We start from the raw sequence: 576,716 nt of genomic DNA, 5'->3' as shown, positions 1-576,716 counted from the left end.
TTTGCTCTGACATCCTAGTATCTCAACTATATTCAGTCAAACAACTCCTTTTTTCTAGACCTTCTTTACCTCCACTTGGCGTTCATCACAAGAAAGTCCTGTTTGGAGCCCGAAAGCATCCTTAGCTCATGGATGAAAGAAATACACATAATGTCATAGGACATTTTCCACACGCTATTATTTCCAATAGGGAAAAACACTTATAATTCCGCCACCCAATTGGAATAACTACTTCCACTGTCTACATGCACTTAAAAAAATGACTTAATCTATGCAAAATAATTACAAATATGGTCGAGAAGACCCTGGCCCCAAGCACACTGCCCCTGCACCTGTGTATGTTGGAAATCATTTTCAAGGCACAGCAAAAGGTCTGACTGATCCACCTTTATGTTCCCTGTAAATTTGTTTTGTTTTTGATAATGAAGCCTGGAGAAATGATTCTCGAAGCATCATAACAGCATTGACTGACAGCTCCCTAAGTGCCGTGTCTTTTATAGCAACCGTAATTGACAGCTCATAGGTAAAGAGCATATGTAGACGGATTGAGCCCACATTGAACACAGTGGGGGAAAACACCAAAGAAGAAATTTGTTCTATTTTTTATTAATTAAAATTCAATTAACATGGTAAAATATATGCATCCTGGGAGAATAGATTCACTTGTAGGCTGAGACAGATTCAGTTTTTAAGCTGCTATAGAAGCTTCTTATATAGCAATTATGTACTAAAATTACCTCTCATAAATGTTTTTACACTTCAGTGAAATTTGCACTTCCTTACCCCACGTACACTGCTTATTTAGCTGGGAGTGGTCTAGGTCATTAAAACTTTTTAAGTTGTAGATCTAAACATCGCTGAAGTTGTGTGGGCACCTGCCTGTGGAGGGTACGTTAAAAATCTGGCCCCATTAAAAAGAATCCTGCAATGCCACTTCTGGGTATGCACCCAAAAGCATCGGAAGCAGGGATTCAAACAGATTGTCGTGCCCTCACATTCATAGCACCATTATTCATAATAGCCAGAACGTGGAAGCAGCTCATGTGTCCCTTAATGAATGCCGGACAAACAAAATGTGGTATATACATGCAATGGAATATTATTTATCCTTAAAATGGGACGAAACCCTGAAACATGGTACTGCATGGGTGACATGTGAAAACATAACGCTAAGTTAATTAAGCCAGGCCCAAAGGGACAAACATTGTGTGATTCGACTTACAAGAGGTACTTAAAATAGTCAAGTTCATAAAGACAGAAAATAGAATGGCAGTTACCAGGGGTCGGGAAGAGGGTGGCTGGGAGGTGTTTCATGGGGCTCGAGTTTCTGTGTGGGAAGATTGACAGTTTGGAGATGAATGGCAGTTGTGGCTGCACAACACTGTGAATATACTTAATGCCACTGAATTGTATACTTTAAAAAGTGTTAAAATGATAAATTTTAAGGTATGTATTTTTTAACCATGCACACACACAAAAGACATGTAGGAATCTGTATGGTCAGTCCAGATGGTCAAGTTGAAGGAGTATTGACACAGATGAAATGTAATGGAGTCTGACCTAAATAAGAATCATGATGGGGCGCCTGGGTGGCTCAGTCGGTTAAGCATCCGACTTCAGCTCAGGTCACGATCTCACGGTCCGTGAGTTCGAGCCCCGCGTCAGGCTCTGGGCTGATGGCTTAGAGCCTGGAGCCTGCTTCAGATTCTGTGTCTCCCTCTCTCTCTGCCCCTCCCCCGTTCATGCTCTGTCTCTCTCTGTCTCAAAAATAAACAAAAACGTTAAAAAAGAAAAAAAAAAGAAAAAAAAAGAATCATGAATTATTTGGACGGTTTTATGCTGGGTCCCCCTCTCAGATGTAATAGGTCTGGACTGGTACCCAACGATCTGCATTTCTAACAAATTCCCTGGGGTATTTGTTTTTTAATGCTGCATAACGAATTATCCCAAATTTTAGTGGCTTACGAGAACATATTTTTTCATGTCAAAATTTCTGTGGTCCAGGAGTCTAGTGGTTCTGGCTCAGGATCTGTCATGAGGTGACAGTCAAACTGTTGATGGAGGCTGAAGTCATGTGAAGACTTGGCGGGCAGGACCCAGTTTCAGGATGATTCACTCCCTGTTAGCAAGAGGTTTAATTCCCTACTAGGTTGGTCTCTCCATATGTCTGTCTCACCACAGGGCATCTGAGTTTCCCAGAGTGGATGCTTCAAGAGAGTGAGAGCAAGCAGGAAGCCAGCTTTTGTGACTAGTATCCAAATTCTATTTTTCAGAGATAGGTCATTAAATGCAGCTCATATTCAAAAGGAGGGGCTCAACCTTTCAAAAGGAGGAGTACTGAAAAACCAATTTTAAAAGCCAATACCCTGGATGTATTCCTGGGGCTGCTATAAGAAAGTACTGTAAACTGGGTGACTTAAACACCAGAAATTTGTTGTCTCACAATTCTGGAGGCTGAGAGTCCAAGATCAAGATGTCAGTAGGGCTGGTTTCTTCTGAGGCTTAGGGGGGAAATTTTGTTTCAGAGCTCTGTCCTTGCTTCTGGTAACCTCACGCTTTCCATGGCTTACAGATGACCATCTTCTCCCTGTGTCTTTACATTGTTTTCCCTCTATACATGTCTATCTCTAAATCAAAATTTCCTTTTTTTTACAAGTACTACTGTCATATTGGATGGAGACCCACTGTAATGACCTCATTTTTACCCGATTACCTTTATAATAACCCTACTTCCAAAAAAGTTCACGTTATGAAGTCCTGGGTGTTAGGACCTCAACATCTTTTGAATTGGATACAATTTAACACACAATACAATCAGATAATACTGAGGTTCCTGCTCTGGGGACAATACTTTCGAGAATCACTGGTCTAATCCACTCCTTGGTTACTCCAATGAGAAATGTAGGTTTTTCGGATCTCTGTTATCTGTGGACCCATGAAACCTTTGTGTTTTTTATAGGTTCTAGGTTCTTCATATTGACTCACAAAGCTCTGAAGTTCCAGGAATCCTTTAAAGGTGTGTGTGTGTGTGTGTGTGTGAATTTTCTGGAAACCACATCATTCATCATTTAAGCTATTTACACTGGGAAGGAGAAGAGAGAGGGTAGGAGATGAAGAGGAGATAATGAAGAAGAAAGGAGTAAGGAAATGAGATATGAGAAATACAGGAAAAAGAAATATTGTACCAATTTAGACTCCTACCATAGCCTGCTACATCATCCAGTGTAAGGCAGGGTGGGAGGTGAGATAAAATCAACTCACCTTACTTACTGTTATATGTAATCAACTTACTGTTATATGTATCTATATTTTTAGAAATTCAAGAAGAAAATGAACACCTGTGTATCTGCCAGTCATCTAAAAACAAAGAACAGTGGCAGGGGCACCAACGCCTCTGTGTGCACAGCTCACAGCACCCTCTCCCTCCTTCCTGGGTTATTTCCTAGTCCCACGTTTGTGTCTATCATTTTCTTGGTTTTCATTATGGTTTTACTACATACAGATAGACCCTTAAACAATATCTTGCCTAGTTTTACCTGTTTTTGAACTTTACATAAATGGAATCAGTCTAGGTGAGCATACGTGACTTTCTATTTTTTTCCTCCACCTGGTGAAACCCAACCATATTGTGTGGCTGTGGTTCATTCACTGTCATTGATGTCCACCCATCCTCTGATCCATAGATAGGTTACTTTTGCTGTCACACACAAAATAATGTTATGAACACTCTTATGTTAGTGTATCAATATGTGTGCACTCCTTGGTGAGTTAGACACAGAGACGATACCAGGGGGAGTTGCCTCACAAGGCCATCTTTATTTGCAGCAAACCAAGGAGATCAGGGGAATAATTTCCAAAGCTGTGACTCCTGCAACAAGGGTCAGCAGGTTCTTTTTATTGGGGTTTGGATGAATCTTCAGAGGGGCAGGTCTCATCACTGAATGTAATGGGCAGGCATCAAGTTACACATTCCCACTCAGAAAACACGCCTATACATATATTACATGTCATCTAATGAGGCTTATGTCCCTCCCTGGGTGGGGATTTTTAACATTATCATGAAGCTCAGGTAACTGTCAGTCACTTTATGATTCCTGATTCATCTCCCCAGGCATCTGTCCTGGGGGGGTGGGGGGGTGGTCATATTCAAAGGTTTCTTTTCTTGTTCCAGCAATTTGTTAGTTGCTAAAAGATAAAATCTGTAGTTAGGCAGAAGCTTCTAGGAGTTTCCTGAGTGCAGGGGTCTCGCTGATGACACTTTTACATGTCTCTTGATACACTGTGTAAGAATTTCTGCAGGGTATATGCCTAGGAATGTAACTGATAGAGTGCAGGGTGTACTCCCCTTAGCATCACTGATTGGTTGGTAGATTTCAGGAGGGTTGTACTAGAACACTCCCACCAGGAGCACCTAACTTATTGCTAGCTCACAGCTCAGCAGCACTTATTATTAGTTCAATATTTTGACTTGCCTGATGTCTACCCTACAAGCTGACTTTAGAACCAAACCCTCACATTAGATGTAACACCACCATATTGGACTTTTTGGGGACGTTATGATCCTCATGCCTAGAATACCTGATGCCTCTGACATAATAGGTGCTCAGTAAATGAGAGAAAAATTAAATGAATCTTATGCTTTAGCTGTTTGGTAAAACCACACTTTTTCTTTCATTTTAAATGTTTATCAGCACATTCCTGATTCCAATCATTCTTTCTGACTCCAAACTATGTACCTAATGTCAACCATTAGTGGTATATTTTTTCCAAACTCAAAGGTTACGCAGGAAATTTAAGGCAGCAGTCCAAGTGTTGCCCCTAGAGGTAGGAAATGTACTACATTCACCTTACTGTAATCTAGTAAAAGACTGTAACATGAATTTAGACCAAAAAAAAAAAAATATATAGAAGAAAAAACCTCCATAATTCCTAACCTTAATTACATAACCTACTTCGTTCTTATATGTTCCAACATGTCATTTTGTAAAAAAAAAAAAAAATAGTAAAAATTCTGCATTCACATACTTATTTGATTGTTTTATACTTAATTAAATTTCCACAGTTAAAACCATTTTTTGTGACAATGTGTAGGAATTGCTATTTAAAGACATCTATTTTAATGAGCTATATAAAGTTTTGGTTCCCAAACGCTAGTTTGCGGACCTCTGCCAATTTCTGATGGAAGTTATTAGCCTAAAAGGTACTAACAGAAAAACAACAGAGTGAGCTTTTCAATACAATGAAATGCATTTCATTTAAAGGAACACCCCCGCATTTCCCCCCTGAGATTATGTCATTTCTACCTTTTTAATTACAAAATGTGTTTTAAGAAATTATGGTGTCTTTATTTGTTTGACTACTCTGTCTGAACTCAGATTTTGTGTGTGTATGTTTGTGTTTTAATTTTACTAATCCTTGAAGTCTAAATGTTTGGAAGTCCTTTCAGAGCAGTTCAGTGCATTATTTAAAATGCATTTTGTAGGAAGCACCCTGGGAGTTACTCTCAAGAGCACACAAGTCTCATAAAGCAAGGTATACTCATTTCTATTCCATGACTGTGGATTTAATTGATTGGTTGCAAGTAAGGCTTAGGACTAACACTATGGGAAGTGGTGTGCAAAGATGGGTAAGACTGTTTCATCCCTACCTGTTAATGGTTTAGTCTGCACGTTATACAATTAGAAGTGTGTGCCCTGGAACGTAGAGTGGTTTGGCAGCTGCTCAGGAGGGTGGAGACCCTGGACCCTGAAAAACGTGGAAAGGTATACAGGAGGGGAAAACCCTACTAGTAAGATAGATAGGAGCCAAGGTCTGAAATCCATTCTTGCGTGAGCAAGGAGAGCAGGATCCGGGTTGGAGCGTGGTGAAGACAGACTGCAGAGGGAGATACGGGCGGGATGCGCCCGTTCTCGCGTTCCGGAAGAGCCTGCTAGAGGTGCAGCACTGGGCCAGGGAAGGAAGGGTGGGTTAAAGAACCACATGGAAGTCGTACCCAGACTTAGACAACGACAGAATTCAACAGCTGCAGTAGGTGAAAGAGACCAAGAGGCCTCCTTCGGAAAGAGGCCAATACTCTTTCAGCTTGTGGTTACTACGAACTAGGGGATACTACGAACTGGCTACTCCAGGGGGTGGAGCCGGACACGCCCCTCGGGGGGGTTCACACACCCAATCAGCGACGAGCCGCCCCGCCCCACGGGGCACGCCCCCTCCTCCTTCCCTACACCCTCGGGATCCCCCGTCTCCCACAGGCGCCTGCGCAGCCGTCAGGCCCCGCCCCATCACCCTCCAGCCCTGGTCTCCAGCAGCCAAGATGGCGGCTCCCTGTGTGTTCTGGGGCGCAGCGGTTTCCTACCGGCTGTTTCTCGGAGGTAGGGTTAGCCTTGCCCTCAGACAGGGAGTCTGGAAAGCCGCGGCTGCTGAGTTGCAGGTAGGTACCGGAGAGAAGTGGAGAAGTGGAAACACTGGTCCGTTGTAGCGCGAGGATGTGGAGCCGGCGCCGCTACCTTCCCCTGGCGTCTCGCGTGCCTTCCGACGGGGACCCTAGGGTCTTGGGTATTTAGTAGAGTTGTGCGGTTGAGAGAGGAATGGGTATTGGCTTGCAGCGGCCACTTGGGGTTGTGTCTGGTTTTCGCGGGGTGTGCAGTGAGGAAGTTACCTGCAGACGGAACTAGAGCGACCTCCTTTCTTGAGTTGGCTGCCAGGCAAAGGGGAGTCTGTGCCTAGGTGTGGAGTAGGGTCCGGTCCCTCCCGCCTTCCCCGCGGTCCAGTGGGAAGGAGGGCCGCGCCGGAGGCGGTGAATGAGAACTGGACTCCTGCAGTGAGTGGTCTGGAAGACTTCACGGAGAAAGTCACACAGTGGATAGGATTGATAGCGACTTTAAAAGTGCCTTGCATCTGTGCAGTTTCTGTTTTCTTAATTTTCCCGACACCTTGTCTCTGGAGAGGTGGAGCCCAGAACTTGAACGTTTCCGCTCATCCTGGGGGCAGTGAAAAGCCAAGATTCTAGGTTCACAGCTGGTTGAGTGATGATGCCATTTACTGACATGGGATCCCAACAGGAGGGGCAAGATTTGAGAGGGTAGAAAACGAGTTCAGTTTTGGATAGAATTATATTTATTATACAATTATAATTGGGATGTCCAAGTGGAGATTTCCACTAGGCTCAAAGATTGGCAAGTTTATAGGTCAAGAAGAGTACTGATTTACAATCCTCTGTTACCTTGTAGATGGTAATTGAGGCCTTAAGAGTGAATTCAAACACCTAGTAAAGGTGTACTGAATTGGAATGAGTAGAGGTACAGGGCCCTGAAGGACAACAGTCAAGGAAGAAGAGCCTCCCAGAGATTGAGAATGAGCTGCCAGAGAAGTAGGGGGAAAACCAGACAGTGTGGTGTCATGGAAAACAGGTGAATGTTTGAAGTAGGGAAAGTGATAAAGAAGTACCAAGTATTGGGGCGCCTGGGTGGCGCAGTCGGTTAAGCGTCCGACTTCAGCCAGGTCACGATCTCGCAGTCCGTGAGTTCGAGCCCCGCGTCAGGCTCTGGGCTGATGGCTCGGAGCCTGGCGCCTGTTTCCGATTCTGTGTCTCCCTCTCTCTCTGCCCCTCCCCCGTTCATGCTCCGTCTCTCTCTGTCCCAAAAATAAATAAAAAACGTTGAAAAAAAAAATTAAAAAAAAAAAAAAAAAAAAAGAAGTACCAAGTATTGTGAAGAAGTCAATTATTATGATATAGAAACTACTGAAAGGGGTGCCTGGGTGGCTCAGTTGGTTGAGCCTCGCACTTCAGCTCAAGTCATGATCTTCCAGTTCCTGAGTTCGAGCCCCACGTTGGGCTTGCTTCTGTCGGCGCAGAGCCTGCCTTGGATCCTCTGTCCTCCTCTCTCTGCCCCTGCCCTGCTTGAGCTCTCTCTCTCTCAAAAATAAACAAACATGAAAAAAAAAAAAAAAAAACTTGAAAAAAAGAATAGTCTATTTTAACGTAAATCAACCAGTCCACCTATTCATTTGTCCATCATTTGTTTTTTAATACTTTCTCGGTGAAAAATATGTTGGAAGTTTTTATTTTTTTCCTGCATCTTATTTGAATATATTTTTCCTGTGTATGCATAGTCATCTATAAAAGGGACTGTTGCATATATAATGTTTTTTTGCTGACACTTAATATGTGTCTGGGGGAGAATGCTCACTTTCTCTCCCTCAAACTCTGGAATATGCGTATCCTCCTGTGTCTTTCTATATGTTCTTTTTATTGCATGCAAACATCCATGCACGTGCATGCTTTCCAAAAAAGTAGATTCCATTCTACATTTTGCTTCTCCAACTTACATATATAGTAGAAATTCCTTCAGGTCACCTGTTATGTATCTAACTGCTATATAATATTTTATTATGAATGTGTCAGAGTTAATATTTGATGGCCATTTATTATGTTCCCATTTTCTTCCCACGAATAAAGAGTTCAGTAAACATCCTGGCATAATTCTTGGTACTGTTGCTTTTAATTGTGTAGTAGAGAGTTCCAGTTGTGAGATTCTTGTTACAAAGTATGTGTAATACATCTTAAATTTTAATAGGTATTTCCACATAGCTTTCCAGGAAGGCTGTAGCAATCCATGCTCTATCTTTCATGTATGGGAGTGCCCCCTTTTCTACTGGCATCAGGTATGTTTTCCATTAAGATGAGTGAAAAATTTAATTTTCATCTCCCTGACCACTCTTCAAGGTTTTTTCCCCCCATATGGCAAATGTTTACTGAGCACTTTACTTGAGCCAGGCACTGTGAAGTAAACAAATCATTATCGAATAATTACCCAGACAGTATTGACCCATAGCACTCTCCAGGGATGATCCTGAGACTGCCAAATCCCCAAATTCGTGAATAGTATCACAGCTCATGTTTTACCACGTGAAGTAGGACTCAGACATAACTGAAAGACTTAACTGACCCCAGTCAGACCCTTACTGTTACCATATATATGGTTAAAGACATTTATGAAGCTTTTTTCTGGCACAGAACTTGTCTGTCTTAATTAAATATTAATGTTTCTTCACTTCTGTCTCCAACATTAATAGTTGTATTTCTCTTAGGGGCCATGTTTCATAAAACAATAGAATAATAATAAATACATCTCGTACAGGGTATTTTTGCAGGTTTTTTTTATATGTAAAAGTGTGACGAGGTGGTGATATAAATAGCTATTACTGTGGGTCACAGTCAGAAAAGTTTGAGGAGCACTGATGCCACAAGGAAAAAGAAACAAGTTTTGGTAAACTAGGATTCCTGTGGACTCAATTGGGACCCTCACCAGCAGACTTCCTCTTGCATACCACTCTTGTGGTATACGCATTTCATATTAATTTCTCTACAACTGCAAATTTGGGGTGGAAGAAGGAGTCTTACGTGTGAATGGCAAAAGTTCAGATTATGAACCCCCGAATATCAGGGACTTACATACAGTGTACTGAGATTTGCAGAGGTAAATACAGAAGAGCCCAGATGTGCAGTGCCTAATGCAAATGAGTTGTAACACGTAGAGTGGTGCGGTGGGCAGTTTCTCAAAGGAGATGATAGAGTCTTCAGGAGCAGTGAGGAATTACATGATAAAAGAGAGGTATTCTGTTCTAGGAAGATGAAATAGGTTACAGAAGGGGCCAGATGTGTACAGAGTGTGTGGACTCTTGCCAACAACAAATAATTGGTTCTTCTAGCAGTTACAGTTGGTGTAGTTACAAGAATGGTGAGAGACGAGAAAGTTTGGCAGGGCCCAGGTTATGGTCAGTTTTGCTGTACTAAGGTACTTGACAAATTTTTCTGTTTTTCTTTTTATCTTTCGCTAATGAGAGTAGCACTGGCATTATTATAAGCAGTTGACAGTCATGGTGTCCTGCAAAGGTTACCCGTGAATTCTTAAACCCTCTATCAGTATAAGACAAGAATACTGATTTAGTTTCCCGAAGTATTATTTATTTGTGACTTTCATAATAAGTAAACCAGTAGGCCAATTCCTATTTTTTATTTTACTTATGATTTATTTTTGAGAGGGAGCAAGAGCAAGCTCGAGCTGGTGAGGGGCAGAGGGAGAGAGAGAGCCCAAGCAGGCTCCGTGGCCGGCGCGGAGCCCCAGCGCAGGGCTCGACCTCACTACTGTGAGATCACGATCTGAGCCAAAATCAAGAGTCGGATGCTTAACCGATTGAGCCACCCAGTTTCTATTTTGAAAGCTAGTATTGCCAAATATCAAGGAGATGCCCTCTTTATTTTCTACTAAACGCTTAGTGCTTACACTTTCTGTTTTTATTGAGCCAATATACTTCCCTTGTGGGATTGGACTATCTGCCGAAGAATGACAGGCACAATCAGTGGCAGTTTGGGAGCTTAGCCCTTGTAGATTTTGGTTTTATTGGAAAAACGTTGTTGTCCTTGTCTTAAGTATCTGTTCTTATCCTGTATTTATCACAGCATCCAGTTGGTTTACGGTAGGGTCTTAATAAACTTTATTGATAAATTGCTTAAAAACTCTTTGACAAACAGATTTAAAAATCGACTTGCATTTGTATCAAATGCTGTATGCAGTTCTGTAAATTAGTTATGTTTTTCCCCAGGTAACTTTGAATTTTTTAAAAATCCCATTTTGTTAGCAATGGAGATAAAAACCCCTTGGTGGGATAAGTTGTTTCTTTTGAGATCTCACCCTGTCCTTTAAAGGATAGATTTAGTGTGTTCCTCATTACTCCATTATGAAAAATATTGACATTAAAAGTAAAATATTGACATTAAAAGTAGCATTTTCCTCATGTAGTAGTTTCTTACTTAAAGAGAGGCTGATAATAGATGCTACCATCATTCCCACCTATTTTGTCCTTATAAAGCAAATAAGTAAGTTTCCTTGTACTGTGCTTCATTGTTGTAATTAGGATGATGCACCCATTATTTATTGCTTTGGAACAAGTTACCCCCAAACTTAGCAGCTTAAAACAACAGACATTTGTTACGTCGTCGTTTCTGGGGGTCAGGATTCCACACACAGCTTAACTGGGTTTTGTGCTCACAGTCTCCCATAAAGCAGCAGTCCAGGTGTTGGCTGTGGCTTTAGTCCTCTCCAGGCTGGAGGGTGGAAATCTACCTTCCAGCTCACTCTTTGTAGGTGTTAGCAGGATTTATATCTTGGCAGGCTGTTGGGCCGGCTGTTGGTTGGAGGCCACCCTCAGTTCTTGCCACGTGGGCCTCTGTAGGGCAGCTCACCACATCTGGCTTCCATCAGTTGATCAACAGAGGGGGGGAAAGAGGGAAGACCATCTTTTTGTAACCTAATCTTAGAGGCGACGTTCTATTACTTTAGTAGTGTTCTATCCGTCAGAAGCAAGTTACTCAAGCGCGCATTCGAGGGGATTGAACAGGATGAATATCAATCAGTAGACTTGCTGGAAGCCATCTTGGAAGCTGCCTACAACTGTGAAAGACCCACATTTACTTCTTTTTTATTATCTCAATATCTCGTGTGTTTAGGTCTTTCCCTTACAGTTGGTTTTTTAAACCTCTTGAGAAAAATAGCATAACCTTTGTATTCCTACTCTGATGCTTCCTGCAGTGGCCACAGACACCTCCTAGATGCTCATGGATCATTTCTTGAATTAAATGTGAGGAGTTCTAGGGGCACCTGGGTGGCTCAGTTGGTTAAGCATCTGACTTCAGCTCAGGTCATGATCTCACAGTTTGTGGGTTCGAGCCCAGCGTGGGGCTCTGTGCTGACAGCTCGGAGCCTGGAGCCTGCTTCGGATTCTGTGTCTCCCTCACTCTCTGCCCCTCCCCCACTCATGTTCTCTCTCTCTCTCTCTCTCTCTCTCTCTCTCTCTCTCTCTCTCTCTCAAAAGTAAATAAACATTTTTTAAAAATTTAAACATGTAAGGAGTTCTTACATGTAAGGATATGTGCATGTGTACATGTGTGTATGCACATTTGTATATGTGTGAACACCTGCCACATTCTTTTTTGCCAGATAGATAGTAGCTTAAATAAGAAAACTGCATTTTTACCTTGTTTCATGTTTGCTTTTCTCAGTATGGCAACATTCTCATTTTAACACCACTCAATTCTGCTTGACGGTTATTTCTGTTAAAATTCAGTGTATAGCCTGGCCCATAGTAGTTCCTTAAATTTCTTCAGTGAACTTGTAAAATAGTTTACTTTTTAGAATTTTATTATAAAAATTAAAGCACATTCAAGCATTTGCAAAAATAAAATACTCTAAGGAACCCATGTATATGTCAATCAGCTTCAACAATTATTAATGTTTTACCAATCCTGTTTATCTTCCTACCTTTTTTTTTCTGTAGGTTTTTGTGTAAATCTCAGGCTTTTTGTTATATTACTTATATATATATATACTTGATTTTTTTTTAACAGGTAGATTTTTTTTTTAAAGAGCATAGCTTCCTTGGGGCACCTGGGTGGCTCAGTCGGTTAAGTGCCCGACGTCGATTCAGGTCATGATCTCATGGTTCATGGGTTCGAGCCCTGCATCGGGCTCTGTGTTGACAGCTCAGAGCCTGGAGCCTGCTTTGGATTCTGTCTCCCTCTCTTTCTGCCCCTCCCCTGCTTGCGTTCTCTCTCTGTCTCTCTCAAAATAAACATTAAAAAAGTTTCTTAAATAAATAAAAGAACATAGCTTCCATGCCACTATGCACATATCTAACAGAAAAAACAATAATTTTTTAATATCATCTATTACCTATTCCGTGTTCAAATTTCCTTGGTTGTTCCAACAGTAATCTTTTATAGTTGGTTTGTTTAAATCATGATTCCAACAAATTCCATATATTTTATTTGGTAAATATGTTAAGGCTCTAAATCTATAAGTTTGTGGAGTGAATATAAATGGTGAATTTTGCTCGAGTAGTGTAGGACATTTCCTTGTTTGTCTAACCTGGTGTCCATTTCCCCTTCATCAGGGCACTCCTATTTTCTCAGGAGTAATGAGTTCTTCCCCACTAGATACAGCCTGGAAGAACCATCATCTGGGGCATCTGACCCAAGGTAGCCCCATTAGATTGTCCTTCCCTTGAGATCTTGAGCAGAGAGAGAAGGACCGTTGGAATTGCATTTTATCTTAATGGCCAAGACTTCATTGAGCGTGCTGTGGATCATTGGAGTTCCTGCTTTTTAGCTGCCTGCTTCAACTATAGTCCTGCTAGTCTATAGCAAGACTATATTTTCTTTTGCTTGCATCCAGAGACCTCTACTTGATGAAAATAAAAACTCATTCAGAAAGGTTACTATCATTTCTCTCTTGGTGTCCTTATATTGTTTCTTTCCACCTTTTCTCTAATCTGACTTCAGTCTTTATCTTTTATTCCTCGAAGTATTTCTTTTTTTGCCTTTTCTGTTCAGATTAGCGGTGCATTCTTCTTTGTTCCATTTTTATCCAATTGAACGAAAAGGAAACTCCTCAATACTCTTGTAGTATCATTAGAGTAGTGTGTGGCACTGGCATTTGGCCAAATTTGGAACATCACTGCTCTGTCAGGATGTGTCTGCTTCTTTGGCAAACCTGCTTGATTGAAATTATAGTTGTCTGACCCACTGATTATCTTAAAAAAGAAACAAATCTGTCAACTTGTATCTATACCATTCCGTAAAAACAGAGTGTGAGGAAAATTCTCTGCCACAGCTTTTCAGTCGGAAATAGAACCTATAGAATATTTGGTTGGGGATTTGTACTTACCAGTAGCAAAGCACATTCTCTCCAGGAATTCTGACTGCTCATAGCTAAAGATCTAGTTGATTCAGATTCAGCCTCATCTGACTTAGTGGATTGTACTAATGAATAATGGTCTTTTTTGAATGTAAATACTTTTGTGTGAGTCATTGCTAGAATAACTTAGAACATTTATAAATATATTCAGTACTCTGGTACTGATGCTGTAATGGCTTTGTAACTTTAATAAATATGAATTTCCAGAATGTCATATTCTTAGGCAGTACACTTGTCTTTGAAAAGATCCTAAAGAGATTTTTATGAAAAATAACAAAGTAGGGACTTTTTTAAAAAGTTCTTTCTAAATGAACAACAATAAAATTTTTTTGACAGTCTTTTAAGACTCATGTTAAAACTAAGAAAGCTGCCAGCTGTCACAAACTCGAAGAATATAGACAGACACAAGATCAAGTGAAGATCAAGTGAAAAAATGAGTCTTCCAGCCAATAATCAACTCTTTTGCTTGAGGTGATACTAAAATGTTGTCAGAACAAAATAAGAAAAGGAACCGAATAGGAGAGAGAGATGAAGAAAACAAAGAATATTTACTCAGCAACATGGAAGAATTTTTTTGCTATAACTCCTTCACACTGTCAAGGACACTTTAACGTTTATTTATTTTTGAGACAGAGAGAGACAGAGCATGAACGGGGGAGGGGCAGAGAGAGGGAGGCACAGAATCGGAAACAGGCTCCAGGCTCTGAGCCATCAGCCCAGAGCCCGACGCGGGGCTCGAACTCACGGACCGCGAGATCGTGACCTGAGCTGAAGTCGGACGCTTAACCGACTGAGCCACCCAGGCGCCCCATGTCAAGGACACTTTAAAAATGTTGGGTGAGAGAGAGCTGTATGAAACAGGGGATAAGACAAGAATATACAGTTAAATAGTTAAGGAAAGATTTTTGAAGATAGATCAGTGATTTAAGAAGCTAAAAATTCAGAGTGGCTGCACAGTTGACACTGTAACACACACACACACACACACACACACACACACACACGTCTCCAAGGAATAAAGGTTTAAAAATCATACAGAATGCGGAGCAAAAAGTAAGAAAGAAGTGAAGCTGATACGGTTGGAGGACAGAAAAACATAATTTTTATGGTCGAAAAAGAAAAGATAAATAGGTGAGAATTGAATGAGTATTACTTTCTGAAGTTGATAGAAGAAATACATTTAAACATTTTATTCAGAGACATAGGTAATCACTACTGAAATAAAGGCAGGCTCTATAATATCCAAATTGCCATATCAAAAAACAGATATAAAAATCTACAGACCATCTAGTAAAAGAAAGAAAACAGGAATGAAAGCATAACAAACAATAAAGATAAAATCAGATGAAAAATGAGACAGAATATCTATGAAATCCATTTAAATGTATTAAAAACTCAGATTGGGTCAAAAAAAACTAAAATTATTCAAAATTTAAATGAAAAGTACTGGCAGTGACATTCCAGGGAAATACAAATTGAACTTTGAAAGGGTTGCAATATTATGATCCAGTAGAATTAAGTTAAAAATAAAAGTATTGCCTGGGAATGGAACACTTTATAATGCTGAAGGGTACAGTCTGCCCTAAGATGGAACTCTCCTGAGCCAAGTAGTGCATTGAATATTCCACTGAAACATACAAAGGAAATCTATAGGAAACAAAAAGGTAATTGACAAAATATTGTAGCTGTTGTATAGATGTAGATTCATAACTGTTTCTTTGGTATTATATTCCTGGCACACATCCAGTATAAAGGGGTACTTAAATTTCTTTTTCTAATTTTCTTCCTTTAATTGTCCTTCCTCCTTTATAACTGCTGTATTGTTGCTCTTTGAATATGAGGTATTCAGTCCGTCAAACCTGTCACTCCTTACTCTGCAGACCCATCTCGCGTCCCGTTTTATAAAAATAATGGCCGTAAGGCATAAGTAATCTTACCTGTCTGCCTGCCTTCTCTCACATACTGTGTTGTTTCTTTGCATAGTAGAATAGATGTTTCTTATTCTAACACTAATGCCTGCATTTCCCCTCCATTGATGGTGTCACATCATGTCCCATGCTGATTATTAACAGACGGCATCTCTAGCTCAGATCTTTCCTGTGCACACACCCACAGAGCCATCTGCCTCACGGACACCTATCTCTCTGGAGATGCCCATCAAGCATCTCAAACCTGTCATGCCCCAAATTGAACTCATCACTTTCTTCCCTAATCTTACTCTTCCTGTAGAACTCATTACTTCAGTGAATGAGTCTCCTAGTGAATCCGGGAGACTTCCATTTCTCATACGGGCTGTGGTTGGTGATTGGTGGGAAGTGTAGTGGGTTCACCTGTATTACACATGGGTTGTTTTAGCTATGGACAGAAACATTTTGTCATATGACTTCCAAAACCCGCATGTGGAACCAAATTAATGATAAATCTTGGTGTTTAGTGAAGCAGTCTCTTCACTGTATCAGCCTAAAATAAGGACCGCAGAAGAGTCTCCAGCTAAGCTAAACTGTTTTAAGGCATTGAAAGATGGGCTATATTTGTACCCTTGAACCAGGTGACTGGTCTAAGTATGCTATTCCCAAGTGCATGTCCCTTCCCTCCCATGTCTTCTGCTTGCTAGTTTCTGCCTGCATGTGCATTTGCCTTTTTTTTTTTTTTTTTTTTAAGTAGGCTTCACACCCAGCACAGAGCCCAATGCAGGGATTGCACTCAGGACCCTGAGATCGTGACCTGAGCTGAGGTCAGGAGTCGGACACTTAACTGACTGAGCCACTCAGGTGCCTCTACATTTGCTTCTTTTTAAGGGAGTGGCATTTTACTCTTTATTCCTGTGTGTCAGATACCACAACTAGTTGTCTTTGACCAATCAGTATCAAATGTGGATGTTTGTCATAGATAAGGAGGTGGCATATCACTTATAGGTATTTTGGGTTTTAATGTGTTGAAATGCTAGTAGTTTAAACTGCTATGTAAGCAGAAGCTTTTAAAAAGCAAGCTTTTGAGTGGGGAACAATTTCTAGTAGCTTTCTTAACAGGCCTTTTACCTGTTTCCAGACTCTTGCCAACTGAGTACTGTAATAAAGACAACTGTTTGAACATCCTGTTTTATCTAGAGACAGTGGCCTACAAGATCATTATTTGTTTTAAAACCTTTTTTCTTTTTGTTTATATTTTCTGCTAGATATTAAGGCTAAGACACACCACAGGTGTAACAGCAAAGAAAAATGTTGCAGCCTTAAGACGTGAAACTTACACAGTGGATTTTATTAAAAAGCAGATTGAAGAGTTCAACATAGGAAAGAGACATTTAGCCAACATGATGGGAGAAGATCCAGAAACTTTTACGCAAGAGGATATTGATGTAAGTACAGTTACTCTGTTGGGAAACTAATTACTGTAGTTTTAACTGTTGAAATTACTTTTCTCCAGCTTGAATTCTTTAGCTCTGTGTAAATTTTAATCAAACTGTCAGAATAAGGACAAATACCACTATGCATTGCATGTTGGAACCAGGCTTTCGAAGAGAGAGATGCTACTGTGTATTTCAAGCATTATAAAGCCGAGTGAGTTTTAGATTTTAACGAGAAATGGATAACTTTATTGTTTCAAGGTCCTAGGAGTCACTATGAATGCTTATACACAATTTGGAAACATTTATCCAGTTGTGTAGTCTTAAACTCCACTTTCTTGCAAAATGATGATGAAAATATAGTCAAGTATACAGGAAATTCCATAAGTAAACCTGAGTCAAGTGTTTTTTATTATCTTAACTATACATAAATTTTCAAAGTCAGGGCATGTTCTAAATGATTTGAGAGTTGAGAGTTAGAACTCTATTATTGTTCCACTCTTGAGTTGTTCTAACTCTCATAAAAGTAGTAATGATACATTTTTGCTAGACATGTCCCAACATAGTTAACAAAGATACTTAAAATTTAACAACTTTGTAACTTGTTCTAAGTTTTTTTTATTCTATTTTGCATTTCATTATAGTTAACATAGTGTTATATTAGTTTCAGGTGTACAATATAGTGATTCAACACCATACAACACCCGGTGCTCATCACAAGTGCACTCCTTCATCACTTATTTAACTCCATCCTCCTACCAACCTCCCGTCTGGTAACCATCAGTTTGTTCCTTATAGTTAAGAGTTTGGTTTTTGGTTTGCCTTTCTCTTTGTTTCCTTTGCTCATTTTGTTTTGTTTCTTAAATTCCATATAGATGAAATCATATAGTATTTGTCTTTCTCTGACTGACTTATTTCACGTAGCATTATACTCTCTAGCTCCATCCATGCCCTTGCAAATGGCAAGATTTCATACTTTTTAATGGCTGAATAATATTCTTCTGTGTGTATGTGTGTATCATATCTTCTTTATCCATTCATCTATCCATGGACACTTGCTCTGCTTCCATGATTTGGCTGTTATAGATAATGCTGCTATAAACATAGGGATGTGTGTATCCCTTTGAATTAGCGTTTTAGTATTTTCTGGGTAAATACTCAGTTGTGTCATTGCTGGATCATAGGGTATTTCTATTATAGATAGATAGATACATAGATAGATATAGATATATAGATATAAATAATTTATCGTGAAGTTAGCTAACATACAGTGTATGCAGTATGCTCTTGGTTTCAGGGGCAGATTCCCTTGATTCATCACTTACATACGACACCCAGCGCTCATCCCAACAAGTGCCCTCCTCAGTGACCATCACCCATTTCCCCCTACCCCGCCATTAACCCTCAGTTTGTTCACTGTATTTAAGAGTCTCCTATGGTTTGCCTCCCTCTCTGTTTGAAACTATTTTTCCCCTTCCCTTCCCCCATGGTCTTTTGTTAAGTTTCTCAAGTTCCACATATGAGTAAAAGCATTTATCTCCCTTTCTCTGGCTGACTTCTTTCACACAGCGTAATACCCTCCAGTTCCATCCACATTGTTGCAAATGGCAGGATTTCATTCCTTCTCATTGCCAAGTAATATTCCATTGTATATGTAAACCACATCTTCTTTATCCATTCATCGGTCGATGGACATTTGGGCTCTTTCCATAATTTGGCTGTTGTTGAAAGCACTGCTATAAACATTGTGGTACATGTGCCCCTATGAATCAGCACTCCTGTATCCTTTGGATAAATTCCTAGTAGTGCTATTGCTGGGTCGTAGGGTGGTTCTATTTTTAACTTTTTGAGAAACCTCCATACTGTTTTCCAGAGTGGCTGCACCAGTTTGCATTCCCACCAACAGTACAAGTAGGCTTCTTTTTCTCCACATCCTCTCCCAACACCTGCTGTTTCTTGTGTTGTTGGTGTTAGCAATTCTGACAGGCACGAGGTGATAGATATCTCATTGTAGTTTTGATTTGCATTTCCCTGTTTTCATGTCTGTTGGCCGTCTGGATGTCTTCTTTGGAGGAATGTCTGTTCATGTCTTCTGCCCATTTTTAATCGGATTATTTGCTTTTTGAATGTTGAGTTATAGAAGTTCTTTATTATTTTGGATACTAATGAATTGCAAATATCTCCTCCCATTCCATAGGTTGCCTTTCAGCTTTGTTATTTCCTTCACTGTGCAGAAGCTTTTATTTTGATATAGCCCCAGTGGTTTATTTTTGCTTTCATTTCCCTTGCCCCAGGAGACATATCTAGAAAAATGTTTCTGTGGCCAATGTCTGAGAAATTACTGCCTGTGCTTGGTTCTCTTCTTGGATTTTTATGGTTTCCATTCTCACATTCAGGTCTTTAGTCCATTTTGGGTGTTTTGTTTTATTTGTTTTGTTATTGTTTTATTTTAAGAGAGGGGGGGCCCAAGTGAGCGAGGGGCAGAAAGTGGGAGAGACAGAGAGGAAGAGAGAATCTCATGAGGGAGAGACAGAGAGAGATTAGGAGAGAGGGAGAAGGGCTCACCCAAAGCAGGCTTGTGTTCACCAGAGCAGGGCTCATGCTCACCCAAAGTGGGGCTCGAACTCACAAATCGTGAGATCATGACCTGAGCCAAAGTCAGATGCTTAACCGACTGAGCCACCCAGGCACCCTTTTAATGCATTTGAATTTATTTTTGTATATGGTGAAAGAAAGTGATCCTTTTGTATGTAGCTGTCCAGTTTTCCCAACGCCATTTGTTGAAGGGACTTTTTCCTATTGGATATTCTTTCCTGCTTTGTTGAAGATTAATTGACCATATAATTGTGAGTTTGTTTCTGGGTTTTCTATTCCATTGATCTGTGTGTCTGTTTTTGTGCCAGTACCATATGATCTTGATCACTACCACTTTGTAATATAATCTGAAGTCTGGAATTGTGAAACCTCCAACTTTGCTTTGCTTTTTTAAACTTGGCTTTGACTATTCAGGGTCTTTTGTGGTTCCTTATACATTTTAGGACTTTTTTGTTCTGTGAAAAATTCTGTTGGTATTTTGATAGGGATTGCATTAAATGTGTAGGTTGCTTTGGGTAGTATAGACATTTTAACAATACTCGTTCTCCCAATCCATGAGCATGGAATGTCTTTCCATTTCTTTGTGTCTTCTTCAATTTCTTTCATCAATGTTTTATAATTTTCAGAATATAAGTCTTTTACCTCTTTGGTTAGGTTTATTCCTAGATATCTAATTGTTTTTGGTGCAATTGTAAATGGGACTGTATTAATTTCTCTTTCTGCTGCTTCATTATTAGTGTGTAGAAATGCAGCAGATTCCTGCACATTGATTTTGTATCCTGTGACCTTACTGAATTCATTTATTCTAGTTTTTTGGTGGAGTCTTTAGAGTTTTTTATATGTAGTATCATGTCATCTACAAATAGTGAAAGTTTTACTTTGGATGCCTTTTTTTTTTTTCCTTCCTGTTGTCTAATTGCCGTGGCAACGACTTCTGGTACTACGTTGAATAAAAGTGGTGAGAGTGGACATCCTTGTCTTGTTCCTAACCTTAGGGGGAAAGCTCTCAGTTTTTCCCCATTGAGTATGATGTTAGCTGTGGGTTTTTCTTTTATGGCCTTTATTATATTGAGGTATATTTCATTTAAATCTACTTTGTTAAGGGCTTTTATCTTGAATGGATGTTATAATTTGTCAAATACTTCTTATGCATCTGCTGAGATGATCCTTTCTGTTATTGATGTGATGTATCACATTGATTGATTTGCAAATATTGAACCACCTTTGCATCCTGGGAATAAATCCCACTTGATTGTGGTGAATGATTTTTTTTTTTTAAGGTATTGTTGGATTCTGTTTGCCAGTATTTTGTTGAGGATTTTTGCAAGGATGTTTATCAGAGATATTTGCATCGATGTTTATCAGAGATATTTGCCTATAGTTCTCCTTTTTTGTGGTGTCTTTATCTGGTTTTGGTATCAGAGTGATACTCTCTTTATAAAATGAATTTGGAAATTTTCCCTCTGTTTTTTGGAATAGTTTGAGTAGAACAGGTCTTAACTCTTCTTTCAATATTTAGTAGAATTTGTCTCTGGAGCCCTCTGGCCCTGGACTTTTTGTTTGTTAGGAGTTTTTTGATTACAGATTCAGTCTTCTTGCTGGTAATCAGTCTGCTCAGATTTTCTATTTCCTGTTTCTTCAGTTTTGGTAAGTTATATGTTTCTAGGAATTTTTCCATTTCTTCTAGATTGTCCAATTTGTTGGCATATAGTTTTTCATAATACTCTCTTACAATTGTTTGTACTTCTGTGGTGTTGGTTGTTATTTCTCCTCTTTCATGGGTAATTTTGTTTATCTGAGTTTTTTGGGTTTTGTTTTGTATGTTTGTTTTTGATGAGTCTGGGTAGAGTTTTATCAATTTTGTTGATTTTTTTCAACAAATCAACTCCTGGTTTCATTGATCTATTGTTTTTTAGTTTGTATATCATTTATTTCTGCTCTGATCTTTGTCATTTCCTTACTTCTGCTCGTTTGAGGTTGTATTTGTTCTTCATTTTCTAGTTCCTTTAGGTGTAAGAGTAGATTGTTTATTTGTGATTTTTCTTGCTTTTGAAGTAGGCCTGTGTTGCTATAAACTTTCCTCTCAGAACAGCTTTTGCTGCATCCCAAAGGTTTCAGGCTGTTGTGTTTCATTTTCATTTATTTCCATGTACTGTTTGATTTCTTCTTTGATTTCTTGGTTGACCCATTCAGTGTTTAGTAGCATGTTATTTAACCTCCATTTATTTGTGCTCTTATCAGTTTTTTCTTGTGGTTGGTTTCTAAATTTATAGTATTTTGGTCAGAAAAGATGTATGGTATGACTTTGATCCTTTTGAATTTGCTGAAACTTGTTATGTGGCCTAATATGTGATCTGTTCTGGAGAATGTTCCACATTCACTTGAAAAGAATGTTTATTCTGTTTGAGGATGGAATGTTCTGAATACATCTGTTAAATCCATCCATTCCAGTGTATCATTCAAAGCTGCTGTTTTCCTTGTTGATTTTCTGTTTGGATGATCTATCCATCGCTATGAGTGGGGGTGTTAAAATCTGCTACTATTACTGTGTTATTATCAATTAGCTCTTTTATGTTTGTTATTAAGCATTTTGTGTATTTGGATGCTCTCATGTTGGGTACATATATATATTTACAGTTGTTATATTGTCTTGTTGGATTGTCCCGTTTATTATTATATGATGTCTTTCTTTGTCTCTCTTCATAGACTTTGTTTTAAAGTCTATTTTTGTGGAGTGCCTGGGTGGCTCAGTCAGTTAAGTGTCTGATTCTTGATTTTGGCTCAGGTCATGATCTCACGGTTCATGAGTTCAACCTCTGCCATTAGGCTCTGTCCTGACCGTGCAGACAGAGCCTGCTTTGGATTCTCTCTCTCTCTCTCTCCTCTCTCTCTCTCTCTCTCTCTCTCTCTCTGTCTCTCTCCCCACCCCCCCCCCCCGCCCCTCTCCCGCTTGCTTACACTCTCTCATAAATAAGTAAATAACCTTAAAAAAATGGTCTGTTTTTGTCCAATGTAAGTATTGCTAATCCAGCTCTTTTTTTTTTTGACATCCATTTACATGAAGTTTCTTTCCCCTCACTTTCAGTCTGCAGGTGTCCTTAGGTCTGAAATGAGTGTCTTGTAGGCATCATATAGATGGGTCTTGTTTTATCCACTCTGTCACTGTATGTCTTTTGATTGGAGCACTTAGTCCATTTACATTCAAAGTAATTATTGATAGATATGTATTTATTGCCATTTTGTTACTTGTTTTGTGGTGGTTCATGTAGTTTTCTGCACGCAGTATGCTCTCACTTGCAAATAGAAACAGCTTAACTTCTTTCCTTCTAGTCTGGATCCATTTTATTTCTTTTTCTTCTCTAATTGCCACGTCTAGACATTCCAGTAATGTTGAACAGAAATGGCAAGGGTAGACATCCTCATCTTGTTTCTGATCTTAGGGGAAAAGCATTCGGTCTTTCACCAATAAATACATTAGCAATGGGCTTTTTGCAGATACTCTTATCAGGCATAGGAAATTCCATACCCAATTTATTGAATATTTTTATTGTAAAGAGGTACTGGATATTGTCAAATGGTTTTTATTTTTATTTTTTGCTTTTATTGAGACGATCATGCCTTTTATTGGTGTGGTATGTCACTGTAGTTGACTTTTTTATGTTTTTATCATTATTAAGTTAGAGTAGTAACAGCTACTTTCATGTTGTAAAACTGAAGAGATAAGCGTAAGCAAAAAAAAATATTATGACATAGCAAATCGCAAAGTCAGTCATAAAGGAGGGTCTCATTTTACCGACAGATTTGTTCTGGACTTGATGGAAACAAATGCTGATTTTCTAATTATTATTATTATTTTATTTACATAAATTGATGTGGATGTTAAACTAACCTTGTGTTCCTGGAATAAATCTCACTTTGTGTGGGTCATCTTTTTTATGTGTTTCTGGAGTTAGTTTGCTAGCATTTTGTGGAGGATTTTTGTATCTGATTGATACTGATCTGTGGTTTTCTTGTAATGTCTTCGTCTCATTTTGAATTCAGGGTAATATTTGGCTTCATTGAAAGAGTTGGTGGGTGTTTTCTTCTGTTTTCACAAGAGTTTGTGAAGAGTTGGTATTTAAATGTTTGGTTGAATTCATTTGGGCCTGGGATTTCTTTGTGGTTGGTTTTCTTTTTACTGCTGTTTGCATTTAAAACTGGTTCTCCTCGGGGCACCTGGGTGGCTCAGTTGGTTAAGCCTCTGACTTCAGCTCAGGTCATGATCTCACCACTCATGAGTTCAAGCCCCGCATCGGGCTCTGTGCTGACAGCTCAGAGCCTGGAGCCTGCTTTGGACTCTGTGTGTGTCTCTCTCTCTCTCTCTGCCCCTCCTCCGCTCATGTGTGCGCTCTCTCTCTCTCTCTCTCTCTCTCAAAAATAAAGATTCCAAAAAAAATTAAGAAAAAAAAACCAATAAAACTGGTTCTCCTCTCTCTTCTTGGGACCTGTGTGCCCCTGAGTAACTGTTGTCAGCAAGAGGATCCCACTACCCAACTGAGTTTACCACTATGGCATTTTTGAGGATCTTTACTACCTTTCTGGGCATATGGGGCATATTTAGCTTATTGAAAGAAATAAATTCCTTCAGTGGCTTTGTAATTCTGTCTGAGAAGATAACCATTTTCACACTGTTAGTATTAAAAATTAACTGTGTTGTTTGGAGTGGTTATTTCATTGCTTAGATACTTAATCAGAATATTAGTTTGGGATGTTAAAAATACTTTCAAGAGGATTTAACTTCTAGGTAGCAGACACAGTCTATAATTTAATTCATTTACCTGCTTGAAAGTCTAGGCTCACTGTGTAATTTTCACATTGGTAAATTAGGTGCCATTATATTCAGATTAAACGATTTGTTATTTTATATATTTTAGAAATTGGTTTTTCCGTACTACTTGTCCAATTGCTAAAATAATGATAGCTGAAACTATCTGTAAAATGTACTTAAGCAAAAATACTTAAGATTGAAAACAACTTTCATATATGAAGATATCTTTAAAATTTGTTAAGGTGTTCGCCACAGACACACATGGGTGTCTCTATCTAGCGTATTCTTTTTGTATTATTAGAGGAATCTAAAAGGATCCTATCATTCAGTCAGGTTGAAACAATATGTTTTGTTCTGGTTCTTACAATATAGAATTGCTTTCCGGAGAAGAGGTATTTAAAATCAGTATGTGAATGTGAGAGGTGACAGCTTCTCTGTACTTTTAAAACTGCATGTGTGTATGCAGGTGGTGAAGGTAACTTGATGTTATTTTGTGTCCTTTTGCTAATAGAATATAGTAAAAATCTCCCTTAGATTTAGCCAATAGAGTGATAAAATCATGAATTAACATGAAAGCCATCCAATTGCTTCTTTAAAATTTTCTAAAATGAAGCGGAATTTCTTGTGTTGTAAGGAATACATATATCTACGGAATATATAGGACTTTGTTGTTAAATTTAAGTTGATTTTTTTTTTTTTTTAAAGAGATTCATTGTAGTTGAAGTGATGCTTTTGCAAGATGCAGAACCTGGAATCAGGAGATTCCTTGCAGTGTCACTAACCACTATAATGTTTGGCAAGTCACAGCACTCTGTCACTTGATTTTCTCATCTCTAAAATAATACCTGTTTGCCTACCTCAGAATATAAGTAGAGTATGAGATTAATGCAGCGTGTTATTGTTCTCATTACTGTTAAATGTCATAAGTAAAATCTACTATAATTTGAATCATTCACTAGTTCTCTAATTACCTTTGTCACACACATCTCCCATCCCACCTAAGACTGGATGTCGAGGAGAACAATAGGAAGTGCCTTTGAGTATATTGATTTACCACTGAGTGAATGGAACAAGAGATTACGTTGTAGCCACAGGTTGGGATTTGGTCTCACCTAGCACACTGCCTAAATGCCCGTGTGGAAGTGAATGGTGACCCCAGTGACATAATTCTGCCGTGTTGGACTTCCCTGCAAGTGATTGATCTGCCTCACTAAGTCTCACATTTAAATCAATTAGCTCTGGGCATTTTATTAAATTTAGTGGACTGTCTTTGGCATCTAAGTAGATGTAAAAGCAAAAAAGGACAGAGACAACCAGCTCAATTCTTTATCCAAAGAATTAAAAGTATATATACCTATTGCAGTTCCTGTTTGTGTGTGTATTTTCAAACCTATTATTTGTGTTTGAGATTTGGCTGTATATATAACCTGAAAGAGTATATAGCTGATGAGTCTTATGTAGCGTTTCCATACTGACACAATGCTTAATTATTTCTAAAGACAAAACCAAATAAATTTCAGATACCCAAAATCAGGAAAGTGCTTTAAACTTCCAGATAATCTTTTGGAAGGACACTGTGATTGCTTTTACATATTTAGAAGTTGTAATGCTTTTTTGTAATGTGTTTAAGAATTGAAAACCAGGTACAGTAATTTTTCTCTTATTTTATATGATGAGGAAATTAGATAATCTGCAAAAGTGAAGTTTCCAGATAAGGGAAACTATTTTTAATTATTATCTGTAATGAAAAATACCACCACTTATCAAAAACCTCCTATGTATGTGCAAGATGCTGTCTGGGAGCCTGGTATACATTACCACATTCAATCTTTATAAAAACCTTATGGGGTCAGTATTTACTGTTCAGGAATCCAGGGCTGGCCAGGTCTTTCTGTATGCAAAGCCGGTTTTTCCACACTTTCGAAGATTAATTTTTTGGGTAACATTTTCTAAAATAAATGATGGTCTTCCCAGCCTTATTTAGCAGAGTATAGGGAGTGTAATTTAACCTTACTACGCCTCAGGATTTTCCTTTTAGCATGGTTGTCGAGCTGTGATAACCCTGACTGTGGCTCGTCGTTCCTGTTTGTCCCTGTACTGAATGGCCTGGCTATGCTTTATTGCTGATCCCTGCCATCTCCTTTCCTGTCAAGATGTCTGTGAGTCTGCCTCTGGCTGCTCTCCCCTCCAGCCTTCTGGCATAACTAAACTTGTTAGGCCTGAGAATTAAAACTAACAGCCACTGAACTTGGCGTGAGGACCTGCGTGTCCTTCCTACGAAGTAAAATCGTGAATTTATGTCGGCTAATTCAGCTCTTTGTAGGCATTTTTCTGTGGATTTCTAGGTTTAGAACTTGATTGCAGAAGGCTGAACTTGAATAGAAATCTGGCCCTACTGAGTGCAGCATATAGAATATGTGAAATTATACCTTGCTAATCGTACATGCTATGTATGTATAACGTGTATAAAGGCTTTTAAAAAGAGTACAGGGCTGGGGCGCCTGGGTGGCTCAGTCGGTTGGGCAGCCGACTTCAGCTCAGGTCATGATCTCGCTGTCCGTGAGTTCGAGCTCCGCGTCGGGCTCTGTGCTGACCACGCAGAGCCTGGAGCCTGTTTCGGATTCTGTGTCTCCCTGTCTCTCTGACCCTCCCCTGTTCATGCTCTGTCTCTCTCTGTCTCAAAAATAAATAAACGTTAAAAAAAATTTTTTTTTTTAAATAAAAAGAGTACAGGGGCCCCCGGGTGCCTCATTCGCTTGAGTGTCTACTCACTTGAGTGTCCACCTGATTTAGCTCAGGTCACGATCTCACGGTTTGTGAGTTCGAGCCCTACATTGGGCTCTGTACTGACAGTGCAGAGCCTGCTTGGAATTCTCTCTCTCTGCCCCTCCCCTACTTGCATGTTCTCTCTCTCTCTCTCAAATAAACTTAAAAAATATTTTAAAAAAAGATTACAGTTGTGGATTTGCAAAATAAAAAGAGGTATATATGTTATAAAATTTTCTGAATAAAAATAATTCTTGTCACTTTTAATATTTACTTAAAAGTTACATTATTTAGAAGTTTATTATTAAAGCTACAGCACTGTATATTGGCTAGCATTTTTTTGTGTGGGTGCAAAATTACTTTGCTGTATTTAATGCTCAATCTTGGTATTGTATTGATGTGACAAAAATTTTTAGTTTGTGAAATAACAAATTAACTAGAAAGAAATTAGTCATGGGCAAAGTAGATTTTCTGCATTTCGAGATAGTTTAATTTTTGCCTACTATTTTAAGTTCTTTTGAAAAGGAAGAAACCACTCGTTGCACTTCCCCACTGAACCACTATGATGCTGCTTTACCTCTAGCAGATCTGAGAGGGTCGGTCCCCTCTCACAGTCAGTAGTGTATATGGTCACTTGCTGGAAATACTTAAATGCTATGCTGAATGTTTTGAAAATCTGTCTTAATCCTGTGGTTCTCAACTCCTGTTCCTTAAACCTTTCACAGATTACTGCCAAATGTTGATCAACATGTAAAACATATTTTGGTCTATAACCGTACGGTTACCATGAGGAGGATTGAACTGTCAGATTGAATAGTGAGCCGAGTGGGTTCTGTATTCAATGTGAAACGGTTCCAACTTGGCCAAGAGAAGACTATGTGTACGGAGACTGCAAAGAAATAAACCCCCAGCGTGTAATGGAGGCAGGGCTGCATCCGTTTTCCTTAGTGACCCAAGGCAAAAGGCTGGTCCAGTGACATTGTAACACATTGTTATGCTAGAGTAGACAGTGGGTTACAGTTATTTCAAAATCATGCTATCAGCACCCAAAGAAGTTGAGGACCACTGCTATTTACATTTCCCGTTTTGAATTAAGTAGTATCACTTACTAGTTTTAAGTTGGAGACATTTCGGTTGTGTTAAACGTTATGGATACAGAATTGCACTTGCATTTACTAATGTCTTTATTTGGGAATTAAAAGTTAAGTTCTACATTACTATAGCATTTCAGGAAAAAAGCCAGCAAATTGATATATAACACTGCTGAAGTCTACCAATTACTTTTTAATTGGTATTATAGACCTCATTCTGAAACCAGAATGTTTTATTCTCCTAAGTGTGAATATGCTGTATGAAGTTTCTCTAATTGATTTGCTGTGCCCATTCCATTTGATGTATCATTTTTCACAATATTTCATAATTTGTGCTCACTTCTAATGAACAGAGTCGTTAGGACAGGCATGTCTAAGTACAACTGACAGCTAACATTAGGTGCCAGATGCAGTTTATAAAGCTATGTAGAACTGTAGAGAACAGTTTAAATAAATTAGCACCTGTACATTAGTCTCACTTGCTGGTAATTTATAAGCGAATCAGTAGAGATGACATTTAGGTAAGTCATTGATCAAGTTAACAGCTGCAAACCCACTGCCCAGCTGGGATACCTAATTAATAGAGATTGCATTCCTGACCCGGTGCTCCTCCTGGGTTGAGCCTGCAGTCCTTTTATACTTTGATTTAAGCCTAAGAATGTAGTTAAATACTTTGCCTTCGTTTTAGAGAACGCTTGAATTACCCAGTATTCTAGTTAGACACCTAGAAATGTAAGAAACATATTTATGAGATGAGAATTACCTTACTCCGTGACTTATGTGGATGAATTTTTTAAAAATTTACATTCTTTATTTTTGTCAGTATTTTTTTGTTTTAGATTCAGGTAAACCATGCTGTCGTTCAATAAATATTTTTAAATCTTTATTTTATTTCGAAGGGGAGGGCGGAAAGGCAGGGGGGAGAGAGAGAGAGAGAGAGAGAGAGAGAGAGAGAGAGAGAGAGAGTGAGAGTGAGAGTGAGAGTGAGAGTGAGAGAGAATCCTAAGCAGGCTCTGCACTGTCAGCACAGAGCCCGATCTCACAAACCGTGAGGTCATGAGCTGAGCCGAAATCAAGAGTTGACTTAATCGATGGAGCCACTTAGGTGCCTCTAAACTTTTAAAGGTTTCTGTACTTATCATTAAATGTATGCTCCACTTTTTTTATCTCCAAAAGAAGCAGAATTTTTGTGGTTTGTTTTTTTGTTTTTGTGACAACCAGCTATTGAACCTGCATCACGTATATAACATTGTTTTCAAATTTGACGTAACACCTAAGATTTAAAATACCTAAGAACTTTGCCAAGTTGAATTCCAGAACTTAATATAGGAAATGTTAATCTAGAACTTATTATAAGAAAATAGGTTTTTTTCCCCTATCCCTATGGCTCAGAGTTTCTTCTGAGTGAACTTAAGTCTGAAAGATTAAGTCATCAGCAACCTTAAATCAGAGTAAGGCAATGATTTGGCATCTACTTAGGTATATAATCGTAGACATTGATGATGTTTGCACACGAGTGTTAACTACAAGCTACACCCAGAATCTGGTTCCTACTAAGAAAAGGTTCTCTTGAAACCCAAATGCTAACCTAAGACAAATACCGATATTGAGCTAGTAATATTGTTTTCAAGCTTCTTGAAGAAAATTGATCCCCTACTGATACACAGTTGGCCTTTCCACAACACAGGGTTCAGGGGTGCCAACCCCCTGTAGAGTCGAAAATCCTCAGAGAACTTCTGACTCCCCTAAATGTCACTTAGCTACTTATTAATGGCCTACTGTTGACCAGAAGCTTTATCAATACCTTGTATCGATACAGTTGATTAGCACATACCTTGTATGTTGTGCGTATTATACGCTATGCAGTTACAATAAAGCAAACTAGAAAAAAGAGAGTTTTAAGAAAATCACAAGGAAAATACATTTACAAGTACTGCACTGCGTTTATCAGAACACAACTCAGCGCGTACCAGGGACTCACAGGAATTGAAACCTGTGTCGTTCACTGGTCAAATGCATATATTTCTGTTTTTTGTTTCTATGGAAGAATTGGCTGTTTCTTAGTTTATGTAATAGTTTTTTATGTAGATTGCTTAGAAGTGAAACAATGCTTATTTCAGATGATTAGAAAACTTCTGTTAATTCTACTGTAGTTGATACATGTGGTCCAAGTGGGCTAAACCACAGTTCAGATGTGAACTGCCAGTTCTCCTCTAATTTTAAGATACTTGAGGTCCTAGGCCATGTCCTGCTGGTGCTTTTTCTCTAGTGCCCAGTAAGTGCCACACATGTGCCAGGAACCCTGGAACATTACAGGTGACGAGTTTACATTAGCAGAGAGTCAAATATTTCTCTCACCGCCTTCCTTCGCTGATTTTCTGGTTGACTTAACCTCACCTATCTTAATATTTCAATTCTCCGTTTTTTATCATGCTAATATAGATATTTCTGAATAACATCAGGAAAACTTTTTTAAAAAAGTATTTTAACACTTTCTTTGCCTTTGTTTCTCATTTTCATTTCTGGTACTTCTAAAACTTTCCCAACCAAATCTTTACCTTAATTTAAAATTAAAAGAAATTTTTTTCAATGTTTATTCATTTTTGAAGGATAGAGAGACAGAGGACAAGCAGGGATGGGGCAGAGAGAGAGCGAGACACAGAATCCGAACCAGGCTCCAGGCTCTGAGCTGTCAGCACAGAGCCCTATGCAGGGCTCGAACTCCCGAACCGCGAGATCATGACCTGAGCCGAAGTCAGGTGCTCAACTGACTGAGCCACGCTGGCGCCCCACCTTAATTCAAAATTTTGTGTGAAAAAGCCCTTCTGCCTGTAACCATTCTTGCTGCTGCTTCTTTGTTATACTTATTTGAAATACGGTCCTTAGCCTTATGTTGAATTAGGAATACTATTGTTAGGTACTGTGCATTTTGGGAAGCCCCGAGGACTCAAGGCGTGAGCCCGTGGAAGACTTTATCTTCTATGAGATGTTTTTCAGGTGCGGGGCAGAGGCTGTCATTGTAAGGAGTGAGGGTGAAGCTGTATGCCATCTGCAGGGAGAGCTTGGGGAAGTCTCTCGAGCCTGTGGCTTTGGAGAGAAACTGATTGAGGAAGCCAAAGGGGCAAATTAGTAGCGGTATGGAGAGAGGTGGAGAGGTAGATGCCGTATTTGGAAGGGCTTGCACAAATCCCTTTCTGCTAAAGTGTCAGGTCCCCGTGCCCTAACAGACCCCTGTAGGGGTTTGGGATGTGCCTGCCTGGCCTTGATTACACACAAGTCATCCTGGTCAAGGAAGGTGAAATCTTATCCCTGGGTAAGGAGACAGTCTGAAAAGCAGGAAGCAGGAAAGCTGTCGTGTTCCCTGGTGGGATCGCTCTCATTGCAGGGGCCAGTACCCTTACAGCTGATGGCAGAGCTTCTGTAACGAGATGGCAGTGACTTGGGTGACACCGTGCTCGGAGGTTGGTGCTGGCACAGCAGACTGCAGCACACACACACGGTCTCATACTTTGCAAACGTGCACAGTGTCCAGGAGCTGTGTCACTACCAGCAGCGGTAGAGAAAGCTGATGGGTGCCTGCCTCCTCTCACCATTTCTGCCTTTAAGGTGGCGGTGGGGACCTGGACTGAATGCGCTGCAGACACTGGGAGAGGGTTCCCTGGAGGGCGTGTTGCAGACGAGGCTCTGTCCTCATGGGCTCTGGAGGATGACCTTGTTCCGTCAGGTGGGCGTTCCGAGGCCACAAGAAAGAAGGGGATGCTTGTCATTTTGGTTGTTTTTTTCTTCCTTTTGCTTTGTTCCTAGGAGGAAAGAGGTGCAAAACAAGCAGGAGTTTTCAGTGTTGGTCACAACTCGGTATTTACATCTTTTTCTTTCCAGTAGCAAGTTAAGATTAACTGGAAAGGAACAGACGGGGGTGGCAGGAGCCGCCAACTGTAATAAGGGCCCCTGAATTAATAAACATCACGAGAGGACTAATTGGGTATCTGTCGAGTCTTGTGATATTACTTTCATTTTCACCTCACGTGAGTGTTCGTGTGTGTATGTATATGCCTAGGTTTTCCTGCCACTTACTGTATATAAATGTTTCTGCCTCCTGTCCCCAGCATTTAAATTCAGGCAGAAATGGGGTATAGAATCCAAGTTCTGAGACACAGTTAAGTTAAAGTCATTCTGGTTAGTAGCAGAGGGCCTCAGTGGTATCAAGAGAAATGTCAGGAAATTCGACTTTCTACAGCTTTCCCTGATGCTGAGTTCCCCATCCAAGCCCCCAAGGAATCAAATCACAGATCCAGAGTATTAAAATGCCCTCACCTCACAGAAGAGAAAACTAGGAATGGCTATCAAGTTCATTAAAATGAGCTAACGTTAAAGTTTAGTTCCTCAGTCACACTTGCCACGTGTCAAGTGCATCATGGCCGCGTGGGCTACTGGCTGTCGTATCAGCCAGCACAGATTCTAGAATATTTCCATTATCGGAGAGAGTTCCTTTGGACTGTGTTGACCAGAAGATTGCTCCATCATTTCCCCCCAAGTGAGAATTTGAATTTTTTGCCTTATTTGAAAGAAAGAGAACACTTTGGAAGTATAAGTAATATCATTCTGTGATTTCATTTTATATTGTCTTTCATTAAAACAATTCAAAATACCTGAAATATTGGTTTTGAAAACAGTTCAAAAATATACCGAAAGAATCAATAGAAATTTAGAAGTGTAGACAATAGTTGCTTATATCTGACTGAAACAGCAGTTGCTTATATCTCACAATAGTTGCTTATATCTGAACTGAAAACAATTTCAGTTCAATTGTAAAAGAATAAGATTCATCACTTGTATGTGTGTATGTATCTGTGTGTATACACACACACACACACACACACACACACACACACACACATCTATGTATTTATGTAGGTTTATTAAACATGGGGGTAGGAACCAGAACTGAAAAAGCGAAATATTCTAGGCTAATAGCAATAGCAGTAAACATGAATTTGTATACTTTTTCTTGTGAAAATTTCAGTCATACAGAAAAGGAGACATCATTGTACAGTGCATACCCGATGCCCGTCACCTAGTTTAAATAACTTGACATTTTGCCATATTTACTTCACCTTCCTATTTTGTGGCTGAACTACTTTCTCTTCAAGTCAATTACAAACATTAGGGTACTTTAGCCCTTCATGCATGAGTGCATATCTCCAAAAATTGGGATGTTTTCCTGTACAACCACAATACCACTATCACGTTTAACAAAATTAATTTGAATATAGTCTGTAGCAGGGTGTGAGAACATTTATATATTAATCTGTATTTCAGTTTCCCCAATTGTCTATAAAATGTTCTATTTTCTAGTTGATTCACTTGAGGACTCTGCAATTTGGTTCTTGATTTATCCCTTGAGTACAGTGTTACCCTTCTGTCTGTGGTTTTGCTTTCTGTGGTTCCAGTGATCTGTGGTGAGTCCCAGTCCAGAAGCACATGATCCTCTCTCTGCCATATCAGAAGGTCATTAGTAGCCTAATACTATGTTACAGTGTCTACATCCCTCGCCTCACTCATCCCATCGTGTAGGTATTTTATCATCTCAGACTATATTATCATCTAATAATATGGTGAGGAATTATGAATTAGTAAATATGTGTTAATTTGCTTTTAGCTGAGTTTTTTTTTTTTAAGACAGTGCTACTTTTCCTCATCCTTTCAGGAAATTGCAGAGTATATCTAGCAGATTCTTTATTGGCTTGCTTTTATTTTTTTTTAAAACTGAGATTGCCTGTAAGACGTAGACGCCCCTTGCAGTCAACACTTTATTTTCAAGTTCTGCCAATTAACTTCCTCGTGACTTATCTGAGTCTTAGTTTTCATGAGAAATCCAGCTGTGGGATGGAATTCTTTACATTTTCATTCTCTTCTTGGACTTCTAAGTTAATGGTAAGTTTTATATTTGAAAATGATGCCAGTAACAGCTTGAACCGAATTTGAAAGTTGGTTGGATTTCCCCCCTGTAATTATGGAGCGCTCACCCCCAGCTGAAGAGCTGTCCTTTAGTCCTCCCCGCTAATACTCTCCCCCAGGCCTGGAGTCAGTAGCCCCTTGGCCAAGATGTCTGACCAGCCTTGTGTCCGACTGTGGGAACCAGGCCTGAAGTCTAGGTGGCCCACACGTGCTGTAGGCTCTTGGTGGCCCTGCTGAGACCGGTTAGATTTGGAAAGATCTGGCTGACTTATTTTTTAATTTTTAACATTTTCCTCAGTTTTTTATTTTGACATTTTTCAAATTTCCAGGAAATTTGAATATTCAACGAATACAAACATGCACATACATATATACGTATACTTTTCACGTAGATTTGCCAGTTAACGTTTTGCCACGTTCCCTTTTTCTCTATACATTAAAGCTTTTTTTGAATAAGCCGTTGAAAATGCAGATATAACACTTAACCCCTAAATGGTTCAGCATGTACCGCTAAATACATACAACCTTTATACCATTTTTTCCACAATACCACTATTGTACCTAAATGCAATTATAATAATTCTATAATGTCATGCATTATATAGTCTATACTTAAATTTTCTCAATTTTCTCCCAAATGCCTTTATAGCCAGCTAGTTTTGTAGAACTCAGACTATTTGTCTTCTACAGTTATCCCACATTCTGGCTTTCTACTTCCTTGTGATTAGATTTAGAGTATATACAGATAGTTCTCCCATGATATTGTGTACTTCTTGTTCCCTCACACCGGGAGGTACATCGTGAGTTTGTCCCACTATTGATTGTACATCTTATCCCTTGGTTAAAACTAGTAACCGCTAGACCTCTTTATTGTAAAAGGAACTTCTTCCCCGCCTTGTAACTGGCAGGTAATCTCTAGGGTGATACTTTGGATTCATTTGAATATTCCATTCCCCAGTAACCTTTCAGCCAATGATTTTAGCATCCACTGGTGATCCTTGGCTGAAATTGGTGATTACCTTGAAAGTTATAAAACAATGATTTTCTACTTCCGCCATTCCTTCTATTTTTATTTAACTGGTATTCTTTCATACAGAGGCTTTCCTTTTCTCCTCACCCCCTACTTCAGAACTCTGGAAAAAAGAGAAAGCCAGTGACCCTGTGTGTGTGTGTGTGTGTGTGTGTGTGTGTGTGTTCACAAGCACACTCTTCAACATGTACATATTGAGCATGTTACAAGGCATAGTCATTGTTCTTTTTGATGTTCGCGTTGTCCCAGGTATGGCCAGTGGGAGCTCCTTGAAGCTGGCTTCTCTGTCTTTTTGAGCACTTCCTTGTTTTCTGGCACAGGAAAGTGTCTCAGGCTTATTTTATACTTTTCCTGCCTAAGGCCTAACTATTTCTCTGCCATACGCTGTTCCTTGTACTAAGAAATTGTATTTAGAAACTAAGATCTGGATGCTAGGGGCCACCCATTGTTCCTAGAGTTTCATTGCTTCTATGCGCTTTCAGGGGACACAAGTAAAAACTAGTATCTTTTAAATATTAGAGTAATAATGTAGGAAATAATATTTTTTAAAGATCATGAGTGTGTATTGATTTGTCTCATTCAAACTGACATTTCTTTTATATTTGTATCTCCTCTACAGTAAAACTTTGGTCACTGTAAAATTAACATATGTATTTACTTTATGCTATGTAAAATACACATAATATTTCAGAATTTTAGTATTAATATTCCTGACGCTAAGCCTTCCAAATAAAGTTGGGGATTTCTTTGCAATTGTTTTTGTCATTAGAAGTTAGGTTTATTTGTTTATGTCTGCATTAAGTTTTAGAGTTTGTTTTGAAAATTTTAATCTTTAATGTATATGACATATTCACGCTTCAGAGGACTCGTCCCCGTGCCCCTCACCTGCTGCTGCCCACCCCTTAATAGATGATGGTTTTTTTTAGTTTCCACTTTACCTTTCCGTGTGGAAAGAAGCCGATGTATATCCCCCCCCCCCCCCCGTTCCTGTGTGTATTATCTTATTTCTTTTTCTTACACCAAAGGTCACACTCTAAGTACATTTCTTTTGCATCTTGCTTTTACCTGTCTTTTTTTTTTTATGGCTCGAGTGCTTGATGGCAAGGGTGTGCCATCATTTATGCAACCAACCTTGGCGGGGGGTGGGGGGGCGGTGCTGAGTGTTTCTCATATTTTATTGTTATAAATCCATGAATAAGCTGTATGTTGGTTTTGCCTGTGGGGGTGTAGCTTGTAAAGGGATTCACCATGTTTTTTCTTCTAGTACTTGTTTGATTTGATTCTCTGTGTTTAGCCGTCTGACTCATTTGAAGTTTATTCTTGTGTATGCTGTTGGGTTTGCATCCACTTTTATCATTTTCCAAATGGCAGTCAGTTCTCTCAACATCACTTATTAAAAAGTCCACCTTTTCTCCTTCAGAGAAGGAAGGCAGAGGAGTCTCTGGTTTTAGAAAGAAAAAAAGTTCACAAAATGAGCCCTCTGATGTTTGATCTAAGAGTGTCTTCAGTGTCGGTTTTATTGCCAAGAGGCCGAATGGGAGAATGAAGCTCGACCCAGAGTCACAGACGGGCTCCCTAATATAATGGAATTTACAAGCCCCAAATTACAGGCCCCTACTTTCGGGGGCAGAATCTGGTCTAGCACATTTCCTGTGAGGGTGGGCAGAGAGGCCCATCGTGAGAACAGCCTCTCTAAAAGAGCAGCACTGTGTTCCCATGAGCTGCCAGATCATTTAGAGTTCAGATACAGAGCTAATAAGATCCAAGGCCACAGACTTCTCATCCGACACCCTTCAACAGAAATGACAATGCACGTGGTTTGCTTTTCATTGTGAGGAGCGGTGTTGGAGAAGACGACGCTGGAATGAATGGCTTATGCAGTTGTCAAGGTGGCGGCGTACGGGGAGGCGAGGGGCATTTGGAAACGTGGGGGTGAGATTTGTCACAGGCACCGGGGATGTTACTGGCATAGGTTGTGGAGAAGGGCCGGCGTGCTGAGTGACCTGCAGTCCAGGGGAAGGGGAGGGCTGCCTGCACCAGAGCTGTCCCACTCAAAATGCCAGTAGCATCCCCATTGAGAAACAGACATTTAGGAGAACTTGGCTGGAAAAAATGTAGCTTAAAAGCCTCTCACAACTTCTAGGAAGAGTTCAAAGAGTGTCAGAAAACGTCGGGGCTGTCACGGTGGATGAGACTTAGAGCCTGCTCTTTTCGGTGTTCGGTCTTTGATATTTGCACCGCCAGTGGGGAGTTCGAAGGGGTGCTCTTGAGCACAGAGGTTGTAGACGAGTGCCTCTCGTTTGCTTTCAAAAAAGAGAAGTTTGCGGTATCACCTCCGTGTTTCAAAGTTGTTAATAACCAGTTTAATAGTTACAAATTATTTTTCTTTGGGGGGATGTGGATGTGGTGATTTTACTATCCCATTGAAAAGATTATGAGATGAGATAATGTGTATGAAACTCTTAGTTTGCAGTCTGGCATGTAGTAAGCACTCAGTCTCTTGTGTTTATATTAACTGTTAATGAACCTTTGTGTTTTTTCAGAGAGCTATTGCTTACCTTTTTCCAAGTGGTTTGTTTGAGAAGCAAGCCAGGCCAATAATGAAGGTAGTTATCTTAATATTTTTTAAAAATTTCACTTCGGTTTCTATGTTACAGTAATTTATCTAATGTACTTTAATTTATTTTACAGCATCCTGAACAGATTTTTCCCAAACAGAGAGGTAAGTTGGCTCAAGAATGAATGAACAGCTCTTCCCGTACTGCAGTGTTACGTTGCGTATCTGCAGCCGCTCGCACATGTGGAGATGCGCTCCTGTGTCATGGCCATTGTGAAGTCAGCCAGTGATATTTTATACCTAATGAGAAATGACTGCAATTTGCAAACTGTTTTCTTAAAGTAAGTTATATTACAATCAGGTCAGGTTAGAGTTCATGCCTATACTGATGTCATACTAATCGCTTTGCATTCTAATATGCTTTTTTGAGGAAGAGTGGGGAACAGATCTGCTGAAGCCTAATGCAGTTTTTTTTTTTACTTGAAAACTTAAAACTTTTGTTCATTTTGGAAGCATATTTTCACTGAATATAGATCCTCCCCCCCCCCCTTTTGATCTTTCCTTACTTTATTGATATAATTCCATTGTCTTTTGTCTTGCATTGTTTCTGATGAGCAGTTAGCCATCATTCTTGCCTGGCCCTCTGTTTTCTCTGGCTTCTTTTAAGCTCTTCTGTTTATTTTTTAAATGTGTAAAATTAAATCTTGAAGAAGACATACAAACCAGGAAATCATGTATTTACTGTTGTCTAATTTATATTAAAAGCCTGTTCCCCAACGTGGACTGGTGGTAGTTGTCAATTAATTTAAAAAGTACTAAAGCCAGAAATCACTTCTTAAAAACACTTGCTATAAATTTACATTTATTCATCAATCTTTTCGTATAACCCTAGAGGGTAGTTTTCTTTGAGTAGGTATCTGTTTCTCCCTGTTTCTCTGGCATAACCCTGCTGTCGTTGACGTATCATCAAAGTGTTTTAGGTTTGGTTTCCTCACGGTGGAGCAAAGAACTTAGACTTTCCAAGAAATCTGAGTGCAAAATATTTCTTCACTTCTGCAGACTTTTTCTCTAACCACACTGAAGATGGACAAACTTGGTTTTTTGGTAACCTGCCTTTCAGTTTTTCTAAAGCATTCAACTTCGTTTTCATAGATGCGAAAACTCTTTTCTGTTTCCACTCATATTTCATCCGTTTATGTAATACTTAACTCATGTAACTACAGAAGGAGGTACAATTGTAATAAACGGGCTTGGGAACGAACACAACTGACTCTTAGTAAGCATGTAACTCAGCAGCAAAAATGTGCCCGGTAGAGAAGAGCCCGGTAGCCGCAGATGCTCGATGTGCAGGCAGCATTCATTACTCAGTATCTAATTAGAGCTGATTAAATAGAGATTGGTAGGAGAGCAGATATTTCTATAAAAAATGTATTTGCGTTGCCTTGATACTTCTGCTAAGTCTTAACCTGTGTGCAAAGCCAGGCCTTTTTTCATTCTGCTGTTTCCCTTCTCTCTTTGAAATGAGAACTTGTATTTTGAATCCCGTTACAAGTATTAGGGGTCTTTTTATAAATACATTCTGTCTTTTTATATTTTCTCATTTTTTTGACGTGGTTGATTGTAAACTATAACACCAATTCAGTTAATAGCTCTTGGAGACATCATACGTGAAGGCTGTGTTACAAGTACAGGTCAAATTTAAAGATGCAGCTCGCTTTAGAAATAAAACTGCATATACAAGGCATACACACCCAAAAATGTGTTACTTTTTTTTTCTTATTTTTAGTGGCTTGTCTATTTTTCAACCTCACAGGCTCCTCACTTACGTGTCTTCTTCTCTTTGTTCTGTGTATCTCTACTCTTTGCATCTCTTATGCATCCGCCCCTCTGAGGCTGTTTCTTTCAAATCTCACCAGCTTCTCAGTATTAAAAGTTTGTTATTACATCACTTGGAATGCAACACTGAAACTTCTAGAGATCCCTGCAGAATGCTTGTTATTTTGGAACTGTGTCAGTAGCAGTAGGATTTTATTACACTGCAGTTAACTGTATTTAAACAGGACTCCTTGAGAATTAGCAAATTTCCTTTTGTCACCTACCTACCAGTGTTGCTGTACTTTGTAAACATAGGCAAACTGATTTTTTTATGTTTAAAAATACCAGGGAAATTTAGATTTGACTAGACTATGATGTTTGGAAAGTGCCACCTCTTTATTAAAAGATGGAAGCTTCCAGATTGAGTTAACATAAAAATCCTGCTCTGCTGTTACAGGCAAGTGATAAAAATATCGGAAAAAACAAAGATATATACCAGATTGGTGACAGGCTCAAGGAATAGCACCTAATACTAGATGAAATGGAATTCAAGGAGGTCGGGGAATGGTTCGATGAGACAAGAATGTTAATTTATATTGATAGGATCTAATATCCATTAAGTGGTTTTGACGACCATGAACCTTTTTGTACCAAGCATTTAGCATTGAAATGTTCATAGCAAAAGCTGTTAACTAAGGCTCTAAAGAATTTGAATAACACAGCATGATTTTATAGCTACACATACAAGTACAAAGAATACATTTTTCTGTATGGATGCTAATGGAATATTAATAGAATTATATAGGTCATAGAGAAAAATCTAACAAATTCCAAGAATTTATATAGATTAGATTTTCTGACTTAAAATCAACAGAACCATAAAACTGTTGGATTAAGGAGGAAATCCAAATTGAGATTACAGATTATTTAGAAATGTAGAACAACGAGAACGGTTCATAGCAAACCCAGTGGGATATGGGCAGGTGTTATACAGAGGCAAACATGTATTTGGCAGACATTAAGAAAGACTAGAAGTAAATGAACTAAGTATTCAGTTCAAGAATGCAGGAAAAGAACTCTATTGAAGGAAGAAATTTGAAAGAAGAGGTAGGATAAATAAAACCAACTGGTTCTTCGAAAATTGATCAACTTCTGGCAAGTCTGGTCAAGGAGAAAGGAAAACATAAAAGGACAGTATTAAAATTTTTAAATAATATTCAGAGCGTATTATTACAGTGTAAGATTGTTTTTGGGTAGCTTTATTCTAATTTGAAGAGTATCCTAATTAATAAAAATGACCAGTATTTATCGAAACATAGAGCAAGTCAGGCCCAGCTCTTAGTGCTTTGTATGTATGTCCTCCTAATCTTCACAACAGTCTTGTTAAGTAGATACCATCGTGTTCCTCATCTTACAGACGAAGGAATTGAAACACCAAGGACACACAGCTAGGAAGCGACTGAGGCAGAATGTGCACAGGCCCCAGCAGTCGTTGCTCCAAAACACTGCCACACCCCACTGACTCTCACACAGGTAGTTTAAAGAAAAATATGATTCCCCAAATTGTCCTAATCAGGAGAATACTGGTTAGACTCAAAGCTAGAGAAGTCACAGGTAGTCAGAGAGGAGCAAAGTCCAGAAGTTCTGTCCGTGAGGTCTATCATACCTTGGCTAAAGCTTGAACTTTTTAACATGTTACAGAGCAGAAAAAAAGAATGAAAGCTTGCAGAGTCACTTTAAAGGCTCACACAATTATTAGATCTAGACATGAATTGCATAAATACCTGTAGTCTGTTCTCACTAAATAAAATGATAGCAAACCAAATAAAGCATTGTATGAAAAATGTGCCAGAACCTTTTTATCCCCAGGAATATAAGGATGGCTTAATATTAGGAATTTATTAATGTGTTATTTGAGTCAGGGGAAAAAACATTTTCATAGATGAAAAAAGGTAATTTAACAAAATTCAGCGTTTTGGGTTTTTTTTAACGTTTATTTTGGGAGAGAGAAGGAATGTACGCATGCATGAGCTGGGGAGGGGCAGAGAGCGAGAGAGAGGGAGGGAGAATCCCAAGTAAGCTCCTTGCTGTCAGCGCAGAGCCTGACCCGAGGCTTGATCTCACACACTGTGAGATCGTGACCTAAACTGAAACCAAGAGTGGGATGCTTAACCGACTGAGCCACCCAGGCACACCCAGCATTTATTTTTTGATGAAACTCTTAAACCGCAACTAAACAGAAACTTTCTCAGGTTGAGAAACAGAAACACATTAAATTAAAAAAACCTGTCATTGGATTCCTTTACCTTAAGTTCAGAAATAAGTATGTGTCCACTTGGCCCTGGTACTCGGTATTGTTTTGAAAGGCTTGAGCAGTAGGGTTAAAAAAGGCACTGAAATTAGGAATAAGTCAATTATTTATAGAGGTTAGGACTGCCCACTTAGAAAATACAAAGCCACAAACTTAAAAACTACATTAGATTTACAGTAGAATATCATTACTTAAATATCTGAATATTGGAAACATTCAAATTATCAATTATTCTAATTTTTGAAAATGATACTCTGTTACAAAAACATACCGCAGCATCAGTGAAGGATGAAATGCTAAGCATGCAGAGATGATATGAGCATCCTGCCAGTTGATGACGAGGTGGTCAAAACCACACAAACCAGTGTGGAATGGAGCGTGAGGATGATCTAATAAGTAACATGATGGTCTCATTGGTAACAAATAAATTGCGATTTTTTTTTTCTCTGCTTGTATGTATTTTGGTGGACAGGAGCTGTTTTAAAAACACCGAATTGCAACATTACAAATAAATTCATGTCTATGTGTACACATACAAAAATATGTGTCTGTGTGTATTCTATTTTTTTAAATATTTTTCTTCTGTATACTTCTTACTCATCTTTGTTCTAATCTTCCATCTATAATTAAATTGTTAAAGGCTGCCCATAACTCCTTTTGCTAAAGTTTCCTTTGTCATCTCTTGATTGAAAGGAGTTCGTTTTCTAGTCGATTCTTCAAAGAGGGCTCGTAGATACAAAAATTTTAGAGCTCTTATGTGTTTAAATTGTTTTCCTATAGCCTTGATACTTAAGGACAGCGAGGCTGGAGGGAAAAATCTTTGGTTCACGCTTTCTTTTCTTGAGTTTCTTGAAAGTGCTGCTCTGTTGTTGCTTTGCTTTGGCTGTTGTTCTTGAGAAGTCTCATATCAGTCTAGTTATCTTTCCTTAGGAGTCATTTAACCTCTTCCCCTGGTGGTCCTAGAGATTCCTTATGTTTGTTTAGTAACTTTATGAAAGTATGTCATTGAATTGACTAGTAAAGGTTAGCTTACTGTGCTGCTGATGAGCTCTTTCAGTATGTAGATTCTGGTCCTTTACATCCAAAAAGTTTTATAGATGTTAGTTCTGTTCCATTTTTTTTTTTTGGTCCTTTGGGTCTCCAATTATATAAATGTTATTCCTTCTTTGGTTGCTTCCCACATCAGTCGTGGTCTGTCTGTCTGACTCCTCTTCTTCCTTTGTCTCATTTTCATTTTCTTGATTGTTTTTCTACTTTTTCCCCCAATGTCCTTTATTATATTTTAATCTAATTCTTCTTTGAGTAACGTATAAGTCAGTCTACATTTCTGATGATTTAAATTTTTTTTTTTAATTTTTATTTATTTTTTGAGAGAGACAGAGACAGGATGTCAGTGGGTTAGGGGCAGAGAGAGAGAGGGAGACACAGAATCTGAAGCAGGCTCCAGGCTCCGAGCTGTCAGCACAGAGCCTGACACGGGGCTTGAACTCACAAGCTGTGAGATCATGACCCGAGCCGAAGTCGGACGCTCAACTGACTGAGCCACCCAGGTGCCCCTACATTTCTGATGATTTTAGCTTTTTCTTCTGTTTCTTCTCTGATTAAGTTGTTTCATTTCTTTTAGTTTTTTGTCCATTATGATCCCATGTTTCGAAGATTTGATTCAGGGTATGTTCCAGTAAACCCAAATGCTTGTTTGAGGATACTTAATTCAGTTTAGAGTGTTGCATTACACCCTTTCCTTCTGTTTTGCCTTTGGTTTGGGTAACATTTTATTCTGTATACCTCTTACTCATCTTTGTTCTAATCTTACATCTATAATTAAATTATTAAAAGCTGCCCATAACTGCTTTTGCTACAGTTCCTTTGTCATCTCTTGGTTGAATGGAGTTCATTTTCTAGTAGATTCTTCAAAGAGGGCTCATAGACACAAAATTTCTTGAGCTGAACATTTGGATTATTCTCATTTTCTGTTTTAACTTTGTAGCAGTCTTTAAAAAATAGATGGAAATAGGTGTCTGCATTTCTGTGGACAGAAGTGTCCTATTTCTTAATCCACTCAACGGAATTAAAAAAAAAATTGTATCCATAAGATGACAGAATTGGGTCAAGACTTAAAAAGTTCATTATGAATTAAGAGATTTAGATTCTAGAATAGAACTAAAGTGGCTAGTTGAAGGATAAACATACAACTATCAAATAATGGGTAAGATTATACCAGTAAGTCACAAGAAAAGCAAAGGAGAGAGATCAATAAACTATTTTAAAATTCAGAACTTCTGAATTGGAAAAAAGACACTATAAATTTAAAAAGCAACTAGAGTGCCTAGGTATCTCAGTTAAGTGTCAGACTCTTGATTTGGGCTCAGGTCATGACCTCACGGTTTATTAGATCGAGCCCCACATCAGGTTCTGCCCTGACAGCATGGAGCCTGCTTGGGATTCTCTCTCTTCCTCTCTTTTTGCTCCTCCCCACCCCCTCAAAATAAATAAGCTTAAAAAAAAAAAAGGAAAAAAAAGCAAGCAACAAACTAGAGAAAATTTGAAACAAGACAGAGGTCTGTTATCTAGAATAAGTACTCTTAAAGTTAAAAACAGCTTAAGAGAAAAATAGTCGATTCATTAATGAAAATACAAGCAACCAGTAAACATAGGAAACTATCAGATCAGAAACCATGCTCTATAAAACAATGAGAAGAAACCATTATCCCTTATCAGATTGGAAGCTGTAAGTATTATGTGTCGGCAAAAAACTAGAAACAATCTAAATGTTCACCAATTCAGGATAGCTAACTAAACTGTCAGAATCCTACTGTGGAGTAATATGCTGATGATCGAGAGAGGTAGTTCTAGTTGTGTTAGTACAGATAAGACACAGTGTTGGGTGAGAAAAGCAAGTGAAAATGCTGTAGTATTGTCTTAGTCCATTCAGGCTACCACATACCAGGTGGCCTACAAATCACAGAAATTTATTTCTCCCAGTTCTAGAAGCTGGGAAATCAAAATCTCACTCTAGTGAAGGCCTGCTTCCTGGTTCATAGACCACTGTCTTTCCCTATGTCCTCACATGGTGAAAGGACCAGGGATCTCTGGGGTTCTTTCTGTGAGGGCACTCCTCATTCTATTTATGAGGGCTTTGCCCTTATGACCTGATTACCTCCCAAAAGCCCCACACTGAGATACCAGCACATTGAGGATTAGGTTCCAACATGAATTTGGGAGGCAGGGGAAGACAAAGAGTCTATAGCAAGTACGTAGGGTAAATACAGCTTAATATCACTCATGTTTTTAAAAAAAACATGCAGACAGTTCTATTTCAGTAGGTGTGTGTATATATATGTATGTGTGTGTGTGTGTGTGTGTATACACACACACACACACACACACACACATACTGAGAGAGTCCAGAGCTGTAAACTTTAACCTTGCCTCTGGCAAGAGAATTCTAATATTTAATCTGTATGAGAGGAGTGAGTAAAAGAAATGTTCAGAGGGAAATTTATAGCATCAAATGCATATGTTAGAAAAGAAGATCTAAAATCACTTATCTAAGTTTCCATCTTAGGAAACTAGACAAAGAGCAAATTAAATCCAAAGTAAGTAAAGGAAAAAGAATGATAAAAATTACAGCAGGAGTCATTGAAGTTGAACACAGGAAATCAGTGGAGAAAATCAACAAAAGCGGGTTCTTTGATCATAGATTGTATACATCCGTTTTATGTTATCGGTAAAATCGATGAGCCTCTAATCAGGCTAACTAAAAGAAAGGAGCGAGGATACAGATTACAAATACCACAACTGAAAGAGAGGATACCACTACAGATACCAGGACATTCAAAGGATAATCAAGGAATACTATGAACAACTCCATACCTACAAACTGGATAACCTATGTGAAACGGACCGATTCCTTGAAAAATTCAATCTGCCAAAACTTACTCCGGAAGTAGACACTTTGAATAGGCCTATGTCAGTTAAGAAAATTGAATCAGTAATTAATATCCTAGAAGACCTTGGGTTTGGCCATGGCTTTTTATATACAACACCAAAGGATAAGCTGGATTCCATTAAAATTAAAATTGTCTGCTGTGAGAAAGACACTGTCAAGAGAATGAAAAGCCACAACGAGGTTGTAGAAAATATTTGGAAAAGACCTATCTGATAAAGTACAGTTACCTAAAATACACAGAGAACTCTTCAACTCAACAGTAATTTCTTACTGTTGATGACCCAATTTAAATACGAGCCTAAGTTCTTAGTAGATACCACAGAAGATCTATGCGTGGCACATAAGCATATAAAAAGATGCTTCGCATCAGCGAAATGCAAATTAAAGCAACCCTAAGATACCACTACACACCTTTTAGAATGGCCAAAACCCGGAACACTGACATTATCAAATTATGCCAAGGATGTTGAGCAGCAGGAGCTCTCGTTCTTCGCTGGTGGAAATGCAAAAATGGGACAGCCACCCTGAAAGATATAGTTTGGTAGGTTCTTACAAAATTAAGCATCCTCTTCCCCTGTGATCCCAGCAGTTGTATTCTTTGGTATTTATCCAGAGGGCTTGAAAACTTAACACCACACAAAAACCTGCATACAGATGTTTAAAGCAGCTTCATCTGTAATTGCCCAAACTCGGAAGTAACCGAGATGTCCTTTGGTATGTGTATGGATAAACTGTGGTAGGTACAGACAACGGAATATTATTCAGCACTTTTGAAAAGAAAGGTGCTGTCAAGCCTTGAGGAGACTTAAATGCAAATTACTGAGTGAAAGAAGCCAGACTGAAAAGGCTACCTACTGTATGATTCTAAGTATAGGACATGCTGGAAAAGGCTGAACTATGGAGACCGTGAAAAGGTCAGTGGCTCCTGGGGATTGAGGGGAGTATGTGGAGCACAGAGGATTTTTAGGGCATTGAAACTACTCTATGATATTATACTGGTGGATCCAGACCCCACTGAGTATACAACACCAAGAATGAACCTAATGTAAACTATGGCCAGACAGAGTACGTTCACTTGTAACAAGGATACCACACTAGTGGGGGGGGGGGGGGGATGTTTATAATGAAGGTGGCTATGCATAGGTGGGGGCAAAGATAGTATATGGGAAATCTCTACCTTCCTCTCACTGTTGCTGTGAAATATTCTAAACCAAAAAGTCTACTAAGAAAATAGTGAAAGGAGAGTATATTGTGTAAAGTTAATTTTATAGAAAACATAGTTAAATGAGGGAGGGGGCAGTGTCCAGAACAACAGAAACTTAAACACAGACACAAGTTAACAAAAACATGCAAGAGATTTATGTTGAAAATTATGCAGCTTCAAGATCATAAGTGAAAATCTGAATAGCTGGGAAGAAAGACTTCATGTTGCTGTAAGGAAAGATTGCAAGGTTGCTTCTTTTCAAAGTATTAATTAGCGTAATTTTCATCAGAGTCCTGGTAGGACTTTGGGGGAAACTCAGAAACTTTATTCGAAAGAGTAAATGTGCAAGAAGCAGCGAGAAGTGTTGAAAAAGAAATAAGAATAATGAAGGAAACTTACCCTACCAGCTATCAAAATGCAGCAAAAGCTTCTTTGAATCGTGTGGGGTAGTGGTGCAGTATTCTGACAGACAGACCAGTGGACCAGATTAGAGGACTCAGCGTCGGCATGCTTGTTGATGTGAATTCTAAGACAGTTTTTCAATTTTAAGATCTTTGACAGCGGGATTCATTTTACAATTAACGTAAACTATGATGATCGGCTTTTTTTCCTTCTCTCTTTATAGAACATACAGGATAGGGCATCTTAAAATCTGGGACATCTTTAGATTGAATGAAATATCATGAAATCAAATATATATACATGCATGCACATACATACGCACTCACACTCATGAAATGAGACCCAATTCAGAAACCCCTCCAAGTTTTACAGTAGAGTCGTATCTGCAGCCATGAGATTTATCTTTCTAGGGCACATTCTGACTTGAATGCTTTAGCGACACAGTGAAAACGGATTGCAGAGTAAAGTTCTAAATCTTGGAAGATATGCAGGATTTCATGAAGTCTATGAAAATGATGTGGGAGAAGTATTTAATCATCCATAGCCATTGACAAATAAGAATTTGGTTTTCTTTTTCAAGCTGAGATCCCTATCAAGACTTTCCTTCATAATTTATTAGAAATTTTGGTCTTCATTTTACGTATGTTCACTTAAAGTGGCCTATGTGTAATGTCAGCTATCCTCAGAAGACAAAAATATCCTACTTATTGTACAGGTGGTATTTCAACAAAGCATAGTATCAGAAGAGTAATGGGATAATGACTCTTTGCTGGACAAAGTAATAACTTGGATTTCTGCCTCACGAGCACAAATTTCATAGAGGTGAAATTTCTGCACATGAAAAAAATAAAAATTCCAGAAGAAAATATAGGAAAATAGTTTTTAGGAAGCCAAAGTCTTGGGGCGCCTGGGTGGCGCAGTTGGTTAAGCGTCCGACTTCAGCCAGGTCACGATCTCGCGGTCTGTGGGTTCGAGCCCCGCGTCAGGCTCTGGGCTGATGGCTCGGAGCCTGGAGCCTGTTTCCGATTCTGTGTCTCCCTCTCTCTCTGCCCCTCCCCCGTTCATGCTCTGTCTCTGTCCCAAAAATAAATAAAAAACGTGGAAGCCAAAGTCTTGAAGCATGCTCGCTCAATAGGATTGATGTTGTCCCTGAGGTGGCATAAAAGGGTGCATAGGAGGTGAGAAAAGTCTGAGCTGTTACAATGTTTATGGTCCTCCAGAGGACCACCATGTACATCAACAAATATGCAGTGTATTTGTGGTATTGAAATTTCATGGAGACAGAGGCAGTTAGAGCGGGAAATGTCTAACAAGACTTCTTAGTAGAGGTGATAGTGAAAAACAGTCAAGAAATGGTGCCATGGAGGAAGTGACTGTGTCACACGTGCTATGTTTCACACATGCTATATGTACACATGCTATAGACACACACATATATGTACATTTTAAACTTACTGGTTATGAAAGACCTGTAAACCAAATTAAAAGGTGGGTGACAGATTGGGAGAAAAGAGTTTTCAACTTATGTAATGGACAAAGGAGTGTACCTTTAACATATTGGTGTTCCCACAAATGGTTAACCAAGAAACAACTCAGTAGAAATAAGGGCAAAGGGCGTGGAGTTAGGTTTGGTTTATGTAGTGCAGTGACTCCATTCCTTAGTTTATTTGGTGTTTATTAGATGTGAATGACCATCTGTATTTCAAAAGGAATTACACATAACACCTTCAGGGGCCCCTTCTGTTTTAGACGTTTAAACTCTCAGAGGTATGTCACCACAGAGTTGGAACAAATAATGTGGCATGGAAAAATCCATTTAGTGTTTTCCTTTGTTATAGTGTGCTTTTTCCTAATGTCCTGAATGTACGATGTCATTGACTTTATCCGTTTTCCTTTTAAGGAATATGGGGGCGTACTGTATTTACAGCCAAACTTAAATTTTTTTGTTCTAACAAGAAGATTTGGGCTATTTTATATGTGTTTATTTAAAACAAGTTCTAGAAATTCTCATGGTGAAATATATAGGAATATGTTACCAGATATAAACGTTGTTTTATGTTAACGAATATGGAATTTTAAATATCCTGAATATTTACATGTTAAACATGCTGAACTACATATTAAAATACTATATATTAATGCTGTTTTGTTATTTTAAAAGTTAATCGGAATTATAGACATGTCTTACCTTCAGTTAAATACAGCTCTTTGAGCTCTCTCCGTGTATATTTTTATTTTTGTTTATTTTTTTTCCATCTGGCTTTTCATTAGCAATCCAGTGGGGAGAAGATGGCCGTCCATTTCATTTTCTCTTCTATACTGGCAAACAGTCGTATTATTCACTAATGCACGTAAGTATATTACATTTATGATTAGTGATATGAACCGTAAGGTAAGTGACTAATTATATCAGAGATTAGTCAGCTTCAGAACTTACCTTGTATGTTTCCTATTGAACTAAAACTAAGACGTCTAGAGGTAAGGCAGTGTGTTGAAAAGCTTTATATTTTATTAATTCGTTTTTGCTAATGGTAAACATCACAGAATTTATATAAGGGCGGTTTGACCTTCAAAGGCTGTTACTTCCAAATTAAGATCATTTTAGGGGATAGGTGCTCAGCTCAGTAATAAGGCCCGCGTGTGCGTCGAAGGTAAACGGCGAAGCAGGAAAGGGGACAAGTATATGCTGCTGTCAGGGGCTGTAAGGCCTTTACCGTGGGAGAGAGTCCAATTGTTGTCTGTGCTTTTTGTTTATTCGTACATAATTTTTGCTTTTCAGAAGCGAAGGCAGTGTAGGAATCTAGAATTTGTGACTCCACAAGACCTAAGAAATGATTTTATTACATTTTGACTTGCAACCGCATTTGAGTGTACTGGGACCCGCTTTTATTTTGTTTCAGAGCTAGAGGTGTCTGATGGCAGATTTGGGAAGTCCCTAGGGTACCACGAATGAAAGGCCTGGATGCTAATATCCAGTTTTCAACAGCAGAACCCCTTTCACCGTAAGAACACGATGTCAAGTTTTATTTTCTTCATTATGTGATTTTTAAAAGTTGCGAAAACATTCACCGGGCTTCCCCCGTCCCCCGTCAGATTTCAGGTTGCTTGACTCCCAGGCACACATTCACTCTGCTGTTTCAGGACGCCCCGGTGTTTATTTGTGCGCCACAAACCCCAGGACAAAAATCCCCCCTTGTCAGGTACATTTATTTCTTGGGGAAAAAGAAAAAAAAAGAAAACCTTCTTTTCGCTCTTTGTTGACCTTGGGCAAATGAGCTTCTTGCCCTGGCAGAAATGAAATGAATGATAAATGTAGAGGGTGTCTTTGCTGAGTAATGGAGCCGCGGCTGGCGCTCCGCCGAGCTCCTCCGCGCCGCCCGAGGCTGCCCGAGGACCCCTGCTGTTCATTTAAATAGGTATGTCAAATCTGCCTCCCAACGCCGCTGGTTTGATCTGTGGTAATATTTGTGAAGGTTCCATATGGACTTGAGCCCCCTGCAGTGCTAAGAAATAATGTACAACGCTTCATGGTGCAGACGCAAATTTTCTCTGAAAAGGGATGCGGTGCCGCGTTTTAGCTGTCGGAGGGGATGATGGAGCTGACGCGCTCGGCCTGTCAACTTGTTACACGGATGGGTTGCACGCAGCGAAGCTGTGGAAAATCTGTGCCTTTTAACTTTTCTACTTAATCACGGTTGTAGCATTGCCTTTAGACTGTATGCTACATTAATTCTCTTCCTGCCTTCTGCCTTTCATCCCAAGTTTCACGGAAAAAAGTAAAGCATGCAGGTCTTGTAGAGGAGCCTTATCAAACAGCTGTCATCTGACAAGCCATTTGCATTTGTTTGGGCTGAAACTGAGCGACCCAAGGGCAAGATATTTTGTTGCATTCCATCATAATGAAGAAATTACACATTGCAAAAGAGGCCCAACTTTTATTTTGGCTGCCGTGTGTGTTTTGGGAAGGTACCGCTCCAGAAACCGGTCGGTTTCTCCGTAGATGAAACACTACCATAGTCTGACTCCAAGGTCGAATTACATTAATAAATGTGTTTTTTTGGTTGTTTTTTTTGTTTGTTTTTTTCTTTTTGAGTAATACAGTTTGTGTCGCAGAGAGCAGAGTTCTTTGGGCTTTTCTGTGTCAGTTAAATTCAGTAGTTTCGGTCCGGTTTATTTCGTCGGGGGGTTTGACTCCCCTCGCAGCGTGGGGCTTCGCTTACACCCGCGAATCACAGATCTTCGGGCTTAACTTGAGCGTTTAGTTCAGCTAATTAGTAAAACCTTGTATCTCCCAAACTTTCGCGAATGGAATTTTAAGGTGAACTTCTGTAGGGAAGAAAGGATAAATGCTTTCCTAAACATACGCCAGTCACTTCAGCGTCATGTGTGGCCAGTTTTATTATGAATTCACAACTGCAGTCCTACCAGCCTCGTTTTCCAGATCATGCCAGATACCCTTTGTTGCTTTGAAACAGTACGTGACTGAATGAATACTCACTGACTGGCCACTTTACAGAAGTGGTTCTGTGGGGGAAGGCCGCACTGGGTATAAAGTAAAAGGTTCCAACTTGAAGCCGCTTCGTGTGTTTGCCGGCTCCTTTGTTCTGCCTTCTCTTGGAGGGGGATGGATGGTGTTCCATTCTGTGGGAGAGCGAGCCCCGTGCTGCTGTCCCACGCATCAAGGACTTGGCCCCCAGAGACCAAGGCAGGCACTAAACACTTGGAAATGTATCGTCGTCGTTACCGTGTCCCTTTGGTGTAATTTCTTACCATGTGACCAGGTAAAAAGACCCTAAGCCAGTCTCGGTTTTCATCCTTGGCCAACTGTAATTGTGTGAGGCATGGCAGTCAAAACAAAGCAGAAACAGAACTCAAAAAAACCCCCCACAGATCTAGATCCTGTATGCAGTTCTGCCAGGGACCTTTCTGACATCAGTTAACCTTTTTATCGTCTGTAATAATGCCGGTTCCTCTTTTGAGTATTTGGTCGCCGTTTGTATGTGTATGAAGCTTATCTATTACCTTACAGCGGCTAATACGAGAGAGTCCTGGTGTGGCTTACGGTGAGGGAGAACATATAATGCTTTAGTGAACACTGTCTCCCACTGGCCTATCATTAGTCCATCCGGGCTTTGTGGAGAAGCGGGAGGATTTTGAGGGAAGATGAGGACGAGAAGAAAGCAATTTATTGTTCCCAGAAGTGAAGCATGATAGGAAAGCGTAAAGTGGAGGAAACGTGCCGATCCGTGGCAGTCTCAGACTTTGTAGATGTGTTTTACGTTCTAAAGGATGTTACCCCCTTCGTTGGAACTCCCTTTTTCCTACGGAGACAATGTATGTCCTCAGGTTCCTGGGAAAGTCAAAAAAAAAAACAACACTTCTTTTACCCAGTAGTGAATAAGGTGTACCTATGTAATGCAAAAAGTATAGAACAGTACAAACAGGTCGTGTCTTAAGCAGTAAAAAGTGGTTTAAGGAAGAAGAAATAAGACACTCAGGGAGTTTCTCCAAGGATGGTTGAGTACTGAAAAGGGAGCTCCACGCTTGCTTGGCACTGGCTCATCGGTCTTTTTTCACCCAAAATGGATGGCTTTCCATTTCCTTAATAGCCATGTGACGAGTAGCACTTGTATACTTTTCAGACATGATTTAGAGTTTCAGTTTAGGGTTTCAGCCGCGGCAAGAGGAAGCAAAGGGAGAATGAGAGAACTTTCCTGAAACAGCCAAGCCCAAGTGTAAAGGAAAGGGAAGAGTTTTTAAAGAGAATACACGTGTTTGTGCAGAAAAGAAAATGCTGTACCGTGGACCGACTGAGCTGGGAGTAGCCGAGGGCTAGATGAGGAGGACCGCGTGTACATAGTTAAGGGACGGGCCGGAAGGGCGGTCTGCCTTTGGGTCGGCCAGCCTGCCGGGGCTACGTACCCCTTGTCCACAGCAGCCGGAGCCTGGCCAGGCCGACCGTGCTGGTGGCAAAGAAGGCTGGACCCATGAGCAAGACAACTGCACCTGCAGCCTGGACAGTCATGGTCGAGTTTGGGCAGGGCCTTTAATTGTAGGGAAATGTGAATTCCGGGTCACTCGTTAATGCAGACACACGCTTTTGAAAAATTTTAAGTTCGCTCACTAAAAGTGAGTTGAAAACTATTTAAATTTCATTACGGGAGGTGATTATTTGACTCTGAAGTGGGAACCCTCTGTAAAAGATGATTCGTTAAGTCCGGGCGTGTCTACTGCAGCCTTTCCCAAAGTGGTTGCTGAGAAACACAAGTTATCAACTATTCGTCATGAGAAAGGTTCTGAAACTGAGTGAGTTTGGCAGTGCTGGGTATTGCACCCTGGGGAGCTCTAACAAGGAGCTACGTGACAGCACGATAAAGTCCTTCAGTAAAGAAACCTGTTGCAGTGACCCACTGCTGCTCAAACAATGGGTCACGAACCCTTCCTACCCACAACACCTGTTAACGCCCCATGAGACCAGTACTTGGGAAAGGTGGCACTGATGTTGCAAACAGGTGTCAGATACATTAGGCATTTGCTGAACTTTGACAGGAGCCCCCTCACCCCAATTTTTAAGATACGATTGTGCATCTCTAAAAACGGCTCTGGGAATTGTGCATCTTATAGAAACCTCATGTTCAGGACTAGTTTAGAGTAAACAATGGATGATTTTCAAAGTATTTCTATAAATTGAAGGAATTACATGGCCACATAGGGAATTTGTACCCAAAAAAGTATGAAACTAAGGAATAAGTAGATCATTATGTATTTAAACTATTCTGCTGAAGTGAAAAAAAAACAAAAGGTTAAAATTTGAAAGAAAACCAAGTAATTCTAATCCTGATAACTTATGCATAAATGGGATTCATTTGCCTTTTGAAGGAAGGCTGACTTATTTAGAAATTCTCTGGTTTATTTTAAATGACTTCAGTAACCTTCTGTGTTCATAAAGCGCGAGAACAGCAGCCCCAGAAGCATGCGGCTTCATTATGTGAAGATTCCAGACTCCCAATAAGCCAAAGTCCTGGGCACTTAGTACGACAAAATTCTCACGTCGTTTACATCTTCTTTGTAACCCTGTGGTGAATATTTAAAATTTTTGATATAGTGTCCTTATCTTTGAAAATGGAGTTAAAATAGTGATCCTTCTCACAGTGAGGTATTATGAAAGAACTCCTTTAAAACTATGCCAAGTGCTGATTTTTAAAAAGCTCCGGATTGGTGCTGACATTATCTCTGCATGCTCTTTTAAGACTCTGTAGCCCTATTGTGTTAACAGAGTGATAGCAAGGGTCTAGGGTAGTATGTCACCTGGAATATTAGGTAAATAGCAGTAACTGTGACAAATGAATTATATATTATGTTTGTTTCATTTCATTTTGTATATGCCAATAGCCAAAAAATGGAGAAGATTGCTAGTTAGGGAATTGAATTCTCTGTGGGTTTTTTTTTAAACAACATATTTAAGTTGGTTACTTTTCTGTTATTTAACTAGTATCTAAGACGGTAATTACTATTAGTTTATTATTGTATGTATCAAAATACAGTTGACTTCCTATACCACCCCCACAAGAAATTTTTATTTGTTTACCTTGCCTAAAATTGGAATTTCTACATGATTAATACAGCCAAAACAGATTTTAGAAGGATACTAAAAACCATATTGCTTATGCTCGGGGAGGGCTTGGTTTAAGTATCCTTTTTCTGCAACCTGAGCATCTGGTATTTTCAAATTAGGCACCTTCTAAATTTGACTCATACATTATGGAAATCTGATGACACGAGGGGTGGATAGGCTTGCTTTGATTTTATGAAATATTAATCATAGCTGTGATTAATGATTCAGCATTTCACATCTGGGTTATTCCTGTCATATTTGAAAATTATACTATTAAATACAGTATATAAACTTAGTGTAGGTGGGGTCACTCTGATTCTCTAGTGTCCTTTAAAAATTAAGTGGAAACTTAACAATATACCAGAAGCTACCAGTGATAATCTGTGATGTTGACAGTTCCTGGCATATTTTATACCCTCAAGGATTTTTAGATACACGTTAGTACACATCTCTTCAGGGAGCTGAAGCTATACAATCTACTTTCCAGAGAGCTGTTGTCTCTAACTAACCAAGATAGAATCTCAAGAGCGGTTTTATTATATAGAGAAGAGAAAGAATAAATAGAAATGGTACACCAGTAAAACTGTTTCAATTGTTAGACTCTTGAATGCCACACCTCCCTCCCCCCGGCCCCCCGCTGTCACTTCTTGACCGTTACTACAGGTCAAGCGCTGTGCTAAGTACTTGACATGTGTTTTCCTGTTTGAAGAAGTATATGGGGTGGTGTAATGAGAATCGTGTAAATCGATGGGTTACAACCATCAAAGTATAAGCATCTGCCCTAAATGAATAGAATGTACCGTCTTTGAAATTTGGCATGTACTTTTCATGGGTGTTTTTTTCATATTACACACTTTTTGTCTGATTATTTCACTTGGACTATTTAACAAATTATTATGGAGCTAAATATAACCCTGGAAGGTAATAATAGTATAGTGAAAAAAAAATGGGAAGAAGAGTATGGGCCTAAAAATTGACCCAGAGTCACTGGAAAATGGTGGTGACTTTAGCAGCCTACACACTGACTTGAAATTTGACTGTGAGGCAGGCCTATTATTATTATTATTATTGCCTTAGTTATTACAGAAAATAACAAAAGAGCCTTACAAACAGGGAGGGCATCGTTATTACTATTGTTGGTGTTCTCTTGGACAATTTTTTTAGCTGTGTTTGAAAGATACAACGTGTCTGACTTACGTATTCTCAGAATCTCCAGACTCTGGAGCAGACCAGAGAGACTGGCGCCACCCCTTTCCCAGACGCCGAGGTGCGGCAGCGTGGCTCATGTCCTGCCTGCTGACGGGTTCGTGCCAGGTGCACGGGGAGGTGCTCTCGGCACCGTGTCTGTTCTGCTTCGTACAAGTGGGGCAGGATTCGTTTTGTAGGTTGTCGTTTCTTCCTTTGGTTTACCTGTTCCTTTATTGACCTGTTCAGAGCACTTGAGAATTACTTTCTAGAAACAGTTGCACAGAAATGATTCTGATATGGTGGTATCCAGCTGGGGTCACAACCCAGTATCTTAGCCTTTTAAAGTGAGTTAAAAGCACCCGCAGCACAAACAGTCAAATGAGGCTTCGCCATAATTCTTGCGAGAGAAGTGGTAGACTTTTGTTGTAAGTTGAGTAGCAGGCACACATGCTACACGTGGGTGGTTCACATTTGCCTTTGCTTTCTTTGGGGTAGACCGCTGTAGTTGTGCCGCTACAGGTGATACGTTTGTACTTCGGATGTAGTTGTAGACATTGTTACACTTAATGTGCACACTAGAGTACGATTAACTGATTTTGTCCCTTCGCTGTATTATGTTGAACTAGACTCTTGGTACTTCTAGCGTTCACATCCAACCTGCAGTGTATTATCACTTGGGCTCATCATTAAAACAGGTCGCTGGGGGGCGCCTGGGTGGCTCAGTCGGTTAAGCATCCGACTTCAGCTCAGGTCACGATCTCACGGTCCATGAGTTCGAGCCCCGTGTCGGGCTCTGGGCTGATGGCTCAGAGCCCGGAGCCTGCTTCCAATTCTGTGTCTCCCTCTCTCTGCCCCTCCCCTGTTCATGCTCTGTCTCTCTCTCTCTCAAAAATAAAATAAACGTTAAAAAAAAAAAAAATTAAAAAAAAAATAAAAAAAAACACAACAAAACAAAAAAACAAAAAAACAGGTCGCTGGGCGCCCCCTCAGACGTTCCTCATCTGAAAGTACGGGCTGGGACCTGAGAGGTTGTATTTCTAACCAGTGCTAGGCTTGTGTGCTGCTGCGTCTTCCCTGGGAATTTACCTTTGAATTACTGACCCAGCAATGGTTTCACTCTGTTTGAGATACTCACATACACTGTTAATGTACACACCGGTACATACACACACCGGGGCAAAGGGACACGTACCCTTTTCCTAGAACAGACTCTGTCAACAACCTTGTGATTGTGTGTGTGTGTGTGTGTGTGTGTGTGTGTGTGTGTGTGTAAGAAGTCGCATCTCACAAATTTGGAATTCTCAAGACTGAGATATGAATGGACATATCCATTGGTAATAAGCTGTGTCTTCATTACCTGACATTAGCTAATGATATTGGAAGGGGTCATTCCCAGAAAGAAAATAAAAGTCATGTCACCTCCATCTCATGCTTTGAAAATGTCTACTCATTGGGTATCTGTATGGTAGATGATGGTAAATTATAAATGCATGGGGGCACCTGGGTGCTTCAGTTGGGTAAGCGTCCAACTTTGGCTCAGGTCATGATCGCGTGGTTCAGGAGTTTGAGCCCCGTGTCAGGCTCTGTGCTGATGGCTTGGAGCCTGGAACCTGCCTCAGATTCTGTGTCTCCCTCTCTCTCTGCCCTTTCCCAGCTCATACTCTGTCTCTCAAAAATAAGTAAAACATTTAAAAAATTTTTTTAAAATTATAAATGAGTACACACATAGTGGATGTGAGTCCTCAGTTAAATTTGCTCAGTCAAAAAAACTGGGAGACAATTTGTGTGATTCTGCTTTTGTCAACTCATTTCTTGGAAAATGTATTTTCTAGATAATCTTCATTGCCAGATTATTGCTTTTTACAAGTTCTAACAAAATGGCAGTTTTTCCCGTTTGCATTATAATTTAACAAGTGACATAATACTCAGTCTTTGTTAGAAAGTAAATTAATGGAAAGAAATCAAATAATGAAAAATAAACGTAGTAGCAAACTTTTTAAGATACAGACTAACATGGTGAGGACTTAAATATTATGTAAATATTGAATATTAGATAAGTAGTTCAGCTACAAATGCCATAACTTTTATTGGTTAATTCCCTAAGTTTAAAGTGCATATTGCTATATAAATTATGATTTTTTTTAAAGGAAAATTTTTGGTCCTACTCGTGGAACTTAAAGGAAGATAGTTCATAGCTTTGTTTTGTTTTTACCAACTTCACTGGAATTTTTTTATATAGAGTTCTTTACAGAGTAAATTTCTTATAGGGTTATTTAAAAATCAGTTAAAGTATGGCACTGCGTGTGATACAGAATTCTCATTGAAATTACTGTCCTTTAGTTTGAATGAGAAATAGTATAACTAAAAAGCACTTTCAGTATTATTTGCTGTGCAGCTAGATTATGTGAGGAGGTCACTTCTGAAATGAAGGCTGCTCACAGGGAAGGTAGGAAGTAGAAATAATGTACTGTATCTCTTATTTTAGTGTGTATATTTTATTTGCCACAGGAAGCATATGGAAAGCTACTAGATGTAGAAAAACGTCAGAATCAGTTGCAAGCCAAAGGTCTATTTTCAGAAAAAACTAAAACCAAGTAAGTTCTTCTCTTGCATTAAAACATATGAAAAATTTGGGGCTCCTGGGTGGCTCAGTCAGTTAAGCGTCCGACTTCGGCTCAGGTCATGATCTCACAGTTCCTGGGTTCGAGCCCCACATTGGTCTCTGTGCTGACAGCTCAGAGCCTGGAGCCTGCTTCGGATTCTGTGTCTCCCTCTCTCTCTGCCCCTCCCCCGCTCATACTCTCTCCCTCTCTTCAAAATAAATAAACATTAAAAAAATAACATGAAAAATTTGAATGAAAAACATGACACTTGTCATTGGTGTTTTTAGGCATATTTAAAGCCTAGGAATTTGTTTGCTATTTCAGCATTAATCATTCAAGTTAGGAGTCAGAATAATAGGTGAGTTTTTTGTTTGGGGGGAAGTAGATATTAAAGTTAAATCTGCATTCCTAAATGACACTTAATTTCTATATTTGAAGATGATGTCCTTAGAATTTTTGTTTATATAGCTGCCTATTCACTGAAATACCAAAAACAAAGACTTGGACTTCCATGTGGCAGTGGAATCAGATTAGATCTACAGTGAAAGACTGTGATGGATTAGATCTGTCAACCTGGTTGTTTTGGCCTATTCACTTAACTTTTTCTTAGGCAGAAGACAAGTGTTTGAGCATCCCTTGTTTAAGTCGTAAATCCTTCCCCTAGCTCTTTGGACTTAACACTACTTTAGTCCATTGACAGGCTAACTTTGTGTCCATAACTTCTCTTTTGAAGTGAATTATGAAAAGTAAGCACCATTTAAATTTTTAAGAACCCTGGTACCTTTTAGTATCACATGAGTTCCACAGTGGCATGTTTAAATCCTCAAACAAAACATTTGCTAGACTGCGTATCTTTTCTAAAGTACAACAAGGGCATGAGCTAACACTTCTCAAAAATAGTTTACTTGGGTTTTAAGGCTTTAGAATACAAAAATTTGTTTTCTAATCAAGAATCGCTACTACATGTGTGATCTTTTGTGATACAACTCTAATTGCATGGTTAATTTAAAAGAGAATATATGTGATATTTTAACAGAGACCTGATTGGCAGCAGATGGCTGATTAAGGAGGAACTAGAAGAAATGTTAGTGGAAAAACTGTCAGATCAAGATGTGAGTAATTAATCTTTTAAATTTAAGGGGACCTGTGCCATAAGAATGCAGACAATTGCTGTATTTAGGATCGTCATAGTAATGTTTCTCAGATGCAGGTGTTCCTAAGACAGTTTTCCTTTCTAGAACATATTTACAGCTGATTTCTGCCACAGGGCCTTACTGTGGTCAGGAAAGTGACATGCCTGGTGTCTAGATCCTCGTGTGTAAGTGCCTTTGTGGCTCGGCCAGTTGTTCTAGGGGACTGTGGCAGATGTCAGTTTTCACTTTCTCCGGTAGAGCAGATAGCTGATTGTATAAGCTAATGGTAAGTAGAAGGAATCCTCAGAGGTTAAGTCAGAAAAGAACGGAGCACACGGTTGGTTACTTTCATGCAGTTTGCTGCTCCCCGGCTGACCCGCGTGCAGGATCTGTAAGGACAGTAGTTTTCATCTTGGAATCTGTAACACCACCTGCATCAGTCATTTGAAATGCCGGTTAGAAAACGCGGTTTCCCAAGATTCAGACCTACCTCAGAATTTCTAGGGGTGTCCTCCTGGAATTCCTATTTTTAACAGCTCCCTGGGGAGTATTCTACCCTATAAAGTTGGTGCTCCCGCATTAGGTTTTAATTGGAGTCTTTTGCTAAATGTTCTAATACATGCCAATGTTATCAGAGGAAATTTGATGTTTTACATATGTGGGTGTTCCAAATTTAGATTATTCTAGAAGATTTGAATGTAAATTTCACAGATTGTTCCAAGAAGGGTTTTTTTCTTCCATGGCACTGGCTAACATTGTTAGTACCTTGCCACCCGTGTTGATTTTAAGTCATGTACTTAAATTGCTCTTTTTCTCATTTAACATATTGAAGAAATTAATGATTTGGAAACGTTGCAATTTGCTTAACAAGGTGTCAGGCATTTGGTGAGCGGTGGATCTGGAGTTAATTTCTAATATCCTAACTGCCAAGTCGGTATTGCTGCATGGATCTAACTGAAAAATCTCTCTTTGCTTCTTCATTGAACGTGTCATTTCATTGTGCCCTCTGTTTTCTGGCTGCTTTGATCTTTATACTACAAGTTTGGGGTTGTTAGTTTTTTGTTTGTTTGTTTTCTCCCATTTTGAAGACATCCCAAGGACTTCATTACAGATATGCAACAGGAAAGACAAAATAAATAGATACATTTTATATACGTGTGTGTGTGTGTGTGTGTGTGTGTGTGTGTGTGTATGTATATATATATATATATATATATATATATATATATATATATATGTAATACGTGTATATCACATGCATAGATAGTATATGTAGTGCATACGATAGTCTTCTATACTTTTAGGGTCCTGGATAGCAACAGAAATCCTGAAACGGATGGCTGGTATCCAGATGAGGGAGGCAGGGACTTCTTAAACCTTCACCCTGGTCCTGGAGAAAGGCCATGCTGTACTTGTAGGTACTCCTTTGTACGTTCACAGTCAGTGTGTGGTGGGATTGAGAGAAGCGCTGAGAGCCAAGGACGCAGGCCTGTAAATGGAGGGCGAGAACGGAGCTTTGTCAGGCCGGGTACCACAGGTGGCAAAGTATGTCACCCTTACTCAGAAAACTCCCTTCTCTTGTGCGGTAACAGCACAGGAAGCAGTCATTGGAGCCATCTGTGAGATGGTGAGATTTCTCCACATTTCAAATTATTAATGGCGGATGTTCACAATGAAGTCAGAGGTGACAGAGGAGTATGATTTTTAGGGCTGACAAAAACATACATAAGGTTATCAAAAATTGAGTCTCACACTGCACATTAACTAAGGATCTCCGGTGTTAGTTGTCTCCTTCTGCGTAAACACTTTAGATAGTGATTACTGTGGCTTCTAATTTTAAGGGGTTAATACCAAGTTGTTTACTTTCTAATCACATGTTCAAGAACTATTAAAAAAAACGCACAGAGTAGCAGGGATAATTTATTTCAAGAGGTTGCCCTTTAAGTCAAGTATCTCTTGAATTTTTAAATAGCTTGATTGTTCGGTTTTAAAGGAAATCATAAACATTAAAGTAACACAGCTTGAACAGCTAAAGATATATTTGCCAAATATATTATGAAATATAATTTAAGAGGTACATTTTCTCAAAATCAAACTCTTCCCATTTTACGATACATAACTTACTGGAAATTATTTTGGAACCTCCTCTTGATCCAGTTAATAAAAGAGTAGAAATTACACTTGAAGATCATCTAAATATGTTTTTAAACGAATTTAAGTCTCCATTTCATGTAATTAGAATACAGAGAAATGGACTTTTCTTTGCATGGTAAGTGTCTTTTGTTTCTTAAGAGAAAAGCCTGGGCACGGCGGGTACGCAGGGAAAGCGTTGCATCTGCATGCTGTTTAAAAGCAGCATGTGAAGGTGCACGGGTGTCATCCTGTCAAAATTCATCAAGAAAAGCAACATCGGAAAGATCAAGTATACAAAAATAGAAAAAACTTAGCAAATGCAATTACACTTGCATCTTCTAATGAATTTTTATTTTATTGTCTGCAGTATGCACAGTTCATTCGGCTGCTAGAAAGGTTATTGACAGTGGAGTGCAGTGCCGAAGAAGAAGAGTTTGTGCAGAGGTTTCGTAGGAGTGTAACTGTTCAATCAAGAAAACAGCTGATTGAACCCTTGCAGTATGACGGGCAAGGAATGGCCTTCAGCACAAGCGAAGGTAATGACACTCTGGGGAGAGAAAATAAATTTCGTGAAAACGGAGAAACTATAGTTATTTTTATTTGCTCTTGCTCCCTGGTATTCATTTGGTTCATTTGGGGGTTTTTTTCTTTGTGTTTTTTTTTGTTTTGTTTTGTTTTGTTTTGTTTTGTTTTGTTTTGTTTTGTTTTGTTTTCCACTGCTGCCACATTGGATTTTCTGATTTTCAAGGCTCTACTGAAGTTTTGAAAATCTGAACCTTTTAAGGCCCCAAGAAAAAATGTGGATGTGTGCCTACACAATCACGTTAACACTTTATTTTCACAGATCTATGTTAAATCTTTTTATTTTCACCTTTTCAACTGCCAGAAAGAAAAAATGTTCCTAATAAAGGTTTCCTGTGTGAAATGAAATTGCTCGGGAAATCTGCTTGTCAGATACCGAATCTGTGAAACGTGGTCCTTGCCTCCCTTCTTCCTTGTGGCCAGGCGGATGTTCATTTTGCTGCTGCTTTTAAGGACCGACCCTGTTACATGATAGACCTGCAGCTCTTCAAAATTGAAGAAACGAGTGATTTCAAAGAAATGGGACCTTTCCTGAGGAATCCTTTCATTTCTACCGATGATATTTTTTCATACCCCTCATATATTTGTAAAAGCTGTCGGATTAAATACACTCTGATGGATTGTAAACGACAAACACTGTAAATTGGTTGTTTTTCTCAAGTAACATAAATACATAGGAATTATCTCACTGCTTATTGAAACTGATTGAAAATCATTGTGGTATTCCTAAAACGCAATTGAGGAACAAAACTACCCCATAATAAGCTTTACTACATGGATTATGGTGTAGTCACCTGTTTTGTTTTTGTTTGACTTACAGTAGTTCTAGAACTTCCCTACGCCCCCTGTATATATTGTCATTCTGGGGTGTGGGGGGGGAATCTAATGTTGTTTTATTGGTCTCAAAGCATTGGCCTAACGGCCAATATCTTAAAAGACTTTCCCTGGTAGAAATTTTATATTTTAAAGGTAAAAGAAAGAGTGCAAAAGCAGAAGCCATTGTTTATGAGCATGGAAGTGGAAGAATAAAAGTAAATGGAATCGATTATCTGCTTTACTTCCCAGTGACACAAGACAGGTTAGTTTCTGCTTTTGCGTTTGCTTTTCGTCTTTATTCTTTATATTAAGGGGGCTTCCGATTTTCCGATTATGTATGTCTGAATGATGGTTTCTCTTTACCAGTGTGATTAATTTATCAAACTAGCTAGAGGGAAGCTACCACTATTCTTTATGTAGCTTTTCAGGTTTTGGAAAAGCATCTCTAGAATTCCTCATCAGTTGAATCTTCCTCCTCTCTTCATCAGCTCCTACTGGAAGTGGAGCATTTGGGATGTAGCTCACATTCTGGAATGCAGACTATGCCAGAATGAAAGAAGAGTAGACTACCACCTTGTGTTTCCCTAGTTGGGCGGGGGGGGGGGGGGGGGGGGGGGGCGGTGGATGCACACAAAACAACAAAAACCAACCTTGGCCCTTACATGGAAAATATTAGACAAAGTCTGCTTTGTCACTTTGGATTTTTTCCTACTCAGAGGAAATTGATTATATATTGAGCAGGCAATGAAACCTGACGTTTATGTGTTAAAATAGGAGCTCATCAGGCTTTGCTTTAGTTCCCAGGGCTAAATATGGCAGCTTTATGTTTGGAACTTTGTAGCCCATGGAGAAACAGACATTAATCATAAACAGGTATCAGAATTCAAGTCCTCAAAACATGCTCCTCTTTGATCTCTGTGAGTCACTATCCAAAGGCCTCTTTTGGAGACGGTTATTATTTTTCTAGTAGTTACTGTCCTTATGCACGGGTAACACAAGTTCTGCATGATCAGGCCCTCCTCTTTAATCCTCCTGTTCCCTGAATGTGTACTGTGCTATTTAAGGTGAAAGGGGGCAGGAGCTCTTACGATCCCCATGCTTATGTAAGGAAAAGAGAACCCTGTTAGTGTAGTGCAAGCTTCTGGACTGCATACTTACTTCAGGGAATGTATGTTTATTTTATTGCCATATGTGTCTGGGTCAAAGAGTAACCAAGTCCGTTCAGCTTGTAGTTCACGGAGTAAACTAATTCTGCCGTCCCTCTTGCAGGGAGATGGGTGGAGGAAGCCCTTCTTTCCCTTCAGAAAAGCCAAAGAGAGACCCAGAACTTGAGCATTGGGAACTGCTTGGAGCAATGGCATTTGATCCTGACTGCCAGTTTGCTTTCAGATAGAGCTCCCGATGATTTAACAAGTCTCAGTTTATGGCTTGGTCTCATAATTAAATGGTAGCCTTACAATCCTTAGAACTTGTCTTTCACTCTGAATTCAGCAGGCATCTGCTAAGGATTGTCCGTGTATGCAGTCCTGTTCTGGGCGTTGTGAAGAGATCAGAGCTGTCGAAGATAACGATTTCTGTCATTAAGAAACTTCTTCTCTGGGAAGCCTAAGGCTAGTCTTGGTGGGAATGGGCCCCCAGACCATCTCGTCTTTAAGTGGTTGCAGGGATTTGGGGCAGCTGTGCTAGCTGTGGGCTGGCCTTTCCTCATGCGGAAGCAGCTCGAGAGCTTACAGATTCCGCAGCGAGGCGACCACTGACCAGTAGGAAGACAGCTGAACGGAGAATCAGATGATCTTGCTTCTAGTTCTGTTTTCTAGTTGTGTGACCTTTGCCCAGATACTTAAAGGTCACTTGGCTAGTCAGTAGGAGAGAGTTGGACTTCATCTCCCAGATGCTCTTCTGAAAGTCCGCTGGACTGCTAGCTGTCTCTCCGGGGCCCTTTCTTCAGGCTGTGTGCACAAACATAGCAGACAGATCATTGGGAGCACTGACTGTGTTGCCTTCCCAGGGTTATCAGAAAACTTGTTCATTCGTTCATGTGTCACTTACACATTTGTTACTATGTGCCTAGCACTGTGGGATACAAGGATTAATAGCCCTTCTGATTTGGAAAGGCCTTGGCTCCATCAGCCAACCATTAAAACAACTCTGAGTTGATCATCTGTACAAAAGAAACACGTTCCTCACACAGCACTAGCCATGTAATAGGGGAGATAAGATTAGCATTCTGAGTGGTTACAGAAAAAAAAAAGTATGCGTTTGTACAGATGCTAAGTTACAGGCTTTTGAATTGGTGCCATAAGGGGTAGTGTTCAGAGAAGAGAGAAAGGAAATCGTTTTATTTTTATTTTTTTTCAAAATAACTTTGGTTATATAACAAAGAACAAAACAAATTTGATTCTTTTTTAAAAAAAATTTTTTTTAATGTGTATTTATTTTTGAGATAGAGACAGAGCATGAGCAGGGGAGGGGCAGAGAGTGAGGGAGACAAAGAATCTGAAGCAGGCTCCAGGCTCTGAGCTGTCAGCACAGAGCCCGACATGGGGCTCGAACTCACAGGCCGTGAGATCATGACCTGAGCCGAAGTCGGACGCTCAACCAACTGAGCCACCCAGGCACCCCAAATTTGATTCTTTTAGCCCAGGATTTCCTCTGAGATGCCTGCGAGAAGATGAAGGCTGGTTTTGCCTATGTTCGTTTGCAGTCCAGAGGAGCGAAAATTGATAGCTGTAGATAATCATTTCCCTTTGGGTGTTTTTTCACCTGCGTATAAATTTAGTTTTGTTCCTCCGTGTGCACCAGCTTCCCAACCGTCCAGGCCCTTCACGATGGTCTGTCTTACCTTGACCGGTCCGTCTCAGTCACCGTAGTATATCTGGTGTAGATGGTAGAATGTATGTCTTCTGAATTTTAGTCTAGGTTTCTTTATGTAAGCATTTGTTAGGGAATCTTAGAGTCTTAGGAATTAAGACAGATAAATGTTTATGCTCCCAAACAAGTGGGTGACCAGAGCTTCTCTTACTAATGTCACGTACCTGTCACTGACCGCTTACCTGTGTTGGGCAGTGCAGAGACCTTCTGTGTGCGATGGAAACAGCATCCCTACTGAAGCAGTGCTATTGCAAACTCCAGTTAACTATGTTCTTGGAAGGTCTTGTTCAGAGAGAAGGTTCTGCCCATTTATCTGCATGCGATTATTTTGCTCATGCAGTCCAAGGAGTACAGTGTGAATGTCCCGTCCGCATCAGTCTTTCAGCATCACTGTGGGACAATAAGCTTTATTTGGGGTCCAGAAAGCCACACTGTCAGATAAAGCAAGCAAATGCAATATAAATTGGCTTTGCTAAATATTCAGTAGAGGTATTAAGGCAAAATAGCAGGGGCGCCTGGGCGGCTCAGTCGGTTGAGCGTCCGACTTCGGCTCAGGTCGTGATCTTGCAGTTTGTGAGTTCGAGCCCCCCATCAGGCTCTGTGCTGAAAGCTCGGAGCCTGGAGCCTGCTTCTGATTCGGTGTCTCCCTCTCTCTCGGCCCTTCCCTTGCTCACACTCTGTCTCTCTCTCAAAATAAATAAAGGTTTAAAAAACTTTAAAGAAAAAATAGCAAAATCCAAGTACCCGACAGAGGCAGTGGTGAACACTGTACCTGGTACATAAATGATGTTCGGATACTTGCTGGGTTGAGCGAGAGAAGCTCCAGGGTCGTGTCGTGTCTGTGTTCCGGTCTCTAATCCGGGGGTGCCTGCCCGTGCCCGAGTGGGCACTCCCTGACTGCTGTGGGAAGCAGGCCTGGCTGGGGTTGTGCGGCGTCACCTGGCACCTGGCGGGTAGTGGGACCCCGCCACTTCGAGAACTGGTAATGAGAATGGGTGTTTCGGCGGGGGGAGCGTGAGGGTGAGAGGAGTGGAATGTGGTGCCAAGAATTTTAAAAACCAACCACGCCAGGATTAACAGCATACACTAGACAGGTATTTATGGTACACCTTGTTCAGCGAGTCCAGATGGCATTTGATGTTGCTTGCCGACTGAATCCAGACAGATTCAGCTGACGAGGGGAGGTCCCCCACTTTGAGACTTCTTTACGAGGTTATCCTTGAGCTTCGCAAGGTTCTCATGAGAGAAAAGGGGTCAGCAGTGAGAGAGCGTATATCGCCGTATCCAGGAAGAAGGAGTCAACCTCGCATTCCAAGTATCAGAAATACCAGTCGTCCTTCACTTAATAGGTTTGGCCGTGAAGTATGATCTCTGGCAAGCCTCATACGCTTTGTATACATGTTGAGAATATGAGCAGTTCCTAAAGCGGGTATCTTTACAGTAAACTTCCTTTCCTTGTGGTGCGTTTTAGAGAACAGCTGATGTTCCCTTTCCACTTCCTGGACCGGCTTGGAAAACACGATGTGACCTGCACCGTGTCGGGTGGTGGGCGGTCTTCGCAGGCGGGAGCCATACGCTTGGCGATGGCCAAAGCCTTGTGCAGTTTTGTCACCGAGGAAGAGGTCGAGTGGATGAGACAAGGTACGCGCTGAGGTGGGAGTTGGGGGTGGGGGGCAGCTGTCTCCGCGCCATCTGTAAGTGGTCACGGAGTCCCGCACCAGTTACTGGAAATCAGAGAGTACTTGGTATCGCAGATTGCTGCCTTCTCTTTTCATGCTCCAGGATCATAACAGTGTTTTACGGTTTTGATTTCTGTGAGGTGAGTTTGAATTAAAAAAAGAAAAGGAGGTCCTCCCGGCGTCCGGGAAGGTTTCTTTTGGCCTTTAAGGCCTAACCTCTTATCCAGTGTAGCAAGCGCTACTCCATTATGTTTCACAGGTGAACCGGTGATGGGTTTTTTTGTTTTTATTTTTTTAATGTTTATTTATTTCTGAGACAGAGCATGAGCGGGAGAGGGGCAGAGAGAGAGGGAGACACAGAATCTGAAGCAGGCTCCAGGCTCTGAGCTGTCAGCACGGAGTCTGATGTGGGGCTCGAACTCACAAACCGTGAGATCGTGACCTGAGCCGAAGTCGGTCGCTCAACCGACTGAGCCACCCAGGCGCTCCCCGGTGATTGTTATATCATAGAAATTTGTAACCGTTTGGTGTAATAACCAAGCCCATACTGTTTCCAACATCATTGGAGATTTTTGTTTTTCCACTGTGATGTGGTTGTGAATTTTATGTTGTCTTATTCACTGCAACACTCTTGTCACCCCACCATGAATACAAGAGTCTGTGCAGTGTGAGAAAGAATACACAGTCAATATGTCCATTAGGGCCCCACTTTCACACTTAACTACAAATCAGGGCAGTTCTAGCTGAAGGTCACCCTCGAACTGTTCACAAAGGGAAGAAAGCGTTGCAGGCGCTCCTAGCTGGCTGCATGGCCTGGGCGAGTCACTTAGCGCCTCTGTGCCTGCACTTCCTCTCTGGGCACGCGAGCTGGCCTCTGCACCCCCTGCCCTCCCACAGGAGCCGCTGGGTCCTCACTCCGTGCTGCAGATTAGCACCGCTTAGGGCTTAAGTTAGTTGAGTTTTTAAGTCTCTTAAAAGTCCATAAACAAATTGATTTTTAAGAAACCCACTGTTTTGTGGGATTCATATCTAGTCATTAAAGTAACTTGTAGGACCTTACTTAGCAGTTCTGCTAGTTTGACTTACTGTGTATATTAAAAAGTAATAAAGTGTTATTATTTATAATTCAAACTAGAATTTAGACAAGTCATGTCTGCATTTTGTCCAAAATACTGTTTTATTCCATGCCTTTTAAAGACAAGTAAATGCAAAAACTTACATAACAAGTGATTGAAGTTTCCTTTGCTTTACGGCCATTCACATACTCCTAATAAGATACCTAGACCTGTATGCAGTGACAAGAAGTGCTAGTTTTGGAAGAGTGAGAAAGACACTGAAAGACTGGGGTCTGTTTACATATTTGCAAAAGCAATGTAAGAGCTTTCTTATCACTGGTATTCTTGAAATCTGTGGTTCCAGCCACCACTGGGGCACATTATTTGGGGCATATGTTTGAGAATAACTCATTAATTGCCTAGAAATCTTAATTGCTCCTGATGATTAAGAGAGTGGAAGCTCCCAGAAGTTTCTTTTCTAAGATATGTTTGATAAGTCATACTGTATGTGTTTGTGTACTCATGTTCTTAATCTATAGTGCCCATATACTCCCTCTTACTTCACCATACAGTGCTGCTTTTCTGCCTCTTCTCCATTCGAACTTCCACACCTGTAATAATAAGTCAGCGACGTAAGTCCAGTCACAGTGAAGAGTGCCCGCCCACATAAGAGCAGACTTAAGTTGAACAGGCTTAAAAACTACAAGAACCCATGGTCCTCATGGGATAAGGAGAGCAGACTCAAACAACGTAGCTGGTGTTTGTCTCGAAATGGGGAGAATGTCCTAAAAGAGTGAAAGCAAACTGCTCTCATGAGATTTATTCCAGGCTGGTAAATTATTACAGGTCTGGTTGCTTTCCGGCTAGGCAGCGTGCTATTTCCATGGTTCATAAAGGCCTCTCTCTCTACACTGCAGCTGGACTGCTGACTGCCGATCCACGGGTCAGAGAACGGAAGAAGCCAGGCCAGGAGGGAGCCCGCAGAAAGTTTACCTGGAAGAAGCGCTAAGTGTTCTTTCACAGGAGAGGAGAGGAAACGCTGTGTATATGTGCCCGGCATGCGGCAGACATATGATAAATATTTGCCGGCCAGTGTGAGGGCAACACTATCGGGCGTTTGAGTTGTGAGACAGTTTATTTTTAAACGCTACTTCGTAAAGGTTACCCTGTAAATACAATTTTTAAAACATGTTTAGCTTCATTCTGCTGCTTTATTTTTTAAACTTTTTCAGAAGGTAGTTTTAGAAGCATGATTCATAGAATTTTGGCATATTAGATCTGAAAGGAACATTCAACAAAATCTAGTCAAGTAACCTCATTCTGCAGACGAGAAGGCCCGGCCTCCAAAATGAAGGGACCCACCAGCGCTACACTGCTAACTGAACAAGAGAGGTAGACCAGAACTCGCTTCTCCTGCTGCTGTGGTTTTCCCGTACGGAGGCTGTTATCCCATATTTTTCAAACTGAGAGGTGAGGATGCTTGTTCAGAAGAATGAAGTAAGCTGTGAGCGTCTTTGTCAGGAGCCGGAGAGGGCTGGGCTGCCAGGTGTCAGAGGAGTGGCTTCAGACAACAGGCCAGTCTCCCGCCGGCCCCTGGCAGCCACCATCCTCCTGTTTCTATGGGTTCAACTTCGTAAAGATGCTACATAGAAGCGACACTGCGTGCTGTTGGTCTTCGTCCAGCTTCTTTCCCCGAGCGTAACGCTCTCCACGTCGGGTACACGCTTTCAGCTACAAGGTGAATTAGTTCCGAGGATCTAACATGGTGATGATGATACTGTACTGTTACAATGGAAGTTTGCTTAGAGAGTAGACCAGAAGCACTCTCACCAAAAAAGGTGGGGCCAGGGGGTGGGGGCGTAACTCTGCAAGGTGATGGTTGGGTTCATTAACTTGATGGTAGGAACCCTTTCACAATCTGTGTATATGTGCACTAGCCACCCCCCCCCCCCCCAGGCATTTGTTCCAAGACGCCCAGTGGATGCCTGAAAGCACAGATGGTACCAAACCCTGTACATACCGGGGCTTTATCCTGCACATAAATATCATGATAAAGTCTAGTTGATGAATTAGGCATAGCAAGAGATTAACAGTAATAAAATAGAATAATTACAATGTGCTGTAATCAGAGTTACGTGAATGTGGTCTCTTCAAAATACATTTTTGCACCGTATCCCCCCTTCTCATGCTGCCATGAGATGATAAAATGCCCACACGAGGCGATGCAGTGAGGTGTGTGCCCTGGGCCTTGGGACATAGTGTAAGGCCACTGCTGACCTTCTGATAAAGTAGCAGGAGGGTCGTGTGCTTCCGGACAGGGGTTGACCTCGGGTATCTGAAACCACATATAAGGGGGACTACTGGATACCACATCGTCGCACTGTACATCTGAAATATATTACTACAACTTCGTCAGTTCTACCTCAGTCAAGCTGCAGAGAGAGCCAAATGGAATTAGAGTCTGTAATCACTGCTATAGTGTAAACAAGAGACTAACCCAGGGGAGGGAGGTGCTCCCCCAGCCCACAGAGGTCTCAGCAGAGGTGTCCGAGGCAGGAGATCCAAAGGCTCTGAAGGAAGGTGGGGAGGCCGGGAATTCAGAGGCGGAAGAGCAGGGGTGGGGGCCCAGGTGTGGAGTCCTTGACTGCAGGTGACCCCTCCCCGCCCCCGGGGCGGCCGCGCAGTAGCCATCTGCAGGTCAGCAGCGGGGAGGGCTGCTTCCCCGGTACAGCCTTGGTGCCTGTGTTGGGTCTGAAGGATCACATTTAGGTTTTTGGCCAACAGCTGGACAGACTCCTTAGTCATAGCTAAATGTTAACTTGAGTTGGTTATAGGATTCCTGAAGTTCTTTGAGAAACTTGGATCTTAACTTTATTGCAATTTTGCAGTAGGCTTCTGGCGGGGAAAAAGGTAATTGGTGTCAGAGGTACCTTAAATCTATTTTAATATGGTTGTTTTAATAAATACAATACTTAAAGAATTAGACCCTCAGTGTTCAGTTTTCCTTCTGTAGAGAGTTACCTAGTACTGGTTTCTTTGTAAATTTGGCTTAAAAAAATCTAGGATAAGGTCTGAAACGTGTACATACTTCAGATCCTTGAAGGGTACGGTAACATGAAACGTGGGAGGCGTGTCACCGCATCGGACCCAATGCACTTTTCATCTCCCACGGAATCGCAGGAAACATGTTCTGTTTTTTTTCCTATGCAGCAGTCCTTCTCTTGTGAAGCCCTGGCAGGTTTTGCTCAGCCCCTGCCTGTCCGAGCATGCTTTCTCTCACCTTGACAAGAGAGAAGTGACGCGTGGCCCTGCCGTGCGGTACGCGTCTGCTCAGGGCTTGTAGGTGTCTGTGGGGCCACCAGCGCGGGGCTAGCACCTGCCGCCCTCCTGCTGGATGGGCAGGGACAACTGCGCATGCGCCGGCCGGAAGCTCTCCTGGCAGGTCCCTCGCTGTAGTGGAGGAGACAAAGTGGAGGAGGTCTCGTGGGAAAGCGGTGAAGTCACAGTGAAGCCGGGAATGGAGCCACTGACCAGGGCCCTGAAGGACAGGAAACCCAGCAGAGACGGGAGTGGGGTAAGACGTGGGATTGCAGACTTCGGCAGCAGGAGACAGGCAGGAGGCAAGTTCACAGACGTTTGGATGTTAGGGGAACTGAAGGAAACCTGAGGGCTGGGGTGCTGCCGGTGGGGTAGGTTGCCACGGAAACCCAGCCAGGTCTGCGATGGCGGGAAATGTCGGAGAGATGTCCTTGCTCACCACCCAGGGGGATTCATAGCCTTTGAGAGAATAGCAACGAGGGCTGAGATTAGAACAAGGATTTCAAACTGTTAGCCACACGACTCCCTTATTTTAGCTATTAGGTAGGATCATAGCACATAGTACAGTTGTCCTTTGAGCTGCACGGGCCAACTTACATGTGGATTTCTTTTCAATAAGCACAGTACTGTGAATATATCTTACGATTTTTCGTAATAACATTTTCTCTAGCTTGACTATAAGAATATATAATAAATATACATAAGATGTATTAAACAAGTATTTGTCATCAGGAAGGCTTCCAGTCAACAGTAGGCTATTAGTAGTTAAGTTTTGGGGGAGTCAGAAGTTACACACGGATTTTCTCCTGCATCGGGGTCAGCGCCCCGAGCCCTCATGTTGTACAAGGGTCATCCTATAACAGAATATGAGTGTTAAGTGCCACCTTCCTGTGAGGCAGCTCTAGGGAGCACGCTCTGAAATCTGTCCCTCATGCAGATCACAGTTGTTGCAGGAGCAAGAGGGACTCGAAGTACGGGACCCCTCCGGAGACTACAGTGACACTGAGGGAGCAAGCAGAGTGACCAGAAAGGAGATGGGTGTGTGGAATGTTCCAGAGATGGCCTGGACAAAGGTGACAGACTGCTGTAGGAAGCAGGGGCTGTAGATACCAAGCAGGAGAGTAAGCGGGCATCTGGTAATTCAGAGAACCACAAACCCGGGAGGGGCAGTTGGTGGCAGAGGGGACAGTGACACGACAGGGGCCGGCTTGGGTTTTGCGGAGTTGCCGGTGTTTGGGGACCGCTGAGTGGTGCTGCCCGGCACACACTTGGGAACTGAGAGGCTGTAACTCGGATCTTGCGGATCTTTCGGATCTTGCGTGCGTCAGGCTGGAGACCTATTGGGGAGGCCGTCACATGGTGGGGCATTTGCGGTGGGGCTGGAAGGGACGCACAGCAGAAAGAAGGCAGAGACTCTGCTCTGGGCTTTAAAGCCTGAGGTAGGGAGAAGAGCCAGAAGCAGCACCAGTGACGGTGGAGGAAGGAGGACATCTGGGGGATGAAGCTGTTGGTGTCTTCCCCGTGCGGGCCAGGCAAGTGCTGGGGGTTTGTGTGCTCGGCAGATCACCCTGCCCTCCGAGTCTCAATTTCCTCACGTCAGGGTGGGGTCACGGTCTGCCCTGGCAGCGCCCGGATCAAGTAAGTTAAAGTGGGAAAACCTGCTCCAACTGCAGCCCAGGCACCGGGCCATCCGAGTGTGGGGATGGGGCAGCCGACCAAGAGGATTAAATCGGCTCCAAGCCCTTGTTTCTTTGCTCAGCTGGAGGCAGGCTCTTTCGCAAACAAGTGGTTAGGGCAGGAGCAGCAGGCACTTGGCTTTCCAGCCTCTGGTTCGTGACCTTCTCAGCCACCTTGGTCGGAAACTTGGGGAGTGTGTCCGAACACCCCACCGACTGCGTGTGTGGACAGCGTTGGAAAGGGCTGACAAGAGTCAGTTTCTTAAAGTAGGCATTTGACAAGATTATGGCCTCGAGATAACAGCAAGAGCTAATGGCTTCTGTAGTTCCTACTCAGTGCCAGATACTGTTCTAAATACTTGGCAAATTTAATCCCTGCGGGAACCCTGTTAGATAGACACAGAAAAATCATCGCCCAGGGAGGTAAGTAACTTCCCCAAAGTCACACAGTGAGGAAGCAGCCAAGCCAGGTTGAAATCTGGAAAATCGGCTCCAGCATGTGTGCTCTGAACCCACCGAGGCAGGACAGGATGGAGCACGTGAGCCGCCCCGACCACCTGTGCTCACACGGCCCACATTGTTTGGTGCAGTCAGAAGATTCGACAGAGGAGGCGGGGCTTCTGCCAGATCCTAATGGACAGGTAAGCATTGATTACTTCGCATTTGTACTATACCCTATGTAGAGCCTACATCACATCCAGAGAGGGGTGTCATAGCCACGCCATCGAGATGGGATCACTAGGACAACAGTGGTGGGCCAGATGCCTGGGGAGAAGGTTCTAGGCGAGGCATGGACGACAACAGCAGTCCAGGGACAGAGCCCGAGGAAGGTGAGACCCCCACCAGTTTGCCCACAATGGCCCAGCCTCCACCCCTCATTGTAATTGGTTATCTCAGTAGAACTGCTAAGTAGTTCTGTCTTTTGCTCCCCACACTTCTGGGCACAGGTGAAACCTTCCAGTCCTTCCCAAGGTCTTGTGGCTCTGTCATTTTTCCTGGGCGTAGGTCCAGTCCATCGCTCTCACAAGATGCCCAAAGGGGTCCCTCCCTGTAATGGTAAGGACCACTGGCAGAAGGTTTTTGTTTTGTTTTGCTTAAGGAAAACAAGCCTGGCCTTTGGGGGCAGGCCCGAATGCAGTGGGTGAGGCAGAGCAGGTGTTGTAGGACACTGGGGAGAGGCGCTGCACCCGGTGGGGGCAGAGGGTTGGGGAGATGGGTCCATGGGTGTCCACTTAATACGCCTTCCACAGGTGATACATTGGATTCTCATTCTGCACTGTTACATGATACAAGTAACTGCAGGGCCACCCTGAGGCGGTCCGTGGAGGTTTCAGAACAGTCTCTGGAGTTCGTGACTGTGACCTCCAGCAAGCTGACCACCTTACCCCTCAGTTGCTCACTCGCGAAGTGGGGAGAACAGTGGCACACGTCCAAGGATCACAAGGAGTCCTGAAACCACAGGAAGTGCTCTATAAATGTTGGCTGTGACTCTCATCAAAAGATCCCTCTTTCGCCTCTGTCATTCGGCTAACCAAAGTGCATGGTGACCCACGAGCTTAGAAGAAGTGGTGATGTCAGCAGGTGGTTTCCTTGAAAATGAAGGACCACGTCATTCGGTAGGTGTTTTCCTCCTCGTGTTCACCAACTACCCAGAACAAACTAAAACGCAATGGCACAAATGGTGGAGTGATTTGATGTTGCAGAACAAGTGTCTCCATGTCTTTGAAAAGATCCAGGCCAGACTGGATCCAGGGACACACAGACATTGGGTGTGTTCAGCCTGGGAAAGCCCCCAGGGCCACGGTAGAGGGCACCTGGCGAGGTACTTGGAGGTGTTTACGAGGAAGGATCAGTAGGTTGTGTTTTGCAAACACTGAAGTCAAGTGCCTTTAATAGGCTGTAACACAGTCCCCAGAATTAACAGGCACTGAACTATAAAAATAAAAATCATCACCTCACAGAAATTATTGCCCCTTTGGTGAACAACTGTGTGGTGAAAAACAACGGAACTTTCTCCTATTCTAAGCCTTTGGCTAAAACAATCAACGCATAACTAAAAACCGGAAATAATTTTTGAACACTGACCTATAAAAGCTACTGAACATCACTACTGTGCGCAAAGTCTTAGCAAAGAATTTTTGCTGTCATTTTACAGGAAGTAGAATACAAATCATTACTGAGGTGCAAAGTGTGAAAAGGATTTTCAAAGAAGAATTCAAGTGCTATCATAGTATTACTCGTCCATCAATCATAAACCGTTAGCTTCTTAAACTAAAGCATCAATATGGGGCACCGAATGGCTCAGTCGGTTAGGCATCGGACTTCGGCTGAGGTCATGACCTCACAGTTCATGAGTTTGAGCCCCACGTCAGGCTCTGTGCTGATAGCTCAGAGACTGGAGCCTGCTTTGGATTCTGTGTCTCCCCCCTCCCATGCTTACTCTCTGTCTCTCAAAGAAAACAAAACAAAAACTAAATCAATGAAATTAGTATCATATATATCATATATATGAAAGGAACCACAGATCAAGTATTTCACTAGGATTAGAAGACACTTCAAGTTTCCTCGTGTAAGTCATAAATGATTATGGAGCAGAGGCCTGTATTAACCATGTGTTTCTGATGCGTTCACATCCTGGGGCCAGACCTGCCTGCCAGGGAACCTTTCATATGCAAACCAACCGGTCCAGCCTCCACACCCCCAGCCACCACCTGTTTTGGCTGTCACTCTTGAGGACACCCTCCTCCTGCCCTAATCACCTCAAGGCCACGTGTCCCAGCGGCTCCTGGTGCTGCCCTGCATGGCCCAGTGTGGCACTGCGTGCCCCTTCCTCTCGGGAACTGTGACAAAAGACTTTCCCATGGCAGTCACCTCCTGATCAGTTGGCCTCACCATACCCGAATCATAATAAAACCTACATGGTCAACAAGGCTTCAACCATGAAAGGCACTGCTATACTATGACCTCTCTGTTCTACGATTGCGGTAACTTCTCTATGTTAGTGCTTTTTGTTATTCAATTTACCACCCTTTCCTAGGGTGGTAAATTACCTTTTTTTTTTTTTAATGTTTATTTATTTTTGAGAGAGAGAGACAGAATGTGTGCAGAGGAGGGGCAGAGAGAGGGAGACACAGAATCTGAAGCATGCTTTAGGCTCTTAGCTGTCAGCACAGAGCCCAACGCAGGGCTCAAACTCACAGACTTCAAGATCATGGCCTGAGCTGAAGTCTGGAGCTTAACCGACTGAGCCACCCAGGTGCCCCCCTGTTACTTTTCATTAATTCACCCTTGCTTCAGCTTTAACAAAAGTTAGAAGCACTTCGGGATCTTCTCGGAAAACTGTTTATGAGAAGTCCAAATTCCTTTTGCATTTTCTCAGCACCTGGTTGCACTCATCCTAAAAATGATTGAAACCTCTCCAGGGGAGCCAGCCTCACAGTGTAAGGCCTTTACCTCAAGGTCAGGAATGAAAAGATTCCTGCCCAGCTCTTCACAATCGTATGTAACCTTCCTGGAAGCCCTCCGCACTGAGGCCACCACGGCTTCTGGAGGAAACTGTTCCCTCACAGTGTCCCCCAGCATTAAGGTGAATTTCTCTTTTATAATTTTCGAGCATTGCTTCTCTGAAGTGAGGGGAGGAAGTGGCAGAGGGAAGGGAGGTTTTCACAGGGGTGTTCAATGGATAGAGTTAAGGAAACTGAGTATCGGGTCAGTTGGTAGTGGTGTTTGCTTAGGATTAGGTGCTATCAGGACTCTCCTGGCCGTGGGCAGCAAAAGCCCCAAACTTGGACTATCTTTACACCGCAAAGGGGATTTTCCAGGAAGCTCTCAGGATATCCGGCCTATTTGCAGGAAGAGGTGCGCCGCCATCTTGCAGGAAGGGAGTAGCACCTCAGGTTTGTAGGACGCCATGCTTCCAGAACTCTCACTGCGCCCTCTGCTTCCTTCCCTTCTCGCACAACTGCTACTCCCGCAGGCAAGAAACACTCCTGCTGGCTCTCGTATCTCCTGCTTCTCAAGGCGCTTCCAGCGATGCCAAGAAACCACTCATGAGCCCACCTCCAGTTGGCTGCAGGGAGCGGGGCTCGTGTTGGAACTGTGGCAGCTCCCACGGAAGGCCGTGGTTGGAGCAGGAGACGGGACAACAACTAGAAGACAGCAGGTCCTATTCCCAGAAGGCAGTGGTCCCACAGACAAAAGAACCGTGCATCCCAGGGTCACCCCTGGACCATCTTAAAACAGAAACGGCCACTGAAGGTCTGTAGGAGGCAGTCTGAATGCTCTCTCTGCCACACAGTTGCTGGGAGCCCCTGACCATTAAAGAATATGGCCTCTACCCACCTTTCTGGGCTTATTTCTTCCTTCCAACACCCTCCCAACAGCCATCTGAGGTGCTGAGGCCTGGCCTCACCATCCCCCCTCGATCTCCTCTGCTCTCACAGCACTGGTCCCATGCAGCAGTCACAGCACTCAGCCGGTAGTGCCTGTCCATGTATTTTCTTCCCACCAGGCTGTAAACTCAGCAACGGCAGAAAGAATGTTCAGCTCATCTTCGTGCCCCACGGCCTGGCTCACAGAAGGGACAGGAAGAGTTCAAGGACTTCATCACTGATTCCTCATAAAAACGGTCAGGTAGTTTCAAAGGTAGGGATCTGCCTGTCTGCCTTGTGCAGTCTGGACTCTTCTGTGGCCCCACCCACATTCACTGAGAACTCCTTTGGGTCCGACCCAAAGGCCAGAAGCACCTGGGGCAGGCAATGAGGCTCACTTACTGTCCCCTACAGCTTCTCCTACTTTCCAGGGTTATGAAAAAAATGATCAAGTCAGAGCTGTGTCCCCAGAGTCTCAACTAGAGAAAACAATTAGAAGGCAGGTGATTGCTGTAACTGCTTCAAACAGATGACTGTGAGGGAGTGAGAGCAGAGGGCACAACCAGGACAGTTACCAGAGGTGACAGCCATGGGGCCTCCACACTCTGGGCTCACGGGCTCTGAGCCCGGAGGGCCTGGCCCATATCAGGTGCTTGGGAAACCATGACTCTGCCTTCACCAAGCCTCAGCTTTCTCGTCGGACGAATGGAGTCACTGTCTCTGCTTTCCGGGGTTCTGTGGACACTCAACAAACATGGGCAAAATACCCAGCAGAGTATCTGATGTGGGCACGTTCTTGGTGAATGTGTGTGATGGGGTTCAGGATGGGCCGCCACTTTGGCATATTGATTTTTTGGAATTGAAGTTACTTAAGAAGGACACCCTGACCCTCCTTTGTCGCCTGAAAGCAGAAAATGGCCCCCATGTGAAGGCTACCCTCCCTGCACCTGGAGGGTAGAAGGCATCCTTGTCCCCAAAATAGGGCATTCAGGGCCACCAAGGCTGTGCAAACAAACCTCGTTACTTCTTCAATTATTTGCTACCCCCAGCCTCCCAGAGCTCTGCCCGCAGGGTCCCCTGAAAGCAAGACGGTGAGAGCCCTTTCCTTAGGAGAAAACATCTGCGTGCACTAGTTCCTTGTGTACAGCGACTCTGGTAAAGATTTGTCAGGAGTACTTTTGCCCTCTGTTGATTCTCTTCTTCCCACAGATGGTCACTGCTTCCTTTTGTCTGTCTTTTGTGTTGTTTGTCACAGGGAAGAAACCCCCACGGTGGAACACAGACATGAGCCCCATCGGCTGGCTGTTCCAGCGGCCTGACACCGATAAGTTCACGGTTCTCGCCAGACCAGCGTCTCTTTAGACCGACTTTGCTGTGGGTCCCCTATGTAAAAAGTGAATGAGGTCTACCTCTGTCTTGTCCTGTGTCCTGAGAGCCTGGCTTTGTGACCAGTGAGAGTATTCCTGCTGGCATCCACCATCTAGAAGGTACATGTACCATTGTGCATCTGGTGGCCAGTCCAAGAGACTGGGGATCCGAGACACGAGGTCACAGGCAGTGGTCTCTTTGTCCTTCCATGCCGGCCCTCAGGGGAGTTTGTTTTTAGGGGTCCCAGCCCATAGGGGGCCTTTGTCACCCCAACTTTCATTATTTTGAAATAATGTTAGAAACACCCCATAAGCCCCATTCCTGGGGCACCTGCCCCATGTCACAGATTAGCGGGTCTGTGACTGCAGGCGTCCCATGTTCCCATGACAGACCAGAGACACCGTTTTCACTACACTGTTCGCCTGTGACAACAAAGGTCTGTGATTTCATAGGGTAACTCCGGGAGACTTTGGATTGTGGGGGCTCTATCTTCTGTACTCACTTTGGAGATGCCACTTGCATCCATGACTAAGACTTACTGATTTATTCTAAGCCTCGGAAGTTACCTCCAGGTCTTTCCATTAAAAAGGCTTATTGGATTGAGCCACATTTGGAATAAATATACTAATGGAGACCCCACTCGTCAATGGCCAGATGATGGATGTTTTGAATGGGAAAATTTTCTATATTTAAAAACAAACGTGGGACACCTGGGTGGCTTAGTCAGTTAAGCATCCGACTTTGACTCAGGTCATGATCTCACAGTTCATGGGTTTCAGCCCCGTGTCGGGCTCTGTGCTGACAGCTCATAGCCTGGAGCCTGCTTCGGATTGTGTCTTTCTCTCTCTGTTCCTCCCCCACTCATGCTCTCTGTCTCTCTCTGTGGAAAATAAGCATTAAAAAAATTTAAAAATTTTAAAATGAAAAAATAAAAACAAATGTAATGAGCTCTCCTCCTACAGAGCTATCTTTCTGGTATCTCTGGGAAGATCGGATTGAGAACAGGACACCAGGGAATACAATGCCTAACATTAGGGGCTCCCTTAACAAGACGAAGGAACAGAAATTAGACTAGGAACAGAGATTAAAATCCACATCTAACACAAATCCCCTGTCCCCAACTTCTGGTGCACCGATTTACTCCCCATCTCCCTGTCCCCTACCCTCCAGAAGATCATTTGGATCTCCAGGCACTGGGTCAAAATCCCCCTTCGCAGAAGCCAGCCCCAGCTCCCCAGGAAGTTCCCTTAGCTTCCCAAACTCTTCCACCTTCCCTAGAAAAATCCCTTAAACACCCAGCTACCTGTTTTAACTTCTCTTTCCCTACAAGGTTTACTGAGGGCGCTCTGGCCTGACTTCCCGGCCCATGGTATACAAGTTATCTGTGGAAATGCTGAACGTCAAGAAGGGAATATATATAGCAGAAGCACCTGGGGCAGGTGATGAGGCTCGCTTACTGTCCCTTACAGCTCCTCCTACTTTCCAGGGCTCTGTACGCAGACCCTACCAGCCTCAGGCCTTCCTATCAATGTCCTTTATGGATGCATCCTGGTACACCCACCACAAAGAATTCACATCCCCTGGACAGCGGCAAACCTTTGAAATTATAAAGCCTTTTACCTCCACTTTCAGAAGATCCTACCAAATTTAGAGAGGAATTAGGAAGATTAGTGGCCATTCACAACCCTACTCCCGGAGACCTTGATTGCCTGCTTAAGAGTGTTCTTTCCTCCCGTGATTATACCGGGGTTATTAGGCAGGCCATACAGCCCCCTGGAAAAACCCCCTCGTGGAGGAAACAGATGGCCAGGAATTCTCCAAGGCCCTTCTGCAAATGACCAGGATGTGGCTCAGCTGGAGGCTGTTATTCAAGGCTTGATAGGAACAATATTAGAGGCTTTTCTCCCTCAAGTGAATTGGTCTAAGGTTGAATTGTGAGCTCAGAGGGAAAGAGAACATCCAGAGGCCTTGGCTGAATGCTTTATACGAACTCTTCAAACGTGTAACTGCACTGAACCCAGAAACTCCAGAATGTAAAAACCTTTTAATTTCCACTTTAGTAGGAAACTTTCTCCCTGATATAAAGAGGCAAGTTCAAAATAATGTAGTTGGATGGGCCAGCCAGCCTATAAATGTCACAATAGAAGCAGCTACTAAATTCTTTGAAAATAGCTGGCAGGAAAAAAAAAAAGTTAAAATCAACTATTCCTTCTCTGCAGTTTGAATCTTTAGAGCGACAGAATTGTAACTTTCAAAGCCACTCAAAGGCCACTGTGACCCTCCCTATCTGCCCCTAGACATTCGCAGATAGTATAACAAATACTATTGGAACAATAACTGTCCTACCCTTAAGAGAAAAGTCAAAGAAACAATCCTCTGGGACCTCGGTGTCCCCAGAAGGTCAGTTTTTCTCCTGTGGGACAATTCACCATCAACTCATAGGGTCAGCCGATCCTCAGTCACACCCAAGCCCACTGTTAAATTGAAAATAGAGGACCTGGAATTGGATTTTTGTTTTTTAATTTGAGAGAGAGAGGGAGAACTTGCGCACGAGAGAGAGGGAGAGAGAGAGAATGTGTATGTAAGCTGGGGAGACGGGTGGAGGAAGAGGGAGAGAGAATCCCAAGCAAGCTCCACACTCAGCACAGAGCCCAACGCAAGGCTCGATCTCACGAACATGGGATCGTGACCTGAGCCCAAATCAAAAGAGTCAGATGCTTAACTGGGGGACCCAGGCGTCTTACGGGACTGGATGTTTAAACTGACCTTGGTGTGATTTGCCCTACCAGCCCCTCTGAGGATTCATCTCTGCCTATCACCTGATTCTATTCAAGCTACCAGAGACTCCGGGCACCCATTCCATGGCCCCTGTCTCAACCACCTCAACCAGCATGCCTTGCTGGGGTCCAACTGCGCATTGGCAAACCTTTCTGGTACAGAGTTGTTACGGAAGTTCAACGCCACCGTAAAGCATAACGAGACAGGTGCTCATTTCTCTGCCCTCAGACCACATGGTAACTCATCTTGATTTAGATTCCTCTGGAGAGGAGGGGTCTTGAAAAGACGCCCGGTTTGTCTCTGGGCCACACATGGAGGTGAGTCTGGCTTGTCACTGAGTGCCGAGCCAGGTGCGTTTCTTGGAAAGTAAGCCGTTTTCCATCCAGGAGCACCCTATCCCCAGATACACAGAGAGAGGAGTTGAGCCTATAGGAGATTCGTTGGAAGGAGATTGCACTGGTCTTTACTGTCTCACCCTGTAACACTCCAATTTTGCCAGTAAAGAAAGAAGGTAAATTTGACTCGGACAGGAACCAAATCTATCGACCTCTGGAACACCAAAGAGCCATAAAGTCCTGCACCCCCTCCTTACCCTGTGTCCCTGATCCAGCCACTGCTCTTACCTCAATTCCCAGAAAGGCCATCTGGTTCACAGTGACTGACCTCTGCTTGGCTTTCTCTCCCTGACTCAAGATTTCTTTAGGGAAGCAGTTATCGTGAATTCGCATACCTCAAAGATATTATGGGTCTCCCTCAATATTTTCCCAAGTCCTTAAAGCCAACTGGGATTCTGTAGCCTTCACACAAGGCCCCCCTCTTGTTCAGTTTGTTGATGATCTGTTATGCTGTAAAGACACGAGACCAACCGCTCTTACAGACCCCCTCATCGTTCTAAAGGCACCAGCTGAACGAGGCCATCAGGCCTTCCCATCTAAACTTCAGTGGGTCCAAGCAACTGTTACCTACTTAGGACATGAGATGTCCTTGGGGTGCTCAAAAGCTCACCCTAAAATGTCTTGAGTCAATGTTGTCTCTCTCCCCAAAACCAAAACAGTTACATAAATTTCTAGGGGCAACCAGCTACTGCTACCAATAGATTCTTAGTTTTGCAGCCCTTGCTAAATCTCTGTATGTCCTCCTCCCAGAGAACACCCCAGAGCCAGTTTGCTGACCAGCCTTTGAAACCATTAACCTCCTCTGAAGCCTTAAAATAGACATCGTCCACACCCCCAGCTCTCCACTTACCTAATTCTGACGAACCTTTTTATCTGTACTGCCATGAAAATAACAGGGTCCCAGGACAGCCTCTGCCTCTCAGACTCATTCTGTGGCCTACTGCTCATGTCTGCCAGGCCCCCTGGCTCCCCAGGTTGCCCACTATAGCCACCATTGCCTCCTTGATTGACAAAGCCTTTCATTAGGCTCGCCCATTCGCCCACGTTCCCCATGAGGGGTCTGCCCTCTGACAAGTTCGTAAGACACAGCATCTCTCCACACAGCAACAGACCACCTACGACCAAGTCCTTGTGACTGATGCTCTCAATCCAGCGACCATGCTCACTGCACCCCCTGCACCCCCTACCATGATGGTTGCCTTGCATCTATAGAAATGGTCTCAAAGCCACCAGGGGACCTCCTAGACCCGCCGCCCCCCCCTCCCCAGAGGCAGCCCAGATTTACCTCTAGTTTGTCATGGCTTCCAGAAATGAAATTTCCAGGGAAATGTAAAAAACGGCTATGCCATAGTGTCCCCACGTGAAACACTGGCGCCATACTCCTTCCTTACCTGCTATAAAATCAGCCCAAGCAGTTGAACTGCTAGCTCTCACCACAGCTTGTACGTCGGTGGAAGGGAAAACTGCCAGTTTTCACACAGACTCCAGATAGGCTTTCGGGGTCTGCCGTGCTGTTGGCGCAATTTGGAAATCCCTCGGATTCTTAACCTCTGCAGTCCTCTTGCTGCTAATGTGCGTATGATTGCTGCCTCGTTACAAGCTATTCCCCTCCTTCTAAAATCCCCATTGTTCACTGCTCAACCCACACTAAGGAAATGGATGTCGTATCTTTAGAAAGGAATAGGGCCGACGGAGCTGCTAAGTGTGCAGCCCAAGAAAAGTCCCTTCTTATCTCCGCCCAGCTTTTAAGCCCGCCTTTCTCCTCGACTGATGTCTCCTCCCCACCCCAATCTGAAAAAGACGAATGGATCCTAAAAGCTGCCAAAGCAAACAAGTTACCAGATGGATTCCCCATTGGGCCAAATGGACTTTTGTAGCCCCTTTCTTTTGAACTGGTTGGCTTGTATTTCTCTCCCATCGAATGGGACCCATGCGCAGGTGGGGTGTAGGTAAGGAACTAAAAGACAATTGATTCCACCCCAGCATCCACAAAATTGCTGCCCAGATTATTTCCCGGTGCTCACTTGTCAGCCTCACCAAATTTCTAGAAGAAATTGACATTCCCTGGGAAGTCCTCCCAGGGCCGCACCGCCCTTGGGAGTGTTCCAAATGCATTTTATAGATTTGCCCCCAGGCATGGGCTATTCTCGCTGTTTGGTTTTTGTACGTTTGGTGGACAGACTGAATGCTAGCTGACTTGATATGCTGTTGCCGCAGTAGTGTAAGAAAACTAATAACAGATTAATCCGTGTTTTGTCATTCCTTTATGGATCGAGTCAGACCAAGGAATTCCTTTTACAGCAGAGATAAACCACCTGCTTGGAGAGACTTGGAGATACTCGTTACAGTTTTGGACTCCTCGATCATCAGGGCAAGTGGAACATAAAAATTGAGACATAAAAAGGACTCTAGAAAAGACCAGTCAAGAAACTGGACTTAAATGGCCAGATGCTGCCCCTGGCCCTTGTAAAGATCCAGAATACTCCAAATAGAGATGGATTGATCGCTTCTGAAAGAGTGCTTGGACATCCAATGCCTCCTGACATTTAAAAACCTCCATTCCTGGGGCGCCTGGGTGGCTCAGTCGGTTAAGCATCTGACTTCAGTTCAGGTCACGATCTTATGGTTTTTGGGTTTAAGCCCAGAGCCTCAGGCTCCATGCTGACAGCTCAGAGCCTGGAGCCTGCTTCAGATTCTGTGTCTCCCTCTCTCTGCCTGCCCGCACTCGCATGCTGTCTCTCTGAAAAATACACATTTTTTTTTTAAATTATAAATACGTAAATAGATAAACACAAACTTCCATTCCTGGAGCACCTGGGTGGCTCAGTCGGTTAAGCATCTGACTTCAATCAGCTCAGGTCACGATCTCATGGTTCGTGAACTCGAGCCTCACGTCAGGTGCGCTTGTGCCCTGCTTTGGGTGAGCCCCGTTTCCCTCTCTCTCTCTCTCTCTCTCTCTCTCTCTGCCCCTCGCTCACTTGTACCCTATCTCTCTCTCAAAACAAAACAAAAACAAAAACACTTCCATTCCTGGATTCAGTGGACACTGTGGGAATTAAGGGAACCATGTGTGCTATGACGAGCTATATATAAGAACTAACTAGCATCCTTGAGGTGCATCACCAGCAGGTAAAGAGGCATGGCCTCCACTGACAGACAAGCCTCACCATCGCTCTTGACCAGAAGACCAAGAGATCTCAAGATCTTTAGAAGGAAACATGCACTGTCACCTCACCGGGAAGGACCTTCCATAGTACTGCTGACCACCTACACGGCAATAAAAAATTAAAAAAAAAAAAAAGTCCTTCTGGATTCATGCAAGCTATGCCAGAAAAGACCCAGCTCATCACTTCTGAGATAATTGGAAGATAGCCCCTACAGGTGACCTTCAAGGAAGCATTTCTAGAGCCAATCCCCAGGCTCCTGAAACAGACGGTGATAGAAAGTGGAAGAAGGTCAGTAAAGTATCCTCCACACAGAGAAGGCACTTTGAGACTGAAAACTGAAGCAAGACACTGTGCATACCGTTTACGCAGAGTTTCGTTCCAGGTTCTTACTGACGTGGAGATCGGGCAGACAGGAGGATCCAAGAGGTACGTGGCCGTTCTCCATCCCTCGTCTCTGCCCAGACCAACCTGAATCCCCAGCTTTTCTGGAGTGCGGGGCATGGTGGTGAGGTCACAGGGCAGTTTTCTAAAGTGGCACCGTCTATGCACCAGAGGATCTCCACTAGTTACCCAAAGTGGGACTTTCGGCACACGAGCCATCTCCAGTAATACATGCCCTCTGCGCACCACTTTAGGGCAGACCAGAACAAGCCCTCCCACGTTCCAGGCAGGGTGTACATTAACCTCCATGGGGCCTGGAACATGTGGCCCTGAGGGCGGTCGTCATGGGGCATGAACAAGATGGAAGGCCCAAGATGGAGTCAATGTTGTCAGCACTCCTACACTCCACCCCTGCCATCTTTACAGCACGTACAATCTCCTGTCCTTCTTCTGTGATGACCCTAGAGCCAGATATCAGGATGTGACTTGCTCCCCTGTGCCACGACAGCAACATTAATATACCTTTAAGCCCAAAGGAAAAAAAGAATGGTTCCCCAGCGACCCAGTAAAGAGGTCCTTTCCACAGGGGGATGGTGAACTTCAGTGTAAGTGGTGGCCCATGACAGGAGGAGGTTTCCTGACGTGATAGGAGAGGAACAATTTGAGGGTAGAGGCGATAAGAGAAATGTTTTACAACAATAGCTTTGACAAATCTTCATTTCAGAGCAGCACAGCAGTTTGGTCCCCGTGAGTCAACACCACCATTGGCTTAGGGATTTTCCCTGGGGGATGATACCATAGATGTCGCTCCTTAATATAATGAGAGGGTGTGTCTATATTGTCATCTTGGTTGGTACCCATACTAACAACCCTGCCTCATCATGAAGAGTTGGAGGTTGAGAAGTTATTTGCAGGTGTTGGGCCCCGACCAATGTCCAGGGGTTAAGAATAATACGAGATGTGGGGCGCCTGGGTGGCTCAGTCGGTTGAGTGTCCGACTTCGGCTCAGGTCATGATCTCACAGTTTGTGAGTTCGAGCCCCGCGTCGGGCTCTGTACTGACAGCTCAGAGCCTGGAGCCTGTTTCGAATTCTGTGTCTCCCTCTCTCTGCACCTCCCCTGCTCATGCTCTGTCTGTCTGTCTCTCTCTCAAAAATAAACATTAAAAAAATTTTTGATAAAAAAAATTTTAAAAAGAATAATACCAGCTGTGAGCCGTTGGCCCCAAGGCATTAGGACACCAGGCTCCCTAGAGAGGCACTCCAAGCTAACTTCCAGTGAACGGAAGCCTTACCAGGTGGGAGGGCTTGTAGCAATTGCAAACGGAGTCCCTCCTCCAACCAGACAGGCCTCAACCTCCCGAGAGTCCTGCACCTGAGCGCCCAGGCGTGGGGCTGCTGTTGGTTACCCACCGTACGCTGATACCTGTCCTGCTGTGGGTGAGGTGTCACGGCGTGGAATTGCCGTTAGTCATAGAGACCATCCTCTGAGGAGGCCGTTTGGTGACAAAGTCTTGAAAATGTTTGTGATCAGTCCATTCATCCTTTCAGTTAGTCCTGCAGCAATGGAGTGTCCGGCAGATGCAAAGTCCATAATATGTCCCGGGCCTCTGCCCGTTCTTGACCCTCACAGCCGGTACAGTGAGTCCCTTGATTCCTATGTATCTGAGTCAAGTCCCACACATGCCCTCTGGTTGATTAATCCCTTTATAGTTGCAGCCTGGCTGGCTCTCTTACAGGCAAAGGTTGGTACAAGCCCTGCGCATATCTGTGCCCTTCCGATACTGGCAGAGGGCCTGTGCCATCTATTTGCAATGTGGTCTGACCGACGTGCCCTGGCTGTCACCGGCGGTGGCATCGGGGACAGTCCTTGTCAGCAGCTTGTGGATCTGCCTCATGACCACCTGGTGGTGTGGGTGGGTACTGAGTGGACCCTTGCCATACTTGGACGGCTGCATCGGGTTCAGCGCATTCTTCCCAAATCTCTTTCTCTGAACCAAAGCACATCAGAGTGCAGTGGGATGGCAGAGGGACTTCATTTGGGGTGGGCTTTCCCCGGCAGCCGCCATCAGTGTGCCATGTGGGTGCTGGAGGCCAGCCTCCCCCTTCCTTTCCTTGGGGAATAATGTCTGTTGGGGGGAAGGGTGCCATTTCTGTGAGGGGCTTCCCTGGGCACAGGCACTCTTAGGTTTGCTGAACATGTCTTTCATCCATCCTCCCATCTGCAGAGAGGTTCCTGCCATCATCACAAGCAGGTCAGGCAGCAGGACTGCTAGCTGTTGCTGTACAAGATACACAGCTCATAGTTGTTTCTTGATGGGACTATACCTGACTGGTGTTCTCTTCCGTAACTGAGATGGGCCACAGCTAAGGAGGTTCGTTTCCCATTTTGTCCCTGCCACGAGCCCCAGACAGCCCTTCTGGATATGAACTCACAGCTCATTCACAACTCGAACGTGGCATCAGTACCCCCAGGGCCTTTATCATTTTTGCCTTTAAGAAAGCCTTTTGTTGGTTAGCACATCAATCCCATCAACTTCCCTTCCTAACCAAGGTATATAAAGGTCTTAACGGCTGCTCTCCATGGGAAATAAAAGGTCTCCAGTAATCCAATAAGCCAACAAAAGCCTGTAATACCCTTACCGTGGTAGGGATTGGGAAGACTCAGATCTTATGGATAACTGCCTCCTGCATCACCTGTGTCTTACTCAACCAAAGGACACCCAGGCACTGTATTGACTGACCCTGACCTTGGATCTTGACAGCATTTACCTCCCATCCTTGTGACTCCTGGAGTGACATGGCTGCTTGAGACAGGGAGGATACATCATCACAGGTTAACATGACATCTACCTCATAAGAAAGCACCATTTCCTCTGGCAATGTCCATTTTTTCAAATCTCTGGCCACCATCCCATGACAAATTATGGGGCTATGGAGCTACTGTTGGGGCAATGACTGCAATGCCCATTGTTTGCCATTCCACGTGTTGGTAAATTGGTCTTGGGATTCAAGTCCTAACGGAATGCCAAAAAAGGCGTTAGGTCCAGTACGTAATGTCTTAGTAGATGCCATGATTTTCTCTGAATATAAGGCTGTATTAAGCACCGCAGCGTGGATGGGCAGAGCTCCCTATAATCTATTGTCATTTGTCAGGTCCCCTTAGATTTAACCGGTTTACTAAACCCTGGCTGCAGGGACTGATGAATATGACCGCTCATTATGTCAACATCTAGATAGTGTGAAAGAACCTGAACTGGTTTCATTCCTGCCAGTGAACACCTGGTGGAGTAAGTAATGGGAAATGGGTGAACGATGAGGTATGGTATCCACGACGAGAAAAAGATCCCGCCGCCTCTTCTTCGGGTGGGTGATTTAGGTCTGGGAAAACCTCTGTAGGAGCTCAAGGACTGTCCCTCTCCCAGATAAAGACATGCCACTGGACCTTTCCTGGGTCACATACCAGGTTGTGTTGCAGTCAAACCCCGTGGTTTGAGTCCATAGATGGCATCTTCCAACAGGTCAAGGAGATTGAAAATGACTCTTAGCACTACCTCCCATGGCACAGATGTTTGCCAAGTCACCAAATGTTTTAGGTAGTTCTCAGGCTACCCTTGTATGACTTGGGGTATCTTAGCTCCTCCTGGATTGGATTACCTGATCATATGGTAAGCTGACTATATGGAAGGCTATATGGGAGTGGACCAAAAGTCTAACTTGGCCAGGTGACAAAACCAAGAGTAAAGTTGCCAAAGCCAGAGTACAGGCTTCCCGTGTCAGATGTTCTGGTCTTAAAAACTGAGAAAATGCAGATGTGTGGATGCTGACATTACTAGTAGGATAGGTCACAGAAAGCCCCAGATCTGAGATATTACAGATTCCACTCTGACCTTACCTTTGAATCACATTGGTCTTTTTATCTTATATATGTAAAGGTATGTATGTAAAGGTACAAGGTACGTAAAGGGTTCCCAGCTAAATGGTTAGCATGATATGGACTCAAATGTCTGGCTCTTTCTGCCACTACATACTCTTCCTTAAATGTTGGCCAAATTTCGGGACGCCTGGGTGGCTCAGTCGGTTGAGCGTCCAACTTCGGCTCAGGTCATGATCTCATGGTTCGTGAGTTTGAGCCCCACGTCAGGGTCTGTACTGACAGCTCAGAGCCTGGAGCCTGCTTCAGATTCATTACCTTCCTCTCTCTGTCCCTCCCCCACTCGCGCTCTGTGTCTCTCTCTCTCTTGCTCTCTCAAAAATAAATATTAAAAAAAATTTTTTTAAGTCTTGGTCAGATTGCAGACTTGGGCCCCCTTGTTCATGAAATCAGTCCACATAAACATCCCAGAGTAGAAAATCTGCTTGGGTATCACCACTGCAAGGTCTTTGTAGCATTGAGGATCTCATTCCCAAGCTGTGGGAATTATGAATTGGAAAAGGTGATCTTAAACCTTTCCATGGTAATAGAACAAGAGTTCAACACCATCACGTGAACTTGGGAGCTACCCAGTCCCAGAAGTTAACAGCTTTGGCCTCTACTGTCCTCCACGTTCATCCAGCCCTCACTGTCCAGCGAGGAGTAGCATATGCAATCATCGGTGAAAAATGCTGCTGTGATGTAAATCAAACAGGACAAGTAGCGTCTAATGTACATCTATTGAAAGAGAAGATGAACTCTGTGCATCAGCTAAATGAAGCACAGCCATTTTTTTGCACTGATCAAGTCCCAGGACTGGGAGGTGGTTTAATGAGTTGTGTGCAGAATTACTTCCATTGTTCTTATCTGTCCATCCTGATTCTAATCTACACTCTTTTCTTCCTTCACAGACCTCTTACCACTCAGCTACTAACCTGATTCTGCTCTCTACAACCACCAGCTCAGCTTTAATGTGTGCACTTCCCGGGAAGTTTCAGAGGAGGGAACTGACGGGGTTCAGGGCTGGCCACCCCAAAATATGCCACTTTGGTATGTTGATCATTTTGCGTCAAAGTTACTTAAGAAACAGGGGTGCCTGGTGGCTCAGTTGGTTAAGCATCTGACCCTTTGATTTCAGGTCAGGTCATGATCGCACCGTTCATGGGATTGAGCCTCTGCCTGGGATTCTCTCCCTCTCTCTCTGCCCCTCCCCACTTGTGCATTCACTCTTTCTCTCTCAAAATAAGTAAATAAAGTTTAAAAATATATACAGTTACTTAAGAAACAGTGCAAAACGGACACTCTGGCCCTCCTTTGTCCCCTGAAAGCAGGAAATACTCCTCATGTGAAGGCTACCCTCCCTGCACCTGGAGGGTGGAAGGCATCCTTATCCCCAAAATAGGGCATTCAGGGCCACCAAGGCTTTATAAACAAACCTCGTAACTTCTTCGTTTATTTGCTACCCCAAGCCCAAACCCCTTCTCAATTCTTCACAAATAAGTGTTTCTCTGTTTAAAAGATACCAAAAGCTATTGGCTTTGGTCACTTCAGGGAATCTCATATTTCTGCGAGCTTTTATATGGACAAAATTAAAGCTTGTTTTTCTCCCATTAATCTGTTTTGTGTCAATGTAATTATCGGGCCAGCCAAAAAAGCCTAGAAGGGAAGAAAAGTCAGTTGTGGGTTTTTCTGTTTGTTTGTTTTTCCCTACAGATGTTACCAGTGTTGACCAAAAAGTCAAAACTGCTTTTGGGGGGAAAAGTGAGCCCTGACCGGCAGCGAGCATTTAGAGAAGCCTGTGACGTGGATATTCATTCTTTCTGGGCCTCTTCCTGAGAACAGAATCGATAGGAAAACAATCCTGACTTGATGTGTCACTGGGTCTCTGAGGACCATGCTATGATTATTTCTTCATATGTGAGTTGGTTTGCCTTTACTTGGCTTGAAGTTCGTGTTGATGTTCTCTCTTCTTGTTTCTCTTTGCCTTGACCTATCTCACAAACTATGAAAGGCCTGTCAGCTGTGGCCAGACACACAGGTGTTGGAGGCTTTCTCTACCGACATCTTTGCAAACAAATATTGTCCCTGCTAGAGGCCATCATGTACACTGTCAGCGCTCAATTTCTTTCCAAACGATGTGAATTTAAACCACATAAAAATTCTACTAATCCGTGTTAGAGTAATCGGATTAGGTGAAAGCAAAGGACTCTGGCCCTGGAAAAACGTCATGAATCGGCAATACCATACAAAAATGTTGAGAGGTTCACAGTAGCCGAAGGTTCACCCGGGCACTGGGGCTTCTACCCACCACCAAGCTAAGAATTCCCATTGAGTTCATTACTGAGATGGGACGAATTCAAAATCGTAAGGTCAACTTACTTAATTTCTGATTTTCTTGCTCCTACCTTTAAAATACTTGTTTAAAAAAGCACAGTGGATTAACTTTGGCCTTTGTCTATCGGCTTCCTACCAGCCCCAGAAACCATCACGTGTATGTGATAGGTGTTTCTGACTGTCCAAACGGTATCGCCATCTGAGGTCTCTCCCTGGTCCCAAACTTCCCAGATTCCCTCCTCCACTTGCCTCCCACCCAGCCTGCCTCTGAACCTGGGATCTGAATGAACGAATGGCGGTATGTCAGACAAAGGGGCAGCTCACCATCCAGCAGTTTACCCTTGTCTCCACACGCCGCTCCTTCCCTAGAACTGCCTGGCTGATGGGTAGAGACCCTTTTGGATCTCAGATGGCTTGAAGGGAGAATTTGAAGACCAAAAGTAAGCCACCCAAAACTCCAGAGCAGATCTTTACAAACTTAGCTCCTTCCACACAACGGAGCCCACTCATGGGTAACACTAAAACGGGAGCTGAGAGGCCATACTGCATGCGAAGCATGACCCAGGGCTTGTGAGGTTTGAGGGGGTGACAGACACTAGTGGCTCGAGACTAAATTGATGGGTGTTTTTAATTTCTTTTTTTTTTTTAAGTTTTATTTATTTATTTCGAGAGAAAGAGCATGAGTGGGAGAGGGGCAGAGAGAGAATCCCAGGCAGGCTCCTCACTGTTAATGCAGAGCCTGATACAGGGCTTGAACTCACGGACCATGAGATCATGACCTGAGCCAAAATCAGATGCTTAGCCAACCAGGCGCCCTGGTGTTTTTAATTTCTCACACACCTAATACACATTCAGTGGAGTATCACTCAGGCCTAAAAAAGAATGAGGTCTTACCATTTGCAACAACATGGATGGACCTAGAGTGTATCGTGCTAAGCAAAATAGGTCAGACCGAGAAAGACAGATGCCACACAATTTCGCTTATCTGAGGAATCTAAAAAACAAAACAAAATAATAAGCAAAAAGCAGAAACAGGCCCACGAATACAGAGAACAAACTGGTGGTTGCCAGAGGGGAGCAGGCAGGGGATGGGCAGAGTGGGGGAAGGACAGTGGGAGGTACAGGCTTCCAGTTACGGGATGAAAAGGCCATAGAAATGAAAGGGACAGTTTAGGGAATATAGTCAATGGCACGATAATGGCATGTATGATGACAGACGTTAGCTACACTTGCGATGAGCACAGCACGACAGATAGACTTGTGGCATCACTGTGTTGTACACAGAGTGATAGGGCATTTGCATGTCAACTGTACTTTGATTAAAAAAATATTTTTTTAACATACCTAGTATATGGCTGTCAGTACTCATTATAGCGCTCAACTCTTTTCGAGTACTGTCAAAACAATTTGCTTAACCTCTGAGCTCAATTTGCAGGGTAAGAAAAACTTGCTTGTGGCTCCGTAAATCTACCCATTTCCTTTAAGTCAGAAAAACTAAAATAAGAGAATTTACACATTGAATCATTGAGGTCATAGTCTATACTTTTGATCTAATCAGCAAAATAAATCCCTAGCCTTAATATTAAGGGGGAGTGTGCACCTGCAGAAAGAACGCAGACTGCCCACCCCCTGATTTTAGCCTGGTGAGACTAAACCTTCAGAGGGGAATTTCTAATCTGCAGAACTGTAAAGACAGTAAATTTGTGCTGTGTTTGGCCATTAAACTTGTGGTAATTTGTTACAGCTGGCGTACAAAACTAATACAGGTGTGTATGGAGTATATGTTATTGTTACTTTTATACCAGAGTCTTGGAAAGAATGAGGTCAAGCTGGCGCCAGACCTCGAGGTCCAAATACACCATGGAGTCACAGGAGGCAAGTCCTTCTGGGAAAGATCCGTACATTGAAATTCCCAAATGAAACAGAAGGAGACAGCCTTCTCTTGGGCTGCTTCTGTGGCAGGTGGCCTGAGGGAAGAGCTTGTGTGGGGTAAATTCACACCTTCCAAATGGCTCCACCAATAAAGACTTATTTCCAGAAGGAAAGATTTGATTTGGTGATGTGTGAATTTTAACCAAAACAAACTAACAAAAACTGAAAGTCTGGCCAAAGTCATAAGCATATGGCGCATGGATGGATTGTCTCGGTGCAGCTGCCTGGATCTCTGCACTGGGAGGATTCTGAGTCCAAGTTCAGCTGGACAGGAAAGAGTCCCACTGCACGAGTGTCATGGTAGCACTTCCTTCCCTAGTCTGGTTCGGTCTTCCTATTGTTCATGGGCTGATCCCATCTCGAGAGGAGTGGGAACCCCCTCAGCCAAAGCTCCCCAGATGCTCTTTCTTTATCCAGCAAATGCTTAGTGATCACTACTACCTGTAGCCCCGTGGACGTCCTGAGGATGTTCCCGAGCAGAAAGCAAAATTCCGTCCCTCGCGGGGCTCACACTCCAGCTGGGAAACCAACGATAAATCAGGTGCGTGGTGTTGCGTGTGGTGGAAAGTGCCAGGAAGCAGGAAGCAGGGAAGGAGGGGGTAGGGGTGAGGGTGGAGAGGCTGTGACTTGAACAGGGCTGTCAGGGGGGAGTCGTTGAAGCGGAGACGGAGACGTGAAGGCAGCCAGGCAGTGAGCAACAGGTACCTCTGGGACCAGAGGGCTCCGGGCAAGGGCTGGGCTTATGCAAAGGCCCTGAGGTGAGATCAGGAACAGGCAGATATGGCTGGAGCAGAGGGTGGGAGGGCTGGTAGAAATAGTAGAAGGTGAGGTCAGAGCCATGGTAGGGGCAGAGCATGGTGCCTTGAAGTTATTTAAGGCAGTGGTTTCTTTTGAAGGTTCGGTGGAATCATGAGCGTTCTATGCAGAGGCTGCTACACCCAGGAGTGACTGCAGGAAATGGGGAGGGAGGGCAGGGAGGCCGAGTGGGGGGCTTCTGTGCCAAGTTGGGTGATATGATGCTAGCTTGGACCTGGTGCTAGCAATGGAGGTGGAGAAAAGGTGCAGCCTCTGGAGTTCGAAAGCCAAGTCCCAATTCAAGTCGTTCTGGATTTATTGAAAGTTGATGTTACTCTGTCCTGTTACTTTATCAGCGACACTCTTGCCACTAACCCGCCAGACCAATTCATAGTATAGCCCACATTATGACCAGTTGAACTGCAGTAGCCCAATCCTTGTGTGGAGGGGAAAATTTGAAAATTAATAATGAGGAGCTGAGAGAAGTGAATAGGAACAGACAGCCCATTTTCACTGATGTCAGACTTAAGCACCAGAATCATCTGAAGGCTTGTTAGGACGCATCCAGGTTCCCACCTCCCTGAATTTCTGATTCAGTAGGTCTGAAAAGGCTGGAGAATTTGCATTTCTGAGGCAGATGATACCAGTGTCCTGGGACCGCACTTTGAGAACCACTAGTTCTCAAAGCTAGGAACAGAACCCTTGAATGTCTCAAGTGGAGGAGACGTAAGAATCATTTACGAATTCTTTTTTTTTTTTAAGGTTTTTTTGTTTTTTGTTTTTTGGTTTTTGTTTTTGTTTTTGTTTTTTTTTTTTAAGAGAGAGAGAGTGCACAAGCGGGGGAAAGGGGCCAGAGAGAGAGGGAGACACAGAATCTGAAGTAGGCTCCAGGCTCTGAGCTGTCAGCACAGAGCCCAACACGAGGCTTGAACTTACAAAGTGCAAGATCATGACCTGAGCCAAAGCAGGAGGCTTGACTGACTGAGCCACCCAGGTGCCCCAAGAACCATTAACTAATTCTTAAGTTGCAGACCAAACACTTCCCCAGGGAGGCAACATAAACATGTTGAACAGTGTGAGACCACAGGCACCAGAAGGTCTGGGGGCCAGATTTGGGACTCCCTGGCACTCAGCCTCTGACACCCTCCCCTCCCCTTCCTCCTGTGATGGATCAGGAAGCCGAGGCCCATGGAGGCTGTGGTTACCCTGTTAGGAAAATATTCAGCTTTTTAAAAAAAAAATGTTTATTTTGAGAAAGATAGATAGAGAATCTCAAGCAGACTCCACACTCAGCACAGACCCTGACCGGGGGCTCGATCTCTTGAACGGTGAGATCATGACCTGAGGAGAAATCGAGAACCAGACGCTTAACCTACTGAACCACCATTCAGTTTTTATTCCAATCTGCTAACCAAACACTAATGAGCTCTCTCCTGAATCGTGTTGAGATGGTGATTCCGTTGAAGTGAAAACAGGCAAATGAAATGGTAACTACTATGTCTTACATAAAAGAATATACCAGTATTATGTCCCCGTATTTGACTTATAAAATATATGTGTCTAGATATGTCTAGACAAGGAAATTATTGATAAATTCTACTTTTTTCTTTTAGGTATAGTTTGGATTTTTTTTTTTTTTTTCAGCTCATTCATCGTTTTTATAACAGGGGAGAGAATACAGTGATTTTCTGTGACAAGGGTCATTTCTAGCTATGAGTACCCTTGTTCAACCACAAGATGGAGTAGTTTACAATCGAATAAGCAACTAAACGCAGAGAGAGGCAGGGGAATGGAACTCTGCCCCCTTTCAGAATTTAATCCAGGTGATTCGTGTGCATTGTACCGCCTCTTGAAACACATCAGGCCTATTAATTGTATTTTAAAATTCATCTACTGCAGATAAATTTCTAAATTCTGATTTTTCTTATGCTTACATGTTGAACTTACAGTTATCTCACTTATTAAATTGATTTCTTCTCATACAAGGTAAATTGTTAGAGAAGACTAGAAGCCAAAATTGTACTTAGCAGCAGCTTATTCTAATGAGAGAACATTCCGGCACACGGAGGTCAGGTACCCATGGCTTCCGCCTCAAGCTGCCCCAACAAAGAATTGCTACCATTGGCCTTCTAGGGCCATTTCAAAATGTATATTTACATCAACGTTTGGAATGGCTAATAAACTCTCTGTTAGTGTACAAAAAAAAAAAAGAGAAAAAGAAGAAGACGAGTGGTAAGAGACTGAGACCCAAAACCAAGGCATAAGGACCGCATTCCATCCTGAGGCTTGGGGGAAAGGGGCATGGGAAGCAAATGAGAGCATTGGTGACAGCAAGGTTTTGCCCCCGCAGAATGAAAACCACACTGGTTTGTGGATCCCGGATTGGCAAGAGAGTCCTCTCTTCCCTTTCCTGATTTCTACCCACAACCCCTCCTGGCATGTCACTGAGAATGTCGTTCAAAGTGGGGTTGGCATAGGGGCGCCTGGGTGGCTCAGTCGGTTGGGCATCCGACTTCAGCTCAGGTCATGATCTCGCAGTCAATGAGTTGGAGCCCGCATCGGGCTCTGTGCTGACAGCTCAGAGCCTGGAGCCTGCTTCGGATTCTGTGTCTCCCTCTCTGTCTCTGCTCCTTCCCCACTGGCGCTCTGTCTCTCTCTGTCTCTCAAAAATGAATAAACGTTAAATTTTTTTTTAAAAGTGGGGCTAGCGTGTTCTCTATGCAAAGCACCCCAATACACTGTGGGCTGTTGATGACCTACGCCGCCTTGGTAGGGAGGAGTTCCCCCTCCCCCCAACATTAGTTACTATCAACAGTCAACCTTGACACTGGATGAGAGGGGTATTCTAATGGAGTCACTACACCACACAAAATCCATCTTTTTTAAAGTTTATTTATTTTGAGAGAGAGCACATGTGCACGTGAGTGGGTGAGGGACAAAGAGAGAGAGAGGGAGAGAGAGGATCCAAACAGGTTCTGAGCTGCGAGCACAGAGCCCCATTGCAGGGCTCCATCTTCTGACTATGAGATCGTGACCTGGGCCAATATCAAGGGTCCAATGCGTAACTGACTGAGCCACCCAGGCATCCTAAAACCCATCTTATTGGACCTCAGTACCATCAGAGTATAGAGGGGGGGAAAATCAGCGATGTTCTCTTTTGAATAAGGTAATAACTCATAAGATACAAGGATACATTTTTATCCTTCCAACCAGCACTGTAGTGTTAGGATTCAGAAGGAGTCTACTACAGGGGAAAGAAAAAACAAATCACCCGTAATCTTACCAATATCCCCAGCCAACAGCTAGTCTCAGTTTTAGGAATTCTACTGTCGTATACTTGCGTGTGAAAGCCTATCTCACATAGTTGCAGTGAGACCTCTACATACCATCTTAAAACTGGTTTTCCATTACTGTCATCATCACTTTTCTGTGCAGCTCTAAGCATCATAATTAGGATTTTAATGACCTCATAATATTCCATCCATTGAGCATATGTTCCATAATTAACCAGGTTCCATACCGTTAGCCACATGCGCTTTTTAAAAATAATACCGTAAATAATATGCCACAAGCATGGTTGAATGTGTGCTTTTTTTCTTTTCCTTTATCCCGAGGGGAAATTCCCCAAATGGACTTTATTGAGTCAACGGGCATGCACTGTGACTTTATACCTCGTGTCACACAACTTCCCAAAAGGAACCTGCCGCTCACCCGCATGAGTGTGCCAGCTGCACCGTGTCCACGTCGGTGCTGAGCACTTTCATTTTCGGAAGGCTCCAGCTTTCCAACATAGTCTGCCCAGCGGACACGCAGCCATTCTTTACTGCCCTTCTCTGTTCTGGGGGTGTTCACCTTGAGAGTGTATACCTTATCTCAGCCCCCACGCCCTGACCTCCCAGGCCAGGTCCCCCTGGTTATCTTCTGGTCACCCTCAGAACCGTTCCTCTTCTTTCTGTAAACGTGCCCACACTTCCCCAGGGGCCCTCCAGCGGCCCCGAGGGCTGTTCCGTCTCCTCCCTGGGTGTGCTTCCATACCCTGTATACGTTCCAACCTCCCCTTCGTGCCTCACTCCAGGCAGTGTGGCTCCTGCTCCCACTTCTTCAATGGCATGGCTCTTTCTAAGGTTGCCGGTGATGTTAACTGCAAAAGTCAGTGAACACCTTTGAGGTACTTCTCATTTGCTCTCTGTGAGGCATTTGATACCACTTTTCTGGAAGCTTTCTCCTGCCTTGGCTTCCACGTCCTCCTTCCGTGCTGCTGCTTCGTTGCAAATGTCTGCTGTCTTCTCTCTCTGGATCCAGCCCTTAACCATTGGTGTTCCCCCCAAATGAGATAAATGGTACATAGGACAATGCAATGGGGCATCACACCCTGTCTCTATGCTGTCATGTTGGTTCGAAAATTTACAAACCCTAGTGTGTCCTCTACCCTGGCTTTGTGATTCCCAATCCTGGATTCAGTCTCTGTCTTCTTTTCATTCTTTACACATGAACCATGAATAGGCTCATTTGCTTCCAAGATCGTACTCCTCCCCTATGCTAATGGCTTCCCAATCTGTGCCTCCAAAAAGGTCTTTCTGTTGAGTTTGGCTCTTATCTTACGGGGGCCTGGTGGACACCTCTGTCTGAAGGTCTTGCCGGTACCACAGATTCAGCAGGTACTGAATAGAATCATCATTTCCCTCCTCACCTTACTTGCCAGTTTATTCACGTCCTCGTAGTGAATGACACCACTCCCCACCTATGTGATCGAGGTCAGAAGCTGTCTGTCATTTCAGACTCTTTCCCCTTCCTCGCAGCCAGGGCCACCAGGAGCTTGTCCATCCCACCTCTTAAAGCTCTCCAGTCTCTCTCCTCATGTCCCTCCTTCACTGCTTCCTGAGTTCGCTCCACAACTCTTGTCAGCTCCTGCCTGGATTATTTCAACAGCACCACGAATGGCCTCCATTCTGTAGCCCATGTACCCAGTGCATCATGAGAGCAGGTAGGTTGTACAGGTGGATTTTCTGGATTCAGTCACTCATTCTTCTGCTATCTGTGCAATCTTGGGCAGCTTCTTCAACTTCTCTCCATTTGCTCACATGTAATGGAGACAATAACAGCATCTACCTCAAGGGAGTAAGTGTGAGATGGGATTACAGGAGTCAGTACACGTCTGGTACTTGAGACCGGTACCTGGCATACAGTAGGCACTCATTTAATGTTTATTGCTGTTACCATCATCATCTTCTTCTGCACCGCCAGGTAGAACTTTCTAAAGGAAAAATCTGGTCCCACCTGTAGCCTACTCAAAATCCTTCACTTCAAACATATTTGTCCATCCGCCTTTATAGAAGCGCTATTCACAATAGCCAGAAGGTGGAAACAATTCAAGTGACCATCAATGGATGGATGGATAAACAAAATGTGGTATATATGTGTGATAGAAATATTATTAAGCCTACAAAAGGAAGGAAATTCTGACACATGCTATATAATATGGATGAGTCTTGAAGACATTATGTAAGTAGAATAAACCAGTCACAAAAGGACAAATACTGTGTGATTCTACTATGACGTACCCAGAATAGTCAAGTCTCTAGAGACAGAAAGTCATATGGTAACTGCCAGAGGTGAGGGGTGGGCAAATGGAGAATTAGTGTTTCATGGGCACAGAATCAGTTTGGGAAAATGGAAAAGTTCTGGAGATGGATGGTAGTGATGGCTGCACCATATGAACGTACTTAATGCCACTGAACGGTACACATAAAAATGGTTAAAAAGAAAAATTGTATGTATTTTTTACCACAATGAAAAAAGAAATCTGAGTGTCTCCCCACTGCCTACAAAGTTGCAACACCACAGCATATGCTCCAAGTCCTTGAGGATCAGTCTCAGCTCACCTTTTCTGGCCTCATCTGCTACCGCTTCCTGAGCTGCAACCATATAACAGTACTCTGTGGTCTCTTGGACCATGAACTTGGACAACACTCAGCCTCTGCAGGGCTCTCCAGTGCCTCACTGTCCATGTCTGTGATACTTGATTCATGCCCACCTCCTATATATCTGGTCTTGTTGATGGACTTTCATTTGGACGATTCAAAACATGGAATTGTGGAATATTGGAGATTATTCTAATTGAACTCTCTCATTTCCAGGTAGGAAAATAGGTCATCGATTTACCTGAAAGCACACAAGTTGGTGGTGCAGCCAGAATAAGAACCCAGGTTTCCTGCCTCCTAATCCTGGAATCCTGACGTCATACTTTGACAGCCATGGCATTCATGAAAAATAAAGTCCTGGGCTAGGAACAAGGCCAAATGCAGACATGCCAAGGCCACAGACAGGCCCTGAGAACCATAGAGCTCCCAGGCTAATGGGGATTCTATTTGGGGAGACAAACTTGTTCATTTGTTCATTCACTCATTTGTATATCCATCCATCCATCCATCCATCCATCCAACCACCCAACCATCTATCCATCCATTCATCCATCCATCCTTCAATCCTTCCATCTATCCATCTATCCATCCATCCATCCATCCATCCAACCACCCATCCATCCATCCATCCATCCATCCAACCATCCAACCATCCATCCATCCATCCATCCATCCATCCATCCATCTAAACAGTCAGCCAGCCAGCCACCTACTCTTTCATTCCTCTGGGAGGCAGCGTAGCTAAGAGTCTAGATGTGAATTGGTTAGTCTGAATTTTATCTCTGCCACCAGCTTGTGTGACCTTAGGTTATTTGCTTTCCTGTGCCTCACTTTCTTTATCTGTAAAGTGGGATAAGAATACTAGTTACTTCATAGGGTGGTCATAAGGAATAAATTAACAGGGTCTGGCACCTGGTAAGCTGTGTAAGTCTTTGACTCGGCCCTAAACCAAGGGAGAAATACCTGTAATCCTGGAAGACATAATGCACAGGCTTGTCTGTTGGAGACCCTTCTCCCCGCCTCGCAGGCGTCCCGGGCAGTGATGAAAAGAGTGTCCTGCCCAGGGGCCTGGATTGCACAGAGTGGAGTAGATGGAGTCACAGGAGGCTTTAACTCATGTCAGTGCTCGTGTCTCCAAGCTTGAAGTTAACCAAGATAAGCGTGAGATTTCAAGCAATATTTTGATGTTATGCAAATAAGATAGCAAGGTTTGTTTTAAAAACATTAGCATAAAATTTAAAGTTTCTGGGGTTTTGGAATTTCTGACGATTCATCTACATGGCAAGAGGAGTTAGGGTGTTGTCGGGGAGGAAACGTGCCGCTCTTGGCTGAGGTCTGGCAGAGCCTCTGAATTTAAACCACGGGGCATTGCTCTCCACTCCTTTCTCTCAAAAGCCACTTCAGGTGTTTGAAACTCCTCTTAGAGAATTAAGAAATTAAATGGAAAACTTCCCTTCTTTTCACATAAGAACTTTCCCTGATCATCCACTGATCTGCACCATCAACAAAGCAGAAAAGAATTTTACGAAAGCCATTTTTTAGCTACTGACTGTATGAAGTGGGGAGGGGAGTTAGTTTTGCAAGCACTGATGTATATGGCCGATTTTAATTTTTTTCTCTAACTTAAAATATCCTTTACTGCAAAATGGGGTTGCATGAAAATGCTGAGTGTCCGTGCACATGTTTTTATGTGTACCTAAGTCTTCATTTCTCTGGGACAGCGGCCCAGGATCCCAATTGCTGGGTCAGCTGCATGTTTGGCTTTATAAGAATCTGCCAAACTGCTTGCCAGAATGGCTGTGTCACTCACCAGCAATGCATGAGTGAGCCGGTTTCTCTACATCCTTGCTGGCACTTGGTGATGTCGCTATTTTAAATTTCAGCCATTCTGGTAGGTGTGAATTGATATCCTCTTGTGGCTTTAACGTGCACTGCCCCAATGGCAGATGACATTGAACGCGTTCTCACATGCTCTTCTGCCAGCTGTCTGTTCTCCCCCATGAAGACGTGTCATAACTCCATTCATGTCCCTTTTGCCCCTTTTCTCGTCAGATTGTTTGCTTTTTACTGTTGACTGTTGAGAGTTCTTTATCTATTGCAGCTATAAACCTTTATCAGATACGTGGTTTGCTGATGCCTTCTGTTACTCAGTAGCTTGTCCTCTCATCCTGTAACGGGATATCCTTCAAAGAGCAAAGCACGTGACCTCCTGCCTTTCAATGGGGTCAAATTACCCTTTTTTGGGTCCTTTTTTTGATGTCAAGTCTAAGAACGCTTCTCCCAGAGAGGTTCTCCTGTTTTTCCCGACAGTTTCAGTCTTTACGTTTACATTTTTTAAGTCCTGTGACCCCATTTTGAGGACGTTTTCATTGTATAAGGTGTGATGTCAAGTCAAGAGATCCACCTCCTTTTTTTTTTGTTTTTGCCTGTGTGTGTCCTATGGCCCAGCACCGTTTGTCGAGAAGACCATCCTTCCTCCAATGAATTGCTTTTGTGCTTTTGGTCACAGAGAGTTCCATCGTTTGATCATAGACCTGCGCAGCAGTGTTTGTTTCTGAAGAGAAATCCAAGATCAAATACTGGGTGTTTTCCTTCTGTGTCCTCCTCTTTATCAACACAGAAGGTCCGTGTGAGGTGCTGGGCTGCCAGCGAAGGTGGTTTATGTAGCAGGAGAGGGGCACTCTAGCAAAGACGATAAGACAGGTCTGTGTGCATCGTGTTACAGTTTAACAAGCCTCAAACCCATGCTGAGCCCTTCTAAGGGAGTCAACTTCAGACTGTTTCTCAAACCCTGAGCCCTTTCTGTGAACTTCCTTTTACAGCCAGGAGGACTGAAGAAAATCAGTACTTCTAGTGTTGTCTTGCTTTTGTTATTATTTTTTTAATGTTAATTTATTTTTGAAAGAGAGAGCAGGAGCGGGGTAGGGGCAGAGAGAGGGAGGGAGACACAGAATCCGAAGCAGGCTTCAGGCTCCGAGGGGTCAGCCTGACGCGGGGTTTGAACTCACAAATTCGAGATCGTGACCTGAGCTGAAGTCAGATGGTTCACCAACTGAGCCACTCAGGCGCCCCTTTTTTAAATCACAGATGGCATCTCCTGTCCTGATTAACCCTACCTTTCTCCTTATTCATAAGCAGGGTCACCAGGGTCATGGGGCAGTGAGTAGGATGAGGTTTCACAGTGACCGATTATCACCCAGCTTTGCTACTTACTAGCCAGATGATTCGGGAGGAGTTATTCACCGAGCGAAGTCTCCATTGCTTAGCTGCAAAATAGACTCGGGGACACAGTGAGGACTAAGGAAGCTATAAATCCAGGGAGCATAGAATAGAGCCTGACATATAATAAATATTGGAGAAATGATAGCGTGCGTTGTTAGCGCTTTACTGTTTTGAAAAATTAAATCCTTGTGAGAGAGGATGTTCAAAGTATGTGGGTGAGACTCCTAAGGTAATTCCATAAGGGACAACAGAAAATGTTCTGAATGGGATGAGCTGACTACTTTGAATGGGTGAACTCTCATGGGCTAGGTAATGTTTGGCATGATTGCTGATGAAATATTTCAGTGATAAACACGAAACTCAAGGTACGATGACCTCTGGGGAGGGCAGGGGGATGAGACCGGTCAGAAGCAGACACGGAGTTTGATAGTACTGGGAATGAGCTGGCGAAGTTGGGTGGTGAGCCAATAGGTGTTTGTTTCATTAACACACACGACCTAAATTCTTTTTTTTTTTTAACGTTTATTTATTATTGAGAGACAGAAACAGAGCATGAGCATGGGAGGGGCTGAGAGAGGGGGAGACACAGAATGGGAAGCAAGCTCCAGGCTCCGGGCTGTCAGCACAGAGCCCGACGCGGGGCTCGAACTCACAAACCATGAGATCGTGACCTGAGCTGAAGTCAGATGCTTCACCGACTGAGCCACCCAGGTGCCCCATGACATAAAATCTTTTGAATAGTAATACACGATAAATTTCCTTAAGAATTAGTCTCACAGAGTCATAGTCATACCTGATGCATTTATATATAATATTCACCTAGATATGTAAAACACAAAAGTCAGTTTAGTTCCACAAATTTCTATTAAATATCCACTACTGCATAAGAAAAAATAAATATATAATATGCATGCATGCTGAGAGGACTTAATGGACATCAGAGGACAAGGTAAGTTTCAAATGTAGTTACCATTCACCAAGGAAGGTTTGTTGCAAGAGGTATATCTTTGAGTTATGAAAAATATAATTTCATGATGGAATGAGCCCATCACTCAGTTTCCACACTTAACTTCCTCATACTCTTCCAGATTCTTCTGTGCCATACCTGGAGGAAACTTTCAGTCTTTCTTTTTTTTTTCCTGAGAAACTCAATCAGATATCATTCTGTATTTCCTCGTCCTTCCCTTCTCTCCCTTCCTCCATGCCAGGCAGTGTTCTTGGTACTGAGACCAAATCAGTAAACTAGGCAAGATCCCTCTCTCACAGAGCCTATATTTTAGTAGTGGAAATAAATCATCAATGCTTTAAAATTTTTTTTTAATGTTTCTTTATTTTTGAGAGAGAGAGAGAGCATGAGTGAGGGAGGGGCGGAGAGAGAGGGAGACACAGAATCAGAAGCAGGCTCCAGACTCTGAGCTGTCAGCACCAAGCCCGATGCGGGGCTTGAACCCACAAACCGTGAGATCATGACTTGAGCCGAAGTCGGACGCCCAACCGACTGAGCCACCCAGGCGCCCCTCATCAGTGCTTTTTAAAAATAGCTCACAGGGGCGCCTGGGTGGCTCAGTCGGTTAAGCAGCCGACTTCAGCTCAGGTCACGATCTCGCAGTCCGTGAGGGCTGTGAGTTCAAGCCCCGCATCGGGCTCTGTGCTGACAGCTCAGAGCCTGGAGCCTGTTTCAGATTCTGTGTCTCCCTCTCTCTGACCCTCCCCTGTTCATGCTCTGTCTCTCTCTGTCTCAAAAATAAATAAATGTTAAAAAAAAATAAAAATAAAAATAGCTCACAAATAAATGTAATTGCAAATAGTATTAAGTACTGTGATCGGTAGCTTTTCTGAAGATCTGGCATATCCTGGTGTGTTTTCTAACACTTCCAAGCAAGTCCCCAGTTTCCAGTGGCCACTGAATGGGTGTCTTACAAATTTAACTCAGTTTTGACACCAGCTACCCAAAGATACGTTAGATCCCACAGGTAAAGGAGTCAGCCCCACAAGACTGCCCCCGCTTCAAACACAAATCTCAAGCCCAGGTTGCCACCTGTACTTCTTGGTTTTTTTTTTGTTTTTTTTTTTTTGTTTTTTGTTTTTTGTTTTTTTAAGTAAGCTTCATGCCCAGTGCAGAGCCCAATGCGGGGCTTGAACTCACAGACTATGAGATCAAGACCTGAGCTGAGATCAAGAGTCAGGACGCTTAACAGACTGAGCCACCCAGGCGCTTTGTCACCTGCATGTTTAGACAACTGGTTGAAATCAGGGTTTTCATCACCCACCCACCCCCCCCATCTTGGGCCTGATAACTTTCTAGAATCGCTCAAAAAGCTCAAAGAAACACTTACTTACCTTTACCAGTTCTTTACAGAGGATGTTATAAAGGATACAGATGAGCAGCCGGATGAAGAGGTACACAGGGTGAGATCTAGAAAGGTCAAGAGCACAGGAGCTGCTGCCCCTGTGGAACTAGGCCATACCACTCTCCCAGCATGCAGATGCATTTAGCAGCCGGAAAGCTCAACAAATCACATTGTTCAGGAGTTTTTACAAAGCTTAATGTGGGGCCCCCAGCCCTTCCCAGAGGTTGGCGGGAAAAGCTGGAAGTTCCAACCCTCCAACGAGTTGGTCTTTCTAGTGACCAGCCCCATCCTGAGGAGATCTTGGGGCCCTACCCTGTCACCTCATTAACGTAAACTCAGGTGTGCTCAAAAGGGGGCTCCTTACAGACAACAGAAGACCCCTTTGTCACTTAGAAAACCCCATGGGTTTTAGGAGCTCTGCGCCAGACACAGGGAGAAGACCATGTATATTTAGTATAATTCACAGGATCACGTGTGTCCCAGAGGAGGCGGTGCAGGCTGGAGTAGAGGCCGCAGAACGAAGTGACGGCCTGGAGGGATGATCTAGAAGGTAGAGTCTGTCAATCCTGGCACTTTGATTAGAAGTTAGAGTGGCAGAAAGAAAGATGGAGGTCACTTGCCAAGCCATCCACGGGCAGGCGTCTGATGAGCAGAGAGGGAAGGGTCTGGAGCACCGGAGAAGGGATAGAGCTAGATACCTGGATTGGGGTGGGGAGGGCATGCAGGTGGTATCTGAAGCCATGAGGGAGAATGATCTCTCTCAGGAGAGGGGAGTACGTTGAGTGAAAAAAAAAAGACCTATGAGGTCCAGTGACATTTAAAGGACAAGGAAGGGGGGGGGGAGGAGGAGGAGGAAGGGTCTGAAGGACCAGCCAGAGAGAATAAGGATAGGTAGATCCTATCCCCAGAGGTCAAGGATAGGTAGTCCTCCATGGGAAGGGTGAGGGGGGATCAGCAGGGTCAACTCAGGGCAGAAGAGAAGTAAAGACTGAAGAGTGTCAGCTGGATTTGGTATAAGTGAGATTGTTGGTGACCTTGGCCAGAACAGGTGCATTGGGTGGGGGGAAGGAAGCCATGGTGGGGGGAGGGAAAGGATCTGAGTAGGGGGCCAGGCAGTGGGAAACAAGAGGGAAGGGTGTGGCCGAAGAGGACGTGGGGCCCCAGGATGGTTTGGTTTTGCATTGAGATGGGGATGCCTGGGCGCAGTTGACTTCTAATGGGATGGGGGAGTAAGTGAAGACAGAGGAGAAAGCGTAGATGTTGGGGAAGGTGATGCTAAAGATGCTGAAAAGAAGCCCTGGGGATGTAAGAGATGAGAAGACAGGAAGAGGAAACGATTCGTTTCTTCTGTTGTAACAGGAGGGACCCAAGAACACATCGGTGTCCATGCAGATCGATAGGTCCATTTGATGGTAGGAAAGCTGTAGATAGAATGGTGCCTCTTAACAGGGGTAGTACCTCCTGATGGAAAGTGTGCAGGGGCTTTCTCAGTGTGTGTGTGTGTGTGTGTGTGCTCATGACTGGGAGATGACCCTGGCATTTATTGCATGGAAGCCAGGGATGCAGGGTGACCTACAACGGTTGGGACAAAGGGAAACGGTATTTCAGATAAAACTATGCCACCAGAAGCGACGCTGTTACCGGTACGGCCGTTGCCCATGCAGCGCACTGCTGCTAGCAATCAGCGTGCTCAGCTCCTGATCCTGATTGCCAAATACTGCTCTTTGCCGGCAAGGAATCTGGACTCACTGGAGAAATGGCTGCTTTGCCGGGAACGGACAAGATGAACTTGGGTCCCCTTGTGCCAGTGGCTTATTGGCCAAAGACGCAAGCCAGCAATCCCGTGCCTGAGTTTTTACCCAAGAGAAATGAAAATTACATCCAAAGCAAGACTTTTGGGTATGCAAACTTCATAGAGCTTCATTCTCCCGAAGCCCAGACTGGAAACAACCCGAGTCAACAGGTGAACAGGTGAACAAGCTGTGGTGTATCCGACGGGGCAGTGCTGCTCAGAAATAAGGAATCAACACGGGTTCACCCAGCAATGGGAATAAATCTCCAACACCCTATGCGGAGTGGAAAGATAACAGACGCAGAAGAACCCGCACTGGATTCCAACATTTATGTGAAACTCGAGAAAGACAAAACTGGCCAGTGCTGATCAAAGCAGATAATGCGGGCACGAGAGAAGTTTGTGGGTGCCAGAAACTGTCTCTGTGATGGTGGCAGAGGTCACACAGGTATACACCTTTGTCAAAGCTGCCGGACTCCACAGGTACCATGGGTGCATTTCATTTTCTGTAAATACTATTACGGTGAGGTTGGTTTTTTAAAGACCAAACCGGGAAGTTAAAAGGACAGAAAAGGCACCTGATGGGCTTTCTCTGGTCAAACTGGGACCATTTGAGCGTGTGTGTGTGTGTGTGTGAGAGAGAGAGAGAGAGAAAGAGAGAGAGACAAAGAGACAGAGAGAGAGAGAGAGAAGCTTATCTTTATTTAGGGATCCATATGTAGGATGGAAACATACAAAGAAATGTAAGGACATGCCTGTCAGTGAAGTCAGTGGTTGTGGGTGAAGGAGGGAGCCCAGGGTGGGGGGCTTTGGGGGTGCTGATAACGCACCACTTCTTGATCCAGGTGGTGATTATATCTGCTCTTTGCTTTAGAAGGATCTGTTAAATGGCACACATCTGTATGGATGTTATATTTCACAATACAAACTGCAACCTCCGGGTTCCGAGAAGCAGCCACAATCCAAGTGACCCTTCTAAAAATACTTTCAGGCCATTGATTCCATTTCTCTAATCAAAGCGCCTATTAAGTCTAACAAGGAGAGATGCGTGCATAGTTAAAAATAGAACTGATTCTTCCACAAATGTTATGGAGAAAGCCATTTTCAAAAATAGAGATAGGGCCTCTTAAATAACCCGAGATGAAAAATACCAAGTTGCTGAAAGAGCATAAGTGCTGAAAGATAATAAGTGCTCTCTCCTCATTCGAGCAGGCTTCCCAAATTCCTCCAGCTGTAAAATGTCTACTCTTTTCTAAGAATGGAAGGATGAAAGGGAATGGAGGGCCTCCCTCGTCTGCATGAGCATCCCCCTCACTTGGGGTCTTCAGCGGGTTGCTTCCTCAAGCTCCCTCTGAAAGTACTGATTAAGTTATCAGAAGAAATTTGATTTTCATAAAAAAGGAATCTGATTAGAACCTCGAGGAGAACTGATTAGGGTCTAATACTTTCCGAGGGTGGTGGCAGGGGCTCCGGCGGCCCCTGCTTGGGGCTAATTGATGAGCAGCCCCGTTCGTTCCTTGTGGCTTCCTTTTCTCCCCCTCAGGGCTGTTCTTGTACTCCCCTATCATTACCTTGATAATAAAAGGCCGAGTGATCAAAATTGAAAATAACAGGCAGATCCGATCTCTCCCAGCTCAATCTTGGGTGAAAACCTTTTCATCTTCCGGTGTTTCCTGCCCCTCCCCCGTTCATTTTAATACATTTATTCCGCTTTGCCCAGAAATATTTTGGTCTCAGACAACTCCTATTTATTCATTCTCATGGATGAAAGCAGAAGCCTGGATAATGCAAAATGATACAAATCCAGAAACCTTTTATATTTGACTTTCAAATGTGGGCTTGTACTTACATTTGATTATGTGTATGTTTAATATTCGGGGGATTCAATTCAGACAAAATAAATGAGTCACAGGATAAGCATCTAGCTGGAAAAAGTGTTCCAAGCCCCGTTCCTTAGCCAAAATCTAGCCCCAGGGGACAGGTGGTCTGACTTCTGACAGAAGACAGATGGAGAGCCGTCCACACGCACAGACTTTCTAGCCTGAAGCTGGGTTCGGGGAGTGCTGGCTTCCTCGGACATCCCCAGTGTCCTGCTCACTCCCCCATGCTGTTCATTGTCTTAGGTCAAGTATAATACATGCTGCTAATATCTAGAAAGGAGGCTTCACCGCCAGAGAGATTGCTTTACATGGGTGCAAAGAATTGCTTTTCTAATCTTTCCTTCCCAGCCGACCCTGAGTTTCAGTTCTTGGCACGGGTCCCACTCCCACTCAAGGGGGGCAAATTATACACCACGAGGCAAGGATCGTGGGGGGCCCATCCTAGAGTTTGATCACCGCAACGATTATATGTATAACCAGTCTGTCCACCATAGTGGGCAAATTATTACCAAGTGGCTAAAGCGTGCACAGTTCCAACGGTCACACCGTTGGAAGCCACCTGCCCCGAGGGGCATCTCTGGGTCTTCCCTCCTGAAGTCTAACTGCATTGTGTGTCCTCGACCTGACTTGGTAAACTGGGATCTCTGTGAAGACGCTCACCATGGTCCTTCCCAGCTTCCTTCTCCCCTGTGCACCTTCCTTTATAGACGTCCCAGAGCCAATGGGCACTTTCTTTGGAGCAAATGTTTGTGTTGGGGTTTTACCACTGGCAGAGAACGCGGGGACCCTGGCGGGAAAGTGACATGATCAGAAGTGGTCCAGAGAAGGGTCAGATTTTACATGATAAACTGAAATTTGAAGGGGGGGGGGGGATAAAAAAAGGGAAAGGAGGAGGGAGGGGGAGAGAGAGAGAGAGAGAAACAGGGAGGAGACAGAGGGAAGGAGGGGACAGGGGAGAAGAAGGGAGGGAGAGAGAGAAGAAACGATGGAAGCAGGGAGAAAGGACATTTTCTGTAAACAACTACCTGTTGTGTCTTCTCTTCTCACTGATGGAGAGACCACAGGGGAGGGGAGGAGGCAGATTCTGCCTGACCAAGTTGAAAATGTCCTTCTAGCAGTTTCTATCCTTTGAGGGCATCTCCCTCATCCCTCCGAGTTCTGAAGACAGTGTCTGGGCCCAGGGAGCAGCCAAGGTCCCCTCCCCAGGGTTGCCAGGAGAAGCCTGGGGTCCACACACTTCCCTCTGTGGCTTCGCTAGCATGTCACTCCTCAGTGTGACCCAGGCTGCTGGTCACTGAGGCAGGCCCTCCGGTCTACACTCCGGGTGTTGGCCAGCAGCAGCTGCCCAAATTCATGGCCTGATTCAGCCTCCTCTCTGACACCCTGGCACTCGGAGACTTTCTCTTCTCAGCCCTGGGGCTCGTTCCTTCCGGGGTCCTCAGTTCCCTCAGGACTCTCCTCTTCCCACAAACTATGAATAGGGACCAGGGGCCAACCCTTGCCCGGACTCCTGCCTTCCCAGGCTGTGCTCAGTGGACAGAAGAGAGATCTCCCCCGTCCAGTAGTTTCCTCCAAAGCTGTCGAGAAGTTTTAGGTGTGGGTGAATTAACTCCAGTCTTACCCAGAATCTCGACTTTTGAACCCCTGCTCTACCCTCTCTCCTACGAGCTCCCCTTCCGGCTCCAGAAGGACTCCTCTGGAGCCCCCCAGTGGGAAAAATCTCATGTCCCAGTCTGCCCCTACTCTATGTCCTCAGCAAACCCTGCTCACAACTCTCGATTGGCTCTTGGTTTGCAAGGGAATCGAATTTTGAAACATAGAAGGAAATAAAAAACAAATAACATTTTTCTTTCTCCCTTCAGCCAGGTTTATAAGAATATATTCTTGCCACATATTTAAAATATCTCATTTGTCATGCAGACCCGAACACGTACCCCTTTTCTAGGGAGTTTTTAGCCTCCCTCTCAAGCTCTGAATGCCACTGATTCAATGGAAGGAAAGCCTACATCACCTACGTGAAAGGAAAGATGCATCTATTTAATATCACGCAGAGATTATGCCTGCAGAATTCTTCAGGAAGATCACTCAGGATGCAGTACAAGAAATGAATTAAACATGGGCAAGATAGGAGACAGGCCATTTAGGATGTTATTGCAAAAACCTAGGCTAAGAATGACAATGGATTTAACCCAGGCAGTAGTCACGGAATGGAGGAGACACATTAAATAAGTATTAAGACATTAACATTAAGATCAACATAGCAAGGCTTCATCTGTGACTGTTTGTTCTGGGAGGAGGTAGTTTTTATATGGAAAGAGGGAAGGGGAGAGAGCAGGAGCATGGCTGGTGCACTACAAGGGCAGTAGACCAAATGGAAGGAATCAAAGATTCCATCAGGCTAAGCTGATTAACATGGGGAATTAGGGCTTAATGTGTCAGCTAGGTGTCCCAGGCTGGATTTTCTAGAAACAGATGCTGATGGGGCTTGGGGTGCAAGACGTTCAATCGAGATTTTCATTGGCTGAACTGTGTCGTCCCTTCCCCCTCAAATCCAATTCCTATGTTGAAGCCTTAACTCCTGGTACCACAGACTTGACCTGTATTTGGAGTTAGGGTCTCAAAAGAGGTGATTAAGTTACAGTGAAGTTATTAGGGTGCCATCTAATCCAATATGACTGGTGTCCCTGTAAGAAAAGGAGATTAGGACACAGACACACATGGAGGGGAGACAATATGAAGACACAGGAAGACCACCATCTATAGCCAAGGAGAGAGGCCTCCTGAGAAACCATCCCCGCTGACACCTTGATCTTGGACTTCCACCCTAGAGGACTGTCAGAAAACCTATTTCTGTCACTTAAGCCATTCAGTCTGTGGTATTTTGTTATGACAGCCCAAGCTGACTAATAGTGGTCAACACCTGTGAAGGGGAGGAAAAAGTATCGGGCAGAGGAGAAGCCCAACCACCATGCGAACCCCCCACAAGTCTTAGCTAAGCTGGCAGGGAGCTTTGGGGCAAGAACAATTCACCAGAATCACAGAATACCCGTACTTTCGTGCTCCACCTCATTCAGTCGCCAGATGAGGGCTCTCATCTGTATGGCTGTGACCTCAGGCTAGGTGGCTTTCTGCAGCTGAGGTGGACTATCAAGGAGCTGATTGATGAACAAAGGCTGTCTGCACCCCGTGCTCCTCACACTGGGCACAGGTGGTGCCATGTAGGAAGAGCCATTCTCCATGTCTATCACAGTCCACCCCTTGCCCTGCCCAGAAAACATGCTCTCCATGTATATTCAGGGAGGAGTGTCTTGCCAGATTCTACTGGGCCTCTGTCTCTGTGAGAAAAAGTACACTCAGAGCCACACTAATACTTCCCACCATCATCCCTTTCCTCCACGGACTCAGTAACGCCTACAGTTAGTAAGGGTAAAGTCTCAGAATGCCCGGATGGCCCATAGTAAAAGAAGTTCATAGGCTCAGGGAAGTGACTAAGTTTGAAAGCATGGATTCCGTGCAACCCACACATCCATCTTTTTAGCACACTCCCTGGGAGGGTCTAAGGGACACTCTCCTCACCACAGCGTAAAGAAATGGGCCGTCAGCACCCCTGGAGGACTCTGTGGTGGTGTCCTCTGTAGGCTAAAGGTCAGGGTGGGAGATACTGCAATAGAATAGGTTTCCCGATCTTAATGGGAATAATTGGGAGCTGGACAGTTAGAGGCAGATGACACTGCAGTCACACTCAGGGATGGTCCTAAAAATCACCGGTGAAGGGAATCGCCCCACAGTGGGCAAAACTTGCTGCTGTCCATCGGTGCAGAAGAAGAGATCTGGATCTACACTGACTCGTGAGCTGTGACTCACAGAGGAGTTGCCGGTGGGGGTTGGGAAAGAGGAAAATTGAAGAACCGGTGGAAGGAGCTCTTAGAAGAATGTGGTAACCTCTTGGAACGTGGCCAACCTCCATGGAATGTGGAGCGATTTAAGTTCTCTGCAAATCCTCACAAGAGTCATTCACCCAAAGTAAGGTTCTCCACGATCAGTTGTACAAGATGATGTGCTCTGTAGCTGCCAGCCCTTTCCCCACCACCCCATACAATGACCGTGTGGCCGGGTGGCAGGAATGGGGATTATGTAGCATTCAGCCAGAGGGTCTTCTCCTCACCGACAAGGATCTGGCTACTTCCAACATCAGAGGCCAACATGGAGCCCCTGATATGTCACTTGTTCTCCAGAGAAGCTACCTTTGAAGAGATTCATTACACTGGCTTCTTTCACGATGGAGGAGGCAGTGATCTGTCTTCAAAATGATAACCTACACTCTGAGTATGGATTTGCCCTTTCTGTCTTCAGTGCTCTGCCAGATCCCCAAACGTGGACTTGAAGAACTCCTCATTTGTAGTCATAATAACCTTTACAACTTTTACTCCACCCAGGGCACATTTTCCGATGATGGCGGTTCATGAAGTGGGCTAGTCTTACCCCATGGCCCACCACCACCCAGAAGCGGCATCAATAGAACAGTGGAATGGCCTCTTGAAGGCTCAGTCATGGTAACAGATGGGAGGAATACCCTGAAAATTATTGGAAGCCGTCCTATAGGATTTAGCATGTGCTTCTGACCTATGGCTGATGTTTGGTGGCTTCTCCCATTATCCAGATCCATGTGTCTAGGGATCAAAGGTTGGAGATGGCAGTGTCCCTGAGTCTCTTATACCTAATCCCCCCAAAACCCATTCGGAGACTTTTCCATCTTATCCTGTGATCTTGAAACTGGTGAGGCTGGAAGTCCTAGAACCCAACAGAGGACCATGTCACCAGGGAACAGTCATAGCACTGTTAAATTAGAATCCAAGATTGCCCCCTGGCCACTTGAATCTCCTCATGCTATTGAGTCAAAAGCCTACAAGAGGTCACTGGGCTGAGCAGAGTGACGGATCTCAATTACCAGGGAAAAATTGGATCATCGCTACACAGAGGGTCAGGGAGGTTTAGGGGGTTTGCCCAAGGGATTCCTGGAGATATAGCCTCTTGGTACTTCTCCCCAGCTGTCCTCATCCAAGGAAAGCTGCAGTGAAGTCAAGGACTCCGGTCATTCAGGTATGAGGGTTTGGGTCACTATCACTTATCAGAGAACCTCCTCATCCAGCTGACCCACTGGTGGAGAGGAAGAGGGACATAGTGTGGGAAGACAGGCAAGTCGCGTAATAATGCCACTTACACCTCATCATCACAGCCACGGAAAAGGATTATGCAGCAGATCTGTTTCTGTTCATTGTTTTCCTTCTCCCTCTTCCCCATCACCTACGTTTCAGTATAGGAAGAGCACTGTTAGGGCGAAAATGTTAGGTTTCCCATGGGTATATGGCTGAATTGACTTCACCTACGGTGATAACACAACTGATAAAATTGTGCATGTCCCCTCTGCAGAAACCATGATTTTTCTTTTACACAAATGACAGACAAGAGGGGATGGACTGTCTAGGATATTTTCCTTTGGCCGTCTAGACCCACTTTGCAACTCTCTCCACCCTGCTCTGCGTTGGGGAGGCGTCAACCAGGCCCTGTGCTCTGGCTTCTAGGTGGGATCGGCCAATGGGAGGCAGCCACAGGGACTGGCCAGTGGGCTGAAACTCTCCCCTCCCTCCTCCACTGAGAGGTCCCTCCCCCGACGGCTCCTGTCTGGCAGTCTTCTCCACAAAGCTGCTCCTCTCAGGCTCTGGAGCATCCTTCTCCTTCGCCTCTTCCAGCCCCGTGGTGATGGCTTCCCTCCATTGCTAGCCTCAGGCCAGTGTGCTGGCCTTTGTTTCCTTCTCTAACCTTGGCCACAACGTGGTAACTATCGGCTTCTGTAAACTCTCCTCAATGACCCAGTATGAGGGTCTCTTCTATTTTCTGCTAGATCCCAGCTTTTTCCAAGTAAAAAAGCCACTGGAACTATGTTTAACTTATGAAATGTAACTTACATGAAGAAAAAGATACATAGCATTTATCTAACATTGAACACGGAGTTATAAATTGAATACCTATTTGTCTGGGTTCCCCCAACCCAAATCAAGAACTCAGGAGGAGGCCATTCCCCCCAGAAGCCCACCTGACCTTGTATACTTCTTGCCCATGACAGTCCCCTTCCTCCATTGACAGATTAGTTTTTGCTGTAACAAGTTACCATGACTTTAGTGGCTTAAAACAACACCAATTTATTACTGTATAGTTCTGACCATCAAAGGTCTAAAAATGCATCTCACAGGCTAAAATCGAGCTGTTGACAGGGCTGCATTCCTTCTGGAGGCTCTAAGGAGACGATGGATTTCCAGCTCCTAGACGCTGCTTGCAGCCCTGCGCCCGTGGCTCTACATCACTCCAACCTCTGCTTCTGTCTTCACATCCCCTTCCCTGATTCTGACCCCCGGATTAAAAGGACTCTTGTGGTGACATGGTGTCCACCTGGATAACCCAGGGCGATCGCTCCGTCCCCAGACCCTTAACTTACCCACGTCTGTAAATATAATATATTCACAAATTCAAGGGATTAGGATATGAATATATCTGGGGACTGTTATTCTGTCTGCCACACCCACTGTCTGGACTTTTGGGGCACTCATTTCTTTGAATAAAACTATTTTTTAAATTACTTGATTGGGGCTATTCATCACTATCTAGTGACTTTTTTAGTCAGGCCATGCCATGGCCACTGGCCAGACTATGGTGAGCTTTTCTCACGGTGCTGAGAGGTATATTATTATCTGCATTATTATTCCCATTTTACAGACAAGGGAAATGAGGCTCAAAGATCTGAAGCTTCTAATTGCTCAGTTAATGAATGTCAGAGCTGTAAGCCAACACCCTAGTCTGTGTGAAACCAAACCCCACCTGCTCTCTACTCCATCATGGGCTCCCCGGGAAGAGAAGGTAATTCCTTTTATCTGCAGATAAAAGGAGATTAAGGTGGGACACGCCTGTGCAAAAGCAATCTCATTTTGTCAACACGGCAGCCCCAAGAGTGGACAAAAACGTTTCATGCTATAAGCCATACGTAGATACCCCATGAAGGATCGGTAGCTCTGATGTACATTTCCCTGAAATTTCCATTTGCCCATTTTATTGTGTGTCACCGGGTTCTGCAGAAGGAAAAAAAAAAAAAAACAACAAAGAACAAAATACAAAAGGAAAAAAAAATCTACCCACCAAGTCACCTTAGCAGATGCACGGCTTGTTTCATGTGAGCGGAACGGTCTGTTGGGTTAATGGCTCTAGTAACAAAACGCACGCCAGGGTCATTATTTATAATGGGCAGCGACGAAAAGCAGTAGCAAAGCTGGCACGTAGCGACAGGCAGTGTAAAATTTTAATTGCGAGGCATTTTCTGGAATTTGATTTGAAACATCCTGTGGTTATAAAGCGAAAACAGCTTTCAGGGAAGACGGGCATTGAGACCAGGCTAAGGTTTGAGAACCGTGTGCATGTTTGCTTGGAACATCTGAGAAAGGGCTGCCAGCCAAGTCTCTTCTCTCTGACACTTACAGTGCATTACCAGCAACCTAGAAATCATCTGAGAACTAAGTGCTTAGCCCACTTAAAACCTGAGCAGAAAAACAGAGTTAGAATCCCTGTTCTAAACTCAGTTCAAAAATCCTTGTCCGACACGTGCTACATTCTGTGCCGGGACCGGTGGGTCCGGCTTCATCGTGGCCGCCCATCAGGCCAGGGAGGCAGTAGACCGGTCGTCCTGGACAAGCGAGACTTCCAGAAAGTGGAGAAGAGCTGGGCGACAAAGCGAAAAACAGTGAAAAGGTTAGGGCGAGGAAGCCATGTAAAAGTCGTTTACAGAAGGCACCGCTTTTCAAGTTGTAGATTTTGACCCATTTAATGGGCTAGGGGATCGACTTAGTAGATTTTGAAAAATGAAATAAGACAGAATCGAAAATACCAGAGTGTGTTGCCCAGTGAAGATGTTTATATGCTTTGATGGGGGGGGGGATTCTTGTGTGTATCAGGTCACAACGGGAAATGTATTTCTTAGCGTGGGTCATAGTCCAAAAAAGATTGTAAAGCCCTGATTTAAAGGAAGCGGCTGTGAGTTGGTTATAAAACTATAGGGCCTATTAATCAAATCCATTATACACATCTGCTTTTCTTGAAAAAGAAATCACCTGATGATGTGAGCAGGTCCGGGAGCCCTTTCTCTGCTTTGCGTCACAGAGTGTGTCCCGGGACACGATAACCTTAACAACGGCTGCCATCTATGGGATACTGACCATGTTCTATATGCCTCATGTGTATTCACTCTTCACAACTGTTTGACTTTACGGGGGGAGGGACACCGGGCACAGAGACGACCACTTTCCCACGTAGCCAGGAAGGGCAGAGTACAGCCCGGAATTCAGTGAGACCCCCAACCTTCTGGTCCAGTTTATATCCCGCTGATCTCTGCTGAGACTGTAAACCCTTTGCAGGCAAAACCTCCTAAGTCACCTGGCGTATTTTTGTTTGCTCTTGGATATGCACCGGCATCATCTGGAAGCTCTGGGTAGGCCTACCCCAAGAGGGAGCACCGGAGGGCAAGCCTTCCAACGGAGCCGGAAGGAAACTGCATGCCTTTGATGATCTGCCCCCAGAAGATCACCTATACGGACTCCGCCTTGCCCTGTTGGCGAAGCAGAACCAAGCCCATCCAGACTGGGTGGGAGGGGACACAGACCGCACCTCTTGAGGGTTTAAAACCACCCCCACGTGACGTTCTCAGTCGTCTTAGTTTCCAACTAGTGTACGAAGAAGGCTTCCTTCTCGACCAAGTGGATTTTCTGGGACGTGGGGGAGCGAGTGGCTCCAATTCCCTGTGATGCACAGGGCCCTTTGTGGTTAATAATCTGCCTCTCATTATAATGATCTGTAGTCTCTATCATAACAAATGGGCTGGAACCACAGATATATTTACTGCCTTAATTTAGTTGCGAGCATTAGGCTTCTTTTGAAGCATTCTCTCTCCATTTGGACTGAATGCCTTTTATCTAGGCTTATCTTCAATGTCAATAAGTTTAGCATTCATCAACAGCTGGAAGCCCCGATATTATCCATCTCTCCTTCTATTAATCTTCTGTAAGTTCATCTTTATTGCCGTGAATCCATTCATCACCCCAAGCCGTCCTTCTCATTTGTCTGGTGTTCCATTTAGCTAAGCCAAACTCTATTTCTTTAGCAGGACTGAAGTTCTTTGTCATTTTAATAGTTTATAGAGCTTTTTCTTAGAGCTGGCACAGAGTGTCGGATTGTCCACAAAGACCAAACGGATGGCAATAATATTCTTTGTTGGGTTCTGTGTTAACCCGAGGGCTCTCGGGTAAATCTATTCCCAAGAAGACCCACAAGGTCTGAGTATCCCTAAAATATTCTACATTCTGTAAGAAGACCTCTACGGGAACACGTCTCCCCGGAGCACAACTAGACGCTACCTTTCATCTGTTCATATCATTCTATGTAAACTTCAGTCCAGATTCTCCTCACCTACCTTCTCCCTAATTGATGCAGGCCAAGTACGGGTGGCTCAGTTCGTGAAGCTTCTAACTCTTGATTTCAGCTCAGTTCATGATCTCACGGTTTGTGAGATCAAGCCCCGTGTGGGGTTCTGTGCTGACGGTGCGGAACCTGCTCGGGAATCTCTCTCTCCCTCTCTCTGCCCCTCCCCAGCTTGTGCTCTCTCACTCCCTCTCAAAATAAGTAAATGAACTTAACAAAGAAAAAGAAAAAGAAAGAGAAATCAATACGATCCATATTACGAGCTAGGAAAGGAAGAGATTTGTAAGTGAGGGAAGGGAAGGGGTGCAGAGATGGGAGAAGATACAGAGAGAAGCAAAAGGTTGGTTCTCTCCAGAAAATGGTCACCGAAATCCAGAGCCACACCAGGGAAGCAGACAATGCTCTCCAGGTCAGGACCTAGATTCTAGAGCAAGCAGGAGATGAAGATTAGGAATCAGAGTGTCATAATCAGGGTGACTGGGATGCCCCAGCCCAGGGACACGCCCCTTCATCCTCAGACCCAGCCCTGCCCTGGGGCAGGGCTGGCAGGTGAGCAGATTTGAGCTACTCGGCTAGTTGCTGGGCTGGCCACGGGACATGGAAATCCTGGCCTAGGTGGAACCCTCTTGGGAGAACGATAATCTGCATATATTACAGGAAGCATTCTTTGCTCCGATGCTGGGTTGGGCAAGGAACAGGGTATTATGGGCAGTGCTGGGGCAGTTGATGACAGTCTCTGCTCTCAACACATCTGCCGTCGAGGCAGACCCACACAACAGGCATAGCAACTGACAGCGCGAATCACTAACGCAGGACAGGCCCAAGAGCTCAGATGGGGGAGATTTTCTGCTGCCTGAGGTCGTCAGACTTCACAGCGAAAGTAAGGCTTGGAGAAGCAGGAGAGGGCACGTCAGGTTCCACTGACCAAGACCAGTCCAACCGGGGTGGGCGGAGTGAGACTGCACGCGCCCCTTTGGCATCTCAGAGATCATTTCCTGGACCCAGGTCCCTAGGGAAACCCGCAGTGTTCAGGAACTCCGCCGAGGCCTGCCAGTAATCGAGAGAAGAGCCACTTTGTCACAGGTGCTTCTGCTGCCCTGGAAAGCAGCCGTGGGCCCTTTCTGTCGGCTTCAGTTGTGGCTGTGAATCCTTTGTGGCAAATTTTATTTATTTTGAGAGAGGGAGGGAGGGAGAGAGAGAGAATCCCAAGCAGACTCCACACTCAGCATAGAGCCTGACGTGAGGCTTGACCCCACAAACTGTGAGGCCATGACCTGAGCTGAAATCAAGAGCTGGATGCTTAACCGGCTGAGCCACCCAGGCGCCCCACGGCCGTGTATCCTTCGGGGCAGCAGAGGTCCTTCTGGGTCTCAGTCACCGGCTCTCCCACTTAGAGGGCACAAGGCAGCACGAATGCTCTGAGCACCTTTTCAACCCTTCTGAACCAGGCACTGAACCTGCGTAAACGCCCCCCACTTCCGGCAGCCCAACCAGGCAGGTCTGAAGGACGGCCCTATTTTTTTTTTCCCAATAAGAAAACAGGCCCAGAGACGTCCAGTAATTTGCCCGAGGTCACAAGGCTAGCAAGAGGTACTGACTTCAAAGCCGGGCAGAGTCCAGAACGTGCACCCTGACTGCTCCGATGTGCCTACCGCTTAACAACTCCTCCCCGCAAAGCCCGGCACCCAGGGGCGGACTCCGGCTTTGCCACCGGGGAGGTTAGATCAGCCAAGTGTTTAGACGCCCTTGGCACAACTCAGGTCTCTTCATCCTCGAAAGACGCTCTCCTGAGCGACAGCTGAGAATCCACTTCCATGCCGCACTCGCATAGGACTTAAATACTGAGGCTTCTCCCAGGGGGGAAAAGGCCCCCAACCGAGTCGTGACTCCCTTGCTGTCCTTGGGCCCCAGAACTCTCAGCAAACAAGAGGGGAACCCAGCAGAACCCTCAGAATCCCATCTACGGGGCTCCAGGGGGTTGCAAGGAACACTTCAGCCCAGCTCTGTAGTTTGTAACCCGTACTGGGGTTCAGGCGGCCGGTGAGAAGTGAGATCAAACCCCCGGAATCCTGTGGGCGCATTTTCCTGGAAGGGACAGGCTTCAATCACAGTTTTCCAGGGGCCTGGGACCGGTAAGGAGTATCTGGCCCTTGCTAGATCCGCAGTGCCTTGTTCCTGCTCCATCAGTCACTGCAGGCCTGCAACAAGGTAGACAACCTTCTCTACCACCGGCTTTGGGGACACTTAGGGCCCACGCCCCAGCCAAGCAGCATTGGTAAGGCCCTTCCACACAGACCTGGCAATAACCATTACTTCACGAATAACCATGAGCTGGTAACAAGCCACAGGCAGATGATACTTACGGAATTATTCTCAATTCGGTAAGGTGGGGTAAGGGTATCGTGATCATGTTCTTTTCAAGTCCTTAGTCTCTGGGATGGGGGAAGAGCTGGGGGATAAATGAAAGAAGAATGGAGAGAGTAGTACCATCTTTGAAGCTGGAGCTGACCACTTAGGGGTTCCTTAGAGCATTTTACTTTTGATTTTTTTTTTAATTCCATAATGAAAAGTTTTTAAAATAAAACTAAATCAAAGCCACTGTTCTTGACAAGATGTAGATGCCTGAGCCAAGCGAAAGTGGTACTTCTCCCAGAAAGGGAAGCCTACCGACTCCCCCGCAGGAGCATGGAGGGGAGCACTCTTGCCTACCATCCAGCCTGTCCGGTCCCTGGGGCGGGGGGCTCAAGCAATTGGCTCTAAACTAAGCCCGGGAAAGGAAACCAAGTGAGACGTGGGTCCCGAAGGGTTCGCGAGGCTGGCATTCTCCCACCTGGCGTCTTTGGGCACCTCACCTTCCAGGTCTCAGTTTTGCGCTCCACAAAATGGTTGGACGTCCGGCGGGCAGGTGCGTGGACGGAAAGGAGGTCCGTGGGCGCGCCCCCAGAGTTGTACAGGGGAGGCAGAGTCTGGCATTTTCCTGAGATGGCTCGGGGCCACGGGGGTGGATGGAGGAAATCAGGAGTGGAAAGAAGGAACACGCGCGCGCGCGCACACACACACACACACACACACACACACATACACACCCCTCCTTCTTCTTCTTCCCCCACCCCCCCTCAAGGGGCGGTCCCCTGGTCCCCTGGGGGAGGTTTTCGGGCCCACGACCCGGGGAGGACGGCGCCCTGGAGAGCTGCGGGCCGGGTTCGCAGGACTGGGGTCTGGGCCGCTGCAGCCGGGTGGCCGGCGCCGCGGCGGCCCCTCCCCGCCGTCCCCTCCTCCTCGCCTCCTCCGCCCCCCCACCCCCCTCCTCCGGGTCCCCGGCAGCGGCGGCTGGAGGAGCAGCCGGCGGCGCAGCGGCCGCGCAGCCTTTGTCTCGGGGCCGCGGGGCGGCGGGGCCCGGCGCAGGCGTAAGTGACCGGTGGCCGGGCCGCCGGGGGCTCGGCGGGGAGCGGGCCGGGGGGCGCGGGCGCTCCCGGCGCGGGTGTCGGGCCAGACGGGCGGTGCGGGCGCGCGGGCGGGGAGCCGGGGCCGGTGCGCGCCCCGTGAGGCGGTGCGGGCGGCGGAGCACGGCGCGCGGGGGGCGCGGGGGGCGCGGGGCTCGGGGCGCCGCAGCCTTGTGCCCGAGGCCGTGCGGCGTGGGTGCAAATCCTGGCGGCTGTGTTTCTCCGGGCAGAGGCCACGCGGGGACGGAGGAGGCAGAGAGGACAGGCAGTGATGGAGAAACGGGAGAGGAGCCGGCCAGCGTCACCATCACCATCACCGCCACCATCGCCTCCACCATCACCATCACCACCATCACCATCCCCATCCTTGCCCGTCGCCCATCCCAGCTGCCCCGGACCTCCCCTCCCTTCTCATCTCCCCCCTGTCACGTCAACTTTACCAGATTATTTCCTTTTCCTGGGTGATACTTTGAAACGGCGACAGCGTGCTCCAAATTAGGAATAAGTACCTCTGCTGTGGGACATTCGGGCGCCTCTCCTTTGCCCGCTCGCGACCTCAGTTTTCCCATCAGGAAAAGGACCACAGGGGTGCTCCGTTCCTCACAGTCAGCCTGTGATGGCCGGCAAGCTTTCGGTTTTTCTAATCTGGTGCCGGAAAGGGTTTTAGAGATTACATTTTTTCTCTCTCATATGGTGAGAGATGTTCATATGGTAAAGTGGTATTTTCACTGGGTTAAATAACCCGGAGTTTTCAGTTCTTCTCTCCTTTGATTATTGAATGGCAAAATGCCAGTAGCAAATAGAAGCTAAGGAAAATGAAACTTCGACTAAAATCATACCAAGAATAGAAGCAAAACGGGTATGTCTGTAGGAAAATCACCCAAGACGGCCGAACGCAATGACTTTCGTCTCAAGTGCAGAAAGTGCCCTTTTCGTGGGTAGCGGTTGTAGATGTCCTTATTCGGGATGCATGTAGTGGCCCCTAAGTGCTTTGCACCCTCCGGAAGAATGTTTAAATTGCTGTGTTTCAAAGCTGGCACTCACCTGGTCCAAGGGACTGCTGAGCCGTGGGAGCAAATATCAACCCAGCCAGAGGGATTGTTAGGAAGCCCAGCCCGACAGAGCACAGGGATCTTCTTGTGAAAAGCACCTTACAGAACACAAGATCCTAAACGCTCTGCATTTTGGCCCACTAGGGCGAAAAATGAGTCTTGACCTTTCCGTGTCTTACATTCTAGTCCGAGAAAGGCAGCTAGACGGTCCTAAGTTGCTTGGTAGGCTTGGACAGTCAGCGTGGCAAGGTTCCTGTTAAACAGGGTGATGAACCACATGTATGGTTTGCCCTGGGTCCTCTCCTACTCAGAGAAAAAGAAAAGTGACCGTCTTAGCAATAATGTGGACCCAACTGAGCGGTTTTCGTGGCCCGAGTTAAAATACCTCAAATGTTGAAATATAATTGTACGTCATTAACTTAAACCTGTCTAATTGGTGAAATGGGGCTTTTAGTATATGTGATTCTGTGGAGAGTGACTTTGAAGTTATCTGCCTTTCTAAAAATACTTCAGGGCCTCAAACTTAAGTAAGGCGGAGTCGATTGAAAGCAGTGACATTTTTAGAACAAAGACTTAAAGAACTCCTTCACCATGTTTTTAGTGCTGGATCTTTGGGAAATATTAGCATCCTAAGGAACTTCGATGCCTTGGGTTGTTGCTGAATTCTGGTCTTACACCCACGTGAGCTGTTTTAACCCCTGTGAATTTTGATATCCCCATATGAATTATACCACAATTTTAAAATAATTCATTTCTTTTATTGAAGTCTGATTTACGTATGTGCAATGCATCGCTCTTTACTGTACAGCTTGGTGAATTTTTATCTATGTTTACCCTGTATTATATATGTTTATCTATGTTTACCTTATATTACCTCTGACCTGAACAAAATACAAAATATTTTCACCATCCCGGAGTGTCCCCTCATGTCCCTCCCAGACATAACTGCTTGTCTGACTGCTCTCAACATACAAAAAATAATTTCTTTTAAATTTCCCGCTGTTAAATCTGGTTGGCCTCTTCCTTCAGCAGTGATGACCAAATCCAGGCCCTGGGCCCAGCACTGTGTAGGCATGAGCCTTCTCCTGGAGAGCAAAGAAAGCAAATAATTAAACGAGCAGGGGTAATACTGTATATGCAGATGCAGAAGGTCATAGAAACTTAAGGCAAGCCATAGCCCAGTTTTGGGGCCTGTTCTATTTTGTTTTGTTTTTATGAGAGGAGCAGGGAAGGCTTTTTGGAGGATGTGATATTTAAGTTGGGAACTGAGAAATGAGTAGAAGGTAGTCAGCTAAAACATGTAGGGGGAAGAAAAGGAAAGAGTATTCCAGATGGAAGGAAGTATCATGAGCCATGGCTCAGAAATGAGAACGCATGGCGTATTCAAGGAACAAAAACAAGTCGGAGAGGACGGAAGTACAGGGTTGGGGAGAAGCATGGGAGATATAGCTGGAGAGGCAGTAGGGAGCCAGTCGGAAAGACTAAGGCCATGGGGAGGGGTGGGGCTTTGCTCTAAGGTCAAGTAGAGTCGCTGGATAGGCTTTAGTCACAGGTGTGCAGAATGAGATCTGATCTCTCAGCTGACTGTGTGGTGCGGAGATTATAGGAGGGGCCCGGTGGGAGGCTGCCATGGGCATCCAGGTGAGAGGGTGCGGTGGCCTTGACTAGGCAGTGGCAATGAGACTGGGGGGAAATGGATGGACCTGACACACAAGGGTTCAAGGATGACCTTTGGGTTTCTTAGATCTCACAGAATGGGTGGATGATGGTACCATCAGAAATACGGGGAAAGACTCTAGCTTGTGTAATACTCTTCTTTGATATATTTCTTTCCAAATACATTTAATTTCAGTTGCTAGTGAGCCTGTGGAACTTTCAGGTAGAAATATCTACTAGGAAGTTGTAACAGATATTTATCGGGCACTTTCTACATGCCAGACACACTCTGGTCACTTGGGATGCACTGTGAGCACGACAAGGCACCGTGCCCTTGCAAAGCTCACATTATATCAGGCCCGAGCTGCAGCCCGGGGTCTAGCAGATGTATGTAGTTAACTGAAGGCTTTGGAGTCAAAGAGGTTGCTCAGGAAGATTTCAGTGAAAGGACAGAAGCCTGGCATAGCATCCTGAGGAACACTAGGATTCTAAAAAGGAGAAGGCGAGATGGCAGGCATTCAGAGTTCTGGGGAGTGGTCCCCGGCATCACACACAGCTAAGAAGGAAGACAAGGACTAGAGGTGTTCTGTTGTGGTGCTTCTCAAAGTGGGGTCCCCAGACTAACCACAGCAGCAGCAGCACCCAGGAATTTAGAAATGCACATTCTTGGGTTCCACCCCAGACCTACTGAATCTGAATCTGAAACTCTGAGAGTGGGTCCCAGCCATCTGTGGTTTAACCGGCCTTCCAGGTGGTCCTGATGTACATTGGAGTTTGAGAACCGTCGCTCTGTTGCATTCGTCGATATGGAAATCATTGGTGACTGGAGAGCGTGGCGAAAACAATTTCGTTGAAGTTATAGCCTGTTTGGGGTAAATTTTAAAAAAATGTACCAAGAGTGTTAAACCTTGCCTTATTTTTTATTTCAAATTTCCAGTGTTTCACTGACTTATTTTTTGTGTGTTTGAATGTGTCTCTTTTATGTATTAGTTGATAATGGATTCCTCTTTTGTCTCACTCTCTTCTACATGATTTCTGAAGTTCTGTTTTTATCTACTTTGAGACACATCCCTTTATGGGCTCTCAATATGTTAGGCCACCTGCATCATTGATAATTGGTTTGCTGCCCTCAACTCTGAAATGGAGGAATTAAAATACCAAAAACAGAGTGCAATCATGAAGATAAGTGAGTCTCGACTCTGAATGGCAGCCGAAAAAAACACCTAGATGCTTAAATTAGCTCTTCCAAAAAGTTCCAAGGCTCTGTCAGGGATATATGTCTAATTATTTGAACTTGTTACTCATGTGAAGTAATTGGAAGTGTGCCCTTTTCATCTAAAGTGATCCAACAACATAACCATAATTATTGTACTTCCAACGCACTTAAGAAGGAGAGGACTCTTATTAACTGGGTCTTTTCCTGCTTCTTTTGTTGTTATACTCCTGAGTATTTTGTTTCATTTGACAGGAGGAAGTAGAGCACATTACTATGTTTTGCTACCATCAGGGAAAATCTGTGTAGATTTTCAAATCAGAGGAAATAGATGTAGACATTACTCTTATTGCTACCTCAGTTCACAGGGAACACTTTTCATTTTATAAGAATAAAAACTGGTGGTTTTTATTCCAGTGCTCTGTATAGTGAGTAAGGAGCACAGAGGAGGTCTCCAAATATTGACTGGGTGGATGAATGGATGGGGAAGTGGCTAAGTGGTTGGATGGATCAGTGGATGGATGGGTAGATGAATGCATGGACATGGATACATGTTTGGAAGGGCAGATAAAAGAATACATGAGTAGAACAGTGGATGGATGGATGGATGGATGGATGGACGGATGGATGGGTGGGTGGACGGATGGGTGGGTGGGTGAATGGATGGACAGATGGATAGACGGATGGGTGGGTGGGTGAACGGATAGGTGGATGGTGGATGGATGGACGGGTGGACAGATGGATGGATGGGTGGATGGATGAATGAACGGACAGACGGACAGATGGATAGATGGATGGGTGGGTGGATGGATGGGTGGGTGGGTGGACGGATGGGTGGATGGTGGACTGATGGATGGATGGATGGACGGGTGGACGGATGGATGGATGGGTGGATGGATGGATGGATGGATGCACAGATGGATGGATGGGTGGGTGGGTGGGTAGATGAATGAACAGATGGACGGATGGATGGATGGATGGATGGATGGGTGGACGGATGGACGGATGGATGGATGGATGGATGGATGGATGGATGGGTGGACGGATGGGTGGATGGTGGACAGACGGACGGATGGATGGATGGATGGGTGGACAGATGGATGGATGGGTGGATTGATGAATGAATGGATGGATGGACAGATGGATGGATGGGTGGATGGATGGGTAGATGGATGAATGAACAGATGGACAGACAGATGGATGGATGGATGGACGGATGGATGGACGGACGGATGGATGGGTGGACGGACGGATGGGTGGGTGGACGGATGGGTGGGTGGGTGGACGGATGGGTGGATGGTGGACTGATGGATGGACGGGTGGATGGGTGGAGGGATGGGTGGATGGATGGATAGATGGATGGGTGGATGGATGGATGGATGGATGGACGGATGGATGGATGGGTGGGTGGGTGGATGGATGGGTGGGTGGGTGGGTGGATGGATGGGTGGATGGTGGACTGATGGATGGATGGATGGACGGACGGACAGGTGGATGGATGGATGGATGGATGGATGGATGGATGGAGGGATGGGTGGATGGATGGGTGGATGGATGAATGGATGGACGGATGGATGGATGGGTGGGTGAGTGGGTGGGTGGATGGACGGGTGGATGGTGGACTGATGGAAGGACAGGTGGACGGATGGACGGGTGGACGGATGGATGGATGGATGGACGGGTGGACAGATGGTTGGACGGGTGGATGGATGGATGGATGGATTGGTGGATGGATGGATAACTGGATGTGCAGGTGAAAGAGTAGATGGATACAAAGTGGCATGAAAGAGTTGTCCTGTCTAAAGAGGGAAAAGCAATCCTTGTAAAAATACTCCCCCCTCCCCGAGGAGGGTACAGTGAAAGGATCTGAAGACAGAGGTGTTAATGGTGCTGCTCCTTATTTCTAACATGATCTCATATAGCCTTGTGCAAAAGGATGGTATTGGCCACCCCACCTGCTGCCAGATTTGGGGTCAAGACCCCTTGTAAAATGAAAATGAATGTGTTGTTAAAACTGTAAAGTGCTATAGGAAGGCAAGTAATTCTTACTGTATGTAGATAGACACTGGATTATAGTTTCAGGTGGCTTTTTCAGCGTGTTAGGACTGCTCTTTTGCTCCGCTCTGGAGACATCCAAGTCATCCCTTGTGCCAACCCACAAAAAGTTTCGGCGGGCTCCCTTTCCTACACCTGTCTGGATAGGCAATGTAGTGATCTTTCGCTTAATACAGTGTTTCCCCATATGTGGTAAGCACCACAGGAGCGCATGTTACTTGGCATGTCAAACCTGTGCTTTATTGATTAAAATGAGATGAAACCGTGTAGAAATAAAACACCTAAATCTGATGTGAGAAGAAATACTAGGTAAATTATAACCTAGGCGAGACTCAGCTGTCTATGGCCAAAATTTGTGAAGATGGCAGGTACCCAAATGGCCAACTGTAGGGTGACTCCAGCTCAGTATATCTGAGAGTGGGGTGCATAAACGCAATCTGAAGTTGCTAGCGTTGAGAGTATATCAGGAGCTATTTTTCCTTCCAAGTCTGTCCCTCTGTTGGTGGTAATGGTCTTTGGTGATGGGCCAGCTTCTTTGTTGTTTATGAAGCGCTTTCACAAACTTTTTCTGGGCACAGAAGTTCTGTTTCGTTGGCCACTTTTATAGATAAGGGGGGAGGAGAAACGTTCCCTGCTGCATCCACAGAGCCAAGACTGTGACTCAGGTGTTTCAACGACAGCAGGTGCTTCCCACCGGAGAACTTGTCAGTAGTGGAGCTCCCCGCAGAGCTTCCCCGTGTCGTGTTGCAGAGATGTCAGCCTGCAGATCTTGTGAATATGTGGATTCTTTTGAAGAACCATCAGGTGGGTGGAAATGGGATCAGAACTGGCCAGTCGCCAGCAAATGGCACATAATGGCGATGACACCAAAGGAAGGTATGCTCCCTGCCTATGCTGTGGGTCCTGGCACGAGCGTGGGAGCCTCCTACTTAAGTTCAGGTTGAATGCTTGCAAAGCAGCTGTGAGCGCTGGCTGCACTGGCCCACCCATGAGGTGGCCACATTCGTGGGGGATATCCTTGCATCCGGGGCATTGAAAACATAAAGACAGTAATGCTTTTCAGCGAAGCATTACTGGGCACTCATCTCAGGGATGTAGTTTTTTGTCAGCCCCTGTAAGATTGGCCCTTGGAGCCAATTCGCAAGAAGAAAATAGATGCATTCATTCACATTCAGTTTATCCATACATCGTGCAAGCATTTGTGGAATGCGTACTACACGCAAGAAGCCATAGATATAAGAAAGGGTTTTTCCCCCCCAATTACCTTTTTTATAGCTCCTCAACATTTTACCAAAAACAGGAAGTGAGTTGGAAATTAGGTAATAAAGACAAAGAATTTGTGAAATCGTAGGAATGCGGATGAGAACATTCTTTCGACTTTCATATTCGTTACTGGCCTCAGACATCCAACTGGGCTTCAGAACTGCTTAGTTCCTCTGCGGGCTCTGATAAAAGCTTCTTTGTTGATGTCATCAAAGTCTTCATGGAACATGAATGATGGCCTGGGTTTTTGTGTGAATGATGGCAAATTGCGTATTTTCTAAGACGGAAGGCTTTGTGTTTGCTTGTCGAACCAGGTCACAGCACTTTCGGTAGGAGACTGTCTCAAATCGGGATGAACAGGTCCGTGAAAGTGCGTGGAACTTGGGAACAGGCAGCCTGAGTTCTGGAATGTCTGTGTTCTTGAGTGGACAGGTTTTGGAGTCATACGGATCTACGTCTGAGGCCTAACATGCTGGTTAATTGAGTGAGTCACTTTCCTGACTGTGCCCTACTCTCCTGATTTATAAGGTGGAGATCATAATAGACACTGGTAAGGATATTATAGGGATCTGCTAACAAACTGAAGACTTCCTGTGTCAAGCACCAAGCCAGACATTTCTGCTGTGTTATTTCCTTTAATTCCTACCACACTCTATGAGGGAGATGCCATTCTTAGACCCATTTTACAGACAAGAAGACCAATTAGGTCAGGCACTAAGTGTCCGGAACAGAGCAGCCTTTCGGAAATTTAGCATACATTATTCTAGTCTCTTCTATCCCCTCCCTGTGTGCCAGCCTCCCTGTGCTTCAGTCTCCTCACAAGTGAGTGAAGACAATGGTACCTACACTACCACTGGGCAGTCAACAAAGTTTTGACTGAGAAAGCACCTTATGATGGGAAAGTATTCTGGAAATGCATATGGCCGCAGTAAGTCACCTGGGCACTTCCACATCCTATAGTGGGCCGTGTGCTGGTGGCACCGTCTGGTGACCCTAAGGAGAAGGCAGAGGTGCCCACGAAGAGGGGTCTTCCCATGTTTATGTCCTCCCTCTCAGTGGCCATCTTGACATCTTCGTAATCTCGCCTTGACATCTGAATGACTGTTAATCAAGACACAGGAGCGCCAGCTGCTGTTTCAAGGTTCAGAGAGGGTTGGAATTGGAGCAAGGAAGAACATAGAGGACGTTACCTTTTATGAGAAATTCGCTTTTCAGTGTTGTCTGTGTCTCTCCGTGGACGTAATGGCATGGACCTTACTTCTGTAGAGAATGTTTCCCAACTGCATTGCTGCTTCCTGCCGAGTGACCACTACCGGCTTTGCTCTTTCCAGGGTGGCGCCGAGTCCCATCATGGGCAGAATTGGATTTTCCATGTCCACCTTGTTCAGGTTGGGCTTAGCTTCTGGCAGCGGTGGGGCGAGAGTGTCGTTGGATGGCTACTGGACAGGGTGGGAAGGAGGGAGACTGCTTACCCCAGGCCCTAGGTGTGGCTATCCTGGAGTTGAGGAGCAAATGACAGAGTCAGTTGGGATTAGTGGCAGAGATGAGCTCATGCCTTTCTCGCCGGCTGAATCAGTCTCTCCTTTTCTATAGGATGGAGAAGGAGATGAGAGGGAGAGCCTATGGGTGACTTTGGCCGTGATTGTGTTTCTGCTCATGGGTTCATGAGTTCGTGGGTTACGTTCATGTCCCAACGGTGCACGTTTGTGTCATTCGGAACCTGTTTTACGCATCTGTAGGCTGGAGTCCATTTCCTTATTATTCCATGAGGACCCTTAGCTTGTTTTCACGGGAAACCCTTGTGCCTTCAGTACAAAAAGCGTTGCCTTTTCCTGAATTTCTTACATGGAAATGTAAAGAGATGTAGGCATTCTTATGAGAAAGTTTACTATTTATCTGATGTTCTCAATGTAATAACAGAAATAAAATCTAACCGAAAATAAACAATTAGCCTCATCAAGAGTAAGCTAAACAAAATCTTAATTTGTATGCTTGCTAATTTTTCCTCTCCATTCCATCAAAGGCAGAAAAGGGATAGAACAAAAAAATGTTTCAAATGTTCAGTGCTGACTTGCGTTGATGTTCAGTAGCCATGACTTTCGGGGTCCAGAGATGATGAAAAGACAGACAAGAGCCTAAGTCACAGAAACGTTGTCTTCTACCTCAGCAGGTGTGGGGAGCAAAGCCTCCTTGCCATGTAGAAAGCTTTCTAGAATAGTCTGCCTTAAGTTGTTTCCCAGAGACATGTGAGTTGAAAAGACCATTGAACAGGAGAGAGGAACCCGGGTTTTAGCTCTGACTCCACTCCGTCTAAGCGTCTTACATTTGCAACCTCTGCGTCTCTTTTGTTTCCTCTTTTGAAAGGGTGGGGATGTTAGGTACCAATTGCCAGGATGCCTCCCAGCTCTGCAATGCTACAATTCTGTGCTCCTATCCCTTGTGTTCCCCCAAATCTCTTTTCTTACATTCTGAACTCAACCACTAACTGTATGCTGTTACCATAATTACCCAATCACTGAACACCACATGATGGAGAATAAAGTCACTACTATTTATTTCAAATGGTTTCATTATTTTGGAGGGAGGGCGGGAGAGAGCTCTATGCATGAAGCTCTAATTACAGTAATATAGTACATTAGATTATAGCTCTCTTCTGCCCTATTTTATTGATGATCATAGCCTGGGAAATACTAGCCAAGATTTTTATCTCTGTGCCCACATTGCTTACATTTCACATATCCAACAAGGGGCCAATTCTCCCGAATGAGGAAAGATGGCCTGACGCTCTGATTCTTAGTTTAGGGAGGGTCCGTAGAGGAGGGCATAGGGGCTGGATGAACCCCACACAGAACTCATCAGTGAGAAATACTTTGCAGTGCTGGCCTCGGCTTCAGTCTTCTGTGTCTTTGGCTCAAGCAAGGCCCGCTGGGACTGTGTGTGTCAAACGATAGGAGTATGTCACCGAGAGGCTCTGCCCCATGCCAAGGGTAGCACATAGAATGATTTTTCTAGAGTGTACACTTTTCTTAAATACATCTGCAAAAGAAACAGTCAGATACTAAAACAAACTCAACAAACAAACTACCTAATTGAGTAGACTGCAACATTTGCATAAATATTTTTTTAATTTTTTTTTTTACATTTATTTATTTTTGATAGAGAGAGACAGAGCACAAATGGGGGAGGGGAAGAGAGAAAAGGAGACGTAGAATCCAAAGCAGGCTCCAGGCTCTGAGCTGTCAGCACAGAGCCCGACGCAGGGCTCGAACTCACAAACCTCAAGATCATGACCTGAACCAAAGTCAGGTGCTCAGCCGACTCAGCCACACAGGCGCCCTTATTTGCATAAATATTTAATGGGAAATAGAATACCTAAAAGAAATTTCAAGCCAATAGGGGCTACTTTGGGGCATTGTCCCGAGCCTCACAAATACTCTACTCTTTCAGGCACGTTGGTGGAAAACATTGAAAATGGTCATTGCTAGCACTTATGGAGTGCCCAAAACTGTTCGAGGCATTTTTATGTGATTTTCTGTAGGTTCTATAATTATCCCCATTTTGCAGACGAGGAATCTGAGGTACAAAGAAGTTAAAGAATAGGTCCAGAATTTACACAGCTAGGAAGGGGCAGAGCTCAGACTTAAATCCAAGTATCTCCTCTTTTCACCTGTTCCTTTTGCTGCCTCCACCCCCTGTACAGAGAAAACACCAGCACCCCAAAGGGTAAACTGTCCATACTACAGATATGACAGGTAGAGCTAATGAAGGGCAAGGGACCTTTGATCTGGAATGTCTCCAAAAGTGACTTCGTGACAAGCATGGTGGCTCTATCTCGAAAGTTTCCTTTCCCGGCTCTTCAGAGGAGCCCAGGACAGAACAGAGTCTCCTGAAAGCACGTTTTCTAGAAGTAAGCAAATGTTTCCCCGACATACCTCCTGTTTCCTGATGAAGCCAGCTCCAGTCTCGCCACCCACTGACAGGCCTGCTCTGCTCCCTGGACCACTAAGCCAAGAAGGCCTGGTTTTATACAAAAGGAGAGACCCTGCAAAAACCATACATTCTGTCTTGTCTCTGTGAAATGGATGGAAAATACGTTTTAAGAGAGCTGTGAGCAAAGGGCTGTGGTTGTTGATGGGAGGCGGTATTGGTTCTGATTTGGGTGGCCAAGGAAGGTTTCCTTGAGGCGACAGACCCCGACCCAAGTGGGTGAGGGGGTGCATTCCAAGCAGAGGGAAGGCATGAATGGAAGCTTAGGGTCAAACTGCACAGCAGGTATCTGGGGTCTGGAAGTGATCCTTTTGTGTTGCAACATCAGATCATGTGTGAGAGCAGAGGATGATCGGGCTGTCAACAGGAAGAGGAGCCATAATAGTGATGGCTTTGAACCCCAAGCTAAGGAGTTTGAGTTTTACTAAGTAGCCAGTGGTCTAAGATCATGGAGGAAGAGAAAGAAAGCACAGTGATTTATGCCTAAGGAAATAAACCTGGCCGCAATCTGTAGAACAGTAGAGACTGGAAGAAAGGGAGAGACTGTCGGTTTAGAGACCAACTGGGGAGCCATTTAAATAATTCCAGCAAGAGCTAATGAACAGTTTCTGAACAGGACAAAGGCGTGAAACATGGAAAGGGACATACCTTTAACTCCAGGAGTATTGAGGGGGTGGAATCTTCAAATGTTGTTCCAAAATCGGGAATGGAGGGAAATGAAGGAGCCAGATATGACTCCTAAAACAAGGGGAAATATGGTTTAATTAAAAGAAAAATGACTTTCTGCTTCCAGAAAGATAGAGTGTAAGTAATTATCCTTGTCTTTTCTGCTAAGTAGAGATAAAACTCACTGAGAGTTGGGTATAAAACAAACATAAAACTGAAAAGTGGAGAGATGGAGGGAGATCCACTAGAAACCTCAAAGCTTGAAGAAGGACATGGTGGTGAGTTCCCTGAATTTTATCTTGCCTTTTGTATCCCAGAGCCTCATAGCATAGCACTCAAAACATCTAGGCTTCAATCAAAACTCACTCGTAACAAGAAGAATCAAAAAAATCTCAACTTGAGTGAAAGAAATCAAGCCAACAGATGCCAACACTAAGATGATACGTATCTTAGAATCACCTGACGAGGATTTTCAACCAGTCCTCATAACAATGGTCTGAACAATTCTGAACACATTTGATACAAATGGAGGAGAGAATCTCAAGGGAGAAATAGAAGATATAAATAAAAATAAAATGGAAATTTTAGAACTAAAAAACACGAGAAGTAAAAGACAAATCTCAGTGGATACACTTAACATCAAAATGAAGGAAAGGGAGGAGAAAATCAGTGAACTTGAAATAGGTTAATAGATATTACCCAGTCTGAATACTGGAGAAAATAGAGAAGAAAGGAAGAAAAGCAAGCAAGCAAGAAAGAAAGAAAAGAAAGAGAAAGAACAAAAGAAAGAAAGAAAGAAAAGAGGAAAAAAAGAAAGAAAGAAAGAAAGAAAGAAAGAAAGAAAGAAAGGAGAAAGAAAGAAAGAAAGAAAGAAAGAAAGAAAGAAAGAGAAAGAAAGAGAAAGAAAGAGAGAAAGAAAAGAAGGAAGAGAGAGGAAGGAGGGGAGACTTAGACACAAATATATTCCAGAAAACAGAAGAGAAAGGAACATTTCCCAATTATTTTTATAAATTTATTATTACCCCGATATCAAAACCAGAAAACAGCAGTACAAAAAGGAAAAACAAACCCTATGAATACAGGTGCGTAATCCCTTTATGAAGTATTAGCAAATAGAAATCCACTATATATAAAAAGAATTGTATCATCTCTAAGTGGGTTTATACCAGGTATGCAAAGCTAGTTCACTATATGAAAACCAGTCAATGTGATCTGCCATATTAACAGGTTAAAGAAGAAAAATCGCATAATGGTATCGATTAATACAGAAAAGGTGTTTGACGAAGTCTAATACCCATTCACAATTAAAACTCTCAGAAAACAAGCAGTAGAAGAGAACTTCTTCAACCTGACAAAGACATCTACAAAAACTCTACAGCTAACATTGAACTTAATGGTGAAAGTGCTTTTGCCCTAAGAACGGGAGCAAGGACGTCCACTTTCATCACCCCTGTTCAACACAGTAGTGAGAGTTCCAGCCAAGGTAATAGGGAAAGAAACGGAAACACAAGACACACAGATCATAGAGGAAGGAATAAAATTGTCCCTGTTTGCAGATGACATCAATTTTCCACATAAAAAATCCCAAGGTATTCCCAAAAACTTTTCTGGGACTAATAAGTGACATCACAGGACATAAAATTAACAAACCAAAGTCATTTATGTTTCTAGACATTAGTGAAGAACATTTGGAAACTAAAACAAAAAATAGAACACTATAGTCACTAAAAAAATAAAATACTTAGGTATAAATCTTAAAAATGTATATACAACAGTTACATGCTAAAAACTGCAAAACCCATGAAAGAAATGAAAGAAAATCTAATAACTGGAGAGACGTACTGTGTTAGACTAGAAGATACAACTTCGTAACAATGTCTATTTTTTCCAAGTTGATATGCATGTTTAATATAATTTCTGTCAAAACCCCAGGAAGATTTTTTGTGGATATAGACAGAATTATTCTAAAATTTATACAGAAAAGAAAAGGAACTACAATAACTAAAACAATTTTGGGGGGAAAAAGACAATAAAATGGGTGGAATTAGTGTACCCAATTTGAAGATAGTATACAGGTGTGACTATTTAAGTCTTTGTGGTATTCACAGAAGAATGGATACATAGATCAGTGGTACAGAATAGAACCCCCAGAAAGTGCGACACAAGTCTAGCACTGATTTTTGACAGAGATTCAAAATTAATTCAATGAAGGATAGTCCTTTCAGCAAATGGTGCTAGGGCAATTGAGTATCTATGGGTTAAAAAAAAAGAGAGAGAGAGAGAGAGAGCCTTGGCTTAAAACTCATACCTTATCCAAAATTTATCTCGGGGCGCCTGGGTGGCTCAGTTGGTTAAGCGTCCGACTTCGGCTCAGGTCATGATCTCGTGGTCCGTGGGTTCGAGCCCCGTGTCGGGCTCTGTGCTGACAGCTGAGAGCCTGGAGCCTGTTTCAGATTCTGCGTCTCCCTCTTTCTCTGACCCTCCCCTGTTCATGCTCTCTCTCTGTCTCAAAAATAAATAAATGTCAAAAAAATTTTTTTTTAAAAACCAAAAAAACAAAATTTATCTCAATATGGATCACAGATTTCAATGTGAAACACCAAACTATATAAAACTTTTAGAGGAAAACATAGGAGTGCTTGGTGAAGCATTCTTAGACATGACACCAAAAGCATAATTCATAAGACAAAAATCAATAAATTGGACTACATCAAAATTTGAAATGTTTGCTTTGTAAAAGACCTTGTTGAAAAGTTAAAAAGACAGGATACAGACAGGAAAAAAAAATATTTGCAACCACATATTTGACAAAGGACTCTTATCTAGAATGCATAAAGATCTCTCAAAAGTCAACAGTATAAAAACAATCTTGCTAGAAAACAAGTTGCCTGAAGAGACATTTCACTGAAGAGGCTATATTTATGGCAGATAAGCACATGAAAAAATATTCAGCATCACAAACCATCAAGGAAATGCAAATTAAGACCCTGATGAGCTATCACCACACACTTATCAAAACAGATAAATAAAATATATGAACAGTATCAAATTCTAGCAAGAGGTGGAAAAAAATGTATCTCTCATACATTGCGGATGGGAATGTGAAATGTTACACTCAGGAAAATAGTTTTGCAGTCTGTGTAACAACTAAATGTAAATGGAATAAACTAGAGAAGGACTATGAAAAGAAATACTGTATGATCTAACATATGGATGGATAGATAGATGATAGATAGATAGATATTTTTGTATATCTTTGTATATCTTTGTATATTTTCATATATACACCAGAAAAAAGATCAGATTTGTGATTATCAGAGGTAGGGGTTTGAAGGGTGAGGGAACTGGATGAGGTGGTCAAAATGTACCAACTTCCAGTTATAAGAGAAATAACTACAAAGAATGTAATGTACAAAATGATGACTATAGTTAACACTTCTGTTTGGTATAATTGAAAGTTGCTAAGAGAATAAATCCTAAGAGTTCTCATCACAAGGAAAAAACTTGGTGTTTTTTTTTAATCTATATGAGATGAAGAATTTTTTTTAAGTTCATTTATCTGTTTTGAGAAAGAAAGAGAGAATGAGTGGAGGAAGGGCAGAGAGAGAAAAGAAGAGAGACAATCTTAAGCAGGCTCCACGCTGTCAGCATAGAGCCTGATACAGGGCTCAATCTCACAAATCGTGAGATCATGACCTGAGCCAAAATCAAGAGTCCGATGCTCAACCAACTGAGCCACCCAGGCACCCCAAAGAATTTTAACTAAATTTATCATGAGAATTATTTCATGATACATGTAAGTTAAGTCATTATGCTGTACACCTTAAACTTACACAGTGCTGTAGGACAATTATATCTCAATAAAACTGAAAGAAAAAAATTTTAATGTTTCTTTATTTTTGAGAGACAGAGAGACAGATGTGGCGGGGGGGGGGGGGGGGCGGGGTGCGGGCAGAGACAGAGGGAGACACAGAATCCGAAGCAGGCTCTAGGCTCTGAGCTGTCAGCACAGAGCCTGATCCGGGGCTCGAACTCACAAACCATGATATCATGACCTGAGCCGAAGTCAGACACTTAACCAACTGAGCCACCCAGGTGCTCCGTGAAAGAAAAAAAAAACAAAACACAAAAAAATTTAACATATGCTTAACATATATCCCAGCAATCTCATCATGGGCCTTTATCTCAGAGTGATGAAAACCTGTCCACAGAAAAACCTGTACACCATTGTTCATAGCAGCTTTGTTTGCAACCGTCTAAAACTGGAAACAAAATGTCTTACAATAGGTGAATAGTTAAATAAACTGAGGTATGTCCATACCATGGAATACTACTCAGCAATAATAAGAAATGAACTAATGATGCAAAAAACAAATTGGCTGGTTGCTAAGGGCATTATTCTAGGCGACTCGTATGGCAAAAAAAAAAAAAAAAAAAAAAATCCAACCTCCAAAGATCATGTAATATATGATTTCGTTTGAATACTATTATCAACAAATTACAGAAATGGGAATCATTTAATGGCTGCCAGGTTAGGGATGGAGGGAAGGGAGGAAGGCGGGTGTGATTATAAAGGAGGAACACGGGGCAGAGCTTTGTGCTGGTGGAATAGCTCTTTATCTTGATTGTGGTAGTGGCTACATGAATCCACACATGTGACAAAATGACACGGAACTATATACATCCACCGTTCCAATGTCAGTTTCCTGGGTCTGACACCAGCCACACAAGATGTAACCACCGGGGGAGGCTGGGTAAAGGGTACAAAGGAATTCTCTGGGCTCTCTTTGTCACTTCTTGCGAACCTATACATAATTACTTCAAAAGTAAAAAGCGAAAAAATATCGTAAAGAAATGTACAAGTCTGGAGAAGAGCCGTTTGGGGAAGAAGACACAGAACTGGGAGAGCTGGCGTGATCACTGGATGGATATGTGAACAGACAGCCTGCAATACTGGTCTGAATTTTGAGAGCATCTGAACCCGAGATGAGGCTAAATTAAGCCGCAGGCCGTAGTGTGGTTGCTAAGGGAGGGAGGGGAAAGAAAGGAGAAAATAAGGATATTTATGAGGTAGGAAGAGGAGGACAAATTGTTGGCAGGAAGAATGCGGACTCTGGGTTGTCAATGGAGCAGAACTGATATTAACATACAGCTCCCCGGAGTCTTTTCATTTCACCAGAGAAAACAAGCGTTTTCCAACTATTGGGAGGCACATCAAGACTACTGGATTCTAGAATGAGATCTTCCATTAATTAGTTAGACATGTTATGTCCAATAAACCACTTCATTTCTGAGCCTCATTTCTGTAGCAGAACAGCATAAAGTCAATGTTCTTAATCAGGTCATTTGGGGTTTGGATCTGCCCCACCTGTGTTCATCGGGGCGGGGGGTGGGGCCCAGGCTGAGGGCCATAGGTGCTTAGGCCACATCTCAAGGCAGATTTCCAGAGCATTTTTTTCCAGACTCTGCTTGCTCAGATCAGCTAACATTCCCTCGCAAAGCAGAAGAATAACACAGAGGTTGGGGAGGAGTGCCCCACCCATAGTGAATGGGGATAGAAAATGAATATTTGCTGAAAAGTCCAATCTTCATGCGGTTTGAGCTTTGTGTTCAGCCAAAGTTTGGTTCAGGATACCTGAAACTATGTAACTCTGCCTGCTCAGACAGATACTAAAATTGTGTCGGTCTCTTCATCAAATCTCAGCTGAGCTTGATTTCCTGCGGTGGCTTCAAGCTGGGAAAATTCCCAGATTCCCCTTGGGTCGGCATGGCCTGCTTCCCAGGAGACTGCCTGGCCTGGCATTAGCTTTCGGGAGCTGAGGCCCAGGATGGTCACCAACCTTGTTTTCTTCACAACGTAGAATACCTTTTGTCTGCCCGTCCAGACCTCCCCCCTCCCCATTTGCTGAGTTTGGACTCTACAGAAAAGGGTTCTCGTGCATTGTGTCATCTGCTTGGGTTTAGCCCCTTAAGGAACTAGCAGGGGATGAGAGTAGAGAGGAGAGTGAGATTGAGTATTTACTCCCTGTAGGACAGTCTTGGGGCAACTGTGGGTACCCTTGGGCTGACAATGGGTTAGCCTTGGGGAACTGTGGATAGCCTGGGACTAACGTAGCCCTGAACGAACTGCGGGGTAGCTTCGGGTGACCGTACGGTAGCCTTGGGTGACTGTGGGATAGTCTTGAGTAACGGTGGGGTAGCCTTGGGTGACTGTGGGATAGTCTTGGGTAACAATGGGGTAGCCTTGGGTGACCGTGGGGTAGTCTTGGGTGACTGTGGGGTAGTCTTAGGTGACTGTGGGATAGTCTTAGGTAACCATGGGGTAGCCTTGGGTGACTGTGGGATAGTCTTGGGTGACGATGGGGTAGTCTCGGGTGATTGTGGGGTAGTCTTGGGTGACTGTGGGATAGTCTTAGGTAACCATGGGGTAGCCTTGGGTGGCCGTGGGGTAGCCTTGGGTGACTGTGGGATAGTCTTGGGTGACTATGGTGTAGTCTCGGGTGATTGTGGGGTAGTCTTGGGTGATTGTGGGATAGTCTTAGGTAGCCATGGGGTAGCCTTGGGTGGCCGTGGGGTAGCCTTGGGTGACTGTGGGATAGTCTTCGGTGACTATGGGGTAGTCTCGGGTGACCGTGGGGTAGCCTTGGGTGACTGTGTCCCTCCACCAATTTCACTGTTGCTCCCATGACAGCCTTCCTTACCATTTTCTTCCCCCCTTAAGTTCCAGTATCTACTTTCTCCTCCCTTCTGCTATTCTGCCTGTAAATGGGAACTAGAGGTCTATGATTTCTGGGCTTCTGAACCTTCCCCGTGTGGTTTGCCTATATCTGTGCATATCATTGGAAAGAGGCCTTTTCCTAACCTCTCCTGACATGACCCTAACTTGAGGCCATGTATTTTCTGCTGGGATGCTGATATAACCTTCAATTTCAGACTGGTCCCCAGGAGTGCAGGGATTTCTGCCAGTTTTTGTTCACCTCACTGTCATAACCCCAGTGCCTAGAAAAGCACCAGGCACATAGAAGGTGCTCAAAAAATATTCAGATAATTCTTGAATGAATGAAGATAAATGAACACTACATCTCTCACAGAATTTGTTTGCCTTTGTTTATCTAAATGAGAAAAGAATGCTGTGCTCTTCAATGGGAGAAAGGGGAAAATAACTAAGAAGGGTGCTATCTCGGACATGGAGAGTCTTTTCTAATTTTTAAAATTGTGGCAGAATAGGGGTGCCTGGGTGGCTCAGTCAGGTTAAGCACCTGACTTCAGTTCAGGTCATGATCTCACAGTTCATGAGTTCGAGCCCCGCACAGGGATCTCTGCTGTCAGTGTAGAGCCTGCTTCAGATCCTCTGTCCCCCCACCCCCTCTCTCTGCCCCTCCCCTGCTTGTTTTCTCTCTCAAAAATAAATAAATATTTAAAAAATATTTTAAGGGGCGCCTGGGTGGCTAAGTTGGTTGAGCATCCGACTTCAGCTCAGGTCATGATCTCATGGTTCATGAGTTTGAGCCCTGCATCGGGCTCTGTACTGATAGCTCGGAGCCTGGATCCTGCCTCGGATTCTGTGTCTCCCTCTCCCTCTGCCCCTCCCCTGCTCATTCTCTGTCTCTCTCTGTCTCTCAAAAACAAATAAATGTTAAAAATTTTTCTTTAATGTATTAAAAAAAATAAATTGTGGCAAAACATAAAATTTAGCACAAAACACCAAAGATAAAATTTAGCAGTCTAACTGTTTTGAAGTCTACAGTTCAGTGGCACTGAGTACACTCACATTGTTGTGCAACCATCATCACCATCCATCACTAGGACTATCGTATCTTCTCGGCCTGAACCTGTACCTATTAAACACCAATTCCCCATTCTACAGCCTTTGCCAACCATCATTCAACTTTTTTGCCTCAATGAACTAGACTACTTCAGGGATCTCATAGGTAAATTCAGACGATCTTTTTTCTTTTGTCTGACTTATTTCACTTAGCATAATGCCCCCAAGGTTCACCCATGTTGTAGCACGTGTCAGAACCCCCTTCCTTTTTCAGGCCGAGTAATATTCTGTTGTATGGATATGCCACATTTTGCTTGTCTGCTCATGCACCAGTGGACACTTGGCTTCTTCCACCTTTGGGCTACTGTGAATAATGCTGCCATGAATGTGGGTTTCTGCTCTCAAATTTTGGGGATCTCTACCTACAAGTGGAATTGCCAAATCATATGATAATTCTAGGTTTAACTCTTTGCAGAACCACCGTACGGCTTTCCACAGCGGCTGTACCTTTTCATGTCCCATCAGCCATGCACAAGCTTCCATTCTCTCCAAATCCTTCCCAAAACTTGCTCTGTTCATTCTCTCTTTCTTTCTCTTTCCTCCTTTCCCTTCCTTCCTTCTACCTTCCTTCCCTTCCTTCCCTCCCTTCTTTCCTTTCTTCTTTCTTTTCTTTTTCTTTCTTTCTTGATCATAGCCATCCTAATGGGTGTGAAGTGGCATCTCATTGTGGTTTTTATTTTCATGTTGCTAATGGTTAGTGACGTTGAGCACATTTTCATAGGTTTGTTGTCCATTTATGTACCTTCTTTAGAGAAATGTCTATTCAAGTCCATGGCCTATTTTTGAATCAGGTTGCTTGTTTTTATGGTTGAGTTGTGGGAGTTCTTTACATATTCAAGATATTAATTCCTTGTTTGATATATGTTTTACAAACATTTTCCATCGGTGGCCTTTTCACTCTGTTGATAGGGTCCTTTGATGCACAAAAGTTTTAAATTTTGATGAAGTCCAATCTATCTGTTTTTCTTTTGTTGCTTGTGTGAAATCTTGAGATTTGGGGGAGCATCACTACTATGTGGAAATACGACCTCTTTTCTCAATGAGATGACACTCTTTTGTGCCCCTCCACCCCCAGCACTCTTTACCCACTTAGCAGAGCCTGGGGGACACAGTGTTGTGTAAATTCTCTTTACCACTCTTGTATCCCACCAGACTACAGAATTCCTGATGGTAGGATGTTTCTATTCATCCTGGAACCAAGTAAAGTACTACACAGCACAGTGAGGGGCTGAAAGAATGTTGGATAAGTAAATATCGAGGTAACTGAATAAATGGCTGTAGGAAGGAAGAAATTGGCTTCTCAGCAGGACTACAGAGCCTCAGACCTGACTGTTTTCAAAAGCTCTTTATTTCTTTCCTTTCTTATTGTCCTGGGAGGTTGCTTCTCAGTGGGACCTGGCTTTTATATAATTGTTTGCAGCATAACAATACTGTTATATAGCTGTAAGGCAATGGCCTAATTTCCCTCCTTCGTTAATGAAAGAGACATGTCTTCTGTGGGAAATCGGTGATTTATTGAGTGACCGAAGACTCTTTCTGTTCCTAATAGAAACCGGTGTAGATAAGCTACTTGCTGAAGGTGAGGAAGGAACATGACCAGCTATTTTTGACTAGGAAATTAATTTCATCGCCCCTGGTGTGTCCTTGCTAATTTGGAGCTGGGTTCATCCTGATGTTCTCCCTCAGATGGACAGCCCTCCTCGGGACATCCAATCCAAACACCTTTTTAATGAACTTTGTGCATGTAACTCTCCTGTGTGCCCCCAAGGCCCTTGGAACACAAATTCAATATAAAAATCAAAATTGGGAGAATTCATTCCAAATTAAAAGAAAACCCACCGAATGAAGCATGAATAGTTGTTAATTATCCTTTTCTAATTTTTTATTCCTTTTAGGATTGCTGATGCCATTCTCAGATAAGGGGGTATAAGCAGGCACCCAAGCTTGGGAAATTAGTAGGAGAAAAACACGGAATTAAGAAAATTCTCTCAATTAGCTTTTTATGCAAATTGGATAAAGGCTATCATTATAAATTATTATTATTGGGTGTTTTTTTTTTTTGTTTTTTTTTTTTGTTTTTTTTTTTTTTTTTTTCAGCGAAACATCCCAGTCAAGCTTAGGCCTTTCTTGTCCTGCTGGAGCACGTTTGAAAAGTCATGACATTCTAGAAAGAGCAGGGCTTTGAACTCAGACCATTATGTAACCAGTTTTAGCCTCTATTTGCTCATCTGTAGAAGAGGGAAAAAACGGAAAGTGCCTTACAGAGCTGCTAGAAGACTAAATGAAACAGCATGTGTAAAACACGTAGCACGTTCTCAATAAATAACCCCTTCTGTCCCCCTCCTACTGTATGAGACCTTTGCTGTGGACAGAGCAGTTTCAAGGGTGGAGTTACTTGTTAGGAGGTTACTAATTTAAACAACAGACTAGTGGTAGACCACATGGCCAAGACCCTGTGGACAGAAAAACCACTTCTGCTTTTTGTACGACATCATCTGCTTTCTCCACGTCTTTTTTCGTCAAACACTCACATGCACCTTGAGAAAGGAGCTGGTGGCAGGGCAGGACTGAAAACCGGGCTTGTTTGCCCTTGGAAGCTCGGCCCGATTTGTAGTTCGCCTTTTCTTCCATGACTTATTTCCAAATGTCACAGCGTGAGGGGCCGTTTTTCGATGCACTGGAAGCCGAACACTGACACCGGTTCTGCCTCCCGGAGGCTAAGGGGAAGCAGAGTATTTATGGGATTTTACGAGGGGGGCGGGGAGCTGGAAGGTGGATGGAGGTGATTGGAAGTTGGGAAGTGGGGAGGTACAGGGGAGGCCCTCACCGTTTCTGCGCAGGCGCCGCCCGGCGACCCAGGCTTTTATTTCCTATGTGCCAAGGGTGGAGGCGCTGGCGTGACCGTGGTGGGGAGGTCTCGCCTGTGTGGTCGCAGAGGTTACTTTTGTTCTCTCTCGGTCCATTCTTCGCAGCTGCCAGACTTCTTCCCGGTTGGTTCCTGTCTTCCTTGGTCTTGTGACCATCGGTCAAGTTTCTGCAAAACAGGCTCCTAAGTTAATTGGGTGGAACAGAGTGTGCTTGGGGTCCAACGGTCAGGCGCGTGTTCATGTGTCAGTTTCACAGATCGTCCCCAGATCCCGGGGTCGGTCTGGGAGAGCTGTTGTAGCCACATTGGTCAGTGCCTGTATTCCCCGTGTTACTCTGAGCTCCAAGGAGTTTCCGTGGGTTTCTTTGAGGGCTGCGTCCCAGCGCCCAGGGCGCCACCAAGAGAGCCCTCGCCAGTCACAACTGGCCACTGACCTGCTTCCAGGAAATAACGTTTTTACCTCATCTGATTCGATATAATCTCCTCTTTCTCAAGTTCCCAATCTGAGAAGAGAGTGAAACAAGGCCTGGCACGTTTGGTCACTTAGTTTTTCTCTTGCCTTTCAGTTGGTCAGGAAGTGAATGGAGTGGCTTCCTCTGGGTGCTGTTTCCACCCCCCATGAAAGGGCAGCGGCTCGTGGCAACATCTGTGGGAGGAACTTTGCAGACTTAAAGGATTTATGGGAAATTACAAACAGACTGGCCCGTGGAGCCCAGAGGCAAGTGAGGATAATTGGAATCCTGTTCACCGAAGAGATATGAGGCGCTTCCATATTTGTTAATCACAAATTTCTCCATTTTTATTCCCCACAGAGCAATCTGTCTCCATAGATATTTATAGTTCAGACTCCCAGAGGGTGCTAGCCTCCCATCCTTGCTGCTGGGTAGTTTTCTTCTGCTGACGGAACAGACTAGAGGTGCTAACCCCTGTCTGGAGGGCTCTCATTAAAGAGGGCAGACAGTCCACCTGCCTGTTAGGTGGCCCAGAGCCACCTGGGGCTTCCAGGAGGAGGGGAAGCATCTAGTCTCCATGTTGGAAAAAACAAATTCGTAGCAGAGACGTTTTCCTGGTCTGCTCTCCTCACTTTGGAAGAAGTTTGGCAACCCAGGTTAGTGTCTTTTTTAAAACGATGCCGTCCCCACTGTTAAAACCCCCAATTCCACTAAGTGAAAGTTAAAATATCTTATTGGCTTTCTGGAACAATTCATGAAGAGGGCAGCATTCCACCCAGCAGACAGAAAGAAGATCTGAGGGCCTCTACAGTTTGAAGGACGTTTACAGGCAGAAGGGGGCAGCAACAAGGAAGTTATGCAGCAAAAAAACAGATTGGCTGTGCCAAGTCATTTTCCTGTAGGGGACAACTGTGGTCTATCAGGCAGATAACCTCACCAGTGGTGACCAGATGATTCCCGATGGACTGGTTTCAGATCACACTTCTGGAAGAGGCTGAGACCATAACGAAGGTAAATCCTGGTTTGGTGACGTGGAGCTTAGCGTGAGTGACTCCATTTGGGGCCTGTTGTCTTCTTTTTAACGCCAGGTTGGAACTCTTCCCCCTACTTTGGGATGACCAGAGGTGGTTCACTTACAACCAGGAAGCCCTCCTCTAGCTTGTTGCCCTGCATTTCTTCAGGGCTTGTTGCCCTGCATTTCTTCACGGGCGCTTACCCATGGTCGAAGTGACGGCTCACTTGGCTTAACCTTTTCCCCCTGAACTCATTCTGTTCCTGCCCTGAACACCCGGCGTACTCTGAGACACTGTTAGCCCTCTGGGGACACTCTTCAGAGGTCATAATTGCCACCTCCAAGGAACTGCAGCTGTAGAAGGAGAGACAGCAGAAAGCAAAGGGACTCAGAACTGTGTGGAGGGGGTTGCCTTTGAGGTGTTGTTGGGCCACTCTGGAAGGAGAGGATGGGGCTCTAAACAATGTGGAGGTGATGGGGGTGGGGTGGGGTGGGTCGTGGAAAGGCACACAGGGCCCAACAGAGCCATTGAGGGAGCAGGGGAGAGCAGGCAGGAAAGAATGTTTCTAGTAGGTACGAGAATGTTTGCAAAGTCCTGGGAGAAGCAGTGGGCTCCGCAAGGCTGGAGGCCCAGATGGGTAGGGGGAGTGACGGGCGTCCGGACGGCAGAGGTTAGGGATGAAGACTGGCAGCCTGCAACGCTTGCAGGGCACCCTCAGTACTTGACCGTGAAGGCAGTAGATTTCATTGCACACTTGCTTTTTTAATTTCAAAAATGTACTATGGAAATGTTAAAACACATGAAAAATAGAATAGTATAACAAACCGTCCTCATACCTGTTGCTGACATTGAACTGTATCAATATATAGCCAGTCTTGCCTCGTTGATATTTTTCCAGTGCCCCCTCCCCCACCCCCCCGGATTATTTTGAACCAAACCCCAGATATATCGTTTGAGTCAGTATTCAGTATGTATCTCTAAGAGAAAGACTCTTTTTGAACATGCCATCATACCATTATTTCAATTGAAAAATTAACACGAACTCCAAATATCATCGAATATTCAGCCAGGTTTCAAATTTCCCCAACTGCCTCAGAGACATCTTTTAACAGCGGTGTGTTGGGTCCAAACAGAATCTACCCATGGCACTTAGTTGATATGCCCTTGGGTCTCGTTAAATCAGTAAGAGTTGCTCCTCTCTCATCTTGCCACCCCCCACCCCCCCACCCCAGCGCTCATTTGTCGAGAACAGGTGATTTGTCCTGCATAATGGGTTTGGTCATTGAGGGGATTTGAGCGGAGGTGAGTCATGGCCCGGGTGCCTACCCACATGAAACACACACATACCCAGCGACCCCCAAAATATGGCTCCTTGACATACTGCATATTTCAAGCATAAATTAAGTTGAGAAATGACGTGTACAAGGGCTGTCTGACCTTTCCCTGAAACGGGTCATAAAACCCTCGTGTGAGAAGTGCCCTCCCTATGCTCAGAGAAAAAGAGCATCTTATCTTGGACAGCCCCAGGAATCGGAATGAACGGGCCTTGCTAAGTGTCCCCCAGTTTAGCACACTTGGCTCATACCCTTCATCCGATCATAATTTTTTCCCCCGACCTTCCACTCTTCATCAAACCCAGCATAAAAACACTCAGCGTTAACCATTTCTTTGGGTCTTCTTTTCCCCGTGAAAGCTCCGTGTCATGTAAAACTTAGGTTAAATAAATTTGTATGCTCGCCTCTTGTCAACCTGTCTTTCGTTTTAGGAGTCCCAGTCAAGAGCTTAGAAGGGTTGGGAAAAAAAAAATATATTTCCCACCCCTACAAGACACAGACGAAATGACTTAGAAGGGAAGCTTATTTATTTTCCACGCAGATGTGAAAGCATTAGCAGTTTAGCTCCATTGTGTTGGGACACAGGCTCCTTCTCCTTTGTTCGGTCATCTACGTGATCCACGATGGCTCACCACCAAAGTCCACCTGGCTCCAGTGAAATAGGAGACAGCATACCTCTTTCCTGAAGGCCATGACCCCAGGGTTCCCAGATCCCTTTTGCTCACATCTTTTTGGCTAGACCTGAGTCCCATGGCTGTACCTCACTGCAGGGAAAATGGGAAATGTTGTCTCGTGCCCAGCTAACACTCTGCAGACAAAAAAAATGGGGCAATGGATAGGGTGAAGGGAATCTTTGCCGTGGAGGTGTGGTTCGGTTTGAGGCATATTGAGTTTTGGGTGCCCGTGGATGAATGCCAGGGGACATACCTGCTACCCAGAAGAGAGGTTTCAGGGGAAAATGAGACTTAGGATTCGTGATTTTCATTAGGAAGCCATAGGCCCTTGAGCGAGGGAGGAACCCAACAGACCCAGCCATTTGGGAGGGCAAACATTGCATGTCATTTGCAGGATCAGTCGGAGAAAAACGAGGCCGAGAGTGGGTCGCATGGGAGCTGTTACAATGATCTAGAAGACTTTGCAAGGGGATAGTCACAGAACTCAGAAAGTGATTACACGGGATGGAGGAGGCAGGGAGAGAGCCAAAGATGAATCAAGGTGACAAGTCGAAGTGGCGGAGAGAGTAAAGATGCCATTGTACAGAGAAGACAGAAAGAGGGACAGATCTCTGATAGGGTGAGTGGATGAGAGGAGAAAGAAGAGCTTGCTTTTAGGCATTTTAATATTTTAATATGAGATGCCCAGGGCCATCCAGGTGGCCATGGAATGGAGGGTAGTCCAGGGCCCAGACTTGGTATCAGAGCTCAGAGTTCAAATTTGGATTCTGCTACTCCTAAGTCTTGTGACAAAGATCAAGTAGTGTAAAAACTTGCACTTTAGTGTCCTCAAAAATGGGGCGCCTGGGTGGCTCAGTCGGTTGAGTGTCCGACTTCGGCTCAGGTCATGATCTCACAGTTCGTGAGTTCGAGCCCCACATCAGGCTCTGTGCTGACAGCTCAGAGCCTGGAGCCTGCTTCGGATTCTGGGTCTCCCTGTCTCTCTGCCCCTCCCCCGCTCATGCTCTGTCTCTGTCTCTCTCAAAAATAAACATTCAAAAAAAATTTTTAAAATAAAATAAGTAAAACGAACAAGAGGACTTATAAGAATTGCATAAATATATGTAAAACATGCACATAGGAAATGCTTGATATCTGTTTGATTTTATTATTACAAGGGATTGGAAAATGCAAGCTGGGGGTCGCCTCGGTGGCTCAAGTCGGTTAAAGTGTCCAACTCTTGATTTCGGCTCTGGTCAGGATCTCACGGTTGGTGAGTTCGAGCTCCACATCAGGCTCTGCTTGGGATTCTGTCTCCCTCTCTCTCTGCCGCCCTCCTTGGTCTCTCTCTCTCTATCTCTTTCTAAATAAATAAATAACAAGTTACAAAAGAAAATGCAAGCCGGAAGCTCCGATAGGAGTTAGGGGTAAAGATTTGGGAATCCTTGCAACGAGGTGGGAATGTGTAAGATCCCCAGGGGAGAAGCGGGAAAGTGTAAGCACACGCTTGGAGAACATGCATGTGGGGAGAGGGAGCCCTCCCCTGACCCCACCGCACGCCCGTGCAGCTGTGGTCTCTGCACCATAGATATCACTTTCTCAGGTCTTACCATCCTTGTCACTTTTCATTAGTTAGCTGACTGTTCCATTAAAAGTCTGTTTCCCATCATCCTCTGTGAGGGTAGACCCCATGCTGCACCCTAGCACCTAATAACAGAGCCCAGCGCAAAGTAGGTGCTCAGTAATTACTTGTTGTTTAAAGGAATCGTGCGCGGGAGTAAGATCTGTTGGGGGAGGAGTCTGCAAATATTTGTGTTGCCATGGAAGAGCGCTTGATGGAGAAGAAAACGCTACAAAGGGGTTGAAGGAAGGGTCAAGTTTAACTTGGCTTCTTACGATTTACAGCAGCCATCCTCTCCCCTTAGGCTTATTAAATGGCAGACCGGTTTTAGTGAGAATGAAGCTTTAAAATGCAGTCAGCCAAGCAGATCTAATCACATAAAGCAAGTGAAAAATAAACAGCCAATGTCTGGAATGGCTAATCAGAAGCCGGAAAAAAAAAAAAATGAACGTATGCGATTTCCTCCGAGGTCTGCCAGTCACCTTCTGGGTGCATTTCCATGAAGCTTCATGGGGACATCCAACGATTCTGAGTACGTATTTATTTGTGAGGGACTGCCGACTGTTTTATGAACATAATAAATGATTCTCAGGGCAGAGAAACAATCCTATCTCTCTTCCAAGAAGGAAAAAGGCATGGCTGGGCACTTGGTGCCCTCCTCCAAATAATCCATCACTGTCATGACAAATCCAGTGTCAGACTCTACAATGTGACTGTATAAAAAGTCTTTCAGTCTATCATAGAATGGGAGCAGGAGCAGCCCTTGGAGACCATCCAGTCCAAGCTCATGACCTCATTTTAATGATGAAGAAACCAAGGCCTTGGAGGGAACCAGCACGTCAGAGAATGTTTTCACTGGGCACCTACTATGTGCTTCCCCATATGTCTTTCATTGAAGCCTCATAAATATTTTCTATAGCTTATTGGAAGCGTGATATGTACATCTTACTCAGCGAGGGCAACTAACTTGCTCAAACCCCCAGTTGGTGGTAGAGGTTTGGCCCTGAGTCCATGCCTGCTGTAGCAGTAAGGTGGGGCAAGGTTATGCTGTGGCTAACAACCCCGTAGAGCAACAAAGTGTTACTGCTGTTCATCCCCCATGTTGGCCATGGACTGGCCAGGGGTCTTCCTTTTATCACGTTCATCCAGGGATGAATGAGAGACCCAGACTGTGGGAGGCTCCACTGCCAAGGGCCAAGGGGGAAGAAGGAGTATATCAACCCACATTGCCCTTCAAATCAGCCCAGAAGGGTACAACTCACAGTCCGCTGGCCAACACAAGTTGCTTGCCATTCCCAACCTCAAGGGAGCAGAGAAGGCAGTCTTACAGTGCACTGGAGACCCACAGAAAATACCTGGTGAGCTCCACCAATAACCACCACCCATTCTCTGTCCACAAACCCTCTCTGCCCCCCAGGGAAGCACTGAAGGGTTCCCTGGATGGCAGAGCCCCTTCATGGAAGAGTCTTCCCATTCATTTCTTGCACACCTCACTTTCTGCTTCCCCAGGCTGCCTCCCTCCACCTGGCTAAGAAGGAGCAAGATGTTCATTCTTTCTTCTGTGGCGGTTTAAGTATGTTGGCAAACATTACCAGACCCCAGGGCAGGAAGATGATAGGCAAAGAGAACCAAAATTACAGACTGTAAGATGTAAGAAAACAGGGTTTCGGTTTCCTCAGATCCTAATGTTAATGTTTACTTTTCTGCATGATATGCGGCAGTGGAAGAACATTCTTTTCTAGTCTATTTCTTTTTCCTTGACTCCAAAATGCAGGTAAAACTTTTATATTACTTTAATTTGAAACTAATTTAAGGAAGCAAAGGGACTTCCCCAGTAGCATTTTATAAATCTCTGTTTGGGAGGGTGTGTGTGTGTGTGCGCACGTGTGTGTGTGTGTTATGAGGGAAACATTTTGAACATACACAAAAGTAGAGACAATAGCATTGTGGTTGTTTAAAAACAGGTCCGCAAGTCATTTGACATTCCTCTCACTATCTGTGTCCCTCTCCTGTGTACCTGGCTGGACATTTGTGATTGCCCCTACTGAAGAGTGTGATGGAAATAATGCTGTGTGACTCAAGCTAGACTAGAGAAGGCAGTACACAGTCAGCGTGGGGGTCTCTCTTGGGGCATGCACCTTGGGAGCCCTGGCTACTGTAAAAGGAATCTTAAGAGCTGTTGTAGAGGAGAGGAAAAATTAGTTTTCCCTCTACCCATCTAAGGTTCATTGGTTGGCGCCCTGTAAATTAGGCAGATTAACAAGAGCAAACAGAAGTTTATTAACATGTACAGCACACACACACATACACACACACACACGGAACAACTCTGTGATGAGTTGCTCAAAGGGTCGTTGAACTTGGACTTATATAGCATCCTAGTAAAGACCTATAATATTATAGAAAACTGACAAGACAAAGGAAAAGGATTTTGAACTTCTGAGGGCAGCAAATTGTGGAAAAGCAGATATATGAGGACACGAATGGTAAATAAGGGCTACTTTTAGCAAAGTTTATGTAGGGGCCCATGGGTGGCTCAGTTGGTTGGGCCAGTGACTTCGGCTCAGGTCATGATCTTGCAGTTTGTGAGTTCAAGCCCCGCATCGTGCTCTGTGCTGACAGCTCGGAGCCTGGAGCCTACTTCAGATTCTATGTCTCTCCCTCTCTCTACCCCTACCCTGCTCACGCTCTGTGTCTCTCTGTCTCTCAATAATAAATAAATGTTTAAAAAAAAGTTTATGTAGATTTCTCTCGTGCCATCTTTGAACCAATAAGGGTCTAGAGCTGCCTCTGGTGATTACCTTCTGTCCTTCCTGTGAGAGAGCAGAGAGGGAAACGCCGTTACAAATTTCTGTCCTGCCTTTAGGGAAATAGGAGGAGGGCAGAGAGCTTTTTTTTTTTTTTTGTATCTGCTTTTTCTTCATTGCTTTCAGCTCAAAATAAATTCTCATGCCAGAGTGGCATATTTTGGGGTGGCATAGTTTGCTATTGCTTCACTGTCATAGGAGAATCATACACACAGAGAAACAGAGAGAGAGAGAGAGAGAGAGAGACAGAAAGACAGAGTAGACAGAAGAACCCAAGGAGCTCCAGATGTTGGAGTCTTCCCAGCCCATGTACCAGGCAGGCACATTAGTGAACCTTGAGCTGTTTCCATCACGGCCGCCATCTGATAACTGTAATTGTATGAGAGACCCAAAGCAAGCCCCATCTTAGCTGAGCGCATTCAACCCTGAGCACCTTGAAAGAGAATAGTAAGTGTTGTTGTCCTAAGCCTCTAAATCTTGTGGATTTATGGATAACCACAACACGTATAACAAACCCCACGTATAACGACATCACTCACCTTCAACAATTACCAACTCCTGGCCAGGTTTGTTACAATCTAGACCCCCACCCGGTTGCCCCACTTCCAAATATTTAGAAGTAGACCCCCTGTGTCTCATCACAGTCTTTCATCTCTAAATAGTCCAGCATTTCTTGAAAAAGATAAAGACTCTACCAACAGTTGCGGGTTGAAATGTGTCCTCCAAAAATATGGGTTGAAGTCCTAACCCCAGTGCCTGTGAACATGATCTTACTTGGAAATAAGGTCTTTGCGGATATAATCAAGGTCAGATGAGGTATCTCTGGATTAGGGTGGCGTTGATCCTCTGACTGATGTCCTTATAAGCAGAGAGAAAATTTGGACACAGAGGCACACAGGCACAGAGCGAGAATGTCACATGATGGTGGAGGCAGCAATCGGAATGAGGTGTATACACGCCAAGGAACGCCGAGGATTACCAACGAGCACCAGAGGCTGGGAAAGAGGCACAGAAACAGATTTTTCCTCAGGACTCCAGAAGGCGCCAATGCTGGCGACAGCTTGATTTCAGACTTCCAGCCCCCGGAACCGTGAGAGACTACATTTCTGTTGTTTTGAGACACCCAGTTTGTGGGAACTTGTTCGGGCAGCCCTAGGAAATGAGCACCCCATCCAAGAAGCACTCTATTTTAAGATGAAAATTAGGTATTTCTTTTCCTCTCATGCATTAGCTCTCATCTTTCCAGAGCTTGTTGAAGCTTCTGGTCGTGTGTGGAGTTATGATTTTGTACCTCATAAATATAGACAGACCACCCTGGGTCTGTCATTCCAGTGTCCTTTTACCCTCAGATTACATAACCTCCTGTAAGCAGTTGTGGCCTGGACCCAGTCGTGAGAACTCAGCCGCCGTCATGTGTTCTGGAACAGGAAGTTGTACTTGTAGGGAAAGAGCCTATGAGCTTTGGCCCCAGTCAGACTGGGATTCCCTCTCGTGCTATGAGGCTTCAGCAGGTGCGTGTGGCTTCCAGAAAGTTTATTCTCATTCTGAGCCTTGTTCACCCGGTAGTAAAAAAAAATAAATTAATTAAAAAAAAATAAAAATTAACCCTTTAGATTCCAATTCCAAGCTATTACCATGCAAATAAATGGAAAGGTTGAACAAGCAAGCTGGCCCCACACCCGGCACATGGAAGTCTCGTTTCTGCTTTGAGTAACCAAAGTGGGAAGAGAGCCCAGGGTGCTGAGTCTCCTGGTTTCCTCAAAGTGTTTCAACAGCTGCCAAGTCTGTGCTCTGAAAGCACGAGATGGTTCCCGTCTTCTCCAACTTCAGGAAGAAAATGGACTGGCTTGAGAAGCTGCCCCTTGACCGGTGGTGGGCAGAATACCCGGGGCCTGATGTGGTGTGGTTTTAGGGGGATTAGGAAGGGATTCTAAACAAAGGTCCTGAAATTCCAGCGCAGGGAAGTTACTCCTTTTATTCTGAGCTGTGCACTTGAATCTTCCAAAGTGTAAGTGGTACCTCAGTAAGTCCCCACCACCCTAGAGAGAATTAATTTGCTACACCACTCTCCTCTAAGACTGGAGGGCCCTGCATGGTATAAAGGGCACCGAGGGAGCCGGAAGGAAGGGTCAGTTCAGACAGGCACATCCCCAGAGGCTTTCCTGTCCTCTGTGGTGGGCGGGGGCTTGGCTGGAGCCCAAAATGGACAGAATGGGTGGCTGGAATGGAGTTGCACAGCCTCTGCACCCCACACATGCAAAGGGTGGTTCTTCCTGCTGGCTCTTCCGTGCAAGGCACTCCATCTGCTCGACCCCGGGGTTCCTCACACGTTAACTGAGGGTGTCAGGCTAGATAAACCAGAGACCCTTCAGGCTGTGGCGTCCTTGACATCACTAACTAGAGCTCTAACCATGCTTTTTCAGCTTGGTGTTGGCCTCTCTGTTACTTGTGTGCTTGGCTTCAAGGAAGACAAAACTGAGCCAAAGGTGGTTTTAGCAATACAGACACTTGATTAATGCAGGAACAAAAGGTCCAAGGCTCGACTGGCCACTTGTTAGCAACCCCCAGAACATCACATCCCTCTTCTCCTGAGTGCTTCTCTGGTTTTCCAGTCCTGTGTAGCCACAAGAGCACAAAGTAGCTTCATTCCTGCCTTTCCTGCCCTGGATGTTGATAGGAGGGCATATATCTTTCTCCACAAGCACCCCAGCCAATTCGCCTTATATTGCATTGGCCAGGACTGGGTCATGTGTCCCCCAGACCAGGGTCCAGCTCACTTCCCAGATGCCCAGGTATGTCTGGACCAAACCTGAGCTCCGCCAGCAGAAGAACAGACACCTGGTGAGGACACTCCAGCTCAACTGGGTCGTATCCATGGCTTCTCTGAGACAGAATCACGGCCTGAACAAGAGCATCATTCTTGTGGAAAAGAAAATTCACTTTAGGATAACCTCCTTTTACAAAACCACTCTGGGGAATTTCACTGGCAAATGTGGGGCTTGCCTCCGTTTTACTCCCTCTTCAAACAAGGGCCACTTCATCGGGGGACCTGTTCCGATAGAGCCGTGGGTTCGCTCAGGACAGTGGTCTTCACCGGACCTCGAAGGTGGATCTGGTGAGAGCCACTGCCCGGAGCTTTGCTGCAGGTGAGCGAGACAGAGAAAGCAGCAGACGTGTCTCCATAGAAACTTCCAGAGACTCAGCACACCAGCTGCCCTGAAAAAAAAAAAAAAAAAAGGATCTGCTGTGGCCCCTCCAACCCCCGGGCTGCTGACAGAAAGCTTCTTCCTGTTTCCGCCATATTCTCTCAGAGGCCTCAGCTGCTCTTTTTGATTTTTCCCGAACAAAATAATTTCCCCATCACTAGCCTAGCGTTGACTCTAGAACCCAGGCAAAAGACGTGAGAAAGAGGAAGTGAAGGGGATGTGTTTCATGACATCCTAGTAGACAGAAGAGACATGGATGGATAACAGAAGTTGGGGGATGACAATAATCTGTTAAAAAATTGTAGAGTGACAGCAAAGGGATCTGCCCAAGGCAGCCTGCTGTGTGGCCCAACCCTGGAGGAGGTCGCCAATAACGCTGGCTCTGGCATTTATTGCTTGTGTGAATTGGGCAACTTAGCCTAATTTCTCTGAGCCTCAGTTTGCTCATCTGTAAAATGGAGCTAACAGCACTTTTTATGTAGGGCTGTTATGAAGATTACAGATAATGCAAAAGCCTTGGGCATGTGCTATACCAAAATAAAGGACACATTTCCATCTTGAGAGTCGGTATACTGGACCAGAAAGAGCGCAGCTTTAGGGGAAGAGAGACCCCTACGTTACATCCTGTTCTGCTGCTTCCCTTGTGGTCACTCAACAAATGTCTCTGAGAATCTTGGAATGCTGTCTCCCTTGAGAGGATTAGGGAGAATGGTATTAAAGTATTCAGAGTGGGCCAGGCAGATAATTCGTTCTTTGTAAGTGGTGCTTGCGGTCGGTTGCTTTTTAAAATTATTATTATTGCCGAATTTTGCGTTAAAATGTGCTCAATTCTTGGAGCACATGGGTGGCTCAGTCGGTTAAGCGTCCGACTTCGGCTCAGGTCATGATCTCGCGGTTTGTGAATTCAAGCCCCGCGTCGGGCTCTGTGCTGGCAGCTCAGAGCCTGGAGCTTGCTTCAGATTCTGTGTCTCCCTCTCTCTGTGCCCCTCCCCACTCACACTCTGTGTGTGTGTGTGTGTCTCTCTCTCTCAATAATAAATAAGCATTAAAAAAATAACATAAAATAAAATCTTTAAAAATTTGTTTAAAAAAATAAAAATAAAATAAAATAAAATAAAATAACATAAAAGGCAGTCAAGTCCTTAACCTGATCTTTGGTATCACGTTCACCACTGTGCATAAAAAACCTCCTGGTATATAATCAATGCTCCCAAAGTATTTCTAAATGAATGAATGAATGAATGAACAATCGCTGAGATGAAATGTACAAAGCCCCCCCCTTGCCAAGGGCCCGGAAGCAGCGGGCTCTCAATCAATGGCCACTCCCTTCCCCTGGGTGAGGCCACAAAATTTAAGGTGGCCAAAACAAAAACCATGCAAAATGTTTTGGGGAATCCAAATGTAAAAAGTCAGCAATGAGCAAAATATCAAAATGTTTAAATAAAGACAGGATCCTTGACAGTGTTGAGTCATATTGGAGCCTGAGGCAAAAGGACGAATCAGTCATTCTGATCCCGACTTTAGACATGAAGGCCTCAATCTCTTCCCCACAGTCCCCCCCTCCCCCTCCTTCCCAGGTCTTCTGGGGTTCTGGTGGGTCCCTCCCCCACATTGGAAACAATTGTTGCTCTTTTTAAAAAAGACAATGCCCTGACTTACTCCTGGGGAGCAAACAGCGTGTCGGGGGCGGGGCCTGAGTATCTGTATTTTTTTAATTCCTCAGATGGTTCTATTGTGCAGCCTGTGCTGGTAATCACTGTTACCACCAGAGCCTGGGGGGTTCCCTGGAAAGCCAGTCATCCCTCCTCTGGGGGCTCTCCTAGCAGAGAGAGGAGGAAGCAAGTAATTATAGTCTTATTTTTTCTGTGCAGACGTTGGAGAAAAGCCAAAATGCTAGGCGTCTTTCTGCCAATCCGAGATTCACTGGTTCCTGGAGAGCCTCGTTGCCGAAGCAGGCTGCCTGCCGGCTCATCCCCGGCTCCCTCTGCTGCCCACCTGGACAGTCCAGAGTCTCGCTTCTCAAATAGCAGGTCATTAAGATCGCTGGGTTTCAGTGGCCCCTTCTCTCCCAGAGACAGCATACCTCCCTAGTAAGGTGTTTGGGAGAAACAAATTCCCTGCTAACAGCATTCCTAGTGCCCGGTACCTGCTAAGTCCTCCACAGTTGGGGCTGTCATTCAATGCTAATTTTTATCAGAGTGATGGTGTAGATGAAGGAATATGTGCATTCCTTTAGATAAGTCAACAAATTCTGCAGAAGCATTTGTTATATGCTTGTGGATAGATTGACTGTGTTGTCCTCTGGGAAGCTGTGTTTATCTGGCCAGTCAATAAATACTTATTATTCCCACACTTCCAGCCAGACACTATTTTAGGCATGAGGGAAAATGGTGGGCAGTAAAAGATGAAGCCCCATCCCTTTCAGTGCCTGTGGAGAGACAGAGAATAAGTCAAAGAACAAACAAATGTATGATGTAGGGTTAAGTAGAGGTGTGTGCTTTAAGGAAAAAGGCAGCAGAGTAGAAGGAGAGAGAGTTCTTTTCACCAGGGTGTGAGGGATGTGACATTTGAGCCGAGCTGTGAATAAGTGAACCATGGCATCATTTGGAGAAACTTCCCGGCAGGGAATGACAATGCAAAGGCCCTGGGGTAGAAACACTCTTGGCTGTTCTAGGAACCATAGGCTCACAGGGCGGCAGAGAAGTGAGGGGAAGCCGGGCTGAATATGACAGTGACGTTGGGCTCTTGATGTTTATTCTAAGCATGGTTGGAAGCCTTGGAAGATTTTGAAGGAGGTCGAGGTAGCACAAAATGTTCTAGAGATAAAAAGGCCTAATAAAGCCTTGTGAACTGAGTTTGTGTCTGTGCATGTGAGGGGAGGATTCTGTAGAGGTCCCTGCAGAAGGTCACAGGGGTCTGCCTAAGCCACAGAAAGCTTCTGTGGGTCCCATTTGCATCCTCCAGTTCCAGAAGGCAAACAGCTTCCTAGAACACTTTCCTGAACTCTGTAGGATCCGTGAGAGCACGGCTCACTGCTGTTAAGAACCGGGTTCGGGAGCAGCTCTCGGTGCCCTGAGGCAGGCCACCAACCAACGAGAGGCATCCCATGGGCCTCTTGGGGCCTTGAGCAAGCTGTAGCCAACACTTGCCTTTCCCCCAGCGATTCTTTTCACAGCAACCAGGTGAATGGCTGGGAATTCAGCTTTTCCGTTTTCTCTGTTACAAGAAAGACAAGAAGGCCAGAGGAGTTAGAGACAGAATTTCTAAACCAATGGATTATTGAAATGACCTCAGTGTTCAAGGTATTCCCTTCTTCAAGGTTGCCTAAGCTTCAGGTCAGGGATGTCCCTCTCTTCTCTCAGTGGTGGACAGCGACTGAATACCTACCCCCTGTGGCTGGGGGGGCCTCCAGTCCTGTGTTGATTCTGGATTTTTGTTTTTTTGCTTTTCCTGAAATAGCGGCTCACTTTTCTGATATTTGCCAGTCTGCATGCTCTGAAGGCATACATAGGCCAGGATAGCTGCAGGTGCCAGGGAAGCAGGGTGAGAGTCTCCAGAAGCTTGCCGCATGTGGGCCCAGGAAAGAGGGCTGGCATCTGGGGCAGAGGAGACACAAAATCACTTCACAGATACATCAGACTATGGTCCAAAAGTGTGTGTTCCCCCACAGCCCAAATTCATATGTTGAAATCCTAGCCCCCAATATGATGGTATCAGAAGATGGGCCCTTTAGGAGACGATTAGGTCATGAAGAATCCTCAAGAATGGGATTAGTCACTTTCAAATTTGGTTAAGTGTCCAGCTTCAGCTCAGGTCATGATCTCACAGTTCGTGAGTTTGAGCCCCGCGTCGGGCTCTGTGCTCACAGCTCAGAGCCTGAAGCCTGCTTCAGGTTTTGTGTCTCTCTCTCTCTCTGCCCCATCCCCATTCATGCTCTGTCTCTCTCTGTCTTAAAAATAAATAAAACATTAAAAAATTAAAAAAAAAGAGAGAGAGAGAACCCCCGACCGCTGTCTCCCCGTCTTTCTACTACATGAGGATTAAGGAAAAGTCTCTAATCTGGAAGGAGACTCCCAACATCCGGCCATGCTGAGACCTGATCTCAAACTTGCAGGCTCCATAACAGGGAGGAAGAAATTTCTATCGTTCGTAACCCACCCAGTTCGTGGTACTTTGTTACCGCAGCTCAGAGGGGCTGAGACACGGGTTCAGCTTCCACTCTGTGTGAGACTATCCCAGGGCCATGGAGTGTAGGGAACTAGTCTGGCAGAGGTCCCTGCCTCTGGGGTACTTCTCCGCCAGGGGGAGACTCTTCGCCAAGCCCAGCGCCCATCCCTTCCTTCCCTGAGAGAGAGAGAGAGAGAGAGAGCTCAGAGATGTTTCACCAACAGCTTTGGCTGCAGCCTCTTCCTACATCTTTACCAAGTCAGTTCCAAGGCCTCTAATGATAAAATCACCCTCCGGCATTCATTCCATACATACGCAACAGGTGTCTGCTTTATCCTGGGCACTGGCAGGGGCAGAAAGTTTATTGCTCTTTTCTTTGATTTTCTAAAATGTTAGCATTCGATCTATGTTGGATTTGTAGTTTTCTTGGGTTTTCTGGCTGTGTAAGAACCACAACACAAGTAGTTCACTCCAACATCAATATTGGTGCTCATTTAAATAAGTTCTAATTAAAGTAACTTAGGCCAAGGGGGTTCTGTACCTTCCTCTCGTCTAACGCTGTCTGAACTTGAAGAAAGGGCTTGAGGAAAACTGCAGACCGAAAGGGGACCTGGGCCAGATTTCTCACCCGGGGCACCTTTATGGCCCTTCAAGCAGACCTTGTGGTGAGACCCTATCTCAGCAAAGGCATAGACAACTTCAGTCTTGTGTGATGCACAGTATTGTGGACACCTCCATCCTTGTTTCCTTTCCTTTTCTTCCCTTCCTTTCTCTTCCCTTCCCTTCCCATCCCTCCCCTTTCCTTCCTTTCTCTTCCCTTTCCATTTCTTTCCTTTCCTTTCGCTCACTGAAGGGGCTTCCTCCAAGGGTCTTAAGTGACAAGGGCCAAGCCCCTTATAGCTCTGTCCCCAGAGCTCTTAACCTCAGGTTTTATGCACAGTTACTATTTAATGAGCACATGAAAACTGAATTTCACACACTTTTGTTTATTTGTTCTTAGCAGCCTTAAGAGAACTCAGCCTTCGGGGATGCTGCTGGAAAAGTAACCATTTGCTCTTTGAAGTGACATCATGTTTGCTTTTTTGTACCAGTAGGTGTGTTTTCCCCCGTCTCTTCCATTTTGGTCTATTTGGCCTCAAATCTTCTTATCGGGGAAATCAGTCAGAGGTTGCCTTTTCTAATCTTCCTCATTCTGGTTGATTTCGCTATTTATTGGACCATCTTTATTTCTTCCTAAAGTATTCAGATTTAATTACATGTTTTTCTGCTGCCTTTGGTTCAAGTGTGCTAATTATGCAGTATTTAGTCTGTCTCAAGTTTATTATTAGACTTTGCATTGTCCCTGCATTTGCGAAATTGCAGAGAATTTGTATTTTTAGGGCTCTTTCCATTCATGGTTGTTACTACTTGAGGAAACTAATATATACATATGAGATATATATATCAAGTATATCTCATATGTATATATAAGACCACGCTTAATATTTCCAGTTTCAAGGGTAGCATTCTACTGACTGAATCAAAGTTGGTTAATTCTGTTGGCCAGCTTATGAGCATTGCTTTAGTAAAGTCAACTCAGTGCTACGGCTTTTCCTTAGAATGAATGCTGGAAAAATCAGGGGAACTGAGATACTGAAATGTTGTTTCGTTGTTGGCTTTTGGTAACTTCCATGTGGCTCCTGCTTTAGAATTTTGCCTTGAAGATGAATGTAAAGTTATCTACGTGTATAGCTGAGGGCTTACTTCAAAATCCTACTGTGGGTTTCCGGAATAAGGAGGCAGTTGGCCATCAGGTGTGGCAGTGCCCCATCTCTTCCGCATCAAGGGAGCCCCAGCTGCCTGCCTCTCCCCTCTTTTTGGCCATTAAACACCTTATTGGCAGCTGTACCATGGAATGGTGAGAGCTATGACTACATCACTGCTGTTCCTACTTGGCTAATGCATTCAGTCATTCACACACTCAGTTGACAGATACCTGTCCTCATTAAATGCATGGTAGAGGAGCAGAAAAAGTACTCAAGATAAAAACAAATCAAAACAGGGGCACCTGGGTGGCCCAGTCGGTTGGGCGTCCAACTTCGGCTCAGGTCGTGATCTCGCGGTCCGTGGGTTCAAGCCCCGCGTCGGGCTCTGTGCTGACAGCTCAGAGCCCGGAGCCTGCTCCGGGTTCTGTGTCTCTCTCTCTCTCTGCCCCTCCCCGCCTCATGCTCTGTCTCTCTCACTCTCAAAAATGAATAAATGTTAAAAAAAATGTTTTTTAAAACAAAAAAAACAAAACAAACGAAAATACACTATGTCAAGTGGTGCACCAGATTGGCACATCATTTCGGAATTCTTCACGCCGTGCTCCTCTTAGAATTGCGCATCACACTTTGCCACTGACAGTGAAGGTTCTCTGACTGAAGGTAGATACCTTTCTCTCGATGTTGGCTTGGTCACGTGACTCACTTTGGCCGATGGGATATTTGTGGCCATGTTGTAAGCAGAGCCTGAAATCTGCCTGTGGGGTTTTGGCCTGCTTCTTCTGCTTCTGCCGTTGCCAGGAGCACATGCCCTGAAGTAGTTTCTGGACTCAGAATAATGAGACACTGCAGAGCTGGCTTGAACCCAACCCACAGCCTGGAGGCAAGCCCAGAAGACTAAAGACGAAGCAGAGGCACTCAGCTGAGCCCCGCCGAGAGCCACCAATCCAGCAGGCCTGCAGATCTGTGCGCATGAGAAGAAACGTTTGCTACAGGAAGTGACTTGAGTTTGAAGGGAGATTTGTTACAAAGCAGTATCACTGAAAGAGCTGACTGACAGAAGTGGTGGTAAAGGCTAAAAGAAAAACAGAACAGCATAAGGGACAGAAAGTACCCATGCAAGAAAAGAGGAGTAACATTTTCTTTGGGACAGCAGTGCCGACTCTCTGGATATGGTGACATTTGAGCAGGAACTTGTGGCACTCACATTTATGGAGCAGTTATGTGAGCCAGACATTGAGTTGTCTCACTTATTATTGTTCACACATCGTCTGGGGTGGGTACGGCTGAAGCTATCATTTTTTTAAGATAAGGGAACTGAGACACAGAGAGATTTTGGGACTTGCCCAAGGTCTCACACTTAGTAAGTGGGAGGTTTGAGATTCTCTTTTATGTCAACTGCATCTTGATCTATCGTAACACAATCTGGCACTAACCACCTGGAGTTAGCACAGACCCCAGAAGTTCAAGGGCACGGCCCCAACAACACTACCCTTATTTTAGATGCCAGCCACACTTTGGGTTATACAAACTGACTGGCTATACATCCAGGGGTTTTCATGACCCCCTCCAGGTTCAGTACTTTGCTAGAGTGACTCACTGAACTCAGGCAAGTGTTGCACTATGATTACAGTTTATTGTAAAGGATATAAGTGGGGCAGAGGATACAAATAAAGGGACACATACTAGGCGCGTTCTGAGGGATACAGAGCTTCTGAACTCTCTCCCTTTGGTGTCAGGACACATCATCCTACCAGCACATCAGTGTGTTCACCAATTAGGAATCCTTGATGTCCGTGCACTTTTTTCAGGGGCTCGTAGGTAGGCATAGTTGACAGAATCATTGACCATGTCATTGGAGTCAATTTGCATCGCCCCTTTCCTTCCTGAATGCCAGCTGGCTGAAAGTTCCAACCCTTTCATCACAGGTTGGTCCTTCTGGTGACCGGCGCCCATCCTGGTCTCATTAGCCTAACAAAGACGCTCCCATCAGAAATTCCAAGGGGGATTAAAGCTCTCTGCCAGGAACATGTGAATGAAAACAAGTAATAACTGAAACTCCCTGGACAGATTCAAGAGCAGAATCGACTCAGCAAAAGAAAGACTTCACGAGTTGGAGGAAAAACCTGAAGAAGTCACCAGGGAAGTACAACTGGGAGATGATGAAATGGAATATAAGATGTTAGGAGACCAGAGAATAAAGAGAACTCCCCTCAAATGTCTAACTAAGGTGGCAGAAAGGAAAAAACAGAGAATGAGAGAGAAGGAACATTCGGTGACATAAATTCTTGAGAATTTCTAGAAATGATGGGAGAACTAGCTTCCTCAGTCTCAGAAAGCCCAACTAATGTCAAGTAGGATATTTAAAATGACAACTGGGGGCACCTGGGGGGCTCCGTCAGTTAAGCAACTGACTTCAGCTCAGGTCACGATCTCATGGTTTGTGGGTTCTAGCCCCACATCAGGCTCTGTGCTGACAGCTCAGAGCCTGGAGCCTGCTTCAGATTCTGTATCTCCCTCTCTCTCTGCTTCTTCCCCTCCTCGTGCTCTGTCTCTCTCATCTCTCAAAAATAAATAAACATTTTTAAAAAATTAAAAAAAAAAAGACCACTGTATCTGGTCATAACAGAGAAATCCCAAAGATAAAAGATCTTAAAATCTTTTAAGAGCATGTGACTCTTGATCTCGGGGTTGTGAGTTCAAGGCCCATGTGGGGTGTAGAGCTTACTTAAAAGAAAAAAAAACAACTTGGCACCTACGTGGCTCAGTTGGTTAAGCATCAACCCTTGATTTCAGCTCAAGTCATGATCTCAGGGTCCTGGGATTGAGCCCCACATCAGGCTCTGCACTGACAGCTCAGAGCCTGCTTGGATTCTCTCTCTCCCCCCTCTGTCTTTCTCCTACTCACTCTCTCTCTCTCTCTCTCTCTCTCTCAAAATAAATAAATAAACTCTTAAAAAAATAATGATATCTACAATTTTCCGTAGGCTGGTATTCTGTAGTATTTTTTTTTTTTTTAAATAACGTAACACACGCCCATGGAAGAAAATGAAGAAATTACCAAAAAGCACCAAAGCAAAATTTAACCATTCATAACCAAAGGGTTAACTACCCTTCGGGATCATGACTACCTTCGTGTTGTGGTACCAGCAGAATACCCAGGCAGGCATTTAAAGTGTGGGGCGAGTGTAGATGCTGATTAATTTTTGATGGTTGACTGAGCATTTGTTTAATCTTTGGTTGAGATGTGTGCACTTCATGCCGAAGACGGAAAATGCATGAAACGATGTTCTCAGCACTTTTCCTGCATGCTATATGCCTACTGCAGTGAACCGGGGCTCACAAGGCAAATGTTAGTCATGAATGTATTAACCTCGTTTCCTTGGGAACCACTGAGCAGAGGGGAGAATGCTGGTCACATTTAGCAGCCTGCCATGTGTAAGGCAATTAGTTCCAGAATTTGTCAGATGACAGTTCTATTTTTGAGCACTTTCTTATCAATTAGGAGAAAAAATATCTGACAGGCAGGGATTTCTCAGCAGTTTGGGGGGCGAGTTAGTTTATAAGCAACAGGAAGGCGAGTTTAAACTGCATCGTACCAAGATCGTTACCGTTTGTTCCTCTCTGTGGAAAGTCTTGATGGATGGGCTCAGGCTTAAGAGACACACAAGGAGTGAGAGGCTGATGTTCTGCTTGTGCTCTTCGGAATAAGATCGTGGCAGACATCCGGCTTCGTCCTCAGAGTCGGCGCACACAGTGCCTCATCATTTCGCCCTGGAAAGCACCGGTGGTGCGGATCGTGGGACAGTTCTTTGCTGTGAATCATGTAGGTTTGGGAAAGCTTTGAGCAAGCATCATAAAAGTAACCAGATCGATGCAGCCATTTATGGAGTACTGTGAGCCAGGCTGCGCGCTAAACCATCGGCCAACACCCCAACGAGGGTCAGAAGGTGGCAGATTGACCTGTCGTATGAGCGCTGTAAAGAGAAACAACGGAAGCTATAAAGAATTCACGATCTAGGAGTTCCATTTATGTATGTATCGTATATCTCGTACTTTCTTCCTATTTATATTATGATGTTTTGTTATCTTACAAGACTCTCCTGGCGGGAGAGGGCTGCCTCTCCCAGGGCCAGCCAATTCTTGGAGATGGCAAAGGGCCAGGCAGGAGCCGACCCTTGATATGCAAGCTGACCAGTCCAGAGCTGGACGTCCTCCATCTGGCCCCACACAGCCCGGGGCTGCGTGAATCGTCCCAGGGCTAGGTGTCAGGGACTAGAAACCACCCCGATAGCCCACAGTCTGCCAAAATTATTCAAACTAGCCATTCTACGATGTTCACCCAGCCCTGCTTGTCCTTCCTGTGGAAACGCCAATAAGGGTTGTGTCCTAAACCTTCGCTCCTGTCTTCTGCCTCCTGACCACCCTGGTGTTTTTCCTGTGAGGCTTTGATTGGTGTGCCTTCCGTCCCTAGGACCTGTGAGTGTAGTAAACTTTGTTCTCCTGAGCCTCCCTGTGTCTCCTCTTGTGGCCACACCTGGATGACTATCTCATAAAAGAATACCCGCTGGGACCCAGCAATTGCACTACTATGTATTTATCCAAGGGATAAAAAAAAGTGCTGATTCGAAGGGACACATGCACCTCAATGTTTAGAGCAGCACTAGCAACAATAGCCAAATTATGGAAAGAGCCCAAATGTCTATCAGCTGATGAATGGAAAAAGAAGATGTGGTATGTATACACACACTCACACACACACACACACACACACACACTGGAATATTACTCAGTGTTCACAAAGAATGGCATCTTGCCCTTTGCAACAACGCGGATGGAGCTAGAATGTATTATGCTAAACAAAATAAGTCAGTCAGAGAAAGACAAATACCATATGACCCTACTCATATGTGGAATTTAGGAAACAAAACAGATGAACATAGAGGAAGGGAAAGAAAAATAAAATAAGATAAAAACAGAGAAGGAGGCCAACTATGAGAGACTCTATAAAATATAGAGAACAAACTGAGGGTTGCTGGAGGGGAGGTGGGTGGAGGGTTGGGCTACATGGATGATGGGCATTAAGGAGGACACTTGTTGGGATGAGCACTGGGTGTCATGTAAGGGATGAATCACTAAATTCTACTCCATTATTACACTCTATGTTAATTAACTTGGATTTAAATAAAATTTTATTTTTTTATTTAAAAAATTTTTTTTTATGTTTATTTATTTTTGAGAGAGACAGAGATAGAATGTGAGTGGGTTAGGGGCAGAGAGAGAGGGAGACACAGAATCGAAGCAGGCTCCAGGCTCCCAGCTGTCAGCACAGAGCCCGACACAGGGCTCGAACTCACGGACGGCGAGATCATGACCTGAGCCGAAGTCGGATGTTCAACCGACTGAGCCACCCAGGCGCCCCAACACCCTTCTGGTTTTTTTTTAAGATTTTTTTTTAATCTTTATTTATTTTTGAGAGAGACAGAGACAGAGCAAGAGTAGGAGAGGGGCAGAGAGAGAGGGAGTCACAGAATCTGAAGCAGGCTCCAGGCTCTGAGCTGACTGTCAGCACAGAGCCCGACGCGGGGCTCAAACTCACGGGCCGTGAGATCATGACCTGAGCCGAAGTCGGACGCTCAACCAACTGAGCCCCCCAGGTGCCCCAAGCTTTAAATAAAATTTTGAAAAAAACATATGCAACACTGTGGAGAATAGCCATTATCCACAAACTTACCACGTGCATATGCCCATTTTAAATTAAGAAAATTGGGTTGTAAAGAGCTTAAGCCTGTATAGGTTGTTAAGGGGGAGAGTAGAATGTGAGCCTAGGTTCGTCTGTCTGCGGGCCACACTCAATCCCCTGCCCACTCAGTACTCAAAGCACGGGCTCTGACCAGCCACATGGGCTTCCCCTGGGAGCCTGGTGGCAGTGAAGAAACTCAGACCCCACTCCAGACCTAGTGAATGAGATTCTGCCTTGTAACCAGACCCCAGGTGGTTCCAAGGGAAGCTGGAGAGACTCCGTTCTCCACCCGCTCGGCCAAGCACCACTGAGGGGAGAAGTGCGAACCACAGGGCATTATGGGAGTGACACAAATGAAGCCGGATAGAGAGAGCCTGGGATTCTAGAGAAAGAAACTGGTGTTGTGGGCTGGGATAGTCAGGGACATCTACCCACAGGAGGTCAAGCTGTAGGGAATTAGTTAAGATTCAGATCCATTAGCACTTAAAAAATTGTACAACATCCCTCTCACTCAACCACCCCACTGTCTCCATACGCAGAAGCCCCTGAGGTCTCTAAACTGCCCCAGGCGCTATGTTTTCCTGCAGCGCAACATTTTATCCGAGACATGGTGACTGCTAAAATAGGAAAGCAGCGGGGCGCCTGGGTGGCTCAGTCGGTTAAGCGGTCGACTTCCGCTCAGGTCACGATCTCGCGGTCCGTGGGTTCGAGCCCCGTGTCAGGCTCTGTGCTGACAGCTCAGAGCCTGGAGCCTGTTTCAGATTCTGTGTCCCCCTCTCTCTGACCCTCCCCCGTTCATGCTCTGTCTCTCTCTGTCTCAAAAATAAATAAACGTTAAAAAATTTTTTTTTTAAACAGGAAAGCAGTACCTGGTTGAGAAGACAGTCCAGGCGACACAAGGGAGACTCCCGGCCCTGGCCCCGCTGCCACAGAGGCCATCTGCGCCACAGTCTCAAATCCTATGTGGGAGTGGGTGTCCTGGGGAGTCATTCGCCTCTCCGCTCCTGTGTCTCTCTCAGATCCGCCTGGTAGCCAAAGTTAGGAAAAGCTCGTCTCCAAGACGCACTTTCTCCATTTAGACTCACAGATGAGATCAACATCTCTTGAAATGCTTATTTCAAGAAAACAGGCACGTTTTTAGGCACGGGCAATGATTGCAATGTGTCTGCTAACACCGGCATTTTTTTTTAAGCACGTGCGTCCTTCTCTGGGCACGCGGAAGGGGGGCTGACCCACATGTGTTCACATGCTCATTTACAAAAGAAATAAAAGACGCTGCTACCGATGCCAGCTGACTGTTAAAAGGCCAATCCTAAAACCTTGGATGGTTTCCACGGCACCTGCGGTCCATTAGCCTACAGGGCCTCCGGTTCCCTTGTGAGATCCCAACCCCAGGCAACCGACCTACCCAGCCTTCCTGGACAACCCCCTGAATCAAAAGATCCAGGCCCTTCCCTCAGCCTGCAGCCCTCCTTTATTTTCCTTCGTAGCACCTAACACCCCGGGACTTTGTTTTCGTAGTTTTTGTTATTTCTCTGTTTATAGTCTATCTCCCTGCTACTTGAATGCAGGGGTTTCAATGATTTTGTTCAGCGCTGAGTTCCCAGCATCTAAAACAGTGCCTAGCACCATAGCCACTGGTTGAATAAACACATGTGTAAATAGACACCTAAATGAACGTGCTAGTTAACAATCGCCGAATGAGTGAATGTCGTTTAGAGATCGGAGCGCCAAAAATTACACGCAGAAGAATGTGGAGAGGGCCGGGACACCTCCCTGGCCTGGGGACTGGCGTGGGCCTTAGTAAATGTACCCCTACAAGAAAAAAAACAATGTAGGCATGGAGGGAAAGAAAATATAGACAGAAGCATCTGAGTAAATGGTCCAACAAGTGTTAGGAAGCCTGGAAGGGCACGTTTTCTCTTTTTGGCTACATGTTGCTGCTCGTACTGGCCAGAAAAGTGCTCAGGCCTGCTGTCTGAGCCTACAGAGAACTTCCTGGTGCCACTGCTGAAGGGCTGTTGATCAAAAACGACAAGAAGCTCCCAAACATTCGATGTGGCTCACATTCATCATGGCAAGAGTCCCCGGAATATGCTCCATGTGAGGGGCTCAATGACTTCATTCCTTCTCAAGGGGAGTGAAGGAAGTGTGCTAAGGCCAAGTGACACAGCTTCGGCACCAGCGGTAGGGTGGCCTCGCTCCTGATCAGGACAGAGTAGAAATGCAATAGGCCTGCCCGGAGAGCCCGGAGATATCTCCCCAAGAACATTCCATGGCACAGTCTTGGGAGATGGGGTGCAGATCAAACATGATTTAGAAGGCTTCAGTGAACCAAGTTACAAGATTTCCTTCTGTGCAGAACTCCTCGGAACTTTCATATGCTAATTCAGATTGTGATTGACCCCTTGGTGGTGGTCTGGAGAGAAATGGGCAGCAAAACAGTGACTGGGGAATATGAGCAACAGGCACTGGTGATGAGTTAGAAAGGAATATGGAATATGGTCCAGCCACCCCCCCAAGGTCAGGCAGTGGGTGGCTGATGGGGCCATTTGCTGAGACTGGGAGACAAAAGCTCTTGTTTAGAAGGGACGAGCATGACTTTGGTTTAGGCATGTTGTGTAAGGGAGCCTTTGAGAGAGCCAAGCAGAGAAGACAATCAGAAATGGAGATTCCGAACTCCAGGGAGAGTATTTTTCTGCAGAATTGGGATGAATGAGGGGTCTTGTGCTGCTCTGAAGGCCTCCAGGGAGCCCGACTCTATAAGTCATCTCTGGAAGTGGCCATTTAGGGGCTCCGGAGATGCCATCTCCCCTTACCTCACCCCACTTAAGTCTCCTGACCCTTCAGATAAATGCAGATTTCAATCACGAAATATATTGAATTCGAATAGTCTTACAATGGAAATTTCTTTTTTTAATTGTTAATTGCTTTAAAACTAGAGAATGAATCAAGAAAACGGTGATTATCACTGAATATAATTGTGTGAAACAGTGGAGGATTGCTGAAACGATTCATTTGGTCACCAAACACGCTAGGAACATCTTTCTGCGGAGGTCAATGGGTGTCCTCCAAAAAAAACAAAACAAAACAAAAACAAAACAAAAAACAGTTTTGCTGAATGGGAGTGATTCAATAGTGAAGGAAACTAGGTATTGCAAGAGACAGAAAAGAGAATTGCTGGACAGAGTCCTATTATAAAGATGTGATGACCTCAAACCGAGGACAGCTCAGCCCTCATCGTGAGGGGTCAGTCTGTGCACAGACGCATGCACCGTGGTGCTCTGGGAGGTGGCCTGGGGCCGTTCTGTTCTCCTTTACTTCCGCTGACCTGCAGCAGAAAGCAGGAAGTGACATCACAGGAAGTGACAGGATTCCAGAGAGGAAATGGATCATGGGAGAGGGAAGCTGGGTGGACCAGGAAAATATGGCCCCTCGCCACCGTTCCCCAGACTCTCTGCATTGACTCTGAAATGTATACTCCCTGCAAATGTCCAATCCCTATGTGTATACCTGAAACGAATATAATAGTATAAGTCATTTATATCTTAATTTTAAAAAGTTGTTTTTAATGTGTACTCATGGTGCACAAGAACCATCACTCATCCCATCTTGCAAACAAAAAAGCCTTGTAGCCCGCCTCCTTCCCCATCACCCAGCTGGCCTCACAGCAGTACCAGAGACTGAGCCTCACATCTGGGTGGGAAAACGTCACCCAGCCGGGCTTCTCTGACTGCCCCACAGGATGATGCACTAGCTTATAGGGATGGGCCCGCGGTGAGATCTCACCCAGACCAGCCATTTATCAGCGGGATCATTTAAGGCACATTACTCAAGCTTTCTAAGCATGTGACACTGGGCACATTGCTACCCTCTTAGTTTTAGTTGCTTCCTCTGCAAAACGAGTTAATAGTCTCAACCACAGCAGGATGCATTGCCGTGATTAATGTGAAATAATACCGGTGAGGAGCTTTATCTGTCACCTGCTACGTGGTGATCAGTAAATGGTAGCATTTTTGAATTGTGAAATGTTTCCATTTTTAGTTGTGCCACATAACATAAACTTTGCCATCCTACCCAGTTTTTTTGTTTGTTTATTTGTTTTCAGTTCAGTAGCGTTAAGCACATTCCCATTTTGTGCAGTAGGTTTCTAGAAGTCTTTTCAGCTTGCAAAACTGGAAGTCCTTACCCATTGAACAACTTTCCACTTCCCTTTCCCCCCCAGCCCCGGGCAACCATTGTTTTACTCTCTGTTTCTTTGAGTTTGATTACTTGTAGATACTTCATATAAGTGGAATCATAAAGTAGTTGTCTTATTGTGACTGGCTTATTTTAGTTAGCATGGTGTCCTCAAGGTTCATCCATGTTGTAGCATATGACAGAACTCCCTTCTCTTTTAAGGCTAAATAATACCTCATTGGATGCATATACTACATTTTTTTACCCATTCCTCATTGATGGATACTTGGGTATCCCAAGTATTGCTTTCATCTCTTGACTGTTGTGAATAATGCTGCAATGAACATGGGTGTGCAATAATCTCTTTGAGATCTTCCTTTCAATTCTTTTGGGTATGTATCCAGATATAGGATTGCCGAATCGTATGGTAATTCTATTTAAAAAATTTTGAGGGACCTCCATCTTGATTTCCATTGCAATGACGGCAGTTACCAACAGTGGACGAGGGTCACACTTTCTCCACATTCTCATCCACACTTGTTACTTTCTGTTTTATATGGTTTTGGTTTTGGTTTTCCAGTAGTAGCCATCCTCTGAGCATGAGGTGATATGTCATTATGGTGTTGAATCTCATCTCCCCGGTGATTAGTGATGTCATGCATTTTTTCATCAGCTTCTTGGTCATTTATAACTTCTTTGGAGAACTGTCTATTCAAATCTTTTACTTATTTTTTAATCTGGCTATTTTTGTTGTTGTGTTGAGTTGTGGGAGTCCTTCATATATTCTGGATATTAAAATCTTGTCAGATACACGATTTGAAAATATTTTCTCCCATCCCATAGGTTGCCTTTCCACTCTGTTGATTTTAGACTTTGCTGTGCAGAGATTTTTAAGTTTCCTGTACTCCTGTTGGTCTGTTTTGGGGTTTGTTGCCTGTTCTCTTGGTGTCAAATCCAAGAAATCATTACCCAACCCAATGTCATGAACATTTTCCCCTATGTCTTTTTTAAAGAGTTTTATGGTTTCAGGTTTTATGTTTAGGTCTTTAGGGTGTAGTTATTATTTATATTGTTGTTATTACTTTTACCCGGGTTATCCACAAATGTTTCTGCCATTGATGTGGAAAATTAAGAGCTTACTATCATGCATTTTAATCTAATAAAGACTGTTTGTGCTTACTCACATATAAATCTCTCTACTAACTCCAGTGGCAGGAATACAAAAGTAGAAAGACATATGTGTACTCTCAAATAATGTCTAGTCCAGAAGATAAAATATTCACAAAGCCAACTCTTTGCTCACTCGCAGTCTCTGCTCTTGCTAAGGGTGCAATCACTAATTCCATTTGCAGTTACTAATGTTTTGCTTGTTTCCCGCTGGGCTTCATCCACAGTCATTTTGTGTGAGACGCAGAGGTGCTTCGTTACCACTGTAACTCTAGCAATTAAGAGGACATTTCCATCAGGCACTTGAGCCAAATGAAAGGACTCTGAAGAAGACAGACAAATTACAAATGTTACTAATCCTGGATGAAGCCTCACCTTTCAGGAACAGTTAATAATGGCAGAGAAGGGCCATCACTTTCCACTCAGTGTGGGCAGTCTTAATTTCCATTAAGTCATTGGCCACAGAGAACACTTTCTGTTTAACTCAGAAGTCCCATTGCTGTAAAGCCAGCCCCGGGCGCTTCCCTCTGGTGATTTCTGCATAGACCACAGAGACCATAGTAGTTTAACAATTTGGCTTCTTCCAGTCTGATTTGCCCTCCCTGCCAGGACTCCAATGTTAAGCTCTCCCTCTTTCCCATCCTCTTAATGGACTTGGGGTTTTCGATACAGGAGAAAAATGTTTCCTACATCTTAGACTAGAAACAATGCAGCCTTGCGTGAATCCACATCCATGAAGGAGGCAGCCTTGTGGTCTGGATTAACGCAGTAGGTAAAGACTCCAGGAAGCAATGTCCAGAGAGTGTCTGATCCAAGAAGGAGCCCTTGAGAGCCCATCTGGAAGGTCTTCACAGGTGCACGAATGTTCCCTAAACAGAAGGCCCGAGGAGGGCTATCCCTGCTTTGAGGCTTGGGGGCCGCATCCTCCAGGAACAATTCCTCAGTGCCCCAGGGCTCTTGATGGCCTCACGGCATGCTGCCTGGTCCCTGTACAGAGCTTGCGCTTTAACTGCCCGTTAAGTAGTTGTCCTCTGGCAGGAGGCTATAACCTCCTTGAGGGCAGGGCTTGATTTCCCTCACTGTCCTGGCACAGTGTCCGCTACATCGAAGACCTCCAAGAGAAGCAGCCCATCAAACTTCATCCTTTTACTTTACTTCTCTTCTTATCCTTAATTATTTATTTATCGTCTCCTTCCCCCTAGACTGTAATCTCTAGGAAGGCAGGATCTGCCTTGTTCACTGCTGACTCCCGGTGCCTAGAGGGTGCCTCGTAGTCAGATTTTGTCATGTGAATCAATGGGTGAATGGATAGATGTGTGACCCTGGACCTTTCGGAACCAGCTTGCCATGTCCTAGCCTGGTGGAGGCACGTGAATCTCTTTTCACTCTCACTACTCAGATGTTAACCTAACTCCACCTGTGCCGTCAACAAATATTCTAGTAGATCTGTAATGATCACAGCCCCCTCCTTGGCTCCTTTCTTACCTTGACAATGTTCTTCATATCTGGGTTGGGTTATTAATCAGTGCTCTCCAGAGAAATAGAACCCATAAGATGTATGGGGGGTGGGGCGGTTATTTTAAGGAATTGAGTCACACAGTTGTAGGGGTTGGTAAGTCTGAATTCTGCAGGGCATGATAGCAGGTTGGAGACCCAGGGAAGGGCTGATGTTGTGGCTCAAGTTGGAAGGCAGGCTGGAGGCAGAATTCCTTCTTGGGGAGGAAGGTCAGTCTTTTTCTCTTATGGCCTTCAACTGATTGGATGAGGCCCACCCACATTATGGAGAGTAATCTGCTTTACTCAAAGCCCACTGGATTAAATGTCAATTTCATCTAAAAAAAAAAAAATACTGTCACAGGTGCCTGGGCAGCTCAGTCGGTTAAGCAGCTGACTCTCAATTTCAGCTCAGGTCATGATCTCATGGTTTATGAGTTCGATCCCCACGTTGGACTCTGTGCTGACAGCACAGAGCCTGCTCGGGATTCTCTCTCTCCCTCTATCTCTGCCCCTACCCAGCTTGTGCTCTCTCTCTCTCTCTCTCTCAAAAATAAATAAATATTTAAAAAATACTGTCACAGACACATCTAGAATAATGTTCAACCAATATCTGGGTAGCATGACCTAGTCAAGCTGACAAAAAATTCAACATCACACCCACTTTGGTCTGGAGGGAAGACCTACCCACCCTTCTACTCCCCTTAATGCCATCTGCCCCACCTTTCACCAACCCCCCCCCCCAAACTAGAAAGGCCGAGAGGGCCTCTCGCTTTTCTTACTTTCGCAAATTTCTTAGAGAAACTCCCTGAAAATCTGACCTCCAGACTTCTCTGCAGAGAACAAACGACACTTCTTTCAAAGCCCAATGACTATTTTGTGAATGTTTCATATCAAATGTTTGAAAAGATGCAAAGACTCCCTCGCATGGTTTGCATTAGCATTCTCAAAGGTATCGGCTAAAATTATTTTGAATAAAGGCGACGGGTATTTGATTTCCCTGGGTCCAGCTGGCTCGGCCTCCCTTCTCATTTCCTTCCAAGCTTCCAGCACATCAGGAAATGGAGAACACGCCATCCCGGGACGCTCCTGCCCGCGTTTACATCAGATAAGCAGCTTGACTGGAGGGCTGACGGGGAATAATAAAGCAGGAGTTATTCACTCCTTAATTATTTCCTCAAACTGATGTGGTCACTGAAGAAAACTTTTATTGCTGGGGGTGGATGTTTACCAGACACAGAAGCTCACAATATACATAAAGGAGAAAGAAACAGAAACAAATGAACAAGTATGTCATGTGGCCTAATGGTTTTAATAAGTTCTATTTCCTTAATCCTGGGCAGTGCGACTTTTCATTGTCACGGCCGTTGCTCCGAACCACGCCTCAGCCCCGGGTTTTTGACAGTTGCCTGATCCTAGTTCCCCACCTCCTTGGCTTGGCGAAGTTTTCCGGGGAGCTCAGGGACTCCCTCTCTGTTTTAGAGACCCCACCTGCCCCCTGCCTCATCACCAGTAAGGATATTTCCCCAGCCAACCCTGCTTGCTAGGGGCACCCGTATTGGGAACCTACACTATAGTTAGCCTCGAAGTTTTGTCTGTCTTCATTCTTCTAGCAAGTTCAGGCACAGACCGTATTGCCCCTCCTTTCATGTAAGTAAATGTGATTTGGGCAAATTAAGTGCCTTGACCAGGGTGACCCAGGCAGCAGGGCAGGGCAAAGCTCAGGACCCCAGTCCTGACCCCAGCTGGCTGACCCCAAACCCTGTCTCCACCATACCAAGGCCAAAGTCAGAGAATATCCTTCCAGCCCCGCTTCCTCCTCTCCTCCTCCACTCTCAAACTCTTAGTCACAGGGGCAAGAATTTTGCAGACCCTTCCCCTTCTGCTCAACACCGTTTGACTTCGGAAAGAATTTGGGGCTCCTGGGTGGTTCAGGCGGTTGAGCATGTGACTTCGGCTCAGGTCATGATCTCACGGTTCAAGAGTTCGAGCCCCACATCGGGCTCACTGCTGTCAGCACAGAGCCCACTTCAGATCCTCTGTCCCCCTGTCTCTCTGCCTTTGCCCCACTTGTACTCTCTCAAAAATAAATAAAATGTTAAAATAAAAAAAGAAAGAAAGAATTAAGAAGGAATGAGTGTGAATTAATGAGCTGTGAGTAACTGATATGTAGAGTGTATTTTTTCCCCTGGGTAGATGCATTAGAAGCTTGGCAAAGCCCTTGTGTCTGGCTTAGGCCTAATGACACCTTACCGTTGCCCCAAAATATTAAAGTTCAGAGTAAACCACAGATTTCGTGTTTATTTCCTATGTACTTTTTTATGGAATATAATTTCCATATAAACATTTCATATAAAATAATCTATTTTCAGGCTGGAAATCGCATGCTGAAATCATGTGAGCTGGAAGTTTGTTTTTTTATTTGGAGCACAAAAGAGTGTCCCTTATTCCTCCAGCATCACCCTGGAGGATGCTCTACTCATGAACTTGTCTCTGAGCCATTCTCTAGGGGAGACACAATCCTGCTGTAGATGTCAGGACGTGTTATCTTTGAATTCAAGGCAATAATGTTGCCTTGTCTGTTTCTATATGTCCCTGGGGTCTTGCACCTGAGAGGGGCTCAAGCGACCTTCGATAAATAACCCTTAGATTAATGACTTTTGTTGTACACGTAGTCCCAGAGCACCTGCTATATGTTAGACGCTCTGCCGTGCGCTGGGCACACAGAGGTGAAAAGATCAATGTAATTCTTGCCCTATGGAGGCAACAGCTAGAAATCAACATAAAATGGGGACTGTGCTGGTGTCACCTGTGCTACATGGGGGCAGAACGGGATGTTGGGGGAACAAATGGCAGGTGGCCTACCCCTGCCTAGGGATCAAGGAAGTCTTCCATGAATGAGGGACATTTAAGCTGAGATCCAAAGACTAAGCACTAGCCATGCAAAGCCAAGGTGGAGTAGGGAGGAGGGCGCAGGGCAGGCAAAGGGCTTCAGGGAGACTCCCATATGTACCGAGAGAATGTTGCAGGCGGAGGGAGAAGGCAGAGGGGGAATCCGGAGAGTTTGCCCAAGTCCAGATCATGAAAGGTCTTGAATCCTAGCGTTTTTCAATCCTGTCTTCACTGCAACCCATGGTAAGAAATACATCCGATGTCATAACCCAGGACACAAACATGTGCATGAAACAATGGTCACGAACCGCTCACCCTTACCACGCGCAAAGTACTCTATTTCTGTTCCGGGTTGTTTTTTTTTTTTTTTTTTTCAGGGCTGACTATGACCCCGAAAGTTGAGTTTACAACCTTCTCGTGAGTCTCTGCACACCCTTATAAATCCTGATCAGGAGCTTGGACTTTCTCTCACGGTTGGTAGGAAACCACTGTTGGGCTTTAAGCCACGAGCAAGCTGGCCTACTTTCCTTCATGGATTGATGCTCCAGCTGCAGCAGGGGGTGGGCTGTGGTGAGAGTGAGGAGGGGCAGCCTAGGGCTGGTTGGTTGCTGTGACACCCTAAATGCAAGCTGTGGCACTACGGACAGAGAGAAGTGGATTCATTTTTGAGATTCTTAAGATGGAGAACGGGTCATTGGTTGGCAGCATGAAGCGGGGAACAGGAGGTCAGTGGTGACTCCAGGGTTCTGCTCTGGTCACTGGGAGGACAACGGCGCTGGTTGTTGAGATAAAGAGCAGTGGGCAGAGTCCCATTTGGGGCAAAGGATGCGGAGCTCCGGTTTGGGATATCTGGTGGGAGGTACCCAACAGTTGACGTTCCATGGACTTTGGAGCTCAAGATGCGGTGGGGGATTGGGTTTGTAGAACAAGCAGTACCTTGAGGATGTTTGAAAACTTGGAATAGAGGATATCTGTTAGGGAAGATACACGAAAAAAGCAAAGACAGACCCTGGGATATTCACAGTCCCTTCTCTAGAATAATCTTTGCCTCCAAGTAAGAGTCAAGTGATCATCTTCTATACACTCTAGACCTTTGGATAATACTATCCAGATGAGGTTAACACAGAATGGGTCTGTGTGTTTGAGCTGATTGTTAAACATTATCTCAAGAAATCTGAACTGAGCCTCCATTATGGTGAATGAACCTCTTCTCCGGGCTGAATATGGGGGAAGCCGGCATGGAATCGCTAACCTGGGGGCCGTCTCACCCCTGTGGCTTGGCCACGTAACTCCAAATGTTTTCCATCTTGGCTGCTTTTGAACTAAATGTATTCCTCATGCTGGAGAAGGCCTGTGTTTGATGTTATTAGAAGCCTGAACAATAAAAAGATGTTGAAAATTATTAGAAGTTGGAGCAGCTGGTATTGAAATACTTTGGCCCTAGGTTTAAATTGGTGACTGGCTTTCTTGATAAGGAGGAGTATTAAATTCCAGCCCCTTGATTTAGCAAAGGACTTGGCTGCTGTCTAGGAAGGGGCCCGAAATGGTAGGTTCTGCCTGTCTCTTTCTCCCTCCCTCCACCTCACGGTCCTTGTCTTCTATCCCTGTCCATCACATCCATGTATCTGGAGTTCAAAACAGAAATGATATCAAATCAACGTGTACACATACAATGTTACTGATCTTTTAAACCAACCTTTCTTCTTATTAGAAAAAAGCTAAGGTGAGTTCCCTGCAGAAAGATTCAAACATATGGAATAGTAATGGAAGCAAATAAGCACTAGTCATCCATTCCATAAATATTTACTGAGCAGCTATTAAGTTCTAGAAACTGGAATGGGTACTGGGGATACCACAGTGACCCGCACCGACAGGATCCCTTTCCCATTTCTCACGATAAGTGCTTAGAAGGGAGACGGGACACAAACAATCAGTGGATGGTTGTTAACATTGTGGATATGATGGACAGGGAGGGACCCCCTGCCAGGGTGACTTTTGAAGAAGGTGAAGGGAGGAGACGTGAGGGTCGCTGGAGCAGGAGTTTTTCAGACAGAGGGAAAGGCAAGTACAAAGGTCCTGAGGCAGGCGCATACCCCATTTTTTGGTAGCACAGCAAGGAAATCAGTGTGGACGAGCAGAGTAAGAGAGGAGGGAGAAGGGGGAGAGGGTGACACAGAGGAAAGCTGGGTCTGGAGGTTGGTCTTTCTAGACTTACGTTTTACCAGGAACCCCAGGCTGCCGTGCTGAGGAGGCGATGTGGGAAGTGGAGGGTAGAGGCAGGGAGATAGCCAAGGAGACCCGCTGTAAAAGGTCTTTGCCTTTAACGCGTACAATTATGAACGAAGGATCAAACTTTGTAAGCTATTCTTTAACTTTCCATTCTCATTTGATATTTCGTGAACATTTTTCCTTTCCATGCCATTGAATATCTCTCGACAGCATGATTTTTGATGCCTGACACAATTCTGGTTTAGGACATTGTATGGCAAAAGCAGAAATAATAAAAGCTGGCCTGATCTAGGATCACCGTGTTCAAGGCACTGCACTAGGAAACAGGGAAATCTCACTATGCCCATTTTCAGATGAGGAAACCAAAGGCATGAGACTCGCCCAGCTGCATAGCGATTTGCAAATGGTAGAGTTAATATCCAACCCAAGGGCTGAGACTCGAGGTCCCACCCCTCTGACCGCCTTACTGTTCTGCCTTTTATGAATAACATTGCCATAAGCATCCTTGTGGCTAAGTCTTTGTGAATATCAATAATTGTTTCCCGAGAATCAATTCCTAGAGGTGGCATTTCTAAGTCAAGCCTTTCAAGGTGACCACAGGGTCTATTTGTTTTGTAAATTAAACAAGTATGAGCAAATTGTGCCACATACTCAGAGGGACCATGTATGGTAGTCCATTTAAAAGCAATAATGGGGGCACCTGGGTAGCTCAGGCATTTGAGCGTCTGACTCTTGATTTCAGTTCAGGTCATGATCCCAGGGTTGTGGGATCAAGCCCTGCATCTGGCTCCACGCTGGGCATGGAGCCTACTTGGGATTCTCTCTTTCTCTCTCTCTCTTTCTCTCTCTGAAAGAAAGAAGGAAAGAAGAAAGAAAGAAAGAAAGAAAGAAAGAAAGAAAGAAAGAAAGAGGAAGGAAGGAAGGAAGAAGGAAAGAAAGAAAGAAAGAAAGAAAGAAAGAAAGAAAGAGGAAGAAAGAAAGAAAGAAAGAAAGAAAGAAAGAAAGAAAGAAAGAAGTGAGGGAGGGAGGAAAGAAAGAAAGAAAGAAAGAAAGAAAGAAAGAGGAAGGAAGGAGGAAGGAAGGAAAGAAAGAAAGAAAGAAAGAAAGGAGGGAGGGAGGGAGGAAAGAAAGAAAGAAAGAAAGAAAGAAAGAAAGAAAGAAAAAGAAAAAAGAAAGGAAAGAAAGAAAGAAAGAAAGAAAGAAAGAAAGAAAGAAAGAAAGGAGGGAGGGTGGAAGGAAGGAACGAAGGAAGGAAGAGAAGGAGAAGAAAAGAAAAAAGGGAGAAAAAAAAGCAGTAATTACCATTGGTCTGATGGGGTTTCTTGGAAGTGTGATTCCCTGTATACCTAGTTTCTCCAGAACAAGAACGTGGATGAGAATGGGCAGGCATTTCTCCAGAGTCAGCCTCTTTGCTCCCAGGGGCCACAGTAGGTTGGTGGCAGTACTTCTTAGCAGATTTTTGCACCAGGGACCGCGTCTTGGAGATCCAGGCAGGCATTCCCTGAGTGGCTCCACTGCAGGATGCCAGTGAGCAGGCGCGGTGACTCCCAGGTGTCCCCCAGCCCAGGGATGAAAGGATGTTAACTGGAGGGGTGTGCAGATACCCACTCGGCCACTTATCAGCCCCGCCTCCCTGGGCAGGCCAGTTCTTCAATCCCCCTAAGTAGAAATAACTCCTAGCTGGGGGGCTGTGGTCAGGGTTAAATGAGACAGTGTATTCGGCTAATACCTGGCCCCATCCAGGCTCTGGGTAAATTGTAGCTAATACCACCAGCAGCCCCTTTCGGATTTACATCCTGAGACCCTCTCTCCTCTTCTTGGGCTTGTTTTGCTCTGCCCAACCCACTCCTACCAGAAGAGAAATATGTGTTGAAAGGAAAGAATGCGTTTATACGGAGTCCCTAGAGCAGTCAGGTTCATAGGAGCAGAAAATAGAATGGTGATTGCCAAAGGCTGAGGGGAGGGGAGAAAGGAGAGGTGTTTAATGGGTACAGAGCGTCAGTTTTGCAAGATGCAAATGTTCTGGAGATTATACAACAATGTGAATATAGGTAACATTGCTGAACTATAAACCTTAAAAATGTGTAAGATGCTAACACTGTGTTTTGTGGGTTTTACCACTTTTTTTAAAGGACATCATGAACTTCGTGTCATAGTTTTCCCTTTACAATGTTAACTTGGATGGTCGAGGCAAGAGGGCTCATTGTGTTTTCTGGGTCTAATTTCTAAAGCTCTGTCACGGCCACCTTCTCAGCGGCTCAGCTACAACCACAGGAGACAGTTGTCACGTTCCTCTCGTTCTGTATCCAGGGGAAAGGCAGTGCTGAGCACTTAGCTTGCATCTCCCTATTTTATTTATTTTCTTAAGTTTATTTATTTTGAAAAAGAGAATGTGCACACAAGTTGGGGAGGGGCAGAGAGAGAGAGAGAGAGAGAGGGAAACACAGAATCCGAAGCAGGCTCCAGGCTCTGAGCTGGAAGCACAGAGCCCGATGTGGGGCTCGAATTTCCAAACTGTGAGATCATGATCTGATCCGAAGTTGGATGCTTAACCAGGGGAGCCACCCAGGTGCCCCTCATCTCCCCATTTTAAACATTAGAGGTGTTTTATTATCAGGGGTGGTAAGGCCAAATTCAAGAGATGACCGCCATTGCAAAGGTAGTTTCTTGCTCTCAAGTCCGAAGAGGAGGGGGCACGTCACAGCAAGGGAGGCTGCCTGGGGAAGCACCAGGGTCGTCCAGGAGGCAGAGGGATTAGGAGAAAGTGGGCAAGAGCTTTTCTTGTGGTTTCCATGGGAAGGAATGGGAGAGGCAGGGCGCGCAAGCTTAGGATTGGCTAGTTTGAGCGACCTGAGGGGGCTCTGGGACACAAGGGCTATCCGGTACCTGGCCTGGGGTGATCAGGGCAGGTGGACAGGGGCCCAGAGTGTGGGAGCCCCATAAAGGAGATGGTGTGGGGTGAGCTCTGGATTGGTGATTTGTATTTGAAATGCGTGCTCATGGATGAATTGTTTGCTATCTCTAGGGAACTGGCCAACCTTGGGAGAGGCGGTCTCCCTGGGGTCAGTAGGCCAGGCCCCAGATTCCAGAGCATGAGAATATAGAAATTAAGAAAATCTAGTTAATACGTTCCCCTTCTCCACACTGTTACTGAGTCCCCTCTCTCACGGAGCTGTGTTGCTTCCTAAGGACAAATCCGTTGTCTTCTTCCGAGTTTTCACGTTATCTGATATCCTGTAACACGGGGTTCTCATTCATTCCTGGCTGCCCTCCAGGACATCACCCAGGGGGGGATTTAAAAATCCCAATGTCCAGGCCTCCCCTCTGGCAATCACGTCTCCCCGGGGAGAGGCACAAGTCACCAGAGTGCAGCCGACGTTGAACCTCACCCTTTGCTCGTGCCCGGAACCTCCCACCTCCCATTTTGCTTCTGTTCCCATAGCTCCTAGGTCACTCCTTCCCAGAAGTGGGGTGTCAGCTCTAGAGCAGTGTAAATTTCAGATCTGCTACAGGAGCTGTAGAAACAACGTGGACACTTGGGTGGGGGCTGGAAATGCAGCCCCTGGAGCCCACCCTCAGCACTGATCCCGGAGGTCAGGGCTTGCCCCGGAATGTGCTCTTCTAACTACCCAGAGTAAGTTTTGGAGAGGTAACGTACAGCAGAATGACTTTTACGACGCAGATGGTTATATCCTTGTGTCATCTTTAGTTTCCTTCATTAGTATTTTAGAGTTTTCAGACTATAAGTCTTTCCCCTCTTTCGTTAGGTTGATTCCTAGGTAACTTACGGTTTTGGGGAGCAGTTGTAAATGGGATCGATTCCTTGACTTCTCTCTCTCTGTTGCTTCATTACCCGTATATAGAAATGCAACAGATTTCTGTACATGGATTTCGAGTCCTGTGACCTTACTGAATTCATCTATCAGTTCTAGTAGATTTTTGGTGGAGTCTTTAGGGCTTGCTATACATAGTATCGTGTCATATGCAAATAGTGAAAGTTTGACTTCTTTCTCACCAATCTGGATGCCTTATATTTCTTTTTGTTGTCTGGATGCTGGAGCTGAGACTTTCAGTAGTAGGTTGAATAAATAGGGTGAGAGCAGACAGCGTCTGTCTTGCGGCCCCTAGAGAGGCAGGATTCACTTCTCTTGGTGAGAGTGGCGCCTCCCACCTCCTTCCCCAGGAACCATACTCAGCATCTCAGCATGAAGCACCCAGAGCTTTGAACTGTATCTGTGAGCATCTATGCTTTATCTCTATTTATTTTCTGCCTTCATTAGCAAGATGTATCCTGCCGTATAAGAAAAGCCTAAAAGAAGCTATTTTGGGGGTCTAGGAATACTCAACATTTTTCCCCCATATAAATTAATGGCATGGCTTCTTAGCTTTACATTGTTTCAACTTAAGAAAGGTTTCACAACAGGGCACCTGGGTGGCTCAGTCGGTTAAGCCTCATGACTTCGGCCAGGTCATGATCTTGTGGTTCATGAGTTCGAGCCCTGCATCGGGCTTTGTGCTGACAGCTCAGAGCCTGGAGCCTGCTTCGGATTCTGTGTCTCCCTCTCTCTCTGTCCCTTCCCCACTTATGCCCTGTCTCTCTCTCTCTCAAAAAATGAATAAACATTTTTAAAAAAAAAGAAAGGTTTCACAGGAACAATCCGCTTTCAGATAGTGGGGGACACCTGCATTTGAAAGTTGGGGAGAGTAGATCTTAAAAGCTCTCATTATAAGAAAAAAACTGTAACTTAGTGATGATGGATATTAACTAGACTTATGGGTGATCATTTAGCAACATATGGAAATATCCAGTGGTTATGCGGTACACCGGAAACGAATACAATATTATATGTGAAGCATATCTCGCAAAATTAAAACTAAATAAATAGCACACCATTTGTCCCACGCCTCCCCTCATCCTATAGTTGCTCTCTGCTTTCTTCCTGATTGAATCAAGGTCCTACAGGAGATCAGATGTTCTGGTAAGAACTTCCTAAAACCAAAAACAAATGCTGATTAGTACTTGTGGCAAACACAGGAGCTCGAGCCCCAGAGTGACCACACATTTAAAGAGGTAGCTTTAAGACTGGAAGAGCCCGGGGGCGCCTGGGTGGCTCAGTCGGTTAAGCGTCCGACTTCAGCTCAGGTCACGATCTCGCGGTCCGTGAGTTCGAGCCCCGCGTCGGGCTCTGGGCTGATGGCTCAGAGCCTGGAGCCTGCTTCCCATTTTGTGTCTCCCTCTCTCTCTGCCCCACCCCCATTCATGCTCTGTCTCTCTCTGTCTCAAAAATAAATAAACGTTAAAAAAAAAAAATTAAAAAAAAAAAAAAAAAAAGACTGGAAGAGCCCAGAGCAATGCAGCCACAGCCAAGGCCATCAGAAACAAAGAAGAATTCTTCCCTAGGGCCTTCAGAGGGAGCATGGCCATGTTGACGACTTGACTTCGGGCTTCTGGCCTCCAGAAGATAAATTCTATTGTTGTGAGCCACCCAAGCTTGTAGTAATTTTGCCACAGCGGCCACAGAGACTAATAGAATCCCCAAACCAAAGAGCCAAGCATCCACAGGGCCTCGGGTCAGATTCAGTAGTTGCTCGAAGGGAGGCGGTCCCACCCAGTCTTTATGGTGGGTCGAGAGCACCGAGTCTTTATGGACCGCAGAGCCTAGGATGAGGAGCAGTGGGAGGAGGATGAGAATTGGGAGGAGAAGACGAAGAAAATTATATCATCATAATAATATCAGTAATAGCCTCACTCACTCTTTTGAGCATTTTATAGGCTGCTTTATTTAATCAATTCCTTACAACACTCTGGGTAATGAATATAATTGTCCCTATTTTATACAGCAGGAAAATGAGGTTGGGGAGGCTAAGGGCTTTCCTGCAGTCCATCGATTTTGTAAAAACCAACTCCAAAGTGCACAGCACTAACCACTGTGCAACACTTCTAGAAGCTTTCCAAAGCAGCCTGCCAATGTTAACCCCTAGAATAGCAACCGTTGTAACTGGGGTCGCTTCTGGGTGACTTTAGATGATCATCTGATGAGCTAGACCATGGGACATCCTACCTCTAGCTGTGGGGTGTCCGGGTGGTCAGAACAATAGAGGAACTCCCCAGGGATGCGGTCTTCCCACCATTGGCCAACACCCAAATGTCACCTCCTCTGTCAGCCTAGTGTGAGCACTTTCTGGCTAACATTTTTGGTTTAACAAGTGTGCACAGCAGAATTCAGCACGCCTGTCTCAGAGCAGGAGGAGCGGGTGATGGATGCCCCAGCACAACCTTGTGAGTTACGATCTTCGAAGCTTCTCATTTCCTCGGGAGTCTGGCACAGGTATAAGGCTGTATCATAGATCACGGATTCCCTTGGCCCAAGGTGGGAGACAGATTGTGCAGTGTGCCGCAGAGCCAAATGTGTCATCTGCCTATTATTATCTGTTACCATCCACTGCCGGTCTCAAAGACTGGGGCACTGTGAGTCCCATGGGAGCAGAGTTTTGGTCCCCAGCCAGAGATTTTGCCCTAGTGGGGTCTGAGGTTGGGACCCAGAATCTGCCCTCTCAACAAGCAGCCCCTGCCAGCTCTGGGCAGCTCATCCACAGATCGCATCTGAGGAAAAACAGATGAGACCATAAATTCCTAAAAGGCAGAGATCACCCTTGGATGCCCCACGCCTGTTCATGGCACCCACTCACTAAGTATTTCTTAAACAAATGAATAAATTAATTTCTTGCCAGTGGTTTTGGAAATCTGGCCAAAGGCAAGATTTTACATCCAAATTCGCTCTTTCTTTCTTGTGGAATGACCGGAAAAGAAAACAGCATAGTGTGAGAATTTGTCTCTTTCTAATGTGTACAGAGAACTTACTAACATAGCTCGTTTGAACTGATGAAATATACATACATTTGACCCTTGAACGAGGCACTTAGGGGAGCTAAGCTTAACTTCTGACTCCCACAAAAAAACTGAACTACTAATAGCCTACTGTTGACTGGAAGCCTTACTGACATAAACAGTCAATTAACACATGTTTTGTATGTTATGTGTATTACATACTGTGTTCTCACAATGAAGTAAGCTGGAGGAAAGAAAATGTTATTAAGAAAATTATAAGTAGAGGTGCCTGGGCGGCTCAGTCAGTTAAGTTAAGCATCTGACTCTTGATTTCGGCTCAGATCCCCATCTCACGGTTCATAGGTTCGAGCCCTTCACCAAGCTCTGCAGAGCCTGCTTGTGATTCTCTCTCTACCTCTCTTTCTGCTCCTCCTCCCACTCATGGGCACATACTCTCTCTCAAAATAAATAAAAACTAAAAACAAAAATCATAAGGAAGAGAAAATGCATTTATGGTACTGTACTGTATTTATCAAAAAAATTTGCACAGACCCTCACAGTTCAAACATGTATTGTTCAAGGATCAAGTGGATATTGAATGGCACCTGATCAAGATGGCAAGGCCGCCTTTATCCAGGACCATTGAGATAGGTACAGGGTCTGGTGCAGGGGGATTTTGCAGTAGGGGAGAGAAATGGCGCTCAGTCTCTAACACAGCAAGGTCGAGGTGGAGGAGGAGGGTAAGGCTTGCAGCCAGGGAGCAGGGTGGGAGTCAGTGTGTGGAAAATTCCTGAGAAGAAACATCAGGGGTAAGGGAGGTTCCGGCTAAGCCCACCTGACAGGAATCTTGCTGAAGGCAGGTCAGGGGGATCAGACATCACTTGGGGAAGGGTGGAGGGTGACAAACCTGGTCAGATATTGAGGCGATCAGACATGAGGTGATCAAATATTGAGGGTGGGGGTTTCCTGCTAAACTGACTTAGCCAGGTTCTTGCAAAAACCAAGTTTTACAAGGAAGTGTGCAGACGGGTCTAAGAGGAGGTTCAGGAGCCTGACTAAAGTTTGGTCAAACAAAGAATCTGTCATGACTAAGACACACATTTTTTGGGGGGGGGGGGGAGGGGTTGTTGTTGTTTGTTTTGTTTTGCTTTTCAAGTGTTCTTTTTTTTTTTTCTTCACATTCTAACATCTCTAAGACTGGGATGCATCTTACAACTGTGGTCGTTGGCATAACTGTGGTGGTTGTCACCTACGCGCCATTGTCTGCGGCCGGGTGGGGGGCAGTGGTCACAATGACTCATGGTGTTATCACTCCAATGCGCAGTCCAGTAATGAGCATCGCTGGTACCAGGCTGTTTAAACTGCTTTCAAAAAGGTTACATCCTAATTCTGTGACAAAACAGAGAGTTCTGGCATGCGCACCAAGTTACACATGAAAACACCACAGCGGGGTGTGCATTTCGCATCAGTATCCCAGGAATTACTTGAATTCCACATGCTCCCACAACACAGAAACCAAATACTTCATAGGGCCTAAGAAAGGAAGTGCGCAGGCAGATGGCTTTGTATTCTTTATGAGAAGGTGAGTCAGGTGTGGCCACCAAAGGAGACAGAGGGGCTCGGGAAGACAGTGTCTTATACTCCCAGGTCCTAGAAACAGGTACCCCACACAGGGCGACACAGAGAAGACACCAGGTAGTCAGGAGGCAGGAGCGAGAGGAAGGTTTAGGCCACTGCCTATATTGGGGTTTCCTGGGAAGGCCAAGGCAGGGCAGTGTGAACACCGTAGGATTGGCTGGTTTGAATCATTTGGGCGAGCTCTGGGCTATCGCGGTGATTTCTAGTCCCTGACACCTAGCCCTGGGACGATTCACGCAGCCCCAGGCTGCGTGGGGCCAGAGGGAGGACGTCCAGCTCTGGACTGGTCAGCTTGCCTATAGGGCAGGCTCCTGCCCGGCCCTTTGCTGTCTCTAAGAATTGGCTAGCCCTGGGAGAGGCAGATCTCCTCCCCCAGGAAGGTCTTCTAAGACATCAAAACATCACAATACATAGAAAATGTTAAATATTTGTAATACACATAGGAAGCTGCATTGCGTTTTGCTAGCAAGACATAGGCAAAACAAAAACTAACACGCCAGTTCTTGTGTGGCACAGGACAGCCATTAAGACACTGTGGGACCCCTGGGTGGCTCAGTCGGTTAAGCGGCTGACTCTTGATTTCGGCTCAGGTTATGATCTCACGGTCTGTGATGAGAGAGAGCCCCCTGTCACACTCCGCGCGGGGCATGGAGCCTGCTTAAGATTCTGTCTCCCTTCTGTCCCTCTCCCCTGCTTGCACTCTCTCAAAAAACAATTTAAAGGGGCGCCTGGGTGGCTCAGTCGGTTGAGCAGCCGACTTTGGCTCAGGTCATGATCTTGCGGTCCGTGAGTTCGAGCCCCGTGTCGGGCTCTGTGCAGACCGCTCAGAGCCTGGAGCCTGTTTCAGATTCTGTGTCTCCCTCTCTCTCTGACCCTCCCCTGTTCATGTTCTGTCTCTCTCTGTCTCAAAAATAAATAAACATTAAAAAAAAAATTTTTTTTTTAATTTTAAAAAATTGAGAATTACCAAAGACGCTCTGAGTCAGGGTTTACTTGGAAGTGTTTATACCTTGCTAATGTAGGTAAAATAATGAAGCCTCTTAAAATCAGTGGGCCTTAGAGTCAACGAAAGACAAAATGTGTATGTTTTCCACACCTTTTCTCATTTAGTCCTTACAACACATACAGATGAGTGTTATTCTACCCATGTCACAGATAACGTAGTTGAGGCTCATAGAATATAAACACTTAGAACACCTGATGAATGACTTCACAGGAAGACCAAATGCTGAGTCTGACCCACTCTGAGGTCCCCCCCACTTAGAGTGCTACCCCCATGTCACACCCCAACGTCTTGGATTCTAGAAGCTCTGCTTCACGGGAGACACTGCCCTTCTATCCAACACATCATTCAAGCAAAAACACTTCCAGTTTGGTGTTTGCTATTAGGTGGAAACCCAGGAAGCAATGAAATGTCACCTTTGCATTCACAGCCATCGTATAGGTGGCCTTTGTTTGTATAACAGCAGGAGAGCCATATGCAGCCGGGCTCATTTGAAATTGTCTGCTGGAAATCATGTAGGGCTTACAAAACTTAGAAGTTGACAAATCCCTTTTTAAATGTTTTAATAATTTTTATTTTATTTTTTTACATCTTATTTATTTTTGAGAGAGAGAGAGAGAGAGACAGAACACAAGAGGGGGAGGGGCAGGGAAAGAGAGAGAGAGAGAGACAGAATCCGAAGCAGGCTCCAGGCTCCGAGCTGGCAGCACAGAGCCTGATGCAGGGATCGAACCCAGAGCCGTGAGATCATGACCTGAGCCAAAGTCGGACGCTTAACCGACTGAGCCGCCCAGGCGCCCCTGGTTGTTTTATTTTTATGTAGACCCTCTTAGCTCATTAACCATGAGCAAAGCCACAGGCAAATTGGCTCCTGTCACAGGACACACCTTAAATACCAGGGGGCTCAAACTCTGCTGACAGAAGGGGTTGAAATTCCAGAGCTGTGCTTTCTGCCAGACCTCCACCTCTGTGGGAGAAGAGCCACAGAGATCCCAGTTGGAGGAACTGAAAAGAGAGGACCCGCGTGCCACGTTCCCGCTTCACTGCGACCTCCTGAGAGTTCAATGGCACCGGTGATGGAGTCAGGAAACATTTCGCAAAGCATAAATGCCAAACATTCAGACACAAATTGATTCAGGAGTCCCTGGGTGGCTCAGTCGGTTAGGTGCCCAACTCTTGATTTCGGCTCAGGTCATGATCTCATGGTTTGTGTGATCGAGCCCTGAGTGGGGCTCTGTGCTGACAGTGTGGAGCCTGCTTGGGATTCTCTCTCCCTCCCTCTCTTTCTCTGCCCCTCCCCCATTGTCTGCCCCCACCCCCACCTCTCTCTCTCTCTCTCAAAATAAATAAATACACTTTTAAAAAAGAATTAAAACATGAATTTATTTAGACGCAAAACCCTCAGGAGAACCTCAGGACAGCACCCCCAGGGACCCACGTACCCACAGTTGACTGAGACTGTCCCTCCCATCTAGCGTATTGTGCGATGGGATTGTACTTGCCACCTGCCTTGATAGGGACCCCTCCCTGACCTTGCCTACTGCCTTGTGATTTGCAAGGAGCTTTTATAAACATGTAATGTTCACAGCAGCCCCGGGAGGTAGGTACAGAAGTAGAATCAGGGGCTGAAAAGTTGGGAATTGTTCTCCAGATTCCAAGGCCAAGGAGCAGAGCCCAGGGTCATAGCTTAGATCTTCTGGAGTTTACCTTGTTGCCCAGGTTCCACTACCCCTTGCACCTCATTTGTTCATCTTGACTTTTCATTAGTTGGTTAGTATTTTGGCAGAGGCATGGGTAAATAAGTTAAGCTTGCCCGGCTCCCTACCCAGCTAATACTTGTTCAGTCAGGGTCATGAATGTCAACATGGGCCAGGGCCAAAGGACTAGAATGATTTAAAAAATTTTTTCTTTTAAAGTTTATTTATTTTTGAGAGACAGAGACAGAGAAGGAGTGGGGAAGGAGCAGCGAGAGACGGAGACACAGAATCCCAAGCAGGCTCCAGGCTCTAAACTGTCAGCACAGAGCCTGGCGCGGGCCTTGAACTCACGAACCGCGAGATCATGACCTGAGCCGAAGTCGGTCACTTAACTGACAGAGCCACCCAGGCGCCCCAGGACTAGAATGATTTAATTGATTTTTCATCTTGATTAGGAAGGTAGCCTCTTCAATACCATTTTCCACCATATGTCATGGGCCTGGGCAAGAACGTAAGGGCAGAGGCTTCTAGGGTGACCAGCCCTCCGTTAGAACTGGCAAGTTCTTGGGTGGTTTGGGGAACTCACCTTTGGGGAAAAAAAAAAAGACTGAAATCACTATTAAAAACTTCAATCAGTTGGGGTGCCTGGGTGGCTCAATTAGTTGAACATCTGACTCTTGATTTGGGCTCGGGTCATGATCTCACGGTTCGTGAGATCAAGCCCCATGTCGGGCTCTGCACTGACAGCATGGAGGCTGCTTGGGATTCTGTCTGTCTCTCTGTGTCCCTCCCCCACGCTCTCTCAAAATAAATAAATAAACATTTTTTAATGAATAAATTAAGAAAAATGAAAAATTCAATCAAGTGACTGAGAACAGACACGAGGGATCTTTTTTTTTGGGGGGGGGTGGAAATGCTCTAAATGGATGGTGAGGACAGTCACACATTATAAATTGACTAAAAAAAAAAATCACTGAATTATAACCTTACAATGAGAAAATTCTATGATATGTAAATTATGTCTCAATAAAGCTATTTGGAAACAGCAAAATACCATCAAAAATAATTTTAATCAAATACATAAGCTGTGTCTGTCTTTATTACAAATGAAAAGGCACACTTTTACCCAGATTTAGGGTTTGGTTCTGTTTTCAGAATAGAGGCGTGCCATGTTAGAAAAATTGCAGAAGATAGAGAAAGAAGTTCGAAAATGGCTTTATTGGGGGGCTTATTCCCCCCCCCCCAGTAAAAGTGGAGGAAGGGTGCCTGCAGATGTGATTTTCGAGAAGGAAAAAGTTTTTGCAAGGCAGCCCTGTCACAACCTGAGAAGTTGGAAGTGCTGGCCTCAGGTTTTCTGCAACACGAGTAAGCCACTGCGGTCCTGGGAGCCCCAGGAGCAGGCTACTTGGGACGTCATGTGTTCTACCTGGAGGAACCCGGCATTGGCAGGTCTTCCTTCTGGCATCTTGAAGAAGTGCTAAGTGTCTCAGATTTCATTAAAATACCAAGCTAGATCCATTTTTAAACAAGTGCCATATGCTTTGTGCCTCCGGCAAAATCTTCATACGTGGATCAGGGACTTTAAAAACCCTACCTTCGATGCAACACCTCGAAACTAGTTCAGAAGGCAAAATAAGAAGTTGGCTTTTCACAGCTAAATGCACAAATAAAATTCTCAAAGATGCGCTTGGTAGCTAATGACTCTAAGCAAGTAATACACAGTGGCTTCCTCTAAAGAAAGGTGGTAACACACCTACGTAGAAACACAGTTTGTGAGTGTCGGGTGGGTTGTTGGGGGCTTTTCAGAAATACTTAAAACAGCAATCGTTCTTTCTCGTAACTAGATCGAGAGTAGTTGATCTGAATCATAATCTGCATCTGGAGAAAGGAATTCGTGCACACAACAAAACCCTGAGGACACTAAGGTATCCTTGACCTGGGTCCTACCCAGGACAAAGGAAAGGGGATAAGAGCCTATGGGGAGAAGACAAGATGTTCTCTTCCACTTGTGCCACCTTTTTGTTTTTTAAATTTATTTATTTTTGAGAGAGAGAGAGAGAGAAAGAGAGAGAGAGAAAGAAAGAGAGAGAGAGAGCTCGAGTGGGGGAGGGCAGAGACGGAAGGAGAGAAAGAATCCCAAGCAGGCTCCACACTGTCAGCACAGAGCCCAGCGTGGGGCTCAATCCCAGAAACCGTGAGATCATGACCTGAGCTGAAATAAAAAACCAGACGCTTAACTGACTGAGCCGCCCAGACGTCCCTCTGCTTGTACCGTTGTAAGCAAATTGCTGAATTTCTATGGTTTCCTCATCTGTGAATGGGAATAATAATCTATCATCAGATGGCTATGAGAAAGAAATGAGAACATACTTTTAGAACATTCTGTATATTTTTTTATCTTATCCAAATACGAGATGTTATTATTATTTCTTTGATCAGAGCAAAAATTCAGTCTGCATTAGATGCTGTATATATATGTGGAACCCTAAAAGTTGGCTACTTAAGATTAGAGTTTCCCAACTAGGGTGCATGGCCCTGGAGCAGCGAATGGGCTACTGGTGTGTCTAAGGCATTTACCTTCTTAGCCCTCTGATGGTCATTCTAGTATTCCATACAAATATTTTCTGTATGTGTCCTGGGGAAGAAGCAAGGATTGAATAGAGACTGGTGAGGGGCCAAATCCCCAGGCTACACTGTGTCTCCCACGGATCTAGCATTAAATCCTACATCTGCAGCCAGCAGAATTTCAATAGAGGGGACAAGTAAGTCCCATCCACATTTGCTCCAAAAGCATCAGTGGGAGCTCGTCCATCTGGGCCACAGAGTGTAATCCGGGTCAGAAGCAGCCTGGTGTTCATGACTGCCTGGGGCGCTGCTACACTCCAGCCCTTGCCACTCTTACAAAGAGTCCCTACGTCCACCGCCCTTGCTTCTTCTCTGTTCCTGCTGAAACACATCCTTGCCCTTGCTCCGCAATGCTAACTTGTGGCAAATATTAAGTCTTAAGTAAACCACCACTTATATCATGGAAGTGGTAGCCAGGGATTAAACCAGGGCTCCGGGGTGAATCTACTACTTTCCAGGTAGGGAAAAGGTCGTCGGTTTCACTGGGTCAAAAGCCAGGTTCAGTGAGATAAGCTATGGTTGTGGTTCCCACAACCGAGAACAGCTAACTCCCTGGGCACTTTGTTAAAACGCGGATTGCGGAGCCCCGCCCCCAGAGCTCTGAGTCAGTAGGTCAGGGCAGGGCCTGATAATCTGCATTTGAAACAAGCCCCTGGGTGATGCCAATAGTGTAAGGGCAGAGAACCCCTGCGCCATGAAAATGGCTTAGCCTGGCACGTAATACATTTTAGGCACTACTAAGAAAAATAATCAATTAAAGACTTGCTCCCTTAAAAAGCTTCCCAATTCTGTTCTATTTGAAAACGTCCCCCACGAGTCCTGCCCGAGTTGAGAAACAAACAAACAAAAAAAATCTGGTCTCCTTCAGCTCCCTTTTCTTAGAAATTCAGACACGCGGGGTAACACCTGTTTCTAAACACAGCTACTTGACGTATTACCTTCGGCGGCTCTTGCATATTTTTTCATTGCCAATAAAGTTATTGAAATTGAAATATACCATCTGTTTGAGAGTTTGCATCAAAAAGACAGGTGACAGGGTTGCAGGTAATGACGGAGTCAAGCTGTTTCAACAGCGAACTTTCCCATCTGCCAAAATTGACTTTGTTTCTTAGATTTGGCGCTTGTGGACCCGACACGTTCTTCCGGCGTAGGAATTAAAAATCCATTATTACAAACACCAATTGGTTCTCGAAGCAATATTAACAACTACAGAGAATGGGCCCACCAAACTTCCTGCCCTTTGGCTTGAGTAGAGCCAGCAAAACCAGAAAATTCTATTGGAGATCTATATACATGCTATAATATATAATGTATGCATATATACCTATGTGTATATATGTAAATGTGTATTTTTAAATCTGTGAATTAAAATCTAGATGTGCCTGTGCATACAGTGAGTACCTGAGTTCTTTACTGTTTGTGTAAAATAGTTCAAAAGAACTACTTCTCTTTGGCATGGCACAAGGAGCCTTTCATTCCCTGAGGAGTTCACGGCCCCGCCCCCAGGAGCATACACTGGGCAGGGCCTCAACCACACAGTCAAGTCTCAAGGGTGACCTTGAGACTTGCACAGGCAGGTGCAGATGGGCAACTCACCCTGGGAAGCTTATGGCCAGGATGTCCTGCTAGGTACAGGTACAAAGCCACGTGGGGAGAGGGAAGGGCCAGTGACTGCTGTGCTTGAAGGACAGGCAGGTGTCATCGCAAAGGAGCTCACTTCTGGCATACCAAGTCACTGCCCTGTAGGAAGATGCACTCACTTTCCTAACGAGCCTGATGGTGGTGACATGAACTTTCTGGATTGGTCTGGACTACTTAATGCTTTTCACTGCTGCAGGGAGTGCATTCTGTTTTAAAGGCGTCAGGGAAGGAGGTCGGAGCCCTCCATCGCGAACCCATGCTTGTGCTTGACCACCCCAGTTGCCAGGAAGTCTTCCTTGTACACGTGGCAACTGCCCAGTGCTCTACCAGCGTCTTCCCCCTGACTCCCACCATCCTCTGCTCAGTCTTTCTCATTCGGCCCACACACTGTTTTCCCCTCTTCCCTCCAGGCTTGATGGCTTTCCGGGTTTCAAGTTTATAGCCTGATCGATCTTTTCATAGCTGACCTCGAGGATGAGAAATGAAGAAAGACCCTGGGGGTTTCACCCTTCCCATCAATTTTAAGCCGGCCTATGCCCAGCTAAAGATGAGATTCACTGCCCGAACTTGGAGCTTTGCAAAACAGAGGGCAACAGCCTATCAGGGACTCATCTCCGGGTTAGGTCCATCCTTATGAGATGAGGTCAAATCCTCGGAAAGGCTTGGAGAGGAGCCTCCTGGAATCCTTACTCCCCCTTCGGCCGTCCTGTCCTCTAGAAGGCTCTCTTCGGTGTGTCCTCTCCTTGCTCATCAGGGCTCTCCTCCACCTCATAGCCTGGCCTCGTCTCTCCAAGAAGACCTGGCAGAGTCTCTTCGCGGGACTGAGAACAAGAGCCTGAAGAGGAGATGTATAGGGAGAAGGAGTTGCAAAGCCGCCTCCCACATAAATGGAAGGGAGTGGGAAAAACATATCTCAAAAGCTCCGTTAAATGGGGCATTGGTATACTATTTTTTCTATGTTTCTATAGGTTTGAAACATATCATAATAAAAAGTTTCAATTTTTTTAATGTTTATTCATCTTTGAGATGAGAGAGAGAGAGAGCACAAGTGGGGGAGAGTCAGAGAAAGAGGAGGACACAGAATCTGAAGTAGCTCCAGACTCTGAGCTGTCAGCATAGAGCCCGACACAGGGCTCGAACCCACCTGAGGTGAAGTCAGACGCTTAACTGACTGAACCACTCGGGCACCACATAATTAAAAAAAGGTTTAAAAGTTAGTAAGGAGGGGCGCCTGGGTGGCTCAGTCAGTTAAGTGTTTGAATCTTGGTTTCCGCTCAGGTCACGATCTCCCAGTTCATGAGATCGAGCCCCGTGTCGGGCTCTGTGATGACAGCACGCAGCCTGCTTGGGATTCTCTCTCTCTCTCCCTCTCTCTCTCTCTCTATCTCTCTCTCTCCCTCTCTCTGACCCTCCCCTGCTCACTCATGCTCGCTCTCTCTCTCTCAAAATAAATAAATAAATGTAAAGAAAAAGTTAGCAAAGACAGACAGAAGGGGATGGCATCGCGGAGGCAAGCGGGTGTGACAGCAGCATTGGCAAGCCATCAGAGTCACCAGTGCTTCCCAGCAACCTGTTGAGGGCCCTTGCCCAGGGTGACGCCTCAGGGCACCAGCTGGTGATTCCACATGGAGCTGCCATATGCAGAGAGCAGAGGGAAAGATTCCTTCCTTCCCCTCACGGTTATCAACCACCAAAGCTCTGTTTGGAAAGATACCATGCTTCAGCTGCTGGAAAGGAGAACAGGGTGTGATTCCATCACAAAGCTTTCTGCACCTCATCTTGGATGGTTTGGGGTGAGGGATTGCTTTTCTTTTCCCCGTGCTTGCGAATGTCACAGACCTGAAACTGCCTGCACTCTCGCCATCGTCCTGACCAGACTGGTCCCCCTTTTGGTGTCTTGGTACCCAAAACCTGGTTTCCAGCCCTGGCTCCATGTTTTTAGTGCTTTTAAGACCTTGAGATCTCTTTACTTTATCAGAGCTACTCTTCCAGGCGTGAAGATGGCAAGATAGGGCATCCCTGGGGGCTTGGGAAGAAGTCTTTGCCGTGTAGAGGCAAGGTGACAGGACAGCGGAGGTGGTGTGGTTGAAGGAGCTTGAGGAAACATTGCAGTAAGGTCAGTGTATGGATGGCAGCATTTCCTTTTTGCTCAGGGTCAAAAGCACCTTCTGTCCTTTGCACGGACTCAGCTCATTGAGGATATCATCAGTGTGCTTCTGCTCACCCCAGAGCACACAGTCAATGCACAGGCTGGTTGTCCTTTCCTTGGCTTGTTTATCTTCCAACACCTGCATGACCTCCCCATTCTAGAATGAGATGGTTTGGATAGGATCTATAATAAGTACCTCAAATCGGTTCTGTTCCCAGCTTGCTTCTTTCTCGGCTTATCATTCACACCATGGCTCCCGTTCCTCAGAGTGAAAACCACCAGAGCGATGGCGAGTGCTGTTTCAAATTTAAAAAAATCAGTAGTAGAACACTCCTTGTTCACTTGTTACCTGTTACTTTGATCTTTAACTTGCTGGTAAAAGTGCTGTTGATTGGGATATTAATAACAAGGCTGTGACCGAAATGCTAAATTATCCTTACTTTTCTAATCTTTATTTTATTCTATGTCCTCAGAAAGAGAGAGCGTGCGAGAGTGCAAGTGGGGGAGGGGGGCAGAGGGAGAGAGAATCTTAAGCAGTTTCCACGCTCAGCACGAAGCCCAATGTGGGGCTCCATCTCACGACCCTGAAATCATGACCTGAGCAGAAATCGAGAGTTTTGGTTGCGGTGGATTGTACATCACTGCTCCCTTCAGTTTGAGATACAGGTGTCCCCCACTAGCTGGAAGTACAGTGTTCCCGTGACACCTTTCATAAGCCGAAATGCTGTCCGGAGAAGAAGCAATTATTTGTAGTTTCTATGGGAACAACTTTGCGGTGTTCCCAGACCTTAAAGATAACTGCTGTTGGGCTTTTCGGATACCTGAGGACACATCTTGCTGGCGGATGCACAGAACAAATGGAGATAAGGCCCAGATGCTCACAGACGCAGGCCAGAGCTCTGGCGGTGTGATGCTGAGATGCTGAGGGTAGCTCCGGAGAACGGGGTCCAGTGTGCACTACCCTCTGGGGTGACTCCCTAGAAAACCAATGAAAACAACAGTGAATGCTGTTGTTGCTTTTTGGCTTGTTTTGGTAAAAGCAAACTCCTCTTCGGATTTCTTTCCGTTAGCAAAAACCCCGACTAATGTAGGTTTTACGCAAAAGCAAGGTGGCTTACTGAAAACTTCCAGAGAACGGGGGGGATCCCTTTCTCTCTAACGCGGACCATAAGGAGCTTAGAAGAAAAGACACTTCTTGCAGGCACTTGAAGAAGTGGGGGTTGATCAGCAGAAGGCAGGATGAGGGCTTCTGAAGACGAAACGCAGGAGGTCAAGAGTGTCTGCTCAGGTCATGATCCCAAGGTTGTGGGATGGAGCCCTGCACTGGGCTCTGCTGTGGGGGTGGAGCCCACTTAAGATTCTCTCTCTCCCTTTGTCCCTCTCCCTCTCTCGCGCTCTCTCTCTCTCTCTCTCTCTCAAATAAAAATAAATAAACTAATAATTTGAAAAGAGGTATTCAGGTTGAGCATCCGACTTCAGCTCGGGTCATGATCTCACACTCCATGAGTTCGAGCCCCACATCGGGCTCTGTGCTGACAGCTCAGAGCCTGGAGCCTGCCTCAGATTCTGTGTCTCCCTCTCTCTCTGCCCCTCCCCTGCTCATGCTCTGTCTCTCTCTGTCTCAAAAATAAATAAAAACATTAAAAAAAATTTTTTTTTAAAGAAAAGAGGTACTCAGTGGGGAAAGGATAGTCTCCAATAAACATGCTGGGAAAGCTGGATATTCACAAACAAAAGAATCAAATTGGACCCCCATGGCACACCACTCACAAAAAATTAACCAGAAATGGATTAAAGACTTAAATGTAAGACCTCAAACTACTAGAAGAAAACATAAGAAAATGGCTCCTTGACATTGGTCTTGGCAATGATTTTTTGGATATGACACCAACAAGCGACACAAAGCAAAAAGAAACGTGTGGGACCTTGCACCAAACTAAAAAGCTTCTGCACAGGAAAAATAACAATCGGCAAAATGAAAAGGCAACCAGCAGAATGGGAGAAAATACTTGCAAACTGTGTGTCTGATAAGGGGTTAATATGAAAAATGTGTAAAGAACTCCAAGAGCAAAAAAACAATCGGATGGAAAAAAAAATAGGCAAAGGACTTGATTATACCTTTTCCAAAAGAAGACATACAAATGGCCAACAGGTACATGAAAGCAAAAAGCTAAAAATGCAATAAAACCTAAGGAGTAAATATTGATAGACATATGGAAATACAACTTTAGTTGGAAACCTGTCAGGAACTGAGGTAGATTTGCCTGTGTTTGTTTCCTTATACACACACATATGTAACCTTTCTCCACCTCGTAATAGCTACTTACTCTTAGTTTCTGTTTCCTGGTAGCTTTGGTTTGCCAGGACCCCTTGTATCTATCAGGGTGCAGATAGGAAAGAGATCAAGGGATTCTTGTCAAAGGAGAGGCCAGGTTAAGGGAAACCCAGGAGGGCTGGAGAAGTATCCTGGGCTAGCAGCCGCGGGAAGCCCAGTCACCCCTAAACCTACATGTTGAGGCAGGGAACAGCAGGGAACCTGCAGAGAGAGGGCTGGGCTGTAGGAGAGGCTGCCTGGAGAGGCTGAGAGCTTTGGAGAAGAATAAACCACTGTCAACCACAACCCGGTAGAAGGGAGCCAGAGCAAGAAAGACCGTCTGTCCCTCCCCTCATACCAGAGGCCAAGGGAGCCCAGTCTCCCAGGCAGAGGTAGGGGAGAGAGTGGCCAGGAACTCTAGAGATGCATTGGTAGAATATCCACCATACCCTTGAGGCCTTAAGGCTTCTTTCTGTGTATTCTTTTGTCACATCCCTCTGGGCAGTTGCTTTAGTGACCCACTATTTCTTAGGTCACATTTCCCGCTGAGCGAGTGAGAGCATTTCAGCTCTGCCATCAGTGGCCAGGCTCTGGATTAGCTGCCCTTGGGTCATCTGCCCAGTCCAATCAGCTATATAAGCACACCTCGAAGCTATTGCAGGTTAGGTTTCAGACCGCTGCAATAAAGTGAATATCGAAGCAAAGTGAGTCAAATGACTTTTTTGGTTTCCTGGCATATTATAATTTCCTGTAAGCATATTAAAGTTATGCTTACACTAAACTGTAATCTCTTAAGTATGCAACAGCATTGTATCTGAAAAAAACTATGTACATGCCTTAATTTAGCATAATTTAATTTATTGCTTTTATAAAAAATGCTAGCCATAATCTGAGCTTTCAGTAATTTACAATCTTTTTGCTGGTGGAGGGTCTCGTCTCCATGTTGATGGCTGCTGGCTGATCAGGGTGGTGGTTGCTGAAGGTCGGGGTGGCTGTGGCAATGTCTTTTTTTTTTTTCCTCCTCCTGTCCCCCACCACTGCCATGCTGGCCACTGTAGCAATTTCTTAAAATAAGACAAAGATGAAGTTTGCCACATTGATGGACTCTCTCTCACGAACAATTTCTCTGGAGCACGTGATGCTTTTTGGTAGCAGTTTACCCACAGTAGAACTTCTTTCAAAATTGGAGTCAATCGTCTCAAACCCTGCCTCTGGTGTATCTACTAAGTTCATATAATATTCCCAATCTTTAGTTGGCATTTCAAAAATCTCCACTGCGTCTTCACCAGGAGTAGATTCCATCTCAAGAAATCACTTTCTTTGCTCATCCGTAAGAAGCAACTCCTCACCCATTAAAGTTTTATCATGAGATCGCAGCAATTCAAACACAGTAATAATGAAAACGTTGGAAATGTTGCAAGAATTGCCAAAATGTGACACAGAGACACAAAGTGAGCAAATGCTGTTGGAAAAATGGTGCCGATAGACTCGTCCCACACAGGGTTGCCCCGCACCTTTGATTTGCAAACAAACAAAACGCAGTGATCTGCAAAGTGCAGTAAAGTAAAGGGAAGTGCCGTAAAACAAGGCATGCCTGTATTGGAAATGGTGAGGAGTGAGGGAACGGGAAACGTACTATAAACATCCTCACTCTGGGTAGAGCCACGTCACCTGTTGGCAGGTATACGGCAGATTCAGGTGCACCCACAGGTATTACCTATAAATGAAGCAATAGCCAATTGTAACATTGTAATTGGTTTCCTTCAGGGCTGTGGGTGATCGAATGCCGTCTGGGATCCAGGCGTGGTGAAAATCACTTTATGGGTATTCTCCCAATCTTTGCAGCTCCTCTGTAGGGGCCTGATCATTACTCCTATGTTACAGATGAGGAGGTCCTATCAGCCGAGGTCAAGCAGAGGTTAACCTGCCAGAGGGTGCCAGAAAGTAGCGGAGGCAGGCTTTACCCAGCCCAGGCAATCTGACTCCATTCCTGAGCTACCGAAAACTGTTCTGACCACACCTATGAGAAATGAAATAAAACTGAATGTTGTCTTTGAAAAGAGCTTATCTTCAGGGAGAGTTTCCTCCTTCCCATCGGCAGTTCCAAAAGTAATCCTCGGCAGCACTACAGTTATCTAAGATATTAGCATTAGGGGAAAGCGGGTGAAGGGCATCTGAGAGCTCCCTGGATTTTTTTCTGACAACTGCATGTGAATCTACATTTCTCTCAAAATAAAGTTAAACAAATATTATAGTAGCAGCATCAACTACCATTTATTCGTTAATTTCAATTCGACATTGGGCATCTTCTCTGTGCCAGGCACCGTTCTTTCTCTGCTGGGAATATAGCGGAGAACAACACACACACACACACACACACACACACACGCACACACACACACACACACACACACACACACACACCCCTGCCCTCATGAAGCTGGCATTCTAATGGAAGCTGGCCTGTGCAAAGCTCATTTGGCCAGGCTCCTTATCATAAAAGTTATTAAATGCATGCTCATCACAGAAATATTGGCTAACGCTGGATTCACGTCCTTATCCCCATAAAGTAGGTCTGATTAGATTTCCCTAGGCTACTTGACAAGACTCATAATATTTGTGAATACCAAGCCTTGTCCTGAATGGCAAATCAACGAGCCGTTCTTTCTCTCCATTCTGTTTAGAATACTTGTAAAATCTAAACACTGCTCTATTCAAAACGTGCTTGGAAAGTCTCACTCCCTTCTCTCCCCTGCTCGTCTTTGCTCTAGGCTACAGAGAGCATCCAAGTAGGAGGCTGCAGACACAGTCGGCTGTCATGCAGATGATGAGGCTGTGATTGATGAATTGCAAATCCTGGCTAGTGCTCCCAAAGAAAACGGCTCTCTCTACCATTCCAGTATCCTCCAGATCCAAGACATGCAACCCGCAGACAGGAAATGGCAGCCACCAAAGCGCTGAGGGGAGCCCTTCCAGTCGTTTCTGTCCCGGCTCCAAGTTTTTTCCCATGATGGCCTGCAACAGCTCCACCATCAAGACCTACCAGTACTTGCTGCTGAACGGGAGCAATGTGTCCGACTCCGGGGCCACCCCACCACCCGCCCCCCTCAGGATATCCTTGGCAATAATCATGATGCTGATGATCGTGGTGGGGTTCCTGGGCAATGCTGTCGTCTGCATCATCGTGTATCAGAGGCCAGCCATGCGCTCCGCCATCAACCTGCTGCTGGCCACGCTGGCCTTCTCCGACATCATGCTGTCCTTATGCTGCATGCCCTTCACGGCCGTCACCCTGATCACGGTCCACTGGCACTTTGGGGATTACTTCTGCCGGCTCTCCGCCACCCTATACTGGTTTTTTGTCCTGGAGGGCGTCGCCATCCTGCTCATCATCAGCGTGGACCGCTTTCTCATCATCGTCCAACGCCAGGACAGGCTGAACCCGCGGCGGGCCAAGAGGATCATCGCCGTCTCCTGGGCGCTGTCGTTCTGCATCTCGGCCCCCTCGCTGGCAGGCTGGACGTTCGTGGAGGTGCCGGCGCGGGCTCCCCAGTGCGTGCTGGGCTACACGGAGTTCGCGGCGGAGCGCGCCTACGTGGTGGCGCTGGTGGTGGCCGTGTTCTTCGTGCCCTTCGGCGTCATGCTGTGCTCCTACCTGTGCATCCTGCACACAGTGCGCAAGAACGCCATCCGCGTGCACAACCAGTCCGACAGCCTGGACCTCAGACAGCTCACCAGGGCCGGTCTGCGGCGGCGGCAGCGACAACAGCAGGTCAGCTTGGACTTGAGCTTCAAGACAAAGGCCTGCACCACCATCCTGATCCTCTTTGTGGGCTTCTCGCTCTGCTGGCTGCCGCACTCGGTCTACAGCCTCCTGTCCGTGTTCAGCCGGGGGTTCTACTGCAGCTCCTCCTTCTACACCACCAGCGCCTGTGTCCTGTGGCTCAGCTACCTCAAGTCTGTCTTCAACCCCATCGTCTACTGCTGGAGAATCAAAAAATTCCGCGAGGCCTGCATAGAGTTGCTGCCCCAGACCGTCCAGATCCTCCCCAAAGTGCCTGAGCGGATCAGAAGGAGAATCCAGCCAAGCACCGTCTATGTGTGCAATGAAAACCAGTCCGCGGTTTAAGGGACGGGAGGGAGGAGCGCGCGGAAGGTTCCAGGACCGAGCTCAGAGTCCTGGCACTTTGGCCCTAGCCAGCATTTCCGGTGGCCCTGTAAGCACAAAGGTACGCCTCTGTTACCAGATAAGCTGCTGCTTCAAGTTGGCAAGATGAATTTTTTTTTTTTTTTTTCTTGCTACAGGAGAGCAGTATGTGGGTCTGATGGAAACTGGAAGGTAGTTGGGACAAAATGGGGATGGGGTGGGCTGTGTGGGCAGGAAGTTAGGGAAGAGGAGGGGTCAGGGAGGAAGGCTCTGTCCAAAGGGCTTCCAGTGCTCCTGCTTAAGAGAAACCCTGTGGTGCCATATTCTGCCTTTCTTTTTTTTTTTTTAATTTTTTTTTTAACATTTATTTATTTTTGAGACAGAGAGAGACAGAGCATGAATGGGGGAGGGTCAGAGAGAGGGAGACACAGAATCCGAAACAGGCTCCAGGCTCTGAGCTGTCAGCACAGAGCCCGACGCGGGGCTCGAACTCACGGACCGCGAGATCATGACCCGAGCCGAGTCGGCCGCTTAACCGACTGAGCCACCCAGGCGCCCCGTGTGGTGCCATATTCTGACATGAGAAACCCAGTAGCTGTCATCTCACAGGTTACCCCTCATTTTATTTGACGCCAGTATTCTTAACAGGTACTTATGTTTGTGGCACGTGGGGAAACAAGCAAGGATCTCCGTGTTGGTCGGCTGTACATCTCTGATCATGCCGAATCATCCTTTCTATAAACCAGAATCATGCTGGGAAGCAGAGCGAGCCCCTGTGCTAGTTAGTTCCCCAGTATGACACATGGGAGGCCTCAGTGGCTTGAAGCCCAGAGAATGATCTGGGGCCGTTCAGCTGAGGGCTCGTGCATGTACCAAGCCCCTCCTACCTGGCCCAGCTCTGTCCCCTGTGCCCTGAAGCCCTTCACCCTCCCTGCCTGCCGTAACTGTGACTGTCCTCTCTCTTTCCCTCCACTATTCCCCGCCTCTCCCTTTGTTTCATCCCATCCATCCAGCCTACAGGAAAAAAAAAAAAAGAAAGAAAACCACTCCTCCCAAAATTCATCTTTTCAGCAAGTGTCTGTAGTGACTTGCTTTCAGATTCAGAAGCGGTCAGTAGGCTTTGTTTACATGTTTCCTCTCAACTCCCTGAGGCTGCAGGTTTTGTGAGCTGCTACATGGACTTCAGCGCTGGGGCTGCCGGCAGGGGGCATCATACACACAGACCCAGTTCCCCATTGAGCTCTCCTCCTACCTCACTCAGAGCCGCCCGTCTGACTGCTGCAGTCTGGGCCACCTACCCCAACCTGGGGCTTCCCACCCCAGGTGGGCCTGGGAGCCCACGACTAAAGCTGCCTGGAGGGGGACCTTTCTGCTTGTGCTGCACACTTGGCCGCCGTGCGCACAGGGCCACCCATCGCTACCAGGAGCTTCCGATGTTGGCGGATGATTTTCAAGTTCAGGCGGGCCGCTGACTCCACCGAGTTCTCCTCAGAGTTTCAGATCCGAAGAGAACGGGAAGTTTAAGGAGAGATTCAGAAAATCTGATTCCGAGTCCAACTCTGCAGGGAACCAGTCACGCGAGTGTGTTCATTTTACCTCGCTTCTCTGGGTCTCAGTGTCCCCATTTGCCAAGTGAGGAAGGAAGTCTAGATGATCTCCAGTGCCCCTCTCTCAGATTCTAAATGTATATGTTTTCTACTCAGAGTCACCAGATCCCCTGCATTTATTAAGTGCCTACTGGATGCAAGGCACTGTGGGGGGGTTAGTGACGAATATGGCATGGGCTATGAGCAGAAGCAGCTGTCCAATTTATTTTAGGATGATGGTGACTCCCAACTTGGCCTAACAGCACAGAAGCTCTCTTTGTGTCTCTTTTCCTATTTCTTTTCCAAGATTGTGTTAAGAGGCCAACTAATGCTCTCTTCCTGTGGTACTGGTGACAGAGGCAAAGAAAGAGAACACCATTTACATTAATCTAAGCCTAGAGGAAGGTCTGTGAAGAAAATACCACTTCTTTCCCACCCACTCCCCATCCTTTTGTATTCAGACGAGACAGAGAGACATAGAGACTGAAGTCTGGCAATCGGTGTGTGATTGATTGAGGTGGGTCCCATCGATTCTGTGTCCCTAGTGCACCCAGTAAGGCCATGGTTTGCCTTCAGTTCCCACGAGGCAACTAGCGTGGCCTCCGTGGTGTCCAAAAAACACAGCCAGACCAGCCAGGGTAACAGGCCACTGGGCACCTCCCCTCTGGGGGTCATTTAAGAGAATGTTCTTGAGGAGCAAAAGAGAAATCACACACTGAATGAATGAAGGTATCGAAATTTATATCACTCAGTGTTATATGACGTATGCTGGACAGTAATATATATGTTTTAAAATAATAATTTTGTATATATTTTAAATAAAGTATTACTGCTCTTTCGGTGTATAAGACTATGTCCTTACCAGAATTAGCACCAGGGCCATCAATAGTAAGCCACAAATCTGGTGTCTACACCTCCTAGGACAACTTCAAGAAATCTAGAACCTTGAAATTGCTAACCAAGCGCAAATGACTATAGGATATTAACGCGATAAGATGACAATGGGGAGACTATTTAAACAATGGGGGGGGTCACAACTGGAGCTCCCAACTAAAAATCATTCATGGCCCCACTAAGTACCTCCAGCTAATTAGTCTTCACCTCTGACTTCAGCCTGCCACCTTCAGAATTCTCCTCCACTTCAATGAGCCTTTAATGAACTTCGCTTTCCTAAAGTAGTGCATAACTACCAAGTTCTTACATCTTTCCCTGAGGCTTGCGGTCAAGCCCTCTGTTGGCTTTTGGTTTATATCTTCTCTTTAGCCCTGGGGCACCTGACTTTTTTTCTGTGGGGCCTGGGCAGTGACTGTGGTAACAATGATCTCAGAAGCTCCTGGGGAGAGCCTAGCCTCAGACTGTCAAACTAATACTGACTACCCCTAAAAATCCAGTGCCTTCTTGTCTTGAATCTTGATTCCCTGTGGCTGGGGCGAAATAAAAGCAAAGTTTCGCTAGTACGTTCTGATAGCCAAGCTGAGCAAGAAAAAATCTAGATCAATTCCCACGTTGCTGCACTGAGCCCTGGGAACGTTTTCCCCAACATCATTTACAGCACATGTTTTTTTTGGACTAAAACCCCCACCATGTTAAGTATTTCCTACATGGCTCTGCTTGCTTCAGCTCAGAGTGATGGATAAGGTATGGGCTGTGCCACAAAGCAGAGTGTGGCCCTCTGAAGTTGGGGGAATGCCCAGAGACCAGGCATTTGATGTTATGGAAACGCACGGGCAGTGGCGTGCGGAGGGCGCGTGCTCTGGGATGGGACAGTCCAGACCCCAGGGCCACCTTGCTCTCCGTGGGATTCTGGGTAAGTCATGGAGCATTTTTGCACCTCAGCTTCCTCATCTCCTAAATGGCAGAACTACTCCAGCCAGGGGGCCTCCGTGAAGAATAAGTGAAATAATGTGTATAAAGGATCTAGCTCAGGGCCCGGTCCAGGGTAGAGGCTGAATGAACGGTGGCCATAATGATCACGGTTGTATTGCCAACTTGTTTTATGGCGAAGATTTGTTCTTTGGGGGCAAGCATAGAAATTTGTTTCGGAGACTGGCTCTTCAGTCCAAATCCTAAGATTTCAGGGCTCAGCTGACAAGAACACAGCACGCAGCGAGGCCCGGAGCATGGGTTTGACTTCAAAGGGCAAATTTCTCAGTGGCCTGCACTGCACCATTTCATTCTACTGGAAGCTCTCCCTGGGCGGTGAGTTGGCCTCCCAGCACTGCTAGTGGAATGGGCTGGATGGGAGGGGGGGGGGATGCACCCCCATTCCCATGCCTGGGAAAGCATCCTAAGGTGCACATGCGGCTGTTCAGAGGGCGGTTCTGAGGTCTGCAGAGAGCAGAGTAGCATAGTTAGGACCACAGGGAGGCAGGAAGGAGAAAGGAAAATGGCTTTAAGACAATAACCTTGCTTCCCTTGGTCCCGGGGCAGCTAGGTGAGACCTCCGCTTGTGGGGTTGCTCAGTTATCAGGTTCCTTTGATCCAGTTTCCCACTAACCCTCCAGGGCACTGTCCTTATCTTTGTGGTCGGGTTTGCCTCCTGAGGAAAGGAACAATGGCATAAGACACATCACACTCCCCTGATCTTTCCTGGCCAACAGCCGAGTCACATGACCACAGCCAGCTGCACAGCAGGCTGGGAAATGGAGTCCCTGCCTAGTGGGGAGAGAGGATGTGCCCAGCCACAGCTTTCTTAGCATGGAAGGGGAGAAGGATTTGGTGGATTCCCAGCAGTTTCTGCCAAAATATTCCACGATTTTGAAAAACAAGGGATCCTAGCACACATACAAATTCTGAAATCCTGAGCACAAATGTCATAAGTGAGCTTTGCTCATTGTAAAATAAAAACACCTCTACTGCATCAACCCAACAGTGGTGTCTCTGTACCTCTAGCCGTCAACATAAAGGGACCTACATCCACAGAGAAAACCTGCATGCATTTATGCCTGTGCCATAAGGAGAGAAAGCGGCCACATTTAATATTTCAGACACAAAAGAAGAACAACATGAAAGATAAACTATTTGAAAATTTGCAGCTACAGGGGCACCTGGGTGACTCAGTGGGTTAAGCATCCGACTACAGCTCGGGTCATGATCTCATGGTTCGTGGGTTCGAGCCCTGAGTCTGGCTCCAGAGCCTGGAGCCTTTTTCGGCTTCTGTGTTTCCCTCTCTCTGTGCCCCTCCCCTGCTCTCTCTTTCTCTCTCTCTCAAATGTTAAAAAAAAAAATGAAAAGAACATTTGCAGCTACAAAGAAATGAATTTGGTCAGGATAAAAAAAATTACTATTTCAAACAACAGTCAACAGTGATGGAGACCAACTCTAAGAAGTTAAATATGTTCAAGGCAAGAGCATAATTTCAAAATTGTGCCTATTGCAAGGTAGAGACTGGTTGCCCGTGGCAAGAGGGTGAGGGCGGGGGCACAGGCCGGGCTGAGGCGATTGAACTCTCCACGGAAACGGAGGGCCTGGGAACCCTAGCTGGGAGGCTGGCGTTTTGATTCTGTAAGAATAAAAGGAGGTTTGAAGGCAAAAGCATGGTGTGTGTGTGTCTGTGTGTGTTGCACCGGCATTATTGAGGCAGGTGTCCAAAGTTGCTTTAGCAGACAGTTCCAGTCTACCTTCTGCTCCCTCATTTTTCATCCTGGAGAATCCAGGACAAGATATGAGAGGAACAAGAGAGTTTCCTGAGACTGCCTGGCTCAGAGAGCGAACCAGGAGGGGCTACTGCACAAATATATTTTCTTTTTTTTTTTTTTAATATTTATTTATTTATTTATTAGAGAGAAAGAGAGAGGGAGAGAGTGCGCACAGAGGAAGGGCAGAGAGAGGGGGGGAGAGAGAGAGAATCTTAAGCAGGCTCCACGCTGACAGTCCAAAGCCCGACTCTGGGCTCTGTCTCATCACTGCGAGATAGTGACCTGAGCAGATATCAAGAGTCAGAAGCTTAACCGACTGAGCCCCCCCAGGCGCCCCTACAGATAGGCGCCCTATTTTTTTCTGATTAGTCTGATAGGAGCAGAAAGAACTTACCCGTATGAGAAACACTTGAATGTGACCAGAACTTTACCTTGTTTTGATCACAAATCTGAGGGTACTAATATACAAGTTCAGCCTTCTGAGGTGCTCAGATAAATGCCTGAAGACCCCGGGGTAATAAGAACAGATCCTTGGGGCGCCTGCGTGGCTCAGTTGGTTGAGCGTCCAGCTCTCGATTTTGGCTCAGGTTGTGATCTCACGGTTCGTGGAATTGAGCCCCACGTAGGGGGGTTCTGCACTGATAGCACAGAACCTGCTTGGGATTATCTCTCTCTCTCTCTCTCTCTCTCTCTCTCTGCCCCTCCCCCCCATGCTCTCTCTCTCAAAAATAAATAAATAAACATTAAAAAAGAAGAAGAAAGAATAGATCCCTTGCATTGGATCTGTGCGTTCCACCCCCTCTGTGTTCTTAGCTGCTGCCTTCGCCAATCACTGCAGTTGAGGGGGGAAATAGCCAAGCTCATTTTCAGAAGCATTTTAAAAGACAGATTTGCTGCTCCTTATTAACTGTCCTTGAGGGACTGTATTTCTCATTTCCTCCCGCACTGAAATGCTGCTGCCCTATTCCCTTGTCGCAGTCTTTTTCTGTCGCGTCACGAAGTCTTCCAATGTTTTATTAAATCACGAAGACAGGGTCACTAACCTCGCCATAAAAGACAAACAAGACTGAACAATTTAAAAAATGCATAAGGAAAAATGGAAAACGGAGTTTGCTTTCAAAGTGTGAACAAAGGCAAGGGGGAAACATTATGGGAAACAGGAGGCTCTTTCTTCCCAATGCTTCCCACACTTTCTGGAATTTGCTGGGCCTCTCTGGAAGCGGTCAGTCCAAGCTACTCAGAAGGTTTCATCCCCCTTGTGGAGAGCCCTGGGGCTTCCAACATGCATCCACCTGAGACCTGCATGGTGGTTGGGGGAATTCTGGGTTCACTCAGGCCCAGATGAGACTCCTGCCTTCTTCCCCATTCTTGACAGGGAGGATGTCCCACAATATTTTGTCACCTGGAGTTCAATCTCTGTTACACTATGTGTGAGCCTCTTCTGCCTAGAGGTCCTCTTCATTCCCCGACCCTTTCTCTGGTTTTCTCCAATCTTTCTGTCTCCTTCTGACAATACAATAGATACATATGGGTAAGCTTTCAACTAGATATGAGAGGATACTATTAAAGTTTAGATTTAGATTCTGTAAAAGAATGATATAGTCTCCATCCTAATGAATGAATGTTCGCTGGCCTTAAGGAAAGTTGTAAAAATCATATCTACTAATTTTTTTTTCAGTTGTAGATTTTTTATGGGGCACCTGGGTGGCTCAGTTGGTTAAGTGTCCGACTTCGGCTCAAGTCATGATCTCATGGTTCGTGAGTTCAAGCCCCACGTCGGGCTCTGTGCTGACAGCTCAGAGCCTGGAGTCTAGTTCAGATTCTGTGTCTCTCTCTCCTTCTCTCCCCTTGCCTCTCCCTTGCTAGTGCTCTGTCTCTCTCTCTTACAAAAATAAACTTTAAAAAAATCTCAATGATAGGTTTTTTATTTCAGTTATAATTTGCTGCTTGTAGAGATGAAAACAGTAATTGAATTTTTTTTACCCCAGCACAAAGAAAATCAAACATGTTCTAATCTTTTATAATAAAAAACCACAATTGTATTCATATGTAATAAATATAAAAAGTGTATATTTTCTTTTGCAAAGCTCAGATCATGCTATATACCACACTAAAAGTCTGTAGCCTGGTATTTTTGGTTTTTAAAATTTTGTTTTTGTTTTTGTGGGTGTTTTGAAGTGCTTTCTAATGGCTGGAGATCTTCCATTGTGTGGATGCACCATAAGCTAATTACCTGAAGTACTCCCTGTTTTTTGCATAATTTTTTTCTATTTTTCATTATTTTTTAAAAATGCTGTAATGAACATCCTTGGCATAAATTTCTCCGCCAAGCCACTGACTGTTTTCTTAAAATAAACTCGAAAAGTGGAACTGGTGGCTTTTAGGACAATACATTTTTTTTTTTTTTTAGGAAGTCTATGGCAATTTACTCTCTCACCAGATGTACTTAAGAATTGCCAACAACTTGAGAAACTGCATGGGCAGGTCATAAAGCACTTCCCATTAACCACCAATGGCCCCTCCGCCAACAAGCTGGGCAGAGGCTCCTTTGGGCCTCACTTGGGTCATGAATTGGGACATCAAGGTTTCTGGGAGAGAAAACACGCAGCCATTTTGACCAAGGAGGCATTATTCAAGAGCTCTGCACTTTTGCAAAGGCTAAGGCCAATGAATATATATTCAGTAATTACATGTAGAAAGGTGTCACAGAAATAACTGTTAAAGATATTACACCTCTCCGGGGTGCCTGGGTGGCTCAGTCGGTTGAGCGTCTGACTTCGGCTCAGGTCATGATCTCAGGTCCGTGAGTTCCAGCCCTGCGTCGGACTCTGTGCTGACCGCTCGGAGCCTGGAGCCTGCTTCGGAGTCTGTGTCTCCCTCTCTCTCTCTCTCTGCCCCTCCCCCGCTCATGCTCTGTCTCTCTGTCAAAAATAAACATTAAAAAAAAAAAAAGATATTACACCTCTCCAGAAACCAATTTGGGCTGACAGGATTATTTGTGGCAATCGCAGGCCAGCTTGAGTCAGCCAGACTCGAGACACCCTTTGAACACAGCAGAAGTCTGGCTGGCTGGTGGGCTGGGCCTAGGAAGACAACCTTTTTTACCCTGCTGTTAGAAGCATATTAAGTGTTTAAGTTCAATTCTCTGAACTGAGAGGCAGAGTATAATACAGTTGTGGCTGCCCCTGGTGGCCTAATCAAAAGGCAGTATTAAGCTCATCTCTTATTTTCTGTCTTCTGATGCTTTGCTGCCCGTGGAGAGGATGCCACTTTCAGGGCTAGTTAATTCCCAGAGGGAGTATACAGCTCGCCTACCAGTGCATCTCTTAGATACAAATCACCAATTCAGAGCCCACACCCACCACCTCCTCTCGGGCTCTCATGCTCTGGACCACTGTCCCCCTGCCCTGATCAGCCCAGCACCTGGGACCAGACATCCAGCCTCTATACCCCCGAGCCTGCTGAAATCCAAACTACCCGACCCTAAGCCTGTTTCCCCTGCCTGACCCATTCCTTCCCTGGGAACCACAATAAAGACTCTTTAGTGCACACAGTACCCACCCACCCACTCCTTGTACATCCTGACCAACGCTGGTGATTCCTCGCGTGACCCCTATGGCATGGCATAGCCCCTCTTCCCGGGACCTGAATATCAAAATTATCTTTTCTTTCTTTTTTGTTTTTTAAATTTTTTTTAATGTTTATTTTTGAGAGAGAGACAGAGCACAAGTTGGGGAGGGGCACAGAGAGAGAGACACACACACAGAATCTGAAGCAGGCTCCTGGCTCTGAGCTGTCAGCACAGAGCCCGATGCGGGGCTCAAACTCACAGACTGAGAGATCATGACCTGAGCCGAAGTCGGTTGCTTCACCAGCTGAGCCACCCAGGCGCCCCCCAAACTATCTTTTCAATAGCAATCATCTCCTGGTCTTCCGGCTTTACCATACCTCAAATCTTCTGTTCATATATTTTATTTTATTTTTTTAACGTTTATTTTTGAGAGCGAGAGCATGTGCATGCATGAGGGGGGGAAGAGCAAAGGGCGGGGGAGACAGAGGATCTGAAGCGGGCTCTGCGATGACAGCGGAGAGCCCGATGCAGGGCTCGAACTCACAAACCGTGAGTTCATGACCTGAGCTGAAGTTGGACGCGCAACCCGCTGAGCCACCCAGTAGCCCCAATACACTACATTTTAAAACGAAGGATTCTCCAAATAAACTGGTTAAAACAATTTGTGTTGTCTTTTTGGTGGGGTCCCTTCCCACGTCACTAGGAACTATGTGAAGATTAAGAGTTGGTGGTGGTTGGACAGTTGGTTTTCCCACAGCACAGTCACTTGTGTTTTTGCTTCTGCTGAGAAGCGGGATGAAGCCTCAGCCCCCAGCCTCATCTGGCATCACCCCCTGCCTTCTCCCCGGGCTGCAAACTGAGTCTCTATTTTCAAGGGGCGATCATCCTCCCCACCTCCAGGCTTGGCTCTGCTCTTCCCTCTGCCCAGAGCGCTGCCTTTCTTACCGAGGGTTCCTCGTCTGTGCCGCGGACCTGCACTGCCTCCTCTTGGCATTCGTCCCACTGGGTCGTAATCTCCATGGTGAGCTCCGGCAGGGCTGAGACCGGATGTGTCTTTTTCGCTATTTTATCCACAGCGCTTAGCACAATGCCTGGCACAGAGCGATCTTCCAACATGCGCTTGGGGGACGAATGAATGATTGAGTGTTATGAATGATGGAATCATGGATTGAGAAGGGAAAACTGCCCCCTCGGCATTAAATACAGTTCCTGGTAACGTGAGCCCTTTAGCCACTGCCTCCCTCTGTGGCAAGGTCGGTTCTATTTCTGCAGTTGCGTGAACAGGGTAGTAACTTGGAGTGAGTCGCCACGGCTGTGACTGCCCCAGGAGGGATCACAGCTCCACACCGAGGAGGGCCCTGGACAGCTCCCGCGTCCTTCTGGCCCACTGCACGTGCGTGCAGGCACAGCCCGGCAGGTTGGGAATGGCTGACCTTCCCCGTCAGCTGCTAGGAAGCAGCTCATTTTCTGGTAGTTGCACAAACACAAGGTATCTGGAAATTACACCAGTAGGTGCACAAAGCGGAATTTGGCACAGCCAAATGAACGTTGCTGACGTTCAAACTGCGTGAGATTAGTTACCGAAGCAGGGATCGTGCTCTTGCACTTGAGGTGTTGAGACACCCAGCCTTGCCCTGTGACGACATAACCTTCGCCGTGGATTGCAACAACAGTCTGCAGTGCAGGTGCGGAAACATGCTAAAAGTCCCCAGCCCCAAGCCTCCTCACGGCAGCGGGAGCCTTGACCAACGGAAACAGGCTGGTTCCCATTTGCCGCGGCAGCTCCCCGGGTGCGTGTGTTTGGAAGAAGCAGGGAATATAGCTCTCACCATCCCAGGCCCAGACGCGTACTACACACTGCATGCTGTCTACACCCGTATGCTGTCGCTTTCTTGCTCTCCCAGGAAAGTGAGGAGAGTGCCCCCTTCCTTCCTACCCTGAGTTCAACTTCAGGCTCCACACTCCTGGGACCTACTTGAAGCAGGAACTGGAGCCATATTTGAACAACAGCCTAAGGGGCATGACCAGGAATCTGGGGGCAGGCATACCTCCTTCCCTCCCCAGAAGATGTTCCAGAGGTTTGTGTAAAGAGAGCTTGGAAAAATCATGGAAAACGAGCACACCTTCAATAGGAGGCCTGCTAGGGAAGCCCCCTTGCCCTCTGCTGGCCTGCTCGTCATAGGCTCTGGCTTGTAGGATAGCTGCTCTGGCTTTGGCCACTTTGTCACATAAGCTAGTCTGGGCCTTGGTTCTGAATCAAGCTTTACACAGATTCTTGCAGGTGAACAGTGTCACCTCACGCTGGGGAAAGCTGTGTCGTTCCTTGTTGACCAAGATCTGTGTTGATTCTGAACCCATTTTCAAAGGACCCCACATATGGCCATTTGTGAGCTGTTTGCGGGTCTCTTTGAACCCAATGGAAGAGATCAGGACAGTAAGTGGGTGACTTTTAGATGATTGGTACAGGGTTGTATCTTAGATGTGGATAAGAATGTATAAAATTGTTATTTTATATAGCAATTCTAATTTTATATAAAATACATATCACCAAATGGTCTATGTACGCACACTTCGTACAACTAAATATACGACTTAAAAGCCATTAAGCTGAGGATTATTCAGCCTTAAAAAGGAAGGAAACTGTGACACGTGCTACATGGGGGAATTTTGAGGACATTATGCGAAGTGCAATAAACCAGCCACAAAAGGACAAATACTGTGATTCCACTTACACGAGGTCCCTGGTTGTCCAATTGACAGAGACAGGAAGTAGAATGGTGGTTCCCAGGGAGGGGGAGGGAGGACGGGGAGTTAGTGTTTAATGGTTTCAGTCTAGGAAGAGCAAAGAGTTGTAGAGATGGATGGTGAGTGCATCGTGAATGTATTTAATGCCACTGAATGGTACACGGTTGAAACATAATGGGTTAACTCTACGTTATGTGAATTTTATAACTAAAAATTCCAGGAGGGGTGCCTGGGTGGCTCAGTTGGTTGAGCAGCTGACTCTTGCTTTCAGCTGAGATCATGATCCTAGGGTCATGGGATCGAGCCCCGTGTTGGGCTCCGCAATGAGCATGGAGCCTGCTTAAGATTCTCTCTCTGCCCCTCTCCCCTGCTCTCACTCTCTCTCTAAAAAAAAAAAAAATTTTTTAATTTAAAAAAAGAAACACAAAAATGACAAGAAGACTAGCACATGGAAAATATATTTACATACAGCCATTTTAGTAATATGGTAACTTTTTTTTTTTTATAGAAAATTGAGTTTGACTATCACATTAAAAAAGTGAATACATTCTTATAAATTAAATGAAAGCAAAAAAAAAATCAAATACCTTTAGACGTGTATAGTAACTGGGAAAAAGCTAATTCTAAAAAAGCAAAACTTTAGCATTCTGGTTTATTTATAAGCTTAAGTCAACAGTTGACCGTAAATCAGCGGTGCATTGAAAACCACTTGAGGAACAGATGTGGGGGTTGACCACGTTGATGGCAGAGGTGGGGGGGGGGCAGTCGCGTGTGTGGGTGGAAGAGGCAGAGGCCAGGAGGAATCAGTCAGACGGGCACCACCCGTGCCATGGGCTGTGTCGTCACTGCCTGTTGAGATGAGGTTAGGAACCTGCCTCCCCGGCTTAGTTGGAGACACCACTGAAAAGCGGATCAAGTGAGACAAATGGAAAATGCTCGCTAAAGGAAGAGAACTGTTAACGGTGAAGGACTGTGTGGGGGCTCGGGCACAGCCTGAGACCCCACAGCCTCTGGGGCAGCTCAAAGGCTGGACCGTACCTGCTCCGCTGCCGATTTCCCGAAGGGTCCTCAGATGCCACCCAGCTCCAACTCCAGTCTACCGATGACACCATCATGGTCTAGGGGATGTGACTGGCCCAGGACCACAGCTGAGTGTCGGAGCCTGACGAGACCCAGGCTCCCCTGCATCCAGTGGTGACATTTTCCTTCGGAACCACACCTGGCCCGTTGATTTGTATATGCTGCTTTCTAGCCCCAGCTTGCCACACGTCTCATTTAGCTAATTTACGGCTCCGGACTGCAGACTGAATTATAGCTATTTGTTTCCCTTCCCTGGCTGCAGTGCAAGCTAACGAAAAGCAGGCTTCATTAATTCCAGTGCTTATCACCGAACAAGGTATTAACAAGCGTTTAGATGATGCTCCAGCCATTTAGTGTTTTTGAGAAGGTGAAAGGGCCTCTGGTCCATATGGTCTAGCTTCTCGTACATTTTCCTTTCAGACGCTGAGGCTGACAGACCTGCCAGGAGCAAACGGGGGTGGTAGTTGGTATTTAATTAATCTAACACGAGTCACAGCCCATTTCACGAAGTCAGGCGCCAGTCTTTGCTTCTACCAACAGTCACATTTAGGACATCAACTCACGCTCTCTCAGCCACTTGGCCTTGCGATGTTCTTGTAGGCAGTGGGAACCTACCACTTCTCCCTTTCCAGGCAGGTTTGTAAGCCTAAGCATGCTCCCCTCTACTCTTTAATACGCTGAGCCACAGGATACCAAGAACACAGAAATAAGGAAAGGATCTTAAACTTGCTGCTTTATGACTTTCTGAAAGCAGTGACATCACTGTGTGAATACTACAGTCAAGGCTGGCTAAGTTGCAGGTTCTCGTGGCTTGAGAAGCACCAGGCGGGGATCTCTGCCGGCAGAGACTTGAACTCTAGCTGGCTGGACTTGTCCTCCCAAGAAAATCATCCCACCAACCTGTGCCTCAGTGTCTTCAGTCTGAGATGATTTGACACCTCACCCACACTATCACCCACACGTGATACCAGCCGGAATGGCATGCGGTACAGGGATAGAGCACTCAGGGACGATCAGCTGTGTTAACACAGCCTCTCCTCAGGGCTCACACAGCACCTATAATGAAAAAGGAAACACGGTAGGGGCGCCTACGTGGCTCAGTTAAGCGTCTGACTCTTGATTTGAACTCAGGTCATGATATCGCGGTTGTGGGATCAAGCCTAGTGTTAAGCCCTGCGCTGAGTGTGGAGCCTGCTTGGGATTCTCTCTCTGCCCCTCCCCTGCTTGTGCTCTCTCTCTCAAAATAAGTAAATAAACATTAAAGAAAAAAAAAAGAAATATGGGAATATGCTGTGAAATTCATTTGACAGGGTTTCTCGAAGACTTGCTACGAACAAGGATGAAGTAAAATTTTAAAGGTGAGACAAACAAAAAAGTTCTACTCCTTGAATATGTTCAGAGTTAGAAATCCACCGGCAACAGGTCTACTTAAAGGGCATTTGGCTGAAAGGTGAAGTATGTGGGAAGTTGCCAGAAGTCTCCTTGGCTAAATTTCTCAGGGTATGATTGATCTAAAGGTAACAGATGTCAAGGAGCACCTTGAGAATATGCAGGAGATAAACACAGAAGAGGACCATTTAAAACTCAGTAAAGTGGTAACGGGGCGCCTGGGTGGCTCAGTCAGTTAAGCGACTGACTTTGGCTCAGGTCATGATCTTGCGGTTTGTGGGTTCGAGCCCCGCTTGGGGCTTTGTGGTGACAGTGGGGAGCCTGCTTGGCATTCTCTCTCCCTCTGTCTCTGCTCCACCCTCGTGCACTCTCTCTCTCTCAAAATAAATACACTTAAAAAACATTTCAAAAATTATAAAATTTAGTAATGTGATAACAAAGAATTTCAGAGGTGGCCAATGCAAGTCCTCTGCAGGTGCAGGTAGGAGCCACGAGGTACGGATGAGTAAGTTCCGGAACTCCTTGGACTAGGTATTGCACCAAGTGGAAAGCACCACTTCACCGAGATAATTTTTATTAAAAAAAAAAAAAAAAAAAAATTACAGAAAGAACAAAGAATTAAAAGAATTTTAATAAAATCAACAAGTTTACATTTGTACATCTTGTGTATTTGGGACCCGACCAGGGGTGAAGGATAAAGTTGCAAGGACAAAAGTTTCCGTAGGAGAGCAAGCGAAAAGCAAGGGCTACCCTCGTTGTGTGACGGGCATGGGTTTGATGGTGTGACCCCACGGCCTCCTGAGCTGCTCTGCACTCACCAAGGTCATGGGCAGGAGGCATCCTGCTCTGAGCTCAGGCCCAATGCTCCACACCCTACAGGACACGCCCATATGAACACCTGCGGGGCAACAGCAGAGAAACAGTTCATAAAATCTAACAGTATTGCCCCTCGAATATTAATGCCAACTGGGTTCGGCTCATGCTGTTTTAACTAGAATGGTTACACAGAACCTAATGAGGGGAGAAAAGGGCTGAGCAATGTTCTAATTGTTCCACTCAATGGCACAGTCACAAAATAGCAGGCCTTTAGAGAGAACTATGTATTTTAAAAATCTGATTTGCAAAAAAGGGCCTGTGGACGTCAGAGAAAGAGGAGAACGAGGTACGGTTCTGAACACAGGAGGCCACTCAGCTTTAATCCCCGTCATTCTAAAGGATGAGAAACGTTTCAAAAAAAACCGACCAGTGTTCGGAGAGAGCGGAGACTAGTGTCCCCAAGTTAGGAATGAGCAATCACAAGGTGCTCTCAAGATTTTACCCATGTCGTGTCCAGCGAAACAGCGCTTTCGGAAGCGTGACACGGTACGTGCTAGGGGCTTGTTCTTGGAGGAATAAACAGGAGCTCGTGAGTTGTAACCATAACGTGCACAGTAATATGACCATCCCGGAACAGTCATCCACAGGGTCAAGCTGTCAAACTCATGACCGGACTTGGGCTTCATCCCCACGTACGCAGTGTGTGGCTGAGTTGCAAGAGTTTCTTCATTTATTCTTTAGACGGAGACACCGGGAAGAACGCGGAGGCGCCTTTGCTTTCTTGGGCCACTCGGAATCACAGAAGGACGAAGAATACTGACCATTATGAGTACAGGAGAGCACTGTTCAGACAACGGACAAGGAGCGCTTCACCCCTGCTCTGTAAGGCCCGGGCCGACGGCGAGAGGCTCTGTTCTAGGGTCCTCTCCTGTGACACACGAGCTAATGCTTGTTTCCCTAATGCTACAGCGGGGGTACAAGTGTCTAGTGTTAGTTCTTAATAGAATCATTAATCCCAACGATGAAATTCAAAACAGGGCAGCGAAGGAGGGACGGCTTCGGCTCCTCCACGACATTAGGCGGAGACACAAAATGACTCAGTCTGTGGTGAACAAGAGGGACTCCTCCTGTGAGTTCAGGAAACCTCAGAGCAGGCGTGTAAAGTGCTGGGAGGTAAGGCAGCCTGACTGGACTTCCTCATCGGGGTGTGCAGAAGTACCCGGCAGGAAAGATGACAGACACCTCGGTCACGGGCGAAGGCAGCTGTCACCGCTGCCCGTCCTGCTGAGGGTGTGAGGTTAAAACCGGCCTCTCCTGAAATTCTGCTCGGCTTGTGCTCGTAACGCTTCCCTTTTAATTTCCCGAGTGTTCAGTAGGAGGTACATTTTAACAAGGAAAAAAAAAAATGTCCCTAACGGATATGACGGATGAATTTCTAAACAAGAGAAAAACTGCAGAGATGACAGAACTTCAAATAAAACTTTTTAGTCAAACATGTCAATTGCGGAGTTTCAAATTGGCAGGTGTTGTGACAGTACAGGGACCAAAACCTGGGCCCTCGCCTGCCACAGGTCTCTCCTCCACTGTCCTCTTACAGATGGGGCGAGCGGCTTCTCTCTTGGGGCTACACCGTTTTCCGACAGGTCCTCACTGGCGAGGCAGCCAGAAGCGTACAAATTCCCCCGAAAGGGGGTGCTCGGGTAAACAAGGCAGAATCCTTTAGGGGTTGAGAGTCACACGGGAAGTAGAAAGAACAAAAAGATTTCCCCAAGGTCAGCTAAGGGCAAAGGCGGAGCCCACGAGGTAATCCTGGAAACAGACAGCCCCCCTCCCCCCCAACCCCTGCTCGCAACCGTGCGGCTCCCCACCCTGCCGAGCGAGCTTTTCATCCCTGTGCCACCCTGGAGCACGTTCCCAGTGCAAATGCACATCTGGAGACTAGGGTACCGGAGTGGGGGAATCCAGGATGTCCACACTGCAGAGAGAAGGCTCATTTTTCTCTCAAAGTAGGCATTCGTTTTGGATTACAAAGTACCGGGACGGGCGAACCCTAACATGTCTCTATTTGTGGGATTTTCCATTTACATTCAATGTAGAGTGGTCAGCAGTGAAGAGCCCCTGTTTCACGTTGACCGACGTCTCCCCAGCACCCAGATGTCACCCCTTCGTCCTGGCTGGCACAAGTGCAGCGGCTTCTGCTCTCTGCACCCAGCAGGCTTGGTAAAGAGCTCAGGGTCCTTCTCACGCCCTCGGGTGGGCCTCCTCAAGTCCGTGCGCCAGGGCCGGGGGGGCTGGGGTTCGTGTGTCTGCCGGCAGCACAGTGGGTGTGGACAAGACCACCATTTGGATACCTAACAAACACGGGCTCACGAAAGGGATTTTGGCACATCTGGCAGAGCTTTTTGTCCGAAAGCCGAACTGAGCTTCCTTTCAACTTCATCTGCAAAAAAAAGACCGAGGACACTGTCAGCTAGAGTTATACCAGTTTTTCAGAGTGGACACGCGTTACCCCGTGGATGATTACTACTCATGAGGACTGCTTTAACGTCCATTTCTTTGAACAGAATATTAGAGGAGGGGCACCTGGGTGGCTCAGTCGGTTAAGCATCTAACTTCGGCTCGGATCACGATCTCACAGTTTGCGAGTTTGAGCCCCATATCGGGCTCGGTGCTGGCAGTGCTAAGCCTGCTTTAGATCCTCTGCCACCCGCCTCAAAAATCATAAACATTAAAAAAAAAAAAAAAAAAAAAAACCCACCAGAACATTAGAGGTGAAAATAAACAAAAACGTCCCTAGGAACCAGAGAGATAAAAAAATGCTACAAAACTGCTTTCTTATTTTATAAAAGTAACTGCTGCTCGCCAGCCACGGGCATTTCTAAACAGGCCCTCTCTCAAACGTTCTCTGAGCTCTGTGTTTGAGCCAACTCCTGTTGGAAAGTCATGTCATGTTAGAGCTGAATAAAGCTGTGTAAATCATCCAATTCCTTGGCCCTCTCATTTGCAAACAGGGAATGTAAGGCACAAATAAGGGACTCCATCAAAGCCATATGGTTCATTCATGGCACATTCCTGCCTGGTCCTAGAAAACATAATTTCATTTGTTTAAAGGCAGCGAACAAAACCGGGCTGTAACCCCCTCAGTTCTGCGAGGTAAAAAGCCTTTTTGCACCGTTCACTGGTGTCAACCCAGGCAACTCTGCCTACCGGCAGGACCAATTACCAATTCAGTGAATTCACCCTGTACTCATGAGTTTCATCAGTCACTCAACAAACACTTATTAAACACTTTTGAGATGCCAGGCTTGGCTCTAGGGATACTGAGATACACAGATGAAGTTCTGTGCCCTCAAAGAACCCAGAGTCTAATGGTGAAGGGAGACAATTATGAATGCATGCCGAACATGCGGTGGGCGAAGGAGGGGAGTTATCTGCTTGAAGGGATATGAAGGTTTCACAAAAGAAAAAATACCGAGGCTGGGTTTTGAGTAGGTGTTCACCAGGCATAAAAGGAAAGGTTAGGACCATCTCAGGGGGCACCACAGGTACGAAGCCTGTATGTGTGAAGCAACCTATCACATCTGGGAGATTCCACATGTCCTGGGAAGCAGCAATAGACGGAAAGGGCCAGACCAAAGGAGAGGAGATGGAACCCTCCAGGCCTCAACTCCTCTACTGGGGACTCACGAAGGCTTCCACAGGGGAGGAACACATCGAGTTCCTGCTCTGGAAAGATCCCCCTGCCAGCTGCATAGAGTGTGGGGTCTCACAAGAGAGAAGCCTCCAGAAAGGGATATACACTGGGGACTGTCGGGGACAGAACGTTTGTATCCCCCTCTCCCAGGCCCTTCCTATGCAGAAGTTCTAATTTTCAATGTGATGTACTGGGGGCCTCTGGGAGGTGACAGAGGTTGGGTGAGGTCATGAGGGTGGGGCTCCCAGGACGGGATTCGGGCCGTGACAGGAAGATGTGTCCTGCTGGTGGGAATGCAAACTCTTGCAGCCGCTCTGGAAAACGGTATGGAGCTTCCTCAAGAGTGCAAAAACAATTCCCACACGGTCAGCTATTCCACTTGTGGGCGTTTCTCTGAAGCCCAGCTCTCACCTTGTCGTACTTGTAGATCATGTTTTCGGACTTGGCCAGGCCGAGGGCCACCTGAGTGGTCCTCCGGGTGTGCACGCTGTCCCTGACGGCCCCGGTCAGGAACGGGCGCAGGAGCTGCACCGACCAGGTACCCGGCAGCAGCTGCAGGACGCGGGCGGCGTCGAACTCGGCCGCGTGGTGGTTCAGGAGGTCCGTGGCGGCCACGGCCAGCTCGGGCACGGAGGGGCCGGGCTGGAGGTACATGGCCAGCAGCGTGTGGAAGAGCCGCTGCCGGTACGGCGGGTCTCTGCCCTCGGAGCGCCACAGGCAGTAGTCCTCAGCCGCCGAGAAGTCCCGCAGCTCGTGCACCAGGATGCGCAGGGCCTCCTCGTGCTCCTCCAGCTTGCCGTGCAGGATGGCGCTCTCCATGGGGAGGCCGGCGCCCCGGACTCTATCTGTGCGGCAGCAGCCAGCGGTTAGAGCCAGCCCCGGCTTGCCCCCAACCCCCGGGTGCTCTCAGCCTAAGAAGGGGTAAAGCGGAGCCGGCCACCTAGACGGTTCACACGAGGCCTGCCTTTACCTCCGTGCTGCAGATCTGGCGTCCCCAAAGGGGAGGCCGGACCCTACTTATAGGCAGAGCCTAACGGCAGAATACGTTATTTTTCATAATGCTTAGCGGCTGAAGGAAACAAATGACCTGTCATCTCAGCGGGCCCTGGTCAAACGGGAGTATCACGGCTTCAGGCTTCTAATTAATCCAGCACTGTTCCCATTTTCCCAGTACGGGATCTTCGACCACAGTGGAAAGGCACTACGCTGACTTACGTTCCGACAAGAACCCCACCCTGCCAAAAACGTGTGGCGAGCCCCTGTCTTCCAACTGAAAATACAGTTCACAGAAAGGAGTATGGGTCCCTCTTGTTAACCATCCATATCGACATTACTCTAAAGCTGTTGTGTCTCCTGCAATTTAAGGTGCCAGGCTATGAGCAACACGACACCACCACAGAAAGTTCTGACCGAGGCCCTGCCCGCAGCGGGCTGTGTCTCACTGGTAGAGGCCCCTTGTTTTCCGCTCCCTCGGCAACCGAGGAAGGTAACGTCAGATCTCTTCCTGCTGCAGACGGATGTTCGAGGGACAGCTCCTATTTCAGAGGCCAACATTAATACTGGAATTCTGGGCATTCGGACTTAGGAGCGTGGCCACACTCCGGCCTGAGGCACACGGCAGACACCCGCAGCAAACGGCTGGTTCCACAACATGTGTCACCTACAGCACTAAACACAGAAGCTGCAACGTGCATCCTTGTCATCCTCAAGGAAAGGTCACCAAATAATTGCTGAGTGGCAACCACATGTAGGGCACGGGAGAGGCGCAGATTGGTTGAGAAAAGCCCATGGCAGTGACTGCACCTTCCACATCTATCATCCCGTTTGTATTTGGTTCTCGGCCACCCCGGGCGGGCAGGCTGCACAAGAAATGCTACTACAACGTGCCCAGGGTGACGCCGCCGAAGTCACCTAACGAGGGTAAAGAGTGAGTCTCTCAGCTTCCAGTGTTCTTCCACAGTGCCCTGGCGGACACCCCTTTTCCTGCAAGCTCCCCAGTCTTATCTGCAAGCCCCGGCTTATCTCTGTGACTGCTCAAACAGCGCCTTCTCCGTGCTCCCTCCCCTCCACCCCACGCAGAGCTGCTATCGGCCACTATGTGCGTGCTCATTAAACTGAAGGCCAGAACCGAGTGACATCCACCTTTATATCCTCGGTGCAGCGTCTGATACTCTACACACGCTCACAAATGTTAGCTGACCGAGAACCTGATCAACAAACCCATGACCAGCGTGAGATTTGCACGAAGAGACTTGTAAAGCATGAAGCATGACGGAAGTCAGGGGTGACAGTAAAACTGTTTAACAACCATACAGCGTGGGCCCCGCCCAAAAAGCACGGACAGCGGCCATGAGGGACCAGGGTGGCTGGCGAGCATCACGGCTGAAGGTCAGCCCTGGTGCAAACACAGGCCACAACGAGTTTCTGTGGTTCATGTGAGGTGGCAACCACCCCAGTCCACGCTCTGGACCTACTGTCCATGAGCTGTGTGACCGGAGGCGTGTAAGCTTTGACACCCCTGTAAAAACAACAGTAAAAATAATTTTTAAAAATAGGACTTATTTCAGAGGGTCGTTGTGGAGAGCGTCCTAACGCACGCTAAGCATTCTGACCTGGGCCTGGTGTATACAGTCAGTCCTCATTATTCAGATTCTGTATTCATGAATTTGCCTACTCACCAAAATTTATCTGTAACCCCAAAGTCGGCAGTTGTGGTGCTTCTACACTCATTTGCGGACATGCACAGGGCGGCACAAAATTCGAGCCACCTGACACGCATATTCCCAGCCGAGGGCCCATAAGGTGATGCTCTGCCTTATTGTTGAGGCCCTCATTCAGTAAACGGTCCTCTCCATGGTGTGTGCAGTGCCACGATTTTTGCATTTTTGTGCTTTTTGCTGGTAATTTTGCCCTTTAGAATGGGTCCCAAGCACAGTGCCGAAGTGGGGCCTACCGTTTCCAAGCACAGGAAGGCTGTGACGTGCCTTCCAGAGAAAATGTGTGTATTCAATGAGCTTCGTTCAAGCCTGAGCTAGAGTTCTGTTGGCCTTGAGTTCAATGTTAATGAATCAACAATACCTATTAAATGAGGTGTCTTTAAACAGAAGCACTCATAAAACAAGGTTATGTACTGATCAGTTGACAAAAATGTGAGCAGAGGTTTGCAGGAAGCTGACCCTGATTTCTTGGATAGCACTGTTCAGGATTCAGTAATTTAATGTCTGTGGAGACTTTATAGAACATAACTACAGCGAATAATGAGAACCAACTGTAGTTATGGTCAAAAAACACTGCACATTTAAGGAGAAATACATTACTAATGCCAGTAAGGACCAATCTAAAAACTCTACTATGTCAAGTACATCAAGAATCTAGTTCATTCTACCAGGTGCAAGCACTATGCTGCTTTGTGGCACTTTACGCAACACAAAAACCGTGGGCTCTGCACCCCAAGGAAATGAAAACCAGGCTCCCATCCAAGACACCTGTGGCTCAGAGCTCACGGTTTGGAGCCTCGAGAAATCTGAGTGGGCTGCTGGGGGCGGTGCTAGCTGGCACAGCCTCGCCCAAACGCTGGTGCCATCAGAAGGAACTGAGAATCAAGTGGGCCGAAGAGGAATAAGGCAGTCTAGCGAAGGTAGGCTCGACAGATAAGCGGCCTTCCAACCCCCGCCCCTCCCCGCCACCGGCAGCTTTGTGTCCCTGGCTAAAGGGCCAACGTCCCTTTCTAGAAGGTGGAGGCCTGAGAGGCTTCGCCCCACCCTCCAAGACGGCTGACTTTGTGCCAGAAGAGGCCCAAGGAATCGCCCCATCAAAACGAGGAGCTATGGCAGAGCCTTCATCCGCGCCTGCCAAGGTGAGCAGGTCAAGGAGAGGCTGGCGGGATGCTGCTCACCTATCAGGAAGTGGACTCGGTACAAGTCAGACTTCTGGAGCAGGTGTCGCAGCTTCGCCTGAGTCTCCGTCGCTTCCGCACCCTTGCTGTTGGCGCCGGGCCTCTGCTGCAGCACCTCGTCCAGGTAGAGGAGCGCCAGGTGTGTGTGGTACTCTTCCTTCTGCGGGAGATGACGGCGTTGGCAGGCGGGAAGCCGGAGCGCTCCCAGCCAGCGGGCGCTCCCGACACCAGGCCTGTGCCCAGGCGAGCCGGGGCAGGGGCTCGAGGGCACTGAACGGGACATATTTGTTGGATCGGAAACATCTCAGAAACCGCCAATACGGGGAAGGCAGACTTAAACTCTGCGAGCAAAATATAAAAGGGTCACTTCTCATCTGAGAAGGGCCACGGGATTTAGGCATTTCCCAAAAAGGTACGGCTCCTCTCATTTGCCTTGAGGATAGAAACAAGGAAGGAAAGGAGACAAAAAATAGGAACTGGATGGATACAAGATGGAGGGCAAAGAAAAGGCGACACGCCTCTCCTTCATTAGCCTCCGGGCCTCTAGACCATCCACGAGCACGGACTGAGCATCCGGGGAGCAGGGCATTTAAACTATTACGTTAGAACACCGAAAACATCTACATTTAAGATATTACATTAGAACCATCTGCCAACACGCTTTCCGATCAAATTCTCTCTCTTAAGTTACTACTAGGACATGGCAGCCCTGCTCGTGGTAGTCCAAGTTCAAAGGCACTCACCTGCAGTCTCCTGTCTATGACCAGATGTTCCAGATACTTAACAAGGGCTTTAGGGTATTTCTTAAGGCAAGTGATAATGCTGTCGGGATTAAAACTGTTCTGCTGTTCATCCAAAGGTCTCCTGGTGAAAACTTGAACTCCAACCTGAAAGGAGAATAGTAATTTAGCTATTTCCTTCTCCGGATGCCATCTTATGTTTATTCTAATCGATGGACATTTATGTCTGGGGAAAACTGTTGTCAAAAACACGGAGATACAGCAAAACAGTATGGGGTGGGGCACTGGCAAAGACCAAAGAGCACAGCACAAAGACGGGAAACCTCATACACCTCATCGGAATTTCTCCTAAAAGGGTCAGAAATTAGGGGTGCCTGGGTGGCTCCGTCGGTTGAACGTCCGACTTCAGCTCAGGTCATGATCTCACAGTTCGTGAGTTTGAGCCCCGCATTGGGCTCTGTGCTGACAGCTCAGAGCCTTGGAGCTGCTTCAGATCCTGTGTCTCCCTCTCTCTGCCCTACCTTACTTGCACTCTGTCTCCCTCTCTCAAAAAAATAGATAAACATAAAAAAAAAATTTAAAGGTGAGAAATTAAAGAATGAAACATTAATTAACTGGAGAGGCACCAACTCTGTAATATTAAGGCGATCTGCAGACAAGGATGGTCACTTGCTGGCCAGTAAGTGAAAGAACAAATACAGTACTGAATGTTCAGTAAACTCAGTTCTCTGCACACAGGGATCCACTATGTGGATCATCTATGTAGATCCAAGGCCCGTCCCTGAGCAAGTTTCCAGACGGCCTTTCTGTGCCTGTTGAATGGAGCTCCCTGTGGCAATTCCATCTTCAACAGAAATGCTAATGGGTCAGGCAGGCAAGTAAAGGCATGCTGTACTTCCCCTGGGCATTCTATCACACACATGTGCGCACACACACACGAGAAATACAGCACCGCTCTTCTGAGCGTGAAGTCTGAGTTCTATAAGCCTGGATTTGTGTCTGTGCTGTACCAACTATTCGACCTTGGGAAGTTTCATTTTTTTTTTTTTTAAATTTTTTTTAACGTTTATTTATTTTTTTGAGACAGAGAGAGATAGAGCATGAACAGGGAAGGAGCAGAGAGAGAGGGAGACACAGAATCCGAAACAGGCTCCAGACTCTGAGCTGTCAGCACAGAGCCTGACGCGGGGCTCGAACTCACAGACCGTGAGATCATGACCTGAGCCGAAGTCGGACACTCAACCGACCAAGCCACCCAGGCGCCCCTACCTTGGGAAGTTTCTAGAGCTGAGCTTTGCTCTCCTCGTAATTCCCCCTTGTGGCGTTGTTGAAAGAAATGATACAGGTCGAGTGGCTGGCTCATCACCAGGCACACAGAATCCTGGGAATGACATGCTGATACCATCTATTAGCACTGGGAGGAGCCCAAAGCTTTCAACCGTTTTGGATCCATGTTGCAGGTGTGCCTGAGTGTGTCAGGGTATGTTGTAGGTGTGTGTGCACAGAGGCCAAGTAAAGAGGGAGTTAAAAGCACATGAAGCCCATGGGCTCAGACCTCCCAGTTCAGAGACTACCATGGAGAACATACCCCAGCTCGGATTTTTCAAAGGCAGATGTGACATGCAGAAAACTCTACGTTTAAGATGAAGGTCCCAAGTCAGGAAGCTAAGTTTCTCTCCTCCAAGGGGAACCAAGGAAATGTGTGTTTTTAACGGTGACGGCTGAGATGCTATCTCTTTTCCAGTCCTCCAGTGGCTTCACAGAGGAGTCCTGAGCTTATGCGCTACTCCCCCCACACCCTGCAGCCAGCAGGAGTTTCCTCGGGTGCTTCCTCACTGCTGCCCTTCCTCAGCCTCCAAGATGGCAAGTCCTGCGCAGGGCTCCCTCCTACCTCCAGAACCACGACTGCCACGCCAGGGGGTGCAGCACAGAGACAGGACATGGGTCTGCCTGGTGTGGCCCAGGCGGGGTACCATGCCCTGCAAGGCGACCATCTGATCCTGCGCCAGCCCACAGAAATCAGAAGGGTCACACTTGGTCAGGCATGGGAGTTCACACACACGTTTTTCAGAAGATGCGAAGGAACCCCGGCCACGCTTTCTGCTTTTCTACAGAAGGGGCCTGCCCCACACTGATGTGTGGAACAGTGTATCTCAGAAGTGCTGAAATGCAGAACTTCCTAAGACTGGGCATTCCAAAGGCTCAAGATGAGCCATTAGAAGGGGAGGAACAACATGGACGGTTGTTGTTAAAATCAATCATTTAAAATCACTCCCCCCACCCCCACCCCCCCCAATGCATTTATGAAGCACAAACCTCCTCACTTTTCTGCAGGACCCAATCAGCGTACTTCCACACGAGTTCCTGGTCTAAGCTATAGGTAAGGAAATCAACGACATATTCGTATAGGTCTGAGCGAGTGGAGTCGTGAATGTCCCCGTTCACAATGTTCACCCATAACTGGAAAGGAGTAAAGAACAAAAAGAAACGGAAGGTCACATACCTTTCAGAATTACCTATGGAAGGGCACACGTTTACTTATTTGGCCTTTTGATCCTTTAAAGTAGTAGGACAAATTTTAAACTTTGAAGGCCTAAACGAATTTTAAGCTTTTCAGAGGAATAAAGCAATATAGAAAACGGTGTCCAGGACATCAAGAAAATAAAGCACCAAATTCTTTTTCTTTCCTTTCTAATGAGATCATAGTAATACGAATAGTAAACACAATAGGTGGAAAGACGTAGATGTATTAAAAATGTTTCTTCATGAGATAAAACGATCACTGACAGCATCTTGATGCAGACGAAACCTACCTGCCTCCATCGGCGGGGCTGTTTCCACCTTCCCCACCACAGGGATCCTGGACTTTGACGTCCTTTGTGGACCAGGAGGGTCAGACACTGTGCTTTCAAAAATACTGGTGATTCTGTCCCCTAGTGCTCTGTCTTGTGCACAGGGGCTCATGACAGCTGCTAATAATAAAAGTCCCTTGCTATTTCATCTAGAAACTTCCCCGCTGTGTAAACCAAAGCTTACTTTCGGAAACCCGGGATGAGGCTGCATCACAAGGGAGTGGAAGAGATGACGGAGGCCCCTCAGCCTGTACCGTATCGCCTGTACCTCACCCACCTGCCGAGTGCGCCATACTTCAGGACCACACCACCCGCAAGAGGCCCAAGAAGCAGGGCTGCTGGTGTAGACTGTACTTCTGATATTAGCATATGAACCTTTCTTATGGTCCCAGTTTCTTCCACACTGTATTCCTCAAACCAAATAACCTAATCACACATACACGGAAACATGTCATTTTCTTCACAGTAGAGTTCTGCCATATACAAAGATTTATTTCGTATCACTTGGATTTTGCAAACCCCACTCTATAGCCCCGCTGTTATTATTAGACTGCCATCAAGCTATAATTCTTATAGCCATGTGTTTTACAATATAAAAATGTTATTCTTGACGCCCAAATCTACCTTGGCCATTGGGTGTGTTGACAGAAACCTTTTTTTTTTTTTTTTTTTAACCTCATCTGCCATCAGGTTAATGACAGTGATTGCATGTGTAGCTTTGCCAAAGTCATAGGGCTGACGTTAGCCTGGGGACTACTGCCAATGTTCTCGGCCACTCTCAAAACAACAGAAAAAGAACGATACCAGTGCATACCAAGTGACAGAAGGGGAGAAGGTCTCCTGACAGTGTGAGATGACGTCTGTCACAAGGCGTGAGAGGCGAGACGAGACAGAGGAGACTAGGGATTGATGCCTTTTTATCTCAGGTGCAGTATCCCTGCCAGGGCCACCTGGAATCGTGGTTCAAATCCCTGTTCTACCACGGAGCAAGGCTGTGACCCTGGGCCAGTGACTGGCCTTGATCAGCTTTAGTTCTGTCACAGGTGACATGGGGATAATGATTTACTCTCCCCACTGGCAACGGTTAGTGTCATTAACGGCGGAGGTTATAAATAAGCTGATATTCGCAGGCTTAGTTTTCGAATAAGGCAGTGGTGCCCCACGCCTTGTGGCTCAGTAAGAAGTTGTATTTTTAGTTCTTAAATTTTCAAAACTCAGTCTTGAAAATATCCTTGAAAGAGACGTAAAGACAAGGAAAAGAAAGCCCTTGGCTGACATTTGTCAAGGAGGTCACTTTCTAAAACAGTTGTTGTTCTTATTCTGTAAAAAGGGGTGTAGACTGGGCAAAATAGCCTCCGCCAACTTGGGAATCTCCTCCCCAGGTAACACGGAGCTAAATGACAGAGGCTTTTAAGTAATGCTGGAACGCTTTTGCACTAACCTGCACTGCCGCAGCATCTTGGTGATTATAATGATAGAGCAGTCCAAGTGCAAAATACCTGAAAGGAGACACCGCGTTAAGTGCACCCTCTTCCGCCAGCAGCTGCGGGTGGCGCCCACCCAGCGACAGCCTCCCCGCGCCCCCCGCCCCCCGCCCCTCGCCCCGGTCCCTCGTATTCGTATTGAGTTCAACAACAAATTTCCAAGGACAAAAAGATCCTCATTTCTGTTTATTTACTTCGGGTGTGCAAACGTATGCCCCCTCAACTTCCAAAAAAGGATCGTATTCAAGTCTAGCATAGGCTGAAAAATAAAACAATAAATATGCTATGGAAAATCGTGTTTGGAATGGCTTCACAATTTCCTCAAATGTTAATACGATTCTGTATCTTTTCAGATAATCACCATCAACCATCACAAGGTATTAAAAGAGTGGTCGGAAAGTGTGCCGTCTGAGGTATTACGGAAAGAAGGGGTAAGGAGTTTGAATACGAACGACAGCAATACGGGCCAAGAGCACCCAGCCACCGTGGAGGACAGCAGGGAGGGGCGGTGAGCCCTGGGAGAGGGCACCCAGGGTTCTAGGCCCTGCGCTTCAATTCAGGTTTCATGACTTAGGGCCTCCATGGCCTCCTGTCTCCACCACCCATTTTCTCCCTCGCGAGTGGAAAAGACTAGCGATGGCACTGACACTGCCCGGGTGGTGAACTGTTCCAGCCTCCCGAGTTCCACTGGGGTGTCCTGCTCCCGGTCATCCCCCTCCCCAGCTGGGGACTGGGAGAAGCGAACACAGGGGGATGTTGGATTTCTTCCCTCCGAGAGCAAACTCGTAAGAAAACGAACTATTTGCTGGTGCCCTCCTCTTTTCCTTAGCCTCTCAGGCAGTTACCCTGTCTGCTCCCTACCATTCCAAGTCACCACCATGAGGCATCAGTGTTATTTTCTGGTTCTGAAACAAAATAACGCCCTCCCATAGCGTGTTTGGGAAACTGAGGGAAAGTGCCAGGAGGAGCGAACACCCACGCTGAGGCCGATCACAAGCCCCGAGTTGTCTCTGGCATTTGAACGGGATCCAGCACTATAACCCCTGCGGTTTCCGTGGGATTTCGTCAGTACTTCTGCTACTTCGAATACACAACAGAAACCACAGATAAAGCATCTTACTGCTTGCAGGACTCTAGGGATCATCCAACACTTTTGAAGAAAGCCCTCCCGCACCTGCCCAGAATGAAGACGACACGGGCCCTTCTTCCCACGTCAGTCACTACAATTAACCGCCCTTGTGCGTACGGCAAGGGGCGGCTGCCTACCATCTCGTGCTCATAATAAAAGCAGAGTTTTAAGCCATAAACTTTTACCAACAAGACCAAGTCCCCCTTTTTATTTATGCGGGTGTCTATCTATCTGTGCAATCCGGTCATCAATGACTCAAGTGTGCTGCTGATTTTACCAACACACACGTGGCGTCCTGCGTGGGTGAGTTCTATGTGGAACGCTATGGATATGAAGGCTAAGAATCACTTCCTTTTCTAACTGGGCCTCTGACTGGCCGGGGTCAGCATCATTAAAGAACTGGTATGAGACCTAATGCCTTCCAAGACCCTTCCAGTTGGTCTGCAGACTGTGCCGGGGGGATCTACCCTGAGGGGCACTGGGCTGTCACCACGGTGTCACAGCGGTCCCGTGATGAGTCTCCGCTTCCCAACAGCCTCCCTGTGGTGGCGGAAAGGCCAGCGTGCGGCCCCCTGGCCGCGTGTGGGGAGGGAACACTCACTTCTTGTGCTTCTCGAGCCAGGCAGCGCTGTCTGTCAGAAGACAGGAGTTCTCGGTGACCAGGAGGTCCAGCAGACTGTCGTGGTCGGCCTCCGCGTACAGCTTGAGCAAGGCCGTGTCGATGTCCTCTTTGTAGCCATTTGCGACCTCTGTGCTGCGGACTTCGTTCAGGTAGCTCATGAGGAAGCGCTTACACTTGGCCATCTTCTCCTGGTCCCCCTGGGTCAGCTGGTTCAGGTCTGCATACTCGTGGAGAGGAGGGTGGGACCGTGTGAATGAGGAAGAGGTGGGCAACAGGAAGGGGTAGAGAGAGATCAGCTCCCGGACGTCAAGCTGGCCGCTTCTGCAATTACAGTGTCAAACTAAATGAAGCAAAAAGAGAGAGAGAGTACACATAGGCACACAAAACAACACGGGGGGGGGGGGGGCGTGCACGCCCGCACACGTTAACGGGGAGCTGGATGTGTGGGGGAGCACGTCAGAGCGAGCGTCCGGATGTGCGAGCCCAGCAGAGCACTGCCAAGGGGAGTGCCACCACGCGATTCCGACAGCAGAGAGGGGACCACGGCGAGAGACACACACGCCCCCCTCCAGTGCCGGCATGCAACATCAAGACACCCAAGGCGGTCCCAACACCAAGGGAGCGCCGGACTCCCTGGAAACCGAGGCCAAGAAAGGAACGTGAAGGGAACATGTCACTGTCCGGTCAAAGGCGAGGTACAGTCCGACGTTTCTCCTGGCACAAACTATAACCAGGTGTGCTGCACCATCCACAAAGAAGGGACTTCGCAAGAACATGACTTACAACATCCCCTTCAGAGATCTTCTAACAGGAGCCGCGAGAGCATTTGTGAGGCCGCATCCGTGGTGACTCTCGACGGCCTCTCAGAGCATAAGATGAGGCTGTGGCTGAAATGGCCAGTGTGGTGTCCCACCCTCGGAAGGCCAGGGAGCCCATCTGGTGACATCCCACCTCAGCTTCACCACTGACCCTGTCCCCACCGCGCCTGCTCATCTTGTCCACAACAAGACAGCGGTGGCATTACCGAGCTGCGGGGCTCAACCTTGGCCCAGAAGCAGCCCTACCTGTGGGGCCCCTCTTGCAGAAACAGATGCAGGGCCGCCAGACATGAATGGGAACCTCAGGTAGGGCCCAGGGTCTACACTTTCTGCGATGTTCCCTGCGTCCGCCTTCCTTCAAGCTGAGTCTCCTCCTCCCCAACTTCCGGCCTCTGGCCCTCCTTTCTTCCACTCCTGCCCTCTCCCCACTTCCTGCGGTTCTGGGCCTCCCCAGGATGAACGTCAGACCTCTGAGCTCGGCATTCAGGGCCCTTCCTAGCTGCTCCCGATGACCTTACAGCTTTGGCTTCCACTGTCCCTCTCATGTTCCGAGGCTTCAACACCACCTCATCACCTCTCCAGTTTACACACTTCATGCCTCTCAGCCTTTCCTGTGTGTTCCCTCTGCCTAAAGCAACGGTCCTCCAGGGAAGCAGTTTTGCTCCCTGGGGAAGTTAGCAATGTCTGGAGATACTTTTGGTCACCACTGGAGGGTGCTATTGGCACGCAGTGGGTAGAGGCCAGGGCTCCTCCAATGCACGAGAGCGCGCCCGTAACAAATTATCCAGCTCAAAAGGTCATGACTGCATGACTCCATTTGGGAAGCTTCTCACCATTTGAGATCCGGCCAAATCCCGATCCAAGCCCGTGCTCTCCACTGTCCCCCAGAGCACCTCCACCCACACCATGGAGCCGCACCTGCACTGCCCAATGGGCACACAGCCAGTTTCCAGACTTGTATGGGCAGGCCGCAAAAGCCGGGTGCAGTCTTACCCTGCCGCTCTGGCTCTGGGGCTTGAGCCAAGTGCTGGCCTGACTGGACACAAGGACAGGCTGTGTAACATCTAGAGAAACAGACACAGAGCGTACGGACCCCCAGTGTGCCGACCATGATTGGCTGGCAGTTGGGGCTTCTAGCACTGAACTGAGAAGGAAGTCTGAGGACATGTCCCACACCAATGAGAAAAAAAAATTCACGTTATTAGCAACATCTGTCATGGACACAGGAAGGGAAAGTGGAGTCACGTCTGTCTTGGAAGTGTCTTCCTCAAGCGTCAATTCCTTCGGCCACACTTTTGTCTTTTCTAAGTTTATTAATTTTTGAGAGAGAGAGAGAGAGCGAGCAGGGGCAGGCGGAGGGGCAGAGAGAGGGGGAGACAGAATCTGAAGCATATGCAGGCTCTGAGCTGTGAGCACAGAGCCCGACGTGGGGCTTGAGCCTACGAACCGAACTGTGAGATCATGACCTGAGCCGAAGTCGGACACTTAACTGACTGAGCCACCAGGCACCCCTCGGCCACACTTTTGACAAAAACTGAGCAGCAGTCAATGTAAACCAGTAAGAGGCTGAAGCATGAAAGACAGGAACCTTCTATTAATGACTGACAGGCTCTACACGAGTCTATTACAAAATCCACGAACTCTTCTATGAATATATTGTGACCATTCGCCCACTTTTGCAAATTAACCCAAGAAGAAAGATGTACCCGTGACCCAAATGAGGTTTTCGACACTGCAGGGACAAAGCAGGCAGGACGGAAAAGCGCCCAGGTCCAAAGGGACAAAGAATCTAAGCCCCGAAATGACTGATCCTGCCAGGAACCGATGGTAACAGCACACAGAATTTACGAAGTGTAAGCTACATTGGGCATCGTGATTTGCTGAGTGGTTCCTTCTTTACTCAGATACCTGCTCCTACAACCAAGCATGTGCCAGAGGAGGAGGTCGGAGCTGTGGCGGGTCTGATGCCTGACAAAACAGCGGTGCCCTGCTCTGGTTGTTATTTGGATGTGAAGGATCTCTTCTGGTGCTTAGCACACATTTTATCTTTTAGATGATTCCAGACTACACAGAATCTATTCTAGTTAGACATTTTGAAACGTATGTCCCAAGTTGTTCTTATGAACATTCTCCTTGTGAAGTCTTTGGAAGGAGTTTTCATGAGTCTTCCCAGAAGCACCCGCTCTTTTCCTAAGCTCCCTGATTTCCTGTGCAATCTCCAAAGGAAAGGAAAAGTGGGCAACAGTATTTTCCTACGAATTCTTCACGTTATTAAATTCACTCTTCAGGATTCCCTTCTCCTCTCTTCGTGGGATTGTTAGGGGCACGCCCTCGTCAGCCTCTGCCCTCCTCAGGACACAGGGCAAGTAAACTGAGGCTAAGGGGTGGGGGCGAGGAACGAGTGTTGGTGATGGCTGCTACTGTCAAGAAGCCTCACCACTTCCCTGTGAAGGACAAGCTAAGCGCGGCGACATCTCCCATCACGGCCACACAGTCTAGGTGAATGTTTTGACCACAGAGGGACACACAGGAGGGCTTGCTACCAACACCTCAAATTACCTGAAGAGCTCTTTAGCTTCCAGAAACTGAAGTTGTGCGAACTGTATGAACCCCGCCTGCTGCAGAATCCTTCTGTACATTACCTGCAAGGAAAGACAGGTTTAATCTCTTAGACGTACCTTGAAACCAACGCGGTGGGGAGAAACTACCTTTCTAATCATAACCCAAGCTAGATGAGCTAGATGCTCATTATTACACAGAAACCGGAAGTTATAAGGTAAAGAGAAAACATGGCATATATTAAATTGTTTTCAACATAGATGAAAATATTTGTGTGTGTGTGTGTGTGTGTGTGTGTGTGTGTGTGTGTGTGTGTGAGAGAGAGAGAGAATCACCCCTTTGTTCCTGAAGTAAAATTGTTCTCTATTTGACCATTCTTCCTTCACCTTCCCCATGGATCTTTTCTGTAAATCCCATTTCCTTCCCAAATGTGTTCTTTTATCTTCTGTTCTCCTCCTCCTTAGCTCACGGGGCTGCCGTGATCGCTTCTCCTTCTGGTTGCTCAGGAGGGTAATCAAGAGCTCCAGTGTCTCTGGCAGTCTGGGAGCGGCTCACCCGGCTTCCATTGTTCTAGAGCTGACACTTCACTTCTGAGTATCCCCAGGGCACAGGGCCAATGCCAATCAATAAATGGATAAATGAACCAGTTTTCCTACTAAGCTGCGGAAACACCGCACATTCCCTTTCCTGGAGCTGTAGGACCCCACAGTCACACACTACAGCCTGACAATTCCAGCCATCAAGGTGCCGGGTGATTTTTTATAATCCAGTACTACCCAGATTTCCTTGACCACTGAACTCCTTTGTTCTTGGAACATCTGGCAACAGCAAAGCACGCTAAAGGGAGCTGGCCTGTGTGTTTTAGTTCCACCCCTTCCACGTCTCTGTCCAACTTGGTCAGGGTTGGGGTTTGAAGCATCCTCTGTTTCAAGTACACTTTGGACATACCTCTCTGCTCTTTTCTTACTGGTGCCATCCCACAGCCAGGCCGTCACCTCCTCATGAACAAAGACTCCAATTGTGTCTCAGACCCTGTGAGTTCAATGCCTCCCCCTTCCTACCACGGTGCTGTTACAGAAGCCACGAATTCCTTGGAGGCACGGCATATACATGATTCATTTTTGCAGCCCCATGCCCCAACACCTGCCATTCAGGAAGTGCTTCTGGATCTGAAGGGCTCTGTCCACCATACTCGTGAACCCTGAGGGAGGGACGCTTTGTTCAGAGATGTTAAGATCTCAGCCCAAAGTTAGTGAAGTCGTAAGCGGCTGAGCCGGGATTTTAAAAGAGCAGATCTTTCTGATGCTAGAGCCCAATTCTTTCCACTCACGGAGTCGCCCAGGTACATGGCAGGCAGTTAGTGCTGTTACCCCCTGAAGAAGTGAGGAGCTGCAGATGGTCAGCACCTGGACGCTGTCACTCCTGTGCCCTCACAGCAGCTTTTCAAGGGGCTTTTGCTATAGTTTCGAAGAGTTTTCAAAAGTGTAACATTTCCTCCCTCTCCCCACAGAAGTTCCTTTAGAGAAGTCAGAAGAGGTAGGCTGCTTTTTCATCTTCTTACCACCTGCCTTTGTTTTTCTTCCCTGACACCAGCCATGTGTGGCCTAAAAACTGGCCTATTCATGCCCCCCCCCCCCAACAATAAGCGGTGGACAGGAGTGGTCAAGGTCCTGTTGCATAGGAATGCCAGCTCCTCTGGAAGCAGAGGTAATAAAGACCATCCACTTAGCAGAAAGGATAAAAAGGACCCATCAACTGCAGCAGAAGAAATCTCGATCACACCCTGGCCTGTTGATGAGAAATCAGCCAAAAGACAATGGACTCCTTGTAGTTGCAGGACTCAAAGGCCAGCGATCTACTCTTTCCCTTCCTAGAGGGAGATGAAAACCACTTTTGTGAACACTCCCAATCTCCAAGAATCTGGGGTTATTCTCTGTAGTCTAGTCCGCAAATGCCATAGGTGGACTAAAGAACAGGCATGCAAAGAGGTCCCATCATCCCAAACACAAGCACATAGATGTGGAGCTGTGGATGGAGCACAGGACAGAAGCGCGAGGAAGCACAGCCAGTTCCGGGTGCTCTGAAAGCGACTGTCTCCTTTCCAGACTGCCTGCTGTGACTGACAGGTCCCTGGCACTCTGCTCAGGTGATGCTGAACTACAGACCTAGGGCTTGGCTGGCCACCAGGGGACAGACCAGGAGGATGAAAGTCTGTTTATCTCCCCAACATCACAGCTAACTCAACAGTGGGATTTTCAGCTGTTTAACTTACTAATTTGTCCCCTGGAGTAAGGCAGCTGCCAGAAGTCCCAGGCCAAGAAAGTACATTAGCGAAACATATGTCTAAGCAGTGCCATTCAACACGGGCTCTGTGCAGAAAAGAAGCTCTCCTCCCACCCCCCCACCCCCGCCCCGCCACAACCAGCCAGGTGTGGGAGGTCACATGTACTCTGAAACTGAGGTCAAAACCTATGTTTTGACTATGACATTTCTGAATTGAGATTTCTAACTTTCGTGCTTTGGGTAACTAGAAATTTTGTGAAACAGAAGATTCTATTCAATTCAGAAAGAGGCTTGTTCAAGGGCAGAAAAGCCCACTTCTAGGGTCAGGCTTGGCTCCCCCTCCCACCTCAAGTGCTCAGCACTTTGGCTTTGCCAGTGGGCTTATCTCCAGGAGAGCAGGGCCAACGGGCACAGCCCCTTCCTACTGAAAATGACCGCAGATCTGTTGGGGACTGCCAGGTGCAGCCATTACAACCAGATACAAATGTGGAGGACAGCCTACTCTTGACATGAGACTACCCGCTAATTAGGTTACAATGCTCTGTTAAGACCAAGAGGACTTGGGATATATGGTATATACGTATCATTCCTGTAACATGAGTACAGCCAACACTTAAACAAAAATTGGTATGAATGTTATACTTTTAACTGTATTCATACCTTTTCCTGTAATACATACTTCAGTGCTAGGTTTCTGGCTTTTTCAACGTATCTTAAAACTCTTCTTACTTAATTATTGCCTAAATAGAAACACCTTTCTCAAAATATATTAGGTGAAACAGTAGCCTGCCTAAGCTTCCAGGACATTCTCTCCTTAATCAAAAGGCAATCCAAGGGTGCCTGAGTGGCTCAATCAGTTGAGCATCTGACTTCAGCTCAGGTCATGATCTCACACTCATGAGTTCGTCGGGCTCTGTGCTGACAGCTCAGAGTCTGATGCCTGCTTCGAATTCTGTATCTCCCTCTCTCTCTGCATTCCCCCACTCACACTCTGTGTCTGTCTCTCTCAAAATAAATAAACATTAAAAAAAAAAGGCAATCCATCCTGATTAAGCTTGGAAACAGATGTGTGTGTGTGTATACATACATATGTGTGGTGTGTGTGTGTAGTAAATGTTGGTATGTAAAATATATACCTAAAAAGGACTTACATGCCATATATATACACACATGCATGCCCACACCTGCATATATAATACAAATACATAATGTATAAAATAACATACTTTACATATATCCCTTTTTGGGAATTCACAGAAAGACAATAATAAAACTATATGATATATGCCTACTTAGGGATCACAATAGATATTAGTATAGTAAAAGCTCTGAGAAATCCTCCAGTTAAGAAACACCATTAAATACCTGGCTGGCTTGGTCAGGTGTAGGGATAAGAAAGGGAAAAGAAAGGAAGGAAGGAAGGAACCCAATTAATGTGAACTTGTAAAACAGAACCTCTTCCACCCCACACCCATCGCTGTCCCAGAGCAAGGGTCTGGAGAAAATGCAAACTGGAAACCCTGGTCCAGAAGGCAGCTGTGCAATGGATATGCATGCAGAGCAGGAAAAGTGGTCAGTTCCAAAGGTGGGGATGGTGGGGCCAGGGGGGCGGGGCAGTGAGGGCGAGGCCAGGGGGCGGGGCCAGGGGGGCGGGAGGCCTGAGGAACTCATCATGCATTACGAAATCTACCCAAAGCACAGGTCCAAACTCTCGCAAAGGATACACTAAGAAATAGTAACATAAGGCTCTTTAGGAAGGAAAATGACGTTCTGGGGGCAAAAGCCGACTTGCTCGTCGATTTTTTCTTTCTTTAAACACATGCATGTATTTTTTTTCTGCTGTATATTTTAGGATTTACAATGTATGTGATACAGTCATATGGCTCAAATTTGAAAACATTCGAAGGGGCTTTCTGGAGAGTCTCCTTCCTACTGCAGCCCCCACCCAGCAGCTCCCCAGAGGTCATTGATGCTATCGATTTCTCGGGCAGCTACACAGAAACGTGTTAGGTATTTATGAGCAAACCCTTTCCCCCAATTTAGTAGTGCTATCTGTCTGCACTGTCTTTAGACATCCTTCTGCCTCGACACACAAAGTGCCTGGTTCTCGTTCCTGGCTCTGTGGCACCCCAACAGCCTTCGCGACCCAACAACTCCTCCACCGGCAGCATCTGGTTGGTTGTTTTTTTGTTTTGTTTTGTTTTGAACAAACAATGTGAGAACGAAGTCTTCTACACTGGTTATTTTGCGTTTTTGTGATTAGATCCATGGAATACCCCTCTAGGAGAATGGTACCATGTAACTTGGACAGATACCATCAAAGTGCCCTCCTGCAGAGGCCACTTCTGTTCACATTCTCAGAAGTGATACATACGAGGGCCCAATTCCGCACACCCTCAATGAGGGCTCATCAAACCCTCTGGTCTTTAACAATCTGAGTGAAAAATGCATTAGTGAACTTTTAATTTGCACATCTCCGTATGAGTGAGACAACACATCTTTTCATACATTTGTAAGACAGGTGATTTCATTTTCTAGGAAATATCCGTTCATATCATTTTTCCATTGGGCTATTCATGTTTTTCTTATTTATATGTTGAAGGAGGTCCTGACATTTTAGAGAAACGAGCCTACCTTCTGTGCTTCAAACTGCAAATACTGCAAAAATTCGTGTTTTTCATTCATGTATAGTAGGCTTTGCCATGCAGAACATGTTTATGAGTGGATGTACATGCATGTAAATTTATTAAATTTCGAAAAATTACTTTAGAATGTTCCAGAACCAAGGTATCTGGGAAGAGAGTGGCAAGGCTGTCCTTTTAACCTTGCAGCCTCTGCATAAAAACAGAACAATTACTTCATAGCAGCTCACAACAGCCAAAAGGTGGAGGCAAGCCACGTGTCCACCAGTGGATGATGGATAAGCAAACTGCGGTACATATATACAATGGAACGTATGACTCAGCCTCAAAGGGGAAGGAAATTCTGACATGTAGGCACTATGCCATGGAAGAGCCTTGAGGACACCACGCTAAGTAAGCCCAGGCACAAAAGGACAAGTCCTGCATGACTCCACTTATACGAGGGGCGTGGGATGGCCACAATCATAGACACAGAAAGCATTGAGTTGCCGCGGGGAGCGGGAGGGGGAGTTAGTGCTTAATGAGGACAGAGTTTCAGTTCTGTAAGAGGAGAAGACGTTCTGGAGATGCCTGGTGGTGACGGCTGCCCAACGTACCTAAGGCCGCTGACCTGTAAACTTAAAACTGGTTAGGATGGTAATTTCTATGTTAACGTGTATTTTACCATGAGTTAAAAACAAACACACAAAAACAGCTGGGATAGCAAAACCAGAAACTCGCTGACAACATTTATAACAGCACGGAGTGGCACACAGCGTACCCACAAACCCAAAAGCGCGAGCCGCTGGGGAGAAGTCACCACCCAACTACAGGAACTGGGTGGTGTTAGAAACTGTGGGGAGGGGCGCCTGAGTGGCGCAGTCGGTTAAGCGTCCGACTTCAGCCAGGTCACGATCTCGCGGTCCGTGAGTTCGAGCCCCGCGTCAGGCTCTGGGCTGATGGCTCGGAGCCTGGAGCCTGTTTCCGATTCTGTGTCTCCCTCTCTCTCTGCCCCTCCCCTGTTCATGCTCTGTCTCTCTGTCCCAAAAATAAATAAAAAACGTTGAAAAAAAAAATTTAAAAAAAAAAAAAAAAGAAACTGTGGGGAGAAGCAGAGAGGAAAAGAGGCTGTGGGGCCACAGAAGCCAGAGTCCCCAAGCCACTATCAGGAACCACCTGAAAGCCTGGCAGGCCATCTGCGGATGGCAGTGGAAGGGGCCATGGCCAGCTCCAATGTGCCAGTAAGTGCTAACGATGAGAAACTGAGCTTTAAAGACAAGGAAAGACTCCTCTGGGCATTCGAGGCAAAGGACCAAGTCCCAGAAGGGAAAGGAATTCAGACTGTCACCCAATATTCGCCGATGCTTTATGCTGAAAAGTAATGGTGGAGTTCATTTCAGTTCCTCATTGAAAGATAATGTGAGTCAAACGTTTTCTATCCAGCCTCGCTGGCCTGCAAGCATAAAGGCTGCAGGTGAACTGTTAACCAACATGCAGAGTCTCTGGGACGGTGTTCCCATGTGCTTATCCTGAGATATCTCCCGGAGGATCGATCGCTTCAAAACACCAGAAGACTGGAGAATCAGCAGCATGAAATGTGTTGGTGAACGATTGGTACACACCTCCCCTCAACGAAGACAGATAAAGATACGGGAGACAGTAGACGGCTGTAGGCTTTGAAAGAGACAGTAGAGAAAATACGACCATCGAACATGAGGGGGAAATGGGGAGATGAAACCGAAGTGCAATACGCTCGCTGACCCGCTGGGAACAGAGGGATGCTACCTGAACACAGGTGCTGGGGGAGAGAAGGGCAAGGTGCTAAGAGGTTACCAGCTATTTCCAAAAGCTGCTCAAAGTGGGCAACCAGCAGACAGCAGGAGCTCCCCCCAGCAAGAAAAAGAGAAAAGCAAAAGGCTTTTATAAAGTAAATACTATTACAGTCACCGTTAGAACAAAACTTGCAAGTTTCACACCAAAAGACAGGGAAGAATGTAGCTTCCTTTAAATGGACTTCGGTTGATCTGACTTCTGAATTAGGTAAATATTTTACATAATTCTGAGACAAAATTAAATTTCCAAAAGCAATCCCTAGGAAACAAAAGGCAAATGGAACAAAGGGCCCTGGAAACATATATGAAAGATGTGGTGGCAATTGGAGGACAGGACCCTCCCAGGTGGCTCAGGCACAGTCACCTGACCACACAGCCTGGCGGGGGTGGGGGGGACCCCCAGGGACAGAAATAATGGTGGGACATAAGCACTTATGGGACAACTGGGGAAATGTCAATGTCGATGGGACATCGTTCCATAAAGGACTTCGTTATGACTTCAGGGAGTTCTGCAGACCGTGCAGTGTTTACATTTCAAAGGGGACATTTTGTCTCTTAAAGAGACATACTCGAAGAGTTTCACGTGAAATAGAAAAAAACAAAAAAACAAAACCACAGGTATCAGGAGTTCAACCTTAATTATGAATACTATCCATAGCACACAACACAAATCAAGAGAACTTTCTGGCACAAGCCTTCGTCTATAATATAAGGTCTCCTTACTGCTGCTTTATGACGTCTTAAACTTTACTATAATTTAAACATGGCTTTCTTTTTTCTTTTTAATTTTTTTAATGTTTATTTTTGAGAGACAGAGCATGAGTGGGGGAGGGGCAGAGAGCGAGGGGACACAAGGATCCAAAGCTCACCGCAGGCTCTGAGCTGTCTGCACAGAGCCGGACACGGGACTCGAACCACCAACCGCAAGATCATGACCTGAGCCAAAGTTGGACATTTAACCAACTGCACCACCCAGGCGCCCCTAAACCTGACTTTCTTAAAGATCTAAACTCTTGCCCTTCGGGATCTCTAGAAGCATTCTTCTTTTAATCCCGGTCCCAGAGTTAAACTTCTTGATAAATCCCTCCCTAGTTCAGAAGTCAGTGACACAAAACTGACATGCTATTTTTTATTTATTTTTTTAAATTAGAGAGAGGGAGAGAGAGAGAGAGCGAGCAGGGGAGGGGCAGAGATGGAGAGAGAATCTTACTGTCGAGTATGGACGTGCACCCCAGTAATGGACACGAGCATAAATACTAAGTCAGGCAAAGGAGAAAGCGGAGGTGTGTGAAAGCACACAGGGTGAAGCACTGTTTTAGGGGGCCAGCGCTGATGCGACCAGATAGGTGTCACACACGAAACCATCTCAGCTGTCCTGCCTCCCGTCTTCGGACAGTGGTGTGGATTACTTCTGAATCGTTTCGAGAATTAAAAATGTTTTGAAATGCCTTGCTGAGTGTTTGCATGCTGAAGGGCTCAAGAACTGTTGGCTCCCTTGCCCCCTCTACCCTTTCAGGCAGAATGCGGGTTCATGGAAGTGGGTCGGGCCAGACCACGGGCGCTTCAAGGGTGCGGATGAGGGGCACCTGAGTGGCTCAGTCGGTTGAGTGTCTGACTCTTAGTTTCAGCTCAGGTCATGATCCCAGGCTCGTGAGATCAAGCCCCACATAGGGCTCTGCACTGAATGTGAAGCCTGCTTGGGATTCTCTCTCCCTCTGTCTCTCTGCCCACCGCCCCCTACTCACGCATGTGCTCTCTTTAAAAGGGGAAGGAAAAAAAAGTGTGGATGAGGTGCCCACTGGAGCACTCTGGGCAAAGGAGTCTGTATTTCAAAAAGATCATTCCCACAGTGGCATGGAGTATGGACCAAACACACACACACACAGACACACACACACACACACACACACACACACATACACACACACACACACAAAGGAGGCAGTTAAAATAATTCATACAAAATAGGAGAAGGGTCTGCATTGTCAGCAGTAGCAACAGACACTGGGAATATGGGGTGAATTCGAGATATTCTGAAGGTGTATTTCCAGGTCTGGATATACAAGGTTGCAGCAACCAGGAGACGGCAGGGAGCATGTTAGAAAGGAAAAAACTCCAAATGAGAAACTAAGATGACACTCGGATGACACCTGAGCAAGACGATGACTAATATGAGCCAAATATCGACTGGACATTGCTACTTGGTGAAAGGAGAGGCGAGGGAGAAAAGATCACACAAAGAACACTGCACCTTCCCATAAGAAAATGCTGCATGCTGAACGTGTGCACATGTGTGTATGCAAAGAGGGGGCACCCCGATGTGTGGCCCACCTAGACACCCAACACGTCCACTGGGACAGCTCACGGGGCCGAGAGCAAGCAGGGCAGGGGCAGGCCTCAGAGTCTTGGAGGTCTGATCCTGACCCTTCTTAGCCCGGCCACCCCACCAGGAGCTGATGCACAGGCTGCAGAGGCAAGTATACTCAGCACAGCATCAGTCCTGAACTGAAGAGCTCTCTTCTTTTTGCCTCTGCTGCCCCCTGCTGAACACTAGGAGATTGGTCTCACTTTCAAAAATCAGGAACACAGGGAAGGAAACCATCAACAAAATCAAAAGGCAATTGACGGAATGGGAGAAGATATTAAGAACTGATCACACTCAACCCCCAAAAAACCAAATAATCCAGTGAAGAAATGGGCAGAAGACATGAACAGACACTTTTCCAAAGAAGACATGCACATGGCCAATAGACACATGAAAAGAGGCTCAACGTCATTCATCATCAGGGAAATACTAATCAAAACCACAATGAGATACCACCTCCCACCTGTCAGAATGGCTAAAATGAACAACTCAGGAAACAACAGATATTGGCGAGGGTGTGTAGAAAGGGGAGCCTCCCCTTTTTTTAGTAAACTATGAAGCTGTTTATTTATTTTTTCATTTTGAGATAGAGAGAGTGGAGGAGGGGCAGAGAGAGAGAGGGAGAGAGAGAATCCCAGGCAGGCTCCACACTGTCAGCACAGAGCCCAATGTGGGGCTCAAACACACAAACTGTGAGATCATGACCTGAGCCGAGATCAAGAGCCAGACACTTAACCGTGCCCCAAAAGGGGAGCCCTTTGGCACTGTTGGTTGGAATGCAAACTGGTGCAGCCACTCTGGAAAACAGTATGGAAGTTCCTCAAAAAATTAAAAAGAGAACTACCCTACAACCCAGTAATTGCACGAGTAGGTATTTATCCAAAGGAGTGTTATCAACAATCATCAAATTACGGGAAGAGCCCAAATGTCCATCAACTGAGGAACGGATAAAGAATTTAGTATATGTATACTATGGAATATTACCCGGTGATCAAAAACAATGAAATCTTGCCATTTACAACAAAGTGGATGAAACTAGAATGTATTATCCTAAGCGAAATAAGTCAGTCAGAGAGAGACAAATATATGATTCCACTCATATGTGGATTGTAAGAAACAAAACAGATGAACATATGGGAAGGGAAGGGAAGGAAAAGATAAAAACAGAGAAGGAGACAAACCATAAGAGACTCTTAAATACAAGAGAACAAACTGAGAGGGCTGATGGATGGCCTCAATGGGTGATGGGCATTTAAGGAGGGCACCTGTTGGGATGAGCACTGGGTGTTATATGTAAGCGATGAATCACTAAATTCTATATATGTTAACTAACTTGGACTGAAAATTTAAAAAGTCGGGAATAAAGAGGGAAGGCTCATCAATCTTTCAACATAGAAAAGACAGCCTCTTCACTTTGGTGAGCACAGCATAACATTTAGAGAAGCTGAATCCCTATGTTGTACACCTAAAAGTAACATAGCATTATATGTCCACTATACTCAAAAAAAAAAAAAAAAAAAAAAAAGCTCTCTTTCATACCCATAACCATAAATTACACGTCTGGTCTTCTTTCATTTGACAGCATAAAGCAATTGAGGCCAGAAGGCATTACTTCACTCCACAACAATCACTTAGTCATGTGGAAATCTGACTGCTGGGTAACCATCAAGGGATCATGATTAAGTCATGAGAACTTTTCATGATCAGTTTCCATATTCAATGAAGCATACACACACCCTACTATGTTTCATTATTTTCAAATATGTAGAGTAATGTGAACTAACTAACGACTGACCGAGAAGCAATTTTTAGGGAACCTGATTCCACTGGATGTAAGAATACCTTATGATTCTTGGATTGGTTTTATTTATCATACCAACCACATTAAAGTTGGTGCCTCAAGGGCATTAAAAGTGTCCTTCTATGGAAATTAACCAGATGGATTTCTGCAGTCTTAGGTAGTTTATGAGCATGGCTCACAAAGCTTTTCCTATAGTTTAGATAAATCTAAACTTTTAAAATTGAACCCCATCCCAACAAACACAAATTCTAAATTAGGAGACAAACGAAGCTGACGTCGTTACCCTTTATGAGAACTATCCCCCGACCCCTCTCTGAAGGCCCACAGAAGAAAAAAGTTGACTAGAAACACAACGTGTTATATACGTCAGACACAGGAATTACTCGGCCTCTGTTAGCAGTGAGACCTTGGTCCAGCTGTCCGACTGCAACTTGCCTCCATATCTGTATGATGTGAACGGGCTGAGGAAGTAAACTAACAGACATGAAAGCAATCTTGTGGTGCATCGGGAGGGCCGACGTACGTTAATGAAATCTGAGTGTTTCTTAACCGGTGACTTGGAGGCATGCTTTCTTGTAACCAGCTAATTACAAACCTGAAATTTTTCTTTTGGAATGTTCCTCCGGGCTCCTTTGGCTAAAACCAAAGCCTCTTCCACTCTACGGCTTGCTAGAAGATCCTGTATTTGCTTTTCCAGGGGCAACGGAACCAAGATGTAAACTCCTTTACTTGTGGCGACAATCACTCTTCCTGGGAAAAAAATCAACAGTGTTGGAAAGAGAAAGAACACACGCTCTTCCCAATAGGATCGTTACGGATCTGATGACTGATTTCATCACAGTTCTCTCAACACAGAATCCCTTCAGAAATTATCAATTACAGTGCTTCTCTTTTCTTCCTCACATACTGCCAATGGTCAGAAAAAGTGGGGGGGGGGACACTAATACCACATTTCCAAAGTACGAGACAGGCTTTTTTGCCGTTTATTCAAAAGTGTGGGTAAATTTAAAATCAGTTGAGTAGATACATAACATAAAGCCCAAAGAAGCTGTACAGATCAATTATGGCAAATGATCAGTGAAGATTATGATATACTTCCCCTAAAATGTTTTTTAAGAATTCTTTTCTTTCCATGATAGTTTATAGGAAACTGAAATTATACGACACAACATTCTGAACCGTACTTCATACTCACCTCCCACCCTAATATGCCCAGGTCTTGGCGTGACCTCAATCACTTCCTTGCAGCCCCGTGAGTTCACTTGACCTGTGGCCAACCCCATCACCCATCGCCCTCGTTTTACTTGGGAGACCCGGTGCAGACAGTCCACAAAGCTAGAGCTGCAAAGCAAGTTGCGCTCCAGCTCCGAAGCCTTGAGTTCCGCTCCCGTCTGGAGATGCTCTTGAAGCAAACCATCACCTGTCCGCAGCAAGCAACAGAACGATCTTCTCTTCCTGTCTGAAGGATGACTGGGTATCAGCCAACCCTTCTCTGATCCTCCGCTTTTCTCTCCCGGGAACCCACTGTTCCATTCTGGCCCCACTGCCTGAAGGCCTCATCTTTCCTTGCCTGGATTACTGTCACATCTTCCTAAGTCTTTCCGCTCTGCTCTCTTGTCCAGGTTATTTACCTTCTATATCACGGCCGAAGTAACGTTTCTCATACTCAGAGGAGATGCTGTCCCTTCTCTGCACTGGGGTCCCCTTTCCCAAGGAGTCTCCCCTTGGTTGCACCTACAGTGGGTTACGTCGGCAGCCTCTATGTGCCTGTGACCCCGTGCCCACCTCTGCCACTCAATGTACACGGCACCGTGATATTGTTACGAAACACGCACTCCTGATGCATGTGTCAGGGCCCCCGACTGGATATGCCATGCTTAATGTGGAGGCCGAGAGTCTTAGTAAGTTTATATCCCCAGCATCCAGAACAGGAAGGGCGATGTTTGGTGACCTAACATCCTTAAGTGGCACGTGTAACATATAAATCTAGATCAGTTCCTGGTTTGAAGAAAATATCATATAAGGCATTCATAGGACGACTGGGGAAATCTGAACATGGCTCACTTTCTAAGGTGAGAAAAGGGCTTTGTGGTTACATGGGGAAATACCTTAATTCTTAGGAGATTGCACACTGAAATATTTCGGATTAAATGGCATGATGTCTTTTACTTGTTTTTAAGTAGCTCAGCAAAATGTTTACAAGTGTTGAGTCTAGGTCAATGGTACATGGTGCCTCACTTTGTTTTTCTTTCAACTTTTCAGTACATTTGAAAATGTTCATAATAGGGGCGCCTGGGTGGCTCAGTCGGTTAAGCAGCCGACTTCGGCTCAGGTCATGATCTCGTGGTCCGTGGGTTCGAGCCCCGTGTCGGGCTCTGTGCTGACAGCTCAGAGCCTGGAGCCTGTTTCGGATTCTGTGTCTCCCTCTCTCTGACCCTCCCCTGTTCATGCTCTGTCTCTCCCTGTCTCAAAAATAAATAAAACATTAAAAAAAAATTAAAAAAAAAAATGTTCATAATAAAATTTAGGAAAAGTAAAATAAATCCCTCACCCAGCTCACGGCTGCACACGAGGGGAGGTCCCTCCCGACTGCCCGGGTCTGCCCCAGCCTGGTGTCATGCCAGGCCTCCTCATGCGTGATGTACTCCAATGACACGGAATTGCCTGCATGTCCTGAAGCCCAGGGCTCCCTCACAGCAGGCACCTTTCTCTCTACCTGAAGGTTCTTTCACACCAAATCTGCTCGGCTGACTCCTACTCATCTTCAGAGGTTTGGCTCAAATACCATCTCCTCCAGAAAGCCCTCCCTGATTATTTCCAGGAAACAATTCCTCCTCTGCTCTCCCAATTGGCCTTGCTTTGTGTTTATCAAGCTCTTAAACTGCCGCAGCTATTTGTTCAGATATCCGTCTCCCTTTAACCTCGGGGCCCCTGGGGCACAGAGACTGCACCACCGTCACCCGTGCGTCTTCCAAACTTACTATGAGGCCCAGCTCCGATGGACCCTTAATAACGTTTACTGTAGAAATGTCACAAGAGGGTTGATAACGAAATTCCATTATGATTTCTGTGTAAAGTGGTACCTTCAAAATCCTGGAGAATGTGGCCCTCCTTAAAGGGCAGGGTCTGCTTTTGCTGCTGGTCCAACATGCTGTGCACCGTGATGAATTCGTTATCCAGCGCTATGACATACGGGAAGCAGATGGCTGCCCCAATCACGTTCTCCGACCAGTGCACGGGGGCTCGCTGAGATATACCGGCAACCGTGGCAAACATGCCTATAAAAATAGGAAGGGTCAGTTGGGCCTCCAAATAAGTACGTCATTTTTTTCTGTCCGTAGACGTGTCTGGAGGCAGAACGCACACCACCCCCTCCTTCGTTATATTTCAGGAGAGGAAGGATGATGCCCTACGCTGCAGGTGTGAAAACCCCTACATGGCTTCATTTTTGTGTAGAAAACCACCTCCCCCTGAATGTCTACCTTGTATTTACTTCTAACTTAAAATGAACTTAGGGGCGCCTGGGTGGCTCAGTCAGTTGAGCACCTGACTCTTGATTTCGGCTCAGGTCATGATCCCAGGGTGGTGGGACTGAGCCCTGTGTTGGGCTCTGTGCTGAGCGTGGAGCCTGCTTGAGATTCTCTCTCTCTCTCTCTCTCTCTCTCTCTCTCTCTCTCTCTCTCCCCCCCTCTGTCCCTCTCCCCCACTTAAGCTCTCTTTCTCTCTCTTTAAAATACAATTTTAAAAGATGAACTTGAAAAAAGTTTACATATACCCACACGAAGGTATATAAAGCACATGTCGTCACCTGTGGGGAAAAAGTTACCTCCAAACAATTTAAGCAGCTTCGCAAGCTCTCTCTCATATCCAGTCTTCCAACTGGCTTGCATCTCTAAGTTACAGCTCTTCCTTGTCAAATGAATACTGAACACTGTCACTCAGATATTTATTGAGCTCCTACTATGTGCCAGGCACTCCACAAGGTGTCCCATAAGGAGCTGGCCCTGCTCAGAGCTGAAGGCTACTACTGGACACACATACTCTACAATGCAGGGAGAGAACCAGATTTGCACTTTGAGACAGACTGCTGTTAAGTGTTTGTAAGTTCCACGTCAAATGACTGCTTATCTGTCTTGTACATAAAGCACCAAACTAGCCATTTCTAAATGAGCTACACATATACAGTCCACAGATACTGGGTTTACCAAAATTAATAGATTCATGAAGGAAAGTCAATTCATTTTAACTTGGTTTTCAAACGAGTTGACATAAAACACCTTTAAAATAGCATGCTGGTGCCTGCAAATCGTCAGCTGCTACTGCAAACGACAAATGGTTTCTACTAGACAGGATGGAGAGAGGGCAGGGGAGACACAGGAAGAGATCTGGAGACAGCTTTAAGATTAAGGACAAGGGGAAATATCTCAACTATACCATATGAGCAAAATTCCTAAACCCATGAAATCGTCAACTCACCTAAATTTTCTGTAGTTACAAAGACTGAAACATACTGCAGCCAACCAAGTACAGACATAGCTCTGTTCCTCTAAATTAGGCGGTTGCTGAAAATGGGTATCACACAGGACCCACAGGGGTGTATGTGCCCTGCTCTCAACGGACACACGCTGAGGCCCTCCATGAAGAACGACACTGCTCTGAACACTGCTGGGCCCTGCTTAACATGCTACTTACAGGCTCTGGGCAAGTGGTAGCAAGAACCGAAACTCTGACAAGAGGATAGAACACTGGGGTGCCTGGGTAGCTCAGTGGGTTGAGTGTCCAACTTTGGCTCAGGTCAGGCTCTTGCAGTTCATGGGTTTAAGCCCCATACTGGGCTCACTGCTCTCAGTGGAGGGCCTGCTTTGGATCCTCTGTCCCCCTCTCTTTGCCTCTGCCCCACCTGCACTCTCTCTCTCAAAAAAGAAATATTAAAAAATTATTTTTTTAAAAAGAGGATAATACACTAAGCCTACTGTGTGTGTGTATGTGTGTGTGTGTGTGTGTGTTATGTGTCCCACGAAGGAGTTACAACTGCCTAAGGTAAACCATTCTGACCTTACATATTTCCCTTTGACCCTTCAAAGTCTCCAAAGATCATTTTGAAAAAGACTAACTCAGGGCGCCTGGGTGGCTCAGTCGGTTGAGTGTGCGACTCTTGGTTTCAGCTCAGGTCATAGTCTCACGGTTTGTGAGTTCGAGCCCCACATCAGGCTCTGCACGAACAGCATGGAGCCTGCTTGGGATTCTCTTTCTCCCTCTCTGTATCTCTTCCACTCCCCCTCACACTCTCACTCTCTCTCTTTCTCTCTCTCTCAAAAATAAATAAAATAAACATTTAAAAAAAAAAAGAAAAAGACTAAACACAGAAAGAGAGGCTATAAATTAGTAATTCACAAAAGACAAAAAATGCAAATGGCTGGTAAATTCACAAAGAGATTTTCATATTCATTAATAACCAGGGGCACAAATTTAAATGAAAAAAAAAAAAAGCAGTCAAAAAACAACTTTTATCCATCAGATTGGCTAAAGGTTACAGACTGATAACACCAGTATTGCTATAAGGAAAACACACTGTGGAGAATAATTTGGCATTATCTACCAAAACTGAATATACACTTACACTTTGTTTTATTGAAAAAATTTTTTTAATTATTTTTCTTTATTTTTGAGAGACAGAGAGAGACAGAGCTCAAGTGGGGGAGGGGCAGAGAGAGAGGGAGACACAGAATCCGAAACAGGCTCCAGGCTCTGAGCTGTCCACACAGAGCCCGATGTGGGGCCCGAACTTGTGAACTGTGAGATCATGACCTGAGCTGAAGTCGGACACTCAACCGACTGAGCCACCCAGGAGCCCCTGAGTATACACTTACACTTTAATTGATTCTACTCTTAAATCTAGCGCCAATTAGTAAGTACCAAGATGGTCACTGCAGTGTTTTTAGTAACAGCATAAAATTGAGTATATAACACATTAAAAGAATACGTGGCTCTGGCTGAGCGCATCACGCACAGAGAAGAAAGCTCACCTATTAACTGTGGATATAAAAAAAGGGCAAACACAAAGTAGCGATTTCAATTCAGTGAACTCTTACTACATGGAGCACAGAGATAGCTACCAAGTGATAGACCAGCGTTTCAAGGATTCACAAGTGGTGAAGGGGTACAGGGAAATTCGTAAAATAAAAATTACCACACAGGAGATAAAGACCAGGGCACAGAAAGGTGTAAAAAGCTTTCTGAGTGCTGACAGAGTTCAAGTGTAGACAGAGCCCAGCGATCAAACAGCAGCCTGCACCAGGAAGGTGACCGGGACAGGGGGCAGCAGTGGGGGAGGGCATGTGTCGCCAGAACAGGGTGAACCCTGTCGGAAAGTCAAGTCGGGGTTGGAATGGGACGTGCGGGCTGTAGTCAGGCTGAACAATAAAGCGGTAAGTAACAAAACGTGTTTGTCACACGTCACAGGTGCTTCGGAAAGCCAACCTGGCAGGAGTGGGGACGGGGGCTGTGTGCAAGGAGCCGGACCCAGGGGAGGCCAGGCGGCTGCCCACCACCAGGAAGGAGGTCTCGGTCAGCCCAGCACTGGGGCAAAACGGAGGGGAAGTGACTTCCAGAGCTGAATCAGGGAACCTGGCATCTGACTCAGTGGGAACAAGACAGAAGGTGAGTCAAGGGCCACCATGCGGCTGTTGGCCTCGGGATTAACACGACCACGTGGAGTCTAAAATGAAACAGAGATTAGGATGCGGGTAGGAGGCGATGTTTGCACTTCACGAACTCAAGGTCACAGACTTCTGGGAGAGGGGAGACTGGGGTTTCAGCGCTTTCTCGGGCGATAGCAGCATGCTTCCTGAAGGGGAACAAATTGGTGCACTGAGCACATCCAAAGCCACAGCAGAATACAGGAGGACAGGACAGAAACCAGAAAACGTCTCTGCAGAGCGCAACCAAGGGCTGGTTGCTCCTGAGGCTGGTGACGCCCCTTTGATCTCAGCTCTTTCCAAAGCAGGTAAGAAGTCAGGAGTTCAGTGGAGACACGGAAAACTCCACCGAGAAAACTCAGAGTTAGAAGGCGGAACCGATCAGTAAGAGCCGTCTGCTACTGTCCCAGAGGTAGACGAACTTGGGACCGAAGGCACAGGGTTTGGCGTTTCCAGTGTTTTACAGTAACAGAGAGGACATAATTACAGTCTGAACTGGCCCACCAGCTGCATCGCCCAAGTATTCAGCCAGCATTAAAAAATGCTGGAGAGAAACCCGAGGTGCAGAGCTCTAGGAAGCATGAAGAATCTGGAATGAGGACTTAGCTTTGGAGGAGGAAATTCAGTTAGCACTATCCTGACTTTTCGGTGTGTTGAGAGCCAGCCAGCTGAAAAGAACCCAAGGGCACAGGTGCTGGCACGCCACTCAGCCAGGCACTTGGCCAATGTAACCCCCCGGAGGGACCAGCATACAGCGAGCCTGAGATGCTGTGAAACTTCCCGTCAAGTAACCGTGTTCTGAACAGCACACTCTCGTGGGAACGTGGACAGCAAGACGTGGTCCAGCCTCATCTTGGCATTAAATCCGGGTGACTGCATTTCCCGCTTATGGCTGGGTATCGCCCGACCTGGGAAGTATGCAGCGCAGAGGCCCTGACATGAATGTTCTCGAAATGAAAAGGGCAGAAACCAGAGGCCAAGAACAAAGGCTTCTACACACCCAAAAAGCAGAAGACATCACTAGAATAAAAGAGCAGAGCAAGAACTGGCAATTGAGGGGCCCAGGTCAAACAGCATAAGGTGCCACAAAACCACGTAGGAACAGAAGGCACTGTCATTAACACACACTAATTAATTATACACTTGCTAAGCAGGTGACAAATTCTACTGTCTCTATATTGTCAGAGTCAAGTGCAAATGTAACAAATGTGTAAATTGTACATCTTTTTAAAAAAAGCATTATTTTCAACTTGTGCACCCTTTAAATGTCAGAGGACCCCCTTCTCTGAGCTGGGAGCGGGGAGGGGGCCACATGGAGTCAGGAGTAGCTAAACCATCTGCATTTTCCAAGAAGGATTAGCAAAATACAGAGTTGAAAGTGACAGTGCTCAATCACAGTATGAAAATTTCAACCAAGTATTGCTGAAAATGGGAAGATGTAAGCTAACACAAAAAGGGAAGAGTGGTTTCTCAGGACACGGGGGGTGAGCACATACCGTCTTCAGGGAGAAACGAGAGCAAAATGAAAATATATGGCTTTCACCTGTTGAAAGGTGCATTTGCAGTCATTACACTCATTTATTTGAACTCAGTTTCTGAAGTCGCGTAACGATGGTGTGATGGCTGTGCCGTATACAGAAGCTGTATACAGGTAACGTATGAAAGCACTTACAAGTGACACTAGTCAAATGTTTTCACTATAAAGCCTTTATAACAGAAACAGTCAGCTACTGGTTTATAAGCAGGCAAACACACTGACAGAACAAAACAGAAAATCCAGAGACAGGCCCAGTGGCATAGATTGAGAGTGCATTAAAGGCAGCTGCCTAAATCAGTGATAGAAGGTGGGTTCTGCCATCAGTTTGTGGACATAACAGACAGTCATACAGAAAAAGATAAAATTGAATCCATTCCTTATACTCTGCCTATAAAAAAAAAAAAAGGAAGCCATAAAAGTACTAGCAGAAAACATGGGTAAATCTGTCCATAACCAGAAGAGAAGGAAACCTCTAACAATGACTCAAAATTGCTTGGATTGGTGGCTCAGTGGTAGAGTTCTTGTCTAATTATGACTCAAAATCAAGAAGCAATAAAGTGAAAAACAAGGTTAATACATTTGATTATATAGAAATGTTGAAGAAAAGCTTTTATGTACCAAAAACTGTAAACAAATATTTGAAACATACACCAGACAGGTTGGTATCTAAATACGTAAAGAACACAAAATAAATGGGGAGAGAAAAGAACAGATAATTCCCATCAAAAGAAATGCAAATGACTCTTAAATGTATGAAAAATGTTCACTCTTGCTCCTAATAGGAGAAATGCAATTAACTACATTGAGATCCCATTTCTTATGTCCAGACTGGGAAAAACACAAAAATCTGACAACATACTCCACTCTGTTGGCAGAGCTGAGGGGAAACAGGCATCATCATATGTTGCTGGGGAGAACAGAAAGTGGGACGATCTTTTAAAAAAAAATTTTTTTTAATGTTTATTTATTTTTGAGAGAGACAGAGACAGAATGTGAGTGGGTTAGGGGCAGAGAGAGAGGGAGACACAGAATCTGAAGCAGGCTCCAGGCTCCAAGCTGTCAGCACAGAGCCCGACGTGGGGCTTGAACTCACGAGCTGTGAGATCATGACCTGAGCTGAAGTCGGACGCTCAACCGAGACACCCAGGCGCCCTAGAAAATGGGACAATCTCTAATCAAAGGAATATGGCGATACCTAGCAAAAGTCACATGCATATCTACTTTGACTCAATGATCCTACTTATAGAAGGCATTCCCATAGATCCATCAGGAAAATACAAAAAGATAAGTCCTTATTAATACCATAAAACTGGCAAAAACCCATATGCCCCAATAGGGGATTTAAAACAACCATGGTGCCCCCACACGACTAAGGAGCATGCAACTGTGAAATGAGGAATATTTCTGTGTTACAGGGCAAAAGGATCTCCAAAATACATTAAAATAAAATAAAAAAGCCAAGAAGGAGGGAGATGCAAATGTTTACACATCTGTTTGTATTTTTCCCTTAAAAATGAAAGGATAAACCCTAAAAATAAAAGTTACCTACGGGAGAAGAAGAGAGTAAGTGAAGGAGACAGGATAGCAGTTCTCTGAATACACCCTGCTGCATCCACCTGAGCTGCAACCTTATAAATATTTACATGTAAAAATATAAAATAAAATAAAGCAATTCCTAAATATCCAAAGTAAAATAAAACAAATTAATCGAACTGTATATGCAGGTGGTGGCATAACCACACAGAGGGGAACTCTTCCAAGGGACTTTAGAACACAGTGATGTGACTGTACATTCCTGACAGGTTATATATGCCCTACCCTGAGAACAAAAAGAACTATAACAATCAAACTTTTTCTAGCCATTACACTATGGGAGCAATGGTGTCAGTATTGTCATTCTGTTGTGTGTCCTGTGAGATAAATCAAAGGAACAGCCATGTCGGGCTAGGGGTTTACTAAGATTTTTGGTGTGGTTGAAAGGAGATACAAGAATAGAGACAGATGAGGTCAATGCCCTTGCAGCCCTGAAGTGGTTCTATCAATAGGATCTCAGAATGGACTTTACCGTTAAAAAAATGCATCCTTCTAACCCTGTCCACTGAACAGACCTCAAAACAATGCACAACAAGCAGCTCTAGCACCCAGACTGTGGTCTCTAAACATCAGGGGTCCTTAGAGAAATGGCTGAAACCAGATCTAGGGCAGGAAATGCACAAAATGAACCTGGAACCCCTTGTCACACCAGAAGGCAAGGAAGACATCAAAGTTCCAGGGTCATGTGAAGGGGGCTCAGCAGTCAACCTGGATAAACCCCCACCAAGCACAGATAGATGAAACGTACCATATGGGTCTGAATCCATGAAGCGTAATGATACTTTTTAAAGTGTCATTCTGGAAGAGAAGGGATCACCTTCTTGTTCTGCCTGTCTTACACAATGTACCTGGGGGCGACCAAATACAAGAAGTTTTTCCTCACTGAAGCAATCTAGTTAAGGTATGGAGGAGGAATGGACAGAAACAGAATGTTGCCATTTAGCAACCGCCCCCGCCATGATTTAAGGATCTACATCTCACTCATCAATAGCTACTGACATCACGGAGAGAAAAAAAGAAACTACACAACCGTATGGAAGTCCCACCACGAAGCCTTTTCTCTCCCCAAAACAAGCAATAAAAAACACTTGAATCTGATAAAACCTGTCATCCTAAGTACAGGCTGGCAGGAAACATGAAGGTCAGCCTGACGTAGTAAACAATATAAGGGGTTACAATCATCAGAATGCAGGCCGTGGGATGCTATAGGTGAAATGATCCAACCTCTTCAACAAAAAATTAAGGAAAAATCAAAAGGGAAGGAGGGAAGAGGACTCACAGACCAAGAGAAGCTTAACACATCAGTCAACTGCAGTATACTGGCCTCATGCAGAATCTGATTCAATCAAGCTGAAAAATAAACATATACTTAAAACATAAATTTATGTAGATAGGTATTTACATGTTTCTCTGCATATATGTAACCAACAGGAGAAATATGGCATGCCTTGATATTTGATGATATTAAGGAATTACTGTTAAAAATTTTTAGGTATGTAATGGTGTTGTGGCTTTCTTTCTTTTTTTAAATTTTTTAATGTTTATTTATTTTTGAGAGAGAGAGACAGAGTGTGAACAGGGGAGGGGCACAGAGAGAGGAAGACACAGAACCCAAAGCAGAACAGAGCCCGACACGGGGCTCAAACTCATGAACTGTGAGTGAGATTATGACCTGATCATGTCCCGAAGTTGGACGCTTAACCAATTAAACCACCCAGGCGCCCCTCTTTTTTCCTTTTTTTAAAAAATTTTTTTTTTTTTTCAACGTTTTTTATTTATTTTTGGGACAGAGAGAGACAGAGCATGAACGGGGGAGGGGCAGAGAGAGAGGGAGACACAGAATCAGAAACAGGCTCCAGGCTCCGAGCCATCAGCCCAGAGCCTGACGCGGGGCTCGAACTCACGGACCGCGAGATCGTGACCTGGCTGAAGTCGGACGCTTAACCGACTGCGCCACCCAGGCGCCCCTAAAAATTTTTTTTTAATGTTTATTTATTTTTGAAAGAGAGAGAGAGAGACAGAGCATGAGTGGGGGAGGGGCAGAGAGAGAGGGAGTCACAGAATCCGAAGCAGGCTCCAGGCTCTGAGCTGTCAGCACAGAGCCCGACACGGGGCTCGAACTCACGGACCGCGAGATCATGACCTGAGCCGAAGTCGGACGCTCAACCTACTGGGCCACCAGGCGCCCCTCTTTTTTCCTTTTTTAAGTGACTTAGAACTACATACTGAAAGGTTTATAGGTAAAGTGCTATGATGCCCAGGATGCTAGGATAATCGAGCAGAGGAAACGGTCAGGTGCATAAATCAAACAACTAGCAAGGAATGGGTACATTTGAGTTCATTATAATATTCTCTTTACTATATATATTTATGTTGGCTTTCCATAATACAACTTTTTTTCATTAAAATTGAAATTTTTGTTAAAGAAGAAGGTGGTTGGGATAAAGAATTTTTTCCCAGAAAGTAAAAATTTGAGCTATCAAGTCATGAAAAGCCACGGAGGAAGCTTCAATGCATACTACTAAGCGAAAGAAACCAATGTGGAAAGGTAACATGCTGTATGACACTCTGGAAAGATCAGTGGTTGCCAGAGGCTGGGGGTGAGGGGATGGACAGGTGCAGTACAGATGGTTTTAAAGACAATGAACATACTCTGCATGGCACCATAAAGATGGCTCCATTTGCCCAAACCAATAGAATGTACAACTCCAAGAGTGAACCCCAATGTAAACGTGGACTTTGGGTGATGTTAAGGTATCAGTGTAGATTCATCCATTATCGTAAGTATACCACTCTGGAGGGGGATGTGGATAGTGCAGGAGGATGTGCACGTATGGGGGCAGTGGGCATATGGGAACTCTGTACTCTCTGTTCAGTCTTGCTGGGAACCCCAAATTTCCTTAAAAAATAAAATCCGTTGGGGTGCCTGGGTGGCTCAGTCGGTTAAGCGTCTGACTTTGGCTCAGGTCGTGATCTCACGGTTCGTGGGTTCGAGCCCCGCGTCGGGCTCTGTGCTGACAGCTTAGAACCTGGAGCCTGCTTCGGATTCTGTGTCTCCCTCTCTTTCTGCACCTCCCCCACTCGCACTCTCTCTGTGTCTGTCTCTCAAAAATGAATAAATGTTAAAAAAAAATTTTTTTTAATAAAAAATTAAAAAAAATAAAATCTGTTTAAAAACCTAAAAATCAGCCAGTGTACGCTCACTAGCTCATGACCTCAACTTTTGTTGTTACCAGAAAATATGTTTGTGCCCATCACCCTGAAATGAGACACCTACACCCAAACTATGGTTAGCGAGTACCAGCGGTCAGGGGACCCGCCCTCCCCAGCACCTGTATGTCCCAGACGCACACTAACGCTAAAATGAGCCATCCACGGCAGAAAGAAAGTACAAGCCACCCATGCCATTAACCGTTCTGAGTCTTAATTTCGATTAGGCAGCACAGAGAATTAGCAAGGCCATACAACAGAGCCCTTTTCAGGAGCTAGCTACAAGAAACTGTGGTGGAATCAAACTGCAGTCGATAAAATTGGGGACAGAGCACTGAAGTTTTCTCATTTGAAAATGCCTCCGAGAGAGCTCAACTCCTCTTTATAAAGGAAAGTAAAAACAATCCACTGACAAAGCCACACACGTGAGAAATTCGTGTAAGGCAGGCTTACAGACTCTTATTTGGTAGTTATTTACTTTGAGGGATTTTCTCCCCGGAGCCACCTGCAGGCTCCTCTTTGGCACGAAATAAGGCTGGCTTTCCTTTATGATGGGCCTCCATTTATTCCATTAACCCTCCATTCACAAAACAATCTAAGGAAGCTGTAGCAAACGCTGGTTACGCGGTTCTGTTTGTATCTTGCTACATATCCTCAGTGTTGCAAACACCCTTTAGGAGTGTAGTATCTATCGTCACAGCTAACCGCTCCCTCTCGGATCTCCACAAGGGTTCACGGAGATACGGCAAAAGGAACGGACAGACGGGAGGTGAAGGTTGGCGGGGGCTCACCCAGTCCTCCGGGGCCTGCCAGGAGGAACTCCTGTCTCCCGATCCTCTTGACGATGGGTCGCTTCTCGTCGCTGCAGTAAGGAAACAGGTCCTGGGCGACGCCCGTGTTGTAGTTCAGGATGATGTACTGGGTGGTCAGAGCCAGGCACAGGAAGTGGCCATCCACAGCCACGGCCAGGGGCTGCTCCGGCGTCGACACCTCCCTAACGATCTGAACCCGGTCCTCGTACACCAGGAACACCTGGATGGTCCTGCGCTTGACCGAGATGATGCAGACTTCCACACAGAACGGGTCTCCGCTCACGGGGTTCTCGTTCAAGGCCAATGCCACGGCCCCTTTGATGCGAGCCCCCGAGGGGACAGGCTCCAGGCTCATCATGTTGACCAGGGTGATGGAGTTGTCACAGAGCACCAGCAGCCTGTTGAGGGCCGAGGCCGCTCGCAGCTCACTCACTGGCTTCCTGAAGCCCAGGTGCCGGTGCAGCTGCTTGGTGGCAGAGAACGTGGCTGTCCCTGCGGGCTGCGCCCTCTCCTCCAGCAGGAAGTGGTAGACGATGCAGTCACTGGTGCCCACGTACAGGTTCTTGCCACAGCACTCCACGCATTCGATGTGCCCCTGCTCCTTGTCACCTACCAGCAGCTCCCGCTCCACGGCAGAGACCAACGTGAAGGCCTTGGTGCTCATCATGTCTGCTGGCCGACCTGCGGGGAGAGGGAAGGGAAGGTTAATTCAGGGTAACGAACAATAAGCAGAACCATGGCAGGTCACAGGGAATGTACCTGATTCCTCAGTTACAACCTCAGTGAAAGGAAACCATTCGACACTGGTAAGAAACAGTGCAGAGAAGAAAAGCTCTCCTTCCTGGTCTCCTTCCACCAGGCAAATGGGAGACCCCAGCAGGAGAGCACACGCGTGTGCTCCTAATTGAGGCCATCCTGCCCATTCTCAACCCAGCTGGGATTTACACGGAGTTTCCTCATTGTTCTTGGGAGATGAACCTGCAGGCGGAAGACAAGCACACGTATTCACCCGGAGACAACACGACAGAAATGTTTTCGAAAAAGGCAAAAATGATCCTCATTAATCTTCCCCTGAGCTGCTCTGGCCCCTTTTTAGCATTTAAGGGAATGGTGGGACGCAACTATGCCATGTGGTTAAATCCTGCCCCTCGGATCTTGTCAGAAACACGGAGGCAGGGACCACACCTTGAACTCCTCTGGGTTCTTCCCAGCACCCTCTCTGGCTCCCCGAGGAAACGTGTTCATGCAGAGTGGTAAAGACGTGCCTCAAATCTCCGTGTCTGGCAGGTAAGGAGGGGGGATACCTAGCAGGTTTGTGAGAAGGTCACTCGTCAGTTCACAGATGACTCCCCCTGCACGACAGACTGCCCCGACCTCTCAACCCTGCCCCGACCTCTCATCCCTGCCTTCCTACTTCCTCCTCTCAAGAGGACTCTGGTTTCACGTGCCACAAAGCTAGAGGCAGCAGAAATGAGCGAGATGGCCTTTCCCTGATCTCTTGGCCAGTAGGAAGGCAACTCACACAGGGTCCCCGATCTGCTCAAGCAGGAGGGAGAAATCTAGTTCCAAAGCAACGTACAGTCAGTTAGGAGAGGCTGGGTGGACTTTTCCATCACTCCAGGCTGCCCAGAAGTAGGGCTGCCTCCAGACAGACTAAATTCCTTAATCCTTTGAGGCGTTCTAGCCAAGGCTGGAAGACCTCTGGAAACTATTCGAGAAAGAATGGAGAATGCTATGATTTCTCATACCCCCCCCCCACCGGGTCTACAGGGGCAGCAACAGCTGCATTCCGGTCCTTTTCCTTGAGTCAGTAAAATCCCCAGGGAGGAGGGTATCTCAGGTCTGGGGATGAGGTGTTTCCACTGGACACCATCAGAGTTATCTTCCTGTCCCCTACTAGCTGTGTGACCTTGGGAAAGTCACTCGGCTTCTCCATGCCTCAGTTTCCTTGTTTGTAAAATGAACGTAATAATGGCACCTACTCCATACAGTATTTTGAGATTTAAGGAAGTCAGCTCACACGATATACTTCCTGTCTGGCACATGGCAAGTACTCGATACAAGATTGTGATCTAATCTTTAATACATCCCTCTCAGAGCCCCAGCCTACTTTCAGTTTTTATTTCCCAAGCCGCGCACCAAGAAATGAAATAATGCTGCCTTCTGCCCTTAGCTACGTATAACCTGTGTCCATCTCCTCTGAAGGACAGACTGAAACATAAGCCAACACTCACTCAACACACAACCTCCTCCAGCCCAGGCAGTTTCATACTCGTTTACGCAAGCTCATCCTCGCAGAGACTATGGAAAAGAGGCAAGAAAGTAAAGCACGAAGCTCAGAAGGCACCACAGAGAAGGAATCGTGTCCATCTCTCTGGGGCTGAGGGAACTCACAGGGTCCCAGGGACAGTCCAGGGTTGAGGGAAAAGCAGGCTTCAGTCTCTGACACCAACAGTTTTTTAACACTACCATCCATTTGTCATGACCGAAAAGAACCACAAAACTAAACCCAGGCGATAATTTTTTTTTCCATTTCAACACCAATGAATGGTAAGTCTGTGAAAGCTAAGTATTATGGAACACTTCTGCCTTCACTGATTCATTAATAAAGGCTATCCTTTAAAATGGCAAGATACGGGCGCCTGGGGGGCTCAGCAGGTTAGGCGTCCAACTTCGGCTCAGGTCGTGATCTCACGGTTCGTGGGTTCAAGCCCCGTGTCGAGTTCTGTGCTGACAGCTCGGAGCCTGGCGCTTACTTTGGATTCTGTGTCTCCCTCGCTCTCTGCCCCTCCCCCGCTCCCATGCTGTCTCTATCTCTCAAAAGTAAACATAGAAATAAACAAACAAATAAATAAATAAAATGGCAAGATAGAGCGATTCTACTATTGAAACTGTGAATTGTACCTTTCCCTTTGCAGAAGGAATGGGAAACAGGCCTCGGGCACTCAGAAGCAAGTTCCTCGATGTAACTCTTTAAAGGTGTACTGTCCATACATAATTCTAGCCTGTCTTCACTTCACACAAGGGATAAACTAAACACATCTGCGGTGAAGAATACAGGAAAACAAACACACACCTCATATTTAGTCTAACTACTGGGTGGGCAGAGAAGGAGGCAGGGGAGAGGCAGAGCTATAAGAAAAGCATCTGGTTTATTAAAAAGTCACGGTTTTACAGTATTGAAGAAATGCAATAGTGTTTCACTACCTGGTAACTACAGCTCCTCAAGTCTTGCTAAAGTTCCCTACAACAGGCCTTTAAAAAACATTAAATGTAGTTTCTAAGAAGCAGGAGACTGATGTCAGCATCATGGTGGCTAAGATGTTCCTCCTTTCAGCCCCTCTTTCGGTAACAAATTAGACGTCCATGCACAAAGGCCCCTTGGTGGGTGTTGGGATCTAGCGCCACCCACTAAAGGCCCAGGGAAGTCTCACCCACTTGCGCATCCAGCAACAGGCAGCCAGAACCCAGCACGGGCTGCGGAATCAGTGGCACCACCAAACCCACCGAGGCCCTCCTCGCTGTGACCGGGGAGAAACCTGCAGAATGCCCACCCGGGCGGATCGGCACACGAGAGAGAATGTGCAGAGGGCCAGCCTTCCCAAGGGGAGATTCCAGCAGGCCGCAGGAGCAAGCCGGACACTAAACAGTCTGAGCTCGGTCACAGCAGAGGCAGCCTCTAAGAGAAACTTTCCCAGGGCTGCGCCCCGCCACGGAATCAGGGGGCTGATCTATCAGGCGGGGGCAACCTCTGCCTCGGAGGGGGGCGGACAGTGGTGCATGAGTGCCCAGCTCCCCCAGCTGTGCGAGATGCGGCTCACCACTGCTCTCCAGCAGGACCCATAGTACTGAGGCTGGATGTCCATGACTGCGGGGAGGAAGGGGAAGAGGAGAGAGGCGGATGGGAATTTCAAAGGGCGTTAATAGTATCGTGTGCAGCAGGAAGTCCAGCGGGGCCCTGTGGGAGTGCCACATCCGGGGATCTCACTAGTGTGTCTCCAGGCGCCCCCGCCCCCCCCCCCCATGCCTGCGCACTTGACCCACACCTCCTCCCACCAAGCAGCGGCTCTGTGCGTGCCTCCACATGCAGCACCAGGGAAAGCTCAGTAGACAGAGCCGCTCAGACGGACCACAGGGCTGCCTGTGGGCCAGGGAGAAACCACAAGCGAGCTACAGTGCCTCCTTCGGGGAAAACGAAGGAGAACTTTCCAGTAGCCGGCAGGTGGGACTGTAAGAACCAAAGACACAAAAGCTTAAGAGTCCTGCCACAAGAGGGAGCAGGAAGAGCAGAGCGGAAATCTGCGCGCACACGGAGAGGAAACCCACGTAACACTGACATCTATGGTGCACAGAATGCCCCATCTCCAGGCAACTCGCACAGATTTAAGAAGCTGTCCGCTGCCACAAATGTGAACGCAGCAAGGCCAAGCGACAGCGAACGTAACAAACCAGGAAAACACGCCATGACGGAATAACCACCCTCCAAACTGAGTTCAAAGGCACGAAATTTGTGAGCCAGCTGATAAAAAATTCAAAGTAGCTGTTCTGAAGACACTCAGTGAGCTACAAAGGAAACTCAGGAAGACAATTCGATGAAACTTTGGGAAAACATAGGATCAAAATGAGATTTTTACCAGAGAAGGAAATCATTAAAAAAGAACCCAATACAAATTCTGCTGCTGAAGAGCTCAGTGAGTAAAATGAAAAATGCAATGGGTGGGTGGGGGGCGGTGTGCCTGGGTGGTTCAGTCGGTTGAGCATCTGACTCTCGGCTCAGGTCATGATCCCAGGGCTGTAGGATTAAGCCCTGCAACTGGCTCTGAGCTGAGCGTGGACCTGCTTAAGATTCTCTCTTTCTCCCTCTGCCCTCTCCCCCACTTGACCACGTGCTTTCTTTCTCTCTCTAAAAAGAAAAATGCAACAGAGCATCTGCAGTAAGGAGGACAGAGGCCAGAAAACATGGGCTAGAGGGTGAGGATTCTCAAACAACCCAGTTAGGGGAAGACAAAGAGGAGAGAATGAAGAGTGAAGAAAGCCTAATCGATCAATAGGATTCCTTCAAAAGAACAAATACTGGAAAACCTGGAGTTTCAGAAGGAGAGAGAGGAAGGAGCACAAAATCATTTAAAGAAATAATAGCTGAGGATTTCCCAAGCCTAGGGAGAGATTGGGACATCCGACGTCACAAAGCAAACAGATCACCCTATTATCTCAATGCAAAAAGACACATTACAAATGAAACTGTCAAAACTTAAGGACGAAAGGAAGAACTCTAAAAGCAGCCATGGGAAAAAACACTGTAACCTTCAAAGGAACCCTGTTAGGCTATCCAGGGATTAATGCAAAAAGACACATTACAAATGAAACTGTCAAAACTTAAGGACGAAAGGAAGGACTCTAAAAGCAGCCAGGGGAAAAAGCACAGTAACCTTCAAAGGAACCCCATTAGACTATCCAGGGATTTGGGACTTACCCCTCACAGGCCAGGAAAATCTTTCAACTGAGGAATGGACAAAGAAAGTGTGGTGTACGTATATACAATGGAGTATTATTCATCCCCGAAAAAGAAAGCAATCCTGCCATTTGTAACAACACAGTTGGATCTAGAGGACATCATGCTAAGTGAGATCACTCAAACAGAGAAAGACAAATACTGCACAATCTCACTTGTATGTGGAATCTAAAAAAGCCAAACTCAGAGAGTTAAACGGTTCTTAGCAGACGCTGGGGGTGGGGGAACTGGGGAGACGTTGTTTAGGGCACAAACTTGGAACTAGGGGATAAATAAGTCCTGGAGAACCAAAGCACAGCTTCCTGATTATCAGCCACACTGTATTATGAACTTCACAGCTGCTGACACAGAATCACATGGGGATTTACTGAAAGCTGAGAAAGTAACATTCTAATACTTACAAGTGGTTTATTCCTTTATGCAGCAGGAAGTTTTCTCCATGCTCTAACTCACAGGATAAACTCACTTAAAATAGAAATCATGAAAACATAAACTATAGGCCACGCTTCTCCTTATTATCATTAAGTCCAACTTGCTGGGGTTGAAGTCAGAGAGATTTTAATTCACACTTTATTATGTGATCTCACACTAACTTGAAATTGAAACTTTCTGACAGAATGTCACCTTAAAAGAATGGTTATTAATTGAAAGATCAACTTTTTTTTTTAAGGTTTATTTATTTTTTGAGAGAGAGAGAGAGAGAGAGTACAAGCAGGGGAGGAGCAGAGAGAGGGAGACACAGAATCCGAAGCAGGCTCCAGGCTCTGAGCTGTCAGCACAGGGCCTGAAGCAGGACTCAGACTCACGGACCGTGAGATCATGACCTGAGCCGAAGTCGGACGCTTAACCAACTGAGCCATCATGAAAGATCAACTTTTTCATATTTTTTTCAAAACTACACAGTACAGACCTGGTGAGGGAAAGAGACTTGAAAGTATCAGTACATTCATGGGCAACAGTTTAAATACAGATACCATTATATATGCAACAAACACTTCTCAGTGTACAACAACAGCAAAAAGGCACTCTTCCATTTTCCAGGAGTATCCCCATCTTATTAAGGAAAAAGGACGAGGAAAAGAAGCATGTAACAGTGCAAAGCAATATGTAATGACCAAATGAACAAAATTAAAACATTAGCAATGACTTTCCACCAAACTGAGAGCATACACACGCCACGGGTGACATCAGAATCCAAGCGAGCGTCTTTATAAACACTAGTGGAAAAATACTAATTTTCTTGTGCAGGTGTACACAGAAAATTGTCTTTTATGCTCATGACTGTAGCCCCTGGTGAAGGGCCTTCCTGCTTTAGCATCTTGCCTCGGATTCTTTAGGCTTCTTAAACCTCAGCTCAAAAGTGACAATCCCATTCTTTCTGCTACATACCTAGCTGGGCAGCAGAGACTCATAAGCCTCAGAAATGTTTTCCGTGTTTTTGACTTAAGACCTGTGACAACAGTTAGACAGGCTTCTGGAAGCCCAGGAGAGCTGATTCGGATGAGTTTATATGCGATGCAAGAGCACCGGCTACGTTCGGCTTTCATGGACACTGCCTGTCCCATAAAGCAAGCACCGTGTCCATATGGCTCTCTTAGCAAGTTCTACCAAACATTTAGGAATCAGATAATACCAATTTTAAATAATAAATCTTCTGGAGAATTAAAAAAAGGGGGGGGTGGAGGGAGCACTTATCCCACTTCATTTTATAAGCCAGTATAAAGTAGAACAGTAATATCCAAACCAGATAAGGACGTGGGAAGAAAGAAAATCCTAATCATTCTCACTTATAAATCAACATGCTAAAGTATTAAATATTAGCACACTGAATACACAGACACACAGTATGAATAAGATGGCATGTGATATTGGCTTAAGGTAATAAAATCTGTTGGTTTAATTCACATTTCCAAAATAAAGGCAAAAAGCATAGAACAAGGAACAAGACTATTACCATCTGTTTGGGGTAGATTACATCCCCCCAAATGTGTTAAAGTCCTAACTCCCATTACTTGCAAACAGGACCTTATGTGGAAACAGGGTCCTTGCAGATGATCAAGTTAAGATGAGGTCATTAGGGTGAGCCCTAATACAATGTGACAGGCGTCATTATAAACAGGAAATCTGGACGCAAAACGGACACACATAGCGGAAAGACACGTGAAAACACAGGGAGAAGGTGGCCACGTATAAGCCCAGGGACGCCTGGAGCTACCAGAAACAGGCGAAAGGGCCTGCAGCATAGTGTGTCTCAGAGCCCTCAGACACCCGGACCTCAGACTTCTGCCTTCCAGAACTGTGAGGCAATAAATGTATGTTGTTTACTTTTTTTTAAATTTTTTTAATGTTTACTTATTTTTGAGAGAGAGAGAGAGAGAGAGAGACAAAGTGCGAGCAGGGGAGGGACAGAGAGGGAGACACAGAATCCGACGCAGGCTCCAGGCTGTGAGCTGTCGGCACGGAGCCCGATGTGGGGCTCGAACCCACAAACTGTGAGATCATGACCTGATGCGAAGTCGGACACTCAACCAACTGAGCCACTCAGGTGCCCCTAATGTATGTTGTTTAAGCCACCCAGTCTATGGTCCTTGGTTACGACAGGCCCAGCAAACTAATGCACCATCTCTACTCAACACTGTGCATGGAGTCTTTGCCAGTTAAAAAGGAACAATTATAAAAAACTGAAAACAAAGACACAACACTATAAATATTTATAGATGCTATCATTGTTTACATGGAAACTCACAAATCTATTAGCATTACTAAAATTTTAGAAATGTTCTTTATATATATTATATGTAATATATAATGGAATATTATTAGTCAGCTGTAAGAAATGCTATCTTGCCATTTGTGACAACATGGACGGACCTAGAGGGTATTATGCTTAATGAAATAAGTCAGACAGAGAAAGACGAATACCATGTGATTTCACTTACATGTGGAACCAGAGAACAAAAGCAACCCTCCCCCAAACACAAAACACAGAGACAGAACCGTGAAACAAACTGGTGGTTGCTAGAGGGAAGGGGATTGGGGGGGATGGGCGAAAAAGGTGATGAGGATTAAGAGGTACAAACTTCCATTTACAAAATACATTAGTCAAGGGATGAAAAAGTACAGCACAGGGAATATAGCCAATAATATTGTAATAACGTTGCATGGTGACAGATGGTGACCACACTTGTCATGGTGAGCACTGAGCAATGTACCGAATTACAGAATTGTGAAATCATTATGTCGCACACCTAAACCTAATATAATATTGTGTGTCAATATACTTCAATTAAAAAAAAACAAACAAAATGGTGCCATCACTTTGAAATCAGGTGAGTTTTTTATAAAGTTAAACATGCATTTATCCTGTTACTCCACAATATTACTCTGAAGGTTTCCAGTTCTCTTGAGTATCTATCAGTATCTGCAAAAAGACTTTTATGAGAATGTGCAGAGTAGCTTTATTCATAATAGCACCAAACAGGAAACAACCCAGTTTCACCCATTTGTACCCATTTCTATGTGGGGTGTTCACACAACTTGGAAGTAAAAAGGAATAAACAACTGCTAGGTAACAACACAAATGAAACAAAAAAGTATACACATACTGTATGTTTTCATTTATATGAAGTTCAGAAGTAGGCAAAACTCATCTCTAGCAACAGAAATCAGAACAGTGTTTACCTTGGAGAGAAAGGGGTGACCAAATGGAAAGGGACACAAGGAAACTTTCCGGGGTGACAGAAATACTCAAGATGTTGTCTGGGGCATCGGTTACACAGGTATATACATTTGTTAAAATTCACTGAGCTGTACATTTAGGGTCTGTGTATGCAATTCCAGTAAAAATTCTCACAGGTGTGTGTGTGTGTGTGTGTGTGTGTGTGTAACTCAAAAAGCAGATTATAAAATTCATATGGCAGAGGAAGGGCAAAAAAAAGCAAGACACTTCTGGAAAAGACAAGTAAGGAGACCTGACTCAACAGACAAAATGTAATGTAAAGCTATGGCTATTAAGATAACAGGGTACTGGTATGAGGCAAGCCTAAGAGAACAAGTCTGGGTGCCAGAAACTGACGTGCGCATACGGAACCATGAACTATGACGAGAGGCACTGTATATCATGGGGTGTATATAGAGTCTATACGTGTTCAGTGATCAGTGCAGGATAGCTGGATATCCACAAAGAAGGGAAAAAAAAACCAACTAGATTCCTATCGTATACCATGTATTGAAATTATTCCAGATGGATTAAGATACTTAGGTATAGATCTTTAAAACTTTGAGAGGTAAATATGGAAAACAATATGTTTCTGATCTTGGGGTAGGGAAGAATTTCTAAAATAAGATCTAAAAAGGGGCGGCTGGGCTGCTCAGTCAGTTAAGCGACTGACTTCCACTCAGGTCATGATCTCACAGTTCATTGATTTCAAGCCCGCGTCAGGCTCTGTGCTGACAGCTCAGAGCCTGGAGCCTGCTTCAGATTCTGGGTCTCCCTCTCTCTCTGCCCCTCCCCTGCTTATACTCTGTCTCTCTCTCTCTCTCAAAAAAAATAAATAAATAAATATTTTTTTAAAAAGGTCTAAAAAAAAGCAGAAACCCCAGGAAAAAAGTTTGTTCACATTAAAATGTAAAACCTGTGTTCTTCAAAAGACACCCCAAAGTGAGGAATTAAGATGGGAAAAGACCCTGATGTCACATATCTGACAATAAAAGATCCCTGGATGATACAGGGAACTCCTACAGAAAGAAAGTACCAGCAATCTCATAGACGAGTCGGCAAGACACGTGAACAAGCGTTTCACAGAAGAGGAAACATGGTCAACAGACATGAAAGAATGCTCAACCGGATTCATCATCTGGAGTTGCAAGTTATAACTACCATGAGACTTCATTTTATACCCATGAAACTGACAGAACATTTGATATCCGATGACAGCAGCTGCTTGCAAGAACACGGAGCAATCACTCTCTACGTGGCTGGTGGAAGCTTCTAAACTGGCAAGACCATTCTGGCATTATGCAGAAGCCCTTGACATTGGGAGTAAGCCAGGGACTCTACTTTTAGGCATATGCCCTACAGAATTTATGTTTACCACACCATAAGCAAGAACGTTGGCTGCAATCTTCTTTGAGAGGGAAGCTGGGAACTACTCACATTCCCTGGACAGGGTGGAATACTCAACAGCTGGACAGCCAGAGGTGCAGCTATCCACAGACATCGATCTCAAGCTCAAGGGCAAGTCGCCGAACACTCTACACTGAATGATAGACAAGGCTCTGTATGACTCAAAAACCTGACCATCCATCTAATAAAATGTTTAGGGTCTCAGCCCTACATAGTCAGACCATAAAGCAACGTAAGGGAATGATAAACACAAGTCTAGGGAGGCTGCATGGAAAATAAGGATAGGCTGGGTTTCAAAGGTATTAACGATGTTCTGTTTCTTACGCTGAGGTTGCTTTTATTATTACTCCCTATATCCTAATCCAGACTGTAACTATTTCTTTAAGGTCATTAAATAGTAATTAAATTACATGTGTATACACACACACACACACACACACACTAAAATTCTGATTGCCTCAAACCAGCTTACTGTGGAAATAGATATGGAACATCAGCTTAATAAATTCGGTAAGATTCACAGTATGCATGTTCCTTGTTTAAAATGGCACCAATGAAAACATTTATCACAGATGTAAGTGGTTTACTTACAGTTTCTCAGTTCATCTAAACCCAGTGCTTACTTTACTGTACCCATATTTACAAAGTTCAATCGAGGGCAACCTATCAGGTATTTTCCACAAATCCCCCTGGATTCTTAGAAGGCAGAGGAAAATACTAACATGTGATGGAATGCCCAAGAAGGTAAATGCCCTGGACAGGGTTGGTATTTGTACCTTCTGGGGTCCCAGCTTCCAAGAGGCCAGCCTCTTACCTTCTGGACCTCTCCCTAGCCTCAGTTTTCATACAAGTACAGTTGACGCTTGAATAACCCAGGTGCTACCCTCCCCCCCACGCCAGCACAACCCAAAATCCATGTGGAACTTTTGACTCCCCACAAAACTGAATTACTAGCAGCCTACTGGTGACCGGAAGGAAGGCTTACAGATAACATACTCAGCAGATGAACACATATTTTGTATGGTATATGTGTTATATACTGGACTCTTACAATCAAGTAGGCTAGAGAAAAGAAAATGTTACTAAGAAAATCATAAGGAAGACGAAATAACATTTACACTAGGGCACTGTATTTGTGGGAAACCATCTGAGCGTAAGTGGAACTGTGTAGTTCAAACCTGTGCTTTTCAAGGGTCACCTGTAACTCCACTCTTATTTTTCAACTGGTTGAAGACTGGTATTACTAACTGCCTCATTCCCCTTTTCTTTTTCTCTGCACTAAGTCTCACCAAGGCCAGGCCTCATTTTAAAAAGTCAAACAGAAAGAATAAGCATGGAACAAAGGCCAGGTTTGAAGCAGATCATCTAGATGTAGAGAATGGCTTGTAGGTCCCACATTACAAGATTAAATAAAAAAACAAAAACAAAAACAAAACACACATAGAGACCCCTGACCTGAGCCAGAAAGAAATACATTCTGCCACAAGAAGGCCATGACAAAGGGACACTTGCTAAGATGAGATCTTTTCCAGTAATTATTATTCTTGAGCCAAAAGAATGACGCTCTGTTATCTCCGGTCACAGAATGTGCACAGGAGTGCAGCCTCAAGGTGGAGACGGTGTCCTGTGTGTCTACAAAAAAAAAAAATCTCACATTGGAGGGTGACGTCCACACTTGAAAACGAAGCAAACTCTTGAGTGCGGCTAAATGTGCCCCAAGGAGCCATCACTTTAGAGGGTAAAAACTCAAAAACTCACCAACGTGTATGACAGCCTTTAACAGGAGATGCTTTCCTATGAACAAGCTAAGGGTTAATTCTTCATCTACATTTTAAAAAGGACACTCTACCTAAACTCAGATTTGCTATTTTTCTCAATTCATATTAATTTCTTTTGAGTGTCTGATGGTCCATCGTGAGCGAACAGAGATCCAGCGGTCATCCTTATGTTTGGGCCGAAGTCAGGGCAGGTCTGACGTCATACATGAGGAAGGGCAGGGACGTGGATCTCATGCCTAAAACATCACTATACTGTCCTTAAAACACTTCACAGAGTATACCACTGCCTAAAACATGAACTCCAAACTCAGCATAAGATAAGCAGCCCTTAAAAATCCAACTCCAGCCAACCTTTCTGCTCTTATTTATAAAGTTATAGCTATTAACCTCTTCATATTATCCACATTAGTCTCGTTTTATTATTATGTAGCTACATTCGGTTCTGAATTCTTGAGTCTGCTAGCTGCTGCGAGTGTCCAAGGTGCTCTACAAACCAACCAGTTGTGAAGAGGGATCCTGAGCCCAAACTACTCTCTGGGTACCTTTCCAAGGGACTGAAACCATTAGTCAGAAAATAGTTATCATTAACTACAGTGGTTTGTTTGAATTTAACAACATAATAATCCGTAAGGTAGAAAACACTGCCTCATTCCCATTGGCCAAATCTAGTCATTTGCACACATGCAAAGAAGTAATACAGGGGTCAAGTTGGTGTCGGACCTGTGCATGGGGGGACTGCAGACTTACCCGCAGCCCTTCACTGGCTGACCACAGGAATTCAGGCATCAGGTCGAAGTGCGCCTGCTTTCCTGAATATCCCTGTGATTTGCAGTATTTCTATAAAAAACAAGAACTTATAAAAAGTTTGTATTTTGCCATTTTAATAAAGGTCTTTCCTTTTACGGGGGGGGGGGGGAATGTTTCTTAAGAAGTTTCTCACTCATCCTAGGTAAACATACTTATTAAAACTGAAGCCATAGGCTATAGCCAATACCTATTACAGGAGAAAAATCTGCGAAAAATTAAAAAAAATCAGCTCTAAAAACCAAACCTACAAGGGAGTTAAGCAAAGCCATCATCCATTCTCACACTCTTGGAGAGGGGGTGGGAGGGAACACAGAGCCTTCCAGGCTTCATCAGCTGTTTTCAGCTCCATGTCAACGGGTCATGACGTTGGTCCCCTGTGATCAGGAGAGACAGCGGAAGTGCAGAGGGCAGAGCTGACAGCACAGCATCGTGGAGGGGAGGAAGGGTCCAGAAGGGAGTGCTCTGCAACACAGCAAAACACTCTGCCTGATTCCTGTGATGTTTCAGGCTGGTCCTGAGGGATATTTCAGGTGGGAAAAGTTAGAAGCCAGTGCAGAGGCCCATTTTCTTGGTCCCAGCCATGGAGGCTGACCTGATGCCTGGACTGGGCCAGCCAGAAACATTAAGAGATGGACTCGGGTGGGTGGAGGGCACGTGCCGGTGCCAGCCCCACTTGGGTCAGCTTGCTACCTAAAGCAGAAAGTGTGGGCAGTGGCTTGGGACCTGCTGTTCAGTGTCCAGCCTCTGTCTCTGTACCTGGTGGCACTGAGCACCAACCCTGACCCGCCCATCCTCCTCCCTCCCACCCCACACTCATCGTGGCCATCAGGCAGAGCAGGTAGGTGGGACTGGACACTCACTTCTCCTCTGGCCTGGAAACGTCTATTTCCTATGTTATGTTCCTGAACGAATGAACAGCCAAGTCACAGACTGAAAAAGTCTCTCTTGGGTGGGAAAAGGCAAATCTTGCTAGCCAAAGTTCTTCCACTGCAAGCTACCTTCAGATGCTTTCTTAGTGCTGAACTGGCAAAATAAAATGTTAATTGAAGTCCCCCACTAAAAATAAAGTGCTAAACACCCCCAATTCCTATGGGCGCTGACAATCGCCTTTAGTCTGCAGACGTAAGATGTTCAATTAAAACACACCGGTGTCTCCAAACTTTAGTTCACACCTGAAAGATGAATGTTGGTAGCCCTGTGGGCCAATCAGCATTCTTCTTGGGATATAAATTGACTCTAACTACAATTGAGATCAAGAAAAATATATGACTTATCTTACTGACCACTCTAGAGTCAGATGAGCTTTGATAGGGCTCAAAAGCTCCTTGACAATGACTTTATTTACTTATTTTTTACTTTTTTAATATAAGTTATTGTCAAGTTAGCTAACAGACAGCGTATACAGTGGGCTCTTGGCTTCAGGAATAGATTCCCATAATTCATTGCTTACGTACAACAATTTTTTAATGAAAAGAAATCTTGACATTTTTGTTTTTTAAACTGCAAATTGGCTCCTCTGACAATCTCCCCCAAATCCTCAAGGAATATAACAGGGTAATCAGGGGACTGTACATGTAGAAGCAAGAGAGGCACGATGGGGACAAAGAAGACATTTCTGTCCTGGCTCACGAGGGACACGGGCAAGGGGAATCGTGTACTGGAGCCTGGGCAGAGTGCGAGGGATCCAGTAAAGTTTCAGCATAGTTTCTCCTGCTGTTTCGGGGGTGGGAGGTGGAAACATGGAGTGCATCCCAACATTAAGTCAAAATGTAATTGAGGCACGTCACCACTGTGGTATTCTACACAAACATCTATCACTGCAACCTAAGTGTGAGACAACACCAACAAGCCCACAGAGGGACACTCTACAAAATCCCTGACACTTTGAGAGTGTTAAGGTCATAAAAAATGAAGACTGAGACCAAGGAGACATGACAACTAAATGCAATGTGGGGAAATGGGATCAGAAGCAGGACCATGGAACAGAAAACAGATGTCAGGGGAAAAACTGAACATAAGTAGAGCATGTAGTTTGGTTAATAGCACTGATGTTAACATACCAGTTTTGATCACTGTACCATGGTCATACAAGGTGTTAACAAAAGTGGACGTTGGGGAAGGGTGCATGTGAGATCTGTACTATTTTCTCACTCTTCAGTAAGCCCAGAGTCACCTTCAAAACAGGAAGTTGAAAAGACAAATGTAATCCCAGTTTATTGGTTTATTATCTTGCCTTAATCTAACAGAGAATGAGAGACCTCCAATAATGTCCTTTTTCTAGCAGGAAAGGAGACGCTCAGAATGCTCTTGAGTGTCTGTAACCAAACAGGACCAAAAGGAGCACACAATGGGCAGCACTCCAGCAGAATACCCCGCGTGCCTCAGGTTACTGGGGTGATTTTACCAGCTGTTTTATGCAGTTACTTTTGGAAACGATTTTTCTCAAGTTTGGTGTCCTAGCTTAAAATGACAGGTATGGAATAATACCTACAAATTAAGTTTTGTTTTGGTTTGGTTTTGTCTTGAGAATACATTTCAAAAAGGAGAGTTTTGGACTTTTGCTCATTTGAAGTACTTCTTCCCATAGACAAGTTCAGAACTGGGGTAAATGTGAGCTGATTCCCACTGGGTCCAAAATCTGATATCCTATGAGCTTCAGGAGAAGCAGGCAGGCGAAGGACTCTGATAGAGAACAGTAGGGCTTTGGGTCAGCAGAGCTGGAAAAGAGCAGAAATGTAACCTTCCAATGCCCTCTGTAAGAACTGAGACTCCAGGGCTAACCCAGCGAACAGTGGTAAGGCAAGCCTGATCCAAGGCAGGCATTCTCAGTGTTAATCTGGGGATCCTGAGCTCTCATGGCTTGGGTACCTGTTGACGATCTTAAAACTTCTGGGCCCAATGCGTCCTTGTAAAAATAGGAATTTGGACTGGACTACATACTTACGCTGTACTATTCTCAAGCTCCTCTGGAGGAAGGGTATTAATAACAGTACTATAGGCGAGTACTGTAGGGGAGAGAAGACTTCCAGAATGCGCACTGGGTGCCAGACTCTGTATCAAGTGCTATCTCCATACTCACAAGGAGCCTACAGGCAAGTACTATCGTTATTCCATTCTGCAGGAGAGCAAACAGGCTTAGAAAGGTTAAACGACCATGGAGAGCTGATTCCAACCCAGGCAGCTTGACTCAAGAGCCCACACCCAGAAGCACCGCGCACACAGCCTGCCCAGGGGTAATGACTGCTCCATGTCTGGACTGAGGACAGGCACCTGCTCTACAGCACCCTAAACAACTTTTGTCACAAATAACTGACTCCTACCAAATGGGGTTCAGTCTCAGCACTGCCTTGCTACATTTCAGACACAGATATGATATCTTTACACTTTTCTCCACTAACCTAGTAATCTTAGGAAAACAGGGTATGTATTCGTGTGACGTAAATTGTTCTTCTGCAACGGCACCCCATGCTGGCCCCTGAATTCTTCACCAAGTTCTCATGGCCATCTGCTGAATGACTCAAACGTGAAATCTGCCAGGAATCAACAGCAAATTTACTGACTTGTGCCACAATGTTTCCTGCTATCAGTCAGGACACTACCTGACAACCATTTCATGTTATCTTTGCACTCGTGTGACAGAGATAGCGTAAGACTAGCTATAGCACAGTAAACCTGCTCCAGTGACCCAAAAGTGTACCTGACAAAAGGAGAAACAAACAAAAAAACAAAAAACACAGCTAAGGTCTAACATCTAACTTGTCACCTTGATATTATCCTGGCACATACCTATATGTAACTATTCATAGTTGGTATCCTTTTCCTTGGCAATACTAATCAAAATTATTTAGATGCATGTAAACATAACATACAAAAGTATATACATACATAACTACTTATATATACCACATACACCCACACGCCCTAGATGCACATATATGGTATAAAGACGTCATACGCATATATATACTACAAACATATAGGTATCTATGTATGCAGTTACACACACACACCATTGTGCATACACGTGGTGTGTGTATATATATGTATATATGTATACATCCTACCATCAACAGTTATAACTGAAGGGATTTGGGAGGGGAAGGTGAGGGGAAGAGGACCAGAGTGGGAGTATGGGTCTCAAGGGCATCTCCTTTAGAGCACTTCCTCAATACCTTTAAACAGCCATAAAGAATTACCAAGCGCCTGCTGGAAGCTAGGCAGTTGGTCTCTTTCACATACCTTATTTTCCTGAGTCTTCAATTTACTCAACAGTGGTGGACTATCGAGACTAGATCTTGCTCTCAATTCTGCAAGATTTCACAAAATGCTCAATGAGTGTGCCTGTTCTTTTGCACGAAGCACCCAAGCTCGTCTGGGGCAGCCCCAAATTAACTTGTTACTTCTACATTCATTTAGTAGCCACGCATTTTTTAATAAAGAAAAACGGGTCAGGTTTGCCACAGAGGAGATGAGTTGTAAAGTCCCGGCCAAATTATTCCAGCAGTATCCAAACACCTGGCCACCACCAATGATTACTTTAATGTATTTCTAATGAGGACTGGATTCAGACCAAGTTGAAGATGCTTAAGCCAATAAGGAAAATTCGCTCAAGTTTTCTTAAAGGATCACAAATGTTTAATATCAGCGTGAAGAAGCCACAGTAACTCCTTTTTTTTTTTCTTTCTCCCTGACTACAAATGCTAGCCGCAAATCAGGCCTAGAAAATGTAGCATTTTTAGAATAGTGAGCTCTGTGCTTTTAAAACTTGTCAACTAGAGGAAGATGCCCTGTTACAAGCTGCTGTGGCTAGAGGGTCAGGTGAGGCTGAAGCAGCCCAGGAGCTCGTGGTGGTTGGACAAGATCCCCGCCGACTGTCAGACCACAGGGCTGCCGTTCATGGTCATGAGTAGAGGAGGAAAGGCAGAGGACTCGAAGGCGAGGCGCACACCTCTCATCCGATCTCTTTGTAAAATGTATCCTGTGATGTGTACAGCAAAACTGGGAATTCAGAACCCACAAGGAGCCTAACCCAGAGTACAATACTCATTGGGTTGACAATTTCTCAGAGCATAAAACCACTGCTTTCCAGAGCTGACAGACCTACAGCTCCAGATCCTTATTTATATTTCTTAATAATTTATCGAGCACCTACTAAGTGCCAGGCCCTGTGCCAAACGCACATTTTCTTGTCAGAACGCATGCAAGCTTTCCAATATTACCACTATTTTGATTGACGAAATCGAGACACAGAACAACCAGTAAATTGTCCAAGGTTCACAGTTAGGAAGCGGCAGGCGCAGGGCAGCGGCAGCTCCCAGCGGCAGCTCCATACTCATTACCATCATGGAGCAGCTCTGTCCCCATTTCAGAGAGGAACTAGAGCCGGGGAAGGGTAGTTGTAGACAAGTTCCAGGGGATTCTGGTCAGTACTCTTCCTGGTGCCACACATCAAAGAGGCCACTTCAATGACTGCTGAATCTGCCCAGCTAGCAGAAATGGAAGGAAAAAAGCAAAGGAAGCAGCCAGCCAGAAGTTCCTTCCTATCTGACGCCAGCTCTGGGAGCTTCCAGCTGAGCAGCAGAGAGAAGCAAGTCCACCAGGAGGGAGCAGAGGGCACTGGCAGGCCCCTCCACGACCTCCATTCTGGTTCTGACTCGGGGTTGGCCAGCTCACACTGCCCTAGGACCCTCCTCACCCACTTCTGTCAGTGTCTTAACGTGTCACTAGAATCACAATGGCAGCTGCCTGCCCTCACTCTGGATGGACAGGTGCCTACCCACAAGCACTTCATCCAGGATTAAATCCTGATGGGACACGTTTTGACCCCAGCGCCTAACACAGTCCATTAGCAATAAAAAGCACTGTAGGAACCCCCATTTCCAGCAGCCAGATAGAATCCCCAGGGCGACTAGCCTGGGGGGCTTTCTCAGGGTCACCCAACAGGCCCTGGACAGAAGGAATGACAGGTGCACACAACTGAAGACCACAGCTTCTGTCTTGAAAGTCGTCCCCATATAACGCACAGGAGGCTGGCGGAGAACCCAACTTCAACCTGCACCTCCAGACAGCAATGGAAAGGAAAACTCCCACAGGGATGGCAGCTTCCAGCACCTGTGGTCTCTTCCCTCCTCCCCGACACACCCCTGCCCAGTCTCCCACTGCGGGGCAAAAATTCAGGCCCGAACGTGACCCGGAATTTGAACTCTCAAATCCCAAGAGCTCCAGAAAACATCTATTAAAGCGACAAAACCATTCCTTACACCGGGTGGCGGGGCTTGGGGCGCAGGGGTGGAGTCCTGGGCTCCTCCCCTCGGAAAACCGAAAGCCTACCCCAAACCCGGGACTGGGTCTTTTTCGATCTGTCCCTACCCCAAATACACGCACACCCCACACCATCCACACCCGTTGACCCCACGCTTGGGCACACCTGCCCCAGCCCACACGCACGTGCACACCTGCTCACCCCAATAAGCCCCCGGCCCCCCAAGTCTGCACACCTGCTCCCCGCACACGCGTGCACACACACACTCACACACACACACACAAACACCCCTCTGCCGGCTCGCGCCCCCCCGCCAGGCACCACCTCGCTGCCCCCCCCCCCCCCCCCCCCGCAAGGCCCCTGCCCTCCAGCCCACCCCGCTCCGCGCGCGCCCCGCCGCACCCCGCGCCCGGCCCTGCCGTCTCCCTCCGCACTCACCGGCGCAGCGCCCGTCGGCCTCCGCCGTCCCGCGCAGACCCTGGGGCCTGGGGCCCCGTGCCGCCCGCCGCCCGCTCCCGGCCCGCCGCTCCTGGGCTGGCCCGGCCCCGCCGCCGCCGCCGCTTCCCGTCACGTGGGGCGGCCGCCCGGCGCCGGCAGAGGGCGGGAGCGCGGCCGTCCCCGCGCCGTCCAGCCCGGTCTGCGGCCCCCGCCGCCCATCCGCCCCCGGGCCTGGAGCGACCCGGCTCGGCGCGCGACGCCCACGTGGGACTGCCCCCCTGGGCCTCAGTTTCTTCCAACCTGCCGGGATCACAACGGCTTCTGCCTCGGGGCGGTGCGCAGGGTCAGAGGAGTTAATTCGTGTAAAGCGCTTAGAACACTGCCTGGCACAGAGCGGGTGCTCCACAAATGCTGGCCCGGGACTGTTGTTAATGTATTTTCTCCTCCCCCACCGGCACGCAGAGCTTCAGGAAAACCCAGGCCTTGCCTGATTTGCTCACCGCTCAATGTCGGACACCGACACGGCGCTGGGCGCTGGGCGGACTGTAGGCTCTCGGGATATCCTGCTGAATGAATGAATGAAGCAATCAATCAAGGAGTCCTAGGAAAGGCCTGACCACGCTATCATCTGATAAAGTTGGGCTTGAGTTGACTGGCTGGTGGTGTTCCCTGTGGGGCTGAAGTGTCCCCGTTGGGCCTGCGCTGCCCACCCCGAGCCCACAGCTAATACAGGGCCCCTGGGGCCGAAAAGGAATCCCTAGAGAGAGCAGTATATTTGCATGAGGTATTTATTTTAAAAGGGAGTCCTGGGTCTATTTTACCCAATCTTTTTAGCAAAGTCCATCAGCTCTTCCAGCCACAATGAAGTATCCTGGGGTACCATGAATCCATGAACCTCTCTTTTCAACATATACAATCCAATTTTAAGATGAATAAGGAAGCTCCCTCCAGATTTGTCAGCGTTCAATTATTAGCATATAAAAGGCACATTTTCTCAATGATTTTCCCTGACTTTAGAACCCACCAGTGACCTGTGGCCTCAGCTTTCTTCTGGCCTCCCAGGGATTGTAAAACAAAGATGTTATCCTGAACCGGGAGGCAAATACTGGATTCTTCTTTTTCAAAGGGGAACAAATGACCTCGCAATAACGTTAAATGAAGGAAATAAGGAACTATCAAGAAGCAATGTTCTGCGACCTGTCCTTCACCTTTCCCTTGTGAGTTCATGGCCACACACATGCCCCAACCCCAAACAGTGCTTGTTCTGCTCAGTGGTACCCATGTCCAGATGGGGAACGGGTTCCCCAGAAGTGTAGAGCTGTGGCCAGCAAGTGCACTTCAAGGGCAAGCGGTAGTGAAGGGACGGATTCAAGTCTAAGGAGGCCAGCAGCCAGGGGAACCCAGGAGCAGGAAGGCATCAGAGCAAATGCAGCCCAGTCGCATTTTGCCCAGGCCCACGAAGAAAATGTGAGTGGTCGTCAGCTCATCACTGACCCAGCTGGGCCTAGAATTTGTGCTTCTCCATTTTAATCTACCATAGTACAGAGAGCTGCACAAAACTAGCTGCAGAGGGGATATCTCCCGACTGCCAGATACTGGCCTAACAGCAATGATCTCATTTAAGCCTTGCCATATCCTTATAAAGTGGGCACTGTTAATGTCTCCATTTTATAGATGAGTTGCCTGAGGCGAAGAAAACGGAATGATTTGTCCCAAATTCCATGGTAGTAAGAGTAGAGCGGGCCTAAGAACCCAAAATTCAACAACATAGTGAACGTTCGTATATATAAAATTAAATTCTATTGATTGAGCAGTTTATGGAACCCCTATGTTCTGCCTCGATGTAGAAGTGAAAACGTGTATTAACAAAAAAGAGGGGAAAAGGGCAATTCCGAAATAATTATTTCCTTTATGAAAGGTTTACCATAGGATTCTTAAAATGGCAAGCTCCACATGCGCACATTATTCCATCTAATAACATTTGCTCTGGAACTTTCTGAAAAGTCCGTTTCACATATGACAGATACCTGGATATAAATAGCTGTTTCATAAGTATGCAAGTATCTGCATCAGACTAATTCTAAATTCCTCATGTTGCTTTGATTGGTTACACTGAAGAAGAAATATCAAAGTCGTAAGTTTGGAAAGGAATTATTAACCTCATTTATTAATATTTAGTAAATATCCCTAGGGCCCATACCAAACACATTAGGCGTATTTCATAGAATATACAAAAGATGAATTCTAACAGATTAATGACGATTAAGAGTTGAATAGATACAACTGACTCCTTTCATAGTTCCCAGCTACTCCCCAAATTTAATATCCCCTATTACACCTCCTCACACTTCCTCTCGGTTCCTTACTTCCTCACTGGCTATAAGCTCCTGAGGGCAACTAATGTGGCTACCATGTTCTTGCTGTGTCTGTCTGCATGTGGGAAGCACTCAACCAATTTTGAAAATTCCTGATGCTCGGGGCTGGGTTCAAGACCTGCCTCAGGCTCTGTGCTGACCGCTCAGAGCCTGGAGCCTGCTTCGGATTCTGTGTCTCCCTCCGTCTCTGCCCCTCCTCCGCTCATGCTCTGTCTCTCTCTCTCTCTCTCTCTCTCTCTTAAAAATAAACATTAAAAAAAGTTTTTTTTAATTCCTGATGCTCAATATTAATAAATTACGTTATTTTTAAAAGAGGCTCTTACTGCAAAGATTCTGTCGCTCTCATTTATAAGCAGACTTGCTGCGTACACCTCTCGAATGTTTGGGTATCATTTTAGAAGATGAAGTTAAGCAAAGAAAGGTTACAATAATGATTTTTTTTTTAATTTTAGAAGACAGAGCTCACTATACTATGTATCAGCTCATTTAAGGATACATGCACATACATTCATATACCTATAATCTAGATTCAGTACAACAAACTTTTTGAACTATTATTCAAGTCAGCTATTTCTTGAGCAACTCCTATGTGCCAGGTACTATGGTAGAAGCTGCAGGGGATCCTGGAATGAAAAAGGCACAGCCCCCACCCTCAAGCAGCTTAATTTAGTGCGATGGTTTATAAAGTATGGTCGATACTCAACGGTACCCACATCATCTCCAAACCTGCAAATGCAAATTCTTGGGTCCCTACTCCAAAATTCCTAAATCAGAAACTGCAGGACAGGGCCCAGCAAACTGTTTTTCATAAGCTCTCCAGGTCACTCTAATACCCTCAATTTTGAGAAACCCTGAGTTAGTAGAACATGTGGAAGAAATACCCATCTAAACAGCCCCTAACGCAAAAAATAATGTGTTCTAGAAGTTGGGTGACAGGAGAGAACCCAAAAATGAAACACTGTTTCAAGGAGCTCATGAAGAGGTGACCTATGAGATGAGTAGTTTAAGTATGCAAACGCATCTTAATTATGATCTGATCGTAAAAGGAATAGAAGTGACAATAAAACTATAGTCATTATTCTTGTGGTACTGAAGGTAGTTATTTGAAATTCAAAGCAAAACTGGGGTTTTAAATACCTACAAAAACACAGGTCAAAATGTGAAGTATTCTTTAAATTGTTACATTCACTTTGAAGCTCCTTAATTTTATTTGTGCTCAAATATATTTTTGACAACTAAAATATTTGGAACATAATATTTTATGTTTTATATTTCTTTTTTAATGTTTTATTTTTGAAACAGTGCAAGCGTGGGAGGGACAGAGAGAGAGGGACAAAGGATCTGAAGCAGGCTCTGCGCTGACAGCAGGGAGTCCGATGTGGAGCTTGAACTCACAAGCCGGGAGATCATGACCTGGGCTGAAGTTGGACGCTCAACCAACTGAGCCACCCAGGTGCCCCTGGAACATAAGTATCCTAAATATTACACTACCAACAAGAAGAATCAACACCCAAAGTTTTCAGTCCATATTTTGTTCATGACCCATTCATTCAACATTTACTGAGTACCTACTAAGTGCAGGCATCGTGTGTGCTAATGACCAGGTAAGAGATTCAAAGGAAATGTATGGACCTTGTCCCAGAAGAACTCATAACCCAGTGAGGTGATGATGCCAGGCAGGGAAGTGTTTGTTGATTCCCCTCAGTTTGTTCTTGTCAACTATAGGCACCAAGTAAAAATGTTAAAGAATAAAACCCTATGATCTTTGAGTAAAGGGAAAATTCTTATATTACTGAACTTAAAAACTAGTGGCTACTAGTTCACACTCACAGGTAACAGCATAGCAGGAATGAACTTCAGTCTACAAACTCAAATAGGTAACAAATAGAAGTTTTTCTGTAACTGAGCTTTCTTTCTTTCTCAAGCCCTCACTCAGCTGCAGTGACAATAATCTTATCAACTGAGGCCCTCTCCCTTTCCCAGGGCTGTGTTAATCAGGTTGGGGAATTTCTGAAGTGCCAATAGGGGAAGCAAGAGATCTCAGGTCCTAGCATCACAGGGACTTGGAGATGTTCTTTGTCCACTGGGATATTTGGTTTTCAGTTTTATGGCTTCCGTATTGACAGGCCTGGCTTGAGGGTCAGGGAATGTCTGGGTTTTCTTGTTCTGGGATGAGGCAGAAATCTCTGTGAGGTGGCTCTTCAGCCTGGACATATTGGAAACATCACATCAGAACTTGTCAGAAATGCTAATTCTCCCCTACCCCGACTTCCTACATCAGAGACTCAGATTAAAGCACAGTCACCTGACCACAAATTCTCCGAGGCTCCACTCTCCCAGGCTCTGCCCAGGATGGAGTGTGGCAGGCTTTACCAAATAGTCTCTCCTTCCTTTGGGGAGTGTTAGAATCTCATTCTACTTCCTCCACTCTGAATCTCGATGGTTTTATTTCTGCCCCAGGGGACACCCCCTCTAGAGATTTTTGATTCCGAGGCAACTGGAATTATCTTGACGGATTATTTTTAAAGCAGAGAAGTACTTCTGGGAAATTAGGAAAAACAGAGAGGGAGAGAAAAGAACAGATCTTACCTCCTGCAAAACATTTTTGCTGATTAAAAGCTTGAGGCTTTGGGTTAGGTGATTGGTTCAGCAAACCACAGGGAGAAAGAGCCCAGCAAGAACCTATAATCACATTTTCAGACTCTTAAACTCAATTTTTCCCCCACCTACACCACCATCATGCCACATGCCTCCTTCACTGACAGTCAATAGGCTACAACAAACCTCCAGGTAGTGGCTACAGAGGAGGCACTTTACAGACTCTAGCTCCAATCTCAGCACAATGTGGGGTGGCCTTACAATTTCCATTTTACAGGTGAGGACACTGCAGCGGAAAGACATGGAATATCTGTCCTAGGTGAGTGCTGAAGCCAGGCTAGAACCCAAGTCTGAGCCACTCCAAAGCCTTCCCTTGGTCCAATTTGCTAGACTGCCTCATAATTACGGTCGAATACTTTCTAAAAACCAGCTACCAGTTAATGAGTACCCTGCTCTGTGCCAAGTGTGTTATATAATCTGTACTCCTTTGATAATTCTTCACAGATGTTAGCACAGCATTTGTTTCTGATAAGACTGAGGCTGAGAGACTTGAGTAACTCACCCAACGTCTCGTTTTGCAGCAGAACAAAATCTGAACTAAGTTCTAGTTTTCAAGGCCAGGTTCCTTCCAAGACAACTGCTTTTGCCATTAAAACAATGTGCTTTCCGGTGAAGGAAATGGGGATACCAGTCACACTAATTTCACTATTGTTAGGGAAACGTAGGGGTGCCTGGGTGGCTTAGTCAGTTGAGCCTCCGACTTTGGCTTAGGTCATGATCTCACAGTTCGTGGGTTCGAGCCCCGTGTCGGGCTCTGTGCTGACAGCCCAGAGCCTGGAGCCTGCTTGGGATTCTGTGTCTCCCTCTCTCTCAGCCCGTCCCCTGTTCATGCGCTCTCTCTGTCTCTAAAATAGTTTTTACAAAATATTTAAAAAAAAAGAAATGTATTCAGATTTTGGTTATAAAATACCATGATCCTAATACCATGAAGTTAATGCACTTAACTCCAAATTAGAACATCCAAATGCCTGCCTCAACTCGGGTCTAAACTCTGTTCTATTTTGGGCAAGTCATCTTAAATGTCTTTCATTTAGATCAGCTTCCTCATCACTAATATGAAAGGACTGGGCTAACGTTTAAGTTTCTGCCCAGCTCTGAAATTCAATTTCTAGACGGAAGTATCATATACATAAATGATTAAGAAAAATTGCAAAACAGCTCTCAGCTTTACCTTATCTTTTTAAGCTGGCACCTCATTTATTTCCCAACTTTTTCAAGGTTTAACATCCTCAGATTTGGTCACATTTTATACTGCAATAATTTCCAATAAAATGATACATCATAGAGTATTTAGAATAAGCATTTACAACATGCCTGCAAGTTTAAGTGTTAGATGTGCCTAATGTTTTGGAACATGTATCTCTTCCACAAAAGATGAAAGAAGTAGAAAAGACTTCTTGAATTATCAAGGTTTAGATCATATTTGAACCTGCAACAATCTATTTAAACTAAAACTGTTCCTTCATTGTAGTTACAAGTACAGAGAAAATGTACTTGTCATTTGTGCAGAGCAAATGTATAATAATATACACAAGTGTAGAGAAATTAGTGCAGAGAAAATGTACTTGTCAGTGTTGCTACTTCCTCAATCTCTGATCTTGAGCAAATTACCCTGTTTCCTCACCTGGAAAATAAGCATTCTAGTAATATACACCTCATCGTGCTGTTCTGAGGAGCAAGATTATCCATATAAAATCCAGTACCTGGCACATCGTAAATGTCTAACAAATGTTTAGCTGTTGTCTGTCACCTGCGGTTTCCTTATTTTCATATGCGAGGTCAGCTCGGAGTATTATTATTTCGGTGAATACTTGAGCGCCTACTATGTGGGAGGCCATGCGGTTACAAGGAATTAAAGTCTCTGGCCTTACATCATATTGGAAGAGGATTAGGGGACAAAGAGGTCAAAAAGAAAAACTAAGACAATTTCAGAGGCGACCAGAGCTATACTTTGGGTAACGGACGTCAGGCTGCCTCGCCTCTTTCCCGCGAGACTGCCCTCGGAATCCCTTTGGCCTCTGCCATTGGACGTCACAAGAAGCGCGACCAATCGTGACCCTCTCTGGGAACTTGGTTTTCCCCTCTCTTCTTGCAAGGCGTCAAACGCCAGTCGTCTCCTCTGCGGACGTCCCTTTCGCTCCTACCGCCCCCAGGAGTGTCCCCTCCGCAAGATGTCTCCCAGCACCCCGGCCGGCCGCGAAAAGCGGAGCGGACGCCTGGCGCACTAAGAGTGACGTCAAACGAGGCCCCGCCCGTTACATCACTTCCGGGACGCTTCCTTCGCGGAGCCTTGTGGGTAGCCGGCCGGGGTCTCCTGGCGACGACGATGGCGGGGGATGTGGGCGGTCGCAGTTGCACTGATTCGGAGCTGCTGCTGCACCCGGAGCTGCTGTCCCAGGAGTTCCTTCTCCTCACCCTGGAGCAGGTCGGGCGCGCCGAGGCGGGTGGGCCTGTTTGGGAGAGAGGTTCGGACTTGAGCCGGCCCCAAGTAATCCTGAGTGGCAGCGGACACACCCGCCGCCGTCGCTTGTCCCGCCTGGTTTGTGTCAGCGTCCACTCCACACGGACCGACCAGGTCTCCCCACGCCCCTATCCGGGAAAGAGACGTCCTTAGACTATCAGGGATTCCTGGGAATTAGGACTTCTCTTTTTTGGGGTCTTTGATGGCTCTGACACAGAAGTCCTAGGCGACCCCCGCGGCCTGGATGTGAGCAAGGGCCTGGGGAAGAATCGTAGTAGCAATGAAGGGTAGTAATCAGAGACTGTCAGGGCTGGAAAGCATCGGAGAAATCGCCCTTTTTTCATAGTGTCACCTCGTTTAAAGATGAAACTGAGTCTCGGAGAGGTGAAGTGACATATTTAAGGTCGCACCACCGGTAAGTGGTGCAGCCAGGAGGAGAAACCGGGACTCCTGGCCCTCAATGTAGCATATCCTCTTTTCGAGCTAATGTGGCCTCTGATAGTCAACAAAAGATAAGACAAAAGAAGTGATGAGTTTGGTTTAAAGTGGTAGAGAATTACTGAAAGTTTCCTTGTGGTTTCAAGTAGCTTGTTTTGTAGTTTTCCTTGTGTTTTCTCCTCAGTACTCTTTCTCTAACTTCCTCAAGTGCCCTGCAGATGTATTGATATCAATTACCTTTCACCTGCAGTTCTCAAACTTTTTAGGTACATCAGAATCACTCTAGGGTTCATTAAAATACAGATTGCTGGGCTCCATCCCCAGGGTGTCTGATTGAGTAGGTCCGGGGTGTGGCCTGAATATTGGCATTTTTAACAAGTTCTTGCTGCTTGTCCAGGGACCACAGTTTGAGAATCACCACCCTGGAGCAGTGCGTCCCAAACTAACGTGCCTATGAATTCCCTAGGAATGTTATCCAAGAGACCCTCCAGGGTTTTTCCGTATCTCTAAGTGTATAGAGGGTGAAAATTGATAACAAAGGGTGGTCAAGTATAAGAGAGAAAAGTACTACTTGTGCTTTTAAATTTGGAAGGAAACAGTAAGTGGGATAAGTTTATCAGAGCACAAAGATTGGGCTTGTTTTGCCAGTTAAGCTGAGCACATGTTTCCAAGCTTTTCTGAATTGCAGTTGAGGAGTCCATGATCTCATTACCATCTTCGTTTTCCTTCCTAAATCCAAACTCTATCCATAGCTACTCCTCTTTATGCTATATGTTTTCCGTGATGTTGAGAGCAAATTGGAAAATGAGGGAGAATGAGGTAATATTGACAAGGTTGATGGACAGTGACTGAAAGCTACTCGAAAGGACTGGTGATGGGCACCTGAGTGGCTCAGTAAGTAGGGCCTGCCTCTCTCTCTCTCTCTCTCTCAAATAAATAAACATGAAAAAAAAATTTAAGTAATAAAAATAAAGAAAGGACTGATGAAAACGTAAAAGGGAGGTTGTAATGATGCACTGTTATGATGGTCATCAGTAAGGGACTGCAGTTTCCATCTGTAGGGCTATCTGAAATCTTGGTGGTTAACTTCAACTTAAGCATTATTAGGGAGACATGGGAAACAATATACAGCCCACACTTTGATCGTGATGGTAACACTCTGGGTGACCTTTGACAGCAGGTAGTAAATTGTCATCACTGTTGGAATTCTTTTGTCTGGTTTCCCCAGGCAGTCTCCCATTTTCAGTTTACATCCTAGATGAAGATGATGCTGCTGGGGGGCGCCTGGGTGGCTTGGTCGGTTGGGCGTCCGACTTCGGCTCAGGTCATGCTCTCACGGCCCGTGAGTTCGAGCCCCGCGTCGGGCTCTGTGCTGACAGCTCAGAGCCTGGAGCCTGCTTCGGATTCTGTGTCTCCCTCTCTCTGCCCCTCCCCTGTTCATGCTCTGTCTCTCTCTGTCTCAAAAATAAATAAATGTTAAAAAAAAAAAAAAAAAAAAGATGATGCTGCTGGAAATGGTCTTCGTGCCTGGTATGCTGGCTGACTAGATGTGAGCTGCAGTCCTTGTCACACTGAACGTGTGGCCATTGTCTTTAAGATGCGGCTGAACCTGATGTTTGCAGAGCTGAATCTCTTAGTAATAGTACTTCTTAGAGAACTGTATAGGACTGCGGTGTACTTGCAGTACCTGTAAGTCCGTGTAAGACTTAGATAACAATCTCTGACTTAAATAACAAATTTTGTAATTACATTAAATATATAATAATTGGAAATTTAAATTATGAGTATATTATATTGATTTTTATGGTTATAAATTATAAATAAGATTATATATTATACGATACATTTTATGATTATAAATAAACTATAAATTATATAATTACTAAATTTTATTATTATAAAATTTGTTGTTTAAACAGAAACGTTCTACCGTGTTATGTAGGTAGTAGTTAAAACAAAGGATGTTATTTTGAAATTACTTTTGTTTCCTTCTCCACAGAAGAACATAGCTGTTGAAAATGATGTAAGAATAAACAAAGACAATCTTACTGATCTTTATGTTCAGCATGCAATACCGTTGCCTCAGAGAGATTTGCCAAAGAATAGATGGGGGAAAATGATGGAAAAGAAAAGAGAGCAACATGAGACGAAAAATGAGACTAAAAGGTACGTTTCAGTGGTTCTGGTTTATATGACTTCACAGTGTTGTGTTTCTTCTTTTTCTCCAGGTAAACTTAGGTAAGAAAAATTCATTTGCTCAACAACTATTTATTGAGCACCAGGCACTGTGCTTATAGCACAAATAAAACTGACAGAATTCCCTGCTCGTATTTTAATTGGGAGAAACAGAATTTAGAAAGTGAAATAAAATATACGGTATGTTACGTAGTGATAAATGCTAAGGAGAAAAGGACAACAGGGAGAGAGATTACCATTTTAGGTAAAGTGGCCAAGAACAACCTCACTGAGAAAAGACATTGCAGCAGAGAAACCTACAAGGTAGAGAGCAAGCTAGCATTCCAGACAGAATACAAGAGTCAGGAGTGTGCCCATCATAGACCAAGAACAATAAAGAGGCTATCAAGGCTGGTGTGGAGAGAATCTGAGGGAGAGTAGAGAAAAGAGGTTTATTGGAGGGGAGTAGCAGAAATTGTTGGCAAGATCCCATAAAGCTGTGTAAGTCGTTGTAAGAACTTTGGCTTTGCTCTGAGATGAGGAGCCATTGGAAGATTCTGAGCAGAATGATGACACCGTATGATGTACATTTCAACAGCATCACCCTGGCTGTAACTTAAGGTGGGGGGAGGGAGATAGGGAAGTCAAACAGGAGACTGTACTGTGATCCAGGCAGTAGATGGTGGTGACTTTCAGTGAGGTAGTGAATTTGGTAAGATGTGGTCAGAGTCTGGATTTATTTTGGAGGTAGAGCCAACAAGATTTGCTGAAATGGGAGAAAAGGTAGAGTCAAGTTAAGACGTTAAGGTCTTTGAATGATGCAGGAATGAAGGAACTGTCATGTAGCTTCGGGGGCACTATTTACAGTTTTTAAATTTCAGAAAATACTTGATAAAACCACAGCAAATAAATTTCCTTTTTAAAAGAAGGCTACCTTTCTTTAACAGTGATAGCTTAATGAGGACAAGGTGTCCTAACATCCCTGAGTGTATTTCTCTTCCTGTGTCTGTCGTATCCCACGTGGGTGCTATTGATTAACTACTGAACTTATTTTTGGAGGTTTCTGTTTGTAAGGTAGTGTGTATAGGCAGTACACCAGTGATTGTGGAAAAAGATGCAGTGAAGGGTGGGAGCGAGGGAAAATGCTAGTGGTGAGTTGAATAGAGGTTTTAATTTGTAGTTATGAAGAAAAACTCATGATTGACCAGGAGATTATTCCCCCAAGTGTGGAAACCGTTGAAGAACGTAACATGTATGCTCTTAGTCTTTTGGAAAATACAGTCACTTTTTGATCAGGAACACATTCAGTTCAGATCGAGGATCCTTTTAGCTTGATGGTTATATACTGGGATAGGCTACTTATTAGAGTTAGCTTTTGTAAATCTTTGGGTTAGGCCAAATATATTTTCAATTTACTTCTGTTGATTCTTAATAAGAAAGTATTTTCTTGCTCTGCACATTCAGGCACACTGTTCTAAGCAAAGCTTTCAATACTGTTATACTTCATATAAAAATCCCTTTAACCCCTCAGTATCCTTTTGGAAGACATCTTTGGCTCTTTAAAAAAAAAAAAAAAAAAAAAAAACACAATTTGACTTTAGAATCAAAACATTAAAGCTGGAAGCATCTAAGAGACAATCAGGTATTGTTGAATTGTTTATTAATTTTTTTGTGGACGGACTGAGCTCCTGTGACGTCCTCCAGACCACACAGAGCTGGGACCAGATCTACAGCACGGTGCCCAAGCTGGAGCGGGCCTCTGGGCTCTTAGGTTGAACTCTCACAAGCTGACGCGCTGTTTCCCTTCTGTGGTGACAGTGGGTGTATAGTGAGCTTATTTTTTACCTTCTACCAAATTATGTTCAGTGGTGACCTGAGAATTGGTGAGTTTGGCGAATCACCTAGGATCTGGTTAAAATGCAGATTCTGAATCAGTACAGGTTGAAGCCTCAGATTCTGCATTTCTTGAGAGCTTGTTTGGAGGTTCTAGCAGGGGAGCGCAGCTACTCGTATACCCTTGACCGAAGAACGGTCCTCCTATCGGGGAAGGTCGTCCTCTTCGACCGAGCGCGCAGCTTTGGGAGGGACGTACATGGAGCGGTGAGGGAGGAAGGGGACACCCGCCTAGCCAGCCAGATCAGCCGAATCAACCCTGGCGATCAATGGGGTGACAGATGTCGCAACCAGATCGCCCTCACATCCAGATTCTGCATTTCTTAACAGGCTCCCCAGAGGATGCTTAATGCCCCTGGTCCCTGCACCACACTTGGAGATGTAAGACTAAAGTGTTCTTCCTAATAAATGGCCGCTCAAATTCTTACGTGTTTAATTAAAAGGTTTTGTTTCCCCCCCCCCAAGAACAAATGTGTTGTGTCCCGAGGTGTCATGAATAATGGACAAATGAACGCTCTTATCATTTGTCTTTGTGATTCAGAGTAGAAATTTGGTTTTCAGAAGCTAAATGTGAAGACTTGCTGAATTTTAACATTAAAACTTTATAAATGTTATAGTTACAGTTTAGAAAATGCCTTGGCTTTAGAGATCTTTAATGAATAGAACAGAATGTTCTGTCTCGTTGTTTGTAGACTGCTACTGTAGTAGTCTTGCTATAGTTTTCTAGGTTATTATCCTTTTTAAAGTAATAATTGATACATAGTCAAGATAATTCTCTCAATTAGAGGGTGATTTTTAAAACTTAAAAAATTTTTTTTAGTTACTTAGGAATCTTGTTTTTAAGTCCTAGGGTTAATTTGTCAGCTGATGTTTTCAAAATATTTGTATCTTGTGTGTACATTAAAGCTAACTTAACGTTTCTTGTCAGTAAATACTTTAAACGTCAAAGCCCTAGAATATTACCATTTCATTTAGGGTGAACATAGAAAATTTGATTCCCAGTAGTCCTACTTAAAATAGATTAGTCTTAGCAATGTTTTTTTGGCCATTGTTTTAGCTTTGAGTTCCTGTGAACGAATGGGTTTGCTGTTCCAATTATGTTTTCCGTGAATACATCTCTGTGATTGCAGGAGTGGCACTGTGGATGGGTTAAGGAAAAGGCCCCTCATTGTGTTTGATGGAAGTTCAACCAGAACAAGCATCAAAGTGAAAAAGACAGAGAATGGAGATAATGATCGACTCAAGCCTCCCCCTCAGGCAAGCTTTACCAGTAATGCCTTTCGAAAATTACCAAATTCGTCTTCCAGTGTTTCACCCCTAATTTTGTCTTCCAATTTGCCTGTGAACAATAAAACGGAACACAATAATAATGACACTAAACAGAACCATGACTTAACGCATAGGAAAAGTCCTTTGGGTCCTGCAAAGTCCCCACCTTTGTCCCCTGTTGGAACTACTCCAGTGAAGTTAAAGCGAGCTGCTCCTAAGGAAGAAGCGGAGGCCGTGGTAAGTGTGCAGAAGTTTCTGGGCTCATGGGAGATGTGAATGAAATCTTTGAGCAGTCTGCCTCATAGCTGAGGTGGGAGAGCAGTGCCGCAAGCAGATCTTGAACTCTTAAATGATCTTACTTTTTACATGTCCTTTCTCGTGTTTGAATCCTGGAAGTATAAAATCCATGATAATAAGTTAACATTTTTTAAAGTCTACTCGATTTCTTTCTCTTTTTTTTTTCTATATTTATTTAATTTATTTTTTAATCTACATCTGAGTTAGTTAGCATATAGTGCAACAATGATTTCAGGAGTAGATTCCTTAATGCCCCTTACCCATTTAGCCCATCCCCCCTCCCACAACCCTTCCAGTAACCCTATGTTTGTTCTGCATATTTAAGAGTCTTATGTTTTGTCCCCCTCCCTGTTTTTATATTATTTTTGCTTCCCTTCCCTTATGTTCATCTGTTTTGTATGTAAAAGCCCTCATATAAGTGAAGTCATACTGTCTTTCTCTAATTTTGCTTAGCATAATACCCTCTAGTTCCATCCTCATCATTGCAAATGGCAAGATTTCAATCTTTTTGATTGCTGAGTAATATTCCATTGTGTGTGTGTGTGTGTGTGTGTGTGTGTGTGCGCGCGCGCGCGCGTGTGCATATACACACATGTATCTATATATATATGTATATATATATACACGCACACACACATACATGCGTGTATGTGTATATACACACATGTATCTATATATGTGTGTATACACACACACACACACACACATATACACACCACATCTTCTTTATCCACTCATCCGTTGATGGACATTTGGACTCTTTCCATAATTTGGCTTTTGTTGATAATGCTGCTATAAACATGGGGGTGCATGTGCCCCTTCAAATCAGCATTTTTATATCCCATGGATCAATTCCTTCTAGTACAATTACTGACCCTTAGGGTAGTTCTATTTTTAATATTTTGAGGAACCTCCATACTATTTTCCAGACTGTCTGCACCGGTTCACATTCCCACCAACGGCGCAAAAGAGATCCTCTTTCTCCGCATCCTCGCCAACACCTGTTGTTGCCTGAGTTGTTAATGTTAGCCATTCTGACAGGTGTAAGGTGGTATCTCATTGTGGTTTTGATTTGTATTTCCCTGATGATGAGTGCTGTTGAGCATTCTTTCATGTGTCAGTTGGCCGTCTGGATGTCTTCTTTGGAGAAGTGCCTATTCATGTCTTTTGCCCATTTCTTCACTGGATTATTTGTTTTTTGGGTGTTGAGTTTGATAAGTTCTTTATAGATTTTGGATACTAATCCTTTGTTTGATATGTCGTTGCAAATGTCTTCTCCCATCCTGTCGGTTGCCTTTTAGTTTTGCTGATTGTTTCCTTCACTGTGCAGAAGCTTTTTATTTTGATGAGGTCCCAATAGTTCCTTTTTGTTTTTGTTTCCCTTGCCTCTGGGGACAAGTTGAGTAAGAAGTTGCTGCAGCCGAGGTCAAAGAGGTTTTTGCCTGCTTTCTCCTCAAGGATTTTGATGGCTTCCTCTCTTGCACAGGCCTTTCATCCATTTTGAGTTTATTTTTGTGTATGGTGTAAGAAAGTGGTCCAGGTTGATTTTTCTGCATGTCGCTGTCCAGTTCTCCCAGCACCACTTGCTGAAGAGACTGTCTTTATTCCATTGGATACTCTTTCCTGCTTTGTCAAAGATTAGTTGGCCATACGTTTGTGGGTCCATTTCTGGGTTCTCTGTTCTGTTCCATTGATCTGAGTGTGTTCTTATGCCAGTACCATACTGTCTTGATTACAGCTTTGTAATACAGCTTGAAGTCTGTGTACACTCGATTTCTTTCTGCTTAAAATGTGTAAAGAGAGTGTCTTAGGCACTTTTCCTAGCGTTTTCTCATTTAGATCCTTTATCTTGGAACTAAAAGAGGAAAATATTCCTTTGTTAGCAAAGTTCAGAATGTTAAGCAATTTGCCCAGGGTCACATATTTATTAAGTAGCATTTTAGAGCTTGACCTTTAGTCTGTCTGTTTTGCACTTATCTTAAACCACACTAGAGTGTTTAGGATTTATCACTTACCTCCCCTTCTCAAATTTACCTATCCTTGGAGGGTAGAGGAAGTTTAGGGGAATCTACTGTGTTGGACTGTGTTATAGTTAACCATTTAGATGCTTGGATTTCATATACTGGCAAATTTGGTAGAGATAGGCAATATATTTAGAGTTTACTTAGGGTTTAATTGTTGAGATTGTGTGTGTGTGTGTGTATATTTGATCCTTCCCTAGACTTGTCAGAAAATTATTTTACTTTTAAATATCCAGTTTTATAGCTTTTATTTCTTATCTTAGTCTATTTAGGCTGGTATGACAAAAAAACAACTTTGATTGGGTGGCTTACACAGCAAACATTTATTTTTTATAGTTCTAGAGGCTGGGAAGTCCAGAATCAAGGTGCTGACAGGTTCAGTGTCTGGTGAGGGCCCACTTCCTGGTTCATAGCTGGCTGCTTTTCGCTGTGTTCTCACCTGGTGGAAGGGGCTAGTAAGCTCTCTGAGGTCTCTTTTATGAGGGCCCATTCATCAGAGCTCCTCCTTGTTATTTAAGCACCTCCTAAAGGCCATGCCTCTTCATACTATCACCTTGGGGGTTAGGTTTCAAAATGGGACTTCTGAGGGGACACAGGCATTCAGTCTCTGTAGTATTCCTGTAGTATACGGTGACTTTATTATCCTCTTGGAATTGTGTGTCCAAAGGATCAAGACTCAGACTAGTTCCAACATTCTAAAATAGTAGACCCTGAAAAAAGAAAACTATTGTGAGTGTGACCAGCTCATGCTTCTTAACGTTAGTTCATCCTTTCAGTGACCCTGTGACATAGCACAGGTCTTTTTCTCATCTCGCAGATGAGGAAATAGAAGCTCAGATAATTTAAATAAAGTTGTCCAGGGTGTCAGAGTTACTAAGTGGCCAGGCTGCAGTTGGAATTCAGGTCTGTCTCACCTCAGTGCATGCACCTTTGACACCGGGCTGCCTCTAGACTGACGGACTTCAGTCACTTCTGTGGGAAGTGGGAGGAGGGTGTCAGATAAGAGAGGGAAGAATAAGAGAAAAGGTAGGAGGAAGAATCCAGACCTCAAATATTACAATAAAGACTTAGCCTCGAGGATCTTTTCTTTCGGTCTGTTAGAAAGCATTTTTCTACTCAAAAATTTTACTCCTTCAGAGGTTTGTTTTATTTATTTTTTTAATTTAAGAGTGTTAAGATCTTGGATTGTGAATTTGAGGAAGGCGATGGGGCAGGCAGGAAGGAAGCAGGTCTGGAGCCTTCAGTGCTTTTCAGTTCTGAATGCACCTTAGAATTACCTGGAGGAGCTTCCTGAAAACCCAGACAGACGTCAGAGCTTCATTCCTGCCACCTCCTGTGGATTCTGACTTAATTGGTTGTGGGATAAGGCCCCGGTCTGGGCATGTTTGTAAGTGCCGTGGGCAATTCTAATTTGCAGACGTTAGAACCACAGCTAGAAAAAAGGGTGGCCGGGGGCTTGCTTTTTTTCCCCAAGCTCCTAAAGTCTTTTCCCACCAGATGGCAGCAGTGATCTACTGTGCATAGATTAGTAGTACACTTTGGTGGTTTAGAGTGCTCATTTGAAGTTATTCTCTGACATTTCTGCAAGTATATACTGATTTCTGTTCATGTCTTTTCAGAATAACCTGAAGCCCCCAGAAGCAAAGAGGAAGATACAGCATGTTACATGGCCATGAAGGAAAGTTTCCAAAAATGTAAATATAACTGTAACTGTAGTTTTTCAAGCAAGTTCACATATATTGACAGTATTTACAGAGATCCTGATTATTGTGGAATTTTCCAAAGAGGTTTCAAATTAGGTTTGAAAAAAGTCTTTCCTTTTCCCTCCCTCCTTTTTTGTTTTTTTTAATTTTTGCATTCTGTTCCCTGATTTAGAAGGAATTTCTTTTTCAACAAGTGGCTTAGTGTTTGTCATTTATAGCGATCCTAGTCAATTATTAGCTGCAAGTCTGGTATAAAGCATCTGATGACTTTTAAGAATTATTCTCATTAGCCTGTTTTAGTCTTTGGGGAAATTTGAGGTTTTGTTTAAGCTCAAATCTTCTGGAAGTTCACCATTTTTATTTCTTTTCCCTAGCAAAAGAATTTGACAGTTTATCCCAACATTTTAGTAAATACTGCCACACTCCTCAAGGTTCACCAATAAAGCATATTTGTAGTGCTGCCGATAAACTATTCAGAATATACAGATGAAACTGCTATTCTCCAAGTGCTTACATTGCCTTTCCCCATAAAAATCAAAAGGTAAATCAGTGCTTGCTGTTGCTCCTTCCCTTGAAGTCCCGACAGGATTGGTCTGTTAGGAGCCGACTGGTCGTTCTCACAGCTGGTCTGCCCTTTAAGACGTCCTGGCCGTGTAGTAGCCCTACCTGCTGTTTTCGTGAGCAGTCTGTGATCTCACTCTGAGCGCAGGGATCGCTCCTTCCCAGGTGCTGCAGCTTTTCAAAAAGAAGCCAACTGTAAAACCTTCAGGTGTGGTCATGTTCAAGATGGCACCCGATGGCAGAAGGTTTAGAGAGTAGGAAGAGGGGGATGGAATTCTAGAACTTCAGAGAGTCCGGGAAGGATAGCGGTGAGAGGGAAGCTTAGCGTCATCTGGAGTAGGCAGAAGACGAGAAGATACTGAAGCCACAAGTCACCCCAGAGTGGCAGCATGGGAGACGAGTACCAGCTGGACGGGCTCCCTGCTGGGGTGACGGGGACAGCTCCCCGCAGGACTGTCTGTCACACGCACAAGTTATCCACTGAAGTTGTGTGTTCCTGTTGGAATGGTGTCACCATCCCATTTGTACGGTGGGAATCAGTGGGAAAGTAGGGTATACCTTAGAGCCGTGAGTTCTCATGTCCACGTTTTGCCTTGTATTTCTAACCAAGTGCAGAGGATACTTTATACTTTTTTCCTTATGTGATCGATCTTCAAATTGGGGTTTGCCTTTTCTTTACTTTTGACAGCAGTCTCGTTCCTCTTTTGATTTGTTAACGCAAGTATTTTAGTTCAGCTCTCAAATAGCCTTACAAAAAATTCATTCAGCCTTGCAGGTACATATGGTACTAAAACTTTAACCCTACGGTTTTTAGCCATTCTGCCTTTATCCAGTCGATAAATCTATACATACGAGACAAAATTGGTACATACGATGTGTTGCATGTTGTGCTAAATCAGTAACTACATAGTTACCTGCGGGGCTGATGCATGTAATACTGTTGAAGGACAACTGTAACCCTCTACATAACTGTAAAGGGAGATTTTAAAAATGCAGATTTTAGAGTAGAATGACAGATTTTTGTATTCAGTTGTCCCTGCTGCTCCCATCTGCATTCTCTCTTAGTTAAGAGAGAGTTAGCCATTTGACAGTTTTAAGTCAGTGGAAACTTATTTTTAGTTACTCAAGAAAATTAATTTTTAATTTGTATATTTAACTTACAGAGTAGGTTGGTAATAACAGCTGAACTGTGTAACATTGTTGCTTCAAATTGAAGTTTATATTATGAACATTCAGAATCAATGCTCATATAGCAGCATATTATTGGGCTATTTTGAGTTTGAAATGTGGAGAAGTGGGAAACCCTGGACTGTGTATTACCTGATGCTGACATCTCAGAGCGCTGTGCCTTCTCAAGGTGTTTACATACAGTCTTGAGATGTCTTCCTCCACATGACGGAGCCTACTGAATGATGGGACTTTGAGGCAGAAGTGTCGGGAATCTTAGGTTTTGAAGGGTTGCTTTGGTGTGCTTTAAAGCTTACAAGGAATTGAGTTGAATGGCAAACGACTTTGGAATACTCTTGGCTCACGATCATTGTAATATTGTTACTATCGATTTCCTGTTTCAACAGAGCCAGCTTTTTTTGGGGGGGGGGGGGGCGGTGGTAGGCAGACGAATGGCATTCGAGTCAGTGAGTGGCTTCTGAGGTGTAGTTATGAGCACTTGACCACTTCTGCCACTGGCAGGTGGTCTTGCTCTTTTCTTCCCCTACTTCTTTGTTCTCGGTTTCTTTTTTCTTACTCTCCTTTCCCATATTTTAACTTTCTTTGCTTCTATTCTCCATCCTCCTTTCTGCAGACCCTAAGCACCAGGCTTAGGTTTGCAGGTCATAATGCCTGGCCCTACGCATTCATTGAGGAGTGAAGATAGGATAACCCCCGTTCCTCTTACATTTGAGGGATCATAGACTGCCATGTGAATTCTGGAAGTCTCCAGCCCCTGCAGCACCAAAGGCCCTAAATTGCTTCCCAGTGGCCGTAAAGGCAGTACAGTTTACCAAAATAGCTTTATTAATCTAGACAGCTACCAGACACTTTGGAAAGTTGGTTCAACTACCACTATGAGGCCATAATATTTTTGCTAGTATTAAAATTCCTCAGAATTGTAATTATTATTTGAAATAATATTTTGGTTGACTTAGTTTTCTGAGAGATGATTCTAAAACTGGTCTAGAGACTCATTCAATAGCAATGACCTTTTAAAAACTTACATTAAGTAAAACTGCCAGTAGCTTAAATCATACATGTGTAAGAGCTTCCTCTATTTACTACTGTGGAACTTCAGTAATTTTAAGAGGTTACAAAATGGTCAAAATGTTTTTAAGCGTGCTCTTTTATTAAATGCTTGTGCAGGTTTTGTAATTCAGTACAGAGAGTTTAACCTTGTAATGTACATTTTTGTATGTAAAGGTCTTTTAAGTAGCCTTATCCTTATTTAAATAAACTGAATAAAATTATTGAGTAGGTCTGTCATTCATAAAAAAATAAAGTGGAAAAACATTCTGTAATGACTTGGTCTCCTTTTATTTGAGCAGACTATCCAGTGGAAAAGTGTCATTCTTTATAGTACGACCTTCTGTACCAGAATTGACTGGGATCAGGCATGATCCCCATAGTCCAGCCACATCTTGGGGACCCTACCGTGAAGAGCTGGGGGCTTCAGTGGCCTGGCGTTCAGGAGAGCCTGATGCCACAGGGGCTGACACACCGACTGCCACTATTCTTTGGTAGATGGAAACAAGTCCCTCAGACCTTATCCTGTGTAAGCTTTCTTAACAAACTGGAACAAACCAGAGGTTCAGGCAAAAGGGTTATTTGCGTGTGGGGTGGTCTTTAAAGAGTAAATCTCTAAACTGGTCATCTTAATGTTGGAAACCGAAGCTCTAAATTAACTGACTTGTAAAAACACCTCAGGTTACTTTATCTACCTTGAATTTTAAAAAATAGGTCATTTTTGGGGAGGGGACAGAAGAGACAAATTTATGTTCATTTACCTTGTTTTTACTAAAGTGCTATTTACTGAAGTGCTCTGCTTTTCCAGCTGTTAAACCTGGTTGTCTATAGTGTTGTGGCAGAAAGGACAAAGGTGTGAGTTAATTATGTTCCTGCTCAATGAAATAATGGATGATCGTAATGACAGAAAGAAAATCAAACCGAGAAATGAAATCGTGAGAGATGGGGAATGTAGGGTAAAGAGCTGCTTTAAATATAGTGGTTGCGGGGTGCCTGGGTGGCTCAGACACTTGAGCATCTGACTCTTGATTTCAACTCCGGTCATGATCACAGGGTTGTGGGATCGAGCCGTGTGTGGAGCCCGCTTAAGATTCTCTGTCTCCCTCTGCCACCTCCCCGGCTTGTGATCTAGCTCTCTCAAAAGGAAAAAAAGAGAAAGAAAGAAAAAAGAAAGAAATGTATGTTAGGAAAGACCTCTTTGAAGAAATTTAAAAACATTTTTTAAATTCTCTTTTAATTTTAAGTAAACTCCACCCAACATGGGGCTCCGACTCACGACTCCAAGATTGAGAGTTGCGTGCTCTACGGGCAGCCAGCCAGGTGCCCGCCAAAGAGATTATTTTTAAGGGGACAGTTAAGGAAAGCTTTCAGGAAAAGCATTGTACACGTGATAGATTTTAAATGTCTACATATTCTTGGGGCGCCTGGGTGGCTCAGTCAGTTAAGCGTCCGACTTCGGCTCAGGTCACGATCTCACGGTTCGTGGGTTCGAGCCCCGCATCGGGCTCTGTGCTGACAGCTCAGAGCCTGGAGCCTATTTGGGATTCTGTGTCTCCTTCTCTCTGTGACCCTCCCCCATTCATGCTCTGTCTCTCTCTGTCTCAAAAATAAATAAACGTTAAAAAAAAAATTAAAAAAAAAATAAATAAATGTCTACATATTCTTTTATTGCTCCTTCTGTCAGACATGGAGTCTGTTCCCTGCTGCTCGAATATAGATTGGTCTTGTGATTTGCTTTCATCAGATGAATGCTCCTCTCACTCTGGGACCCCTACTGCAGCCCCCTGAGAGAGCCACTTTTCTAGTATGCTAGAAAAACATACTAGCCAACAGCACTGACCACCAGGTGTGACTTAATCCCCCGTCCCCGCTCCAGCTGCCCCATGAGTGTCCAAGGTGAGACCAGCCCAGATAGACTCTGAACATCCTGAGTGAACAGAATAGGGGCTACATTAAAGCCACACCAAGTGTCGCGGATGGTTTGCTGCCCGGCATTAGATAACAGATACCGGACAAGAAGAGTGAAAGCAGAGAGACTTAATAGGATTTTAGAACGAAAAAAAAAAGGATTTCAGAATAGAAAGACTGTGCAGCTCCAATCAGTGAAAATAGCAGGAAGCGTAGTTTAAAATGCAGCCAAAGGGGCGCCTGGGTGGCTCAGTCGGTAAAGCGGCCGACTTCAGCTCAGGTCATGATCTCGCGGTCCGTGAGTTCGAGCCCCGCGTCGGGCTCTGTGCTGACAGCTCAGAGCCTGGAGCCTGTTTCAGATGCTGTGTCTCCCTCTCTCTGACCCTCCCCCGTTCATGCTCTGTCTCTCTCTGTCTCAAAAATAAATAAATGTTAAAAAAAAAAAATTAAAATGCAGCCAAAGCAGGTAAGCAGGAGCCGGAGTCTGTGGACCACGCTAAGGACTTTGGATTCGATTCTAAGAGCAACTGGAAGCCGTCAACTGTTCAGACTTGACCAAGCATTTAGCCAAAAGACAGAAATAAGACTGGCTCAATAAAGTATGTAATAGCTCTAAGCATCTTTTTCTCTAGTAAAATTATCCAAGTTTTTTCATTTTGTTTTTCAGTCCATTTGAACTAAAATATTTCTGTTTCTTTGGCTAATGATTAAACCTTAAGAGACTAAAACACCACTTGTGGCAAAAGAGATTTTTTTATAAATGTAGAAACACCGTATCTAGCCAAGCTTTCTGTTACGTCCGTCCTGCCCTGCTATAGGATTTTTTTTTTTTAATAAACTTTTAAAAAATCAACCTTTTATTTTAGGAACGTTCGAGATTTGTAGAAAAATCGCCAGGAAAGGATAGAGACTTCCCGTATACTGCACACCCAGTTTTCCCTATTACTGATCGACATCGGTCTGGTACGTTTGTGGGCTTCCCGTCAATACCGGTCCGTTACTGTTAGCTGAAGTCCATAAGTTTATTCATATTTGCTTAATTTTTTACCTAATGTTATTTTTCTGTCCCAGAATCCCATCCAGGACCCCACCTTATCTGTAGTATCTGATACCCTGCATACATTAGGAGTACGTATAGACTCCTCCGTAGGGTCTCCTTAGACTCCTCTTGGCTGTGACAGTTGCTCAGATTCTCCTTAGATTTTGGATGACCTTGACTGTTTTGAGCCATGCTGGTTAGATAGGTGTGGAAGGTCCCTCCGTTCAAATTTGTCTCGTGTTCTTCTCATGACTATACTGGGGTTATGGATTTGGGAGGCAACATCACCGAGGTAAAGCTCCACTGTCATCCCACGTTAAGGGTACGTGCTGTCAGCGTGACGTAACTGCTTTTGCGGTGTTAGTCTTGGTCACCTGGCTGAGGTACTCTGTGTCGGGTTAATGCAGAGCTACTCTTTTTCCTCCTCTTCCTACTGGACTCTTTGGAAGGAAGACCTGAGGAGAGCATTATTCTCCACCTTATGGGCCAAGTGTTCCACATAAATGACTTGTGATTACTCTGTGCAGATTGATCTATTCGCCCTTATTTATTTACTTAATAACTTATGTCCGTGTCGACTTGGACTCTTACACTTTGGGTTATTATCTAATGCCTTCTTGTTTTTTTTCTCCAGTTGTTCCAGATTTGGCCATGGGAAACTTTCAGCTGTCTCCTATGTCCCTTTCTTGGCTCATCCTTGTGGTTTCTTTCGAGCCCTTCCTTCCTTTCTAGCACGTCCAGCGGCTGTAGGTTCATCTTGTGAGGTTCCTGCCCCGTCCTAAACTCAGCCATTCCTCCGCGGAGTCTTGGTTCCTTTTACTGACGAATGGTGTTAGCAAGATCTGGACACTGAGAGTGGGGCGTCGTTGCTTCTAGATCTCAACTGACAGAGCAAGGAAATAGATGTGTGTGTATACTAACCATGTAGATACATGTGTCTTAAACATCTCTCTATAAAGTAAGTTTAACATAAGTTCATGCTGATATCTCCAACTTGAATCCATTACCTATGGATCATTCTAGGCTTCCCTTGCTTGTCTGTAACCTCCCACCCCAACAGTGAGAAACTTGGCTTCCACCGTCCACCATCCATTTACTTCATCGTTCAATTCCAGCACTCCAGCAGCTGCAGAATTGTTAGCCTGAATCCGTGTGCAAAACGTTACGGATTAGAGTATGGCGCTTATGCCTAGTTCCGCTTGCTTTTATTTTGACAGATTCCTCTCATTTCCTCTCATTTAAGTCATTATCACTTGATGGGTTTGCAGTTTTACCATTGTAATGAAAAAGACCGTCAAGTTAACTTTTCTCTATTTTCTTAATCACAAACAAAGTGAACTCCCTGGAAAAACGTATCATTCATTCAACAGGTGTTTGCTGTGTTTTCATGCTCTTACAAGGCATCGTTATAAGACACACGGCCGCTGCCCTCAAAGGGTTTTATCCTTTGATTAATCCCAGTTGTTTCAGTCTAAGTATTCAAATAATTTGAGAAGGAATCTGAAGAACATTTAATAGTTCAAGTCACGGTATTCTGCATTCTAGATAGTTTACTAGTTACGTTTTTAATTCTTTGAAACCTGAGGAAGCCAACCCAAAACAGAATGGATTTTTCTTTTAGAAGATCCGCCGGGGGAAAATAATTAATGAGTTAAAAATTAAGTTACATGCCCTGTGTTTGAGACAAATCAAAACATAGGTTAGTGTTGGATTGGGTAGTTGAAGGCCCCACATGTGCAGTATGGCGTCGCATGGGCAGGGGGGCCCTGAGGAGGGGCCTGTCCTGTTCCCTAGCCTCTCCACCACCTCTCCGGTGGGGAGCAGAAAGTGTAGGGGGGCAGAAGGAAGAGAGGCTCGGGTTTTTTGGGGTTTTTTGTGGTTTTTTTTTGATAGTTGACCTATGTTAGTTTCAGATGTACAGCCTAGTGATTAGACAATAATGTATATTATAAGACGCTCACGGTAAGTATAGTCACCCACCATACAGGGTTATTACACTATTGGCGACCATGTTCCCTGTGCTGTACTTTTCATCCCCATGACTTCTTTATTTTGCAACTTATTTATTTATTTTATACCTCTTAATCCCCTTTACCTATTTCCCCCCATCTCCCCATGCCCACCCCCTCTGGCAGCCACCCATTTGATCTCTGTATCTAGGAGTCTGTCGCTGTTTGTTGTTGTTGTTGCTGTCTGTTCGTTTGTCTTGTTCCTGGATTTTTTTTTATTCATGTGCTTTTTTTTTTTTTGAAGAAGTATGTTCTTTTTTTTTTTTTTAGGTTTATTTATTTTGATAGAGAGAGAGAGTGGGGGAGGGACAGAGAGAGAAGGAGAGAGAGAGAATCCCTGGCAGGCTCTGCAGTGTAAGCGCAGACCCTGATGTGGGGCTCGAACTCACAAACCATGAGATCGTGACCTGAGCCGAAGTCAGATGCTTAACTGACTGAGCCACCCAGGCATCCCTTTATTCACATGCTTCTAACTGTAATTGCTGATAGATGTCTGGGGAGAAAGTTACACTGCTCTTATTTTTGTAACAGGGTTTTATTTGTCATTCTCTCCCAGTTGCTTTGCCACTCTTAAGAAGATCATTTTCGGGGTGCCTGGGTGGCTCAGTTAAGCGTCCAACTTCAGCTCGGGTCATGATCTCACGGTTCGTGGGTTCGAGCCCTCCATCGGGCTCTGTGCTGACAGCTCAGAGCCTGGAGTCTGTTTCCGATTCTGTGTCTCCCTCTCTCTATGCCCCTCCCCTGCTCATGCTCTGTCTCCCTCTGTCTCAAAAATAAATAAACATTAAAAAAAATTTTTTTTAAATAAAAAAAAAATAATAAAAAAAAGAATAATAAAAAAAAAAAATGCACATTTTGGCATAGGTATCACCCGGACGTTTCCTCGGTGTTTCAGAAGAACTGCTATGTATTCAGAGATGGCATTTCCCCCATAATCATCTCTTCATGTAAGAAAATAGTTTGTGTTTTATTTTAGATAGATTACCCTCCCTGAAACTGATTAAGTCCAATGATGGGTTTTTCTAGTTCTTCTCCAGTGGAGGTTATTCCGACTGTAAACACAGTCTAATCCAACTTCCTGATTTTACAAAAGAGGACGCTGATACCTGGAGGAAGAGTGGCTTCTCTGAAGGCGGGCAGTTTGATGGTGGGCTGAGTGGTGACTAAAACCTACGCCCTTCTGTATTAAACCAGAGGTTGGGTCCCTTTCTGGAAGCCACCCCCATCCCTGCCCTGGGAACAACGTATACAATGGTACCAGCTTTTGGAAAAGCAGTTATTCAAAAGGACAGTCAACTTGGCTGCCACAGGGACGAGATGTAAGTATTATAAAAATGTATAGCAGCTGGCTTTTTACTGCCATCAGAAAATTCTCAGTGAGCTAGGAGTCAGGAGACCTGGGTTCTAGTATGTTGGCCTCTGTGTAGTCTCGAGTCAGCTTTCTTCCTTCTGTGCTCCCCCATTTCCTCCTCTGTCAGGAAGCAGATTTCTCTCTGACCCTCAAGTCTCTTCCAGATCTTATTTCCCCATATTTCTACCTTATACGGATCCCAGAGCCCCCATTCTGTCATTTAGTGGCCAGGCAGCAAATGAGAGGTGCCCTCAAGTTCCAACGGGCATCACTAATGATGTTTGAGAATTGATTTTATGTTTCGCCTATTTTAAGTTTCCAAAGGAATATGATTAACTGATAACACAAGTTAATACCACTTTTATTCTACTTTAGCTAATTTTTAAAAAATCTTCTCAAAGGGAATTAGAATTTATTTATTAGGCTGATTTATGACTTGTGGGCAGCCCTCTGCTTACAGACTGGGTTGTGTCCATCTGTGGTGAATCAGTGATGTGTTGTTGTTTTTTTTTAATGTTTATTTATTTATTATTTAAAAAAAATTTTTTTTAACATTTATTTTTGAGACAGAGAGAGACAGATCATGAGCAGGGGAGGGTCAGAGAAGGAGGGAGGGAGAGAAGAGAGGGAGGGAGGGAGGGAGGAGGGGGGAGATTTCAAAATCTGAAACAGGCTCCAGGTTCTGAGCTGTCAGCACAGAGCCCGACGCGGGGCTCGAACTCACGGACCGTGAGATCATGACCTGAGCCGAAGTCGGTTGCTTAACCAACTGTGCCCCATCAGTGATGTGTTTTAAATACACTCTGGCTTCACCTCTGTTGATGACCAGGCTTTCTCTGCTGACCTCTAGGGTTCTGCTTCACCGCCAGCACTGCGGACTTTCACAGACATGTCTCTGAAGTTTTATCAGAGATCAAGCTGTCACTAAGGACAGTATTGAGACGGTGGTCATCGGCCTGGCTCCAGGGCTCATTGTATCAGAGCAGATACATCTACTGAGCTGTTTGCTACGGTCAGGGTCCATGCAAGGTCATGTGTGTTAGTAACCATCTCAGGAGATTCCCCGGGTGGAATCTGAAACTGGCCCCCTCGCAGGAGGGCAGGGAGAGACTGAAGAGAAAGGCCGCTCCAGGTTGGTAGGTGGCAGTTTTAATAAGCAAAGGGAACTTCTATACGAGGCTTGTCTTGGGTGGCAACAAAGATGAATGGATCCCGGCGCCCAGCCTCCAGGTTGTAAAAGTTGATAAAGAGCCCTTAACGGGGTTCCGTCACGTATACCGTGTGGGTGTTCTCAACTCCACATCACCATCTCAAGGCCGTGTCCATGGGGCAGCCTCTGGGAGCGGGAAAGGCAAGCTATATTCCCACATTCCCTGGATGAGGGAGGGAGCAGGGAGCCTCCGAGTGCCCAGGTCTAGCTCACGTGCTAAACGGCAGTCACTTCTCTTTGATGAGTTTCTACAACAGGTGACTGCCTCATGAGGAAACCTGTTTGCTTTCAGTTAGTCTGGTGACTGGATTTTCGTGGTTTGGGTTGAAGGTAAACTAGTAAGAATTTTCCAATATCCTGGGACATCTGGGTGGCTCAGCTGGTTAAGCGTCTGACTCGATTTCAGCTCAGGTCATGATCTCATAGTTCGTGAGATTGAGTCCCGCGTGGGGCTCTGCGCTGACCGTGCAGAACCTGCTTGGGATTCTCTCTCTCCTCTCTCTGTGCCCCTTCCCCCCCCCTCAAAATAAATACATAAACTTAAAAATTGTACAGTATCCTAAATACTACCGCCAAGTGTAAGTATGTAATTCTAATAAATATATAACTTGTTCTACAAGATAGTTCTACATTTTTAAATCAAAGCTCCAACATACTAAAATAGGCAAGATTTGGGGCGCCTGGGTGGCTCAGTCGGTTGAGCGTCCGACTTCAGCTCAGGTCACGATCTTGCAGTCCGTGAGTTCGAGCCCCGCGTCAGGCTCTGGGCTGATGGCCCGGAGCCTGGAGCCTTCTTCCGATTCTGTGTCTCCCTCTCTCTCTGCCCCTCCCCCGTTCATGCTCTGTCTCTCTCTGTCTCAAAAATAAATAAATGTTAAAAAAAAGTTTAAAATAAAATAGGCAAGATTAAGGTAAGTCTCAACATTGTAGACTGAGTCACAAAGAGAGGAATTAACAAACGTTTATCGTTTTCTTATGCCAAACCGTAGAGAAAGAAGCTGACTTTTTAAACGTAAGGAACAATCCTGCTGGAAAAAATGTTTGAGGGAAAAAAAGCACTGATGAGCTGACAGTCACAAGTCTAAGGGAACACAAGAATCCAGGGAAGCAGGCCACTTTGATGTTCTCTCGAACGTGAGCCATGGCTTTGGTGACCGTGATGTAAAGTACAGAGAAGTCAATGCTCCGTGTCCCCCAAAATAGGAAACCTAACAGCTACGACCCCAAAGAGCAACCCCACATGGTAAAGATAAATGAGAAGAAAACCTGCCCTACCGAGGGAGGGCGGGAAGACAAGAGGGAAGGAACAGAAGGAAGAACGGGAAAACAGGAAGGAAGAACAGGAAAGGGAGCAGGGCAGGCGGCGGAGGCTGGAAACGAGCAAGCAGGCTGGCATACAGATTTGTAGCCACAATTTAGACCGCCAGCGTGGTGAAAGAAACACAGGAAGTGACTGGGAAGCGGTTCCAGTTCGGGGGTGCTCCAGGTGCGTGGCAGAGGCAGCAGAAATCGTCTGTGGGGAGACAGGCTCATCCTGAGCCCGAGGAAACCCCCACAGATGATTTTTCTAAAGTCAGTGACTAACTAGCCCAGTCAAAAGTGTCCAAGCCTACGAGGAAACACTGCACCAAGCATGAGGCGCAGTAGAAGCATCAGGTGGTAGGGACTGACCTCCAGACCTTTCGAATCACCAAGTAAAGATCAGGCAAGTTCGCTTGCTTTGTTTCAAGGGAAAGGTGAGCTTGAAAATAATTGTTCGGTAGAGGAAACTATAAAAAGTATAACATATTTATTTATTTATTTATTTATTTATTTATTTATTTGAGAGTGTGAGCAGGGAAGGGGCTGAGGGGGGAGAGAAAGAATCTTAAGCAGGCTCCACCCCCCAGTATGGAGTCCATGCGGGGCTCAGTCTCCCATGACTGTGAGAGCATAACCTGAGCCCAAATCAAGAGTCAGATGCTTAACTAACTGAGCCACCCAGGCGCCCCCATATTTTTATTTTTATTGAGGTATCATAAACCACTGTAAAGTTTAAAAAATCTTCTACAGAGCGAATTTATATATCCCTAAATATGTAGCCACTCTCCAGATCAAGGTATAGAGCAAGGGTTGGCAAAATTTCTGTCAAGGACCAGGTAGTAAAAATGTCTTGTGGGCCACACGATGCATAAATGAGTGGACATGGGTGTATTCCAATAAAACAATGTTTAAGGAATGTTTAAGGAAAGTGGGCAGGATTTAGCCATGGACCATAGTTTGCCAACCATAATACAGAACATTTCCGGCGTTCCAAAAGCTTCTCTCGTGTCCCTTCCCTGAGAGGTAACCACCATTCTTACTTCTATCTCTATGGTTCAGTTTTACCTAACACCTGTATGATGCACTTCTGTGTATGTTTTATTTCATAATTTAATGGAAAGTGTTGATTAATAAAAAGTAGTATCATACAACTGTGTTATTTTAGAGCCAGTTAGAAATATCATGCAGTGTCATGACTCCCAATTGATAGAAGGCTGAGTAGAGTCAGGCTGGAGGCAGACCCAGGTTTTGATGTGGTTGGACTCAAACATCAAAGTCTCTCCCCTAAAGTTTGTCCAGCTTCTTGAATGGGTGATTAGATTAAAAAATTTTCATCAGGGGCGCCTGGGTGGCTCAGTCGGTTAAGCGGCTGACTTCGGCTCAGGTCATGATCTCGCGGTTCATGAGTTCGAGCCCCGCATTGGGCTCTGTGCTGACAGCTCAGAGCCTGGAGCCTGTTTCAGATTCTGTGTTTCCCTCTCTCTGACCCTCCCCCGTTCACGCTCTGTCTCTCTCTGTCTCAAAAATAAATAAACATTAAAAAAAAATTTTTTTTTCATCAAACTTGGGGAAGTTTTCAGCCATTAATTTTTAAAGTATTTCTTTCTGTCCCTTTTCTCTTTCCTCTCCTGATGCTCCCATTATACCTATGTTGGTTCCCAACATTGTCTCACATTGCTCTGAGGTTCTGTTAATTTTTCATTTGCCCCATTTTTCAAATTTCCTAATGTCTGTTGATCTATCTTCAAGTTCACTGATTTTTTTTTTTCTTCTCTCAACTCAAATGTAGTGTTGATCCCCTCTAGTGAATTTTCCATTTTCGTTATTATACTTTTCAACTCCAGAATTCCCATTTGATTTTTAAATAATGTTTATCTCTTTATTGGTGTTCTCTGATGAGAGTTGTTATTATATATGTTCCTTCAGTTTTTTGAACATGTTTATATGTTTGGCCAGCATTTGGTTCAAGGTTTCTGCGTAAGCCCTTTGAGCTAATAAGATGCTCTTTGCTGATGATCTGTGTGTGACTTGGAGAATGCTTTCAAGTGGTCTTTGGGTCCCACTCTGTTTGCTCCAGAGTGGGTAAAACCCACGGGGTACATGCCCATGGTCTTCTGGACCCCCACTCTGTTTGCTCCAGAATGGGTACAATCCATGGGGTACATGCCTATGGTCTTCCAGAACCCTAGGGGTAAGTGGGATCCCAGGAGGGCTCTCCCTACCTGTCTCTTTCCCTGGTTCTCTCCATTAAACTCCTGGCTCATCTGCCATTTTGCTTTTTGCTGCTAGTATCCTATACCTACCATCCCCCTCTCAGTCACTTGCCACCAAGATCCCCATTGTTTCTGATAATCCCCTTAGGCACAGATTCCTCCATTCTTGGTACCAAATAGTCCCTTCCTGCAGAGCTGTGGAGCTCCTAGTTCACAAAGCTGCCACTTACACCCACACCTCGGGGCTGGACGGTGTCTGGCTTCACCTCTATGAGTAGGTGCTCGACAGAGAGGACTGGTATCCTTAGCAGAACATACCAACATCATCCTAATAAATGTCTTCACACAATCCTCTTCCTAGGAGTAGCCTCTGCTCTTCTCAGACTGTCCCTCTTAACATGGAGCCTCCACCCTGTGGGCAGGCTGGAGCAGGAGTGATGGGAATCCCAGGATTGTCAGACTGTCATGCCTGGGGCACAGCCCTAGAACAGTAGGAGCCTTTACCTTCTTGGCTGCACTTGCCCAGAGTAGAGCTTTTGTCACATGAAACTGGGGGCAGGGGTGGGGTGGGATCAGTCTGTGGTCAACTGCTGTAGACTCTCACTCTTCTTACTATAACCTATAGATTTCCCTGCATGTTTCTCCACTTGCTGCTCACCTTTAGGGTAATTTTCCAAGAGCTGAAGGTATTTATTTGGTACACACACACGCACATAGTTCTCCCAATTACATGGTTACACTGGGAAGAGAGTCCCTGAGCTCTGCACACCACCATCCCGAAAATCCCAACCTTTGAGCCTTGGCTGGGCTACTCGGAGTCTAGCCTCTGCATGTGATTTAGCTGTCAGCCAGAGATTGGTAGGGATTTCATGAGAACTCGGGGTTCTTTTTCATACCATTTTTCACTCTTACCTTCCAGAGACAGCTTGTGCCAAGCTCTGGCCTTTGGGTCTTCAAGCCAGTAAGACCATAGGTTCTCTAACAGAGTTTTAGCTCCCCTTTGGGACCCGCCCCTCGGTAAAAGCCATGAAAATGGGAAACCTACCCACCGCCATTCTCTTCTTCAGGTATCTGCTCCCCTCCCAAGTGTTCCTGCTTTGGGTCGTGCACCAGGGTTTTCGAAGATTTTTAAATATTTTTGTCCAGAAGGCTATTGGAGCCCAACAGGAGCTCCTTACTAGAAGTAGAACCTCCCCTACCATTAATTTAAGGTTGGGCGCGTCCAGTGTCTCTGTTGGTCTAATGAGGAACAGGTAAGCTGCTCCACAATGAGATTCGCAAAGCTTTTACCTTTTTATTTTGAATTTTGTTATTTTTGTTTCAAAAGGCACGCTTGCAGGAACGTTTTCACTTTTATCCCATGAAGTAGGAGGAGGCAAAACGACTCGCGAGTCGTGGAGTCCTCAGATGGCCTGTCTCAGACATTTCTCACATGCACTGGCACTCAGGTTAAGAGACTGACTTCACACACGCTCAGCATCGGTGGGACTTGATTTCCACCAGAGTTTTCTGTTGCATGGCCTATCGTTTTATGGTAAACTAAGGACACAAATCACTAGTGTTACCATTCTGTAAAGAGAAATACACATTGCCATGTCTCATAAATTGGCTCAGTGCTTTCCGGTCGTATACCATGCTTTCACAGATGGTTTTACAGACTAATGCCAAACTAGGAGCTCACATCTTTATAGCCACGATTCTCTCTCTCTCCTTTCCCCCCTTTCAGAAACACTGAAGGCTTCCAAAGCATGCCCTAAATTGCTAGGGTGTGGGGAATACCCAGATGAACAAGAGGTCATCTCTGGCCTCAAGGTGCTTGTATCCTTTTGAAATCCTTCACTTTATGAACGAGAAGGCAAGTCAAGGTAGGATATGGACCCATGGCATTGGGAAAGAGCTCTGTTAAGAAAAGTGACCCCAATGGGGCACGTGGGTGGCTCAGTCGGTTAAGTGGCCGACTCTTGAATTTCAGCTCAGGTCATGATCTCACAACTCGTGAGTTCGAGCTCCGCATCGGCCTCTGTGCTCGCAGTGCAGAGCCTGCTTGGGATTCTCTCTCCTCCTCTCTCTGCCCCTCCCCTGCTCTCTCTCTGTCTCAAAAATAAATAAAAATGTTAAAAACTTTTAAAAAGAAAGAAAGGAAGGAAGGAAGGAAGAAAGAAAGAAGAAAGAAGAAAGAAAGAAAAAGAAAGAAAGAAAAGAAAAAAGAAAGAAAAACCCCAGTGGGCACCTGGGTGGCTCAGTCAGTTAAGTGTCTGATTCTTGATTTCGGGCCAGGCCATGATCTCACTGTTTGTGAGTTTGAGCCCCTCCTCTGGCTCTGTGTTGACAGTGTGGAGCCTGCTTGGGATTCTCGTTCTCTCCCTCTCCCTCTCTCTCTGCCCCTCATGCTCACTCTCTTTCAAAAGTAAACAAACTTGAAAAGAGTCCCTCCCTTTACTGCTTGCATCCTCTCTCTCTTTCTCTAAAAAGAAAAAGTGCCCCCCCCCCAACTGCCTTCACTGTCATTAGTTCATTTTCTGCTGCTCATATTCTGGAGTTTATGCTGCTGCATCCAATGCAGAGCAAGAGAATTTGGGAGAGAGGCACAAAGAGAAGGTAGCAAGAGAGAGGCTGTGCTGCTGACTGAAGGCCTTCTTTGCACTGAAAGGTGTGATGTAATTTCAGTGAACGCTGACCCAGCCCGTCTGAACGTGCACTTCATACAGCGATTAGCGGAACATACGATAAAGCGTTTTATACCGCGGTGCTCAGAACTTCAGTGTTTAATCATTGTTTCACACACTGTGTGGCCATTTTGTTCTGGATAACTTTATTGTAAGCTGTATAATCTTGCTTTAGGGCTTACATGACAGGAAGTTACATACTTGTAAATACCTACTCTGCATTATCTCGTGTGGTTTGGGAAACTCGAGTTCGTGACATGTTAATTGCACTTAAAAATTAAATATGCAGTGAAAGAAAGATACATTTACAAAGCTGTCATTCGAAAGGATTTTTGCACTTGGATTTGCCTTGCTTGATTACAAAACTCCAAAACCAGCTACCCACCGAGGGTTTACACAGGGGTTTCCTCCTTCCCTGGGACTGAACTAGTACAAAGGATTAAAGGGTTTAAACAAACGTGGATATCACTGAGAAAAGCACAAGAGGAGAGTCTCAACACGGCCGGTGGAGACCAGACACAATACTGCCTGGCTGAGAAGGAGAGCGTACATAAATCCGTTGAGTGTCGCCAGCAGTCAGCGGTGCGGACTTCAGATGTCTTTCCCACAGTCCGGGCACAGGATGTCGTCTCTTTCTGTGAGGAAGCCTCGCCCCACCAGGGAGAGGGAGCACTTCTTGCAGTTAAAACAGTCGTTGTGCCACTGTCGCTCCTCAAAGGAGATGTACTTTGTGCCACCCAGTCCTGTGAACAGACAAGAAAGAACACCGGGGGCGGGGGGTGGGGGGAGGACATTGCTAGTCAGAAGCAGGCTCCTGGCCCTGCAGGAGGAATTCTGGTTTGCTCCCGTCTCAAAGCTGGATTGTGCAGTCCGGGGAGTGGGGAGTGCGAGTTCTAACGACTGGGTGTCGGGGGTCCACGTGGGAATCAGACACCCCGCACAGCCTTGAGGGGTTCACAAACCTCAGCAGGAGCAGGTACATAAACTGGCTCCAGATCTGTGTGATCAGTGCTATACTTACGAAGAGCCCACTGTGTGTGTGTGTGTGTGTGTGTGTGTGTGTGTGTGTTTGTCCCATCGGAAGGAAACTCCAGGAGACCGGTCACTGATTTCTCTTGTTCCTTCGCTGGGTGCCTCCTGCCTGGAGCTCAAATAGTTTGTGATTTGATGAATGAAGTGCTGAAGGGTGGGGGGAGAAGGGGCATAGGCTAATTTTCTCTGGAATGGCCAGGAAAGGCCTCACAAAAGAAACGGTATGTGGTATGTGGGTGTGGACATTTCTTGCGGTGGGAATGTCAGGAGATAAGCTACGGCAGCATGAACTTCGGTGTGAGAGGTGGAAGGTGGGCTGCTAAGGTGGGTGGGGGCACATTATGATGTGTGGGCAGTAAGCCATCTGATACTTTAAGCAAGAAAAGTGGTAAGTCAGTTCGGCGCTTGACTCTTGTTTGAGGACTACTTCTTATCAAATGTTTAAGGTACACTGGCCACCTATTAAAATACGGTCGCTCTGTGCTGTCACTGAGCCACCTGGAATAAAATGGAATGAAATACACAGGGTCATTCACAGTTGTGATCGAGGGGCACCTGGGTGGCTCGGTCAGTTAAGCATCCGACTCCTGGTTCTTGCTCAGGTCATGATCTCACAGTTCGTGAGTTCAACCCCCACGTTGGGTTCTGTGCTGATAGTGCGGAGCCTGCTTGAGATTCTCTCTCTCTCCCTCTGCTTCTGCCTCTCTCTTTCTCTCTCTCAAAATAAATAAACTTAAAAAAAAAAAAGTTTGTGATTGATTCTGGTGAAATCTGGATCATGAATTCTAATTACAAAGAGTTCTTTGTAGAAACAGTGGTTCAATCTACCCCAGTAAAAAAGAAAGTAACCACACTGACTGCTCCATTTATAATGGTTTGAAGTCCATTATAATAAAATATAAAGCATGAGAAGTCTGTAATTCACTCAACAGCTAGTTCCTTTTGTAACTTAAATTGGCTAGGTTGGCTTGGGGCATTAAGTCCTTTCACCTGGGGGAGTCTTATGAGCTAATCCCCCTCAGCTAATTAGACACCAGTTCTGTGCTCCTTCTAATGCCTCTCTAGCCCTGCGGAGGGTGGGGTATGCACTAGGAAAGCTTTTTGACTCTTTTCCTGAACACCCCATAGCTTTAAAAGCAGAGGTATACTGGGGGTGCCTGGGTGGCTCAGTGGGCTGAGCGTCTGACTTCGGCTCGGGTCATGATCTTGTGGTTTGTGGGTTCGAGCCCCGCGTCGGGCTCTGTGCTGACAGCTCGCAGCCTGGAGCCTGCTTCAGATTCTGTGTCTCCCTCTCTCTCTCTGCCCCTCCCCTGCTCACGCTCTGTCTCTCCCTCTCAAAAATAAAATAAAAAAAATTAAAAGCAGAGGTATCCTGAATATGCAATGTTACTAAAACGCTGATTGCCTTTACTAATACTAGACCTGTAAGGGGGCTGTGGTCACAGAGTGCATGCCCTGGCCCTGCGGCAGAACCAAGCCAGTAATTTAGGCCCAAGGGTCTCAAACTTTGCTGCAGATCTGAATCACCCGGGAAGCTTTTCAAAATCCTACCACCCAGGTCATAGCCCCTACCAATTAAATCACAACCCAGGCAGCAGTAACTGTTTAAGCTTCCCAGGCGTTTCACATATGCACCCATGTTTAAAAACCAGAGGCTCAGGCAACCCTTTAACTTGATTCAGGGGCGGGGGCTGCAGAACAGTTAGAAGGTACATGTGTTTCTTCTCGGCACTGAGCGAACTGAAGAGGATGAAGAAGGATGTTAGCGTAGGAGCTATGCTGGGTGCTGTCCCAGGTGGATTAGAAACTCCACGGTTGCCTTGAAATGCCAATCAATGGGGCAGGTCACAGAAATGAGAGCCAAAAGCAGCCCAAGGAGGACGAATCCTTCTAAAGGCAAGAGGTACATACGTCAACTCTCATTATTTGAGGTTTGCGGCCAATGGCACCATGGCTCCGGCCTGAAGGAAGCTCATCTAACACGTGTTATTTTCTCCATATGAGAGCCTTCCCGCACTCAGGAACACAGACAGCACATCTGCATTGCCCCCTGGGGGCTATTTTAAGCAGCGAAATTGCCAACAAAAAGTACCAAAATGCTAACGACATGGCACTAAACAGGTCATGGTTATAGTATGCTAGTCGAAAACAAGGCAGAGCGTCAACCTCGTTCCGCCTCCATTGGGGGTGCATGTGACGTGGTGTTGATTTGGGACTTTCAAACAAAGGTCAGTGAATTTGCAGATACGGACTCAGAGTAACGAGGACTGTGCGCATGTGTGGATTTAGCATCACTGCACATAGGATGTGCAGTGATTTATTTGCAAAAATCATTTAGATTTTGCTGACAAGAAAAAGTGCTGAGTAAGGATCTATTAAAAACCGAATCTAAACGCACAATCTCCTGCAAATGGGGATTCGGCTAAAAGTACATTTCAGCTGCAACTTCGAAGTTCCTCCGTAGGTTCCAGAACATTACTCTCTGCACTTCAGAGAAGCAACGCTCCTCACTGTTTTCCTAGTGGTGTTTCTGTTTTTCAGTGCTACCAGGGGAATAACGACACATATCTGATACTTTCTATTTCAAAGCGCTTTTAGCTAGATTATATTGCTTCATGAAGCCTAATTTTATTGTTTTAAAATTTTTGTTAACATTTATTTATTTTTAAGAGACAGAGAGAGACAGAGCATGAGCAGGGTTGGGGCAGAGAGAGAGGGAGACACAGAATCTGAAGCAGGCTCCAGGGTCTGAGCTGTCAGCACAGAGCCCGATGTGGGGCTGGAACTAACGAACTGTGAGATCATGACCTGAGCTGAAGTCGGATGCCCAACCAACTGAGCCACCCAGGGGCCCCATATGAAGCCTAATTTTATAAACATTTACTTCCACAGATGTTACTGTAAAAACAGTATTCAAGATTAATCTGTTGGATTATCAAAAGACTGCTTTTCTTCTCTCTACATGATTCTAAGGGGGCAATCTGGTATATATGGCTGGAATCGAATTAACAGAAAAATTTAAATGTTGGACTTCTTTTCTTTACATTTTAATTTCATATGGAAATACGAGCTCTGGATTACGCATCAAGGATTATTTTAGTGACCTGGGGCTTCCTACATCGGGTGAGCTGGCTGAGTTAGATGCACTCAGTTCTAGGGCCGCTTGGGTGGCTCAGTCGGTTAAGCATCCCACTCTTGGCTTCGGCTCAGGTCATGATCTTGCAGTTTCGTAAGTTCGAGCCCCGTGTCAGGCTCTGCGCTGGCAGTGTGGGATTCGCTCTCTAGCCCTCTCTCTCTGCCCCTTCCCCACTCAGGTTCTCTCTCTCAAATAAATAAATGTTAAAAAAAAAAAAAAAAAGGTGCATTTAGATGCAGTCAGTTCCAGACCCCAGAAAAAAGAAAGTCACGGACAAGCACACAGGAGTTGTGAAATCTGTCTGTGTGATTACACTGCAAAGCTACACAGGGACGCCATTTGGCCACGCAGCTATATTTACATTACACGTGTCTGCCATCTGCCACTGACAGGGATCAGCCAGTCACCCGAACGTAGCAGAGCTGGGAATCCCAGGTCACGGAACTTTTCCTCTGTCAGTCTGGAATTTTCACGGTTCCTTCCGGCCCAGTCACTGATTCGTGTGGTGATACGTGGTGAACATTTACAGGCCTTGAGTCTGACCAGCCATCTGTCCTCCACACTCCATTTCCCGGCACGTCTAACCGTTTAGTACAATGCCAGCCAGACTTTGGGCTCTTGCTCTGCGGGAGCCTTTGGGGGCTAAGGGAGAACCGCTTCGAACACTGCCCTCTGCCCTCGTGAAGCTATGCCCTGGTGGTAGACAAGTCCCTCGAAGATGCCAGGGAGCACCTTTAGAAACACAGGGAGTGGCTCGCCTGGAAATGCCAGTTTCGTTGTGCCTCTCCGGGTGCCATAGACTCACAGACTGCTATGTGGAGATAACCCAACCAAAAGCAGAAATAACAAACCTCTTGAGAACAGGCCGTATGGGTTTCAGTAATCAGGTGAGCTAGAGGGGCAGCGTCCCCTGCCGAAGTGGCCCCAGTGTAACGAGGACAGGAAAGCAAGAGAGGCAGAAAGTGTCGGCCTGTTCAGAACCTCAGCGAGGCCCGGAGTCTTGGTAGGTAAACATATTCGGGGGCCAAAGTCCGGTATCTTGTCCATCCCTGGGATGGCTGAGTGAGGGAGAGCAGGTGGCCGTGCGTGAGTGGGGGCCTGGGGGACACTCACCGCTGATGGGGTTGGTGCAGCCGGCGCACTTCTTGGCGTACAAGTCACAGAAGCAGCTCAGGCAGTAGGCGAACTCGTCCCGGGACGTGAAGCGCTGCCCCGACAGCGGCTTCTTGCAGGCCGTGCACACAAAGCATTCCCGGTGCCAGGGCTGTTCCCGGTACGTGACGCCTCCCGTGGTGATAGGCTGCAGGAGGCAGGAGGCAGAGGCTCAGGTTCCTGAGGCCTCATGGCCTCCGGGGGATGTGACGTCCCCATCCAGAGCATGGCCGGTGTTGGCTAAAGGTCACCCAGAAACGGCTCCCCTGACTTAGTCGCTCTGGACTCCCCCTCTGTATACTCTCAGTGCAGTGCTGCGGATCCCAGCCGTGACCTCAGTCCCTCGAGATGCTGGGGCATCTGAAGGTACAGGTGCCACAAGGCAGCTCCGCGTGGCCGCTGTGCAAGGGGCCGTGCTGGGGAGGGGTGCGGCCAGGGGCGGCCTCAAGGAGACTCAGATGTGAACGCTCACCCCTCCCCTCACCAGCGCTGTGCCCGCGGGCAGGTCATGTGCGAAGCTCCCCGCGCCTCCTTCTGGGTGCTAAACTTGCAAACACCACTTACAACGCGGTTCCTAGTGGTGGAAGACGGGAGAGGCCTGGACACCGTGGGCCCGGTGCCCACCTAGGCTGCAGTCAGGGGCGGCCCCCTGGACAGAGCGGGGGGACAATGCGCCCAGGGCCTGCCTTCTCACCCCGTCCTGCCGCTAAGAATGCAGTGAGAAGCCACATGTGATAGAACTGGTCATCAACACCTCAACTTTACTCAGTGTCTCAGTGTTTTTCTTTTCATGTTGTTGCTTTTCGTATTTATTTCAACAGTGGACGAGGGACGGGCGGGTCTCAGCTCCACAGAACCATGGAGAATGGAGTGGAGACACCTGCCCTTGGCAGGTTCATGCATCTTGTTTCCGTAACGTGGCCCCATCATCCACTGCCGCCTCTCGTCCTTACAGTCAGGACAGTCTTGTCCTCGAGCAGCGGGTTTGAACTGCGCGGGTCCATGTCTACGTGGATCTCTTTCGATAAACACGGTATGGTACTATCAATGTATTTTCCCTTAGAATTTTCTGAATAACATGGTCTTTGCTCTAGCTTACTTTCTTGTAATAACATAGTATACGATCCATATAACATACAACATATGTGTTAATCGAGGATTTAGGTCATCAGTAAGGCTTCTGGTCAACCTCAGGCTATTAGTAGGTAAGTTTTTGGGGAGTCAAAAGTTTTATGTGGATTTTCAACTTGCACAGGGGGGTTGGTACCCCTAATCCCCGTGTTGTTCAAGGCTCAACTGTATAAAGACCTTGAAATAATACAGATATCATTTTCATTTTACAGATGAACAAAACTGAGACCTGGAGAAATTAAGCCACTTGCCTGAGAATTCATAGCTAAAGACAAAGCAGGTGCCAGTGTTTAGGACTCCCTTTATCATATCTTTTCATTAAACTATAAAGCATTACTGAGCTTCCTATAAATTTCACCACTAGGGGGCACCTGGGTGGCTCAGTCAGTTAAGAGTCTGACTTTGGCTCAGGTCATGATCTCACAGTTTGTGGATTTGAGCCCCACATAGGGCTCTGTGCTGACAGCTCAGAGCCTGGAGCCTACTTTGGATTCTGTGTCTCCCTCTCTCTCTGTCCCTCTCCCACTCGCGCTCTCTCTCTCTCAAGAATAAATAAATATTAAAAAAAATTTTTTTTTTTTAATTTCATCGTTGGAACAGGACTTATGCAAAGTATACTCTGTTGCAAGGTATCTATGTGAATGCAGAAGGCATGTGTGTATGTAAGAGGTTTGCTCAGGATGAAACACACATCCTTCTCCTCTCTGCGTCTGGACTCCGGGTCCCATGCCCCCACCCCACATCCCCACGCGGCTAGCTCTGACATGCTCAGCACAGGGTCACTCTCTCAGAGCACCCCTCCCTCAACACCAGCCTGGCTCCCACCCCTCAGGTTAGCTCATGTCCTCCCAGTACACACTCTGTTAAACTCTGTTCTCCTCCAAAGCCCACTTGGCAGTAAGTACTCGAATATTTGCCGCTGGACTGCATCTCCCCCACACCGGGCCCTGGTAGCCTTGGGTGCCTACTTCACTACAGGAGTGATGGATGTTTCTGGCATGAATGCTGTCATGTGTCCTGATGAACACACACAGGGCCGTGCTGCCCAGAGGATGTGTTACCATCACTTCTGCAACCAAAAGCAGCGATGAAGGTTGGGAGGAAAAGAGGGGAAGAAAAGCAAATCACATGAACTTTCCTTCGCTCTTGGTGGGAAAGAGCAAACCAAACAAAAAAGGGAGAGAGCGGAGAAGAAGCTTCCTGAAATAAACACGGGAATGAGAGTTCCAGCTAAGGAGGAAGGAATAAACAGTAGATAAATAGTATAACCAGAAGAGCGGAAATCGGGAGACGTGGAATTTAAAGTGGTAATAAAAACAAACAAACAAAAAAAACAAACCAGGACAGAAATAAAACCTTAGGAAATGAGAAAGAAAGGCTGAAAGGGAGTTAGAAATACTGCGCCCTTTGAAAAGTGCCGCAGGCGGAGACCAGGCTGGGCCCCCAAAGGCCCAACAGCAGAGTTGGTAAAGGGGCCGGAGCCAAAGAGGGTCTGCAAGCGCTCGGGGCACAACTTTCCTCCGTTTCTCACATCCCTCCCTCCCTCCCACTAGGGTTATTAGCAGCTGGTTTCTTGTCTACTGGTGGAAAGCGAGCATATCAGGACAGCTCTGGGACAGTAAGTTTTCCTCCCCTTTAACATGAAGCCATAAACGGGGGCAAATCTTGGACAATGCTGTCGGAGGGAGGCGACCAGGATTTTTCTCTCAGGTCACAGGGGCACTCATGTCCTTGAAAGAAGGACCGGGACGGGGGTCCGTCCAGCGGGTAAAATGCACATGCGCTCGTGAGGATTTTGCAAGACTCTTGTGCCATTCCAGTCTTACAGGTGTCTGTCTGTCCGGGGAGGGAGGACTCCCAGCCAGGGGCTGTGGAGGCAGACCGAATGGAGCGCGCAAGGTCCGAGGGAGCATGACAGATACCTTTTTACACTGAACACACTGCAAGGCATACTGTTTCTCATAGCAGGGCACGCAGAAGTTCTGGTTGTCCTTAGGGATGAAGCTCTTGGTGCCAATTGGCTGCTGGCAGCGATGGCAGATGAAGCAGGTCTCGTGCCAGCTGCTGTCCTTGTACTCCATCTTGCGGGTACCTGTCATGAGAGTCCAGAAGAAGCAGCAAAGAGCAGAGTTGACAACACGACCGGCTCGGGGCCCCTATGATCTGCATTGAGAACCTGCCACCATCTGGCTTTGGGGCTGTAGGAAGTCACTTCAGCTCTCAGAGGCTCGCCTCTTAAGTGGGAATGTTTTGGAGAGGGCGGGGACTTTGTCTTTTGGTTCACTGGCATACACCCCACTTCTAGAACAGTCTCTGTGCATACTTGGGACTTATTTGTCCAGCAGGGTGGTTATGAACATTAACTGGAACAAGTATTTGTCTCTGTCTCTCAGCACTGCATAATAGAAAGAGAAATCTGGCATAGCTCAGACCAATCCCGGATGGAGTGAGATTCCCAGAGCCCGGGGGCCCGTGAACGAACACCCTTCGGCTCTCCAACGGGATGGAAATTGGTGGGGTGTAAATGAACCTAGAGTCTCAAGCCTGATTCAGTGAGGAGCCTCCACGTCGCTCACTTTATGTGACCTGCTGTGTAAATAAACCAAGCTGTGATGTGTCGTAGCGGTTTTATGCACTGCACTGAGCACTATCATTAAAAGCCAAACGTAACACTCATACGTTCCATTTTGCGATTTTCTGATCTTATCTTGTGACATCCCATTTCCTTTCGAATGGCTGTTATCATTTGATAGGTTTACGTGATTTCTTCGAGTAGATTAAGAAGTCTAGAGAACGGAAATGCTGTTTGGTTCACCGCCCCCCCCCCCCCCCCCACACCACCAAGCTGGATTCAGAGCCAATGTTCGGTATTTGTTGACTGATGTTTCCCCGTACTTTTCTCAGAAAATAAAAGGGCGTGTGTTTACAGAAAGAGATGATTCAAGACAGATTGTATGCAAGAGCCCTTTGCATGCAGCAGAAGGTAAGTTTTGGGGGGACAGGAGGGTAGGGGGTGAAAAACAAGAAAAGGGCTCCAAATATCGGAGCTAGCACCCGGGGCCAGTGCGCTACGTAGGGCCTGCGCGCACAGTCTCAGCCACCCCCATTTAACAATTGAAGGTTTACTGGAGCACAGCCACACCCATTCATTTATTTCAATTGTCTACGGATGCTTCATCCTACAATGGCAGAAAGGAGCTGTGACAAAGTGTGGGCTTCAGGGCCCCAAGTATTTGATTCATTCTGGTAACCTGTTGGCCAACCCATGGGCTCACTGAAAGTTTGCAGTTGTAGAAGGAAGGGCGCATAAGTTGCACTTCAACGTGGGATCAGAGCATGGCGGGGGCGCGGGGTGGTTAGGCTGGGAGCAGGACTGCAAGCTTTGAACCAGGATGGCCTCATGCTGGCATCAGGCAGGCAGCGTAACTCGGGCATCTAGAAACTCGACTTTAGCCTAAGTCCAAAGATAATATGGGCGAGACGACAGGCTAAGGGTTTGTGTTTTGGTCACTTCCAAGGTTGACAAAGAGATGTCCGTATCTCCAGGAATTAGGATATATGCAGAAAACCGTTGCAGGATTATTTTATTAGATGTCATTTTTGGGTCACTGTCTCAGCTTCCTGTAGTTCCCAGACAGGACATTTGGGCGCTAACTCCCACAGAGTATATTAAAATATTCAGGGTAAGTATAGGCGCTGGAAGGTGGGGATGTGTGTGAGGGAATTCATGGAGGGGTACATAATGATCTTCAAAGCTATGGAACCCAATCACAGGGTGATGAACGCTGAAACAAGGAAAATTACATTCAGTGACTGAATTTCAGGTAAAAATAGAAGAATTATGATATAAATCTGGAATGATTTTCCTTGTCTCCAGGGGCTTATTTTTCCACGTATATTTTTGCCACTTGCTCTTTTTTTTAAATGTTTTTTAAAAATGTTTTTAAGTTTTGAGAGAGAGAAAGAGAGAGCGAGCGTGTGTGTAAGCTGGAGAGGAGCAGAGTGTTGTCAGCACAGAGCCCAATAGGAGGCTCGAACCCACGAACTGAGAGACCATGGCCTGAGCCAAAGCCAGACGCTCAGCTGACTGACCCACTCAGGTGCCCCTGCCACTTGCTCCTTTAATCTCTGACCTTTCCTCTGGTTAAACAGCTAAAATACCAAAGGATTTTTATCAATGAATACATGGCAGTCAGATGATCACTAAAGACCACAAGGAAGACCGTGTAAGTGCATTCTCGGCGTGTTCCAGAATAACTGTCTTATATCAACACCGGCCTCAGGGAATTGTCTTGTCTCTAGCCGGGAAGCTGGTGGGCACTCGCAGCCCAATTGGGACGGTGGGTGCGCATCTGAGAGGTACCAATTATTTACTGCAGTCACACCTGCATAGCTTGTTGTACAACATGGCCAGCAGGTGGCAGCAAACTTCCTTCTTTCTAACAATGCCCAGGTTCTCCGGCAGATGCCAAGTACACGGTCTTGGTCTTGACCAAGGGGTGTTTGTTTGTTGTTGTTGTTGTTTTCCTGATTCAAATAAACAAGTGAGGAGCCAGAAACGTGGTGAAGGGTTGGCAACAGTTGAGATGCCGCTCAGAGGATTCTGCAGAATCCTCTGCGAACAGAGGCTCGCTGTGGTTTGTGACAGACTCTAGTTTCCTGACTACTTTGGGAAGTTAACTTTTGTCAGGGTTGTGGCCAGTGGGCTGGTTTGTCAGTTAGTACCTGCCTCTTGTTCTGTGTATCTAAGGTCGTTTTAAAAGCTACGCTGATGATCTGTACTCCTAGTCATCTTGATTTGGTAGCCCTTTAAAAAATGGAACCAAAGCAAGGAAGGTCGTGCTATGATCTAGCGCTTTTCTTCTGTTTCTTTTCCCTTTCCTTTTCTTTTTTCTTTCTTTTCTCTTTCCTTTCCTTTTCCTTTCTTTTCTTTATCTCCTTTTCCCTCTCCCTCCCCTCCCCCCTTCCCTTACCACTCCCCCCCTCCCCCACCACCTTTCCACCAAGCTTTTTCCAGACACTCTGACTTTGGTGCTGAGTCCACTTCCTCTGCCAGAAGTGCCCTTTTCTGACTTCTCCAGGGGTGAAACTCAGCTCATCCTTCAAGAGTACGCACATGCGACATCCCCGGGGCCCCTTCCTGACTCCTCTGCTCTGGGTCCACCATAGCGGGTAGGAGCCAGGCTTCTCTAGTGAAGTCTCCGTGAGGGGCAATGATCAGTGGAAAGTCAAAGCCAGCAAACAGTCAACCAAACCTGTAGGTTTCTAGGTTTTCCCTGAGAACCGATGGTTCAGGGAAGGAGTGCCGAAGTGAGGGGGAAGCCGGGACAGACATACGGTGGTGGTATAAAACAGTATCTGCATGGCTGGTTTTGAATTTAAAGTGCAGGCGGGGGCGGGGAGACCAAGGCTCCCCCAGCTCCAAGTGGCTAAGGCCACACAGCTACTGTGCAGCAAAGCAAAGACCCTCAGGCCTGCTAGAGCTTGGACTAAACCTAGTTGATTTGGACATGATCCCAACACGTCTGTTTTGCTCTCCTTCTGGGGAGGCTGTGAGCACCTCCGTTCTGTGAAGGTTCATCCTGTGTGTCCTCTGTGACTCTACCTTCTGAATTAACCACGATTGCCAAAGCGGAAGGAAGTCAGTGATCGTCCATACCCGTGACCTCAGGTCAGCTCTGCTGTACGTGGGCTTTGGTTTTCATTCCATGGCCCCCACGTTGGGCCCTTGCCCCACAGCTGCAGCATGGACGCATCTCTGTAAGAGGCCTTGCTCTGGGGGTTTTGTTCCTTGTAAGAACATGGAGTTAGTTATCTTGGAGATGTATTAGCCAGAGAAATGTAGTAGGCAGGAGAAACCATCTCGTGCCCTCGCCTTTTATTTCTTATCCAATATATCTTCCTAAAATTATACTTCCTGCCCATCAGTCTCCGGCTCAAAACTCTTCAGTATCTCTTCACTGCCACAAACAAAGCAAACCAAAAAGAAAAAGAAAACTCTGGGGCATGGCAAGCAGTTTTCTGCTAAAGAGTCAAGAGTCTGGCTCTAAATGACCTCGGGAACCCTAATTCCCATTACATGTCAGCAGGAATCCAGCTGCTGTGTGAAATACTGTGACTCAGCAGGCTACCCGGGGCTTTAAAACTTACAGGCACCTGGGTGGCTCAGTTGGTTAAGTGTCTGACTTCAGCTCAGGTCATGATCTCACGGTTTGTGGGTTTGAGCCCCACGTTGGGCTCTGTGCTGACAGCTCAGAGCCTGGAGCCTGTTTCAGATTCTGTCTCTGGCTCTCTCTGCCCCTCCCCTGCTTATGCTCCGTCTTTCTGTCTCTAAAATAAATAAACACTAAAAAAATTTGTATTTAAATTAACGTCAACCTCCTGATGCAACCAGCCCGAAACTCTCAAGCTCCATTCGTTTTGCACGTCTTATCTGGCGTTCATGAATACAGAGGGTTTTAAAAATCACTTTGAAGGGGACTTGGTGCTTTCTTCTATTTATTACGGTCTGGACCTCAACTCCTTCAAAACTGCACCTGAAAGTTTCACATATTTGACGTCCCTCTAAAAAACCTCAACTAACAAACCAAACCTCAAGTTCTTAAGTGATTGTTGTTGAAATGAATCGAGCTTATAAATACGAACCATAAAATACTTCAGGCATCACAACAGTTGATAAATTACGAAAATTCCCATTGTATTCAACTGTACACTTCAGGGGCGCCTCGGTGGCTCAGTCAGTTAAGTGTCCAACTTCGGCTCAGGTCACAATCTCACGGTTCGCGGGTTCAAAGCCCCGCGTCAGGCTCTGTGCTGACAGCTCAGAGCCTGGAGCCTGCTTCGGATTCTGTGTCTCCTTCTCTCTTTGCCTCTCCCCTCCTTGTGCTCTCTCAGAAAAATATTTTTAAAAATTGTATACTTCAATTTAGTCTTTTGTGGTTTTTTAAATTATTTATTTATTTATTTATTACTATTACTTTAATGTTTATTTATTTTCAAGAGAGACAGAAAGCAGAGTGTGAGCAGGGGAGGGGCAGAGAGGGGCAGAGAGAGGGAGACACAGAATCCGAAGCAGGCTCCAGGCTCTGAGCTGTCAGCACAGAGCCTGACAATGGGGCTCGAACTCACAAACCGCGTGTTCACTCAGTTTTTTAAAAATGAAAGACCCACAAAACAAAACAGACCAACTTGCCCCAAGAAACTTCCCCCAAGGGACACAGTCCCACCTCCCCCATCACAGACAAGCCACCTCACTACTCCTCTGACACCCGACCCAGCTGGGGTCAAGTCTGGGTCTGTTGAAAACGAATGTCTGTGTGTGTAGGACACAAAGTCCAGGAGGACAGGGGGCTCACTGCTTTGCGAGCACCCGGCCCCCGGCCCAGCGCCTGGTGCACAGCGGGGCACCATACCCATTGCTGCAATGACCAGATTCGGACAAATTCAGCCAGTGGAAGGGCAGAAAAGGGCATGCCTGCTCTGAGGCATGGCGAGGGAGGAGGGCGTGCTCCTGACCTGGCATGATGGTCTCCTTGCATTCCTGGCACTTGGACGAGTACTGGTGGGAGTAGCAGTCCATGCAGAGCAGCTGGTCCTCCTTGGCAGCGAAGGGCTTGTCCACCAGCGAGCTCTTGCACCGTGAGCAGTGGAAACAGGCCTCGTGCCAGTGTCGGTCCTTGTAGGACAAGTCCTGCAGACCCAGAGCATGAGACAGTGAGAGGGCCGGAGCGGCCACGGCTGCTCTGCCTGACCCACGGCACGGGGCAGTCGTGCAAATCCTGGGGGCAGACGGGGGCTGAAGCCTGTGGGCATTCCTGGATCGTGACCCTGCTGGTGAAATGAGGAAGGCTGGGCTTTCAGAGCAACTATTTAGATGTGTGTGTGTGAAAGAGATGCTTCCCCAAAACAAACGGATTCCCCCTCAGTATTGTCTGTAAGAAAGTGAAACTCAAAACATACGACTCGTCACTGCTTCTCACTGACAACTGGTGAGAGAAACAGAGCGCAGCCCTCAGCTCTGAGGGAGCCCAGCAAAACCAAGTGTGACAGCAGGGTCACTGGGACACCTGGCTGGACAGAGAAGCCTGGATGTAGGGAACTTCAGAAAGACAGCCACGAGGACAGGGCTCTGGTGTCACTTGGTGGGAAGCAGGTTGGGAGAGAGTTCTGGAACAGGTGGCACGGGCTGAGTGTGGACGACCCACGGACAGCAGGGAGGTGGGCACAGGGGGTCGGAGAAGGACTTCTGGGCAGAGACAGAGCATGAGCACAGCTGAGGTGTGAGTGAGAGGGGTCCTTGGCTGGAGGGACAGCCCAGGGCACCAGGCAGGAAGGTTCAAATCCAGGTCGGGACAGGAGGGCCCTTTAATGTCTGCACAGAAGTTAAGATTACCCTGAAGGCAGTGGAGGGGGCATGAGCTGTTTAAACAGGGGCGTGAAAGGCTAAGACGATGTGGGACATGTGGTGGGGGATGTACGGGGGGACAGGAAGGGGACCTCACAGAAGGCACCGCAGAGAATCAGGCCGGCTGAGGCTGTGCACGAGAGTGGGGCACACAGTCGGGAACAGACGGCAGGGGTTATTAAGAAAGCAGAATCCACGCTTTCTAGCAAAGGCTGAAAAGGAGAAATGACTCCAGGAGAGAACATCGTGTGGTCTCTGTGCTGCTCCTGACCTCACCTGAGGAATCCTAAGTAATCTCATACTTTTTTTTTTTTTTAAGCTTGTATTCATTTATTTGAGAGAGACAAAGACAGCATGCATTGGGGAGGGGCACAGAGAGGGAGAGAGAGAATCCCAAGCAGGTTCTGAGCTGTCGGCACAGAGCCCGACGTGGGGCTCGAACGCACGATAGCGAGATCACGACCTGAGCCAAAGTCGGATGCTCAACCGACTGAGCCACCCAGACGCTGAAAGAGTTGGGAGGTTTTAAATCATGCTATCATTGTGATAATGCTACAGAATACATGCATTTAGCTTTTTTTTTTGTCGTCATGGAAAACAGTGTGGGCATAAAGAATTGAAAGCAGGAACTTGTAGACATGGGTGCATCCAAAGCAGCATTGTCCACAGTCACCCAAAAGGTGGGAGAAACCCAAGTGTCCATCAACAGATCAGCGGCTAAGAAGAATGTGGTACATGCATACGATGGAATATTATCCAGCCTCAAAAAGGAAGGAGACTTTGACACAAGCTATCACGTGGAGGAACCCTGAGGACATTACGCTCAGTGAAATAAGCCAGGCGCGAAAGGACAAGTCCTGTACGACTCCACTGAGACGAGGTACCTAGGAGTCAAATGCGCAGAACAGAAAGTAGAGCGGCGGCTGCCAGGGGCTGGGGGAGGAGGGACGGGGAGTTAGTGTTTCACGGGGACAGAGTTTCGGTTTTGCAGGATGAAGAGCCCCAGAGGCTGGCTGCACAACAACGTGAAGCCTCCTGGCACTTACTGAACTGCATGCTTCAACAGGGCGAAGCTGGCCTATTTTATGCTAGGTGTATTTTACCACAGTTAGAGCGATCGGTTTGGACTATTCCGTAGCAGGTGGCAAAGCCTTTTCAGATGTTAGGTGGGTGCCCCCTGTGCGGGCCAGTCACCTCAGAAAGGACTGCCGTCGTGGAAAAGCTGGAAGCGTTTTCCGTGCTCCGTGAATCACCCACCGCCTGGCTGAGAAGAGAAGCCCCGGGGAGGTCTCGAGGGCAGAAGGGAGGCCTGCTTCCCGGAAGGTGGCCCAGTGGGGCTGGGGGCTGCCCTGCCCAGGGCATCCACGGCATACACACAGCGCCTACACAGCTCATTAGTGCAATGAAAAGGAAAGGAAACATGGGTTCAAGGAAACTTGCCTTTGGGGACCGATCTTCAAACACACTGAGGGAGGGACCTCTATGGGCAACACTGCGAGAGCAAAGCCACCAGATGTCACCACGGTCCCCAGCCCGCTCAGCGAGTACCCAGATAGGAGGAAAGAGCAGCGGAGTGGTCAACGTGCACAGACAGTCGTGGGAAAAGCTGCTTTAAATGTGCTTGGGGCTCCGAAGCACCGCAGAAGCCCAGTTTTTCTACGGTTAACCTGAAAACACACGTGCAACATGATAGCTACGCGTTGGCAGATGTTAGGCACTAGGAAGTGTTCCTCCACATTTGGGGTACCGTCCACGTGACTTTAGCAGACCTTACGCATCAGTGCAAGACTTCCTGACCTTCCAAAGCCCAACTCCCAACCTTTCACACCTCTGCACCCTGGCCCATGCCGCGCCTTGCCTCACAAGGCCCTGCCCCTCCTCTCCAACTGGGAGAACCCTGTTCCCTATAAAGCCCAGCTCAACACGCCACCTGCTCTGAGCTGCCCCGGCCCAAGGCAAGCCATGCACCACCCCAGCTAACATGCCTGTGTCGACATCTTCTTCAAACTCCTGCATGGAAACCCTTATCTAAGTCATTAGGCTATCAGGTTTCCCTGTAATTCTCTTTCCTGGGCTCTTGGCTTGTGTTCTCTTTGGAAGTCTGAGTTAAGCTAATAAATTCATGTCACAGCTTCCTCTTGGACTCACTTCTTTTTTTTTTTTTTTTTTTTTTTTTTTTTTTTTTTTTTTTTTTTTTTTTTTCAACGTTTATTTATTTTTGGGACAGAGAGAGACAGAGCATGAACGGGGGAGGGACAGAGAGAGAGGGAGACACAGAATCGGAAACAGGCTCCAGGCTCTGAGCCATCAGCCCAGAGCCTGACGCGGGGCTCGAACTCACGGACCGTGAGATCGTGACCTGGCTGAAGTCGGACGCTTAACCGACTGCGCCACCCAGGCGCCCCTTGGACTCACTTCTTAAGAAAGCCCACAATACATAGGACGCGAGGAAAGACTTTATGGCAAGAGGAAGGTAACTGAACACTGCCAGCTTTGCCTTCCGAGGGCACGGTGAGGCTTCTGGCCAAGACAAATTTCTCCTCTCGGTGTGGGGTAGGAGTTTAGGCACAGGAGTCCCTGGAGCTGAGAGCTGGGCCAGAAAATACCACCAGAAGTACAAGAGGCTATTATAATGGGCCACAACCCTGTGCCTGGACCTGAGCTTCATGTCGTGTTCTAAATCCTTCTCTCAAAGCTTTGGTACCTGGAGGCCCTTCTCATTTCTTGCGTTCACAGCTCCAAAGAGATGGTGAGTTTTCATTCTTAGGACTGAGCTCGTCCATCTAGCTTAATCCTGCTATGTATCTTAAGTACACCACGTGGTCCCCAAAGGACACCGTTTAGATGCTGGAGGCACAAGGTTAAGAAATATAGACTCACTGACTGACGTTCAAGAAGCTCAAAATGTCCTAGAAATATGCTGGTTTTAAAGTCCTCTAGAGAGAGAAGGACAAGGAAAGAAAGACCGGAAGAAGGAAAGAAAGAATCTTTTACATGTCCCAGGAAAAATACCATGGCTAACCTTGTGCTCACAGAAATGTCATTGATTGCAGTAATGTGTTGATAAACAATGTGAGATTAGGACCCAACACTTCCTTTCAGATTTTATATTTTTCCATTTCAGAAACATTCCCGATATGGGAAGTGCTGCTCGCGTGACGCCGAACGTGCCTTGTTGAGATGCCAGCTGAGCCAGGGGGACGACCAGGTGGCCAAGAGGGGCCCTCGTCCCCTCGGCTGACTGGAGGTGACCCTGGGCAGCAGGGGCTGGCGCCACCCCTCCACCACGTTCCACCTGTGCCAGGACCGGTTCAGATGAAGATCTCCCAAAGCCACCGCTCCTCAAATCCACCAGGTTTCATGTGGTAAGTGGGTGCTCACAATCCTTCACACTCTACACTTTGCAAAGGCATTCTATGCTTTGAGACTGTCGGGGCATCCTGTTTCCAACTGGATGTGCCTTCCAATACTTAAGAACAAAAGTCCTGAAGAACGGATGATGGCAGAAAGGACAGCACGCGATCTACGTGGCCCTATATCAGGTGTCCCAACCAGGGTAACTAAATTCCCGTGACAGTCGCCAGGCCGGCAGCCCCGTCTTCAGACGTGGAAACAGAGCCCCGTGGGCGGCATAACTTACCCACGTCTCAGCAAGTCTGGCTCGAGACCCACCCTGGTGGGGGCCGACTCACTGCCAAATGTCCTGTGCCTTTGGCGGTGTGCCTTGCAGGTGCCCCTTTGGTTTTCCAGGGCCCCGTGTTACCCACATGGCTAGCCTCATTCCCGCGTCTAGTGATCCTGCGTAGTGAGTGGATCGGCACTCACTTCCCCTTAGAGACACAGTTTTCTCTTACAGGAGGATGTCTAAACAAATAGACATATTTTCAGTGCCCATTACAAACCCTGTGAACAAATTACATGGAAACTCTAAAAAGATGATTCACTCACTAAGCACTTAAAAGTCACCTCAACAAATAAAAAATAGTGCCGGGTGGGGGAGTTGGACTGTGAGGACGTGTCCGGAACGTGTCTGGAATGGTAGCCTTTCCCATGACGGCCCAGAAAGGTGGGCAGGAGAGGCCTGCGTCCTCCTCCAGGGCAGGACAGGTGTTTCCACTGTAATCTCATGCCTCCTACACCAGCCAGGGTCAGGAGCCCTCTAAAAGTGTACCAGAGACATCTAGATCTCACTGGAGGGGTAAGAGCCTCTGTCTCCCCCTTCAGTCCCCTGACTGCTTTCCATCAAAGGATCCCAGCGATTTTCTGTTCCTTAAGAACTTTCTAGATGTTTGCTGAGAAACTTACAGTTTGGTGGGTGGACTTGGGCCTGATTATCAGTTTGATGTTTCCCATTTAATTACTAGGAAGCTTAAAGTGTGCTCTAGAAACACACCAAGCCAGGCATACGGCCCGGAGTTTGTTCGCTGCTTTGTTAAGTGCACGGTACTAGCAGCCATCTCTGAAGTCAGGGGCCCTGCCTACGTTGTCCTTCGTTTCTTGAGTTTTTGAAGCCCAGAGCATAAGTGGACCCATCCCAAACTATCTGTAATCAGGCTAAGACATTTTTTGCTAGTAACCACAGATGTCCAAGAAAAATTTCAGGAACAGGGTCATTTAGAGGATCACAACATTTTATTTGCATTGCCTGTTCTCAACTATTCCACTGGCCGTGAAGTGAATGGTTTTTACCCTTTGCGAGCACATCTCCTCGGAGTAACTAAGCAGAAATAACAAGTACAACTGAGTAACCACACCGAAGTGTTTTCACACGTATGTGAGCTGACTATGAAACCTGGCGCTGTGGTCTCATCTATGTCATATAAAAGTCACTCAGTACCCACAAAATGAGCCTAAGTCCCATTGGTGTGCCAATATCTGAAATCTGTACCCCCACGCGTGTCCTTCAAAGGAGGTAGGCGGGGCTCGTGGTGCCCCTGCTCTTTTAAGAAAAGAGAATGGTCACCAGGTCTGTCGGCTCAATTGCTCGATCAAGCCTGCCAAGATTTTTGGCTTTACTCCCTCAAATAACAGGAATGTTTTTCCTATCATTGCTTCCTCCACAAAGTCAACTACATAATTCCTTCTGAAAGTCAAGCAAACCATTCCAAATATTCAGGAGCCCCAAACGGCCAAGGCAAACTTTGGGAAAGAATCTCTTTTTCTTCCAAAATGTAGAAAAACCACATGGCTCAACTCCACGTGTAGTAAACCATGAATCTGGGTTGAAAAGTTCAGCGTGATTAACTCCTGGCTTTGCAGCAGTCTTGTTGATTTTGGCCCCATGTGGGGGATTCTTGTTTATTTGCTCATCAAGTATGTGCCGAAGGGTAGCCAGTTGGAAGGGTCTTTCCATTCAATCGTATTGGGAAAAAATGGGAAGTGCCCTTAGTTTCTCCTTTAGCCGCCAGTCAAGGGTGACTAGTCCCAAACATCCAAAACATTTCCTCTAAACTACGGTTGTTCTTTGTCAGAAGAATGGCTGAACCTCTCACCTACTGAAGCCTCTTCCAGGTTACATTTTTATAAGAGAATCATTTTTGTCTTCTGCCTCTCGGTTCTTCCTCAGACCAGACATTTTTAGTGATGTTTCTATAACGGAGATGGAGCAAGAGAGAGAGAGCGAAGCTTCCAAGGGTGGTGTGGAAGAAACGTGTTGCAGAAAGAATAGGGAAGTAGTCAGATGGAGTTTATAAGACCATCAGCTGCTCTTTGGAGTGCTAAGGTTTCGTATCCACAGACCACAGTAACCCCATGAAACTGGCACCTGTTTCATCGGCGATTCATAAAGAGCAAGACGGGCACAGAGGGGGCAAGTAATCAGCCCAAGCTCACACAGTTAGCAAGCCACAGAGTGAGGATGGGGACAGGGCCGTTTGGTGTCTGAGCTTTGATGCTTGGCCCAGTAAATAGAGGAACAGGGACTAAGAGCCCTCTAAGAACCCACTAGGGACTGTGAGACCTACATCAGTCGACATTAGAGACAGGACGGTGTCTAGCCTTTGGGACTAGCAAGATCAGCCACTTTTCTCTGCTCGCAGCAGCCCTGCCTCTCTGCACGTTCGGAAGTTTACACAGGACTACTGCTGAGTTTGGTTTCTTTCACTCTTGGCAGGCCTTGCCTGTTCTGTAGCCAAAAGATACATGGCTGTGGCCTGGTTTCAGGTGGCCCAGGCTGCCCACTGGGCCCGCTCGGGGCGAAGGCTTCGCTCCATACACGATGGAAGTTATTCCCCAACTGTCACCAAATACCCAGCAACAGAAAGTGACGGTACAGCGCTCTGCTTCCTGCCTTTCCTACGAATGATGTAATCAAGGGAAGAAATGTAAGGAACAGGGGCACCTTGGCGGGGGGTGGTCTGTTAAGCAGCCGACTCTCGATTTCGGCTCAGGTCACGATCTCGCGGTTCGTGGTTTCGAGCCCCGAGTCAAGCCCCGCACCGGGCTCCGTGCTGATGGTGCGCAGCCTGCTTGGGATTCTCTCTCCCCCTCTCTTTCTGTCCCTCCCCCACTCGTGCTCACGTGCTCTCTCTTTCTCAAAATAAAGAAATAAAAACTTAAAACAAAAGAAACATATGAAACACGGACTGTGTTAGAACCGTCCAGCTGCAGACACAGCCTAACCTAATGAGGCAGCAGCTACGTACCGATATTCATGACCATGGAGGAGAGTGCCAAATTCCCTAAAGCGTATAAGGGAAGAGAGCAGAATAGAGACACCAAAATGCCATGAATTGCTTTAAAGTCCATGAAGCTGGGAATTCCTTTGGAGCTGCCCCAAGGGACCCCATTTTGTACCAATTCTGTGACTCTCAGGATGACAGTCACTTAAAGTCTTGTCAAGTGCGTTTTGGCCACCGTTTAGCAGGTGAAGATATCAGAGGTCTTAGAGACACGGGTGGACCTCCAGGGGTGTTTCTGGGTGGTCCAGGTTGGACTAAAGATATGCTGAGAAGCACCGGCTAGGGTTCTGGACACTCAATCCCACGCAATCAGCACAAATGACCGGTAACCTCTGTTGAACCTGCTTTCCCATCCACAGTGGGAAAGCTGGTGATTCCTTAGGCGTGAGCTTTTTCCCTTGAGAAAGAAGCGGTACAAATCCTGCTCTTCTCCCACTAGGAAGAAAAGAGCCCCTAATGTTCCAATGAATGTAGTGCTTTATGTGCCCATTTATCTGGGAATCAGCTCCAATTCACTCATGTGCACATGCATTCATCAAATATTTACTGAGCAGCACCGACTGCTTCTGAGTCAGCACGGGACAAACATGAGTAAGAGAGAGCTGCTTTCCAGACAGTGACAGTGCTGGGAGGTGGGGGGAGGGGGGTGGTTAGATCAGGACACCACCAGCCAGAATGTAAGAGCTCAGGACCCTCAGCATAAATGTCCCGGAAACGCACCAACCAGTGCTATGGAATTAGGAGTGGGCACAGACCAGCCAGAGGGAGGAGGCTCAGAGAGGCTTCTTGGAGGGGACAAGCCCATCAGAGGGGGCTCAAGAGACGGAATTTCAATCAGCCCCATGGGTCCGGGCTCCAGCACAAACCACACAGAGAGGCCCGTGGTTTCGGGGGAGCACAGAGGGATCCAGGAGTGCTCGGCGCTGCCCGGGGCAGGGGGAGCAGGGGTACCTTGCAGTCACAGCCGATGGGCTTCCCACACTCCTCGCAAGTGCTGGCGTAGAGAGCCTCAAAGCACCCAATGCAGTAGGGGCTCTCCTCCCTCAGGATGTACTTCTTGCCAAAGAGAGATTCTTCACAGTGGTGGCAGTCAAAGCGCTCCGTCATCATGATGCCCGGCTTTTCAACGACCTATCAGAAAGAGAAAATACAGGTTCCTGTGAGCACACTCCTGATGCCTTTCTGCTGTCATCTTTAGCCAAGGATGGGATCCCCTCCGGGCAAAGAACTAGAACTCACCCTTTCAAAGGTTGGAATTTTCAGTAATACTTAAAAAAAAAAAAATTAGTTTGGGGGCCGTTTTGTTGCTTGAACGCATTTCACTGCCTTAAACATCCCCTCTCTCGTTGACCGTGTCACAAAAAGCTTTGTCAATTTTGGACACAGAGCTCTCATCCGGGCAGGGCTGGGTCTATGCTTCAAACGTGTGACGCAGCCTCACATCTTCCCTTTCTCCCTGCCCCCAAAATAGAAAGGCCGAGATAGAAACAATATGTTCATTTCTATAAAAAGATTTTCCATGAGCTCCCCTTTATCATGCATAAATTTGAAGAGTAAGAAACCAGTGCCCAGAGGGAGGGGCCTCAGGAGTTGGTAAACCTGAGAGGCCAAAAGAGCATTACCCTTGACCTTGAAAAGACATTGGGAAGCAAAACCTGCCCTTGCACTAGAGAAACTGCCATACGTCCCTGGGGACGAGTCACTTCTTCCCTATGAAAAGATAACCCTTTCGAGACCCAGGTAATCCAGACAGCAGGATAAAGGGGAAGGCTGGCTTCCAAGAACAGAGATTATCACACAGTGGGAAATGCAGTGACTGCGGTCAATGGCTTTCCAGGCAACACCTCGCGCCTTTCAGAGAGAAACAAGAATGCATCTCTGTGCCAGTCACTCTGCATTTTTTCCAGGGTGAGCATAGAGTGTGCACAGGCAGAAGGGGACGAGGAGGGGAGGAGGACGGCAGGACGAGCTTCTCAGCTCACCTCATGTGCTGTTCCCCTACAAACATGTTAGAGCTGCTCCCCAAAACAAGCCACTATGGGTGTACTTGGGATGAGACGTGCCTCTGGGGCGTTAACAACACAGACTCGGTCTTCTTCAGTATTTTCTCAAGTGGCAATATGTAATTTGCTCAGTGTGCACAGTTTACAAATTGTTTTTTTAAAATTTTTTTTTTCAACGTTTTTTATTTATTTTTGGGACAGAGAGAGACAGAGCATGAACGGGGGAGGGGCAGAGAGAGAGGGAGACACAGAATCGGAAACAGGCTCCAGGCTCCGAGCCATCAGCCCAGAGCCCGACGCGGGGCTCGAACTCACGGACCGCGAGATCGTGACCTGGCTGAAGTCGGACGCTTAACCGACTGCGCCACCCAGGCGCCCCACAGTTTACAAATTGTTAAACAGGTAGACTGACAACTGTAACTCTGAGCCATGTTTCGCAAACTCTAATTACACTGGGATCGATGTCCAGGGCTTTCAAACCATCTTAAGAGTGAAATTCGGGAATAATAGCCTGTGGTGCAAAAAAAAAATATCGCTGCCTGGTTTATGATCACGGCAAATTTGATAGCGTTTATTAATTTTGTGCTCTTGTATGTCCAAGGTCCTGACAACAATAAGCAAAGAACTAAACCTCCTTCAAGCACCCGTACTTGGTTATTTCTGTGTTTATAGAACAATGTTTTTCCAAGAGCGTTAAACGCGCAGCTGGACACATGTGGCAGGAGCCTTCTAAACGGCTCTTCCCGGAGTTAAAGAAAACATTGTCTGGATATTCTCGTGATAACATTACAATACGAAGCTCTTGCGCACTTGAATTAGTCTTCTGAAACCCAATGTATAAATATCCTTTGTGCTCAGGCCATCTCGGGTTGCGGCAGCTATGTTGGCTGAAGATTCAATGCTTTCCTGTAATTCCTTAGTTATTGGCTCTTGAAAGTGGCAATTGTTTATATCATCATAATTGGGAGCTGTGTTTCCAACATTTATATTTTTCCCATAAACATTGCCGTGTACCTGCGGAACCAGAGGCAGCCTGCCTATTCTTCTCACAAAAATGTAAGAGTAAGGATTTGAGAGCTTGAAATAAGAATAATGAAAGGAGACAGAATGATAAACTGTAGAATTTTAAAAGCTGGAAACACATCTCGAGAGGATCTACAACAACGGCCTCATTTTACGGATGGAGGAAACCAGGGCCCAGGAATATTAATGAGAAAAGAGGATTCACATGAGCTTTCCCAAAAAGTTAGAAAGTTAGAGAAAAGCCATCCAAGTTAGAAAACAACAAACTCCCAGTCTAAATCAAAAAGTGGTTCCACGTGGGTTCGGACAAAGCACAGATGGTGCGAGGGAAAGGATGCAGACAGCAGCACCAGCCGCTTCTCCAGAGACCTTTCCTATGTTCTCGAGCCAGTGAAGGGGGTGAATTTCCTTCAAGGTAATGATCATGATGCTGTTCAGGTACCTGCCACATGTGCTTTCTACCTCCTACAGTTCCACGGGCCTGGGACAGAAATCATCTATGGGAGTAAACTCTAAGAACTGGTAGGGCTCCCCATCTGCTCAAAGTATGACAGAGGCTCTCCAGAGACAGATGTCATTGGCACTGACACCTACTCCCAGCAGGACTAGAGTGGTAGCGACCACATGCTCAGAGGGTCCAAATGGGATTCTCATGATGGTGGATCTCCCTCCCACCTTGTTCCTTATCTTCCCTCAGAAGTCACTGCAATTTTAAGGATCAGGAGAGCACTTCTGTCAAACCAATGGGTTTAGGTGTAAAATGAACACCCATCACTGTTGAGGAGCAGAGAAAGGTACAGTTGATCTGAGATGGTCCTCTTGAGGGTTCCCAGAGAATTATGTGAAGCACAGACCCTGAGAGTCAAAGTAATTTGCTCATAAGCTAATGAGAAAACAGAGAGCTTCCCTGCTTTTTTTATTTTATTATTATCTTTTTAAATTTTGGATACGGAAAGAGAGAGAGAGAAAGCAAGTGGGGGAGAGGGGCAGAGAGAGAGAGAGAGAGAGAGAGAGAGAGAGAGAGAATCTCAAGCAAGCTTCACATTCAGTGCAGAGCCTGACATGGGGCTTGATCCCATGACCTTGGGATCATGACGAAATCAAGAGTCAGACACTCAACCAACTGAGCCACCCAGGCGCCCCCAAAGAGCTTCTCTTCTATCACAGAGTATTTAATACCGATTTTCCCTTAATTAACTGCTACCAAATAGAATATTCTTTTTCCTTTCCTTTCCTTTCCTTTCCTTTCCTTTCCTTTCCTTTCCTTTCCTTTCCTTTCCTTTCCTTTCCTTTCCTTTCCTTTCCTCTCCTCTCCTCTCCTCTCCTCTCCTCTCCTCTCCTCTCCTCTCCTTTCCATCCTTTCTTCTATGGCGTGGACGAGTGGGAGAGGGGCAGAGAGCAAAGGAGAGAGAATCCCAAGCAGACTCCGTGCTGTCAGAGCAGAGCCTGATTCGGGGCTCAAACTGACAAACGGTGAAATCATGCATGACCTGAGCCGATATCAAGGATCAGATGCTCAACTGACTGAGCCACTCAGGTGCCCCGTACAACATTCTTTTTTAAAAAGTGTGTATTTAAAGTTACACTATCAATCTTAAGCTTCTTTTTAATGAAAAAAAAAAAAAAAAAACCAACCCATATATGTATCGTCCTGCATTAGAAGGTTCCCGTAACTTTGTATTTTTAAATCTATAGAACACCTGATTATTCATTCCAGAGGCATCAGTGGAGCTGGAACTGTGTGTCAGAGGTTGTGGAAAGTGCTGGAGATACAAAGATGAATACGATACAGGCCCTCCCTGAAAGAACGCGTAGTCCAGTGTGGAAAACAGATACACAGGTGATCCCTGAAAAACGCGGGGGTTGGGGTACCAACAACCCCTGAGCAGTCAAAAATCCACGTGTAACTTTTGATGTCCCCCCAAACCTAACTACTAATAGCCCACTGTTCACTAGAAGCCGTGCCAATAACACAAACAGTTGCTTCACACGTATTTTGTATGTTATATGTATTAAATACCGTGTTCCTACAATGAAATAGGCTAGAGAAAAGAAAACGTCACTTAGAAAATCGTAAGGAAAAGCAAATACGTTTACTGTGATGTACTGCGTTTACTGGGACAAAAAAAATCGGTGTACAAGTGGACCCGTGCAGTTCAAACCCCTATTGTTTAACAGCCAACTGTGCATCAGATGATAAAGCTCTATGCTCAGGGCAATGATGGAGAGACACAATGAGGGTCCTCTGGGAGGGCAGGAGAGGCTTCCCAGACATGTCTCTCTCCTTGTGCTGGAGAAGGATAAGCCAGATGATGATTGCAGGCCAGAGGGCGGAGGGCAGAGGGGTGATAAGGAGCAGGGTAGGGTATTTGTAGAGGAAGCTGTAAAGGTAGTCAAAGTTCAAAGACAGGAGGGCCTCTACTCTTGACCGTGAACTTGGCTTTGCCCTGTAGGTAATGGGTAATAGGAGGCCCAGCTGAGAGTTCACCACGTAAAGGCCCAACTTTGCCAAGTGGGGGTGAGGAAGACGACACTGAGGGGCAGTGACTCCTTAGAAAGTTTCCAGGGTGTCTGGGTCTCCTTCCGAGTCATTTCTTTAAATAAAAATAGGACACCCCGGTTCTGTAAGAATTTTTTTTCCCCCAACCTCCTCGTGTACCATGGCTTCCCCCCCTCTGAACCTGCGCATCCCCCTGACGGGTTAGACTGGGTTCCCGGCCATTACCTGGGACACAGAAGTGCTGAAAGGTGAGCGGCAGGGTGCAAGGACGTACCTGAACACAGGGCGTGGCTGCTGACTTGCTGTTACATTGAACCTGGAGTTCTCATCCCTTCCCAGGGGGAAGCCGTTCTCTGAGGTCATTCCCCCTCCAGCTCAGAACGAGCTGGGCATTTGAAAAAGCTGGCTGGCAGGGTACAGGCGTGGCTCCAGGCCCAGCTAACTGCACTGGGTGAGGCGAGCCCCAGGCACTGGGTTCTCAGCGTCTCCCCCGAGGGCCAGCTTTCGGGCAGGTATAAAATCAAAGGCTCCGAGTGCACTGGAGCCGTGATGCACAGTCCATAGGCTTAGGGGGTCCTGGTGGTTTGGTCGGTTAAGCGTCTGACTCGATTTTGGCCCAGGTCATGATCTCACAGTTCGTGACTTCGAGCTCCACATCGGGCTCCTCAATGACGGCGTGGAGCCTGCTTGGGATTTTCTCTCTCCCTCTCTCTCTACCCCTCCCCTGCTTGCGCTCATGCTCTCTCTCTCTCTCTCTCAAAATAAATAAATGAACTTAAAGAAAAGTTCACAGGCTTATATAGGTGGGTTATTTTTATCTTTGCAGATTTATTTAATTTTGTTTATTTTTAATGTTTTTTTAATGTTTTAATTTTTAATGTTTTTTTTAATGTTTTAATTTTTTTTTAATGTTTATTTATTTTTGACAGAGAGACAGAGCATGAGTGGGGGAGGGGCAGAGAGAGCGAGGGAGACACAGAATCTGAAACAGGCTCCAGGCTCTGAGCTGTCAGCACAGAGCCCGACACGGGGCTTGAACTCACAGACTGCGAGATCACGACCTGAGCCGAAGTCGGACGCTCAACCGATTGAGCCACCCAGGTGTCCCTATCTTTGCAGATTTAAAAACCACGAAGCAAAGTTTGAGAGTGGGGGTGTCAGAGCTGGGAACACAGAAGAGAAACACAGAAAAGGGGAGAAAGAACGGAGGATAAACAAGGTAGAAAAGACACAAGGACATTAAGAGCAAGAAGTTCATGCCCTTTTTTTTTTTTTTTTTTTTTTTTTTTTTTAACCAGAGAAATGTCTTGGGAATACAGGGAGGTGGCTGGCAGGCTGGCCAGTCCCTGAGTGTCAGGTGCCTGGCCTGGCCTTCCCAGAGGGAGGCTGGGTGGGCCACAGAAGCTTGCCTAAAAAAGCCGGGTTTGCAAAAGAGGTCGCCCATAGGCATTGTCTTCTAAATTCCATTGATTCGGCTACGACTCCGAACTGACCCCTGAGGTGCCATTTTCCTCTTCCCCTGGAGACCCAAGTATTTCTCTGCATTAGCCCTGGTTTGCAAGACTTCTCTAACAGTCATTCCTAAAGAGAAATCTGCAATATTCCCCAATCCTTCTCACAACACTGAGCAGCAGCGCCCGTAAGTCAGTCCCTGCTGAAACCGTGTCCATCTTCAAATGACCCAGGCTGGAAAATTCCATTGCTTGTCAACAGTCAAACAGAACTTTTTGCAGAGAATTCAGAAAATCAGTCTGTTGCATGTGGGCTCTGCCTACTTAACATTCTCTCTCCTTCTGTCCCTATCCCCCACTTGCTCTCTCTCTCTCTAAAATTAAAAAAAAAAATTTTTTTTTAATACAATGCTTTCACGACACTACATGACATTGTGATCACCTGTGTCCCTCACCAAACCGTAAGTGCTGTGAAGGCAGGCATACTGCTGTGGCCTCGCCAGCAGGTGACAAACACAGGGCCAGGTGCTTCTAAAGACTTGTGGAGTGACTGAAGAAATGGATGGAGAGTACAAATACGTGGGCCAAAGTCGACAGTGAAAACGAGGAACGTGTTATGTGAACGATCCGCGTTGCATACCAAACCCAAAATGTAATGCGGTTTGGCATCTGATGCCGTGAAAATTTCCTAACGTCACTGACCCTGAGCTTCATTCCTCCTCCTCTGTCTCTGGCTTCTTTCCCCCTTCCAGATAAACTGCTGCTTCCACAGCAGGCAGAATTTTTCCTACTGGGTTTGGATTCTACATCCATGTGTACACACAGCTGCACAGCCCGGAAGAGGCCTGGTGGGGTCAAGAAGCAAAAACCAGCCAGCTTGGATGCTTCCAAACATCTCTGCAAAGAACGTGCTAGACACCCTGCCACAGGTTCCAGATATCAGGCAAAGGTGCTGGATGTTCTGCACAGACACATATACACATCCAAGGGCCTTGTCCAAGGGCACAGGCTCTCATACCTGGAACTGCAGCCAGAGAACATTCTGCACCAGTTTGCTTTCCTATGGATAGAAGTATTGACACACAGGGCACCTGGGTGTCTCAGTCAGTTAAGTGTCTGACTCTTGATTTCAGCTCAGGTCAGGATCTCACAGTTCCTGGGTTCGAGCCCTGCATCAGGCTCTGTGCTGACAGCACGGAGCCTGCTTGGGATTCTCTCTCCCCTCTCTCTCTCTGCTCCTCCCCCTGCTCACGTGCTCTCTCAAAATACATAAAAAAAAAAGTAGTATCGACACACAGACATGGCTCACTTCTAACACTGTTTATAAAACGCGTCTAGCTGAACTGTTTTTTTTCAATCAAAATTATGGTGGACGAGAGCAAGGTGCAAGTTCAAAGAGTTTGCTATTGGAAAGAATATAATTATGTATTTAGAATCAATGTGAAATCGATTTTTAGATGGTTGGTAAGGTGTAAGACTGACAAGGTCTACCACTATGTGATATATGTACGGATTAATTATGAGCCTTTATCAAGTATGTGGGCCGGGCTCAGGGATGTTTTATAATTTGGTTATAGAAACTAGTAACTTTCAAAAACTTAAAATCTTGATTCATCTCTGATGGTTTTATGAAAGGTTTTGTGTGAGAGACAATGCTTGACTCAGGTAAACCACGGTCTTCCAGGTTACCTTTGGAATACTGAAAAATAGAATGAAATGGGAAAATAACAAATGCCCAGTGTCTGACCTTAAGTCCATGATACAAGAACGGTAATACTGCTTTGATGTCCTACGGGCTTTTAAATCCAGTCGATAAGAATGTATTAAGTAACCACTATTCTCCACGTACTGTTTTAGGCACTGGGAGACTGGGATACAACATACGATCTCTTAAAGAGTTCCAGAATAGATCTAGCTCCAAAGAATTCAAATCACTTTCAGGATACTAGCTTGTAATTTAATCTCAAAACATGTCAGTTCAGTCAATGCGAGACAAGCATAATTATGGCAGGCTGCCTCAGGCTCATAAATCACCCCAGGGTGGGGCTTCGGGGGAGGCCCCACCTTATAGTTCTACCACCACCTTCCTGGGAACATGGAAACACATTATTTATGCTTTGTTCCCACAGGAACAAAATGAGATCCACTCACTCTCTCTCATCAGTCTGCCCCAGTCTCCAAAAGGCAGCTCATTGTGTACTTTCTGCCTGCCCGGCCTTCCATCTGCTATGAGCCCCTACCAGCCTCTTTCTATAGCGAACCCCACGGCCCATGACACCCATGGCCTTTTCCTTCTCCCAGTCCTTTTCCTTCATGGTGTTTCTTCAGGACACTGCGTGGGGATCCCGTCAGGACAGGCTGGCACAGCTCCTACGACTTTGTCCACAGGCTGGCCAATTCTCATTGTTCCAAAAGCTGTATCAACGAACCCAGATGGATCCATTTTCTTTTTGACTAGAAACCTAAATATTTCCAGACGTCAAGGATGCCCTGTGATTATTCGTTTTATTTACCCACAAGAAACAGGGAAGCCACCTCTCTTACCGTCACAGGCATCACTTGCCTCACTTAGTACCATCAGCCTAAACATCCTTAAGCCACAGACTAACTCGAAGTAAACTTAGGGATTATGAAGGCCAAGGACGAGCGTGATGACACATGACGTCCAAGTTCAGACGAGGTGTGAGAATCACCCATGAGAACCATGACACGTCAGACGCGGCCCAGACGTGTCATTAGATCTCTAGGAGGGGATCACATTTTATAGCAGAAAGAAAATCAATACCACCGGTAGCAAAGTAGCCATGGAATCTTAAAAAAAACAAGACTGATTGCTGGTGGGAGAATTTTTAAGCAAAATTACTGGAGAACTGTATTCGATTCTCTAGAGAAACAGAACTCATAGGATACATATACACATACATATACACATACATATATATATATTTATATATATACAGAGATTTGTTACAAAGAATTGACTCACACTATTATGGAAGTCCCAAGATCTGTGGAAGGCCGGAGAACCAGAAGGGCCAATGATGTCAGTTACAATTCAAAAGTCAGCAGGCCCAAGACCCAGGAAGAGTTGAGTTTCAGTTCAAGCCCAAAGGCTGGAAAGCACCAATATCCCAGGTCTGCAGTCAGGCAGGGAAAGTGCCCTCTTAGGTAGTCTCCTTTTCAGTCTGAGTCTGAAGGCTGTAAAAGATTGATATCCCAGTCCAACAGTCAGGCAAGAGGAATTCCCACTTGCTCAACCTTCATGGTCAGGTCTTCAACTGATTGGATGAGGCCCACCCATATTGGGAGGGGCAATCAGCTTCACTCAGTCTACAGACTCCAACGTAAATCTCATCCAGAAACACCCTCATAGATACACCCAGGAAGTGTCTGAACACTTGTCTGGACATCCTGTGGCCGGCCCAGTCAAGTTGACATAAAATTAACCATCACAGGGGCCAAAGTTGAAATCCACAATTCAGGATAACAGAGGTGCCTGGTAACTTGCCCCAAAGTCACAGTGCCAGCTTGATCTCCTGGAAGACCAGGCTCTCGGTCACTAGAGAAGAGCCCGGAAAATTTTGTGTCAAGGTGGTCATCTTCAGGCAGTGGGCTCTCAGTATAATCCCATATGATAAATGGGCTTTGATAAAATTCTCATAATAAAACTACACAGGAAGTATCCCGTATCTGTTTTTGTTCACTCAAGTTCAAGGAACTTTGTATCTTAGGGCCTCTGAGCCAGAGAGCAGCTTATCTACTCCAGCCCCCTTGTTGACAAATGAAACAATCCCAGCCCCAGAGGCTGGGTAACCCACCCTTGATGCAGGACAGAAATAGAACCCAGGCCTCCTACTGCCCAGCTGAACTGTTTTTCAATATCCCACAGGGCTTTTTTTGTGTGCAAACCAGATTTCCTGCAGTACTGGAAGTAATTTACAAGCACTCATGGGTCAAAGTATGCAGTATAAGGCCTCACTGAAATATACAGGTATGCCCCCAGTACTTTAGTGATTAGAACTCAGCCTCTCCAGTTAAGCTGCCTGGGGTCAGATCAAAGGACCACCATTTACTGTCTGGGAAACCTTGGGCCAAAGTTATTCTGATTTCTCTGTGCTTTACTTTATCTGCAAAGACAAAGATGATGTCAATATATACACTGCTTATGACATGCAGCCTTGATAACAACCCTTCAAGCAAGCCACTATCACCTCCCTGTTTCCCAGTTGAGGAAACTGAGGTACCAAGAGATAAGGTGACTTAGCTAAGGTTGTACAGCTAGACTCCGAGGAATGTGATGTCAGGGAGCCTTGTTCCAACCTCGTATGTCCACCAGCCTACCACACCTGCCTTACAGCATATTTGTGAGGACTGAATGAGACTGAATGTCAGTGCCTAGAACAGTGCCTGATCTATAATAAACCACTTTAGCCCCTCCCCCCTTTTTAAGTAGGCTTCACGCACAGCACAGAGCCCAATGCAGGGCTTGAACTCACGACCCCAAGATCAAGACCTGAGCTGAGATCAAGAGTCAATGCTTAACTGACTGAGCCACCCAGGCACCCTGATTTAGCCCTTGTCAATGTGCTGCTGTGCAGAAGCATGTTAAAACATGGCACCATAATAAACACTGTAGAAACCCAATTCTATATACAGTTGGCCCTTGAAAAACACAAGTTTGAACTGTGCGGGTCCACTTATATGCAGCTTTTTTCCCCCCATAAATAAAGCACTGTGAATGTATTTTCTCATGATTTTCTGAATAACATTTTCTTTTCTCTAGCTTACCTTATTGTAACAATACGGCGGTCAATACATACAGTATATAAAATATGTTAACTATTTATGTTATCAGTAAGGCTTCGAGGCAACAGTAGGCTATCCGCAATTACACTTCTGGGGAGTCAAAACTTATACATGGACTTTCAACTGCAAGGGGGGGGTCAGCACCCCTACCCCCCACATTGTTTGGGGGTCAAATGAATTAACTGATAACCCTTAAAAATTCAGAGTGAGCAAATTCAGAGGAAAACACTGTGAAACAAATTTACATAAATGTACCTTGGTTTTATGGAAGTTGAATTGTCAGGCTAGAAATCCCTGTACTTCTAAGACTTGCTTCCGATGTTCTTTGGTGTAAATCACCTTCCGGATATCAGAACTTCCCCCCTCGAACATATTATTGCAAAACACAGGTAACCAAAGCTAGTGCAAGAAGTAGCTGGCCTCGTTTTGAACACAGTTCTCGTGACTCTAAACCCAAACTGTGATTTATTACCTCCCAAAGTAAGTGCAAGGGAGCACACCCCCTAAGTGCACATCATGGAAGGCAGCTGAATACATTTCATTTAATCTGGGCTATACCAGTTCCAATGGAAGCCCAAACTGGGATCTGAAGATAAGCTAGGATTCATTGTTGATTACCTAAGAGACAACATTTAACCCGAAATTTCAGGTGTGCTAAAATATCATACAAGTGGAACTTAAGATCAGAGTATTTCTCGTTTAAAATAGGCCCATATTTTAAAATCTGATAGTTCAGTCTTTTAAGTTCTGCCCAAGTCGGTGCCTGAGGTCCCATCGCAAGCTGCCCATCTTTGGACCTAAGGGAAATGCCTCGGACACCCCCACTGGTGGATGGCAACCAGCTTGCTGGCCCCGACAACTCGCTCACACTCGCTCACACTCCAGAGTCTTGGCCTCCGGGAAGGGCGGGGATGGTCACCTCCCCGCGCTCGGACCCGCGGCCAGCCCTCACCCAGGGCCCGCCGGGAGTTGGCTGTACCCTTGCTCCCACCCGGCGACCCGCCTGGCCAGGACTCGGGCCAATGTTTTCCCTCCCAGGATCCGGCGATGGGTCTCCCCCCCACCCCTAGGATCCAGCGTTGCCCCCCCCCCACTACAGCGCCCCAGCCCTCCCTAACACAGTTCAGCTCCCCTCTCCCCTCTCCCAGGTGTCCCCACAGTTCTACTCCCCTCAGGACGGCCTTTCTCGGGGTCTACCCCGCGGCTTCACTTCCCTCTCCCCGGGAGTCCCCACGGTTCAGCTTCCATTTACCCGGGTCTCCCCCAAGCCTTGGCTCCCTTCTCCCTGAGCGTCCCCAAGGCTCAGCTCCCTTCTCCTGGGTCTCCCTCCAGGCTCGGTTCCCCTCTCCCAGGTGTCCGCACGCTTCTGCTCCGCTCAGCCCACGTCATCCCTCAGCTGTGCTCCCCTCTCCCAGGGGTCCTCACGGTTCCGCTCCCCTCCCCCGCTTGGGTCGCCCCCGCAGACGCCCCCCTCTCCCCGGATCTCTCCAAGGTTCGGCTTCCCTCTCCAAGGGTCTCCCCCGCGTCCGGTCTCCAGGTCGCCCCCAGGGCCGGGGTCCCCTCCCCAGGTGTCCGCACGCTTCCGCTCCCCTCTCCCGGGTCTCCCCCGCGTCTCGGCTCCAGTCTCCCGTGCCCTCACGCGGCCTGGCCGCCTGGTCCCCAAGCTGTGGGCTCCCCGCGGAGGGCGCGGACGGAAGGCACTCACGGCGCGGCGCGGCGCGGGCGGGCTCCGGGGACCCGGCGGGCGTGCGTCCCGGGGCGGCGGCGGCGCGGGCTTGCGGCGGGGCGGCCGGCCGGGTGGAGCGCGGCGGCTCCCGCCCGAGAGAACCCCCGCCGTGTCATTTGACCATATAAGGAGACGCACGCCTCCGAGGCGCCGGCGGCGCGGGCTCGGCGCTGGGGCAGCCGCGCGGGGGTGCGGCGGCCGGGGCGCGCCCGCGGACCCCGACTCTTTGTTTGCTTTGGGCTACGCTCCCCCCCTCCCCGGGTCTCTGGCGCACGGGGGCTACGGGAGCTTCCGCCCCGGCGTCGGCTCACAGGGCCGAGTTTGGGGCCAGAGCCGCGCGCGGGCCGCCGCTGCCGCCCCCGGGGGCCCGGCAGGGGCGCAGCGGCAGGGGTCTCCCCACGCCCGGGTCCCGGGAACGCCAGGCCCGCGGAAGCCTGAGGGGGGGGCGGTGGGCCGGGCTGCTGAACCGGGGGCCGCCGATCAGCTCGTGCGGCGGCAGGAGGACAGCGCCTGGGGTGTATTTGCGCCCTGGGCCTTTTCCGCCTGACCCCGCAGACCCCCCTCGGTCACGACCTACGCCTAGCAGATGGCCCAAAGGAATGGATAATGCCAGGTTCTTTGTTCCACCGGGCTGGGGCTCGGGGAAGGGCCAGCCGCCCCCTCCAACCCCCAACTCCTGGGGCCCGAGGGCTGTTTGGACGTTCTGTCCTTCCCTTGAGGGCGAGAAAACAAAGGTGAGGGGGAGAAAGTGCCTCCCACACTGAAAGCCCAGCCCTTGTGCCTGAAGCCCACACTTAGTAGGGACAGATGGCACCGCTCAACCTGCAGGACAGAGGGCACAGGCTGCGTCCCACGCCTGGGGAAGGGGGGCATCGAGACAGAAATGTTGGCTCTTGAGTGGGTGGCCAGCCTCCGCCCGCAGACACGCGGGAAGATGAGCTGATGGGGCCGCCGCAAAGGCAGAGCAGAAAGACGGTGGGCAGGCATGCTATATTTAACAATCTGTGCTCCTCAAAGGAGGAAGAACGATTTGATTGTTCTCTCTTTGTGGATGCTCAGGGTCTGCTGGTATTTTAGACTCCCAGTGGGTCTTCATCATGGAATCACAGAACTTGAGAGTCCCAGCCGCTATCACTCTACCTGAGATCTCCTTTGATTCTCACCCCCTTAAGATAAGGATTAATATTCCAGTTTTATGGTGAGGAAATCTCAGCTCTCTCTTTGCTCAAGGCCTCCTGAGAATAATTAGGCCGGCTGAGATTTGACCTGGAGTCTTTCCATAGGCAAAGCCACGCAGGTAGTTTGAAGAAGAGAAAGTCACTCCAGTGCCCCCACCCCCCCAACCCGGAGGGCTGAGACTTGCCACAGCTGTGAGCCCACCCAGCCTTCCTTCCCCCATTCCTCCCGGACTCTACAGGTTCTCAACAAGAACGGGAGCTTGGGCTCCAGACCTGCATTCCCACTGATGGAGCAGGACAGTATCTTCAGCAAAGTGTGTATAGACAGTTATCTAGATTTGTTGTCTGTATAGTTGCAAATTACAAAATGATCTCCGGGGGGGGGGGGGTGTAGGGGTGCGTGGGGGAGGGATCAAAAGATTTAACTAGCTGCAATGAACAGCGTGGACTTGAATGGATTCTGAAACGCAGAAAAAACTATTTCAAAAATCAATTTTCATGAGACAGTTTGGGGTAGTGTGGCCCTAACAAGATAGTTGATGATGTTGATACATTAGTATTAATTTATTTTAGGTGTGATGATGAAGTAATACACATATTTTAAAAGCCCCTGGTTTTCAGAAATAGTGCCAAAATATCTACCAATGAAATAACATTATGTCTGAAATTGTTTCAAAATACATTGAGGTGGGGGGTGGGGCCAGTATATGAAATAGTATCAGCCATGGATTACCCGTAACTTGAAGCTGGGTGACGGGGTGTGGGGTTCATTATACTAGTCTCTTTCCTTTGGTAATACTTGAAAAATTATGTAATGGAACATTTTTTTTAAATTACAGATGCACATACCATTTGGTTTTGACCCAGGATTTTCCCTTACAGGAAATTATCTTACAGATAGACTTGCTCATGTGTAAACTGATACATATACAAGAGTAGTCCTTGTGAAATTCTTCGTATCAGCAAAATATTGGACCATGCTATATGTTCATCAACAGAGACGAGTTAAATGTTGTATAATATGGTAAATATTTTAGAGTTATTTCTATTCATAGCTGTTAAAAAGAACAAAGTAGCTATATTTATTGATTTGATCTCCCAGTTATGTCCATGGAAACAACAGTAGATAGTAACCAGCCATTTGTGTTGAGAAAGGAAGAGAGGAAGATCACGTATGTTAGTAATAGCGGTCTCTGGGGAGATCTGGGGAGCTTGGGGTCAGGAGGGGAAGGGCGACTGAGTTTTACTCTATACCCTTTTGTTTCTTTTAAACTTTGAGCTGTGTAAATATTCAAAACATAACCATATTTTTCCAATCAAAGCAACATGTGCTCCTTTTTAAGACAAATAGGAAGCAAATTTGTTAAATAGAATTTATAGAAAATCAAGGTTTGCTGGAAATAGTGGCAAGAGAAATACAATTCTAAGCTGAATGATACGTACTTTTCTGAACAATTTTAGCCAAAGGACAACTATTTTAAAAACAGTTTGCTCACATGTAAAATGGGTGAATAACATACTTGGCAAAATTGTTGGAAAGATCCTTTGAGATGACTCATAAACCACTAACCAGTATTAGGACAGTCCTTGGCCATAGTAGGCACTCAGTAAATATGAGCTTTTATTCCATGGTAATTTTTTTTTAAGTTTATTTACTTTGAGAGAAAGAGAGCGAGAGCGAGAGAGAAAGAGCGCACGCGCACACACGTGCACAAGTGGGGGAAGGGCAGAGAACAAGAAGGAGAGAGAATCCCAAGCAGCCTCTGTACTATCAGCACTGAGCCCCACTTGGGGATCAAACTCTGGAGAGTCATGGGATCCTGCCTTGAGCTGAAATCAAGAGTCAGCTACTCAACTGAATGAGCCACCCAGGCAGCCCATATTCCATGGTATTTTATTTGATGGTAAAGTGGAGATGAATTCGGAATAAGAGGGAAATGTGAAGGTGGTGAGAAGGTACAATCTTCTAGTTGTAAAGTAAGTCCTAAGGATGTGATAGCATGGTGACTATCGCTAATAATACTGTATTGTATATTTGAAAGTTGGTAAGAGAGTAGATCATAAAAGCTCTCATCACAAGAATAAAATGTAACTGTGATGGATGTTAACTCGACTTATTGTGATCACTTAGCAGTATCTTTGAATATCACATCAGCATGCTGTCCACCTGAAACTAACATAATATTATACGTTCCATATATCTCAATAAAAAAAAGGGAAGGAAACAGACTTAGTTCTCATCCAGAAGGAAGGAATAAAGTTGAGGTTGTATTCTAAAGATAAAAGATTTGTCTTTTTGAGAGAAAAGTTCTCTGCTGCGGATACAAGCCTAATTCATGGAGAAAAGAAATTAAGAAATTATATTCTCTGGGAAAGGCACAGTGGCAACTGTGAGAGGTAGTTCACGCTTCTCATGTTAATTTCAACTCTCCCGTAATTCCCTCAGCCACCATGCCTTAACTTCTTCCTCTGCCGCGGGGGTGGTTTCAGGGATGGGGTAGCTAGGAAGCAGGGAAAGAGAGGGAAGGCTGTAGGGAGTGAGCCAGCGGTTCTCAGAGTATGGCCAGGGACCAGCAGCATCAGGGTCAACCAGAAAATGGTTAGAAGTAAACATTCTCTGTGTTTTAACAAGGCCTCCAGGTAATTCTGATGACTAATAGTGCCTTGAGGTAAAATACTCCCTAGGGTTTCCAACTCTGGACACAAGTAATTTACCAGAAACCCACATGTTAGTTTCTAGGGGTGGGGGAAATGGAAATAGATTCACTAAACATAGACTGGGCTTTGGAACTCTAAAATCCAATTAAGTGCAAGTATTCCTCTGCCAGGTACTTACAGGAGGGAAGTACAGGCAGAAAATTCACAAGGCAAACCCTTGCAGCCTGTATGTCAGTGATACAGATCTGAAGCCTAATTCCTCTCTTCTGAAAGGCCCTGAGAGGAAGGCACTGCTTCTGGGAGGGTAGTCAGACCTGATGGTGGGGGGAGCAGGTGGGTGAGGGGCACACAGGCAGGGGCCTCCTCCTGACCTTGGCCACCTCCAGGGTACTAGGAGACCTGACCATCACCGGGAAGAAAGGGACAACGCAAAAACATGGGTGGAAGGTCAGACCTCCCTATGTCCTTACCCTAACTGGCCATTTCAATGAGGATTTTTATAGCACTTCTCACAGGCAGAACTCTGCCCACTCAAAGCCTGGGCAGGAAGCTGTTGGATGATTTGCCCTTGATTCAGAGGTAATCATTCTTAATTGCCTCAGATAGTTGGAGGGTGAGTGTCTAACATCATAAAAGCTGGCGGTCAGCCCTGAGTTCTTGCTATGCTCCCAGGAGGGAAAAGGGGTCGGGGGCAGGTCCGTGCGCGTCTGCCTACCCATGACACAGCGCCACCCCAGGATGCTGGCTAAGACACATGGGCTCACTTTTTCTAAAAGTATCATTTGCCTGGATAGAATAGGAACACCTCTGTCAAAGTCGACCGTGCAGGCAGGACGCTCACCTGTCTGTGCCCATGAGCTTGGTCCCAATGTCCCCTCCAGCAAACTGAGGAATTTGGTCTGGTTATACTACAGCTCTGTTCTTGTAGCTTGTTCTAAACGTTGCCCCTTTGCCTGTTAAGACTTTCAGGAAAAGCCCAGCCCTTCATAAAAAAGCCAACTCTTTCGCTTCCCCTCCCCGCTCTGGCTGTGCTCTGGTTAGGAGGGAAAGGCTTGGCTCATTCTTAAGATGCAGAGTTTCCATATCCCATTGCTTTGTTCTCTCTTTTGCACAAACTGATTTACTGGATGCAAATAGTCACAAGTGTTCAAAACCTCAAAACATGTCTGGCTTCGAGCCAAATCCACAAACTGCTCCATGCTTTTCTGAGTTTGCCATTATTGGTTAAAGCTTATTTGGAGCATTTCATACAAGTTTCCACTGTGGCTTTGATAACTCATTTAAGAAAGGTTCTGTTTGGCAGCCTAATGGCCAATAAAATGAAACCGTCCACACCACAGTTCATTTCTGTCAGGCTCAAAGGGCAGTTGTGGATCAGGAAATGTTACTGAACTGTTTCAGATGAAAACTTTCTAATGTGGGCCCTGAAAACATTTGCTTCTTGTCTGAGATCTTCCTGTCTCTGAGTTCAGCTTTTTTCTTCAATAACCCAGTCACTTCTCTGGCTGCCAACAGTTTTACTCTTTTTTCCTCTGTCTGCTCTTCCAAAACCCATTTAAAAGAACAGTGCACAAACCTGGTAACATCCTATTTTGAACGCACCATGTTTTCTTCCCTAAAATACCGGAAGCACTTGTCTGTGTGGCCTCTGACAGTTCTTCCTGGGGTCCCTGAAATGGGAGGGTGCTCCCTTCTTTTTCAGAATGTTGACTTTGACCCACACTGAAGTCACGGTTCTTCTTTGTGAATTAACTTTGACCCAGCCCCGTAATTTTTAATCCCCGGCACTCTCTCTCCCTTCCACCAAAGTCCTCTCTGTACTATTTCCACTTTGATCAGGGTCATTAACGAAAATCCAGTGTTCTAGCAAAGATGAACCTGGGCTGCCTGGAGGGGAGGATGGGGCAGGGCTCTAGCCCAGGGGGAAGCTGGGTATGTGTGCCACATGTGACCTTTGTGTGTCCTCTTTACTTAACCTCTAAAACAAACGATGACCTCTCTTCTCTCCTCCAAGAGTTATTTGAAATTATCTAGTCCTTCTAGAAGTTATTTTTATGGCTAATCAACCACTGACAATTTTCTAAAAGGTCTCCTGTCATAGAAATGACTCCACAGCGTGTTGTGTGACGTTTGTGTGTGATGAAGAACTTTATTTTATGTTGCCTTATGTTCTTCTAAAAAAACAAGGGGAGGGCTATCTTCCGCCTGGTTTAGAAAGTGCTTTAACATCCGTCCTGAGAGGCTCAACAGAGCTTTCTGGAAGGGCCGGGCTTTGTGCTCATCCTTGTAATGGTACTTTACCGCTGAAATACCGGGAAAAGATTTCCTAAAATGTCTGACCCTCGGAGTATCCTGGCAGTACTATTTGTCCCCCTCCCCCCAAAGAATCTTTTAAAATTCTGGGCCATCCTAACCGCACAAATATTTTTGGAAACTTCTGCACAGTTAGAGATGCTGAGGAATTATTCTGTAACAGTTCCAGATTAGTCATTGCCTCCTGCAGGGATCAGGGGCTCCAGTGGCAAATCACTGTCAGATACCCAAATCCTTCATTAGCTTTCCTTAAACTCTTAGTAAATGCCTCTTCGTTTCCCTGCCTTCCTGCCTTCCTCTCTCTCCTTCTCGCCTTCCTTCTCTCCCATTATTTCTCTCTCCCTTCCTTCCTCCCTTCTTCTCTCCCTCCTTCCCTCTCTCTCTCCTTCTCCCTTTCTTTCTTTCTTCTCCTCCCTCCCTCTCTTTCTCCCTTCCTTCCTGCCTTCCTCTCTCTCCTTCTCTCCTTCCCTCCCTCTCATTCTTTTTTCTCCTTTCCTTCCCCCCTCCCTCCTTCCCCCCTCCCTCCTTCCCTCTCTTTCTTTCTCTCTCTTTCTTTCTTTCCTTCTTTTTCTTTCTTTCCTTCTTTTTCTCCTCTCCTCTCCTCTCCTCTCCTCTCCTCTCCTCTCCTCTCCTCTCCTTCCCTCTCCTCTCCTCTTTTCTTTTCTTTTCCTGCCCTCCCCACTGTCTTTCTTTTGCTTTCCTTTCAACAATTTGAAATTACACTTTCCTCTTGCGGATGACCTTATCATAACCACCTGGCTCCCTGACCTTGTTACCATGTTATGGACCCAGTTCTGTCTCCCACCCTGTCTGTGTGACATGTCTGTTTCCCTGGATCAACACAGGTCCCTTGAGTTTCCAGGTCATGCTGAAAGCAGATGAAGGTATTGCTTGAGAGGTTTTCTATTTCGAAGAGTATGTTTGGAAAGTCAGGTCGGGAGGACAGGGACTTCCCTCCTAAGTCAGGAGGTCCTTGAGACCCCTTCCTACCCAGACTCTTGGCTGCCACATGCTCCACCTGCCACCAGTGAGAAAAGATGGCTTTCCTCCCTCTGTTCTGCCTGGCAAACTCTTGTGCCTCCTTTGAAACACAGATAAAGTATCTTCTCTGGGAAAGCTGCCTGGAGTACCCATCAATAGCCTTGCTTTTGACCATTCCATACTGTCTCGTCCTTCCCTTGTTTATAACAATAGAGGTAAGACTGTGAGCCCCTTATGGCCAAGGTTGGAGACATTCATTTCTGCGTTCTCTGCAACTTGGTCATTATCCACTGAATTCAATTCAGGTTTCCTGAAAATGCCCAAACCAATGTGGGGCTGCCATACAAGGGCTCAGATGGGCCTCCTGGAACCAGCCAAATTCATCCCATGGCCCATTTGGGCAGACCAGTTATCTGGGCTTTGCACTGAGATCAGACTTGCAAACCCTTGCATTAAAGCGAAATGCAGGGCCTGTACTCCCCGGCAGTGACAGATGTGATCCCAGAGCTGCTCTTCCAGCATTAGCTGGAGTGCTCCCAGGGCTGTCTTCCAAAGGGACCTTAAGCAGCTGAAATGAGGCTGCAGGAGGGTCCACAAGTGGCTTTTGAAGGATAGCACTTCTGCCTCTGAGTGTCTAGCTCTTCCTGCTGAGGGAGCTGCATCTCCTGGCCTGCCCCTGTCACCCCCTGCCTGGGCCTGCCTCAACCTCGGAGAGAGCAGCTCATCCGTGGACAATGAACAACCTCCAAGTTGCCATGCAAAACGGAAGCCACAGTTTCGGTTGCTAATTTACAATTGCAGTTGCTAATTCACATTCGCAACCGAATTAATGAATTCATTGGCTTAAAATGATGCTTGGGACATGCTTGATTTGCTGTTAAATGCGTTAAGGAAATATGTCTATACAAATGGGAACATACAAAACAAGGGTTCTGTCTCCCACAGAAATTGATAAAGGTTCTGTCCTCTGCAGCTGCCTGGGCATGTCTGGCAGGCCATTTGTCAGAGGGTCTAATTGCGGTAGCCTATTTAGCGATATCCAGCTCTGCTGGAGAAGGGTGTCCCCACCCCAGAAATGTGCTTTAGATGAGCAGGCTGCAGAGATGAGCCCACATAGGATCACCCTTTCCCACCAAATGTGCTTTACAGCAGAATCACGCATTCAGAAAAACTGATGTATTTCCCTCATTCACTCGTATTGCCGATGTATAAACATTACCAAAGGTAGACCAAATGAATAAGCTTGTACTCTCCTTCACTGTGGCCATCCACACTCCCAAGTCATGGGATCCACATGTTGACTTCCACATCACCAGACAATAAGATTGGACATCTCCCAGCTGAGATTAGAAGCAACACCCTGCACTTGCAGAACCTTCTGGGAAGCGCCCTTTCCCACAGCTGGTTGGGCTTGCCGTGAGAGCTCATTTACTTTGGATGGGTCTCTCTTGCTCACTTGCAAAGGGCATGCACGAGCAGAGGGAGGACAGCGGCTCCTTGCTCGAGCAGAACTAATCAGGTCTAGTAGACAATGAGTGTAAACTTGACATCCCTGATTCTGGAATGCAGAGTTTAGAGGAGCCATCATTCATCATCACTGTTTCAACACATGTTTTCTTTTCTTTCTTTCTTTTTCTTTTTTTTTTGGTTGCTGATACGGTGGCATTTTTGTGTGTGTGTAAGAAAGTGAGGTGGGTGTAGATCAGAGGCAGAGTCTTGGAAGATTCATTTCTTCTCTTTTCTGTCTCGGACTCTAGGAGGAGGGGTGGTTTTAGGGGGCTCTGTATCCCACATGGTACGGCGGGGGGTGGGGGGCAGGTAGCAGAGCACTGGTTCAGGGGAGGCCAGGAGAGCCGGCAGTAGTCACCAGGAGTGTGGGGAGCCTCCCTACGGGCCAAGGACACAGCCGGAGGTGGTGGCCGGAGGTGGTGGCCTGGAGAGCTGAGAGGGGGCTGTGACTCAAAGGCCAAGAATGTCTCTGCAACCGAGCTTTGGGACACGGAGAAGGGGCCGCGGAGGCCTGCTGGGTAGACTGGTCCAAATGAGAACAAAAAGACACCGTGGGTGAGACAACAGAGAAGTGAGGGAAGGAGAGAGGAAGAGAGGGTAAAAGCAAGTGAAAGCAGGCTTCCACCTGGGAAATACACAAGAAGCCCGCACATGGCTAGTTAATTCACGTGGACAGAAAAGGTACAGGCTACTGTTCACCTGCCGATCCCCGGAATTTGGGAATGGTTTCAGAGGAAGAGGCAGCAGTTACCCCCAAACTCTCTCCACAACACAGCTTCACACTTAGTTTCGGCCATTCCAAGGGAGGCCATGACGTTATAAGCCCTGCAAGGGAGCAAATCAGGGAGGGGCAGAGGGCATTTACCAGCTTCTTAGGTCAACCCCCTAGGTCACGGTAAATGGTACATTTTGTTCGGGAGTTGTTAAAATAGCTGTGTGTAGGACTAACAGAAGTTATCCTTTGGTCTTGCTACTATAGCAAGTCCTATTTACGATGCAGTAGTAAATGATGATGTTCTTGTTTCAATGCCTATCGAGGTTCTTGGTCCTAGAGAGAAGAGGCAGAGGGGTAATATCAGATTCAGCCTGGAGCTGCCTCTCGTCCAGTGTGGACACTCCGGGGCAGGGGGGGTGGGGCTGGAGCTGCCTGGGGAATCAGGCTGGAAAAGCATGTGACTGCACTTTTCCACGGGAGCAGGTAACAAAGCTGTAGCTCCGTAGGAGTGTCTCTGCCAGGAGGACAAGCCGACTCCTGCCTTGTTCCTACCACAAAGGCTTGAGGCCAAGTTAACTGGAATGAAAGGACATTCCAGAGGATGAGGAATACCAGGATCCCTGGCCTGGTCACCAGGCTGGGGTGGGGACACTGCAATTACCATGCGCCCCCCGGCAGAGCTGGGAGCAGGGTGCGTGCTTTGGGAAGCAGAGCACCAAAGATGGTGTTCGCACCAAGGTCAGGACACCGGGAAGCAGGAGGGCAGTGTAAGAGGTTCGTCTCCCAAATGGAAGCAGCTTGAGCTACACAGAGACCTGAGTTTTAAACCCAGGCAACTCCTCCACTTTCTAGAAGCCTGGAGTCATTCTCCTTTCATCAATCATCCTGACAATAACAGAGCCCGTGCCCCGATGAGGGAAATAACCCCAAACAGACGTGGGGCCACACAGCCGAAGTGGGCATCACTGTAGGGCCTAGTCCTTCAATAGTTAGTGCTCCAAATGTTGGTAAGCTGCCCACCAGCAGATTTATTAGGGCAATGCCTTTTCAAGTCTCTTCTAACTGCTCATCTCTGGGAAACATGTCATATATCACACTGCTAGATGATGTTGGTGTCGAAAACCACACGTTGGATTGCCTTACTCAGACCAGAAGGATTTCTTGGCACAGGTAAGCAGAGGGAAGTTTATGGTATGTACGTTTTCTTGTGTCAGCTTGTGTTTCTGTTATGCTGGCAGCCAAGGGATCCACTCAGGGAGAAGGAAATGCTGAAGTGCTCAGGAGAGGAGCAGTGAGGTGAGTAATTCTTTGGGATAGAAGCTTACAGCGCTGTGAAGCTGAATGCAGAAGGCAGTGGTCACAGCTTCGAGCATTCGAAAACGTTACGTGATAGAAGCATGCTGAGTTCTTTTGGGAATGGGCACACTGCATATTAAGCCAACCTCAGGTAAGATGTTGTGGGATCCATACAAAGAGGATTTTTATTCTAAGGTTTCCAAATTCCGTCTCATCGTTCACAAAATGTCTGCCATTTTGGCCCTGAACCCATGGCTCATTTATGAAATCCTCATGGAATTTAAAAGCAGGAGATGAGGAATATGAACGTCCATGAAGAACTACACAATGGGCCCCGTGAGCAGCACATGTGTGCACACTGCCATAATCACTTTATTTGTTTATTTTTTTTTTCAGTGAGCTCTGTGCCCTATGTGGGGCTCAAACTCAACCCTGAGATCAAGAGTCCCATGCTCTACCAACAGAACCAGCCAGGCACCCCCGCCTTCATCACTTTAGATGTTCAGATTCATTCATTCTCATTTCAGTCATAAAACTGATCCAAAAACTAAGGCAGACTGACACCCTTTGTATCCTAAACTGTAGAACAAAATTAAAGGTCATCAGCGTAACTTCCTAGTATTACCTTTGAGTTAGTCTTAAGATGTAACTTTCAGAAATAAAAGCAAATTATAACTATAGAAAGAGTATTACCAAAGATCAATGATGTCTCATTCAGAGCAACTTTTAAAGAAAACAAAATGTAACACGCAACATTTTTTTCCTCAATTCTTTTCAAGCACATCATGATAGCCCTTGTCCCTTACTCTTGGTTTTAGTGAGAATCCTTTTCCCCTGCTCACCCAGATTCCTAATCTTTGAAATGGAGAATTTGTGAATGATCCTGGAATGTGGGACTGTTCTGACATTGAAAGCTCACAATACCCTCCTCGTGGCAATCGCATTGAAGACGGTGGGCACAAGGAAACTACTGGACAGGAAATTGCTATTTGCTAAGTAATTCACCCTCACCATGCTGCCAGCACGAATCAAACTCAGCCCCTCCCTTCCAAAGCTTAAAGTCCAGTGTGACCGGAAGGGAGGGAGCCAGCTGGGTAAAGACGAAATTCCGATAAGATCTGGTCTGATTTAAGATATGAAAACTGTTCTGGGTATGTATCCCAAAGAATTGAAAGCAGAGTCACGAAGAAATGTTTGCACGCGCATGTCTACCGCAGCACTGCTCACAACAGTCGCAACGTGGAAGCCACTCATGTGTCCACCAACGGATGAAGAGATAAGCAAAATGCACACACTGGGATATTACTCAGCCTTAAAAGGAAAGGAAATTGGGTCACATGCTACAACGCGGATGAACCTTGAGGGCATTAAGCTATATGAAAGAAGCGAGTTGCAAAAGACAAGTGAATAATTTCACTTACATGAGGTTCCTAGAGTCTTTGAATCCATACAGAAAAAAAAGATAGAATGGTTGGTGCCAGGGCTGGGAGCAGGTGGAAGAAGGAATGGGCAGTTATCGTTTAATGGGTACAGGGTTTCAGTTTTACAAGAGGAACATGTTCTGGAGGTCTGTGGCACAACAGTGTGAATACACTTAACACTACTGAATTGGACACTTAAAAATGGTTAAGATGAGGGGCACTTGGGTGGCTCAGTTGGTTAAGCATCTGCCTCTTGATTTTGGCTTAGGTCATGATCTCCTGGTTCTGGAGATTGAGCCCCTTGTTGGGCTCTGTGCTGATGGCATGGAGCTTGCTTGGCATTCTCTCTCTCTCCCTCTCTCTTTGCCACTCCCCTCCCCCCCTCTGTTTCTCTCTCAAAATAAATAAATAAACGTTTAAAAAATGGTTGAGATGGTAAAAACATGATGTAGAAAAAAGTGACGGGAACGCAAGAAATACACTTACATCCGTGATGGTTAACTTTATGTGTCAGGTTGACTGGGTCACAGGGGTTACCCAGAGAGTTAGGTGATCAAACATCAGTTTGGGTATTTTTATGTGGGTGTTTTTGGATGAGATTGACACGTGATTCAGTAGACCGACTAAGGCAGATTGCCATCCCTAATGGTCCACAGAACAGAGAGACTGACTCCTGCAGAGTAAGAGAGAATATTTTCTGCCCTATTACCTTCAAGCTGGGACATCAGGGTTTTGTTTTTGTTTTTGTGTTTTGTTGTTGTTGTTGTTGTTGTTGTTGTTGTTGTTGTTTTCTGCTTTGGGACTCAAACTGAAACATTGGCTCCCCTAAGTGTTTAGCTTGCCTACTCACCCTGCAGATCTTGGGACTTCTCAGTCTCCATAATCTGGTTCGGTTTCTCTGGAGGACCCCGACTGGTGCAGGGTCTCAGGAAGGCTTCCTAGAATGGATGTCAACAGACCTGAGCTGTGACGGCAACTCAGCTGCACAGCACGAATGGGACACAGAGGACCCTGTGACGTGACAAGGTCTGTGTCAAGGCTTGGTGCACAGTTCAGCATTACTAGAGCCAGGGATGAGGCTGAGAGGAGGTGAGGCCAGCCCACGGAGAGCCTCATGTGCTATGCTGAGGAACTTTGTCCTACAGGTCAGCACTTCCCACCCAGGTCTGCAGACAGTGGTGTGTAGGAAGTGCCTCCCACAAGACACACACAAGCAAGCGCTCAGGTTAAGGTCAGATTGGGCTAATAATTCCTTGGCTGAACTAGTGAACAGGTTTCTTTACTGCAGGACTTTTCAGAGCCTTTCATGAGTTGGTGTGCAGCGTGAATCTTCAGGAGACCATGCTGTATTTTAACACAGACTCCCTCCCCCTGTCTAGTTCTGATACCTATTAAGATGGGGAAGAAAACCAGTTTTCACAGAGTGCTCCTGAGAGATTAGAAGTCTTTGAAAGGGTTTAAGTAGTAGGCTGACCTGGCCAGTTCTTTGACTTTGGTAGATAAATGTGGCTAAAGTATAGAAATCTACCAAGGGCTCATTTAGGAGGTGTAAGGAGATATTGTCAGCATTCTGCCTAGATCCCGTTGGGTTCTTGTGGGTCCTTTTTATTGCCTTTGGGCTACTGAGGCTCCGTTACTCCTCCCGGGGTGTCCTTCGCAAAAACTGACTGGCATAGGAATGTGAAAGCCCACCTCCCTTCCTCAGGCCGTGTCAAACCCAAGGCATGGTCTATACCCAAGAGCATCTATGTGGGATCAGGCTGAAGCTGGCACTTGACCTGAAACCATGTCCTTCTGTACCTTCTTCCCCTTCCCTATCCCATTTCCCCACTTCCTCCCAGACCCTACTGCTGGGAAAGCCAACCCAGGACAGCAGGTTGCTGTGCTGGTACTGTGAAAAGAAGGCAGGGAGGTAGTAGTAGGAGTGGGGAAAGAGTATGAGTTTCAAGAATTTTTTAAAGATGTCAAATCAGTAGAAATTGGCATAGATCATTGGATACTGAGGATGAGTCTAAGACAATTTCAACCTTCTGACTTGGGTAACTGTAAGCTACCACCATCATCAGGAAAATAGAAAGATGAGTTTGATGAATTCACTTTTGACCTACTGAGACTGAAGCACTTTGGGGATGGCCATACAAAAAGCTTTTTCAAACCTGTCTGAACCTGAGATTCAAGGGGGAAGGTTAGAACTGGAGAGATGGATGTAAGGGCCATAAACCAAATGGTAATTTAAAACAAACAAACAAATAAACAAACACAATAGAATAAGTCTCCCAAGAAGGATGGTGGATTGTGGGGAGTGGGTCAAAGATCAAGTTCCCACAACCTCTAAGGTTTAAGGGACAGGCAGGGAGGAAGTCCACAAAGACTGAGAAAGGTGGGGTGGGGGGTCCAGGGAGACAGTGGTTAGGCTGACCACTAAAGTATTTCTAGGAATAGTGCCAGTAGTGTTGAATAAACTAGGGGCTGCTGGGAGTTCCCTGGACGAGGCAATATGGAGGCTGTTGGTTGACTTTTGACATCCATTTCAGTGAAGTGACAGCAAAGCCAAGTTGAGTCAGGTTGAGTCAATGGCGATTGAGGATGTGGAGATGTCAGTCTAAGAAGTCTGATGAGACTAAAGGAAACAACATAGAGGGGTTTCACAGATGAGAAAACTGAGGCACAAAGGCTAACTAATGTGCCCCAGATCCGAGTTAATGGTGTGGGCAGCATTCAGATCAAGAGAGTGTTTGACCCAGGTCCTGCTGGATCGTTTCGCTTCCCTCATACTGCCTCCTGAGCAAGCCATTTGGCCGTTACCAGTTTCTGAACACCCACTGTGTCTCCTTAGAGTCTCTCCTTCTCAACTAGCAAAAGAAATAAACTCTCAAAAGTGCAAAGGCAAAGCCTCTCCACTGTTCCCTTTCTCTCTGTGTGCTCCCTCCTGCTTCACCCTTTGACAAAAATGGGCAGAAATTTTCCAAGATCAAGAAGCATAAAATCCGATTTTTCTTTCCCTGTCAGAAGAAGGAAACTTTCCACTCTTCTTAGAAAATTTCCACTCTCTTTTTAAAGAAGAGAAGAATACCATGTCTCCCTGGAGCTACTCTAGCAGTTAGCAGCTAAGCTAAATGCTGCTTACTGTATAGCTTTTTAATTACTCAGTAACCTGTTGCTTATAATTTTCTGTGATACAACAGTAGTTGAAGGAATGTCATATTACATACCTTGTCCCTAAGGTTATACTGGCATATATTTGTTGTACGTAAAAACAAAGGCACAATGATTTTTTATTCTATTCATTTAAATTAAATAAATCCAAACAATTCACCTATTTCTCCTATTCTCCAACCCCCACCCTCTGACAACCAGCAATCTGTATAGACATGTATATATATATGTATATATGTATACATATGCATATATACGTATATATGTATACATATGTATATATATATGTATATATAAGAGAGATCATAAGGTATTTGTCTTTCTCCACCTGACTTATTTCACTTAGTATAATGCGCTCAATGTCCATCCATGTTGCAAATGGCAAGATTTCCTTCTTTTACATGGCTGAGTAATATTCCACTGTATATATATACCGTATTTGTTTTATCCATTCATACGTCAGTGGACAATTAGGTTATTTCCATGTCTTGGCTACTATAAATAATCCTGCAGTAAGCATGGGTGTGCATATATGTTTTCCAACTAGTGTTTTTGTTTGCTTTGGATAAATACCCAGAAGTAGAATTGCTGGATCATATGGAAGTTTTATTTTTAATTTTTTGAGGAAACTTCCTACTGTTTCCCATAGTGGCCACACCAGTTTGCATTCCCACCAACAGTGCATGTGGGTTCCCTTTTCTCCACATCCTCACCAACACTTCTTATCTTTTTGATCATAGCCATTCTCATAGGTGTGAGGTGATATCTTGTGGTTTTGTTTTTCATTTCCCTGATACTTAGTGATGTTGAGCATCTTCTCATGTGTAAAAGACTCAGTTTCGACCCCAGGAGGGGAAAATACCTTGCAAGTTTGGGATGTTGTCCTGTGGATAAAACATATGCATGGAACCAGCATTCAATATGCGGTGCTTTGTCACCATTGGCCAAAATAGGTAGATTTAGAGGTGAGAATAAGGGTGTCACCTTTTGTGATTAGAATGTCTGAAGGGTGGCAGAATAGGCCACTCAAAATATCCCACTTGGGCATAAGGATTATTTTAAGCTAAAAGCACTTGAAAAACAGCAGGTGCAAGAAGAATGGTCTCCACTGTTTTCTTCCTGAAAGCAAGAGATGTACTCCCATGTGAAAGATGTCCTCCCTGTGCCGGGAGGGAAAAAACCATTCTCATCACCAGATGGGGAGCTGAGGCAGAAAAAAATCTATTCGAAGAGACCTTGTTAAAATACCTCTTATATTTCTTCAAGTTCCCCATCTATTCTGTTACTTTGCCACAATTGCCTCTCTTTGTACAACCTGGCATAGAAACACATGCCCCGCACCCCTGTGGGTCTTCATTGTCCTGTGGAGGCTCCCACATACATGTAAGAATCTGTGTGCTTCTCTCCTGTTAATCTTTTTATGTCAGTTTAAGTCTCGGATGCAGCTGGAGACCCTACCAGGGTAGAGATAAAGTTTGGCAGGAGCCGCCATCTTGATTCCTGCTAAGGGACAAGAGTCCCTCTGTTTTTGTGCCCAAAAGTCCACACAGTGAACAAGTGTGAAGAAAATAGTTTTGACTCTGCAAACCCTTTTTGTTGTTTGTTTGTTTTTGCAAACCCTTTGAAAGGGATGCAGGGAGCAGGAACCACACATTGAGAACCACCGAACTAAGCCACTGTATGTTGGGCAGTTATTATGTTTTGTAATAGAGGTGGGGGTGGCATAATTTCAATCATCCAAGTGGATGGTGGAGATTTATAGGCAGCATGTGTAGCTCGTGTCTCTCATCTGTTCTTAGTTGCGACTCTGCAAATGGCCATGGAAGGCTGCGCAACGTTCATGGAGACAGTGCTGGGCTGAATGAGCTGACCTTCCTGAATCCTTGGCCTTCTAGTGTGATGCTGTGATAGCCCGACAGCTGAGCACCAGAGTGAGCTTCCTGGACCATAGGGATACACCCCCCGCCCCCCGACAGAAACCACTCATTTTCTTCCAACTGAAAATAAACCATAGAGACCCATGGGTTAAACAACACCAACAAGAACCAAGAGAGCACTGTGATCAGAAGATCAGGTAGGTCCGAGTTGGCAAGTATCGAGAAAATTGGGCCCATAAAACTAGATACCATTATGTGTTCATTTTGGGTGGGATGGTACAGGGAGCCGTGTCAGCTCTGCACTTGCCACATTTATGAGTATAACCGTGGCTGAGGTTGTGCTGCTGAGCAGTGTGCTGTGTCTTGTTTGAGGACTCCTCTCTCAAAACAAAAATAAAATAAAACAAAATAAAACAAAATAAAATAAAATAAAATAAAATAAAATAAAATAAAATAAAATAAAATAAACAAGGGGCGCCTGGGTGACTCATTCGGTTGAGTGTCTGACTCTTGATTTTGTCTCAGCTCATGATCCCAGGGTCGTGGGATGGAGCTCCGTGTCGGGCTCTGTGCAGAGCGCAGAGCCTGCTTCAGATTCTCTCTGCCCCTCTCCCCTACGTGTGTGCGCACACTCTCTCTCAAAAATAAAAAAATAAAATAAATGAAAACATAAGGACTCATCTCTCTATGAAGTGTATTTATACACATAGCCCTGGGTCAGGTTCCAGAAGAGCATGTCTTGTCTTCTGAGAGAGATGCCACCGATTCCCCTGAATTACTTTGCTAGGATTATTGGAACAAAATGTCACGTGTCAGGGAATGGGGGGCATAAACCACACAAGCTTAGTGTCTCACAGTTCTAGAGGCTGGGAGTCCAGGATCAAAGCCCTGGCAGGGTAGGGCCTTTCTGAGAGCTCTGAGGGAGGATCTGTCCCTTGCCTCCACCTGACTTCTGATGCTTTGCTGGCAAGCTTTGGCCTTCCTTGGTTTGTGGGCACATCGCCTTAATTTCTGCCTTTGTGCTCACATGGCATTCTCTGTGTGTGTTTGTGTGTCCCAGTGTGTCCTTTTTTCTTTTTTTATAAGGACACCAGTCATATTCGATAAGCACCTCCCCCCCCCCCACCCTGCCAACTTATCTAATCATACTTGCAACAAACGTATTCCCAAACAAGGTCGCATTCTAAGGTACAGCGAGTTAGGACTTTGACACAGGGATTCTGGAGGTACACAATTCAACTGATGACACCTCTACTAATAAAAGGAGCAAATTGTTCACCACTAATAGTGGCAAGAAGGAGAATCGGAGGGACTTGGGTAGAAAGGGGGATGGCCAAGGAAGAGCTAGGCGGCAAGGTTTGGGAGAAAAGGGAAAATGCATATGTCTCCCAGAGATGCCAAGACACTCAGCTGCAGGAGTTCTATCCACATCCAGGAATGGGGCCCTTGAAGTTGTGCAGAGCCCGCGGTGGCCCAGTGGCCCGGTGGCCCTGTGTTATGTGTAGGTCAGACCCACGGGAGGGCTGTGGATTCTGGTTACACTGCATGCGGTCTGGGCTCTATTGATGAACAAGGCTCTCAGGTGGGAATAAAGTGAATGTAGTCCCTGCCCCAGAGCTGCTAGCTTGTTACCAGCTTGGAACAATGGCCAGCTTCACGTGGAGTGCCTGGGACAGAGTCCTCATAAATTTGATTCGGTGCTTGTGATCTGGGGCTTCATGGCGGTGTTTCGCTCTCCTTGAGGTTATCGGCCAGGGCTTAAGGAGGAGGAGGCCAGCAGCCCGCAAGCCTGGTCACTGGATGCTAGGTGTCAGACGAGAGTGTTCTCAGCGAGTTCACGGAAAGCGAATGCTTCTGAGCAGCAAGATGAATCCGGTCCTCGTTCCACGGATATGGCACTGTTAAATCAAGGCGTATCTACCACTGGGAAGCACGGCTCTGTGCTGGCCTCATAAATCGCAGTCCCTGCCATCAGGGACTCAACGTGCTAGGATCCAATTTTCCAGATTTGTTTCTTTGATTGAATGGAAAATACATTTCTATTTCCTCACCACACTATTTTTATATTTGGACCAGAGTTCAGTACTCAATCTTCTTGTTCCCCTCGGCCCTCCGCCTCTCCAGGAGTCCTGTAGTTGAGTGAGGGTCGGCCAGAGGACCTGCCCCCGTGCAGAGAGGCAGTGAAGGGCTGTCTTTCCTAGTACGCATGCAGGTCCTCGAACCCCGGGCCAGCCCAGCAGCGATCCAGGCCGCGATGAGGATCGAAAAGGAAAGGCGATAATAAGAAATAGCTGTTTTGGCTTCCTTTCGTGTCATTATGCTCCTACTTGTGACTTGGTTGCCTTCTTACTTTGGATTTTTCAGATGCTTGTGTCCTTGAGGAGGAGAACAGGAGTTTTGTGCACTATCCCTGATTCCTGGCTTTCCCAAGCTGGTGGCCAGATGAGTTTGGGGATGGGTGTCAGGTATGGACCTGTGCACGGGGATTGCCCAGGGCCCAGAGGAGATGGATGGTGGGTGCTTCTCAGATAAGATAAAGCTACGGAGGAAGTAAAACTGTCACGGGAACAATGAGTCACCTACAAGGACAAGCATGGTTTGTTTGTGTGTGTGTGTGTGTGTGTGTGTGTGTGTGTTTTAATTTATAGTTTCCTCATGTTTGATTTACTTTTTTTTTTCATTACCACATTGTAACTCTAGATGAGACATGAAGCGACAGACTGAACCATAAGCCACTTAAAAACATCAGGACTCTTAAAATAAATTTTCTGCCAATTTTTTTTTTTTTTGTCCTGCCAGATGTGACTTATCTTTTTTTTTTTTTTAATGTTTATTTATTTTTGAGACAGAGAGAGACAGAGCATGAACGGGGGAGGGGCAGAGAGAGAGGGAGACACAGAATCGGAAGCAGGATCCAGGCTCTGAGCCATCAGCCCAGAGCCCGACGCGGGGCTCGAACTCACGGACTGTGAGATCATGACCTGAGCCGAAGTCGGACGCTTAACCGACTGAGCCACCCAGGTGCCCCTGTGACTTATCTTTGACAACCTAATGACCTAGTAGCCTTGTACAAATATAATTATCTGCATTTTAGAGGAGAAGAGATTGTGGTACAAAGAGAGGAAGTACTCGCTTCAGACCTCAAATGCCTCCACCCCGTTTCTGTAGCTGGAAGGCTGTTTATCTGACACCCTGCCCCCTCTGGTGGAAAGGTGTCTGCTCCCTCGTTGGCAGTGTAATGGTCACACCTTTAAAAAAAATTTTTTTTAATGTTTATTTATTTCTGAGACAGAGAGAGACAGAGCATGAGTGGGGGGAGGGGCAGAGAGAGAGGGAGACACAGAATCCGAAGCAGGCTCCAGGCTCTGAGTTGTCCACACAGAGCCCGACGCGGGGCTCGAACTCACGAACCGCAAGATTATGACCTGAGCTGAAGTTGTTCGCTCAATGACTGAGCCACCCAGGCGCCCCATGGCCACACCTTTTTATCCTTGGGGCTGCCTTTTCCTAGTGGACGCAAGGTTTTCCTATCTGCATTTGTCAAAGTGCTCCGAGCTCTTGGCAACAGACTGTTCTTGACTCCCATAAGGAAGAGAAAAGAGAAAACATTTCCAGCTTTCTGAAAGGCAACATGCTTTCTGTCTTGGCCACTTACCATCATCCCCAGCCCCACCCGAAATGATCACCATTCATTTGGGATGTACAAAAGCAATTGCATCTACGTTACCTTAACCAAGAGACAGCGTTCCATAATTCAAGTCAAAAGTAACCGAAAACAATGAAAAACACATGGTAAAGAATGGAAACAGCATGTCTGTTAAAATACCTTTGCAGTTTGCTTTATCTCTCCTTCCAGACATCCTCCCTAGGGTGGCTCCCTTCTTCTCTCCCCCAACATCCCCGCGTCCCCCTTTCCCTAGCCAGCAGTCATGAAAAGCAGCCTTTGATGTGGGGGTAACCGCTTAACCACCTACCCCCATCCCTTCTGCCAAATTGCAGGGATCGGCTGGAAGCCCAGCGCTTGCTGCAGAGACCCTGAAACAACGCAGAAGGGGCCAGGGCCTCAGGCTGTGATTTGTTTTACATTTTCTGTGGTACAGAAGGGAGGCGAATTAGGGGGTGCCTGGGTGGCTCAGTCGGTTGAGCGTCCCACTTCGGCTCAGGTCATGATCTCGCGGTCTGTGAGTTCGAGCCCCATGTCGGTCTCTGTGCTGACATCTCGGAGCGTGGAGCCTGCTTCTGAGTCTGTGTCTCCTGTCTCTGCCCCTCCCATGCTCATGCTCTGCCTCTCTCTCTCTCTCTCTCTCTCTCTCTCTCTCTGTCTCTCCCATGCTCATGCTCTGCCTCTCTCTCTCTCTCTCTGTCTGTCTCTCAGTAATAAATAAACATTAAAAAAAAAAAAAGGAGGTGAGTTAGAACACACTGCACAATCAATCTGCGCTTGCACACTTAGACACAGAGAGGGCTCAGGTAACAGATGCTCCAGAAGTGTAGACTTCCTGACCACTAGCCACGTTGTTGTTGTTTTTTTTAAGCTTCTCAGAGATTTCTACTCACATGTCCCTTCCACTCTTTGGTGAAGACACTGGCTTCTGTTGTCATTTTTTTTTTTTTTTTTTTTTTTTTTTCACAAAACTCCCATTTGTACCAATGATCAGGGAGGAAACCATTTCACTGGTTCTAGCCTCAAGGATCAAGTAGCCATCTGCAGAGGGAAGAAGCGTGTATGAGGAAGCAAGGTGCCCCCGCCACTGTTAGGGTCCAGGAGAAAGGAGAAAGGAAATCTGCAAATTCGGTTACAGCAGTGAATCTCCAACACTTTGACAGCAACCCGCCCTAGGAAGTGCATTTTTAAAGTCACAACCACATCACCTAACCCCACGCGCCGCCCTGAGAAAACACTGTCACGAAATAATTCTTCTCCTTACGATGCAAGATGCATTCTGTTCCTTTTTATTCTTTTTTAAAAAAGTCTGGTCAACATTATGTTATTTTTAGAAATATGCAGGTCTCAATCCGGTACATAAATGTTATGGCTCACGGTGAAATTATGAAACGGTCCCTTTGTTTGAACAACTCCATTGAGGGCAGGTGCAGGCAAGGGAGAGTTTCTTGTGAACTCATGGTTCCCACATGACCTTGTGGAATGACAGAGGAGAGGAAAAGCACCCGATTTAGGAAAATGTCCTAAAGGGAAATCAAGCTGTGAGTTGGGGTCTGCAACTCTCAAACGTCAATCATCTCCTGGAGAAAGACACACACGTGATTCTAACTTGGTGGCCTGTATCCTAGCATCTTAAACGAAATCCTTCTTCTGGGTTTCTTATCTTCCTGGTGAAAGTAATAAAAATGTCTGTGGTTTCAGGAAACTTATGAGCATCAAATAACCCCTCTACACCGTCGTTAAGTTTCCAGCAAAGGAACCCCACACCGCAGGGGGACCTTGCTGCATATGAATGAAGCCTGGGGCTCAGGGACTGTATCTGCCAGTTACACCTGTTGACCTGGCTTACCTATTAAAAGCGCTCTCTTTCCCTTTTGGAGTGCCCCAGTTTGCACCATAAATTCTATGGTCACACTAACATGGATAATTAAGGAAGTACGTCTATAGCACACGAACTATATTATTATTATTGCTTGGTGACAAAAACATATAGACCATGTGTTTATTCACCCTTGCTTTCTAACCTGTGAATACTTTAAGGCAAGTGTTGGAATAATGCAAATAGGTACCCGCTTCTAAAATTCAAGGTCATGGTAGTCATGGAGACAGAAACCTCCTGCAGTCTTTGCCCCAGCTCTGCCTACCTGGAGGCACTGAGCCCTTTTCACTGTGACAGCTCCTGAGCCGTCTTCAAGTGGAAGGGGGGAATATGTGTATATTTAGGGACAGCCCTGTGCCACTCGAGGCGAGGTCGGGATGTAGTTCAACTGCCACAGATTTGGGAGTCAAGGGCTTGCCGAGCCGTGGCCACCCCATCTTCCCCGAACTGCAGTCCCTTCCCAGCTTCTGCTCTCCCACTGCAATCCCACTTCTCCTGCGTCCACATAAGGCTTCTGCCTTATTTCCTACTCCCTGGTGGAGGAGGGCTCTGTCCAGACCCTGGGAAATTGAAACCATCATGGCCACCAGCCCCATGTGGAGGCCTGCCACCACCTCGTGTGGCTGACACATGGTCTCACTGGCCCAGTCCCTTTGTTCCTGGTGCATCAGACTGCTCCACAGCTTGTTGACTTTCCCAAGGTCCTTGTGGTTGAGACCTGGGCCACCTCCCTGTCCCAGGTCACCTGAATCCCTGGGCTGTGTGTGCCTCACCAGAGCACCCTGAGCTAGATTGCCCCAGCTTGTCCCAGAACCTCTGGGGTGTCAATGGGTTCTTCCTGGTTTGCTGCCTTTCCAAGGGGCATCCTGGCTCCAGCCCACCCTGGACTGCCCGGACCCCTCACCCCCGTGGGGGAGCTTGGACTGTCTCCAAGCAAGGCTTTCATTTCCTCTTGGCAACCACTTTTATCAAATGTCTGTGGTTTCTTGAGAGTCAGTAGTTATGTTTGAGGATGAGGCAAGACTGGTTATCTTTAAGATAAAATGTCTGTTGGAGTTAACCGTGTTTGGCATCCCCTATTACAGGGGAGCAGGGTGGAAAGGGGCAACACTTTCTGTTTACTGTCATATACAAAGCTCAACTCTGGGATCCAAGCTTTCCGTTTTCCCTTCGTTATGGCAAAGGAAAAAAGAGTTACTAAACACCAAAGGGCTTGCTGTGTAATACAGCAGTGTAGTGGTCAAGAAATTGGCTAAGACTCAAATCCCAGGTCTTTCTCTTCACAACTGGTAGGCAGAATAATGGCTTCTCAAAGCCATCCACGTCCTCGTGTCCAGAATTTATGAAGGGATTTTGCAGATGCGATTGTGCAAAAGGTTTTGAGATGAAGAGATTATCCTGGATTATCCAACTGGGTCCCATGTAATCATAAGGGTCCTTACAAGGGGAAGAGGAAGCAGGAGAGTCAGAATCAAGAGAGACTGAAGATGTTACATTTTTGGCTTTGAAGGTGGAGAAAAGGGCCACAAGGCAAAGAAGGCAGGCAGCCTCTAGAAGCCAGAAGAGGCACAGGCACGGATTCTCCAGAGCCTCCAGAAGGAGCCCAGCCCTGCAGAAACCCTGATTTTAGCCCGCGGAGACCCTGTCAGACTCCTGACCTCCAGAACTGTGAGAGCCTCAATTTGTGTTGCTTTCAGACAATAAACGTAGGGTAATTTGTCACGGCAGCAATAAGAAACACATACGGCAGCTACGTCTGCTCAGCCAAGGTACCTCCTCGGATTTCTGTCTGTTTCTTCACCTGCACACTGGGATGATAACAGCGCCTGCACCACATGGCTGTTGTGAAGACAGGAGCCATCATCCCCATTTTACGAAGTGGGGTTCTGGGAAGTTGAAACCTTTCCTGAGCACCTTGTAAGTGTCAGAGCTAAAATCCGAGCACTCTTCAGCGCTGTTTTCCTCCCTTCACAAAACGCAGGTGTACCGGGAGTTTTTAGTGCAAATGAAATATACGAAAATGGGTCATTTGAGCCTCCACCTTTCAACAACACACTTATGTAGCACCTACTGTGCCCCATTTACGGTTGCAGGTGATGGGGATACCTCAGGGAACACAACCAAGACTCTCTGCTTTAATTGGAGCTTACATATTATTACGGGAGAGACAGACGGCAATACACGTGTCCCTTTGTGGGTGTATACATGTGTGAGATGATAAGAGCTTTGAAAAAAAAAAAGAAAGAAATTGGGGTAAGAAGTAAATCAGGGCAGGGAGCTGGAGAGTGACAGAGTGTAATTTCAGATGGTATGTTCAGGGGTGGCGCGTAAATCAGAGCCTGATCGATCGGTGGCACCAGCAAGTGCAAAGGTCTGGGGGCAGGGTAACTATCTGGCACAGTTGGGGAAAGGCAGTGTGACTGGAGCATCCTTGACGGAGGGGAATAGGGAGGAGGTGAGGTCAGCTGGATCATGTCATGCTCTGTAGGTTACATAGCATTAGGATTTTATTTTGATTTGGGAAGCCACTGGAGGGTTTATGAGCAGGCGAGAGACACAGTCTGATTTAAGTTGCAATTAAGATAACAAATTTTGAGGGGCACCTGGGTGGCTCAGTTGGTTAAGCGCCCGACTTCCGCTCAGGTCACGATCTGGCAGTCTGTGAGTTTGAGCCCCGAGTCAGGCTCTGTGCTGACAGCTTGGAGCCTGGAGCCTGCTTTGGATTCTGTGTCTGCTTCTCTCTCTGCCCCTCCCCCTGTCTCTCTGTGCTCTGTCTCTCTCGTCAAAAATAAGTAAAATATAAAAAAAAAATTAAAAAAAAAGCTAACAAATTTTGAAAAGAGACTTGTGGTTCAGGTGAGCTCATGTTGGCCTCTGGGGCTGCCTTAGCTGTTCCTGCCTGAGGCTGGCAGAGGTTGGAAGAGGCTTCCCATGAACCGGTGAAGTGTTGTGTATAAAAGTAGAAACAGCCCCAGGTGGGGTTCCAGGATCCTGCCAGAGCGAATTCACAGCCAGACCCGAGGATTGGCTACTGCAGATTCTTAATAATGAAGCCGAAGGATTTATCAATTCTGTCCAAATTTCATTATTTCAGTGATTGTTGAACATGTCACTGTGAGTTTCCAAACCTTCTGACTTAGTGAGAATTCTATTTTAATTAGAAGATCCTCAGTCTGCCATTCTTGCTGCTGTCTGAGAGTATGTTAGACATGGCATTGGGTCGTGAATATTTCTCCCCTCACTTGGATGATTGCCCATGCTGGTTAATTCCAGCGACAACACATTTGCAGCTGCTCATTGGATCTTTGCATTTTCAATTTGCAGGAGTAGACAGAGGGGTGCCTCAAAGGAGTCTGGGCACTTTCGAAACCGCTTGGCTTTCTTTGCATTGCGTACACGTTATTCTGTTTTCTCGGCACCTAACTGATGGGAAAGTCTCGTTGACGTAGGGACCGGAAGGGCATAATCTTTGGTTCATCATTCTGTGTAGTTAGAGGCGGGGTTGTGAAATAAAGAGACTGTTCTTTCTCACTTGCTTTTTTGCTTACTAAATTATGTTTAAAGAGAGCAAAATTGTTGTTGTTTCCTGATAAATTAATTGATTCTGAACAAAGTTGGAGAGATTTTGACGAAGGAACTTCATGTCTAGAATTTATACAGCATCTCCAATCCTCGTTCCCTTCCTTCAACAGCTCCCCCCCCCGACACTTACACATACACATACATCACACCACACACTTAAACACTCACTTTAAATTCCATCTAAAGAGGCATTATTATTATGATCATTAATTATGTCTTTGTGCTGTGTATCAAGGATGGAAAAGAAATATCAAACCTCTCTTCCAAGCCAGTGTTACAGAAGGGAAACGTACTAGCCAACAAAGAAAACTTCTGGCTCCTTCCTACGCATCTTAACACTTCTTACCCCTGAATTAAACACAATTTAGTCCAGCAAATATTTTTTAGGCAACTGCTGTGTACAAGGCACTGTGCTAGCTTTCAGGAGTATGGCTAAGAAGAGTAACACTCTTCCCATGCTCTTGAGAAGGTGCTGAAAATGAAGGAAGAATGTAAAAAAGAAAAATAAAGGGTAAGTGGAAAGCCCTCACTCATTTTTAAGGCGAGTTTCTTTCTCCATCATGGAGACTTTTCCAGCAATCTCTGGTCGGATTCCTGTCAGCCCTGGCCCCCGTACTGCCTGGGTTCAACTCCCAGCTTCCCCACCTACTGGCTCTGAGCACCTTACTTCTCAGCCCCTGGCTGTCCTCATCTACACACTGGGAAGCCAGGAGGGCTCCTCACAGAGCTGCTGTGCGGATCACACGAGCATGTGGGTGTGTGCGTGCGTCTGTGTGTGTGTGTGTGTGTGTGTGTGAGTCACACACGGTGGCTCTCACAACAGTGACCGCAAGACAAACACTCACCCCCAGTCAGCTACTGTCTAACCCAGAGCTTCATTCTGTTTTAAGTTTGGAATTCAAATTGGTCCCAGTTCAGATTCTTTACAGAGAGGAACTTTTTGACTTTGGGGAGCCAGGATACCTCTTCATTTTTAGAAGTCTTTAGGTTTTGGTTTTTAGAAGGGTTCAGAGAGAAGAAAGAGCAAGGATTGTCCCTAAACCATTGTCCCTAAACTACCTCTCTCTGCCAAACACACACACATTTCGCTCATCTTTTACCTGTAGGACCACCCTTCACTCTGTGGGCAAATCCCATTTATTTCCATCTCCATACTGTTCACATTCTTCCCCACCTGTCTCTGCCTTTTATAATTCCTTACTTCCTCTAGGCCCCATACCTCTGTCGGTATAAACTTTACTGCATATGTCCTTCCTGCAGGAATATTGCCCACCATTTCAGCTAGTGCATATGCCTTTCAAACCACACTATTCATTGCATATGACCTTAAGATTGTTCTTTTGTGATTCAAATGCCAACCAGACTACCAACCTTGAAGCCAGACCAGTTTAAACTTGGTTGCACCTTCTGCAGTGGATAGCACTGTTCTAAGTCAGTTTCCTTATCTAAAAACCAGGACTAATATGCTTAATAGACTGAGCCACCCAGGCGCCCCGGGCATACTCTACTCTTGAGCAGTTGCACTGTTGATCATTTTCATTATTATATACATTTTGTCACATTGCTCTTTGTGCCTTTGTATTATCCATTTTGTCTCACTCTGAGGGAAATGAATTAGAGAGAAGTAGAATAATCAACATCACATATTTTGTGTGTTTTTGTGCTCATGCTAAACCATGGGCTGACATTTTGCAATTAGTCTAGATTTATCAGACAAGACTGAGCCCAGACAGAAAGCACTCTGGTGGCTTTTACTTAACATGAAAATAGTCAGTTCCTCCTGCCTCTTCAGATACCCTTACCAGCTTCATGCTGACTAGGCACTCCCAGGCAGGGAAAGAAGGCTCACTTCCTAAAAACCAAAATGAAATTCTTGCACTTTCCCCTTAAAATCTAATTATACATATCTTCCTTATTAAAAATTTTTTTTAATTTTTTTTAACGTTTATTTATTTTTGAGACAGAGAGAGACAGAGCATGAACGGGGGAGGGTCAGAGAGAGAGGGAGACACAGAATCTGAAACAGGCTCCAGGCTCTGAGCTGTCAGCACAGAGCCCGACGTGGGGCTCGAACTCACGGACCGCGACATCATGACTTGAGCCGAAGTCAGCTGCTTAACTGACTGAGCCACCCAGGCGCCCCTTAAAATTTTTTTTAATGTTTATTTATTTTTGAGAGATAGAGAGAAACAGAATGTGAGGGGCAAAGAGGCAGAGAGAGAGGGAGACACAGAATCTGAAGCAGGTTCCAGGCTCTGAGCTGTCAGCACCGAGCCCAAAGCGGGGCTCAAACTCACGAACCACAAGATCAGGGCCTGAACCGAAGTCAGCACTTAACCAACTGAGCCACCTAGGTGCCTCCAGATTATACTTTAAAATTAGTTATATTCTGATAAAAATTGCTTATCTAAAGCTCAGTTTATGTTTTTTTTTACTACCCATCATTATTATTCCCAGCTATTATGGGTATGTTAATATTCTGGCTAAATGAAAGAAGTCACAACATCATGTAAAGATCACCAATTTTCAAAGAATTAAAGTTTGAATACATGGTAAAAGGACATCGATCATAAATTGAACAAAAGGTAGATTAGCAAATAATCTGATCATATATATATATTTGTTAATTATAATTTATATTTCCCTGTGTAATTTGTTTTCAGATCCATTTTAAATATATCAAACTGGATAACATAGTGAGAATTTTTTTTCCCCTCTTTTGTAAAGCTAGTATTAAATTAATGGCTGGTCTTAAAATCAAGGACCTCTTAGAATCAAGAAATTATTAAGATAAAAATGAATGTGCTAAGACTACACATAAGTTTTCATTTTCTTCTCTCTGCTGGTATTTTCAAGGGTGAGCATGTGCACAGTAAGAAAAAACAAAAGAAAACATAAACACTGTGAATATAATCTCTTCACCTCTTTGTTTAGTGTTGTTAAAAACAAAACAACAGGCCCCAAATGGAGTCACTTATGCTAAACTCCACGTCACCAAACTGAGACTTAAAATTAGTTACAATACCGGCCCCTTCCAAAAATGGAATTGTAGACCAGTCGATCAGGAATCCCTTAAGCAGCAATAGTTAGGTCATCTGCTGGATTGATGCCTGCCATTCCCTAAACCAAAGTAGCCTTGCAATAACCAGTCTATTTCCCGCCCCCCCCCCCCCCCCCCCCCCGCCACGCGTAACTTCCTTGTTCCTGCTCCCTTCTGTCTATAGAAGCCTTCCATTTTGCATAACTCCTCAGAGCTCCTTTTTACCTGCAGGATGGGATACTGCCCAGTTCATGAATCGTTGAATAAAACAATATGATCTTTACAATTTACTCAGTTGAATTTTGTTTTTTTGACAGTGGGGAGAAGACGATTTAAACTCAGTTTCTTGGCCACCTATTTTAAATATGAAACCCTTTAGACACCAGTAGATAGTTTGTAGGTCCCTGTGTTAAGGGCTTACCAGATTACAGAGAGAATATGACGTGGCCTAGCCTCAGGGATCTGGAACCAATGGAGAATTCTGGAAGCATTCAATGGGATGATGAAATTTAATAGTGCAAAATGTGTTCAAAGGCAGGCAAGATTGAGGAATATGTTTAGGGGAAACTGAGCAACTCTTCATGGAAGTTATATATTGAAATATTTTCTTTTTTTTTTTTAATTAAATTTTTTAAAAAAATTTATTTATTGAGAGAGAGAGAGACAAAGAGAGAGAGAGAGAGAGAGAGAGAGAGAGAGAGAATGAGGAAATCCCAAGCAGGCTCTATGCTGTCAGCATGGAGCCTGACTCAGGGCTTGGTCCCACAAACTGTGAGATCATGTCCTTAGCTGAGATCAAGAGTCAGACGCCTAACCAACCCAGGCATCCTAGAAATATTTTCTCAATATTGGAAAAAAGCACCCCAAATGTAATCGTCTGAGTTGGTTGATTAGTTGGCTACGTCATTAAAAACAAAAACTCTTGTCAGATTAGCTAGATCTCAAAATGTAATCGGTTTTCTTACAACACACCTTGTTATAAACTTAGCAGTAAAAAATTCAAATAACATTTCTCAAGAAACAAATAAAACAACAAGAGACCTATACAGAGCAAGTACGTGATACGACAACATCAGCCAATAACCAAGTGTTAATACTGTCTTTGGACCTCGAAGTCTTTAAAAAAAAAAAAACTGGTCTGACAATATATTTTTTTTAGATTGGCCCTGATACGGTGCCTTGCAAAAATTATGACTCTAGGACATTTGTATGTATGATGCCTATCGTCATAATATGTCATTCCATCAGTATTAACATCATTGTGCAACCGGCCCAGCATTACTCAGTCCTGCGCATTTGCTCATATCCTGCTCTAGAAATTAGTAAAATATTAATGTGGTTCCTTTAAGCACACAACAACTATCTGGACTTCTGAGCCATCAGCCATAATAAGTCACCTTGCATAAACATACTTTCCAAGGGTAATCAGACTCGTCAATAATTTGCATCCTCACCCCAGGCCATCCGAAAATTCTGTCAGGGAGAAAAAGCTCCAGGGCACTGTGGTTTTCCCCCTCCAGTGTTTATCTTATAATTGTTTTCTTTTTTTTTTTTCCTCTTAAGAAAAAGCTTTCTGGTGTTCCAAACTCAGTGTAATTCCTGATTCGCACTCAGAGAGGGGAAGATGAACAAAGGGTTCTCTCCAAGTTCTTTATATTCCCGGAGGCACCTGCTGTAGATCTGGGGAGGGCAGGTTCTGTTCTCTCCCCACAGCAGGAGCTGGCTGCTGGTGGGAGCCAGCTGCCGGTGCCACCTGGGTCTGTGCTTGGGGTCCGCAAGTCCGCAGTGCCGGAGAGCTCCCTCCAAGGGCACAAAGGCTGCACGGCTGGCATCTAAGCCTGTGCAGACACGGGAAAGGAAGGGTGGCAAGGGAGAGGAGGAAACTTACCTGTCCTGTCTTCTGCCCTCCAGCCTGACCAACGGGGACCACGGCAGCACAGGGCCAACGACTCTGTTGGATTGCCCCAACCGTGTATGCAGCTGCTGGCCAGGTGCCGCCTCTTGTCAGCAGGGCTATAAATAAGGCACTGTCCAGAGCTCAGGAGATAAGAACCCAACCCCTTGCTCCCGAAAGCCTTTTAAGGTATCCAAATTAAAGGAGCCTCAGCCCCCAGATGGGAAGGGGCTGCTGGCTCCCCATTTGGCCTGCCCGCCTCAAGGACATCCCAGGCCCCGCATATGTTCCAGCAATTCAAAGAGCAGTGGAAGGGGGAAGCCACAGGGCTGGGAAGGGATCTCACTTTGTCTGACAACCGGCAGAGCCTCTGGGCAGGCTGCCCGAGGCTCCATTGCTGGGAACCCCTCAGATTAGGGGGCTCGCCTGGAGGCACAGAAGGGGAAGAAAACTTCCCCCAGACCACACCGTGCCTCTGTAGGGTGGAGTGGATTTTTATCACTGCCTCTTGGAAGGAGCACACTGACCATCTCCCCTGGCTTCAGGGGCATTCGTTTGGGTGAAAGAGATTCTAGGAAGACCAAGGGATCGGCTTAACACTGGGCATGTGGGAAGCTAGAAGAGGAGTGCATTTACAGAAGCCCTCTCTCCCCAGCCTCCCTGCTCATGCATGGTTGGGAGGGATGCTCGGGCTGCCAATCCCTTTCTTTATAGAGTTATTATAGAGATTTTTAGAACCATAGGCTAGAAGAGGAGAAAGAAGACAGATTGGGGATGCAACAGTTCCTGAGTCACCCCTGAATTTCTTATTTCCACAAGGCGTTTCATCCATGGTGAGGGGTGGGGAGAAGGACAGCCGGGGTCGGCTATTTGCCAACCGCCGTCTGTGTTACCACCGCAGCGGCTCCACGTCTGGGAATTTATCCCGAGGAAAGAATCGTGGATGTGGATGGAGATACAGCTGCAGGGACATTTCTTGCAGCTCTTTGAATAACTGGGGAAAGTTGGAAAGAGCCAAAATGACTAACAACAGAGACTTAAGGTTAAATGAGGAATAGTATAGCTATAAGGGGAACCCTGCAACCTTTAGAAATGTCATAGAAGAGTACTTAATAGCATAGCAACAATATTATGACATACTGGTAGTAAAAAATGCAGGTCACTTTAAGGGAAGGTTGTTGGGTGTGTGTGCAAAAAGTTGCTCCACACGCATACTCTGGAAGGAACGTGCACCTAATGTGACAATGTGGCTATGGCTGGATGATGGGATTACGGCTGATGTCGTTTTCTTCTTTGGCTTACACGTCATCTCTAAATTGCTGGCGATGATCTTGTGTTACTTTTATCACAGGAACATTAATTTCGTTTGAAACCCAAGTTTCTGAAAATCAGAAAAGAGCTTTTTGTGTTTCTGCATTAATGGACCCGACTTGATTTTAGGATTACAGAATTCCTTGGGGTCTCCCCAGTATTTGGAAAAACCTGTGTGGGGGTCAGTGGCTTTTTTTTCAATACCGATACGAACAATATGATGTAGAACGCCAATAGAGTCCCTGAGTGCCCCTGTCAGGGCGAAGGTGAGTCAAGAAGAGAGAGAGGAGAAAACAACCACAGCCACACAAAAGAAAGTAAAATATGCACAAAGAGAAAGAGGAATCTGAAAATAAGAAAGCTTATGTAATAGGGGTGATAGAAAACACCCATCTGCCCTTTATCTGACCTAACCTGTCCCCATCTATGCTCTGACCGGGACATAATAAAGGCTCTCTGTGCCTTTTATTCGAAGAATGTGTCCTCCTCAAGGCATTTGAGGGGGGACTGTTGGGATGGAGGCTCATTGTTGGGATGAGCGCTGGCTGTTGTATATGAGCCAATTTGACAATAAATTATATTAAAAAAAAAAAAAAGAACATGCATGTCCTGAAGACGCCTTCCTTTTTGATTGTATTGGACTTAAGGAATGACCTCCACCTTGATTGTGTATGTCAGTGACATGTGCCACTGATATGTGTAATTGGAAGAGGGGCTCCCCTCCCCCTGGGCTCCCAGGGCTGGAGGTACAGCAGGGCCCTAACACTGTAATGTCCGCTCCTCTGGCTGCAGGCACTAGACTGGGGTCCCTCTATGGATAGGACCTGGTCTACAGCCCACAGTGGGTGGTGTCAAAGCTTTTGCGTCGCGTTGCTGTTACAGGAATAGGCTCTCTCTCAGACACCACCGAGTGACAGAGCCTGGAATCTGAAGCTGAGCAACACTCAGGACTGTTCTTTGGAACTTGGGGTGCCAAAGATCTTCTTGGATGGCCCCGTCTGTGTTAGCTCTAACCACCTTCCTCAGGTTTCAGCTGGTTTACTCACGGGCATGTGCCCTGCAGATATCTGATGAGAAGGGAGACTCTGGCCTCAGGTCAGGCCCTGCGGGTTGGGGCACAGTGTCCCTCCACAAGGGAAGAGATTAGTGCGGGGGAGGGTGAAGGGGGCTCCTCTTGGAGGAAGTTGGGCTGAAGCTAGGCACTGGAGCCTTCGTGACAGGCAGCCTATTAGGGCTGCTGTACGGGCTCACCAGCCTGTGGGGCTCTGGCCTGAACTCCAGGAACAGCTGTTGGAAGCATCCCGGTGTGCCGTTCTCCCTCCTCCATGCTGACTCATTCCCGCTCCTTCCCAGGGGCATACTGCATGCACACAGTCTTGGGGTGGGTGGCACCTGACACATTGTGCCTGCTGACAGTCACCCCGGAGCGGACATATGTGGGAGGGAACAGCATCTGCTTTTGGGGGCTGCGTCCCAGGATCTGAGTGGCGGTCAGGGACAATCGGATGTGGATGTGGCTCTTGCTTCTCTTCCACAATAACGACAGAAAAGGCTGACAGGTGTTTCTTGGTCCCATTTCCTAAATCCCAGAGACCAAAGCCAAAGGACATATAGGTCTGGAACAAACACTGAAAAAATTTATTTTTTAATATTTATTTATTTTTGAGAGAGAGGCGGAGTGCGAGCAGGGGAGGGACAGAGACAGAGGGAGACACAGAATCCGAAGCCGGCTCGGATGATGCCGCGGGGCTCGAACCCTTAAGCCATGAGGTCATGACCAGAGCTGAAGTCGGATGCTTAACCGACTGAGCCACCCAGGCGCCCCTGGAACAAACATTTTGATTTGATTCAGCAAATATGCCTTGAGTCGCCGCCCAGGAACCAGAAACTGGTAGGCGCAGGATGATAGGAAGATAGAGACCCCTCCAGAAGACGTACGAGCCCTAGAAGTGTGCTCCTGGCCACCAGCCTGCTTGAGGGCACCCACCACTGCCAGCATCTCTGCTCCCAGGGCCCATGCTCACAGGGCCTTCGCCCGTGGGGCTCATGAAATCTCACTCACCCATCAGGACTCTTCACTTTTTGTGAAATAAATATTCACTGAGAACGTTCCATGTTCCAAGCACTTGGCTAGATCCGGGAGCCTCAACTCTGAACACATAGAAGACCCTTACCTCGAGGAGCTTAGAGTCTGTCTATCAGCGGTTGTACTCACACAGCCCGTGAGCCTGAGCCTCTCACCTTAAACCCGGAGCATCTTTCTCTCGTGGTCACTGTAGACGCCATTGACTGTTGCTGCCCCATACTCACCCCTGTCACCAATGCTCCTTGCTGTGGTTGGGTTGGGCAGGCTTAACCTTTCCGTGAAGCTGTTTCTGCTGCTTCTGGAAGCTACCAGAGCTGAGTTTTATAAGTGGGATAGGATGCCTCCCTCAGCCACCTGAGTGGGGCACTAGGCCCTCTGCTGTGGATCTGGGAGCCAGAAGCCTGTGCCTTTCATCCGTCTCCAGGGCCAGGGTGGCCTCCTAGCCTGCTTGCTGCCGGGACGGCCTTTTCCTCCTCACCCTCCCTGAGATGGGAAGGCCCAGGGAGCATATGCCCCTGACCCTAGCTGGAAGGAACTCGTCTCCTTCACCCCACACAGATTTTTCCCCTGTTGGATTAGTAGATTCTGTGGCAGAAGAAGATGAGCTAGTCAAGGAGCCAGAGAATGAGGAGCCGATCAGGAGAGGAAGCACTTAGGGCGGAGGCCAGAAGCCTGGAGGGGACGGACGGTCTCGGGAAGGAGGGCCTAGACCAGCGTCACCTCTTGTAGGCTGGGAAGAGCCAGGGTGAAGCAGAGTCCTGTTCTTCTATACGGAGAAGTCCTCAGATGCAGACCCAGCATGCGTCACGGGTGCCACAGAGAGTGGTTTCTGAAATGTGTTGCCTACTGAGTGCTTATCCGCAGCAGCGGGGAGGACGCGCCCGATCCTTGCTGCCATGTCCTTGTTTTCCAATGAATACTTTTCGTGATCTAGCGACTCCATTTGCTATCGCTGAAATCTCTACATAAACATTCCTTCTGCACTTCCCAGAATAATAAACAGGCCAGAAAGGCTGCATAAACGTCCCATAGTGTAAATACTCTGCAAACGGCCCCGGAACGTTTCAACCTGAAAAACAGCATCACCATTTGTTGGTGTGATAGAGTCCAGGCAGCTCTTCTTTTTTGGACTTGGCTTCTGCTGAGCTAGTTTGGGTATTGAAATAAACCACGTTACCCAGCCAGACAGTTAACTCAATAAGGATGGGGGTCTCAGTGTCCTTCCTGTTAGCGGGCACATATGTGAGAAGAAAAAAGCCTCAGCTTTTCTCAGCTAAGATTGCCTTGATCCAACAGGTCACATGGCTTCAAGACAGGTGACAAAAATACACAAAAATGCCTATCAGATCTGCTCTGGGAATCTTTAGCATGTGGTTCACATGTTGAAAGCAGCTTGGTGATTCTTTGCCTAAAGTTACTTGTAGTTCAGTAGGGATCAACAATTTTGATCAAAGGGATGGACCTTTAACTGATGACCAGTTGAGACTTACTTAGGAGCTGAAGGAGAATTTGGGTCCCTTCCTAGCCTCTGCATCCAGACATGAAGCCTCTCCCAGATGTGACCCATCTGTTGCTGTAGATAATCGGCTATAATTAGGTCAGCAAGCCTATAATTCTAGAACCATTTACAATAATGGAGACATTTGCATGGTGGAGACATTGGAAAAACCCTCACTGTCCCCCAGAGGGGTGATGTTAGGATTCCTGGAGTGGCAGCATGGAGGGATGTCTTCTGTTTGCCCGCCCCCCCCTGCGACCCCCACCTTGACCTTTGCTCTGTGCCCAGGTGGCTGATGTGAACAAGCATCAAAGGGTTCATTTGTTCTCTGGGTTTTGCTTGGGTTTAGCCAATAGAAGGAACCAGCAAGAAGTCAGAAGACAGGACAGTGATGTCAGATCCTTGGTGCGTGGATCCTCCCTGCAGGGATGCCACAGGTGAGCTGTCTCCCTCTGGGAAGGACCCTCTCTGGGCTCTGGGAACAGTTCCTTCTCCTTGACCTAAGGATGAAGGGCATCATGACTCTCAAGGTTCTGCACTGGCCCTCACTGGTTTCCCCAAATGCTTCCCACACCTCTGTTAATAGTTCCTTTGTTAAAACTCTCCTCCTGGGATGCCTGGGTCGCTCTGTCGGTTAAGCATCCAACTTTGGCTCAGGTCATGATCTCCCCGCTTGTGAGTTCGAGCCCTGCGTTGGGCTCTGTGCTGACAGCTCAGAGCCTGGAGCCTGCTTCATATTCTGTGTTTCCCTCTCTCTCTGTCCCTCCCCCACTTGTGCTCAGTTTCTCTCTCACTCTCAAAAATAAATAAACATTAAAAATATTAAAACGACAACAACTCTCCTCCAATGACCTCGGTTGGGTGTGGCATCTCTTTCCTGCCTGAACACTGACTGATGCAGAGGAGAAAGACTGAATGTCTTTGGAAGCAGTGAGAGAGACAAAGAACTGGTTCCATGTCTCACCCCTAGTCCCCCACCCCACAGAGCCGTGAATGAAAAGGAAGGGTGTGGATTCTCTGACAGGTGGGAACCTCTGTGTTGCTGCCACTGATGTGGACAAGAGATTGCCTTGGATGATGGGATTATCTGGCACTCACTGTGTGGGTCACATAAGCCTCCAGATTCTGGTGCAGTGATGGTCAGGTAACCACCCAATGGTGCCAAGGGAAGAATTTCCTACTGTGTTGGTGGTGGTAGGTACCCAGAATCCTAATGAAGTTATTTTAAGGGAGATAAAGCAATATTTCCTGTAACCTGCATTTCTAGACTAAGATACACACATGCTTTATTTAATTTAATTTAATTTAATTTAATTTAATTTAATTTTAATTTTAATTTTATTCTAAAGATTTAAGTAATCTCTACACTCAACATGGGGCTTGAACTCACAACCCCAAGATCAAAAGTCGCACACTGCACTGACTGAGCCAGCCAGGTGCTCCTACACGTGTTTTGGCAACAACATACCTGCCATTTATTGACCTCTTAAGATGTGTGAGATGCAGTCTAAGGGGCAGTCCGTCCCTTTCTCTCACTGAACCTGTGAAACACATAACAATTTTTATGGTAAACTAATCTTTGGGGAGTACAGGGTTACTGTTCAATGTTATTATTATACAGTTATTCTACTCTGTTTGTTTATTCTTCCTCCTACAGAGGTGGAGGTGGGACCTCGAAGCTGCAGGAGTCTGAGAGTCTGAAGGCAGATCCAGCTTGTCCCCAAAGACAGGGGCTTCCAAGATCGGGAGGTTACCCAGTTCACAGGCACTGCCCCGGTTGCTGGAAACTTTCTGTTTTCTTGAGTGCCAGTTGCTTTCGTCAAGTGGCTGACTCGTGGCCAGAAAAGGCAGAGGGGAGAAACAGCAGGCCTTCAGCCAACCTAGCCTTCAGCGGATAGACATTCTTTTCTCACCACTGCGCAAGCCTACCCTTCAGTGCTGCTCAAAATGGAAATGAAGAGCACAGAGGAAGTGAGGAGAAGAGTCATTTGTCTTCTGTTTCCCTCATGATCAGGTGAGATGCATTCCTCATTCCTTTCCCAGATGACTAACGGGTTATCAGTGTTATTAATGCAATAACCCCTGTCAACCTATGTCTGTCCAGCTCTCTAGATCTAGATCTGACTTCCTTAGGGTCCAGGATAGCGTCACCTTGCTTCAAAAGGTCAAAGGATCCAACCAATTACGAAGCAAGATGGTTTTATGAGTCACTCAGAGCATGACCCTTATGACTCACTTTGGACTTCCAATGGTTATTTTGAAATGTTCTAAATGCCCAGATTTATGGGTACAAGTTCCAGGGGAAAACGACAAGGTAAATGTATATATACCTACCTACATACGCATATACACACACATATATATACATATTTTAGTTTATTTATTTAGTTATTTATTTTGAGAGAGGGAAAGAGCACGAGTTGGGGAAGTTCAGAGAGAGAGAATCCTGAGCAGGCTCTGTGCTGTCAGCGCAGAGCTGGGTGTGGGGCTTGATCTCGCAAACCGAGAGATCATGACCTGAGCAGAAACCAAGAGTCGGACGCTTAACTGACTGAGTCACCGAGGCACCTCATAAAGTAAATATTTACTTTTTTAATCTTATTTTTTTTATTGTAGTAAAATACACATAACGTGACATTTACCGTCTTAACCATTCAAGCGAACAGTTCTCACACTGACGTGCGACCACCCATTTACCTCCGGAAATTTCCACCTTTCCAAAGTGAACCTGTGTGCCCTCTGAACTGTGACTCCCATGTCCCTCTCCCCGAACCTGGAAGCCACTGTTCTTTCTGTCCCTGAATTCAAAAACTTTTGGGACCTCATGCAAACAAAATCCTACAGGATTTTTCCTCTTGTGGGAACAACAGATTGTTTTCTTTTATATGCTCACACTTCACTTTGGACACCAAATGTGTGGGGTTTTCTCTACACCAACCAATTCTCCAGTTCTCTGGGACACGAACAGTGTCCTTCAATCCATTTCAGTTCCAACACCATCCACTTAGAGCAAGTGTCAGATCCCACAGGTTAAGGGCTCAGTCCCACCAGACTGACTTGACTTCAGATGCCAGTCACGAGTCTGGGACTTCCTTCTGACTTCTGTCCAACAGGCTATACATCAGAGGTTCCTACACCCCACCTCCTTGGGTTCTACAATTTGCTACAACAGCTCACAGAACTCAAGGAAACACTTCATTTACGTTTATCCCTTGACTATAAAGGATTCAACTCAGGAACAGCCAGATGGGAGAGATGTATAGGGCAAGGTTTATGAGAAGGGGCACAGCGCTTCTATGCCCTCTCCAGGGGCACCACCCTCTGGCACTTCCATGTATTCACCAACCCGAAGTCTGCTCAATGCTGTTCTTTTGGGATTTTTCTGGAGGCTTCATTATGTGGGCACAACTGATTAAATCATTGGCCATAGGGAATTAAGTCAAAGTCCAGCCCCCTTTTCTTCTCCTCAGAGGTTGGGGGGTGGAGCTCAAAGTTCCAACATGGTGGCTTCTCCTGGCAACCAGCACCCCCCACCCCCCTTAGGGGCTTTCCAAAAGTCACCTCATTCACTTAAACTCGGGTGTGGTTGGAAGGGGCTGGTTACGAATAACAAAAAGTGCTACAAAGTTGTTGTTTCAGAGCTCAGGACAAAAGCCAAATATTATAACAAAAGGCACCCCTTTGGCTCTTATCCCTTAGAAATTACAAGGGATTTAGGGGACGAAGAGCCAGGGACAAACACACCCAATGTCCTCAAGTTTCACCCTTGTTGCAGGTGTCAGAACTTCCTTTTTTTTTCTTTAATTTTAATTTTTTTTTTGTTTTTGAGAAAGAGAGAGAGAGAGAGAGTGGAGATGAGGGGCAGAGAGAGGACAGAGAGACTCTTAAGCCCAGTGCGGAGCCCCACAGAGCCGACATAGGGCTCAATCTCACGGCCGTGAGGTCATGACCTGAGCCAAAATCAAGAGTTGGTTGCCTAACCCACTGAGCCACCCAGGTGCCCCAGCATTTCCTTCCTTTTTCAGGCTCAATAATATTCCATCGTATGGACAGAGCACATTTTATTTATCCACTCGCTGGTGGATGGACCCTTGGGTGGCACGAGGTAAATGTTTGCTTTTTCCATTAAGTCCCCTCATACTCTTCAAAATAAACATGGGTGAATATAATTTAAAAATCTGAAGAGTTCAGCCCTTGTGCTTCAGTTAGGATGAATATCAGAAGAGCGGGTGCTTCATGACTGTTTCCCTACCTTAAAGTCGTCAGCACCAGTTAGGAAGCATCAACCAGTTTGTTGAAAGCTATGCCACCGTGAGGGGCAGTATGTCTAAGACCTTGCCTATGGAAGCACTCTGTAAGGGGAGGTGAGACTGTCATTTTCTCAATCCAAAGGACATGGAGCACTGTCCCGCCACCCGCCAGGCCCAGGGGCAGAAGGGGAGGGGCGCCGGCCCCGCTCTCAGGGAGCTTACAGTGGCCTCCACTCCCCACGGCATGGGGACTGCACTGGTCCATGCAAAAACGGGAGCCTGGGTGGCCCAGGTCCACTCCTCAGCCCTTCCCCTGCCCGCTCTGCTCTGCAGCTCCAGGGCCATGTCACCGGGGACATGTCCCAGCTCCTGTCTCTGGTTGCTGCTTCCAGGGGCTCAGCTGGGCGGGGGGGGGGGGGGGGGGGGGGGGGGGGGCGGGAGCTGGCTGCAGGAAGGAAGGGAGAGTGGAAGTTTCTCCCCTCTGCCTATGGCAGTGTCTCAGGCAGCAGCTACCGCTCTTGGTCCCTGTCCCCAGCTCCTGGGTGCCCTCGTGCCGCCTCTCACTGAGGCCCATGGTGGCCTCGTCCTGCTCATCCCAGTTCTGTCTTGGCTCCTCGATGGCCCTCCGCATTATATCCCCTCCTTTGAAATTACTTAACGTGGATTCTGTCTTCCTATTTAGACCTTTTCAACTCTTTTTAGAAGGACACACAGATTTTGTGCCAACTAAAGTCTCATTATATATAAATGTCTGGACAAATGAACTAAAAATGTATCAGTCTTGTGAGTCGACCTAATTTATCTTCTCATGTTTAAGTTAGCTTCTCATCCTCCAAGAGCAGGAGAGAGATGCTTGGAGAAGGCCTGTTCCTTACTTGTCCCTACTCAGTGACTAGCAGGTTGTAGGCGGAATTAGCTAAATGTAGCCCTCATTTGGGAGAAACAGGGAGGTGGGACTATGTATCTGGAAGGAGCAAGAGTATGTTTAGTTAAAAAAAAAAGCTGCTCAGGTCGTTCTAATGAATCTTTGCTTCCACATCCAACTTCTCTGAGAACTGTCCTCAAAGGCGTTTAAAACAATCCTCCCTTAAGAAAAACCTAGAGGGGCGCCTGGGTGGCTCAGTCGGTTTCGTGTCGGACTCTTGATTTCAACTCAGGTTATGATCTCACCGTTCGTGAATTTGAGCCCCGCATTGGGCTCCATGCCGACAGTGCAGAACTTGCTTGGGATTCCCTCCTTCCCTCTCTCTCTGCCCCTCCCCACTAGTTTTCCCTCTCTCTCTCAAAATAAATAAATAAACTTAAAAAAAGAAAAGACTAGAGAGCAGAATCTCTTGTGTTCCTTTATCTTGACCTGCCATAGACGTATTATTGAAGACTTACTCTATCCAATAGCAATGTACTTTGAGAGTTTTGTTCTTTCAGTCACTTGTTCATTCATGCATGCATTCATTCATTCAATAAAATCCATTCAGATTGCCTTGTAAGGGCAAGGTGCTATGTCATTACACACGACCCTCAGTATTCATTTCTCCCAGTGGCTTCTCCTTAGCTTATAAAACCTCTGTTTTTTGCCATGGTAAGGGGAAATTTCCAGATGAAATCCATGGTTAGTGATTCATTCCTGACTTCCTTAACTGACTTTTAACACCTTGTTTTATCTTTATTCACTCGTTAGCTTTGTGGAGTAGAATTAAAAGTTTGGTCTAGGGGTGTCTGGGTGGCTCAGTCAATTAAGCATCCGACACTTGTTTTTGGCTCGTGTCATGATCTCATAGTTGTGAGATCAAGCCCTGCATTGGTCTCTGTGCTGACAGTGCTTGGGATTCTCTCTCTCTCTCTCTCTCTCTCTCTCTGCCCCTCCCTGTTCTCTCTGTCTCTGTCTCTGTCTCTCTCTCGAAAAAAAGTCTGGTCTAGTACCATTTGGAAACTATTATCTCATGTACATCAAATTGTTAGCAAAGAAACAAACAGCTTTAAAACTAGCAGCTTTAAAATCCCAGGAGAGGCTAACCTTTCAGACTGCCGTCACTGATACTAACTTGTGCTCAGCACATGTGCACAGTTTAGACATCAGACCCAAGCGAGAAAGAAGTCTTGGAAACACAGTGCAACAGCTGTTGCTGTGATAACTGATGTTTATTTTCTGTGACCATCTCAGAGTCACTTTTGGCACCTGGGATCCCAGGCTCTGGCACTGGTCTGGCCAAGTGCTGATGGCGAGCTTCTAGAACTACGGTGAGGGGAACAGTTTTATTTTGATCTGCTTAGCACTATGAAGAGAATTTACGAATGGGAGTAGAGACTGGTTCAAGAGGCAAAGAGTAGAATGAGTGGTGAGTTACCAAGTAAAACACATAGAGTTTCTGAATTTGGAAGCTGGATGTCCAACTAATCGTCAGGTGCTGAAACTCATCCAATGGGCTATTTCATACGAGTGAGATAAGGAAGACATAACATTGAAACTGACGAGAAAACATTGAATCGGGTCACATTAAGTGGCTGAAAATACCGTATACAAAGGTTGATAGGTAAACACAAGCTAGAGGAAATATTTACAATAGATATGACAAAGTATTAATATCCCTAAAGTAGATTTTGTATGGATTACTATGACTAAGGTAAAGCATCCACTAAGAAGAGCAGGTCAGCTCCATAAAGCTGGTCATTCACAATGCAACGCCCAAGGAAGAGCCAATGACATTATTAAAATGTGCCCGACCTCATTCATCATAAAAGAAATGCAAATAAAACCAAAATGGAGACGTCATGCTTTTCTGTCAGATCGGGAAAAATAAGAAGTTGGTGTTACTCAATGCTGACGGAGCCGGAAAGAAACGGCACCTCCCGTGCTCTGTGAGTGGGACTACGAAATTAGGTCAGATTTCTGGAAGCTGTCTAACAATGTTAACATTTAAAATGAGCATGCCAATTTGATGTAGCTATCCCTTTTCAGGAACTCTGTTGTAAGAAGATATTTGATACGTTCGATAAGGTATAGATGCAAGGATTTTCATCGTAGATTCACCCACAGCAGAAAAAATGGGAACAGCCTGAACGCTCGCTCATCTAGGGTTTTACTTAAATAAATTACTATACATTAAAAGCCATGTAATCCCTTGCACACAATTCAGTTCTTAAGATGAAATAGCGCTATATATATTGACTGAGTAAAATACCTACAACATATGTTAAGTTAAAAAATGCCTATTATAAAATAGCATGAAAAGCCGGATTCCACTGATGTAAGATAGCATATTATCTGCTGTGTGTTTACACATGTACTGTGGCGACAGCTGTCCAGAGATGTGTTCAGTAGAATGTGAACATTAAATCTGGCGGGTCTTCTGTGTGGGGTGGAAAATTGGGTAGTTTTTATTTAATGCTTTATACTTTTCTAGTTGATTATTTTTTTTATAACGAGCACGTATAATTTCGGTCAGGAAAAAAAGGAGGGTCATTTTATTAAAATGACAAATCTTTGGGGCGCCTGGGTGGCTCAGTCGGTTAAGCGTCCGACTTCGGCTCAGGTCACGATCTCACAGTTCGTGGGTTCGAGCCCCGCGTCGGGCTCTGTGCTGACAGCTCAGAGCCTGGAGCCTGTTTCAGATTCTGTGTCTCCCTCTCTCTGACCCTCCCCTGTTCATGTTCTGTCTCTCTCTGTCTCAAAAATAAATAAACGTTAAAAAAAAGACAAATCTTCATAGAGATTCACTGAACTAGAATGTAAACTCTACTTCCCGATTCTCTGTCCAAACTTTCCCCCACATTCTTGTACTGCCGTTTTACCCTCCATCAGCACCCCCAAAACCTTAGGTTCTGCCTATGAGCGGTTAGTACGGTGGGAGGCAAGGAATGGTACACTAGAAACTTCTGGGGCTCCCATGTTGAAAAATGGGATGGTTGCCGGGGTCCCCCTCCGTCAGTTTGCAGAAAATTTCCCCATCCTGTTCTGAACACTCCCGTGCCAACAATGGCAACAATGTCAAAAGTGTCTGCCATCCGAGTGGACACTTCATTCCCAGCTCAAAATTCTGTTTTCACAGAAGCACCAAGCTAATAATTGCAGGGTGTAGTCATCTTCCTGGACATCAGCCAAAAAATGGTTACAATCCTCTTGCCGAACCTCCAGTTTTTCCTTAATGATCCATGTTCCAGCTTCCAAATGCCCACATTTAAAAAACTGAATGAATCTTTTGGGGCGCCTGGGTGGCTCAGTCATCTGAGCGTCAGACTTTGGCTCAGGTGCCTGGATGGCTCAGTTGGTTGAGCGTCTGACTTCGGCTCAGGTCATGATCTCACAGTCTGTGAGTTCAAGCCCCGCGTTGGCCTCTGTGCTGACAGCTCGGAGCCTGGAGCCTGCTTGGGATTCTGTGTCTCCCTCTCTCTGTTCCTCCCCTGCTCGCACTCTGTCTCTCTCTCTCTCTCTCTCTCAAAAATTATTTACATAAGGATTTTTTAAAAATTAAAAAAAACCCAACTGAATCTTTTTCTCTACAGCTTTTATCTTGATGAAAATTCTCAGGTGCTGTATTTTGCTTCATGTGGCAACCTTCCAGTTGCTTGATTCTGGTTGCACTGAGTCTTTTTTGACTTAGAGCAACCAGAATTCCGAAAGACAGAATTCACCGTGATTTATGCGGGAATGATGTTCAAAGATGTGCACCACTGTAATGGTGCACATTCTAGAATAGAAGTGTGCCCAGAGGCCTCCTCTTGTGCCAGGCATCAGGTATTACCTGTGATCCATAGCCCTGGAATTGTGTGACATCTGATCGCCGACAACCCCAGAGATCGTGGATTGAAGAGGAGAAGTTTCTATTAAGAAATGTTGGTCTTAATTTCCTTAGCCTATGATTCCAGGTTTTCCTGTTTTGCTCATTTCGTTTTTAAAGGTAAATCCACTTCACCCTGCCCCCAGCTTTATTGAGATATAATTGATGTATGCACATTGTTTAAGTTTAAGGTACACAATGTGATGATTTGATATAGTACAAAATGATGACCACAGTAGGATCATTTACCTATCCATCACCTTATATAATTGCCCTTTGTGTATGTGGTAAGAACACTTATAATTCATTATTTATTATTATTATTTTTAAAAGATTTATTTATTTTTGAGACAGAGAGAGACAGAGAATGAACGGGGGAGGGTCAGAGAGAGGGAGACACTGAATCTGAAGCAGGCTCCAGGCTCTGAGCTGTCAGCACAGAGCCCGACGCGGGGCTCGAACTCACGGACGGCGAGATCATGACCTGAGCTGAAGTTGGACACTTAACCAACTGAGCGACCCAGGTGCCCCTATAATTCATTATTTAAAAAAAATGTTTATTTATTTTTAGAGAGAGAAAGAGAGAGAGAGAGAGAGAGAGAAAGCAGGGGATGGGGCAGAGAGAGAGAGAGAGAGAGAGAGAATCCCAAGCAGGTTCTGTGATGTCAGTGCAGAGCCCGATGCAGGGCTTAAACCCACAAACTGTGAGATCATGACCTGAGCTGAAATCGAGAGTCAGAACTTAACTGACTGAGCCACCCAGGTGCCCCATGATCCATTCTATTAGCAATTTTCAAGTATAAAACGTAGTATTGTTAATTATTGTTAATTGCCATGTTGGACATTAGTTCCCCAGAGCTCATTCATCTTATAACTGAAAGTTTGCATCTTTGACCAACATCTCTCCATTCTCCCTCTCCCAGCAACAATGAATCTACCCTCTGTTTCTCTGAGTTTAGCTTTTTTAGATTCCACATGATTATACAGTATTTGTCACTCTCTGTCTGGCTTATTTCATTTAGTACAGTACCCTCAAGGGTCACTTGTGTTCGTTGTCTTCATTCACTCATCGATGGACACTTAGGTTGTGTCCATATGTTGGCCATTGTGAATAACGCTGCAGTGAACATGGGGGTTCAGATATCAGTTTGAGATAGCGATTTCATTTCCTTTGGGTATATACACACAAGTGAGATCAGTGAATTGTACGGGAGTTCTAGTTCTAGTCTTTTGAGGAACCTTCATACTGTTTTCTACAGTGGCTGTGCCAGTTTATATTGCCACCGGCAGAGTACCGGGGTCCCTTTTCTCCACATCCTCGTCAACACTTGTTATCGCTTTTCTTTTTGATAATGTTCTTCTAGCAGGTGGGAGGTGATAGCTCATCGTGGTTTTGGTTTGCATTTCCCTCAAGATGTTGAGCACCTTGTCATGTAGCTGTTGGTCATTTGTACGCTGTCTTTGCATGTATGTACAGTTGAATGTATGTTTTCTTTGGGAAACTGTCTATTGAGTTCCTTTGCCATTTTAAAAGCAGATTGTTTTTTTGCTGTTGAGTTGTATGAGTTCCTTATATATTTGGGACATTAACTCTTATCAGATACATGACTTACAAATACTTTCCCCCGTTCTGTAGGTTGCCTTTGCAATTTGTTGGTAATTTCCTTCGTTTTATAGGAGTTTTTAAGTTTGATAGAGTCCTACTTGTCTATCTCTCTCTTTTTGCTTGTGCTTTTGGTGTTATATCCAAAAAAATCAATCCCAAGACTAACGTCAAAGAGTTTCTCCCCCTATGTTTTTATTCTAAGAGTTTTATAGTTTCAGGTCTTACTTTTAAGTCTTGAAGCCATTGTAAGTTCATTTTTGTGAATGGTGTGAAATAGAGGTTCATATGAATACCCAGTTTTCCCACCACTATTTAGTGAAGAGACTACCCTTTCCCCGTTGAGTGTTCTTGACTCCCTTGTCATATATTAGCCGACCACATGGGCATGCGTTTATTTCTGGGCTCTCCATTCTATTTCATTGGTCTGTGACTCTGTTTTTATGTCCGTACCATACTGTTTTGATTACTTGCATTTTGTAATATAATTTGAAACCCGGAAGCGTGATGCCTCTGGCTTTTTCCTCATGATTCTTTTGGCTATTTGAGGTCTTTTGCGGTTTCATACTAACTTTACAATTGTTTTTTTCTACTTCTGTGAAGCATGTCGTTAGGATTTTGATAGGAATGGCATTGAATGTATAGATAGCTTTGGGTAGTATGGACATTTTAACAACCTTCATTCTTTCTATCCATGACCACAGATGTCTTTCCATTTATTTGTGTCTTCTTCAATTTCTTTCACCAGTGTCATAAAGTTTTCAGTGTATAAACCTTTCATTTCCTTGGTTGAATTTATTCTGAAGTATTTTATTGTTTTTCATGGTATTGTAAATGGATCTTTTACTTGGATCCATTTCAAGTATTGGAATGGATTGTTTTCTTTATTTCTTCCTGAGATAGTTGCTGTTGGTGTATAGAAACTCAAGATAGTATGGGAAATCCTAGCCAGATCAATTAGGCAAGAACAATAAAAGACATCTAACTCAGAGAGAAGGAAATAAAATCATCTCTGTTTGTGGATGCCATGATTTTACAGAAAATCCTAAAGACTCCATCAAAAAACTGTTAGACCCCATAAAGACATTCATCAAGCTGCAAGATACAAAATCAACATACAAAAATGAGTTGAAGTTTTTTACTTAATTTTTATTCTCCTCTCCTCAGGCAGCCATCGTAAGGGCCATTTACCCTCTTCCTATATTTTCATTCTTGCCATTTCCCACTAGGGTGTATATATTCAGGGCGGTATCATGGGCAAGACACACAGGAGGTGGGAAGTTGCTTTAAGCACGGGGAAAGGCTCTGAGGACTTCCAGGAAACAAGTGTCAATAATAAGGCATTAGTGTGAATAATTTTCCTTGGCATCAGTGAACAAATACCACTCCTCTCCAGCCTTTGCCTCTCTTGCCCATTTGGATGGACAGAAATTGGGCTGTTGGCCATACCAGAAAGGGGAGATTAGAGGACAAGAATTGGGTTCTTAAAGGATGGGAGAACAAAATCCTACCTGGGATTACTAGATTCAAACTACCTGGGGATAGTCCTGGGCCTCACGTCACACAGTGACATTCCTCTTTATTAGGATTGGAATAATGGTGCGAAAATTTTAACATCAGCTTTGGCCCTTTCTTGGGATGGAGTGAAAGGCATGTTGGGCTCATGAACATGTGGGAATGGATAGAAAAAGTTCTATGTGCTGTATTTGTGTGCACATGCCTTTGTGCTTGTATGTGCGTCCTGCATGTGTGCGTGCGTGCGTCTAAGCACACACACCTCCAAAGGAAGGCTCAGGAATTAAGTGTGAACGCTTTCCTAAGTGAGTTGCTGACACATAAAAAGGAAGCATTTTGACCAGAATCACTTTCCACGAACGTGCCAGCCAAGGGATTCTGGCAGGAAGATACACTTGCTGGAGTGGCCACACAATCTTCCAGCTGAACTGAATTGAGGACACTGTATCCTGTCCTAGCTCAGAGATGAGCTGTGGAGGAAGGCACTAGCCAGTCAGCTGGATTGTTAGAGAAGGGTAAAGAGTAAATTCAGGGGGTGCCTGGGTGGCTCAGTTGGTTAAGCATCTGGCTTCGGCTTAGGTCATGAGCTCACGGTTTGTGAGTTTGAGCCCTGTGTCGGGCTCTGTGCTGACAGCTCAGAGCCTGGAGCCTGCTTCAGATTCTGTGTCTCCCTCTCTCTCTGTCCCTCCCCCACTTGTGCTCTGTCTCTCCCTGTCTATCAAAAATAAAGAAACGTATACAAAAATTTTAAAAAAAGTAAATTCAGGTGTTTAAGTACATGGTAATACCTACCTTCACTTGATTAGATGCACAAAGATTTCCAGTTAAATCACGTCATTTAAGGGAGCAAAGGGACATTAAGAGACAGGCTTATGGGATGCTACAGGGACTTTCTTAAGAGCTGTGTGTTTGATGATACAACTGCCTTTTCTTTGTCATGACACCATGATTAAGACGCCATGAAAGGTGAAAAGAGGGTTGACGGTTTTTGACAAAGATCTGTAAACTACGCATGAAAATTATTGAGGTTTGAGGTGCATAGGTCTTGAGTAATATTAACATGTTAACAGAAATTTGAATCGTTAAGCAAAGAGAGTATTGAGCCCCCCAGCATGCAAGATCTAAAGGAGTGGTCCCCATGAAGCAATATATATTATGTATAATATATTGATCATTTACTATATGTAATATATTTATGTATATATAGATGGTTATAACTACATAATTATGTATATGATTATTTATATGCTATAGATGTGTACATATTATGTATATATTAGATATAATTATGTATATGTATGTATATAGCCTAGATAATTATAAACTTGTTTGGGAATTTCACATATGCACACTTTTGAACCAGAGGGAACAGAAGACATTTTGTCAAATTCAGAAGCCTCTTTAATCATGTTGGGTGCTTGGCGTGAAGCCACATTTGAACTTTGGAAATGATAAAATGTGTTTACCTTTAGTAAAATACAGTTTCCTGTTTGGAGGTCTGAGAGGAGGAAAGACTTTAAAAAGAAACTTATTAAAATCCCTGGGAGTTCTTGGACGTTAAAAAAACCCCACAGTTGGCTATATTAAGTGCAAATGTACTAGAAACATACGGGTTATATTTCACCTAAAATACACACGAATTTAAAATTCCAGGAAGGGAGGGATTTGGTTTTGCTGAACTAAAATAGTTGAAAAATAATTGGTGACATTTGACAAAATCAAGATGTTACCATATTTGTCACCTCCCTTTGAACTGAACGTCCTACCTACGTAAAATAAGAGGCTTTAATTTCTAACTCAGGTTATGGTGCCAGATTGGTGTTATTTATGAAAACACGGAAGGTTTTAAGGCAACACAATTTCACCAGTGAAACTCTCCAGACACACAGGACGTGACCTTGGCATTGATTGACTCTCCGACGACTCGCTGGTACCGTAGTGAAGACATTTTAGCAGAGGCACAGAGAACTGACACTTTACCTATTTGTTATCAAGAGGTTATCAGTCACTTCCTGGGCTGGACCCCTGCCATCAGGAGGGAAACTGTGGGCTTATGGTCTAAGGTGGAGTGCAAAGACAGGATGTGAGGGAAAAAGTGGGAGTACAAGAGGAGAGGATAGGGAGAGAACAGAGGGAGGGAGCTAAGGGGATAAGAAAAAGAAATGAAAGGCACACAACCAAGGGGGAAGTGGGATGGGAGTCATCTTCCTGATTTAGGAGATAGCCACAAAATGAAACATCTCAAGAAAACTCCACCAAACTCCCCAGCCATTCACTTGACCAGAAGACAGGTCTGTTCCTTAAAGAAAAAGTCAAAAAGATAAACGAGATAATGAGCCTTTCTAACTAAGGAGATGGTAAAGAACTAGCTCAAGAGGTCCTCTTTTCTTTGTACACCCTTATTTTTGCATGTACAGGTTTCGTGTTGTCTCAAAAAAAGAAAGGCAGCAATTTAACAGGTGATAGCTCTCTATTATGACACACAGACTCATAAAGTCCACAATGTTCACCCTGCATGTTCACCATCCTCTATTTTTGCCCTAAAAAGTCATGAGAAAAAAAAAAAAGGCATCCCAAATTACTATTCTATTTTGCACAGGACTCAGAGAGGAAAGAGTCAAAATCTGTCTTCTATTGTGAAGAAATGCATTGGTTTTAAACCCGTTAGGTTAGCAGGAAGTAGAGGGAGGCGATCAGATAAGAGCAAAACAACAACAGAATGAAAACATCCTATTTCTTTCTTTCAAAAACCAGTCCCTCCAGAAAGGGTTGGGCAGCCAGTGGTTGGCCAGTGTGAGCAGTGGGGACAAAGGCCACTTCTGTGTGCCCTAAAATCCAGGATGGAAAAGCCAGCTAATCCATAGAAAAGGAAGGCTTTTTTATTTATTATCAAACTACACTCCTTAAAATGATAACCTGGGTGTTCAGTTAAATTTTTTTTAATTTAAAAAAATTTTAATTTTTTAAATTAAAAAAAATTAAAAATTTTTAAATTAAAAGAAAAAAATTTTTTAATGTTTATTTATTTTTGAGACAATGCGAGAGACAGAGTGCAAGCAGCGGAGGGGCAGACAGAGACACAGAATCCGAAGCGGTCTCCAGGCTCTGAGCTGTCAGCCCAGAGCCCGACACGGGGCTCGACCTCATGAACCGTGAGATCATGACCTGAGCTGAAGTCGGATGCTTAACCGACTGAGCCACTCAGGTGCCCCATTTTTTTTTTAAATTTTAAATTTTACTGTGGCCAGAATATATAACATGAGACCCACCCTCTTAACAAATTTTTCAGTGTACAATGTAGGATTGTTGCCTACAGGTACAATGTTGTACAGCAGATTCTAGAGCTGAAACTTTATGCCTGCTGATGAGTAAGCCCTCCTCCCAGCCCCTGACAACCAGCATTTCGTGCACTGCGTCTACGAATTTGACTATTTTAGGTACTTCATATGAGCAGAATCGTGCAGTATTTGTGTTTCTGTGACTCGCACAGAGTCCCCAAGGTTCGCCTATATTGTCACATATGGCAGGTTTTCCTTCCTTTTCAAGGCCGAATAGTATTCCATCGTATGGCTAGGCCACATTTGCTTTATCCATCCGTTGACGAACATTTAGGTTGTTTCCTCACATTGGCTATTGTGCATGGTATTGCAATGGATATAGGAGTGCTGATATTTCTTCGAGATCCTGATTTCAATTCTTTTAAATAAACACTGAGAAGTGGAACGTGCAATCATATGGTAGTTCTATTTTTAATTGTTTGAAGATCCTCTATGCTGCTTTCCTTGGTAGCTGTATCTACCAACAGTGTTTAGGGACTCCAATTTCTCCACATTCTTGTCAACACTCTCTCTCTCTCTCTCTCTCTCTCTCTCTCCTCTTTTTAGAAAACAGCCATCCTGACAGATATGAGGTGGTCTCTTTGTGGCTTTGATTTGTGTTTCCCTAATGATTAGTGACATTTTTTTCCCCATATAGCTATTGGCTATTTGTATATCTTCTTTGGGAAAAAACAAATATCTATTCAAGTCTGTGGCCTACTTTTTAATTGGGTTATTTGTTTTTTTGTTTACCATTAAATTGCAGGAGTTCTTTTATATTTTGGAAATTAACCCCTTGTCAGATATGCTGTGTTAAAAAGAAAACCACAGTCCCCAAATGGTGTCACTATTTAAGGGCCCATGGCAGTAAACCAAGACTTACTATCTAAGGTAACTACAGTTTCAGTCCCCCACCCCCTCCGGAACGTAATCTCTAACCAGCCAAACTGGAATTTCCTGGTCAACACTAGAGCAATCCCCTGAGAGACCCCTTCCATTCTCCTGAGGAAGGCAACCTTGCTTAAAACAATGCATTCCTTGCTAATAAATTCCTTTTCTCTGCCCTCTCTTTCTTTAAAAACCCTACATTGTGTATGCCTACGGCTCCTTGAAGTTCCCCTCTACTTTCTGCAAGGGATGCTGCCTAACTCATGAATCACTTAATAAAACCAGTTAGATGTTCAAATTTACTTGGTCGAATTTTAACAATGATTTGTAAATATTTTCTGCCATTCCATAGGTGGCCTTTTCATTTTGTTGATGGCTTCCTTTGCTGGACAGAAGCTTTTCTAGTTTGATATAGTCACAAGGAGCTTTTTCATTATATTTTCTTCCAGGAGTTTTACAATTTCACATCTTGCATTTAAGTCTTTAAGGGACGCCTGGGTGGCTCAGTTGGTTAAGCGTCTGACTTCTGATCTGGTCATGATTTCACGTTTCGTGGGTTCGAGCCCTGCATCGGGCTCTGTGCTGACAGCTCAGAGCCTGGAGCCTGCTTCTGATTCTGTGTCTCCCTCTCTCTCTCTGCCCTCCCCTGCTCATGCTCTGTCTCTCTCTGTCTCTCAAAAATAAATAAATGTAAAAAAAAAATTTAAGTCTTTAAGCCATTACATTTTTTGTGAGTGGCTTAAGATGGGGGGGGGGGGTGCGCAATTTCCTTCTTCTGCATGTGAATATCCAGTTTTCCCAATATTATTTATTGAGGAGACTACCTTTCCCCATAGAGTGCTCTTGGCTACCTTATCAAATATTGTTCACCATATATGCATGGGTTTACTTCTGGGCTCTAATTTAAGCTCCAGTGGTCTATGTGTCTGTTTTTATGCCAATATCACACTGTTTTGGTTACTTTAGCTTTGTGATATAGTTTGAAATCAGGAACTGTGATACCTCTACTTTTGTTTTTCTTTCTCCAGGGTGATTTGGCCATTCATCATCCTTTATTGTTCCATACAAATTTTTGAATTGCTTTTTCTATTTAAAAATGCTGCTGTGATTTTGATAAGGGTTGCATTAAATCTGTAGAATGCTTTGAATAGTGTGGACATTTTAACAATATTAAGTCTTCCAGTCCACGAACATGCAATGTCTTTCCATTTCCTTGTGTCTTGTTTAATTTCTTTCTTCAATGTTTTGTAGTTTTCAGTATACAACTCTTTTGTTTTCTTGGTTAAGTTTATTCCAGGATATTTTTTTTTTCTTTTTTTTGTACTATTTTTAATGGAATTGTTTTCCTAATTTCCATTCAGATAGTTCATTGTTAGATCTTTCTTGACTTCCAGTGGGGTTATATCCCAATAAGCCAAAATGTAGTCCAGTTGTAAGTCAAAAATGCATGAAATATACCTAAACTACTGAACATCTTAGTTTAACCTAGCCTTCCCCAAATGTGCTCAGAATACTTCCATTAGCCTATATTGGGCAAAATCTCTCACACAAAGTTTATTTTATAATAAAGTGTTGAATATCTCATGTAATTTATTTAATACTGGACTGGAAGTGAAAAACAGAATGGTCTCATGGATACAGAATGGTTGTAAGGGTATCGATCATTTACCCTTGTGATGGTGTGGCTGATTGGGAGCGGGGTTGGCTGCTGCTCCCCAGAACCACGGGGGAGGGTTGTACCACATATCGCTAGCTCGGGAAAAGATCCAAAATCAAACTTCAAAGTACGGTTTCTACTTGACTGCATATCACTTTCACATCCTCACAAGGTTGAAAATAATAAGTTGAGGAGCCATTTGTATAGAAAAACAATGGATTTTTGAATGATGATTTTGTATATTGCAACTTTACTGAATTTTTAAATTACTTCTAACAGCTTTTTTTAATGGAGTCTTTAGGATTTTCTATTTATAAAATCATGGTGTCTGCAAACAGGGACAATTTTAAGTCTTTGTTTCTGATTTGAATGCCTCTTGATTCTTTTTCTTGTCTAATTGCTCTGGCTAGAACTTCCAGTACTATGTCGAACAGACATGATGAGAGGAGGTATCTTTGCCCTATCCCTGATTTTAGAGGACAGGCTTTCAGTTTTTCACGAATGAGTATGATGTTAGTAGACTTTTATGATGTTAGTAGACTTTTTATATAGGTCCTTTATTTTCTTGAAATCATTTCCCTCTATTTCTAGTTTGTTGAGAGTTTTTATCATAAAAATGTATTGAATTTTGTCAAGTGGCTTTTTTGCATGTATTAAGATGATTATGTGGGTTTTTTTTTAAACCTTTATTCTCTCTTTTTTTAAAGTTTATTTATTCTGAGAGAGAAAGAGAGAGCATGAGCAAAGGAGGGGCAGAGAGAGAGAGAGAGAGAGAGAATCCCAAACAGCCCCACACTCAGTGCAGAACCCATGCGGGGCTCCCTCTCACGACCACAACATCATGACTTGAACTGAAATCAAGAGTCGGTCACTTACCTGACTGACCCACCCAGGCAGTCCTATCCTTATTCTCTTAATGTGGTGTGTCACATTAATTGATTTTCATACATTGAACTATTCTTGCATTCCAGGGATAAATCCTACCTTATCATGGTGCATGCTAGCTTTAATGTGCTCATGAATTAGATTTGCTAGTATTTTGTTAAGGATTTTTGCATCTATATTCATCAGAGATACTGGCCCATAGTTTTCTTGTGGCATCTATGTCTCTGGCCTTGGTATCAGGGTAACGCTGGCCTCATAAAATGAGTTTGGAAATGTTTCCTTCTTTTCCATGTTTTGGAAGAGCTCGTGAAGGATTGGTGATAAAAAGGATCACAAAGGAATACTATGAATAATTATACGCCAAGAAATTGGAAAGCTAGAAGAAATGGATAAATTCCTAGAAACATACAACCTACCAAGACTTAATCATGAAGAAGTACAAAGTCTGAACAGACCTACAACTAGCGTGGGGAGAAATTATTGAATTGAATCAATTATTGGTTGAGTCAATAATCAAAAACTTCCCAATCAAGAAAAGCCGAGGACCATATGCCTTCACTGGTGAATTCTATAAATTAGTTCCTAATTCTAGAAGCTTTCTAGCCTCCAACTGTGCTAGCACATTGTAGACGGGTAGGGGAAGTATCAAGATAGGTCATTTTTCCTGATTTAATGTTTTGTTTTGATGTATTTAAACATAACAAAAAGGAGGAATTTAATCCTGAGTGTCATTAACTTCATGTTGTTTATATGGATGACAATTTTTCTCTTTGTCAGTGGGCTCCGGAAGAATTGTTGATTGCAAACCCCTTTGGCTTAAGGAATTTTAGTCAATTCTCCAAAGCTAGCATGCAGATCTGAAAAGAATGTGTGTATTAGATGATCGTGTCCCTGAGAAAGTCAAGCAAACAAAGAAAAACAAATTAGGAATGTCTGCAGCTTCCCAGTTATCATCTTCTCTCGTTTGGAAATCAGTGTATTTATGGAAAGTAAGCTTTTCTGAGTAAGCTGTTTTTTTGTAACATTCCAGAAACAAGAAACTCAAGGTCTGTTTTGCTTAAACCAAAAAGAAAAATGTAGCAGGGAGGGGAAAAGGGGAAAAAGTGGAGCAAACAATCGAGCAAAAGGCTGATGAATGTAACCTGATTTGGTGGAACCAGTATTAGGCTTAAGGTTTTGTCTGGAAACCTTGACCGGCACTGCTGGAGCCAATGCCTCCAGTCCTGGCCTGATTCGCCAGTGACTTCATGATCTGAATTGATCAGACTGGCCTTGGATTCTCCTCCAGGGGGCTGCCTCTCTGCACCTAGAGGGCTGAGTTCTGCTGCATCTGGTTTCTGTGGTTCTATCTGTCCAGCTCAGGGTCTCGCCACTCTCCCTTCACCTGTTTGCTTTGCAGATTCATGCATCTGCCTGGCTGCTGGAGCCATGAGTTTACAACTCCTGGACACTCTCTTAAAGACTATAAATTCAGTAATGAATTCAGTCTGAGAAGTTTCCAAAGGGACCCAAAACCAGAGACAGAAAGTTAGCTGCCTCCAGTACATCCCATAACTACCTTGGCACCTACCCGGTAGGGTTTCTTGTGCACACAGCTTTGATTTTGTCCAGTTGACCATATCATGCAAGCCCACCCACTGGCGACTCCTAGCTTACTCTACTCTCATGGCATGAACGTATAGGGTCCTCTAGAAACTCCTTGGACAAAAGAGGACAGTCCAGTCTTGAACTAGAGCTTTTCTTGTGGGCTAGAGCCAACACCTCCTGTCCCACCTGCCACAGCTATACGTACCCTCTGAATATCAATCTACACGTTGTTGATTTCCCTCCTATCACTCCCACGACACCCATCCTTCTAGTCAGGGGCTGTTTGGTATTCTTACAGAGACATGGAGACCACAGTGGGGACCCTATGGTCTTGGAATTTGATAGAAAAGCAGCTTATGGAAAAGTAGTGATTGAGAACTTGGACTTGTCTCTGTGACCAGGGCATGGCTTTCAAGCAACAGTTGGCTCTGCAGCTTGAAAGGGGAATACACAGGGGTTCTTTAGTGCTGCCTGGCTGGTGGCAGATATCTACGCCTTGTCCCAGTTATCACCCATACCACAAGGGCTAAGACGGTGTTTCCAAAATCTCAAATACTCCCAATCCAAGAACTAGAGAATGATGGTTACCATAGGGGAGGTGGGGAGGGGGTAAAGTAAACAGGTGAAGGGGCTTAAAAGTACACTTATGACAAACACTGAGAGTAATGTATGGAAGTGTTGAATCATTATATTGTACACCTGAAACTCATATAACACTGTATGTTAACTAGACTAGAACTACAGTAAAAAGCTCAATTAAAAAACCTCATATACTGAAAATGTCTCTCCCTGAGAAAAATTCTGGTACCAGCTCTTAAGACAAAATGTTTCTGATCATAAAAGTGATATTTTTCTGTTTTTAATTTCAGAGGTTAAAAACACCAATGTTCTCCCCATCCAGAATTAGCCATTACTAGCCATTACTAGTGGTTTACTTCTTCCAAATAATTTTTGTAACATATGTTATAACTAGATATGTAAAGTATACTGGAATCTTATTATACAGTACAGTTGACTGTTGAACAACACAGGGTGTTAGGGGTGCTGATCCCCCAACGCAGTAAAAAACCCACATGCAAGTATGACTCCCCCCAAACTTACCTACTAATAGCCTACTAGTGAGCAGAAGCTTTACTGATAACATAGTCAATTAACACGTATTTTATATGTTCATATGTATTGTACATTGTATTCTTACAATAAAGTAAGCTAGAGAAAATAAAAAAATTTTAAAGCATCATAAAGAAGAGAAGTGCATTTAAAGTACTATACTGTATTTATCCGAACAAATCTGTTTATAAGTGGAGATACAAGATTCAACACCAAGTTCTTCAAAGGCAACGGCATTATTTTAGATACCGTCCTTTCCACTTAACATTTGGTGAACGTTCTCTTTCTTTTTAAAAAAATTTTTTTTAATTTAATTTTATTTTATTTTGGAGTTTATTTTGAGTTTAGTTTATTTTATTTTTGAGACAGAGACAGAGCATGAGCAGGGGAGGGACAGAGAGAGACACAATCTGAAGCAAGCTCCAGGCTCTGAGCTGTCAGCACGGAGCCCGATGCAGGGCTTGAACTCGTCAACCGCGAGATCATGACCTGAGTTGAAGTTGGATGCTCAGCCTACTGAGCCACCCAGTGCCCACATTTTCTTTAGAAAACAAAACTTTAATTATGAAAGCAATAAGGACAAATAATTTTAATGTTTATTTTTGAGAGAGAGACAGAGTGCAAGCAGGGGCGGGGCAGAGAGAGAGGGAGACACAGAATCCGAAGCAGGGTCTAGGCTCTGGGCTGTCAGCAGAGTCCCAACGTGGGACTCAAACTCAGGAACTGTGACATCATGACCTGAGCCAAAGTCGAGTGCTGACCAACGGAGCCACCCACGTACCCAAGGGCAAATAATTTTAAAGATCAAGATAAAATAGAATGCTAACAAAGAAGAAGTAAAGGAATCTTGCTTTCTCCTAAAACTTTGCTACACACACAGTAACCCTCCCCAGAGAGAGACATGTTTACTTGTTTGTTGTTTTTCTGAAACAATGAAAAGGCACATTTTTTTATTCCTCTATTTCATAAATTATCAGATTTAGTGTGTATCTGATCACGCTCCAAAGTATGGGTGAAGAATCTGGCTCGCTAACATTTCCCCATCTTTCCTGCCCTTCTCCATTTTAAAAATATTTATTTTAAGGTTTTCATTCTACTTGTATAACTTTAACAATTTACTTAAACTTGAATTTCTTATCCCACTGCATTTACTCATTTCCTCCTGGTTTCCATCTGGAAAGTGGAGGAGAACAAAAGCCACACACCATCTCCTACCTCTGTCTGCCCTTCACCTCTTGACTCTTCAGCGATTCCATTACCCTTCTTTTGGGGTTGACATCTGGCCTAACCCATGTGGACAGCTAGCTCAAGGTCACTTGTCGTTTTAGTGCTAGACGGAGTTCTGTTCTTTGTCAACAACACTGTAATAAAATAAAATTAAAAGAAAAGAAATGAGTGATGGTGTATTCGTTTGCAAAGGTGACTCTAATACAATACCATAATCTGGGTGGCTTAACCAGCAGAAATCTATTTTCTCACTGTTCTGGAAGCTGAAAGTCAGAGATCGAGGAGTTAGCAACGTTGACTTCTCCTGACACCTCTCTCCTTGGCTTGCAGATGACTGTCGAAAGGGATCAGGCTATGTCACCCCAAAATATGCCACTTTGGCACAGGGACTATTTTAAGCTGAAGGCGATTGAGAACCAGCAGATACAGGAAGAATTGTCTGCCCGCGTTTATCCGCCCAAAAAGCAGGGCGTACATTTCCCTTTATGGAAGCGGTGGCATGCATGTGGACGAAATGACACAGTGTAGAAGAGGGAAACCAGGGAAGCACAGTGTCCTGAAAGCCAAACAAAGGAGGGGTTTTCAGTGGAGGGATGGATCGGGGAGACTAGTGCTGCAGAGATGAGGAGAAAGGACGAGGTGCGGAATATAGTGAAATGGAGGACACCGTGACCTTGACAGAGTGGTTCCAGAATCTGAAGCAGGCTCCAGGCTCTGAACTGTCAGCACAGAGCCTGATGCGGGGCTCAAACTTATGAACCATGAGATCATGACCTGAGCTGAAGCTGGGACGCTTAACCAACTGAACCACCCAAGTGCCCCTATTTATTTTTCTATGGAAGGCTGAAGATAGAGAAAGCATGCTGGTGAAAGGAAAGAGAAGAGTTAGAAGATGTTAGAAGAGAGGAGGAGAATGCAGGGTGAAGTCTTGGGCAGGAGAGGGGGCCTGGGGCCCGGTGCACTACCCAAGGGGCTGGCTCAGATTACAGCAGGTCGCTGTCTAGCAGCGAGGGTCAAGAGGCAGGTGGTGGGGAGACATGGTGGTTCCCTTCTCAATGGCGTCTCTTTTCTCACTGAAATAAGAATCGGGGCCATCAGCTGAGGACCAGGAGGAGAAGGGGAGCTGGAGAACAAAGAGAGGGGCCATCTCACTCCTGCCGCACCATGCTGGTGCACTCTGCTGACCCCACGGTTCGATGTGGAACCCAACAGGAAGGGAGACAAACGTCAGATGACGGAAAGATGGCCCAGTTGCCCCATGCATCCCATAGAACTTCCATCGGAGTCTGTTGTTCTTCTGTTTTAAAAAAATTGTTTTTTAATGTTTATTTTTGACAGAGAGAGACAGAGCATGAGTGGGGGAGGGGCAGAGAGAGGGAGGAAGAGAGAGAGAGAGAGAGAGAGAGAGAGAGAGAGAGACTCACACCCGGAAGACAGCCCAGTGCCCCACGACTTGTCTGGCGGAGGTGTGTGGGCAGCCCGAGTCTGCAGGAAGAGGACCCAGGTGCCAAAACTGGTTCTACTTGTTGGGAGCAAGGAGCCCACCCTTGCAGATGCCTCTCATAGACCGGTGTTAATGGAGCAGCGCTTTATAACCTGAGCTGAGACATGGTCAGTGAGGTTTGAGTGCAGTGTTAGGACTGGGGGGGGTGGGCACGCTAGGGGGCAGTGAGGGGGGCGTTACCCCTCAGGTGCAACCCTGGCCTTACACGAGCCCAGGGGAGCGCCTCTTCTAGCTTCACACCCTGGGCTCTGGCCAGCCTCGCTGGACCCTGGGTGGGGTGAGCACCCAGACGGTACTTGGAAGTGCTCAGCAAACAGTCTTTATCTTCATTAGTCTCACCATCCTTTCGTGGCTCGGCTGGCAGATCATCAGCAGGGGAGGGCCTGACTCACCTCCTCCTGGTGGACATGACCCCTTGCTCCCTCCTTTGGGCCCCTCATTTATACAGTGGTGGGGACTGTAGGCCAACTAGACCCTAAGGCGCAGAAAGCAGGGCCCGAGGCTTATTTGATGGTGGATCCCTAAGACTCACCCAAGTGGCCACATGGCATTGGCTGATGGATTTAATGTGACCCCTGGGGGCGCAACTGTGATGCCAGGCTGCTTTCTGAACTCCACACAGGACCCAGTACTAGGTTTTCCGTTGCTGTTTCCTAGCCCTTCTGTCGTATCACAGGCAGGTCCTCTGGCTTCAGATCGGACCTTGCAAAACTCCCACCTCCTGCCGGCGCCCCCACTCCTTAACATTTCAACAATTCTTTTGGGAGTCGATGGATTCCAGATAACCCGATGTCAGACAACACTCATAGGAAAAAATTTTTGTGCTAACTGTTCTATTTTGGTTCTGGTTCTCTTCCTCTCTCCCCCCAGCAAACATAAATTGTACCTAAATCTCTGCTAAGAGGACAACCTTCTTAAACAGAAGCAGGGAGACTGATGAGCGGTGGCTGGAGGGAGTAGTCTGTGGGATCGTTCCAAAGGCACCCTACACCTGGGGTTTGGGGGTGCCCACGGTCATCAGAAACATACAGAAACTAGCCCCGTTCTAGCAGCCTTGCTTTAAGGGTGGCAGTGATGGTCAAGCCCAATGGCGAATGGAAAGGCAGTGCTTGGCCAAGAAGGACCCACTCACTTCTTGCTCTGCAGTGGGCCCACAGCTGCTTATTTGTCCTGCAGGGCACTAGGGAGCCAGGGACACACCACACCACGCTGCCCCAAAGGGCCCCGAGGGGGACACAGGCGAGCCTTCCAGTGTTGTCTCTTTTGCTGTGTGTCAGAAGACCGCTGAAAATAGAGATTCTAGGGGAGCTTGGTAGGACGCCATTTTCATCCACGTCCAAGAACAACGTGGCCGCGAGCCACGAACAAGTAGCAAAGGCTTGTTCGCTTTGCGTACTTTGAAGATGTATTTGTAACCTGTTGCCTTTTTCTGCGTCAGGGATTGTAGGCAGCAAGTGCAAGAAATCATATTCTTCTTTTCTAAAGTCGCACGTACTCTCGCTGTGGTGTAACGACAATAGCAAAAAATGGGAAAGAGCCTAAATGTCTCATAGTAGGAAATGTCTGAATAAATTGTGATACATGCTGAAGATAGGAGCCATGCAGCCAGCAACCCAAGAATATGCCTGCCAGTTATAGTAAGTGGAAAAACCTGGAGGTAAAAACGTACTCATGGGTTTGTACCCGTGGTTGTCGGATAAAAACACGTGCACATGTGTGCAGAAAAGTGACTGAAAAGTTTTACATGAAGATGTTAAAAATGTCATCCTTGGACGATAAGGTTGCAGGTGATTTAATTCTTTTTCGTAATATTTCTTTCAGGTTTCCTCTCTTTAACCATGAATATTTGTCATTTATACAATAAAAACTTAAAGAACACACATGCATTATGATTATATACACTTTCATAGAACTCAATCAACAGGAAATATTAAAGAATTTCGAGAACATCTCATCATATGTTCTTTACTGGATGGGAAGACGGGCTCATTTATATACTGAATTCTCCTGCATAATAAATACTACCCAAAGGAAGTTTTTTTTTTCCTGAGGTAAGACAAAAACAAAAAGAAAGAAATGGGGCCAAGCAAGATTTCAATAGGAACAAATGCACATGTTCATGCAACAAAGAATGTGAAAGCACTTGCTGTGCTGAGTATTTTCTCTTCCCCCTCCAGATCCCCGTCTCGCCCAGTCTCTGGCTTGGTCTGTGCCCAGGAGGCCGGCCTGCGTGGACTGAATCAATGGACTCCATGGACCTGGCTGCCAGTTGGGTTTGGCCAATGGGGAGTCTTGGCAGGAGATCAGAGAGAGTAAAGTTGTGGTGTTTATTTCCCTGTCCCTGCCAAGTTGCTGTTGTTCATTCTGGATTTCTTTATGGAAAGCCACAGCTCTTGCCAGGTGGCCTTCTGTGCAACTATCAGCTCTCTCTCTGGGTTCTGATGATCACTTCTTCCCTTGGCCCCTCAAGTCCTGGGGGGGCTTCCCCTCGTTGCTGGCCCTGAGGAGCTACCCTCTCCCTTTTGGACATCCTTCTAAGAGTAGTCCCTTAGTATTTTATGTTGTTATGTTATGTTATGTTATTTTAATTTTTTAATGGTTATTTATTTTTGATAGGAAAAGATGGGAGCATGAGCAGGGAGGGGCAGAGAGAGAGAGGGAGACACAGAATCTGAAGCAGGCTCTAGGCTCTGAGCTGTCAGCACAGAGCCCGAAACGGGGCTCGAACTCACGGACAGTGAGATCATGACCAAAGCCGAAATCAGACGCTTAACCGACTGAGCCACCCAGGCGCCCCTAAAAATAGTCCCTTTATTAAACTCACTGCAAATTACCCTCCTTCAGAGTGCTGTCTGCTTCCTGCCTGGCCCGACTGGCTCAATTATTCATGTGCCCAGCCCCCAGTCTTCCCATCTGTGCTTTTTCTGGAGTTTGGATTAAGCCCATCAACGCACATGCTCTGCAGATGGGGGAAGCAATTCTACCAAATGTAAAACTGGACACCACGAAAGGACACACACCACACAGGAGGGCAGGCATAGAAAGAAAAAGTCAACTTCTTTGGATAAAAACTTTTGTTCAGCCTGAACATACAGAGCATACAGAGCAAGCAAAACACTAGAAACAGAAGGAACAAGATCGCATTTTTCAAGCATTATTTCTTTGGCAACAAATTAGAGATGAAAAAGGAGCAGTTGCCAGACTACGTTCCCTCCCTTGGTTATGCCCTGGGAGTGGCCCAATGTCAAGCCAAGAAACAATTGTTCTCAGGCTTCACTGCCCTCACCTCCTAATCTGGGGTCTTCACCCTAAAGGTGACCCTATGGGTCCTGGTGTCAGAGTTGCTCTGGCATGATGAGGGATGTGGGCATGAGGCCAGGGAGGAACAGGCTTGGTGGACTGGTGGGACTTATACGCTTGCTCAGAAACTCCCCCCAAATTCCACCTGCTCTTCCAGGTGCAGCTCAAAGTCCTTTCTGAGTTCTGATGTAATTCATCCTGACATGCTTTTTAAATGTATGTTTTCTTTCTTTTTTTTAATGTTTTTTAAATTTATTTTTGAAGGAGAGAGAGAGAGAGATGGAGCATGAGCGGGGGAGGAGCAGAGAGAGAGGGAGACACCGAATCAGAAGCAGGCTCCAGGCTCCGAGCTGTCAGCACAGAGCCCGACGCGGGGCTCGAACCCATGAACCGTGAGATCATGACCTGAGCCGAAGTCAGACGCTCCACCGACTGAGCCACCCAGGCGCCCTTGTGTTTTCTTTCTTTCTTTAGTCTATAGAGTCCAGATCACCTGGATGACCAGGGATGTATCTTTCATCACCTCCCAGGGTGCTGAGTACCCAACAGGTGTTCTATAAATGCCAGCTGACTGACAGGTGGCTCGCCCATCACGCGTGGCAGCAGAAATAACACCCAGACATAATAACCAGCACACACATTACCACACACCAGCCACTGTGCTGTGTCCACCTGCCTTATCTCATTCCATTCTGACGAAGAGCTTGTGAGCTAGGTCATCCCCATTTTATAGATCAAGAAACTTGGGCTTGGAAAAGTCCAGTAACTTGCTAATAGTCCCATGCTCATAATGGCAGAGACCGAAACCAGTTTCTTAATGTTTCCGCCATTCTGCCCTTTCTGTTTGGTGAGCATCCCCATGCTCCAGTAATAGCGATGGTCATTTCAGTGATCTGTTCCATCAAGTGGCTTTAACAGGCCACAAATGTCTACACCGGTGAGGGGAATAACAGCCCTTGTTCAACACTCCTTCCTGTTGTAGACTGCCTTCCTTGCTTCCACTTGACCTTGACCTGCTCCACCCTCAGAACACTCAGGGTGAAACCAGAGGACCCATTAATATCTTCTCCAGGGGCCCTGCCTGAACTCTTCACAGTCTGGAGCTGGCTATTTGTCTTCCAGGCTGTCCCTCTGCTTTCTGCTTTAGATCACATTAGAAACTCCTTTGAACTCCCAATTTTAGAACTCAACAGAAAAGAGACGACTGCAAAAATTCTGTTCACTGTGCATTTTGGCCAAGCAGCCCAAGGGCATTTCCGAGGTCCAGAAGCAGCCCGTTCTCTGCCTGTCCCACTGCCCAGTGTTCTCACTTAGATCAATAAAATAAGGCGAAAATAGGTCTTAGGGCTTGTGGGTAAGATCTGGACCACTAAACCACAGTAAAATATTTGGTCACCGAATACTTTTTCCCAAAGCCCTGGCATGGAAACTCTGATGTCAAGTTCATTGAAGTGGTCCAGAGATTTTGATTTTGATGCTGGGGTCGAATCATGGTCAATGTTCTCTGTCACTGAAGGGTGTGAACACAGAAATCATGACATGGGGCAGGGTATGAGAAAACTTCCAAGCTACACACACGATGCCCTTGACGATTTCTGGTTGGTTAAATTTGGTTATGTCTGAGTATCAGAGCGAGCCTGAGGAAAAGGATTTGGGGTGGTGGGGTTTAGTGTAAAAACATACCTTTTCTAAGAACTTGGCGGTTTCCATCCTGGCCATCATCAATCACATTCCTTTTGCTCCAAAAACATGGAAACGGGTGCAAAATATTTTGTTAGTTTTTCCAGAACAGGAAGGAATTCTTCGCGATGGAAAGTAAACAGAGCTATCAAGAATATTGACCGAGATTCCCTTCTCTTGTTTTTAGTAACCGAAAGAAAAAAAAATACATTGCTCTTGTTACTTTGCTTGCTTGATGTGAAGAGCACCCTTGGAGGGATCCCACCAGACACGTCTGTGATACCTGCCCTTGTCCATGGGAGCCATGGAGATGTCCATGTCCCAACTGAACCAAGAGTCGCATCAATCAAACAACCCCCTCAGTCCGCTTCCAATTTGTGCCTTTTTCAAATTATGGTAAAATACACATGATGTAAAACTCACCTTTGGTTACGCATCTAACTCTGGATTTCGGCTCAGGTCATGATCAAACCCCCTCTCGGGCTCTGTGCTGGTGTGGAGACTGCTTGGGACTCTCTCTCTCCCTCTCTTTCTTTGGTATCCCTGGGATACCAAGTTGAGAGTAAATAACTCTTTTACTACACTGTGAGGAATTGCAGGACACACACAGAAAAGGGCAGGGCATTTACAGGGCCGTGCATAGTTATAGAAGCCAACACCTTTCTGTCTCGCTCCTGTTCCTCCCAACTTCTTCGAAACCAAAAGCGTTAACCACTTGTGAGCACTCCACTGTCACTGTGGGAAGTGAGGCTGAGAGAGGTAAAGTCACCCAGGAGGCGACCCAAACAGCACAGTGGAGCTGAGTTTTGTTCTGCTGGCTTGGCCTTGAGTGACAAGTGCTGTGGGAGGAGTACAGTGTCCGTCGTGGGTACCAAGCACACTCCCGCCCTGCCCTAGATCTGGAAGGTTCGTGCTCCAGTTTTGCCTCTGAACTTGAATGCTGTAGCTCTGAATCAGAAGACAACACAGGGCATTTGTCTCATTCTGCATCCAGAACATCGCCTACCTGCCGCTGGGTTTGAAGAATCGACACTATTGCTTTATGTCAAATTGGTCAACGAAGCCAGTTCTCACTGCATCAAATCCACACTTACTTTGTTGCCATTAATTAGGTTTGAAAATTGTTTAAATTAAGCTATTTAACTTTCAGTTTCTTTAACTATTGCAAGATTCCTGAGATAATAGAACATGCTTGCTTCTTTTTAGCACACATACTATGCTTGGAACAGTTGACTTATTATTTAAAGGCTAGTGTTCTGTCCTGTATAGTCTTTGGGGCCCCGCTCCCCACAGTCATGCTTTCTTTCTGCTTATGCTTAGACGGGGTTAGGTCTGTCATTTTATCTTAAGTCTAGACAACATAAGCAAAGCCGAGAACCTTGATCAGGTAAAAACGCATCATATTTGGTATGTGATATAATCATACAGACATCTTTTGATCTCCAAATATTGAGATTTGAGTGAAGTAATTTTTTTTAACGTTTATTTTTGAGAAAGAGAGAGCGCGTGCACACGTGAGCAGGGGAGGGGCAGAGAGAGGGGGCGACAGAGGATCCGAAGCAGGCTCCGCGGAGAGCAAAGAGCCTGACGTGGGGCTCGAACTCATGAACCCTGAGATCAAGACCTAAGCCGAAGTTGGACACTTAGCCAACTGAGCCACACAGGTGCCCCTGAGTGAAGTGATTTTTAATTAATCTGTGTGTCTACACATGGATATAGACTCACAATCACCGTGACATAGCATAACTTCCCTTGAAGTTTGTCTCTAACGGATCACTAGATCTAAATCAGTTGTGCAAATTAAAATGGATTGGTAGGCACACACCATGGAATAAATATATTGATTTGTATTAGTTTGCCAGGGCGGCCATAGCAAAGAAGCACAGGTTGTGGGGGGGGGGGGGCGGGGTGCTTATACATAACAGAAACTTATTTCTCACAGTTGTGGAGGCTGCGAGTCAGGGGTCAAGGTGCTGGTGTGGATGTGCTCTGGTGACAATCCTCTTTTGGGTGCAGAAAGCCAGCTTCCCCTCGTGTCTTCACACGGCAGAAAGAGCAGAGAGCAGAAGCATGCTCTCCTGCGATATTTGTAAGGGCACTAATTTCATTCATGAGGGCTCTACCCTCATGATCCCAACTATTCCTAATTACCTCCCAAAGGCCCCAGCCCTTAATACCATTATACTGGGGGGGGGGGGTAGGGTTTCAACATATCAATTGAAGGGGACACAAACATTCAGTCCGTAACACCTAATTTCTCCTTCTTACAAAAATTCCAGTCATATTGGGTTATGGGCCCACTTAATGACCTCATTTAACCTTAATGACATCTTCAAAGACCCTCTCAGTGCAGGTAGGACTAGACGTGGGGCAAGCCCCGAGAGAAGGAAATGCATCAGGGCGAGTTCCACAGTCATCCTGCTCTTTCCTGACAGTATCTGCCAGCTCTCTGAATGGGCACACAGGGTCACAGCATTCTCTGAGAGTTCCTGGTTGGAGGACAGAGGCTGGAGTTCAGAGCTACAATAGTGGCTACTTGAGAGGCAAAACTACACAAACACATACCTGTAGAGCAATGAACTGCAAAATCGTACACACTTTCCCTTGAAACAGTTGCCCGCTCCTAAAGGGAGCGTGCATCAGGCAAACCTAAGAAACCAGCAGAAAGTTGCAGCTTGGAGCATAAAGAAATGATCAGGGATTTTGGCAGCCTGATCAGGGCTGTGGGGAGAGAGAGACTAGAGTTTAAGACCCACGAATGAGGGGAGGCATTAGTAAATGATAGCGAATCTTAACTGAGCTCCCAGAAGAGCCCAGTCTTAAGAACAAAGCCTATATCACAGAAGAAAGGGCAAAGCTTAACCAGACCAGCCCTGACAGCATGAAATCAGCCCATGACAGGATCATGGTGATCAGTGGGCATGCTCTCTGCCTGCCAGCTGGAACACCAACACAACTTACAGGAAAACAACCTCTTTCAGAGTCTTTCATAGGCCATGTCCAGAACTTGAAACAAACCACAAGCCATACTAAAATTAAGATCAAATGACTGAAAACAAAACAAAAAAGTATTGAAATAGGAAGTCTCATGTGTTACTTAGATATTAAGTTATCAGACAGAGATTTTAAAATAACTATCTTTGACATCCTCAAGGAAACAGTGGGAAGACAGAATATTTTACCAATGCGTGTGTGTGTGTGTGTGTGTGTGCACGCATTCCATTTCCAAGTATCTCAAATGGTTATTCTAAAACTGAAAATAATACTTTAGGTAAAATTCATAGTTAAATGAATGGTTCTAATATAAGATTAGTCCTAGCAGAAGAAAAGATTAGGAAACTAAAGAAATAAAATAAAAATAAATAAAATAAAATAAAATAAAATAAACAATAAAAATATCCAGATTAAAGTACAGAATGGTAAAAGAAAGATGGAAAATAATCAAATGGTTACAAAGACAGGACACATAATAGAAAGGTCTAATGTATGGATTGGAATTCCAGGTGAAGACGATGGGGCGGCAGGGGGAAGGGGGGCAGAAACTATATTTTTGAAAGTACTATTTTAAAAAATACAGTCTATAAAATTATAAAAAACATCAAACCATAGATTCAAAAATTTTAGAGAATGTCAGCAGATAAATACAAAGCAATCCATGCTGAGTCACATCATAGAGAAAATGTTGAAAGTGAAAGACAATGAGAACATTTTAAGAGCAAGCAGAATAAAGAGACATATCACCTTCAAAGCAGCAACAGTAAGACTGATGACTGATTTTTTAATAGTCAGAGGACAATGGAATGACATCTTTACAGTGTTAAAAAAACGCTTATAGGACACTTTCGGACAAATGGAAATTCTCATTAAAAAAATACTAAAGGGAACTTTCCAGAAAGAAGGAAAATGATCTCAGATGGAAGTACAGACACATAGAATGAAAGAGAGAGTGCCCCAAAGGGTAAATATGAAGATAGATAAAAATTAATAATGGATTACGGGGTTTAATATATAAATAACATAGATGACAACAATAGCACCAAATTAAAAAAAAAAACAAAAAAACAGAACAAAACAGTGCAGTGTAAATGAAATTAAACTGTTTTAAGTTTCAGGCACTGTTCCGGAAGTGGTAAAAGTACTAATTTAAGATCGATTGTACTAAGTCAAGGATGTATTTTTTAAATTAGTTTTCTTTATTTTTGAGAGGCAGAGAGAGACAGAGCGCGTGTGGGGGAGGGGCAGAAAGAGAGGGAGACACAGAATCTGACAGGCTCCAGGCTCTGAGCTGTCAGCACAGAGCCCAACGCGGATATCGAACTCACAAACTGCAAGATCATGACCTCAGCCAAAGTTGGGCACTCAACCGACTGAGCCACCCGGGCGCCCCAAAGACACATTTTAAATATAAAAACATATAAAATGAGCATAAGTGGTGATAACAGATACCAAGCACGCTAGTATACATAGATTGCCAACAGCTAAAGTAAACTTTAAGAAAAAAAAATCATCAGAAATAAGGAGGGATCGTTCATAATGATAAAAACATGAGCAGAAAAACACAACAATCCTAATTTCTGTGCACCAGGTGGCAGCTTAAAAATATATAAAGAAGAGTTAACAGAATTAAAAGGAGAAACAGAGAAACCCGTAATCATAGCTGCAGATTTTAACACACTTCTCCCATGGACCCATTACAGGCAGACAAGAAATCAGCAAGGATGTAAAAGATTATTAACAATACAAAAAATCAGCTTCATCTATTTGATATAGATATATAGCAACACAAAGAACAACGGGCAGACTACATATTTTTTCAGACATAAGGAACATGTACCAACATAGACCATATTCTATGAGTCATGCAGTAAGCCTCCACAAATTTCAAAAGACTGAAATCATACGCAATAAGTTCTCAGGCCACAGTGGAATTAAAGTAGAAAATAAGATAACTAGAAGATCTACATATATTTGGAAGTCAGGAAACCAATTGGTAAACAACCCACGGGCAAAATAAAATCTAGGAAATCTCAACTCAAAACGATCAAAATATTTGAAAAAAAAATGGAAGGAAATTAGAAATACTCTGAAGGTTTTTTTTTTTTTTTAATGTTTATTTATTTATTTATTTATTTTTGAGAGAGACGGAGAGCAAGCAGGGGAGGAGCAGAGAGAAAGGGAGACACAGAATCTGAAGCAGGCTCCAGGCTCCGAACTGTAAGCACGGAGCCCGTCTCAGGGCTTGAACCTATGAACTGTGAGATCATGACCTGAGCCGAAGTCGGATGCTTAACTGACTGAGCCTCCCAGGCGCCCCTACTTTGAACTGACTCATAATGAAAATACAACATATCAAAACCTATGAGTTTCAGCTGAAGTAACGTTTAGATGAAAATACGTAGCTTCAACTGCACGTATTGGAAAAAAGAAAGATGGAAAATCAACAATATAAGTCTTTCTCTCAAGAAGTTGGACATAAAACATCAAACATAAACCTAAAATGCCTGGGACTGATGTCTATATAATTAAAAAGCAGTAATGTTGAAAAATCAATGTTTTCAGTGGATGAGAGGAAATTATAAACAGCATAAATCAACGAAATGTAAAACAAACATGCATAAAGAAAAGCAACAAGACTGAGTTGGTATCTTGAAAAGACTTCTAAAATGAATAAACCCATGACCAGATTGATCCAGAAAGAATGAGTAAAAACACAAATTGTCAATATAAGAGAATATCATAGATTCTAAGATGTTGAACAGGTAAAGATTGTTGCAAGCAACTGAATGCTGCTAAATTAGACAATGAAACGAAACAGACAAATTTCTTGAAGACATAATTTCCCAAAACTGATAGAAGAGATTAAATAGAAAATCAGAATTACTGCGCAGACAAATAAATCCCCAATTCAAATGTTCTCCAAAGAAAACTGTGGGCCCAGGTGATTCACTGCTGAATTCTAAGGAAGAAATAATACCGATATTACTCAGGACTTCTCAGTAACATCGAGATGAAAGAACTCTTCTCAACTCATGAGCATAACCCTGATATCAAAACCCGACACTGACATCACCAGAAGGAAAGTTATAGATCAGTCTCTCATAAATTTAGACATAAAAAATCCTGAAAAAAATTAACAATTCGATACAGTGATATTTAAATTTTTTTTAATGCTTATTTATTTTTGAGAGAAAGAGAGAGAGAGAGAGAGAGCACGAACCAGAGAGGGCCAGAGAGAGAGGGAGAAACAGAATCCGAAGCAGGCTCCAGGCTCCAAACTGTCAGCACAGAGCCCGACGCGGGGCTCGAACCCACAAACCGTGAGATCATGACCTGACCCAAAGTTGGTTGCTCAACCAACTGAGCCACCCACGTGCCCCAAAACAGTGATATTTTAAAAATTTGTTATAGCAGACCAAGTGGACCTCATTCCAGGAATAAAAAAATGCAAAAATTTATTTCAAATAAATCAATATAACTCACTACATTAATTGAATAAGGGATAAAATCCATATAATTACTTCAAACAATATCCAATAAAAAGCCTTTGTAAAATCAATCATTTAATCATGATTTAAAAATAGTTCAGTAAAAGAAGCAAATTTCTGTATTGTGAAATAGCAAATCTATAAAATACATGCAGTAAATGTTATAATGGTGAAATACTAAATGCTTTCTCCCTCAATTTGAGTAAAACAAAGATGTTTGCTAACAACACTTCATCTGACATTGTGTTGGAGGGCCTGGTCCAAGTGAAATAAGACAGAGAAATAAAAGTTATAAATATTAAGAAGAAGAAATAAAACTTCATTACTCTCATGATATGAGTGAGTGTGTGTAGAAAATCCAAAAGCCAGTAGACAAATGTTAGAATTTATATGTGTTTATTAAGGTCACTGAATATAATAAAATCAACATACAAAAGTGTATTTCTATATTTACAATCAATTAGAAAATGAAACATTAAAAACAATTTTAAAAACCTGTTATGAACTGTGATTTAAAGTATGCAATTCTTGGGACGCCTGTGTGGCTCAGTCGGTTTAATGTCCGATTTTGGCTCAGGTCATGCTCTCACGGTTTGCGGGTTTGAGTCCTGCCTCGGGCTCTGTGCTGACAGCTCAGAACCTGGAGCCTGCTTGAGGTTCTGTGTCTCCCTCTCTCTCTGCTCCTCCCTCACTCGTGTTCTATCTCTCTCTCTCTCTCAAAAATAAATAAACATTAAAAAATTAAAAAAAATAATAAAAATAAAAAAATAAAGTGTGCAATCCTTCTACCGAGGGCTCACACCTAGGAGAATTTAATGTTTTTCTTTCACCATTTTGAATTCTTAATTTTTGAACAGGACCTTCTGTTTTCGTTCTGCAAATTACATAGCTGGTCCTACTCTTAGGCATTTTTACTTTCAAATGGCTCATTGAATTAGGTCAGAGGTTTTCGACCTTGGTGGCACAGTAGAACAACCTGGGTGCTGGAGATTCTGAGTTAACTGGGTGGGGGTGAAGCCTAAGCATTGGGAGTATCTAAGCTCCGGACTGATTTCGGTGCTCAGCCGAAGCTGGGAATGACCTAGGTGGGCAGGCAGTGCCCAGTAACTGGTTTGCAAAACATCTGGGGGGTTAGAGGATGAGGAGATCATTTTTAGCCGGTGGTCCGAGGGCTTTCATACGGGAGATGGAGCCCGACTTGAGTTCATGATAGGATCAAATGTGCAGTATAACAGCATTACAGGAAAGGGTGCCATGTGGCCCCAAGAGCTGGTCTCCCTGGCTGGAAATGCTGCCCACAGCCTCTTCCTCAGCCAACTTATTCTCTCATCAGTCTGTGCAGTCCCATCGGTTGTTTTTGTAATGAGGATATAAAGGATATGAAGACTAGACCGAAGGAATTAGCTATCAGCTGCTTTTGAGAAGAGAAGGGCAAAGGCTCTTGGGTCTTGGGTGTGGGTGCTCGACTGAGTGGTTACCGTGGAGGAAGGAGCACCGGGCACAAGATAGGAGTTTCCAGTTCTCATCCTGCCCCAGCTACCTCACATGATGCTTGCTCAATTCCCGGGACCTCTGTTTCTCATCCAGAGACTGGATTGATTTGATCGCTAAGTAATTTTCCGTTCCCAAAAAGGGCTATACTTGTATCATTTGTGTGTCATTTCGTGGATGTATATGTTGTCTCATGAAGTTATAGCTTATAGATTGTTTTCAATTGAGTTATAATTGACATCCACCATTCTACTAGCTTTGGACCTACAACACAATGATTCAGCATTTGTGTCTATTGCAAAATGATCACAACAATAATTTAGTTAGTATCCGTCGCCATACATAGTTACGGAAGTTTTCTCTGGTAATGAGATCTTTTAAGATCTACTCTCTTAGCAACTTTCAAATAATGCGTTGCATCCCGATGACTTATTTATTTTATAACTGAAAGTTTATACTTTTGACTCCCTTTAGTCATTTGACCCACCCTGCTACCTTTCTGCCTCTGGCAACCAACATCTGGTCTCTGTATCTATGAGCTTGGGCTTTTTTTTTTTCTTTTTCTTTTTTCTTTTTGTTTGTTTGTTTTTAAATTCTGTGTATAAGTGACATTATATGGTATTTGTCTTTCTCTGGCTGATTTATTTCACTTAGCATAGTACCCTTAAGGTCTATCCATGTTGTTACAAATGACAAGATTCCATTTCTTTTTTATGGCTGAATTGTATATAAATTGTACACAATTGTATATACATTGTATATAAATATAATAAAATATATATTATTATATGTAATAATATTATGAGGATGGGTAAAGAATATGTGGTATATGTAAATATATATTACAGTATGTAATATGTAATATATTTGTAATTATATAATAAATGTATTAATATTAATATATAATATACATCTGTTATAAATACATGACTATATTGTAATAGAAACATAATATGTTATACATTATTATATATTATAAATATAATTGGCTATTGTAAATAAGGCTGCAGGAACAGGCTGGTGTATATGTTTTTTTTTTTTAAAGTTTATTTATTTATTTGGAGAGAAAGAGAGCATACATGCGAAAGGGGGAAGGATAGAGAGAGAGGAAGAGAGAGAGTCCCAAGCAGGCTTCATGCTCAGTGCACAGTCCAACGCAGGGCTCAATCCCATGACCATGAGATCGTGACCGAGAAATCATGACCTAAGCTGATATCGAGAGTCAGACATCCAAATGCCTGAGCCACCCAGTGCCCCAGTGCATAAGGTTTTTTTTGTTTTTGTTTTTGTTTTTTGAGCGAATGTTTTCATTTCCTTCAGATAAATACCCAGAAGTCGAATTGCTGGATCATATGGTAGTTCTATTTTTAACTTTTTGAGGAACATCCATACTGTTTTTCATAGTGGCTGCACCAATTCACATTCCCACCAACACCACACAGAAGTTCGTTCTCCACATGCTGGCCAACACTTATTTCTTATCTGGCCGACACTTTTTGATAATGACCATTCTAATTGGTGTGAAGTGACCTCTCGCTGTGCTTCTAATTTGCATTTCCCCAATGATTAGTGATGTTGAGCCTTTTTTAAATGTACCTGTTGGCCATCTATATGTTTTCTTTGGAAAAATATCTATTCAGTTCGCATTTTCAAGTTGGATTGTTTGATGTTTGCTGTTGGGTTGTATGAGTTCTTCATATATTTGGGATATTAATCCTTTATCATATATGCTTCGCAAGTATTTACTTCCCTTCGGTAGGTTGCCTTTCATTTTGTTGATGGTTTCCTTGTTTGTACAGAAGCTTTTCAAGTCGATGTGGTCCCGCTTGTTTATTTTTGCTTTTGTTGGCTTTGCTTCTGGTGTCAGAATAAAAAAAACTCATCACCAAGACTGATGTCAAGGAGCTTACTACCTATGTTTTCTTCTAGTTTTGTGGTGTCAGGTCTTACATTCAAGTCTTTAATCCATTCTGAGGTAATTTTTGTGAATGGCATAAGACAGCGGTCCAGTTTCAGTCTTTTGTATGTGGCTTTGCAGTCTTTCCAGCACCATTTACTAAAAAAGGCTGTCTTTTCCCCCATTGTATATTCTTTTCTCCTTTGCTGTAAATCAATTGACCATATATGCATGGGTTTATTTCTGGGTTTTCTCTTTTGTTCCATTGATCTATGCATCTGTTTTTATGCTGATATCATAGCGTTTTGGTTACTACAGAGTTGTAATACAGTTTGAAATCCGCACGATGCGTCCAATTTTATTCTTCTTTCTCTGTAGAGTATTTTTACAGGTCAGAAAGTGTAAAGCCAAAGTCTATGGGCAGAATCGGGCCAGTAGGCATGTTTTTAGAATCCATAATATTTTTTAAAATAATTTGCCAACATTATGAGATTTTACATGAAGTTGTAGATTTAGTGGCTCTTGAAACAACAGGAGATCTGGCAACCGTGGACTTGCTTGACGTGTTCCTGCAGACAGCGCCTCTGGCGCTAAGGAGGACTGCTCTTTGAGAGGCGTGGGCTTGTCAGCTCGCTTCGGTTCCCCACTATTCACTATTATACCTGGTTAGCTTCACGGATGTACACTGTGGGTCAGATCTTGCGGTGATACCTACGTTCTATTATGGGGCTGGGTCCCTGCGAAGACTCCTTCGGTAGAGTATTCACTGCCTTGCCTCTTGTGTTGTCTTAGAATTTGTTAGAAATGATAGTCTCATGGGTATTCGATGTTCTTCCATTCCCTTGTTTGTCTTGTCTAACTGGGAGCCTAGAGCCCTTTGTTGCCCTCCAGCCTCAAAGAGGATGACCTCTCTTCAGACATGACTGGTTCCAAGAAAACAAATGAAGCCTTGGTAATTGGGTGTTGTAGAGGAATGTATGTTCAAATCCATTTTCCCGGAATCCGCTGCATTCCTCAGGCCCTCTGAGTCTTCTAAGCACTCAGCCCAATGATCCTGATGCTATTTTTCTAGCCACAGTTATCTAAATCCTGTTTACTTTCCCCTTTTCTTTCCAAGTATTCAATCTGAGTCACTTAGGTTTTGTGCAAGGCAGCAAAGCCTTGCAAGGTCAGGAGAATTTTCCTTGAAGACCATCCCATGAGTCGAGAGGTGAGGCAACTGCTTCAACCTTCAGCATCTATAAGGACACCTGCTAAGATCACCTTATCCCTCGGATCTGCCTGATGTGGCTTGTAGAGGACTGGAGAGGGAAACCAGTCTCCTGACCGGTCACTCAGTGGAACTGGTCCCATGGTTCTTCTCCAGTGTGGCCATGAATGCCTCCCCAAGCCCTAGGCAGAATGCTCAAAAGCCAGCCCCTGACAGAAGGATAGTGAAACGGCACCCTGTACTTCATTTGTGCTTCGATAAGAAGTGTGTCCTGTTGCCAAGTCTGAAGTGAACCTGGAAAACTCAATTTTGTGATTGGAAGTACATGGAACATAAGACAGTATTAGTGGATAGGGGAACATTTTCGTGTGTGGCCTATTTCAGGAAGATTCCAGTGTCCTCTTCATTATGCTAACTAAATCCGCCCCCCACCCCCAACCTCAATGAGTCTTTGGAACTCATCAGCCATTGACTTGTCATCCTTCTGGGAGAGAGTCAGGAAGGAGGGCAAGATTTGTTCTCCCACCTGTATTTTTTCTTATAAATATAAAACCTTTGCCCCCAAAGGACACGCTTCTAAAGAAAGGCCTAAGGGGGTGTCTGGGCGGCTCAGTCCGTTAAGTGTCCGACTCTTGGTTTCGGCTCAGGTCGTGATCGCACGGTTCACGAGTTCGAGCCCCGCCTTGGGCTCTACTGATGGCACGGAGCCTGCTTGGGATTCTCTCTCTCCCTCTCACTCTACCTCTCTCTCTCTCTCAATAATTTTTTTTTTTTTTTAAGGAAGGCTTAAAAAGTAAGAGGAAAATAAAAACAATAGATGCTTCAGCCATGTTGGGAAGGTGTGGAGGGTGTGGTGTAAAATGTATTATAGGTCACAGTGAACCTTCTCCCTGGGGCCTCTTTTTGATGATTTTCTCTCTCGTTCTCCCTGAGGTCTACACCCTCACAGTGAGGCAATATTTCTACTTTTTCAGTTATGAATGCTGCTGTAGACCCCCTTTTCATTAAGTCATTTGGCAGAATTTGCATGTTGTGGGTATCAGTTATTAGAGCGAAGTCTCTTAAAATAGGCTTTTGGGACGCCGGGTGCCGATGCCTTGGAAGCTTAGTGACACAGGCAGCTAAGTGTTCGTATAAAAATAGACAGGTGTGAGTGGTCTGCACTTGCCCTCGACGCATGCTCACCACCTCATCTCAGCTGTCAGCACCTCTGTCCTCTGATTTCACACCTACTCCCTATTATCCACCTCCCTCTTAACTCCACTTGCTCTCTTCCTCATGGTAGAATCCCGGAATGAGTCCTGGGCAGGGGACAATAAAACACGGCCATTGGGCTTCCCAGTGTCTAGCATTTGGGAGACAAAGGCACCTCAAGTTACATATTTGCTCATTAGAAAGTTGATATGGGGGGGTGCCTATGTGGCTCAGTCAGTTAAGCGTCTGACTTCAGCTCAGGTCGTGATCTCACCGTTCGTGAGTTCGAGCCCCGCGTCGGGCTCTGTGCTGACAGCTCAGAGCCTGGAGCCTGCTTCGGATTCTGTGTCTCCCTCTCTCTCTGCCCCTCCCCCGCTCACACTCTGTCTGTTTGTCTCTCTCTCTCACACAAGTAAATAAAAATTAAAAAAAAAAGTTGATATAGGTATGCAGTTAATCTTGTCCACGCGTATGGTCAATCCCAAGATTAGGATAGTACAATGTAATTTAGAAGAGTCTAACAAATAGGTTGATCTTAAATTTGAATATATTTTGAGGTAGCTGGTTGTGGTTATTGCTGTTGTTTTCCTGGGATTTTGATACCAATTTTTCCCTTCTCATTTCTGAGCAAGTATTAAAAAACCCTCATCTGGCCAGCATCCCAGTCTCACCAGGACCACCATGACCTGCTGTGCAGACGGGCACTGCTCAAGACCAGAGGTTCAAGACTAGATTCCTCATGGCAATGAGGTTCGTGGTAGAATCCTGGGGCTGTGCAGTGTGGCAACCCTCCCACCCATAATTTCCTGGAACTTTTTCCCCCAATTCTTTCTGTTCTTTAGATACTGATACAGTAATTTGTTAGGTAGCAATGGTGAAGGCTTCAAGGTATGGAAAGTTTGAACCAGAAGGAGCTTTCTTGCTCCTTCCTTCTGCCCTATTTCACATTCTGTTTGTTACCCATGCCATTTCCTTCGCTTCCCCTTTGATTGATCTACGAGGTAATTGATCTCCTTCTAGGACATTGGGAGCCTCACTAGGGCCACTGGCAAACATGAGTTATCCCCTGTACTCACACTTTCTTCCTCCATCTGGTCCCCTGCTATCCACCTACCTGGGAAACATAAAGATACAGAAGCCATTAGCTGTCATGAGAGATTCCTGAGATTCTAACATTGACAGAACTGAAACCCACATTAACTGAAGGTTCCTTAAGTTGGAAGAAATCTTAGAGGTCACCTAGTACAAGCCTTCTCCCCATGAAGGACTCTGATTCCTCTTGATTACTCCAGTGACTAAGCATTCACCATCTCACCAGATTGTTCAGTCCATTGTTGGCTTTCTCTTGACGTTTGATGTTCTTTGAGCTAAAGTTATATTGAGCCCAAATCTACCCACTCCCCAACTTCAAGTGCCTGCCATGCATCAGGCATGGTGCTGGACATGAAGGTGAGTAAGCCACATACGTTGCCTTGAAGAGGTCACAGTCAGTGATAATGATACGAAGGAGCGATCACAAGGACATAGGCAGAGCACTAGAGGAACACAGAGCAAAGCCCCTCACCCAGCCTCAGGTTCTGCAGGTGTCTGAACTGTGTTTTGGACTTTTTGTTTTCTGGAAATATTCATCCCAAGTTATTCTTTGTTGCTCTAACAGCTCCGTAATTGTTTAATATAATGATTGCATCATACCATTTTCTTGTCTCCAAGGGTTGACATCCTTATTGCCTTCAACTATGAATTTTCTAATCATAAGAGCTTCCCAGCTATGTTCCTTTGGAAATGTTACACCCCAAGCCAGCACGGCATTCCTGTGTGATCCAATGGGGGCGGCATGCCAGGTGCCATGATTTCCCATGATCTTGATATTCTAACAATGTGATCACCGAGTACGTTCCTGTACTTTAGCCATCATCATTTGATGGTCAAAACCCAAACCCCTCCTGCCCGACATTTGTTTTTTTTTTTTTGGATGGAAAGCGAAATCTGGGATGTTACTCATTTTTTTTTTTTTTTTTTTTTGCATTAGAGCAGTTTAGAATTAACTGATCACCTCCCCTCTGCTTGGCACTTTCTGCTGCGTTACAGTGACCTTGCCATTTTCAGTACTTCCCAAGGAAGAATCTAAGTGCCCTTGGGCTTAGAACTTGGACCCACTGCTCTCGTCACTGTGACCCTTATTGTAGGGACCATTAGTTGCAGATCTAATGTCTCCTTGGCATATATCACAGTATATATCACACTCCTCGTTTGACTCAGTAACACTGTTAGAAAAGAAATAATGTTTATCCTGGTGTGACTTAACAATATATATTAAATTTGTTTTTAATGTTTATTTATTTTTGACAGAGAGAGAGACAGAGCATGAGCAGGGGAGGGGCAGAGAGAGAGGGAGACACAGAATCCAGGGCAGGCTCCAGGCTCCGAGCTGTCAGCGCAGAGCCCGATGCGGGGCCGATGCGGGGCTCAAACTCACAGACCGCGAGATCACCATCTGAGCCAAAGTCAAACGCTCAGCCCACTGAGCCACCCAGATGCCCCTTAACAATATATATTTTAAAGACCTTTTCCAACTATTCCTTTTGGATTCTTTATGACTTGCTCATTATGTTCGTCATTTGTAAAATTAAGTCCACTTTTTCTTTTTCATCAGGTAATATACATCTTAAAAATTATATAACTTCACATGACTTATAATAAAAAAGGACAGTACCATGCTTCACTCATACTTAACCTGGCTTCCCAGAGACAAAAACTTCTAACTCTTTTATCTGGTTCTTCTGGTACTTAGGCTCGTATTATCATATAACTTTTTATGTCATTTTTTTTTTTATTTTCCAAACATTCCTTGATTTTTAAATTTTGTGTAGTCTTGCCTACTTTCTTGTTCCTATGGAAGATAAGGTACCAATTATTTTTTTATGTTATTTTATTTTTGGAGAGCGAGAGAAAGACCCAGCATGAGCGGAGAAGGAGCAGAGAGAGAGGGAGACACAGAATCTGAAGCAGGCTCCAGGCTCTGAGCTGTTAGCCCAGAGCCCGACATGGGGCTCGAACCCATGAACTGTGAGATGATGACCTGAGCCAAAGTTGGGTGCTTACCCGACTGAGCCATCCAGGTACCCCTCAATTAATTTTTTTAAATGTTTGTTTATTTATTTATGTATTTATGTATTTATTTATTTATTTAAATACACAGTGAGTGGAGGGGGGAAGTGCAGAGAAAGAAGGACACAGAATCCCAAGCAGGCAGTTCACTCTCAGCGTGGAGCCCGAAGTGGGAACTGAACTCACCAACTGTGAGATCACAACCTGTGCTGAAACCAAGAGTTGGATGCTTAACCAACCAACTGAGCCACTCAGGCACCCCAAGGTATCAATTAATTTAAACCTCCCTTCCTCCCCTACACTCATTCCTTTATTTTCCTTTCCCATTCTTTCATTGTAGTTTTATCAAAATTTTTTTGTTAAATAAATGTACAGTGGCTATCATTATAACTCTACAATTGAGCCGTTTGGTGGGGGGGTCATAGTTATATTTCCTTTCTTTTGCTTTTCATTGATTTAACAATCACCTCGTTTTTTTTCCTGTTTGTTTTCCTATTAGCTATCATGAGTTCATTTGTAAATTATCCACCAAAAATGTATATGCCCTTACAAAACTCTATCAGTTTAATTTTCTTTTTTTCCCTTTTACAACCATGCTGTAGCCCTCTGTCCTTCTACTTCAATCTGCACTGATTACATTCTTGAGAATTCCTTTCCCTCTCTCCTGGGTTGGATCTCCCCATACTTGGTTCCCACATTATCCTCTTTCTTGGAATATTTACCCATGTTGGTGGAACACATTCTCACATAGCTTCTCGAGAAGGAGTGTATGGGCAGTCAGATCTTTGAGATATTGAATTCCTGAGTGCTTTATTCTACTAACACGTATCACTACTATTTGACTGGGTATAGAATTCTAAGATGTTTTCTGTTGAGAAATACATTATTCTCATTTGCATCCCTGAAATGCTGCCTTGTTGACTTCACTTTTTTCTTTCAGAAGATTTTAGAATTTCTCTTTGTCCTCAGGACTCTGAAAGTTTACAGTGAAGATCAGTGTGAATCTTTTGGGTTCTTCTAATCTTGAAATGTGTTTCTTTCAGTTCTGGGAAATTTTCTTGTATTGTCTCTTTGATTTTAACCTACATTTTCTCCATTCACTCTGTCTGGCACAACTATTATCTTGATTAAATTCTCTAATTTTCTTTTTTTCCTTCCTATCTTTCCCCCTTTCCTTTTTTATTCTGTTTTTTAAAAGAGATTTCTTAAATTTTTAATTTTCAACCCTTCTGGTTGAATTTTCATTTTTGGTATCATAAATATTTTTCAGAGATCTGTTTTGGTCTTTGAATGCTCTTTTTTATTGAAATATGTTCTTGTTTTATGAATACAATATCATTCTTTATGTTTTGGCATATTAATTTTAGTTATTTTTTTAAATGTCCTTTTACTTCTGCATTTTCTCTGTTTCTAATGAGTTTGTTTCCTGTTGTTTGGTTTACTTATTGCCTTTCATGTTAGAGGTTTTCTTAAATCTCTAATCTTTGGCTATCCATCCATAAATTTTAAGATTTCAGAAGCCTTGGGTAAATCCCCTTTATTCCTCATAGCATGAGTAGCTATTACTTATTACTCAGTCAGATGTTTAACCAACTGAGCCACCCGGGTGCCCCTATTACTTATTTTATCTTAGCAAAAATTACCTTTAGAAAAGAAAATCACGTTCTATTTTTAATCCATTTTAATTCAACGTTAATTGAATATTAAATGTCTGGTACTACATTTAAAAATAATTTTAAGAACCATAGCTTCCAGAATGGATAAAGAAGATGTGGTATATATATACAATGGAGTATTACTCGGCAATCAAAAACAATGAAATCTTGCCATTTGCAACTATGTGGATGGAACTGGAGGGTATCGCACTAAGCGAAATTAGTCAGTCAGAGAAAGACAAATATCATATGACTTCATTCATATGAGGAATTTAAGAGACAAAGCAGATGAACATAAAGGAAGGGAAGCAAAAATAATATAAAAACAGGGAGGGGGACAAAACATAAAAGACTCCTAAATGTGGAGAACAAACAGAGGGTTACTGGAGGGGTTGTGGGAGGGGAGATGCGCTAAATGGATAAGGGACATTAAGGAGTCTACTCCTGAAATTATTGTTGCATTATGCTATCTTGGATGTAAATTAAACAATAGTAATAAAAAAAAGAATCATAGCTTCCATTTTTAAAAGTCCGAGCCCATATTTCTGGTACCAGCCTCTAAAATGTTCTTAAAAATAAATATTCCTGGTTGAACTTTAACATTTTAGTCTCAATTGCCAGAAATCACCTTGCAAGGGAAAGCATGGTGTTTGTCCCTGTGGAAAGAAGTATAGAAGGAGAAATGGGAGACAGGACAAGGAGGCTGGGTGGGAAGGAGGCTTAGAAATTAGCTCTAGGAGAGGTGCCTGGTGGCTCAGTCGGTTGAGCGTCCAACTCTTTATTTTGGCTCAGGTCATGATCTCACGGTTCGTGTGAGCCCCAAGTGGGGCTCTGTGCTGACACGGGGAACCTGCGTAGGATTCTCTCTCTGTCTTCCTCTCTCTCTCTGCCCCTTCCCCACTCGCACACTCCTCTGTCTCAAAATAAACAAATAAACATTAAGAAGAAATTAGCTCTAGGAATGATAAGAGGAAAATGGCTTGCCTGGATTGGAAGGCTTATTATCCCCACACAGAACTGGGGTAATTGCTGGATCATGAAACATTTACTTTGTGCCTAGCACAATGTATGATACACTTCTTACATGGATTATATTGTTAATTCTTTGCAATCTTATGATACATTTTTCTTATTTTGCAGATGAGGAAGCTGAGGTTCCAAGAGGTGGAGTAAAATGCTTACTTGCACCTAAGAAGTAGTAAGATAGAATTGGCATTCAAACCTAGTTTTGCCTGAGTCCAACATTCATGGCCTGGAACACAGTCTAGCCTGTGGATTGCAAGGTAAAATGAGTTTTTACACTGCTGGCCTCAGAAAGAACTAGAAACATGCCTACGGTTAACCTGTGGTTTTAAGTATGATTTCTTACTCAGAAAATAACATTTTCAGGGGGGCCTGGGTGGCTCGGTCAGTTAAGCGTCCAACTTCGGCTCAGGTCATGAACTTGCAGTTTGTGAGTTTGAGCCCCCGCTTTGGGCTCTGTGCTGACAGCTCGGAGCCTGGAGCCTGCTCCAGATTCTGTGTCTCCCTCTCTCTCTGTTCCTCCCCCACTCACAATGTCTCTCTCTCTCTCTCTCTCTCAAAAACAAGTAAAAACTTTAAAAAACAAAAAAAAGAAAGAAAGAAAATAACTTTTTCATACTTTTTACTTCTGGGCTTTTGGCCCCAATCAGGCCATACCAGCTTTTCAGAGAATCAATTGAAACACCGTACTCTTCTTATTTAAGATGCAGCTTTAATTAAAATTATGCTGGAACCCTCTTCTAAGACAGGTGGCAGCTTTTTATTGTCTGTTATCTAGGGTGTTGCTTTCACAAATCCACACTCTGTGCGCCCTGCCCAAGCAGTGGGATCCTGGTTGTTCTCATTCAGTCACTTTACTGACAGTTCTCCGAGGTGATGACAGGTGCGTGAAGGCGTCCTTCAGACCATGACCGTGATCCTATGAGCTTATTACCAACTAAGGCATGTGTGCAGAGCTTAGAAACTTTCCAAGGATTTCATGCTCTAGTCAAAGAAGTAAAGTATGAGTACGAAAACCGTTTTCCACGAAGCACTTGCAATTTGGAAATACCAGAAGGAGAATGGCAAATATACACAGTTCTAAGTTGCTTTATTTTTGTAATTATTTTTGTAATTACATTGTAACTACTAGGTTATGTGGAACTGAGATGTAATCCCTGAATCATAAATGGCAGGTGACCAGCTGGTGAAGGAAAACATAATATCCCCGTTCGGTGAATGTAAGACTCCCTTTCTTGGACTAGAAAACTTAAACGCCCGACTGAAGCCTTGTTTTTAAGACTTTTAAATTCCACTAGAAAATGATCTTTCTTGTCCTTTTGCGTTCTGCCAGCACCTGCAGCAGAAACCAGCCTCGGGCGGGGAGGGCTCGAGAAAGCACCAGGGATTTGAATGGCTGGGCCTCCCCCCACGGGGTAGAATTGCTGCTCCTCTGTGGCCCACTGACTGTTTCTTCCTAGAAATTCAATTTTTCTCAAGAAAAATCTGAGGCCACCGGGCCCACACGTCTAGGGACGATTTTGCAGTTAGAATACATGGCCTCCCTCTTCTGCAACTAGTGTAGGGAAAACCTCTCACCCCTTCTGGAGGGGCAGATGAATGCCTCCTGACCTTGCTGCCGGGGCAGGCCCCGTGGGGAGGTGATGGCCGCAGCCTTGTTATTATTATAAATAGTCAGCCTCGTTCTCCAAATAGAAGCTTGTGTGGTTATCTCGAGTTGCATGTTAACAGAGTTCTAGAGAAAGCAAAGTTTCCAGTCGCCTTTTTGATAAACACATTCTTGGAAAGGGCGGCCCGCTGCCTGAGGGACCCTGGGGGAGATATTTTGAGCAAGCCCAAGGCCGTCTGTACCCGTTGTGCCCACAGTGCGAGGCACTCTCCAGTTCACAGGAGTGAAAAGTTAGGATCCAACTAGCAGGTTTGGTCAATACCTGTATAACCATCTAATTTTGAATCAGGTGAAGAGCAGGATCCCTGGAAGCGGACCTTTCGTGGCCTTTTCTCAGGCATGGAATTCCCTGTTACCATCATGCCTAGGGCTCCAGGGGTACAAGGGGAAGGGGTACAGAGATCTTCAAAGCTCACAGCCCTGATTTCTCCTCTGTTCCCTTTCACTTGTCCTGTTGTTTGCACTGTCCTGTCCGTTGACCACCGGACACACACAGTCAGGCCTTTCACTGGAGGGAGGGGATCTTGAGACACAGTATACGTAATGGGTAGTTTATATAATGTTATGTAATGGGGCTTATATGGCCCCAGTTTCATGTTATCTGGGAACCTGGAGTGCATGCCCACGCGTGCGCGTGTGTGTTCAAAGGTCCTGTTTATCTTCATTATCTACTTGACCCTCTTGGGGAAGGTGTTTTTCCTTCAACATACTTTCACTCTTGATGCTTAGATATTTGTCTCAACCCTAGAAGTCACCTTATTCATAGAGATCTTTTCCCCAGATCCTTCGATCTTGGGAGTAACCGATGCTCCTGAAACCCATTTATGTCTTCAGTCCGCTTGTGTTTCTGAGTAAGTGTCCAGAAAATTTCTAAACCGATGTTACCATCATTATGGCGATTTAACCCCCTGCTCCACCCAAGGGCTGTCTGAGCCGAGTGACCATCAACACTTACAACTTTGCAGCCCCTGTCTGCCCTTACTCCTCCGCCCCCTCCTCCCTCTGTCCACTTCCTACCTATTTCACTTTTAACACAATTATGTTGAATTATAAAAGGTGTCCTTTCTGAAGGTTGAAACGGCACGATATTGGGAATTTCATGTGATTGAACCTAGTATTTTTTCAACTGGTTGCACTATCTCTAGATTCCTTTCCAATATTCCATTTAAAAATCTCTCTCTCTCTCTCTCTCTTTCTCTCTCTCTCTCTCTCTCACACACACACACACACACACACACACGCACACACACACATCAAGCTGTCTTTCTGAAGAATAATATTTGAGAACATATCTCAAATGTCAGGAAAATTTTAACATCATGTTACTTTAATCATGATTTGCTTCGGCTTACCCCCTCCCCAGCCGAGTGATAAACACCCTAAAATCCAAATAGGGTATTCTAATGCCCCATTGTGATCTTAAGGACCACAATGTGAATGATTCTGTTTCTTCATTTATTTGTTTATTTATTTATTTTAACGTTTATTTATTTTTGAGACAGAGAGAGACAGAGGGGAGGGTCAGAGAGAGGGAGACACAGAATCTGAAACAGCCTCCAGGCTCTGAGTGTCAGCACAGAGCCCGACGCGGGGCTCGAACTCACGGACTGCGAGATCATGACCTGAGCCGAAGTCGGACGCTTAACCGACTGAGCCTCCCAGGCGCCCCTGTTTCTTCATTTAAAGTTTAGATACATAAAAAAGGGGAAAAAGTAGGTATGTTGGTAATAACCTCAAGCAAAATCAGCAATGAGATGGTCAAACAAATTAAATAATTCTCAGCATTTCTTATATCGTGAATATGTTTTTGATAGAAAAGAGTTTTGCAGGGCACCGGGGTGGCTCAGTCGGTTAAGCATCCAACTTTGGCTCAGGTCATGATCTCATGGTCTGTGAGTTCGTGAGCTGGGCTCTGTGCTGACAGCTTAGAGCCTAGAGCCTGCTTGAGATTCTGTGTCTCCTCTCTCTGCCCCTCTCCCACTCGCACTCTCTCTCTCTCTCTCAAAAATAAATAAATATTTTTTAAAATTTAGAAAAAAGAAAAGAGTTTTGCATAGGGGCACCTGGGTGGCTCAGTCGGGTGAGCGTCCCACTCTTGATTTGGGCTCATGTCATGATCCCAGGGTCATGAGATTGAGCCCCGCATCATGCTCCACCCTGAGCATGGAGACTGCTTAAGATTCCCTCTCTTTTCTTCTGCCCCTCTCCCCCACTCTCACTCTCTCTCTCTAAAAAAAGAAACACTTCTGATAAGACCGTTGAGATTAATAAATGAGAATCATTAAGAAAGAAAATAGTCTTGCATAGAAATAGTACTTGTATAGAAAAAAAGATGTGAAAGTGTAATGTGGAGAACACATAGAAAACAACTGGTTAAGGGGGTCATCGGGAACCCCAAAGAAAGCATCCCCAAGGCTCCATTTTTGTTCCAGCACGGGACCATATGAACATGCTTGCCAAGGTCGCCCTGACCAGCAGAACAACACTGAGTATAGTTCCTGGCTGTCATCCTAGGGAGGCTCATTTCTCGTCAGTTCTGAACTCTTGAGGGTTCTGAAATGGAAACGGATGGGAAGGTCATGGTGCCTGGGGGCGCCGTCAGTCTTTTCTGAATTGTCCAAGAGTGTTTGGAGGGTGGGACGAGGCCTGGACTTGAAAGGTGTGCAGCTTTGCACCTCAGCTGTGTCACCTGGAGTGTGTCCATTCGCTTTTCAGTTTCTTCATCTGAGATTCAGGTTGACAACACAGTGGCCACAAGGCTATTATGATGTTGAGATGAGATAATACAGGAAGCGTTTGACCCAGTGCCCGTCACATCAGTCCTTAAAACCTTGTTGAATCAAGATTCTATTAGAATTGTGCTTGTATCCATTTTTAAAAAAAATTTTTTTTTAACGTTTATTTATTTTTGAGACAGAGAGAGACAGAGCATGAACAGGGGAGGGTCACAGAGAGAGGGAGACACAGAATCTGAAACAGGCTCCAGGCTCTGAGCTGTCAGCACAGAGCCCGACGTGGGGCTCGAACCCACGGACCGTGAGATCATGACCTGAGCCGAAGTCGGACGCTCAACCGACCGAGCCACCCAGGCGCCCCATGTGCTTGTATCCATTTTTTAATGCAGCTGAAACTTGGAAACTTCTTGGTCCACTTTGCTTGGAAATAAGAGACATTTTCATAGCTTAAGGGATCCTTCGAGCTAACATGTGAAACGTCTCTCAGATGTCATCTCCGTACTCTTACAGTCGAAGGGAATTAGGGGAGACTGAAGAATCTGGGGGCTCAGAATTTAAAAAAAAAAAAAAGAAAGAAAGAAAAGACAAGAATGCGGACTGCCCATGAAACAAGCAAATGGAAATAAAACCACAGAACTACTACAGAAAACACAGAAGACAGTCACCACCACCTGGGCTCCCACGCTCAGCAGATAACAAATCCCTAGAAAGTATGATTCGGACCTAGGATGCACCAAAAAATGTAATGTCTTTAATTTGCCTACATGGAATCTGGATTTCTTCTACACTCCCACTTACAGTTAGTGAGACTCAGTTATTTCAACATCAAATTGGCTCAAAGGTTAGTCTGGTCCAGTTTTAATCAGTCCATTTAGGAAGCGTTCACTCTCTTTGCAAAATTCACCTCCTGTCAGATAGCCTCTACTTTCCTCTTCTGCTTCTCTACAGGGGTGGGAGGTGGCTTATGTAGCAACCTCACGGCACTAGGGGAAGCCAAGGTGTTGGAATTCTTGGGTGCTCTGCCCTGCGTGGGGGATGTTATCTTGCACCTGGTTGCTGCATGCCCTGTGGGTATTCATTGTTTTGTCCACAGTGGTATAACCTGTCATGTTTTTCAGGTGAGACTTGGTGATATCTCTAGACTACTCAGTATTTCCTCAGCTCCTACTAGAGACCGTAGGACCTGAAGAACAACACAGGTGAGGTCTTGAAGATTCTTTTGACCTATTATATCCCAAAGTAGGTGCTGGAGAAGCTGGCGATCTGGACGTACTGATGAGGGAGGACAAAAGCGCCCCAATTAGACTAACCCCTAATATCACTGAATTACAGAGCTGGTTGCAAATCCATTATGGCATCAGGAGGGTTGTTTTCTCCAGCCAAAGGGCCAGTAAAGGATCAACCTAGCAAAGGAAAAGGATTTTAAAAAATGTACAATGCGAGCATCAATTTAAAAAGACAGGGGAAGCTGTATTAATATTAAATAATATAGATTTCAGAGCAAAGAAAATTATAAGGAACAGGGAGATAAAAGGATTGTGACAAAAGGTCAGTCCACCAAGAACATAATAGTCTTAGGTGTGCATGTGCCAAACAGTGGAGCTGCAAAATATGCGAAGCAAAATAGATAGAGTTGAAAATAAGAAATGGATAAATCCATAATCAGAGTAGGAGACCAACACCTCTCTTTCAACAATTGAAAGAACAGCTAGAGAGAAAACCATCCAGAATATAAAAGAACCGAACAACTCCATCAACCAAGAGTATCTACTTGACATTTATAGGACACTCCACCCAATAACAGTAGAATACATTTTTAATTTTTTAATTTTTTAAATGTTTATTTATTTTCAAGAGAGACAGGGACAAGGAGCAAACAGGGGAGGGGCAGAGAGAGAGGGAGACACAGAATCTGAAGCAGGCTCCATGCTCTGAGCTGTCAGCACAGAGCCCGATGCAGACCTCGAACCCACGGACCACGAGATCATGACCCAAGCCAAAATTGGACACTTGGAACCAACTGAGCCACCCAGGTGCCCCTAGAATGCATTTTTTTAAAACATCCACAGAAGGTATGCCAAGATAGATCATATCCTGGGCCATAAATAAATCTTAACAATTTAAGATAATTAAAATCATATAGAGTGTGGTCTCTGACCTCAACGGAATCAAACTAGATCCCAATTACAAAAATAGAACAGAAAAATCTACCAAAATGTGGAAACTAAACATCATATTTCTTAATAATCCATGGGTCAAAGACTAAGTCTTGAGGGAAATAAAAAAATACATTGAACAGAATCAAAATGAAAATTCAACATGTCAACATAAGTGGGACACTGCTAACACAGCGATAAGAGGGAAATTTATAGCACTGCATGTGCACATTAGAAAAGAGGAATAGTCTCAAATGAATAAATAATGAGTTTCTACCTCAACAGACTAGAAAATGAAGAGTCAAACAAACCCAAAGCAAGGAGAAGGAAGGAAATAACACAAATAATGGCAGAAATCAACTAAACCGAAAACAGAAACAATAGAAAAAAATCAGTGAAACAAATAGCTGTTTTTTTTTTGGTTTTTTTTTTGTTTTTTTTTTTTTTTAAAGATCAATACACTGGAAAAACCTCTAACAACAATGACAAGGACAAAAAGAGAGAAGACATAAATTACCAATATCAGGAATGAAATTGGGGATCACTACAGACCCTGCAGACATCAAAAGGATAGTAAGGGAGCGTTACAACTCTACACACACACATTTATAACAACTTAGATAAAATGGAAAGATTCCTCAAACACCCCAATTCACCCAATATGAGGCAATTTGAATAGCCCTATAACTATTAAGGATATTGAGTTTGTAATTTAAACTCTTCCAAAATCTGTAGACCCAGATGGCTTCACTGGAGAATTCTACCAAATGTTAACAAACAAACACACACAAATTCCGCACAATCTCTTCTAGGAAACAGCAGAGGGAAAAAACACTTCCCAACTCATTTTATGAAACTAATCTTATTCTGATACCCAAACTGGAAAAAGACATTACAGAAGTGAGGGAGAGAAAGAGAGAGAGAGAGAAAAGAAGAAGAAGGAGGAGGAGGAGGGGGAGGAGGAAAAGAAGGCAACAGATAAAAACTTCAACAAAATACTAGTTTATAGAATTTACAATATATAAAAAGAATTATATATACCATGATCAGGTGGAATTTATTCCAAGGATGGAAGGCAGTGTTAACATTTGAAAATCAATTAATTTAATTCATCAAATTAACAGGCTGAAGAACAAAGCCTTTTGATACAAAAAAAGAATTCGACAAAATCCAACACCTATTCAGGATAAAAAATCCTTAGAAAACTAGAAATAAAGTGAAATTTCCTCAGCTTGATAAAGAATATCTAGCTGGTTGCCTGGGTGGCTCAGTCAATTAAGTGTTCGACTTTGGTTCAGGTCATGATCTCTTGGTTGGTGGGTTTGAGCCCTGCATCCATCGAGCTCTGTGCTGAGAGCTCAGAGCCTGGAGCCTGCTTTGGATTCTGTGTCTCCCTCTTTTTCTGCCTCCCCCCACCCCCCGCTCTGTGTCTCTCTCAAAAATAAATAAACATTAAAAAAGCTTTTTTTTAGGGGCACCTGGACGGCTCAGTCGGTTGGGTGTCCGAGTTTGGCTCAGGTCATGATCTCGCAGTCCGTGAGTTGGAGCCCTGCATCGGGCTCTATGCTACCAGCTCAGAGCCTGGAGCCTGCTTCGGATTCTGTGTCTCCTTTCTCTGCTCCTCCCTGCTCATACTCTGTCTCTGTCTCTCTCTCAAAAATAAATAAACATTAAAAAAATTTTTTTAAAAATTTTTAAATAAAAAAAAAGAATATCTATAAAAAAACCTAGAGCTGATTTTGTTAGTGGAGAAAGATTGTGTTTCGCCTAAGACCAAAAAGAAGGCAAGAATGCCCTCTCTCACCACTGCTATTTGAGATAATACTGGAACTTCTAAACAGTGCAACAAGGCAAATAAAGGAAATAAAAAGCATACAGATCAAAAAGGAAGAAAAAAAATATTCTTATTTGCAGATGACATGATTGTCTATATAGGAAATTCTAAGAAAACTTCAAGGAAACAAACAAACAAATAAACAAAAAACTCCTAAAACTAGGAGTTTGGCAAGGTTTCAGTTTATATTAATATACAAATATCAGTTGTATTTCTTTATCCTAGCAATAAACCTGTGAAAACCAAAATAAAAAATAATGACAGTACCAAATGCCTGCGAGGACGTGGAAAAACTGGATCTTTCATACATTAAGAGTGTAATGTAAAATGGCAGAGCCACTCTAGAAGCTTCTTTAGGCCAAAGAGTATTACATTTAATTTGAACTACACACATGACATTCTTTATGAATATTTTAAGCCTTTTAAAATTAGTTAAGCCAAAGTTTAGTGCTTAAATGCCTAGATATGGAAATAAAGTTTAGTAGATAATTGCATCGTTTACTTTCAGTGGGAATTTAACTCAAATCATCCAGATATTTGACAAATATTTATGGAACTTCTTCTGTGTTTAGGCATATTCTAGGTCCTGAAATTAAATGGTGAACAAATATATCCTAAGGCTTTTCACAAAGGCGACATTTGGGACAGCTGAGCCTAGCCTTGGAATAAGCATTAATCTATAACCACTCAAATATCTTGAATTTGTACATTTATATCTATTTATATTTAACATATTTATATCTATTTATATTTATATCTATTTATATTTAACATATTTGAAATTTAAACTGAGAGATGTTTTAAAAAAATTAATTCATTTAAGATGACCTGTTCCATGTTCATATTACATAAATATTTTTACAAAAACTAAATATATTTTTCAAAACAAAAGTATTTAGTTGGAAGATTGGCATTGTTCTCCACTTTTTGCAATGTCTGGCTTAACAGAAGACAGATTCTCACATCTGATTTTACATTTTGTCTGTTGTGATGTGTTGTTTGGTTGAAGTGAATAAAGAAAATCTGGGCTCACATGGGCATTTAGTTGGAAACGACAGGAGTATTTTATCAGCCTTTCACATAATTGTGGATAATATGCTCTGATTCTACATGAAAACTTGACCAGTGTCAGTGTGTTAAGATTAGCTGCAGTCTGGAAGTGGCAACCATATTAATGAGCTTTTTGTTTATTACAGTAAAACCCATTGGTCTTTCTTGCACTTTGAATAGATCTTTTAGTCATGCATGATTTCTAACTTCAAGTATTGGCCATTTAGAAAACTACCAGTTCATGAGTCTAAAAATAATATCAAAAAATGATAATCACGCCATATAAATTTTATTTATTTATTTATTTATTTATTTATTTATTTATTTATTTTAGAGATAAAGAATGGGGGAGAAGTCAGAGGGCAGAGAGGAGAGAGAGAGAGACAGAGAGAGGGAGAGAGAATCCCAAGCAGGCTCCACACTCAGCATGGAGCCTGATGTAAGGCTCAATCCCACAACCCTGGAACCATGACCTGAGCTGAAATCAAGAGTAGGACCCTCAACCAACTGAGCCACCTAGGTGCCCTGATAATCACATCATACAAAAATCACATTTGCTAATATCGCCTCTGAGCTCATCAGAAAAGTTCTTAATTGCAGGCTGCCAAGCTCGTGGTCATGGATACAGGCTTTGTAACAGTCCAGTTTTTGCTTGAAATTTGAATTTTTATTATTGGCAACAAATGCTGTCAATAGTATTCCTTGAATTGACATGTTCATTCCGTGCATTTTCAAGAAAATGCCAAAGGCTCAGTGTGAACCGTAGTTTGTTGGATATTCTTTCAGGTAAACTTGGTGTTTCTGAAAAAGTGGTTAGTTCAGCTTGTAACTCACAAAATCTCACAAATGCTGTTTCCTTGGGACAACTGTCTTGCTTTGACAGGCAGCAGGAGTGACTGTTGTGCAATTCCCATTCAATCACAGAGTGTCAAAAAGAAGCATGTTCAGGGACATCTGCGTGATCAGTTGGTTAAGTGTCTGACTCTTGATCGCAGCTCTGGTCTTGATCCCAGCGTTTATTTTCTTTAAATTTTAAACATTTATTTATTTTTTATTTAGTTATCTTTTTCATTTTTTATGTTTTTTAAAAAAATAAAATTTATTGTCAAATTGGTTTCCATACAACACGCAGTGCTCATCCCAACATGTGACCTCCTCCGTGCCCGTCAACATTTATTTATTTTTGAGCGAGACAGAGTGCAAGCAGGGGAGGGGCAAAGAAAGAGGGAAACAAAGAATCTGAAGCAGGCTCCAGGCTCTGAGCTGTCCGCACAGAGCCTGACTCAGGGCTCAAACTCATGAACCGCGAAATCATGACCTGAACCAAAGTTGGATGCTTAATCGACTGAGCCACCAGGTGCCCAGGTGCCCCAGGGTTTATTTCTTTAAATAAATAAATAAGTAAATAAATAAAATTTTAAAAAAGAAGCATGTTCGAGAACTCATATTCTATAGTTAATAATTTTTGCTGAGTTACTGGGGACACTTTCAAGTGAACCTGTGCTTTCCTGTGAGTGCAAACGGAACAAGTGACTACGAGTGAAGAATAGAACAACCTCTGGTATAGATGAAGACAGCTGCTTTAATTTGTGCTAAGGCACCAGCAGTTTTAACTCCCTGCTTCTTTGCAATCCCATTTTAACATTATTACAAAAACTGCTTTGACCTCGAAGACTCCTCGAAAGAGTCATGGGGATCCTCACGGACCTGCAAACCACACTTTGATGACAGATGTTCTGGGGCAAAAGAGGAGCGGTGGATTGGGTAGATGTTAGGACATTTCCATCTTCATCTGGGCTATTCTTTCAAACCTGAATCAATTCATTGGAAAGCATACAGTGAAGGCCTAGGTGGCCAGTTGAGACACTGAAGAATGAGCGTCTGTACCTTCACAGAACTTACATGTTTAGGGAGGGAATCAAGGCCATATAAAGAATGAGCAAATTGCAAAGACCCCAAGTTTCCTGCCCTCTCCTTCAAAGTGTATTGCTTACAGCCAGCATCACACAGTGTACCGACTTACTTTCTTGCCTTATCGTCTTTGCCGATGCTACACGTGTCAAACATGGTCCTGTTAATGAGACCTTTTCTGATCCTGGCTCAGATTTCAAGGTCTGTTTGGGATCTCTGAAACTGCAGTGCCATGGTTTGAATCCTTTAGTACCGACTGACCTCAGCAACAGAGCCAACAAGCTCAAGTTCAGACAGTTGCAAGCCTTGTCCGTGATCTGGAGGAAAACCTACCATGTTCCCATGAGCATTACCAGCCTGAAATAAGATACCAGAACTCTCAGACATCAGCTTTATTTTTATTAACATAAAATAACAGAGTGTGCTTTTTCCTATGACTCTGATTTATTTTTGTTTGAGACTAGGGATTATACCAACCTGCGTGTTTTTACCACAGTATAAATCGGTACAGTGTAAGCTAGTGGGTAAAAACGCAAGCTTGTCATCAGACTAGTTTGAGATCTGATTTAAGCTTCGTCCGACACCAGTTGTGAGCATTTGAACAAATTACCTAATCTTCTTGAGTTTCAGTTTTATTCATTGGTAAATGGGGATAATGATACTTGACCCCTAAATTTGTTATGATATAATTTGTTAAGTGATATAATTCATGTAATATCAGGGAGCCTGGGTGGCTCCGTCGGTTGGGTGACCGACTTCGGCTCAGGTCATGATCTCATGGTTTGTGGGTTCGAGCCCCGCATTGGGCTCTGTGCTGACAGCTCGGAGCCTGGAGCCTGCTTCTGATTCTGTGTCTCCCTCTCTCTCTGCCCCTCCCCTACTCATGCTCTGTTTCTCTCTGTCTCAGAAATAAATAAACATTTAAAAAATTAAAAAAAAATTAATTCATTTAATATCATCACACACACAACTTCATGAGAGAGATTTTTCTGGCCCAGGTAGGAATTACTTTTAATCAATTATTATGATGGATGTAGCTCTCTACTCACCTTCTTCAGGTTTTGGACTTACACATGGACTTCTGTAATTAATATGTTCTCAACTCACTATTTGATGAATACATGCCATGTACTCAGCTCTGTGCCAGGCATTTTGGGAAATCAAACAAATTAAACAGAGCTGTGATCTTAAAGAACAAGTATCTACCACAGGAGACAGAATGTATAGAGAGGCCATGAAACCATTTATAGACTATTAAAAGTTGAAGAAGAGCTTAGAGGGCACCTATTACAACCTTCTTGCCAATGAAGAAAGTAATTGATTATGGAAGACAAATGAATAATAGACTGACACCAAGCTGGATGGATATCACCAGCAGAGTGCCAATAATAGCTAATATAACACTGGTTGAATCCTTATTATAAGTTGGGCATTGTGCTTAGTTTCTTTGCAAGAATTATTTACTTAATCCTTGTAGTAGTATCACTACTTTTCCAGAAGGAGAAACTGAAGCTCTGAGAAGTGAATACACATTGAGAACACGTATCGTAAGACAGAATAGCACTAGATAATATTTTCTGCTATTCAATGTTTTCTAAGATCATCTCATACTGGACATTAGTCTACCTACTCTTATGGGTTCATGCTCCTTTCCTACTCATCCTTGCTTCCTTCACTTATATTTTAAATATAATCCAATCAGAGATTTTCTTTTGCTGCCCCATTGGCTTTTTCACATGCCTCCATGTTTCTCTTAACTGACCTTTCTCATGATCTTAAGCTTTAATGTTGCGGTGGTGTCTTTGGTATTGTACCTATTTCAAGTGCAAAAGTTATGTCCATTCATTGATCACATTGTGACTCTTGGAGCACATGTGCAACCCTGAGAATGATGCCTGTTCCTCTTCCTAACATTTGCTCCTGAGGATTGCCTCACCTTCGTGTAACAGAGCATTTGTCACCTCCTTTTCTCCACAGAATAACATCTTAGAGTTTCCTGTAGGCATTTCTTTTCCTGTTCAAATTCCAGTTTGAATTTCAGTTGACAGGTTCGTAGGTCTCTTGACCAAAGCACTGGTACTAGAGAGGAAGAGGTCAGCAATGAAAAGAAAAGCACAATTGCACCGATACTTCATATGAAAAATGCATCAGCAAAATCCTAGATAATTTTCATTGCTTGGGGGTTGGATAAAACCATCCTAGAGCATAGAAACTGAACAAATTAAGGATTTCAGGTAATGAGAATGTGACATATGTGCTAACAAAAGCCATGCCCACCAATCTCTTGCCAGTGTGTTGGAACAAGAGTCTTCTCTGAGAGGCTGTTTTCTTGCTGAGTCCATTTTGCCGTTTAGTCTCTAATAAGTATCTTTGAGACAATTCTGATATTTAAAAAAAAAACCCACTTTGTTTCTTATCATACAGAGGAAGTAGAACCTCTTCGTTTTCGCTTTCTCATAAGATTGAGAAAGGAAGGGTCTTAAAGAACCAACAAAGAATGTTTTTCTTCTTTTGCAAGTTATGCAGGAACATTTCTATGATAGTCGCGGTACTTATGTTAGCATCTGAAATCGTGATGCCAGTTCAGCAATGACTGCAATCCAGTGGGAATAGCGTGGAGTGTTGACCTTGGAGAAGAGCCAGAGTGAGGCATGGGTGGAAGAAAAGTACACCCAAATCCTTTGTACCTTCCCATGTGAATGTGGCAATGATGTGGCTTTGGGAACATTAAAGTAATTTATTGATATTGATGCTGGCTGTAGATATTGAAGAACAAAGTGAGAAAAACCCCCAAAGTTTGATTTAATTTAATAAAAGTAAGGTTAATTTTACTTATATACACTCTTTACTTCTTATGTATCTACTTCAGGCAGAAGACTAACAATCAGCACTAGATACATGTCCCACTAATGCTTTTGTAATCTCATTTGACTACATTAGGAGGATGACCGCATGTTCTAGGTTTTCCAAGAGAGATTCAGTTCCAAACGTTTGGTCCATTTGTCTCAAACAATAATTAAAACCTCTCATTGAAGAAGTTCTATAATTGGAGAAGTTCTTGAAGTAGTCCAGAAAATCCAACACTAACCCCTAATATCACTGAATTACAGAGCTGGTTGCAAATCCATTATGGCATCAGGAGGGCGAAGGCCGGTGTGAAGAAAGATAGTTTTCGTGCAAGACTGACCCTAAATGACATTGGAAACAGGGACTGTTTGGGTGTGTTCTCAGCATTTGAAGCCAGAGCTGTGGATACCTTGCTCAGATCCCCTTTACTGGTCAGAGTACCCACCCCACACTGCTATGAGCACTGGCTGCAGAAGGCTCACAGCTGCCCCCTTCTCCTGACAATTGCCCTTGGTCATTGGGAGCTGTCTGTCCCTGAAACACCTGGGAGATTTTGCCCTCCCTCAGGGTGTCCTTCCGCCAGTGACTGATTGATACTGAGTCCAAAGTCTGGGCTTCTTGCCACAGGGGCAACAACTCTGTGATGCCATTCATACTCCAGACAGTTCCATGGGATCAGTCAGAGGGTAGATGTCAGCTGAACCTGCAACTTACTGATCCCTCTCCTGTTTATCTTTTTCTTTATCTTACATCTTTTTTTTTTTTTTCATGCCTATTTCTGGGTATTTTTTCCCCCTGGGCTCTCTTCTAATTTATTATTCTCTCCTCAGCTGTATCCAATTTGGCTGTTAAATTCAGTCATTAAGTTCTAGCTATTGATTTTGGTTATTGTTTTTTTTTTTTTTATTCTAGGATTTACCTTCATTCTCTTTTAATAGTTTCCATTTTTTCTGCTGAAATTCTCAATCCTGTTTTCATCCACAAGTACTAGGTTAGGTTATTTATTTACTTATTTATTTAGTAAAATTGTGTTAAAGTCCATGCCTGATAATGCTCAAATCTGGAGCCCCTATAGGCCTATTTCCATTATCTGTTGTTCCTCTTGGTTTCTGTTGTTTCTCATATACCCGGTAATTTTTTGCTTGTGTGCCAGATATTTGATTTGTAAAATTGTAAAAATAAGCCAAAGCCCAGGATGGTGCTACCTTTTTCCAGAGATTTTGTATTACCTTCTGTCAAGCATTTAAAAATCTGGGATGCTTGTCCAATTTCAGGGTCTGAGATGGGTTGGAGTTATCTGATATCCTACAAGGGCCCGTCTACATTTGTTTCACCTTTATTCATAGGTTATAACCTAGAGTGAGGAGAATTCACCAGCAGCACTAACCCTCTTGCTGTCCTGCCAAGCCCCAGACTCCAACGACTATCCTCTTAACTTTGATGAGAGGCTGTTAAAATACCCATTCGGTTTCTCAGCTATCCCGTTAGGGATGGGTCAACAATATTAGGAAAACAGCAACTCCCAGACCTACCCTCTTGAGTTTCTTTTATTCCTGTCTTTCTGGCCCACAATTCTTTATTGTCTCGTTAGCTTCCCAATGCCTACAAATAGATGGTTTTTAATATTTTGTCCCCCAAAACTCCCCGGTAGAGAGAACAAGGTTGTGGTTCTGTTGAGATATTCCAGAACATCATTGTTGTAATATCTTCTCCAGAGCCATGGCTGGTTTGACTCAGTCATCTTTGATTGAACCAGTGTGTCTGACTCTTTGCCTGTATATGAGTGCAGCATGCAAAATTAGGTCCACACACAAGAGACTGTGAATCTGTGGGGATCGTGCCTGAACTAAATGAAAAGCTTTACAACTTACAACTTTCCCCCATTTCCTTAAGTTCTACATACATCTCATTTTCTCACATGTGAATACGTAAAGTAACTTCTTTATGCCAAGTAGTCTTTGTGGAGATTAGTCAGATAAAGATGAATGTCTTTATTTTAAATCGATTGATTTAATTAATTAATTAATCAATTTTATTTTAATTTAATAATTAAAATTAAATAATTAATTTAATTTAATAATTAAATTAAATAATTAATTTAATTTAATTAATAAATTTTATTAATTTATACAAACATTTTTGGGCCTTATAAAAAATAAGCCAATTTAGCATGGTAATTTTGTACACTTTGGACTCTGCTAAATATAAGAGCTTTAATTGTTAGCATACTTCCCACTTTGTGGATAACGTAAGGGGAAGTTGGTTGTTGGCCTTCTTTAGGATTTATCTACCCACCTAATGAGTCCCATTAAACCACAAAAATATAAACACCGAAAACCCATTTTCCAACTGTTGTTCTCATAATCCCAGCACCCCATATCTTACATAAATAACTGGTGAAGGACATATCAGAACTTCTTCAAGACAGGTCTCCCTGAGATGATGGCTTGATCTTCCAAAGGCAGCCCTCTGCTCTTACCGCCCCTGTGGCTCAGGCAGACCTCGCCAACAGTGCCCAAAGCCTAACAATGAAGTTCAGCTGACTTTTACTGGTTTTCCTTTACGAAGCTGGCTTCCAGCCTACATCTGGCCTCAGAATGAAGCCACTCCAGGTCCGCACACACTATTAGATCCAGAATCAAATCTCCCAGCGGCATCCATTGTGCCCGCTCCCGGGGCCCTGACTGTTGTCAGGTAGGAAATATACAAACAAATTGCCCTTCAGGGTGTCTTATTTCCAGGGATTATTTTTAGTTGAAATCAGCACCTCCCCCAATTTTTTACATCTCCAAAGCACTGATTTATCTTCTGTCGCTCTTTCCTGCCTCTCTTCGTTGCCACTTTTCAGGATTCACTGCCAAAGCAGCTGGTTTTCCATTCTCACTCATTTCTCAAGTGCAAGGAAGAGAGCAAATATTAGGTTTCACCTGGTTCCAAAGGAGGCCTCCAGGGGTCAGTTCAAAGCCATGCTTCCTGTCTGTTGAAATGACCTACCAGTGGTAGAAGCTATATTTTCTAGTTTTATCACCATATCACTCCTTGGGCACCAGGTCAGTGCGTTTCTCTTGGTGCCATTTGTTCATGAAACATGTGCTCCATTAAGAAGACTGGCACTGCATTTGTCTCTTGATCTCCACTAGGCATCGGGGAAGGACATGTTTTCTCTCATTTTCCCCATGTCCCTGGGGTCCCGGGGCCACCCAGGAAATACAGTGCTTGGCTCATTGGCTGTGTAGCTATTCTCTTTGTTGCAGCTACTGGGAATATAGCAGTTGATGTTTATATGATGATTTTGTATATATTTTGTATATATTACTCTGTAGATATAGCTTTATTAGAGTCTGACAAGTTCTGTGAAGTATGGGAATAAAAGCTTTTATAGATATGGGATCAGAGCCTTGGGTTTAGTAATATATTAGTAATTAATGAATTAGTAACTGGGCTTGAGTCTAAGTATCTCAGGTCCATTCTTCAATTTCTTTCTAACCATTTATTTTCCTAGCAAGAGCTTTAAGGTGTGTGCCCTTTGGTCACCAAATGCTTTCAGAGGCCTCAGTTGTACTTTGCAAGCTGTCATTCGGAGCTAAGCGTACGTGTTGACACATGCATACCCAGGGTGACATTGGCAATCAGCCCAGGCCTGTGCCCAAATGCTTCTGCTCTTTCCTTGGCAGCAAATGGCAGTTTCCATCCAGCCCCACATGCTCCTGTATGCCCCAGGGCAGGAACGGTGGCTGGGGCCAACAGAGTCCATAGCCCTGAATGTGCTAAAGGACAAAAGCCACGTTCCTTCGTAAGGGAGCCAAGACTTGCGTGAACCAACCCCAGCCTTATCTCCAAAGTCACCACCTGCCATCTCTAGCCCCCATTTCCCTGCTCTGAAACATGCCTGTAAACACCTGCCATGTTCCTTTGTACCCCTGTTGTTGCACGTGTCACCCCGTGGCCCATCATATGATCTGCTCACAGTCCTTCCTTCCCTCCCTCACCACCATCACCAGAGGAGTAGTGGACGGCCTCCCGACCAGTGTTAAATCTGGCCATAAGCCTTGCTCCCTCCAAGGGAGAGGGGATAGATTTTGGTGTGCCCATTCTTCTTACCCCTCTTGTGCTTTTCCTACCCGTCATGAGAAGAACATGCTGAGTAATGCTGGTCCCCACACCAGGAGATATGGGGAGCACAGCTGAATCTAGTCCACAACCAGGACCAGGTCCAGCTGATCTGAGCAAAGCCGCAGCCGTCCTATAGACTGGGAAGTGAGAAATGAATGTTTGCTATTGTAAGCCACTGTGCTTGGGGTCATTTATGACTAGATTTATTGCATATTAAATATTAATTACTTATTTATTACTCTCCTCCCCACTTCCTATATGTGCAAGTATGCATGCACACACACACACACACACACACACACACACACACACTCAGGAAATTGTTTTCCCACCTGCGAAAGCTCCTACTCATCCTCCAAGACTCAATTCAAGGGGAGACCTACCTCGGGCGGAGTCTGCGTCTACACCTCCTGGTGCCCTGAGCAGACCTCCATTTGAGCACTTCCCACCTCACGCTCCCTGTCTCCCTGAGAGGAGCAGCCTGGGGCCAAAAGGAGAATTTGAAGCAGAATTTTATGGGGATGAGGTGTGTGTGTGTCACCAGTAGCCAATCTTGTTGAATTGAAGGAGCCGGGTCAGGCTGAGGAAGGGACAGAGCAGCTCCCCGGGAGGCTTGAAGTCAGTGGCCATCTGCTGAGGGAGAGGGGGTCAGGACACTTGTGCTGAGAAACATGGTCCTCCAGAAAATTTAACAGCCCCTTTGTTTCTATACGAAGGTGCCCTGCAGCCAGACTCCCCCAGCTGGCCTCTCCCAGTTTAAGGCATTCAAGGTGACCATTACTGAAATTCGATAAGAGAAAGTAGGACAACTCTGACCATCTCAGGGAGATTTATTAATCCACACTGGTGAGTTGTCACCTTAGCCAGAATTGAACTATCAAGTGAACAAGGCCCTGACGGATTGGCGATAGGAGGGTGCATCTGGAGGGGGCAAAATGGGACTGCGGGGGGCCCAACAGGGCCTTTCACAAATCCAGTGGAGGACGAGAGCCCTCAGATCAATTGCTCTGCAGATGGGGCACCTCGACAGAAACTGCGGACAAAGAATTCTGCGAAGAAACTTGGCTGCGAGAGAGAGGGCCGGTACAGCCAGACCTTGGTTCTGCGTGTCCTGTTGTGGCAATCGGACACAAACAAGCAAGTTTCAAGTTTGTGAAAGCCCCCTTGCTTTGTTAACTTGGATTTCTAGATACTAACGCAGCAACGCAGTTTCAAACAGAGAAGTCTCCTGTTTGGGGACCTGAGATCTGACTTTGTGTCCATGTGTTTTCCTCTCTGAGCACTTTAGCTGTCCTTTGAAGGCGCAGGCCCTGGAACCCTGGTCTCTCTACTACGAAGCTGGCAGCTGCCCACAGACTTGGCCGGCCGGGGACCGGGAGCGTGTGGGACGTGTGCCTGGGGCTCGCAGCCAGGTTTTGGGGCCCTGGCCATGCTGCCTTCTATAACTGATCCCTGCCCTCTGTGGAATGCCGTGTGGGCTTGAGACAGTCCCCGGGGAATTGCTGCCGGCTGCTTGCAGCCAGTGTGGGCAGGCCCAGCGGGACGGCCACGCAGGCCCGGGCGCCCGACCGGACTGGCACCACTGGCTGCATGCTGGCTCCAGACAGGTCCCTCCCATCCTTCAGGGCCCCTCTCTCCCAAGCAGAGACTTTCTGCAATGGTGGGCTCTCAGAGGGCCTCCCCACCATAGGCTGTACCGACCTGCTGGCTGGTCTGTAGGCACCTTGCCTCCCCCCAGACCCCTCTTCCTCCTCCCAGCATGCCCCATTTACACACAGCCTCTCTGGGGCAGCTCTGCCTCAACCCCCAGACAAGGCTGTTGCCCCTTCCAGGCGCTAGAGTGGATCGTATCCAGGGTCTTACGCTCTGAGCCGTCAGAGGAAATTCAGCTCCACCGGTAATCATTGCGCCTCCCTTGTACAATGGGGCTAAAAGTACTTCGTTCATAACGATTTTATAAAAGTTAAATGAGTTAACACAGGTACTGTACTTAGAATAATGCTTGGCTCACAGCAAGACCTAATGAAGGTTGTCTGCTCTTAATACTCCACTCTCGGTCGATGTTAAACTAATATATGAAAATCGAAGGAAAAGGAGCCCACGTTGGCCTTGTGTCTCGCGCAGATGTTTGGTTTCCTTCCTTCCATAGCTGCCCCGAGCGGCCGTTCAAAATTCAGAATGCAGATAAAGCACTGGTTTAAACATCACAGAACAAAAATTAGCATGCTAAGTCACACAACATTACTTGACGCTCAAACCCCACACGTACCCGTTAAACGGTAGTTTGTCTTTAAATAAAAATCTTTACTGGGGCGCCTGGGTGGCTCAGTCGGTTGAGTGTCTGACTTCGGCTCAGGTCGTGGTCTCTCAGTTTGTGGGTTCGGGCCCTGCATTAGGCTCTGTGCTGAACTGTTGCTTAGAGCCTGGAACCTGCTTCAGATTCCGTGTCTCCTCTCTCTGCCCCTCCCCGCTCACACTCTGTCCACTCTGTCTCTCAAAAATAAATAAATGTAATAAAAAAAAATTTTTTTTTTAATCTTTACTTTATTGACTGACAATAAAGAACCAGCATTGGAAAAAATAGCAAGTTTGATGCCGGTCTGATAGCAAGTCAGAGAAAATGGTCCCTTGAGTATTCCTTGGGTTTGTTTTAACCAAATTAGTTTCCCTTTTGGTGAGATCAGAGCTGCACTTAAAAAAATTTTTTTCTTTTAATGTTTTATTTTGTTTTTTGAAAGACAGAGGCAGAGCACAAGCAAGGGAGAGGCAGAGAGAGAGGGAGACACAGATTCTGAAGCAGGCTCCAGGCTCTGAGCTGTCAGCACAGGGCTTGAACCCACGAATGCAAGATCATGACCTAAGCCGAAGTCAGACATTCAACCGACCGAGCCACCCAGATGCCCCAAGCTGTACTTTTTTTTCAGTCATGTAGGGACTCATTCTGACATTGTTGATTTTATATTCTCTGGGTTTCAGAGCTCTCAAGGGCTGTGGTCCTACACGGAGGGAAAGAACGGACCAGAAGGGCATTAACATTGAGCTCTGATCCCATGCCAGCCACAGTGCTCTGGGTTTAAACGATCTCATTTGGAATGTGGAAGAAATGAGAAGGGAACTGTTAGAGGGGTGGCATGAAATTTCAGTATTTCAGCAGTCTGCAATGCAACAAACCGTGACCCCTTTGTCTCAGCCACCCCTTCGGGGGCTCATTCACGCCTCAGCCAGTCACAACACAGCCCAGTGTTTATGGGAGAACAAGAGGGTGAAATTGATCTCCATGCCCCAAGCAGTTTATTATACTTGAGAGCAATGCTAGGGCGTGGTCACAGGTAGTGCAAGTGGCAACATAAGACACAGGAACTAAGACACTTCAGGGTCCCAAAGTTTTGTTATAATTTCACTTTTGAAATCTAAGGCTAAATTCTGAGGTTTGTATGCTAGTGTATCCTACATGGATATTTGTGTCTGCCGAATAGCCATTCACTCCCAGAACTAAAGAGAAGGTTCTATTTTATTATAGTGGGCATATTGAATGTTTCTTATACTAGCTGTTAAAAAGGAATTTCTTTCTTAGTATTTTAGTTTTTGCTCTTCAACTTTAATAGGGAAAAAGTAGGGGTGCCCAGGTGGCTCGTTGGTTAAGCATTCATCTTCGGCTCAGGTCATGATCTCACGGTTTGTGGGTTCGAGCCCCATTTCAGGCTCTGTGCTGACATCTTAGAGCCTGGAACCTACTTCAGATTCTGTCTGCCTCTCTCCACCCCTCTCCTGCTCACCCTCTGTCTCTCTCTCTCAAAAATGAATAAACAGTTTAAAAAAATTAATAGGGAAAAAGTAAAATGATGACAATAAATAGCACACAAAAGGAATTACAAACTAGTTCATTTTAATTACTGAGTAGCAGATATATACACACACACACACACACACACACACACACACACTTGGGGAACTGTATACTTGAGGTTCTATTAAACCATTGGAATATTTGGCCAATTATATAATTGTGCATAAAAATTTTTAAATTGCATGAGAAATTGTGTCAATTTGATAGTAACCACAGTGGTATTCAAACACAATTTTTTGACAGAATAGGTACAAAGTAGCCAAATCACATAGAACGCCTAAAATTCCACCTCTCCAGGGAAAGGCTTAGGGTAAAGTGTTGCTAGCGTGCAATGCCCTTGCTGAAAAGGTGTTACCCAAATTCTATCAACGTGATGTAGATCTGCTGCTAATAGGCTGTATATTATACAAAATGGGCAGCCAGGTATTTTGCAAAGTCAGCTTTAAACAAACAAACAAACAAACACACACACACACACACACACACACACACACACGGGGCGCCTGGGTGGCTCAGTGGGTTAAGCATCCGACTTCGGCTCAGGTCGTGATCTCGTGGTCCGTGAGTTCGAGCCCCGCGTCGGGTTCCCTGCTGACAGCTCAGAGCCTGGATCCTGTTTCAGATTGTGTCTCCCGCTTTCTCTGCCCCTCCCCCGTTCATGCTCTGTCTCTTTCTGTCTCAAAAAGAAATAAACGTTAAAAAAAAAAAAATAAAAGAAAACAAAAACCCGCAAAGGTGGTTGCCTGGCTGGCTTAGCCGATAGAGCATGGGACTCCTGATCTCTGGGTGGTGAGTTCAAGCCCTGCCTTGAGTGTAGAGCCTACTAAAAATAATAAATAAATAACATGAATAAAGCCACAGGAAAATCAACTCTGCCCTCTGGTGTACAAACAGGTCATTGCAACTTCTTTTTCCTTCCAGCAAAAAATAACACCCAATCGGGTTATTCTTCATTTATGAAGGATCATCAGGAGCTGGTGGTATTCTAGTTGCGTGGTTTCACAAGATAACTGAAGCCTCTTACAGATTTTTTGAAAATTATCGATGGGAACGTTCCTAAAAGAATTACTCATTTAGTGCCTGCGGTGAACCCATTTGCCTCTTCCTTCGGTGACTCAGCTGGCTCATTATGAACGTTAATTACCTCACTGTCTGCAATTCGCAGATAACGTCAGGGTTCAATGCGCTTTGGCCCTACTCTAAGTGGGCCGGTGGATAGTACTGTCCTCATTTGCAGCACGCTGTTTGAATTCCTACTCTGTGCATGTGCTGCTCTGCTCTGGAAGCTGGCCAGGCACCCGGAGCAGGGTGACCAGCGTCCTGGGTGCAGACACCTGAAGCCACGGGGCACAGCAGCCCTGGACTGGAAACAGGTGGTCTCCAGATGTAGAAAGAAACCTGAAAAGTAGAGCAGAAAGTCCACAGGTCAGAACTGCAAGGAATCATCAGGGACCAGACACCACAGGAATAAAAGCAGAGAGAAGGTTGAAGGGAGATAGGAACTCTATCATAGCTGGAAGTACTGTAGCCCAGAAGAAAGTCTCCCTCTTTCTCGACAGTGGTTCCAGGTCACTTTTACTGGGCTCGGTCCAAATCCTCTCCCCTCCTTCATCACCGCCACCACAGGGTCTCTCGAACTTCGTAGGAAGGATAACCAGCCAGGAGCAGCTTACAAACACACACTCCCTGGCCAACCTTTCCTGGGATGTGCGTCAGCAGGTCTGAGATGGGGCCTCTGAGTCTTCCTGTTTTTTTTTTTTTTTTTAAGTGTTTATTTTGAGAGAGAGGGAGAGTGCACGCGCGCGCGCACACACACACACACACGGAGTGGGAGAGGGGCAGAGAGAGAGAGGGAGACAGAGAATCCCAAGCAGGCTCCGTGCTCACAGCACGGGGCTGGACTCAAGGCTTGATCTCACAATCTGTGAGATCACGACCTGAACCGAGATCAAGAGCTGCTCTCTTTAACCAACTGAGCCACCCAGGTGCCCCGAATCTTCCTATGTTTAATAAAACCCACAGATGACCTTGATCCAGATAGTACAGAGGCCCCAAGCCGAGAAACAAAATCACTTCCTAAAATCCTACACTCAAGGTTGTACCGAATTCTGCAAAACAGTGTGTTTTTGCCCATCTTAGCCATCCAGTCTGTAAACTTAATTTAATTTTTAAACCGTTTGAAGTTTCTTTAAAATCTATTTTACCATTGTATGGCATCTGACAGTGCAGAATGGTTTTTCCTAACATTTTTTTTCCCACTAGAAGTACATGTTTCATACAAAGAGGAAGAGAAATCAGTAGCTCTTTCCTCCTCAATTGCTTGTGAATCATTGATAGGATAGATCTCAAGGCAAATCACATTTAGAGTTTTTGATTCTTCAACTGAAGTTTTGCTGTAATTCTTTAAAATTGGTGGCTGCCAACTCTCAACAATAGCCAAATTATGGAAAGAGCCTAAATGTCCATCAACTGATGAATGGATAAAGAAATTGTGGTTTATATACACAATGGAATACTACGTGGCAATGAGAAAGAATGAAATATGGCCTTTTGTAGCAACGTGGATGGAACTGGAGAGTGTGATGCTAAGTGAAATAAGCCATACAGAGAAAGACAGATACCATATGGTTTCACTCTTATGTGGATCCTGAGAAACTTAACAGAAACCCATGAGGGAGGGGAAGGAAAAAAAAAAAAAAAAAAAAAAAAGAGGTTAGAGTGGGAGAGAGCCAAAGCATAAGAGACTGTTAAAAACTGAGAACAAACTGAGGGTTGATGGGGGGTGGGAGGGAGGGGAGGGTGGGTGATGGGTATTGAGGAGGGCACCTTTTGGGATGAGCACTGGGTGTTGTATGGAAACCAATTTGACAATAAACTTCATATATTGAAAAAAATAAAATAAAATAAAATAAAATTGGTGGGTGCCGGTAGGGTGACCACACATTCCATTTTTACCTAGGGAGATCGTAGTTTACCCCTGTTGTCCTGGTATCCTGTGTAATTAAAGCCCCATTCACTCTCAAATAAATAGCAGCTTGGATGATAAATAATATGTTTACCTAGAATTAGTTGAATGGTATCAGCTCGCAACAAATGAACAAAGGGAAAAAAGGCAAACCAAAAAACAGACTCTTAACTCTAGAGAACAACCAGATGGTCACCAGAGGGGTTGTGGAGTGGTGGTGGGATGGGTGAAATCAGTGATGGGGATTAAGACTGCCCTTATCTTGATGAGCACTGAATAATGTATGCAGCTATTGAATCACTATATCCTATACCTGAAACTATATCCTATACCTGAAACACTGTATCTTAACGACGCTGGAATTTACAAAAATAGTATCAACTCACAAGCAAATAGCATTCTATTCTATTCTTGAGATTTGATGAAACCTTCACTTTTCTTTTTTTTTAAATTTTTAAAAAATTTTTATTTATTTTGAGAGAGAGAAAGAGCACGCAAACAGGGGAGGGGCAGAGAGAGGGGGGAGACACAGAATCCGAAGCAGGTTCCAGGCTCCGAGCTGTCAGCAGAGAGCTCGATGCAGGGCTCAAACCCATGAACCGTGAGATCATGACCTGAGGTGAAGTCAAACGCTTAACCAACTAAGCCACCCAGGCTCCCCAAACCTTCACTTTTCTTGTCAAAAAATGCTTTTTTTTATTTAAAATGTTTAAATGTTTTCATTTATTTTTGAGGGGGAGAAAGAGTATAAGTGGGGAAAGGGCAGAGATAGAGGGAGACACAGTACCCATAGAAGGGTACAGGCTCTGAGCTGTCAACACAGAGCCTGACGCGGGGTTTGAACTCGTGAACGGCAAGATCATGACCTGAGCCGAAGTGGGACGCTTTACCGACTGAGCCACCCAGGCATCCCCAAAAATGCTCTGTTCTGTTTAAATGGAACATCTTAAAAATTGGGTAGGTTTTGTAAAAAAAAAAAAAGAAAGAAAGAAAGAAAGAAAGAAAGAAAGAAATCGATGCTTCTCTCTATGTGACTTTGGAAATAGCACTCTAAATTGCAAATTTTTGGAAAATTCCACTTTGGGCAGTTGTTACAGACAACCCACCCACTAGAACCCTCTGATTCTAGAAATAGAAAAGCTGGGTTTAACAGAAGTCAGTTTGAAAGCAATACTTGGGCATTGAGGAGGGCACTTGCTGGGATGAGCACTGGGTGTTGCATGTAAGCAATGAACTATGGGAATCTATCCCCAAACCAGGAGCACACTGTATACACTGTATGTTAGCCAATTTGACAATAAATTATATTAAAAATAAAAAATAATAAATCTAAAAAATAACAAAAATAAAAAAAGGAAAGCAATGCTTAACTACCAGGCAGCAAGAACTTGAGAAGCCACTACTCCAGGTGAAAGACGCAGACAGAAATGCAAGATTGCCATTGGGCTCTGCTTTCTCCCCTCATCACACCTGTCTGCCCACTCCCAGGGGCAGCTGGGAACCATGTGGAGCTGGTGGGTGTGTCTGAACACAGGGAAGGTGAGAGTCAGCTCAGGACCCACCCAGGGGGGAAGCCAAATATACACTCCCGGGGCTCCGTGCGACACCCTTGAAAGTTTACACCCTGGGAAACATCGTGATCCTGAACTAGATCTGAGCTTTAGAGAACCCCAGATTCGAATCAAGTTAATCCCAGAGAGATAAAGTCATGCTCACTTACCCCAACTGCCTGCCAGAAGCAAAGGTAAGTTCTAGTTCAGTTTCGATGAGGTCATCCTGGAGTAGGCGGGGCCCTTAATCCAACGTGACTGGTTTCCTTTATAAAAAGAACTTTGGACTCAATCAGGCACATGGGAGGACACCACGTGAGTGTGAAGGCAGAGATCAGGGTGATATCTACCAGCCAAGGCACGCCAAAAGCTTCCCAGCAAACCAGCAGGAGCTGGGGCACAGGCAGGTACAGATTCTCCCTCCCAGCCTCAGGAGGAACCAGCCCCCCCTACACCCTGATCTCAGACTTCCAGCTTCTCCAACAGGGAGATGATGCATTCCCATTGTTGAAGGCTCCTAGCTTGCATTTCTTCTTTCCAGCAGTCCTAGCTGAGGAGTGGAGACGAGAAAGGTTAAGGGCAAAAGCTATTAGCTCTTCTCGTCCCTTGCTCTGTGCACATTGCTGCAGGCTGGCATCAAAAACACGAGACAGCTCGTCAGGGCGGGCAAGGGCAAGGGGAGGTCTGTTGGGCTGAAAGCATCAGTGTGACCTGTGGGATGGCCACGTGTTCCCGCCTCTCCATCTCCTGGCCACACATGCGTCTCCGGGAGGCGTTCTTCAGACCTTCAAAAACAGGCCCAGAGGCATTTACCATAACCAGTGAGGTTTAGGTTTGGTAAGGGAGCATCTGGGTTAAGGAAATGGAGAGGCACCGAGGGAAGCCGCAGCCCCCAGGGGTGGAGGGGTGGGGCGGGGGTAGCACACCGTGGGAAAAGCAGGTCAGTCCCAGGGCTTGGCCCTCCTGATTGCCTCCACCTCCTGCCGTTCTGGGTGCTCGTGATCAATGGCTTGCCTCTCAGCTCCAAATTCACCCCTTTGGTGCCTGCTCTGGAGCCGTGGGAAGAATCCCATTAAGCATCTCTCCTTGTGGTAAGCATGACATCAGTTTTCTCCGTATGGACTCTGGAAGGACAGCCCAGAGGAAGGGACTTCTCTTACTGGCCCCAGTGGCTGCGCTCATGGTCAGGGACAAGCTTGCAGGAACATCGGTGACACTGTGTGCCGGCCACACGCCCAGAATGCGACCTTGCAGCCCCACCTGGCCTGCTGATCCCTTCCTTGTAGCTCCTGCAACACGATGCTGGGGGATCTGACCCCCCACCCACAGCAGCAACTTCATGCCTGCAAGCCTGTGACTCTGCCCACAGGCTGTGATTCCCTGCTTGCCCAGGAACTGTGGACCAGCTCCTACCTGGGCAACCCTGTCAACTGCCCTGCCGTCCATACCTTCCCCATGGAGGTTCGTACCCCATCTGGGGTGGGGACCCCCATTCCAAGTTCGTCCTTCCTTGGGCACTCTCCTACAGCCCTGGGGAACCAATGAGAAAATTTTCTACACCTTATATTTACTTTCCAAAATCATAGCTTAACAATCCCTACAGGGGCGCCTGGGTGGCTTGGTCGGTTAAGCGTCCGACTTCGGCTCAGGTCATGATCTCACGGTCTGTGAGTTCGAGCCCCACGTCGGGCTCTGTGCTGACAGCTCAGAGCCTGGAGCCTGTTTCAGATTCTGTGTCTCCCTCTCTCTCTGCTCCTCCCCTGTTCATGCTCTGTCTCTGTCTCAAAAATAAATAAATGTTAAAAAAAAAATTAAAAAAAATAAAAACAATCCCTACAATTACACATCCCCAGTTTTAAGTACCATGTGGTCGGTCCTGTGTCCTGATTGGCTCCAGGCTGATACACCCGGGAAAGCAGGTTTGGCCATATGCATATCCTTGCATGAAAGAACCAACACTCCAAGAAATCCACAGATCCGAGAAAAGCCACTCAGCTCTGGTCACTCTGCAATCCGAGACTCCCCTCAACTGCAGGTCTACCCCGCAGAGGGCCCTGTGAGCCCTGTGGGGTTCAGAGCGTCTCACTGGGGTCCAAGTATGTGTATGTTACTCCCAGGGGGTGGCATCCTTTTCTATTGATTTGCATAATTAAATTGTATAATAGACGTGGGTTCCTCAAGAGCACGACTGGGCCCTGGGACACTAACACTGGCCCTTCAGGCAGAGCCGGAAGGAGAAGTGAGCTGGGTAACCCCGCAATCGTTTGTGTATTCATTCAAACACATTTATTAAGTAAAATTTCCTTGTTTCTCCCCCCAAGTCAGTCGCAGAAGAGAAGCTTCAGAGGAAAGAATAAGGCACTTCTAACTCCTCACGGGAACACCATGGCCACGCTCCTAGCTTCGCTCAGCCTGTTGGGTTTGGGGATTATCTGTCTGCTCGGCTGCTGTAATAAGAACACCACAGTCTGAGAGCTTAACCAACGAGCACTGGTTCGTCGTGGGTCACAGTCCTGGAGGCTGCGTGGTCCGAGATCCGGGAGCTGGCTGACCCAGTGTCCGGGGAGACCCGCCGCCCGATTGCTGACAGGTTCCCACAGCTGGGAGAGAAATCATTTCTCTTGAGTCTCTTCTTAGGAGAACACTAATCCTATTCGTGGGGGCTCCCCCCTCATGACATAATCACCTCTCAAAGTCCCCGCCTCCTAATACTGTTACCTTTGGGGTTAGGTTTCAACACATGAACTTGGGAGGTGGATACATTCAGTCCAAAACAGGAGCGATGGCTAATTTTATGTGTAGCTTGCCGAGGCGGTGGGGTCCAGTTGTTTGGTCAAACACTGATCTAGGTCTTGCTGTGGAGGTGTTTTGCAGATGTGGTTAACATCGACAATCAGTTGACTTTGAGTAAAGCAGATTACCCTCTATAACAGGGGGGGGGCCTCATGTAATCAGGGGAAGGCCTTGAGGGCAAAAACTGAGGAGTGTTTTGGAGAAGGAATTCTGCCCCCAGACTGTAACAGAAATACTGAGTATGTTTCTAGCCTGCTGGCTTGCTCTCCAGATATCAGACTCGCCAGTCCCTGCAATTGCATGAGCCACTTTCCTTAAAATGAATCTCTTTTTCTATGTTTCCTGTAGATTCTGTTTCTTGGGAGACCCCTGACTGATACAGCAGACAATGAGCATCTAGGAGATGGTCAGCCAGCCTGGGGGAGGGACCGAGGACATTTCTAGCAATGGAAGTGGTTTCGTTATTAAAACCATGGACCTGACCAAATCTGGAGGAAGCTTCCAGGTCAATTCATCTGGAAAGCTTCTGAAGGATGAAGAGGAAACTGTGTCCAATGACAGGAGACAGAGGGGGCTCTTGGCAGTTTTGTGCTTCCCTGTAGAGAAACTCAACATGCCCAGAGTAGCCCATCTTGAGGGGGCTCTAGGCTGGAGAGACTCTAGGGCTTTGAGGGGACTGGGCAATGCTTGGTGAGCCCAGGGACTATAGTGCCATCTTGTCACTGGCCAGGGGGAAGCAGAAGGCTAGTGAATAAAAATAAATCTCTGGGCGCCTCTGAGGTCTTGAATTCCAAAGGAAAAAAAAATGACTAAGCCCTTGCTTCTGGTACAGGTTTAGACGTGTTATGTCACAGGACTTGAAAGCTATACAGAAATTATATTTAACACCTTATGCCAAAACTTTAAAGCTTGGGTCAGCAGACTGTGGCTCATGGGCCAAATTTGGCAAGCCTCTTGTTTATGTATGTATGTCCTGCAAAGGGGAGGAGGGTTCCATTTTTAAAGATTTGGTGAAAGAAACAAAGGAAGAGTCCTTTTTATAAATATTCTAGGAAGTTCAATTATCAGTGTTCGTAGTTTTACTGGAACACACTTTCTCTTTTATATATTATTACCTTTGGCTGCTTTTGCGCTAATGACAAAACCGAGTTATTGGACAGAGACAGCATGGCATACAAAGCCGACGTAGTTATTATCTGGTCCCTTATAGAGAAAAGCTTGCTGACTCCTGCTTTAAACCGTCACAAAACACTTAGTCTCTCTAGCAGGATTGCAATCAGTGTGCTATGTCATAGCTTCATAGTGTGATGAAGTACCTACATGCATAAACATATAAATAAGTAAATAGGTAAACATACACACACACATACACAGATATATGTAAAATCTTAGATGATTTCATTTCCATTCAGGAAAATTCCAAGAAAAACTTTAAAGAAACAATAGAAACATATTTTCATTAAAAAAAATGTCTTTCTGACTCAAAGTGGAACATGTCAGAAAACGCGGGCACATCCTAAACTCCATATTGAAGGGTCGCCAGGTGCTTTGAGCTCATCACCACGTGGCAACTCAGTGATGTTGCAGAGGGGCAGACGGCACCTGAGGACTGGTTTTATAGGTAGCAAAACCAAGGTCAAAATCAAGGCACATCCTCGCCTGTCAGGGGCACAGAACGTGGGACTGACAGAGTCTCCCTTTCTTGAGAGGTCGCCTTGCACTCTCCAATGACTTCACAAGTGTAGGTTTATCTAAAATCATTCCACCATGGGGAGATCAAACGCGACATCGTCATGTTCTTGGCACTTCCAAATGCAGCATTCTCCTTAGTAGTTGCAAATCTCAGGGGTCTGCCCAAGTGGAATTCACAAGGGAAAGGGAGCAGTGAGCATAATTGGTCTTCTTTTTCGGGTTCTGGCCTTGTTTCTCTTGTCTTTGGGCTGGGAGTCTAGAGCCATAATTTTGTAATGAATCTCCAGTTGGCCGAGTAGATTCATCCCATGCAGTTGGAAGACGACATTCAATGTAGGTGGGGTAAATCCAGGGTATGGAGGAGCTTTAGAAATCCTTAGTATCACGTGGGAAAAGACTTCAGTTGGACAGAACAAGACCATAGTGTACGTAATGATGCCTATTGAAGCCCCAACATTTCAGTACTTGGCTTCTCAGGGTCTCTCTGTATCTTGGTCTCTGAGGTCTGAGGGCACTTCTTCCTGCCCAGTACAGATTCTGTGCACAGAATCCAAGCACAGTATGCAACAAGGGAAAGAATTGGATTGATTTTCCAATGCTGGATCAGTTTTAAAAAGTGGATCATTTTCATAAAATGGAAGTAATTAAGAGAAAATATTAGCTTATTCAATTTATCTTGGTCATATACTTTTAATTTTCTTTGTATATATATTCTGATTTACTATTATTTTTTTTTTAATTTTTTTTAACGTTTTTTTAATTTATTTTTGAGACAGAGAGAGGCAGAGCATGAACGGGGGAGGGGCAGAGAGAGAGGGAGACACAGAATCGGAAGCAGGCTCCAGGCTCTGAGCCATCAGCCCAGAGCCCGACGCGGGGCTCGAACTCAAGGACCGCGAGATCGTGACCTGAGCTGAAGTCAGCCGCTTAACCGACTGAGCCACCCAGGCGCCCCTACTATTATTTTTTTAATGTTTTTTCTAATGTTTATTCTTAGAGAGAGAGAGAGAGAGAGACAGTGTGAACAGGGGACAGGCAGAGAGAGAGAGGGAGACACAGAATCCGAAGCAGTCTTCAGGCTCTGAGCTGTCAGCAGAGCCTGACGCGGGGCTCAAACTCACAGACTGCGAGTTCCTGACCTGAGCTGATGTCGGGCGCTTAACCATCCGAGCCACCCAGCCGCCCCTATATATTCTGATTTAAAACAACATTAACGATAATGTCATCCTAGGAAATAAGCTTAACAGAAAATGAGCCGATGCAGAGGTTTGCCTATTGATCTAATGAGCTGGTAATGACCCTCAACAATGACCCCTAGGATATGCTGTGCTTTCCAGTGTAATAACGCTTAATTATGTAGACTGAATGAGTGGAACGATTCTCAAGCTCTTCCTGTTTTCATGCTAGTCAATGTCACTTTCATGCAATGATCAAGTCTAGTTCTGATGACATTCTCCCTTCTCCTTGAGTAGCAGTTAATGCAGGGTCTACTGCACCTTGGCCCCGATGGCCTCAGTTAATATTTGATTACTGAATGAATGGATAAGTTGATCAATAAACCAATCCAGATGTCAGGGCTCTGGCTTCAGCTGGAAGAGAGCAGAAGGGGCAGTCTTTGAAGTTGGCCACGGGTCAGCAGGCTGGCAGGGGTCCAGGTAATTGTCCTGGCTTGGCCTTGTGGAGATTGTTCCAATGACACGCTTCCACAGCGTGATGAGAACTGAGGTGGAGGAGAAGTCATGTCTTTAATGCACACCTGGAAACCCCGGGTTGGGAGCAGGAACAGCCAGCAGAGCAAGTAGTGTGTGCCTTCACTTCTGGAGCTCTGCTGTATGCTGGGCCAGTCACTGTTGCTTTTGGTTTGTTTGCTTTGATTCTCTTGCAGCTGCATCCCTGCCTCGGGACCAGGGAAGACATTTGTCAGAGTGGGCTGGGTGTTGCTACATGTCCTCCCCAGCATATGCGGCCGCCGAGCCTCGGAAGGGTGTCTGTCAAGAAACTTCTCAGCCTCCATGGCAGAAAGTAAGTAAAAAGAGTCCTTTCTAGGCACCTGAGTGTCTCTGTCAGTTAAGCATCTAACTCTTGATTTTGGCTCAGGTCATAATCTCGTGGTTCACGAGTTCGAGCCCCACATCGGGCTCCGCACTGATGGTGTGGAGCCTGCTTGGGATTCTCTCTCTCTCCCTCTCTCTCTGCCTCTCCCCCCAGTCACTCTCTTTCTCTCAAAACAAATAAGCTTAAAAAACGTTCTCAATAATAATAAAAAAGAGTCCTTGGGATGTAGAAATCACCTAAAACAAAATTTATGAGAGCCAGAGGACATTATTAGGATTTCCTCTGTGGCTGAATACTTAGGGAAGAAGAGCCATCTAGTCACATGCCATTCTTGGTGGTGGGATCTGCCTCAGGCTGCATCGTTGATTTCCCACCTCACCATCCACGCGGGTGTGCAGGCTGGAAACCTCCCCTCATCATCACATCCCACCCAACACCAGTTCCTGCCTTTCTAACTCCGAAGTATCTGTTGGTCCACGTTCTCCTCTCCATCCATCTGAAGAGTTTGGAGCTTAGCCATTCAGTGGCCAAGCACTAGCCCTGTGACTCAAGTTTGGTGACTTTGAAACAGGGCTGAAATCGTTTCTGCCCTTCCTACTTCACTGATACATGAGGAGGCCCTACCAAGACACTTTGAAAAGCATGATGGAAAACAGGGACAGAATTACATACTGTAAGTGCACCATCAGGTAAGAAATTTTCCTTTACCGTGACATGACTTGCTTCCAGGTTATTCTATGTCACTTAAAGTTGTTGGAAGCACAGACCTGTAAACTCTGCCCTTGAAATCTTAGCTCATTCAGTCATCACGCCCACAAATGAGCCAGATGCAATCACAGTTGACACATGAGAAGGTGTGTCCCCTGGAGGTCGGGTAACCCAGCACCCAGCTGGGAAGCCTGGCTTCAGGGATCCAAGATGGCTTGACCCAGAAGTCTTCTGTTCCTGTGTGGTCAGCATGGGAAGGGGGTCCTGAGGAAGTGCCTTGAGCAGAGCTGGGCAGGGAGTAGACACTTGGTACCTATTGTTTGTTATAACTTGTAAACAATATGGATACATATGGGTGTAATTGACCAGTAGAGAAATACACCTCATCTCAGATGCGTTCAGAAGCCTCTGGCGATTCAAGACATCCAACTAAATGGAGCCCCCTTGAGAGCAATGGGAGGGCTGCAGCTGGGACCACAGAGCCCCCCTTGCATTTTATAAGGTGGCAGTCTTTTCTCCTCCTCAGCTGCTACGAAAGTCACTGAAGCTAGTGCTTGATCAGCAAGACACTGCTTGCTGGGGACATTGAAGATTCTTACTTCGCTTAGCGTCTCAGTTGTGCTCTTTTAGCCACACATATTACACTTCCTCTTCTATGTAAGTTTTCACAGCTAAATGAGACAGTAACTCCTCATGAGTTGGGACATTTTATTTTTAGTATGTCTGAGGTGAGACACTACTTATAATGTCAGACTAATTTTTTAGTCTGATTATACTAATTATATTATTTAATTATATTATACTATATTATAATATACTATATATTATATACTATATATAGTATATATACTATATACTATATACTATATCTATATACTATATCTATATACTATATATATACTATAGTATATATATCTATATACTATATATATTTTTTAGTCTGATTATACTAATTATATTATTTAATTATATTATACTATATTATAATATACTATATATTATATACTATATATAGTATATATACTATATACTATATACTATATCTATATACTATATATATATATATAGTATATATATATAGTATATAGTTATAGTATATAGTTATAGTATATATAGTATATATAGTATATATATAGTATATATATAGTATATATAGTATTATAATGTATAATATTATATTGTACTTTATATAATATTATATTATATTAATTATACTAATTTTTTAATTATCTCTTTTAAAGCTTCTTTTATTGAGCACCTGAGAACATTCTCGATAGGCCCCTCTCAGCCTTCATCCTGGAAGAAACACGCATGTCTTTCAGCGGATGGTGGCACCAGACAGAACGGAGTCGGAATCCTGCCTTGGTGACTGCTTCAGGTGACCTCACGGAGCTCTGTCTTGGGACGCCCAGTGTCTGCCTCATAGCCTGACTGGGAGGGTGAGGATCGTCTATGTGAATCACCGGATAGCACTGCCCCTGCATCAGAATGCACTTGACATGATACCACCATTCCCTTTCCTTAGCTCTCTGCCTCTTCCTATTTTGCGTTTTTTGTTATTCCTGCGGTCTCCCCAGGTAGGAACTAATCACATGTTGAGGGCATCCTGAGACTGTTGTCCTGAACTCTCTCCATCTCATGAAACACTCGGAGTATGTTTCTCCCTCCTTTTTTTTCATGCTTCTTCACTTGGGTTTCTGGCAGACTCACAGCAGCCTTCAGCCAGGAGGCCGATTCCCCGCGTTGACGTGGGCGCCATCTCCTGGTCATCTAAGGAAGGTACACACACATTTTATCGGGGCTTTCTAAACCACGAGGGAATGTTAAATTCAAGCAGTGTTACTACAACCGTTAAAGAGAAATAGGCAGAGTAGCAACTCAAATAGTTCTCAAGTCTTTTGTATCTTGGCATCTTTTTTTTTTTAAGTTTATTTATTTTGAGAGAGAGCACAAGCAGCGAGAAGGAGAGGCAGAGTCCCAAGCAGGCTTCCTGTCATCAGGGCCGAGGCCTGAGCGGGGCTGGAGCTCACCAATTGTGAGATCATGACCTGGGCGGAGATCAAGAGTCGGACACGTAATTGACAGAGTCACCCAGGTGCCCCTCTTGGCATCTTCTTTAAACTTATGGCAATACCATGGAGGAGAGATAAAATTTTATAATTTTTTCTCTATCTAGCAAAGTGACTTTTATCCGAAGAGTTGAGCTTTTTTTTTATTAAAACATTTTTTTCATGTTTATTTATTTTGGAGAGACAAAGAGAGACAGAGCGTGAGCAGGGGAGGGGCAGAGAGAGAGAGGGAGACACAGAATCCTTAGCAGGCTCCAGGCTCTGAGCACAGAGCCTGACATGGGGCTTGAACCCAGGAACCGTGAGATCATGACCTGAACTGAAGTCAGTCGCTCAACAGACTGAGCCACCCAGGCACCCTGAGCTTAAAAAAAAAAAAAAAAAAAGGTGGTTAAAATGTTGCAGAAAACAGCAAATGATGATTCAGTTGGGAGTCTGAAATTACTATGAATGTTCTGGATCAGATGAGCACATTAGCGATGTTGAATGAGGTTTATTTCTCAATCCTCGCCCCCATCCCCCCTGCAAGTAAAGTCAAACCATTCATAGATGTTGGTGGGCTTTCTTGTCAGTGATGATGTTGCCTAAACAATTAATTTCTTCATGAACCAGGTGGTATGTGTGAGGGAAACGCATGCACCGGGCACCCTCTTGGATGCCACCGCCTTCTCCCTTGAGGACAAACCTGGGCCCAGCCCTTCCAACAAAGCAACATGTAGATGCTTGGGAACCACGGAGCAGACCCTTTTCCCTGCAAAGCACCATGGAGAATCCTTTCCACGAGGAAGGGACGTCTGGGGCGAGAGCAGACAAACAGGGCAAGGGTGCATGCAGAGAGGAACTGCCTCTGACCGGCCCCACTTGTCTTGCCTTCTCTCTTAGTTTCTGTTCTAGACATTGAAAGCAAGAGTCAGCAGATGCCTGCCCGGCTGGCCACCTCCTCTGTAGATAAAGCTGTATTCACACACGACAGCCACAGCTATCTGTCTGCATGTGGTGTCCTGCGATGCCGTCCCAAGTGACATCATCGCACTCCGCGATTGTTTTGGCAGGGGACGGGAAGCCGGTTACCGCCCCTGGAGGTAGAAGACCCTCTCCTGCTGCCAGGGTGGAGGCGGTCTTGGGAACCACACGGCCAAGAAGTGTGGGCCTGGGGCCGCTGGTGAAATCAGGCGGTCAGGATCAGGAGCGGGTGGGACACAGGCGGGGGCGTTGAGAAATTCCCTATGATCTTATCTACATGCAGCACACTGTGTGCAACTCTCCCCTCCGCCCACACCCGGGCCTTACTCTCCGCAGCTTGTTAGAGCTGCACTGTGCAGCTGTATTTGTCTCTTCGACCGTGGCCAAGTTGAGGTTATTTGGGTACCTGAGTCCCTTCTTCTTCAATGTCCCTTGAAGTCAGCAGGCCACATGCACCGCGGTGCACGCACAGCTTCCTGATACAGAGAACAGGAAGACGTTTGCTCCTTTATATGCAAATAATAAGGGCCTACCATCACCTCACTCATTAGCAGAAAGCTACTGACGGAGAAGTATTGCCATCCGAGCCTCAAACGTTTGGCAAAATGTTCTCAACGTTTAGCTGTTTTATTCTTTGTCGCTCCTCCAGCCACTTAACTTCATTCAGTTTGATGTAAATGTATGTTCCAGCAATAATTCATCTTAGTTCTTACACCGTGAACTAGAAGGGACAAAGCAAGGCTTTCTACGGGCATCTGCAACTGCATTTTTGCTTATGTGTTTGTTAAATGGCTGAGGCCAGTTTTTGATTATGCTTAATTTTTTTTTCCTAGGATCAAATCCTTACCTCCGAGACTGTGCCCCCTCTGGCTATAGATCATCGCATCCACACCCTGGCGTCAGTTCTTATCTATTCACATGGAAACTTTGCTTTGCTTCTCCAACCGGGGGCCTGTCTTCCGAGCTCCAGAACCATCCAAACATTAGACTGCCTACTCAGCGTCACCTCTGGAATTTTGCAAACTCAACATACTTAAAACCATTTTTATGGTTTTTTTCCCTTCCTTTTTTGCCCCCTCCAGCCCCCTTCTCATGCCTTACACACTAAACCCGTGTTCCCTATTTCACCAGGAAGTGGCACAAGCCAAGAAACCGAGTAGGCTTCCCCACGCTGTCTTACAGCCACATGTTCTTTTTATTATTATTATTATTATTAAATATAATTTATTGTCAAATTGGTTGTCATACAACACCCAGTGCTCATCCCAACAGGTGCCCTCCTCGATGCCCATCACCCACTTTCCCCTCTCCCCCACCCCCCATCAACCCTCAGTTTGTTCTCGGTATTTAAGAGTCTCTTATGGTCCGCCTCCTTCCCTGTCTGTAACTTTTTATTTTCCCCTTCCCCTCCTCCATACAGCCACGTGTGTTCAATTCATGTACGATTCCCTGTTCATTTTATTTTTTATTTTTTAAGTTTATTTATTTATTTTGAGAGAGAGACAGCATGACTGGGGCGAGGGCCAGAGAGAGAGGGAGAGAGAGAGAATCCCAAGCAGGCTCCGCACCGTCAGCGCAGAGTCCCATGTGGGAGTCGAACCCACCAACCATGAGATCACAGTCTGAACCAAAATCAAGAGTTGGACACTTAACTGACTGAGTCACCCAGGCGCCCCGTATCCATTGATTTTAATTCACAGTTGACTTTTTTCCTCTCCATCTTCATGACCATCACCCTAGTCCTATCATTTCCTGTTTTCTAAATATTATTTTATTGTATTTACTTTTTTATTTTTTTTAGAGAGAGTGATAGAAGGAAGGGCAGAGGGGGAGACAGAGAGAGAAAGGGCGGGGGGGGGGGAGAGAGAGAGAGAGAGAGAGAGAGAGAGAGAGAGAGAGAATCCCAAGTAAGCTTCATGCCCAGCACAGAGCCCCATGTGGGGCTTGATCTCACAACTCAGGGATCATGACCGGAGTCAAATAATCTATAATTACTCAGTTGGTACTCAATCAACTGAGCCACCCAGGTGCCCCTTAAATATAATTTAAATTTTAGCACACATTTTAATTGGTAATACAAAGATATAAAACCCCAAGTCAGAACGTATAGAACAGTATGCACTGAAAAATCTCCTTCCTGCCAGTCCCCTAGCCAACCTGTTACTGTCCCCCATGCAACTCATGCTACCCAGTCCCTGTGTGTCCTTTGACACAGTGTAAAATATCCAATTACTCTACTATGCGTCTTGGTTTATTTTAATTAAAGAATTTATCTTCGTGCTCATTCCACAAAGAGTTTCTTTATTCTTTAAACAGTTTTCTGTCATCCTATTAAAAAACAAACTGTAATTTAACTAGACTGTTATTGGTAGGCATTCAGGTCATTGTCAATTTTCCCATATCTATAAAGTAAATTCCTAGAAGTGAAGTTACTAGATTAACTAAGAGCAAAGCCACCATTATTTCTCCTGGAAACAAGAGCTTCCTAGCTGGTGTTCCCTCATCTACTCCTGACCTCCTGTGATCTTTGCTATACTCTACAGCCAGAGTAATCATTTTTTCCATAGGGGTGTCCATTGTTCTAGGATCACTTTTGAAAAAAACTCTTTTCCCTCATTCAATTGCCTTACACTGTTGTCTAAAACCTATTAGCTGCACCTCTCTCTGTATTGATCTCTCTACAAATCTCGATTTCAGCCTCTGAACTCTATTTTGATACATTGACCTATGCATCTGTCCATACATATATTTCACAGTCTTGATTACTAAAGCTCTTGCAAGTATTTTGTATTTCAATATAATTTTAGAATTAGCTTGTCAATTTCTATTTAAAAAAAAAAACCCTGCTGGGGATGTTCATTGGGACCAGTGTGGGATCAATATAGATCGATTTGGTAATTTGGGGAAAAATCAACTTGGGGAGAATTATATCTTGATAATATGGAGTTCTCCAGCCTATGACATAATAGATCTCTGTTTTTAAGTAGGTCTTCTTCTTCTTCTTCTTCTTCTTCTTCTTCTTTAATGTTTATTCATTTTTTAGAGACAGAGAGAGACAGAGCATGAGCAGGGAAGGGGCAGAGAGCGAGGGAGACACCCGAAGCAGGCTCCAGGTCTGAGCTGACAGCACAGAGCCCGATTCGGGACTCAGACTCACGGACTATGAGATCATGACCTGAGCCGAAGTCCGACACTCAAGCAGCTGAGCCACCCAGGCGCCCCTTAAGTAGGTCTTCTTTAGCTTCTTGCATCGATATTTTGTATTTTGTAGGGCATTGAAGCAGCGATACCCCAGCAGCAACTAATAAATCATTAATAATAATACATACAGAAGGATTCCGAGAAATAGAAAATCAACTACCAGAATCCCACGGTAATAATTGCTTGCAGGCAAGATCCCCAGTGAATGCTACATTAGTGCACCAAATTTTAAGGAGAAGCAGGATTTGGCATAGCTGTTAAATACGGCTCCCCAAACATTTATAAATAACTGTGGCTAATCGTAATTAATTACTATACTTCACAAATTCTTTGATACTCCTTCCTCCATTATGTGGATCTTAACTCTCGTCATCTTCAGTGTGGTCAGGACCTATTTGCGTGTAAATAAGAGTATGAAAAAAGAAATAGTTTTACAGTGGGGAAACCTGGCACACACCACCTTAGCCACATGGTCAAGGTGTCACTGGTAACAAGATGTTTTGCCATCGCATATGCCCAATATTATGCCTTGGATCCTGGAACAGAAAAAGCGAGGAGGACAAAAATGGGGGAGTCCAGATGAAGTCGACCATTCAATATCAGGATCGTGCCAATGTAAGTTTCTTAGATTTGAAACTTGTACCATGATTAGTCAAGGTGTTAACACTGGGGAAAGCTAAGTGAAGGAGATACAGGCATTTTTCGTATTATCTTTGCAATTCTAGGTGTATAATTATTTCAAAACAGAAAGTTAAAAAATCAGGCAATAATTATGGAGCCGAGGGACATCCAGATGTTGGAGTGAACTGCATAGGGATTGGAAAATACCTATATTTGAAAGGTCATGAAATTAGATGACAAGGATGAAGATTGTAAATAGACAAGTAGAAACCATAAAAAAAGAATCAAATAGAAATACTTGAACTAAAAGGGACAATAACTGAAATGAAAAACGTAATGGATATATTTAACAAAGGATCAAATTTGTATGCAATGGTTCAGAAGAGAGAAAAAAGGATTTAAAAAAAATAGAAAAGAAATGAAAGATGTCAGACACAGTAAAAAAAAAACACCTTAGTGTATATGAAATTATATAAAAACAGCCCCCTCCTCACTTCTCCATAGCACCCCTTTCTTATCCCACTCACAGAGAGACTCTATCTTTCGTCACCCTCAATTAGAGGAACAAATATGAATTTAAACATTTAATGATAACTAATATTAATACTATTAATTAATATTAATTAATGACACCCAAATATTATTTAAGTATGGATAATACATGCATACAAACAGATAACGTTTCTTTAAAATGTGTTATATATGGGGGTGCCTGGCTGGCTCAGTTGGTAGAGCATGCGACTCCTGATCTCAGGGTCATGAGTTCGCACCCCCTGTGGGGTGTAGAGACTACTAAAACAAAAATAAATACACTTTAAAAAAAGCATTTAAAATGTGCTATATATCCTGGACAATTTTGCTGGGTGCTTAACCTATGAAAGTAATAGCTAGCAATTACAGAGCCCTGAAGGGACAGTGCCTTAACTCCAGCACTGCCTCAAGACTGGCCCCGCCTCCTCCGAAGCTCAGCAGGACGCCTGCGCAGTGAGATCTGGGTCAACCGGAAGTCATGGGCAGGAGGTTATTCTTAATGTTCTCACTTTTCAGAAGGAAGAATTTAAAGCCCTGGCCCCTTCATTCACTGAAGGAAACGCCAGGAAGTGTTGGAGCTGAGGTCCCAGCCCCAGCAGCCTGCCCCCAAGCCTGGGCTCTCAGGTCCTTCTGCATGCAAGGTAGTCCTGCCTGACTTGAGGCCTGGAAGTGAGGAGCTGAGGCTGGTCTAAGTTCCTGACCATCCCTGTTGATCTTAAAAGAAAGGATATAGCACATTCTCTAAGGTCTCCCTGTGGGCTTGGAACAGCCATAAAGAAGGCCGACAAGAGAGTCTAGACAACAGCTCACATCACAGAAGGAAATGAAAGTTTGGGGAATCACAGCAGCAAAGGGCAAGGTAAAGGGCCTAGACCATCGAGAACCATCCCTGGGGAGGAGAAGGAAATGAAGGAATTCATATTTCTTGGTGGAAAGACTTGAGGACTTAATAAGATCAAAGCCTTAGACAATGAGCACTGATAAAATAAAAAGGGGGGTTTAAAGCATGCTCAGGGCTGGGCGTGCAATGTGCAGATTCTTTTACCTGCCACACGGAAGAACGTGCATTGGGTTTTCCTATTTTCCAGGCCACTCGTAACAAATTCTTCTTCAGCCCTTGCTACCTTCAACCCGTTGATCTAATTTTCTCCTAACAACAAAAAGGCTCCTTCACTGTGAGATAGAAAACAGCACAACCTTCCTGCACACTGGATGTCTCACAGTGCCGATCTCTCAGAAGTCCTGGGACGTTACGATGCCATGTTGTGCTCTCCTTAACGCATTGTTGAATCAAATGTGCTACAGTTACGAAGTCATTTGACTTTCTTGAGCTATACGCTTTAGAAGTGACGACAACTCAGACGGGCTCCGGCTTTTGGGCAGGTAAGGTTTGACTGTCTGCGTTTTCTAGGCAAACCTGCCGGAATGCAGAGAGGTCGATAACTTGCTGGTGTTTCAGAGCTGTCGATCGAGCCCAGACAGGCACTGCTCAGCTTGTCTTCCTACCTGAGGAAGGAAGACAGACCAGGGTGGTCCTGCTGGAAAGCTGGCAGTCAAGACCTTCAGAGTGGCTGGGAGATGCTAGGGCAGAAGCTTCCAAACTTTAGGTGTGCCCAAGAATTTCCAGGGGAGCTTGCTAAAGTACAGAACCTCACCACCCCCCCCCCCCCCACCCAGGGGAGCTCCCTGCTAAAACTCTGATGCAATTATTCTGGAGAGGGCCCAGGTGATTTTGACAAGACTGGGGCCACAGTAAAGGCAACCCAGAGGAGAACAAATGTCAGAGGTAGAGACCCATGGAGTTCTTGTGATGTCCTTTGAACCTCAGTAGCAGGAACGACAAATCTGTTCCTTAACACGTCTTTGATTTGCAACAGAAACAGTACTGCTCTAGTGAGGCCTGTCCAAGCAGCTTCAAGAGCAGCTGGCATGGACAGAGAGGGAGCTGGAACAGGTTGAGAAAGAGCGTGATGGATGCCCCTGGGGACCTGAAAGCTGGCAGCCTCTTGTGGGATCGCAGGGCACACCCTTTGGCCATGCCCGGAACCCTGGGGGCCCTCTGCAGGAAGGCAGTGAGTTCTTGGGTGCACAGAGAAGGAAAGAATAGGGAGTTTGAGTCATCCGTGCATCCACATAGCAATTGTGCATCCAGAGCTGGCAGGCATTCAGAAATTGGGCTGAACTTGGGCCCCCTGTCCCCACAGGACTCCCCTTCCTGTGCTGACTCCTAGTTATTCTAAAGCTTCAACTTTTAAAGGACCGAATGCTCTCTTCTGATGAACGTCAACCCATTTTCTACTGCAAATAGGCTGTTGGGAGTGATCACTTGAACGAATTTTCATACGCGGGAGCTTAGAGCAGGCTGGTGACATAATTTGTGGGACCCGGTGCAAAATGAAAATTTGGGGCCCCTTGTTCACATGGATGTCGATGGCACTAAAATATAAAGCTTTTTCTTTTCCCCTATGGTCCCTTTCTTCAACTTATCACGGCACTGTTTGCTATGTAATGTCTATCCTCTTGGGGCATTCTGAGCATGCGATCCTCCCTGACTGCGTTGGTTACCTGCCTGTGAAGACAGTCACCATGATTTGTGCAGTACAAGAAAAATAGAAAAGTAGAAACTCACTGCTTCCAGCCGATCAGACCAAAATTCGTGATGACCGTCAACCTCATAATTCGAATACAGTAAAATCAATGTTGGTTGGATGTCAGGGTGATGGTAACTCGTCGGGTCAATTATTTACCAATTCCGTTTATGATATAAAATTTGCTCAAGGCATTTTCTAAAATGAGACAAAATAAGCAAAAAAAAAATGTAAATATATCCCATTATTATTCCTTTCTTGCATAATTGCACTGTATGATCAGTGTCTTACAAAGCAAGATGATACAGCTTATTACAAAAAATAATAAGGGCTTTATCATTGCCTTTTCTCTGGTCTGAATTTTTTTTTTTTCAAAAAAATTTTTTTTAACGTTTATTTATTTTTGAGACAGAGAGAGACAGAGCATGAATGGGGGAGGGTCAGAGAGAGGGAGACACAGAATCTGAAACAGGCTCCGGGCTCTGAGCTGTCAGCACAGGGGCCCGATGTGGGGCTCGAACTCACGGACCGCAAGATCGGGACATGAGCCGAAGTCGGCGCTCAACCGACTGAGCCATCCAGGCGCCCCTGGTCTGAATTTTTAAAGCTTACTTTAAAAATTAAAACTTACTTTAAAACAGATTTCTATTGAATTGTTGAAAATGATGTAGTCTTCTAAAGGAAAACATGAACACGCTTGAGCAGCAGAACACAAACGACAAAAATGTAAGTTGCAGGTTTTTAGAGGGTCATCTTGGTTCTAGGAAAAAATAAGAACTTTTTTATGAGGCAAAATCATTTCTGTTAATGAAGGCAAAAAAAAAAAAAAATCCTTACCCATTGACATTTATCGGGCCGCAGGAAAATTCTCATTTCCCCCGGTTAAACGCCATTGACAGAACATTAACAAAAGGAGAAAAGCATGTCTGTGAGGATTATGTGGGAATTTCCACCACCTATTATCGAGAATTGCCCTGATGCACTGCAAAAACTGCTTTCAAAGGAGAACAAAATACCTTTCGGGGATTTAGCTAACCACACCAGAATTTGGAATGCCCTATCCTTGTTGAGGCGAACTGAGGGCTTTTTCTTTCTAACCAGAACAAGCAATTCGCATCAAGGACCACTCAGGAAAATATATATTAAGGAGCTGGGTTTGTCACATGTCTAAAAGGCGACGGTGTTTTAGCTTCCTGCCAAAGCTGTGCTTTTGTCAAACACGGCTAGAAAGGGGTGCGCGCCTCTCTTTCCTATCTGTTGTTTTCTCTCCCACTTTGCTCCACACTTGTCACACAGCACTTTAATGTGCCTGTGGCTTACAGCCGAAATATACCAGGAAGGTGGTTTTTAATGCTCTGGATCCTGGGAAATCTTGGTTAAAACCCAGATGAAATAGGAAGGTGGGGAAAGGTGTCCTCAGGCTTAGCACAGCTCTGCACTGTCATCCAATAAACTTGCTCAGGTAAGATACCCATGTCTGTCCACCTGGCCTCTAGCCGGTCCAACTGCTGCTGCTGGGAAGTCCTTCCCTCTGTATTCGTCCCAGGCAGGTGGAAGCCGCTCTTCTGGTCATGGGTGGGGTCCTGAGGGAGAGGATCCAGGGATTCATTTGTGCTGGTCCTTTGTGAGTATCTTCAGTCAGAATGAATACAGTTTTGTCCTGTAAAATTAGGTTTCATTCTGCAAGGCAGTAAGGATTTCAAAAGATATAGCTGGTGTGTCTGTTAGAATAGTCACACGCAGAGGCACCTGGGTGGCTCAGTCGGTTGAGCAGCCAACTCTTGATTTCAGCTCACGTTATGATCCCAGGGTCGTGGGATCGAGCCCCACGTTGGACTCTGTGCTAGGCATGGAGCCTGCTTAAGCTTCTCTCTCCACCTCTCTCAGCCCCTCACCCCGGCTCATGTGCTCACTCTCTCTTTCTCTCTCTCTCCGAAATAAACTTAAAAAGAAAAAGAAAAATCACACCTATAGTTTAGAGTGGTATTGAGAGAAACATAAACAGTTTTACCTCTTAATCTCACTAAGATTTCTTCCTTTTTAAATTTATTTTTTATCTTTTTATGTATTTTTTAAATTTATTTTTGAGAGAGAGAGAGAGAGAGCAAGTGTGAGCAGGGGAGGGGCGGGGCGGGGGGCAGGACAAAGGATCTGAAGCAGGCCCTGTGCTGACAGCAGAGAGCCTGATGAGGAGTCCGAACTCACAAACCGTGAGATCATCACCTGAGCTGAAGTCGGATGCTTAACCGACTGGGCCACTCAGGTGCCCCTGTCCCTTCAAAAAACCAAAAATGTATATGGAACCGTAGGGAATAGACAACAAAACCAGGCAAGGATACCCCTATTCTAGGATGTTACAGTACTGTAAAGGAGATAATACCTGAAGGTAAATAAAAATGATAAAACAGTGGAAAAAGTCACAAAGCAGATAGTGTGAGGTATTGCTGGTATTTAGAAAAGAGAGAGGTTGTTTCTTTCTATGGTGATTCAGAAAGGCTTCACAGGGGAGCTAGAATTTAAGCTGGGTCTAAAAGATGGCAATGTCTGTAGGGTATTTTCTGACACCACATGCATGGTGTGTTTCCAAAATGGGAGAAGAGGCACAGAACTTCCATACCCTCTCTAGTCATACCACCCTCCCAGCACCTCCACCTGTTCAAGCCAGAGGATTCTTGAACCCTGTTGTTTAGGGGGTTTTATGGAGGTTCCATTACGAAGGCACACTTGATTAGATCATTGGTTGTGACTGAAACTGTCCAGTCCTTGTCCCCTCCCTAGTGGTCAGGGGGTGGACCTAAAGTTTCCAACTGTCTGATCACAAGGTAGATTTCTTTGGCAGACCCTCCCTCCACGAGTCACTTGATTAACGCAAACTCAGGTGGGACTTGCTCTGAATAACAAGGAACTCTCCCCTCACTCTTAGCACTCTGGAAATCCCAAGGGTTTCACGGCCCTCTATGCCAGGAACTGGGGACAAAGACCAAATAAGTATTTGCCATGATACTGTGGACTGATTTAGACACATCAATGTGGAAAAGTAAGAACAAGGCAGAACAAGAACAAGGCAAAAGAAGTTGAGAGGTATTTAAATCATAAATAATTTAAATACCTGGCTAGAGGTGTGTCACCGAAGTTGTTGAGCCAGGAAGTGACTTGATCTTTCAATGGTTGGGAACATTATTCTGCAAGAGGGTGCAAGGTGGGTGAAAAGTGGACAGGACATGGAGGAGGAAGACCAGCTGGCAGCTGGAAGCGGGGAGGTGTATCAGAAATGTCTAGGTAAGAAACAGTGAAGCTCTGAACTAGTATAGAGGTGTTGGAAATGGAGAGGGCCAGGCAGTAGTTTGGTTTGGTCAACAAGAAAGGTGGCAACTTTAGAATCCCATCTGATGATGCAGATGTTTTTTTTTTTTTTTTTTTTGCTGGTGCAGGTTAGAGTCCTGCCCCATGCAGGGGCATGGTACAAGGGAAAGAGGCTTCCCAGGGGGAATTTCCATCCATGTGCATTTGTTTTCCAAGCTCTTCGCAATTCCGCCTTTTCTAGCTATGTGGCATTTTACGGAATTACGAGCGATCGCTCTAGTTTTGCATCTTCATCAATCTGTGGACAGGGCAGTTGACCTGATCTGCTGTTGGAGCTGGAAAGTCTGGAGATGTATGCAGTGCCAGTTGCTAGAGCTCCTCATCCGGGAACGTGTTAGGTATGCGTGACTTGGTACTTTGAAATGACGGAAGAGAGGAACTCTTCAGACCAAAAGTTTCTTGCCTGGTTTTCCATGGAAGAAGACTCTGCACGTAAGTTTCCTGCCTCTACTTCAGGCTCTTACTGAGATCTGAGCTTCTGAAAATGACCGTAGAGGGGAGCAGATTTTGCCACCCCCAAATCTGTCTTTGGCATAAGGATTATTTTGAGCTAAAGGCAATCAAAACCCCGCAGATTCAGGAGAATCTCTTCATCACCCCCTCAACTGCCTAAATTTACACTGGAAAAGGGGCCTGTACTAGAAGGAGAGCTATTGCCACGGGACACCTTTTTTTCTAAGGAACTTATCTGCCTAACAGGGCAACCTTTGTTTTCTAAACATCTCCTCTGCCTTTCTGTAAGTGGCCTTTCTTCCCTTTGTATCTCTAGACCCCCCTATCCCTTTCCTTAGCATAAGATGTTATATAAACCTCAATTGCCTGGCTGCCTTTGGGTCTCATAGTTTATGGGGCTCCTGTATGTATGAAATGCATTTATTTTTGTCCTGTTAACCTGCATTATGTCAGCTTAATAATTAGTAGCCAGAGAACCTGGAAGGGAAGAAAGGAAACATTTTTCTTCCCTACAGACCTAATATTAGTGTTTCCCCAACTGTGTTCTAAAGATGGGAGATACTTTTCTGAGTCGAATAAGCTTGAGCAATGCTGGGTTGGACAACATACACAGGTTGCTTTGCTGCAGGACTTCTCAGCCTTCAGCACATCAGTGTGCTTTGTAAAGCTCTAAGGGTGCTACAGTATGTCACCCTTCCCAAATTTAGTTGGTTAAAACCCACTTTTCATGCATTATATCTTAGTCTAGTGTCCTTAGAAAGGACATATCCATGATGCTCATTGACCTAGGGGTCCCCAGGCTGGATGACCCAAGAGACCTATACACCTGGAACCTGTAAAACAAGCCACTTCCTGAGTTCAGGGCTGAGGGGCTAAGACAGACCATCCTGTGTCTCTGGGCCTACAGCAGCCTACACTATTTCCCTTCCCATGCATGCTGCTCTGTGTGGTTCAGTCCCCAGCCCTTGGCTGAGCATGCTCATTGCAATGGGACCCCAGGAAGGGGGAGGGTGCAGAGGGGAACTTGGCACTGTCTTAAAGTCCAGAGACCTGAATTAGCAGCACTGAGGTGCCTTTCACCGGCTTTCTGACCTTGGGCAAATTGCCTAATCTTTTTGAGTCCCCTCTGAAAGACGGAGGTAATAATCCACTGTATCATCTAATAGTTACCGATCATTTTCTGTATGCCAGGCAGTGTTCTAGATACAGGGATACAGTATTTGCTCCATCCAGGGATGTTAAACACTATAACAATGAGGCTCTAGTTCAGGCTCCACGGTCCTGGTTATTATTATAAAGGAATCACGAACAAGTTCTTCACAATTTGCTCGCACAGCGACATTAATTGTTCAAGCCAGAAAACCAACAGTTTGGGGCGGAATGAAAGCCTGTGATGCTGGGCTCACAGAATGAACACACCGTCCGTTGATGTATTTTATCTCATTTCATCCACGCGACAGTGCCTCAAGCCCTCTCTGTTCTGTGCTGGGCAAACTAAGGCTCAGAAACACAGTATGACTTGCCCAAGGATGTAGGAAGTTTGAATGACATATTAATAAGCTTGATCTATTAAATCATGTTTATTTTTACCGACTATACCACCTATATCAGGAAACAGGAAGCAGATGGCGCACTCAAAATAGGGTAATTCGAAGAGATTTCTTTACAGAGACTACTGATGGAGATGTGGATGAGCCTCGTATTGACTGGTAGCGGCCAAGCTGTTAGTTTCCTGAAGGAGGTGAGTGTGGCTGCCTGAGGCCAGCAGGAGGGCTGTACAGAGCAGCTGCCTGCAGAGAGGGGACACAGCCATGTCCAGGTGTCCCTGTGGGGAGGGACACTCCCCTGCCATGGTCCTTTTACCTCCTTCTCTCACTCTATCCCAGTCCTACCAGACCATCCCAAGTGGAAGCCAGGGGTCACGGGCACCCTTGATATAGTTCAAGTAGGTCAGCCTCGGGCACAGGGCAGGATGGGGAAGGGTGGCAAGTGGATCTGAAGACTGAGGAGTTAAAATTAGCTCAGAACCAGATGGTGAAAACATGCCTGGCATTGCATTAGTCTGGGATAAGAGATACGGACCAGCCAGCAGAGAAGCTGCCTGTGTTCCTTCCAAGAACATGCTGATGGAAGTTGTGACATGGCAGGGCGCTCTGTGCAGCGGCCTTGCTCTCTCAGATCACAGACTGTCCCTCTGAAGCTTGAGCACTGAGAGGTGGCATCCCACTCTTGGACCTACATCATTGACGCTCCCTCCATTTCCAGCCCAGGGCCAGAGTTTCAGATGAGGGTACTCTAGACACGAATTCCACATCATCTTTTGTGATTTCCAAAAAACACAGGACCCTGGATTCTGCAGTCCAGGCCTGAGGCCAACCCACTGGCATTCAGCCCCTCTTTGCCCTGAGTTGATAAAAGCACCACTACGTGTAAATTTCACCTTGCCTCCACGGTACCCCCAAATACTGGGCGACTTTACCTTCTCTCTTTTTGGTGATGCCCCCGGTTCCGGGTGCCTTTCCCTCCTGGCAAGGAGCCAACAGACCTGTCTTTATCAGATTCCACATTTGCCCTGGGGCTTGGAGGTGGGCAAGTACGCATGAAGAAATCTGGCTCATCCTCCCTCCTGCTACAGTGTAATGTGATGGCCAGTTTTCCCCATTTCTCTCAAGCTTTCAGGAAACAGCCTGGGTGCAAATCCTTGCAGGTGAGCTGCTTTCACTGTGGAGTGTTTGGCGGGTTTCTCTTTTCTGTTAGAATTTTTTGTTTCTGTGAACTCACTCAAGTTTGCGATTTTGTTCTTCCCCATCCTGCTTTGTATCCTGTGAGGACTTTCAAGTTGATGTTGGGTTCTCCTGCCTCTCTGTATTCCAAGATGGACTTTCAGCCCTTCTAGAGCAGGAACTGGATATGGAGAGATGGGGACAGGGCTGCACCAGGAACCCCTGGGGCATAAGAGGGCTTGATGCCTCACTGACCAGTTTGAGAGATTGCTTGGATTTTCTGGATGCCTCTGAGGGAGCTCTCCCTTGGTTTCCTGATTCAGAAATTGAACAGCAGCCCCCTCCGCACACTTTCCTCAGCAAAAACCTGATTGGAGGCACCGGTCCCTTGGGCTCAAACATTGCTACTCCAGATTGAGACCAGCCTGCACCAAATGTCTTTGCCTCACAACTGAATTAGCAGGGGTCTCCCCACTCGTGAGGTCTAGGGGTCACTGGACCTCTAGGAGATTGCCGGTCCCTTCCCCTCCTGCTCCTCACTGTGTCAGGAAGAGCATTTGAACCCCACTTGGGGTGTCACTGTGGGGTTAAAGTTGGTGTTCTACAGTCTGCAGAGACCCCTCCTTCCCTCATTCCCCACCCACAGCCCAACTGGGGAGGATTGTGCCGCCATCATGATCCGGACCCAGCCTTTGTGTTTCCTTATAAATTTGGCACAATCCTAACCCATAAATTCTCAAAGGGGGGACCCTCACATTCAGATCCACCCCATTCGGAAATAAGTAGCACCATATTAGGCATAGTTACTGTGCTATGAAGTTTCAAGCCCAGCTCATGGTACAAACTGACAAAGTTCAGCATCAGTTCGGGTATAATGGGGATAGAATGTCCCTCCGTGCCCCCTGACTCCCACCCCCAGAAGAGTTGTAGGGCCACACAGACCCCGAGAATGAGGGGTGGAGCTTCCTCGGAGTGGCCTGCATGTGTGGGATGGGAAGCTCCCCACACAGCTCTGTACATTTTCTGTTTGGAAGGAGAGTTCCCAATGTGCTCCATAAAGTTCTTTAATTCTCCCAGGCTGTAGGTGCCTGAGCAGATAGCAGAGAATGACATTTGATTTTTATCCAGTTATTTATGTTTTTCACAAATTTTGGTAAGATTCACCTTACATAAAATGTACCGTCTTAGTGATTTTTAAGTGTGCCGTTCAAGTAAATACATTCACATTATTGGACAACCATCACCACCACGGATCTCCAGCACTTTCTCCTCTTCCCAGGCTACAACTCATCCCTATTAAACACTAAGCCCCATTCTTTCCCTCACCCACTTCTTCTGCTTTCTGTGACTGCGAACTTGACTACCCTAGGAATCTCATGCAAAGTAGAATCACACAACATTTGTCCTTTTGTGTCTGACCTGTTTTAGTTAGCATAATGTGCTCAAAATCCATGTTGTAGCAGGGGTCAGAATTTCCTTCCTTTTTAAGGCCAAATGCTATTCCGTGACATGTATATACCACAATTTGTTTATCTGTTATTCATCTAATAATGAACGGCAGGCATTGAGTCCAAGAGTTTCCACCTCTTGGCTGTTGTGAATAAGGCTGCATAAATGTGCATGTTGAGTATCTCCCTGGCAGTTGGCTTTTTGATGCCTGCCGATCAAAGCACATCTGTTGGTATCTGTTGATCAGAATGGATCTGAATGGGGAGCTCATGAATCTGCAAACAGAAAGGAACTTACCTGGTAACATGGGAGCCACAGAGCAGTGAGTGGGAGAGGCCTTCAGGCCTCAACTCAATCAGGTCTGATGATACAAGTTTGTGGAGAGGTTTCAGCTGTATGGCTCTAGTGATAAGAAGACAAGTAAGCTCTTCTCCCATGGAGAACACAAAGTACGCTCATTCTAGAGAGCTTGGCCAGACCTGAGGTCTGCAGGTGAAAGTGCTCTCGGGGCGCCTTGGTGGCTCAGTCAGTTGAGTGTCCAACTTTGGCTCAGGTCATGATCTCGCCGTTTGTGTGTTCGAGCCCCGCGTCGGGCTCTGCGCTGACAGCTCGGAGCCTGGAGCCTGCTTCGGATTCTGTGTCTCCCTCTCTCTCTGCTCCTCCCACACTTGCTCTCTGTCTCCCTCTCTCTCTCTCAGAAATAAATAAAAAAAATTTTTTTAGAAAGTGCTCTCAATCTGTCCAAGTGCCCTTTGCCAGAAAGTGGAATGAAGTGATCCTTGCTCTATTCTCATATCTGTCTCCTCACCAGGAACGTTGCAGGAAGTCCTGCATTGCTGGTAGAATCCTCTGATGCAATTTCTCAGGGGCTCAACCCTCATTCATGAGCCTTCAGCGACAGCCTGTACAATGTCCCATTGATTAGAACCAGTTTCTACCAGTCCCTAGATGTTTGGGCTGTCGAGAAGGCTTACGGTCTCCCTGCAAAGGACCCATTTTTCTCCTTTAGTGACTGTTCCCAGATCCCAGCCGTAGGGTGCAGCCAATCTGCGGTCCCCACCTCTACCAGCCTGGGGGAGCAGGGCAGGACTGGGGACCCTGGGCATACCACCCCCCACTGTGGGCCCTACTGGGCCAGTGGTAGGTGGTGAGCAATTTGATCTTAGTCTGGTGGGCGGAAACTCAGTGCCTCCATTGCCAATACCCCCATCTGATGAAGCGGCCATCAAGCCCTGACACCGTTGAAACCTGGTCCGTGACAAGGCTGTCTTAGGGGAAGAAGGCCATCTTTTCCTCACGCACATTGTGCAGGCCAAGCTTTCTGGGCTTGAGATGGGGACAGAAATACTGAATACCTGCTGGTGGTGGTCTGGGGCCCATTGGTAATCACACACTTGTGCCTCTTATGGGCCGTCTGGAGCCTCTGTGGGGTGGGCACCCCGTGCAATAGTGGACAGCACAGTGTCAGTGGAAGCCAGGGACACAGAGGGCATGCTGTGCTGTGCCCAGCTCCAGGTTCTTGGGCAACGTCAACAATGCCCCAGCCCCTGAGGTGCAGAGAGAGAGACCAGAAAAAGGAAACCAACTGGAAGTCAAGGGTGTCCCTCCCATGTCCGGGCACAGCCCACAGGGAGGGTGCCCCAGAGGATGGCCATAACCCATAACCCATTTTACAGATGTGGAAACAGAGGTCGCTTGACTCCCCCAAGATCACACGGCCAGTGAGAGGCAGAGCCCGAGCTGAAACCCTGGTGTGTCGGCTGCTGAAGTCCACCCTCTAGAAATACAGATGTCAAAGAAAGGGAGGGGCAGCGGAAGCAGCTCTTCTCGGTTGGCAGCGACCACCTCGCTAGGCTTCGGGGTGGAAAACATGTGGCAAAACACCAAGTGGCAGCTACATCCCAGCACCCTGCTGGCTGGAGGATGCCACCCCCCTTCACTCCGTGTCCCCTCGCCGGTACCTTGAGCTGCGCCGATTTGCCCACACTGCATCAACTACACCTGCCTGAGTGGCGGGATGGCAGATTTCTTTCCGAGAGCGTGGCTGTCAGCGCGAAGTTGTTCCGCTGAAAGTCAGTATTAGAACTCGTGTCTGCTCACCACGATAAACGATAATCATTCCCCGGATCGCCTGCATTGCTTCTTCCCGCATCGCAGCCCTGGGTAGCATCGTGATGGAAATCCGCAGCGTAGGAGTCATCTTATTTTCCCTGTCAGATAGCTCTGCCCTTATTTTGAGCAATTGAGGACGAAATGAAGCCAATTGTGAGAAAATGATCCGTCAAGAGAGACGGAAATGGGGCAGCTCCCGCCGCTGCGTATGGCTCACAGGTGACACCCAGGAGTTCAGAAGCCCACCCCAGTTTAGCAGGGGTGGGGGGTCTTCCAGGCCCGTTATCTCAGAGGCAGGTCGCGTAGCAGGAGGCGTGGAGAGATCAGGGGAAATCCTGGCTGCTCTGCTCAGTTGTATCACTTCGGGCTCCATGTTGACCTTTCTGAATGTTGGCTCGCTCATCTGTAAGATCAGGAGCACGGTTCCTGCCTCGCGGGGTTGTTTGTGAGCATTTAGGGGGATAGGGACTCCGTGGCCCCTGTAACAGCGCCTGGCATCTCGCGGCATGCCTCGTGGTCCTGCCGCTGGATGTTCCCAGCCCTTTCCTGTGCTCAGATGCTATTTCCCCATCAGGTGCGTCCACTCCTTTATTCTGGCTGCCTGACAGCTGACGCTCCCTCTGGTGACAGACACAACATCTGAGAGTGCTCTGGAGGGATATAAAGGGAACTGGAATTCATTCAAGCATTTCTAGTGCTTCTGGGCTGGGAACTGACTTGAATCGTCTTTTTGATCCTCTCCCCACCCTACTGGAGCCCAGCCGACAGGTGTTAGCCTGCTGGCTCAGAGGCCGGGCCCTGTAGGGAAGGCTCCTTTCTCCCTGCTACACAACCCTAGTTCCCATCACTTACCAGCCGATGTCAGGGAAGCAACCTCTGTCAGTGGCGAGCAAACACTACCTTCACAGGGTACCTATTGAGCATCATTCTTGCCCGGGCAGGTTTGGACTCAGTGGGCGCTCAGGCCGTGAGAACAAGACAACAGGGCCATTGCTCATAAATGCAACAATTCCTTGCATGATGTCCTTATTGTCTAGACCTCAGGAAAGGCACCCGTGTGCCATACTGCTCACTGGGAGTCTTGTCCGAGGTTAGCCGTATCCATCAGGGTGCTGCTGTTTTAAAGGGACTGACGACCCTGTATCTGAACCTCTGCCTGGAAAACCAATTTGCTGAAGGCTTCTCGTTGTCTTAAGTGGTTTCTAAGAATATTTGTTACGTGGTCGTGAAAAATATAGAACACAGGGCATGCGGAATGCAATTACCTGGTGCCTGGGTCCCTCTCCAGGACCATCTGATTTAATTGGTCTCTATTGGCTTCAGCCCTGGGAGCTTTACATGCTCCCCAAGGTTTCCAAAGTGAAGGCCAAGCTCAGAACCAGTGCATTAGATGGACCTTAGTGGAAATCCCTAGTCATTGACAGGTTGTGCAATCTAGGTAGCCGCTGACCTTCTCTGAGCTTGAATTCCTCATTTGTGAAAGAATGGCTATCGTGTTGATCCCGGAGCCTTGTCCTGAGGATAGAATAAGACAGGGGGCACCTGAGTGGCTCAGTCGGTTAAGCAGTCGCCTCTTGGTTCCGGCTCAGGTCACGATTTCACGGCTCGTGCGTTCAAGCCCCACATAGGGCTCTGACAGTGCGGAGCCTGCTTGGGATTCTCTCTCTCTCCCTCTCTCTGCCCCTCCCACATATGCACTCTCTCTCTCAAAATAAATAAATAAATAACTTAAAAAAATAAGCATAAGACAGGATATATGAAGTGACTGCCTAACATAGCAGGCGTGCCTGCAGAAGTAGGGTCTCCCCACAGGCACCTGGGCGAATGAGTAACAGGTCTTCGGGAAGATGTGTGCCCTCGGGAGAGCCCTCAGTATGTTGGAGTGGAGCCCCTAGGTACGGCCATGTCCTATGGCTTCCCCCCTCCCCTCCCGCCCACTGCTAACTGCCCCATCTCCGGAGCATGCCATGAATTCAGTACCACCCCACCACTGGCTGGTAAAAGAGAAAATATTTTGAAGAACCAAGTTTGTTATTTCCAAACACCTCAGGTACCTAGGTCTCTGGTTCTTAACCTCTTCGGCGTCACAGACCTTCCATATTCTGAGGATCTTCCCCCAAAGTGCACTTAGGTACATCCAAAGCAGTTTGAATGGGTATCGAGCCACTGAGCCCGTCACTGAGCCCATGTTGAAAGCACCAGATCTGAGTGAACCCAATGCCGTGCTCACGTTTGGGAAAAGGAATCACAAAGCCGTGTTTCATTCCTGGTCAGATGCAAGACGGTGGTGGAGTCGGGAAGAAAATCCAGGTTCCTTATCCTGTTTCACTGGTACTGAAGACTCATTTTACCGAGTCCTTCACAAAGGAGGAGATGGAAAAGGGCTTAGAGTCCATTGTACTTGATCTATACATGAATGAGAGGTACAAGAAAAATGTTTATTAGGAAGGTCCCCAACTCCAGTGAGGTGCCCTCCCAAAATGCCCCCAGAGGGTGCTCGGCTTGCCCCACCACAGCAATGAACTCTCTGGGGGGCATTTGCCTGGTCGCTTGTCTGTCTCCCTCTGAGGGCCAGGGACACATCTGTCCTATTCATTATGGTGGCCCCGGCACCTGGCCTAGGTTAGGCAATCGATAAACATTGATGGAACGGATGAGTGAATCACTCTAAGAACAAATACACTATAACAGTTAAAATACGTAAGCATGATGAATTGAACTAAGCATTCAATGCGGTCTCCGCACAAAACCCTTCGAATTTTTATTGCAAGTGTTTAAATATTCAGTTATGTTGCCCTCATTTGTGTCTTTTCTGTTTCCCACTGCCCCCACCCCCACCCCCCTGGGTCTTTTATCCCTTAGTATGAAGTGGGAGCCTGAGTATTCGATACTGCCAATAACAACCTGCCAATTCTGATCCCAGGGACTCAAGCAACAGTATTAAAAGGCATCTGGAATATTTTAAAAACACTGTCCCCTCACAGGGAGCATTAAATGCTATCATCAGGCTGGCATTGGGTACGGAAGAGCCTGCCTTTATGCTCTCTTGATGAGACGCTGTCACGAATATTAATTCTCTATCCTTAGAATAAACGACGCCCTGTGGGCTCTGTCCCCAACCACCGAGAGATGAATATGGAAACCAGCGGCCAAAGTGGGGACGGGGCCTGCAGGCAGGGGAAGGGAGTCTTTGAGACAGAGTCGAGGAAACACCAGGCTCTGGGAGGTGATTTCACAGCTCGGAGATGAGAATCGTGGCAAGGGAACCTAAGAAACTAGAAGCAAAAGCAAAACAACCATTTACAGAGAAGTCTTTGAGCTCTAAATACTTCGCTGCCACCTCAGCCTCTCACAGAATAGATTTCTGCCCCTTGGAGAAACTGTTTGCTGTGGACTGACCTACTTTTCACATGAAAGATACATGCACTGAAGTGTTCTTCTCTCTTAGCTGGATGGGTTTTTTTTTTTTTTTTTTTTTTTAAGCCCTTCTTTTTCTGACTCTGACATAGCTATACTGTGGGATAGGACTCATTAACTAAGAAGAATGCTCTATGCCGGGGCTGTTCTACAGAACTTTCTGTGCCATCCAGTACGAAAGCCACTGGCCGCGGGGGTCCCCTGAACACTTGAAATATGGCTGCTGGCTTGACTGAAGAACTGAATGTTAAGTTTTGTTGAATTTTAATTAATTTAAGCTTAGTCACTTGTAGCTAGGAGCCATAGACCAGACCAACACAGAGTGGATCAAGAGAGTTCCTAGTTACATTGTCAACGTGGAAAAAAGAAAAAAAGCAAATTGCAGTGTTATACATTTGAGGCAATCCCCGTTTTGAAAATACACTCACCGCAAACAAAACACTACGTTTACATTTGTGCATATAGATGCTTTCAAATGCATCAGAAAAAAATGGCTGGAATTATACCCAACGGACCCTGGAGTAATTACCTCTGGGGAGAAGGCACGAGAAGAGATCAATGAGGTCTGTTGCTTTATCAGCTTTGTTGGAATTTTTAAAAATGAAAATGTATTCATGTGTGATCTACATGTATAATGCAATATGAAAAGAGAACACTTCAAAAATTGTTTCCTTGCCTGATATACCCAGAGTTATTTTCAGTCTGGTTACCGTGATGAATCCACCTGAGTCCGGTAGCTGAGACCAAAGAAGCCAGAGAACAGGTAGGTGAGTTGTCAGATGCTCTTTCTAGGGAGCCCAGAGATCCTTTGTAGCTGGTTGCAGGGAGGAATCCAAAATGCCTAAGCGCACGTACCCATCCATGGGGGGCAAGTATCACGGAATGCTCTGTTCTCAACCTCAACCGTGTGGGTATTTGAATCCAGATGCTGGAGTCCATCCCAGAGATTAGAGGTCAGTCTGTCTGGAATGAGCACAGGGCAGTGGACTTTTTAGAAAGCTGCTTGGGTGATTTTTGTTGTGTGCCACAGTTGAGAATGTCTGGGCTGAGGACAGCCCTTAGAGGAATATGCAGGAAGCAGAAAGCAGCACAAGGGGGTCAGGGCCCCACGGGAGGAGCGGTGGTCTTTTGGCGAGGGGAAGGACACGAGGGCGCTTGCTCAGCTTGGCATCCTCATGCAAAGGAACATGGCAGCTGAACTCTCGAAGGCCAGGGTTGGGTTCCAGTCTCTACGTGGGTCATGTCTCCCCTACAATGGCTTGAAATCACTGATGGCGTCTCCATACAGTGACTGTGGACCTCCAGCCCCCATCCCTGACTCCAGACTCAGGTTTCTAACTCCCTGCACATGGTTCCTGCCTGGACACCTCATCAACCCGCTTCAGAGCATGGCCACACTGGGACCTCTTCTCTCCCCCCAGGCTCCCCAATTCCAGAAAACAGCTGCACCACGGGCTCTAGCCAGAAGCTCCTCTCTTCCCCTCTTACCCCCTATCCAGTGCATCTTCAGCTCTTGCCAGATCTACCTGCAGAAGGGGTCTCTGTCTAACCTCACCCTGCCTCCGCAGTGTCACTCTGGTCCAGGTCTCTGTGCCACCTATGAACATTCCACCAGCTCCCCTCTGATTCTTGTCCTCCAGCTTACACTTCCCGCCCCATGGAGGAGGCTCCAAACCACAGCAGGAAGGAACGTGTCCGCACAGCCCTCCCTGCCCACCACTCCATGCCCAAAGCCTCCCCAACAGCCCCCCACCATGCCCCTGCGAGCAGCATCCTTATCCTTCCGTCCCTTTCAGACTCATCTCCCGCTAGCTGACCTCCTTCCTTCTCAGACCCAGTCACATGGGAGTCCCTGTACACTTGAAGATCCCCTGCCTTAGCGCATGTGCACTAGTCCCTCCTTTGCGCCCCTCACCTGGATCTCTTCTCCAATGTCCTCCATGGGAGGCCTTTCCTGGCCTCTCAGGTCTCAGTCAAGAAACCACCTCCCTCCCCTACCGGGGTCCCTCTCCAGTCCCTTACCTGGACTTACCTTTCTACGTGGTACGGAGAACAGCCCAGAATGACTGCTTGCTCTTGTTTGCCTCCTCCTCCGTCCTCCACTGAGAAGTAAGTGCTTGGAGGGCGGGGACTGCCTGGTTGCACACAGCTGTCCTGCCACGTCCTAGAACAGGGTCCCACGAACTGTGGCAGGGCAGGTGCTCGGTGTTCCTTGACCGAGTGAGTCTTCGTTATCAGCCGCTGACTGCACACGGCTATGTATTTGCTCATGTTTTCTTAAGCTATAAAATGCAAAATAATTTATACCGTAAAGTAGGCAAAATGTAAAATGTACCATTTTAACCAGTTTTAAGTGTATCGTTCAATGGCATTGACATTGATGTTGCTGCGCAACCATGACCACCATTCATCCCCAGAACTTGCCCATCTTTCCAAATGGAAACTATACCTGTAAAGCAAAAGCTCCTTCCTCCTCCTGCCCGCTGCCCCTGGCAACCACCATTCCATTTTCTGAATCTATGAGGTTGACTACGTTCCCTCGTATAAATGGAATCACATAATATTCCTCTTTCTGTGTCTGGCTGATTTCACCTAGTGTAACATCCTCAAATGTCAGCATTTCCTTCCTTTTAAAACTGAGTCATACCCCATCGTGTGGATGTACCACATTTTGTTTATCCGTTCATCCATTTGTTTATCCGTTTATCCATTCATCGATGGACATTAAAGTTGTGGTCATTTAACTCTTTGGGGTGGGAGGAGGCAGAGGGAGGGGGAGAGAGAGAATCTTAAGCAGACTCCATACCCAGTGCAGAGAGTGACATGGGGTTCCATCTCATGAACCCGTGAGATCATGACCTGAGCCGAAATTAAGAGTAGGATGCTTAACCGACCGAGCCACCCCGGGGCCCTCATTTAACTTTTTAATAGAACCTTGTAGCAAGAGTGCTTGCCAAATGTGAGGTGTGAGGAGCAAAAGTATGCCATCTGATCTAGTATAATCGATGGTCTAGGGAGCCAGCAAAGCAGGATATTCCCAGGACTCCCAGAGTAGCCCTTTGGGGCAGCAGCGGCTAGACCCGAGTGGCCTGGGGGGTGCACATGCCCAAAATGACCTATCTCAACGTCAACATTACACTTAGTAATTACTCACGATAACTTCTTTTTTTTTTTTTTAAGGTTTTATTTATTTATTTTTGAGAGAGACAGAGATAGTGTAAGTGGGGGACGGGCAGAGAGAGAAAGAGAGAGAGAGAGGGAAGAGAGAGAATCCCAAGCAGGCTCCACTCGGCCAGCACAGAGCTCAATACAAGGCTCAAACCCATGAAACTGTGAGGTCATGACCTGAGCCGAAACCAAGAATCAGACACTTAACTGACTGAGCCACCCAGGCGCCCCCCACTCACAATAACTTCTAGTTACTACCACCGAACTGTGAGAAGCTGGAGATTTCAAGGGAGAGGGAAAATTCCTGGCCATTGTGTGCTTTGGTCTGGGGCTGAGGTGCTCCTGGTAGCCTTGAGAGGCCTTTTTGGCTGTACTTGTTGGCCACCTGGCTTCCTCCTCACACCAGCCCTCTGCCCTGTCTATTTTCCCTGTGAGGCCGACTCCAACCAAAGAAGGGGGTTGGAGTTCCCCACCATTCCCTCTCCCCAACTCACCTCCCCGTCCTGCCCATCAGAACCCAAGAGCCAATTGAAGGAACAAGTCCGCCATTTTTTTTTTTTTTCCTCTGAAACTTGAAGCCCCAGGAAAGAAAGCAAAGTCTGGTCAAATTTGATTGTGTTGCAGATGAAGAAAGCCGTGGCTATGCCTCCAAGAATGAGCAGAGGGTGCAGGTAGGCGTGTGAGGAGGCTGGGCTGATTGGGGTGGAGGAGCATGGTGGGAGATAGCAAGGGGAAGCTGGGGAAGGAGGGAGACAGTTGATGAGGGAGCTGGAAAAGCCAGGAGGGGGATTGCGGGTTTTTCTAGAAGGAGGCCCATCTCAGGCAGGGGTTAGGAGTAAGGAAAGGCAAATGTTGTATCCAGCCTAGAATCCTTTTGAGCATCCCTTAAGTCATTCCAACCACATGCTCTTCTCCTCAAAACCAGGTCTGTGGGCCAGTGCCAGTGGCGAGGGATCTGTTTCCAGTCCACGGTGAGGGAAGCACGGGAGTGAAGAGGAAAGAGGGGACAAACTGGGAGCAGCTGACAGGCCAAGGCATCCAAGCACATGGCCAGTAGCCTTAGCCAGTCAGAGGGTCTGAGATCAGGGGCTGTTTACCTGGTGCTGAGCTTGGCAGGGGGGTGGGTAGGGAAGGGTAAAGGGGTGGCGAGGCGAACACAGGCTGGGTTCTACCAAGCCCAGTGGGGGGTCCTGTCAATCCTGGAAGGGTGGATGATACCAGTCCTTCACCATGCATGGCTTGAGGACACTGTCCTAGAGTGCCAGCCCCTGTCCCAGCATGCCAGCCTCTCCTGCAGCCTCCATACCCAGCCTGCTCTCAGGTTGGACACCCAGTGAGGTGGCTGGTCTGCTTTTAGGGGCAAATGTGCACACATCTCCCCTCCCTAAACACTCCCCGCTCCAATGGTGAGTTGGGGACCAACTCTGTGGTGATCATCATCTGTGAATGATGCTTGGGGACCTAGGCCGTCTGAGGAAACAGAAGAGTGAGGTCAACTTTCTCTCCCACTCAAGAGTGTGTTCTCTTGCAATGGAATGGTGGGCGAGGTGCCCCATTACTCTGTCCCTTCCATTTATTTACATTTTGCTTTTCCCCCTCTCTCTACCTACAGTTGAAATCTCACAAGTTAAGCGTATGCGTGATTTTGCTCCATGGTAGAAGTCATGGAAGTAAAAACTGTGTGTCCACCACGAACCAGGCCCCGGGATCATAACTTTCCATGGATTTTATCATCGACTCTTCACCTCAGCTCAAGGAGGAGAATGCTATTATTGTATCAGTTTACACTTGGGGCTGTTGGTGAGAGTTGTTTTAACTCTTCCTATCCCTTGTGTTATGAGTTGAATTACTCACTTCCTGCCCCTGCAAATGCTATGTTGAACTCCTAACCCTCAGTACCTCAGAAAGTGACCTCATTTGGAAAGAGAGTCTTTATAGATGTAACAAACTAAGAGGAGGTCATTAGGGTAGGCCTTGACCAATATGACTGGTGTCCTGACAGGAAGGGGACATTCAGACCCAGATGCACACAGGGATGACCACGAAGGAACACAGGGGAAAGCCACGCTAAGACAGAGGATTGAACTGTTGCATCTACAAAGGAAGGAATGCACAAAAGTATGGCAGCCACCCACCAGAAACAAGAAAGAGGTAAAGAAGGATGCTTGCCTATAGGTTTTAGAAGGAATATGGCCCTGCCAACACCTGACGTCAGACTTGTAGTCTCCAGAACTGAGAAGACAATCATTTCTGTTGTTTGAAGCCACCCAGGTTTTGGTATGTGTTACAGCAGCCGTAACAAATGATCACCTGGATCCAGCCAGGCCTGAAGCCACGGCTATTTTAGTCACACAAGCCTCAAACTCTTCTTTTCTTTCTCTTGAGCCGATATCCCCCACTTGTAACCAGAGAGTGACTGTGTCAAATGGTCCATGTTGTCACTGCAGCTTTGTGCTTGGTATCTGACCTGTTGGCCATCTTTTCTCACCTCTGCCTGTGAGACCACCCCCCCACCCCCCATCCCCTGCCCCGGCGCCTTAGCATGGGGAGGGCTGCAGGAAGTTTGTGCTGCTGAGTCACGAAGTGAAATGACTGTTTCGTAATATTGCAAAAATAATAGCCTCTTAGAACAGTTTGATGTCTTTTTCTTTACATGTTTCCCCAAGCAGGGTAATGAGGTTGGCGTCTCCGTGTGGCCCGTGGTTTACTCAGCACGACCAGGGAAGAAAGGCCCCTCTGGGCTTCAACACCTTTCAGAGGGAAATTCATGCTGTTCCTCTGGGCTAAGGCTTCACGTGAGTACAGAAGATGGCATGGGGGAGGTGATCAGAAGCCCTTTTGCCAATCAGTCTTTCCAGACCTCACTCCCAGAGTGGCAGTTAGGTCTGCTACGAGAAGGAAACAAGTTATCTTAGTAGGTGGGTAACCCTTGATCCTACCGGAAAAAGAATTAGCTCATTGGGGACTACGCATTTTAAATTAAAAATTGGCATTTTTATAAAGAGTGTATAATTTTAATATTCTATTCTGTGCCCTCAACACAATTTAAGTGACACACCAAGCATGCACTCAATTTTGTTCTTAAAAGAAAAAACCAATCTTGTGTCTCACTAGAATTCAGCATGTTTTTGAACCGACAATGTTAAGAGACAGCGTTTCTGAAATATAAAGTAGAACTTGCAAGAGTGAGAAGCTTGTTTAACTTCATTGAACTCTTACTGAGTATCTTCTAATGGATATGGAATGGACAGAGAATGGAAAACCAAATAATCTATGACTCTTACCCCTGAAAAGCTGTCAGTCCATGACAAGTATGATAAGGGCTTGAATTTTGGAAAGAAATTTTGGAATGCTTTGGGATGTAAGAAACAAACAAACTAACAAAAATCGGACTCAACTGACCTAAAAACTCACATGACTTAAGGTAGTTTTGCTTCCAGTTTAAGCTGGATCCAGGGCCTCAAATGCTCCGACCAGGATTCAGTTTCTATCTTTTCTCTATCTTTTCTTTTCTTTTTTTTTCTTTTATTATTTTTTTTACAGATGAAATTTATTGTCAAATTGGTTTCCATACAACACCCAGTGCTCATCCCAGCACATGCCCTCCTCAATGCCCATCACCCACCCTCCCTTCCCTCCCACCCCCCATCAACCCTCAGTTTGTTCTCAGTTTTTAAGAGTCTCTTTCCTCTATCTTTTCATGTCTTCCCCATTCTTAGCAGCTCCTCTCCACTCCTCTTGCCCCAGCCCGTACTTTCAGCCCCTCTACTATTCTGCTCCCTGGGGATCAGGAAGAGGTACGAGAAGATGATGCATTGAAGTTTGAAGGCAGAATTTGCACTGGATTGACAATAAGCGAAGCACATTCCAGCAGAGAATATCTTGAAAGGCATGGTCTGGGAGCTTCACATAGTTTGGGGCTGCCGGAAGAGAGAGTTCATTTCAGGGTATGTGAGTTACACTGGGCGCCGAGGGGCCAATGATCTCTGCCCTGAGCCCATTGGAGGAGGTAGCAATTTATTCTGAATGTCCCGGGGAAGGATTCTAAGCTGGGTGTGCCATGATAAGATCTGCACTTTAAAAAGAAAACTGAAAAGCCTGACTCAAACCAGTCTAAACAATCAGGAAGTTTATTATCTTATGTAACTGAGTTCAGAGGGAGGGTGGGTCCAGGCTTGGCCTGGTCGGCACTCAAAGAGGTCCCCAAGTACGTGATTCTTTTGTGTTTCTCTGCTCTGCCATCCTCAGTGTGAGCTTTAACCCAAGTCTGGCTCCGCTCGGGGTCACAGAATGGCTGCCTGTGGCCAGCAGGGCCATATTCAGTGTCCTGTGTGCATCCAATAGTGGGGGTCAGGGGAAGGGGGGACAGTGAGGGAAAGAGCGGGGAGAGACAGGGAGACAGAGATAAGAGAAGTCAGAGAGGGAAGGGGAGGGGATGGGAGGAGAGAGAGGGAGAAAGGAGGCTAGAGGAGGAGATGGAGGGGGCAGAGGGAGAGAGAGGGTGCGAAAGAGGGAGAGAAATTATCTGCAGACTCTTAACTTCTTCCCAAATGGATTGACCAGGAATTGGGCACTGAGTGTGGACACTGGGAAACCAACCATCCACATAGCATGTTCCCAGTCCTTTAACTCACACCCAGGAGTCCACTGTGTTTTGGAATTTAGAATTTTTGGATTTGGGGAATGGTGCCTGTGACTCTACACCCTTCCCTCCCCACCTGCCTCCGGGGACTCTGAGGGAGTGGCCCATACTCAAACAGTCCTACAGGAGGTGCCTAGATCCTTGTGCCCCAGGGATAATTCCCTAAACACCGTTTAGGGCAGCTTTGCGGCCGGTGAGTCACAAGCTTGTGGTGTGCCTCCTTTCTGGGTGTAGGAGTGTAGGAAGGAGGGTAGGGTACCCAGGGGGCTCAGAGAGGCTGCTTCTGAAGCCATTTCTTGGTGATGCAGGATGAGTGGAAGGGGGGCGGTGTCCGTGGGAATGGAGAGCTCAGTGGACGCGGGATATTCAGGGGAGATGATGACAAGGCAAACGTGAAGACCAGATTACCTGGAAAAATAGCAGAGTCCTTCTTCTGCCACTAGAGGTCGTGAAGAATTGAGACTAAGTTCATAGATGGCTGAAGTGTTTGCAGGTCGTTTGTGTGGAATCATCTTCAGGACAAAGAGCTGGAACTTCTGTTTGTGGATATGTCTCAGATATGAAACCGTAAGCTTTATATTTCCCTCAACATCCGTGGAAGTGTATTTACGTTGTGTCTCATAAATGCATATGTGCAGTCTCAAGAACTTAAGTGTTGAGATACATTAGCATCCTGCACTCAGGTGGGCCCTGCCTGGGAAGGCCCCTCTAGGGCTCCCCCTTCGCCATGGTCTGTGGGTACAGGGGAGCTGTACCTCCTGTTGCCAATAGAGCAAGCGAGAAGAGGTAAAAGACAGGGCAGGTTATTTAGATTAAAGTGTGGAATTTGGGTCACAATTAGTGGCACCAGAGGATTCCCTGAGGTCCCTTCTTTAGCCCACCATAAAGAATTCCTTACTTGCCAGCCCAGAATGGAGACAGAGGGCCAGGGCCCTATGGTCTAGGGCCGAGGGCTGGGGGTGGGGTGGGGTGGGACAAGAGGAAGCAATGGAAGCCATGTGAGGTGTGGAGGAAGTACATCAGCCAGGACAGGAGGTTTTAATTGCCATTACTTGAACCACGTGTGTGTAATCCCTGTCAGAATGTTCCAGAAACACTTGAGCCGGAGGTCAGTTTTGGTTGCCGGACGGTGAGGACAGTGACAAGGGACCACCACCAGGGAGGGAGCATCAAAGTCAGAAGGGTGCAGGTCCTCAGTCCAGACTGAAGACTTTCTGAGGTATGTGGAGGGGGGAATCAGAGCCTAACAGAGTGGGGTGGCCTTCCGGAGGCCAGAGAGCCCTGTGGGGGCAGAACTGGCACGAGATTTGGTTCCCTGGCAGGAGGCCCAGGCTCTCACCCCTGTTTGACCTGGAAGGCAGGGCTGCAAGCCTGGTTAGTTGGAAGGACGAGCCAGAAGCAAGTGCTTCTTGCCGTTTCCACCCACATCCGAGCTGGCCTTGGCCCCTTCCAGGGTTCTGGGGCCTCCTGCCCTGATTTAAAACTCCTCTTCCCAGGGTTTCAACAGATCCTGACTTAACACCCTTCTGCTTTGTTTTTTTTTTTTTAAGATTTTTTTTTTAATCTCTTTTTATTTTTGAGAGAGACAGAGATAGAGCACAAGCGGGGGAGGGGCAGAGAGAGAGAGACACAGAATCTGAAGCAGGTTCCAGGCTCCGAGCTGTCAGCACAGAGCCCGATGCGGAGCTTGAACTCACGGACTGAGAGATCATGACCTGAGCCGAAGTTGGATGCTCAACTGACTGAGCCACCCAGGCTCCCCAACAGCCTTCTGGTTTTTTTTTTTTTTTAAGATTTTTTTTTTTTTAATCTTTATTTATTTTTGAGAGAGAGAGAGACAGAGCAAGAGCAGGGGGAGGGGCAGAGAGAGAGGGAGTCACAGAATCCAAAGCAGGCTCCAGGCTCTGAGCTGTCAGCACAGAGCCCGACTCGGGGCTCGAACTCACAGACTGAGAGATCATGACCTGAGCCCAAGCCAGACGCTTAACCGACTGAGCCACCCAGGCGCCCCAACACCCTTCTGTTTATGGCCTCAGGCTGCTTTCTCTTTGGCTGGTCTGGAGACCCGGCTCCACACAGACATCTCACCCCAACTGCAGACACAGGTGAGAGCGACCTCCATCCTCCACCGCATGCCCACCTGGGTCCCGGTGTGAACGTGGGCCTCCTATCACACCTGCCAGCAGCCCTCAGGGGCCACCTGTCCGGGTTCCTGTTCTGTGCTGCTGACAGATGTAGGCCACGTTCCTCTCTGCCCCAGCTCGGGTGGACTGCCTCCTGCCACGCCCCTCATCCCATATGGTGGTGGCTCTCAGGGTCACGGTGGGAACTAATGTACTCACCCCGACGAGCCCCAGATTTTCCCTTTTACAGTGAGAATCACCCCAGCCCACAAAAACAGGCAGTTTGAAAAGCGCACACGTGACTGTGATCTAGCCAAGAGAATTAAACTGGAAAAAAACTGTTCATGTAGAAGGAGCATGGTGAGGTCCATTGGTAATAAACTAATAAAACATTCTGTAAATATTCCAGACCACGAGGTGGTCTGTGGCCGCTCACAGGAAGCTACGGGACCGGTGGATTAATACACGGTCCCATAACGCCCAGAACACATTTTCCGGGTGGGAAGGAGCCCACAGAAAGATGGGGTGACGCTGTGCCCTCAGACAAATGCTCATCTGTCAGGGATGGCAGGCCCATTCGAGGCAAGATGTGATCATTGTAAACCCTTTATTATCATTTAACAAAAGGGTACGGATAAATTAGTTTGGGTATCAAAGTCGTTTTTCGGTTGTTGCTGCATTCAGCATTTTACTAACCGGTATATTTAAAAGCTCTGCATGTGTAGTGATGTGTAGTGAATAGAACGGTTTCGATGCTGGGATTTATCCGCCAATGTGGGAGGAAGAAAAGAAATGTGGGTTAGAAAAAAAAAATCCCCTAAGATCCATGTCAGGATTGTTTTTTTTTTTTTTCCTCCCCTGTACTATTTTTTTTTTTGCAGTAAAATATTGTTCATCCCTCACTCTGATCTGGAGCTACAGAGCTAAGGAGGATTTTCAAGGTAATTTGGAGCCAAGGACAGAAAAAGAAAAGACACTATCAGTCACTTGGATCTCCAGATAGTCATTTTTTATCCCATGCATTGTTGAATCTGCTTGTCCCTCTTGAAGCCTTTGGATGATTCCTGCAGACTCGGTTCCCTATTCTGGTCTGCAAGTGGTGACTTTGTGTCTGCATACAGCATTTCGCCCTCTTGCCTGGGATCCTGCCGCCTCCAGCAGAGAGAACTTCGGACCCTGTCTGCGAAGAGCAGGCCCCTCCGTGTGCGAGGTCCGTGCCGGTCACGTACACAGCACACCCCACTCAGGTTATTTTCACTTTGGGGCAAAGCTTGCCTCTATGAGACCCCAGAAACACTTCTTCCTGGGCCCCCTCCCTTCTTTCTCTGACCCTTCCTTCTCTAGGGCACAGTCAAGTGGACAAGCCCAGTTTGCATCCGTGAGAGGGGTTGCAAATGTCGACCAACTTTGCTAGCACGATTTCAGCGTGTTCCTTTAGTAAAAGGCCTGGTCTCCTTTAGAGGTGAGGGTGCCGAGGGCAAACCTTATGGAAAATGCAGAAAACAGCACCCTGTCCCCGCCCCCCCCCCCCCCGACGTGGTGGCAGGGAAGCCACAGAGAGTGGACAGGTGAAGTCTGTCTCCTGTGCCCCATCGCTTCCTAGGTTTCAGCATCCCCTGGTGCAAACACAAGGACCCACGTGTGCACACAAGGACCCTGCAGCCAGAAAGCTGACCACAGCGTTGGCCGGTGTTTCCCAAAAAGCATGCAGCAGCACCCCTGGAGGGTTTGTTAAAGCCTAGGTGGCTGGGCCCCACCCCGTTTCGGATTCCATGCATCTGGGACGTGGCTCAGGCACCTGCATTGCCAGCACACCACCCAGGGATGCTGGTGCTGCAGATCCAGGACCTCACCTGGAGAACCACTGAGACAACCAGTGATGCCAAAAGTCAGGTGAGCTACGTGCCGAGATGTTTGACCTATACATTTGCACCTGCTCGCCGCGGCTTCTCTCCCACTTGCCGGATCGTCTACCTGGATTCTCCTCTGTCGTGTACTCAGGGGTCTAAGGTTTACCCTACTTGCAAGCTAACCTGTTAGTCTATCACAGATTCACAGGTGCTGGCAGAGGATGTGAGATGCCTGGGTCAGAGACAAAGGACAGATCAGAGCTTACAGCCAGCCAGAGCAGCAGCCTGAGTATCAGAGTTTACACCGGTTCCCCCAGCACCAACTCCCACAGGAGGGCCAGATGACACACTGGCCCTGCGGTGGGCTGTGGTACAAGAAAGGCACCCCGTGCTTAGGGGGAACCTGAATCTTTTGTAATGGACATTAAAGCTTACCTGACTTTTGCCCTGGAGGGAGACATTTCTTTATTCTACTGACAGTAAAGCACCTTTGCTCCAGGGGTAGCAATATCAGTAGCCCCGATATTTCAAGGCTGTTTGCTACACAAATGTTCTGAAAAATATAGTCTGGAATGAAGGCTTCATGCACCTCTTCTCTTGGGATGTGCAGAAACCTGAAAGACCCGTGGAGGATCATCTCCAAACATGCCTGTCCTCCTTTTCATTGGAAATTGCCAGAACGTAAGTGTAGTAGTCTTTCGGGGTTCCCATAACAAAATATCATGAACTTCATGGCTTAAAACAGCAGAATTTAATTTTCTTGCACTTTTGGTGGCCAGAAGTCTGAAATTAAGGTGTTGGCAAGGCCGTGTTCCCTCTGAAGCTTGTAGGGAGGACCCTTCCTTGCCTCTTCGAACTTGTGAGAGCTCCAGGTGTTCCTAGGCTCATAGATATAGCACTCGAGCCTCTGCTTCCGTTTCCACATGGTGTCCTCTCTGTGTTGTGTCTTCACACGGATTGTCTTCTTATGAGGACACCAGTCATATTGGATGAGGAGCCCACGCTACTCTAGTGTGACTTCATCTTCACTAACTACATCTCCAATGACTCTGCTCCCAAACAAAGTCATATTCGCAGGCACTGGGAGTTCGAACTTCAACATACCATTTTGTGAAGGGGACACAGTTCAACTCATAACACGTGACAAGTGGGACTTGAGGTTGCTAATCAAACTGACCTTAAAATAAGCAGATTACCGGACGTAATCACAGGCGTCCTTAGAAGCGGAAGAGGCAAGCAAAATAGTGCATCAGACTGATGAGATTTGGGAGGGACTAAACCCGCCACTGCCAGCTCTGAAGATGGGGGGACCATCAGCCAAAGAACGCGGGAAGCCTCTAGAAGCGGGAAGAGACCAGGAGTCAGATGCTCCCTGGGAGCCCCCAGAAAGGGGTTCAGCCCTGCTGACACCTTGGTTTTTAACCCAGTGAGGACTTCTAACCTACAGAAATATCAGACAATAAACGTGCGCTGTTTCCATGCACCAAGTTGGTGGCAATTTGTGAGAGCAGCATGGGAAATGCTAGAGCCATCAATCGCAATACAGTTGGGATACCACAAGTTCATTGCCCCAGCTAGTTCCTTTATTGTCCTCTATGCCACAAATTTCATGTGAACGTTGCCGTTCCAAATCCCATGACTGTTGCGTGTATAACTATTTCTGAATCTCAGAAAGAAGGAATTTTGCTCAGAGCGCCAATTTCTCTTTCCACCTGTCTTTCTCCCTTATTTAGAGTCTTGACCATCACGGCACCACTCCCAGGTGACTGAAATCGCAACGCCGCTTTACATTGGGCTTTGCTTTGTTTTTCAATTAAAATCTTTTGTTGGTAGAAGATAGGAGTGCTTGCTTGTTTAATGTGTGTGCATCGAGCCTGATGACTCCCTGTTTGTCTAACAGGAGCTCAGGAAATCAATCAATATTTGTGATGAAACAACACCTCCTCCTCCGTATGCACAATGGCTCGGAAGGTTTGAGTTGTTTAGATTGCAGCTACTCGGGCCACTTGTTTTCTACGTCCTTCGCGCTTTGGGAGAAGGGACCGGATCTTATTCACCTTTGCATTCTCTACAGCGTGGAGCTCATACATTTTAGACTCTCGCTAAATAATGCTAAATGATCGAAGATGGGGATGGTTGTTTTCTGGAGATGTTTTCTCATGTTTTGGCAGCCTTAATTTCCTGTATCTCTTTATTGTTTTCTGTTCTCCTGGCATCCCTCCAGTGGCCACCTCATCTTTCTGTAACCAAGCTTCCTGAGACAGAACAGAACACTCTAGGTGTGGTCTCATTGGAGTCTCTGAGCCGTGAGGTAATGCTCGTCTTCATAATGGTACCTTGTTCTTGCCTGGCACCTTACAAATACATTCATTGCTGGTGAAGAGCGTGAGCGCGCGCGCGCGCGCGCGCGCGCACACACACACACACACACACACACACATTCACTCACTTCCAAGAGCGGAGCGCAAGTAGGTTATCCGCCCCTTCAGAAAATGGACAACTGCCAGCCAGGTCCCTCCACGTTTCATCGAGGGATCCACTTGACGAAGGGAATAACATTTTACCTTGAAATTTTAGAACACCTGTCATCTCGGATCTCAAAGTACCGGTGGAAACTTAAGTTTGCCTTTGTAACATCGCCATGGGAACAGCACCCTGGCTTTTGAAGGTGACCCATTACTTAGCTTCAGGGTGAGGTGGGAGGCTTTTGGAAAAAGTCCACCCGGAGGGGTGGGGCTTCTGAAAGAGGATCCAGAGTGACATCAGTGAAAGAGGGTTCGGGAACGTGGCCTCCAGGGAGGGCACAATTGAAGCGCAATCTATTTGAAGGAGAATGTGATTTTTCTAAAAGAACCAGGCAATTACGGGCAAATATCAGATAATGAGAGTTTTCTGACCTCTGAGGAGGTTTGGAGTTAGTTGTAGCTCATCTCTTAACACTATCCAGAAATGTGTGGTCGAACGGCCTCCGGTTTCCGTAAAGAGAACGAGGGTTTGGATTTGCACAGAAGTTCCCACCCGAAAGCTGAGGTGTCTGAGTTCAGCCTGGCATGGAGGACACTAATCTGCAAAGGTGGGGATGTTGTGAAAAAATTCCTGACATAAATTATAGCAGAAAACCTGAATTTATGTTGTCTTTCATCGGGCTGCCTTCCTGCTGGCTAATACTTCAAATATGCTCTCAGGGTCCTGATACATCTAAAAACACCAGTTTCAGGGCTTTCTTCTTCTTCTTCTTCTTCTTCTTCTTCTTCTTCTTCTTCTTCTTCTTTTTTGTCTTGCTAACACGTGCATATGCCCTTTAACTCACCAAAGTTTTTGAAAGAAGTGTTTATTAAGATAAAAGAAAATTCACTTACAGGACAAGCAATATGCCCATCAATGCAGGCCAAGTTCATCTACCATATGCTTGGGCAACATTCAGTCCAAAAATGGTTCAGGCCAGACCAGTGAGTCCTTTGGTTTTGTATGTTCAAGGAACTGGCATCATGGCCAAATGAAAACATAATTTGCAGCCTCTTGTGAGCATTACAGCCTGATGTGGTCATGAAGAATACCAAGAACGTTAGGACTGGTTCAATGTAATGGATCGTACCAACGCCATACTGAACCATATTGGAACATGATGCTCAAGGAAAAATCAGTCATACTGATCTTGTCTTTATTTAAAATTGTGATGTTTTGCTCATGGTGGACTTTGGGCATTAATTCTGATTTATTAAAAGGTTGCACTAAATATTATTTGCCTTGACATCTGAGTTTTTTGGCGTCCCCTTGAATTTTGCTGCAAAGGCAAATGAGGCACCTTAGTCTTCGCGGGGGGGTGGAGATAAGCATTAGCTCCACCCCCTCCTGAAGTCCCACTGAGATAACTGTAATGAGTCTTTAAAAGTCACAAACCCACAAAGGCAAAGAGGATTAGAGAAGACCTTGGAAGGTCGAATCGGATGGAGAAGTGGTACTTGACCTAGCAGACTGGAGAAAAGGACACCCCTCACTGGCAGTGGCAAATGCTGAGAAACAACCTTATTTCTATCACGAGACTCACTTCCTCCCACACACTAACTCTTCAAAGTTGGTGGAAGTAAGTGCTACTGAGACTGTGATTGAAAGAGGACTGTGATTGAAAGAGCCTTCTTTAAGGGGTGGCTAGATTCAGCAGCAACCTGGAGGTTTACTTTCTGGAGAGAGTAAACTGAGGCTGTCTGATCTGGGAGCACCAGGTGCAGCTAAAATAAGGATAGCTTATTGGGATGCATAAGATGGGAGCATAAGAGGTAGTTTGTAAGTAAATGTTCAAAATTCCAGTCTCCTTCCCATTTTAGGGTGGGGACCCTGGAAGCCAGCCATATACCCTTCAGGCACAAGATTGGAAGTGTCTTTTCTGGGGAGCCTCACCAGCAGATAAGGACTGACCCCAGGAGCTCCCAAGAACCTGGCCCAGCCTGATCATCCTGTAGTAAAGACCATGGGCCACAAACCCCCAAAGGCTTCCAGTCAGCCCTTAGTGGCTCCTTCTTACACACTGACCACCAAGGATCATCAGGCAAGATGCCCAGGGTGAAGTATATCCCAGCAATAACAAAGAGCAAAGCAACAGGAAAAAGTGCACCTTGTAGAAGCAAGAGACCACGCAGACAGAAGAAGAGAACAGAATAACCTCTGAGAGGTAAGAAAAGATACTGCATCCATAAAACAAGAATAGTATCTTATATAAAAGGAATACACGGGGTACAAAAGAAACCCGAGAAAATAAAAATATGATGGCTGAAATTTAAAACCCGGTAAGAAAGCTGAAAGGTAGTGTTGAAATCTTCCATAAAGTAGCATAAAAAGATTTTAAAAAATTAAAGACAGGGAAAAATAAGAAAATTAGGGAATCAATCCAGGTAATAGGAATCCAATTAGTAAATTATCGGAGTGGAAACAGGAGGAAGTGGGAAGGAAATTATTTAAGAAATAATAGAGGAACATTTCCTAATGGCAAAGGACGCTATTTTCTAGAACGAAAAAAGCCCACCATGTACCCTGTTCCAAGTATGAAAACGATGCATGCCAACCAAGCCACGTCACTGAAGAATTTCAGAATGCTGGGGACAAAGAGAAGACTCAAAGCACTGACAGTGACAAGCAAGTGGTTCACAGATAAAAAAAAAAAAATCAAGAATCAGAATGACATTATATTTAAAAAGACAATAAAAGGAACTATTTTGGAAAAAAACCAGAAAGAATCAGAATGACGTTAATCAGAGTTCTTTGTATCAACCCATCAATCCCAGAAGCTAGAAGACAGGGCTACGACGCTTTCCAAATTCCAGGAAGAACTTAATTCTATCCTAGAATTCTATCCCCAGCTGGAAAATCCACTAAGTGTGAGGGTAAGACAAAGACCTGTTAGGACGTGCAAGATGTCAAGAAATTCACCTCAGGAAGAAATTACTCAGGAAGCTGCTACAGGATGTACTCTATAAAACCACAGAAGAGGAAGACTCAGAATATAAAAAACAAAGGATATGGCAGAGACATTTCTTCCGGAAAAATGACCTGATAGATGCCCTCACATGTTTGAGTATACACAAAGATAGTGTTTGGGTGTATAGTGGTAATAAATACACAGGGAGTTAAGTGCACACACACACACACACACGCGCGCGTGCACGCACACACACACACACACATCGTACAATGATAAGCTCTAGGGAAAACACTATTGCGCAAGAAAGGAAAAGTAACAGTATAGTGTGACTCAGCTGCAAATAGCATTTGCAAGCATAATTATGTAAACACAAGACTGCTACAACCAATCTACATTGTAACTGCATTGATATTCAGAGGATGGAAAGTCAAGAAATGCATGTGGATGAAGTAGGGTGCAATGACTATGGGGTGAATGAGGACAGTCTTGTCATTTGTCCATAAAGAGAGGTTCACAGATAGGACCTAAAATGGAAGACTCCAGGAAGAGGAACAGGAACATGTTATTCACAGATAGGAAAGGAAGCACCCAAGAAATGTGCTAAACTCGTGGCCAGTGGGTTGCCTCTGGGAGAGCGAAACACGCTAAGGAGGTTCTGCTGTTTTTCATAAAAAAGCCTTGTGGAACAATCTGACTTTAAGATATGTGCATATATAATTTTGATAGGAGAAAACCCCACAAATGAGGAAAGGAAGGAGAACTTTGATCTTTGAAGAGCAGCTCACAGAGACACAGTGAGGACTGGGAAAGAGAGCAGGTGACTCAGATGTGAGCGATTTCACGGGTGCGGTGGCAGAGGGTGGACCCATGATGTCAACCACACCTTCTTCTTCTGAGTCAGAGAACTCGACACCCACTCTGGGAACCAAGAGGTCTCCAATCGCCCTGCTGCTGTATTGCTGTGAAAACATGGAAAGTATCGGAGTATGTTTCCAGGGTAGGACGTATGGATGATAATTTGAATTAATGATTAAAGATTCCAGTGCAAGCCTGGGCAGCATGAGAATTAATTATAGATTTGATTAAAGAGATTCAGGTTCATTAAAAGTTAAGTGTTCTTATATTCCTCAGAATTGTTGATCTCCGTAAAATGAAGTTCGCGATTCTTGAGTGGGTCTTGCCCAAGGTCCCCGAGCTAAAGCTAAAACACATTAAGGACCCCCTTTCCCTGTCCTGCATGCCCCGGTCATAGGAGTCATGCCTCATTTTAATGCACACGCCGCTGGTGGATCTCTTTAATCCTTACCATTTTCCCCTCGGGCCTACTGCTCGCCCTGGATGCTTGAATTTGTAATTAAGCTGGAGTTGATGCTGTCTCTGTAGTTACGTAGTTTCTAAGATCGAAAGAGTTTTTCTGCTCCCATTTGGATGGTCTTTCTAACAAGGCCAGAGATAAAGCTCTCTGAAAAATGGAGGTACAGGGGCACCTGGGTGGCTCAGTTGGTCGAGTGTCTGACATCAGCTCAGTTCCTGATCTCGAAGTTCGTGGGTTCGAACCCTGTGTGGGGGTGGCAGCTGTCAGCCTGTCAGTGCAGAGCCTGCTTCGGATCCTCTGTTCCCCTCTCTCTGTCCCTCCCCAGCTTGTGCTGTCCCAGAAATAAATAAATATTTTTTAAAAATGAAAGTACAAAAGGGTGCTTACTTTGAGAAGAATTGAAATAGGTAAACGTCAATGGCGGTATTATCAGAAACAAGAGTTCTGGGACAAAGCCAAGTCTTAGTATTGTGTTGGGTATTTCCATTTGCCAATCATTCCCTCATTTTCTGCTTTTCTCCACCCTGTGTGATCCAGGACTCTAACTTGTATTGGTACCTTCTCTCGGCTTCTTGGCCCTTTGACTTCCAGTTAGGTGCTTGGGTTCAGCAGGGATAAGCCCTGTCTGGGCGGCTGCAGGCCTCAGTGGCTGCTGCATTTGCTGTGGCTCTGAGCTCTCTCTGGGCTCTACTGCAGGGCACCCTCCCTCTGTCCCTTCAGGTCCAAGGATGCTGACAGCTCCCATGGACACCAGGCACCATGGTTTTCATGGTTCCATGATGGTTTTCATGGTTCTGTGAAAGCCATCCACACTCTGAGTAGGTGGTTGATTAAACTCAATTCAACTAGACTTTCTCATGGTGGCATCTATTTTCTGCCAAGACCCTGACTGATCAGAGTGTGGTTTTCAGCCATGTCCTCTGTTTGTCTCCCAGTCTCCCCCAATAACTAACGAGTTCCCGAGGGCAACGGCTCTCACTCATTCATCTTTGTTTCCTCAATGTGTAATACATGGCCTGTTGTATTGTAGGCATTCAATACAAATGAATACAACTAGGCAAATGAAACAATGTACCCATTAGGGAATTCCTCTATTTGGGCTTTTTTTAATGGAAAATTTAACAGTATTGGTTTTTCCAATCCATGAGCATGGAGTATCTTTCCGTTTGTGTCATCTTTAGTTTCTTATTTCAGTGTTCTATAGTTTTCAGAGTACAGGTCTTTTGCCTCCTTGGTTAAATCTACTCCTAGGTATTTTACTATTTTTGGTGCAATTGTAAATGGGATTGTTTTCTCAAATTCTCTCTCTGCTACTTTATTATAAGTATACAGAACTGCAACCGATTTCTGTATATTCATTTTGTATCCTGCAACTTCTCTGAATTCACGTATCAGTTCCAGGAGTTTTTTGGTTGAGTCTTCAGGGTTTTCTATATATTGTACCATGTCATCTGCAAGGAATGCGAGTTTTACTTCCTTAATGTGATGTTCTATTTCAGAGAAAAGGTTGAGGTTATTTAACATATCTAGACCAGGAAACAAGAGTGGAGGTTGTGCATTTAGGAAGGAAGCATTTACTGCTGTCCATGGTTTACAGCCATTAAATGTCTGGGCCAAGCCTCCCTGCCTAACCCTGCACAAATGTTAAGATAATAGGCCTATAAAACCTTCTTCACAAGCTGTTTCATTTGAAGGTATTGAATAAAGGTATAAAACAGACACTCATATGCACAAAACACACAATGGCTTTGGACACCATATCTACCATTTCAGATGCATTCAGCCACGAATAGAATATTCCATTTCGAGGGCCTAAAATGTAACGTTCATTATTATCTCACATAACAAAAATCTAGAGGCTCCAGGTCCTTCTCTGACACCCCATAAGGCTGGCTGTTGTCTTTTCTACCCCTTGCCCTTCCAAAGCCACAAGATGGCAGCCCCTTCCCAGGCACTATCTTCCCACGAGTCCAGCAAAGGCAGACAAGGAAATTCTTTTCACTTGCTTTGTTTCCTTAGTGAGGCGTTTAGCAGGTGCACGCTCTTGTCCATTGGCCTTAGTGGGCTCTCAGACCCATGACCTAGCTGCAAGAGAGGCTGGGGAATGAATGTCTGGTGTTTTCAGCCACTGCAGTGGGAGGCGGTCTCTACTAGCAAGAAATAAGAGGCAGAGGAGAAGCTGTTGGATAACCAACCAATAGTGTCAGCAGCATAACTCGGAGAAGCAGAAAAGGAGAGATGCCAAAATTGTGGAGGGTTCTGTATACTTTATTTATTTATTTAGTTAAATATTTTTCTTAATGTTTATTCACTTTTTGAGAGACAGAGACAGAGTGTGAGCAGGGCAGGGGGAGAGAGAGAGGGAGACACAGACTATGAAGCAGGCTTCAGGCTCTGAGCTGTCAGCACAGAGCCCAATGCAGGGCTCGAACTCACAAACCATGAGATCATGACCTGAGCCGAAGTCAGATGCTTAACCGACTGAGCCACCCAGGCGCCCCCAGGGTTCTGTATACATTTAATTGAGAAGACTATTTTATACATACATGATTTCCACTCTTTATGTAGGTTGACTTATTTGACTAGAGAAACTCAGGGGGCAGAAATAGTGATGTTGTAGGGGCGCCTGGGTGGCTCAGTCGGTTAAGCTTCCGACTTCAGCTCAGGTCATGATCTGGCCATCTGTGAGTTCGAGCCCCACGTTGGGCTCTGTGCTGACAGCTCCGAGCCTGGAGCCTGATTCAGATTCGATGCTGCCCCTCCCCTGCTTGCGCTCTGTTTCTGTCTCTGAAAAATGGACAAAAGTTAAAAAAAAAAAAAAAAGAAGAAATGGTGATGATGTCAGTCTGTCTCTTCTGTGACATGAACCTGACATTAATGTTTATAAGGGCATTACTCAATCTGCACATGAAAGCTGTCACAAGTGCTGAGCACACACATACCCCTTTGTACTGGATTCTCCTTATTCCCCGTTATATTTTCGTGGTTCATTACATTTACTTGCATTTTTTAATAATGACAGCAGAAATCCTGCTGTAGGTCTTCTTTTGCCATAGAATTGCCTGGGCAATAAAAGTTGTCTCGGGTTAAAGCTTGCAGTAAAATAGATGAGGTGAAGAAAAAAAATAAACTTTTTTCATTGCTTGAAAGAGGACAGAACAAATATTTATCGAGTTCCCTCTGTATGCTATACATTTTTGCGTGTAACCTCATGGACCCTCAGAACAAGTGTGTGTGTGTGTGTGTGTGTGTGTGTGTGTGTGTGTGTGTGTTTGCTGCTGTCCACTTTGTATAGTGCGGGCGCTGATGCTCAGAATAGCTTCCACCAGTCATAGGGGTAAAGCCCAGATTTGAGCCAGGTCGATCCATGATGCTTTACGACCCCCATCCGCTCATTCCCCACGTAGTGTGGATGGTTCAATGACCATGTGCCTTCCATAATGCAGTCTCTTATAAGACTGAGTCACGGGGTCAAGGGTCAGTGTATCAGCTTGCTAGGGCTGCCATAACAAAGTACCACAACCTGAGTGGCTTAAAACAACAGAAACTTGTTCTCTCAATTCTGGAGGCCAGATGTTCAAAATCACAGTGTCGGCCGAGTTGGTTCCTTCTGGAGGCTCTGAAGGTGGGCTCTGTTCCAGGCCTTTTCCGGGCTTCTGGTGGCGGCCAGTGACCCTTGGCGTTCCTTGGCTTAAATACACATCACTCCAGTCTCTGCCTCAGGCTCACAGGGCCCTGTCCTCTCTGAACAGCCTTCTCTCTCCTGAGGACAGTAGTCAATGGATTTAGGACCCACTATCTCCTATGACCCATCCTAACTAAACTAATTACAACTGCAAAGACCTGTTTCCCAATAAGACTACATTCTGAGGTTCTGGAGGACATGAATTTTTTTGGAGGTAAATCCTGTTCAACTCAGTTTAATGAGCTTTGAGTAACGGAGAAATTGAAAGGATTTGATTTCACTGTTACCAGAGCCATCCACCTGGCATATGAGCACTCAGGAAACATCTAGAAAGGACAGAGTGAGACCCAATCTTCCAATTCTTTCAGCAAATGCCTATTGAACACCTGCTGCATCTTCTAAGCACTGGGATCTGACAGTGAACCACACAGAAAAGGTTCCAGGCCTCTATGGCTTCCTTCTGTGTCCTGTGCTTTGTTCTCTTACCTTCCAGGGCTAACAGGACAGGTGACACCTGTGAGCAGGTGTGAGCCAGGGCAAGATTTATCCATGGAGTGTTCCTCTCCATGCTGGCCCAGGGCAAAGATCAACCATCATCACCATACATGGTCACGACTCTCCTTACTTTTCACAAGACAGCCTTAACCCACATTACCCTATTTAATTCTCTCAAAAACACTTGGATATGGTTATTATTTTTGCCTTACCCATGAAAACAATGAGTAAGTAATGAAGCTAGGACCAGATATAGGTCCCCTCATTCGTATGCCTTTGTCTTTTTTTTCCCCCAGTGCCTTGCAGCAAGACAGATAACACAAAGGTACGAAATAACCATTGGACCATGTGGCATAGTGAGGACCATGATGAATAGGAGATTGCACGTAATTAATACAGATTCACATCCAACTTTTAGAAACTGCTCTGCTGATGTATGCCAAGATTACAAGTGCACATGTCCTTTGACCCAGGGATGCCACTTCCAGGAATTTGTCCTATGGATGTGCTCGTACATGTGTGAAACCACCGAATGGCCCTCAGTCGTAGACTGGGTAAAATAAATGTGTGCTATCTGTACAAAGGATTAGTAGACAGCTATTGAAAATGAGCTAGTTTTTAATGTACTAATATGACTCTATCTCCAAGATACACAACAAAGTGCAACACGCATTTGTGCAGAAGGGTACACATTTGCTTGCACGTTCGTGAAATATCTCTAATGTGGAAGAAACTGGTCATTGATTACCTCCAGGGTGGGTTTCTTTTTGCATATATCCTTTGGTAAGTTTTGTTTGCTGAACCATGTGAATACATTTCCTGTTTTTAAATAATGAAATAAAATACTGTGTAGGTCCAATGAAATGCAGGGAAGGGGTCCATTTTGTCACCCCTTCCCTGGGTGTGGGGCCATGTGATAGCCCCCGTTCAGTCTTTCCCTGCACCTTATTCCCACCCGGCATGCGATCAGGCTCATTAAATAACGTAGTTCGCTGACCCAAATCAGCTCATTCTTTCAGCTTTGTGGGTCAGCACTTGAGGCTGTTTGGGTTCAACATTGGCCAGAGCTGCTGCTCCCCCTGGGCTCTCCCTGAATGGCATTTGTACCCTCCCAGCCACCCCAGGCCATGTTCCAGTTTCCTCTAGCTTGTTCCCCTCCCTCACTGAATCCCATCTCTGCCTCTGACCCCCGCCCCCCAACACACCCACACACATCCTCGTCCATCTGCTTTCTAGAGATGTCTGCGAAGCTGCCTCACTTCCACCCACCCTCCCCACCCTAGACTCAGTCTTTTATCTCCAACTAATGCCGCCAAATGACCTCCCTTCTACCCCTTTCCCTCTGTAGACCCTTCTACCCCCTTCTGCCAGGATTATCCAAAGACACAAATCTCACTCTGTCATTTCCCTGTTGAAAAATTCCCCTGGCCCCCCATGAGAGTTCAGCTTCTTTAGTATGGCACCTGGGCCCTCTTAGGAGCTGGCGCTGGCCTGCCGGCCCCTCCCCCCCCCCCCCCCCCCATCTGCCCATACCTCCCTGCCTCTATCCTAACCAGTCTTTCCCACCTTTGGTACCCACCAGGCTGGGGCAGATCCAGCTTCTGTGGGGCTGGAAACTTACACAATTGGGGCAGGGGAGGGTTTCTTTAAGAAAATGAATACAGTGCTACCAGTGAAACTGATGTGCATTTACAACAACAAAATCACATAAATTAATGTGTGTTTACGATAATAAAAATTCATAACAAATGGCATATTTTCAAAGGCCTTAGAATGTCCAGAACATAAGATAATATTTTCATTAATTATATGACATACTTAAAAAAAAAGTTTATTTGTTTGTTTTGAGGGAGAGAGAGAGAGACAGAGAGAGAGGGAGAGAGAGAGAGAAAGAGAGAGAGAATGAGTGGGGAAGGTGCAGAGAGAGAGGGAGAAGAATTCCAAGCAGGCTCAGCACTGTTAGCATCTAGCCTGATGTGGGGCTCAGTCTCATGAACTGTGAGATCATGACCTGAGCCAAAATCAAGAGTCGGATGCTTAATCAACTGAGCCACCCAGGTGCCCCCATATGACATGCCTTTATGCTGCATAGTCTGAGAGCCTTGTTATGTGGCACTGACCCTTGATGGCATCTTCTGTGAAGAGAAGAAGAGAGGGCCATCTATTCTCTAGCATGGTGGATTGAAAATTCCTTTCATTGTTGACAATCGCGCGAGGTTTTGTTTTCATAACTCATTATTAGTCTTGTCATGCTAAGAAGCAATATCTGTGTTACTACACTTGATCTTAGCCAAAAGGCCGAGGAGCGATGCAATATCTGTGTTAAGACACATCAGACATGTGACCACACACAGATATTCTTGCTACCTATCGTGCTGCTACAGGCTTGGGCTTCACAGACACAGGAATTCTCTGGATCATTCCATTTGGGGCAATTTGCATCAAAATGGACATGCACCACGTGGTTTGTTTTAACGGCAGAGGCTGTGTTGGTTCCAGATGGACCAGTAACGCCATCCTTGCTGTGGGCCAGTTGTGGATGGAGAAGAAGGGCAGACTCCCAACAAGTGTCAGAAGAAGCTTCTAGGAGTCTGAGGGCAAATGAAGGCCAGGTGCTCCGGGGTTGGGAAGAAGTCCAGCCTTGCAGCAGACCCCATGTCCCCGAAGTGAGACAACAGACAAGCAGTGAGCAGCAAGCAGGGGCCTCCTGGCACTGGAGGAGGTTGCCTTACATGGCAAAGCAGTGTGGCCACGGTCAGTTCCTTACCTCGTGGAGCCTCTGCTTTCTGACCTGTACAAAGGGGATGAGGACACTTGCCTGCCAGTGTTCAGTGACATAGTGAATGCACAGACCTGGCCTTGTGCAGGCCCTCGTTGCTGATGGTCCTTCTGCTCAACAACAGTTGGGGGAGGCCAATGGGGCTGTCCTCACCACAGTAATGGGTACAATCACTGTAGGCCCCAACTCTCCAAGCCCACCCACCTCGCCTGGTCAGCACTCTGGCAAAGAACTCTTCAACCTTCCCAGGGTTCAGATATATCCCCGAGAGAGAGAAGCCCCTCAGCCTAGCTGGTTGGGACCCTGAGGGCCTTCCTTCCCCGGAAGCGGTGTAGGCCTCATACAGTTTCATGAGTCTGGTACTGCAGACGGACGGAATCGAGGCTCTTTCCTTTAATCCTCCCATCACTTGCCTCTCTAGATTCCAAAAGCCCATATTTATTGCTAAAAGTATTCTTGAGAGACTAGTCCAACTCACTTGGGTTGTGGGTAAAAAAATGAATCTGTCCCTGCAGCCAAATATCGGTTCTACTGAGTCTTTCTCCTATAGGCCCTTGTGTTTCTGTAGGGATAATTATGATTTGCTAGACAAACTGAGTTTTAGGTTTCCTGTGTATTATGCATTTAACGGACACCTTTTGGAGAAATGTCCAAGCTCCACAGACAGCTTGAGCATGTCAGACGCGTTAAGGGACCCAGCTTGGGCTGGGTGGGTGCAGCCACCAGCCCCTGTAGCTTGGGAACCTGTTAAGTTCCCCCCCGGGCAAAGCAGTCACCTGTGTGCCTACTTGTGACATACCCCAAAGAGGGACTACAGCTCAGAATACAAACAGAAGTCATCAATATTGAGAAAGACCACACGAGAAGGGAAACTGCTGTGGAGACACCAGCACGAGATTCTACCAAATGGTGAGACGCCTGTCCTGATGCCCCCGGTGCTTCGCCCTGAGGTGCTCCGGCTGGGTCTGTGCAACAGACTTGCACAGCTGGGGGGGCAGAAATACCCACCTCACTGCCAGAAGCTCCGTCTGGTGCCTTTGCAAGAAGGATGGGCAAAGAGACCCTAGCGATGTCTTTGTGGAGTCTCCCCTTATCTGAGCAACCCCCCCCCCCAATGCTGGAGGGCACCCGGTGCAGGCTGCAAAAAGGCCACTTGTTGGAACCTTGGATCAAATGCAACCCCAGCTTCTTTTGAGCATGAGGGCTTGGGCCCCTTTGCTCAAGCAGGCAGCTCTGGGGAGGAGGAAGGGTAGGAGTGCAGCCCTCAAGGATGGTGGCTTTGTCTCTAGCGTGCAGAGAGGGCCGAACGTTGTAGAATGAGTGGTGGCTGTTAGGCTTGGTGTCCGCCAGGATGGATTGCTAGCGGCAGGTGAGGGACGCCTGGTCTGAAAGGAGGTGACAGTCGGCCTCTTGCCGTGGCCTTGACAACCCTGCCGGCCATGGGCTCCACCCCAGGCCCCCTCCCCCCTGCACGTGGGGGCTTCCCCGGGCCTGTTCTGAGCACAGAAGGCTTTGTTCTCCCCTGAATTCTGCCTTCCCTTCTCCCCCCTCACCTTGTCTCTGAAGCAGGTCAGACAGAAGAGAAACACCTAACATTCCCCATGGCACCCTGAGGTCCCACTCCATGGAAGGCCCTGCACCAATTGCTGGAGGAGTGAAATGAGGCCGAAAGGGGGTTAAACACTGGCCTTCTTCTCTAGGGGCTTGTCGGGATCAAAAGATTTAAATGACTGCACAAGGCACCGAGGTGGAGAGTCATGTGAGTGGTAAAGTGAACTTGCCCGTGGCCCCCAGAGCCACACAGCAGTGAGAGCCCAGGAACACGCATGAGGGTAGCGTGGTTTCCTGGAGGGCACTGGTCTAGGAGCCAGCGGTGCACTCATAAGGCTGGGTTGGACTGGTCGTGTTGTGTTGAGTGAGGCACCCAGCTCAGCTATGTCACCTGCAGCATGCCAGTGGGTGGGCACAGGTCGGAACACAGGTCAGGGTGGGCAGGAGACCTTGGGTCTCCTTCTCTGCCAACCACAGCGCCATCTTGTATCCTCAGCCTCCTGGACCTTAGCTTCCTCATCCATAAAATCATGGCATGATGGTCTCTCGGGCTTTCCAGCTCCGGAACTCCAGGACGTTCTAATGAGATAATGTATACGAAGGCTATAAAAAATAATGTTCTGGTAAGGCATTATTATGTTATTACTACCTCTGGCAATAAAGGTTTTGTAGAGGAAGTGGAATGTAAACTTGGCCTTGGAGGAATAGTAGGGTTTGGATTGTGCGTATAAAAGTGTATAAAGGGCAGGACAGGTAAGCTGAGAAAAAGAGGGAGCAAGAAGTGATCAAGCAAGGGTCTCTCTAGGGGGACAAGCTGATGGACTCTAGGTGGCTGTGATGTGAAACTGGAACTCAGCAATGATGAGATGGAGGCTGAGGCAGCAGCATCACCTTCTGGAAATGCTTCAGGGGCCCTGGCTGAGGCCACAGAGGCCACAGTTCCCAGCGGTTGAATGCCATGAGCATGACATCAACCCCCCTTCCCAAAAGAAGTCTGAAAAGGGGCCCTGGGTGGCTCAGTCGGTTGGGCGTCCGACTTCTGCTCAGGTCATAATCTCACAGTCCGTGAGTTCGAGCCCCGCGTCGGGCTCTGTGCTGACAGCTCAGAGCCTGGAGCCTGCTTTGGATTCTGTGTCTCCCTCTCTCTCTGCTTTTCCCCTGCTCATGCTCTCTCTCTGTCTCAAAATTAAATAAAAACATTAAAAAAAGAAAAGAAGTCTGAACAGAGATTGTGACTTCTTAGTTGACTGTCTTTGAAAGCTTTAACCTCACATGGAGCCTTCATCTAAATATGCCAGAGGCTCCCCTTTCCTGGGGCCTTGGAAACCATTTCTCTGATCACTGAGCCACCATGGCATAAATGACTACTTTTATGAAAGTCCATTTTTAAGTGCTTGGTATACGGCACTGAGAATTCCCCAGGCCTCGGTGGCATGGAAAAAGTCACAAACTGTGTTGCTAACGTCGACTTTGAAGTTGTCACCGCAAGGGGGAAGCTGTCTTTGGCGTGGGAGGCACTCACATTTAATTATCATTCAACAGACACTCCTCAAAACTGTTCCTGGATGCTTCAGCTATTATTCTGGTTGCTTCTAAAATAAAGTCTTGGGATTAAATTGTGTGTGTGTGTGTGTGTGTGTGTGTGTGTGTGTTTTGGTGTGCGTGTGCGTGTGTGCACGCGTATGGACAGCCCACAGGATGCCTGTCTTGTTTTATGCGTTGGTTTATTGGGAGAAAGTGGCAGAGCTCAACATAAGAGGAAGTGATCTCTTCCTGAGGAGCCGTGAGTATGCTTGTTGTAGAGAGGGAGCCCTGGTGACCCTATCTTGGGGAATCGGCTGCATTTTCGGGCAGTCACCATTCATCTGATGTCAACTGCCAAGGAATGCGGGCTTCAGGTTATCACTCCTGGAGACAAAATGGCTTTGCAGTCCTGGAATGTGGACCAGTGTCCAGCTCCCAAGATTTCGTAGGCCCCTCGGTCACCAATCTCCTGATTTACAGCTGTTTTAGCCGCTGCTGGCATTGTCTTCAGAAACACTCACACAGGTGTAGACGACCGGGCAGGAGAGGGCAGGATCAGTTGAAGCCACTTCTCCCTGAACTCAGCCTGCAGTGCAGCCAGCCAATGGGCAATGGGGTCACCGATCTCGGGTGGTAATATGCTCCGACGCAGTAGACCAGGTGAGCAGGAATGTGTGACTCAAGTCAGCGAGCACACAGGGTAAAACTCTGAAGGACTCATTTCTAGGGCCTCGTGGCTATACCAGATGCTAATGACCGTGCCGTGATACGTCCACGGCTCTCTCACGGGGACATGGGCAGACCTTAGACACCAGTGCCTCCTTCCCAGGGATGTTTGTTTCAAAATTTTCCCATGATGTCATCCTCATTTTCAACCGGAGTATAGAAACATAGCAAAAATGGCTTATACTAAAATTGCAACATGACGGTGAACAAGAGTTCTGAGTCTCAGAAACCCTGGCCTCACCTCCTCCCACCCTTTCTAGCAAAGCCAAACTGGAGACCAAGAAAGAGATGCAAGGAGAAAAAAAAAGGCGGAAGAACAGCACAGAATGCCCTCGCCAGCTTGGCATCAGGCAGCTGATTAAGAGAAGCTGGGAGGCGCCTGGGTGGCTCAGTCGGTTGAGCGTCCGACTTCGGCTCAGGTCATGATCTCACAGTTCGTGAGTTTGAGCCCTGCGCCGGGCTCTGTGCTGACAGCTCAGAGCCTGGAGCCTGTCAGATTCTGTGTCTCCCTCTCTCTCTGCCCCTCCCCCTGCTCGTGCTCTCTCTCTCTCTGTCTCTGTCAAAAATAAATAAACGTTAAAAGATTTTTTTTTTCAAAAAAGAGAGAAGCTGGGACCTCATCATTATGTCAGGTGTCTATTCCTAACCTGGGTGCCCAGAGCTGGAGCCATCCCTAAAGAACCTGTGTCTTGTAAGAATGACCACATGGAAAAGCTCTTCGTGTGTACAGATCTGTTTATGAAATAGCCAAACTTGGTCAGTCCATTATTTAGCAATGATTTTGTGATTTAGGGAATGTTAAAAAAAAGACAGATCTGTGTGGCATGTTTCATAGAATCTGGTGCCGGGGAAAAGCTTTAAAAAGATGCCGTGTCGTGTAGGACTTTTCGGTTCCTTCAAGCCAGAGCCAGGGTGAGTGACCAGCTGCCACTCAGAGGTCAAAGCCCTCCCCTCCTCCCTCTCTTAACCTCCCCCTACTTTGTGGCGCTGGAAATTTCTACTGTCTGAATAATCTGATGACTGTGTCTCCAGCCAGCCAGCATTGAAGTGAAAGCATAATGCCTGGGAAGGAGTGAACGAATGCACCCATTAGCAGCCACTGATGCGTGAGCACCTGTGAGTTTGTCAGGGAGGTGAGACTGGGAAGGGGGGGCACAGGGCTGCCCTGGGGCAGCTGGTCCAGAATGAGGGGGGGCAGGGAGGGAGGGAAAGGCTTGGGTGGCAGCCAGCAGCTGGTGACGCGGGGACAGGGGGCTGCTAATGGGAGAATGTGCTGGAAGCAGACTTACCTACTTTACAGTTTTGCCTAGAGCCAGCCCCTGCATTTAACTTTCCCAGGAATAAACCTGTCAGCAAACCAGGCAAGGGCTGTTTGTATTGCTGAGGTTTGCAAAAGCCCACGGGCAGGCCGTGGCTGGACCTTTTGGCCTATGTGTCACCTCCCCTCTCAGGTGAAAAATGCCTCAGGCTTAGGGAGGGGCTGTGGGCGTGGTAAAAAAGCTCAAGGTAACACTTGTCCATTTCTGGCTGAATTCTCCCATCTTGAGCGTGCGAGCTATTCAGCACATTCCCGGAGATATGCAGACCTCTCTGGTTTCTACCTTCTGGGACTGGCTTAGATCTCAGTGAGCCTTTTTTACCGTTGAGAATTCTGCTAATTCATCTCTTTACATTTTTCTTTAGTTCTCTCTGAAAGGGAAAGGGGAGAAGACATCCTATTGGTACTTGAACAAGATGCCAGATTCCTCTTTTTCACAGAGCTCCAGCTCCATTCACCTTTTGTTTAAAGACCTGCCCTCCCTGAACAAAAAGTTTCAGGAAGATAAAATCAAACAAAAGCAAAAGAAAAAAAACCCCTAGACAGGAAGTAGCATACTGCCTTGGGCCGGTGCCTGACAGCTGGTTCTGAGCTGTGTGTCCTCCTTCAGCCTTACTAACCTCTCTGGGCTTCAGTTTTCTCATTTATAAACTGAAAAGGCTCCCTTAGAAGCCAAGGTTATTTCAAGCTTTGAAATTTTGGATTCAAAGATTGGGGAATACAATAGAGCTCCAGATCTGATCCTTTCTGAGTAACAGTGAGATCGGTCCCCAGTTGGACCTAAGAGAGCCACTGGAAACGTGTTGTCCTTCAATAGAGCCGGCCACCTGATGTATCTTTCATGGCACACCATTAATATAATCATATCAAGTCTTGTAATCAGTCCAATATGAAACCTAAGAATATAGTAGTTACCGTGCCACAGCCAGGGAGAGACCCGGAGTCAATGCCTCCATGAAAACAAAGGAAGGAAGAGAATAAAAAGAAAAGGAGATTTTTCAATCTCTCTCTAGAAGGTTGCTGGCAAAAAAAAAAAAGAAAAGAAAAAAGTACCCGGGAGAGTTTCCTTCTAACTTACCACTGAAACAGACCTGAACAAATGGATTCTTCCCCCACAAGGCGGAGCTGGAAAAAGTTCTGCCCCATCTCATGCCTCTATCAGAAGAACAGAGAAGTTGGCAAGCCGCACAGTCATAACCAACGGGCCAGGTACACGTTCAGTCCTCCCATTTCTGATTTAGCTTCCAGAGTGTGCTTTATGGTATGCAGCACTTACCAATTAATTATGTATCAAATGTAAATACATCATGCCTGGGAACAATGTGATAAACCTCTTCCCATGATAGTAAAGAAATCAGCCCTGAATGACACACACTGAGAGGAGTCTTGCCTAATGCAACTGGCGAACGTGTCTGCCAAGATTTTGATTGTATGGACTCTTGATTGCCGAAGCTATGTCTTAATGGGTCTCTCCTCTAGGAAGAACTGACGGAGTCAAAGAGGAAGATAAAAATTGATCACCCTTGTTTCTATTCGCAACTTTACAGTGTTAACTGGTAGCCCCGGGGATGGATCTAGAATAATTCCACACGTAACTGTAATGAAATGGACAGCACTTTTGCCTACTTAGTAATTGGTTCTCCGTTTTGTATCACTGCTACAGAGATGGACATCTTGAATCACAGTGCCGGAGGCATCTCCTCTCTGAACGCATTCTGGTCCTGAGAGCAATTTTTTTTGAGGCAAGTGGCAAGCGCCGTTCAAACAGTATGGCTGACGAGTTAGGCAATAGCAGGGCGAGGTGCAGGCCAATTCCTTTATTCACATTGTGAGGTCCAAGGCAGTGATTTGAAAACATTTGTAGTCCACAAAATCCTTCCTCAAACACAGTCGAATGCAGAAACACTGGACATCAAATAGACAAGTGGAGAAGCTCTGGAGGAAGGAAGAATGGGCAAGGGTGGGGAGAGGGAAAGCTTTACTGGAATTTGGTTTGTTCCCTAGGGCACTTCTGTAAGCTCTGAGATCTGTGAGTGGTTTGAAAATCTGTGTTCATAGGAGTTTATCACTTTGTGCCCATGGTGCTTTGAGGGCAGCAAAAAGAATAAAACTAGCCTTCATTCACTTTTGTTGGAAAGCTGAGAACCAACTGGTCTTTTTTTTTTTTTTTAATTTTTGTTTAATGTTTATTTATTTTTGAGAGAGAGAGTGTGAGCAGGGGAGGGGCAGAGAGAGAGGAAGACACAGAATCCGAAGCAGGCTCCAGGCTCTGAGCTGTCAGCACAGAGCCCAACGCGGGGCTCAAACTCATGGACTGCGAGTTCCTGACCTGAGCTGAAGTCGGGGGCTTAGCCAACTGAGCCACCCAGGCGCCCCACAGTCGGTCTATTTTTTAATTGAATACACAGAAACCAAAGGAACATTTTAAAGACTATCTCACAAATTGACTTCAATTGGAGCCACCCAAAAGCTCAAGTTTGAATTTTTATTAAGTGCAACTGGGAGGAAGAGAAAGGATATGATTGTTATGCAGTGATGTGCTACAGCTGGCTCACATGGGCTAACGAAAGCTGTTGAACTTCCAGAAACCTCCCAAGACAATTGTTAAACACTGTCATTATTAAAAATTAAACTATGTATTCAGCAATCACACTCCTTGGAATTTATCCAAGTGAGTTGGAAACCTACTTCCATGCAAAAGCTTGCACATAGATGCTTATAGAAGCTTTCTTCGTATTGGCCAAAACTTAGAAGCCACCAGGATGTCCTTCGGTACATGAATGGATAAATAAACTGTGGTACATCCAGACAATAGGATATTATTCAGCAATAACAAGAAATGGGCTATCAAACCATGAAAAAAACATGGAAGGAACTTCAAAGCACGGCACTATGTGAAAGACGCCAATCTGCAAAGTCTACGTACTGTATGATTCCAACGACAAGACATTCTGGACAAGGCAAAACTCTGGAGACAGTAAAAATATCAGGGGTTGCCAGGAGTCAGGAGAGAGAGAGGGATTAGGGATTAATAAGCCAAGTGCAAAAGATTTTAGGGCAGTGAAACTATTCTGTCTGATGCTATACTGAGGGATCCATGTCATGATATAGTTCTCAAAACCTAAAGAATGTACAATGCCAAGAATGAGCCTAATGTAAACTATGGATTCGAGTGGTGATGTGTTAGTGTTGGCTTATCAATTGCAACAGGTGTACCACTCTGGTGGGGGATGTTGATAGTGGGGATGCTGGGTAGGTGTGGGGACAGAGGGTATATGGGAAGTCTCTGTATGTTCTACTCAATTTTGCTGTCAACCCAAAAGGGCTCTAAAAATAAAGCTTATCAAAAATTACGCCACATAAATTCCAATTAAATGAAGTGTACTAAAAGCAGAGGTAATAAACCCCAAGCTCAGCGCTTCCTCCTTATTTATTTCATATTACTATTATTTATGTTACTAAGTTTCCCTACATGTATTGCACCTGTGCAGTGGAATTCTAATGCAGTGGGGTGGTACTGTGCTAGTCTTCCCAATTCTGTGTTAAGTGGTCTCAATTTGGTAGCTTGAAATTAAATCAGCCTTGGTGGGAGTACTCACACAATGGAAATCACTACAGACAGGACCTTTCCCTGCCCCGAGAGTCAGTTATTAAACATCTACGGCACACCACCAGTAATCAATAACAGTAGGATCAGTAACACATGTAGCGCTGAGGCTGTTGATCAGGGTACAGCTTTTGGGAAAAGATCGTGGAACGCAGATCTTCATATATGATTCAACTAAGTCGCTCACTCTAAAGTCATCCAAGACCTCTTTAAAATGGTTCCAAGAATTCCCTTTTCTGGAAGCCAGCAACTCCAACCAGTCTCAAGAATGAAACCACTCAAATGTGAAGAAGAAAAATACGCCTTAGGAGCAGCTCTCTTGCCATCAGAATTACTGAGATCTTGTTCTGAGTGATAGAAACTAATTGCCAAACTGTTTACTATAATTAAGTCTATCAGCATGATTTTCTCCTGATGACAATAAAGTTTGGTATATTACATCTTTTGCAAAGGGAATCTTTTTTTATCTCCCTGAAATTATAAATCTATGATTCAATAAGAGTTCTCTTCAAAACACGATTTTTTCCTTCTCGAAGATATGAAGGGCTTAGAAAATTTAATATCGCCCACAAGAGAGAAGCTGGTTGCAGGCCCCATTATTTCACTACAAACACTATTATATCGTGGTACATCTCATCAAGATTATTTAAGCGTGTCTGAGGAATGTGTCTATCTTTTGCTAGCCTTTGCTTCCATCGATCAAGTATGCAATTTTGAAGTACAGTGTAAGCCATCATTGCCTCTTTGAATTAGTGTGAGGGGGAAACCATGTAAATCAAAGATGGAAGCACTCTCGCTTGGAACTGGTGCCGGTACAACAGCTTTCCTGGAGCCCAGTGCCTTCCAGCCCTGACCAGCCCATCAGCATCTCCGGAGGTGGTGGGAGGAAAGTCTGACAGAAGTACTGAAGTCCAGGTCCCATCTCCAGAGATTCTTATTTAATTGGTCTGAAGAAGGGCAAGGGTAGCATTAAATTGTGAATGCTTTCCAGGTGATTCTAATATACATTGAGGATTAAGAACCACTATTTGCAGGCGTGCTCTCTAAAATTAGAATAGAATAGAATAGAATAGAATAGAATAATTTGACACAGTTGATGTGATTTTGCTACTCGTCCATCTGACATGTAGGGGGGCAAGTCAAATACGCTCATCCTTTAGGATGGCATGATTTCAGTGTCTTTGGGTTTGTTAATGAAAAGTGGAGTGGTTCAACATGAATGGCATCAAACATAATTGCTGTGTCTGTTAAACAATCTCCATAGTTTAAAGGGTCCATTTTGTAGCGACTGAGCAGGGAGGTGGTGCTCTCACTTCCTTCCAGGTCCCTATGTGATTATGCTCCGTTCTGCTTGGTATCCTAGCAGTATCTTGCATCTGACCCACTTTCTAAGCCAGATCTTAGTTTCCTACCAATTCTGTGAGACCTATGTCTTTCCAAAAAAAAAAAAAAAAAAAAAAAAAAAAAAAAAAAAAATCCAAACTTTTCTCCCTTACTTTTGCTTAAAATAGTCAGAGGCACATTTTGTTCCTTGCAAAGAAAGATTCCTAACTGATGCTTTGTCATACCTCTAAAGGAAGCAGAAAAATGTAACTCATTTTTGTAAACATTTCTAAGCCTAAGAACATGAAAATTCAAGAAGAAAAAGGTTGGAAGCCCTGCCCTACAAAAGCTAAATATTATAAGGTCTATACAAAAACATCAGTGGGCTAGAACCAAGAATCCAAAAGCAGACTCGAACATATGGAAACTTGGGGGTGTAGCAGAGACAGCATTACACATTTGGAGAAAGGATGGACTACTCAATAAATAGTACTTGAGAAAAGTAGCTATCAGTGTAGGGAGAATAGATTAATTCCAGATGTATTAAAAAAAACCCCAATGCAAACAACAAAACCAAAACATTTGGAAGAAAATATTTTTATGACATTAGGGTAGGAAAAGATATTTTACAATGAGAACACACAGGATACCATGGGAAAGACTGATGTACTTGACTGTAATTAGGTGAAAGGTTATCTGTGGGGGGGGGGGGACTAAATTAAATGAAAGGACAAGTCACATTTTAGAACTCATATAACCAAAAAAAAAAAACAAACAAAAAAAAAAAGGACCAGGACGATAGTAAACATAAACAATTTCTACAAATCAATAAAATATGAATAGACCAAGAAAAAAACAGACAAAGGATATGAATGGGCAAAACACAGAGAAAGAAAGCTGCCTGGTTCATAAGTATAAGAAGACGTGATCATTCAGTAAGAATCAGGAAAATGTCAATTACAGAGCAGTGAGTTATTGTAGAGCCGAGAAGTATTGACCAGGATGTAGAGAAACGGGAATTCTCAAACTCCTGGCAGAAGTATAAACAGTTTCACCAACTTTAGAGAGCAACGTGGCAATATTTTGTGAAAGCGAAGGTGTGCATATGTCCTACCATCCAGCGGGGGCACCGTTACGGTTCTATGCTAGAGTATCTCTCACCTTTGCAGCATCGAAGATGTGTAAAGGTGCTTGTTGTACCTTGTTTGTATCAGCAAAAGAAAGGACAATCAAAAAGCCAATCAGCAGCGAATGGATAAATGGTAGTGTATTTATGTAGGGGAATCCTATGTATACTACTAGAGACTGAAAGTTAATAAACTAAGGAAACGTACTTCGTCATGAATGAATGGCAAATCATGGCGCCAAGTTAATGGGGAAAAAACAAGCTGCATAATTCAAATCGATACCAATTTTAAATCACTCCAAACTGTATTACCCGTAGGAAAAAGTGCAAAAACATGGTCAGGAAGAACACTCACTAACTTGCGGATCATGTGGGACTCTGGTGAAGGGAGGAGGGAAATGAGATCGGGAAGCTGAAGGAGATTGAACTATACCTGAAATTTCTGTTCCGGTCTGGATGGTGGTATGGTGATGTGACATCATTTTCTACCCTAGTTCGTCATATTTTAAATATTTTTGTTAATAAAAGCCAACTTGGCTTTTTTGCCCTTTCAGCGAAGATATTGCTTTCCAATTTCTCGTGCCCAAACATGTCATTATTTTAGCTAGCTGCCCCGAGGATCTTCACCCTATATTATTTCTTGCTTCAGGTATGAAATGCACCCAGACTGCATGCCCTGGCAGTCCCTGGCCAATGTGGTGTGAGGGCAGAAGGCCATCATACAATTGTTAGTCCCTTTCCTCTTTACTCATGCTGGTATTCAACAAATGTGTGCGTGTGTGTGTGCGCGCGCGCACGCACGCACTCCCTGTAGCCTGTTGCTCTCCCATCGTCTGCTTGTGTTTGCCCTGCCCTCCTATCTCACACTGCCACCGCCTCACAGTTTGATGTATTGCCAGCTCACGTGTGTTGCAGTTTGTTTGCACAGGCTCTTCTATTAGTCTGCAGTTAACCTTCCAGCATTTGGAGCCTGTCTGCCCCAGCATCTTGCTCTCCCGGCCACCAACTTCATGAACCCTGTTTTATTATCCACATCGCTGAGGAGGCTGTTCACATCAGGATGGAGAGTGGACATCTGTGTAATTCCTTCTCCATCCCCAACTTCTCCACCCAGGCCAATAATCACCTGTTGAGAATATCCCTCAGATATATCCATCATGTGTGTGCTTCTCAGAGTTGTGAAGTACGATATCTTGCTGTATTTAAACCCCTGCCATCTAGCTAGCTAACTATATATCCATCCATCCATCCATCCATTTATCTATGTATACATATATTTTAGTGTCACACTACAGTAGCAATCAAAACATAATTGTTTTTGAGGACAGATAAGTAGTAGAAATAGTTTTATTCAAAGGATAATAGGGGCACCTGGGTGGCTCCATCCGTTGAGCGTCCGACTTCGGCTCAGGTCATGATCTCAAGGTCTGTGAGTTCGAGCCCCGCGTCGGGCTCTGTGCTGCCAGCTCAGAGCCTGGAGCCTGCTTTGGTTTCTGTGTCTCCCTCTCTCTCTCTGTCCTCCCCTGTTCATGCTCTCTCTCAAAAATAAATCAACATTAAAAAAATTTTAAAGGATAATAAAGGTGAAACATTTTGGTGTATTTCCAGATTTCTTACTGTTTTTTTCCTCAACAAAATCTGCGTTGTTCTGTGTAGAGTACCTTCAAACCTGCTTTTTCCCTGAATAATTTATTTTCCACACATCTTTTTCAGGTCAGTGACTTCGAGCCTCCATATTCCCAGCAGCACTTGAGAGCTGGAATGGGTAGGCATGCTCCAAAGACGGCATCTGGCTGGTATCTCTTGTTACCTGTGCACCTCACGGGCACACTGCTTTCAGTATTTCTGCCTGGTTTGGGGCAGCAACAGTCTGCAAGTGGTGGGAACAGGGCTCCGGACTACAGACCAAAGCATCTATGCAAATGTGCTCAAGGCTTTTGGTCTCGCTGAGGCAGGGCTGAGAGTGGAGAGGCAGATTGGGGACTCCCCTGCGCCATCACACTCTAGCATGGGATGCTGAGGAATCAAAGCACCTTATATCCAAAACTCATCTCCCAGGCTGATATAAAGAGAGCAAAGTAGAACCTATTTCACATTTTGTTAGCCTGAGTTAGAAATTAAATATTTAGTCATATGCCAGGTAAGCCTCCTTTGGTCTCGTCCTGGATTGGCAAATACTAAGGGTAGCCCTGCACCCTCGTGTATATAATCTTTGTGCAACTAGTTCTCCGGCAAAATTTGCAAATTAATCAGGAAATCGTGGGTTTCTAGTGTCAACATTCAAGTTAAAGAACAACCCTGTTTTGGGATACCTGGAATACTTGAATCTCACCTTACGAAGTATGAAGCGTTTTCAAATATATCCAGGAGTGTACCCAAAGAACAGTTGCCTTTTCTTCTCCTTAGACAGAAGGTGGTTTTGAGGTTCAGCAAGGTTCAGGGGCCTTCCCGCATCCCGCTTCACCAGGTCTCCTCACCCATCCTCCGGTATTCTTCTTAACTTCCCCATGCTGCCTTATTTGTTTATTTATTTTTTCGGTGCCATCATTCAAACCTTTCTGGGGCTATTGACCTGAAAAAGCCTATTCTAGGATGGCCTGCCTGGGAATCGCTAGATGCTGTTTCTAATAATGCCCTTATTTGCTTTCTGACCTCTTCGAGTTGCGTGAGTTGTGCAAATGGCTTTACGTCTGAACACAAGTTCCTTCAGCGCGCTGGGCCAGGTCACCCGCTGTCTCCAGATCCGTTTCTGTGACTGAGCTTTCTCAGAAGAACCTCTTCCGAGGCCGTAAGAAGCAGATGGATGCTTCTTCTTGAAATCAGTGACAAGAGGGGAACACCAAAACACCGTGAATATCCCAGGTCCCAGCAACAGTATTAAAAAATTTAAAAAATGTAGACTTAGTTCATCCCTGGAGTCCCTTGCTTCGTACCAGCGAAGCATTGACAACAGTGTCCTGAGGAGATGTTTTGCATTTCAAGCTGGCGTGGGCCGCAGAATGAGGCCTCTTCTACCCTTTTCTACCTCACCACCTCCGCTCCGTTGAAGGTTTCCTTTCCTTCTTTACGCCATGCCCCCTCCCTCCTCTGCTACCCGAGTTTTGCTTTTCTCTTCTCTCTTCATCTTTCCGTCAGAGCAGCCAGTCGTGTGTCTTTGTGCGGCTCTGACGAGTTGGGTTAGGGCGGGAATGGCGGCCGGGAGCTTCTGTGCGGCAGCTTGATCTCCGGGCTGTGGGCTTACCGCTGCCGCACTAGACCCCAGCAAGCACTGCGTGCAGGAGCCATTCTCTAGCTAGTTCTCCTTCTCCAAAGGGTATCAGGGACACGGCATATAATTCTCTTAACTCAGGCATCTATTATCCTCACAAAAGTGTTAAGCAGGCTTCGTCCCCTTAACGGCTCCATCTGTGCCCACAGCGGTGGTTTTTGTCTCCATTTACAAGGGGCACATACCTGGGCCTGTCTTGGAAACCTAGGGACCCAGCCCTGCCTCTAGACAGACAGTGTGGGAATGAACTGGCTTGCCAGGGGACTGCTTGCAAGGCTCTCTCAAGACACTAGGGAGCCCTCTGAGGGAGCTTACCCCCCAGCCCCTCCGTCCTGGGGTGCACAGTCTCCCAGCCCAGGCTGCCCCAGGAGGAGGACGTGCTTCCCCTGTCATCACCCCCACTGCCCCCTTTTCCCTCCCGGTCTCCCCACAGCCGACTCTTATCAGGCAACTGCTTCCTCAGTGCTGGCAACTGTAAACCCCTGGGAGGCCTGAAAGGAAGATGTTGGAAACATGCAAGGGCTGAGGTTTGGGAGAAGAGAGGTCTGGGAAGGAGCCAAATCCTGAGGGGACAATGTTTGGCTAACTTACTTGACCTTTGACCCAAGCCCCTGGGAAAGCTCACCCTCCTCTTTCATTTTATTTATGGCTTCATGCATGCTTCCTATTTATGTTAACTTTCTGACAGAAGCGAGCTTTTATCTGGCAAGATACTGACGCCAGTGGATTCTATCCCCTCTGTGTGACCAGCTGCCGCTCTTACAGGCCTGTCTCTCCTCGTACATCTCACCCGGATTTCAAGGTCTTTCCACTTGGGCTTTTAAAGTTTAGGGATGATGCAACATTTGATGCACGAAACCTTCTGCGATGTGACTCTGGAAAATTCAGAAACAAAGCCCTTTCTGTCGTTGTTCATTAGGGGCACGTGTAGCTCAATCTCTGTAAGGAATGTTTGCTGGCTGTGCAGGTTTTGGACACAGTGAGAAGAACAGCAGATGTGGGAGGGGGGCTTGGTGGCCATCCAGAGCACGGCGCATCCCGACATTAGGATAGATGAACAGCACTACCTCGCTATGGTAAGATATCTGAAGGATGAGTTTTTCATGCTGACACGAAAGAGAAGGAGGAGCAGAGGAAGCCACAGGCCAAGGTAGAGGTCAGGGTCTCCTGTGACAAATACAAGTGTCCACCCTTATCCAAAGGTAGAGCGTTCCCAGGAAACCTTTCAGGAACCAAGATGGTGCAAAGCGAGGAAGCAATTACACGAATGTACGTGGAAACGTTTTGAGTGTTCCCAGACCCCAAACCTAGCCTTTCTTGGGATTTTCTGATACCTTAGCACATATCTTGCTAATGAAGGCAGAAAATAAATTGAGATAAAGCCCAGGTGCTCACAGACACGTTCCAGGGCTCTGGCGTTTGGAATGATGCTGAGATGCTACGTGTGGCCCCGCAGGAAGGATCTCGGGGAGCACTGCCTCCATAACAGCTCGCTGCAAAACCAACCCTGCTTGCTATTGTCGCTTTCTGTCTTTTTTCTTAAAAGCAAAAGCCCTCTTTAGATACCTTTCAGTTAGCGAAAACGGGGACTCACGTAGGTCTTTTGTAAACTGAAGTGATGTCACGTAAACTTTTGAAAAGCAGGGGATCCCAGTAACGGCAAAAAGATACTAAACTCAAGTGGGAAGGGAAGGGCTTCAGTCTGAAAGTGAGTGACCTTGGCTTGACCTCTGCTGTAGCCATGTGGAAAGAAGGTAGTCCTGCAGAGCCAATGGGTCGTTCCAGAGGTAGACAGCAGCTTTGCCTCAGACACCACAGAACACAGATGTGAACCCATGACACCATCTTCTGACTAAACGGCCCAAAATACCAAACCAGAGGTTTCCATTTTTAATTTGCAAGGGAATAGCTAAGCTTTCAGAAATAAGAATTGAGGGATGTAAATCTGGCCTTTCTAAAAGGGCCGAAAGCAGCCCTGGGGACAGAAAGCTCTAGAAGTATTTGTGGGGGGAGGGAGGAGTTCCACAAAGATGTAGCCTTCTCAGTCAAGCCTGCCTCTTATCTGGCCAAACACGGGAGGATGACTTTTTTACTGGCAGAGAACATTTGGCTGGACTTTCTTGTTGGCTCGCCTTACATTCAGGGAGCATGGGGCACAGTCTGTTGGCTAATCCCCAATTATTCTCTTCCTCTTCCTGCCTGTGAGGTAGGCGCTCCCCATAGGGAAGTTCACACTGGACAAGAAAGAATCTGCCCAGCCATGCATCACCTGAAATATTAGAGACAAGACACAAAATATCTGAGCAAAGAGGACACTCAGTTGGCTTCCCTGTGCTGCCCTCTTGGTAATGTTTATGTTCTAGTCCATCCCCAGCCTTTGGTTGTCTCCTCCCCTCTTCATGCTTGTGGGAAGCACCGTGGAAGGGCCAACCCTCCGAGATCCTTCCTCGGAGACTGAGAAAAGCATTGTGTCTAAATCAACCCGTCAGATTTTGATCTTTCTGTCATTTGGGTTTCCCAAGAAGAGGACCAGAGATAAAGAGAAATATAGAAATTTGAAGGGTAAAAATAGAGAGAAAAAAAGTGTTTTCAGAGATGACAACAAAGGAATGCAATAAAATGTGGGAAATCTGGCTACTGGGTCAAAGAAGGCTACAGAGAAACAGGAAGATAATGTGGCAAAAAAAAATTACAGAAAAATCTTATTACTATAGCCAAGGGAGTGATGCATTAGAGAGATAAGTGATTGCATAAGTTGATACTTTGGGAATTATCAAAGATTTAAAACATCTTAAAATGTTTTAAAAATATCTCTTTCGTGGTTGGAAAATGTTTAGAACTGTAAAAATATTTCCAAACCCCCAGGAGGGGCATACCCAAATTTCAAACCCAGGTGACATTTTTGAAACACAGAACATGAAAGTAGTCCTTTTAAAAGGAAATAGAATGCCTTTCATGTTTCTCTCATAAAATTTCCATATGTTCTAGCAATAATGTGATACTGAATCCCTTGAAATGTGCAGGGGTTTAAGACTAAAGCTGACACATCATTCAGAGTTTTAAACAAACACAGAACTTTGTAAAACAATATTGTGATGGTTAATTTTCAGTCTCTCAGTCGTAGGGACGGGGCTTCTGCTGGCCAAGGCTGGACACTTGTATGAACTTGCCCACTCTGAGTCCTGCATTGGTCCACTCGCTGACCCACAAACACTGGAGAGGAAGAAACTTGGATGGCCTTGACCACTCCCTTAAATGTATGGTGGCCTTTGTACAAGTGATTTCAGACTTTAAACCCAAGAGCTGGGGTCCCATAGGAACACGACTCCAAATCAGGCTTTTAAAATCTGGTTTTAGACTATGAAATGTTGCTGCCTTGTCTTTGTAGTTTTGGTTATTGGGCAGTTGTGTGTTAAGAAAGTGGAAGTGGAAATCAGGAGTGGACATACATGGGACATTCAAAAGCTATGGAGGAACACCACACAATCCTTGCTAGGCAGGATGTCCTTTGGACAAACAGTTATTCTTGAACTGCTCAAATTCTCCTACTTCCAGAAACAAGGAGAACATCTATGGAAAACAGTGGGGGTGAGCTTACAGAGATAGAAGCCATCCTGTGTAGTGTTAAGATTTCCTACAGGGTGGATGTGGTCACATGGACCCACCCCCTCCCCCTGATAGCTTCATCTTCTCCCCCAGATTGTTCAGCTTCCAACTCAGAAAGAAATGGGACACATCTTGGAGCCCTAGATCTTTAGCCAATAACTATGTTCACAGATGCTGAGCACTTGAGAGCCTGCCTAGTTAGAAGCAAATCCCAGGTGGTAATGGCAGTCATCAGGGACAAGGCAGTCCAATTATATCAAGTAGGCTTTTTGGTTAGGCAACCAAAGACACGAATCATATAAAATCATGGTTTATAGTTTGCAATATCATTTGCAAATATATAAACTGGGAGTTTATATGTGCCAGCAGTGAGCAAGGCCATCGTAGACCAAACGTGCAAGATCTCTAAGCTGACCTTTCCAAGATGTTGCCCTTGGACGTGGACAGGAAGCCTGGGCCATGCTTTTTATGAATGAGGTCTATATTCTGAAAACTAGCACAGTGCCTGGCCCAAAGCTAGTGTTCAATAAGTGTTCATGCAACTAAGTTGGGGAGCTTCCTAGCTGGCCTAGTGTGCTCGCTCTTCCTTCTGTACATCACTACCCTTGTCAATTTGATACGTGCATATGAGAAAAATGTAGGCTCCTCCATCTGACCTTGAATGTCTGAATTTTCTGAACGTCATCTGCATACCTGTATGAGCACCTGTGATGAATAAGCCTGTGCTTGACCACAAGGAGCCAACTGTATGGAACGTTAACCTGGCAATTGCAACACAGGGTGAAAAGGTCATGCATGAAGGGAGGGAAGGACTAGAGGGACAGGTGGCCTGGCTTCATTTCACCTACATCAAGATCACAGGATCCAACCCTGCTGGCAATGATTTATCTTTAAAACATAGTGCTAAATATACAGGTAGGTGTTGTATTATTCTTTACCCCATGTTTGTGTCTTAAGTATCCATCATATATTTTTTAAGACATTGTTTTGCCTTCTTAACATTCTCAGCTATGTGTCTTACGCTTTCTCCTGCCTCCTTCTGCTGCGGGAAGAACACTTCTGATCCAAGCTGCCTCAGCCGCTGCCGGGTGGCACCCTGCATTTTCTGTTTATGCCTTGTCTACTTTGGACCCACAAATACTCTTTCATGAAATGAAGAAAAACAACGGCTCAGGTGTCTTCTTCTCCCTTCTGACCTTGTCTGAAAAGACTGCTTTACAGCCTGGCTCTTTGTTTCTTAGAAGGACCGTGCCCTGTGAATCATTGAATAAAGCCAGTAAGATATTTAGGGGGAAAAAAAGAAAAAGAAAAAGGACCATGCCCTTCAAGTTTAGAGTCACAGAACTGCACGCGCACTTTTAGACAACTGATGGCGGGGAGGGTCAGACTTCCCACCCAACAGACTAGAGTGGGGGAAGGAGGGTGGGGGGAGTCCTGGCATGATAGTCAGGCTTGTCCAGACTGAAAACCGCTTTGTGGTGTGTCTGAGTTTTGTTCAGTGTTTCGGGGAGTGAGGAGGAGACTGGTTAATCTACCTTCCTTTGGAGGTCCTTTCATTTCCTGGTGAGTATCTGGGTCATTTGCATCTCTGTATCTTTCCCTCTGAGGTGCAGCCAACCACCTACACGGGCTCACCAGTGATCACAGGACAACGCTGGGCCAGAGAGCTTAGTCTCTGGTGCTTCATGCCCAGTAATTTCTCGTGCCGTTCGGCTTCAGCATCATATCAGGCTGATATTTTCAGGGGCCAGTCTACAACAGTGATAAAGGTTTTGGGTCTTTCTCTGCTTCTAACAGCTCCAAGCTGAGCATACCCCAAGATGCCATCTAGATGGCTTCTCCTTTAAGGCTTGTTTTCATCTGCTCAGGCTGCCATAACAAAGTACCATAAAGTGGGTGGCTTAAAACAACAGAAATTTGTTTTTCACAGATCTGGAGGCTGAAAAGTGCCACATCAAGGTGCAGGCAGATTTTGTTCCTGGTGAAAGCTCTCTTCCTGCTTTGCAGATGCCTGTCTACCGTGTCCTCAAACGGCAGAGAGAGACAGCAAGCTCTTTGGTGTCTCTCCTAGGAAGGGCACTAATCCCATCACGGGAGTCCCACCCTCATGACTGAATCCAACACTAATTACCTCCCCAAATCTCCATCTCAAATATCATCACATTTGGAAGTTAGGGCTTCAACATAGGAATTTTCCAGGGACCCGGTCCAACCCAAGCAAGGCTCACATCACCTTGGAACTTTACTATTTAACTTTGCGGGCCTTCACTTGTAAACTCAGTCATTCACAGCTGGCACATTTGTTTTGCTCTCTCTCCATAGCTGTGACCCTCTGGAGGAAGGAGCCAGGCCTTCCCTTGCTTGGTGCAGTTGCTGTGTAAGGCGATGATGGAGGTAATGTGAGCAGTTCCAGAATTAGCCTTGGCTTTTGCTCCTGCTCCCTGATAACCCCTGCTGTGTGGACGCCTTTGTGCTGGGACAGTGCTCTCGAAAATCGTTTCAGCCACAGAGACTTCTGTTCAAATGGAACATGGTACCCATGAGCCAGGTGACCTGCTGTCTTAGCGCAGGATGCAAATATAGTAACAATCATTATTTTTCTAATTTCTCACGCCGTCACCTCACATATTAACCAAAAAAAAAAAAAATCAGCATATTTCTCATGAAACCTCCTTTTCAAAAAAAAAAAAAAAAAAAATGCGTGCATACACATGCACATCCCACTATGTTTCCCAGGAAGCCCATGGGTAACCACCCAAGATTGTGACCTGGTCACTTGCTGGCCCTCAACATTACTGTTGCATGCAGATCTTAAAGAATACAGCACACACTTACTCACTGCTGCCAGGAGCCTTTGAAGCCAAGGACAGATCTCTCCACTGACTAACCAGGATTTCAGGACAAGAGGATCCCCTCAGCTAAGGACACCTTCCCAGCTGGGCTCCTGCAGCCACTGTTCTGACTGCTCTGTTCCAAACACAGCTGGCCCCCATGCCTGCTGCAGAGACAACTTGCAAAGCCCCAGGACTGACATCCTCTCCCTACCCAGGGCTCCACCCAAGGGTTCAGGCAGTTTTTCCTTTTAAGCCTACAAAACATGAGAGGTAGCTGCCCTTGTCCCATAGGACAGGAGTTCTATGACTCCACAACGATGGAGTAAGGGAAGATTCGCACAGATGAGTCCGTGATGAGGCCTCCCACCACATCAGAAAGCCTGGGGAGCACAAAAAATTAAATCCAGGTGTCTGGGAGTAGCTGAGGGGGCTCGCAGAAGCCCCAGGACTTTCTGGAGCAGAGTTTGACATCTACTGGCCTAGCTGATGTTCGTGTTTACTGAGCTGCTTCAAGACGAGGTCTCCTGAAGCCCCATCTCAGTCCCTCAGGCCTTGGGAAGTGACAAGTGTCGTGGTTCCTGAGGTGTGTACCCAGACCCCACCTGCAGGCTCGCTTGCTGACCTCTGGGACTTGTCCTTGGCCTAAGGAAGCTGCCTTACCTGAGGTCATGCTCTTTCCCAGAGGGAGTAAGCATCTTAAAAATAGTCAGTGTGGAGGTACAAGGTCCTGGTCCCTCACCTTGACTTGAAACATCTCTAAAGGGTATCCCAGCCCAAGTTCCCTGGGGGGATGTTCTGGGGCCTCTGATGCCCAATCCTGCTTTCACTCCCCATGGACATTGATCCCTAGAACTATGCCTCAAAACCTCCACAAAAATCTCAGCATCTCAGCATCTATTTCCAGAGATCTTGACCTGTGACAACTACTACTTCTAGAACTTACAGAACTACTACTTATAGAATGTACTCAATCAGGAACCCTACATCTATGGAACAACACAGTGACTGCCACATTGTCCCAACCACAGACACCAGATTAATACAATGGAACTAGACTTATTTCTGGTCAGTGAAGCCATGATGTGAAGAAAACATACTTGAACCAAATTTGAAGACGTTTGTAATTTGAGATAGGAAGAGCTTTCTGGACTGAGATGGTTAAAGATGGCAGGTTGAACCCACATATTTTATCTCTTCCTCTTCCAGAGATCCTCCAAAAATTATAGGAAAGAAATAAGCAACATATAAATGCAAAATTAATGAAGAGAATCACTAACAGACAAGACATTCCAGCAGAACGCTGGGGGAAGGAAAGAGACAGGGAGGTGTGGCAAGCGCAGGTTGGCCTGGTTTCAAGGGAGAATGGCAGATGAGCGAGGTCAGCGAGCCTGGCCAACCCCGAGGTTCAGGTGCGGACCCAGCCAGAGCTGGAGCAGGTGTGAGACAGGGGGCTGAGCACAGGAGACGGTCTCAAGGTTGTGAATAGGTCTGTTGACCCTGCTACCCCTTTCCCTTACACATCTCCAGAGCTATTTAAGTTAGTCTTTAACCCTCTGCGTATATTCCAGTTTAATGACAATGAAGTGACATTTTAAGTAGAGAAAGATGACTATTTTGAAGAGAATCACTTTTCACTCCTCCATGTACCCCATTTGGTCAGACAAGATCTCACATAGGCCATATGAAAGATGGCTGCCGCTGGGCAGGTAAGCATGGGGTTCAATCAACTGCTGGGTTCTCCCTTCCCTCCTGGGAGATGCCTCAGACAGCTCTGTGGGAACCCCGGGGCTCCAGGGACAGGAGTTTGAAAACCACTGGTAAACTATGGGAGAAGAGAACTAATCTGCTTTCAAGCAGTTGTGTCCCTCTCAGGGGAAGGTGGGTTACTATTTCCCGACCCCTGGAGGGGTCCTGGGCATGGGGTTAGCTGGACTTGAGTTTCAGGGTGCCTCTAATCACCAGAGGTATCAGGGACCCAAGTTAAAAAAGAAAAGCACATTCTAGAACAATTCATGGGCATGGAAGTCCTTGAGATTCTTACGGGGTTTGTCACATTTGGGAGCATTCTTCTAAACCTGCCAAAGACAATCTCAAGTTTCAGGCAGAAACACTCAAAACGCTTCAGGATACCACTCATGGGATTTTCTGTTCTCGGCATCCTGTGACTCTATCAGTGCTGCAGCAGAGGAGGAGCTGGGGACAAGAAACATGGGAAGGAAGGGGTTTAAAGAGGAGTCCTCCATGGTGATCAGGAGACAGAGTGATTTAGTATGAGCCAATTCACAGATGGTCTGGGATGATTTGGAACATACTCAATCAGGAAAATTGGGGGAGCTGAGAACAGCATGTCTGTATCTCATCCCAGGGACGGTGTGGGAAAACAAGCGGAGTCCCCACCGAGTGTGCGATCCATCTGCCTCCCAGGCAGCAGTGGAGAGATGACTTAAAGGAACATATGAAAAATTGAGACTGGAGATGCCCCTGATATTCAGTAAGCAGAGAAATCCATTCCCTTGGTGGAGTTAATGGTGTCAATGTTACACATTTCTTTTTCATAACATTATTCTAAACAGACTATAAAAATTTGATAAAAAAAAAAACTAAAAAGTGATTTTTTATAAATAAGAGGAATTGGTGAGTGAGAACACTGATTGTGGTGACATTTCAGTTTCTGCTGGTACTTTAGGGTCCCTGCCTCCCCCATCCCTGTGCTGGGCATAGGGATGAATTTTATGTAGTTTTCATGGCTCCCTGCAAGGTAGGCCTTTCTAGCAGATGGTCTCCTTATTTTATAGCAGGGAGAAGACTTCCAGAGACTGGGGGTCTTTGCTAGTAAATGACAGCAGCAGACTTTGAAGCAGACATTGAGGGCCCCACTCCTGCTTCATCCAGAGCCCAGTACCTTGTTCTCCAGAAGTGTGCTTCAGTACTTGGCCAATCTATGTTTTAACAAGCCCTTCAGGCCATTCAGATGTTCACCCAATTCTGAGAATCTACCCCACCTCAGAACAATTCAGGACGCAGTGGGATGAAGGAGGTGTGGCTTTGGAGTGAGGGAGGTGTGGCTTTGTTAAAGGTTCACCAGATTCTAACAATTCTAACATGTGGTTAAGGTTGAGCCGGTCCTGATAGACATACAATTAAGGAAAATAGTCAGGCTTAAGAGACCAGGAAGAGGAGAAATGGAGAGAAGCAGAGTAAAACAGGAAATTGTTTTGAAATGTCCTCGGGATTTTGTTTTAATCTGGTGTGGTAAGATGACAGACACGGAGACAATGCCTTGAAAGGAGAGTCATCACTCATAGTTCCTGAGAGGGTGGGGGCATGCCTGCCTCACAAGGCCACAAGGGGAAGTACCAGGGTGGGTCTGGGAGGCAGAGGCAGTGAGGGGAAGGCATGGGCCAGGGCCTTTGTTGTGGTTTTCCTGGTAAGAAATCGGCGATGCAGTGTTGGTATGCTGAGTAAACTCAGGAAGGAATAGCTTGAATAATTTCAGTGGGATCTGGCCACAGGGGTGGTCCCCGGTTGTCCGGCACCTGGCTCTGGAGTGCGTTAGAGGAGGGGGTATATTGTCAGGGTGTGTGACAGTTTGTAAAGGAAATGATTGGGGGTCTGGGCTCTGGACTGGTTAGTTTGCATATCAAAGGCATGCTCCCCAGCTAATTGTTTGCTATCTCTAGGAAGTAGCTAACCCTTTGAGGGGCAGTCCCTCTCCAGGCCCACAAGGCCCTTGAGATGTCAAAACATCATAAAGTAGAAAAACATTAAAAACATAGTTAACACGGAAGTCAAGTCAGACAGACTCAGGCTTGCTACTTGCCAGCTGTGTAGACCTGACTTCTCTCAGTGTCAGTTTCCTCCTCTCTAAGATGGAGATACTACATGTATCCCATAGGGTTTTGGGGAAATTATGAGATGATGGGTTGACTCCACTGGCAAGCATTTAGTCCATGACAGCTATAATAAAGACGAGCAATAAAGCAATGGGCTTAGGACTTGAGTGGACGTAAAGACAATGAGTCAAACACAACTTGTACTTTTGAGTTTCAAAACACGACAGAGCCACTGACAGAGGTGGGGTGCAGACAGCATGGCTGGCTGAGCAAAGTACAGATTTGTACACGTGGCATTGACATCCAAGGGCAGTCATCTTGGCCCAGAGCTGCAAGGTGGGATCTGGAGGTGTGAACTTGGAGGATGGGTCATCTCTGAGAGAGACTGCACAGAAGGAGCAGTGAAGGTCCAGCCTCAGGGGCCGGGGGAAGGGAGATCATGAGTGCCTGGGATGGTTGTTTATGAGAAGGGGGCTTTTGGAAGGTGAGGAGAATAAAGCCCTAACTAGCGAGGTTGTATCACTTTGTTCTCTAAGCATCTTCGTAATAAAACTAAGATCATCCTCTTCTTCCTCTTCTCAATCCATCTGGCTGATCTACTCAAGGTGGATATATCTCTTGCACATCTTTGTATGTATGCGGCCAACATAATGCATAATTCAAGAAATGACTTTTAACTGAATTAGGTTGACATTCTGAGATAATTTAGGCATCATTCTACTTCGAAAAGGGATTTAAATTGAGGGGCAACATTAAAGATAGCTCTTTCCCTCTTCATTTGCGTGTGTGTGCATGTGTGCATGGGTGAGGGGGGTGGAGGTTACAGCTTTACTAGAACAGATGCAGGAGAAGCCATAGGACAAAATGCACAAGAAAGAAGGCACGGAGCCACCTTTCCCAGGAACACAGTCTGACAGAACGCGCAGGCTCCACTTCTAGAGCTGGTGTGGCATCTCATTAACTTTGGGGCCTGGAGCGTGCTCCGTATGCCATCTTTCCTTTAAAAGATAGTCTCGGAATAAGCACAGCAAACTTAACACTGCTTCGGCCTGGTGATTAAGAACTGAAATTGTCTGAAGCCCTCGCTATTTGAAAAAAAAATATCTTCTTACTAAATGGATTTTATTGATTTTACTCTGTTTTTTAAAATTTTACCTATTTTTTTTTATTTTAGAGAGGAAGCGAGCAGGGGAGAGGGGCAGAGGGAGAGAGAGAGAGAAAAAGAGAGAGAGAGAGAGAGAGAGAGAGAGAGAGAGAGAGAGAGAGAGAGAGAGACTTAAGCAGGCTCCATGCTCAGTGCGGACTGAGACGCAGGGCTCAATCCCATGACTCTAGGATCACGACCCAGCCAAAATCAAGAGTAGGAAGCTCAACCAACTGAGCCACCCAGGCACCCCTGCTGATTTTACTTTGGAGGAGTGTATTGGTGTCTTATGGCTGCTGTAACAAATCGCCACAAGCTTAGTGTTTAAGACAGCACAAATTTATTATCTTACACTTCTGTAGGTGAGAAGTCTGACACGGGTCTTACCTGGCTAAGAGAAAGGTGCTGGCTGTTCTTTCCAGGGGCTCCAGGGGAGAATCCATCCCTTGCCTTTTCCAGCTTCAAAAGACCACCCATGTTCCTTGGCTCATGGGCCCTTCCTTGAGCTTCAAAGCCCTTCTCATGCTGCCATCTCTCCAGCTAGGTGCTTTCCTTGCCATATCTCTCTCTGACACTTACCTCCTGCCTCTTGCTTTCCCTTATCAGGACTCTTGTGATTACATCAGACTCAGGCAGGGTCATCTCCCTATCTCAGTGTCTTTAACTTCATCACACCTCGAAGTCTCCTATGCCATGGAACATACAAATCCACAGGTTCTGGGAACAGGGACATAGATATCTTTGGGGGGTGGGAGTGGGCAGGGAATTAGTCTGCCTCCTCAGAAGGAGTAAGAGGTGAATGCACACACAAGCCCAGGCTTACAGGGAAGTCTATACTTCTCTTGGGGTATGCAGAGAGATGCAAAGATGAGATCCTTGGAATTCCTGCCTGATATCATGAGAAGGTGGATAGACTGTGTTATTACTGGTGGTCCACTCTGGTGTAGAGTGGGGAGGGATCCCTGGGAGGGAAAGGACAGGTCAGTCACTCAGTGTGATAAAAACGTGGTGATTGTGGTCCGTGCACTCCTGCAGACAAGGGCACATGACGCTTTTCCAAGTCTGGGCAACCTTCCACGCATCTTATTAATCCAGGAGAGTCAGAAAAAGTCATTAGCTCAAAGATACTCCTCATAGAGCACTTGGCCTTTACATGGCACCTAAAGATTAAAGGTCAAAAAAACATTGGAGCCCCCCGAAGAAGTGGTGACCCAGGTTCACAGCCTCATTTGGGAAAACCAAGGCTGAGGGAGGTGCTGTAAGCTTCCCAGAGCTGGGAAATGACTCTTTGGAGTGTGCTTGAGTTGAAACAGAAGGCCCACCAGGATGTAAGACTGGCAGATGTGGGCTTTTGAGGTGTAGACAAAGGTGTGGAAACCACTGTTTCCGTTAGAAGCAACCACCCAGAATAAGAAGACATGTAATTCCATTTTTAGGCCATTGGTTTTTTTGTTTTGTTTGGGGGTGCCATGTATCCCAGGAAGAGGGGGCCGGCAGGCTTCCGTCAGTAGGGTGGGCCCTGGTTCTTCCTGAGGGAGGGCCAGATGGTATCAGGCATGTCCTTGTTCAGCTCTCTTGTGCCTGCAGGACACCCCCTGAGACGGGAGACCAAGGTTATGTGCACTCTCAGTGATGTCCTGCTCAGCCCCATATCCCCAGGCCAGTGTCCTCTTTACCCTGTGACTCTGCACCCAAACCACCATCATTCGACCTGCTTTCCTTTGGGGTCAGCATTACCCTCTCTGGGTGGCACATTTAATGTTCAAGCTCTCTGGGGAAGAAAAATTAAAACCAACTATACTAAGTTAATTTGAAGCCCATGGCCCTGCCTGGAAAAGGAGATGTACACTTAGTCCCTGGAAGTGGGGAAGAAGGGCTAAAATCCAAGGAAGGTCCAGGAAACTCAGTTTCTGGAGGTCTTGCATCTGCCAGGGGCTGTGCTTTGCACACTCATTTGTTCCTGTCCGCAACGCTCTTTTCCCAGGTATTATTATTCCCATTTTACAGGTGAGAGAACTGAGGCTCATGAGGACCCCTGCACATGCTAGGCTTATTTCTAGCTTCTGTCCAAGCACCATGCTTGGCCTACGTGGGGAATAAACCCGAGTTCTGGGTCTTCTCAGAGAGTGTTCAGCAGTTTGTGTGTCAGAAAGATTCCTCTGGTCTCGCTCTGGGTCCCGGGACGAATGCAGCTGGACTCATGGGGCTCATTAGATCTCAGGTTGGCTTGCTTTGGAACACTAAAAAAAAAAATTCCCTCTTGTAGAAAATGCAAAATGAACCCAACTCGCATATGTACCACGTGTGGTGTAAGTAAGCCCCTTTTGCTGTTTGAATGTGATTCAACTAAAGGATTAGAAGCCATCTTGGCAGCTTACGTTACCATCTCCAAATGCAAAACAGCAACAACAAAAAGATCCAGTGTTTACAACAAGGGATTTGTTATTTGACCGTAAAGAAGAAAGGGATAATTCTTTTTTAATTCAGAATAATGGAAATTCAGGTATGGAAAACTGAGAAGAGGACATTCTAGACTAATTCCTTCTCCACACCTGCCCCCCTCCTACACACACAAAAGCAGGAACCCCTTCCAAACCATCTCTGACAAGCGGCCTTCAGCCCCTTCCCGTGACGGGAACAGGCCTCCCTCCTGAGGCAGCCAGCTCCACTTGGCCTGATGATAGAATAAGTCCCTGATTCATGTTTTAACACTCTTGTGAGAAACAGAATGGGGAGGTTTGATTCTCTACTGAGGTTCCTGAGGTTCGTCTTCAGGAATGGAGGCCCGTATTAGTCTACTGTGGCTGCTATAACAAATCCACACACAAACTTTGTAACTTAAATTAACACAAGCCTACTAACTTACGGTGCTGCAGGTCTGAAGTCCAAAATGGGTTTCACTGGGCTAAAATTAAGGTGCCAGTCGAGCTATATTTCTTCTGGAGGTTCTAGGAAAAAATATGCTCCTTTGCCTTTGCCAGCTTTTTGAGGCTACCTTCTGTCCTTGGCTCATGGCCCTTCCTCCCTCTTCAAACCCAGCAATGTAGCATCTTCGAATCTCTCTGATGCTCTTGCCTCCTCCCCCCCTTTCACTTGCAAGGACTCTAGGTTTCTATCAACCCCCCGCCCCCCCAGACAACCCAGGATAATCTCCCCATCTCAAAATCCTTAATCCCATCTGCAAAGTCCCTTTTGACCCATAAGGTAGCATATTCCCAGTTCCAGGGATTAGGACATAGGCATCTTTGGGGGCCACTGTTCAGTTTACCACAGAAGCTCAACCATCTGTGAGTTTGGAAGGCAAGTTGAAGGAACAGCAGGCAGAACTGGGGTAAGGAGATAAAGGACAGGTTTGCCGGCATAGAAACAGTGAGGCACCACCTCAGTGTCCCAGAAAGAGGCAGAGCCTCAGCCTGGAGATGCTGGACAGTCTACTCCTCCAGGTGGAAAGGAACCCTAGGTCCAGAGCTCTCCACCTAATCCCAGATTTGGCATGGAAGCAATATAGACTCCCTTCAAAAGATGCCAGATGTCAACAGGGGCCAATATGGACTGGAGAACAGCAATCCCCTCCAAAAGTTCCAGGGCATGATTTCAAATGCTGGCGAGGTAGCCCCAATTCTGACTGGAATCGAAGTTTCTCTGCATCCTGGAAAATGGGGCTCGGGCAGGGTTTTCATATGATCTAGAAAAATTCAATAGTGTGCCATTTCTTTGCCAGACTGTAGAGATCCTTAGTTTACAATTGTGCCTCATTCATGATCCTTCCTATAGTATTAGAATTGCCCTTGAATGAACAATTAAGAATCTGCCTGAGAGTTTCTTCTCCTGACAGGAATGGAGAGACCCACCTCCAGGCCTACCTTCTCTAAAGATCCCCACTAACATCCCTAGCCAGGGGACATCTCCCCCTATTCCCAAAGCATTTACTGATTTGACCTTTTATTTGGTACTTGACGTATATACTCTTGTATTATAGTCACCTTTTATGGGCACACACTCAACGTTCTGACCTTGCCAAGCTGACTGTAGACCTCTGGAACAGCAAGTCTACACGCTGTTCACCTTTAGCCCCCCCAGGGCCTGATACCACAGCCAACATGCTAGGTTCTGGAAAGATATTTATTGACAATTTATTGATTCCCAAAGGAATCAAGCTCAAAAGGTGAGCTCAAAAGGACTGCATCTGGAAAGTGCATTCACCTACAATGTGATAAAATCTAGAAGCCTCCTGGGATTGATGGAGCTGGTTTTCCCATCTTCTGTCTAGTTTACACTTTTCCCGTCACTCTAAATTTCCACCGTATCGTTCATTCTCAGTGTAGCTGCTGGGGTTGTTTTTCTGAAAAGCAAAGCTCTTCCCTCCTAAAAGTATGGCTTGGCTTGGCTTACCCAGTATGGCTTACCCAACTTGTTCCTACTTGTTCCTCTAGCCTCAGCTTTAAACTACTGCTTTTCCTAATAAGAGCTAATAAGCGCTCAGGTGATACGGTGTTGCTAGTTTAAGACACATTCTCGGTAGCCAAGGTCCACCAACTAAACACAGAGTGCATTTTCCTGTCAGTTTTTTAAAAGCTTATTTATTTATTTTGAGAGATAGAGGCGGGGGGTGGGGTGGTGTGCAGAGAGAGAGGGAGAGAGAATCTCAAGCAGGCTCCAAGCTGTCAGTGCAGAGCCCAATGCGGGGCTCGATCTCATGACAGTAAATCATGGCCTGAGCCAAAATCAAGAGTTGAACACATAACTGACTGAGCCACCCCAGGCGCCTCTCTTGTCATTTGTTTATACATAAACCTCTTCCACCAGGATGAGTGATCCCAGAGGCAGAAGCTTGGGTTTCCTAAAGCACTCAGCCAATATTTACAAAGGACACAATGAATCCCAGCGTCCCTAATGTTTAACTCGGTGCCTAAAACACAGCAGGTGCTTGTTAGATGTTTATTAAATGAATGAATAGACAGACTCACTAGGATTTTAGGAACATATGCCTTCAGAACAGTTGGGTTAACTTTGTCATCACTTTGCAAATGAAAATAGATGGGCGTGCCCTTCCGTGTGATAATATAAACCCAATTTCCCATTTCAACAACAAGAAAGCCAATTATTGAACTAAAGAAATGTGGGATATATACATATATTTTTGCCATCATTTACATTAGAAGTGATAATAGAGGTCTTGCTTTCTTCACCAAAGTTAGGGCATTATTGAAAGAAAAGGGCAGTAGTCCTTGCTTTCCAGAACCTTCTCTTCTCCTCCAGCTACTGTCCAATGCTCTTAGCATGTTGATAGAAAGCAGAGGTTAGCCTCTCTGAGGTTGTTGAGGTTTCACTGTCAACAAATGAAGCTGAAGATGGCCAGACTGACGTGCATATTTATGTGTCCTTGCCATCGATTGGTATTTTATAGTTAAAAAAAAACCCACAAATGCCAAACATATGCACTAAAAATGTATGGAAATTACCCACAATCCCATTTGAAGGCCATATTGCCTGGCCCTAAAATATTCAAATAATAGGACTATGCTTCTTTCAGTCCATGAACAGGAATGTCTACCATTGGGCAGAAGGAGGCAAAATGGGACAGGCACCTTCCCACCCACCCTCTTTCAGGATGTGTATCAGTCAAGACTCTTTGGCCAAAATCGACAGAAACTCACTCTGGCTAACTGAAACAGAAGAGCAATCTAACAGAAGGAGGGGAGGTAGCTCATGGTCTGGGAAGAGGCTAAACAGACGTGTGGGGCTCCAAAGTGTAGGAACCAAAGGACCATCTCCTGTAGGTGCCACCATCTACATGAATCCAGTTCAGCCATTTTCCACGTATCACTCAACTCAAGATTCACATGCCCGGAGAGGAGGCTCTTATTGGTTTGGCTTGGATGGCATGTCTATCCATTGGTCATAAAAGAACAGGATCATTAACTGAAACATCAAGAATGCTCATGATGGAGGAAGGGGAGTTTCTCAAGAAAAACTAAGCAATGTTACCAGGAAAGAAAAGGAATAGGGGCTAAACCAACAAATAGCTGCTATTAAGCAACAGTGCATTAAAATACAATTGGTCCTGGGGGCGCCTGGGTGGCTCAGTCGGTTAAGCCTCCTACTCTTGGTTTCAGGTCAGAACATGATCTCACAGTTCGTGAATCAAGTCCCACATTGGGCTCTGCGCTGCGGAGCCTGCCTGGGATTGTCTCTCTGTCCCTTTCTCTGCCCCTCCCCAAATAGTTTGTGTGCCTGGGTGTGCGTGTGTGTGTGTGTGTGTGTGTGTATACGCACATGCTCTCTCTCTCTCTCTCAAAATAAATAAACTTAAAAAAAAAATAAAATAAAATAAAAAGTAAAATAAAATCAGTCCTTGCTATTCATGGATTCTGTATTTGTGAATTTGCCCATTCACTGAAATGTATCTGCAGTCACCAAATCACTCCTCCGGATGCTTTCACGATCCTTCATAGACACGTGCAGAGTGTGGGGGATTTGAGTTGACCAATGTGCACATTCCCAGCTGAGGTGGAACAAGGTCTGCCTTCTGCTTTTAGCCATCATGTTGTAATAAAGTGTCCTCTTCCCAGTCTATTTACTACTGCCCAATTTTTTATATCTTTCTGCTTTTGTTGGTGACTTCCTGTTTAAAATGGCTCCATGGGTAGTGCTGAAGTGACATCTGTGTTCCTAAGCACAGGAAGGCTGTGAGGTGCCTTATGAAGAACATAGGTGTGTTAGATGAGCTTCAGGCATGAGTTACAGTGCTGTTGGCCATGAGTTCAATGTCAAGGAATCAATAATACGTATTAAATAAGGCACCTTTAATAAGAAACGCACAAAAATCAAGTTTATGTACTCATCTGTTGATCAGAAGCTTGCAGAAATCTAATTCTGTATTTCTCCTACGACCAGTCATTCAGGATTCTCAGATTCAGTGTTTGAGGTGACTTTACAGACTATAACTACAATTGGCCCTTGAACAATACTGGTTTGAACTACCTGGGTCCACTTATGCACAGGTATTTATACAATATGGTACTGCAAATGTATTTTCTCTTTCTTATGATTTCCTTAATATTTTCTTTTCTCTGGCATACTTTATGGTAAGAATACAGTATATAATATGTATACAAAATATGTGGTAATCCACTGCTAATCTTATTGGTAAGGCTCCTGATCACCAGTAGGCTATTCGTAGCTAATTTTGGGGGGGGAGTCAAAACTTCTACATGGATTTTTTTAAGGTTCTTTATTTATTTTCAGAGAGTAAGCAAGAGAGAGAGAGAGAGATCGAGAGTGCATGAGCATGAGCAGGGGAGGGGCCGAGGGACAGGGAGAGACAGAATCCCAGGCAGGATCCATGCCATCAGTGCAGAGCCTGACACAGGGCTCAAACCCACAAGCCATGAGGTCATGATGTGAGCCGAGATTCGGAGGCTTAACTGCCTGGGCCGCCCCTACACCCCTCTATGTGGATTTTTGACTGTGTGTGGGTCAGTGGCCCTAACCCCTGCGTTGTTCAAGGGTCTACCATACAGTAAATAACAAGGTTAGACTGTATGTATATAGTCTAGATACTTGGTCTTTAGGCTTGCTTTTTTTTGGGGGGGGGGGATCTTTAGACTTCTGATTTCTACATTACACATCTCTCCGATTTCTCTTCTTACTTCATTTCACTTCAAACTAACGATTTTCTCCCGATTCTTACGTAGTTATGAACTGATTGCCATTTAATTATGTGCCGTGTCAACATCTTGGGTCTTCTCACCCCAGTGTGGGGAGGGGAAGGAAAGGCCGGGGAGACAGGCAGAGTCTCCCTGAAAGAGATATCAAAGCCTTCCTATCAGGTTGAAAAGATGACAATCTTTTTCCCATTTAAGGAAAGCAATCAGCTCAGCTCACACAAATGCTGCATTTCCCTTGCAAATGAGCTTCATTACCAGCTTGTTTTATGACTTTTCTCTTAGCTAGAGTGAACTTGTTTCTTATGGCGCTGTGTCCTAGCAGAAAATTGTCTCAGCCCTGAATTATGTTCTCATCCATAATCACATTTAATTATGAAGTTTGCCATGAGGCTCTGTGTGAGTACACTGGAAGGAGCTATCTGGTCCAGTGAGATTTCTCTCAGCTAAATACAGACCCTGGACTGGCAGAAAATATTCTTTTAACAGATTTTATCTTTAACATTGAACCTATTAATGCCAGGCTTATAGTCATTAAGAAACATTACCAAGTGGCTTGGCTCACACTCAAATCAAAACTGGAGTCCGAAAGTTCTGAGTCCGTGTAATTATCTTCCTAATGGAAGATCTTCCTATCTCCATGTGACTTGATTGATAATAGTCCTCTCTGGACACACACCATTTTACAAAATAGCTCATTTGCTTAAGGGAATTTTTCCTGCAATTGTGTTGATAGAAAATTTGTTTTAAATTATAATATCTTCAAAGGTCAAGGTACCTCATTCTTTAGACAGTCAATGGAAAACTAGGTAATGAGAAATTGTTAATAGTTTACAAAATTAAAAAATAGAGATAGTAAACATAATAATAAGACTGAACTCATCAGTAAGGAAGTAACATGTAAATTTAAACAAGTTACAGTTGTTCACATATTGATAAATACTGTTTATTAAATAATAGCATAGTGAGCAAGGTGGCTCATTCAGCTAAGTGTCTGACTCTTGGTTTTGGCTCAGGTCATGATCTCACAGCTTTGTGGGTTCAAGCCCTGCATCAGGCTCTGCACTGGCAGCGCAGAGCCTGCTTGGGATTCTCTCTCTTCTCTCTCAGCCCCTCCCCCACTTGCACTGTCTCTGTCTCTCTTAAAGTAAATAAACTAGGGGAGCCTGGATGGCTCAGTCGGTTAAGCGTCTGACTTCGGCTCAGGTCATGATCTCACAGTTCGTGAGTTCGAGCCCCACGTGGGGCTCTGTGCTGACAGCTCAGAGCCTGGAGCCTGTTTCAGATTCTGTGTCTCCCTCTCTCTCTGCCCCTCCCCTGCTCATGCTCTGTCTCTCTCTGTCTCAAAAATAAATAAACATTAAAAAAAATTAAACAAAAGTAAATAAACTAAAAATAATAATAATAATAGTAGGAATAGTAAACCAGTGTTTTTGGACGTGCCAGCAAAAGGCACACTCAGAAGTTGCTCAATAGTGAGTAAATGGGTATGTCCTCATGAAGAGGAATTTGGCAGGTAGAGTAAGCACTTTGAGTAAAGTATGTCTTCGTAAATTTATCCTAAGGACTAGATATCAGCCCCTCTGTTAAAGGATATTCAAGGTACAATGATATTCAGTGCAGCATTGTTTATATAGCGAAAAATTGGGAACACACTCCATATCCAGTAATAAGGGAAAAGTGAATAAGTTTTGATCTCTTCTTAGGGTAGAGTATTATGCATCTATTAAAGTTGTGGTTTTGGGTAATGGGCAAAGTTAATTAAAACCACAGTTTTAGGGGGGGAGCCAAGATGGCAAACAGCATGGAAGTTTTTTGTGTGTCTCACATCCATGAAATGTAGCCAGACCAACACTAAACCATCCTGCACACCTAGAAAACTGATTTGAGGATTAACACAACAATCTGCACAACTTGAACCACAGAAAACCACAGTTTTAATATAATACATATTAATATTTAATATAATATAGTAATATAAATAATATAATATATAATTATATTATAACATAAATTAATATATAAATAATATAAATATAATATAATATGTTTATAATTATATATATTTATAACATAAAATAAATATATAAATAAATTATACAATATATCATATAATTATATAATTATATAAGTTAATATATAAATAAATAATATAAATATACTAATATAAAATTAGTTAATATATAATAATATAATATAATATAATATAATATAATATAATATAAAATGTAATATTTTACACCCATCAGACTGGTAAAAATCCAAAAGTCTGGCAATGAGACCATGAAGCAATATGAATCCTATGCACAATGGGCCATATCTAGAGCCCAACAATTCCACTCCAGGTATATTCCGTAGAGAAACTCTGGTCTGGCCAGCAACGGTGATAGCAACGGCGTTTATAACAGAACAAACACTGGAAACAGCAAACCCATCTGCTGGCAGGCCGGTGGATACGTTGCAATTCACCAGGTAGCAGTGGGGTTCCTGTCCACGTAGCAGTGGGCACAAGTCCACGGGGATGAATCTCCAAAGAGAGTATTATCTCCCCCAAATAACATGGGAAGACAAAAAGCAGAATGCAGAACAGTGCAGAAAAATCAGGCATCGTGTTTTTTCAGTTTAAAAGTATGGAAAACATTGTATCCTGCTTAAGAGTAGAAACATATGAGGGGAAGGTATAAAGAAGGGTACAGGATTGGAATCAACAGAATCTGCACGAGGGCTGCCTCTTGTGGGGGGAAATGAGTAAGAACTGGCAGAGGGGCACAGAGGCATTCGGCTGCATTCAAATATTTTCTTTGGCTGAGACATGGCTGCAGAGATGTTCTTCCTATCTTTCTGTGAATGGCAAATAAGCATGATTCTTTTATTTTAACCCCAGGATAGTTAAGATACCGTGTTATATTAGTTTCAGGTGTACAATATAGTGATTCAACACTTCCATACATCACCCTGTGCTCATCACAAACGCGCTCCTAAATAATGTATAATTTTTTTCAGGAATATGTGATGGTATGAGAAAATACAATTTCATACCCACTGAAAAAGGCAAATATGAAATTACATCGAATAGAATTTTGTATGTGTGTGCATGTATACACACACACATAAACATAGCACGCACACGCGTGCACGTGCACACACACACACACACACACACACACGATGTCCATAATCATTACCTCTAAGTATCGGGACTGTGAGTCACGTTCATTTCTTTCACACATTTGTGTCTCTCAAAATTAAATATGCTACTTCCATCACCAGAAAAAAATCACTTTTATTGAGATGTTTTGAATGTGACACTTGTATCCTATCGGGCCTCTGATTGGTGCGTGTTTTAATCACCGTTTCAGATTAAGTTGCAAGCTTCCTGGGAGCCCTCAGTAAATGTCTGTTCCCGTAGAGCCAGGAGGCTGCAGGTGCATCTTCAGAAAGCTCTCAATTACAAAGTAATATTCCCCTTGGAGACCAAAAGGATCATAGCGTTCAGAATTGGTGATGGACCTCTGTTAGTGGCGATCAGTCCTGGGAAGGCCATTCACTGGGAGGGGGAACAAGTGTGTCAGCGGGAGGGAAGGGGTGCTGATTTCATTTATTTTAAATCCCCGCACATGTCCCTGGGAAAGAAGGGGAGACGGTCTCGGAAAATGTGCTGGGACTGGATGAGTCGTTGGTACTCGACCAACTGAAGAAAACAATCTTCGTTTTTCTGACCTGGTTTCTGTTTTTCTTCAGAATTTCTTCTTCAAAAAGGCTTTCAGACAGGAGAGCATTTTAGAACAGAGAGGGGTAGCTCCAGGTCACAAGGTCACATGCTATTTGGGGTGAGAAAAGATCTAGCATCTCATGTCCTGAGCATCATTTTTGGTCAAATGTGGGGAGTTTGGGGGAATGACACATAGAGGCCAGGGCTCGGAGAGATTAAGTGATATCTCTCCCATCTGCTTGTTCAGCACTAGAACCTTCCCGCAGAATTCTGTTTCAGAATATGTAGGCCATGCAAACAAGCAGAATAATAGGGTTTGGGTAGCTCTGCTTATAAACTGCCAAATATCTCCAGCGAGCTAAAAATGTACCATAAATAATTGAGTGAGTGCTACTTTGTTTTCAGATCCACTCTAGTGATATCTGAGAGTCATATCCTTGGAAAACTGACAGTATTTTCCTTTCATCTGTCTGGGTTCTTCCCCCTTCTCTATGACCTAAGGTCAGCTCGCGGCCAGGTTTACCCAGATAGAGGCTGCTAGGAGCCTGACAAGCCATCTCTTAGACTCACGTGGTGCCCAGGCCACCAGGGCAAGCCCAAGAGCCCGGATCTGAACATCAACAGTTGACAAAGGGTAGGGACACCTGCGTGGCTCAGTCGGTTAAGCGTCCAACTTCAGTTCAGATCATGATCTTGTGGTTCATGGGTTGAGCCCCGTGTGGGGCTCTGGGCTGATAGCTCAGAGCCTGGAGCCTGCCTCAGATTCTGTGTCTCCCTCTCTCTCTCTCCCCCTCCCCCACTCATGCGCACTCTCTCTCTCTCTCTCTCTCTTAATGTTGGTGATGCTCTGAAGGTAATATGTGACCCTATGTTTATTTTTCAGCATTTCATTGAAGTATAACAAATACAGACAATTGCACAAATCATCGATATACAGCTCGATAAATTTTCACAAGGTGGCACTAGGGTTTAAATGAGAATATACGCAGATGAGGCCATAGCTCGTCTTTCTTTTTTCTCTTCATGTAAAAATACAGATCCCTTAAAATCGTGCCCAGGGAGCATAAGCAAGAGCAGAAAACAAAGCAAAACAGAGTACTGTGTTTGCAGCCTAGGAGGCTCAGTGCAGCCTGTATGAAAATATATCCATAAAGTTGCTCTCTGTAGAGTCCTGGCACTGAATGCCAAGCCAACTATGGCGGCCATTGCCTCCCAGCAGATCCCATCGCTCCTGGTGGCCAGCCATGGGCACCCTCCGCATCTCAGCTGCCCCCCTCCACTTCAGCTTTGGCTTAGAGACAGCTGCTGGACCTCCTTCCCTTGGGTAGAGCCAAATGACGGTGTGGCCTCTGATTCCTTGATGACAATCCTGGCGGGTGAGATGGTGAAGGCAATTATATATATATTTTTTATTCCCCAACTTGGGCTCTGGGTAAATGGAAGTGGTAAAAGGTAGGGGAGATGGGGAGAAAGCAGAGCCATCACGAATGCATGAAAGAAGTATCGTTGTAAGCCAGCCCTCAGAATGTCCTGGAGGCCACTGAGACATGATTTTACCTTACCTTGAAATGTTGTCTGTAGGAGATACTGGGAGTGTGCCACCTTTATCCCCTGCATCCCGGCTCCCCAAAGGCCTTCCCTAGCCCCTGCCAGAAGGGCTGCCCTCAGGTGCCCACTCTTCATAAAGGCCTGGCAGTGTGAGGGCACATAAACACTGGAGCTTTCTTATCCTCTGATCAGGGCAACTCTGTGGTGTGACCCTCACTGTCCAGAGCTCCCTGTGGAACCGAGTCAACATTCGCCTCCACGGGGTCTTGGGGAGAATACTGTAGCTTTGTTTGGCCTTCTTCCCTCTCCCCTTCCATTCCTCAACAAGGGGGCTTTCCCGAGAATGCTAAAATATCCCTTTGAAGTCTCTCTCATGGCCTGCTTCTGCAGAACCCAAACTAAGACAGTACCATTTTGGCTCTCATAAAAAGTTTGTAATGCTTCATCTTGACTCATGAAGCTCAGAAAAGAAACATATTCCTATTTACTGCAGGATGGCGCATGATCTCTAGCCACAGTTAACCTAAGGAATACTGCTAGTTTTACTTTCTTGATGATTTTCATAAAAATGCTACTTCGAGGCAAAATGACAAGATGTGTGATTTAGAAAGAAGGGGGAAGTGTATTACCTGTATAATCATTTTAACCAAATTGTTTTCTGAGGGGTAACTCATGGGCCCCTCGAAACTGAAGAAAGAATTTGCTTTCTCTGTCATCTCAATTAGCTCACTGAGAATAGACCCACCACTGATGGATGAAGTGAGGTAAGAGGTGTTTACCAGAAGGTTCATCTCTGGCTACAGAGTGGTGGGTCTGCCCTCCTAGTGGCTCCTGGCCAAGCCCTGCCTCTCTAGCCCCCATGATAATCGAGTGGACTCATTCTCCTGCCCACCACTGCTCTTTACTCATAGTTCAGGGATATATCCACTGTGTTAGCTAGAAAAAGGGAGATATAGCAGAGTGGACACGGCCCTTCACTCCATACCTGTAGCTTAATAAGCAACAGAAGTTTATTTCCTTATCCTAAAAAGTCCACTCAACAGTGGTGTGGGGCTGGGGTCCATGTAATTATCCAGGGATTCAGGCTAACGAAGACCCTGCCACCTTCAGCACAAAGCTTTCAAGTAGCTCGGGGTCTTGACAGTGGCTGATGGGGAGAAAGAGCTAGAGAGAGGCATACCAGTTGGCCTAGAAGTGATATACCTCACTTTGCTCATGCCATTGGCAAGAACTAGTCTAATGCCTCATTGCCTCCATTTATAACTGCGATCATGTTTTTACCATTTCGAACCTAGAGCGAAGGGGCAGGTGTAGGGGAAGCCAAGATTTCAGAGGCCAATAAAATGTGCTTTGCTAGGCAAACAGTAACTGCCATCATGATTTTATGCTTGGAAAGTTTCTGTTGAGTATTTGTACGTAAGCTTTGTGATATTAGTACTTGTAGCAAATTCCCTGTCAATGTTTTTCTTCAGAGTGCATGTGACGCATTCCCTGATATCTGCTAAAAGTTGATTTTTCGTGGAGCAAACCATCTGGGAAGGTAACATGCCGTGAAAAACTGCATCCCTAGCACTCACACTTACTGCTTGGAGGTGAGTGTTCTGCCTAATCGTGGAAGTGGCCTGGGAGCGTTGCTATGTCACTGAAAACATGTTACGCTCAGAAAGTATCTCTTTTGCTTTTTGTTTTATGGGGTGCCTGGGTAGCTCAGTTGTTTAAGCATTCGACTTTGGCTCGGATCATGATCTCTCAGGCCCTGCATCGGGCTCTGTGCTGACAGCTCAGCACCTGGAGCCTGTTTCATTTTCTGGGTCTCCCTTTCCCTCTGCCCCTCCCCCACTCTCTCTCTCTCTCTCTCTCTTTCTCAAAAATAAATAAACATTATAAATATGTCCCTGGTTGACAACACAACAAAGAATTTCCTTCAGTACCTCCAAGTGATTTTTTGCTCATCCTCTTCACCCCACTTATTTTTTTTTTTTACTATTTTTTTCTCCTGTCAATCCTACTCATGATCTGGATCACAAGTTGTCGTCATTTCAAAAGTACTTGGACTTAGTAACCTTACAATCCCGAATATGGACAGCCGGTGCCTCTTTCAAACACCAAAATGCCATGGTGACTGGGCCGTTTCTTCACGGCCCCTTTCTGGGGGAAATATAATCAGTTGTCATTCCACAGACCGTCGCGGGGTCTCTGAGAAATAAGTTCATCTTCTAGAGGCATACTTTTTTCCCTTGCTATCCCCTGACTATCAGCCTTCGGATAATAATTGTTGTGATTTTTGTGATTAACATATATGGCGGTTCATCCATTTATTCATTTGCTTACTTATTCGTGCAACAGACCTTTGTGGGTGTGCTACGTGCCATTATTAGGCTTTGCTAATGGCTGCCAAAAATTGCAAGAGGTCTTGCTGGAGAATAGCATTGGAGAGCTGATAGGAAAATAAAAGGGAGTGTGACTAAATCACCTTCTTAAAGCTTAGGGGTAAACCAGAGAGTTAAAGGGAGGAACGAAGAAATGAAGAATTCCTCTTCGAATGTCAAGTCCAGGGGACCCTGTTGGCCCATCTTCAGTCACCAGGCTGGCTGGACACATCAGCCCTCACCCCCCAACTCCTCTGTCAGCTTCGGGCTTGAAGACCCCTCTAGTATACCCAGACACATTTGGCTTTGCTAGTTGAATCAGATGTGCCCCACAAGCAAGTTGTGTTTGTTCCCAAATCCATTCTTAACGTTGTAAAATTTGCTTGAATATTATCCAAGCCATGGAAATGTGAGCACAAGAGAAAAGATAATGGTTGCTTGAACGCAGAGTAAGTTGAGAGCTTTGGAAAGAGTCGCTAACCTGAACCCTCCATGACCCATAATTAACGTACATTTACAAGCACAATATACTGCAAACAGACACAGTCCAGAGTTGTTTTTTAAAAGGCCAACCGTTAAAATCTTTTCAAAGGGGGTAAATGTTAATGGCATTCAGAACCTATGCAAATGACAAGAAAAGCCAGTTCGTGAAAGAATCCTATGTGCATATCACGTAGAAAAATTTATCATCGGTAGTTGTCAAAGATACGCAAATTAAAACCAGAATTGATTGTTTCCTATAAAATTGGCAGATGAAAAATAAGACTCAGTGCTGCAGAGACGATGTGGGAAGGCCTTCTTGCTCCCTCTTGAAATGAGTTTGTACTGATGAAAGCTCCCTTAAAAGCATCAGTTCATAAGTATCAAGAGCCATAAAAAGACATTAATTCCTTTAAACTTAATGACCCTACTTCTAGTAACTTATTCTGAATAATCAGATATATTGGCCAAAGATGGATACACAAAGACATTCTTCACAGGATTATTACAGCAAAAGATTTGAAGCCGCCCAAATATGCTATGTTAGGAGAAAGATGTGTGTGTGTGTGTGTGTGTGTGTGTATATATATATATATATATATATATATATATATGTGCATATATATGGAAATTACACAGCCATTGAACATCAGATACTCAAACAACAGTAAATGGTATGTGAAATTGCTTACTTTATAATTTGAAAAGAAAAAAGAAGCTCACAAACTTAGACATACAAAACGATATCTTTGGTATTTAAAAATTACCCTACATATTCATATCTATGATTTGAAAAACGAAGTAATAAGGAAATACACCAGAATGTTTAAGGATGTGGAGATTCTTTTTCTTCTTTTATATTTTTATTTACTTTTCTAATTTTCTGCAATGAAGATTCCATATATATATGTATATGTATATATATACATACGTATGTATATATATACATATACATATATATATATAACCATTTATAAGAAAATATTTTGTTCTCAAAAAGGTGCTAACAAGAAGCAGAAAAATATTTTGTTTTCAAAAAGGTGCTAACAAGAAGCAAAATATCACACACACACACACACACACACACACACACACACACACAGACGAGCATTCCAGCAACAGCTGGGTGATGTTTCCTAATCCAAGATACAGTCCTGGTAGTTTAAAATGACAGGTGTCAGCAAAAAGGCTCCTTTTGTGCTGGGAAGAACACTGAGTGGCTCTACTCTGGGTGACCACATGATTTCACAAGCATTTCCAAAGATGTTTTTCCAGATTAATTTAACTTTCTGTAAAGAAAAATACATCTGACTGGGATGATAGAACAACACATTGAAAACCAGTTATTGGATGGTTGAGTAATTTGATGCCACCTCATATATTACATTGGCATTGAGGCCTTATATTTCACCAGATTGCCCAGGTTGGACCCTCTAGGACTTGAGACTTTTCCTGGTAATGACACCACCACATCTGTGGCCACGATGATGTCAACTAGCAAACTAGGGTAAGATTTTGGCCTGCTTCTCAAAAGTAAATCCAGCCTCAGGTTAATAGCAAAGATCTAGGATGATTTGTTTCTACTTAAATCCCGACAAACCCCCAAACAAGAAATTTACTAAAAAGTACAGATGGGTTTGAAAAATGTCTACGAATTCAGTAACTGCAAAACTTCGTCTGTGAATCTTGTAATTAATTTTGTTTCCAATTAAGCAACCCGGAAAGCAGCTGAGTGCTTTTCTAATCAACATCGCTCAATTACTCAGAGTTCCTTTGTTCAGATTATCCTAGTTTTCCCAAACTCCACACTCTGATATATTTGGAATAATCTACATGCTACAGAATGACAAATGGGTAAATAGGATACAGATTCATCTTTAATTCAGAGTTCCAAAGACCAGAACTCTCACTCACCCACGGAGAAAATACATTGTTTTTAGATGTAAGGAACTACTAAAAATTGTCCTTTTTCTATTAAGTTAAAACACTATTCAAGCCACACAATATTCAGGAGTATAAAGCAATTCTTAGCAAAATTTCCTATTATGGAATAACCACCCTCTTAAATCAAATAATCAGTAGAAGCCAGTAAATTTGATTTGATCAAAAATTAAACTCGATGAAATAATGCCTGTTAACAGAACTGGGGAGGCAACTTGGCTTTTTTTTTCTGAAAAGGGCACGGGGGTTTTAGATATCCATATGTTTATTTGGAGCTAAAAATGGGTCACGGCTGCCAAAAAAAGCTAGTGAGATTTCAAGCTGTATTAATAAAAGTACAGTGTCCATTACGAGGGGGACAATAGTCCCATTGTTCGGCACACTTGTGGAGGACAGCCCATCTGGGGGACTGTGGCCAGCTCCACCAGTGAGGCCTGCCCGGCTAAGGACCGGCACGCTGGGCCGCCTGGAAAGCATGTCAAAGGATGAACAGATGGGCAGGCTGGAACAGGCTGACGGGAGGCAGGGTGGCATGCGACATCCATGTTCCAACAACTGTAGAGTTGTCACGGGAAAGGCGGATTCAACTAAATTTGTGGTTTCAAAAGGCCAAACTGAGAACCATAGGGTGGGATTGACAAGGAGGAAGCCTTTTTGAGTCCCACCTCAGGGAGAAAAGCAGTGCTGTGCCCTCCCTGGGTGGCAGGGTGGGCAGTGACCAGGCTTCCATTCTGCAAATTTGCAAGTGCGGACTGGCAGAATTTTAGCGTTGGAAGGGACCTTTACGGGTCGCCCGAAACAATCTTCTCCCTTCACACACAGGGACAGCGAGGCCCGGGGGTGGTGACGAAATCACGCACAGGGCCTCACGGAGGTGGAATGCGGAGGGGGGCCCTTTCCTGACTGTTAAGGAGGTGGCCTCACCTGACCACACGGCTCGACTGACTCATTTTCACTGGACATGGCCGTCCTCTGTATCTCCCACCTCACATGCCGATTGACGCGCGAGTTGAATGGGTGGCCCACAAATTCTGTTACATTTCCAATGTTTGCAGCGCCTGATGGCTCGACCGTACAGTGCGAGTGGAGGGAAATGGTACCAAGCCCTGGCACTGAAGAGTTCGTCATCTGGTTAAAAAATTTTTAAAGGAGAAATTATATCCAGGTGGAAATAAGGCAGTGTATGAGCCAGATAGTTGGTGAGGATGCCCAGTGCTCCAGGAATTCTGAGGGAAGGAGGCTGGGCCAGAGCAGGGGAGGTGGAGGACGTGAAGGTCACGTCAGGTGCAGAGTCGGTGGGAGGAATAGGGGTTTGCAAGATAGAGGTGGAGGGAGGCAGACCCACCGTCAGCCAAATTGCGTGCCTTCTTTACCGCTAGTGGCACCGTCCTGGGGCCATGGTTACTCGTGCTCCTAGCAAGTAATTCATTCATCCTGGTGTGAAGAGCCGTGTGGGCACAGCCCACGGTATGCGTCCCACCTCGGTCCCCTGCTCAGGGGTCGTGCCGATGATACCGTTGGCAGGGTTCCTCAGTCTCGGGGGTTGCACATCTTTCACCAGGAGGGTTTGGATAGCATGTCACGATCCTTCCCTTCTTGGGGAGGGGACGAAGGGGGGCTATGTGCAACCATGTTCCCATGGCCCAGGGTGGCCAATTGAAGAAAGGGCTGACGCATTGAAAATATAGTCATTTAGGGGGTGCCTGGGTAGCTCAGTTGGTTAAGCGTCCAACTCCAGCTGAGGTCATGATTTTATGGTCTGTGAGTTCGGGCCCTGTGTCGGGCTCTGTGCTGACAGCTCAGAGCCTGGAGCCTGCTTCAGATTCTGTCTCCGTCTCTCTCTGCCCCTCCCCTGCTCACATTCTGTCTCTCTCTTTCTCTCAAAAATAAATAAACATATTTTTTTTTTTAAAAAAAAGGAAATATAGTCACCTCTCCTCTACTCAATGCAGGCAAGAGATAAGGGTTTACAGCCCTCTGACCGGGGGATTTCTGCAGGAGTTTTTGTGGGGCTTTAGAAATTTGATTTTATAACTTTGGCTATTCCCGGCAAACATGGAGAGCCAATTACAACACAGAATTCCTAATACTTAGTAATCACGCACAGCCAGGGAAGGCAACGATTATGTCTTACTCAGCTAGAATACACTTTTCTTACCATCAAGGCAAAGTAGAGAATAAATGAAACCATCTTGAAGTCAAGGCAAATAGAATGAACAGAAACTGTTAGATTCCTTCTTTGCTAGTTTTTCTCTTTCCCTGATTATCCCTAGAGTATCTAGACATTCCCTGATATCTAGAGAGTTTGAGTCTATACAACCTGCCTCTCTTAGGTGCCACGTTCTCTTTCTTCCAAACGGAGGGGCTGGTGATCACCCACAACCCGCCATCATGACGTCACAGCAGGACACACAGCCCATGTATACATTTCACTTGATTTTCAGAAAAGGTGATCCAGGGGGTCTACACCATAGCTGTGAGCTAGAAGGAATTCTCCCAAATGAACAATGAACAGCTCCAGGCATCACAGGAGAAGCCTCTGCTCGGATGCTACCCCCCAAACAAGCCCGGGTTTCTTTCTAGGCAAAGTTGGTATTTTTAGTTCTGGGAACAAATCTTTTAAAGATGGGGGTCTTGTTTACACCTGCTGTTGATTCTCTGAAGGAAACCAAAAGGGCGGCTGTGGAAACCACCCTCCTAGGACTCGCGAGCTTCTTGAGAAGAGCACTTTCTCTCTGTCTCAATGCGCTTGTTTGTATGTATCCCCAAAGGACACAGTGGTGATTTATTCGGTGACCATCAAAATTGCAGTTTCGCAAGGGTCCCGACTCCACGAAGAGAGAGCTCTGTTGTGGTTCCCTGTCCACATGCCTGGCTGCTCCGAGAGAAAATTAATGACTTTGGAGACTCACGTCTCTGCAAGCCCCTGAGAAAAGGGGCATTTCCTGTTTGTGCTGCTCCGAGCCCTCTGGTGTGAGATTGCTTTACAATTTACGTTGCAAATGGCAACGTTCGGCTGCGGGGACACTGCTTCACCAAGCCTGGGTCGGCGGATAGCCCACGAGGCAAAGAGGAGGAGCGTTGCTGGCCCGCGTCTTTGCTGTGTGACATTCTCTGGTCATGGTGAGCTCTCGGAGCGGCGCTGACCCGCCGTGCTGAAACACAGATTCCGCTTGTTCGCGCTCAACAGCTCCTGCAAACCCCCGTGTCCTCTACTGTTTGGACCGAGTTACCGCAGGCGGAACTGGAGGGGAGGGTCAGGAGCCAGGCGGTGGGGTAAGGCAGCTGTGCCTAATGAAAAATTCACCAGACTTGGCGTCGGGAAACCTGAGTGCGAAACAGTGCCTGGCACACAAGCAGATGTTTAATTCAAACAAAATAATATCAACAAAGAAGGCATAAGAGTTCACTTTTTTTTTAAGGGAAAAACAAACAAAATACCTAACCAGATGTCTCTAAGGTTCAGCTTCCTTTCTAAGAAGTGTTTCCTTTTTGTTCAGCTTTTCCCCATTTGGAACACACAGGGCTCTCTGCTGTGGCCCGTTCTCATCTTGGGCTAATCGGCGTGGGTTCCTGCGGTTTCTGTCTGCCCTCACTCTGGTTTCATTAGAAGCGAACCTGCAGCCACAGCTGACTCTGCCTCTTTCCAGCTGTGAGACTCGGGACTTTCTGGCCTCGGTTCCCTCCTTGCTAAAATGCAGATAAAAAACACCCACCAGAAGGGCCTACGAAGGGGCCCAAAGATGACGTGGGAAGTGGTGCTTTCTGAGCCCTGACAGGTTGTGCACACATAGGAAACAGCGAGATGTGGGAGATGGGGACTGGAAGGAGGGAAGACAGGCCCACCTGTTGCTTGCGTGCGGACATCTCCTCTGAGAAGAAAAGCCGCGTGTTCACTCCTGCCCTTGGGCCTCTCAAGAGGACAGGCGAGCTAAGGAGATGGGTCCTTCTCAGCCTCCCTGCACCTTTAGGCTGAGATCGTCTGTTTGCCGTGTAAGCATCCAAACCCAACTTGCAAGGGCTTGGGGACACGTGTGTGCTGCCCAGACGGCCACTGACAGAAGATGTCATGCCAGGATGGCTTCAACACCCCTCGCTCACACCCGTGTTGACCCCCAGGGAATCGGAGTGAGGGGCCCCCTGCTTCTTGCCCTCCTGGCTCGGGCGTCACAGGGAACATTCACTCTCGGCTTTATTTTCATCATCCTCTGTAGTGAAAGCCATGATGTCCCTTCCAAGTCCCAACAGGGTCTATGTGGGAAGCAGAAAGCCTGCCCCAATGGTTGGCACTTTCAGTCGCTGGCTCCAAGGAGCATGCTTGTCACCCCTGTGCCTTGACAGGGCCCACGTCTGAGCAAGAGACCAGGGGAGGGGGGGATATTTGCTCAGAAAGCAAAACTCTTGGTGTCATAATCTGTAAAAGCTGCTGGCAGAATCTCATTTGGAGAAGGTGTCTTTTAATTAGAGAGCTTTCAGTTTCTCCTTATCTTTAAAATCATTATCACGGTCTCAACTGTGTCCCTCACAAGGTGCTGTCACGTCAGGTGGGAGACGGCGGGGGGGGGAGATGGTTCTGGAAGCTGCGAGGCATTCTGCAGGGTCATTGGTCATTCTCTGGAGACAGTCCTTTGAGGGTGAGTCGGGGGGTGGAGAACTCATTCCTCTTCGGACTTCCTTTTTCTAGCACATTCCTGGTTCACAGGAATAAAGAATGAGTGAATAAATAAGGGAGTATATGAATAAATAGGACTATTGTTTAAAAATACAGACAGGGGTGCCTGGGTGGCTCAGTCAGTTAAGCATCCGACTTCGGCTCAGGTCACCGTCTCGCGGTCCGGGAGTTCGAGCCCCGTGTCGGGGTCTGTGCTGACAGCTCAGAGCCTGGAGCCTGTTTCAGATTCTGTGTCTCCCTCTCTCTCTGACCCTCCCCCATTCATGCTCTGTCTCTCCCTATCTCAAAAATAAATAAACGTTAAAAAAAAAAATTAAAAAAAATAAAAATACAGACAAAACCCAAACAGTAGCAAGCTGACATCTTTGCCAATCAAAAGATACACTTGCAGGGGTTATTATGCCTTTTTAATATGCACCTACTATGTGCAGAACATACTGGAAAAAGAAGGGGGGTGCTTTACCAGCTTCCCCTTGCATAGTTCAGACACAAGCTTTCCAAAAATCGATTTTCCAAGGCTTTTCTCTCACATCAGTTTCTCACTGTGGCCCAGGAGAAGATATTTCTGTAACACGGATGAGGAAGGCGGGGCGGGGAGGCGGGGAGGAGAGAAACACTCTTAAGGAATTCTAAGGAGTGCGCTTCTAAGAACCCGGTGGAGTAAACGAGGCGAGGCGAGCTCTTAGCACACCTGATTTGTTATTCGAAATGAACGTTGCCTGCTCTTTTCCTCTCTTGTGAGGGTGTCAGACTCGTTCCCCATGGAGACACAGCCACATACACTGTTATTTCAACAACAGCTATGCAAACAGATCAATGGCATGCCAAATGCCACAATAAATTGTTGATCTTCGGCCGGACTGTTAAGAGCGGCAGTGAACGCTCACATCTCTCCACACCTGTGAGACCATTGATCTCTAGTGCCCAGATGATGGATAAAAACTGGGATGTTTAAGATGGGCAGCAAGGATCTACAGCGTTGCTAAAATAAGTGCTGGCAGGGATCCGTTCTCAGTCCGCTGAGAAGACCCGTGTTAGAGTAGAGAACACTATTGATCTGTTTGGACAAGAGTGTGGCTTTCATTTATTTCGGGCCCTTAGCTATTTATCTTCAGGACTGGCTCCGGGCCAGCGAGAGACGAACTGGTGCCTAATGATGAGAAAAATTACCTGGAGCGAGGTCTTCTGGGGTCTGCCCCACAGTGGGTCTCCTCATCCTCTGTTTGCATGTTGCAAAGTGTCTCAGACCTCCAGATATATCCCCAGAAGGGGAAAGTGCTCTGCACGCAGTACAGAGTTGTGACCTTGATCACTGGCAATGATCCTGGGGGCATCCAGCACCGCAGAGGGGCGGCTGTGTAGCCTCGTACAGTGATTCTTGGCCTTGGCATGAACCTATCAGAATCCCATGGGGGCTTGTACAAACAGTGTGCCAGCCCCCTCACCCTAAGATTTCTTGATCAGCGGGTCTAGGGTGGGGCCATCTAACAGATTCCCAGATGGTCCTGAGGCCCCGCCTTTTAGGTCTGATGGGTTCATTGTCATGAGTTGTGTAATTGAAGGGTGCAATCCAGCTCTTCTGCTTACTCTCTCCATGGCTCAGTTTCCTCATCTGGGAAACAGGGATAATAAGCCGGTGGTGGCCTCGTAGGACAGTTTTGAGAATAAATGAAGAATTGTGAGCAGAGCCCAGAGCCCGGCGCATATTCAGAGCTCAGTATCGTGTGTTGCTCATATCTACCACCACCAACTAAAGGTGAGAAGCCTGGAGAACTGTAACAATTTCCATGTCCACAGTCGAGTTCAAGTATTGCTCAAGAGAATTCTGTGCTTGAGGAGCAAGCGTGAAGGATCCAAAGTTGGAGTCTCTGTGATTGCTGAGGCTTAGGATAAGCGGAAGGTCACCTGCCAGCCAGGATGACAAAACGAGGAAAACTTCATTCCCCTGGAGCCGAGCAAGGTCAACGGTGGGGCCCTGGGGGTGGGGCCATGTGTTGGCAAAGCACCGCGGCCCTAGGGTCAGGAGGCCTGGGCTCTGGTCCCAGCCTCACGTTGGCTGGCTGTATGCCCTTGTCACCCCTTAGATTCTTGGGGACATGAAGTCTCATTTGCAAAATGAGGAGGCTGAATTGGAAGACCTCCTGAACCTCCAAACTTCTAACAATCAAAGGATGACACTCCCCACTTGAGTGGCGAGTATGATGCCTGGAGAGACAGGAACGATTCTTGAGTGGTGGAGGGAGAGGGTGTAGGAGGGTGTAGGGCCAGGGAGGGACATGCGAAGGGAAACTTCCTTCTTAATTTTTCCAGGCGCAGCTCATTAGAAAGCACATCCTAGGAGGTAAGAAAAGAGCACATGTCTCAAGCCTGATTGGACTGAGTTCTGCAAGTAGCTTCCAGTTTTGGTGGGTGTTCCAGCCTGCTGGTGTAGCTATACCCGGGATCCCAGGAAGCTACTAGAAAATGAGAGGGGCCACAGGGACCACACGTTAAGGCCAATGTCACAGAGAGGGTTATCTTTGGCCTGAAAGAGAAAAGGCAAAGGACAAGGTTCCAGGGGTCATCAGTGGTGTGCATGGTGCCTGAAGACACAGTTAAATGCATGCTCAGAGATCACTGCGAGTTAGGTATCACTGCTCTTTAAAGAAGTATCAAACGTGGGGCACCTGGGTGGCTCAGTCGGTTAAGGGCATGACTATGGCTCAGGTCACGATTTCACGGTTTGTGGGTTCGAGCCCCACATCGGGCTCTGTGCTGACAGCTCGGAGCCTGGAGCCTGCTTCAGATTCTGTGTCCCTCTCTCTGTCCCTCCCCGGCTCGTGCTCTGTGCCTCCCTCTCTCAAAAATAAATAAACATTAAAAAAATTTTGAGTAAAAAGAAAAGAAGTATCAAACATTGAGCCTTTTGAGATATATTCCTCTGAAGGTTTCAATTTTGCTTTTGTTTCTGATGGAGAAGGGCAGATGACACGACGTACTAATAAATGCACAAGCCAGGGTTTTCTAATGGATTGACATCCAAAGGGCTCTAAAGTTGCTATCAGCAACTCTTTGCCCTAAAACCTTGTAAAGAGGGGCACCTGGGTGGCTCCGTCAGTTGAGCGTCTTGATTTCAGCTCAGGTCATGATCCCAGGGTTGTGGGATCAAACGTCGTGTCAGACTCATCGATTAGCGTGGAGCCTGCTTAAGATCCTCTTTTTCTCTGCCCCTTCTGTGCTCATGCTCTCTCTCTCTCAAAAACAAAACAAAACAAAACAAAACAAAACAAAACAAAACAAAACCCAACCCTATAAAGAAAGTCACATGTAGATGATAACCAGGGGTCTTTGGGGATGATAAAGGCCTACAATAAGATTTCCTTCTAGTGCAAATGGAAACCAGTCTCCCACTGGGCCGAGGGCTTCATCCTGGGAGCTTAAACTGGGGGAAGGACTCCTGGCGGACTGAAGGACCCTCTTACCCAGAAGGGAAAGGGAAAGATGGGAAAGAGAAGGTCACGTGGCAGTACTTCTAATAAGACCGTGGTGGGGGGGGGGGTGAGGGGGGAGGACATAGGGATGAGGAGGAGGCAAACCAGCACTGCAGGTGTAGGGAATGTCGGAATGGGGAGGGGGATCTTCCTAGCCTTTGCTGCCACAGCCCCCTCTGGACCGACCCTCACTGGAGAGTAACAGCTCATCTGTCATTTGGTATCGTGCACCGTAGCTCAGTAGCCTCGCAGAAGAGCCCCATCTTTATTATCCTGACTCCGTGCCAAGGAAATGGAGATATGGAGCGGCCAGGTGGCCTGTCTTAGTCTGCAGTGGCAGAAGCAGCCTGGCCCCAGAGCCTCTGATGTTACTACCACGCTAGCCAGTCCTTCGCCATGGGCTGCCTGCAGCCGGCTCCCCGGGGGGCTCCGCAGTAGCTGCTAGAGAAGAGAGAAACACCTATGGCTACAACCTGTCTCCTTCCCTCTTGACCTTTAGTGACAAGGAAGCCCCTCGCAAGGCACTTGTGGTGAGTTGGAATTGTCCGTAGGTGAAGCTAGTTTTCTGTACCTAGCTGCTTGGTTACAAATCTTTCTGCGTGCCTATGGAAGGTAGAGCTGTCAGAGGAGTCATCTAGGAGCCAGAGCAGGTGGGAAACCTGGGGGTGGGGCCTGGGGAGGGGATGGGCAGCAGTTAAAAAGTAAAAAAAATCAGGGGTGGCTGGGTGGCTCAGTCAGTAAGCGTCCTATGACTCTTGGTTGCCGCTCAGGTGGTGATCTCACAGTTTTGCGAGTTCAAGCCCCATGTCGGGCTCTGCGCCGGCAGCATGGAGCCTGCTGGAGATTCTCCCTCTCCCTCTCTCTCTGCCCCTCCCCCACTCACACAGTCTCTGTCTCTCTCAAAATAAGCTTAATAAAAAATTTTTTTTTAAACTTTAAAAAAAAATTTACAAAATAAATAAGTCAGCATCTTCGTTTAACTATCTGCCTACATCAAGCAAATTACACAGAAAGGCTTTGTTAATGAGTGGCAAAGAAAAACCAAGGAGGAGGTCTCCGTCTGCCCTCACTGGGCTAACCTCCATCAGGGGGGAAGGTCAAGGACCCACCAGGATAGGGAGTGACAGCAGGTGCGGCCAGGTGCGCTGTGGTAGCAGGGGGTACAGCCCTGCCCTTGTCTAGAGCTCCTGGCGCTAAGTGCTCAGCCTGCAAGCATGCATATATATCACCCTCCCCATGTTAGACTTTGCAATCAGCCTGCTTTCCTTTATGGAAGGATCTAGAGTGTGTGCATGTGTGTATTATGTATATATGTATATGTAGGTGTGTATACATATTTACCCTGTATTTCTATCTATTGATCTATTATCTATCTATTGATCTATTATTATCTATTGATCTATCAACTATCTATCTATCTATCTATCTATCCCTCTATCTATCTATCTGCAGTGGGGACCCTCCCTGCCTTTCACCTTCGTTCCTGTTCCTTTTGGAGCACCAATTTCTGATCTAGAAATACTTTAGACTGGGGGCGCCTGGATGGCTCAGTCGGTTAAGAGTCCGACTTCAGCTCAGGTCATGATCTTGAGGTTTGTGAGTTCAAGCCCCACATTGGACTCTTCTGACAGCGCAGACCTTGCTTGCGCTTCTCTCTCCCTCTTTCTTTGCCCCTGTCCAGCTCATGCGTGTGCTCTCTCTCTCTCAAAATAAATTAAAAACAAAAAAGCTTAAGAAAAGAAAAGAAATACTTTAGACTAATGTGTCACAAGCAATTCTATCTCAGAGTGTCTACAACTAAATCCAATTAATCGTTTTTTTGAAAATTGTCCCTCAACTCCTTCTGCCCCGTCCCCATCTTTAGCATTCTGGAATAAGACATGTTGCACCCCAGCTCTTCCTCATGCCTCCCTCCTCCTCCCCCACCCTCGCACCCCTGCGAGGCTAGACATGTGCTCCCCGATGGACCTCCAGCCCCTTTGTCTCAGCTTGGCGTTCATGACCCTCCCTTTGCTCAGTGTCGCAGTTTCTGAGTGTTTGGGTGAAGCCACCTGGATTATCCGTCTACCGTGTAGGGCCGTCCTCTGACTCCTGGCTCCCTAGTCTCCAAGCTCATATGCCTGCCTTGATTGCGTACCTCATCCCAGCCTGCCTCCTTTCTGTCTACCTTATCATCCCAATGTTCCCTGGGAAGACGCTTTCTTGGTCACACCAGTCAGCACCACCTCTGCCCCCTTCTGCATGTCCTCAGAACGCGCCGTTAGCTCTTCATCCAGCATCGTCCCGTTTTTTTTTTTAAATTTTGTTTAACGTTTATTTATTTTTGATACAGAGAGAGACAGAGCATGAATGGGGGAGGGTCAGAGAGAGAGAGGGAGACACAGAATCTGAAACAGGCTCCAGGCTCTGAGCTGTCAGCACAGAGCCCGACGCGGGGCTCTAACTCACGGACCACGAGATCATGACCTGAGCTGAAGTCGGCCGCTTAACCGACTGAGCCACCCAGGCGCCCCAAGCATTGTCCCGTTTTCTCTCTGCACTGCCCAATCGTCATGCTGTCCGAGCTAGTTAATTATATGTGTATTACATTAAGGCAGATGGACAGCTTACCATCTTATTCTGTGGTTATCTCATGTGTATGTATGTCTTACATAACCACTTGGTTTATGAGTTCCTCCAGGGCTATCCTTTCTAAGAGCTGGGCCAAATATGAATATTAATAATAATGATGATGATGATGATGGCTGGAGAAATAAACTGTGGTACATCCAGGCAATGGCATATTACTCCGTGCTAAAACAGAAACGAGCTATCAAGCAATGAAGAGACACGAAGGAATCTTAAATGCATTTTACTAAGTGGAAGAAGCCAATCTGAAAAGGCCACACAGTGTATGAGTTCAACTACGTGACGTTCTAGAAAGGGCAAAACCGTGGAATGCTTGCCAGTAGCGGGGGGAGGGAGGACAGAATAGGTGCACACAGGAATCTTAGGGCGGTGAAATGACCAGTATGGCTAGAATAGTGGATAGCTATCATCATACATTTATCACAACCCATGGAGTGCACCCAAAGTGAGCCCTAATGTAAACTGTGGACTTTGGGTGATAATAAGGTGTCAGTGCAGATCAGGGATTATGACAAACATACCATTCTGGTGGGGGATTTTGATTGTGGGGGTCGTGTGGAGGCAGGAGCATATGGGAAAGCTGTACCCTCTGCTCAATTTGCTGTGACCCTGAAGCTACTGTAAGAAATAAAGTGTATTTTTAAAAATTATGTATGGTAGCTAATATGTATTGAGGACTTTCCTGGGGCCTCATCAAAAGTACTTTGCATTATCTCATTTAATCATGACAATGATTCTGTGAGGTGGCTACCATGATCAGTCCTGTTTTACGATTATGGAAACTGAGGCTCAGAGAGGTTTGGAAACTTGTTCAACGTTACACAGCAAGTACTGGCCCCACAGGCTAGAAGAAGTGGCCTTCTTTTCAATAAAGACATTTGGGCCAGGGTTGGATGGCAGAAGATTCCGGAAGCATTTGCGGCTGCTCCGTGTGTATGGCAAGTGGCTGACTGTGCTGTCTCCGTGGGATGCAGCCGAGGTTTATGACAGAAGACTGAGTGTCTGCTCTTTGCCATCGGTAAACAAACAGTGAGTCACTGGCTGGAACACGATGGAAATGAGGTCGCCAGGCACCTCTCTGTAAACAGTGTGTCTCCTCCGGCCGCGACAATGATTCCGTTTGAGCAGAGAGCTAGAACGGCTATTCCCAGCAGACCTAACCTGTATTTTCTTGTGCTGTCTCTCTGCTTCTCCCCTGTGGTTTAGGGTAAACACCTTCTCAGGTGGTTTAGCCAACTCCTGATTCTTTTTGAGAGGTGTTTTATCTGGTACGTTTTGGCACCTGGAATTTTTTTTTCTCCTCTTGTTCTGGAAAGTTCTTTCCCAGTGTTTTTTGTTATGAATATGTGGTCTGTAGAGTCGACCATCCTGTTCACTTTTGATTTCAGTCAAAGGCGGCGTGTCGTAGGGCCCAAGGCCAGAGAAAGGCCCCAGGAATGTTACGTGAGGTTCAGGGGATCTCTCAGTGGCCCTGACAGGCCCAGGATAGAAGGGGTTTTGAGGCCTGTCTGATCTGAGCTTTTCACTTCTCCAAGCAACCTCAGGGCCCCTGTGGGGTCACTGCATGAGCCCCTGCAGCTGGGGACAGAGACAAGTTGAGAACCCAGGGCTCTTCATGCCCAGGCTCTGCCCTTCCCCCCAGATTATCCTCTGAATCTGCCTCACCTTCCCTCCCTCTTCCAGGTGAGCCCTGTAACTCCCCCTGGGTGGCCTCTCCTGTGCAGCCTGGGGCCTGCCCCTCCCCGCTTCAGCTCAGCTTCCTGTTCCCCAGCCGTCTGGCTCAAGGTGGATGTTTCACGAAGTGGGCTGTCAGCAACTGCCAGATCAGCACCCAGAGTGAGAGCCCCATGCATTACAGACAAGTGTCCCTGAGCAATGGAAGGGGCTGTGCTGGTCTAGAATATTTGCTTCTGGTCTTCCTCTCCACCACAGATCCATGGAGGGCGGGGGGCGGGGGGCAGCGGATTCAACTTAGGGGGGGAAAAAGCTCCTATGAAGTGTCGCCCAAACATATCTGACGTCTCTTGAAAAGTGGCATTCACTCGACTGAAAAGTTCCCCTTTGTATGAGAAATAAAGTGACACCAAGGAGCAGGTCCCCCAGGGTTGGGGGCTGGCGGCTGGGACCACTGTGGCCCGGGAGCCACACAAGGACTCTTGGGGTGCCTCTGTGGACTGGAGTACCAGCTAAGCAGAGGCAGGTGCTCCTGGCTAGGGCGGGCTGTGAGGGATCCCTAGTTCCCAGGAGTGCTTTGGTCTCCAAGGATTCTACAGGAATCCTCTGCTCCCCTCAGGGAGTCTGGCTCTCCCTTAGAACACACCAGAAGAACCTCTTACCTGCTTGAGGGATAGGATCTGGGTTGGATTGCCTCACCCCTCTCTCTCACTAGCACCCCTACCCCTCTTCCAACGTATCAGGCACGGGGGCTCCCATCAGCCCCATCTCAGTTTGACTCTCTCCTTGGCAGAAATACAAATTCTTTAAAGGCCCCTTCCTCCCATGTCCCTGTTCCTCTCTCACCAAAGGTTTGCCGTTTGACTACCTCCAACTGGCTGTTCCCCTCCTGTCACCGTGGATACACCCCTTGGATCTCCTGCCTCCTGCTACACCGATGTTCTCTTCCCGGTTTTTTCTGCCCGATTTCAAGTTTTTGGAGACGCACAGCCTAGGACTAAACATTGTGGAAGACGCACGGCCCGTTAAATGAGGCACCGCAAGTTCATGACTCATAGAGACTGTGAGTTACCTTGAAATGCCCTTTTCATTTAAAAGGCGGAGGATGGGGAGATCCCAAATTACATTCCAAGGGTGACTGAAAGATTAATGTCATGTTTGTAGCACGTGGGAAGACTGTTGCACAAAGGGGTCTTAGTTCTATACCGTGTGTGTATGTGTGTGTTCTATAGGCTATATGACAGTGAGTGTATGTGGGTGTGTGTTCCATAGGTTATGTAGTGTGCGTGTAGGCGTGAGTAGTGTGTCTATGTGTGTGTTATATAGGATATAGAGTGTATGTGTAAGTGCGTGTGTGTATGTGTGTTACATGGCTTGTATTGCGTGTGAACTGTGGGTGGTTCGGGTGATTGGGGAGTGGGTAAGTATGTAAGGGGTATGTGTGAATATCCTGGGAAATAGGTTTCTGTAATTGAGAACAGGTTCCCTGCTGGAACCTTAGACTTTTGTCTGCCTGAAAGTTGCAATGGCCTAAGGCCTAGAAGGATAAGGTTTCAAACTGAATATGCTCTTGAGGCAGCCAATCGCACGGAAGCAGATGTGGTTTCTGTGGTCAGTGAAACCAGATCCTGACCTCCATGAGATAATCGGCACTGGAGGAAGATGAGTTGGATTAAAAAAAATAAAAACAAACAAAAGCAGGCAAAGGTGTCTTGAGTTTGCAAACCCCGCCACCACCCAAAGCAGTGGTAAAATGTCTGAACTTTTTTTTTTTTTTTTTCGGTCAAGGTTTAGAGGGTACTTTCATCATCTAAAAATAAAACGTTATCAAAAACAAGACTTCACAGCGAAATCGCAAGAATCCCCCTGCAATGATAGAAATTCACATGATGAGTGCGAAGGTATTTTGTTTATGACTGTTTACTTTTTTCAGTACCGTGTATTTGTAGCGATTCCTCTTGATTTCCAAAGGGGAAGTCTACAATTGCCAAACCCATTCTTGGTGACTAATATCAGAAAAGTCTGGGAGCTGACCCTAGGCTGTTGGTTGGAAAGTGAGGGGACCAGCCTTGAGGAAGGCGTCTGTACACAAATGTGACGGGCTTACGAGACAGCCATGTGACGTTATCAGCAGAACCACAAACTGAATTTTTAACATGTCTCCTCTGTGCAAATCTTAATATTTAGAGCAGGTCTTTGTGATTATATGATCAAAGAAGAGAGTCCCTCTACTCTCATTGTGGCTATGGGAGTTTTGACGTAAAACTTTCCATTGACCTTTAGCATAGATCTCTGTGGGAGGAGGGACCTCATGTTAGTCTGATTCCTAGTTTCTCTGACTTAAAAAACTTAGCCTCTCTTCTCAAGTTGTTTTGCATTTTAACTAAGTATTTGATAAATAGTGTTTTCTATAGAATGTCCCACTTATTTTCTGAACACTTTAGTATATGCTTTAGAAGATCAATTACATATGGTTTTTGGTATAAGCATATAATTAAATATTTGGAAATGTGTGTAACTCGCAAAAATAACCAACATAATTGTCTTCATAAATTTCCTGCCACATTTTCCTTGAAGGGCACTTAAAAATGGAAAGCCATGTTTTAATTCAGTAAGGGAATACATATAGAATGCATTTAAATAAAATTAATCTCTGAGATCCAGAATAATATATTTTTCAAAGCAACTTCTCGAATCTACTTTATGTAAATTTTGTGCCAGTAACATATCATAATGACATGGAGAGTTGAGTCCTTTTTCCTTGTCATGAAAAAGAAATTTACCTTAACATTATAATTAAGACGGCTAGGAAGCAGAAATCATATAATTACAGAAGATTATTGCCACAGAAAGAATGACTAATGTTTTTAAGGACCGAAACAATTGAATGACTCAATGGATTGCATGAAAATTGTTATTTGCAGGCAACTGGAGGTTTGCATCTCCCTGGAATTTATACATTGACATCCTAATCCCCAGTGTGACAGTATTTAGAGGTGGGGTCCTCTGGCAGGTCGAGGGGTGGAGTCTTCATGAATGGGCTTAATGCCCTTATGAAAGAGAGCCCCGAGAGCCCCCTCGCCCCGTCAGCCACGTGAGGACACAGTGAGAAGACAGCCTTCTACGAACCAGGGAG

At 45.3% G+C, this 576,716-nt stretch overlaps 5 protein-coding genes, 6 long non-coding RNA genes and 1 other non-coding gene across 20 annotated transcripts; 8 read left to right on the top strand and 4 right to left on the bottom strand.

Moving 5' to 3' along the window:
* The first annotated feature begins 6,276 nt into the window (after positions 1-6,276).
* MRPS9 (mitochondrial ribosomal protein S9) lies at positions 6,277-71,387 on the top strand. The gene is made up of 11 exons (XM_019428498.2): positions 6,277-6,430; positions 16,930-17,109; positions 37,888-37,950; positions 38,036-38,066; positions 49,854-49,933; positions 58,894-58,979; positions 60,025-60,100; positions 62,622-62,790; positions 63,806-63,914; positions 67,995-68,164; positions 70,175-71,387. The coding sequence occupies exons 1-11, from the start codon at positions 6,314-6,316 to the stop codon at positions 70,264-70,266; spliced, it is 1,173 nt and encodes a 390-aa protein (XP_019284043.1). The 5' UTR covers positions 6,277-6,313; the 3' UTR covers positions 70,267-71,387.
* A 6,855-nt stretch (positions 71,388-78,242) lies between these two features.
* LOC109254544 (uncharacterized) lies at positions 78,243-80,623 on the top strand. Its single transcript, XR_002074859.2, has 2 exons — positions 78,243-78,895; positions 79,877-80,623. It is a non-coding gene; the product is annotated as an uncharacterized LOC109254544 (long non-coding RNA).
* Positions 80,624-118,178: 37,555 nt separating this feature from the next.
* On the bottom strand, positions 118,179-123,422 carry LOC109254542 (uncharacterized). Of its 2 annotated transcripts, none has more exons than XR_002074857.2 (3): positions 123,217-123,422; positions 122,728-122,813; positions 118,179-122,562 (listed from the first exon to the last, which is right to left on the bottom strand). It is a non-coding gene; the product is annotated as an uncharacterized LOC109254542 (long non-coding RNA). The 2 variants fall into 2 exon arrangements; XR_002074858.2 differs by having other exon boundaries at positions 118,179-118,612.
* Positions 123,423-123,426: 4 nt separating this feature from the next.
* On the top strand, positions 123,427-234,108 carry GPR45 (G protein-coupled receptor 45). Of its 3 annotated transcripts, none has more exons than XR_008417806.1 (2): positions 123,427-123,771; positions 232,976-234,108. XR_008417806.1 is itself a non-coding variant. In XM_053890499.1 (2 exons), exon 2 carries the CDS (start codon positions 203,828-203,830, stop codon positions 205,112-205,114), a length of 1,287 nt encoding a protein of 428 aa, XP_053746474.1. In that variant the 5' UTR covers positions 123,460-123,771; positions 203,757-203,827; the 3' UTR covers positions 205,115-205,438. The 3 variants fall into 3 exon arrangements, 1 of the variants encoding a protein (XP_053746474.1); XR_008417805.1 differs by lacking the exon at positions 232,976-234,108 and adding an exon at positions 124,038-125,622; XM_053890499.1 differs by lacking the exon at positions 232,976-234,108 and adding an exon at positions 203,757-205,438 and having other exon boundaries at positions 123,460-123,771.
* Positions 219,755-282,825, bottom strand: TGFBRAP1 (transforming growth factor beta receptor associated protein 1). Of its 2 annotated transcripts, none has more exons than XM_019428493.2 (12): positions 282,725-282,825; positions 262,482-263,183; positions 251,736-251,930; positions 249,248-249,402; positions 237,751-237,833; positions 234,353-234,694; positions 232,580-232,637; positions 230,603-230,746; positions 228,290-228,433; positions 227,547-227,706; positions 224,063-224,496; positions 219,755-222,397 (listed from the first exon to the last, which is right to left on the bottom strand). In XM_019428493.2, the coding sequence occupies exons 2-12, from the start codon at positions 263,167-263,169 to the stop codon at positions 222,221-222,223; spliced, it is 2,580 nt and encodes an 859-aa protein (XP_019284038.1). In that variant the 5' UTR covers positions 263,170-263,183; positions 282,725-282,825; the 3' UTR covers positions 219,755-222,220. The 2 variants fall into 2 exon arrangements, with proteins under 2 accessions (XP_019284038.1, XP_019284037.1); XM_019428492.2 differs by lacking the exon at positions 282,725-282,825 and adding an exon at positions 282,425-282,557.
* On the top strand, positions 261,405-261,489 carry TRNAQ-UUG (transfer RNA glutamine (anticodon UUG)). Its single transcript has one exon. It is a non-coding gene; the product is annotated as a tRNA-Gln (tRNA).
* A 3,738-nt stretch (positions 282,826-286,563) lies between the features above and the next one.
* LOC109254540 (uncharacterized) lies at positions 286,564-289,614 on the bottom strand. Its single transcript, XR_002074856.2, has 3 exons — positions 289,329-289,614; positions 287,389-287,481; positions 286,564-287,005 (listed from the first exon to the last, which is right to left on the bottom strand). It is a non-coding gene; the product is annotated as an uncharacterized LOC109254540 (long non-coding RNA).
* Positions 289,615-289,716: 102 nt separating this feature from the next.
* CUNH2orf49 (chromosome unknown C2orf49 homolog) lies at positions 289,717-302,785 on the top strand. 2 transcript variants are annotated; one of them, XM_019428496.2, is made up of 5 exons: positions 289,717-289,882; positions 292,356-292,522; positions 295,555-295,681; positions 295,808-295,930; positions 299,631-302,785. In XM_019428496.2, exons 1-5 carry the CDS (start codon positions 289,784-289,786, stop codon positions 299,685-299,687), a joined length of 573 nt encoding a protein of 190 aa, XP_019284041.1. In that variant the 5' UTR covers positions 289,717-289,783; the 3' UTR covers positions 299,688-302,785. The 2 variants fall into 2 exon arrangements, with proteins under 2 accessions (XP_019284041.1, XP_019284039.2); XM_019428494.2 differs by having other exon boundaries at positions 289,726-289,882; positions 295,555-295,930.
* Positions 302,786-316,333: 13,548 nt separating this feature from the next.
* Positions 316,334-382,532, bottom strand: FHL2 (four and a half LIM domains 2). 4 transcript variants are annotated; one of them, XM_019428489.2, is made up of 7 exons: positions 382,410-382,513; positions 347,707-347,918; positions 338,695-338,874; positions 330,175-330,349; positions 324,582-324,751; positions 321,490-321,676; positions 316,334-316,951 (listed from the first exon to the last, which is right to left on the bottom strand). In XM_019428489.2, the coding sequence occupies exons 3-7, from the start codon at positions 338,851-338,853 to the stop codon at positions 316,800-316,802; spliced, it is 843 nt and encodes a 280-aa protein (XP_019284034.1). In that variant the 5' UTR covers positions 338,854-338,874; positions 347,707-347,918; positions 382,410-382,513; the 3' UTR covers positions 316,334-316,799. The 4 variants fall into 4 exon arrangements, with proteins under 4 accessions (XP_019284034.1, XP_019284036.1, XP_019284032.1 ...); XM_019428491.2 differs by lacking the exon at positions 347,707-347,918 and having other exon boundaries at positions 382,410-382,532; XM_019428487.2 differs by lacking the exons at positions 347,707-347,918; positions 382,410-382,513 and adding an exon at positions 351,232-351,337.
* Positions 382,533-469,977: 87,445 nt separating this feature from the next.
* LOC109254535 (uncharacterized) lies at positions 469,978-472,863 on the top strand. Its single transcript, XR_002074848.2, has 3 exons — positions 469,978-470,375; positions 471,278-471,747; positions 472,462-472,863. It is a non-coding gene; the product is annotated as an uncharacterized LOC109254535 (long non-coding RNA).
* Positions 472,864-476,558: 3,695 nt separating this feature from the next.
* On the top strand, positions 476,559-498,228 carry LOC128773421 (uncharacterized). Its single transcript, XR_008417646.1, has 3 exons — positions 476,559-477,364; positions 496,867-497,405; positions 497,924-498,228. It is a non-coding gene; the product is annotated as an uncharacterized LOC128773421 (long non-coding RNA).
* Positions 498,229-501,755: 3,527 nt separating this feature from the next.
* Positions 501,756-503,521, top strand: LOC128773420 (uncharacterized). The gene is made up of 3 exons (XR_008417645.1): positions 501,756-502,001; positions 502,270-502,379; positions 502,901-503,521. It is a non-coding gene; the product is annotated as an uncharacterized LOC128773420 (long non-coding RNA).
* The last annotated feature ends 73,195 nt before the right edge of the window (positions 503,522-576,716 follow it).

This window comes from Panthera pardus, unplaced genomic scaffold (genome assembly GCF_024362965.1).
Source record: "Panthera pardus isolate Hobbes unplaced genomic scaffold, ASM2436296v1 HiC_scaffold_25, whole genome shotgun sequence".
Taxonomy (NCBI): Eukaryota; Metazoa; Chordata; class Mammalia; order Carnivora; family Felidae; genus Panthera; species Panthera pardus.
Note: the sequence above shows the minus strand (reverse complement) of the source record. Positions and strands in the feature narration are given on the sequence as shown.

What these genes read in the sequence shown, in the direction of transcription:
- MRPS9 (XM_019428498.2), top strand. Translation starts at nt 6,314, where the DNA reads ATGGCGGCTCCCTGTGTGTTCTGGGGCGCAGCGGTTTCCTACCGGCTG. An exon ending in GATTTTTCCCAAACAGAGAG is followed by an intron (nt 38,067 to 49,853) that starts GTAAGTTGGCTC and finishes GCTTTTCATTAG; the next exon opens with CAATCCAGTGGGGAGAAGAT. An exon ending in GGTCGAGTGGATGAGACAAG is followed by an intron (nt 68,165 to 70,174) that starts GTACGCGCTGAG and finishes TCTACACTGCAG; the next exon opens with CTGGACTGCTGACTGCCGAT.
- GPR45 (XM_053890499.1), top strand. Translation starts at nt 203,828, where the DNA reads ATGAATTGCAAATCCTGGCTAGTGCTCCCAAAGAAAACGGCTCTCTCT.
- TGFBRAP1 (XM_019428493.2), bottom strand. Translation starts at nt 263,169, where the DNA reads ATGATGAGCACCAAGGCCTTCACGTTGGTCTCTGCCGTGGAGCGGGAG. An exon ending in GGCAGGCCCCGGAGGACTGG is followed by an intron (nt 251,931 to 262,481) that starts GTGAGCCCCCGC and finishes CTATTTTTATAG; the next exon opens with GCATGTTTGCCACGGTTGCC. An exon ending in CATTCTCCAGGATTTTGAAG is followed by an intron (nt 249,403 to 251,735) that starts GTACCACTTTAC and finishes TTTTTTTCCCAG; the next exon opens with GAAGAGTGATTGTCGCCACA.
- CUNH2orf49 (XM_019428494.2), top strand. Translation starts at nt 289,784, where the DNA reads ATGGCGGGGGATGTGGGCGGTCGCAGTTGCACTGATTCGGAGCTGCTG. An exon ending in TTCTCCTCACCCTGGAGCAG is followed by an intron (nt 289,883 to 292,355) that starts GTCGGGCGCGCC and finishes CCTTCTCCACAG; the next exon opens with AAGAACATAGCTGTTGAAAA. An exon ending in AGGAAGAAGCGGAGGCCGTG is followed by an intron (nt 295,931 to 299,630) that starts GTAAGTGTGCAG and finishes ATGTCTTTTCAG; the next exon opens with AATAACCTGAAGCCCCCAGA.
- FHL2 (XM_019428491.2), bottom strand. Translation starts at nt 338,853, where the DNA reads ATGATGACGGAGCGCTTTGACTGCCACCACTGTGAAGAATCTCTCTTT. An exon ending in CAAGGAGACCATCATGCCAG is followed by an intron (nt 324,752 to 330,174) that starts GTCAGGAGCACG and finishes CTCTCATGACAG; the next exon opens with GTACCCGCAAGATGGAGTAC. An exon ending in CTGCACCAACCCCATCAGCG is followed by an intron (nt 316,952 to 321,489) that starts GTGAGTGTCCCC and finishes GTCTGTTCACAG; the next exon opens with GACTGGGTGGCACAAAGTAC.